At 40.8% G+C, this 480,639-nt stretch overlaps 3 protein-coding genes, 4 long non-coding RNA genes and 8 pseudogenes across 13 annotated transcripts, besides 13 other annotated features; 5 read left to right on the top strand and 10 right to left on the bottom strand.

The window, feature by feature from the left end:
* Window positions 10,721-11,605: an enhancer, noted in NCBI's record as "NANOG-H3K27ac-H3K4me1 hESC enhancer chr11:57051243-57052127 (GRCh37/hg19 assembly coordinates)". NCBI's record gives its function as "activates a minimal SCP1, AML or CMV promoter by ChIP-STARR-seq in naive H9 embryonic stem cells {active_cell/tissue: H9 hESC(naive)}" and the evidence as "EXISTENCE:reporter gene assay evidence [ECO:0000049][PMID:30033119]".
* Window positions 19,049-48,020, top strand: LOC107984364 (uncharacterized). Its single transcript, XR_001748067.3, has 3 exons — window positions 19,049-19,084; window positions 45,640-45,922; window positions 47,666-48,020. It is a non-coding gene; the product is annotated as an uncharacterized LOC107984364 (long non-coding RNA).
* Window positions 52,725-53,019: an enhancer, noted in NCBI's record as "tiled region #4343; K562 Activating DNase matched - State 5:Enh". NCBI's record gives its function as "activates a minimal TATA promoter and a strong SV40 promoter by Sharpr-MPRA in K562 cells {active_cell/tissue: K562}" and the evidence as "EXISTENCE:reporter gene assay evidence [ECO:0000049][PMID:27701403]".
* Window positions 54,042-54,808: an enhancer, noted in NCBI's record as "NANOG-H3K27ac hESC enhancer chr11:57008040-57008806 (GRCh37/hg19 assembly coordinates)". NCBI's record gives its function as "activates a minimal SCP1, AML or CMV promoter by ChIP-STARR-seq in naive H9 embryonic stem cells {active_cell/tissue: H9 hESC(naive)}" and the evidence as "EXISTENCE:reporter gene assay evidence [ECO:0000049][PMID:30033119]".
* Window positions 57,850-58,482: an enhancer, noted in NCBI's record as "H3K4me1 hESC enhancer chr11:57004366-57004998 (GRCh37/hg19 assembly coordinates)". NCBI's record gives its function as "activates a minimal SCP1, AML or CMV promoter by ChIP-STARR-seq in naive H9 embryonic stem cells {active_cell/tissue: H9 hESC(naive)}" and the evidence as "EXISTENCE:reporter gene assay evidence [ECO:0000049][PMID:30033119]".
* Window positions 58,124-61,783, top strand: APLNR (apelin receptor). Of its 2 annotated transcripts, NR_027991.2 has the most exons (2): window positions 58,124-59,582; window positions 61,516-61,783. NR_027991.2 is itself a non-coding variant. In NM_005161.6 (1 exon), exon 1 carries the CDS (start codon window positions 58,370-58,372, stop codon window positions 59,510-59,512), a length of 1,143 nt encoding a protein of 380 aa, NP_005152.1. In that variant the 5' UTR covers window positions 58,124-58,369; the 3' UTR covers window positions 59,513-61,783. The 2 variants fall into 2 exon arrangements, 1 of the variants encoding a protein (NP_005152.1); NM_005161.6 differs by having other exon boundaries at window positions 58,124-61,783.
* Window positions 61,784-63,747: 1,964 nt separating this feature from the next.
* Window positions 63,748-253,364, top strand: LOC105369309 (uncharacterized). 4 transcript variants are annotated; one of them, XR_007062670.1, is made up of 7 exons: window positions 63,748-63,990; window positions 65,153-65,916; window positions 100,609-101,326; window positions 106,223-106,453; window positions 132,966-133,076; window positions 142,617-142,734; window positions 250,030-253,364. It is a non-coding gene; the product is annotated as an uncharacterized LOC105369309 (long non-coding RNA). The 4 variants fall into 4 exon arrangements; XR_007062671.1 differs by lacking the exons at window positions 132,966-133,076; window positions 250,030-253,364 and having other exon boundaries at window positions 142,617-143,871; XR_001748217.1 differs by lacking the exons at window positions 132,966-133,076; window positions 142,617-142,734; window positions 250,030-253,364 and adding an exon at window positions 124,311-124,348.
* Window positions 81,005-81,539: an enhancer, noted in NCBI's record as "H3K27ac hESC enhancer chr11:56981309-56981843 (GRCh37/hg19 assembly coordinates)". NCBI's record gives its function as "activates a minimal SCP1, AML or CMV promoter by ChIP-STARR-seq in primed H9 embryonic stem cells {active_cell/tissue: H9 hESC(primed)}" and the evidence as "EXISTENCE:reporter gene assay evidence [ECO:0000049][PMID:30033119]".
* Window positions 81,540-82,073: an enhancer, noted in NCBI's record as "NANOG-H3K27ac hESC enhancer chr11:56980775-56981308 (GRCh37/hg19 assembly coordinates)". NCBI's record gives its function as "activates a minimal SCP1, AML or CMV promoter by ChIP-STARR-seq in naive and primed H9 embryonic stem cells {active_cell/tissue: H9 hESC(naive and primed)}" and the evidence as "EXISTENCE:reporter gene assay evidence [ECO:0000049][PMID:30033119]".
* Window positions 89,965-90,259: a silencer, noted in NCBI's record as "tiled region #8342; K562 Repressive non-DNase unmatched - State 13:Ctcf". NCBI's record gives its function as "represses a minimal TATA promoter and a strong SV40 promoter by Sharpr-MPRA in K562 cells {active_cell/tissue: K562}" and the evidence as "EXISTENCE:reporter gene assay evidence [ECO:0000049][PMID:27701403]".
* LRRC55 (leucine rich repeat containing 55) lies at window positions 103,657-113,421 on the bottom strand. The gene is made up of 2 exons (NM_001005210.4): window positions 112,691-113,421; window positions 103,657-108,129 (listed from the first exon to the last, which is right to left on the bottom strand). Exons 1-2 carry the CDS (start codon window positions 113,349-113,351, stop codon window positions 107,894-107,896), a joined length of 897 nt encoding a protein of 298 aa, NP_001005210.2. The 5' UTR covers window positions 113,352-113,421; the 3' UTR covers window positions 103,657-107,893.
* Window positions 108,421-108,585: a silencer, noted in NCBI's record as "fragment chr11:56954263-56954427 (GRCh37/hg19 assembly coordinates)". NCBI's record gives its function as "represses an EF-1alpha promoter that drives an FKBP-Casp9 reporter gene in an ReSE screen in HepG2 liver carcinoma cells {active_cell/tissue: HepG2}" and the evidence as "EXISTENCE:reporter gene assay evidence [ECO:0000049][PMID:32094911]".
* Window positions 112,725-113,019: a silencer, noted in NCBI's record as "tiled region #9255; K562 Repressive non-DNase unmatched - State 21:Repr". NCBI's record gives its function as "represses a minimal TATA promoter and a strong SV40 promoter by Sharpr-MPRA in K562 cells {active_cell/tissue: K562}" and the evidence as "EXISTENCE:reporter gene assay evidence [ECO:0000049][PMID:27701403]".
* Window positions 170,265-170,908: an enhancer, noted in NCBI's record as "OCT4-NANOG hESC enhancer chr11:56891940-56892583 (GRCh37/hg19 assembly coordinates)". NCBI's record gives its function as "activates a minimal SCP1, AML or CMV promoter by ChIP-STARR-seq in naive H9 embryonic stem cells {active_cell/tissue: H9 hESC(naive)}" and the evidence as "EXISTENCE:reporter gene assay evidence [ECO:0000049][PMID:30033119]".
* OR5BP1P (olfactory receptor family 5 subfamily BP member 1 pseudogene) lies at window positions 239,240-239,673 on the bottom strand (annotated as a pseudogene).
* OR5AO1P (olfactory receptor family 5 subfamily AO member 1 pseudogene) lies at window positions 249,964-250,294 on the bottom strand (annotated as a pseudogene).
* Window positions 253,365-256,913: 3,549 nt separating the features above from the next.
* Window positions 256,914-257,840, bottom strand: OR5AK4P (olfactory receptor family 5 subfamily AK member 4 pseudogene; annotated as a pseudogene). Its single transcript, NR_036445.1, has one exon. The product of NR_036445.1 is annotated as an olfactory receptor family 5 subfamily AK member 4 pseudogene (transcript).
* On the bottom strand, window positions 265,651-265,986 carry OR5BQ1P (olfactory receptor family 5 subfamily BQ member 1 pseudogene; annotated as a pseudogene).
* OR5AK1P (olfactory receptor family 5 subfamily AK member 1 pseudogene) lies at window positions 276,355-277,282 on the bottom strand (annotated as a pseudogene).
* Window positions 288,997-289,498: an enhancer, noted in NCBI's record as "H3K4me1 hESC enhancer chr11:56773351-56773852 (GRCh37/hg19 assembly coordinates)". NCBI's record gives its function as "activates a minimal SCP1, AML or CMV promoter by ChIP-STARR-seq in naive H9 embryonic stem cells {active_cell/tissue: H9 hESC(naive)}" and the evidence as "EXISTENCE:reporter gene assay evidence [ECO:0000049][PMID:30033119]".
* OR5AK2 (olfactory receptor family 5 subfamily AK member 2) lies at window positions 305,531-306,460 on the bottom strand. The gene has a single exon (NM_001005323.1). It carries the CDS (start codon window positions 306,458-306,460, stop codon window positions 305,531-305,533), a length of 930 nt encoding a protein of 309 aa, NP_001005323.1.
* Window positions 323,397-324,323, bottom strand: OR5AK3P (olfactory receptor family 5 subfamily AK member 3 pseudogene; annotated as a pseudogene).
* On the top strand, window positions 343,031-392,723 carry LOC105369310 (uncharacterized). The gene is made up of 3 exons (XR_950121.2): window positions 343,031-345,599; window positions 384,887-385,016; window positions 392,133-392,723. It is a non-coding gene; the product is annotated as an uncharacterized LOC105369310 (long non-coding RNA).
* Window positions 361,652-362,851: an enhancer, noted in NCBI's record as "P300/CBP strongly-dependent group 1 enhancer chr11:56699998-56701197 (GRCh37/hg19 assembly coordinates)". NCBI's record gives its function as "activates an origin of replication core promoter dependent on BRD2, BRD4, P300/CBP, MED14 and CDK7 cofactors, with strong dependence on P300/CBP, by STARR-seq in HCT116 cells {active_cell/tissue: HCT116}" and the evidence as "EXISTENCE:reporter gene assay evidence [ECO:0000049][PMID:35650434]".
* Window positions 383,876-385,075: an enhancer, noted in NCBI's record as "MED14-independent group 3 enhancer chr11:56677775-56678974 (GRCh37/hg19 assembly coordinates)". NCBI's record gives its function as "activates an origin of replication core promoter dependent on BRD2, BRD4, P300/CBP and CDK7 cofactors, and independent of MED14, by STARR-seq in HCT116 cells {active_cell/tissue: HCT116}" and the evidence as "EXISTENCE:reporter gene assay evidence [ECO:0000049][PMID:35650434]".
* Window positions 390,865-404,587, bottom strand: FADS2B (fatty acid desaturase 2B (pseudogene); annotated as a pseudogene).
* On the bottom strand, window positions 417,296-446,896 carry LINC02735 (long intergenic non-protein coding RNA 2735). Of its 2 annotated transcripts, NR_110136.1 has the most exons (4): window positions 446,759-446,896; window positions 424,123-424,283; window positions 420,531-420,650; window positions 417,296-419,777 (listed from the first exon to the last, which is right to left on the bottom strand). It is a non-coding gene; the product is annotated as a long intergenic non-protein coding RNA 2735 (long non-coding RNA). The 2 variants fall into 2 exon arrangements; NR_110137.1 differs by lacking the exon at window positions 420,531-420,650.
* On the top strand, window positions 474,728-475,895 carry OR5G3 (olfactory receptor family 5 subfamily G member 3 (gene/pseudogene); annotated as a pseudogene).

Here is a 480,639-nt window from a genome sequence, read left to right as displayed (position 1 = left end):
AGATGGGGTCTTGCTATGTTGCCCAGGCTGGTCTTGAACTTCTGGCCTCAAGCTATCCTTCTGTCTCTACCTCCCAAAATGCTGGGATTATAGGCTGTGAGCTACCACATCGGGCTTGTTTTTAAAAAACTTTTAAAGGGTTATGGGGACTATTGACCTAATGTGAGAATTTGACAACTGTGGACTCTAGAAAAATGCACATATACACAATTTCACCAGCCAGCCTGAATCCCTGTCATTGACTTTCTGGAACACTGGTTTTTAATCTTCATTATGCATCACAATCTCCTGAGGTGCTTATTAAAAATGCACATTCCTGAGCCTCACCCCAGGATTCCAACCCAGGAAGTATGCCCAGGAATCTGCACTGTGGGAAGCCCCTGAAGTGGAGGGTAAAGAAAGGCTGTGGGCCTCAAATGGGTTCCTGGCTGCACCCCTGGGTGGGTCTGGGCCAGGCAGCCCCTGTGCCAGTCTGCCCAGGGCCCAGCAGAACTGAGCTGGCATGAGCTTTGTCCCATTCTTCCCACTCCCTCCTCTCTGTAGGAGTAGGACTGGCAGGAGCCCAAGCCAAATACTTAAGACTCATTAGAGGAACAAATGGAGCCTGGGCTGATCCCAGCACAGGGGCTCTGTGCTGGGAGGGAGAAGAGGCAGGGGGCCATGCTTCTAGGGAAGTCAGAGGAGGGTGTCTCACACTCTGCCAACATCTGGGGAATGGTTCAGAGCCTTTGTTGGGAGTCAGGGAGAGAGGAAGCCAACACACACAAGCTTTGACCCTAAAGGCAGGTGTCTGACCAATAACACAACTGAGAAAGTAATGATATGTCTGCCATGCAGCCCTTTCTCAGACTATGCCCAGGGTTCTCGGGAGCAGCCTCAGAGGGGCAGGTCTTGGTCTTTTGAACCTGGATTTGGATTTTGGAAATAGCTGAAAGTTCTTTGGCTACCCGTATTGGGGAATACTTTGGACAATCAAGCAGGTTGACCAATTTTGGTCAAAGGTTGCCCTGAAGGCAATTTCTGAAGAGTTGAATGAGCTCTGGAGAAGTCACTAGAATAACTGGACAGCCTTTCAGGGGACCACTTTGAAGCCAACATCTCAGTGTTTGTATTAAAAAAAAAAAAAAAAAGGCCTTTTAGAGAGGCTACCTGTGGCCGGGCACGGTGGCTCACACCTGTACTACCCGCACTTTGGGAGGCCAAGGCGGGTGGATCAGTTGAGGTCAGGAGTTCGAGACCAGCCTGGCCAACATGATGAAACCCCATCTCTACTAAAAATACAAAAATTAGCTAGGCATGGTGACGTGCGCCTGTAATCCTAGCTACTCCAGAGGCTGAGGTGAGAGAATTGCTTGAGGCAGAGGTTGCAGTGAGCCAAGATCATGCCAGGTTGGGCGACAGACTGAGACTCCATCTCAAAAAAAAAAAAAAAAAAAAAAGAAGGCTACCTGTTAGAAAGCTGAGTTGTTGTTCCTCCCAGGGGGTTCTTGTTGCCAACTCTCAGAGAGAGAAAGGATCTGGTCCCAATGCAATTACAGTGAGAAATGTCTCAGCACCGTCTCTCTCCTGGCCCCTGCTTTGGAGGTCCTCAGCAAGGGGAGGGCCTGTCTGCCTAGGAATTGGACACCAGGATGATGGAGGATGCCCTTGGGAATGGAACAGCAGTGGAGCCCAGGGAGCAGTCACTGGTGCTCTCCCACGTTTCCCAGGATCCAGGAGCTGCAACTGGTGTTTGGGCCCAAGAACGAGCTGGCCTTTGTCCATGGAGCCCTCAGTATTGGGGTGGTGGTGGTTGGTGTCAGGGGAGGTCTGAAGGGTGCTGCCCACTGCTTGACACTTCCTTTCTCCAGCATCCTGTCTCCTAAACGTAGTCCAGCCATCTGCTGTGGTCATGGCACATTCCCGAGATGGGTAGAGACAGGTGTCCTTCTTGCGGGCAGCTCTGGAGTGAGTAGATCAGAGTTTATATCCTGCTTCTGACTCTTGTGAGCTGGGGACTCTCTCTCTGAGCCTGAGCTTTAAAAGAAGTGCAAAAATAAAGAATCAGCTTTATCTGACTGCTTGAGGTCTGGATGCAGGACAAAGTGCCTGGGACAAACCACACATTCCTGGCGAGTCTCGTCTTGTCTTTTGTTCGTATGGTGAACTGAGAACCCTTTGCAGTCTTCCTGCCTCCCAGACTGATGACACAGAGCAGGCTGAGGCTTGGCCTAGAAGCTGATGGACGAGATTTTCCTGGGGCTGATTTGCCTGGGGCCTCTTGAGCCAGCAGTGTGGGCTTACCCAGGATAGCCCTTTGACCTCTGTCAGCAAGTGTATCATAGATAGAAAAAATGCTGGCAGGTTCAGAAGCACACCGCCCTCCCCCGGGGAGAGTGCCAGGCCCTGGGTGCAGAGCGATAAGGTGTTTTTTTGTTTTTTGTTTGTTTTGTTTTAAGACGGAGTCTGGCTCTGTTGCGCAGGCTGGAGTGCAGTGGCGTGCTCTCTGCTCACTGCAAGCTCCGCCTCCCAGGTTCACACCATTCTCCTGCCTCAGCCTCCCGAGTAGCTGGGACTACAGGTGCCCACCACCACGCCTAGCTAATTGTAATTTTTTGTATTTTTAGTAGAGATGGGGTTTTACTGCGTTAGCCAGGATGGTCTCAATCTCCTGACCTTGTGATCCTCCCACCTCAGCCTCCCAGAATGCTGGGATTACAGGCATGAGCCACTGCGCCTGGCCTTTTTTTTTGAGACATGGTTTCACTCCTTTTGCCCAGGCTGGAGTGCAATGGCACGATCTTGGCTCACTGCAACCTTCGCCTCCTGGGTTCACGAGATTCTCCTGCCTCGGCCTCCTGAGTAGCTGGGATTACAGGCACCCACCACCATGCCCAGCTAATTTTTGTATTTTTAGTAGAGATGGGGTTTCACTATGTTGGTCAGGCTGGTCTTGAACTTCTGACCTCAAGTGATCTGCCCGCCTTGGCCTCCCAAAGTGCTGGGATTACAGGTGTGAGCCACCACGCCCGGCCGATAAAATGGGTTTTAGTTGCTGTCCAAGGACGATTCTAGTTATACTTTTATGTATATAGTACTGTCTCCAAAGAGCCTAACATCTATTCATTTTTTTAAAAAGTAATGTTCATTGAATTTTTTTTCTGATGTCAAAAGCAGTAAGTATTCCTCATAGACCATTTGAAAAATGCAGACCCAGCTACAGACTCAGTTTACTTGCTTGAGCCCAGGAGTTGGAGGCTGTTGTATGCTATGATCGAGCCTGTGAATAGCCACTGCACTCCAGCCTTGGCAACACAGACAGACCCTGTCTCAAAAAGAAGAAAAATTAAAAATATACAGACAAATAAAACTAAGAAAAGAAATTGTCTGTAATCTCACCACCAGATCAACTACTAGCATTTTGAAAGCCAATACTCTTTTTTAGAATAGATTTAGATTTACAGAAAAGCTGAAATGATGGTACAGAGAGTTCTCCTGTACTTCACCCCTAGTTTCCCCTAATGTTAATCGCTTACATTAGTATGGCACATTTGTCAACAACGAATGAAGCAATATTGATACAGTATTGTTGACCACAGTCCATACTTTATTCACATTTCCTTACTTTCTACCTCATTTCTTATTTCTGCTCCAGGATCCTATTCAGGATACTACAATACATTTAGTCATCCTATCTCCTTAGATTCCTTTAGATTGGGACAGTTTCTCAGGCTTGTTTTTTGAAGAACTTGATAGTTTTTGAGACGTTTTGGTCAGGTATTTTGTAGCATGTCCTTCCATTTGAGTCCGTCTGATACTTTTCTCATGATTAGACTGGGTACATGAATTTTTGGAAGTTAGAGGTAAAGTGCCATCTATCTATGATACGTCTATCATATCAATGTGATTTATCACCGGTAACTTTAACCTTGGCCAGCTGGCTGGAGTAGCGCTTGTTGAATTTCTCCACTGCAAGGTTATTCTTTCCTTCCCTTTCCATACCACACTCTTCAGAAGGAATCGCTAATTACTAGAATTTTCATATATTTACTTCAATCTAAATCCATCCCTTTGTCTACACCATCTTGAAAGCAAAATTTCACTAGGCACTTGTTTTCTCTCTTTTTTTTTTTTCGACTCTTGCAGTTTGAAAGTCAACTTAATTCTTTTTTTTTTTATTGAGATATAGACTCTCTCTATCGCCCAGGCTGGAGTACAGTGGCGCAATCTTGGCTCGCTGCAACCTCCATCTCCCAGGTGTGATTCTCATGCCTCAGCCTCCCTCGTAGCTGGGATTACAGGCACCCGCCACCATGCCCGGTCAATTTTTGTATTTTTAGTAGAGACAGGGTTTCATCATGTTGGCCAGTCCTGTCTCGAACTCTTGACCTCAAGTGATCTGCCCACCTCGGCCTCCCAAAGTGCTGGGATTACAGCCATGAGCCACCACGCGCCCAGTCTCAACTTGTTAATTCTTGACACCCTTCAATTTTGCCAGGAGCTGGGATCTGGGTTTTCTAGCCTCGTTACTTTAATTTTCTTATTTTTGGCAATTTTAGCACAGAGACACATATCACCATTCTAAATGGGTCTATGCCTTGGTCTTGTAATTCATTAAAAACAAAATTATCTAGCAATACTATGTACTGGGCACTGTGCTACGTGCTTTCCCTGACTTATTAATCTACATATGACCCCGTGATGGAGGTGATACTACTGTCTTCATGTTATGGATGAAAAACTGTGATTTGCAGTAGTGAAATCAGTTGCCCAGAGTCACCATCTTGCAAGTGGCCAGAATTGGAATTCAGTCCTTGCTTTATGATCCCAGAACTCAGCACTAAACCAAGCTTCACCAGACTGCTTCAGAGCAGTCATAGAGAAGAGAGGTTCAGAGTGCAGGCTTGGGGGTTTGAGTCATACATAACTCTTCCTCTTACTGGCTCTGTAGCCTTGTCTAAGTCACTTCATAACTTTATATCTCAGTTTTCTTATCTGTTCAACGGAGAAAATAATATTATCTGTCTCATAGGGCTGTTGTGAGAATTGAATAGTTTAAAATAATGCCTGGCTCAGGGTAAGCAGTCCATGAGGGTTATTATTGCTATTACTGTGCTATTTTTTCATTTGCATTTCTATTCATTAATCCATTCACCATCTGTGCACTCACTATCCATCCATCCCTTCATCCATCCATCCATCCATACGTCCATCCATCCATCCATCCATCCAGAAGAAGCACTGCCTGTCTTGGACCTTGGTTTCTCCATCTATAGTGAAGGTTAAAGCCCAGTAGGAATTCTTAATCCTTTCTGTGTCATGGACACTTTTGAAGGCTGGTAATATAAAATACATGGAATAACAAAGTTAACTAACGATACCAAAATACAGTTGTCAAAATAAAAAAACAAATTTGTGATATAGCAGTAACAATGCTTATTTATTAATGCATTAAGCGAGATCTAGAGGTGGCCCTGATCATTACTACAATTTTGAGGTAGTATTAATGAACAATGTTTTGAGAATTCTGGAATGCCTGTACTGAGCTATAAAAATGCCTGTCATGTCTCTTGGTGACAAAGTCTTAGGTTCTCCAAATTCTACTGTAGTTTGTTGCTTAGGTTCATGATAGAAATAAATGCTAAACTTCAGTTATAGATTAGTGAACCTTTTCCCCCTGACCTATCCAAGTTCATAGATGGATGAATTCTTAACATGTTCCCCAGATAAAAAACTGCATTGGAGAATGCTTGGGGTCCTTTCCAGCTCTGTGATTCTGTGAGACTCTGAGTCTGATCCTGGAAGGTGCTGGGGGTGAGGAGAGGGACCCTGTGCTCTGAGGATATTGACCCCAGGACAGGCCTACCTAAGGGCCTTTCAAGCCTCAGCCTTGCTTTCCTGGATGGCTCTGTTCTAGACGTTTCAGAGAAACTGGCTGGCTGCTCCCCGCGGGAGCCTTTGCCCTCACTGATCCACGGCTGCTGCGGCAGATTTATTGACCCAGCCCTTTGTTTTCGGGAAACAGCTGCCTTTCTCTTGTTAACCCCAGCCAGCCTGGCTCCAAACAGGATGCCTTCTGTGCTTTGGGCTCAGCGCTAGGGGAAGATGGACATCAGGAGAAGAGTAGCATTCTATGGATAAAGGGCATGCTCCAAAGGCCAGGAGCTATGCTGGGCCCTTTCATCTGGCTCCTTTATCAGCTGGCAGCAAAGCAGTGAGGCTTCTAACCAGGTCTGTCCGAAAGTCAAAGGCTGCGCCCTCCCTAGGGCTCTAGAAGCCTCCAGCCCTGCTTCACCACACAAGTGAGTTTAGGGATTTTTCCACCTCAGGATGCACATATACATCCTTCCCCCGGACCCTCTCCAACACACACACACACACACACAAACACTTCCTCTGATTCACAGACAGCTCAGGGCTGATTTCACCCAGCGTGGGAAGGAGCTATTGATTCAAGCTTTGGGGTGCTGGATAGCTGAGAAGGGACCTCCCCTCCCCTTGAGTTTGTTATGTTCAGTCCCTGGCATCCTACATTGTTATCATGAGTAATCCATGTCTCCAGGTTAAACATTGCCCTCCCCCAGTCTTAGTTTTATAATACAGTTGCTTCTTGACTTATGATGTGGGGTTAGTGCCCAATAAATCCATTGTAAGTTGAAAATGCATTTACTACACCTAACTTACTGAACATCATAGCTTAGCCTAGCCTACTTTAAACATGCTCAGACACTGGCATTAGCCTACAGTTGGGCAAAATCATCTGGCAACACAGTATACTGTCGAGTACCAGTTGTTTGCTCTCGTGATAGTGTGGCTCAGTGGGAGCTGCAGCTCATTCCTGCTGCCCAGCATCACAGGAGAGCATATTTCCACTTATTGCTAGCCTGGGCAAAGATCAAAATTCAAAATTTGAAGAATGGTTTCTAATGAATGTGTATTGCTTTTACACCATCTTAAAGTCAGAAAATTGTACGCTGAACCACTGTAAGTTGGGGACCATCTGGACCACCTCTATACAATTTCTAAGACAGTGCTAATTCTTTTGACCTTAAAGCCTTTTTGGCATTTGTGCAGGGTGCAAGGTGGATACAGTGAAGGGGAAGTGTGGGTTCTGAGGGGCAGAGACCCTGCCAGGGCATGCTGAAGCACTCAGCAAATTCTCCAGTTCAGTTCAATCCAGCAGACATTTTATCACACCATTTGTTATTCAGGCTGGGGATGCGGAGATGAGTAAGGAATAGCCTGTGTCTCCAGGGTCAAGGTCTGTCAAGAAGATAAACTAAAATATGGTGTCATAGGGATGATAATGGTTACAAGTGTACAATGCAAGACCATGTAGCACGGTTCACTGACTCAGGGCTTGAAGAGACATGTCATGGAGCAATTGGCGGGGAAGGACTGGAAGGTGGTGTTTTTCAGAGGGTCAAGGGAGGAGGGAGGGAAAGGCACCCCAGGCAGGTGTAAAAATGTGTGACACTTAGGAAGTGGGAGTTATATAGTTTGCTAGGGCTGCTGTAACAAAATACGACAGACACAAACAACAGAAATTTATTTTCTTATGGTTCTGGAGGCTGGACGTCCAAGAGCAAGGTATCAGCAGGTCTGGTTTCCTCTGAGGTCTCTTTCCTTGGCTTGCAGATGGCTGACTTCTTGCCCTGCCTCCTCTGAACATCCCTGGTGTGTCCGTGTGTCCAAATTTCCTCTTCTTATAAGGACACCAGTCAGACTGGATTAGGGACCATTCTAAGGGACTCATTTTAACTTAACCTCTTTAATGACCCAGTCTCCAAATATAGTCACATTCTGAGGCACTGGGGGGTCAGGACTTCAACATATGAATTTTGGGGGAACACCATTCAGTCCATAATAGAAGCTGACTGCAAAAGACAGGGGGTGGTAGGGGGATGGGCAAAGCCAGATCAGGAAAAGGCTTGATTGTTGGGGCTTCACATTTTAGGACTTAAGATGCTGGCTTCTGGTTTGAGCCTTGGGAGTTTCATTGGAAAGCAAAAGCATCTCAGCTTCCCACCCCGTTTCTGGTAATTCTGGGAGGGGTGAAATCTCTCAGGCCCACAGCCCCCAGGGTCTGTGATCAGAGCCATGCCCCAAGGAGTGGCTAGCATTATCCCTCTGCCTAGGCCCTGTGGAAAATCCCCACCCAGCTAGGTGGGTCCCGGAATCTTATCAAGTGAGAAACCTTCCTGCCTTCCAGAAACTCCCATTTGGATAGACATGGATGCACAGAGCCCATGCTAAGCAGTCTTACAGGCAATGGAGGGCTCTGCCTCACTGAGAGGAAGAGAAAGACCCTAAGACTGTAGTTCTGCCTTGGCCGTCAGAGGAGTCCGGGCCTTACCTGCCTCCCTGGCTGCACATTCCAGTCCCTCCACCACTCCCCTTCCTGCTTTCCTCCTCCATAAAATAAGGGTATGAAATGAAACCATGATAGTCCTGGCACCTTCCAGCACTTTTGGATTCTAAAACGGAGAAGGAAGTCTGGGCAGAAGGGCAGAGGAGGGGCTGGAAACACCTCCCCTAAAATGCTGCATCCACAAGCCATTGACTAGCCAGAGCGGGGAGGCCTGGGAGTCTGCTTTTCTAGGGCATGTAAATCTGGCTAGGGGAAGGGATGGAGAGTGAGGTGCTCTGACTGGATAGGATAATTCTTTTGTTCCCCCTCTCCTCTCCTCTTGAGGATAATTCCTTTACAAAATTTTTATTGAAGTAGAAAATCCATAGTGTCACCAGTGCATGACTTTTAAGTGTAGGAGTTGATTAATTTTTTACATATGAATACACTTGTGTAACAAATGTGTTAATATAAAGAACATGCCAGAAGCCTAGAAAGCTCCCTCCCTTGTGCCCCTTTGCACCCCACCTGCAGGTAACTGCTATTCTGAACTTAGTTTTGTCTTTCCTTGAATGCTGCATAAATGGAATCACACAGTTAGCACTCTTTTGCACCTGTCTTCTTTTGCTTATCATTATGCCTGGGAGATTCTGCCATTGGATTCTGCAGGAAATAGGTCCCCGGATAGGGGAAGATCCTCTGCAGTCTCTTTTGCGTATGCCCTTGAGCTTGGCTCCTTCCTGGAAGGCAGGGTGTGAAGGCTTTAAAACATGGCCTCCAAATTCCTTAATTCCTTGACATTCCTCTGCCTTAGTAGCTGGAATACTGGTGCTTGGAGCACTGGGCCACTAAGTAGGAAGTCTCAGTACTCTAAGGCCATCATGCATTGAAGAAGCCAAGCTGCAGGGAGAGACCACATGTAGGTGCTCTGTTGTTAATCCCAGCCTTTGAGTCTCCCATCATATGAGCAAAATGGCCCCAGATAACTACAACCCTAGCCATCAAATCATTCCTTGCCTTCGGGTCTTTCTGGTTGAGGCCCCAGATTATGGAACAGATACAAGTCATCCCTCTGGTCATCTTCTTCACCCCATGCCCTGCCCAAGTTCCTGACCCACAGAATAAAGGTGCATAATAAAAATGGTTATTTTAAGATGCTAAATTGTGGGGTAATTTGTTATGTCACAGTAGTAACTGGAACACAGGGTGAGAAGTGGCTGGACTTGGGAAGGGTAAGTTTAGCCTTCTCACTGGGTGGCTGTTCCACAGTAAGTCTACTGGCTGATGTACAGCCCTGCCTTGGCCTCATCCTCTGGTCCTGTCTTCAGAGCTTCTCTTATTCACTTTAGGCCAGTTGTAAATTGTCTGCCCCATTTCCCTCTAAAGCAAAAGGCATCTTCTAGTAAGGGTGTGATTTTTCCTGTAGACTGTTGCCTTTCCATCAGAGTCTCCTGAAGAGGTGGGCACATGGAATATTTGGGCAGGACAGATAGTTTCTGGCATGTGCAAGTAAATTTCTTAACACAGTCCCAAGCACACAGTCCTCAAGAGATGTGCCTACCAAAGGCATTATCCTTCCCTTCCATATAGTCTGTTCCTTCATCACTAAAAAGAAATACCTGAAGCTAGGTAATTTATGAAGAAAAGAGGTTTAATTGGCTCATGGTTCTGTAGGCTGCAGAGGAAGTATGGCACTGGCATCTGCTCCTGGTGAGGGCCTCAGGAAGCTTACAATCATGGAGGAAAGCAAAGGGGGAGCAGGTGCATCACAGAGCAAAAGCAAGAGCAAGAACGAGAGAAGAGGGAAGTCGTAGACTCTTTTAAACAATAAACAATCAGATCTGGCAGGGCATGGTGGCTCACCCCTGTAATCCCAGCACTTTGGGAGGCCGAGGTGCGTGGATCATGAGGTCAGGAGTTCAAGACCAGCCTGGCCAAGATGGTGAAATCCTGTCTGTACTAAAAATACAAAAATTAGCTGGGTGTGATGGTGGGCACCTGTAATCCCAGCTACTCGGGAGGCTGAGGCAGAGAATTGCTTGAATCTGGTAGGCGGAGGTTGCAGTGAGCTGAGATTGCACCATTGCACTCCAGTCTGGGTGACAGAGCAAGACTCTGTCTCAAAAAAAAAAAAAAAAAAAATCAGATCTCGCATGAACTGGTGGAGAGAGAACTCACTCATTACCAAGGGGATAATGCTGAGTCATTCATGAGGAATTCGCCCCCATAATCAAATTGCCTCCCACCAGGCACCATCTCCAACATTGGAGGTCACATTTCAACATGAGATTTGGAAGGGACAAACATCCAAACCATATCATTCCGCCCCTGGCCCTCTAAATCTCATGTTCTTCTCACATTGCAAGATACAATCATTCCTTCGCAACAGTCTTCCAAAGTGTTAACTCGTTCCAGCATCAAGTCCAAAGTTTTAAGTTTTATCTGAGACTCACTCCTTCTACCTATCAGCCTGTAAAATCAAAAGAAGTTATTTACTTTCAAGATACAATGGTGGTACCAGCATTGGGTAAATATTCTCATTCCAAAAGGGAAAAATCAGCCAGAAGAAAGGGGCAGTAGGCCCCATACAAATCTGAAACCCAGCAGATCAGTTATTAAATCTTAAAGCTCCAAAATAGTCTCCTTTGATACCATGTCCCACATCCAGAGCACACTTATGGAAGGGTGGGACTCTAAGGCCTTTGGAAAGTCTGCCCTTGTGGTTTTGCAGGGTACAACCCCCATGGCCACTCTCAGGGACTGGAGTTGAGTGCCTGAGGCTTTTCCAGGCTCAGGATGCAAGCTGCTGTTGGCTGTACCATTGTGGGGTCTGAAGAGTGGTGGCCCCTTTCTTACAGCTCCACTGGGTAGTGCTCTAGTGGGGACTTCGTGTGGAGGCTCCAACCCCGCACTTTCCCTTTGCACTGCCCTAGTAGAACATCTCTGTGGTGGGGTCCACCCCTGCAGGAGGCTTCTGCCTGGGCTCCTAAGCCTTTCCATGCATTCTCTGAAATATAGGTGGAGCTACCAAGCCTCCTTCACTCTTGCATTCTGCACACCTACAGGCTTAACATTATGTGGAAGCCACTAAGGCTTACAGCATGAGCCCTCTAGAGTGGCAGATTGAGCTGTACCTGGGCCCCTTTGAGCCAAGGCCGTAGCCAGAGTAGGCCTGAATCAGGAAACAGTGTCCTGAGGCTGTGCAGGGCAGCAGGTGCCCTGGGAGTGGCTCCTGAAACTGTTCTTTCCTCCTAGGTTTCTGGGCCTGTGATGGGAGGGGCTACCTAGAAGATTTCTAAAATGCCTTCAAGGCCCTTTTTCCCATTGTCTTGCTTATTAGCACTTGGATCCTTTTTTAGTCACACTAATCTCTCTAGCAAGTGGTTGCTTTGCGGCCTGCTTGTATTCCTCCTCTGAAAATGCTTTTTCTTTCTTTACCACATGGGCAGGCTGCAAATTTTCCAAATTTTTATGCTCTGCTTCCCTTTTAAATACAAGTTCCAAACATAAGTCATTTCTTTGTCTCTGTATTTGATTGTAGGTTATTAGAAGCAGACATACCACATCTTGAATGCTTTGCTGCTTAGAAATTTCTTCTGCCAGATACCCTAAGTCATCACTCTGAAGTTCAAACTCCCACAGATCCCTAGGGCCTGAACACAAAGCAGCCAAGCTCTTTGCTAAGGTGTAACATGGGTGACCTTTGTTGACCTGCATTCTCCATTAAGTTGCTCATTTTTATCTGAGACCTCATCAGCCTGGACTTCATTGTCCATATTTCTATCAGCATTCTGGTCACAACCCTTTAACCAGTTTCTAAGAAGTTTCAAACTTTCCCTCATCTTCCTGTCTTCTTCTGAACTCTCCAAACTCTTCTAACCTCTAACTGTTACCCAGTTCAAAATCTACTTCCACATCTTCAGGTATCTTTATAGCAATGCCCCACTCCTTGGTACCAATTTTTTTGTATTAGTCTGTTTTTGCGTTGCTATCAAAGAATAAGTATTCCTTGAGACTGGGTAATTTATAAAGACAAGAGGTTTAGTTGGCTCACAGTTCTGCAGGCTGTACAGGAAGCATGGCACTGGCTCTGCTCCTGGTGAGGGCCTCAGGAAGCTTACAATCATGGAGGAAGGCAAAGGGGGCGCAGGTGTGTCACATGGTGAGAGTGTAAGAGAGAAGAGGGAGGTCTCAGACTCTTAAACAACCAGATCTTGTTGCAGGAAGTCAGGGACCCCAAATGGAGGGACTGGCAGAAGAACGTGGATTGTGAAGATTTCATGGACATTTATTAGTTCCCCAAATTAATACTTTTATAATTTCTTATGCCTGTCTTTACTGCAGTCTCTAAATTGTGAAGATTTCATGGACACTTATCACTTCCCCAATCAATACCCTTGTGATTTCCTATGCCTGTCTTTACTTTAGTCTCTTAATCCTGTCATCTCGTAAGCCGAGGAGGATATATGTCGCCTCAGGACCCTGTGATAATTGTGTTAACTGCACAAGTTGTAGAGCATGTGTGTTTAAACAATATGAAATCTGGGCACCTTGAAAAAAGAACAAGATAACAGCAATGTTTAGGGAACAAGAGAGATAACCTTAAACTCTGATTGCTGGTGAGCCGGGCAGAACAGAGCCATATTTCTCTTCTTTCAAAAGCAAATGGGAGAAATATTGCTGAATTCTTTTTCTCAGCAAGGAACATCCCTGGGAAAGAGAATATGTGCCTGAGGCTGGGTCTCTGAAATGGACCCCTTGGGTTTGGCCATCTTCTATGGTCAAGACTGTAGGGATGAAATAAACCCCAGTCTCCCATAGCGCTCCCAGGCTTATTAGGAAGAGGAAATTCCCACCTAATAAATTTTGATCAGACCGGTTGCTCTCAAACCCTGTCTCCTGATAAGATGTTATCAATGACAATGGTGCCCGAAACTTCATTAGCAATTTTAATTTCGCCCCATCCTGTGGTCCTGTGATCTCGCCCTGCCTCCATTTGCCTTGTGATATTCTATTACCTTGTGAAGTACGTGATCTTTGTGACCCACACCCTATTCGTACACTCCCTCCCCTTTTGAAAGTCCCTAATAAAAACTTGCTGGTTTTGCGGCTTGTGGGGCATCATGGAACCTACTGACATGTGATGTCTCCCCCGGACACCCAGCTTTAAAATTTCTCTCTTTTGTACTCTGTCCCTTTATTTCTCAAACCGGCTGACGCTTAGGCAAAATAGAAAAGAACCTACGTGACTATCAGGGCACGTTCCCTGATAAGATCTCACATGAACTAACCAAGAGAGAATTCACTCATCACCAAGGGGATGGCACTAAGCCATTCATGAGGGATTCATCCCCATGTTGCAATGCCTCCTGTTAGGCTCTATCTCCAATATTGGAGGTCACATTTCTTTTTTGTTTGTTTCATTTTGTTTTATTCTTACTGCTTGTATAACTGCAGAATGGAGGTCACATTTCAACATGAGATTTGGAGGGAACAAACATTCAAGCCATGTCACCTTCACATGGCAGGTGTCCTGTCTGTGGCCTCTGGATAGGGACACCACTCGGGGGAATGATTTTGGTACCCTGGTGATATGGTTTGGCTGTGCCTCCACCCAAATCTCATCTTGAATTGTAATCCCCATGTGTCTAGGGAGAGACCTGGTGGGAGGTGATTGGATCACGGGGGTGGTTTCACCCATACTATTCTAGTGATAGTGAGTTCTCACGAGATGTGATAGTTTTATAAGGGGTTCTTCCCCCTTTGCTCACACTGTCTCCTGCCTGCATGTGAAGAAGGTCCTTGCTTTCCCTTCACCTTCTACCACGATTGTAAGTTTCCTGAGGTCTCCCCAGTCATGCAGAATTGTGAGTCAATTAAACCTCTTTCCTTTATAAATTACCCAGTCTCGGGTATTTCTTTATAGCAGTGTGGGGACAGACTGATACACCTGGCTCTCAGGACTCTTTTCTGAGGGCCCAACTCTGTGTCAAGCTCTTTATCTACTTATGAAATGTCACTCTTGCTATATGGATAGAGTATAGTATGATACTTAAAATGATGACTTGGGCATAGTGGCTTTGCCACTTGTTAGCTTTGTGACAATGGAGAAGTTGTCTGACTTCTTTGAACCTCTGTTCCTTCATATCTAAAAATGGCATAATAAGAAATCATTCTGGATTTGTCCAGGATTGCAGTGAAGACTAACAGAGATATTAATGCCTGTACAGCATTTGCTTAGTACCTAGTAAGCCTTCAATAAATGTTAGCCCAACAAAAGAAAACAAACTGGGGAAGGGAAGAGTGAGGGCAGCTTACATGATAGGCATTATTATTGAATTTTTTAAAAGATGAGTATAGGCCTGAGGTCATAGAACTGATAGATAGAAGGGACGTGGTGCCAATTTGGGTCTGTCTGTTGCCAAAGCTCATGTTGCTTCTGTTCTGTCTCTGTCTTTAGAGCAGGTGTCTGTGGGTCTGGAGCCCATGTGTGACCTGGCAGAGTTTATGCCACACCCGGCCTTACAGCCATACCTGGTGGTAGTAGAGCTGTGTTACTCTCCTTTGTACATGGTGTCAGCCGGTTACAGTGTATCCTCCAGCTCCAATGGGCCTGGCCATGCTGGCCACTAGCAATGAGCTGCTGCCAGGACTGAAGAGCCCTCTGGGCACTGAGGGTCGCAGTACAACACAACTCTCCTGCCTCCAGCCTCCAGAGGTCCTGATTTTGTTTTCCTTCTGTGATTCATACTGTTGGGAATACAGGGGCTTGGAAACAGCCCTTGCCTCAAGCAGATGTACAAAGAAGAGCTTGGTTTATTTTACTTTTTTAACAGATTTATTGATAAATAATTTACCTGCCATATAAGTCACCCATTTAAAGTGTACAATCCAATGGCATTTAGTATATTCAGAGTTGCGCAACCATCATCACAAGCAACTTAAGAACATTTTTATCAGCCCATAAAGACACCTTGTACCCCTTAGCCATAATTGTCTGCCCCCACCCCCAGCCTCACACCTGCACCAGCCCTAGGGAACTGCAAATCTACTTTCTGTCTCTATAGACTTGCCTATTCTGGACATTTCATTTCATTTCATATAAGCAGAATTATGAAATATGTGGTTCTTTGTGACTGCTTCTTTCACTTAGCATAATGTTTTCAAGGTTCCTCCATGTTATAGCATGTGTTGGTTCTTCATTCCTTTTTATTGCCAAATAACATTCCATTGTATGACTATAGACATCTTTTTTTTTTTTTTTTTTTTTTTTTGAGACAGAGTCTCCTTCTGTTGCCCAGGCTGGAGTGCAGTGGTGCAATCTCAGCTCACTGCAACATCTGCCTCCCAGGTTCAATTGATTCTCCTGCCTCAGCCTCCTGATAGCTGGGATTACAGGCTTGTGCCACCATGCCTGGTAATTTTTTTGTATTTTTAGTAGAGATGAGTTTCACCATGTTGGCCAGGCTGGTCTTGAACTCCTGACCTCAAATGACCAGCCCGCCTCCGCCTCTCAAAGTGCTGGAATTACAGGCGTGAGCCACCTTGCCCTGCCGACTATAGACATCTTATTTGGTGCATATTTGGGTTGTTTTCACTTCTTGGCTGTTACGAATGATGCTTTTATGGGAACTGGTGTGCATGTTTTTGTGTGGATATATGTTTTCATCTCTTGGATATATGTAACTAGGAGTGGAATTGTTGAGTCATACTGTAACTCTATAACTTTTGGGAAGCCTCCAGGCTGTTTTTCAAGAAGTTGCATCCATTTTCCATTCTCCCCACCACCCCCTGGAAGTGTGTGAGGGTTCTGGTTTCTTCACATCCTCACCAACACCTGTCTTTTTGATTTTAGCTCACCTAGTGCGTATGAGGTCACGTCTTTATCATTTTGCTTTGCATGTCCCTGATGGCTGATCATGTTGATCACCTTTCCATGTGCTTATTGGTTTTTAAAAAATGTCTATTCGGACCTGATATGGTTTGGATCTGTGCTCCCACCAAACGTCATATAGAATTGTAATCCCCAGTGTTGGAGGTGGGGCCTGGTGGGAGGTAATTGAATCACGGGGCCAAATTCTCATGAATGGGTTAGCACCACTCCCTCGGTGCTGTTCTCCTGATAGTGAGTGAGTTATCGCGAGATCTTGTTTAAATGTGTGTAGCACCTCCCCACTCTCTCTCTTCCTCCTGCTCTGGCCATATGAGTTGTTTGCTCCCCCTTTGCCTTCTGCCATCATTGAAAGCTCCCTGAGGCTTCCCCAGAAGCTGCTATGCTTCCTGTGTAGCCGGGAGAACCATGAGCCAATTAAGCCTCTTTTCTTTATAAATTATCCTGTCTCAGGTATTTCTTTATAGCAATGTGAGAATGGACTAATACAAAACCTTTTGCTGATTTGTCTTTTGATGATTAGGTTGTAAAAGTTCTTTTTTTTTTTTTGTAGAGATGAGGTCTCACTATGTTGCCCAGGCGGGTCTTGAATTCCTGGGCTCAAGTGATCCTCCTACCTTGTCCTCCCAAAGTACTGAGATTACAGGCATGAGCCACAGTGCTCTGCCAGGTTGCAAGGATTCTTTACATATTCTCCATACTAGTCCCTTTGGCTGGGGTATTTTTAAGGATCTTTAGAAAGGTCATGTCATAACTTCCTTGTTCCTGTGTTTACTGGCTGAAGAATTGCATCAGAAACAAATCACTGGCTCTCATTCCACGAGGTGGAGCTGACACCCCTTGAAAGCACCAGCTGACATGTATTCCTAGTGCTGGTGAAGACAGACAGGATCCTTTTGACTCCCTTTCCCCTTTTCTCTCTTTTTGGCTTCACCGAAATCAGACAACCTCAAGTGAATAGAGTGGAGGGCACGCCAGGATCCCCTGCGGGATTGTTTCAACCCCCACAGTCTCGCCTGCCTCCAAGAGTTGGATATGTTTTCCTTTTCCTTCCCTGCCCCCACGTCCCACTTTCTTTTGAAAACCACTGTCCCAAGGAATACTTTGGAGAGTCATCCTGGCATGGCATGAAATGGCCTCTGGGTGGCAGCAAATCTGAGACGAAGACCTGGGATTGGCGGCAGGGACCAGTGCCGAATCTCAGACAAAGAAAAGAACATTCTCTTCTCGCTGGCAGTTGCACGTGAAGCCGGGTTAGGTGGTCCGTTTGTTCTCCAGCTGAAGCCAAGAGTGTCATGTAGTGAGACACGATCATGCCCTGAGGGAGGAAGGAAGGAATAGTGGCATCTTTTTGTCTCCCAGAAAGATCTTGGCAGCATCATTCAGTGTTTATTAAGTTCTAATGTTGAGCCAGGCATTGTGCTAAGAATTTTATATTCCTTGTCTCATTAATCCTCACCATAATCTTATGGGTTAGGTACAGTGGATCGTTATTTTCCAAATAAGGAAAGTGAGCGCAGGTAGATTAACTTGCCAGCTATCACCCAGCTAGCAGGTGGCAGAACTGGGATTAAAACCCAGGCCATCTGACTTCAACACCTGTATGCTTAAACAACTCCCTCTTGGTGCACAGAGCACCCAAGCTTTTGAATTCAAATCCTATGGATGTTCATTTTCACATTGTCGATTTCCATAGAAATTTGCATGAGACACAGCTGAACTGTAGAAGAAAGAGCCCCTAGCATGTGTTAGAAAACTGGCACTGAGATGTATTGCAGCACGCACAGGTTTTGAGCGACTTTGGTCAATTACATCATCCTTCTCTAAATTTCCTTATTGCACAATAGAGGTAGAGATAGCATACCCACGTCATAGGGTTATTGTGAGGGTCAAATGAGATGATTGCTGTATGATTTGGAAAATCTAAAATTTGAAAAGTCAGGGATTGTTATTCTTACTGCATTGTTCAGTTAATTCAGGTCAAATCCTGTAATTAACAGCCATAAACTTAGATAACAAGAGTTCTGAGTCTTAGCCAAGAAGCTTAGGGTTGGCTTACTTGTGAGCAATATTCAAGACAATAGACATGGGGTACCACCCAAGTGTTGGGTGCTTTGTACCTGGTTAATTCTGGAATCCTATCCATCTCTCTCCACTCCCCAGCCACCAGCTTGAATCTTGGCTCTTTTTTCCTCCCCCACCCTCCGAATTTGTACTGACTGGGCTGGCTGAGCCTTTATCTTCTGCATGACCCCTGGCAGGAGTGTATGGTTCTTTGTGGCAGAGATGGGATATGTTCGCCAAATGTCCACACACTAATTAGTTGGGTGAGTGAAATGTGAGCAGGAGTGACATGTGTTCCCTTTAGGCTGAGGCAGCAAAGAGCCAGTGCTCCTCTTCCACTTCTCCCTTCCCCTGTTAGAGGCCTGCTATCAGATGGAAGAGGGCCACTTGCCCCACATTAGTCCATAACATGAGTAGGACATAAATCTTGGTTGTGATAAGCTACTGAAATTTGAGGGTTTATTTGTTCAGAGTGTAACTTAGTGTTACTTTGATGAATGTATTCCTTGATATGAGTCTACAAAGAGGTGAGGAGGAAGACCTTATTCCATGAATAAAGATATGACATGTTCAAGGGAGAAGGAGAAAATTGGTGTAGACAGGGCTGAGGTTCGTGTTCATAGGGCCCTAGAAGATAGTGGCTAAGGTCACACACTTTGAGTTGTGGCTCTGCCATTGACTGGCTATGTGCCTTGGACAAGTTCCTGTCTCTGAGCCTTGGTTTCCTTCACTGTAAACTGTAGACAATAACAGCATCCAGACAATGGAATTGTGGAGATTGAATGAGTACTTAGCTCAGGGTAAGTGCCTGGATAAGAATTAACCATGTTAAATGTCAGTCATTGTTATAATAACAGAGGGCTGGGAAACTGATTTCAGGACAAGAAAAAGGGCTTTCTATATTTACAGTAATCTGGAGCCTAGGGTGGTAAATATGAGAAGAGGAGATAGAGTGTTCTGAGGGCACTCAGAACCAATTCATCCACCTTTCATTGCACTCCTCCATCTGTCTATCCATTCATCTATCCATCCATCCATCCATACATCCGTCCATCTGTCCATCTGTCCGTATATCCATCCATCTATCCATCCATCCATCCAACAAACAAAACAATTAATAAATTGTTAATTTATTAATCTGTCAGGGAGTCTAACCAACAGGGAGATAGAGCCTGAAACACTAGGTTATGGGATAAATCTTTTACGGACCTGTTGCCTCTTTAACAGGAGGTAGAAAAAAATAGAAAAGTCAGGAGGGGAGCCAAGGCCAATGACGTCTCAATAGGAAGGGCAGTGACAGGAAACCAGCATCAAGGCTAAGTGCTTTTTCTTGGTGTGTGTTCTCTCTGGAGGAGGAGTGGGTGAGGGGAATCTCCAACCCAGGGCACCTTAGTCATGGAGTCTCTGGCTTTCACTCCACCAGGCTTCTGGGCTGGTGGAAGGAGAGCAGGATGATGGAAAGCCAGGCTATGCTCCGCTCAAGTGAAATCTTAGAGCCACAGTGAGTGGGAAATGTCACCATGCGCAGCCTGTCATGGCCTCTGCAGCAACATCCCTTGCAGACTCTTCGGTGTGTTTGGACCTCCAGTGAACAGAGCTGTAAAGTCTGGGCAGAGTGAATGTGGTGGACTTTATGTGCTCTGTTTCCATTGCCCTGTCTCCTGGTTGCTGAGCCCACTTTAAACCCATAGGTTCAGTGAGACTGATTCTATCTCCAGCTCCAGGAATGGGCAAGTGATGTATGTTTGATAAATTACAGTGTTGATTCTTGAAGGCCACAGTGATTGGCCCAGGGGTGGGCATGTGACCAAACTGGTCCCATGAGATTCTATTGGTAAGCCTTTTTTTTTTTTTTCGTTTTTACTATAATAATTTTGGCATCTATTGGTGAACTTTTATTTGAACTATTGGGGAATAGAATCTCTCTTAATAGACTCATAGTTAGAAGGATATGACCTAGAGCTTTTGGAATTTAGTAAGTATAGATAAAGCCTGCCTGAGATTGAGGCTAACACAGCAAAGCATAGTGTTGAGAGAAAGACAGAGGCCACATCCTGCATGTGAGACCCTGGATCCCACCATACCTGAAGGCAGCTGACTTTTTCAGTTATTTGAGATTTCTGACTGGTACACTGGCATGGTTTTCTAAAGAACACCTTTGGCTTTCTGAATATGATGAGATGGGGAATCTCACCACTAGCATGCATATCCACATTCTATCTTTCCAAGCTTCCACATTTTACAATGGACAAATTAGTCTGCACCAGTTTCGGAGCTGTGCTCCTGGGATAGAAAAACAAACAGGACCTGGGCCTTATCACAGTCACAGTTTAGAAGGGGTGACAAACATAACCAGAACAGTTCAGCATAAGATGATAAGAGATAAAAACTAAGTGTCCTGGGAACTAAGAAGAGAAAGAAAGCCTGAATCTCAGAGGGAGAGGAGTGTCAATTAAAGCTATTTAGAGGAGATAATATTTATTCATTCATTCAATAGGTATTTACTGAGCATCTACTATGTGCCACAAACTGTTCTAGGCACTGGTGATATAGTAGTGATCACAGACAGATATGGTCCCTGACCTAAAGGAACTGACAGTCTATGAGAACAGGAGCATCAGATTTCTCAGAATAACCCTGGGGGCAGGGCAGGAATATGGTGCTATGAGAATAAATAACAAGGGAACCAGACTTGACTTTGGGATCTATGGGAGGCTTCCCTGAAGATGAAATTCTTCAGCTGATAGTTGAAGGAGAAGCAGGAATTAACTAGGCCAAGTGGAATGAGTGTGGATGTGTGGAAGCATCCTTAGCAGAGGAAATAGCACCTCCAAAGGTTCTGTAGAGGGAAGGAGCAAAAGGTCCAAGGGAAGGAGCAAAAGGTGCAAATAACTATTATAATAAGACCCATGTGTTTGGAGCACAGAGAGAGGAGAGGGTAAGAGATGAAGCTGGAGAAATAGACAAGAGTCAGACTCTAAGGGCCTTAAAACCCATTGCCTTCTTATGGGTTTTTGGTCTGTCTTTGATACTGGATCTGGAAGGATAAGTGAGCAAATGGCACACCAGAAGGAAGAAATGGCATGTGCAAAGGCAAAGCTGTGTGAGGCTTAGAGATCACCCCATAGCTATGTGTGCTTGAAGTGCCAGGGATCGTCATGGGGCCAGACTGTAGAATACCTTGTTTGCCCAGCTAAGGCTCATGATATTCTCTTGCTGGTTCTTGTCTTGACCTGCCCTCCCTACTCCCTGCCTGTTGATGACGTATGTTTTTTCTAACATACCTCCATAGCTCCTCTCCCTCCGAATAGTATTTCAACTAACTCTTGATGCAAAATAAGCTATCCCTAGACTTAATGGCTTAAAACAACAATGACTTATGGTTTCTCATTATTCTTTGGGTCAGGAATTTGGGCAGGGTTCAGCTGGGTGGTTCTTCTGCTCTAGTCACTCACTCAGTTGCATTTATCTGGAAGCTGGGCCTGGGATGGAAAGCCTAAGAAGGCTTCATGCATGTATCTGGTACCTTGGTACTCTTCCACTTGGCTTCCCTCTCTCTCCGTATGTCCCTGTCCATAGCTACCTTGGGCTTCCTTGCAGCATGGTGGACCCAAGGTAACTAGACTTTTACATGGTGGCTAGCTTTCAAGAAAGAGGTAGCAGAGCTGCTAGTCCTCTTTGGTCTGGGTTCAGAATGGTCACAGTGTCACTTCTGTCATATTTCAGTCACTAGAGCAAATCAAAAGGCCACCCCAAGTTGAAGGGGAGGAAAAAAAGACCTAACTTCTTGATGTGAGGAGTTGTGAGCAAGAGCAGAGAGGGAAGGAATCTATGGCACCATTTGTATATACTGCTGACCACACCCAGAACCTTTCAAACTCCATCTCTACACCCACCAAGCAGTGTGACTGCTGAGGCTACTCATTCCAGAACTCTGCTCTAAGATCTCTGGGGTAGTGGGATCTTTTTCCAGTTACCCCTTCTGCATGCTAATGTTGAAAAAACATGGATGAATCAGCACCAGCTCTGCCATATGCTAGGTGGTGACTTTTGATGAGTTACTTCATTTCACTTTGCATAGGTTCAGCATGAATGAAATACCCTTTTGTGTGTGTGTGTGTATGTGTGTGTGTGTGTGTGTCAGAGACTTTTTTGGGTATAGCAATAGTTTTTGTTTATTTTCATACTCAGAGTAAAGCTTCGTTATTAATTTTACATAATCACCAAACAAATAGAATGAATTATCTGGCTTTTTTTTTTTTTGAGATGGAGCCTTGCTCTGTTATCCAGGCTGGAGTGCAGTGGCACTATCTGGGCTCACTGCAACCTCTGACTCTTGGGTTCAAGCAATTCTCCTGCCTCAGACTCCTTAGTAGCTGGGATTACAGGTGTGCACCACCACGCCCAGCTAATTTTTTGTATTTTTAGCAGAGACAGGGTTTCACCATGTTGGCTAGGCTGGTCTCAAACTCCTGACCTCAAGTGATCTATCCACCTTTGCCTCCCAAAGTGCTGGGATTACAGGCATGAGTCACTGTGCCCAGCCTGATCTGGCTCTTATCCTGAGAAGTTAGGACCCATGATCCTTAGCTCCATAGCTTCCTTAACCCAGATGTTTTAAAAATCACTCTGAGTATCATTTTTCTTAACTACAAATGGGATAATAACACCAATTTGTTATCACAGGCCTGTTATGGGGATGCAATGAGAAGGTAGTCAGTAAATTTCAGTGAATTAAAAAAAAAATCTTTAGAGACAGGGTCTAGCTCTGTTGCCCAGGCTGGAGTGCAGTGGCACAATCATAGCTCTCTGTAAACTCAAATTCTTGGGCTCAAGGTATCCTCCTGCCTCCGCCTTCTGAGTAGCTAGGACTACAGGCACACGCCACCACACACGGCAATTTTTATTTTTATTTTTGTAGAGACAGGATCTTGCTATGTTGCTCAGGCTAATTGCAATGATTAATAATGCTTCCCTTCCCCACAGGCCCATCCCCATCATTTCAGTGGACAGTGGTTTAGGCTGTCATTTGGTCTCCAGAGTTTCCACTTTCATCAACACTCCTTTCCACTCATCAGCTCGTCACAGTTCTGCCCCCAGAACCTTGCTCCCACTGACATCTCCAGGTGGCCAAGAATTGACTTGAGCAAGAAGGATGAAGGCAGACAGAGGGTGTTATGGGATGAACTGTTCCCTATGTCCCCCAATTCACATATTGAGGTTCTAACTCCCAGTATCTCACACTGAGACTGTATTTAGAGATAGAGTCTTTAAAGAGGTCATTGAATTAAAATGATATCATTAGGGTGGGCCCTGATCCAATACTATTGGGGTCCTCCTAAGATGAGATTTGGATATAGACCTGTACAGAGGGAAGAGGATGTGAAGACATGGGAAGACTGAGGCCATCTACAAGCCAACAAAAGGGGCCTGGGACAGATCTTTCCCTCATGGCCCTCAGAAAGAACCAACTTTGCTGACACCTTGATCTGGGACTTCTGGCCTCCAGAACTGTGAGAAAATAAATTTACGTTGTTTAAGCCCTCTGTTCTGTGTTGCTTTTTTATGGCAGCACTAACAAAGGAATACAGGGTGATAGCAAGAGGCACAGAAAGGCACCTGTGTCCCCCAGCAATCCCCTGAGGCTGGGAGAGGGGCTGTACTCTCCTGTCCTTGGACACAGGTGAGAGAAGGAGAGAAATAGGCCCTGGGAACAAAGAGCTCTGTCCTCCTGCTTCCTGCACCTGTCCTGGGATGTGGGCAGGTGAATGGTGACATCTCTGAAGCCAGGCTGGAATCAGACTTCCTGGGCTCTGATGTCCTGACTCCACCACCTCCTGGCTGAGTTTGGGAAAGTTGCTTACCCTCTGTGTGCTTTACCTTCATCATCACTAAAATGGGAATCATATGTGTACCTACCCTACTGAGTTGTGGAGATTACAGGACAGTGCCTGGCATACAGTTAAGACCAAAGAGGACTAGCAGCTTCACCACCTCTTTCTTGGAAGCCAGCCACCATGTAAAACTCTACTTACCCTGGGTCCCCCATGCTGTAAGGAAGCCCAAGGTAGCAATGGACAAGGAACATGGGGAGGGAGGGAGGCCAAGTGCAAGAGCACCAAGGGCTGTGCTATGTAAGGGCTAGTGAGCGTTGGGATTACTCCCATCGCAGAACCTCACTCTTAACATGGGAGGCACATTCCTGGCCTCCTTAGATTATGCTAAATCTGAAATAGGACATGAAGTGTAAAAGAGTCTACAGATGTTAGTTCTTGAATTATTCCCTTAGTTCAAGTCCTAGTTCTTAGTTCTGCCACCCTTTCAGGCAGTCAGGTAACCTATGGATTTTAGTTTGCCTTCTTGTATTAATAAAAGGGTTCAGCCGACTCCTTGTGCCACCGCCTGCCCCATGGAACCCTTGTGAAATTCAAATGAGATAGTGATTTTGAAACTGCTTCCTAGAACTGTAAAGCCCTGTAATAGAATGAATTTATACATACTCCTCAAAATACGTTACTAAGAGCTAATATTTATAGTGTGCTTACCATTATTGGCATTCTTCTAAGTATCTTACACACATTTCTCATTTAATCTTTACAAAAACTCTGGGCTGGATCCTGTTATTTCCCATTTTATAGATGAGGAAACTGAGGATGAGGAGGTTCAGTAACTTGCCCAGGGTCACCAGTAAGCGGTGGAGCTGGGATTGCAGCCTTGAGTCGAATCAGGGTTCACACCCTCAATCACAGGGCCAGTGCTGTCCCTTGGAACATCCTGTGATGATGGAGATGCTCTGTAGCTGCCCTGTCCAATACAGTAGGCTTGCTGAGCACTTGAAATTGCCTAGTGTGACAGAGAAATGGAATTTTTAATCTAATTTAATTTTAATTGATTGAAATTGAAATTTAAACTGCTCCATGTGGCTTGTAGCTACTGTATTGGATAGGCACAGCACTAGGTACCCTGTCTACACATTTTTGTGCAAAAGCTAAATTTCAGAGAGCATGCAGGTGAGAAAACAGAAGATTGTCCAGGTCCTCACAGCTACCAGCCACAAAGCTGGGACCTCAACTTTGCTCTTGGCATTGATTCCAGGCTTCAAGCCAGACCCGACTCTTCCTTGATGAACCAGTAAAGAACAGGCTGTAACTTCCCATACCTGAGAGGCTACAAAAGTCAGGGGATTTTTCCCGTGGCAAGGATCAGAACTTCTGCGTTCCCATGGGGAAGTGGCCACAGTGGTTGAGGGCCCCTCCCTTGCTCTGCTGCTCTCCTTGCTCCCTCCATTCCCAGGCCCTGAGCTCTGCTCCCCCTGAAAGGCAGACAGAGGCTGGAAGGGAAGCTGAGGCCATGCATGCCTGCATTTCCTCTCTGAGCTGGAAGCTGAGCTGGCAGGCATTCAAGGTTTAATTAGCTGAAATAACTGCACATAATAATCTTTAAAATGATAGTGGTTAGAGTTCAGGCTTCACTGCTTCTGATTATTCAGTTGCCCTGCATGAGTGTCCTGTTGCCAGCTCAACCGTGCCAATGAAGCTACCAGGCTGAGTGGGATGATTCTGGCATGCCCTGTTGAAGCAATCCTCCTGCCATTCATTTGTCGTGTGATGGGAGAGGCAAGGCTCAATGTCTTCGGGGCTCACCTCTGCATCTGTGTGAGGGAGATGATTGTACCAGTCAAGCAGATGGGTACAAGAGGAGTCAGCTCAGGCTTCACAAAACCATCAAATACTCACAAAACCATCAAATACTCCCAAATAACCAGCTGTGTGAATGTCACAGATAAGGGGACACTGGCTTTCACTGCTCAGTGACCGTGAGCACGACACGTCATGTCTGTAAGCCTGTTTCCTTCTCTGGAAAATGGGAAGTGCTCACTTTTCAAGATTGTCTTCGAGGATCAATAGGCATATATATATGCAACACTTAGTCTAAGGGCCTGGCACATAGTAAATGCTCAACAATTAGTACCTTCTCCTTTTTTGGTTTTCTTTGTTCTTTCTGCTGTATCTTTGTAAACTTTCCTACTGCAGAATGAGAGCGGAGGACTTGGTCAGCAGGTTTAAAGGGGCTGATGCCCCAGAAACAGTTATTTCCCCAATGCCTGCCAACGCTTTCTCTAAGGGACACAGATTTTAGCAAGTGTTGGGGCCTGTGGGTGGGACCCCTGTGAGGACAGGTCGTGTGTGTTCTTCCCTAGAAACCCCTAGCAAGGGAGAGGACTCCAAAGCTAACAGATTACTTTTTGTAGTAGAATTATTAGGTTGAACCATAGGAAATTACCTTTTTTTCCCCACCATTTTATTTATTTATTTTTTAACATTTATTTTACGTTCAGGGGAACGTGTGCAGGATGTGCAGGTTTGTGACACAGGCAAACTTGTGTCATGGGGGTTGTTGTACAGATTATTTCATCACCCAGGTATTAAGCCTAGTATCCATTAGTTATTTTTCCTAGTCCTCTCCCTCTTCTTACCCTCCATCCTCTGAAAGGTCACAGTGTGCATTGTTCCCCTCTATGTGTCCATGTGTTCTCATCATCTAGTTCCCATTTACAAGCGAGAACATACGGTATTTGGTTTTCTGTTCCTGCATTAGTTTGCTAAGGATAATAGCTGCCAGCTCCATCCATGTTGCTGCAAAGAACATTATCTCATTCTTTTTTTATGGCTGCATAGTATTCCACGATGTATATGTACCACATTTTCTTTATCCAGTCTATCATTGATGGGCATGTAGGTTGATTCCATGTCTTTGCTATTGTGAATAGTGCTGCAATGAACATACACATGCATGTCTCTTTGTAATAGAACCATTTATATTTCTTTGAGTATATACCCAGTAATTGGATTGCTGGGTTGAATTGTTATTGGTGGAAGGGTGTTCAGGTTCTTGGTGTTTTGAACAAAGAATTGGACTAAACACAAAAACAAGGCAAGGAAAGAATGAAGCAACAAAAGCAGAGATTTACTGCAAATGAAAACACACTCCATGGGGTGGGAGCAGGCCCAAGCAAGTGGCTCAAGGGCCCCAGTTACAGAATTTTCTGGGGTTTCAATACCTTCTAGAGGTTTCGCATTGATTACTTGGTGTATGCCCTATGTAAATGAAGAGGATGAAGTTAAGTTACAAAGTCATTTACTGGGTGTATGCCCTATGTAAATGAAGACGATATTTCTTGTCATAGCTCAAGTGTTTCCATTTGATTTAGTTCTAGGAAGTTCTTAGGTTCCCTGCCTCCAGGCCCTATTCTATTACCTCATTTCCCACCTGAAAGATGTGATCCCCATAAATCTTTATGGGAGGCAGAGGGACTGATGGTCTTTCTTCTGTAACTGCTTCGTGTTGGCTTGGGGTGTAGTCCCTACCTATTGGGAATCATAGAACTCTTGCCCTACTCTGTCTAGTGGAGACAGGGTAGATTCTTGATGGCAGGATGTAGTGCCTTCACTTGGAACTTGCTGGAAACCTTGTCACATGATCATCTGAAGCTTGATGGTCTCTAGGCAAGAGGATGTGAATTTGGTTAAAAGATCGAATGGGAATATCGGGGGTGGATACCGATGCTGTCAAGAATGTTTATTATAGAGATGAATTGAAACATTCTGCTTAATTACTACAGAGGAAGTAATTCCATCTGTTTGGAAGGGGGCAATATAAAAATGGCCACTATTATCCAGAGCAGGTGATCTCTCCTTCCATGTGTTAACAAGTACCTTATCTCCTGGCCTGATTTTGGGTTGCTGGGATTGGCCAAGATTCAGCTATTGTTACATGTGCATATTCCTAAGTTAGGTTACAGTTTGCTCACAAGTTCTCAAATATAGAAGTACAGAGTCCTTCTCAGGCCATGGAATGCAGAACCTTTAATAACAAGAGCTTTTAGGACTCAGGAAGGACAGGCAGCCATTCTGGTTCTCCATGAGTCCATGCTTAACGTTGAACTTACGTCCTCCTGAATACCATTTGTTTCTCCAGTTTAGATGCATAGCACTGATAACTCATGGGTTATCATAGGTAATTTGACTTAGCCCATGGAGTTCATTCAAATTGTATATCTAAACAATTTCAGTATCAGCTGATTTAGCATGCAAATCTGGAAATGTATTTTCTTGGTATTCATTTAGTTTTGGGTTAGTAGTTTTATACAAGGAAATTTGATTATTTCTGTGGTCTACAGTAACTTAACATAATAAACATTATAACTGATATTATATACTCAGACATATTTAGAATTTTAGAAATCCCATACAATTTTGTAACATATATTAATATTCACTAAAATATAACCTGAAAAAGATTAAACATTTTTTTTTTATTTTGACAGTGCTTCCCATGTAACTAAACATGTCAGATAATCCTGTTTACCTCTCTTTCAGATGCTTCAGGGGCCCTCTGTAGCATCCCAAAGTTAGATGTCAGAAATGACAATTTTAAAGCTGAAGTTTGATTTTGGGAAGTCTATTAAAGATGTTAAAGGTTTACAAAATTTACATTCCTATTTCTTCTTATAATCTTTTACCATTCATTCAACCAGTTTGCACAGAGAGATGGGGCAGAAGTCTGACTGGTAAGAAATTCTTACCTTATTGGTGTCATGTCAGGTTCAGGGTTCTCTTTCCCTGAGTGGCCCTAGCAACCCTGCTCAACTGTATGCAAACAAATGCATTGCCATGAATTAAGAATATTCACAAATAATTTACAGATTTTGGAGAAATTAGGCAGAGAGAGAAATATGACTAAAATGCTATTGATGAATGTATACTCAATGCACTTAAAGTATCAGGAAGCCTAATATCCAAAAAGTTAGTTTAAGGTTTAAGAAAAAGCTGTTGTGCTCCATCAGTTCTTGCAGGCTGGACAAAGGTAGTCTAGGAATTCCAGATAAATGAAATAAATGATTACTTGCTAGAAATGCATAGGAAACAAAGTAACTATTCACAGAACCAAATAAAATCCTTCTGCTAGAAAATAAAAAAGCGTCATGGCTAGCTGGGCACAGTAGCTCATGCCTGTAATCCCAGCACTTTGGGATGCTGAGGTGGGTGGATTACCTGAGGTCAGGAGTTCGAGACCAGCCTGGGCAACATAGTGAAACCATGTCTCTACTAAAAGTACAAAAAATTAGCTGGGCATGGTGGCAAATGCCTGTAATCCCAGCTACTAGGGAGGCTGAGGCAGGAGAATCACTTGAACCTGGGAGGCAGAGGTTGCAGTGAGTCGAGATTGCACTATTGCACTCCAGCCTGGGCAACAAGAGTGAAACTCTGTCTCAAAAACAAAAAAAAACAAAAAGAAAGCATCATGGCTTTATATATCTCCACACATAAGCAAAGCCCAGAGGAGAATAAATAGCAAACAAAAGAAAATTAGAAGCAAAAACAAATAAACAGAAAATCAACCATAAATTTTTCCTACTCAATCTACCCTGGAGGCTACATTGTTACCCAGATGCCCTAAAAACCCACATAATGAATATTTTATTCCTGATACACAATTTAATATCCTTAAGTCCACTAATATCAACATACATCCTGTGCAATCAAGAAATTTACTCTAGGCACATGACCAGTAAGTATTCCAGTGCCAGCACTATCCATGAAAAACAGTAAAATAGTGTGAAGCAAGCAGGTATGTGAAATTTGTCTCCACACTAAATCCAGCTCCATTCTTAATTATATTTAAAAAAAGAATTGCCAAACAGCCAATACATTTCTTTACAATATTTCTTATTTTTCTTTAATCAAGATTAAGAGCTTTAACTATGAAAATGTTAATTAGTCAAATGTCTCCTATTCTCTATGAGGTTTTAAGGAATATTTTATTATCTAAACTTTCCCCCCAATTTTAGAAACATATTTCCCCATATCGCAACCCCTTCTTAATTGGAAATAACCCAGATATTCAATGAGCATCAACAATAATTTTAAGATTTTAATTTACACAAAAATTTACCTAAAATATTTATCTTATTTACTGTACTCAATTCTTTCATTTTTAATAGTTTATCCAGATTACTTCTGTAAACTGAGATATTAGACAGTATCACTGTTTTGAATAGCCAGGGAACATCAGGTGCTCACCTAAACCTAAGTAAAAGCCTCAAAGTTAAATACATATGTATTTTTGCCAATAACTCAGAAGATTTAGCTACCAACATTAAATTACTCTCATTTGTCAGAAAAAGGCATGCAAACCAAGATCATTTTGTTTTGGCTTATAGCTTTATAACCTTCTATGCCAAAGCCTGACACCTCAAAATATCTAGCAGAGACAAATATAAAATCCAGACAGAAATGTATGCTGATAATTCTTTTTTTGAGATGAAGTTTCACTCTTGTTGCCTAGGCTGGAGTGCAATGGTGCGATCTTGGCTCACTGCAACCTCCACCCCGCAAGTTTAAGCGATTCTCCTGCCTCAGCCTCCCACGTAGTTGGGATTACAGGCATGTGCCACCACACTTGGCTAATTTTGTATTTTTAGTAGAGATGGGGTTTCTCCATGTTGGTCAGGCTTGAACTCCTGACCTCAGGTGATCTGCCTGCCTCGGCCTCCCAAAGTGCTGGGATTACAGGCATGAGCCACTGCACCTGACCATGTGTTGACAATTCTGAAGGGATTTCTATTTTTATTTTACCAATAATTTTAAAACCAGCTTGTTTAGTAAAGTTATACTTAAATCATGTGCACTCGAAAATTGCTTAGACTTAATTTATAAGTGCTCTTTTACTTATAAGCCAATTTAGTAGACACAATATACAACAATAAGTGTGCATACAAATAAGCACATCTAGACATATGTACAACACACATAAATGAAGATCCAATAGCTTTTATTTTGGAACTCTAGCCATGAGATAGCAATACAAACTCACCAGTTTTACTTTGTTTGCCCCAATAGGTAATCCAATGAAGGGTGTGAACCAAAATTTTGGGTACAGCAGTTTCCATGGCTGTTTGATTTTTAAAGGCCAAACCTCCCCAGACTCCAAAGAACACTGGGGTCAGACAGCACCACAGGAGAACATCACGTAATAACCAGGCCTGATCCTGCTTAGAACAGCAGCACAAAAGCCTAGCTATTACAACTCCAACCTACTTTCCCATTCAACAGCAAACTCCAGATTCCAAACAATATTGGGGCCAAACGGTATTGCAGCTGTGAGAGAAAATTCTAAGGAGGGCTTAGTACTAGGCCTCAGAACTTCTGCCGAGGGCATCCCCTTTGGAGAGCTTGAGGTCCAGGGGATCCCCTGGGGGGTCCCCCCTTTGGTGTCTAATCTTAGAGTTTCAGACATCTCTGACTTTAGGTGGGCACTGGTGCCGCTTTGCATATTTTCCCTCCAGAGGCGATGGCCTACTATGAACTTTGCTTTTGTCCCTGGATGAAGACCTCGACTTCCGGCGTCCTTATAATTTGATATGGCCACACTTTCCCATGCTTCCCGTTCCATGAACTTTCATGTTAGGAACTGGAGGCTGGGTGGGTTTCTTTTGTCCCTAGCCAGTTGAGTAGGGGAAGGGAAGAATTTAGCATAAGAAAAGAAGGTTTAACTGTCCTGAAACGTATGTGAATTTGCCTGAATGAGCTGAGCCACATGTAGGAATCAGGGACCACAACCAAAAAAGATAGAAAAGAGTCCTTCCCTCTCCAGGCAGGGCAACTATCCCCATTCACTCCTTGGCCTTCAGGCAACACCCGAGGGTGGCCCTGGCCAGTTGCCCTCAATTGCCAAGGAGCTGCTAGGAAGTGACCACTGAAAGACCGAAAAAGAAAAAGGAAAAAAGGGAAAAAGACCCAGGTCTCTTACTTGAACCAGGTGACGGCAGTCAGGAGCCTCCATACGGAAACTCCTTAGTTTCACCAGAGAGTGGCCATGGCCAGAAACCTGCAGTTACCTCTGTGTTTAGGAACTGCCCACCAAGGTTCCTGAGTTGGAAAGAAAAAGAGAGAGAGAGAGAGAAAAAAAAGAGATTCCCCTGTATGGAGTAGAAAGGAAAAGAGAAAGGAGAAAAATAAATCCCAAACTTTGGGCTTACCTCCTGGCTTGCTGGCAAAAATATGTTACCGGTGGATGGTGTCCAGATTCTTGGCATTTTGAACAAAGAATTGGACAAAATGCACAAACAAAGCAAGGAAAGAATGAAATAACAAAGGCAGAGATTTTTTGCAAATGAAAGCACACTCCATAGGGTGGGAGCAGGCCCTGAGCAAGTGGCTCAAGGGTCCTGGTTACAAAATTTTCTGGGGTTTCAATACCCTGTAGAGATTTCCCATTGGTTACTTGGTGTATGCCCTATGTAAATAACAAGGATGAAGTAGGCTGGGCATGGTGGCTCACGCCTGTAATCCCAGCACTTTGGGAGACAGAGGCGGGTGGATCACAAGGTCAAGAGATCGAGACCATCCTGGCCAACATGGTGAAACCCCGTCTCTACTAAAAAATACAAAAATTAGCTGGGCGTGGTGGCATGCACCTGTAGTCCCAGCTACTTGGGAGGCTGAGGCAGGAGAATCGCTTGAACCCGGGAGGTGGAGGTTGCAATGAGCAGAGATCATGCCACCGCACTCCAGCCGGACGAAAGAGCAAGACTTCATCTCAAAAACAAAACCAAACAAAAAAAAAACCAAGAGGATGAAGTGAAGTTACAAAGTCATGTGTACACCTTATGTAAATGAAAAGCATAAAGTTACAAAGTCATTTACTGGGTGTATGCCCTATGTAAATGAAGAGAGTATTTTCTGTCATAGCTGAATGGGTCTCTGATTTAGTTCTAGGCAGCTCTCAGGTTTCCTGGCTCCAGGTCCTATTCTTCAGAATGGCATGTGTATCTTTAGGTCTTTGAGGAATCACCTCACTGTCTTCCACAATGGCTGAACTAATTTACACTCCCACCAACAGCATAAAAGTGTTCCTTTTCTCCGCAACCTTGCCAGCATCTGTTATTTTTTGACTTTTTAATTATCACCATTCTGACTGGTGTGAGATGGTATCTCATTGTGGTTTTGATTTGCATTTCTGTAATGATCAGTGATGTTGAGCTTTTTTTCATATGATTATTGGGAAAGTGCCATTTTTCTAGGTCAAAGTTGGTTGAATGTAGACAAGTCTTCTAATGTAAATAAAGGTACTACACTTGGTTTTAATTAATTAGTTCAGCCTGCATTAGGGGATGTGCTGCTTCTATGGACCTATTTAAGAACATGAGAAAAGGTATACATATTTTAATAATGAGATTTCAATAGTCGTTCAAAACACAATAGGAGAGAGACTATCAGGCAGGATGTAACTAATTGCCACGTAATCAATAAGAAAATGATTGGTGTAGGAGTTGAGAGGAAGGAGAGGGTGCGCCAGAGTAAGTGGGGTGATGAGTTAGTGGAAGGAGGCACGGTTTGAGTTGTGTGTAGAAGGAGGGCTAGCAGCTTAGACAGGCAGAGAAAAGTCAGAACAATGCTCTTGGCAGAGAGAAACTGCAAGACCAAGGTCTGGGAACTAAACCACCAGGGCAGGGAGACCATGTCTGTGTAAACAATTCTGCATCACACACACTTCCTGTCACAGAGCAGGCACCAGTACATATGGGATAAAAGAGTACATGAATGAATGAATGAACAAATGAAAAGCATGTGCAGGTGAGTGAGCAAATTGGTCGTTTGTGGGGTAGTGGGAGGCAAGGCTGAAATGACTGGCCATGGAGGGTTGTGAGTGCAGATGAAGGAGTCTGGATCTGACTCAGAGGGAATAGGAGTTCCCATCTATGAATTTAACAAATATATATTCTGTGTAAAGTCAGATTCTAGAGGTTAGAGAAGGGCCATCTAGGATCTCAAAATTTGCTGATTTTAAGTTGATGTGATCCTGGAAAATGAGGCCATTCTGTATAAGTTGGGATAAGTTAGATTATGTTGCAATCACAAATAACTCTTGAATTCCAGCGGCTTAAAGCAACCAAATGTATCTCTTGCTCCCTCTGCATCTCCACCCAGGTCAGCTGTAGCACTACCCCATGACATCTTGGCTGATCGGTAGCCTATATGTGGGGCATTACTGGGTTTTGTTTTGTTTTGAGACAAAGTCTTGCTCTGTTGTCCAGGCTGGAGAGCAGTGACACCATCATGGCACTGCAACCTTGACCTCCAGGCTCAAGTTATCCTCCCAGCTCAGTCTCCCAACTAGCTGGGGCTACAGGTGCGCACCACCATGCCTAGATAATTTTGTATTTTTTTGTAAAGGCAGGGTCTCACTATGTTGCCTAAGCTGGTCTTGAATTCCTGGGCTCAAGCAATCCCAGCTTTGGCCTCCTAAAGTGCTGGGATTGCAGGTGTGAGCCATCGTGCCCAGCTATCCATTACTGGTTTTGTAACAGAAGGAAAATAAAACACGGTAAACATGCGCAGGGTCTGCTTCTGCTTAGAAGTGAGGCATTTTCTTGGCTAAAGCAAATCATACGACCAAGCCAGATGTCAGTGGGGTGAGGAAGCATAATCCCCCCTCCTCAGGGAGTGGCAACGAATACCTTTAAACACCATAGTTCCTCACTGGAATTTTGTGGAAAGTAAGAGTAACTAGGCTATGGAAGACAAATGATCTGGGGTTTTATTCTTGGGTCAGTCCAGGTCTGAGCTTTGTAATTTTTTTCCTAGCTGTAGAGAAGACATTCTTGTCCATGTTCTGGATAGACAAGTGTTCTTTATAGGGCAGGATGGGTTACATTGCCTGTGAAAAATAAAAATGTGCACTTCCTTATTTAAAACTTGTTAAGAATTTTAGGCTGGGCATGGTGGCTCATGCTTGTAATCCTAGCACTTTGGGAGGCCGAGGTGGGCAGATTGTTTGAGCTCAGGAGATCAAGACCAGCCTGGGCAACATGGTGAAACCCCATCTCGATACAAAAAAATTAGCCGGGTGTGGTGGCATGTGCCTGTAGTCCCAGCTACTTGGGGGGATGAGGCAGGAGGATTGCTTGAACCTGAGAGGTCAAGGCTGCAGTGAGCAGAGATGGCACCACTGCACTCCAGCCTGGGCAACAGAGCAAGACACTGTCAAAACAAAACAAAACAAAACAAAACAAAAAACTCAACTTGTTAAGAATTTCAAGGCAGTGAAAGCAGAACGTGAAACCACAGGGAGCCACTTCCGCCATGGAGTTCTGTGCAATGGCACATGGTGCGTGCTCCTGAGATGGCCCTGCTGAAAGATTTAGAAAAGTCCAGGGTGGAGCTGGAGGTTCCCTCTCCTCTCCCCTTCCATTTTGACTTCCTCCTCTTTTGCACTTTCTCTCTGTCATTGTTCTCCAGATCTGAATAAGGTTATCAATTTCTCATTGTCCTGGCAACCATTTCCCTCACTCCGACCCCCAATGAGCACTTTTGTTTGAGAAGCCCTTTATGAATTGCATGGAGGGCCAAAGGGAGAAGTGGGAAGAGGGCGCCAGTGGGCAGGAGTGTGAGGCAACATCAGTACTGCAGGACTCCCAGCGACCACCATCTCACCTCCACAACTATTTCATTTCTTCTTCATTCTCTTCAAACTTCAAGGCTGCTACCCTCTGTCTACCTGTTCAGCCATCAGATGAGAACAGTCATACTCTCAAATCCAAATCTTCAAACCTATAACACCTGCATTCATCCCAGTGCCCTGGGTAGGAGGTTTCCGTCCTCCTGCCTAAGGCTAGCCCTTCCACGTGTCCTTGAATTCCTCCCCTGGGTAGCTATCATTATCTCTTTTTGCTTTCACCTAATTGTTAACTCGATTCTTTTCATTTTAAAATGATAACAGCTATATTAAGATATAACTCATCTACCATGCAATTCACCTATTTAAAGTGTACAATTCTTTTTAAAAATTGTATTTATTTTTATTCATTTTTTTTAACTTTTTTTGTTTTTTTTTTTGAGACGGAGTCACGCCCTGTCACCCATGCTGGAGTGCAGTGGCATGATCTCGACTCACTGCAACCTCTGCCTGTGAGTTCAAGCAATTCTGCCTCAGCCTCCCGAGTAGCTGGGACTATAGGTGGGTGCCACCATGCCCGGCTAATTTTTGTATTTTTAGTAGAGATGGAGTTTCACCATGTTGGCCAGGCTGGTCTCAAACTCCTGACCTCAAGTGATCCACCCACCTTGGCCTCCCAAAGTGCTGGGATTACAGGCGTGAGCCACCATGCCCGGCCTATTTTTTAACTTTTATTTTAGGCTCAGGGATACAGGCGCAGGTTTGTTATATAGATAAACTGTATGTCATGGGGGTTTGGCGTACAGATAATTTCATTACCTGGCTAATAAGCATAGTACTAGGTAGGTGTTTTTTCTGATCCTCTCCCTCCTCCCACCCAGTGTCTGTCATTCCCCTCCTAGTATCCATGTGTTCTCCTTGTTTGGCTCCCACTTACCAGTGAGAACATGTGGTATTTGATTTTCTGTTCCTGTGGTAGTTTGCTTAGGGTAGTGACTTCCAGCTCCATCCATGTTGCTGCAAAGGACATGATCTCGTTCTTATTTATGGTTGTATAGTATTCCATGGTATAGATGTACCACATTTTCTTTTTCCAGACTACTGTTGAAAGGCATTTGGGTTTATTCCATGTCTTTGCTATTGTGAGTAGCTGCAATGAATATACGTGTCTTTATGATAGAATGATTTATGTTCCCTTGGGTACATACCCAATAATTCTGTTTTAAGTTTTTTGAGAAGTCATCACACTGCTTTTCACAATGGCTGAAAAAATGCTCAGCATCACCAGTCATTAAAGAAATGCAAATCAAAACCACAATGAGATATCATCTCATGCCAGTCAGAATTAAAAAGTAAAAAAACAGCAGATGCTGGGAAGATTGCTGAGAAAAGGGAATGCTTATACACTGTTGGTGGGAGTGTAAAGTGTACAATTCAATTTTTTTAAAGAATACTCAGAGGTATGCACTCATCACTATAATAAGTTTTGGAGCATTTTTATCACTCTGCAAAAATAACCCCATACCCATTAGCAGTCACTGCCCTTTTCACCTCCCCTTCTTCCTGCCCAGCCCTAGGCAACCACTAATATACTTTTTAAAAATAGATTTGTCTATTTTGGACATTTCCTATAAATTGAATCATACAATATGTGGTTCTTTGTGACTGGCTAATTTCACCTAGCACAATGTTTTCAAGGATCATCCATGTTGTAGCAGGTATTTGTACTTCATTCCTTGTTACTGCCAAATAATATTCCACTATGTGGAGGTACCACATTTTTGTTGTTAGGCCTTTGAGTTGTTTCACCCTTTTGGCTACTATGAATAATGCTTCTATGAACAAGAATGTACAAATTTTTGTCTGAGCACATGTTTTCATTTTTCTTGGTGTCATAGTCTGTTGGGCTGCTATAACAAAAATACTATAGGCTAGGTGGCTTATAAGCAGAAAACATTTATTTGCCACAGTTCTGGGGGCTTGAAAGTCCAGGATCAAGGGAACTGGCAGATTTGGTGTGTGCTGAGGGCTTGTTCCTCACAGATGGTGTCACTTGCTATGTCCTTTTACAGTGGAAGGGGCAAGGCAGCTCTTTGGGGCTTATTTTGTAAGAGTACTAATCCCATTAACAAGAGCTCCTACCTCATGATCTAATCACCACCCAAAGGCCCCACCTCCTAATACTATCATCTTAGGGGTTAGGATTTCAACATATGAATTTTGAGGGGACATAAACATCCAGATAATAGGAGTTGGGTATATACCTAGGAGACAAATTGCTGGGTCATATGGTAACTCATTTGGGGGAACTGCCAGATTGTTTTCCAAAGCAACTGCACCATTGTATGTTTCCACGAGCAGTGTTATGAGGGTTCGTTTTTCTCCATCCTCATCAACACTTCTTATTGTCTGTAGTTCTGATTATAGTCATCCCACTGGGTATGAAATAGTATCTCACTGTGGTTTTGCTTTGCATTTTCCTGATAGCTAAGGATGTTGAGCCTCTTTTCACATGCTTATTGGCTATTTGTATATCTTCTTTGGATAAAAGTCTTTTCAAATCCTTTGCCCATTTAAAAGTTGGCTTGTTAGTCTTTTTTTACTGTTTTTGCTGGATATAGGATTCTTAGTTGACCATTTTTTTTTCTTTTAGCACTTTGTATGTAATCCTACTGCATTCTGGTACCTATTGTGTCTAATAGTTGACTGTTAATGTTATTAGGGTTGTCTTCTAGCTGACAAGTCATTTTTCTTTTGCTGCTTTCAAATTTTATCTTTATCTCTGGCTTTCAGCATTTTTACCATGATGTGTTTGGATGTGGATTGCTGTGTATTTATCTTACTTGGAGTTAATTGAGCTTCTTAGATGGTATTTTTTCATTAAATTTAAAAACATTTTGCTGGGTGTGGTGGCTCATGTCTGTAATTCCAGTGACTCAGGAGGCTGAAACAGGAGGATAGCTTGAGGTCACACGTTCAAGACCAGCCTGGGCAACATAGTGAGACTTCATCTCGAAAAAAATTAAAAAAATTAGTTGGGCATCATGGTGCACATCTACCTGGGAGGCTGAGAGGGGAAGATCACTTGAACCCAGAAGTTCAAGGCTTTCTTGAAAATAAATAAATAAATAAATAAATAAGAACTTTTCCACCATTTTTTGAGTATTTTTTCTGCTCATTTCTTTTTGTCATTTCTTTCTAGCAATCTCATTATGCATATTTTGCTGTTAATGGTATCTCACATTTCTGTGTTCTATTTTGTTTATTTTCTCATTTTTTTTCCTATCTTTGTCCTTTGTATTGCATAATCATTATTGACCCATCTTCAAGCTCACTGATTTTTTTCTTCTGTCAGGTAAAATCTATTGTTGAGTTACTTCAGTGAGTTTTTCATATCAACTATACATTTTTAACTTCAGGATTTCCATTCTGTTCTTTTTAAAATAATCACTGTCTCTTTATTTTTATTCTCATTTTGATAAGACATTGTCATCATACCTTCATTTACTTCTTTAAATATAATTCCCTTTAGTTCTTTGAAAGCATTTATCATGGCCGCTTTGACATCTTTAAAATCTATATCTGTGCCATCTCACAGGCATTTTCTGTTGTCTACTACCCCCCCAGGTATGGGGCACATTTTACCATTTCTTTGCATGTCTTTGCATTTTTTCATTGTTGAAACCCAGACATTTTAGGTCATATATTTTAGGAATGCTGGAGAGTGAGTCTGTCTTCCCTCCATGGTTTGTTCTTGTTGTTCTTTGTGTGTTTATTTGTCTAGTGACTTGGCTGAACTATTTTAGTGAAGCCTATTTCCCCTTTAATATGAAGCCTCTAATGTCACTCCTCAGAGAGTTTAGCCACGGGCATGCATACAGTCATCCTGCATGACTAGTCTCAGCTGGACTGTCTTTGACTGTCTCTTTCTTAGATCTCTTTGTTAAACTGTCTGACTGCTAGTATAACATTGAGATTTTACCCTTCACTAATTGTCATCTGATTTCTCTATTGTTTTAAACAATGCACTGGAACATAAATTGCTTTGCAGTTTGATCAAATTAAATGCAGGACTTTTGCGGAGGTAGTTTTAAAGGCAAGACTTTGAAGGAACTCAACAATAGATTTTACCTGACTCCAGGAAGCCTCTTCTTAGTTCACTCTTACCATAATTATCTCTGGTAAATGATCTGGACTTTGGTTTATCTTGCTGCCCTAATGGAGCTACTGGCCTCCATTTATTATTACTTACTACCAAAATCTCCACTGTTATTTAGAGCACCCTTAGGCTTGAACTTCCCTACACTCTGTTTCAAATAAAGTCAGTTCATCTTGAGAGAGCTTTGGAGCTCTTTGTTCTTATTAACTGCCTCTCCTACTGGCCAAAGTCTTTGAACCTTTTCTCTGGATCTGGGAACAGGGATAATGACCCACTTCTCTTAGAGTGATACCCAGATACTAGAGCAGGGCACTGAGTGATAATGGTTAACTCTTCCTCTTCTCAGTTTGCCTCCTCCAGTGTGGAACCTCTGCCTTAAAACTAAAGGTAATCAAGACCCCCGTATTCTCAGTCTGCTGTGCCTGGGGTGAATCTCTGCTCCATGAATGAGAACTAGCTGGAGAAAGTGAGCTCCTGATAGTTTGCCCACAATTCCCAGGAGTTTATCCTCTGCATTTTGGAGTTTGGGGAAATGAGAAATGCTGGTGGTCTGTCTTTCCCAGTGAAATATTATGTCCCTTGTCTGGGAACTTAGGGAAGAAGGAGTCACATTTTTTGACCACATCCATTCAGACTGAGGCCTCTATTGTCTGTCTGGACTGAGAATGTAGGACTAGGGGAAAAAGAAAGGGAGAAAGAGAGAGAGTGAGTGAGAGAGTGAGCACACATGTCATAGCTCAAGTTCCACAGACTCTTGCTGTTTTATTGAACTTTAGTTTTTGAGTAAATCTTTCACTTGCTATATACCCTTAGGATATTTTCTAGAGACTTTAAATGGTTGGGTTTTCCAGGGCTATCAGTCCTGAGATATTGGCTTCTGTCCTAAGGTCACCAGTGACTTCTGCATCTCAATGTCCATCAAGTATTCTTCTCTCATCTTATTTGATCTGTCAGCAGCATCTCAACACTCTTGACTATTCCCTCCTTATTGACCAGTCCTATTCTCTTGGATTCTATGACTTGGTGCTATGATTTGGATGTTTGTCCCCTCCGACACTCATGTTGAAGTTTGATCTCCAGTGTTGGAGTTGGGGCCCAATGGATGTGTTTTTTTCATGAGGGAAGATTTCTCATGAATACATTAATGCCCTTTCTCAGAGGCGAGTGGCTTCTCAGTCAATTAATTCCCGTAAGAGCTGGTTGCTAAAAAGAGCCTGGTATCCCACCCCTTTCTCTTTTGCTTCCTCTGTTGCCAAGTGATCTCTGCACAAGCTGGCTCCCCTTCACCTTCTGCCATGAGTGGAAGAAGCCTGAGACCCTCACCAGATGCAGAGGCCAAATCTTAAACATTCCAGCCATTAAATGATGAGTCAAATAACCCCTTTTTCTTTATAAAGTATTCAGCCTCAGGCATTCCTTTATAGCAGCACAAAATTGATAAAGACATTTGGCACTCACCTGGATTGCCCTGATGTATAAAGTTTCTAGGCTCATTCTCTTCTACCAGCTACTAAACGACAGGGTCCTCCGGGCTCTTGCATGGGCTCTGTCTTAGTTATTAATTGCCGAGAAGCACATCCTCCTCAAACTTAGTAGCTTAGAACAACAGGCACTTTTTATCTTGCAGTTTCTCTGGGTCAGGAGCCTGGCTGTGGCTTAGCTAGATGTTTCCGACTTAGAGTCTCATACAGCTGCAGTCAAGGTGTTGCAAGGTGTTAGCTGGGGCTCAGTCATCTGAAAGCTTGAGAGGGATTGTAGAATCTGCTTCCAAGCTCTTTCACAGGTAGTTGGCAGAATTCCTTTCTTTACAAGATGTTGGACTAAGGGCCTCAATCCCTCACTGGCTGTTGGGTGGAAGCCTTCCTCAGGCCCTTGCTACATAGATCTGTCCCCAGGGCAGCTAACAATATGAAGTTGACTTCTCTCAAAAAAAGTGACTGAGAGGGGGCATTCAAGATGGAAGCCAGTGTTTTTGTCATCTAGTCTTGGATGTGACATCCCATTACTTTTGCCATATTATATATTTTTGAAATGAGTTGCTAGGTTCAGCCCACATTCCAGTGGAGAGGATTGCAAATGGACAAAAATACCAGGAGGTGCAGATAATTGGGGTCACCTTAGAAGCTGCCTACCACAGGCATCCTTCTCTTCTCACTCTCTTCCTTCTCCTTAGACCATCTCACACACACAGAGACTTTAATTACCAACCACACGTGAAAGGGAGACTATTCACAAACTTGTATTTTCAGTCCAGACCTCTCCTCTGATATCTGGACTTGTGCCTAACTGATCAATTGATATTTCACTTACATTTCTCAAAACCTTCTCAAATGCAACATGCCCCAAACTGCATTCAAGCCTGGTCTTGTTCCACTGTTCCCTAAGTGTGAGTTATGGTACAAGTTAAGATATGAGGCAGAGAGACAGGGCTTTAAAAATAGTCATTTTTCTTTCTATTAATAAGCCAGAGGTAGACAGGTGGCTCAGCTCTCCTGCACACAGTGTCTTGTTGCTCTGTTGCCCTGCTTCCCTTTGGATGTTGTCTTCATCTGCATGGTCAAAGCTGGCTTGCTATCCCACATCCATGTTCCACCATATAAGAAAGGAGAAACAAAGGATATAAAGAGTAAGCAATTTCCTTTTTTAAAGAATGTGACCCAGAAGAAGCACACATTACTTTGTTCATATCACTTTGATAAGGCTTCAGGTAGTTGTAAGGGGAGGTGGAACATCTAGTCTATAGCTGGGTAGTGTGTTCCCAGCTAAAACTTGGATATTATGTTACTACCTTAGTCTAGTGTCCTAGTTTGTTTTGTGTTGTTATAACAGAATGGCATGGACTGGGTATTTTACATGAATAGAAATTTATTGGCTCATGGCTATGGAGACTGGGAAGTCCAGTGGCAAAGTGGTAGCAACTGGCCAGGGACATCTTACTGTGTCATCCCATGGCAGAAGGTGGAAGGGCAAGAGAACACAAGAGAGCAAGAGAAACGAAGGGGGCTGAACTTACTCTTTTATTGGAAACCCACTGCCATGATGACTAACCCACTTTGAGGTCATGGAATTAATCCATTTATTAGCATTGGTCTATCCAACGGTATTAATCCATCCATTAATCAATTCATGAGCCCTAATGACCTAATCACTTCTTAAAGTTCCCACTTCTCAACACTGTAGCATCGGGCATTAAGTTTCCAACACATAAATTTTGCGGGACACATTTAAACCATACCACTGTGTTTCCTGGAAAGCGAGTCTGGAGCTGAAAGTTTACAAATCGGAGTAACTAACAAGGAGAGTGAAGAAGAAAAGAGAGACAACTAATATGAGGGTACATGTTAATTGACCAATCTATAGAAACAAGACACCAAGAAGTTGTATCAACTGTTCCTGAGGACCAGACCTCTGGGAGAGAATGCAGGAAGAATATCTCCAGTAGCTCTTCTCATTGGTCAAAACATTTTTCAGTGGAGTGCCGACTCTTTTGCTTTTCTGAGTTTCCATGCAAAACATGGGCACCGTGCCAAGTCCAGTGAAATCAGCAAAAGCCCATGTGGGAGGTGAGAAAGGCATAGCAGGGACCAGAGGGGAGGGAGCTATCAGACTGTGCCTGCTTTGGGTTCATCAGAACCCTCCCAGAGCTGATAAAAAAGGTAAGTGAGCCTGAGAAGATCGGAAGTTGGCATGTAAGAAGACTCCGGTGCAATCACTAAAGGAAAAAGGAGAAAGTAGATACTGGGGCTTGCTCACCAGTTCAGCCACACCATGTTCACTTAGTTCCAGCAAGTGAGAAACCTGAGACGTCCCAAAAGCTCCCTTTTCCTTACACCCATACCCAATCCAACATATTGCTCAAGTGTACTTACTTCTCTCCATTTTATCTACCACACTCTTAATCCAGGCTCCTATCATCTCTCCTGGGGATTAATGTCTCCTTATTGGACTCTTGTCCTCTTGCTCTTTCTCTTGCTCTCTTGTGTTCTCTTGCCCTTCCACCTTCTGCTATGGGATGACACAGCAAGGAGTCCCTGGCCAGATGCTACCACTTTGACACTGGACTTCCCAGTCTCCAGAACCATGAACCAATACATTTCTATTGATATAAAATACCCAGTCCATGCCATTCTGTTATAGCAACACAAAACAAACTAGGACAGTAGGCTAAGGTGCTTGTCCTCTTGCCAATCCACTTTCGGCATACAGCCAGTGTGGCTTTTCTGTAACACCAACTGGATCATGTCACCATGCCCTGCCAATTAAAACCCTTCGACAGCTTTCCATTGCTTGGAGGATAAATGCAAAACTCCTCAAGGTGTCCCACAAAGCCCAGTGTGGTCTGGCTCCTTGTCTTCTCTTACAACACAGTCCTCATTGTCCTCTGTTCCAGCCTCTCCCACCTTCTTTCAGCCTCTGCTGTCTCAAGCTCCCAGCTTCTGCAGGAAGTACACGATCTGCCCAGTGCTTGCTGTAATTGTTCGTCATGGTTTTCACCTCTCTGCTTCTTATCCTGTAGCTCTCAGTACTGTTACCATTTTCTTAGGAAAGTCTTTCCAAATTTTCCTGACTAGGTCAAACTCCTATTATATATGTATCCACTCTTGGATTCCCCAACAGGCTGGCTAAACATCTCTTTCAGGCATTAGAGAAACAGGGTCACTCCCAATTTTTCATAACATGCTATTTGATTCCTTTTAGCATAAAATACTTTCAAAGATGTCATTATGGGAAAAATAAGGCTTTTGGGGATTTCTTTACACCTATCTTTAAATTGTTTGTTTTCATTTAAAATAGATTATGGAGGGGGCCATGATATTTTCAGTCCTTTGAAGTCTCTAAAAGTCAGACTCTAAAAATCCTGTCTGTGGACATAGCTTTCCTTGTAATACTTTGCACAGTTACAGCTTTACTTTTTTACATCATTCTTTAGTAGATGCCTCTGTCCCTGACAAGGCTCTATCTTTCGAGGGCAGAATCCTGGGTGGGGTTTTGATTTACCATTGAGCTTAGCATAGGGCCCCCTACAGAGGAAGGACTTAGTGGACATTTTTTGAGTGAGTCACAAAGCCCTGAAGCCCCAGCTCTGGCTCAGTCACTAATTAGCTGTGTCCCCCGCAACCTGTCTGTGCTGAAGTTCCCCTGTCTTAACAGAGTGGCTGCTGCCTGAGAAACAGGAAAACGTATTTCCAGAAAGAGAAAGAGGGAAAGGAAAATATACACACATATTTTAAGAGATTTGTCTAATTAAATCTGTGAGTGATCTTCAGGGTCCCAGGGCTGACATTGGAATAACTGGGAGGGCTCATGGATAAAGAATATCTCCATAGACACCTTCTTATGTGGGCCAACTCAACTGTGTAGCCACCCTTTTTCCCATGCTAAAATTAATGAGTGTATCGAAAGAGATTTCAGTGCAAAGTTCATTGAGATAAAAGATTCAGATAAGAGGCTCAGCAGAGAAACAGGTGAAAGGGAACATAAGAAATGCTCAATAAATGTTTTTAGTGGTGGGTAGAGAAATGAGTGGAAGCTGGAATCGCTGTCCTGCGAGAAGCCACAAGGTGGCGCTGGGTGCTCAGCAATGAGATTCCTGCCTCCAGAGATTTGGCTCAACTTTTCTCTATCAATGTCAGCTTATTAAAAAAAAAAAAAAAAAAAAAAGCAGTCTTTTTCTAGTCCATAATTTTCCTTAATAAAACAGGGTAACATTTTCCCTTTCATATGTTGTCTTTACAGAGTGACATGCTTGAGGAAGAGTGATGAATAATACTGAGGATGATTCAACGTCTCTTGGTTTTACTTCTGCACCACCCAAACAGAAAATAATTAGACAAGAACATTTCTTTTTCTATATCAGTGTCATAACATGTATTATTACAGTGCGGTGTAACCACATGTCAGAAGAGAATGTGTAGCTCAAAACACTGAACTAGGTGGAGAGGCCGAGGCCTTAATTCTCCAAGAGACTGGGACCTGTGCTGGGTTCTAGCGCCTGTTCAGCGTCAGAATCATCAGCTGGGTAAGTTCCTTTTGCTAAGGGTTCTTCTAGCCCCTGAGCCATAAGGTTCCAGGGTAGACAATTCCAGATACCACAGGGCCCTGGAATAAGGAGAGAGGTTGGGCTTAGGTGCACCCTCTGGGGTCTCAGGCTGCTGGGTCTGCATCCCGGTGGCGGGGCTGGAAGCCAGTGCTGGGACTCCTGGTGCTCAGAGGGAGGTCAAAGCTGAGTAGCAGCTCATCTCCACCAGAGGTCAGCATCACCGAGCCATCAGAGGCACAGCAGCCAAACAGCCAGGCTCAGGAGGCAGCTCTGTGCTTGAGCTGGCTCACCCATGTCCAGTTCTTCTTTCCACCTCCCCAACCATCCTTAGGGCCCGAGCAGTCCTAAGAGTGGGAGATGCTGTAGCACTAGTGTTGTGCCTTCTTGGCAAGGGTAGATTGCCGCTGGATACCTGTGGGACCCGTGGGACTGATGGGTCATTCATCAGCAGAGCCCCGCAGCATCTGGGGCAGCTACCTCTCTCTGTGCTCACACAAAGCTGTTGACTATCCCACTGGCTTCTGTCAAAGCCTCGGGCAGGCAGGGCAGGCACGTTCCACACTTCAAGGAACTAAGATGGAAAGTATCATTAAAGAAGAAGAATAAGAAAAAAATATGACTTTACAAACTGTTTAAGATTAAGAACTGTCTACCATGGTAGCTAAGACTGTAGATCCTCAAACCAGCCCTCCTAGGTCTGAATCCCATCTCCAATACTGAGAAATGGAGGGGCTTAGACAAGTTTCTTATTGTTTCGCATCTCAGTTTCTGCATCTGTAAACTGGGAATATTATCATTCCCATTTATCACTATTGATCCTCTCTACCCATTGGGTTATTGTGGGGATTAAATGAGATGATTGTAACAGAAAATATTAACTGAGCATTCGCCCTGTGCCAGGCATGGACCTAAGTCTGGTATCTAAGCCTATTATCTCAGAATTCTGACAATGCTGTATACGGTTACTCCTATTTTATAGTTGATGAAACAGATGCTTCATATGCTAGCAGAACTAGTATTTGAAACCAGCTATTTTTGCTTCCAGGGTTTACTTTTTAAATCATGGTCCTTCACTAGAACAGTGCCTGCTGACATGGAGTAAGCACTTAATAAATAAGAGCCATTATTATTATTATTAATAATTTTGTTTTAAGTTCTGGGATACATGTGAAGAACATGCCGGTTTGTTACATAGGTATACATGTGACATGGTGGTTTGCTGCACCTATCAACCCATCATCAAGGTTTTAAGCTCTGCATACATTAGGTATTTGTCCTAATGCTCTCCCACCCCTTGCCCTCCACCCCCCACCAGGCCCCAGTGTGTGATGTTCCCCTCCCTCTGTCCATGTGTCCTCATTGTTCAACTCCCACTTATGAGTGAGAACATGCTGTGTTTGGTTTTCTTTTCCTGTGTTAGTTTGCTGAGAATGATGGTTTCCAGCTTCATTCATGTCCCTGCAAAGGACATGAACTCATTCTTTTTTATGGCTGCATAGTATTCCATGGTGTGTATGTGCCACATTTTCTTTATCCAGTCTGTCATTGATGGGCATTTGGGTTGGTTCCAAGTCTTTGCTATTGTAAATAGTTACTAGTATTATTCACTAGTATTGTTATTGCTGCTATTGTGGAGTTATTCATAGCTTGATCTTTATGTCTATGGGTCAATGAGTAATTACAAACATGCTGGTTTTACAAATTATCTTTTTATCATCATAGCTGTGAGCCTACGTGAATTTTTCTCCACTCAATCTCATCATCCTTCAGACAGGCGGAGAGAGCGGGATCCATCTATGAGATTTCTCTGCTGAGAAATCTCCTCCCTCCCTCCAATGAAGCAACAGCAGGTCATATCTGAATGCAGAAGCATGGCCTTGTGCTGGGAAAACACATCCTGGCTGTAGAGCTCTCAGGCTTCTAGAGTCAAAGCCAAGGGTTCAAATCCTCTCTGTCTTACTCAGAAGCCACATGGTCCTGAGACAGTGAAGTAACTCTGTGAACCTCAGTTTACCAATCTGTAAGATGGGGATCATAATGTAAAAGATGGCATTAAAACTTACATTGGGAAAAAGCATTTGAGTGTGCTTATACAGTGCCTGGTAATAAACTTTACCTATTAGGATGCAATACACTACCTGTTACTATGGGAGTAATAGTAAGAGATGACTACCTAAGTCTGGTATCTAAGCCTAGTATCTCGTAGTTCTGACAATGCTATATACGGTTACCCCTATTTTAAGGTTGATGAAACTGAGGCTTCGTATACTAGCAGAACCAGGATTTAAAACCAGGCATTTTTGCTTTCAGAGTTCACTTTTTAAAATCATGGTCCTTCACTAGAACAGTGCCTGCTGACATGGAGTAAGCACTTAATAAGTAAGAGCCATTACTATTATTATTATTATTTTTTGTTTGTTGGTGACAAACTACCTGTAGTTGGAAAATTGGAATTGGAGTCTTCTCCTTAATATGGGCCTTTGGTCTGAAAAACTGCACCTGTTTCCTAACGAGCCTAACCCATTCTAACCCATCCTCAAAGATGCCTCCAGAGTGAGCATCCTAAGGCTTAGATATGATCCTTCAGCTCAGCACTATCCAATAGGACTATAACAGAAGTTACATATGTGATTTTAATTTTCCTAGTAGACACATTAAAAAAGTAAACGAGGCTGGGCATGGAGGCTCACTCCTGTAATCCCAGCACTTTGGGAGGCCGATGTGGGCATATCACTTGATGTCAGGATTTTGAGACCAGCCTGGTCAATATGGCAAAACCCTGTCTCTACCAAAAATACAAAAATTTTCCAGGCATGATGGCACATACCTGTAATCTTAGCTACTCGGGAGGCTGAGGCGGGAGAATCACTTGAACCTGGGAGACGGAGGTTGCAATGAGCTGAAATCCCGCCACTGCACTCCAGCCTGGGTGACAGAGCAAGACTCTGTCTCACAAAAAAAAAAAAAAAAAAAAAAAAAAGTAAAAGAAACAAAAGAAGTAGACTTCATTTTAACAATGTACTTACTTTAATATATCCAAATGTTATCATTTTGACATGCAATCAATAGAAAAAAATTACTAATGAGATATATTACGTTCTTTTTTCATACTAAGTCTTTGAAACCCAGTGTGTGTTCTACACCTGCAGTGTCCCACCATCTGCCTGGCCACATTTCCAGCCCTCCATAGCCACACATGGCAAGTGGCTCGCCCACTGCACAGTGCAGTGTTAGCTCTTCAGCAGCAAAATGGCATTTGCTAATTTTCTTAGCCTTATGTCACTTTAGTCCTAGGACATTTTAAATTCTTTCTTTCTTTTCTTTTCTTCTTCTTTTTTTTTTGAGATGGAGTCTCACTTTGTTGCACAGGCTGGTTGAAGTGGTGCGATCTCGGCTCACTGCAACCTCTGCCTCCCAGGTTTAAGCAATTCTCTGCCTCAGCCTCCAAAGTAGCTGGGATTACAGGCGCCCGCCACCACACCCATCTAATTTTTGTATTTTTAGTAGAGGTGGGGTTTCACCATCTTGGCCAGGCTAGTCTTGAACTCCTGACCTTGTGATCTGCCCGCCTTGGCCTCCCAAATGCTGGGATTACAGGCGTGAGCCACCACACCCAGCCTTAAATTCTTCCTTTTGCATCTTTGCACCTTAGCCTGTGTCTTTCTGTCCACATGGCATTCTTTGCATGCTGTCTCCTTTACCTTGCTGAAACCTTATACCAGCCCTGGGGCAGTAGATATTCTAATGACTCCCATTTTACAGATGAGAAAACCAAGACTTGAAATGATCACACTCCTTGGTGCTCCATGGCAAAGTGACTTGTAAGTGGCTACCTGACTCCAGCCTCTATGTTCTGAACCACTCTCCTCTCCTGAAGGTTGAATGGGTAGGGATGCCAAGACTGGAATGGGAATGGGCTGCTGGAGGCAGGATTGAGTGTCTGGTCAACAGGGGTATTCAAGAGACCCCTGGATGGTCCTCAGAGTGGGTGTGGTAGAGGAGATTTCTGCACTGAATTGGGGTCAGGGATGCAGGTTGAAGATGCTCGTTGCAGGTCCAGGAATCTGGGATGTTTTCTGTTCCCCGGGGGAGGTTTCTGGGGCACTGTGGTCTCCATTGCCTGTTTGGGCCCCAGGGTGGAAGGCTTGATTTCTTCCTTTAGCTGTGCAAGGCTGGCCTTCCCCAAGACTTCCCACAAGGCCTTCCCACAAGGCTGGCCTTGCCTTTGTGCAGCCTCTGGGCTAATTGCGTTGGTCTTCTACCCTGGAGGGCCTGGCCCAGCATCCTCCCATTGTCAGTGCTGATATATATCTCATTAATGTAGACTCACTGTAAATATTTTTAGAAACACCATGTTGCTCTCCTGAAGGCTGGCAGGGCTGGGTGTGAGCCGGCCTGGTCCTGTCAGCCTCTTCCTGACCTCCTTCCTGCCTCTGCTGTACTTCCTGTCTTCACGGCCTCCTGCCCAAGTCCCTCCTCTCAGCCAAACAAAGACTTCCTCTGCACCTAACCTTTGGGGGTGGGAGGAGAAGACAGGGTGGCATAGGGACACCTGGACAAAACCCTTTGGCTCTCCCTCCCTTGCTTTCCCCATGGGTAAGGTCAAGTGTGTGGAGCAGATCGCAGCCACAACCTTTCGGCATCAAAGACTGTCTCGCTTGCTTTCCTGTTCTCCCCACAGTGAATCCTTTTTAAGGAAGGAGTCTGTTGATCTAACCCACCTTGTTTATGAAATCGTAATGAATTCATCTGCTCAGTTTTTATTCATCAAAGGCATGATGAGCAGCATGGAGTAACCAGAGTCCCCACACTAATTTATTAAAGTCTAAGCTCGCGGTGCTGGTGCTTGACATTTAAAGAGGGTTGTCTTATGATAGGGTGAGAAGAATGTGCCATTTCCACAAGATTTCATGAAATGCTGATGCTGGCCCAAGCTACTGCCTCTCTCCCCATTTCTATCATCAAGGGTCTCTGATGTCAGCGTGGGAATCAATGGGCTAATAAAATTTTAGGCATCTTTCCTGTTCTAAGTCATGGGAACCCAGTGCCCCATCCAGATTGTCCTAAGAAAGTTCTTTCTTTCTTTTCTTTTCTTTTCTTTTTTTTTTGAGACAGAGTTTTACTCTTGTTGCCCAGGCTGGAGTGCAATGCTGTGATCTTGGCTCGTAGCAAATTCTCCTGTCTTAGCCTCCTGAGTAGCTGGGATTACAGGTGCCCACCACCACGCCCAGCTAATTTTTTGTATTTTTAGTAGAGACAGAGTTTCACCATGTTAGCCAGGCTGGTATCGAACTCCTGATCTCAGGTGATCCACCTGCCTCGGCCTCCCAAAGTGCTGGGTTACAGGGGTGAGCCACCAGGCCCAGCCCCTAAGAAAGTTCTGATTACTCCAGAGGTTATAGAAATGGGGGTCCTACAATTCCAGTGCATATATTAGAGGGCACTATGTATGGGGCGCTGTGCCAAGTAATGGGGGGATGGGTGGGTAATGGTAGGTAAAAGGGTGACAGGAGGTGGGTGGGAGATAAGGAAAGGCTTCCAGACCCCTGATTCTCACAGTCTAACAAATAGCCCGTCAAAGTGGGCTTGGTGCTGTAGTGGGGAGAATGGATTCTCATGTGATCTTGCCATTCATCAACAAGAGGGTCAGTTTGTCTCCCACTTTTGATCTTTTTGGCAAGAAACCCACTTCTCCAATCACATCTGGAAGCCATAGCCATAATTCCCAGAATCACAGAAAGCTAAACCCGGCTGGCCCAATGTCCTCATGTACAGATAGGGAAACTGCCCCACAGAGAGGGGCAAAAGCCTTGCCCAGGGTACAAAGCAAGCTAGTTATTGGAGTTCAGGTAAGATATCAGTGACTCCTAAGAAACCTCCCCGATCTATACTATCTGAAAATGCCAGTTTCCATTTACTCGCTGCATCACTCTCCAGTTTATCTTTCCTTGTAGTGCTTATCATTACCTGAGTTCACTGCATTTATCTAACTTTCATCGTTTTGTCTCTCTTCCACCTCTAGAATGAAAGTGCAGGAAACCGAGGGCATAGTTTGAATTGCTCACACTGTATGGCAAGTGCCTCAAATAGAGCCTGGCACATAGTAGTTGCTCAAATTTTTTTTTTTTTTGAGATGGAGTCTCGCTCTTGTTGCCCAGGCAGGAGTGCAGTGGCGCGATCTCGGCTCACTACAACGTCTGCCTCCTAGGTTCCAGTGGTTCTCCTTATTCAGCCTCCCAGGTAGCTGGGATTACAGGCGCCCGCGACCATGTCCGGCTGATATTTGTATTTTTAGTAGAGACGGAGTTTCCCCATGTTGGCCAAGCTGGTCTCGAACTCCGTACCTCAGGTGATCCACCCACCTAGGCCTCCCAAAGTGCTGGGATTACAGGCGTGAGCCACCGTGCCCGGCCAGTAGTTGCTCAATATTTTCTGAGTGAATGAATTAGGATGGGATTAGAACAAGAGGGTCAGTTTGTCTCCCACTTTTGATCTTTTTGGCAAGAAACCCACTTCTCCAACCATATTTGGAAGCCATAGCCGTAATTCCCAGAATCACAGAAAGCTAGAACCAGGCCAGTGGGTGAGTTTTCTTGCTGTCCCCAGAGACCAGGGAGTTTTGGGAGTTTGCAGTATGGCCTTAGAGTTTGAAATAGCACCAAATGGTGGGGTTGGGGGTGGAGAGAGTTGCTGAGGGGGTTTCTGTTTTAATTATCAGAAAGCGGCTGACCATTTGTTTTTGGTCAGATAAGCTGCTAAAGTCGGGCGTGTGTGTGTGTGTGTGTGTGTGTGTGTGTGTGTGCGCGTGCGCGCGCGCACGCGCGCGTGCCTAGGGTGGGGGTTGGGGGTGTTGTGTGCTAGAGAAAGGAGAGGTGAAATTCCTCAGTGTGGGCTGGGCAGTCAAGTTATATCCCTCCTGTGTCCCTGCCCTCCCTTCCCCTTTCCCTCAGATAACACCACCAGCTGTTAGGGACACAGCTGTGGCTGCCTCTCGGGAAGGAGAGAAAAAGGCCCTGTTGCCCTGGGTGAGTTCCCAAGCTGTGGAGTTCAAAGCAGACCTGTGAAGTGAGGGGGCTGGAGCAGAGAGCTAGGAGGGAGGAGGTGAGAAGTCAGGAAGAGCACAGAAAGGCAGTACTTCCACTTTGATGTCCCCAGCCCACAGCTTTGGGTAGGGTCTGGGTGAGGTCCCAGCAGAGGGGTTCAGCTTTCCCCCTTCATCCCAAACTCTTAGAGAGATCCAATTAAGCACCCGTCCCTGTACTGCAAGCAGTGTGTTTATTCAGATCTCTGATCCCACTACACACAAGCAAGCACACTCTTCTACGCACCTGATGTACATTCCTTGGGTGAATGTGTGCATTCAGTGCACGCTCATGCCTACAACACACAAACATGCATACTCTTCTATACACGTTAATGCATGAACCCAATGCACATCATAGCCCACTATGCACAAGCAAGCACACTGTTCTACATGCATGAATGCATGCACCCAATGCACATCCTACCTCACTATGCACAAGCAAGCACACTATTCTACATCCATGAATGCATGCACCCAGTGCACACTCATATCCCCCTGCACACACAAGTTCAGCCTGCTCACAAGCACCTACAGACTTCACATCCAAGTGACCTCGTGGCACACAGAAAACTTGCATTCACAAAGCACACATAGTCAGCATGTCCATGGGCACAGGCCAAGTCAGGCTCTGCTTTTTAGGCCAGGCACAAACCTGGTGGTGGGGTGGGTGAGGAATATTGAACCACTGACTCCAGAGGTCTCCCAGAAGTCTGGGCTCTCCTCAAAGGGCACTAGCAGGTCTGGAGTGCTTTTCTGCCAGGTGTCATTCATCTCGGTCTCATCACAATGCCCTGAAGAAATCACCCAGGAGAGAGAGGGAAGTTCCCCAGGAAACCTGTGCAGGCCTCTCCAGGGCAGGCCAGCTCTGGGCACCCTGGCCAACAGGCTTGCCTTAGCTATTGGTTTGCCAGATAGCTCAGAGTAGAATTTCCTGGATCACTTTAGCAAAAGTTGCCTTGTTAATGCAGTAGAGCAGCTCTGGGGTGAAGATCCAAGTCTTACACCCTTCTCCTGAGTGTGTTTCTATTGCTTTAATTCAACAGACTTTTACCAGGTGCCAAGTAGGGTGGGGGGCAGAAATGAAAAGAAGATATCTGTCCCAGGCCTTGTATATGTCTAGTCTGTGAGGCCCAGGACCCATATACTTCTGAGCCCCGGGACACACAAGTTTCATCTTCAGCTACTGGTCCTATTTTCCAGTCTTTCTTCTGTGTGGAATGGTGCAATGCGGAACAGGGACAGATCAGATCAGGCAGGATAAGGAGTGAGCTGGCTAATTCTGCTCACTTCAGGCTGTCATTGCAGGGGGCACTCAGGCCATCTGGCTACAGCTGGCTCCTGGTTGGAGGCCGGATCTTATCAGCACTCTACCCTCTCTGGTCCCAAACGGTGGCCTCTTCCCAGCCCTGGCCCCCAATTCCCTCCCCTCTCAATGAGTCTGGTAACTCTAGTGAGATTAACTGCTCTTTACTCCCTCTAGGGCAGACATCCTGGAGGTCGGCAGATGAAAGCGATGGATCCATATCCTTTCCCACAGGGGTCTCCAGGCTCCTGTCTGGCTCAGCATTCCAGTGGGAACAGCTGAGGGGAGGGAGACAGGGACCTGATTTCAGGGACGCTTCAAGCTTGCTAGCTCCCTTCTCTCTGTATTTCTAGCTGCAAAGGGCACAGACATCTGCATCTTTCTGGGAGAATCATGGGAGAACTGGGATCACTAGGCGTCTCAAACTTGGTCTTTATCCTGGAATGTCCCAAGCAGTAATGTTTACTCGTAAAAGGGCCATCTATTATGACCTGACCTGAGCCAAGCTGGTCCCTGCACAACTCCAAGGTCCCCTTTGATAGGTAAAGATAGCTTACCACTGAAGAAGTCTGAGGTAGCCAAAGGTTAGCTATTTCCACCCAGGATATAATGTCAGGATATAATGAAACTATTATATCAGGATATGATGAATGAATCATGATATGATGAATGAATGTCAGGATATAATGAAAACCATTCTGCCATCTGCGCAGAACTTCTATTAGCCAAAAATGCAGGAGCAAGAGGCCCCAAGCAATTCCTACCCTGTGTACTGTGAGATGGATGGAGCCCCAGCTCTGGATCCTATTGGGTGTCCCAGCCCCCACTGTACAGAATGCCAAGATTCCAGGGGCAGAGTCCTGTTAGCTTTCTAGCTGGCACCAGGCAACCAGGAATTCTCTTTGGCAATGGCTAGAGCGAGGGTGGTTTCTGGATCAAGTCTATGGTGCTAACCCTAAGTGTACAGATTATTGCCTGGCAGGATTCTTATACCCTGTCTAATCAATGTGAGGTGTGTCTCTAAATAGTCAATCTATTTAAAATCTCACCCGGTAGAGCTTATTTTAAGGTAAATTACAGGTATCCTGGCATCGCCCTACATTTCTCTAATGCTTAACAGATGACACACCCCTCAGTTTAAAAAGGATTGGGCGTTTTTCTTTGGGAGCATAGTGGTTTAGTCCATGGGCTCGAGACAGCTTTGGTTCAAATTCTGGCTCTGACAATTACTGCTGGGTGATCTTGGCTAAACTGCTTCACCTCTGTGTGCCTCAGTTTCCTCATCTGTAAATTGAGGCTAATGAGAGCACCTGCCTCCTAATGTCATTTTGATGATTAAAAGAGATACTAATAAATATATGTAGAATGTATAAAATGTTTAGAAGACTGCCTGGCACACAATAAGTGGGCAACATGTAGTCCTCATGAGAAACACCAACATATTCATTACTCCACATTGCATTTAGGTGAAGGTCACAGGATCTTTCTAATCTCTCTCTGCAGCCTTCTCTCCTGTATCTCCCCACTGCACTCTAAGGCTTTTTCTATCTTTGCATTTTTTGTTTCCTCCTCCTGCCCCATCCTCTTGGTTCTTCTCCTGCCTTCTATTCTTGGCAAGCTCCTGTTTAAAGAACACAAACTCGGGGGCCAAAGACATGTTTTACTTATCATGGTCTGTGCTTTTTTTTGAAATGAAAATTGATTTCCAAAATTTACAAATATGAAAATTTCTTACAAAAATCCATAATTTGAAATTATCTTGGAAAAATCCTAAGACACAGTCATGCTGGGGTCCAGCTTTCTGCGTGGCAACCAGAGACTAGAGCTGAAGAGGCCTCCCTATGATGGAATGGGCACCCTCCAGTTTGCCACAGTCTTTACCATTCTCTGTTGTCTCAAACTACACTCTTGGCCTGTTTTTTTTTTTTTTTTTTGCAGGTATTTGAGTTTGAGTTCCTTGATCTCTGCATATGATTTTCTGATCCACTCTCCCTCCAGAAAATGGATTCCAGCTTTTGTAGTAACTTAAGACAAATATATATCGTGAGACAGGGTCTTGGCTGTGTTATTCAGGCTAGTCTTGAACTCCTGGGCTCAAGCAGTCTTCCTGCCTTGGCCTCCCAAAGTGCTGGGATTATAGGCATGAGCCACCTTGCCTGGCCAATTCCAGCTTTTGTAAGTCTTTTGCCTTGGAAGTGGCTAAGGCTCAGCTCCTGCTTTTGTTCCATCTCACTATTACCCAACGTCAGGTGGCTTCCCCAACTCTTCAAGGTTGTGGAAAGGGTGCGTATTTTTTAAAAAAAATCTTACGTCGTGCATCTTCCTTCCTTCCTAGAGGTCCTGGAGAGGTGATGAGCTGGGGCAAAGTGAGCGTCTACGGAACTTTCCCCACAGTATCCTCCAGTGACTGAGTCTTTCTCTAGAGACCCCCCTCCTCTAGCTCAACTTCCTGACCCCCTGTGGTCTTACAGAAACCTCTTGGTCCATGGAGGATAGTAAAAACCTGAGAACTGAAATGTATCCATGTTCTCACCACGTAGTAATTCTTACACTTGTTCTTCCATCTATGGATTCCCCTTTTCACTCACCTCCTACATCATCCATCCACTTACTCACTCAACAGCCATTCACCTGGCTGGGCGTGGTGGCTCATGCCTGTAATTTCAGCACTTTGGGAGGCCGAGGTGGGTGGATCATCTGAGGTCAGGAGTTTGAGACTAGCCTGGTCAATCCCCATCTCTACTAAAAATACAAAAAAATTAGCCTGCAATCCCAGCTACTAGGGAGGCTGAGGCGGGAGAATCGCTTGAACCCAGGAGGCAGAAGTTGCAGTGAGCCTAGACCAGCCTGGGCAACAAGAGTGAAACTCTGTCTCAACAAACAAACAAACAAACAAAACAGCCATTCACCTACGACATGCCAGGTACTGTATTATGTTCGTGTTTGGAGAAGAAGAAAAGCAAACAATCAACTGTAGCATAATTCACTTTATTACCTTGGGCAAAACATTGACCTTGTTGGGCCTTTGTTTCCTACAGATTTAATGACTTGTTTAGAGATAATTTTGTCCTGGGTTTCTTCCATCCTGTGACTGCCCTCAACCTTCTAAAGCATCCTGTGCCTTCCGCAAACTGCAAACTGCAGTCTACACTAGTGTAGGGGTATTTCTCTAGAAACCACAAAAGTTCTCAGAGGGAGGGTCAAAGCCAAGGGGTAGAGAAAGATGAAGCGAGAGGCAAAGTGGGAGAAGACCCTCCTGTGACACCTGGTCTGGGTGGGGGCTGGGGGTGCAGGAAGGGAGCCGAGGGGGCCAGACCTGCCTGCCAGGAGGACCTGCCAGATGCCCTGCCCATCCTGCGAAATCTTACACCCTCCTTGCTCCCTACCAGCCCTGGCTCCAGCTCAAGCTGGATTGCAATCTGCATAATGTGTCCCATTTAGATTGGATGGAAGGGGGTGAGAACAGGAGGGCGGAGAGCACTGAGGAGGGAGTGCCCTAAAGGGCAGGCAGGAAGTGGTGGCCAGAGGAAAGTGGAGGGATAGGGGCTGGGGTGAAGGTGGGTGGCAGCCAGAAAGGAGAGGCGGGGCCAGGAAAGCCGACTTGCAAAACCACAGATAATGTTCAGCCCAGCACAGTAGGGGTCAATTTGGTCCACTTGCTCAGTGACAAAAAGAAAAAAAAAGTGGGCTGTCACTAAAGATTTTGACTCACAAGAGAGGGGCTGGTCTGGAGGTGGGAGGAGGGAGTGACGAGTCAAGGAGGAGACAGGGACGCAGGAGGGTGCAAGGAAGTGTCTTAACTGAGACGGGGGTAAGGCAAGAGAGGGTGGAGGAAATTCTGCAGGAGACAGGCTTCCTCCAGGGTCTGGAGAACCCAGAGGCAGCTCCTCCTGAGTGCTGGGAAGGACTCTGGGCATCTTCAGCCCTTCTTACTCTCTGAGGCTCAAGCCAGAAATTCAGGCTGCTTGCAGAGTGGGTGACAGAGCCACGGAGCTGGTGTCCCTGGGACCCTCTGCCCGTCTTCTCTCCACTCCCCAGCATGGAGGAAGGTGGTGATTTTGACAACTACTATGGGGCAGACAACCAGTCTGAGTGTGAGTACACAGACTGGAAATCCTCGGGGGCCCTCATCCCTGCCATCTACATGTTGGTCTTCCTCCTGGGCACCACGGGCAACGGTCTGGTGCTCTGGACCGTGTTTCGGAGCAGCCGGGAGAAGAGGCGCTCAGCTGATATCTTCATTGCTAGCCTGGCGGTGGCTGACCTGACCTTCGTGGTGACGCTGCCCCTGTGGGCTACCTACACGTACCGGGACTATGACTGGCCCTTTGGGACCTTCTTCTGCAAGCTCAGCAGCTACCTCATCTTCGTCAACATGTACGCCAGCGTCTTCTGCCTCACCGGCCTCAGCTTCGACCGCTACCTGGCCATCGTGAGGCCAGTGGCCAATGCTCGGCTGAGGCTGCGGGTCAGCGGGGCCGTGGCCACGGCAGTTCTTTGGGTGCTGGCCGCCCTCCTGGCCATGCCTGTCATGGTGTTACGCACCACCGGGGACTTGGAGAACACCACTAAGGTGCAGTGCTACATGGACTACTCCATGGTGGCCACTGTGAGCTCAGAGTGGGCCTGGGAGGTGGGCCTTGGGGTCTCGTCCACCACCGTGGGCTTTGTGGTGCCCTTCACCATCATGCTGACCTGTTACTTCTTCATCGCCCAAACCATCGCTGGCCACTTCCGCAAGGAACGCATCGAGGGCCTGCGGAAGCGGCGCCGGCTGCTCAGCATCATCGTGGTGCTGGTGGTGACCTTTGCCCTGTGCTGGATGCCCTACCACCTGGTGAAGACGCTGTACATGCTGGGCAGCCTGCTGCACTGGCCCTGTGACTTTGACCTCTTCCTCATGAACATCTTCCCCTACTGCACCTGCATCAGCTACGTCAACAGCTGCCTCAACCCCTTCCTCTATGCCTTTTTCGACCCCCGCTTCCGCCAGGCCTGCACCTCCATGCTCTGCTGTGGCCAGAGCAGGTGCGCAGGCACCTCCCACAGCAGCAGTGGGGAGAAGTCAGCCAGCTACTCTTCGGGGCACAGCCAGGGGCCCGGCCCCAACATGGGCAAGGGTGGAGAACAGATGCACGAGAAATCCATCCCCTACAGCCAGGAGACCCTTGTGGTTGACTAGGGCTGGGAGCAGAGAGAAGCCTGGCGCCCTCGGCCCTCCCCGGCCTTTGCCCTTGCTTTCTGAAAATCAGGTAGTGTGGCTACTCCTTGTCCTATGCACATCCTTTAACTGTCCCCTGATTCTGCCCCGCCCTGTCCTCCTCTACTGCTTTATTCTTTCTCAGAGGTTTGTGGTTTAGGGGAAAGAGACTGGGCTCTACAGACCTGACCCTGCACAAGCCATTTAATCTCACTCAGCCTCAGTTTCTCCATTGGTATGAAATGGGGGAAAGTCATATTGATCCTAAAATGTTGAAGCCTGAGTCTGGACGCAGTAAAAGCTTGTTTCCCTCTGCTGCTTTCTTAGATCTGCAATCGTCTTTCCTCCCTTCTTTCCTTGTAGTTTTTCCCCCACCACTCTCTGCAGCTGCCGCTCCTTATCCCTGCCTTCTGGCACCAATCCCCTCCTACAGCTCGTCCCCCTCCCTCCATCCATCCTTCTCCCCTGTCTACTTTCTTGTTCTGAAGGGCTACTAAGGGTTAAGGATCCCAAAGCTTGCAGAGACTGACCCTGTTTAAGCTTTCTATCCTGTTTTCTGAGTGTGAGGCAGGGAATGGGCTGGGGCCGGGGGTGGGCTGTGTGTCAGCAGATAATTAGTGCTCCAGCCCTTAGATCTGGGAGCTCCAGAGCTTGCCCTAAAATTGGATCACTTCCCTGTCATTTTGGGCATTGGGGCTAGTGTGATTCCTGCAGTTCCCCCATGGCACCATGACACTGACTAGATATGCTTTCTCCAAATTGTCCGCAGACCCTTTCATCCTTCCTCTATTTTCTATGAGAATTGGAAGGCAGCAGGGCTGATGAATGGATGTACTCCTTGGTTTCATTATGTGAGTGGGGAGTTGGGAAGGGCAACTAGAGAGAGAGGATGGAGGGGTGTCTGCATTTAGTCCAGACACTGCTTGGCTCGCTCCCCGAGTCCTCCTGTTTCTGACTTCCTGCATAACTGTGAGCTGAAGGGTTTCCTCATCTCCCCATCTTACCCCATCATACTGATTTCTTTCTTGGGCACTGGTGCTACTTGGTGCCAAGAATCATGTTGTTTGGGATGGAGATGCCTGCCTCTTGTCTGTGTGTGTTGTACTTATATGTCTATATGGATGAGCCTGGCATGAACAGCAGTGTGCCTGGGTCATTTGGACAAACCTCCTCCCACCCCCCAATCCACTGCAACTCTGCTGTTCACACATTACCCTTGGCAGGGGGTGGTGGGGGGCAGGGACACACTGAGGCAATGAAAAATGTAGAATAAAAATGAGTCCACCCCCTACTGGATTTGGGGGCTCCAACGGCTGGTCCGTGCTTTAGGAGCGAAGTTAATGTTTGCACCAGGCTTCCTGTAGGGAGATCCCTCCCCAAAGCAGCTGGCGCCAAGGCTTGGGGGCGTCCTACTGAGCTGGGTTCCTGCTCCTTCTTGGGCTCCATGAAGGAAGTAAGAGGCTAGTTGAGAGCCTCCCTTGGCCCCTTTCCGGTGCCTCCCCGCCTGGCTTCAAATTTATGAGCATTGCCCTCATCGTCCTTTCTTGTTCCAGGGTCAGTGGCCCTCTTCCTAAGGAGGCCTCCTGCTTGCCATGGGCCAAAAGGCACGGGGTGGGTTTTTTCTCTCCCTACCCTCAGGATTGGACCTCTTGGCTTCTGCTGGATTGGGGATCTGGGAATAGGGACTGGAGCAAGTGTGCAGATAGCATGATGTCTACACTGCCAGAGAGACCGTGAGGATGAAATTAATAGTGGGGCCTTTGTGAGCTAGAGGCTGGGAGTGTCTATTCCGGGTTTTGTTCTTGGAGGACTATGAAAGTGAAGGACAAGACATGAGCGATGGAGATAAGAAAAGCCCAGCTTGATGTGAATGGACATCTTGACCCTCCCTGGAATGACGCCAGCTCTGGGGGCAGAGGGAGGAGGAGAGGGGAAGGGGCTCCTCACAGCCTAGTCTCCCCATCTTAAGATAGCATCTTTCACAGAGTCACCTCCTCTGCCCAGAGCTGTCCTCAAAGCATCCAGTGAACACTGGAAGAGGCTTCTAGAAGGGAAGAAATTGTCCCTCTGAGGCCGCCGTGGGTGACCTGCAGAGACTTCCTGCCTGGAACTCATCTGTGAACTGGGACAGAAGCAGAGGAGGCTGCCTGCTGTGATACCCCCTTACCTCCCCCAGTGCCTTCTTCAGAATATCTGCACTGTCTTCTGATCCTGTTAGTCACTGTGGTTCATCAAATAAAACTGTTTGTGCAACTGTTGTGTCCAAAGCCTCTTCTCATGAAAGTGTCTTGGGATAACCTCCAGCTTGCAAATGTTTCAGCATGGTGAGGGGGAAGCCGTAAAGAGAAGTGGGAGCTAAAAGGAGGGGGCGAAGTGAGGAGGGAGAGAGGATGGAGGAAATAGGCATCAGGAAAGGGAAAGGATGGGATTTAGGTGCAGAGAAGAAAAGGAAGAAAAGAAACAGGGGAGCAGCTAAGTGTTGTGCTCTGAAAAGCCACAGAACAAAAGGACACATATTTTGGAGGCCAGAGCATAGGTCTGGGGAAAAATACCAGCATTTCTTCCCATGGAGGTAGACCTATTACTCATCTATCCATCCATCCATCCATCCATCCATCCATCCATCCATCCACCAATCCATCTACTCATTTATGCCTTTATTCATTTACCATCTCCTATTGATTGATTTACTTAATATCACTTGAGTAGCCACTGAGTTTAGACCAGAAGCTTGAATCCCTGTTCTCCAATCAGAGTCGCTCTGGATGCTTTTGAAAATACCCAGTTCCTGGGTATCACCCCAGACCTATGGAGTCAGACTCTCCTTGACTCACCCCAGATATTTACAATTACTAAAAACTCAGATAATTTTTTGGGAAAGCCAGGCTTAGGGAATCTCTATCCAGATGGATTCTGCCCAAATTAAAGTGGGCATAGAAGACCAGAGGGTCAGAACCACAGCCAACTGGGCTTTGGTGGTCATCTATTTGGAGGAGGGGGGAAGGGGCTGAAATGATCCTGGGGTCGGCGTGGTGGTGGGGCTATTCAGTCCAGAGGTATTTGTCATCTTCAATAATGATCTCCTGGGTATTAATAATGTTTGCAGACAATGCAAAAAAATAATAATCATAGTAGAACTGATAGTAACAAGAGAGCTCGCATTTATGGAGTTCTGCCACTGTGCTAAGCATTTCCCAAGCATTATCTCATTTAATCCTTGCAGCCATCCTTTAAGAGGGGGCATTTTCACCTCATTTTGCTCATAAGGAAGCTGAGACTCAGAGAGGTTAGTTAGACCTCTTGACCAAGATCACAGACTAGCAGGTGGAAGAGCTGGGCTTGGAACCAGCTGAATCTGTCTGGCTCCCAAGCCCAAAGCCCACATTCTTGACCATGGTAAGGGGATGTTTCTCCCAAAGTACAAATGAGGCAACACTAGGTGTCTGGGAAGGAAAGTGAGAACTTCTGTGTGAGATGCCTGGCACACAGTGGAGAGTGAATGGGGATGGGGAGGGAAATGATGGAGAGTACCCGAAAGACAGAGACAGGGCAGAGAGGAGAAAGCAGAGGGACAGAGAAAGAAGAGAGAGAGGCGAGATAGTGAAGAGAAAGATAGAGACAAGGGAAGAGAGAGAGGGGGAGAGAGAAAGAGAGAGAGAGACAGAGAGAGAGAAATGAAGTATGGGGAGAGAGAAACAGAGGCAGAGATAGTGAAAGAGAGAGATATAGAAGCAGGGAGAGAGGAATTGAGAGAGAAAAGACAGAGGGAGAGGGAAGAGAGAGTGAATCAGGTAGACAGTGAAAGAGAAAGATAGAGACAAAGGAGGGAGAGAGAGGAGAGACAGGGAGAAAGAGAGAGATTGAGAAGAGAGAGAAACAGAGCAGAGATAGTGAAAAAGATAGAGACAGAGGCAGAGGGAGGGAGAGAGAAGAGAGAAACAGAGGCAAAGATAGTGTAAGAGACAGAGATGGAGGGAGAGAAAGAGAAAAGAGAGACAGAAAGAGAGAGGAAAGAGAAACAGAGGCAGAAATAGTGAAAGAAAAAGACAGAAAGAAGGAGAGGGAGAGAAGAGAGAGGAGAGAGAGATTGAGAGAGAGGGAAGAGAGAGAAACAGGCAGAGAGAGTGAAAGAGAGAGAGAGAGAGAGAGACAGGGACAGTGGGAAGAGAAAGAAACAGAGACAAAGACAGAGACAGAGACCGTGAAAGAGAGGCAGAGTGAGGAGAGAGAAATAGAGACAGAGAGAGACAGAGAGTGAGAACATAGGTGGGAAGAAGAAACGGGGAGGCAGGGAGGGAGACTGAGGGCAGGGAATCAGTGCCTGCTCTCCCTCTTCTGAAACACACCAGGGAAAGCCCTTTGGGAATTTACGACGGCAACAACAGGCTATTGGAGCCACTATTATCATTATTTTTACAGATGCTGTAAAAAACCTCAGCAAGTCTCCTGGGAAATCTGAGGTAAGCTATCCAAAACATGATACGGTTTTAGCCTTCCCTTGGTTGTGACAGCACTTACTAATTCACTGGTTCACACATGCCTTCATTTATTCACCCATTCATTCATCTGTTTGTTCCACAAGTCCTTATTTATCACGTATGTGCCAAGCGCTATGCTGGACGCAGGACCAAATGGTGAGCGGCCTCCAGTGGGCTCGCAGTCGGCTGGTGGAGGCAGACAGTGAAATGGGCGATTACAGCCCAGGGTGGTGAGTTCTAAGGGAATGTGTGAAGTGTTCGAGGGCCTGTCGTGGAGACAATGGAAGGAGTCAGGCAGGGCGTCAGGGGAGACTTTACAGCCACGGTGCCTGCCTGGAGCCTGCTCTGAAGCATGGAGTGTAAGTGGTTAGTGGGGAAAATGTTCTGGGCAGAGGAATTGCCCACGGAGAACACAGCCCCTCTGAGGAACTGGAACGAACACTCATCCTTGTTTTTACTCACCCCCACTCCAACTCTGGGAGGTTGGCCAGTTAGAGGCACAGAGAAAATCTTGCCCAGTTCTCATGGCGTGGATGCCGAGAATACTGGGGGCTGGGACTAAAATCCAGGAATCCAGGTCTCTAGACAATTGGGGTTGTGCAGGGCTTTTTTTTTTTCTTTTTTTCTTTTCTTTTTTATTCTTTTTGTCACTTCCAGTTTCTTCCCTCCCTGGGTTTGAGCTATCTTCCTCTAAGTTATCTGCCAGGGTCTCCTAACTAGGGGTTGGGAGGCCCAGGCCCTTTCAGTCTGAGCTTGTTAAAAAGAGGCAGATAGATTCCGTGGGAAGATCCTCCCCAACTTCAGAAGCCAGGATGACCCCCAGCGCAATAAGCTTTAGATGTGACACACCTCCCTACCGTCTCAGCAGACACCACTGTCTGCATTCCAAGGAGTTCAACACTTGCAGGGCCTGATCTGGGAGGGCCAGCTCTTCTCAATCATTGCACAAATGCTTATAAAGTCTCCATGCACGACGTTGGAGACAGACACAAAGATGTGACCCAGGGAGCTTGAAATCAAATACACAAGAAAGGAGGTTCTGAGATGCTGAGCTCACTCTAGAAGTTTCCATTTCTAGTTAGAGTGTTGGAGTATCAGAGCAATGCTCATTTATTTATTCATTGAATCCTTTTTTGTTTTTCAGTGTCTGTCTTGTGCCTGGGACTGTCTTAGAAGCTGGAGATGCTGCCGTGAATGAGACACACCATCCCTGCCTTCATGGACCGACTAGAAGCACCTTCTAGTCTTACTTTCTCATTGAACAGAGGGGTAAACTGAGGCTTATGGTTGGGAGGGGGAAATGATTGACACATGGTCATATAGTGGGATGGTGGCAGAAGTGGGACTAGATCTCAGGTTCCTCACTGCCAGGCAAGAGCGTGTTCTGTGACTCTAGGCTTAGAAAGGAGAGGAAGTCTCTTATTGAGAACACACAGGGCAAGTGGAGAGTCAGATCCATGATGAGCCACCAACTGGGAAGTAGGAGGGCACAAAGGTGCTTGAGGATCATTCGAGGTTTTGTTAATAAACCTTTTGTTTCAGAAGAGTTTTAGATTTACAGAAAAGTTGCTGATAGAATACAGAGAGTCCTCATATATTCCACACCCAGTTTCCTTTATTATTAGCATTTTAGATTAGCAGGACATGCTTGCCACAATTAATGAACCCTATTGATACCTCACTATGAACTGAAGTCCACTATGAACTGAAGTCCAACCCTATTGATACCTCACTATGAACTGAAGTTCAGACTTCCTTACTTTTTAGCTCATGTTCTTTCTCTGTTCCAGGATCTCATGCAGAATACCACATCACATTTAGTCATCATGTCTCAGACTTCTCTTGGCTGTGACAGTTTCACAGGCTTTGTTTTTGATGACCTTGACGGTTTGGAGGAACATTGCTCAGGTATTTTGTCCCATGTAGAAATATCTTTCTATGTCCATATATCAGGCACATGCTTGGTGATGAGATGAAGCAATACAAGATATACATGTGATTCCTGCTCTTTTGGAGTTTAACAATCAATAATAAAGTGCAGTAAGCATATTGCGGAGGAAGTACAGGATGCAGTGGGGACAAACACCCATATTCTGGTCTGCACCACAGAGGGGTCCCAAGACAGGGCTAGTGTGCTGGCTCAATGCACAGGCCCACGTTCAATTCCACAGGGGTATAAATGTCTGACATTCTCCTACTTCCAAAGCCACCTTAGGGTGCATTTTCTTGCCTAAATAACTAGAAACCTGAGGACATGAGACAAAGGACTATTTGTGCTCAGTGAGCATCTCCCCGAATATTGTTCTGTACTTTATTATTTAGTTATATGGCACATCTCTTGCTACTTGAGGCAGCTTCTTACATGGACAGTGGATAATCAGAAATGGATTCCCCAAACCTACTTGAAGCACCCCACTTGGCCAGCACCCTAGTACTCCCAGCCCCTTGTCCCCTGCGCACAGGGAACAGGTCTCTAGAAAAGCCCAGATCTGGCCACTCTGTCTGGGCTCTGCATTCCTTCTCATCTCTTCTGCTCTCTGGGCAGATCCTCTAGACTAGGGCTACGTTTATGCATCTTTTTTGTTCCCAGTGCCTGGAATGTGGCAGATGCTTAAAGGATGTTTGCTTAAATAATCGAACAACTGAATAGAGAAAGTGCAGGAGAAAAGGTGAGAAAAGCTGGTTTTTGCTTACAGCAAACAAGTTGATTGCTTTTAAAATAGCCCAGAAAGATGAAGTTAGGACTGGTGCTACAAGAGACACACTGGGATTGATAAGTACTAAGATTATTAACCCCTGACCCAATTAAACCAAATGTTCTGGCTCCTAAGGGCTGCCCTCTGGGGACCCAGTGACAGAAAAAAGGACTGGCTGGACCATGGTACATGGGCTCTTCTGATCTTCTCAGCAGAATTTCTCAAATTATGGCATTGTGGCAACCAGTTCAGTGTTCATACTGGAAACTAGGTCTTCAGGTCTCTTTGGATGGATGATGGTTTGCAAAGCTGGTTGGCTTCCTGGGGAAGTTATGGATGAGCCAAGTGGAGCCGACACTGAGTCAAACAGTTTCTGGGAATCCATGTCTGGACATCCACTGTTCATGGAGGAAGGACTTTTGTGGTGAGGGTGGGGGATGTACCGATTGAATAGAAAATAAGATCTTGGATTTCCCCCTGTATAAAAATACTCAAGGAAAACTTCTCTTCCGTTCCCTGAGAAAATCTGGGCCATGTTTAAGGGCATCGAGGAAGATTTGGCAGTCTTTCTTCTGGGTCTGGAATATGTCCCTAAGGTCACTAGGTCTTCCTGTATGATAGGGATGAAGCAGCCTCTGATGATAAGAGAGGGACCCAGGGAGGCAGAGATTGCAGTGAACCGAGATTGTGCGATTGCACTCCAGCTTGTGCGACACAGTGAGACTCAGTCTCAAAAAAATAGAAAGAGAGAGAGGGACCCAGGCTTTACTCTACGTGGACCGGGTCTGGTCTCTTTAGCAGAAAAAAAACTTTGGTAGCAGGGCCAGCCAGTGACCCAGAGTCTGAGGACTGTCACTGCAACGTGCCAGGAATGAAGATAATGGATGCAGCCCTTGCCCTTAGGAAAATAGATACACCAATATGGTGGTTAGTTGGCTTCCGGGATGAGACCTGGAAGCCCTTGAGATTCTTAGGATTCAGCTGGTTGCAAGCTCTGTACTGGGGCACTGTCAGGACCCCTGCAAGGTGATGGTTATTTGCTGTGCAGATAATAAGCTATTTTTATGTTTGGAAAAAGCAACACAGCAATTACCAAAGGAATTGACTAGAGATAGACATTACAGGTTGGAGAAGGAAGTGATTTCTACTCTGATGGTTTCAGGAGCAGCTCAGTGGGCTGATGTGAGGAATGCCACATAATTGAGCTGCACAGAATTGTCCCTCCAGTCCCACTTCACTGGTAAAGAAAATGGGGCCCTGGGACACTGGGCCATTGCTAAGTAGTGGTTGATTTGGCTGGTTTGGTTCTCTTGATTTTCAGGCCTGTTTACTTTCCACATCACCAGGTTTCCTCCTTTCTACATTGTAGACAGCTTTGGAAGGGATGGTCATAGGACTAGACAGGTAATCAGATGTGCTGCTGATGTGTACAACTTATACCAGTGATGACTTAACCTGTCTCCTTTAAAACCACGATGTTTGTGTCTTGGGTGTCCATTCTGTTAAGGGTACAGTCAGGCAGACCTAATTTATTTATTTATTTCCATAGGTTTTTGGGGAACAGGTGATATTTGGTTAAACGAGTAAGTTCTTTAGTGGTAATTTGTGAGATTTTGGTGCACCCACCACCCAGGCAGTATACACTGAACTTGATTTGTAGTCTTTTATCCCTCACCCCCTTCCCACCCTTTCCCTCTGAGTTCCCAAAGTCTGTTGTGTCGTTCTTATGCCTTTGTATCCGAATAGTTTATTTCCCACTTATAAGTGAGAACATACATCGTTTGGTTTTCCATTCCTGAGTTACTTCACTTAGAATAATAGTCTGCGATCCCATCCAGATTGCTGCAAATGCCATTAATTCATTCTTTTTTTATGGCTGAGTAGTGTTCCATTGTGTGTGTATATATATGTATATATGTTTTATATATATATGTATATATATGTGTATGTATACACCCACGTATATATGTATATGTGTATATACATATGTGTATGTGTATATGTGTATATACATATGTGTATGTGTATATGTATATATACACGTATACGTGTATATACGTATATACATGTATATGTGTATACATATATATGTATATATATCACAGTTTCTTTATCCACTCCTTGATTGATGGGCATTTGGGTTGGTTCCACATTTTTGCAATTGTGAATTGTGCTGCTAAAAACTTGTGTGTGCAAGTATCCTTGTCATACGATGACTTATTTTCCTCTGGGTAGATACCCAGTAGTGGGCTATCAGGATCAAATGGTAGTTCTACTTTTAGTTCTTTGAGGAATCTACACACCGTTTTCCATAGTGGTTGTACTAGTTTACATTCCCACCAGCAGTGTAGAAGTGTTCCCTTTTCACTGCATCCATGCCAACAGCTATTATTTTTTATTTTTTGATTGTGGCCATTCTTGCAGGAGTAAGGTGGTATTGCATTGGGGTTTTGATTTGCATTTCCCTCATCATTAGTGATGTTGAGCATTTTTTTCATATGTTTGTTGGCCATTTGTATATCTTCTTTGGAGAATTGTCTATTCATGTCCTTAGCCCACTTTTTGATGAGATTGTTTGTTTTTTTCTTGCTAGCTTGTTTGAGTTTGTTGTAGATTCTGGGAATTAGTCCTCAGACAGACCTAATTAGAATCCTAATTCATCTGTTATTTGGTTGTATTATCTAGACCATTGCTTCCTAAACTTGTGTGTGCAGAAGAATCATTAGGAGATGTTAAAATACAGATTTGGATTCAACAGATCTAGAGGGTGTCCTTAGTATCTTGTTTCTTAAAGCCCTCCAACAATGGTGGATGCTATTAGTTCATAGACTACATTCAGGGGAGCAAAGATCTAGGGGCATAACACCCATTAATAGGCTGTTTTCTCATCTGTCAAAATAAAATAGCTTTAAAAGCAATTTCCTCAGAGAACTATTTTGAAGGTTACCTGAGGTAATGTTTGCAAGGAACTCTCACAGTCTCCAGCACATAAGAAGTAATCTATAGGTTTTAATTTCCTCCCATTCTCCTGTTTGCCACTCCTGTTACAAAGAAAAGTGACTTGAGAAGCTCCTTTCCACTACAGAAGTCTTGGAGGATCTTTGCAAGGGTGCAAGGAAGAAGAGAGTGCACAATTCCAGGAATGTGGTGGTTGGTAATTAATCTTGTATTTAAAATATTTTTATCTTGGTAGTATCAAAACAAAACTAGAAAAAATTGACAGAAGTTTGCATATGAAATTAATCTGGTCAGAACTTTGTTGAAAAAGAAAGATAAAAATAATATCTTGCATATATATATATATTAAATTAAAAATTCACAATCTCAATCACCTTTCAAGTCTATGTGAGCCTCAGCTTCTCAGACTGGGATGTAGAAAAGGTAGCCTGATATAATTCCACACTGGTGATGTAGAGATGGAAACTCTGTTCCCATCACCGTCTCCTACTTAGTGTGTTCCCTGGGAAGTCATGCCACCTGCCTCAACCTCAGTTTTCCCATCTGTATCATGAGGAGCTTGAAAAAGATTGGGACAGTCATAACCTTCCTATTGTTATGGATGGCCTTTCTGGTATGATTGTGGTGCCAAAACTCATAATCCCTCTCCATGCAGCACTCTGGGCAATTGAAATGATAAATGTAATTTTGATCCACCATCTATAAGGGCTGACATTCTATAATTCTAAGAATGGCTAATGGTGGAATCTCAGGCATTAGAGTTGAAGATGGGCCTGAAAGGATAACTAGGATTTTGGTGACTTGAATGTGGAATGGGGGTGGTAGGAGGCATCCAGCCTGAGGAGACAGTGTGAAAGAGGGTAAGGAAGAGCATAGGAGGTCTGAGGAGCAAGTTGACTAGCTTGTGTGTTGGGTATACATACAAAGGAATGTGGAATAAAGGAGGAAGGATTAGACTGGGGACAAATCATGATGACTCATTCATTCATCAAATACTTGTTGAACATTTACTGTGTGCCACTCACTCAGCTAGCCACTAGGATTATAGTGATGAGATAGACCTTGTCTAGCTTAGCATTTTTGTAGGGAAAGATAGAAAATACACAGATACATAAACTGGCCATTTTATGAAATGGCCAGTTATGGAACATACTATGAAGGAAATAACATCTGAAGTGGAAAATAATATTAAGTACAACTTCAGAAAAGGTGCTTGGGGAAGGCCATCTTGGAAGCTGACCTTTCCGTTGACATCTGAAGAATAAGAATGAGCCTGCCCTGTGCAACGGAGGCTCAGAGAGTCCCAGATGCAGAAAACAGCAAATGCAGAGACTGTGAAGCAAGAAAGATCACAGTAGGTTCTGGGAAGGTTGTCAGGGCAACTGGAAGGCTAGTCCCAGGAAGCCAGGCAGGGGGTGGCCTGAGACAAAGAGAGCCAAAAAGGGGCCAGGTCATGTAGGACCTTGAAGGCTGTGGTAAGAAGTGTGACTTTATTAAATGCAATGAGAAATCATCAGAAAAATGATACAATCTAATTTGCATTTAAAATTGTTCCTCAAGCTGTTGCATAGGGAATGAGTTGAAGGGGAGTAGGAGGGAAAGCAGAGAGACCGGTTAGGAAGCTACTTCAGAGGCCAAGATGAGGGATGTTGGTGGGTCACATTAGGGTGGTATCCACAGCAACTGAGAAGAGAGGCAGGTTTGAGCTATATTTTTGATGCAGAATGAATAGGACTTCTGATCGCCTGGGTTTGAGTGAGTGGGTGGATGAGGGGGTGAGAAAGAAGGAATTATCCAAACTTTCTGACTTGAGCAACTGGGAAGAGGGTGATACCAATTAGTGAGATAGGGAAGGCTGGAGAAAGAATAGCTTAGGTTTTGGCTACATCACCATATCATTCCTGAGATGTTAATAAGACATTCAAGTGCGGATGTTGAGAAGGCAGTTTGATATGTAATGGAAGAGAGGTCTGGACTGATGATAAAAATCTGAACATCATAGAGATGGAACTGTGAAGAATCCTACAGAGAGGTCAGATAAGAGGAAACCAGAAAACGATCCACTGGATTTGGTGACACAGAGGTCTTTGGTGACATGGGTCAGGGGTTACAGTGAATTGTGTTCATAGAAGATAGACTACAGGTTGTGTTTGTAGAAGACAGACAGTAGAAGACAGACTGCAGAGAGCTGACGAGTGGATAGGAGGATTGGAGAATGCTTGTGAAAACAACTCTTTTCAACAGTTTTGCCACTTTGGGAGGCCAAGGTAGACAGATCACTTGAGGTCAGGAGTTTGAAACCAGCCTGGCCAACATGGTGAAACCCCATCTCTACTAAAAATACAAAAATTAGGTGGGTGTGGTGGTGTGCACCTGTAATCCCAGCTACTCAGGAGGCTGAGGCAGGAGAATAGCTTGGACCTGGGAGGTGGAAATTGCAGTGAGCCAAGATTGTGTCACTACACTCCAGCCTGGGAAACACAGCCAGTTTCTGTTTCAAACAAACAAACAAACAAACAAACAAACACCCCAAAACAATAACAGTTTTGCTGGGAAGGTAAGGAGAGAAATGGGCAATAGCTAGAGAAGGGCTTTAAAAAATTAAAGATACAAGGGCATGTTTGTGTGCTAGTAACAATCTAAGAAAGACCAAAACTATAAGTGAGGGTGAGGGCAAGAATGAGCCATGAAGAGACTGATGCTTTTGTGGAGAAGAGATGACTGGAGGAGAAAAGCCTTCAAGAAAGACAGAAGGGATGCAGGCAGGAGCACATGTGGGAGGGTCAGCCTTTCCTAGGAAGAGAGGACATTTTATTCAGTGCACTAGAAAGGACGTAGGAGAGGATGGATTAAGAAGCAGATAAGTTGGTAGAGTTTGGTGGTGGGAAGATCAGGAAGTCCTGGCTTTGTAACCTCCCATTTCTAAGTGAATTGTAAAATGAGATCATCTGCTGAGCATGGGGTAGGGAAAGGGGTCTAGAAAGTTTTAGGGGGATAAAATGTTATCTTGGGCAACGAAAAAACAAAAATTCCTAGGGAAGCTTCCAGCTCCAATTTTCCACTTGAGATTTGTGTCCATGAATTTAAAGTGAAATCACTTAGCCAGGTTGTGTGAAGTTCTCTGGCAACATTTAGATGCTGCAGCAAAGGCACAGAGAAGGTAATAAGCACATGTTGGAGTTTTGCAAAGGGATTGTGACAGAGGAGAGAGGCTCCAGGGCGTTGGGATTGTTTGTGAGAGTAATTATAAAGAAGGACAATGGAATCTAATTTATGTAAGGAAGGAAACAAAGGCAGGAAGTGGCTGCTGGAGGGTGGGTGTGTGGTGAGATCAATGGGTTAGTGGTCAAGATAAGGGGCCAGAAGTGTGGGGATGAAGGGTACCAGAGCAAATGAGCTAGAATTACTGGAAATGAAGGCCAAATAGAAGGATTTGGAAATAGAGATTTCTGGCCATGTCATGGTCTATGGTGTGGCTGTTGAGTGGGTGGCTGCAGTGGAGTGAGGACAAAGGTTGGTGGGGTAGAAAACATCAAAGAACAAGACCAAGTGGCTCGTTGAGTTGCACATACAGATATTGAAGTTTTGAGAATTATTGTAGGAAGAGGGCAGTGAACATGATTGTAACCAGGACCTAAAGTCTTCAGTGAAGGAGGAAGGATGATTAAGAGGTGAGTAGAATGACCCCAGTAAGGAGGAGGGCAAGGGTATAAAATAGCTGAAATTGGGGCCTTGGCTAGCTCATATGATGCCTTTGTACAAATTAGGAAAAAGTAGTCTTTCTCCAGTGGAAGCGGGCCCACCCAAGGGTGACGCCTGTGGGGATGTGGGCTGGATTCTACTTACCTCTCAGGTGGGCTTCCTTGGCCAGGATGCAACCTACTTGTATAACCTGTACAGCTGTGCCTGGACACCCTGGTTGAATGGCATAGGTGTCAAAGGAATCAGCTTTTTGAAGGAGAAAGAGCCTGAAAGAGGCAATGGGGAGCAAAGATCAACCTTCTCATTTTACAGACAGGGAAACTGAGGCCCAAAGAAGGAGGAAATAATTCAGACACACTGTAGGTTGGGGGCAGAACTGGAACTAAACTCTGCTCTCCTGAGACTCAGTGCTTTCTGTGACACCCTATAATGGAAGTGATGTTTTAGCAAACACTCCAAAATTGCAAATTCAAAAATATGTTGTCCCTCAAAGTTGCTTCTGTGGGAGGTGAGAGACTTCTTTCTAGTGATGCTGCCATTGTTCCAACCATTTCTGGAAACTCCTTCCGAAAGAAGATTTTCAGAACCAGCTTGTGAGTCACAAAGACAGCCCACTGCACTGCAGAGACTTATTTAGCATATGGGATGGGAACTGTCCTTTTCCTTCTTCGGTGCAGGGTCTCAGAGTCCAAGATTCAACCTGTGAACAAGGAGTCTTGTGGCTTTTCTTCATTGTATTTCAGCACATATTTATTTTCTACTCAGCATGTTCCAGGCACATGAGATCCCAGTTTAGGTGGGGAGTCAGATATTGCTGTGAGGTCTATTCAGTCCGATGAGGTTTGATTTTGTTAGGCTGGCAGGCATGAGGTTTGCATCCTTCGGGGATCTTAGATGTAAACAATACCCCTCTTTACAATACAAGATGTAAACAGTACCCCTCTCAGCTATTTATGCAGAAAATGAATTTGATAAAGGAACTCAGGGAGCTCACAGAATCTCTGGAGCATTGGGCTGCAGGAAGGAATCATCTGAGAATTATCTGTCTCTAGTAGGGACTTCTCTGCTTGCACCGTGAAGTTCTGTCTGGGACTGGATCTCCAGAACTCTCACTGCAGCTGTCTCTGAGACTTTGAAGATTCTCTGCTACTTTCCCTCCTTAGACAGAAAATCGGCTTCATGCAGCTCCTGGATCCTCAGGTGGTTTTCTTTCAAAGTGAATTTTCACACTTGGTGAATGGTGGAGCCCAGGTCAATGCTAGCATTAGTGGCAAAGGAATCTGGGAAAGTGAATTCTAGCTTCTAACTTGGAAAGTGGTGCTCAGATTGTGGGAAGATCCTCAAACATAGTGAGTCTGCTTAAAAAAACCTTGTGTGCCACAGATGTGCAAAGGTTGGCCACAAGGTTGTTGGTTTCCTTGGACCTTGGTTCCTAGAATTTGGGAAAGCTGCCCCAAGTTGCGCAGTCCTGGCTGAGCTGCGGTCCTTCCTGGTCCCATGGCCTATCTTTACGAAGTGTGATAGCCAGCTCAGAGATCACAGTACACTTGGGCTTTTTGTATTAAAAATTTAGAGTTCCCTTTAAAATGAATGCAGTTAAAATATATACAGGAAATCTTTCTTCAAGCCCCCGAAAGTGGATGGTTGTCAAGGTTAAAGCCTCCCACCAGCGAACTGGTGTCCATGAAGAAAGCTGAGACATTCAACCTGGAAATGCTCTTCCTCAGTGATCCAGAATTCTTTCCATCCAGTCTCTATAATAAATAGACAGATGACCCAGCAGCTCCCTATGCATGCTGAATGTTAGTGGGGCTTGCTAGGTGTCAGGGACTGGGCTTGAGCCTGAGCCGAGGGGGCCGTGAGGTTTCAGAGATGATGAAAATATGAACTCTGTTTACAGAAAACTCAGTCTAGTGTGGGAGACAGACAGGACCATGTCCATGTGTCCATGGAGTATAGTAAGTAGGGGAAAGGGGCCTTGGAGCCTTTTGACCTCAGGATCATACGCTGGGCTCTGTGAACTAGTTTTCCTATCTGCAAAGTGGGGATAATAAGGCTTAACTCATGTGGTGGTTAGAGTCTGTGGAGTTGCTAGTGGCGCATAGTGGGCACTTAGCAAGTTGTGCACCTTGCCCCCACCCCTCCTCTTCTCCATTCATTGTAAAGTGTGATGGGATCACAGAGAAGGTAGCGGTTAATTCCGCTTGATGGATTTAGGTTGGGCTCCTAATGATGACAGGGAGTTCTTTAGGTGGAGGGCTAGGAGGACACTTCAGGAAATGGGAACTGTGTGATCAAAGCCACGGAATACTGTGTCTGGTGAATGGTGCACTGAGTGTCTGGCTGGAGGTGTGTGAGTGGGAGAGGGGAATGACAGGAGGTGAGGCTGGAGGGGGATTTAAGGGCTCCATGAACCACAAGGGGAGGCTGAATGTTCTCCTGTAAACGTTCAACCATGGAAACATGGGTGGTCAATGAAGGGCTCTGAGGCAGAGGCCTGTTCCGGGAAAGCCAGAGCAGCTGCTTTGGTTGGTGAAAATATCTGCCTTTTATTTGGAACTGCCCTGGACTTTGAGAGATAAGGATGGAATGGGTGAAGTGCTTCTTGGCCTCCGTTCAGCCTGGGGATGTATCTGGTTGGTGGACATCTGCCACTCTCAGCACACTGTTAGGTGTTTTACATAAACAATCCCAAATCCTTTGAATAACTTTGTAAAAGGAAGTATTATCATCTCATTTTTGCAGAAGTAACTGAAGCTCAGGAAATGTTAGGCAATTTGCTCAAGGTCATGTGATCAGTACACGGCCATGCCAGGATTCAGAGCTGGGTTTGCCTAATTGTAAAATCCGTGCAAGTTTCACCATGCCGTGCTCCTGAGTCCCACTGGATTATTTTTAATTGACATGAAACTTGTGGCATGAAAACTCTCAATCTGTATTCATACTCTCTCTCTCTCTACCTATCCACCTATCTATCTAATGGAATGTCAAAAATTTACCTAGTGTCTCGAAATCTCTTGCCTTCCTTTCCTAAAATTGCTGGGAAGTCCGGTGAATTCTCTTTTTTTGGATGCTGAAACGTGGCTAACTGTTGCCATCAGAAGTGTCCTAGAGTGAGGCTGTCCTGCCTGACACCTCAGTCATGCACAGACCCAGATCTGGTTCCAGGAGAAGGAAGCTTTGGAAGCTGCCTTACAGAGTGTGATAGAGATTCCTGAAACTTCTTTTTTATTTTAATAGGTTTTTGGGGGAACAGGTGGTGTTTGGTTACATGAATGAGTCCTTTAGTGGTGATTTCTGAGATTTTGGTGCACCCATCACCAGAGCAGTGTATACTGTACCCAAAGTGTAGTCTTTTATCCCTCACCCCCTTCCCATTCTTTCCCCGAGTCCCCAAAGTCCATTGTATCATTCTTATGGCTTTGCATCCTCATAGCTTAGCTCCCACTTATGAGTGAGAACATATGATGTTTGTTTTTCCATTCCTGAGTTACTTCACTTAGAATAATAGTCTGCAATTCCATCAAGATTGCCGTGAATGCCATTATTTTTTTCCTTTTTATGACTGAGTAGTATTCCATGGTGTGTATATATATATATATATATGCCACAATTATATATATGGTGTATATATATATATATATGGTGTGTGTATATATATGGTATATATATATGGTATGTATATATATGGTATATATATATGGTGTGTATATATATATATGGTGTATATATGTATATATCGTATATATATGTATATGCCACAATTTCTTTATTTTCTTTATTCACTTGTTGGTTGATGGGCATTTGGGCTGGGTCCGTATTTTAGCAATTGCAAATTGTGCTGCTATAAACATTCACGTGCAAGTATCTTTTTCGTATAATGGCTTCTTTTCCTTTGGGTAGATATGCATTAGTGGGATTGCTGGATCAAATGGTAGATCTATTTTAGTTCCTTAAGGGAGATTTCTCAAACTTCTGTCTCTCCCTGCAGATCCCTTTAGACACCTGGCAATGCCAGAAATTCCTCTGTCTTTTGGTGTATTTTGGTATCGTGAGATGCATACGGCTTTGGACTCACAGAGACCTCAGGTGAACTGTCAGCTCTTCCCTTACCAGCAATTGAATCTATGGATGAGTTAGAAAACACCTCTGAGCCTCAGTTGTCAGCCAAGTAGAGGTGGCAATTGTACCTACTTATAGGCTGTTGTGAGAATAAAATGAGATGTCTGTAAAATTCTGGACACACAAATGCTTATTATGTATCTTCTTTAAACTTTTCTAGGGTGGAAATGTATTAAGCTATATTAGATAGTCATTTGGAATAATTACTTGGAGCCTCATCTTTGGAAAGACTGATTGGGGTTAGATTGTAAGGGTACTTGGCCATGGTGTGGAAGACGGGTGGGATTGGAGGTAGAAAAGGGAAGAAAGCACGAAAAGGGGCTTATCAGAAACAAAGTTCAGTGACTTCATAATTTATTCAGGATCCAGGCCCAGGTCAGCCTATGAAAGTGGTAGCAGATGGGCCTGGGCAGGCCCCTTTGATGCTGACTCTGTCCGTAAAAGGTTGGATGAAATCTTCATGAAGCCATAAATATGTTCTGGGCTCCAAATACAATCTTTCCTTAAAGGGCAAAATGCTCTCGGGTGGAGAGGTGACTTTATTTGGGTTTCCCTGAGATGGACAGCTCCTTACTGAAGGCTGCTGGCAGGAAGCTGTCCTGGTGGCTCTTGGCCAGGCCGGTGGAGATCTCTGACCTCCTCTCTGGCCCTCAGGAACTTCTGCTTCCCCAGGAGGAGGAAGGTGGTGGGGAGGAGGGGAAGGCACAGGGAGGAGCAACTGGAGCTTTCCAGAAAAAAATTTGGCAGTCAGGGAACCAAGGTGAATGGGAGGACTCCAGCTGAACTGTAAGCTTTATGAGTTCGTTGGTAGTTTTTGTTTTTGTTGTTTGTTTGTGACCCTTACTTCTTGAGTACTCCTTGAAGTCAGTGAGCGATGAAGGATCATTGGGTCTCACCGCTCCATTTAGCTTTATGTAACAAAGACCTGGAAAGGGCAAGTGGGGTTCCCAGGGTCCCCTGGACTCTTCACTGTTCTCCCTATCCTTCTCTGCTCTACTGTATTATTTTGTGATTGAGTTGTTCTAGACTTAAGTGGCATTGCTAATAATAATAATAACAACAGCAGCACCAGCAGCAAAGTCAATTGAACAATTTCCAAGCTGGACACTTCCTCAGCTGGAGTATTTCATGGGCTTTAATTTCATTTAATTCTGGGAGGCACAAGGGCTATTGTGATCAGCCCCATTATACCCCCATTATACAGATGAGTAAACTGATGTTCAGAAGGATGACGTAACCTGCCAAACATGAAATCATAGCCAGCAAGGGATAGTTGGGATTTGAACGAGGGTGGATGGGATCCAGGGCCCGAGGATTTCTTAACTACAATATTGTACTGTTTGGTTGAAAGTGATTGCATTTTACTCACCCCCTGGTCGTCTGCAGTGCTTGGTATGTGGGGTCAAATTGCTCAGTAAATTGTTTGTACATAAGTAACAATGAAATTTTTCTTTTTTGCACTTTACAGTTTTGCTTGGATCTTTGTGCTGAGAATACACATTAGGCACTCAAAATTGATTGGTTCAAAATTAATTTTCATGGGTAGTGAGGGACTGGTGTAGAGACACTAGGCATTAATGTGCACATATAAGATCTATTGCCTCCTTGAGATAAACAACATGGCAAGAGAGAACATGATTAATGTTGTTTCACATCTACCAGCACACTGAAGAGAAGTAGTGTGCTTTGAACACACTTTTGCAGGGCATTTTACTATTGTTATCTTGCAATCCCTGCAACTGTCTTGAGGAGAGGGTCCTATGTTATTCTATCTATTTTGCAGATAAAATTTAGAGTCAAAGACGCTGGCAAGGATGTGGAGAAAAGGGAACTCTTATACACTGTTGGTGGGGATGTAAATTAGTACAGCCACCATGGAAAACAGTATGGTGATTTCTCAAAAAACTAAAAATAGAATTACCATTTGATCCAAGCAATCCCACTGCTGGGTATTTATCAAAAAAAAAAAAAAAAGAAAAAGAAAGGAAATCAGTGTATCAGGTTATACCTTTACTCTCATGTTTATTGTGGCACATTTCACCATAGCAAAGATATGAAATCAACCTGAGTGTCTATTAATGGATGAATAAAGAAAATATGGTGTATATACACAATGGAACACTATTTGGCTATAAGAAATGAAATCTTGATTTTTTATTTTATGTTTTTATTTTCAACTTTTATTAAGTTCAGGGGCACATGTGCAGGTTTGTTACATAGGGTGAATGTGTGCCTGGTGGTTTGCTGTGCAGATCATCCCATCACCCAGGTATTAAGCCCAGCATCCACTAGTTATTCTTCCTGGTGCTCTCCCTCCTCTCACCCCCCACCCTCTGACAGGCAACAGTGTGTGTTGTTCCCCTCCGTGTGTCCATGTATTCTCATAAAAAAAATGAATTCTTGTCATTTACAGCAACATAGGCTGGGTGTGGTGGCCCATGTCTGCAATCCCAGCACTTTGGGAGGCCAAGGCGGGCAGATAACGAGGTCAAGAGATCGAGACCAGCCTGGGCAACATGGTGAAACCCCGTCTCTACTGAAAATACAAAAATTAGCTGGGCGTGGTGGCATGCACCTGTAATTCCAGCTACTTGGGAGGCTGATGCAGGAGAATCACTTGAACCTGGGAGGCGGAGGTTACAGTTAGCCAAGATCATGCCACTGCACTCCAGCCTGGTGACAGAGTGAGACTCTGTTTAAAAAAAAAAAATAGAGTTAAATGAACTTTGCTAAGGCAATATTGCAATTGAAAGAGTCAGGTTAGGGACCCAGAAAAGTTGGAACCCAAATCTACTACACCAAGTTGCCACTCAGGTGGTGGATAAATGATTTAAGCAGAGACAGGACCAGATTTAAATTCCACTCCACATTCAGGGGTGAGATCTAGGCAGAGGAAGAGGAGGGGTCTCTTATTTTCCCTTTGAGGAGTAAAGAATTAATGCAAAGTAGAGGTACAGAGTAAACTAAGCAAGGACTTCGGGTGGGCCCTACATAAAGCACCGACTCAAGGGGCTTGACCTCTGTGTTTCCCCACCACCAAGACCCCCTGATGCTCAGAAATATCTGGTCTCCCAAGCAGACTGTGCTGGATAAGAACTAATCCCTAGGTTATTTTATTTACTAAAAAATTAAGCTGGAACACCAGAACCGCCCACCAGATTCCAGACTGCTTTGTAATGGCCGATGAGTACAATCTGGAATGCTGTTACTTGTTACAAAGATAGAGGCTGCACACTTTCATTCCCCTGCACTGCTATGGCTTGTCCAGCATCCACAGAACCCTGAAAATACTACTGGTACTTGGAGGGTGCCTTTCCAACCTGAATACACTCTTAGGGGTCTGGATCTTCAGGCTGGAACCCATCAAAGTGGGAAATGAAATGTTTCTCTCCTGTCCTCATTTATCACTTGCCCACCATCCTTTGTCCTGTTGAGCAGGATCAATGGCTTCTGCTGGGATCACGTGGGAAAGCCGACAGGGGTGGGGGGCTTCCAGTCTGCAGCATCTGTGACTCTCCTGTCACCAGGTGCTTAAAGAGGCAAGAAGCAAGTTTTGAACTGTCAGTTTTAAGACCAGGGGACTGAGGCACAAGGGGCTGGGGGATGGGGGCTTCTGAGGGTGTGGTCATTGGAAGGGTTTTTGCATCCTGGGAATGTACAGAGGGTGTTCTAAGTGCAGGGCTGTCTTATGGAAGGTTTGTTTTCTTAGTGGACTGAGCCCAGCTGTACTGGGAAAGGCGGGGCTGGTGAGTGTGGATTTGTGTGTATGTGTGAAAGTGTGTGTGTGTGTATATGTTTGTGCTTGAGTGTGGCTGTGCGGGTAGGTATAGGAGTGTGTGTGTGTTTATGTTTGTGTTTATATGAGTGTGACTGGGTATGTATATGAGTGTGTGTATCTGTGTGTGTGTGTCTTTGTGTCTTTGTGTGTGTGTGTGTCTGTGTGTGTGTGTCTTTGTGTGTGTGTGTGTCTGTGTGTGTGTGTGTGTCTGTGTGTGTGTGTGCGCCTGTGCATATGTGTGTTCCTTTAGGGCTGCCAGGCTGAGTTTGGACTTAACCCAACACAGCCCCTTTGAAGTGGAAATGAGCTCAGTTCCTCTTTCCCCACTTAAACCAGATCGAGAGCATGATGGGCAGGCATTTGTAAGCTGTTTTTGCACTTTCTCACTGTCTCTGCCACCCCAAATGGTGGCACAAACAGTGTTTTTGCAAAAGACCCCCTGGCTCCTGGGCCTCTCTGGTTTCCGTGGAAACCATAAAGCCCATTTGCAGGGGCGCTTGAGAGAGAGGAGGGGCTGGGAAGGGAGGGAGCCTGGAAGCTCCAGCCGGTGGGTGGGTGGGAGGCTTCATCTCCAGACAAAGGGAGGAACAAAGGCTTGGGGGAGGGGAAAGAGGAGTGTCACTAAGGACCAGATTTATCGCCTTGTCTTGTGGTTCTCCGAACTGATTACAGAATAATGAGCTTTGGGGCGGGGTAGTGGGGGAGGTAGCTAAAGGGGGACTGTGAGGCTATGTCATGTGTGGCCCTTTGTCCAAGACCAGGACAAAGGGGTTGGAGGAAAAGTCCTCTTCACAACCCCTTGCCGGCAGGATAAACTCCGAATTCCCTGGACTGCCATTCAAGGCCCTTTCAGTATCTGAGCTCGAGTTGCCTACTTTCCTGGATATCCTCCCTGACAGTCCCATAGAAAAGCATCAGCTTTGGACTGTAATTTCCTCCAGGGCAGCGACCTTGTCTTATTTATTTCTGCATCTTCAATGCTTGGCCTCATAGCTGAGTTGTATAAATTGGTAAAATGTGCATGCTAACTTCAGTACCCCCTGTCTGGAAGGCCCCTGATTCTTCTCTCTCCCCATACAAATACTACCCTTTTTAAAACTATCATGTCTCCAAAAGTTTTCCCAACCCACATTCATTACCAAGTTCCTTAAAAGATGAATATAGTTCCTTGGCTTGTAAGTGTATATTAATATCTGGTTTCTTTAAACACCTGTGTTTGTAATTAATCACAGCCTGTTTGTTTTTAAAATGCACACTCTTTCCCTTCTGTTGGAAAGGGCATGGAATTTGGATAAACAATAATGAAGAATGCTCATCAATAATTCAGTTCCTATTATGAGTGCTTTGCATGCAAATTATCATTTGAAGTAAAAAAAATCTGACTTTGAGACTTGGTTGTACATCTACTACTTGTGAACTTAAGCAAAACATTTCAACTCTCTGAACTTCAATGTCTTCATCTGGAATATGGGAATTCTCATACTAATCTCCACATTCTCTTCATTGGGTTGTTTTAAGAGCTAGTAGTCAGGACAGTGCTTTGAAACCTGGTGTTGTGAGTTATTGTCACCGGTAGGAGTTCTTTGAATGCAGGGCACGTGTCTTACCGACTTTATAGCCTTCTTTCTGTTCCACCCCATGCATGAGGTTCAGCCACCAAACCAGTAACACACATCAGTTGCTTCTTGAGTGGAACTGAAGGTTTGTAGAGAAAATGGTGCTGGAGGGTTGTCTGACTCTAGGTGGGGAATCCATACCCATTGTGTGTGGTCATTCAGGCCTGGGGATTGTTAGGGTGTTTGTGGGATTTTCTTAGGGTAACAAATCCACAGGGGTCAAAGGTCACAGCTTAGGGTTGAGAAATATTAAGAGAAAATTTAGGAAAAAGGGCAAGGTGAAGGCTAAGAAATCCTAGGGAACAGAGTTAAGGAAGCTCAGACTTTAAACTACAGTTGACCCTTAAACAATGCACAGTCAAAAATCCGTGTATAACTTTGTACTCCCCGAAAACTACTAATAGTCTACTGGTGATGGTAAGCCTTATTGATAACATACATATTAACACATAGTTTGTATGTTATATGTATTTTATACCATATTCTTACAATAAAGGAAGTTAGAGAAAAGAAAATGTTACTAAGAAAACCATAAGGAAATAAAATATATTTACTCTTCATTAAGTGTAAGTAGATTATCATAATAGTCTTTATCCTGGTTGTCTTCACGTTGAGTAGAGCAAGCTTGTCAAACTTACGGCTCACGGCTGCATGTGGCCCAGGACAACTTTGAATGCTGTCTAACACAAATTCATAAACTTTCTTAAAACATTATGAGACTTTTTTGTGATTTTTTTTCTTTTAAGCTCATCAGCTATTGTTAGTGTTAGTGTATTTCATGTGTGGCCCAAGACAATTCTTCTTCTTCCAACGTGGCTCAGGGAAGCCAAAAGAGTGGACATTCCCAGGAGAAAGAAGGAGGCAAGGAGGGGTTGGTTTTGCTGTCTCAGGGATGGCAGAGGCAGAAGAGGTGGAGGAGATGGAAGGGGAGGCGGGAGAGGCAGGCTGTGTTATTCAAGGGTGAATCGTACTTGAGTACCCCTGCTACTTGACAGCCACATTCATCTATTAATCATCATCTGGTTTTATTTTCACAACCACCTTGTTAAGTGGGTGTTGCTATCCCATATTAAGGGTGAAGTGACTGGGCTCAGAAGCTTGCCTTGCCCCAACCCAGGCCTTCTTCTGCAGCTTTGTATTACTTCCATGACCCTGTACCCTGGTCTCGAAGTCTCATCGCCCTAATGGAGCAAAAGTAAGATGATCTCTCTGAAGCCCCACTGAAGATATTGCCAGGGGAGAGAAAACCAATAGGTGTGGTGACTGTAAGAAAACATTTGGTTGGAAATCACAGCTTGTCATCCAGGAACGAGCTCACACCAGGGAGAAGAAACCCAACAGAGCTTCCTGTGTTGTTGCCCGGGTGGTCTGCTCCCTGCACTCACACTCCCTGCCTGCCTGTCCATCCATTTAACTCACAAACATCCATCATCACAGGGCATTGCAGGATGAGGTGACATAGAGGGGCAGGGAATGTGGAGGGGGAAGGGAAAAGCAAATGGTGATCACCAACAGCTGGCCTCCCTTTCCTTGCCCCACCCCCAGGACCTCAAGGTTCCCAGGGGCAGGGGTGAGCCCGATTAAGAGCCGTCCGTCAGGACATACCCACCAGCTGCCGGGTGACCTCGGAGGCTGTTTAATGTCCAGCAACACAATGTCAGTCACAACCTTTACCCTGTCTGCACCGTTGGAGGATGGAGCTTATTCCAAAGAGGAAAACGTCTTTAAAATAGAAGCTAGTCTCCTCAGCCTGCCCCCCTGGCTTTTCCTGCAACTTCAAGGCTCCTGCTGGAAGCTTGGAGATGGGTGTTTTCCTTCTTCAGTTGAGCCAAGAAAGGGGCCAGGTGGGAATTTACCAAATGGAACAGACCACCAGGACCAATTGTTATCTCAGAGCCCACAAAAACATTTTGATTTCCAAGGACATGTCTTAGCATGCCTCCCAATCCTTTTATGAAGGGAGGAGAGCCCCTCATTTTCATTCTTCAGTCCCTGCCTGTTATCTAGAGGGGTAGTGTACCCTCCTAGGTCTAGAGCTGCAGTGGTCCAATACGGTAGCCAATAGCCACATGTGGCTATGCAAATTCCAATTTATATTATTTAAAGTTAAATAAAATTAAAATTTTAGTTCTTCGGCAGCACTGGCCACATTTCAAGGGCTCTATAGCCACATGTGCCTGGTACTTACCACACGGGACAGTACAGATATGGAGCACTTCCATCATGGCACAAAATTCTTGTGAACAGCATTGGCATAACACAATCTGTTTTTATTCAGCATACCCCTGCGGCTGCACATTGGTATCATCTGGAAACTTTGGAAAAGTCCTGATGTCTGGCTGGGCTTACCTCCAAAACTCTAAGTCAGTGGGTCTTGAGTGAGGTCTGTCATTGGGATTTTTCAAAAGCTCCCCCAGGTGATTCTAATGTGTAGCCAGCACTGGTCTACTGAGTCTCAAGCTTATCTCATTATAAGAATTATGAACGGCCGGATGTGGTGGTTTACGCCTGTAATCCTAGCACTTTGGGAGGCTGAGGCAGGTGGATTGCAAGGTCAAGAGATCGAGACCATCCTGGCTAACACGGTGAAAACCCATCTCTACTAAAAATATAAAAATTAACTAGGTGTGGTGGCATGTGCCTGTAGTCCTAGCTACTGGGGAGGCTGAGGCAGGAGAATGGCTTGAACCCGGGACGTGGAGGTTGCAGTGGTGCAGGATCGCACCACTGCACTCCAGCCTGGTGACAGAGCAAGACTCCGTATCAAAAAAAAAAAAAAAAAAAAAAAATTAGGAACATGAGAGACTTCTAAAAAGAAATACAGACTCTTGGGAACTATTTTCTAAGGATTCGAATTCAGCAGGTGTGGGGCAGGTTTCAGGAATCTGTTTTTATTCAGCATGCCAAGTAATTCTTATGGTCAAGCAGGTTTGGGAAAATTTGATGTAGCCTAAAGATGAGAAGAACCAGGCACCAGTTTGGTCAGGCATTACGTTGGGGCTGTAGCCACAAGACCCTAATGGCCACAGCAGTCCTACAAGGTGAGTTTTATGTGTACTTATGTCATAGGCAAGGAAAATGGAAATTCAAGAAAGGCTTGTCCCAAGCCACAGCCAGTAAGTGATGGACTGGTCTTTGGACCCGGCTTGAATATTTAAGAAAGTAGGCTTTAGAGTCATTTTGAGGTTCAGATCACACCACTAAGTGAGCTTGGGCAAGTCACTAAACTTCTCAAAGTTGATCTCCTTCTTTGGAAAGTGACAGTCCCTACCTCCTAGGGATGTGGTAGTGATTGATTGAGATTATGTAGGTAAAAGGCTTTTGGTTCTTTAGGCATCAGATAAGGGTCCAGTAGCAAACTTAGCTCTGGTGGTAACAAAGAGAATGCCACTGCAGACAGCTCTGCTCTTCCCATCACATCTTTGTTCTAAGAGCATCTTTTGTTTATCTGTCTGTCTCTCTTTCTCTTCTTTTTGTTTTTGTTTTTGAGACAGGGTCTCATTCTGTCTTTCAGGCTGGAGTGCAGTAATGTGATCATAGCTCACTGCAGCCTAGACCTCCTGGCCTCAAGTGACCCTCCTGCCTCAGCCTCTTGAGTAGCTGGGACTATAAGCATGTGCCTGGCTAATTTTTTATTTTTTGTAAAGAAAGGATCTCACTGTATTGCCCAGGCTGGTCTTGAACTCCTGGGCTCAGGTGATCCTTCTGCCTCAGCCTCCCAAAGTGTTGGGATTACACATGTGAGCCACTGTGCCTGGCCTGTCTCTCTGTTTTATTAGGTGGTAGGGAGGTGCTGGTTTTGCTCTTTCATGGCGCATGGCTCTAGGTGTTGAGTGTGGAAGTCAGGAGGGTTCTTGCTGTTGACCAGGTAGGCCCAATCTGCCTCCTTACCCAGAGTCTGCTGTGCTGCAGGACTGCAAATACAACTTCAGCAGAACAATAAATGCATTAATAGAAATGATTACTTTGTGACAAAGTAGCAGCTGCCATTGATTTATAGAGCACTTGAATTCCAGGCACTGTGCTAAGTGCTTTATGTATCAATGTGTTTAATCTTTTCAGCAAATCTGAGGCAGGGGTTGTATGCTTCATTTTATAAGGCACTTTCATAGACATGGAGTCATTGGATTCATATAACAAATGCTGTATGGTGGGGGTAGTTATTCCTGATTCCCAGATTAGGAAAATGAGGTCCCTAGTAGGTGTGATATATCAGGATTACCCAGCTAGTGGTAACCAAGCTGTGGTCTCTTAGCTGCTACATTTCTGCTCCATCAACACAAAATCACTTAAGAGAAATTCAACTTATTATTTCCAGTTTTTAATTATCTTCATTCTTCTTGTGCCTTGTCCCATGAATGATGAAGAGTCAATGGCTTCTCTCCTTCAGGGGTGGAAGTGCTTTGATTTGGTTAAGGCCTGAGCAAACACAAGATGGGTGCTATCTCACTATTACATCTTAGTTCTAGCTCTTTCTCAAGGGTGAGGAAGATCCTGTGACCTCTAGACTCCCTGTAGGGAAATGCTGGCTCCTGGGAAGGCCTTTTCCCCCTCGTTCACTGCAATTCTCCACTTACACAGAACAAAAACTAGCTCATGGCAGCAAGTGGGTGTTGCAAGAGAAAGGGTGTTGGAGTCAGGAAGAACTGTGTTGGAATTACTGTTCCTTTTCCTTCTTGCTGTGTGAGTTAGAGCACATCATTTAACCTCTCTGAGCCCCAGCTTGCTCTACTGTATAAATGAGATTAATAATAACATTTATCTTACATGAGTGCTGTGAGGGCTGAATTAGTCAATGGCCATTAATGCCTAGGCACACAAAGGCATTCAAATAGGAATGATGACCATCTGTGATCATAGTCATCAGCCAGCCAAGTAGAGAAGTAGCAGGAGGAAGGGGAGCTGTGATGCTCCACCTGGAGTTGTCCCAGGGCCCCTTTCTCTCAGTGTTGATTGGGGACAGAGGAAAAGGGGGGTCGGTCCTGGAGAAAGGACAGAGGTCCTTTAATGAGCTCAGGAAAGCCATTCTCCTGACAATAACAGCCCTGGGCTCTGCAATAACATCCTGCCAGAAGAGGTAGCGACAGGATATGTGCTAGGAGTGGGAGCGTGTGGCAGCCCCACCGCCCGCCTGCCTGCCAGCCCCTTAGCCCTAAGAAGGTTCAGGAAGTAGCAGCCGGGGATCAGAGGGAGATGAAGACTTCCCCCTCCACATGCATCCTGGACTGATATGGAGACTGGAACATCAGCTGTCTTGGACAGACACTCCTGTGGGGCAGATGGTTAGAGGCTTCTCCATGAGCTGCTCCTGTTCTATCACTGCCCCTGCCTTAGCAGGAACTATCTTCTGGGTCCATTCTCAGTGGCCTCTGTGGTTCCACTGAGTCAAGGAGCAGGACACATAAAGGGGAGTGGTCTCCACTTGTCAATCAAACACCCCTACAATATTTGTCGAACATCCTCTGAGTGCTGATGACAGAGCCTGACTGTGCAAGTACATTGATGATGGGGAGAGAGAGACTGTCCCAGGCCAGGGGAGTCTGTGGTTGGGTGGAGGAGAGAGAGAGAGGATAAGCAAGCACAGTGAGCTGAATGGAAATCCAAAAGTCCAGGGTGCTTTGGAGGTTGTGTGTGGGGTGGGATAACATGAGGGAAGGCTTCATAGAGGAGGAGGCTGGGCATTCAGCTGAAGGAAGAGCAGGAGTTGGCCAAGTGAAGAGGTGGGAAACAGCCCTGAGTGAGCTGGTAAGGTAAGGGAGGAGCTGGGAAGTGCCAAGTGAGGGACTGTGGCTCAGAGTGACAGGGCCGTGTCTGGAGACGACATCGGGGTCAGGGTCTCGGAGGACCCATCCTGAAGGATGAACTTCATATGAGGGTGGGGTGAAGCCACTGCAGTCCTTCAACAGAGAAGTGAGGCGATCAGATTTGCAGTTTGAATCTTGACATGCTCTCTCCCATCAACGGACAGACACACCTTCACAGGGACCTGCTCTGCTCTCAGGCCTGGAAGGATCCAAGGAGGCTTCTTGTCAGGGCCAGAGTCCAGAGACATGGAGCAGAGAGATCAGTGTGGGACACCAGGGAGCAGGACCCAGACCTTGGCTCTGCAGTCATTCACATGGCAAGTCTCTTTCACCCTCTGGACCCCATTTCCTAGGTGTAAACAGAGAAGCTGGAACCTGGTGAATCCTAAAGGCCCTTTAGAACAATATATTCTGTGATCCAAACTTAAGATACTTTCCTGACTTCAAGAAACTTATGGTCTGGGGTTGAATGACCGAATGAGACGGCACATTTAATAAATGCTGGTTGACTCTCAGAAAGCATCAACTGGGGGTAGGGGGTGGGAAGGAACCATAACTCTCCATTTCCTGGAAGATGAACTTTCTGCGTGCAGAGAAGGGAGGGATTGCCATCGTGTGCTCACCTCCTGCTGGAACTGAGGTTGGATTCTTCATTAATCTCAGTACTGAGTAGGGTCAGCCTCTCCAGCTGGTGGGCAGGCAACACAACAGGCTACAGGTGCTCTCCCCATGGGAGAGTCCGGCATCTTGCTCTTGGAGCCTTTCTTATAAAGGGGTGATTAGGCATCCCCGGAGAGTCATTGGAGGCTCTTGTCCACAGGATCATAAATGAATCCTATCGCAAATTCATTCCCATCCCTTCCTGAAGGCAGGGATGCAACAGGGAAAGGTGTCAGCTTGAAGTGGTAGACGTGGGTTAGATTCCTGGCCCTGCCAGTGAGTGACTTGTGTGACCCTGGGGGACAAATCATTCTTTCTCCTGGATCTTGGTTTCCTCATCTATAAAATGATAGAGTCTTCCCAAGTGATAGTTGTGTTCTAGGCACTGGATGCTGGTGATAGGAGATGAAGAAGGCTATTCTGGCTGAGGAGACAGGTGTGGAAACACATTCTCTCAGTGTAGTAGTATACAATGCTAGTGGGATGCCCAGGAGGCATAGAAATGCAGATTTAGGAACCTTAGTCCAGCAGGGGTGATACAGGAAGGCTTCCTGAAGGAGGAGGCCCATTTACACTTGAATGATCTGTGCAAGTCAGTGGGTGGAGAAGGTGGGGGAAAAGGCACTTTAAGACATTTCCAAAGAAGAATCTATCTAGTCATCTTGTCTTTCCACAGTACAGACTTCAGCTCTCCTCCTAATCTGATGCTCTGGAGCCATTGCCCCGGGCTGCCTGCTGGCTGGGAGGGCAGCCAGCTCAGAGCGCTCTAGGGTGGACTTCTGAGCACCCTCTGCTGGAATGAACTCTGAGCATAGCCATAGCAATTGGCTAAGTCTCAAGCTTGCCTTGGGCAGAGCTTTCCAGCAGTCAGCAGGATGTCTCCTCGGGAGCCTGACAGTCTTAGATCAGATCTGTTTTAGTCTTGGTCTCTGCCAGGGCTTTTGGAAAAGGTGCCATCCTCTTCTTAGGAGCTTCCTAAGGGCAGAACATCCAGTCCCTCATCTTGAAAAGGTTTATTGAGTGTAGACTATGGGATGAGTAGGAATGAGAGAAAGCAATGTCATCCCTGAACGCACTCAGAAATGGACAGGAATGCTCTGTAGGGAAGGCAATGGTCTTATGGGAAAGTCTACCCAGGGAATCTGAGCTAGCCTGGTGAGTTCCCAGGAGGATTTCTAAGCAGAGATGCCTGAGGTGAAATCTAAAGGAAGGGAAGAAATGGACAAGTTGAAGAAGGGAGTGGGATAGAGAGGAAGCAGATCAGCATTCTAGGCAAAGAAATTGCATGAACAAAGATTGAGGCTTGGGAGGCTTGTCTATTAAGGAAGCGAAAGGCCAAGGGACTTGTGTACATTGAGGAAGGGAGGGTGGTGAGACATGGTGCTGAGGGGTGGGCTGGGTTAGCCGTGAGGGTCTCACAAGCTGCACTATTGTTTACCCTAATTGCAATGGAACTCCATACAAGCAGCAGGCTAACATGATCTTATATATATATATATATATATTTTTTTTTTTTTTTTGAGACAGGGTCTCACTCTGTTGCTCAGGCTGGAGTGCAGTGGCATGAGCATGGCTCACTGCAGCCCTGACCTCCTGGGCTCAAGTCATCTTCCTGCCTCAGCCTCTTGAGTAGCTGGGACTACACACAAACGCCCCCATGCCTGGATAATTTAAATTTTTTTTTTTTGGTAGAGCTGGGATCTTGCTATGTTGTCCCGGGTGGTCTCAAACTCCTACGCTCAAGTAATCCTCCTGCTTCAGCCTCTCAAAGTTCTGGGATTGATTACAGGCGTGAGCCATTGTGCCTAGCTGATTTGTGTTTTGAAAAGAAACTTCACACTGGTAGTCTCCAGCATAGAGATGAGGGAGGGGCGGCAGATGTTGCTTGACCAGTTAGGAGGCTATTGCAGTGGTCCAGGTGAGAGCAGGCAGCCTGATTGAGTAGGTGGCAATGGAGCTGTCGAGATGGGGTCTGCTGGGTTACAGTGCATGCAGGTGATCAGGGAGAGGGCATGTCAAGATGTGTTCCAGTTTCTGAGATAACAGAGCTCTGGACTGAGAGATCATCTAGTCCGCCCCTCATTTAACTCCCCAAGGAAACTGAGGCTTAGAAATGGGAAGGGACTTTCCCATGCTGGCAGAGCAGGGACAGTATTAGAGCCAAATCCTGTCCATGCTCATCCTGTTCTTTTATGGTAGAAAGCTGAAATCGTAGGGCAGGAAGTAACCTTAGACATCAACTTGCCTAATTCTAACATTTTATAGATAAGAAAACTGAGGCCTCAAGGGATGAAGCTTTAGTGGCCAAAGGCCACCCAGGGAGCTAATTAATTAATCAGTTGAATGGCCTAAGCACATATAAACATGGCTCTGCTGACCCCTAGATAGTGGGACATGTGTTTGTTCAGGAGGGAGATGACTTGGCAGACGTCCCTCCGAAGGCTTTCCCAAGCATCCTTGTGTTGCTGCCTCCTCACTCAGCTGGCTGCCTGGGGTTAGGGAATCCAGATGTCTGGGGCTACAGAAGCCAGCTGGATTTTCCCATGTCATGGGTTCCCAGAGTTTGGGCTCAATAGTTCAGTAGCCATGGGAAGGGGGGTGAAAGGCAGGGAAGGAATGCCAAGCTGTTCTTTCGGCAAATTCCCCAGCTGCTGAGGTTAGAAAAAGGGTTGATGTCCTCTGGTTTCTGGATATCCTCCTTCTGGCAGGTCAGAGCCCTAAATCTAAGGCCAGAGCTTGCACATTGCTACCTTGCATCAAAATACAGGGACCGTGCTCTTTAGAACCAAATGTTGTGACGGGGTCTGACAGATGTTGTCAAATATTGTGCTGTTTCCAGATGAACAACAGCTCATTTGAGAGACGTATTAGTTTGGTGGCAGTATGTTGGAATTTTCATTCTTTAGAAAAACAAGCAGAATATTTGAAATTGGGATTACATTGGAAAATCCCAGAACATATTTTTGGCAGCTGTCTGAGTAGCCCATCATCTGGGTGACCTGGCCTTGTCTCTGAGGAATCACTCAGAGACCTAGCTCTCTGCACCTGTCCCCCTTGGCCCCTCAGGAACATTCAGGCAAGTGGGGAAAGTGGCATCAACTTTCCTGGAGGCTCAGGTGGCTCGGAAGACTGTGGTTTGTGGAAAAGCACAGGGTCTTTGGAATGATACATCCCTGGGGCTGGAGCTGGGGGGCACAGTTGTGTCCTGGCCTTACCACTTACTATGTGGGTGACATCGGTATTTTCTTCTCTGATCCCCAGTTTCTCATTCTGTTAAGTGGGAATGAGGATCCCTATTTCACGTTACCATTGTGAGTATGAAATGAGAGAATCGGAAAAACACACTTAATATGTTGTCTGGCATTGAAAAAAGCATTCAGTAGATTTAAATTGTTGTTTGTTCTCACTCCAGGATCCTGAAATCAACCAAGGCTGAGTCAGATGGATTTCGATCAATGGAACCCTTCCTCTCCAGCTCTGGCCACTCCTGGGTGCCCCTTGGGGTTCACTGTCATGGCAACGGGTCTGTGGAGTGGTGTGGAAGCCGATCGGGGAAGCTAGGCAGCCAGAACGCTGCCTGGCCTGCCGGCGCCACAGCCAAGGAGGGCGGCCACCTGATTAATGCCTGCCTGATCCATTGGCCTCATCTCAGGCCACCCTGGTAGAAGCTTCTTGCTCAGGGAGGGATGGAGCGTCACTCCTTGGGATGTGCCAGGACCCTGGTCAGTGGGCACAGTTACAGGTGCCGCAGAGTCTTAGAACTGCCCAAGCAAAATATCAGAGCTGAAAGGGACCCTGGAGATTTGGTATTCCAGGCGCCTCTCTTTATGGCTGAACAAAGAATACATGGGTAACGAATGCTTACAGTGTGCCCAACACAGTATGAAGCTCTTTCCCCACAGGTTAATTTCTACAATAACCCCGTGGAATAAGTATAATTATCCCCATCAGGGAGGTAGAAACCAGGGCTCAGAGATATGAAATATTTTGTTCATGACACACGACGTATATTTGCACCCAGGACTTTCCTGTTCCTATGTTCTTTCTACCGTCTCACTTTACTGATTGTTTGTCCAGTGCTCTGGAACTTACCTATCTCATCCCTGGCTGTATTTCCTATGCTTGCACAGTGCCTCACGTGTCTTAGGGTTTTGGTAAAAGATTGTGGAATAAATGAATTGCTGTGGTTAATCTTGAACTGTTTTTGCAAGTATGATCCTAAAGATGGGTCAGGGAAGCATATGCATGTTGAAGGGAGGGCCAATTATCAGACTCTAAAGATGAGAAAGGGAGGACTAAGACCCTAAAGATGAAAATCTCCCCTGCACCTCCCAGACCCTCCATTGCAGGCTATTCTTTCAAAATACCCTTTGTTCCAGTCACACTGGATTCTGTCGTGAGCATCCACTCTTCCTTCCCCTCTGTGCTGTCTCTCCTGCTTTCCCTCCACCTGGAATGGCTCATTTCCATCTTTACTGAAGAGCTTATACCCATCTTTAAATTTCAGATGTCCCCTTCTCTGTAAAGTTTGGTCTCTCACTTCTCTAAATTCATATTGTACTTGCAGATCTCTTTCTCGTGTCCTTGATTGCATTCTTCATTGTAACACGTCTTCTTGTGACTGTGGAACTCCTCCCCATTAGACCATGGGCAACTGGAGGGCCCTGGCAGTGTCACATCCTGGCATCATCCGGGGCATCTAGCATGCTGGCACACACATCAGTAGTAATGAATGTCTAATTGAATGGAATTGACTTGGGGCAGAGTACTGATACACTGGGATTGGGCTGGATTGGTCAAGGAGTAGCGCTAGAGTTAGGCAGAGATGAGGGTGGGCAGAAGGGGTGGGCCTCTATCTGCTCCATTTCCCTGAAAGCGGCCCTCTCCAGGGACCTCTCTGACCTCCGCTGACCTTCACTAGGGCTGTTTTCTCATTCTCTTGGATCAGGCTGAGAAAAACAGGAAGAATCATTAAGAGACAGAGCCTTCCGAGCCAGCGAAATTATTGCTGATTCTTTTTGCAGGCACCAAAAAGAATTTGTTTGTGCGTTGTGACGAAGAGTGGGCCTTTCCTGCTGGCCCCCAGGAGAAGCCTCTACCAACCTCCTGGATCCACCCCAGGCACCGTGCCCAGCCCCATTTACCTCTCTTTTTCTCCCTTCCATAGTTAGAGTATCTACTATTTTTTCATAATTAAAAAACAGAATCGGAGGATCCCTCATTGTATCCAAAATTTCTCCCTGAGAGATCATTTGCCCCATTGCTACTCAAAGTGTGGTCCATGGGCCAGTAATGCTGGAGGTTTGTTAGAAACGCAACTTCCAGGCCTTCCTTCCCAGCCTACTGGTTTGGAATATGTACCTTAACAGGATCCCCGGGAAATTGTTATGCACATTCAATTTTGAGAAGTGCTGCTATAACCCACTTACATTTTTTAAATTTTAAAATAGGAGGTGAAATACCAACCCCAGAGAGGGAAATTGATTTGCTAACTAGTGTCATTATTAATTTGGTTAAACAAACATTTACTGAAAACCTGCTACACATCCAGCCCTATGCTGGGCACGGTGGATAAAACATGAATCAATAATCTCTGATCTCTTTGGTTTTTAGTAATTCTTCATGTACCTAAACATTGCCTTGCCTCACGCCAGGGCCTCGGCAAGTGTTTGTTGAGGGACTATGTCTCTTGAATTAAAGCCTAGGGCTTCCTCTACATTACTACAGCTGCCTTCTATAATTATCAGCCTCCTGGAGTAAATCGTAGCACTTTTAGCCAGAAATAAATAAATTCTTCAAGGAGGAAATCAGAGTGGGCTGCATCGTTGGTTTTGCCAACTCTTGACAAATCCCAAGACTCTAATAATGAGATAGGGCTCATGCATCCAAAACTCCACATATCACAAATGGTAGAAGAGGAGGATCTTTATGGAAACAAGGAATGATTTTCAATGGACTAAACCAGCAGTCCCCAACCTTTTTGTCACCGTGGAATGGTTTCATGGAAGACAATTTTTCCACACGCCTGGGATGGGGAATGGTTTTGGGATGATTCAAGTGCATTACATTTATTTTGTACTTTGGTATTATTACATTGTTAACAATAATGAAATAATTATACAACTCACCAAATTGTAGGATCAGTGGGAGCCCTGAGCTTGTTTTCCTGCAACTAGAGGGTCCCACCTGGGGGTGATGGGAGACAGTGACAGATCATCAGGAGTTAGATTCTCTTAAGGAGCGTGCAACCTAGATCCCTCGCATGCGCAGTTCGCAATAGGGTTGGCACTGCCATGAGAATCTAATGCCACCGCTGATCTGACAGGAGACAGAGCTCAGGCAATAATGCGAATGATGCGGAGAAGCTTTAAATACAGAGGAATCTTCGCTCACTCGCTTGCCTGCTGCTCACCTCCTGCTATGCAGCCTGGTTCCTAACAGGCCACAGACTAGTACCCATCCGTGGCCCGCAGGTCAAGGACCTCTGGACTATACCATTGCTTCGATGAAGCAATACAGGATGTATAACGTATCCAAAGATCAGTGCTCAGCTCCACCTCCACCAAAGGTCTGGTGATTGTTCTCAATTCTACTGCTGATGATTCTATTCTGTTCAATCTAGATCGTCTTCTGGGTATTCCATGTTGCTCTTGTTCCCTGAGATCTCTGTTGGAATGTCTATTTTTTTCGCTGAAGGACTTTATTATACGTTTAAAGTAATCTACAGAAATAACCTTTATTTCTATGGAAGGCCTTGCTTTTCCCTTATCTATTTATTCATCAAAATGATGAATGCAGTACAGCTGCACTCCTCTATGTAACTCATGGGCTCAGCGTCTTTGTCTGTGCTACCTTTGACTGCTGCTTTATTTCTGGGAACTCAATATTCTCCCACCATTGTGGAGTGAGACAGGTTTAAAATTCTTTGCATAGACAAAATCTCATACTACTTTGTGTCTGAATTGGAAATGAATTTTTTTTTTTTTTGTCAAAAAATGCCTGTCATGATACATTGCTCTGTAACAATGCCATTTTGCAGGAGTAACTTGGGAAGTCCCTATCTTTTTTCTTTTTTTTTAAACAGAGTTTCCCTTTTGCTACCCAGGCTGGAGTGCAATGGCGTGATCTCGGTGCACTGCAACCTCTGCCTCCTGGGTTCAAGTGATTCTCCTGCCTCAGCCTCCCTAGTAGCTGGAATTATAGGCGCCCACCACTGTGCCCAGCTAAATATTGTGTTTTCAGTAGAGACGGGGTTTCACCATGTTGGCCAGGCTGGTCTTGAACTCCTGACCTCAGGTGGTCCACCTGCCTCAGCCTCCCAAAGTGCTGGGATTAGAGATGTGAGCCACCATGCCCAGCCAGGAAGTCACTACTCTTAACGAGCAGTATGAGACCAGTTGTGGTCATCTTCTCTTTCTTAACTTTTTTTGTCCTTGTCAAATCTTTTAATAATCAAGTCTTTACAATACTGTGCACTGAAATTTCCTAAAGCAAAGGAAAGTGATACAAATTTCCTGCAGCATTATTCCTGGAGAAGTTAGAAGCAAAAACTAAGGATTTTTATCTATTCCTTGCATTGCAATTAAATTGCATCTAGAATAAGTGTATTCTTGTTAATAATAAAAAAAGCAGCTAATTTTTTGTTGATTTCTTACTGTGTGGTTGGCACTATTATATGCTCATTAATAGGACTCCAGAGCATGGATGATTATTTTCTGTACAGCTTGCTTCTGGGATGCAACAGTCACTCTAGGTTTCAGCCTTGTGTTACTGACACATTTTTGTCCCCAATAAGTCTTTTTCTTATAGATTAGTGTTTCAGTTGCATATTGTTGCATAACAAAAACATAGAGGCTTAAAACAATAAATTGTCACCACTGTAGCTTAGTTGGAGAGTTGTTTTGCTGGTCTTGCTTTGGTGTCCCATGGGGATGCAGTCAGAGGGTAGTTGGGGCTGAAATGTTCAATATGTATCCACTAATATGTCTGGTGCCTTGGGGGAATGGCTAGAAAGATGGGCTCAGCTGGCATGCTGGAAAGGTTGAGCTTCTTTTCTCTCCACGTGGTCTCTCCATATGGACTCTCCATCACTCTCCATGGATCAGACTTAATCCATGGTGGCTCAGGGCTTCCAAGAGCACAAAAGCAGAAGCTGCCAGGCACAGCATTACTTCTGCCACTTTTTGTTGGTTAAATCAAGTCACAGGGCCAGCGCAGATTCAGTGTGGGAGTGGACCACTCATGGATATGAATATTGAGGTCATAGTTCACTTGGTCCCAGGTTTGGAGACTCGCTTTCACAGCTTGCCAGTGTGACCTATCTGGTATCTGATAGATACTGGGTCTGGAGGACAGAGGTGATTAAAACCCTGGCTTTGTCACATTTCAGCCCTGTGACATTAGACAAGTTACTTAAGCATCTCTCAGCTTCTAAGTCTTTCCCTGTAAAAAAGGAATGATAGTAATAGTCGCTATCACTAATTGAATATCACTCTGTCCCAGGCACTGTTCTAAGTACTTTATTTACATGAGCTCATTTAATCTTCTCAGAGGTCCTATGAAGTAGCTACCATTATCCTCTGAAATTTACAGGCAGAGAAACTCAGATTCAAAGAGGTGATGTCAGCTGCCCAAGGTGGCAGTATTGGGATTTGAAACCAGGGAGTGTGGTTTCCTAGTCCATGCTTTTAATCAAGTCTGTGCTTTCTTCCAGGAAAATCGTGAGACATCCGTGAGATATTGCAAGTACATTGGTGCAGTGTGTAATACATTGTAAATGCATAATGATTATAACGGTTTCGGATGTTCTCAGTATTAGCACCATCCTGAGACACCTAGTTTCTCACAATTGCCTTTCATTCCTTGGTTAAGATGAGTGAGTACAAGCTGCTCATTCCCATTTTTCTTTATGTGATTCTGTGCAATATTCCCATTTCATATTTGAGCCCATCTCAAATATAATTTGTTTCCTGGGTTTGTTTCCTGGTATACAGTCAAGGGAGTCTAAGACTCTCCTTCTAGGAAACAACTTTAGATTGATGCTCCGCCTCTAGCACATCACTATGGATACAAATCTATCTCTACTGAAAATGCTGCTGATTATTAGACTTGAACTCCAGTTCCCGAGGCCCCATTGCTCTATTTAAGGTCCACTGGGACACTCCGAATGATATTGCAGACTGTTGAAACCAACTCTGTGTGTTCATATTTTTCTACCCCCATCTCCGGGCCCTCAGGTTTTGGCCGTTTCCTGACATTATGAATCTGTTTTTCTATCTGCTTCCTCCCTCTCCCTTCCAACTTACTCATCAGGGTTTTCTGACTTACTGATTGTTGACTATCTGTTGTGTGTGTATGTTTTTTAATAGAATTAAGACAGTCTTTCCGCTACTTAGGCCTGGCTGAGCATTGCTGCAGCTGATGTGAAAAAAAAGATTAGGAGTTATTTTTGATTTTTCTTTTGTCCTGTCTCCCTACATCCAATGCATCAGCAAGTCCTATTGGCTCTGCCTTTCAAATTTCTACTCTGATTGTTCCTTCATCCACCACCAGCCCTGGTGTCCCTTTGGAATGCCTTTCCCCTGGACTCATGGAGAAGGCCCCTCCCTGATGTCACAGCTTATATATTCTTTCCCACCTTTTGAACATACAGCATCTAGAACGGTCTTGGAAAATCGCGTCAGATCATGTTATTCCCCTGCTGAAAGCCCTCCAGTGGTTTTCCATTGCATTTATACAAAATTTGAAGTCTGACCAGAGCCCACAAGGACCTACTTATCGGGTGAGATCTAGGCCTACCTCTGTAATCTCACCCCCCAAACCTCTTCCTGCTGTATTTTCTTTGCAGCACTTATCACTATCTGGAACTATTTATTTTTCTTGTTTATTGTCTGATCTACCACCATTACCGACCCTCTCACCCCGACCCCTGCATAGAAAGACACCAAGGGGCAGGGGCAGGAATGTTAGTTTCTTCAGCACCATATACCCAGCCCTGGAAATATATGTCTAGCATGTAGAGGTGTGGGATTCATATTTTTAAATGAATGGAGGCATAAACTGCTTATTTATATGGGAATCTAACTCTTGGCCAAGTAGTCTTCTTATATCAACCATTTTCATAGCTTTGGCTTATTTATTTATTTAAGACTGCGTTTTGCTCTTTTCACCCAGGCTGGAGTGCAATGGCGTGATCTCAGCTCACTGCAACCTCCACCCCTTGGGTTCAAGTGATTCTGCTGCCTCTCCCTCCTGAGTAGCTGGGACTACAGGCATGCACCGCTACGCTCGGCTAATTTTTTTGTATTTTTAGTGGAAACCAGCTTTCACCATTTTGGCCAGGCTGGTCTCGAACTCCTGACCTTTGGTGATCCACCTGCCTCTGCCTCCCAAACTGCTGGGATTACAGGCGTGAGCCACTGTGCCCAGCCCAGCTTTGGCTTTTAATATGCAGATCCAGGGATCTCTTTTGAATACTGGCTCAGCTACAGGAATAGAATCCTTAGCTTTGTAAAATTAGCCACATTATTTTGTGTTTTCTAGAATGTCATGCAGTATACTCCTGAATGATTCCATGAGATAGGTGTAAAGCTGGGTGGAGGATGGGGGCACCTAACAATATTATTTTTCTTGTAACTGTGTCACAGTGGCGTTTGTATTTCCTTGTGATCTCTGCCTTCCATGTTGAGGGGGTTGGGAATAATGACCAGCAATACAATACAGCCAACATTTTCTCTTTAGATAGCCTCTTTACCAGCATCCACTAGGAGTAACTTTTTCCCAGCAACCTGGCAGACCTATCCCTGCTGTGGTGATTTCTGGTAGACTTTCTGAAATCTGAATGTCATCAGTGAACTCTCTAGCTTGGTAGCATTTTTTTTCTTCTTCTCAGTTTCCTTCCTTCTCATCCCGATGACCATTTCCCATGAGGAGTTTCATTCCCTTCGTGAAGTTCAGGTTGCCTAACTGTTGATGCATTTTAAATATTTTTGGTCTCAGTCCAGATTGATCCAAACCAGGTTTCTAAATGCCTTACTTAGTTCTAAAGGAGTTTGAAATTAGAAATGAAAAGAAAGAGAAAGAAAGTAAAAAATGAGGGGCACTAAAAAATGGAAAAAGCTGACTGCTTCTAGACCTAAATGATAAGAGATAAAATTGAAAAAGGCTGTGAGCAACAAGGTGCCCTAAAAACATCCAGTTAATGAGACTTAGCCAAGAGGAAATGAACAAGAATAAGAATGTGTCCTTCTCATCTGTTGTTTCAGATAATTGCAAGGCTGCATTAAGGGAAGAGAAAGAGGCATGGAAGAAGAGAAAGCAAAGCATCACAATAGGCTTGAAAGCACTTTTTGGGACAAAACTTTGTATGTGTACTGAAATGTGGAACTTAGTGGAAGCAAACAGAAATCTACTACGTTTTTAAGGGAGGTAAATTGCTATGAAACCATGAACCTGGAACCAAAAAGCTTTCGACTATTGAGTCCTAAAACCAGTTTCACGCCAGCATACTTGCACCAGCAGAAGGCTGGCTGTTGAAGCTGGGTAACTGCCAAAGGTTGCATTCTCCCCAATATCCACTGTAGATATAGCCATGGTGGATAATGGAAAAGGGAGACCCTTCAATCAAAAGGGAAGAGTCAGGTCACAGAGGACGGTGACAAAGGAGTTCTTCTCAGAAAACAGAATCAGAGTTGAATATAAGAACTTAGTCTGAGGCCTTCATAATGCTCTCCAAGCAGGATTTCAGAATTGCTATGAACCATAATGGGCGTGTGTGTTTTCCTTCTTTTCAAACAAGGTCTTTAATTTGCTGTTACTCTGTCCCTGTGCCACCATTGTATATTGGGTGTGTGTAGAGTAGGGGGTGGGTTGGGGGGCAGATAATTTTTCTTTTTAGTTCATAGGTCACTGGACCACCAAGAGACCTGATGGAGATACTGGAACATTGGCGATCTTGAGCTTTGACCTGGATGTGCTGACAGGGTAAGATAAGTGTGGAGGAAGAGTGAAACAGGTATTTGGTAACAAGAAGAGCAGACCATGTTAGAGACTGGTGGAGTTGATCAAAGTCTGTTTCCTTTGCCTTCTATGTGCACAGCTAGTCTACTTCCCTGATGTTAAATGAAATCATGGGACTCAGTTCTGGCCAATGGAATATGCGGGAATTAAAGTACAATGCTTCTATTTTTGACTCCTGCAAATGTCCTTGAGATCCTCCATGCTGTAGAGAATTCCCATGGCCTCAGAGATGGCAGAGCCACTAGATGGAAGAATCCTGGGTCCCTGAATAACCATGTGAGGCAGAGCCTCTGACATGCTTTGGGACATGACATGAGCAGGAAATAAGAATTAATTGTGTCAAATAACCTAGCAAACACATCTCTACTTTGTTGAGATTTTGGAATCACCTATTATCACAATTAGTCTACCTTGTCCAATGCAACCATTAAAGCTACTTGCAATGAAACAGATAGGATACTTGTTGGTTTTACCTATTACTCTCCAATTTTTTTCACCAAATAATCACAGAAGACTGATATGGTTTGGCTGTGTCCTCACTCAAACCTCAACTTCAATTGTATCTCCTAGAATTCCCACGTGTTGTGGGATGGACCTAGGGGGAGGTAATTGAATCATGGGGGCTGGTCTTTCCCATGCAGTTCTCGTGATAGTGAATAACAAGATCTGATGGGTTTATCAGGGATTTTCCCTTTTGCTTCTTCCTTATTCTGTCTTGCTGCTGCCATGTAAGAAGTGTCTTTCACCCTCCGCCATGATTATGAGACCTCCCCAGCCATGTGGAACTGTAAGTCAAATTAAACCTCCTTTTCTTCCCAGTCTCAGGTATGTCTTTATCAGCAGTGTGAAAATAAACTGATATAAAGACCTCTGTGGCTAAAACCCTACTTTTGACTGAGACTGAATTTTCTCTTATGGCCCACATTGTTCTTGTCTTCTGAAGTTAGTCAGTCACCAAGTATTACTGAGTGTCTAAACTCAGATCAACTACTTACTAGCTATGTGACCTTAAGCACGTTAGCTTGTTTGTGCCTCAGTTGCCTCATCTGTAAAATAGAAATAATAATAGTACTTACCTTGGGTTTTTGTGAAAATTAAGTAAATTAATCCATATATAGTGCTTAGCAGAGCAGCTGGCACACAGTAAGTGATGAGTAAATATATCATCATCATCAACATCATCATCATCACCATCATCAGTCCTTGGCACTATGAACAGCATTGAATGGGATATGCAAGATCTGGTCTTTCATGAGATGTCTGCTTATTTCAGGAGCCTTATTTTTGATCTTGCACTTGTTCAGCATAGTCTCTATTAAATACTTAATTTGAAGAGAAGGGTTTTGCCTCCCTCTAATCTACTCTAGAAAACACTGATTACAGTTGAAGATGTTCTCTGTTTAGCTAAGTGTTCTGAGTCAGTATCTGTGTTCCATTTAGAGGCTATGAGTGCGGTATTTGTTTGTACCCTGTGGCAATTGGAGTGGGAGGAATAGAGGGAGGTTAACATCCCTATTGGTGGAAGGAACTACTTTCTGCTCAGAGCCACTTCCTGCTTGGATTGACTTCCTTACAGCCACTTCCTACTTAGAATACTAAGATAAAAACAGCTGCCATTGTACCTACAGAAGTACACTTTCCTTCTTTTCCTGTCCCTATTCTCAAGGTACACTGCCTAGGCATCTCACTTCTGATGATGTACAGGCAACACTTGCAAAACCCAGGAGGTTTAGAATCCTTTCCCTTCTTTATTAACCTATGAGAACAGAGGCTGAACTTATACCAGCAATGGCCTCATCCAGCCCCAACACCATGCATTTAGATGCCTGATTTACCTGCATGCCTGAGTTAATGTCTTTCTGCCCATGCTGCTGGTGTGTGCTATCTCCTTATCACACACCCTTCAGTGATGCTAACTAGGCAGGCACACCCACTTGCCTTGGTATGTTTTATGGACGACCCAAGTTGCAAACATCAACATGTGTAAGACATATGCTCTCTTCTTTGTGTAATTTCAGGCACCAAAATATGCCTACACAGAGGGGTATGTGCATACAGACACACGCGTATTCTTTTTTTGCCTGGTAGAAATATACTTCTGTGATGTTCCTTCAACTCCCACACATGCCCCTCCATGGCTGGCACATCTCCTAATTATTTCCATCCACTCCCTCCCATAGACCTTTTGTGCGTATATTTTGGCACACATTCTCTTGGTTCCGCCTAGTTCCTTTCTCTCTTTCTTTCTCTACCTCCCTCCCTCTCCCTATCCCTCTTCACAGCTCTTAGGAAAATTTGTTAAACTATACACTCTTTATTATTAATGTACATTTATGAAAAATTCTGCACAGTTACAAAAGTGCATGGTTATAAAATCATCTCCATACAAAGGTTGGCATCTTCCCTCTAACCCCACCCCTCCCCAGCCCTCCCACCCCCAGACATTAGCACATTACAGGACAGTGCTTAGAAAAACTGAGAGCTCTGTGGATCCAGCTCTCCGCCCAGTGCTGTGACAAACACAATAGTGATTTACAAAAGACCTTGTGACGCCCTCACTTCCCTTTTGCCTCTTCCTGGGGTGGGGAAGCGCAGACAATTTTCTCTGGCTTTAGGAAGATGTCCTTTTGAGGAATGGGTTAAGATATATCTTTTTAGTCTTCTACTGCTGGAAAGGATGTCAGCACAGACACGTATAGGGGAAAATGGAAGCTGGAGGTCTTCCCCCATGGTTGAAGACAAACACCTGTCTTGATCTGTTCAAATTTCATACATGTCCCTCCTCGAAAGGAGCCATGAACCTCTGTAGCAACTCTGGAGACCTATTTCTGCAAAGTTCCCTGGGAATTCCTCTAGGAAGGGAGAAAAAGAGACGAGGGTTTGTCTGAGGGTGACCAGAGATAACTGGCCCAAAGTGATGTGATTCAGATATGAGGGCTCTTCTAAAAAGGAATTTTCTTGGCCCAAATCTTGACCAAACTAAACTTTGATATCCTCTGGCCTAGCATGGAGGAAGCTTCTGCAATGGGGACAAGTCTCTGAGGCGCAGGAGAGAGCAGAGGGAAGCAAGGAGAAGTCAGGTTCTCATTAGGATGCCTCTGCCACAGATTTTTCTCCTTCTTTATTTTTTGAGCATCCAGTCCTACCCTAAACCTGGTGGGATTCCATCTTAATCTATCAAGCAATGTAATATTAGATTGACGCAAAAGTAATTGGGATTTTTGCTATCATTTTTAATGGCAAAAACCGCAATTACTTTTGCACCAACCTATATATGCCTATTTAGGCATGCTTATTTATGCATATTTAGCCACTCAGCCTATGGCTGAGTGGACTATGTCAGAGAACTGAACCCAAGTTCTAGAGAGATCTGTCCCAAGTCAGCGGACAGCCAATATACAAGGAACCTCGCAGACAGACATACAGATGCAGAGATACCCCATCACATACATGTTAACCAGTTTGGACAATTTGAATGAAGCCTGTGGTCACCAGGGATATGGGAGCAATTCTAATCAGGATTGTTAGATTATCTCTAGAAGGTTGCTTCTGATAGCTTGGACAAGATGATGGCGGTGGGGGAGAAGCAGGGAATTCCTTGGCAGTAGGGAGGTTGAATACTTTCCTCATTGTGCTCTAGTAAACTGAGGAACTTCTAGCAGCAGGAGAAACATCTGTCCTTTAAAAGCCATGTATCCTGTTCAGAAAGGCTTGGCATTAATGGAGACCAAATTGTCCCACTAGAAAGGACATTGATGTCAAGGGGGCATTTGGTGTCTTTTCTGGTTCTAGTCCTATGCAAAAAAGCATATATCTTAAAATATATTAACTACATTTTGGCAAACAATAGTTCCTGGGAGGTTATTATAGTATTATGGTATGCCCCTATGGGAAACTTTTCTATTTTGTCAGGATTATAGTTTCTAAAAGTTCCTCTCCAAGTATTTAGGTTGCTGGCCTGGCTTGTAGAGAACAACTTGAGTTCACCATCCTTGGTCATCACAGAAGGAGAGAGCAGGGCACAGTTCTGCTTCGGATGTCACAGGGCCAGGGATTTGTCCCAGATGTTGTAAGAAAGATTCAGGGGACACAGGTTCAAGTACTTCAGGTCTAGCAAAGTTTCTGAAGACTCTTTTGGTTGACTAGCTCAGGGAAGCACGAGTGAGGGATGCCTTCCTGGAAGATGACTTATTAGCCTCCTTCATTCCTTTCAGGCTTTCCAGGAGGATGGGCTGATAGAATACCGCTGGAGCTTGGGGCAAGGGAGGTGTGGAAAGCCCCTGTTTTAATTCTCCTCCTGGCCAGACTTATCAGCATGTTGGACTGTGCCTTGATGTTCTTCTCCTAAACTGCAGAGGTTCTCACCTATAGCTTTCTTGCTCTCTTAGTATCTCTTGCAACACACGCAGCAGGGCTTGAGCAGGAGTGGTTAACACAGCTTCCTTTCTTGATTCCCAAAGATCTTACTTTTCACATGACTGCCACCATGGCCACCATTGCTGATGTTTTATCTACACATTGTAAAGCAGGAGTCTCCTATTCAGGTGTTACCTGTGTAGTCTCTGTTTCAGAGCCTGCAATTTGCCCTACCGTGAGCATAGTTCAATCTGTACAGCAGATGGGTTTGGCTGCCTTCTATTTAGCTTATCCACTAGCACATTCATGGATGCTGAATTCCAGGGCCCCACTACCCAGCCTTCTGAGGCATTCTCTTCCCCAAGCACTTGAGAAAGCACTGGAAAGAGAACTGTGTTAGGGTTGAGCCCCAACCTTGCCACATAGCAAGTCATATCCAACCTTGAGACTTTTTTCCCCATCTGTAAAACAGGATTACTGATGTTTGATTTACCTCCTGCACAGGGATGTGAAAAGTCAAGGAGAATGATGCAAAAATACTCATGAACTATCCGGTGCTGAACAAATAGAGGGAAGATAATGATGCTGCTGACGAAACTGATGAAGAAGACCACGATGATGATAATTGTGCTTTGCTCGTAAAGTTACTTGATTTTTGACTGACTGATTAGATGCAGTTTCCCTGAATGGAGCTGCCTACCGCCTTCCTTCTAGGGCTTATCCAGACAACCTTGGGTAAGTCACTCAACTCTCTACGATTAATTCATCTGTCAAATGGGGATAATAAAAACCACCAGGCAGTGTTGCTGTGAGAATTGAAAGAAGTGAGTCAATAGATATAAAAGTGCCCAGAGGAGTGCCTGGACCTTATGAGGAACTTTGTCAGCTCTAGTTGAATTTGAATTTATATAACTCTAGAGGGAATGGTGATGTTCCCCAACTTGGATGGGGCAGTAGAAAGAGCACAGACTTTATCTTGCTCATAGTGGCATGTGACTTTAACCTCTCTGAGCCTTAGTTGCCTCATCCGTAAAATGGGAACAACAGCGTTCACCTCAAAAGATTTGTGTGTGTGTGTGTCAAAGGGAATGGTTTGTGCAGAGAGCTTTTCAAAGTACCTGACACTGGCAAGGGCTTAGTATTTAATAGCTCTCTCACCCTCATGCTTAACGTGGGTAAGTTGCTTAGAAGAAAATGCAAAGCCTCATATGGTCATAACTGTGCTGCCTTTGTCCCCTTTTAGCTCTGGGTGCTGCCAGGCTGTGGGTCTGTGGCCCACAGTGCACTTTCCTGGTGAGACCCTGTGGCATGAGCACTGTGGCAAGAACAGTCACATGATTAGGATCCCAAGGTGCCAGGACTCTTGCTGCCCCAGTTGCTGGGCCTCCTGCCTCTCTCTTCTGAAGCAAAACTTGAGTGAGAGGCAGGAGCAAGGGCATTGAAAGTGTCCATCCTCAGCCTGCTGCCTGGGACCTCACCAACTGGTGACATTTGGTCATATGGGGGCAGTCACTGGGAGGTGGTCTCACCTGGTAGCTGCTGGTGGAAGGAGGCCAGGGGCTGTCATAGAGGTGTTCTTACTCCCTGTAGGCAGTGGCTGGCATTGCTGAGAGCTGACAGTTTTGGTGTCAGGAGGTGAGGGGTAGGTTTGAGTTCTGTGCCACACCCCCTCTATACAAGTAAGTGACCAGGAACTGTTCACTCTTCTCAACACAGCACACTATGCATATTCTGGCCTCTGCCATGTGCAGACACCCTTCTTTGCCTACCTGACAAAGTAGATATTTCCTGATGACCCAGTTCACAAATCACTCTAATCTTATAATTCTCATGGACATTGCTAGATACAGATGATGGCTCCTCCTCTGGGCCTCCATAATGACGTGCTCAGAGTCCTGACATATAGTCTTAAAGGGAATAGTTTTTGGATCTCTCTCCTTGACCAGAGGGAAGTGCCTTGAGGGCAGGGACTGAGTCAGTTCATCTGATGTTCCCAATTCCTAGCGTGCCGCCTGGCCCAAAGCAGATGCTCATACAAAATGAGTGTCCCCACCTTGCTTGAACCATGACTGAGGCAGCCAGGTCACCATGGAACCAGAGTGAGCAGTCAGGGAGGGCGTCTGGTGGCCAGCAGCTGTGGCGGTCAGCAGCATGGAGGGATGAGAGGCAGGCATGTCAGATCTCTTCCTCTTCACTGGCCTTGCTCCAGCGGTGGCAGCAGTTGGCAGTGATGCCCAGGAGGAAGTTGGTGGCCACAGAAGCAATGGAGACCACGAAGCCCACGAACGCAATGAATAGGTAATCATCCAGGGTCAGGGTCAGGTGGCAGGCCTTGAAGCTCTCCTCAGTGAGTGAGAAGAGCGGGGCGCCCTCGACTTCAGGAGGGCCCCGGCACTCAGCCAGCTGAGAATCTGTAACACAGAAGCCAGGGAGGGTGAGGTACCCAGGGAAGGAGAGGGGATTGGAAAGTCCACCCACAACCGCTTGCTGGAAAAAGTAAGAAAGACATTCATTGAAGTTCTTCCATGTGCCAAGAATTCTACTTAACTCCTTTAGTTCCCTCAACAACTCTCAAGACAAGGATTTTTATGCCTATTTCTATAGATGTGGAAAGTACTGTTTAAAGAGTTTAGCAATTTGCTGAAAGTCATCTGGCTGTGACCAGTGGTAGATCTGGGGACACCATCATCTCTTACAATAACCTCCCAACTGGTTTCTGGGCTTCAGAAGGTGTCTGTCCTCAGCCTGCAGGCTGGGACCTCACCAGCAGCTGACAAACGATTTTAATACAGTCAGCTGAGTGGTTCTTTCAAACCTGATGTCCTGCCACACCTTCTCTACTTAAACCCTTCCCTGGATTCCTGTCTTTGAATGGAGCAAAAACCAAGGTGCTCCCCTTGGGCTCCAGGGATTCTTTCCCATCTCTTCCACTCTGTTCCTTACTTACCCTGCTCTAGCCACACACACCTCCTGGTCATCCTTCCATGATCTCAGAGTGTCCCCTCTTGAAGCGGGGAAGGGATGCTTTTGCATTTGTCCCTTTGGGAGGGAACTTCTTCCCTCGATCTCTGCACAGCTCAGCTCCCCACTTCCTTTGGGACTTGGCTCAATGCCACATTATTAGTGAGGCCTTTCCTTAAGACTCTGAATAAAATAGCACCCCACTTCACCTCCCCCTGGGCTCCCTATCTTCCCTGCTCTGCTGTGTTTTTCTATGTAGTGTTGATCACTGCCTGAAAGTTTATTGGTTTATTTTCTGTCTTCTCCCCTTTCAATATAAGCCCCTCCCATGGTATCTTTAGCATGAGAACAGTGTCTTGTCCATAGTAAGTGCTTGACGAATCTTTACAACATGAATATAAGAGTCTGTCCAACTCCAAATCACTGGGCCTTTCCACTACTTATGTTGCATTTCCAGATACACAGGGTATAGAGTTAAGAGTATGGGTTCCAGAGCTATTGGCCTAGTTTCAAATCCCCTCTTCACCCCTTGCTAGTTGCATGATTACAGGTAAGATATTTAATCTCTCTGTGTCTTGACTTCTTCATCTGTCAAATGAGGATAATAACAGTATCTACTTCTCAGGGTTGTAGTGAGGATTCAGTGAGTTAACGTACACGAATTATATGCTACATATTAATGTAATATATAATATATAACATATATTATATTTCAATTATATGAATTATTATATTGGTTGTTTTTCCTAGAGAGGCCATTGGGGGTCATATTCTGCACTCAAGCTTCTGTAGGAGGGGGCTGCTTTTTCTGGTGGGGTTATTGTTATTTTCAGCATTGATGGTCTCATCTCATTCTTCTGGGGTCACTTTTATGAATGCATGATGGCTGTCAACGGTCTTATCTCACTCTGCCTGGGAAGTAAAGGTAGTGTGCATGTGACACTCTTGCCATGCAGCTTTAGGCACCAGCTTTTGAGCAGCCAATCATTCCTTTGTTTAGTGGATAAATATTAATCAAGCTCTTACCTTGGGTAAGTCTTTTTTTTTGGTCTTTCTGGCTCTCATGCTCTGCCTGTATAATAAGGGGCCTCTATAAGAAGGGGATAACCCAGCCAGACACAGTGGCTCATGCCTGTAATCCCAGCATTTTGGGAAGCCAAGGCGGGTGGAGGTGGATCATGAGGTCAAGAGATTGAGACCATCCTGGCCAACAAGGTGAAACCCCATCTCTACTAAAAATACAAAAATTAGCTGGGTGTGGTGGTGCGCACCTGTAGTCTCAGCTACTCGGGAGGCTGAGGCAGGAGAATTGCTTGAACCTGGGAGGTGGAGGTTGCAGTGAGCTGAGATTGCACCACTGCACTTCAGCCTGGGTGACAGAGCGAGACTCTGTCTCAAAAAAAAAAAAAAAAAAAAAAAAAAAAGAAAAGAAAAGAAAAGAAGGGGATAATCCAATCTAAATTTTCTGAGAGTCAGTATGAAGACATTTTCTAAATTATGTGTTGTATAAATGCATAAATGCTATGTATTCATTCTGCAGTTTTTGAGGGCAAGGAATCAAATGATGGATTTGGATTGAACCTTTCAAGAATTGAATCAGCATCAATATCCTTGGAAATGGGGAGTCAGGTTTGGAAGGAGAACCCAACCTTCCCCAAATCCCAGGTTGAGCAATTCCTGTAGGCTGTGAGCACAGGACCCCCGTCCTGCCCAGGCCAGGATCCTCTCTGGGCTTGACTCGCGTGAGCTCTCCTCTGGAAACCTGAAGATGCTGAACTCTAAAGTCTATTAGGTAGATGAAGTGGGTACTGGTGAGACAGTGAGATGGGGAATGTGGCAACCCTCATATGGACCAGCCAGAGGAGCCCCTGACAGCCCTTGGTGGGACCACACAGGATGCAGGGTGGGAACGTGGAGGCTGACAAAACCCCCTGGTAAGTCAAGGCACCAGTCCTAAAGTCATGCTGTATCCCAGGGGCTTGCTTATTATGGCCCTCTTTGTTCAATTTTTCCAAAAACCATGGATAACAGTGGAGTTCCGCAAAGAAAAAGGGAGGAAGCAGCTGAAAAGGACCTAAAGGGAAGAGCATCACCTAGTTCTGCCTCCACTGGCAAGGTTTTGTCCCTAAGGAGAAGCACCCTGGTGCGTGTGGCCTGGTGTTAAGTGTGTTCTGTGGAGGAACAGGGAACCTGGCTTTCCAGCTGGGACTGCTTGCTTCCTCATCATGGGCCTGTGGACAGTCACTGTCCCCTTCTGGAGCTCAGGTTCCTCACCTGTACTGATGTATGTGTGAGCCTACACTGATGAAATCTTGGACCCCTCTCCTGCTCGCTGGGAGTCTGAGCTTCTTCAGAGCAGCAGGGACCTCAGAGATCACAGAAAAGGAGTCCCTGGGTGTAATGTAAGCTTAGTGCTTTGGGTGCCCTTTCTGTTATTAGTGCACAGGAGAGAGAGGGAAGGCGCGCCTGCCAAGTTTGAGCAAGTTGAGAGATTGCTCCAGGCATCCTCCCACTCCTGCCCTCCACCATCGCCCCATCCCAGTCCCCAGCTATTTTGATGCAAGAGAATTTCCTCCTACAGCTCTGTGGAAACACTGGAATCGTGACCCACAGCCCTCCCCAAACTATTTTGGTCTTGGGCTCCCCACTCAGTCCTCCTCTCCCTTTTACCACATTCAGCATTGCTTCTTCTCAACATGGGCTGAGCTCAGGTTCTGGGAAAGCCCCTTGGATAGGGCCTTCAGCTACTACTTCTGGGTTCTTGTGCCAAGTCTTGGTGTTGTCACACAGGAGAGCTGGTGGCTAGGGCCACAGCTGAACATTGCCTGCCTCTGGGTCAGGCTCAGATGCCACTGGGTTGGGATGCCCATCAAACCTATGTGATTTGGGCTTCTTCAGGCCCCAGTCCACCCTCCAGTTGGGATTGGCTGGTTGAGTTGCCGCATCTCAGTCTTCCTTTCAGCTCCCTACCCTGTGCCCAAAGTTTACACTGCTCAGGGCCTTGAGTTTGAGGAAAGCCAGGTTCTCGTAGCTGAGATCCAGGTCTTGGAGCTGCATGAGGTCCTGGAACTCTACTGCAGCCCTTTGGCCAGTCCAGGACTCAGGTTCTGACTCTTCCGGCAGGCCAGAACCTGACTCTTCAGGATATAGTCAGGGAGATTGCCAGGACTCAAATCCTGGCTTCAACACTTAGCAGCTGTGTAACTTCCAACAAGCTACTGAACCTCTCTGTGCCTCAGCTTCCTCCTCTGTAGAGTGGCAATCTCATTAGTGTTCTTCTGGGGATAGGAAGAGATAGGTAAAGCTGCTTAAGAGAGGGCCTGGTAAATAGCAAGTACTAAGGTCTCAAGTTCCTCCTGGAACATATTGGCTGTCACGCAACTTAAGCTATTGCAGCTCTGTTGAGATTGTGTTAGTCATTACTATTTATACGAGAGTTTCCAACACTTGGAATGCTAAAAAAGCATTCTGGTAGATTAGAACAGGGCTTAGAAGTCAGATAAATCTAGGTTTTATTCATGGTCCTGCCACTTTTTAATTTTTTAATTTGTATTTTTTTCATGGCCCTGCCACTTTCTAAGTGTGTGATTCCTGTCAAGCCTTTTTATTGTTCTAAATCTCAGTTTCTTCACCTGGAAAATGGGTATAATAAAAATGGGGGTCTCATGAGATAATGGATGCCAAGATCTTAGGTCATGGTGAAAGCTCAATAAAAACCACCAACCATAGGCTATTCTCACTTGTCTACTATCCGTCTGCCTCATTAGGTCATGAGCAGCGCAGTGGTGAGGGACATCTATTTAATGAATGAATGGGCCCTCGGTGCCTCACATGCACTGGAAGGATTCTACAAACAACCTGTTGGCCGAGCTGGTGTACAAAGAGGCAAGCCCACATTAGAAAATGCAGTAGGTGCTTTCTGGCTCTAAGTTCCCCCGCTTTCTTTGGAGCCTTTGCTTCCCATTGAGGCAAGCCCTCCCTGTTGACTGCCCCGTTCTGCCCCTCTATTACCTGCTGTACAGCGCTGGATCCGGTTTCGCAGCCACTTCAGCAGGGGTTCCATGGTGCAGCCACACACCCAGGGATTGCCACCGATCTGCAGGGTCACCAGCCCCGGTAGGCCCTCAAGAGCCTCCAGGCTGAGGAAGGCCAGGCCCCCATAACTGAGGTCCAGGTCTCGGAGCTGCATGAGGCCCTGAAAGGCCTGGGGATGCACCCTCCGCAGCCAGGGGTTGTGGCTCAGGTCGATGTGGACTAGCCCATGGGCCTCCTGGAACATGTCGGCTGGCACATGGCTGAAATTGTTGTAGCTCAGGTCCAAGTGTGCCAAGCGCTTGGCATGGAGGAAGAGGCCCCGGGGCAGCTCCATTAAGGAGTTGTTGTGCAAATCCAGCACCTGGAGCTCCATGTAGCATGTGAGGTAGCCAGGCGGCACTGCTGTGATGCGGTTGTGGGCCAGGCTGAGGTTTCGGGTGTCCATTGGCAGGTCTGGGGGCACGGAGAATAGCCGCTGGCTGCTACAATCCACCACCTGGTTACGGCATGTGCAAAGGACGGGGCAGCTGGTGCCGGCATCCGAGTGCATCAACCCGGCTGCCAAGAGGAGGGAGATCAGCAGCATTGCTGGGTGGGGTGGCCCGGGCCAGGGAAGCTGGGCCCAAGTGTCACCCATCTTAGGCAGCAGGCAACAGCAGTGCTGGAGGGAGCCCATGAGGACTGTGTCCATGGAATCGAGAGTCTGTGACACAGGAAGGCAGCTACATCTGGGGCCAGCGTCTGTGAAGGTGGGGCTTCTGAGCATGTGGTATCATGGCTAGGGACTTTCCCAGGAGCCTCTGAGCACCAGAGGGCTTCCTGAGATCCACGGGAGGTCCCCTTCCGGAGCCTAGGGGGCAAGACACCCAGTTGAGGTCCCCTAGGGTCTGGAATGATGATCAAAACCTGAGAAAGGGAGGGGACAAGAATGGGGCTAGGTCAGCTGCCAGCAAGTCCTGGAAGAGTTCCTGCAGATCTTTTGTGTCTCTCTCACCCATGCCTGCTGGATGTTTCCTCTTGGTGCTGTGTCTGGGAGGGAGGGGCTGAAGGAGATGAAACGTGCCCTTTAAAGATCCTTGGCACTTCTTCTGAGAAAACTTAAGTCCTGTCCCACGTCTGGGACTGATTAGGAAGCCGGGGCTGCACCTGGGTCTTCAGTGTTGAAGGTCTCAGAGGCCATTTGTCCTGGTGGCCTGGTGGGCTGGAGTCCAAGGGGGTCCCAGGGTGGGTGTTTTGGGAAAAGGGCCCGGGAGGAAGTGAGTCTCCATGGGCCTCCTAAAAGCCTGAGAGTCCTCAGCCTCAGTGGCTGCTGGAATCCCCAGGAAGCCTCTTTTTTTCCCAAAGAGAGGAGGACCCCAGGTGATGCCCACTGTCTGGGCCTCTGGGGCCAGAAGAAGTCATGAGTCCTGAAGGTGCAGGCTGAGTGTCAGCTGGCAGAGCTCTGGCATCTTCTCCAAGCCAGTGCCTTCCTCAGCGCAGTTCTGTGTTCAGCAGGTGGAGGCCAAATTCCCTCTGTCAACAAGGAAAGCACTCAGGCAGAGAAATCCTGTGCCCTTGACACTCCCTTGTCCCTTCACCTAGGACGCTTGGCTTATCTTTGTCTCTTTCCTTTGCTCCCCCAACCACAAAGTTCTCTGCTTACTGTCTGTCAGGTGTGGGCCATGGTAGGTTCAGACCCCAGGCTCACATTGCTGTTACCCACGAGCCCTCCCTGACCCAACCTGCAGCCATCCTCCTCTGGGTTCCTGTCTTGGGTTAGATGCATTTTCTTCTTCTTCTCATAACCCCACCCTCATTAGTACCAAACACGCCACCCTTGAACAACTCCCTAAGAAAAATCTGCATCCACACTCTGGGGGTTTGCACACCCCTTTCAAACACTCTAAGCACTCCTCTCTCTCTCACACGCACACACACACACTCACTCACACACCATTCTGTGACTCCCCCGTATTTTGCCCTGCCCCGTGCTCACGCCTCGCGGTTTTCGCTCCAGCTTCCTTCTGCACAGGCGATTCTGCAGACCCCTCCCCAGTCGACCCCCAGCATCTTTCGCCCCCCTCTCAGCGCACACCCTTCATCCCAGCATCCCTTTCCACACACTGCACTCTCCTCGCCGCCCCCAGCAGAGGGACCGAGAGTGATGCCACGCCCAGAGCCTCAGCCCTCGCGCCCCGCGCCCTCTCGCTTCTCCCTTGCCCACCTGCTGTCCTCGGTCCTCCCCTCACCCTCGGCCTGGCGCTGCCTATTTTCCTACCGCTTCAAGCCTCAATCCCGCCCACCTGGAAATCACCCCAGCTCCCCTTCATGCAGACTCATTTTTCTAAGCCCCAGGTCTCCCCCTCGCACTCCCACAGGCCCCAGGAGCCTACTCACTCCGTTCCAAGGACACAGCCATCAATCTGCGGCAGACGCGGGTCTCCCTCCCTCCTCCTGGAATCCCCGCTTGCTCCTTGCTTGCTTCAGAACAGATTGCCTCCCAGGCTGTTCCCCTCCCCCGGCCTCTCCTCCTCCTTGTCTCCCGGATCCCAGGCCAGCATCTTCTATGATTTCCCGTCCTGCGGTCCCCCTGCCCCTTCTTTCACCCAAAGGGAAATCACAGAGACAGGATGCTCGGAAGAAAGTTCACAGAATCTGAATGCTTCTTTCTGAAACTCAGCTGGTGCCCAGGCTGCTGGGGTATAAGGCTTCCGCCAGAGCCAGGTCTTCCCCCTCCCTCCCCCCTTCCCACCCTCTCTCTCTCCCTCCCTCCATCCCTCCCCCAGTTCTCTCCCTTTTTCACTCCCCTTTTTTTTCCTCGAGGGCCAGGTACTGACGTTTCGCTGTCTCTTAGCAACTGCCTCCACATTTTTGAGCAACAGGAGAACTGGCTGTGGACCCCACCACAAAGAGAGAGGAGAGAAGGAAGCACAGGGCAAAATTCACAGCCGCCCACAGGATCCTGGGGATAGAGCGAGGAGAAGAGGGGGAGACAAGGGTGGGCAACTGGACAGGGGCAGAGAAAGAGGATCAGGCAGGGCCCAGTGGGAGAGGTCGTAGTAGGGGCAAGGTGTGGACCTGGAATCGGAGACAGAGGAGGGATGGCTTAAGGGCATCAGATCCAGAAGAAAAAACTAAGAGGGCTTGCAATGAATGGAGAAAGGGACTTAGTGGGGGATGGGGCGAGTGAAGAATGGGGACATTGAAAACATGAATAGGAATGGAAACAAAAAAGGGATGTGAATATGATAAGTTTGCTCACTTGATGGGATATATCTTTGTAGTCACCATATAATATCTACTTACCTGGGTTGGAAGGTATTTTGGGCTCCAGCTACCAGGTGATTGGCTCAGGGCTTGTTAGGGACCATTATTGCAGGAAAGACCTTTTATATGTTCCCTGATTGTCCCTAAGTCCTGACCCCATGGGCTTTCTGGGGCTAGGAGGCTTGGCTGGAGTAGACCAATTTCCCCTTGGCTTGGGATATGAGAACTTTTGGGGTCCAAAAGGCCAACTACTTGGCCAGGTGGGGGCACCTGGGGCTCTACAGACACTTGGGTCTGTTAAGGGGAAAGGAAGCTTGTGATCCTTTCTTCTTTCTCCAGGCCTAAGGGATTCTGTCTGTTGTCTTGTTCCCATGCTTCCAAGCTTCCTTGGAGTGACTTCAGATGAGGATGAAATTTGTGCAATACCTGTTTTCTTGCTCACCCATTAAACAAGTCTCTAGCTGTCCTGCATTTTAAAAATTGTCTTGACCGGTTGGTTTGCTCAAAGAGCTGACTTATTTCTTTGCTTAATAAATATTTATTGAGCATTCACTGTATGCTGGGTACTTGGCCAGATGGTGGGCGACAAGATGGACATAGACTCCTCCCTCATGGAGCTGCTTCATTTGGTTGACCTGGGGCCTCTCGCATTTAAGTAAGAGCTTAGGTCTTTGGGGGATCCAAAATGGAGTAATAGAAAATAACAAGTGTGAAGTTATACAGATTCTGGGCATTTATAAAGTTCTTAAAATCATGGTTGTTGTCTTCTCTAACATGATTCTTTTTGCTATATGCTTGTAGAAAGTCAGTTCCCTTCTGTGTTCTCTCAGATGCTCATTTTGAATCTTTCATGTTCTACAGTCTCTGGCACAGAGTAACATGGCAGCCACTCCATAAATATTTGTATATTGAGTTGACTGAGGTAAATGAGATTTCACTCCCTGCTTAAAAAAAGGAATGTTTGTTTAATCTCACTTATGAGTTTAGAAGTAAAATATTAATCTTAACCCAGAAAACGCAACACAATGAAACAAGTAATCTATTCTAACTGAGGACTGTTGGCCTCCGGAAAGTAAAGCTAGCATCCTATGGAAAAATGGTAGAAAACATAATTATCTGAATGGAGGCTAAAAAAGCTATCCAGCATAGTTCAATATTTAGTGTTGACTAAAGGTAACTCATGAAGATTTTCTTTCTTTACATGATACGAAGTTTATATTTAAAATTAGAATTAATAATATAACTAAAGGAAAACATTAGTTACTGTGTTCCTTAAAAAATAGGATCTAGGTAAGATGCCTCATCACCGTTTGAAACTCAGTTTTCTGACCTTTGAAGTAGGGATAATGACGCCTAAGTCACAGGGTTGCTAGATATATGAGCCATTATAAATAAAGCACTTAGAACACTGTACAGATGGCTTTGTCAAATGAACAAATAAAACAAAGTAAAATAAACAAACAGCAGAATATAAAATCTCTAAAACAGTTATGGAGAAAGAAAAACAAATAAATTGCTCAAAAAGTAAGAAGTTAAGAAAGGAAAATATTACATTTGCAGATGATTTGAATGTATTCCTGTGCAAATGAGTTGCAAAACCTTCAGAAACCCCTAATTCAAGAACATTGTCATTGCATATATCTTCTGTAGAAGTGAGGTTCAATGAGACAGAAATATTTTACGTGACTTTATACCACCTTTAATCATTTTACAAATCATTATGGGTTTCTATGAATCCCAAATTGGCGTCCCAAGGTACACTGTGTGCCATGAGGTTCTTAAATAAGTTTGAGAAACACTGAGTTAAACAAAATGAAATGAGTTTATTTACTGTAAGATTTCTCAGAGGCTTTAATGTGTAAATGGTTAGGGCCAGTCCACAAGTTAATGCGTAAATGGTTAGGGCCAGTCCACAAGTGACGGCATTGGGGAATGAGGAATATATAATATCCAGCATTTCCTAAACTTTTTTGGGATCTGTAATTTTCTTTTATCTTCTGCTCTCCCTCCTCTACTGCCTTTCTCTCTCCCCTTCCTCTCCTATTCTCACCTTTTACCTCCTCTTCCTTCTTTTTGTCAGAACTGTTAATATTGGGAATAGTTTTTTGTGAGCATGGTTTGGGAAATATGGAGCTGAAATTTATTATAGACTATCTCTTGCTTAAGTATCTTTAGTAATAGCAGGTGGCTTCCATAGAGGTCATTTTATTTTTTTTTACACAAAGAAATGTGTATCACTTTATGAGAGTTACTAGATATGTAGATAATAAAATTCAATGAATTCATTAAATGAATTCATGTTGAGACACCCATACTGGGTGGTTGGCTGTTTCCCTTCACAAAATGACTTTTTCCTGCACAGCATTCTTGCAGTAGGAGTGATTCTATTTTGAACCCCAGCAAAATGATAAATGATTATGTGTCACGGCCTTTTGGGGTCTCTTGCAAGTTATTGAAACTGTGATTGTTCAATCCATGATTGTCAAGGATTTACTCTACTGGGAAAATACACAGAAATCAATCAAAGAGTTGCACAAATGAAATGAGTTGAAAAATAATTTTCATTACTATGATTTCCTGAATACGTGCTAAATTAGCTGTAACAATGGCAGGAAATCTTTAAATACATGAGAATTAATTTAATCTACCACATAAGAAATTCATTCAAGGAAAATAATGAAACCTTAATAGAATGAAGATGGAGGAAGAAATGGAAAAAGGTAATCTCTCTAGTTGCTGGGAAAGTATAAAAATAACAAAGATGATTCTGCTTTCTTCAGTATCGTAGCTTAAAGTGTCTGAATCAGAATCTGGTGAACTGGTAATGAAAACCATTTGGGAGAAAAACTGGCAAGAATGCACAGATCATGTTAATAAGATGATGGTGATGATGATGATGACAGGAAATGCTTCAAAGTAAAGATGATGGACTCATTTAACTAAAAGATTAAAAAAAATTTTGCAAACTAAAAACCACTTGATGACCTTACTAAATATTTGTGCATTCTATTCACAATAGCAAAGACATAAAATCAACCTAAATGCCCATCAATGATAGACTGGATAAAGAAAATATGGTACATATTTACTATGGAATACTATGAAGTCACAAAAAAAAGAGTAAGATTATGTCCTTTGCAGGGACATGGATGGAGCTGGAGGCCATTATGCTTAGCAAACCAATGCAGGAACAGAAAACCAAATACTGCATGTTCCCACTTATAAGTGGGAGCTAAGTGATGAGAACACATGGACATATAGAGGGGAACAGCACACACTGGAGTCTATAGGAGAGTGGAGGTGGGAAGGAGGGAGAGGATCAGGAAAAATAACTAATGGGTACTAGACTTAATACCTGGGTAATAAAATAATCTGTACAACAAACTCCCATGACACAAGTTTACCTAAGTAACAAACTTGCACTGTATCCCTGAACTTAAAAGTTAAAAAACATTTGTTCTTTGAAAAATGACCATAGACGAGACTATAGTTTCTGGAAGTGGTTCTCACTATCACAATACAGAGTATGAAAAATGGGAAAGTACAAAAATGTTGGAATCAACCTCAAAGCAAGAAATGGTCTTGAGACATTAGCTCCATACTTCATTTTTTTGCTCTGAAAAAAATTCAAATGGTCCAAAGGAAAAACAAGCAATAAAAAAATACAAGTCAGGAAGAGAACAGAATAGCACATTTATCTTAGCTGTGGAGAGAAGATATCTTTCTGTGTGTGCAGGAAATGGACAATGTCATTTTTCAAACATATGACTTAAAAGATAATGGGGTTTTGCTGAGCAAAAAATGATAAAACAAAATCAGAGAGAAAAGAAAGACAGTCAATGGAAATATAAATTTTACATGAAAATCATTTGACCCAATACATGGAAAATATATTAAGAATTGCTACAAATACAGTTCTTATAAATTGCTATAATACACAAATTACTCCAATACAGATACAGAAAGTATAACATTGTGGTAGGTAAGATTCTAAGATGGCCCTTGTGGTAGATAGAATAGTGGGCCCCCAAAATATCCATTTTCTAATCCTCAAAACCCAGGAAAATGTCGTCTTAAGGGACATGAGATGGGAAGATTATCCTAGATTGTGCAGGTGGGTCCAATGTAATCACAGGGATCCTTAGAAAGGAAAGAGGGAGGTAGGAGAGTCAGAGAAGGAGAGGTAAGGATGGAAGAAGAGGTTGAAGGTGTTACACTGCTAGCTTTGGAGATGGAGGAAGGAACCATTAGTCAAGGAAGGCAGGCAGCCTCTAGAAGCTAGATAAAACGAAGAAACAGATTCTATCCTAGAGCCTCCAGAAGGAATTCATCCCTGGTGACCCATTTTAGGCTTCTGGCCTCCAGAGAAATGAGTTAATCAGTGGGTGTGGCTGTAAGCCACTATGTTTGTGGTGATTTGCTATAGCGGCAATAGGAAACCAGTATAGCCCTCAAGCTGACCACTTCCTGGTTGAATCTGTGAATACAATGGGATAAAACGCCTATGATTAGGTTAGTTCACGTTAATCGAAAGGCAGGCTATCTAGGTGGGCCTTACCTAATCAGGTGAGCCATTAAAAGTTCCCCGCCCTTCCTGAAAGGGTATTTGACTCCAGGGATATTCTCCATTGCTAGCTCTGAGAATAGAGGGGAACATGTGGGAAGAACTTGAGAGTGGACTCCAGTTGCTATGATTGATCACTGCCAACAGTCAGCAAGAAAATGGGAACCTCAATTCTACACCCACAAGGAGCTGAATTCTGCCAACAACTTGAACACGTTCGGAAGATGATTAAGCCCAAGCTCCAGGTGAGAATGCAGCAGGCCAGCCAGTACCTTGATTACAGCCTTGTGATTCCCCGAGTATCAAACCCAGCTATGCTGTACCAGGACTTCTGATCCCCAGAGGTATGAGCTAATCAATGGGCATTGTTTTAAGCCACTAAGTTTGTGGTAATTTGTGATGCAGCAATAGAAAAGTAACATAAATGTCATGTGGAAAGATGCATGGTCTGGCTAAAAATTAAAGACATAAACATAAAAACCATTTAGTGATAATACGTTAAACTAGTAACAATAAATCCACCTGTAAAACTACATGTGCTGGCTTTGGGGGAATGAGATGCATGTACCTTTTTGAGGGGCACTGGGAATTGGCTCAGACCCACTTAAGAAATTGCTTATACCTTTGACTCGGCAATTAGTAAGAAATTAGTTCGTTCAAAAATATTCATAGAAGGAACATTTATGATAAAGAAAAAGATGGAAGTAATGTGAATGTCCAGTGTTCAGCAACAGAGGGTGCTAAGAAAGCATCTTATAATGAAAAGAAACACCAAATAGAACAGTATTAATTGTGGCATCCTGATGGGTGATATTGTTGCCTGGACAGCATGCACAATCATGTTAATGGAATAAAGCAGAGCGAAAATTAACTAATACTTCACCACTCACTGGCTGTGTGCCCTTAGGCTAATGACCTAACCTCACTGTGCTCAATTTCCTCATATCTAAAATGGGCATGATTTTAGGATGCACCTCACAGGGCCGTGGAGAGATTTCAAAGAGGCAATCCATGTAGAACCTGGCATAGTCCTTGGTCCTTTATAGAATCTCAAGGAATTGGCCATTACTATAACAATTATGAGTAGTATCATTATATGAAAAGGAAATGGGGCTGGGCGCAGTGCCTCACACCTGTAATCCTGGCACTTTGGGAGACCAATTTGGGAGGACTGCTTGAAGCCAGGAGTTTGAAACCAGCCCGGACAACATAACGAGACTCTATCTCTATAAAAAAATAAAAAAATCAGCCTGGCATGGTGGCATGCACCTGTGGGCTCATCTACTCGGGAGGCTGAGGCAGGAGGATCACTTGAACCCAGGAGACTGAGGCTGCAGTGAGCTATAACTTAATTGCTGCACTCCAGCCTGGGCAACAGAGTGAGTTTCTGGCTCTAAACAAAAAAGTAAAAAAAAAAAAAAAAGAAAAGAAAAAAGAAAATGAGTTGGATGACTTCCGTTCCTGACGCTAAAATCTCTTGATTCAACCTGGGAGGCAATATTATATGATAGGAGGCTATGTAGCATAGTGTTAGGAATAAAAGCTTTGGTGTAATTAATAATAATAATAATAATAATAATAATAATACCTGACTCATGGTTATTAATGAAATGACTCATGTAAAATGTGTAGCATAGTATCTGTCAACTCTCAACAAACCATAACTATGACTATTATTTTATTATTTTGGTAGGGAGTTGGTGGAGGTGAATATGGAGCCACACCTCAAATAACAGCACTTAGTCTTTAGATAACAATTGCAGCCTATCCTTTTACTTGTGACCAGTTCGCATGTCCTTTCTGCTTCTTGTTTTCTGCATCCTTGGTCCAGTTTTTGAGCTTTTATGATATATTCTTCATGCTCCTGCCTTAGTGATCCTCCACATCATCCCTTTGTAATTTGATGTTGACGTGATTCAACATCTGCATGATTCCTGACCACCACGGAGGTGTGTGTGTGTGCATGCATGCCTGTGTGTTCCCGAGTGTGTGCATACATGGGTATGTGCATGCACGCACAGTATGTGTGCATGTGTGCATGTGTGTGTTTGTAGAAGGGGGGATGTGGTTAACTTGGAAGCATAAACAGTAAAATCTAATGATTATCTGTTGCCAGACAACATGCATTCATACATAATGTGAATGGTAGGTGGCTCCAGTCCTGTGACCACCTCCCTGGCAGGGAGAACAACCTCGAGTGGAGGCAAGGCTAGATGGGAAAAGAAGGGTGAGTGGAGCGTAGCTCCTCTTGTCACCCAGTACTCTCTTGGCCAAATCTTTCCTGGAGTCATTGCCACTGTCCTGCAAGCCTAAGGCAGCTATAAGGCTTAGAATTGTCCCCACCAATATACAACCTGAGTTGCCAAGTGCTTATTAAATGTATTTTCCTGAAAAGTTAATGGGAGAACATAATAAAATTTGTTAGGAACTGCAACTCCCTGCCCCTCTTCTCTCGCTTCTGTCAGGAATTCTCAAGGTAATTGTCTGTTTACCTGTCTGTTTCCATTGTTAGGCTGTCAGCATCTTGTGGGCAGGTACAGGTATTTTGTTTGAATCTTTTTCTCCAGTGTCTAGCATATAATAACCACAGAAACTTCACAAATATTTGCTGCATGAATGAGTCAATTCTTGAGCATCAGGTCAGCAGTACCTGCTCATGGGTTCTCTTGGCTGAAAGCCCATAAAACCTCTCTGGCTGAGGCAGGCTGGTTAAATGTCTATCTCGGGACACTGCTGTTGACCACTCTTGATAATGGAAAGAGAGGCTTCTGGGGGTTGCTAGACGAAATAGAAGTGGATATAAAGGGATGAACTAAAAGATCAAAATTAACACTCAATGATAAGAAGTAGAAGTAGCAGATGCTGTTGCTTTGAGGTCCTATTGAGAGAGATCAATTTTACTATAGTAGGAGAGAGAATGGGGCCATAGGGGGACTCTTCATTAGCTGACCAGAAAAGACCACCATGGGAGTGGACAGGAACCAATATATGCTGAATAGATATAATGTACAGAGGGTACAGAGAGGGTGACCGGCTGAAATTCATCCACTTATTTAACACACATTTATTCAACACCTACTATATATCAGACCCAGGTTTGATCTACCTGTACAGCATATATCCCTGCACAGCTTATGAGGCAGACGTCCACTCTGAATGGTCAGTGTCCATGATGCTTGGTTGTTAAATATTTAACTATGCCTTCTGTTAGCAGTGAACAAAAGGTCCCTACTCTCTTGGTGCTCAGTTTTTGGTCAGAGGGGATAGATGATAAGTACAAACACAAACAAATATATGACAGGTGATGATAAATGCTGTGAAGAAAACCAAATCAGGGTACAGGGACAGAGGTTAAATAATTTGCCTGAGACTTCACAGCAAATAAGAGGTGGAACTAGGACTTGATGAATTTGAAAGCTGACTCTAGTCACATCTGAAGAGGGGCTGTGGGAGCAGCTGGTCACAAACCTCACTGTAGTCCTACCTGAGCAAATGTCAGAAAGAGAGATCTTTTCATAAGCGATCATCAAATATTTATTGAGCCCCTAGCTGTATCAGGCAACTTGCTAAGCACTGGAGATACAGCAGCCGACAAACCAGAAAAGATCCATGCTCAGGGAGGGGTGAAGCAGAGGAGATGAATCTTAAATCATTGAAAAATAAAAAGAGATAAAAAGTGTTTCAAAAGAAGACAGAATGGTACAGGGAGATAAAAAGCAGAGCTATCCTAAGGAAAATGAAAGCCAGCTTGTAAAAGACTTACCTGCATTCCCATGTTTATTGCAGCATTATTCATAATAGCCAAGATATGAAATCAACCTAAGTGTCCATTGATGGATGAGTAGATGTAAGAAGTGCCTTTTGCCTCCCACCGTGATTCTGAGGCCTCCCCAGCCGTGTGGATCAGTAAGTCCAATTAAACCTCTTTTTGTTCCCAGTTTCAGGTATGTCTTTATCAGCAGCAAGAAAACAGACTAATACAGTAAATCAGTACCAGTAGAGTTGGGCATAGCTCAAAAAATACCTGAAAATGTGGAAGTAACTTTGAAACTGGGTAACAGGCAGAGGTTGGAACAGTTTGGAGGGCTCAGAAGAAGACAGAAAAATGCAGGACAGTTTGGAACCTCCTAGAAACTTGTTGAATGGCTTTGGCAAAAATGCTGATACTGTTATGAACAATAAGGTCCAGGCTGAGGTGGTCTCAGATGGAGATGAGGAACTTGTTGGGAACTGGAGCAAGGGTGACTCTTGTTATGTTTTAGCAAAGGGATTGGCGACATTTTGCCCCTGCCCTAGAGATCTGTGGAACTTTGAACTTGAGAGAGATGATTTAGGGTATCTGGCAGAAGAAATTTCTTTTCCTTTTTTTTCTTTTTTCTTTTTTTTTTTTTTTGAGATGGAGTGTTGCTCTGTTGCCCGAGCTGGAGTGCAGTGGTGCAATCTTGGCTCACTGCAACCTCTGCCTCCTGGGCTCAAGTGATTCTCCTGCTTCAGCCTCCCAAGTAGCTGGGATTACCACCACATGTGCACCACATGCCTGGCTAATTTTTGTATTTTTAGTGGAGACAGTGTTTCACCGTGTTGTCCAGGCTGGTCTCAAACTCCTGACCTCAAGTGATGCACCTGGTGGAAGAAATTTCTAAGCAGCAAAACATTCAAAATGTGACTTGGGTGCTATTAAAAGCTTCCATTTAAATAGGGAAACAGAGAGTAAAAGTTCAGAAAATTTGTAACCTGATGATGCAATAGAAAAGAAAAACCCATTTTTTGAGAAATTCAAGCCAGCTGCAGAAATTTGCATGAGTAGCAGGGAGCCTAATGTTGATCCCCAAGACCATGGGGAAAATGTCTCCAGGCCATGTCAGAGTCCTTCACAACATCCCCCTCCCATCACAGGCCTGGAGGCCCAGGAGGAAAAAGTGGTTTCATGGGCCGGGCCCAGGGTCCCTGTGCTGTGCAGCCTAGGGACTTGGTACCCTGTGTCCCAGCCACTCCAGCCATGGCTGAAAGGGGCCAAGGTAGAGCTTGGGCTGTGAGTATAGAGGGTGGAAGCCCCAAGCCTTGGCAGCTTTTATGTGGTGTTGAGCCTATGTGTGCACAGAAGTCAAGAATTGAGGTTTGGGAACCTCTGCCTAGATTTCAGAAGTTGTATGGGAATGCCTGGATGCCCAGGCAAAAGTTTGCTGCAGGGGTGGGGCCCTCATGGAGAACCTCTGCTAGGGCAGTGCAGAAGGGAAATGTGAGGTTGGAGCCCCTCCACAGAGTCCCTACTGGGGTACTGCCTACTGGAGTTGTGGGAAGAGGGCCACCATCCTCCAGACCACAGAATGGTAGATCCACTAGCAGCTTGCACCATGCTCCTAGAAAAGCCGCAGACACTCAATGCCAGCCTGTGAAAGCAGTGAGGAGGGAGGCTGTATCCTGCAAAGCCACAGGGGTAGAGCTGCCCAAGACCATGGGAACCCCCCTCTTGCATCAGTGTGACCTGGATGTGATACCTGGAGTCAAAGGAGGTCATTTTGAGCTTTAAAATTTAACTGCCCTGCTAGATTTCAGACTTGCATGGGCCCTGTAGCCCCTTTGTTTTGGCCAATTTCTCCCATTTGGATCAGCAGTATTTACTTAGTACCTGTATCCCCATTGTATCTAGGAAGTAACTAGCTTGCTTTTGATTTTGCAGGCTCATAGGTGAAAGGGACTTGCCTTGTCTCAGATAAGACTTTGGACTGTGGACTTTTGGATTAATGCTGAAATAAGTTAAGACTTTGGGGGACTGTTGGGAAGGCATGATTGATTTTGAAATGTGAGGACATGAGATTCGGAGGGGCCAGGAGCAGAATGATACGGTTTGGCTGTGTCCCCACCAAAATCTCAACTTGAATTATATTGTCCAGAATTCCCACGTGTTGTGGAAGGGACCCAGCAGGGGCGGGGAGTGTGTAATTGAATCATGGGGGCCGGTCTTTCCCGTGCTATTCTCGTGATAGTGAATAAGTCTCATGAGATCTGATGGGTTTATCAGGGGTTTCTGCTTTTGCTTCCTCCTCATTTTTTCTTGCTGCTGCTATGTAAGAACTGCCTTTCACCTCCTGTGATGATTCTGAGGCGTCTCCAGCCATGTGGAACTGTAAGTCCAATTAAACCTCTTTTTGTTCCCAGTTTTGGATATGTCTTTATCAGCAGTGTGAAAACAGACTAATACAGCAGATAAAGAAAATGTGGTACATGTACACAATAGAATACTATTCAGTCTTAAAAAAGAAGGAGATCTTGTCATTTGTGACAACATGGATGAAACTGGAGGACATTTTGCTAAGTGAAATAAGCCAGGCATAAACAGAAATATATTGCACGATCTTATTTATATGTGGAATCCGAACAAATCGAACTCATAGCAGCAGAGGAGAATAATGGTTACCAGGGGCTGGGAGGTATGCAGGAGAGGTATGGAGATGTTGGTCAAAGGATACAATGTTTCAGCTAGACAAGATGAATAAATTCTGGATGTCTATTGTGTAGCATGGTGACAATAGCATGCACTTCAAAATTGCTGAGATAGATCTTAAATGTTCTCACCATAAAAATTTAAGGATGTGGCATGATGGATATGTTAATTAGCTTGATTTAATCATTTCACAATGTGTAGATATGTCAAAACTTCACATCGTATGCCATAAATATATACAATTTTTTTCCTTAAATATTTTTTCTTTTGTAGTGATGGGATCTCACTATGTTGTCCAGGCTGGTCTTGAACTCCTGGTCTCAAGTGGTTCTCCTGCCTTGGCGTCCCAAAGTGCTGGGATTATAGGCATGAACCACTGTACCTGGCCAATATATATAATTTTTATTTGTTGATTTAAAAATTAATAAAAATTAAAAAATGAAAAAGCAGGGCTATTTTCATTTGGTGGAGGATGACCTCCCTCAGAAAGCTGTGTGTTAGCTGAGTGTGCCTGTTCTGTGCTCCCACTTTCACCTATGAGATGGTGTTTGTTATAAGCCTGTTGACTTTGAAGAGCATCACTCCTTTCTGTCTGGCTCCCTACATTTTCCTTCCTTTGTGAATGTCAGTGGGGGCTGAGTCCTTCCAAGCTCTCTTCAATTTGTGATTCTGATGCTGGCCAGATGTGCTTAGCAGGCTCTCATCTCCCCAGCCAGACCACTGAGCTCTTCCAATTACCAGCCAGTCACTTGGAATCATGCCTCTGACCCATTCATTCAGGGCAGATGCCTTCTCCCAGGCATCCTTAGAATTCTGGACAGAGGAAAGTGGGAAGGAGCCCAGATTCTGCCCTGAGATTTTCCAGAAACGGAGAGCTGCAGTGTCCGAGGAGGAAGAGATGAGAGGCAGGAATTGGAAAGAGCTGCAAGCTCTCTTCCCAGGCACTTGGGAAGTAAGAACTATTTATCCTATTTATTGGATGATTGTCAATAAGTCTTGCCAATTGCCTGGAAATATCCTGGCACTGCAATGAGGTCATACTCACCTCTGTGACCTATGCCCTTTGCTCTTTCTTATCTGTCCACATGGATAAAGGTGCAACACCTATCTCTTGGGTCAGGCACAGAAAACTGCCACATGGGAGTGATTTATTCCTGCCTGTGTTTGTGAGGCCCCTATTGCTTATTTCTTCTTTTCTTTACCATTATCAACCTTGCTCAGGTGCTGCTGGGTTGGAACCAGAAGATCCTGGTTGGAACTTTAGCCCTCCTTTTCTGGCTCTCTGATCTGGGGACATCAACACAGAGCTAACAGGTGTTGAGCACCTTTCCTGTGACAGGCAAGAGATTAAGTGCTTTATGTCAACTATTTTATATTGTTCTTATAGCAGGCTTATGAAGGGAGGTGCTTTTTTTTTCCCTTGAAAAGAATCACAAAACAACCGAGGCCGAGATAAATTAGGTAGTTTGCTAAAAGTAACACAGTTAGGTGGTAGAAAAGCTTATGACTGTCACTCATGAAACACTGTGTTCAGTGTTGTACCTGTGCCATCTTTTAAAATCTTTGCAATAGTCTTCTATTTTTTTGAGGTGGAGTCTCATTCTGTTGCCCAGGCTGGAGTGCAGTGGCGTGATCTTGCCTCAACGCAACCTCCACGTCCCAGGTTCAAGCGAATCTCCTGCCTCAGCCTCCCGAGTAGCTGGGATTACAGGCATGCATCACCATGCCTGGCTAATTTTTATATTTTTAGTAGCGATGGTGTTTCACCATGTTGGCCAGCTGGTCTCAAACTCCTGACCTCAAGTGATCTGCCCACCTCGGCCTCCCAAAGTGCTAGAATTACAGGCACGTGCAATAGTCTTAAACCTAAGTATGACAACCCCATCTTTTATACATGAGGAAATTAAAAGCAAAAACATTAAGAAAGTTTTCCAAAGTCACACAGCTTGTAAATGGCAGAGGAAGAACTTCAGCTTAGTCATTCTCCTTCCAAAGTCCAAGCCTACACCATATTTCTGAGCCTCAGCCTTCCCTTCTACGGTGAAGAGAGCCCCATTGTGATAAAGGGCTGTGAGGGAGGACATCTTGGAGTCACACCTTTCTTCTATTGAGTCTGCACCAGTTCTGATGTTTGAAAGAGATGCCTATAGGGACTGGGAGAGGTTGGGTCACACTAGAATCCCTGAGGCTTGGTACAGGGATGATCTTTTTGAGCCACCTTGGGTTTTCCTAAATATTCCAGAGTAGGAGACCTTAGAGAAACAGACGTTGAACAAAGCAGCTACTGGGGCTCCTGCTTGGTTAAGGGAAAGGGTTTTTCAAGTCCACCTGTGGCCAAGAAAGAGAGTGATATGGTTTGGCTTTGTGTCCCCACCCAAATCTCACCATGAATTGTAATAATCCCCACATGTCATAGGAGGGACCCAGTGGGAGGTAATTGAATCATGGGGGCAGGGTTTTCCCATGCTGTTCTCATGATAGTGAATAAGTCTCGTGAGATGTGATTTTTTTTTTTTTTTTTTTTTTGAGACCGAGTTTCACTCTTATCACCCAGGCTGGAGTGCAGTGGCGTGATCTTGGCTCACTGCAACCTCTGCCTCCTGGGCTCAGGTGATTCTCCTGCCTCAGCCTCTCGAGTAGCTGGGATTACAGGCACTCACTGCCACGCCCAACTAATTTTTTTTTGTATTTTTAATAGAGATGGGGTTTCGCCATGTTGGCCAGACTGTTCTCGAACTCCTGACTTCAGGTGATCCACCCGTCTCGGCCTCCCAAAGTGCTGGGATTACAGGTGTGAGCCACCACACCCAGCAGAGAGCTGATGGTTTTATAAAGGGGAGTTCCCCTGCACATGCCCTCTTGCCTGCCACCATGTGAGATGTGGCCTTGCTCCTCCTTTGCATTCCACCATGATGCCAGCCATGTGCAACTGTGATTCAGTTAAACCTCTTTCCTTTATAAATTAACCAGTCTTGGGTATGTCTTTATTAGCAGCATGAGAACAGACTAATACAGAGAGATATTAACATGTATTCCCTGCATGGCAGGCGGTGCAGAGGGCAAAGCACCAGATTGAGGGCTAGCAGCACTGGGCCAAAATGTCTGGGCTGTTCCTTATCAGCTGTGTGAGCCTGGATTAGTCTCCTAATCCCTTGAGGCTCGGTATCCCTCTGTGGAAGTGGGAAAAGGCACTTCCTCACGAAGTGAATTGCTAAGAGCATTTTATAGACTACTGAGTGCTTTATACATGTGATGCTAATTTCCTTCCTTTGGGTAATAAATGAGACATGCTGGGGTTCCCTTGTTTAATAGGTTTCTAGGTCTGGCTCCAGGATCTCATGATGTGCTCTGGGATGTGGATGTGTCAAAGTATCAAAGAATGGAAAGAGCAAGAGATGAAGTAGATACAGAAGATTCTGAGATAGCCTCACTCCGATCCCATGAAAGTGACAAATTGGCTGTACAATCACTCAATTGCTAACTTTTCCAGCACCCCCCACCTGCCTGGTCCTGGACTTTGCACTGCCAGGGGTAGAAGAAAACCCATTGGTCTTGTCTGATGAGAGTTTATGGTTTTAGGTGGGGACAAGGACAACACCAAATCAGAACTATTAGACATGGAATTTAATTCAGAACTAAGCTGGATGGGAAATGGAGGTGTACAGGTTCTGGAAAGAAAGACTGATGGAGAGATGAGAGTAATCAGGGAAGGCTTTGGCAGAACCAGAGCTTGAGAGGGACTGAAAGGAGCAGGAAAGGTAGTGGTGGCTGTAGTGACATCCCCTTCATCCCACAACATGTGGCAATTAACAGCTTCCTACTGCTAAAAAAAGCATCAAGCACTGACTATCCTAGGCACAGAGCCAAATCCTTTATGTCATTCAAGTCTCCCAACCCTTTGAGGTGACACCATTTCACAGATGAGAAAACAGGCAGGGGAAAGAAGGTGTTTCCAGGTCACATACCTAGTCAATGGCAGAGGCGGATTCTAACTCTGGACTGTCTGGTATATCCAGAGTTTGTGCCCCTAACCACAAAGCTGTACACTGAAGGCATGACAGACCTGTGTGAAACACTCTTTGTTGTCCAGCCAGGCTGAGAATGTAGGGGCAATGGAAAGGTTAGTACTTGTCAGGAGCAGAAAAAGAGAAATTTCTTTCTTATTATTCTTTTGTTTTTCCCTTACTCCAGGAGGGACTTTGGGCCAAGATGTTTTTGCCCAACAGATGCTTTTGGTATGGAGAGCTGAGAGGAACTACACCGTGATGGAGAAGTGAAGGCTGGGTGCTTTGGGCTGGTTCAGGCTCTGAATCCAGAATAGAGAGTGGGGCCTGAGGGTGCATTGTATAGTCCTCAGTGGAGCACATGAGGGCAGAGAAGAGGGGTTGTAGCAGGAATCCACACCTGCAGCTACAACATGGCCTTTACTGGGAGAATGTGAGGCATAAAGGTCAAGAGTTGATCTAGCCATGGAAGGCCAAGCTCCAACAGCCCCATGAAATAGAAGGATCATGATCCCAAATGAGACTCAGCCTGCCTCTCAATCCCCAGGGGAAGGAGTCCTGAACTGAGAAATCTGGCAATGCCCAGCTATCCTTCAAATATGCTGTGGGGCCGTGGAGCGAATCATATCCTCTCCCTTGGCCTCAGTTTCTGCATCTAATAGCATGGGGCATTTGGACCAGATGAATTCTGAATAGGTTGGGTGACTGTAGAGTTGTATTCAGGACAGTGACTAAGCATTTTCCATGTTTTGAGATGATAGTTCACCATTTTCTTTAAGGGGCTGAATCCCTTTGGCCTGACTGCCTGACTCTAAAGTCTCAGCTTTCGGACCCTACATCAATAAGGAGCTGGAGAGAGGATGGAGATCTCCCCAATACCCTAGGGAAATGGGGACTGGGAGGGCTGGGGTAATGGAGCAGTCACTGCCTGCATCCTAGAATAGCTGCAGCCTTCCTGGCATCTGCCATCCTGGCTGCAAACTCCCATCTCATTGGCTGCTCCTTGTCCCTGCCGTCTGGCAGGCACTGCTTTCCAGGTTTTTGTGGCACCGACTAAGCAGCCTCCTTGCAAGCTACAGCATGCTGGCTTCTTTCTCCACGTGGTTGGGATCATAATAGCAACTCTCCTCTGGTTCCCTCCATCCTGCCTCACTTCACTTCCCTGATGGGTGTGGACAGAGGGATAGTTTAGGACATTGGAAAGGGGCCTATACTTGGCATCAAGGGTCTCAAGTTCTTCCTACCCATTTTTTATGCACCTGGGCACAAGTCTAAACATCTCTCCTGGCTTCAGCATCTTCACCTGTGAAATGGGTGTGATGAGGCTGTTGTTCTACTGCTGTTAACCAGGGTGTTCATCCCTGTGGTTCACAGCTGGAGTCCCTTTTGCTTGGCCAGTGCCCAAACTATACGGGTTGTTTAATAAATGAAATATCTCCCTGAGGATAATAACGTTGGGGCATTCACATAGAACTTGCTGTGAGAATTCAATGGAGATAAATGAAGGATGGGAGCAAGTGCTTTGGGAACTGTAAAGTCATTATCAAGTAGCGAATACACCTGTCTGTCCAGTACCCATTTGTCTCCTCTGTCTTGAAGGTACGTTTCACCTTGATTTTCCACTCCCTGATTCTTAACCATATAGTTCAATTGGGACTTGCTCCACTCCCAGCTCCAAGTCTGCATGTGAGCAGGCCTGGGCAGGTGAGCATGTCCTCCTCTGGCTGCAGTGATAGGTTCAGAGATGAATCAAACCGAAAAAGCCTTATCCAAGCCAATCCTGGGGTAGGACCCAGACCTGATCAATAAGAACACACATGTTCTCACTGTGATAATGGCTTAGGGATAGTCTTATGACCTGAGTTAGACCAATCCGATGATTTTTCTGAGATTATTCTCACTGGAATGGGTGGGAAAACTCCTTTCTCTTTTAGTTGTTGAGTTTGGAGGCTGTGACTCATGGCTTTTTTTTTTTTTTTTTTTTTCACACAGAGAAAGCCTGCCTGGTAGAAGAGAAAGGAGCCAAGCAAAACCAAAAAACGGATATGAGATGAAAAGGAAAGAGAGTAGAGTCCTGGTGACATCAAGTCCTGGCTCTCTTTGGTCCGTAATGCCCTCATTCCTTTAGCTCCTCCTTCAAGCAGAGTAAAGAACAGAGGGTAACAAGCTGTGGGATACACTTCTACAGTTTTACATTGGTGATCAGGGAAGGCTTTTCTACTAAGGTTAAATATGATCTGAGATCTGAATAAAGTAAGGGAGTGAGTCCTGTAGATACACAGGGGAAGAGAATTCCAGGCAGAGGGAATAGAAGGTGCAAAGGCTCTGAGATGGGAGGGAGCTTGGTATGTTCAAGGAATTGCAAGTGCACCAATTGTGTCTGGAGCTGAGTGAGAAAATAATAACTTATCCTAGAACTTCTCTCTGGGGTGTCTCAGCTATGGAGTTTCTCTCTGCCTGGACTAGAGTTGATGTTGGGACCTGAACTGCAGCCCCACAGGCTTTGGTGCCTGTAGCTGCCGGGGGCTAGAAAGGTCAGAGACTAGCACTGAGGTTTTTTTTTTTTTTTTTTTTTTTTTGCTCTGTAATCCTATATCTGTCAATATCCAAAGGATATGACCTCCTTCTAATTAGCTTCCTCTAATAACTCACTCAGGAGCTGTCATAAACTACTCTTTCTACAAGGATTCAGAGAAGGGAACAATTCTGTGTGGCTAGAGTAGACAGAAAAGCTTCAGTGGGAATGATTCCTTTCATTACAATTGTTGAGGTGTGACATTCCATGAACACATGCCAATTTGTTCCCTGTGTGTTTGTTCCTTTCTTCATTCGTTTAACAAGAATTTATTGAGTATCTGATATCTGCCAAGGTATACAGAAAGGCACTGAATATACAAAGATGAATCAGTCACGGTTTTTGCTTTCAAGGATCTCAGTCTGGGGTGGGTGTGGAGGAGGCAGCCACGTAAACAGATAATTAGAGAGAAACATGGCAGGTGTTGGAACCAAGGTAGGAACGCGGTGCTGGATGGGAGCCCTGAGGAAGGAGGGACAGTTTTACCCAGACAAGCCAGGGAGATCTACACTGACCTCTGAATTGGACATTGAAGACACAGGGAAATTTGACCAGTGGAGGGGATAGCACATGTTAACAGTATGTAGTCATGGGAAAGGATGGGATTAGGAAATGGCAAACATTTAGTATAGAGGGTTTTGGGGTTTGGGAGTTGGTAGGTAAAATAGAGGGGAAGTGTTTGAGGTAAACCCAGTCTGCATTAGACTTTGTTCTGCTGATTTGGAGAATCACTGGGGATTCAAAGCAAGGGAGTAGTAGCAACAGATTAGATTGTTATATAATATAATAATATAATATATAAAATATAATATAGTATTATAATATGATAATAATGGGAGTTAGTCTGAAACATAAATGGTTAGTTGTTTGGGTTGAGACAGAGTTACCAACTCAATGCCAACAGGCGCCAGGCAGAAAACAGAACAAGGAGCAAGGTCAGCAGGTCATACAGCCCTGCAGAGGGTAGGTGTTACTCAACTTAGTCAATTGTTGCCCCAGTAGAAGCTTAGGTCCAGGGCTGTCAGAGCTGAGTTTTCAAGAGCAGCTGGAAATCCGGATCCTTATGTAAAAAAAATCTCACCATTTTTAAATGTTGGCAACTACTTAAAATTCTACAAAATGTTGTGTGGGCCAAGTGTAACACATCTGCCAGCCTGATCTATCTGCAGGCCACTGGTTTGCAACTTCTGGGTTGAGAAAAGAGTTTTCTTTCTTCAAAAGAGAGATGAGATGAAAATAGTTTTGGATCCAATGATTCAGGCCTGAAATGACCTTCTTTCATTCTTGTTCTAGAAAATTCCTAATCATTACTTAAGGCTCAGTTGCAAATCCCTTTGTGAAGCTTTCCTCATCACCTCCCCTCTCTCTGACACCCTCAACGACCTCCCACATCTCCCAAGCATGTGTTCGCTGCATCTTTAACATGCTCTGATACCTGAAAACAAAGGCAAAAACAAAAACAAAAGTTGTGGAGGAGCAGAGAAGCCAGGGCCAGAAAAGACACAGAACTGTTGATTAATGGATGGAACCAAGACTTGCAGAAGTAGAAGAAATTCACAATACAGGCTCCCTCCTCCTAATTGAACTGTCTGGGATGGGAAGAAGCAACTGAATCTGAAAGGAAAGATGAGTTGCTTGAGAAGAGGTTGGACTTCAAGAACTCAGTAGTGAGGCTCAACTTCGAGGCTCAATATTGAGTTTATGTAGGATGTAATTCTTAAGCAGGGTTATGTACCATTTTTGAGTCCGTAATCATATCTGTCTTTAGTTACTGCTAATCCTGAGACACTGAAGACCGATCTGGGAGTTTTCCATGAAGGGATTTAAGCTATGGGGGTGGAGTGGACATCTGTTGTTTTTGCTGTCCAATTGCCTTTCATTTTTCTCTTAATTTCTCTAGGGATCAATTCCTCCCCAGCTTTCAGTCCATGTGCTTCTTCTTTTTTTTTTTTTTTTTGAGATGGAGTCTTGCTCTGTTGCCCAGGCTGGAGTGCAGTGGTGTGAGCTTGGTTCACTGCAACCTCCACCTCCACCTCCTGGGTTCAAGCGATTCTCTTACCTCAGCCTCCCGAGTAGCTGGGACTACAGGTGGCCACCATCACACCTGGCTAATTTTTTGTATTTTTAGTAGAGACAGGGTTTCATCACATTGGCCAGGCTGGTCTTGAACTCCTAACCTTGTGATCTGCTCGCCTCAGCCTCCCAAAGTGCTGGGATTACAGGTGTGAGCCACCGCACCCAGCCTCCATGTGCTTCTTACTTGAGAGTTGGGCATGGGACATATTCATGGCTCATTGAGGCTTCTTATTGCCTGGACACAGTGGTCAGTGCAGTGATGGTCACATAACTCTATTAGAGTCAGTGAAAATCAGGCTCAGAAATTTCCTTGAATTGTTTAGAGAGAGGCATTCTCTCTTGTGTTCCTAGATTTGAACCTGGGAGGGTATAGTTTTTAGAGCAACCTAAGAAGGAAACAATATGGAGAAGAGGAGAGTGAGAGATGGTGAGAAACCTGGATGCAGATGGTGTCATTTGAACCATTGAATCAAACTGTACCTAGAGCTAGTTAACTTGATTTTCTAGTTATTGTAGCTAGTAATTTTTTCTCCCTTAAACCAATTTGAGTTATGAATATGTTTTTGTCAGTTGCAACCAAAAGTGATCCTTCAACCTCCATTAAAGGCGTGAATAATGGTCCCTCCCATGTACAGTTCATGAAACATTTTTACACTTATTGCCCTGATTCTCCCAACTCTCCTGTGAAGTTAGTAAAGCAGGTATTATCATCCCCATATCACAGAGATGGCAGTCGAGGCTTCATGAGGTTAGGATCCATAGTCAGATGGCTTAGGAATGGCAGAATAAAAATCCTGTTCTTGTGAGTCTGGTTCCAGAGTTTCTTTGTACCGACAATGTTATGCTAAATTAAACTCTGATAATGCTGAACTAAATTACTCTAAAGTACCCCTGGAAATAGCCTCTCAGAATCATAATTCATGCTGGGTAATTACAAAATAACTTTCTTCTGATTATTTTCCTACTTACCTACCTCCAAGGGAAAGGTTGGTGATAAATGTCAGGGTTAGGACAATTTAAGTAATTATTTAGATGTCTGGCTGATAGATATCTTTTACCATGGTGCTACTATCTGCTTTTAACTTCTGCTTGATAACAAAGTGGGAACCCTACATTTAATATCCCCAACACAAATAAAGTTATTTTTTAAAGAGATTGTTGAGAGCCTTCCTCATGTGATTCCATCTTTCTGGAATGATGCTCCTACCACACCTAGGTCTTGCCCACCCTTCGGGTTTGGCTTCAATAGCGTGGATGAAGAGCGGTCCTACTTTATAAGAAATAGTTTTTTTTTCCCTCTCTCAGCCTCAATTTTGTCCATTTTAAGCTGTGTTATATTCTTCCTACATTTTTTTCACAATTTAATTTTAATTAATTTAATTTTAATAAAAAATTTAATTTTAATTAATGTTTTTAATTTTCTTCCTTTCCAATTGAATTTCCAGCAGCATGTTTCACTTCTCTATCCCTAGCACCTAGCTCAGTGCCTGGTATGTGGTATCTAGTCACTAAATATTTGTTGACGGAGTAAAGTGGTGAATGAGTGGCTTGTCCCACAGTATCGAAGAGAAGGGGACATGTGAGCCATTAGCAACTTGGGGCAGGGAGGGCTCTGGGTTGGAGGCTCTAGATTGGTGGTTATCAGCAGAGAAGCTGGGCTGGGTGGGGGAGACAAATCCTGAGAAGGGTGAATCCTCTAGGGAATGCAGTATGAGAGCAGAGAAGTATAGTGTCAAGGACCAAGACCTACCGCATGGAAAAAGAATAAGAAGCCAGGAAAGGGGACAGGGATGGGTAGAAACCATGTCCTAAAGGCCAGGGCAGGAGGGGGCTCAGGAAGAAAAGGGAGTAGATAGCAGTGCTTCATACCTCCACATGTTGCCAGAGCACCTGATTGACACCTGACTTACTTTTCCAATTATTTTTACCCTGATTGTAGCAGTTGGCAGATTTCCAAGTGGCAGTGCAATTTTGTTTGCTGCCTGCAATTCCCACCTCTCCAGGTTAGCAGACACGAGTCCTCTGACCTTGCCAGCGAAGGTGACACCTCTCAATTTAGCTCTGTCTGCAAAAGTCAGCTGAGATGCTATGTGCTTTCTCCACTGGGTCTTAAAGTATATTCACAGGGGCCCAGCCGCACCCACACCACACACTTTACATCCTCTGCTCCCTCAGGAAGTGAGGGCATCTGCTGGACCACCACTTTGCAGCCCACCTTTGTGGGGATCCTTACCAGCTTTCAATATTGTGATAAAGGGAATACGAAAGTGATTTGAGTGAGGAGTCTCAAGTCTAAGGAATCAATAACAAGAAGAGAGGCAAAGCTGAGTCTCTGTCATTCTTCTAGGAAGTAGTCTCTAAAATTCTAGGAGCTGAGTTCATCACACTCCAGAGAGTGACACACACCTGGGTCCCTTGTTTCCCTTTGAAGTTCCAAGCCTTCCACAGCCAGGCACATGTTCATGATAGCTAGAGATTTTAATAGATGCTAGTTTGGAGTACTTACAATGGGCTCAGCACTGTGTTGGTCTTTTTGTAGGTGTTCATCTTACTTAATCTTCTCCTGGAATCCTATTAGGTCATTATTACTGGCTCCATTTTGCAGATGAGAAAACTGAGGCTCAGCAAGGTGGTATGACTTGCTGAAAGTCGCACAGAATGTATAGCACGGAACTGGGAATCAAACTCAGGTCACGGTTTTTCCTATGACCCCTACTTGGTGGAGGCACCAAGCCATGCTGGTTACCTGATGGGGACTGACAGCGTCTGTCACTGGAATTAACTAACTGGGGCCTGGCCTTGTGCCTGAATGTTGAGAGAGCCAGCCACCTGGAAAGTCGTGCCAGTTCATGTGGCCCAATGGGTAAAATTTCTCCATCACGCCCACTCCTCTGCTTCCCTCCTAACCCACTCAGGGTTCCTGCTTCTGATGAGGGCAGGGACCTCCAGTTGACAATTTAGCTCCCTAAAGCAAAAAAGAGTCTTTTCCTCCTGATCATTAAAAACTCAAACAGGAAAAAACAAACAAACAAAAAACCTATTTTAAAACAGGGTTTAACAGGATTCTTTGCTGTTTCCCAGAGACATCCTGTGCTTTATATTTTATTGGCAATTAAGTGGGGGTGGAAGATACCCTTTGTGACTCAAGTAAGGAACTGCCACCACCCACCCCAGGTTGCCTGCCCTCCGTGGTTACATCCCAGCTACAGCCAGGACATGTGAAGGATAATCAATGAATCAGCAGGCAAGCAGCATGAATAGGGAGGGAAGAAAGCCTTCCTCCTGGGCTCTTCTCACAAAGAAAATGACCATCTAAAACAACAGGAATAACAAACCAGCCTCTGGAAGCGTGTTGGGTGGGACTGGGCCAATCACCTCCCCCTATGTGTAATTCATTTGGCGGGTCTGGCCTAGTGGGGCTGGGTAGTGATGAGGAGGTGGAGGCGGGGGTGGCAGGGGGGCTTCAGTGGTTCCTTCTGTTCCCCACCCATGCCCCACCCTAGACTGTCTCCTCTGTTGACCTGAAGGCTTTGGTTCAGAAGCCGGAATTTAGTTTGCATACAGCACCCGGGGGCCTGGAATTTATCTTTCCTGTTGTCCTGCATCCCTGGGCTGTGCCGACTGCCTTGTTAGGCAGCTCTAAGGTGACGTAAGGCTTTTCTGCCTAGTCTGTTTTCTATCTATTACAGTCCTCCCGACCAATTCCTTTAAGCTGCCAGGACTGCTCCATGCCACATGAAAGCAGGTTCTGGGCTCCATCACATCCTGTTCCCGGGTCCCCCTTTGCAGTGCATCTTGAGTGGCCCTCATTCTCTTGTTTCTGATGCCACCAACCTTGTTCTGATGCCATCCCCAGGAACAGCCAATAGCCTTGCTACTGTGGCTTTCTCAGCTTGGTTTTCCAGGCCTTTCTGAGGGCCCCCTGATAACCAACTGCATGTCCCCATATTGGGAAAGAGGTCTCTTCATATGGAACCATTAAACCCAATTCAAATTCATTCAGTGTTTCTGTAGCACTCTATACTTCCTCTTTCGCAGTACTTATCAGACTTGCAAATACTGACTCAACTTCTATTTTTTCCAATACACTGAAACCACAACAAAGGTAACAAGGAAGAGTAATCTTTCCTGGACACTCACTATGTGCCAGGATCTGTGATACATGCCCTGTGTATGCTGCCTCATTTAATCTGACAACAACTCTGGGAATTAGGTGCTAGCATTACAGTGATTTTACAGATGAGGCATTGGAAGCTCAGAGAGGGTAGGTAATTTGCCTGAGGTCACAGTAAGCAATAAGCCAGGCATGAGGTAGGAGTTCATTGCCTGTTTGCTGAATGAATTAGATGAATGGGCCAATGTGTTTGTGGCCAGTGGGTGGACTGAAGATGGATGTGCTGGGCAGGTGTACTGGCCCATGTGGGGGCTGGCAATAGATCCAGGCAAGCATAAGGAAGAACTTTCCCAGAGCAAGAGCTCTCGAGTAGGCTCAAGATAAGGTGTTCAGATGAGGGTAAAGGAGAGGGTAGAAGGGAGTTAAGCCTTAGGTGGGGGATAGGCAAGATGACCTTTAAGATCCTTTCCAGCTCCAAGAATCTGCGATTGTTATGTAATTCTTAAAGAAATGAATAAAACCCTTTGCAAATACAACGCACTTTCAGCCCCAGCTCTATGCTGTTATGAACAGGAGCTCAGGGGATATTCATTTTGGTGCAATAAAAGTCAACAACGGTAAGGTCTTAAGCCCTTTGGGGATCTGTGTCTATATCCAGTCTTCCAAGAATGATATTAACAGCAGCTGGCATTTATGGAGTGCTTACTACATATTGGGCAAGATTATATGGAGCAATAGCAGGCAATATTTATGGAGTGCTCACATATTAGGCAAGAGAGTACATATTAGGTGAGGTTTATATCTTTTGCATGTATTAACTCAATTCTCACAGCAAACCTATGTGATAGTGGTGGATTAGTCAGGCAAAGATGCAATAACAAATTAACCCTGAGTCATTAGTGGCTTTATACAATAAAAGTTTATTTCTCGCTTTCTTTTTTTTCTTTCTTTTTTTTGAGACAGAGTCTTGCCCTATCACCCAGGCTGGAGTGTAGTGGTGTGATCTCGGATCACTGCAACCTCCGCCTCCCAGGTTTAAGCAATTCTCCTGCCTCAGCCTCCCGAGCAGCTGGGACTACAGGCATGTGCCACCATACCTGGCCAATTTTTTGTATTTTGAGTAGAGACAGGGTTTAGCCATATTGGCCAGGCCTGGTCTCGAACTCCTGACCTCAGGTGATTCACTCACCTTTGCCTCCCGAATTGCTGGGATTACAGGCGTGAGCCACTGCGCCTGGCCTATTTCTCACTTTCTTAAAGTCCAAAGAGGTTGAGACTTTTTTTTACCTTTTCTGTCTGAAAAGTGGCTTCTATGGAGGCTGTGGTAAGGAAAGAGATAGATAGTGAAGGAAGGTGATGTGTTTGCCATTTGCAACCCAAGACCCTAAAATGGCATTTGACTGCACATGCCCATTGTGATAGTTTAATGAGGAATCAGATGTGAGGCATTTCAAACCATGCCTGCTAGAAAATAAAAGCTCAATAAATGCTGATAATGACAGTAGTGATGATCTATATGATCAGAGAAGTGATTGGAATCCCCACAATGCTATGCACAGAAGTGGGAAGGGGTAGGAAGGTGGAATCTCACATTATCTAAAGCTTGTTGGCTGGAGTCATCCATGCACCCGTCAGGAGGTTCAGCCCAGTCCAAGTTTAGAGGCCATCTGACCAGGTAAGCGAGTGTATCAGCTGCCTCAGCCCACTGTCTGCCAGGTGTCTAGTGCCTGGTAATACTTAATACTGTACCAGCCCATGTCATCTATGTGCCTACCTTTACATAGATTGTTCTGTCTCTGTGGCTAAGCATCTGATAGATCATTCTGGTCCAATATCATTTATATGTATCTACTATCTTCCATCTATCTATATATTTATCTCTATCACTTATCTAATTTCTCTCATCTATTATCTACTATCTTCTATCTATCATCTATCAATTATCTACTATTATCTATCAATCATCTATCTTATCTATCTTCCATCTATCTATGTATCTATCACCTATCTAATCTCTCATCTATTATCTATGTTCCATCTAACTAATCTATTTATCTATCACTAGTCTGTCTATGTCTTTATCATCTATGTATGTGTGTATGGATGGATGTATGGATGTATGGATGTATCTATCTGTCTGTGACCTATCTACCTATCTACTTATGCTGGGATTGCAGCCATTCCTGAATTTCTGACAACTTGCCACTCTGTCTGACCCTTGTTAGTGCCCAGAGCCATGGAGCCATGATGCTGGGACTGTGTCATTTGGGGGACTCTCTGCTGCCTCATAGGCTCTCCCTGAATACCAGTGGCTTCCCAGATCTGTTCATGTGCTTCATGTTATTTGACTGTCCTCAAGATGTCCAGACTGTGTTTCCCATCCCCTTGTCCTCTCGAGAAGTATCTTTCTTCCCTTTTCCGCCAGTCGAGTTGCTTCATGCCTAAGGCCGTCTGAACCAAGGATCTGAGAGATGGGGAAGGCACAGCTATTTAATCAGAGGCAGTTTTGCAGAGGGATTGCACGCTTGGTTGTGGAGTCAGACCTACTCTGCTGTTTTCTTGCTGAATGATATTGGCCAAGTCACTTATGTCTCAGTTTTCTTATCTATAAAATGGGGATAATAATGTTGCTTAATTCAGAGGGTTATTGAGAAGATTAAATGAGGAAATCTACAAAAAGTGAATCAAACAGTGGCCAGCACATGGTAATAATACATATTAGGTATAATAAAAAATTGTCATTATTTTAATCCAAATCTGTCTGTCTCTAAGACTTCTGCTTTCCTACTCGATTGCACATCAAAAAAGTATCCGTTGATGGAAAGCCAATCTGAGCAGACTAACTTTGATTTTTTTCTTCATTCTGTTAAATTCACAGGGGATCCTGGAGAAGAGTATTTTTAGGAGGCATTACTGTGAAGCATAGCAGGTGGCCAGATGGTAATGGAAGGAAACATGGTCCCTTCTATCGGCTACAAGAACTGAGTGGCATTCAGGTGTGTAATGAGATAAACTACATTTCTAGAGACATTGTCTTGGATCCAGGTGGAAGAAGGGGGCACCATGGAATCTTGCCAGAGAGTATGAAGTCTGGGAAAATAGTAAAAAAACAGACTATTGCACCCAGTCCTGTTCCCTAGGTAGTCCTTTCCTTGCCTTAGCTGTGACACCTGGGAATTTACTACCATCCCTTTTGAAAGCTTTCCTCCAGAGGATGTTGATAAGGTCATGTCCGGATGATATTCCCCTACAGCTTGTGTTCCTAACAGTGTTGACTCCTCCTTTTCTGAATCACAGGCATTGCTAGAAAATCAAATTATGCCTCTGGTTATAATATCTCAGCGGGAAAGGAAATTCCCTTGGTTCCAGAGTTTCTCTCTGGAGCCCCACTCTTCTCTTGTTTGATTTGATTTTACTTTTATTTCTTGGGAGGGTGTGGTAGATATAGTGGTCACTTTTCCATTTCTTGTCTGTTTGGCATTCATTGCTTTCCCCAAATCTCAGTGGAATATTAATACACTACCTTTATATCTGTGAGATTTGGTGGGAAAATGATTCCCAGTGCTCACCTCCTATTCCTAGGGAAGCCAAGGAGGACCAGTTACTTCTTTCCCAGTCTTAGGAAAAGCCAAGAGAGGGCGTATGTCTAACCCCCGGGCAAGTGGATACTTCTTCCCTGGGTTTTAAAATATTTAGTCTACGACTGGGGGCGTAGAGATGGTTGGAGGACCTGTCTTTGAAGACTGAACTGGATAACTCAGGGGAAAGTCTACCCTAGGATTCCTAGACTCTCCCTGCAGCCACTTTCTACTTTGATTCATTTACAAAAAAGGTTGTAACTTAATACCTTCTTGGTCTGATAAATGCTCTAAATATGTGAGTTAGTGGAGTGAAGGAGACAAGAGAAAGGTTAGGCCAGCGGGGAGTGCAGGCTTCTCCTAAATAAAGCATTGAACAGCCTGGGCTTTTGAGCGCAGCCCAGCATCTAAGGTAGATAGTGTTCTCGTACTTGTTTGAAATGTCCCAGAAATACCAACGTTTTAGCATCCAAGCTGTATCCCTTAGAATGCTCCTTGTTCCATGGTATATATACGCCACATTTTCTTTATCCAGTCTATCATTGATGGGCATTTGGGTTGGTTCCAAGTCTTTGCTATTGTAAATAGTGCTGCAATAAACATATGTGTGCATGTGTCTTTACAGTAGAATGATTTATAATCCTTTGGGTATATACCCAGTAATGGGATTGCTGGGTCAAATGGTATTTCTGCTTCTAGAACCTTGAGGAATTGTCACACTGTCTTCCACAATGGTTGAACTAATTTATACTCCCACCAACAGTGTAAAAGAGTTCTTAAAAAAAAAATGTTCCTTGTTCCCAAAAGATGCCTCCAAACCCTTTCTCAGACTATGTAGCCTGATTCAAGGACCAGAAAATAAAGCCTCCACAGCAGAAGTAGCAGAGGGCTTCAAGGGGTGTGGCTCTGAGCTGGGATCAGAGCTGAAATCTGGCTACCTGGCCTGAGTGCTCCCCTCCCTCTCTGTGAAGGGCACCAAGCTGTGCTTATCAAATGGCATGGCAGTGGGCACCAGGGACGCCGTTACCTGAGGTGGGGAAAGACATTGATTGCTACATCAAGAGTCAAATAATCCTGGCTTATAATAAGGAAGTTTATGCCTCACCCATGTAACAGTATGAGCACAGGCAGCCCAGGGCTGACACACTGGCTCCGTGGCCCTGGGCAGCTCACTCTTTCTATCCTGTTGCTTTGCTATCCTCCAAATATACATTCCATCTAGTGGCTGAGATGCTGATTCAGCTCCCACTACCACGGGGCTCTGTCCAGCAAGCAGGAGCTAAGGGGAGGTGAGAGCATGCTTCTTCCCTTTTAAGGCCTGACCCATGGCTTCTGTTCATAACTCACTGGCCTCAATCCAAGCATTTGGCCACAGCTAGTCTGCAAGGAAGATTAGAAAAGATAATGGTTAGCTGGGTGGCCACGCATCCAGATAAGAAGTCTGTTTATAGAAGAAAAGGAGAATAGATATCAGGGAGATAACCATCAGTTTCTGCTCTGACCTTCATGTATACTCCCACAATCACCCAATAACCTTGATATTCTGTCATCAGAGCAAAATGTCTATGGCTGACCTTCATGCTTTTTACACGGAAGGAGCTTAAAGGACCTGAATGAGGTTCTGCAGGAATATCAAATGGTAGATCTTCAGGCACTAGGCAGGCGAGCAGAGGAGATATTTTATGACAAGGACCCTGAAGGCTCTTCCTGTCTTCCCATGTAGGCAGTCACTTATTCTTTTGTTGAACTTCTTCTGTCTGCACTGTGTATTCTCTTCTTCAGCTGCGCTTAAACTCAGACACTCTGACCCCCATTCTAGCAAAGGCAGCCCTGAGCAGAGGCCTTTAAGAGTGACCTCCCTGGAGAAGCCACCCAGTGCTCCCTGCCACAGTTTCTTCTATCCCTCCTGGTATGCCCGTGGCCTCTAATTCTGCTGTTTGGACACCTTGTCCTTGTGCCTCCAGGCCACACGTAGGCAAACCAGGGGTGGACATCTGAAAGGCCACCCAAGGAGAACCAGTCCACAGGCTGGGCTGGGCAAATTGCATCCTGTCTCTGGAGAATTGGAACTCAGCGACACAGCACTAAGTCAGTTAGCTTGAACTGAGAGCTCACATAGAATTGGGGTCAGAGTTCCTGCCATGATACATCAAAACTGTGTATAAACCAAAGGTTTTGGAGAGTACAGAGGAGCCTCAAGTAACCCCCAAAACTGATCTGCTCCAGGCTAATGGGGCAGATATGCAGGGAGTGGGGAGAGATGATGTGGCTAATGAGAGATTTCTGTCATTCCTGTTCCCATTCCATGTGCCCAAGCTCTCCTTCATTGCTCATCTTCATGTGCTTGTCTGGTTGGTATAATGTAATAGCTGGGAGTGTGAACTATGGTCTCAGATTGCACTGGGTTCAAATTACAGCTCTTCTCCTAATACCATGAGTATGGGCAAGCAACCTAACCAAGTAAACCTCAGTTTTCTCATCTGTAAATGGGGATTTTATGAGTACCTACTTCATAGGACAACTTGAGGATAATGCAAGTGACAAGTGCACAAGTTAGTTTGGGAAGGCTTCCCGGTTTCCCACCCTTCCTCTTTTCCTCCATCCCTCCCTTCCTCCCTTCCTTCCTTCCTTCCCTCCTTCCTTCCTTCCCTCCCTCCCTCTTTCCTTCCTTCCTTCCTTCCCCTCTTCCTTCCTTTCCTCCTTTCCTCTTTTCCTCCCTTACTCCCTTTGTGTAACCAAAGGTTCAGAACAAAGGGCAAGGCATCTGAAATGCCTTGCTAATCACTTTCTCCTCCAACTATCTTTGAGATATGAGCTTGTCCTATGAATTAATTCATGGAGCGATTTGCTTAACTTGATTCGGCTCCTTTCAGGCCTCTAGCCCACTTTCCTTCCTTTTGTGGATGAGGTAACTGAGGCCTCAGAGGCTCAGTGACCTGCTCAGGGAGATGTAGTGAGGAGGTGGTGGCACTGGTGTCCTGCTGACATTAACTCTGAGTCCAGTGCTGCCTCCTCTGGCACACACTTGAGTTCCAGAGATACCCTTGCAAGATACCCTTGCTGCACGGTAGTTGGCTCTCCTCCTCCCCTTCCCTTTCCTCCACATGGGAAGAACCGGACACGGTGTGCTTGAAGAGCCTTCCAGAAGGCTATACTAATGAATTTTTATTCCTTCTCACATGAGGAGTTGAGACCTTCTGACCTCAATATGCAAGGAGACGCTAAAGATGTAAATCAGCCGCTCTCAGGTTCATAAAAATAGCTCAGCAATGCAGCTCCCTCCTCCCCCTCTCATCCTAGCATCTGAGCTCCTGCTCCTGGTCCCTGCTACCTTTTTGTTAACTCCTTTTTCTTCATTCCAGGTCATCAGTGCTTGTCTCCTTCCCTGTCCCTTTCCCTCATTTGTTCTCTTTCCTCTTCTCCTCCACAGGCCCACTTTTCCCTCCTCCATTTTCTGAATTTCCTTCCTATCTTCTTGCTTTCCCTACCTTCCTGACCAGGGTGTGTGTGGACAGACAGGCAAAGCTCTTCACTGCCCATTGGAGCCTGGAAGCGCAACACACTAACATTATTTTGAAAAATTCCAAGGTCCTCTGGATCCTTGGGTGCCTGTGCTGGGGGTATGGGGAAGGCAGGGAGGCCTGTGGTATGGTGGCCATGCTGCGGACACTGGAACCATCCTGCTAGGACTCAACGCCCAGCTCTGCCTAGAGCAAGTAACTACATCTGTGTGGGTCTCTGATCCATTGTTTGCAGAAAGTTAGCAACAACAGCATCCATCTTACAGGGTTGCTGGGAGGAGAACAGGAGGTAATGCAGGTAGCTAGCTCAGAAAAATCAGCCAGCGATAATTAGCCATTACTATCTTCTCAAAGCCCTGTAGACCACAGGTGGTCCCAAGGCAAGGCCTAGGTACACGTGAACAAGTGAGTGGGGATCTGGGAAAGGCTCTGTGACTGAGGAGTACAGCAACCAGCAAAGCTGAGATGATAGGCACGGTGGCCTAGCAGGCAAGCACAAGCTCTTTGGGGTCAGACAGACCTGCCTTGGGTTCTAAAAAAAAAAAAAAGTGTTCCTTGTTCCCAAAAGATGACTCCAAACCCTTTCTCAGACTATATAACTTGATTCAAGGACCAGAAAATAAAGCCTTTTCATAGCCATGGTACTCAGGTCCTGTGAAAGGACATTTCTAATTCTCAGGGCCTTCACCTGTAAACAGCAGATGCAGAAGTACCGATTTTGTGAGCACAGGGCTTAGCACAGAGGTTGGCAGATATGATAATCATTAGCCATTTAACAATCTATGGTTTGATTCAGCTTATGACTTTCTACAAAGGATAACTTGTATAGAACAGTGTTTCTCAGCCTTATTATGATTCCATGATCATTCCTCCAGGAACATTTTTACGCATTTCTCTCCCTTAATCCCCTGTCCCCTGGATTTTTATTACCACAAATATACTGTATACCTGTTTGTGTACTATACATATATCTATGCTTTATACATAGAGAAGATAAGATTTTTTTTTTTTGTCCTCCGAGAACCAATTTTTGCCCCCACTGAGAATGTATGGCTTAGACCAGTGGTTCTCAAATTGGGGTGATTTTGCCTGCCATGGGGCACTTGGCAATATCTGGAGGCTTTTTTTAATTGTGTGTGTGCATGCAGAGGGTGGTGCTAATGACTTTTAGTGGGTAGAGGTAAAGATGTTGCCAAGAATCCTACAATGCACAGGAAAGTGCCCACAGCATAGAATTATCCAGCCCCAAAAGTGATGTGGTTGAGAGATCTTGCTGTAGGGTTATCATTTTTTTTTTTTAACCTAAATATGCTCAAAAGGGTGCTTGTGTCCCAGTGATTAGACAAGGTGGGAGATGCATCAGGAGGTTTTTTTCTTTTTCCTCTTTGTCAGTGTGGGTGGACGTAGCTTCTTAAAGGCACTGAGGGAGGCTGGACATGAAGGAGGCCCTGTGTCACGAGTGTGACCATGATTTAGCTGGATTAAGTATCATTGCTCTTGCCATTTCTCATCTGCCTTCATTAAAAAGAAAGCCCATACTTTGCAGGGTCATGTTTTAGGTAAAATGACAATGATGTGGGACTCTAGAGTCCTTTGTTGAAGGAGGCCATGCTGTAGTTTGGGCAAGACTAATTCTTAGATCATCACGATGATCGCTAACATGTATTGCACACCAACCCATGTGTCAGAGATTGCATTAAGCACTGCATTTTACATGGATTAATTAATGATATTTTCCTAACAATCCTATGAGACAGGCGCTATTACTATCCTCACTCCCATTTTACAGACAAGGAATAGGACGCCTGGAGTGGTTAAGTAACTTGTTCCGAGTCACACAAGTAGGAGGTAGGGTAGCTGGGATTTGAACTCAGGGCATCAGACTCCAGAGCCCACAAACTTAATATAGACTTACACTACCTCTTAACTCTAATACAAGGTGAACTCTTCTAAGAGTTAGAAGAGGTATTGCTGAAGTACTCCTAGAGTTCAGAGATTCAGAGATGACTCCCAGCAGGAGAAACCAGGGCCACCTTCCTGGAGGCAGTGACACCAAACAGGGTGGGAAGGATGAGTAGGAGTGGCATAAGTAGGGCCAGGGAGAGCATCCCATTCAGAGGGGGACCGCTCGAGCAAAGGCATAGAAGTAGGGAAATGGCAGGAATTATCTTCCTTAGGAATCACTGGGTCACATAGGAGCCCATGGGAGCCAGTGTACCAATACATTTCGTCCTGATTTCAGTTGTAAAGGGCATGTGATGTGCTTGGGAGCTGCAAGTCCCTGTGGCAGTGCTGCTAAACAGAGTTACTCAGTCATGGCACTATGAACATCTTGGGTTGGATAAGTCTTTGCTATAGAGGACTGCCGTGTGCATTGTAAGATATTTAGCGGCATCCTTCCCTTCTAACTACCCATCCTTCCAAGTTGAGACAACCAAAAATGTCTCCTAACATCGTCAAATGTTTCCCCAAGCGGGGGAAAATAACCCCTGATTAGGAACTACTGTCCTAAATGTGAAAGGATGTGGGCAACATAGGCTGGGAAGGCAGAAAATCTGGGTTTTCATACCAGGAAGTTAGTGCTGTGTGACTTTTGGAAAGACATTTTCTCTCTCTGAGCCTTATTGTTCTCACCCAAAAGATAAGGCAGCTGATTGCAGTTTATGGTCCCTGAGGACGTTTTTCCCTAGCGGCCTGAGACTGGCCTCAGACGTGCCACCAGCAGCTCCAGATGCCAGTAGCTGCTCCATTATGCAGTGCAGTGATACCCACCCCTCCCATCTAGCAAACTGGCAGCTGCTGGTTGTGTGTTGAGCCCAGGATGGGGCCCGCCGCTGCCACCGAGAGCAGGTGTGTGAAGGGCTTTTGGTGTCACTTTCCACAGCAACACCCAAGTGACACCCCTAATTATAGTCAGGGGGAGCAGGACTCAGGAGGCGGCAACGAGTTGTTCTTGGTGTGAGAAAATGATTAACACCAGAAAACTGGCCAAGTGGGGCTGCTGAAGTCATTTCCTGAGGTCCTAATGGAAGAAGTTTCCCTCCCATTTCTTTAGAGGGAACTTGGTTCTCACCTTTACTCTGTCCTGGGAACCAGGCAGATGTTCCAGGAGAGGGGAAGCCATTGCAGGTTTCACTTGGCTGTGGAATTTAGAATCATGGCAGACAGTTGTGCAGCGGGGGTGCTGAGAGGTTCCCTCCCATGTCGAGAGCTGCTTCACTGTATAGAAATGGTGGGGAATCCCCTCAGTGCCAACTGGGGTCGATTTTGTGACCTCAAGAAAGTCAGTCAACCTCTATGGGTCTCAGCTCCATCATCTGCAGAAAGTCAACAATAACAGGCTCTCCCTTCTAGGGTTGCAAGGAGGAGAACATGAGTTCACACAGGTGCATGGCTGCAGCAGTGACGAATAAGCCCAGAGGCTCTGCACCGCATTCCCCTTTTGGCCTGCACTATCCTTGGCCTCCAGTGACCCTCAGAGGGAGGTATTCTCAAGCTGTGTTTTATAGATGAGGCTCAGATAGATTAAAACCATTTTGCTAACATCTCTTAGTTAGTATAATGAAAAATGGTTGAAGCTCTGACAGGATTCCACCAGGGGCTGATTCCAAAGCCTGCGTCGAAGTCCCAGCTCTGAGGGCCTGACAATCACTCCCCCAGCCTGTCCATCAGAGCCTGGAATGCAAACTCTCCGCTCTTGCTGTTTATTGTGGGCCTCTTTCCAGAAGGCAATAAAAATAACGGTGCGTGTGGGCAAGGGGATGAGCAGATAAGGGAAGTGTGATGGAGAGAGGGACATCTGATAAGGGGCCAGAGAGCAAAAGGAAGCAGATACAGGGGACCCTGGGATAAGGGCAAGATAAGAGAATGGGGAAGATGAAAAGGTGCCTTCTGGGAGCCGGGTGATGGAGGAGAGGAGCAGATAAGGGGCAGCATGAGCCATGGGCCATGGGGAATGGGGAATGTGGGCATTAAAGGGGGAAGGAGAAGTAGATAAGAGGGCAGAAAGGGGTGGAGGGAGGCAGACAGAGACAGGGGGCAGTCCTGGTGCCTCTGCTCCCAGAATTCCAGGCCTGTTTGTGGTATCTGGCATGATCTTATTCTCTCTATTCTGAAAGTGAGTCCATGGCTTTCCCCAGGCCATGACTCTGAGTCCATGAGATACAAATATCACGGCGGGAGAGGCGGGAGCTCCAAGGAGGCCGGGTCTGGCTGTGGGTCTCTTGAGAATAAAGGCACTGGCATTGGACAAACTCCCTACTGCCTCCTCTGTCCAAAGGAAGGTTTGCTCCCTCCCTTGTACCTTCCTTCCTTCTTTCTTTCTGTACTTCCTCTACTCAGCAGTTCCACTGCTAAATTCTGTTCCAGGCTCGGAGAATACAGGAAAGATTGCTGTACATTCTGATAGGATAATGATTTTTTTTTTTTTTTGAGACAGTGTCTTGCTCTGTCACCAGGCTGCAGTGCAGTGGCACAATCTTAGCTCACTGCAACCTCCACCTCCCGGGTTCAAGCGATTCCCCTGCCTCAGCCTCCTGAGTAGCTGGGATTACAGGCGTGCACTAACTTTTTGTATTTTAGTAGAGACAGGGTTTTATCATGTTGGCCAGGATGGTCTCGATCTCCTGATCTCGTGATCCACCTGCCTCGGCCTCCCAAAGTGCTGGGATTACAGGCGTGAGCCACCACGCCTGACCAGGAGAATGAATATTAACAACCACATAGATAAATAAGGTACTTGAGATAGCCACAACTGCCATGAAGAACATAGAATCATGTACAAGGACAGTGAGTGATAGGGTTGGTTACTTTGGGTTGGCTGGTCAGAGTGGGCTTTTGCAAGGAGGTGGCCATTTGGCTGGGACCTAATGATAAGAAGGAAGCAGTTAGGAGAATATCTGAGAGCAGAGGAAACATCAAACACGAAGGCCCTTGGAGGGCATGTGCTTGGCTTGTGGGGCTGCATCCTCATGACAAAGAGGGAGAGTGATATAATCAGGTCGAAGAGGTGGAGGGGCCAGAGCATGCAGAACTTGGATTGCAGAATTTATACCAAGTGTAACGAGAAAGGCTGTAGGAGGCTCACCTGGATGAGGCCAGGGTGCATTTGGTCAAGTGGAGGGTATGCAGTGTAATGGAAAGAGCACTGGACAGGCCAGGAGATCCAGGTTCCACTTCTGACTTTCCCCCTAACATACATTGTGACTTTGGGTAAGTCAATGTCCTTCTCTGGGCTTTAGTCACTACTAGTCGTGACCTGAGAGAATGACTCAGTGATTCCTAAGGTCCATTCAGTCCTGACATTCCATGGACATTTGAGCAGAGTCAAAGAGGGCATCCTGTGGGCCCCAGTCTGAAAGCCTTCGAAGTCTTTCATATGTGAATATAACTTGCTTTTCCAGGGCCTTCCATCATTCCCTCCTTCCCCCCTAGTTTTACCATGTAGAGCAGCACCAAGTGCACAAGTTCAAATCTTGACTCTGCCACTACATTTGTATGTAACTTTGGGCAAGGGGCTTAACTTTCGTGAACTTCAGCTTTCTCATTTGCAAAATGCCAATAATAATCACACCCACCTCATGGGGCTGTCATGGGGGAGGAAATGAGATAATTATGTAAAGGATTAAATCAGCTCCTGATGCACAATACATTATTATTACTGGTGCCAAGGACTCCCAAATCTTTACTTTGAGGTCAGCTGCATCTCCCAATCATGGGCCAAAATGTTCATCTACTGACGTATCATTTCTACTTGAAAACTGATGTTCCATTGGCACCTCCAGCTGAACATGACCAAAATCAGACTCATTGTCTCCCTTGCTCCCCATTTTCTTCCCCTTCTTTTTCCTGCTCCCAGGTCCCTTATCTTGGATCATGGTACCATGGTTCTCCCAGACACTCATGCTGAGTCTCAGAGTTATCTAAGACTTGTTTTTCCACATCCAATCAATCACCAAATCCTATCACTTAACCTCCATCGTGTCTCATTCGTCTCATTTTCATTCCTAATGCTGTCCCTACCCCTCGCCTAGACTGTAGGATAATCTCTGAACCAGCTTCCTGCTTTGTTTCTTGTTCTTTGTCCCTCATTTCTGCCATCCATCACCTACTTTTCAAAGACTGTTGTCAGAGTGACCTTAACACATACCTCTAAGATGGTCACTTTTCTGCTAAAAAGTCTTCTGTATCTCCCCATCCACTCTAGGCCACAAGATAAAACCCACCACCCCAGCCTGCCTTCAAAGTCTTTCAAATGTGAATATAACTTGCTTTTTCAGGGCCTCCCCTCATCCACCTCTAATACATCTCAAACCTTCCTTGAGTGTGGCTCACTTCTGGAGAACCTCAGTTTAAGTTTCTCCCCTCTCCTAGAATCTATCCCACTCCAGGGCTGCTTGTTCAGGTTCACCCATACTTGGAAACCAAACTTTGAACCTATCTACACCCTATGGAGGCTTCCCAGATGCCCTGCCAATCTATTGGATCCTGGTTACCACACAGGTACATATTACCTCTTTTATAAAGTACCTACAGGTTTTCTTGAATGGATATGTACCCATTTTTTTCTCCCCTACTAGACTTGTGAGTTCCTGGAAGATGGGAATTTTGTTTTGGTCATCTTTATATTGTTGGGTAGACCTAGTAATAGTTTAAGAAGCCTGATAAGTCTCTCAAATCTAATGGAGTTAAAACAGGACCCGTTATTTCACCCCCTTCCTCAACCTCTATTGCATTCCCTGAGCAATCCTATTCCTCCTCCAGACTTCGCCTTCTTGGTAAACAGCACCGCCCTCCACCCAGTTGCACAAGCTCCAAACCTAAGAGTCATTCTTGATTCCTGTCTTTCTTTGCTCGCACCCCATGCCCTGTCCATCACCAAGGTAGCTCTACCTCCAAAATTCATCCCAAACTTTCCCACTTTTCTCCACCTAACCCGCCACCTCTTTCTCCTGGACTGCCACAATGACTCCAAAGTGGTCTCCTTGCCTCTGTTCTTGCTGCCCTGTACTCTATTTTCCTTTCTGAAGTGAGAATGTTCTTTTAAAATGTACATCACATTGTATCACTAACTGACATAAAACCCTCTAGTGGCCTCCCATTACATGGAGTAACATGTGGATGCCCCACTCTGGTCTGCAGAGCCTTGCATACGTCCGTTTCTAATCACCCATCATATTACTCCCCCGATGGCCACATCACACCTTCAGCCACTGCGACTTTTCTCCAATATACCAAGCTCGTTCCTACCCCAGGGCCTATGCACTGTCACCTTCACCTGTACTACTATTTTCCCTGGTCTTCATGTGGTTGTCTTGTGTAATTTATATTTTCATGTAAATAACTTTCTTAACTGGATTACCCAGCCAATTATTCCATCACATTGCTCCACTTTAAATCTATGCATTGTACTTACTACTCTCTAATTAAAATTATTATTATTTTCCTCTGGTTGTTTCCACTCCACTAGAAATAAACTCTGAAATTAAGGAGTTTGTCTATCTTAGTTTCCACTGTATCCTAGTGCCTAGGACAGTGCCTTGCACATAAGAACTTACTGAACAATTAGAAATAATAATAATTACTATAAGTGATGTGTCTGTTATCTACTGAGCTATTATATAGCGGGAAAAATGGGGATAATAATATTAATCTTGTAGGGTTTGTGAGGATTAGAGATAATTTATGTAAAGTGCTTAGTATGCTATAGGTCTTATAACCATTGTTTGCCCAATGTCTCCCAGCTGGTAAGGGGTTGAGCAGGGCTCAGATGTAGGTTTCGCTTTCTCTAGTGCTGAGGCTCTTACCTCTACCTGGGAGAATTGGTAATATTCTGGTCTGTTTTGTCTGCCATTAATAGAATCACAGAAGCTTTTTTGTACCTTGTATTTGTATTGCATATCTTTTTTATCCTTCTCCTTATGAACAATATGCCTTTGTATTTAAAGTGTACCCCTTGTAGTCAGCATATAGCTGAATCTTGCTTTTTTACTAGTCTGTCAATCTCTGCTGCTTAACGGGTTAAAAACTATTTTTTGAGTTACTTTCTTAGTGGTTTATCCAGTGATTAGAATGTAAATTTTTATTTGTCATAATATTAAGATAAATTAATGAAAACTCCAGATTAATACTAACTTAATTTTGGTAAAATACAGAAACTTTTCTCCAATATAACTCCGTATCCTTCCCTTCCTTTGTGGTATTATTTAGACACATATGACATCTATATATGTCAGAATCCATACAGCAACTCAATGTTGTAATTATTGCTATATAAGGACATATCTTTTAAAGAAGTTAAAAGAAGAGAAAAATATATGTATTTGTATTTTTTATATTTTTGTTTTATTTATTTATTTTTGAATTTTTGTGTCTTTTATGTATGTGATTGTATGTCTCTTATATTTGCCCACATACTTCCCACTTTTGGTGCTTTTTTTCTGGTGAATTCTAGTTACCATATGGTGTCATTTCTCTTCAGCATAAAGGACTACTTTTAATATTTCTTAGAAGACAGGTCTTCTAGCAGTGAATTCTCTCAGTCTTAATTTATTGGGAATTGTCTTCATTTCACCTTTAATAGGCAAAAATTGTTCACTTGATTATTGAATTTTTGGTTGACAATTGTTTGTCTTTCAGGACTTTGAATATGTCTTTTCATTGCCTTTTGGCTTCAGTTGTTCTGATGGGACATCTGTTATTAATCATTTTGTTGTTCTTTTGTATGAGATGAGTAAAATTACTTTTCTTGTTGCTTTCTTATTTTATTTTATTTTTGAGACAGGGTTTGGCTTTGTCACCCAAGGTGGAGTGCAGTGGTGTGATCTTGGCTCGCTGCAAACTCCACCTCATGGGCTCAAGCAATCTTCCCACCTCAAGCCTCCCAAGTAGCTGGGGCTGCAGGTGCATGGCACCATGCCTGGCTAATTTTTGTATTTTTCTTTTGGTAGAGGTGGCATTTGGCCATGTTGCCCAGGCTGGTTTCAAGCTCCTGGGCTCAAGCAATCTGCCTGCCTAGGCCTCCCAAAGTGCTGGGATTACAGTGCAGGAGTGAGCCACTGTGCTGGCCTCTTGCTGCTTTCAAGATTTTCTCTGTGTTTGTCATTCAACCATTTGACTATGATGTGTCTGGGTGTGAATCACTTTGTTTTTATCTCTTTGGCATTCCTTGGAGAGTTTTGCCCATTCTTTCTTTTTTTATTTTTAAGTTTATTATTAAATTTTTTTTGTGGGTACATAATAGGTGTATATATTTATGGAGTACAGGAGATGTTTAGATATAGGCATGCAAAGTGAAATAAGTATATCACGAATAATGGGGTATCCATCCCCTAATGCATTTATCTTTTGAGTTACAAACAATCCAATTACATTCTTGAAGTTATTTTAAAATATATAATTAAGTTATTATTGACTATAGTCACCCTATTGTCCTATCAAATAGTAGGTCTCGTTCATTCTTTCTATTTTTTTTTGTACCCATTAGACATCCCCATCTCCCTGCTTTCTGCCTATTTCTCTCTCTCCTTTCCTTCTGGGACTCCTATTACATCTATGTGTAGAGGAATAGCTCTGGGGTGGTGCCCTGCCACCCCAGTACATGCCCACATAGGACATAGAAGCAATGCTTAACTGTAATTTGACCCAAGTCTTGGTAAAACACCTTGCTATTCCTCATGTAATGAGGGGGATAAGCAGTCTTATGGGGAGCTGCCATGAAGAAGCTTATCCGCATCTCCTTAGTTTGCAGGAGAAAGATGTAAGGCTGGTTTTATCCACCCCCTTGTTTCAGAGGAGGACATGACTTTCCACCTTGACCCACTTAGAGTAGAGCTGCTGACTTCTGTGTATGTCTATTAATTTGCTGGCTGTATTTAGAAGGAGCCCCTCAATAGCACAGCCACCCACTGCCTGAGCATCCTGTTATCTGGCCCCTCTCACTTGGTGGTGTCTTGTGGAGCTAGGACATAGGAAGCTAACATTATGCTGACTGATTTTTCATCAGTATAAGTAATAAACTGTCTGAATCCATTTGAGCTTATTGTCTTTTTACTGGCCTAATCTATGAAATTGTGGTAAACTGCAGTAGCGATTCCTATATCCCTGTTAGCCACTATGCTGCTGCTTTGGGACTGTTTTGACAGTATGTTGGGATGCTTGATGATATCCCTATTGGGTTAAGTAGTGCCCGCAGAAGTTCATGTCTACCCAGAACCTCAGAATGTGACCTTATTTGGAGATACGGTCTTTGCAAATGTAAGTCAAGTGCAGATGAGGTTATAATGGATTAGGTTGGGCCCTATTCCAATGACTGCTCTCCTTATAAGAAGAAAGAAATTTGGACACAGAGGCATGCACAGAGGGAAGATGATGTAAAGACACATAGGGAGAAGAACATGTGATTGCAGTGATGAGTCTACAAGCCAAGGAATGTCAAGATTGCCAGCAACCATCAGAAGCTAGAAGAAGCAAGAAAGGATTCTCCCCTAGAGTCTTTAGAGAGTATAGGCCTACTAACACCTTGATTTTGGATTTCTAGCCTCTAGAGCTGTGAGATAATAAATGTCTGTTATTTTAAGCCATCCAGTTTGTGGTACTTTGTTAGAGCAGCCCTAGGAAATGAGTACAGTGTTACACATGAACATGAACATGTGTGACACATGAGACATGAACAGGTCTCTTGAGGCTCTTTTTATCTTTATTCAGTATTTGTTTCTTTCTCTCTATTGTATTGGATCGTTTCCATTAATCTGTCTTCAAGTTCACTGATTCTTTCTTCCGTCATCTAAAGTCTGTTGGTTGCTCACCACAACAATACTAAAAACATTAACTTTTTCATTTTAGAAAGTTACTGAACTTTTCAACTCTAAAATTTTATTTGGTTCTTTTGCATGACTTCCATCTCCTTATTAAGATTCTTTATTTGTTGAGTCATTGATTCATATTTTTGTTGATTTTTTAAACATTGTTTCCTTTAGTTCTCTGAACATAATTATTGGTTTTAAAGACTTTGTCTGCTAAATCCAACATCTGGGCCCACTCAGAGACCATTCCTATTGACTAAATTTTTTTTACTGAGTGTGGATCATGTTTTCCTATATCTTTGCATGTCTCATAGCTTTTTGTTGTTCCAAACTGGATAATGTAGGTAATATATTGTAGCAGTTCTGGACTGCGATGCCTCCTGGGAATGGTTATTGTTGCTGCTTGTTTGTTTAGTAGCTTACCTGGACTAAATCTGTGGATACTGTCTTCCTTGTGATGTGTTGCTACTGATGTCTTTCCTCAGTTTGTAAAAAAACTATTTTATTTTAAGCCTGAATTCCTAGGGGTTGCTTCTATTTTCTTCATAGTTTAGGAGTCAGCTGATGTTTGGTCACAGGTTGTGATCAAACACCTTGTATTAGTTTTTCTATTGCTGACATGTACCACAAGCTTAGTGTCTAAACAAAATAAACTTACTATTTTAGTCCTCTTTGGGAATCATTGGGCTAAAATCATGGCATTGGCAAGGCTGTATTCCTCCTCCTCCTCCTTGTTCTCCTCCTCCTCCTCCTTCTCCTCCTCCTCCTCCTTCTCCTCCTCCTCCTTCCTTTTCCTCCTCCTCCTTCCTATTCCTCCTCCTCCTTCCTCTTCCTCCTCCTCCTTCTTCTTCTTCTTTTCTTCTCCTTTTCCTTCTTCTTCTCCTTCTCCTTCTCTTCCCTCTCCCTCCCCCTCCCCCTCCCCCTCCCCCTCCTCCTCCTCCTCCTCCTCCTCCTTCTCCTTCTCCTTCTTCTTCTTCTTCTTGTCGTGCTCCGTTGCCTAGGCTGGAGTACAGTGGCACGATCTTGGTTCACTGCAACTTCCGCCTCCCAGGTTCAAGAGATTCTCATGCCTCAGCCTCCCAAGTAGCTGGGATTACAGGCACCCTCCACTATATCGGCTAATTTTTGTGTTTCTAGTGGAGATGGAGTTTCACCATGTTGGCCAGGCTAGTCTCCAACTCCTGACCTCAAGCGACCCACCCACCTCAGCCTCCCAAAGTGCTGAGATTACAGGTGTGTCACTGTGCCCAGCTAAGGCTGCATTCCATTCTGAAGGCTCTGGGGAAGAATCAGTTTCCTTGCCTTTTCCAATTTCTAGACGGCATTAACCTTGCTTGTCTATGGCTTATGTTCTCCATCTTCAAAGCCTGCTTTTAAAGAGTCCTGTGACTAGATTGGGCCCACCAGGATAATCCAAGATAAACTATCTCAGGGTCCTTAACCTTCATCCCGTCTGCAAAGTCCCATATGCCCTTAACATAGTCACAAGTTATAGGATCAGACCTGAACATCTTTGTGGGGGGGCGGGGAAGAGAGGACTTTATTCTGCCTACCACACACCTCAAGCTAGTGAGGCTTCCATACACTTCTATCAGATCTGTGTGGGTTATCAAAGTTCAGGAAGTTTTCAGGTCAGCCCTGGCCGTTACTCTCAGGTAGGCCATCTTTCATCTTCTCTGCATGTGCTCTGCATCCTCGTGCACCAGGGATCTGTGAAGCCCCTTTAGGACTATCTGGTTTCCTGAATCTCCTTGTTAACTTTCTGGTTAGTCTTCCACCAGGACTGCAATCTCAGGTTAGTAGAGTTGTTGGCTTTCCCAGTTTACTGGTCACGAAGATTGCTAGCATTACTGACAGGGATGATGGATATGGATTTTTTTTTCCCTCCCATTCCAAACCAAGTGAGTCCTCTCTGCAGCAAGTTGCTGGTTTTCACAGCCAGTCCCATTGGGCTAGAACTACCCTGCCGACCAAGCTGGATGGGGATGGGGAGGATGAAAGCAGCTTCAGTCTGAAGCTTGAATACCACAAACTCCTGCAGTTCTTATCCCAAATTTAGCAGTTTTTCATGAATACAAACTTTATTTGCTGTATGGCTCTGTTTGATTTTCAGAGCTCTGAATCATTGTTTTTGACAGTTTTGATTTTAGTATATATAGTTGCTTTTTGGGGAGAAGATTTGCTGACCTCTTCATTTTGCCAAACCAGAAGTCTCTCCTGCCTAATTGGAGGCTTTAGTCCCAATATTATTACATTTAGAATAATTAATAATATTGTCAGTTTCTCAATATACTTTACTGGTATTTGACTGCTTTCTGTATCATGTGTTTATTTGTCCCTCTTTCCCTCCTTTCCTGCCTTCTTTGGGATAATCAAATATTTTGTAGCTGTCCATTTTAATTTCTCTATTGACTTTTTAACTATTTTTTTTGTATTTTTTTAGTGCTGCTCCAGGCAATATACATATTCTTAATTTATCAAGTCTACCTTTAACTAATATTGCATCACTTCCTGTGAAATGCAAGAATCTTACAACAGAAAGACAGCACTTATCTAAACCCATCTTCTATGCTATTACTGACATACAAGTATACCTTCTTTCATTGCGCTTCGCTTTATTATGCCTCTCAGATATTGTGTTTTCATTACAAATAGAAGGATTGTGGTAACCCTGCATCAAGCGAGTCTATTGGTGGCATTTTCTCAACAGCATGTGTTTACTGTGTGTCTCTGTCAAATTTTGGTAATTCAATATTTCAAACTTTTTCGTTATTGTTTATCTGTTACGGTGATCTGTGATCAGTGATCATTGATGTTATTACTGTAATTGTTTTGGAGCACCACAAACCATGCCCGTATACAACACTAATCCATACAAGTCGTGAGTGTTTTGATTACACCACTGACTGGCCATTCAACATCTCTCTTCCTCTCCTTGGACCTCCCTAGTCCCTGAGACACAACAAAGTTGAAATGAGGCCAATTAGTAACCCTGCAAGGGCCTCTAAGTGTTCAAGTGAAAGGAAGAGTTGTACGTCTCTTACTCTATATCAAAGGTAGAAATGATTAAGCTTAGTGAGCAAGGCTCACTAATGTCTTTCATGAATGTCCAAAGCTTTCACTAATGTCAAAAGCTGAGATATGCTGAAAGCTAGGCCTGTCATACCAAACAGTTGGCCAAGTTGTGAATGCAAAAAAAAAAAAAAAAAAAAAGTCCTTGAAGGAAGTTAAAAGTGCTATTCCAGTGACCACACGAATCATAAGGAAGCAAAACAGCCTTATTACTGATGTGGAGGAAGTTTTTGTGGTCTGGATAGAAGATCAAACTAGCCACACAATACTACCTCAAGCCAAAGCCTAATCCAGAGCAAGTCTCTTCCATTCTGTGAAAGCTGAGAGAGGTGAGGAAACTGCAGAAGAAAAGTTTGAAGTTAGCAGAGATTTGTTCATAGGTTTAAGGAAAGAAGTTATCTCCGTAACATAAAAATACACTGTGAAGTAGCAAATGCTGATACAGAAGCTACAGCAAATTATTAAAAAATCTAGATAAGATAATTGATGAAGGTGGCTACACTAAATTTACAAATTTTCCATGTAGATCAAACAGCCTTTTAATGGAAGAGATGCTATTTAGGACTTTTATAGTTATAGAGGAGAAGTCAACGGCTGGCTACAAAGCTTCAAAGAACAGGTGGACTCTGCTGTTAGTGGCTACTGCAGCTGGTGATTTTAAGTTGAAGCCAGTGCTCATTTACTATTCTAAAAATCCTAAGGCCCTTAAGAAATATGCTAAACCAACTCTGCTTGTGCTGTACATAAATGAAACTGCAAAGCCTAGATGACAGCACATCTGTCTATAGCATGGTTTATTAGATATCTTAGTCATACTGTTGAGACCTATTGCTCAGAATAAAGACTCCTTTCAAAATATTACTGCTCACTGACAATACACCTAGACACTCAAGAGCTCTAATGGAAATGTACAGGGCAATTAATCTTGTTTTCAAGCCCAGTAACACAATGTTCACTGTGCAGTGCATGAATCCAGGGGTAATTTTGACTCTCAAGGCTTATTATTTAAGACATATATTATGTATGGCTATAGCAGCCATTCATAGTGATTCCCCTGGCGGGTCTGGGCAAAGTAAATTGAAAACCTTCTAAAAAGATTCATCCTTCCAGATGGCATTAAAAATATTCATATTCATGAGAGGAGATCAAAATATCAACATTAGCCGTAATTTGGAAGAAGCTGATTCCAACTGTCATAGTTTCCTTCGAGGGGTTCAAGATGTTAGTGGAGGAAACAACTGCAGATTTGGTGGAAATAGTAAGAGAACTAGAAGTGAAAGTGGAGCCTGAAGATGTGACTGAATTGCTGCAATCTTATGATAATATTTGAATGGATGAAGAGTTGCTTCTTTCAGAAGAATAAAAAAGTGAGTTTTTTTTTTTTTTTTTCTTTGAGACAGTGTCATGCTCTGTCATCCAGGCTGGAGTGCAGTGGTGTGATCTCAGCTCACTGCAACCTCTGCTTCCTGGGTTCAAGCAATTCTCCTGCCTCAGCCTCCTGAGTAGCTGGGACTACAGGCATGCACCACCACCAAGCCCGGCTAATTTTTGTATTTTCAGTAGAGATGGGGTTTCACATGTTGGCCAGGCTGGTCTCAAACTCCTGACCTCAGGTGATCTGCCCATCTTGGCCTCCCAGAGTATTAGGATTACAGGCACGAGCCATCTCGCCTGGCCAAAAAAGTGAGTTTTTGAGTTGGAATATACTCTTGGTGAAGATGCTGTGAACATTGTTGAAATGATCACAAAGGATTGAAATATTACATAAGCTTAGTTATTAAAGCAGTGGCAGATTTTTAGAGGATTGACTCCAATTTTGAAAGAAGTTTGACTGCGGGTAAAATGCTATCAAACAGCATCCCATACTACAGAGAAATCTTTGTGAAAACGAAAGTCAATTGATATAATTGATATGGGAAACTCCATTGTTGTCTTTTTTTTTTTGAGATGGAGTATTGCTCTGTCACCCAGGCTGGAGTACAGTGGTGTAATCTCGGCTCACTGCAACCTCCGCCTCCTGGGTTCAAGTGATTATCCTGTCTCAGCCTCCTGAGTAGCTGGGATTACAGGTGCGTGCCACCATGCCCAGCTAATTTTTGTATTTTTAGTAGACAGAGCGTTTCACTATGTTGGTCAGGCTGGTCTCGAGCTCCTGACCTCGTGATCCACCCACCTCAGCCTCCCAAAGTGCTGGGATTACAGGCCTGAGGCACTGTGCCCAGTCATTGTTGTCTTATTTTAAGAAATTGCCACAGCCACCCCAACCTTTAGCAACCACTATCCTGATCAGGAAGCAACTTTTAATTTCTTCTGAGAACTTTTTTTTTTCCTTTTCTTTTTTAGACATGGGGTCTCATTCTGTTGCCCAGGCTGGAGTGCAGTGGTGTGATTATAACTCATGGCAGCCTCAAACTCCTGGGCTCAAGAGATCCTCTTGCTTCAGCCTCCCAAGTTGCTAGGACTACAGGCATGGACCACCATGTCTGGCTAAGAACTTTTCTTTTGCATTCACAACTTGACTAACTGTCACAAATCTTTAATTCTTAAAAATGTGATATCTATGAGGTACAATAAAGCAAAGTGAAATAAAATGAGGTATGCCTGTATACTATGATTTAGTTAACCAGTTCCCAGTTGATCTATCCCTTTTTCTTAAAGTTCTCTAGATTGGAAAACTGAAGCTCCCTCGAGAATCAGGGACATCTCTGGCCATTCCTCAGACAGAATTTAACCTCTTATTTTGTACATGCATTGAGTAGTTATTGTGAACAGGGCTCACATCCTGAATACTCTATGGCAACACTGAGGTAGAGTTTCTGCCCATGTATACAAATCACTGACACATAAGGTAGATGGTAGCAAGTGGCCGAGAAAGACAGAGAGCGAGTGAGCTTAGTTCTGTCTTCGTGGAAAGTAGGTCAGGAACGGCTTCATGGTGTTGGCGACATTTGAGTTAGATCAGAAATAGGGGAGAGGTCTTTTGAAAGAGGCTGTTCCAGGTGGAGGGAACAGTGTGGACAGAGGCACAGACGAGAGCCTGGATGGGGAAGAGAGACTGGCGTGAGTACCAGCATGTGGAGGAAAGCAGGCTGGGGCTAGGCCACAGTGGATATTAAGCACTAGTCCAAGGAAATGATCAAGGACTGAGAACTTTCATGGAGTTTTGCTTGTCAAGGGCCTGTTATAAGATTGAAAGGACTGGATTCATGGATTAAAGGTATGTCCTAGAGGGAGACCTCTTATATTAAAGCACGTTTTGATAAATTGGTTGTAGAAAATGCCCCTCCCTTTTCTCGCACTTGTGTTATCTGGGTCCATTCCCTCTTTTGTCTGCCCTCAATCACCTGCTCCAAGGTGTCCAGGCTGAGGCTGACCATGAGCTCACACTGCCTCCCTGTGCCAGGTTCATGCATAGCACTTGGCATAACTGCTGCCCTGAGGCTGGAAGGGATGGGATCAGTCTTTATTCTGTGTTGCTCACTGATGCTCACCATCCACATGCACTCATTGTTTTAGATGGGGAGACTGACTGCATTTGCAGTGATGTCTGGATGAGCACTCACATTCATTTCAATACAGAAAGTCACAGGGAGGGTAGTGGGGAGGGTCTGTCTTGAGGACCTGCCACTACAAGTCTCCTGGGCTCCAGGCAAGGGGCGGAGACCTCTGCCTACTCCTGGTGGCACCCTTCTCCATGGGATGATGCATCTGTTCCTTACTTTTTTGACCAAGGGAAGTGATACTTTTTCTCTCGTCTTTTATCTTCACTTTCCTATCTAATTTCCATGAGAATTTCTGGATTAGTTTCTAAGTCCTGGGGAGGACTTGGTATGAGAGGAGCAGGACAGCAAAAATGGGGAGCTGCATTTAGCATTCAGAGTTCCCTCATTGCCTGAAAGATAAAGTCCAATGGCTTAGGCTAGACTTCAAGGCCCATCAGGATCTGGCTGTTACCTGCTTTCTAACTTCAGCTCTGTGCATCCTGTGCTTCAATCAAAAAGGTTACAAATCCTGCCCATGTTATTCCCTCTGCCTGGAACACTCTTTTCCACACCTTGATTCTGGCCCAAATCACCTTCTGTACCAAAGAGGTACCAAACAGGTACAACTTCCTAAATAACTAGTCCTAAGCCTGGGCATAGGGTGCAAGCAAAGAGAAATACATGTCACATCCAAAATAGCCTCTACCCTTACCTATGGTTCCAAGACCAGACTGGCGTCAACTGCTAGTCTTTAATTTTGATCTGAGACCTCCTGCATACCAGTCCAGACTCAGCTCAAATATACCACCTCTGCAGGTCTTTCCTGAGCCTGACTCCATCACATCTTCCCTGGATTCAATGATTTGTGTCTATTACATCTCAGTGTCTGTTGTGCCTGATTCAGTGGCCTGGCACCATTGTAGGCACTCAATGAATGCATAAACCATCCCAGGTCCATGATTTACGAGGTGGCTAAGATGGTGGAGAGATAAGTGACTTGAAGAGGCAGAGGCTTAGTGAGTAGGAAGCAACAAAAGAGCAGGTGCAAAGAAAGCACCTTAACCCCCTAATGCATCCTCCCGCTTCCTCACCCCTCTTGCTGAGGTTGTCAAGCTAGGTTTCTCTTCCTGGCTCCAGGCTCTCCATTTCCCTCTGAGTTTACACCTATATCTTCACAAACTCTGACACTCCCCACCCCCAATCTGGGGCCAAATTTGAGAGCCAAATGCCCTGGATCAGGTTGAGCCCTTGAGTACTTCCTAGCTGAGATCCAAAGACAAGGTTCAAATACAAGATCCACAATTTATTTATTGGTGTGGAGTCTTAGGCAAACTTCCTCACTTTTTGTAGCTTGTTTCCTTGATTGTAAAATTGACATGGCAATTTTTTTTCTGTGCCTCTCATGTGGCTTGGGTGAAAATCATATCCAATGATGGATAAGAAAGAACTTCCTAGAAATGCTGTAGATGACTATTGTTATGATGATAATTGATAAAAATAAATGCATGGAATGTTGCTATTTCCTGCATTCTTTCATGAAAGCTGAGGGTAAAAGAAAGGTGCAGTCAAGGAATTGAGAAATATCACATTGGCCAACATATTGAACCAACTTGAAGAAATTAACTAAGTTTTTAGGGCTTTTTATTATCTCTTAGCAATGAAACAGAGTGGGCTAGACTGAATCCAAAGCGTTCCTGTACCTCATGTGTAAAGGCAGTGTAGACTAATGGTTTGGAGTCAAATTACCTGGATTCAAATCCCATCTCTGGCAACTAGGTAGAGCTACTTAAGCAGTAGCTTAGTGTCTCTGTGCCTCAATGTGTTAGTAAAATGGGAACGATTTTAATAATGATACTTATCCAATGGTCTTGTTTCAACTAGGTACAGCAATCCCTATTAATCATTCGGAAATGTGGCTGGCACACAGTAAATGTCATCTTTGATCATTTCCTCTATTAGCTTCCTGCTTATTGGGGGTTGACAGTTTTGCTTTTGCTCCCATCTTGAATAAAATAATGAAGTTCAATAATAACTAGGCAGAGGGCAAGGAAAAAAAACACCTACTGAAAGATTGGCTCATAACTGAGGATAGAAATGGTCTTAGCAACCCTCTAGTCCAATTCTCTCATTATAGAAATGGGAAAACTGAAGCCCAGGGAGGAAATATTTTTCCTGAGGTTATATAACAAATTCAGTTCAATTTATTGACTCTTTTCTCATGCCTGTTATACACCGAGCATTATCCACATTTCTGTGGATAAGTGGATGAATGAGAAACAGTTCTTTGCCTTTGCAGAATATTTCCCAAAATGTATCACTTGCAAAACGAAGTTACCTTGGTTGAAATTTAACTCAGAAAATTCTGGATTAAAGAAAACAAACAGGGTTTTTGCCTTGTGCACTGCTCATCCCGGAGGCAGTCTGCCATGCACAGTGTAGGACATGAGTCTTCTGTTCCCTTAGGGTCCATCTGGTGGGATTTGTGCTTTGTGGCCCATCCAATGGACATGTGACTCTGGCTAGAAGTTCACGGAGTAGTTCAGGGTGGGGGATATATGGAAAGAGATTTAGCAGTTCCTTTATGGGATGTATACCAGAGGAATATAAATCATTCTACCATAAAGACACATGCATGCAAATGTTCATAGCAGCACTATTCACAATAGCAAAGATGGACTGAACTTAAATGCTCATTGACAGATTGAATAAAGAAGATGTGGTACATATACACCATGGAATACCTTACAGCCGTAAAAAAGAATGAGATCATGTCTTTTGTGAGAACATGGATAGAAATGGAGGCTATTATCCTTAGCAAACTAACGCAGGAACAGAAAACCAAATACCACATGTTCTCGCTTATAAGTGGAAGCTAAATGATGAGAACTTATGAGCACAAAGCGGGACACAAGAGACACTGGGGTCTACTCAAGGGTGGAGGGTAAGAGGAGGGAGAGGAGTGGAAAAGATAATCATTAGGTAATGGGCTTAATTCCTGGTTGATGAAATAATCTGTAAAACGAACCCACGAATTTACTTGTGTACATACCTTCACATGTACCTCCGAACCTAAAATAAAAGTTTAAAAGAGATATTTATTAGAAATTTACTGGTGATGAGGAAGAGATGGGGTACACAATAGTGTTCAGGTAGACCACCCCTGAGGGCACAAAGCCCTCTTCCCTCTGCCTAATGTTTTTTGAGGATGAAATCTCCTTCCATGGACCACGTAAGAACAGTCTTAGTCAATGCCAAGCACACACACTTTAGGAGTTGTAGTAAGCAACTGAGATGTTGAAGGAGGGAGAAGCAACAAGATGACAATCATATCAAGACAATGACGAGGGCAGGATGAGGGTGCTAGCCACTACTTACATGATGTCTACTGTGAGCCCGGCCTGCCTTTACTTGTCTCATTACCTGTATTAACCCATTCAATTCTGATATCAACCCTTTGAGGTAGGTACCATTATTACCTACGTTTTGCATATGAGGAAACAGACACAGGTAGCTCAATGACTTGCCCAAGTTCATGTAGCAAGTAAGTGGAGGAGCTGAAGTTTGAATTGAAGCAATGAGCTTTATTGTGGTCTTGGACCCATAGGTAGGGGTGGGAACTGCTTTTGATGTGATGTGTATTTCTCTTTGCCTGCATCATATGCCCAGGTGTAGGACTAGTTATTCAGGAAGTTGTACCTGTTTGGTACTTTCATCTATCATTGTGGTCACAAATATTCGGGTGGAGGGATTTTGCTTCGTATGGGCAGTGCAGCTACCTGGGTGTGGGAGGGGAGAGGAAAGGTCCTTCCTGCTCATGTCTACCTTTCTCCTGTTCCAAAGATTTGCCCAGATGCCAATGTCCCCATGTTTACTGCCTTTTCTATGCTCAGTACTTCATTTACACTTGCCTGAGGCACCTCCTGTGTACCTTGTTTACAAATTATTGGCACAGATCTGTGGATGTTCCCTAGATAAGTCATAGCTGCTTGAAGGTAAAGGTCAGTTCTTATTCCTGTCCCTAGATTTCCCACTTCAGGGCTTTGCTCAGTTATTACTGTTAAATGAATAAATGAATGACTTTGGAACCAATGGGTAGAACTAACTAAGAAACCTCCCTCTAAAGTGGAAATACCATATGTGGTAATCAGTTAGTGCTACCAGACACTTCCATCCTCCCGCCTTCCAGGAACATGATAAAATGACATTTCTTCATCTCCTTTGAAATTGGATATGGCTGTGTAACCTGCTCTGGGAAATGAAATGTGAGTCGAAGAGATATAAGTGTTGCTTCTGGGAAAAAGGTTTGAGAGCCAGTGTGCGATTTGTCATACTCTGACATGATGGTGGTAACACTTCAGATAGTGGCTGCCCCACCAACCTGAGTCCAAGTGGCTTGGAGCAAAGCCCCTCAGTGGACTTGTGGCATGGACAAGCAGTGAATTTTTGTAATTTAAACCTCTGGGATTTTAATGCCATTTGTTTCTAGAGTATAACCTAGCTCATCCCGACTGATGTATCACAGAAGATCTTCTGGGAGACCATTCTGAAAATGAACACCACTCTTGCCAAGCATAAAGACAAGACAGAAAGTCCACAGGGAGCTTGAATTAGAGGGAAAGTCCTGCTGTTATTGGTTTAGAATCCAGTTTTTTTAATTTTTTAAATTTTTAAACTTTTTATTTTTTTGAGATAGAGTCTCCCTCTGTCACCCATGCTGGAGTGCAGTGGCGTGATCTTGGCTCACTGCAAGCTCCTCCTCCTGGGTTCAAGCAATTTTCCTACCTCAGCCTCCTGAGTAGCTAGGACTACAGGTACATGCCACCACGCCCGGCTAATTTTTGTATTTTTAGTAAAGATGGGGTTTCATCATGTTGGCCAGGCTGGTCTCAAACTCCTGACCTCATGTTATCCACCCGCCTTGGCCTCCCAAAATGTTGGGATTATAGGCATGAGCCACCGCTCCTGGCCCAGAATCCGGTTTTAAGAATAGCAGAGGAGTGGAAATGAAGCTGTAAGACTGAGTGCAATAGAAATGCTAAATGAATCTGGAAGGGTCACTTGGTCTATAAGCCATGGCTAGGGAGGTGGCAGGGAGCAAGGATGACTGACATCTAAAGCGGAGGATGGATGGGGTTGTGCGGGGGCCACAACTTGTGGTCTGTGTTCTATTCTGATCATATAATATTTTTTAAAATTTTGCATTAATTGCCATTATTTAAAAGTCCAGATTTTTGATGTGTCTGGAACAAATCAGAAGACCAGAATGATGAGATATGCTACTGCCTTTACTGTATACATGCTGCAGGTGCCTAATATCTGTGGTCAGGCCTGCTTCATTTATTGACCTGCCTAAGCCTGGAGCCCTTAGGATCAGAGACCCCTTTATGATTTAGAGGTGGGACATCTCATCTCGATCTACCTTATAGCTATTAAATGTTATTACAGGCAAAACAGTGCACTTTCCTCCTCTGGATTTTGAGAGCAATTGCTCTTTCCGGTGCTAAGACAAGAACTGTCTTATGGTCAGTTTTGAAAGAACAAAGATGCCCAAGACTTTGACACGTCTACGCACACATAAGACAAAATGATTCTGAGATGTGCGACTCAAGTTAGACATGTCAAAACCAGGAGCCTTTAAAAGTAAAAATGGCAGACAAGATCGAAAAGTCTTTTGTTCTGGCTGTTTGCAAATTGGCCATGCCAGTTTTCCCTTTTTGCAAATGGACTGGATTGAGAGAAGATAAAGGTGAAACTTGCTGCAAGAGAAAGTGAAAAGTGGGCAGAGAGAGGATTGTTGGAGAGGTCTGAGCATGGAGGAGAAAGTTATATAAGGCTTCAGAGAAACTCTTTGGTGAGATCGTTGGGCTCAGCAGATGAGAGACATGTGGAACAAACACAGGGAGAACAAAGGCAGTAGAGGAAATCCAGGCAGGATCAGCAGATAAGTCAGAGGAAGAAGACAAAGGCAGCTAAATTTAAACAGGAGAGAAAAGATGCCTCAGCGGGGCCAGGAGCAGTCTATAAATACCTTGAAGGCAACAACCTCCAGAAAGAAAGGAAGGATTATTCACTGTCTCCCCAGATGTAGGACAGAGACAGGGGCCAGAAGGAAGCTGAGCTGGCGTCAGGCTGTTCGACCCAGGGAAATAATATGATGTTTGTACTGTGGTAGGAACTGGGCAGTGAGTGGGGACACCAGCTCCTGGGTGGCTGCTCAAAGTGGGATCGCCTCCAGGCTAAGCCAGCCTGGGACACTTCAGAGACCACCAACCCCTTGCACAGTTGATCTCTGCTGACCAGGAAAGCATCCTCTTGTGGGGAAGGAATCCCCTCGGCTCTGAATGCCGAGACTCGCTGGTGCTCTTTCAAGTCACTTAACTTCTCTAGCTTTTGTCTTTCCTCTTTGTAAAATGGGGGCAATTGTTGTTCGCCTAACAGGGATGTATGAGGATCAAATGAGCTTTTGTGTATGAATGGGTTCTGAAAGCTGTAAAGCCTAGGACTGATCGAAGAAGTATGCTCTGTCCGAGAACCACCTGCCTTTGTTTTCACAGCTGGTCAGGGACATTGTTAAGGGGAAGGAAGATTTCTTCCTTCCCTGTTTCTTTCCTGTTCTTCTCATTTGCATTCTCTCTTGTGTTCTTCCTTCAAGCATTTCGTGATGCACTAACACTCCCCTCAGCCCTGGATATATGGCCCTGAGCAGAGCAGAGTCCTTGCTTTTAAGGAGTTAAAAGCTCAATACAGAGAGCAGACATGAACCCAGATAACTTCCTCCTGGTGCCATAGTGCCACCGCAGAAGCAGGGGCATAGCCATGAGCGGCTGAGGAGAAGAGGTGCAGTTCAAATGGGAGGAGGAGCATGTAGCAATGTGCAGAGATGGGAACATCATACTGCGAGTTAGGGAACTGCAGACAATTCAGTGAAGGCTGAAACATGGGCTATGTCTACTGTAGAGGAGCCTGAGACAAGTCTAGTGGGATATACAGGGCTGTGTCTGCAGGACCTTCTAGCCCAAGTCAAGGACCCATGTCCTGTTGATAGAGGGGATGCAGAGAAGGGTTTGGAGCAGGGGAGTACCACAATGACCTTTTTTTTTCATTTTATTTAATAGAAAGTCCTCTATGTAGGCAATGTGGATGAGGGACTCAGGCGAATGGCCTGAGCAGAGCCCTGTTCCATTCCCGCTACACATTTGTGTGTGTGTTTGAGGTGGGCAGGGGATTTGAGAAATCTGAGGCACGAGGATTGATGGAGGCGGGTAAAGGGTTAACTCTGGGGCTGAGCTGAGGCTGATGGGTGAAAGTGCTAATTAGCTGAGGGCAAGGTCCAGGAAATTGCCGAGGTTGTGCTTCCTCGCTTAGGCTGAAGATAATACCACTTCCATCCCATACTTCTTCTGGGAGGAAACGCCACCCTAGGGCCCAGCTTCCGTAACTGAGGAGCAGAGCCGGGCACTGCCTCGAGTTCCTTTCTCCTGCCTATTTGCATTTGCGTTTGAGAAATGGAGGGGGTGGGCAGGGTGAAGCCAAGTCATCATTAAAACTTCTTGAATAGAGAATTTCATGGTGGAAGAAAGCCCTAAAGATCACGTGCAGCAGACAGCCTTTGGGGAACTCACCCAGCTCCCACCGTATAATCTGAGAACAGTTGTTCTGCCTTGCTCTCCCCATCCCATGTAAGCAGAAATGGACTCTAGTCCATGTTCTTAGGGAATATTTCTTATTCTCTAGTCACAGCTGATTGGGCAAGTAGTGGGTACCTGGCTCAGGAGAACAACCCAGAACCTGGGCTGGCCCAATCATACCCTCCCCAGAAAATTTGGAATTGGGTTGCAGAGATAATTGTTTAGCTTGCTGTGTGTCTTGACCTTCTCAGATGATCTAGAATTGAGATCTGAAGGGGCCATCTTGGGTAATGGGATGTATGTAGTACAACAGGAAGAGCTCATTTGCAGAGAGAATGCTTTGAAAACAAACTGAATGACAATGTAATGAAAGAGAGTGAAAAAGAGAGAGAGAAAGATAAGCAAATAAAGAAAAAAAGGAAGCAAGAGAAAGACAGGGAGGGATGGCCTTGGCAGCTGAATGACTTTTGTTTTTGGTGTTCCTGTGCTTGGCTTCTGTAAGATACTCCTATATCATTCCAGTAAACTCTTTTTATTTAAGTTAGTTTGAATTTTTTTTGTAACCAAATGGTTACAAAAAACAAAAACAAAAACAAAACAACTAGTCTTGCTCCTTCACAATCAAGAAAGTTTGCACCTAAAATTTCCACACCCTTTTTTTTGGGAGAAACTCTGTGAGATATTTCATTATGTGCTTTCTGGTTAACACTTTCAATATCTTTTACTCTTCTAGTTAGAAAGTCCTGCTTGAGAACCTGCCTAAATGTCTTTTGTTACATCTCAAGATCAATAACTTTTGTTCTGTGATAGATCATTTCTTTTTTATGTTCTGTCCTCTTTTCTTTACAGTAATTTTTACATAATAAATATTTATAATTTTTTTCTATTGAATAGATAAAAAAAACCTTTAGCAACCTCCAACAGTTAGCTGAAAAAAGAGAGAGGAAGAACAATGTGACTTTGGACTAATAATAAAAATCAATGCCTAATTGCACATTGTTTGGAAAATAGTGCAATCTCTTAAAAAAAGATGGTAGAAATTAGCTGGGGATTCATCATCATGATTGAAGAATCCAAAGTATAGCACAAGAATTCAAAGGGCTTATCAGCCCTTCCTAACATTCTGGCAGCAATTTAGAGTTTCAAGGAGTTTAAGAGATTCTGAAAAGATAGATTTCTCAAATTGAGGCTTTCTGAATGATTAAGGATTTCTATCCCTGACCCTCAGCAACTTTCTGGCTGATTGGAAAAATTTCTGTTTTTTTTTCTCAGAGTTTCTGGTAGAGAGTGGGTAAGAGCAAAGATCTCAGGTCAGACAGGTTTCACATTCTGGGCTAAGCCACTCTGTTGTCTCAGATTACTTAACCTTTTAACCCCTGTTCTTTATTTAAATGGGCCTAAAGATAGTCCCTACCCATATAGGAAAAACAAATGGTTTTTCCTTCTGTACTCACAGAACGCTTCACTTTCCACACTGGATGTGTGGTTTTCTTTTTTTCCCAACACCAACCAGCTCTCTTATTCTCCCAACACCAACTGGGTGTCCTAGAATTCAATAATGACACAACCTACCTGAAGTTGGAACCAGATCCCACAAGTTAAGGGCTCAGTCCCACAAGACTGCCCCCACCTCAGATGCCAGTCTCACCTCCAGGCCTCTTTTATTCTCAGCTGCCCATTATAAATGGAGGATTCCCATAACCTTCTCCTCAGGGTGGATAACTTGCTATGACAGTGCCACAGAACTCAGAGAAACACTTGCTTATAAAAAGGATAGAGGATGAAAAGGCCCATGGGGGTTGGAAAAGCCCCAAGAGCAGGAGCTTCTGTCCCCATGTAGTTGGGGTACACCACCCTCCTGGCGTGCGATGTGTTCTTGTTTATTGACCCTTCTGCTCTCTGAACCTCATACTTTAGGAGAGTTTCATCACATAGGCATAATGTGGCTTTATTATGCAAGGTAATTTGTGGAAACTTCATTATGTAGAAATGATCATTATTAACTCAATCTCCAGCTCCTCTCCCCTCACCCAAGGATAGGAGCAGGGGGTTGGCTAAAAGTTCTGAGCTTCCAGTCATGGCTTGGTCTTTCTGGTGACCAGCCCCCATTCAGGAGCTACCAGGAATCATCTCACTGGCTGGTAGCAGTAGCTCATGCCTATAATCCCAGCACTTTGGGAGGCTGAGGTCGGCAGATCATGAGGTCAGGAGATCGAGACCATCCTGGTTAACATGGTGAAACCCCGTCTCTACTAAAAATACAAAAAATTAGCTGGGTGTGGTGGCACATGCCTGTAGTCCTAGCTACTTGGGAGGCTGAGGCAGGAGAATTGCTTGAACCAGGGAGGTGGACTTTGCAGTGAGCCGAGATCACGCCACTGCACTGCACTCCAGCCTGGGTGATAGAGTGAGACTCCATGTCAAAAAAAAAAAAACAAAAACAAACAAACAAAAAAGAATTATCTCATTAGAACAAAAGATATTCCTCTCACCCAGGAAATTCCAAGGGATTTAGGAGCTCTGTGTCAGAAACAAGAAATGAAGACCAAATATGTATTTCTTATTATATCACAATATCTTACTACTTCTTAGAGATGTGGGGAGCTCATGTTTGTAAGGTTCTCTTTAACACGTTTACTGTTGCGAGTGGCCTTAGAAATATAGCTTCTAGGAAGTAATGGGGCTGGAAAGGATGATGGAATGCCTCTGATTGGATGCTTTCAGCTGTGATCACAGAAAACTGACTGGTTTAAATAAAAAGGAATTTTAAAAATCAGCCATCCCTGAAAGTCCTGAGGTGGGAGGTGCTGCAGGTTAGCGTGAGATAGTAGACAGAGATGTCATTACTCATCTATCCTCTTTGCAATCCTTAGGAAATTGTCTTTGCCTTCAGCCAGGCTCCCTGTTGGTTACAAATTAGCTGCAGAAGTTTCAGGTGTCTCAGTGAGACACAAACATTTTTAGAGAAACAAGAGGCCATACCTACTTTGCCTTTCCAAAAGGGGTGAGAAAACTCTTCCTAGAAGGCCCCAAGAGTCTTCTTTTAATGTCTTCTGGTTTGATTTTGGTCATATGCCTGTTTCTCAGCCACTCACTGGCAACAGGGATAAACTGAAACACAGTTGCTTAGATTATTCATGCTGTGAATTTTGAATAAAGGTGGTTTACATTAGTAAGGAAGCAGGAGGGAAGGGGTGTTTGATAGGCAACTAAGTGCTCACTCTGGAGACTTTATTCATCTGTATTTGTTTACCAGGCTGTCATAATAAAATGCTGTAGGCTGGGAGGCTTAAACAACAGAAACTTATTTCTCACAATTATGGAGGCTGGAAGTCCAAGAGGAAGGTGTCAGCAAGTTTGGTTTCTTCTGAGGCCTCTCTCCTTTCAAATGACTGCCTTCTCACTGCTTCCTCACATGGTTGTCCCTTCGTGTTGTGTCTGTGTTCTAATCTTGTCTTCTTATAAGGACACCAGTCATATTGAGTAAGGACTCACCCTAGTGATCTCATTTAATTTTAATTACCCCTTTAAAGGTCCTAGCTCCAAATATACTCACATTCTTAGGTACTAAAGGTTAGGACTTTACCATATACATTTTGGGAGACACAATTCATCCTATGTTATCACCCAACCCACTCCTTTTATACGTTGGAAAAATTGAGGCCTGTTAAAGGAGCTGCGGTCTGTCTCGAATCACGCATACTCTCTAGACTCACGCAAATTTTTCACAATTTTAATAGTGAATTTTTAGCCCCTTGAGCTATGGTTCCAAACCTTAAGAATTAAATCTGTGCTTGGCCAACCCCTAACATACAACTTGCAACAAGCTTGTTTCTGGCCGCTGAACTATTGGTTGGAGGCATGTGCTGGTTTGCCAGCAGGAGACTAGGCCGGTAAGGACACATTGATTGACTTCTTTACCACCTATTGCTTGGCCTGGAAGATGGCCATCTAATCTTAGAGACTGCCTGTGCTTCAGCAAGCATCACCTGGTAGGAGAATTAGCACTTCCTGAAAAGAAAGAACGTGCATTTGGGCTGGGAGATATAGGGTTTCCCATCCTTGGCTTTATTGGATTTAAGGATGTAAGTTAACCAGCTATATAGTCTGATACTGGAAGGCCTAAGCAAAGTTAACAGGTCTCCTACCTTGTTCCCTAAACTGAGAGCTTCTCAGAGCCTTTATTATGCTGCTGCATTTTGTGAGTATATTCACAAAGTGGTATACAATACACAGCATTTTCTAAAGTGACTGTGGAGCCCTCTTTTCACACATTTGGGAAGTTCTGGTCTGCAGCAGTGCTCCCTAACCTTTTCCATGGCCTATCTATTCCATGAATAGAATTAACATTTGTTTGGCATCCTGGTAGATGCTTCAGGACTTTGGCTGCTCAGATCCAGCCTGGCTGCTTTAAGGTAGGCAGAGTGGTTGGGAAACTCTGGTCTAGACTCTTTATAAATTAGATATCCTCAGGCCCACAGACAAGAAAATCAGCCTTGCTTATAGAGCCTCCTGGATTCCTCAGTTGCCAGGCACCTGACGACTATACAAGGATAAGGGTCTCTGCATGGGGTCCAACCCCATAGATCTTCATTCCCTGGATGCCCCCTTCTCTCCCTCCCTCCCCTTGTGATTCTCATTTTTATTCTCTCTCCTCCTCTCTTTCTTTAACATAATTTACCTCTCTCTCTTTCTTTCTTTCTGCTTACCACTCCCAGATGGATAGATACATATACACTCATGCACACAAGTTATAGAGGATGGTGCTGATGTATAGAGAATAAGTAGAGCTCATTAATGATGGGAATAGGCACACCAGTTTATTTATTTCTTTATTAACTTTTAAGTTCAGGGGTACAAGTGCAGGTTTGTTACATAGGTAAACTTGTGTCATGGGGGTTTGTTGTACAGATTATTTCATCACCCAGGTATTAAGCCTAGTAACCATTAGTTGATTTTCTTGATCCTCTTCCTTCTTCCACCCTCTACCCTCCAAAAGGCCCCAGAGTTTATTGTTCCCTTATATGTGTCCGTGTGTTCTCACCATTTAGCTTCCATTTGTAAGTGAGAACATGTGGTATTTGGTTTTCTGTTCCTGTGTTAGTTTGGTGAGGATAATGGCCCCCAGCTCCATCCATGTCTCTGGAAAGGACATGACCTCATTCTTTTTTATGGCTTCATAGTATTCCATGGTATATATGTACCACATTTTCTGTATCCAGTCTATTATTGATGGGCATTTAGGTTGAGAGTATGTCTTTGCTATTGTGAATAGTGCTACAATGAACATATGTGTGCATGCGTCTTTATAATAGAATGATTTATATTCCTTTGCATATAAATCCAGTAATGAGATTGCTGAGTTGAATGGGATTTCTGACTTTAGGTCTTTGAGGAATTGCCACACTGTTTACCACAATGGTTGAACTAATTTGCACTTCTACCACCATTGTATAAGCATTCCTTTTTCTCCACAACCTCGCCAGCATCTGTTATTTTTTGACTTTTTAAATAATTGCCATTCTGACTGGTGTGAGATGGTATCTCATTGTGGTTTCATTTGCATTTCTCTAGTGATCGGTGATGTTGAGCTGTTTTTTCATATGATTGTTGGCCACATGTATGTCTGTATGTCTTCTTTTGAAAACTGTCTGTTCATGTCCTTGCTCACTTTTTTATGGGGTTGATTTTTTTTTTTGTTTTTTGTAAATTGTACACCAGTTTTAGAGAGAAGCCATGAGCTGGCTGCTCCTACAGCAGTGAAATGACTTTCTTCGTTCTCTGCCCAGTAGCTCTGGTGCCCACACCCCTGCCTCCTACTGCAGGACTGCAGGGTAAGACACCGAGGGCATAACCTCCAGCCTCAGCACACTGAAGGCGCTCTCGATCATACAGTAGGTGACTCAGGGCAAGCCTGCTGCTCACTCTCATCTCACACCCCTACTCCATCATCTCCACTTTCCCACTGGCCAGAACTGGTACTCTAGTTATAATAAGGTTGCATCTTGACTTCCATTTTCTCAATCATCTCATTCCTCTTCCCGAAGGAACTGGAGTTCTGTTACCTGCTGTTATAGACTGAATTCTGTCCCCCTAAAATTCATATGATGAAGCCCTAACCCCCAGTGTGACTTTATTTGGAGACAATGCCTTAAAGGGGTAATTAAAGTTAAAGGAGGTCATAAGTATGGGGCCCTAATCCAATATGACTGGTGCTGGCTGGGTGCGGTGGCTCACACCTGTACTCCCAGCACTTTGGGAGGTGGAGGTGGGCAGATCGCTTGAGGTCAAGAGATCAAGACCAGCCTGGCCAACATGGTGAAACCTGTCTCTATTAAAAATACAAAAATTAGTGAGGCTAAAAAATTACCCAGCTACTTGGGAGGGTGAGGCAGGATAATTGCTTGAACCTGGGAGGAGGTGGAGGTTACAGTGAGCAGAGATCACACCACTGCACTCCAGCCTGGGCAGCAGAGCAAGACTCAGTCTAAAAAAAAATAACAACAACAAAGAACAATATGATTAGTGCTGTTATGCTGTTATAAGAGGAGAGAATGACACCCGGGGGCGCATGTGCTGAGGAAAGGCTGTGTGACGACCCTGTGAGAAGGCAGCTGTCTGTAAGCCAAGGAGAGAGGTCTCAAAGAAAGCAAACCCGCAGACACCTTCATTTTGGACTTCCAGAACAGTGAGAAATACATTTCTGTGGTTTAAGCCATCCATTCTGTGGTTTGTTATAGCAGCCCCGGCAGACTAATACATTTGCTGCCACCTGCTGCCATGTTCTTGACACTGCTTTCCAGCTGGGATCCTTGTTTACTGACCTCTATACAGCAGGTTATTTAGTTTAGAAGCAAGACATTTGGGTTTGAAACCCTGCTTGTGTTTGAATCCTGTCCCTGCCACTTGCTGGCTGGGTAACCTTGAGTAAACTCAGTAAACTCCCTTATCTTCATTTCATTTTTGATGAGAAAGGATAACAATACCTTCCTCAGAGGCTCAAATAAGATATATGCAAAGTGCTAAGAACTTGGCCTGGTACATGTTAGTATTAATAACAAAGTTATTAAAAATTCTGGCTTGTTAAGTTGATATAATGATACCATAGGTGAATAAGATAGAAGGCAAATGAGACAACTTATGTTGTACATGTTGTGTTTGGCACAAAGTCAGGGCTTAATACTGGTTGGGTCTCTTTCCTACAAGTCTGCCATGTTCCCTTGGTTTGTATGCACTCTGTGCCTGGTGCTGAGCCCCTGACTGTTATAACTGCCTGTAGATCCCACATTCCAACTGTTGGACTAGTCTCCTGCCCATGCTATCATAGCTCTCTTACCTGTTTAATTTTTTTATCCTTAGCATTGATTACTAGCTTGCCTACTGTATATATATATTTAACTTATTTAATTTATTCATTTTTTCTTTCCTTTGGAATATAAGCTTCACGAGGGTATGGCGTATTGTAGACACTCAGTCTAGAATTGTCAAAAGAGTGAATGAATGAACAAATGGTAGATGCAAAAGCAGATTCCAGTGCATGGAGGGGGAAATAATGTATTATTGTGGCTAAATGCTCAGGGTCTGAAGCCAGAGGAACAGAATTCAAATCCCGACTTTATTACTTTCTAGCAGTGGGTTTTAGACCAGTTGTTTAGATGTAAGAATCAAATGAATAAATACAAGTAAGTGCAGAGAATGGTACCTGTAAGAGCCTAGTAGACATCAAGTGGTGCTCTCGAGAAGTTATAGAGAAATTGATGGGAATCAGTAATGGGGAAAACCTATGACTCTTTCTTGATATTTGAATAAGAAAGTGTATTAGTCTGTTCTCATGCTGCTATAAAGAACTTCCCAAGACTGGGTAATTTATAAAGAAAAGAGGCTTAATTGACTTACAGTTCTGCAGGGCCGGGGAGGCCTCAGGAAACTTACAATCATGGTGGAAGAGGAAGCAAACACGCCTTTCTTCATGTGGTGGCAGGAAGGAGAAGAATGAGCAAAAAAGGGGGAAAAGATCCTTATAAAACCATCAGATCTCATGAAAACTCACTCAATATCATGAGAACAGCAGCATGGGGGTAACTGCCCCCATGATTCAATTGCCTGCCACCAAGTTCCTCCCATGACACGTGCGGATTATGGGAACTACAATTCAAGCTGAGATTTGGGTGGGGATACAGCCAAACCATATCAGAAGAGAGTGAGGGGGTAAAAATTAGATAAATAGGCTCTAGAGTACAAAAATAGGATTTCTCTTCTCTATGATGAGAAATTAATTCTCATCCTGACTTTGCAATTCCACTGGACCACATTCAAGTCCAGAAGAGGAATTCAGGGCCAGGCATTCCTACCTAGAATAGGTTCACAGGAATAACGAAGTTCAGTTAGCCCCACTTATTGTCAACTCTTAACACTGGTGTGGTATATGACAGGTGGCAAAGCCCTTCTACCTGCCTCTTCCCTGGTCCCTTCCTCACTGCAGCCCTGGGAGGAGGTAGACTTTCTTCTTATTTTATCCATGAGAACACTGAGGCTCTCAACAGGTTCTACTTACTTGAGATCATGGAGCTTCAAGAGCAAGGGCCAGACTGCAAACCAAACTCCTCTGAGTCTAATGCTAGGCGAGTCTCTCTGTTGTCATACACTGATTAGTTGTAACAGTGGGGAGGAAAGTAGAAACTTTGGTGCCATTTTTCTCCAGAAATAAGATCCAGTCTTCTTTCTTTGTATAAGTGGTACTTTGTTATCTCCTGGAAAAAAAATTGTTCTTCCACTTTTGCAGAGTTTTGTTTTCTGTTATGTGAGATCATAAGAGTTACCATAGCCTGTGTGGGAGCTGAACTTAATGCAGTGGGGGGTCGATCGATTCTAAAGCAATTGGAGAGCTGAGTGTCTCTCTTAAAAGGCAATTGTGTTTTATTGAATTTTTCAATTCTCAACTACAGGGGGATTACAGGATTGCCTGAGTGCTGGTTGTTGGAACAAGGGAAGGTCTCTCCATAGGTCTGGGTTGTGTAGAAAGAAGCAGCTCAGTGCAGTGTGGAGATGGCACACTGGGGCCTTAGAGTCCATGCCTAGTATATGAGTATTTTGTTTAGGATGCCCAGTATATTACATCAAATACATTTTATTTTGCTAGTATTAAAATCCAGAATATTTCACATAAACTTATGGGTTTATTTTTCTTTTGAAAAAAAGAAGATCTGGCAACACTGGACCCCGTTCTATGGCAACAATTGGCTAGGTCTGAATATCGGATGCTCCCCTCAAATGAGGCATGAGTCCTTCAGTTTGTCACAGCCCCCTCCATCACCTATGGTCTTACATCCCTTCCATTTCACTGATGACCCTAGAGGATATTTTGGTTTGTAACCATAAATAATATAATAATAAAAATGGGAGACTTGAGTAACAGTTCTGATGCCAAAATGCTATAGCGGTGTTGGACAAATCTCTTAAGCTCATTAGAATTTGGTCAATTCATATGTGAAAGGAGATATTGTCTTAACACGTGAAGGTGATTGAAACAGCTGATGCATTCATCAATATATGTATTCAGCTAATGTTTACAGAGTATATATATCATGCATGTTCCTGGTGGCCGAGATAGATATTGTGAATCTTATTGTTCAGTGGAGAAAGCAGATAACTCCCTAAGTGGGGAAATACAGGGTGCTATGAGGATACATTGCAGCAACATCTTACCGGGCCTAGAGTTTAGAGAAGACCTTCAGGGAGAAGTGAGATTTAAATCTAGACTTGAGCAATGAGGAGTAATGGGAAGAACAGTGTCCCAGGCAGAGAGAACAGCATATATGAAGGCTGGAAATGAGAAAGCAAGGCATGTTTGAGCAACTCAAAGGAATATCATGTCACTAGAAAAGGATGGGAAGTGAGGCTGGAGAGATGAAGAAGCATCAGATTATGAAGGGATTGGAAGCCAAGAAGTACTATGGTTGGTTTTAGTTTAGGACTTTATATTTTAAGACTTCAATATATAAACTTGGTTTGAGTTTACTTCTTCAGCTATTCAAGGAGAAGCAAGTGGAATGTGAACAGATCCAAAGCACCAACATGTGAGATGGAAAGCCTTTCCCTAAGAGTAAATAAGGAAACAAATAATTAATTTATTAATCATGGATCCCAGTTGAGTCTGGTGAGATGCAGAGCCACTTGACATTTAGGTGTTTGCATTAAGCAAAATATAGTTGACTCCTTTTTTTTTTTAACATTAATTTATTTTTTTTTGAAACAGAGTCCTGCTCTGTCACCCAGGCTGGAGTGTAGTGGCACAACCTTGGCTCACTGAACCTGTGCCTTACAGGTTCAAGCGATTCTCCTGCCTCAGCCTTCCAAGTAGCTGAGACTACAGGCATGCACCACCATGCCTGGCTGACTTTTGTATTTTTAATAGAGACAGGGTTTCACCATGTTGGCCAGGATGGTCTTGAACTCCTGACCTCAAGTGATCCACCCGTCTTGGCCTCCCAAAGTGCTGGGATTGCAGGCGTGAACCACAGAACCTGGCCACAAAATACAGTCGACTCTTGAACAATGTGAGGGTTAGGAATGCTGACCCCTGTTTAGGCAAAAATATGCTTATGAATTTAAACCCCTAAAAATGTAACTACTAATAGCCAACTGTTGACAGGAAGACTTACTGGTAACAAACAATTGATTAACACATATTTTGGATGTTATATGTATTATATACTGTATTCTTACAATAAAGTAAGCCAGAGAAAAGAAAATATTATTAGGAAAATCATAAGGCAGAGAAAATATATTTACTATTCATTGTGGAAGTGGATTATCATAGAGTTCTTCATCCTCATTGTCTTCATGTTGAGTAGGCTGAGGAGGAGGAAGAGAAAGGGTTGATCTTGCTGTTTCGGAGGAGGCAGAAGAGGTGGAGAAAGGGGAAGGGGAGGCAGGAGAGGCAGGCACATTAAGTATAAATTTTATTGGAAAAAGTCTGCTTACAAGTGGACTGGGGCAATTCAAACCTGTATTGTTCAAGGGTCAACTGTAATGCTTTATACCTTGCAAATAAAAAGCACAGCTAAATAATACCTATTATAAATTACATTTTAATAGAAAACCAAAACTGCCTGCATGAGGTCTTTTGGTCTAACGTAGCTTGACAACTGCACTATGTGTTGTCAATCAACTGAAGTGCTGAGATAGGACATCTGAAAAATTAATCAGTTTCCAAATGGGTTTCCCCCAAAATCCATTCTTAATAAACTTGTAGTGGTTACTGTAGAAAATGTTGCTTAGATGACATTTAAACATAAAGACAGTAACAGAAAGAAATGATCCCTCACGACTCTTTTAACTATAAAATTTGACCTTTTTAAGTTTCTGTAATTCTAGGTCAAAATAACACAAAAGTTATTTAAATAACACCAAATTTCAGTTGGCAGTTACAGGTAATTGAGTGAAAAAACTTGTAATCCAAATACATACTTCAGTTCTATTGCAGAACTATAGGGGTACAGAAACAGAACCAATCTTGCCCTGGTAATTGCTAGTGGGCATGGGGATAGGGACATCTCTCTGGCTGTTTTTGTGATTGAATGCACTCTCCTTTCTCAATTCTCCTTTTGGGTTGTTATCAGTGTAAAGAACATCGACTTCTCCCTCTGTCTATTTCTACAGGGAAATGAGCCTGCTCATTTCTTCCTCCATTAATGTCAGAGTCCTTGGCTCCACTCCAATCCCAGTGCTTGTTTTAAATTGGAGCAAAGTATGAGGCATGTCTTCCTACACAGTCTAAAAATTCCTGTTTAAAGGGATTATCTATATTCTGGAACATAAGCTTGCATAAAAGAGCAACTATCTCTATTTTTCTGACTATTTCCCTTCATCTGGGATCTGGGTCATCCGGATTAATTATAAATTGTCAAGAGGCACAGGTTGAGCTTGGTTGGAATAATTGTCCACATGATGTTACTGAAGAGACTTCAGGAAAACACTCTGCTCCAATATCACACTCAACGACTTTCTCTGAGGTTAGGTATGTCTCCAATGGTTTTTTTTCAGATGAGTAGTATATATTAGAATCAAATGAATGTATTCATCAAGCATTTATTGCCCATCCACTATGTTTTATGTAATATGATAAATGTAAGGAATGAATAATAACTATGGCAATAATTACTACTTATTGAGCATTTACTAAGGGATAGGTACTCTGCTAGGTGCTGTAGAGGCAGTATTTCATTTAATTCTTTCAAACTCCTTGAGAGGTAAGTATTATTGCCTTTATTCTGTAAAAGAAAATACTGAGTTTTAGCAAGGTTAGTTAGCTTGCCCAAAGTCAAGATCACCCAACTAGAGTGTTTCAGAGGTGGATTTGAACCCAGTTGGCTTACATCAAAGCCAAAGCTTTCAGCCAACATACTATCCTTGAGGAGACTATAGACTGATGTGAGAGGAAGGCAGGCAAACTAGCAATTATGTTGAGCAGGGCTTTAAAAAAACCCAGTGGGAAGTCAATAGAAGGGGACAAGAAAACTCCAGATTGAGGAAGTCCAGATGTGCAAAGAGTGAGAACATGGTGTGCACAAGAGAAGGTGGAAACTCTGTGTGGCTGGAGAAGGGAAGGTGGGAGAAGGTTGGAATGGAGATTGGAAAAATGCTCTAGAACAAAATTGTAAAAGATTTCAAATGCCATGTCAGGGAATCTGGATTTTATTTTATGGAATGATAGTGACAGCTTTGTATACCGACTCCCTCCATAACAATTTATAATTAACTACTGTCTTGAAATAAAATTTACAGATAGCATAACATACCTGCAAATGTACTTTTAAGAGATAATATATCATTCTAACTCTAAAGAAAAGTAAAAGTAAAAGGAAAATAACTTAAAAAATAAGTAACATTTAAATGCTAAGTGCAGCTGCTGTTGTAGTTAGATGTTTGCATCTGCATGTTATCACGAATGTATCAGCTACAAATGCAGATTGACATGATGATTTCCATGTGTTAAAGACTCAACTACAATGAGAGTGTTGCTTTTGGTTATGTGATTTCTCCAAATGGTAAAAGTTTCTGGTTAAATTTCCCAGCAAAACAAAGTCTGACCTTTCCTCCATTTATGTGGTAGTTGCAATTCAGGTAACCCATTGTATGTTCAAATTGTGCAAAAATACTTTGTTTTTTTGTAACACAGAGTTAGGTTCTATGTTCAGTTAATCATAAACAAGGTTTCCACTTACATGATATCCGATGGGATATTTGAAAATCATGGTTGATGTTGACTATTCTTGCCTGTGAGATACCATGCTGTGGCTTTAGTAATCTCTGCTCCCTAAATACTAGTAGTCTCCCACCAACTATTGGGACAACTAACAGTGTTCCTGCAAGTAAAAAAAAAGTCTCTAGAGATCTTTACCATTCAGTTAGGAGCAAAGTAAAGGAAATAAATTAAGAATAATTTAAAAAGCCCTCTCCTAAAGGAGGTCCAAATATAATGAGGAAGATTGACAAGAAAACAGTTATTAGGAAACTCCGCTAAGTGCTAACACACTATTGGGAGATAGAAGAGGGAGACCCAATTCTGCCTAGCGCCAGGAAAGGTCCCATAAAGGGAGTGATACCAAAGCTGATAAATGATAACTTGGACTCTGCTGAACATGGTAGAAGGAGGACCTTCCAGAAGGAGGTCACAGCATGTGCAAAGACATCAGGGGACGCCAGGAGAACCTGGCACAAAGACATCAGGGGAAGCCAGGAAAACCTGGCACAGCCAGGGTACTGTGTGAATAGCCCAGCACAGGGAGTTCAGGAAGGAGGGGAAAGGATGCTGGAAAGACTGACCAGGGTCAGCCCAATCCTGAAGATTACAGATCTCTGGATCTGTCCAAGATTATTAACAGAGAAGTAACTCTCTGATTTTTGTTTTATATTAAAAAAAAAACATTAGCCACATCGTGGGGCAAAATTGCAGTATGCCGGTGTTCTCAAAGTATGGTCCCTGACAAGCAGTAATAGCATTACCTGGGAACTTGTTAGAAATACAAAGTTTTAGGCCTTGCGCCAGAGCTACTGAACCAGAAATTCTGAAGTTAGGGCCTAGTTAGATGTGTTTTAGTAGGCCTCCTACCTCCACTTTGATGTCTAACAGACATTTCACACTCAACATGTTAAAAACTGAACTTTGGAGTAAGAGCAACTGGATTGACCCTCTCACTTTGGACAACTGAAGCAAATAACTCAACATAAGAAACAATGGTTTTCAGATATTGGACACTAGACAGCATAGGACAAAGATCCCTAAGAGAAGGGAAATGAGTGAGGTGACCCTTCTGATTGTCTCAAATTAATGCCTGGAGAGAGTTTCCAGAGCATGGCACCAGGAATGGAGAATTCAAACAGAACTGTGATTTTCCTGAGTTGAGGACAGAGTTAAGAATTTAGGGATCCCAGGGTGGCTAGAATGAACAGAACAGAGTACTGGAGAAGAGAGAGCTGCACAGAGAGAAGTTGCATACATGTGCACATACACGCACACACACATGCACGCAGAGGGAGAGACCTTTGGAAATCTGTAGATTCTCCTGTGTTTTCAGCTGAGTATTGATGAACACATGCATGTAAAGAAACTACCTGAGGCCTTGGAAAGAACCTTTAGAAAGCAGTAGGCAGAACAATCTTAGAAGCCCAGCTAAGACCAGGAATAGTTCATGTTTCCACCAGCCAGAGTGGGAAAACTTTGTAATAAATGGGGTAATGGGAAAAATATTCAGAAGGGTATTGCCTCAGTAATAAGTTAAAATTAACTTCAGTGTAAAGGCTACATTAGTCCCACTGAACAAAACTTAAAAGCAAGCCTCAACAGGATTAAACACATTCTGAGTAATTTAACTGCATCCTCAAACAAAACTCAAAAATATTTAAAAGAGTATAAAAATATCCAGCACTTGAAAAGCTAAAATTCACAAAGTCTGGCATCCAATCAAAATTACCAGGCATGCCAATAAATAAATAAATACATAAATAACATAAATACATAAATAAAAAGCAGGAAATAGGACCCATAACAAGGAAAAAATATCAATAGAAATAGGCCCAGAAATGAATAGATAACATAATTATTAGGCAAAGACTATGTAACAGTTATTAGGACTAAATATCATAAATTCAAGAAAATAGAGGAAGCAGTATATGCTAAGGAAAGACACAGTCCTTTTCATTCAACCCAAATCTAACCTTTACAGGTGAAAAATACAATGTCTGAGATAAAAAATACATTAGATGTGATTAAGAGATGATTAGGCACTAAAGAAGAAATTTTTATTTTTTAAATTTTATTGATTGATTGATTGAGACAGAGTCTCACTCTGTTGCCCAGGATGGAGTGCAGTGGTGCAATCTCAGCTTACTGCAACATCTGCTTCCCTGGTTCAAGCAATTCTTGTGCCTCAGTTACTCGTGTAGCTGGCATTACAGGTGTGTGCCACCATGCCCAGCTAATTTTTGTATTTTCAGTAAAGACAGTGTTTTGCCATGTTGGCCAGGCTGTTCTTGAACTCCTGGCCTCAAATGATCCACCCACCTCAGCCTCCCAATATGCTGGGATTACAGGCGTGAGCCACTGCACCTGGCTAGTAAAGAAGAAATTTTTAAACTTGAAGACATAGCAATAGAAACCATCCAAAATGAAACACACAGAGAAAAATGATTGAAAACAAATGACAGAGCATCAGTGAACTTTGGGACAATTTGAACCAGGTTAATATATGTGTAGTTTGAGTCCTCAAAAGAAAGGAGAGAGAAAGGGAACCAAAAAATAATTAGAAGAAATAATGATGGAAAACATTTTTTAATTTGATACAAACTATAAGCCTGCAGACTTAAGAAGCTCCACAAACTCTAAGGAAAAGGAAGACTAAGAAAATGACCATGAGGTCATATCATCAAGTAGCTCAAAGCCAGTGATAAAGACTAATTCTTAAAAGCCACCATAGATTTTTTAAAAGAGACATTGAATGCAGAGAATTACAGCTGATTTCTCACTGGAAACAATGGAAGCCAGAAGACACAGAATGATTCCTTTAAAATACTGAAAGAAAAAAACTGCTGAATTAGAATCCTATACCCAGTGAACATATCTTTCAAAAAGTAAAGCAAAATATAACAAATTTCCAAGACAAACAAGCTGAAAGAGTTAATCACCAGCAGTCCTTTCTTGTCATACAGGAAAATTAAAAGGAATTCCTTTAATGCCTGAATTCCTTCAGGCAGAAAAAATATAATACAAGTAAAAAGTATGAATCTACACAAAGAAGTTTAGAACACCAGAAATGGTAAATATGTATATAAATAAAAAATTAAAGCCTGATCTTAATCCCCAAACCTACTCTATTTATAGCCTTTCCCAGCTCAGTTATTGTCATTCTATTCTTCCAATTGTTAAGTCCAATTAACTGCCCCCTCTCTCTCACACTTTATATTTAGTCCATTAGGAACTTCCATGGCTCCACCCTTAGCCTATATCCAGAGTCCAGCTACTTCTCACATCTACTGCTATGGTTGTATTCCTAGTTACCATAATCTTTAACCTGGATTATTGCAATAGTCTCCTAAAAGGTGTCCCTGTATCCCCCATATTCTATTTTTTTTTTTTTTTCCGAGATGGAGTCTTGCTGTGTCACCCAGGCTGCAGTGCAGTGGGGCGATCTCGGCTCACTGCAACCTCTGCCTCCCGGGTTCAAGCGATTCTCCTGCCTCAGCCTCCCGAGTAGCTGGGATTACAGGCGCCCGCCACAACACCTGGCTAATTTTGTATTTTTAGTAGAGACGGGGTTTCACCATGTTGGCCAGGCTGCTTTTGAATTCCTGACCTCATGATCTGCCTGCCTTGTCCTCCCAAAGTGCTGGGATTACAGGCATGAGCCATGGCACCCAGCCTCATATTCTATTTTTAACAGGGCAGTCAGAGTCATCCTTTAAAGTATAAGTGAGTTCATGTCACCCATATGCTCAAAATCCTGCAATGGCTTTCCATTTCACTTAGGGTAAAAGCTGAAGTTACTAAACAATGGCCTACAAGGCCCTACGTGATTTGCACCTCCTACCTCCACCTCTCTGAACCCACTTCCTGCTACTTTCCCCGTTGCCCAGTCTGTTCCAATCATACAGGTCTCCTTGCAGTTTCCTGAGTGCATCAGGTACATGCTGGCCTTAGGAAACCCTAAGTAAGTCCTTCTTGCTGGACTCTCCTTTCCCCAGACACCTTTTTGGCTCATGCCCTTGCCTTTTTAAAGTCAAATGTCACCTCCTTCACGAAGCCCAGTCTGACTGCTATTTCATACTATCCTCTTCCCCCTTTCCTCCCTTTTTACAGAGCATTTCTTGACTTCTAATACATTCTATAATTTACTTTCGAGGTTTATGACTCTGTCTGAGTCCATTTAAGTTGCTACATAAATTACCATAGACTGGGTAACTTATAAACCAAAGAAATGTATTTCTTACAATTCTGGAGGCTGGGAAGTTCAAGATCAACGTGCTGATAGACTCAGTGTCTGGTGAGGGCTGTCTTCTGATTCATAAAAGGTATTTTCTTACTGCATCTTCACATGGTGGAAAGGCTAGTTAGCTTTCTGCAGTCTCTTTTATAAGGGCACCATTCCCATTCATGAAGGTGGAGCCCTAATGACCTAATTATTTCTCAAAGGTCCCACCTTCTAATACTATTACAATGAGGACTAGGTTTCAATGTATGAATTTTGGGAGACACAACATTCAGACCATAGTAGTCTCTTTCATTAGAAGGTAAATTCCCTGAGGTCAAGTACCTTTGCTATTCTGTGTACTGATTTATCCCAAGTACCTGGATCTGTGCCTCTCACATGATAGGTGTTCAGTGTCTGTTGACTATTGAACAAGTAGCCTGTTCTGGGTTCCACATGAGCAACTGACCTGAATTCCGAACCTAGGTCTTAGGTGATTAGGCCCATGAGAGCTCTCCTTTACTAATGCTGTAACACAAACATCATATACATGCTCAGTCTTTTTAAAGATAGAACTCTTGTGTTATTTTCCATTAGCTTTAATATTACATGTCAACACATTCAATTATGAAATTAAAAGAGATAATATGAAAAAGTATTTTGTAAATGATAAAAGTGCCTATAATTTTTAGTTGTTAGTATTATTTATCTCACTGAGTTAGTCTATTGATGCAGTTGGCCAACGTCATTTTTAGAGTATTAATTTCATCACTATAGAGTGAATATCATAATGTCTCCTCAATCTGTCTTGCAATTATTGTTGAGTTTCCCAGTTTCAGTCATTTGCGTTACCACCTTAACAACTTTTCTCGTTTCCTCTACTACTCATGTTTTTCTCTAAACAGTCTTACTTTTTATTTTCATAAATTTATTTTAAGAAAAAATATACTACCTCATTGAGAGGTAGAGTCACTTGCCATAAATAGAAGGCACATTAAATACACATTAAAATGCCATTTAGCTATTTAATTAAAAAAAGTTGTGTCCTGCCAAAAACATCTCATCTACCATTCCTGATACCACACTTTTGGAAGCATAAGGTGCTGGAACACTCTAAATTGTGACAGAACATGTAGAAATGATTGTGATTCATAGGAATATTACTATTGTACTTTTTGTGATTAATAAAGAAGGCAAGCATTCAACCCTTGATTCATCAAAAGTGCAAACTAAATTTTATCTGTGGAAAACACACATGTACATACTTAGAGAAAACTCTTAAGATTAAAGGTTAAGAGCACACTTTTAGTATGAAGAGTTTCTGAAAGTATAGGTTTCTCAAATAAAGTAAGTGATTATATGTGATGAAGTTGGTCACCAATCAAGCCCTTCTGAGATGGCATGGGTCCCTAGCCAGCTTGGAATTATCCAGTTGGAATTATGCGGAGGGTGGGGAAGTTAAACTGCTATGACAAGGGGACCCCAAAATGCAATGGCTCATTTTCTCTTCAGGGTGAGTTGTTGAACTCTGCTCCCTGCGGTTGTTCAGGCCAGCTGGAGAACACCTTAGAGGCTGTCTGGCATCTTAGAGGCTGGCTGTGGTGCTCAGGAGGGACATCTCTTGTCTTAAGGGCACAGAAGACATGCATAACTTCCACTCACATTCCACCATCAAGAACTCAGCCACATGGCCACCCAGTCTCCAGGCAGTCCCATGCTCGACTAGCTCTCCTATCACGGAAGGTATATTCAAGTCCCATTAGTCATTTGTTCTATTAGCTTTTTATTCTTTAGCTCCCGGTCAAGACCTTTGAATTGGCAATTGCTGTTAATGGAAACTGGCAGCTTTCTTTCAGGATCAGAATTTTGAATTCATCCCAAATGAACAGTGCTAGCAAACAACTAGTGATTATTAGGTGCCTGATGTGACAAGACTATGATGTCTTAATTTAGTTCCCAGTGGGAGGATACATGTCACACAAACTGCCTCGCACCACGAAGGGAAAAGAGAGCTGTACACAGAGACAGTAGGTGACAGCCTGGAGGAGGGGAACAGCCCTGGAGGCAGAGAGGGGCCCTGTATAATATGGAGGAAAAGGAAATGATCTAAATAAAAAGGAAAGTTAAAGGAAAAGAGTGAAATAAAAAGGAAAATACTTATCAGCTTAAGGAGGATAAGTCCCTATCACAGAGTATAAGCTCAAACTCTCTGGTTTAGAGAAATAACATTCATAAAGGATTGTGTGAAACTTATGTCATCCACTTAATTAAAAAATATATATTTTAGGTATTAATTTTTAGGTCTACCTAGATTATAAAGAATTCAAATGTTATTTTTTCCACTTTGAGAGAAGTGTTTTTACCACATTGTGCTCCAGGGTCACAGCCTCAGGTTTCTTCCAGAGGCACCATCAAGAAACAGCTTTAAGGCCCACACTATTGTATTTACTCCAGGGATTCTTGTTATGGACGCTGTCTTTAACAGTGATCAGCGTCTCCACAAGAGCAATTCCTTTCAGGGCTAAGTGCCAGGAGTTTTGCTCCTCTGAAGAACTGAAATGTTTTCTTCTCTTGACCTTTGAGAATCTTGTGACTGATTGCAGTTTCTCTTTTCACTTTGGCAACCAGGAAGCTCAGTGCCAAATCTGTCATTCACTTAGGAACTGCACAGAACCTTGGTGACCTGCCTTTGAATATAGTGCCTTAATCTTTGCTCTCAGAAATGACATTTTCTGATTTACATTTTCTTTGATCTAGATTATTATTAACACAGACATATGTGGTGTGAGGTATGAGGGAGTATGAATAAATGAAGAAGGAACCTAATGTGCATTTACCTGTCAACTGTTCATATCTTTCCATATTTGTTCCCAGGTTTAGTCTTGCACACACGTATTTTCACATACTTGAATTGAAAGTGGCATAAACACTAGAATAGGATAGAGAAAGAGACTAAAAGGGATCTCAAGGGGCATCTGCCTTCCCATCACCGTGTGCTTATGAACTTCCTACTACTTTCTGTCAGGGGATTCTACAGTTTATGCTGGAACACCTCCATTGAAGGTGAACTTTCTATCTACCAAATGTGATTTATCTCTGGGAAGTTCTGATGATTAGAAATTCTCTCTATATTGTCATCTTGCATCACCTTCTACCCTTTGAATCTACCTGATGGCTTACACAATAAATGTTACTTCTTCGTCCATTGTTAGAAGCATTTGAAATAGGTGATCATATACCCCAGTGACTTTTTTTGACTGGATCCTTCAAAAATTCTGTAGATGATGAGGTTGAGAGTCCTCTCAGTAATCATCCTGGCCCCTGTCTTCCAAACACATAACCTATTCTACCTAAGTCCTTAAAAAAACTAAACTCAAACTCTCAATATGTCCTTGCCTCTAATTCTAAATGCCTGGGTCTTATTAGCATTTTGCAGATTCAAATTATTATATAGACTCATAGTAGACTTTCTGCTAATCAAATTCCCTGAATCCCTTCCATACATGCTAGAGTAAGTTATATATTCTCCAACTCATTTTTGGGAGATCAGTCTTTGGGATCTAAATGGAAGGTCTTACATTTCCCTATTTCCCTGCAATACCTTTCTTCTTCTTCTTCTTCTTCTTCTTCTTCTTCTTCTTCTTCTTCTTCTTCTTCTTCTTCTTCTTCTTCTTCTTCTTCTTCCTCCTCCTCTTCCTCTTCCTCTTCCTCTTCTTCTTCTTCTTCTTCTTCTTCTTCTTTTTTAAGAGATGAGGTCTAATTATATTGCCAAGTCTGGCCATGAACTCAGGGGCTCAAGGGATCCTCCTGCTTCAGCCTCCTGAATAGCTGGGAGAAGCGTGTGCCACCACACCCAGCTCCTTGCATTCACTTTCATCCTGGTATGTTTAAACCATAACTCAGGACTTGACCAAATTATCCTAGATTTTTATTTTATGTTCTAAAATATTTGCTCCCCTTCTTGGCTTTTTGCCACTCACAAATTTCATGGTCTAACTCTCCTGAGGCAGGGCTAAAATTCTTACGGCAAGCAAAGCCAGGATCTTTGATGCTTGTTAGCAGAAGTGTCCTGCTAGGTAAACACTGTTCAACTTGTAAAGCAGTATTCTGTGTGCACCATTATTTGTTGTTGTTAATCTACATGCTAGCATCCAAAATAGAATTTAGTAAACCCCGACTGAGGACAAATTATGTTTCAGGCATTGTGTTCAGAGCTTTTGCATACATTTAACTTTATTATTTACTGGATCTGTGACATAGAACAAGGCCAGGACTGCTGTTGCAAAAGTTCTGAACACAATGCCCGACTCGTGGTTTACTAGATTTGTGTGGGAGCTGAAAAAAATATAAGCTCTAATATTGGTGATAATGAACTTAACATTTTAATAATACTCAATGCAAACTGAGACTAAAATAAAACTTATTGGGAATACCAAAAGTGGTGAATTCTTTTTGGACTTAAAGCCTTTATACTTTGGTTTCAACTGGAAAGAAAAGGGCCAAATTAAAAATTATATACATTGCTAGAAGCAAATCCAAAAAGATTGTCTCAAGAAGGCAAGATGTATTAGAGGTCTTACATTTTTTTTTTTTTTTTGTCTTTGAAAAATCCTGTGACATGTAATTTCCTAACTCAGGCTTTGTAAAAAAATTTTGAAGTCAGAAATGCATTACGCATATAAAAAGGGAATTGCCCCTAACCTCTCTAATGCTATTTAGCTAGTTTCTGGAAGAGCCAGATGTTGATGTCAGCTCTTCTCTCTAATAAACAATGAAGTTCTCATTTCTCCATCTTGTCTAAGAAGCTAATGTGATGGACCTTTTAAAATGCCTTATTGAAGTCCCCAAGGCGCTATTTTGTGTTTCATTTTTTTCTTAGTTAACATGAGGTCATACAGACATTTCCAGTATCAGCTCAGTCTGCAAGCTCACCATTGTCTCTCTTTATGAAGTATTCCATCTGAATTAATCGACCACTGTTTGTTTAGCCATTCCCCTATTGTTGCCCATTTGGGTTCTTTCCAATTGCTAATTATTATAAATGGGCTTGGAAAAATGGTAAGTGCTAGACAGATGTAAGGCTTGATCATCATTCTTTTGTTATCACACTCCCAGGATGCAGGCGTTTTCTGTCTTCCTGACCTTCTTCTTCCTAATGGCATTTTTATAAAAGAACCAACGATTTGAAAACATATGCTTTAGTACGTCATCCAAGGCTGTGTTCTTCATTTCTTTTTCTCTTCAAGGGTGATAGAGTAGTTTAGAAATTCTAGGTCTATCTCTATAATTCTTTACAGAGTGGCTAATCAAGCACATTTTTCCTTCCTATCTTTACTTTGGTTCACTTCCAAGTAAATTTATTTAATTTCCCCCACTTATCTCCTTTTTTAAAAGTAAGGAGCCAGGAAAAACAGAAATTAAGTGGGTTAATGTTCTAAATACAATGTCCACGAAACTAAAATATAAAAATAAATATTAAGCATAAGGTTTACCTTCAAAGATGTCTTACATAGAATATATATTTATTGCATGAAAATCAGAAAATATAAAAAAGCAGATAAAAGTGAAAAGATGGTTACAATTCTGTTTTCCAAGAGACTCTATTACTAATATCCTGGCATATTCTCTTCTAGTTTTCTCTATGTGAAATTTCTTTCTATATGTAGCAATTTTGAAAAGTTTTAAAAATTTAATTTATTTGAAAATATTTTTAGGTTGTGCACAAAGTGGAAGGAGAACTCACTGGAGTTTGGACTCTGCAGGCAGAGTCATTTCTTAAGGCCAATCCTGTCTTGGTCTCTTTTACCTGGGTAACTTTGAGCAAGTTCCATTAAGCTGTGATTTTCAGAGTATAGTGGCTCCTTGCATCAGAATCTCTCGGAAAGCCTTATTAAAAATTTATATCCCTGCATCCTGCACCAGGTTTAATGAATCAGAAGCAGAAGGGAGAACTACTGCCCTGACCTTTTGGGAGTTTTCCTTCTAAATCAATACAGTGTGGGAGTGAGGTTTGGGCAGGGTTCTCCAGGGTAGAATTTCTTACCAGAGGACTCCCTGGATGGGGAGGGCAATGCTCAGGGATCCAAAAACCTTGGACTTTTTTTTTATAAGTTTATATCATTTCACATGTGTGCATCTTTTTGTGGTGAGGATGTCTTAACTTTAACCGCCTCCAGATTTATCAAAGAGGTCCTTACCCAGTAAGTCTTCACTGATCTAAGATCTCTTTAGACCTGCCTCTGTAATGGGCCTCTGGTGGCTGTGGGAAGTGTGGCTACTGACCTCGGTAAATGTCCACCTTCTTCCGCCTTGGCCAATAAAGGTGTGAGCCTCTCTTCCACCTTTTCCTTTAGTCATGTGACCTTGGGCAAGTTGCATAATGTCTTAGCTTAATTCCGCTCTTGAAAAAGCTTAATAGTACCAATAGTATTTTATTTAACACCTACAATTTTCCAGGCACTGCTCCAAGCACTCACACCTTACTAACTCATTTCAATCCTCTTGACAACCCTATGAGAGAGGCACTATGATTATCCCTCTTTAATAAATAAGCAAACAGGCAGAGAGAGATCAACTAACCTGCCCATGATAACACAGCTAGTGGATGGTACAGTTGGGATTCAAAAGCCCACTAACTGCCTCTGAAATCTATCCTAATAGTACTAACAATATTAGTATTATTATATTATTTGCAATAATAATACTATCAATTATTAATAATACTAGTTAACACTAACAACAGTAATAATATTGTAACTAATAGTACTAATTGAAGGCATGTACTAGATGGGTGATTCTAACCAAGTGAATTACTTAACCTCTGGAGCTTCCATTTCTTCATTTGTCACCTGGAGATAGCACTGCCATCTGCTTCACAAGGCTGTTGAGAGGATTTAAATGAGCTAATGCATTTAGAGCATTCACATGCCACACAGTACCACCTGATAGATTTCTTTTTATTGTGGTATAATATATATAGCATAACATTTATCATTTTAACCATTTTTAAATTACAGTTCATTAGCATTCATTATATTCATATTGGGCATTTACCTAATAGATTTTGTTTGTTTTTATATTTCTAGGATCTGTAGAGTGCTTTGCACAAAAATTTGACCCGTTGTAATTATTTAATAAGCTCCTTCCCTGTCCCTCCACCAGCCTTCATAAACTCTAAAATGCTGCAGAGGTTTCAGTTACTATTCTGAGAATTAATGAGGAATCCTAAGTGACCTTGGGCATTTTATGACTTAACTTCTCTCTGGCTCAATTTCTTCATCTGTGAAATGGAGATTACAGTACCAGTCACTTGTTGGGGTGGTTGGAAATGACATAACCTGTGTGATGCTTTGGATAGTTCTAGCCATGTTAAACACCCAATGCATGATAGTGATAATGTTCTTATTTTATCATAGTCCTTGTCCCTGAGAAGGCACACTTGCATGGGTGCAGAGGGATTGGAGGCTGGCTCTGGTTCAAGACGGCTGCTTTTCCTCAGTTCCCTCCCTGCTATCCCGACAGTGGGGGCTCAGGAGAGACTGAACAATTGTGCAAACAAGAGGAGTGAGCCTTTCAGGAGACCACAGAACTTTTTGTTTTATAAAAAGCTTCAAATCAGGCTGCCATAGTGGCCTTGGTATTTTTGTATCTATCTTTTCAGCTTCTATTTAGAGTGCAGAGTTGGCGTGGGAATGTTTTCCTTTATTTCAAGCTTTAAGTAGTTGTTGGGTAACAGCTGTTTTTAAAGATAATCTTTGAGGCACTGAGATGCTGCTGTAAAAACAAATTTCTTGAATACAAAAAAGTCTTCCTTATTTTATGTGCTGGATTTTATTTTTCTGCATGCTTTTGTTCATGCTGTCACTTCTAGAATTCTCTTTCTATCCTAACTCTTGCTCCTCTGCTATTGTCAAAATCATCCCCATTCTCTTGCTGACATTTGTCTCGTGCAGCATTCCCCATTCCCTCATCGATGACATTCTATGGGCCTCGTATGAGTGCTCTGCCTTGAGTGTTGGTTAGTTCTAAATAAGGCATTCGTACCTTGATTGCAGCTTCTGGAGACTATAAGGTCTTGTTCTATTCATAACTATTTCCTGCTTGTCATTAAGTAGAAAACTACTGTATATCTTTCTCTTTGTCAAATTAATATCCAAACACTCTACTTGTTTTGGTGGGGGGGACCCTAAATAAGTATATAGAATGTTCTCTCCTCTTGCCACAGATGCAAGATGAGACACAAAGGGATCCATCTTCTCTGTCCTCTGGCTGGTGGAACACAGCAAAAATCATGGCCAGTGTTAGCGTTAGCATTGCTCATTCCTGCTTAAGCCTGATTTCCAGCCTTCCTTTCAGCATTGCAAGCTACCAGAAACCCCCTAAAAATAATTTTCTGTTTAATTTAATTAATCCTGGTTTCTGTTGTTTGCAATTGCAACCAATAAGTTTTACTAGTATAGTATTTTGAACACAGTGGAAACTGCAGGATCTACAGATCCTGTTTATAAACTTCAGTTTGCTAAAATCCCATGTAGTAATCTGTTTTTTAGGCCTCTTCAGTCTTCTGATGCCTGATGTCCCTTCTGATACTAGCAGCCTGATTTTATTTTTCCAAACCACTTATCTCTATTCTTAGTCCTTGTGGTTCAAGTGGAGTTGACTCCAGTCATGCCTACAGGGTAGGCATGTCTGGACAAAGCTTTGAAGCCCTCTGGCTACCATGATTGGTTCAGGGATGGGCATGTGACTTCATCCAGGCCAATGAGAGTCAGTCCCAGGACTGTTGCGGGATCTACAGGGAAATAAATGTGTCCTTTTGCTGTAGCTGCTAAGTTGGTTGGCTGGAGTTCCCAGGGACCACCATGAGGGAGGGTCGACCTGAGAATTCAGCAGTGTCAGAGGAAAACAAGCTGAGAGAGGAAGAGAAAGAAATTTCTAATGACATTGCTTGAGGAACTGGATTGGAATGTGCCTGAGTTGTAATAGTAACAGCTAACATATATTAAATACATACTATGTACCAGGCATTGATGCAAGCATTTCTTATATTGTATTAGTTTCCTGGGCCGCCATAGCAAAAGTACCACAAACTGGGTGGCTTAAAACAACAGAAATTTATTTTTTCATGATTCTGGATTCCAGAAGTCCAAATTCAAACTATTGGCAGGTTCATGCTTCCCCTTATGAACTGAATTTTGTGCCCCCCACCCCCTTGCCATTATATGTTGAAGTCCTAACTCCCAATGTGACTGAATTTGGACATAGGACCCATAAGGAAGTAATTAAGGTTAAATGAAGCCATAAAGATGGGGTCTGGGCCGGGCGCGGTGGCTCACGCATGTAATCCCAGCACTTTGGGAGGCCAAGGCAGGCGGATCATGAGGTCAGGAGATTGAGACCATCCTGGCCAACATGTGGAACCCCATCTCTACTAAAAAATACAAGAATTAGCTGGGCGTGGTGGCACGTGCCTGTAGTCCCAGCTAGTCAGGAGGCTGAGGCAAGAGAATCGCTTGAACCTGGGGGGCGGAGGTTGCAGTGAGCCTAGATAGCGCCACTGAGCTCCAGTCTGGCAACAGAGTGAGACTCCGTCTTTAAAAGAAAAAAAAAAAAGAAAAAAGAGAAGGGGTCTGGATCTCACAGGATTAGTGTTTTTAGAGACAAGACACCAGAAACCCATCTCTCCTCCACCACCCCACCATATAAGGACACAGCAAGAAGGTGACCATCCTATCTGCAAGCCAGACAGAGAGCTCTAAACAGAAACTGACTCTGCCAAATCTTCATCTGGGACTTCTAGCCTCCGGAAGTGTGAGAAAATAAATTTATGTTGATTAAGCTGCCCGGTTTATGGTATTTTTTTTTTAAATGGTAGCCCAGACTAATACACTTCCTCTGAAATCTGTAGGCCAGAATCCTTCCTGGCCTCTTTCAGCTTCTGGTAGACACAGGCATTCATTGTCTTGCAATGACAGCACTTCAGTCTCTTGCCTTATTATCACATGGCATTTTCCCCTTGAGTCTGTCTCTGTGACTCTTCACTTCTTAAAAGGGTATCAGTCATGTTGGATTAAAGGCCCATTCTACTCTAGTATGATCCCATCTTAAGTAATTATATTTACAAAGAACCTATTTCCAAATAAGGTCACGTTCTGAGGAACTGGAAGTTAGGATTTTAATACATATTTTTGGGGTACTCAATTCAACCCATAACACATGCATTACCTCACTAAATTCCCACAACAAAACTATAAAGTAGGTTCAGTACAATTATTATTCTTGTACCTTCACCCAGATGAGGGAAGTAAGGCTCAGAGAAGTTAAGTAAGAGAAGTTAAGTAACTTGCTCAAGGTCCCACAATGAGTAAAAATTTGAAGATGGATCTGAACTCAGGCAATTTGATGACCAGTCCTGCAAGTTTAGCCGCTGTACAAACATGCCTAAGTTTAGCTCAGAGACATCATCCAATCACTTCCTTAATTTGTTTAAGTCGGTTTGAGTGTAGTTTCGGTCCCTTGTAATTGTTTCCTTCTTTTACCTTTTGCCTCATTCTTTCCTGTGTCTGAGCACTCAGGACTCCACTCAGACCTGCCCCTTGGGGTCTACCCCAGGTTCTAGAATTACTTCTTCCTCTTTCTTCCCCCCTCCTCCCTCCACATCAATACTCTTGTGCATCAGATGCTAGCTCTCAGTTGGGTTAGGAAGAAGCCAAGTGAATAGATCAATACGAAGTGAGTTGTGATTTATAGGTTGTAATTTTCCTGGGGCTTTTAGCTTTTAAAAGCAGGTTGTTAACCCATTGATTATCAGCCAGACAGAAGCTCTGTATGAAGATAAGAAGATTGGAGGACTTCAGGACAAGTGGAGGGGAGCCTTAGGGTTGGGCACTTTGCCTAAAATGCCTTTAACAATTCCAAGCAGATAACATATGTAAGAGTTTAGTAGTTGAGTTTCCCTTTTGGGGTACAGTTATTGATCTCTTCTGGAGAGTGAGGATGTTACTGTAGCTTCAGAGTCTTATACTTATTAAGGTTGCTGCTTTAGTTCATTCAAGATTTTGTCTTTTGTCAAGTAAAATCTCTTCCACCTGGAATTCCTTTTGGTCCATATCAACCTCTTAAACCTTACCTATAATTCAAACTTGATTCAGATACCTCATACATAGAAGATTATTAGCTAACTCCTTTTAGAAATGATTTTTCCTAATTAGTATCTATGATTCCAGTATTTTTTAAAGCCAGAATTAGGTGTTATTCCATTTTTCTGGTGAGAATCTGAATTCCTGAAGGCAAGAGATAAGTCTGAGTCATCTTCTTAAATGAAGGCGGTCTGACACATTGGTTGAGACTTCAAGTCAGAGGGATCTGGTTTGGAATTTTCCCTGTGAGATTTGTTAGTTCTAGGGCTTTGGGAAGATCAACTAAGCTAGCATTCTTAGTCATAATGTGGAAATTGTACCTTTTTGCAGAGCTACTGTAAGAATGAAATGATATATTGTTTCTAAGACCCTTAATTCAAACCCAACAGTACTATTTGCTGAAAAAATGATGTTATTTTTAGCTTCACATCCATCTCTCAACAGAAGAGAGTAACTTGCACACAGTTTAGTGCTGAGCAAATGTGTAAGTTCTATTCATTTGAATACACAATTTCCAGGCCAATCAGAACACTGAACTTCTAGGTAATTGTGCCTTGAAGAGGAGGGTTATATTAAGTTCAGTGTTCATGAATGAGCTTTTATTTCCCAATGGCCCTGTGAGCTTAAATAAGGCATGGTCTTCTTAGTGTCCTTAAAACTTGCAGCAGAGCCCAAAATGAGCTATCTTAATTTATCTAAAATCCCTTTGCTCTGTGGAATTGCTAATTGCAACTTGAAATTTAGGGAGCTGTTTATTTGCTTCTCTATTAATAGATCAGCAGCACATTTTTTTGTCCTGTTTGTTTAGATTGGCTAAATTAAAGATGAGGGGGAAGTCACAGCAGTGGCACTGGGAAATCTTATTTAATGTAGGATTATAAATATTTTACAAGAAGTCAGGAAGAATGGGAACCTTGAGAAGCCTCTCCAAACAAGGATGAAGAGTTTTCTGAGTTGCCATCTTGGAAGCATGGGGGCACTAAAAAGAGGGTTGAGTTCTGGCTCTGACACTTATTAGCTACCAAATTTGCAATTGGGGGAAATTACTAAATCTCTTGGAGACTCAATTTCCTAATTCATCCGTTCACTTAATGCACGTATTAAGCTCTTATTGTGTACTAGACACTGTTCTATGATCCAGAGAGATGGTGATAAAGGAAACAGAAAAAATTCCTGTCTTCATGAAGCTCCATGTTTAATACAACTAAAATATACAGCAAGTGATAACAATTTTCCTCTGAGGAAAGCGAATAGGAAAAGTATGTGCAGGAGGGTGAATTTTAGATAGAACATCTGGGAAAAGCCTCCTTGAGAAGTCAACATTTGAATAAAGTCAACATTGCTGGAAGAGTGAGGGAGAGGGAAAGTGCTGGGTCAGAGAAGTGATGGTCTTACTGTGCAGCATCCTGAAGCAGAAGGTGAGGACCTTGGCCTAGGACTCATTGGAGAGTTTTAAGTAGTGGGAGACAAGACCTTACTTTTGTTTTAACATGATCCTTTGACTTTTGTGTGGGGAATAGCTTGTAGGAGGACAAGTACAGAAGCAGGGAGACCAGTTAGGAGGCTGTTTCAGTAATACAGGGGAGAAGTGATGGTAGTTTGGCTCAGATAAAGGACATAACAATAGTGAAAAGCAATAGAATTGTATTTATATCTTGAAGATATAGGCAAAAGAAGAGGATATATTTGAAGGAATTTGCTGACAGATTAGATTGGAGAAAGCCAGGACGTAAGGATGACTCTAGGGTGTTTCACCTGAACAAATGGAGGGATGAATTCACCATTAAATGAGATGGAAAATGCCGAGGGAGGAGAATGTTTTAGGGGGGTATTAGGAGATTTTTAGTAGATATGTTGTTTGAGATGTCTATTAGACAAGCAGAGATGTAGAGTAGGCCGTTGGGTATTAAGATGTAGACTAGCCGGGTGCAGTGGCTCACGCCTGTAATCCCAGCACTTTGGGAGGCAGAGGCGGGCAGATCACCTGAGGTCGGGAGTTTGAGACCATCCTGACCAACAAGGAGAAACCCCATCTCCATTAAAAATACAAAATTAGCCAGGCATGGTGGCGCATGCCTGTAATCCCAGCTACTCGGGAGGCTGAGGCGGGAGAATCATCACTTGAACCCGGGAGGCAGAGGTTGTGGTGAGCCGAGATGGTGCCATTGCACTCAAGCCTGGGCAACGAGCGAAACTCTGTCTCAATTAGAAAAAAAAATCTAGACTAAAGGGAAGGAAAGGGAAGTGGTCAAGGCTAGTTATATAAATTATATAAATTTGGAAGTCATGGACATCTAAATGGTATTAAAGCCAGCAATGTAGATGGGTAAAATAGAGGTCAAACGACTAACTCTCAGGACTCTCCTTCATTTAGAGGTCAGGGTCATATGGAGGAACCAGCAAAGCAAGATTAGAAAGAGCAGCCACAGAGGTCAGAGGAAAACCAAGTGAATATGGAGTCCTGGAGGCCAAACAATGCCAATGTTTAGAGGAAAAGAGTCACCATCTGTGTTACATGATAATGAAAACTGAAGTAAGATCAGGACTGAGCACTGACCATTGGAATTATCTATGTAGAGGTCATTGCTGTGCCAGATCGTGGCCAAACTGCTTTCTTAAGTGGGACCCCAGTCCATTCCTCCTCACTGGGTGGGGCCTCCCTGCGGGAATTTCAGCAACACCAGCCAGGGTTACGTGAACAAAACTCTGATCTCTCCCTGGGATGGAGACCCAGTGGGGCGGGGCAGCTGATGTCTCTGTGGTTCTGTCGACTCAGCCTTCCCAGACTGCTGGCTCTGGAGAGTCCAGGCAGTCTGGACAAGGAAACGCTACCCCCAACACGGTACACCTGCTGTACAGAAAAGCAGCCAGACTGCCTCTTTAAGCGTGTCCCTGATCTTGTCCTTCCTGATGGGGTGAGAACTTCAAACAGGGGTCTCCAAACACCTTCTACAGGAGCATCCAGGCTGACAACAGGTCGGTACTCACCCTGGGATGGACCTTTGAGACCTATGACAGGACAGGAGTTGTGTTTCAAAACAATAATGGCACTAATCTAGGAGCATCTTTGAGAATTGGGGGCAGGAACTTGACTTTGGAGGCGTGGGTAAGGGAATGAAACAAACAAGCGTAGTAGGAGACAGAGTTTCATGATGTGATATTCAAAGCTTTGATTTTTTTGTTGGTGAGGAAGGAGGAAGGATGGTCTTACAGCATTATTAAAGTAGTAAGGAAGGTCTCTACCCCACGTCCAGGTCCAGTGGAAGGAGGAGTGAAAGAGAACATAGAACCACTTTAGAGGGCTATAGCGTCCTCGAGGAAGAGCCAGGGTTTTCAGCTAGTTCAAGAAGGTGAAGGAAATGTTACTGGAAGAGCTTGAGGACACAGGGAAATGTACTGAGAGACCTTAAGCTCCAGAGTTACAGTGAAATGATTTCAGGAGAGGGAGAAAAGTGGAAGAAGAGTTCATAAAATGGGATGGAGCCATACAGACACCAGAGCTAGTGAATTCGTGAATGGAGATGAGCTGGGAGTCTTGGGCTTCATGGGGTGATGGACATAAACAGGGGTAATAAGATGCTCTTACTGGTTCTAAGGCAGGAATTGAGAGAGAAGCTATGAGTGTCAAAAGGAGGAAAAAAATGATAAAATGTTTTTTCAAACTTGATATCCAGTCTTGTCTCTTCTTGTCACCTAGAAGGTTGGGGTGGGGATGGATTTGAGTAATAACTACTATGCTAAACTTAGAAATGTGACTTCATGCTAATGGATAAGACTTTTTTCTTAGTTGAGTTCTTCAGAACAGGCTCCTTCTTACCTTTTAAATATCTCTCTCTAGCATTCTCTGCAGCCCTTCTGCAAAGAGACTGCAATCAGATGTTCTACCAACTTCACAGGTGCACCTTCTGCCAGCCTAGGCTCAACATGAAATTATGGCTACAATTAAGTCCTGGCATATGCCACAACATCCTTGTCCTTTTTGTCATGTCTCCTTTGGCATTCCCTCCACCAATTACTGATCTAGAGACAAATGGTTTTATTCTGTTGAGGTGTGCAGCTACTGAGAAGAGAGAAGAAAGATATTGTTGCCAAATTTTCAGTGTCAGAGTCCTCCAGTTTTCAGGTAACAGTGCCATTGTGAGGAAATGCCTTCTAACCACTAAAAAAGATAGTAGAGAGGCCCCAGGAACTTCCACAGAAAAGGCTTTGGTGCTAGGTTTGGGTTTGAAACCCTACCCACCACCTCCTTGTTGCATAAACTCAGGAAAATGACTGAAAATTTTAAGCCTTAACATTTTTTTCTTGATGAAAAGTGTGCAATTCTGAGCCGTTGAATAGCAAATAGATCTGTGATTTATAACACTCAATTTACATAATTCTCAGCAGCATTTAATAATGTTGACTCCAAACTTTCTATTCCCTTGACTTTTGTTACTCTACATTTTTTGTGTTTTATTCCTATCTTAGAACATTCCTTTTCTCCCTTTTTTTTCTTTTTCTAAATTATTATTATACTTTAAGTTTTAGGGTACATGTGCACATGTATCCTTCACTGCTTAATCATTATGTTGAAATTCCTTAAGCCTTTGTTGTAAGTCCTTAAAACTTTCTTTTTAAAAAAGTTTATTCTATATTCTTACCCTATTTGATCTAACTCATGCTATCTATATGTCAAAGACTCTTAAATACATATCCATACCTTAGATCTCTCTTTGAGCTCTAGACTACATGTCTGCATGAACCTTCTATCTAGACATCTCAAAGGCATCTTAACCTCAACTTAGCCACAAATGAATTCATATATTATCTTTCCCCTAAATTGAGACATCTTCAAGTGACTGGTATTTCCAGAAACCTGTGAGACAGTCTTGATTCTCCCATCTTTCTTAACCTTCATACCCAATCCATCCTAAAGCCCTGTCAACTCTACTTACTAAACAGATCTCAGATTCCTTTACTTTGTGCCATTTCTTCTATTGCCGTATTAAGCCATCATTGTCTCTAGCCCAGACCACTGTAACAATGGCAAAACAATTCTCTCAGTATCTGTTCTATCTTTTACTTCTCATCCATTCTCCACACAAATGGCCAGAACCATATTTTAAACTTCATGTGAACATGCTATCCCTCTCTTCCTCACCTTTTGGGTTAGTCAATTCCAATAGAATGAAAATCATTTGGCAGCTTCTCATCGATTCCCACTGTGGCCCACAAGGGGCTGCTCCTGCCTATTCACTCCTCTTTATCCTATCTTCATTTTGAGCTACTCTTCCTTGCTATCTTGATGCTTCAGCCACACTCATTGTCCATCTCCTAGACTGTGTCGTGCCCCCTCCTATCACACTGCATTTAAATATGCCAGTCCTTCTCCTTAGAGTGCTTTTTATTTCTTAGCCTCTATTCATTTTTCAGATCTCAACTCAAATTTTGCTTTCACAGGTAATTGTTTCTTGATCCTTCCTGCACTAAATCTTTCTAAACTAGGTTAGCTTTTCAAACATTTGGCACTGTGAAATTTTGTAGTTCTTAGAAATGAATTCACAAATAATATTTACTTTAGCAATTATATCATTATTGCCACTGTACCCCACTAAAGTATATGCTTCATGAGAACTAATACAATGTCTGTTTTTTGCTGAACATTGTATTCCTGAGCTTGGACCAGTGACTGGCTCGAGATAAGCACTCAGTAATATGTATTGAATACATGAATGAGTAATAGCTTCTAGTTATTGAGCACTTACTATAAAAACAGGCATTTTAGTAAGCATGTTATAAACATTTACCTTTCACAGTAACACTATGATGAGGCTATTACTATTCCATTCTGCAGACAAGGAAGCAAGCTTAGAATGATTAATTGACTTGTCTAAGTTCCTGCTAGCTGTTTAGACTTCAGTTCCAATTGTCTCTAGAGTCTACGACCTTAATATCCATCTTATATTGCCTGTTGGGTACCTCTAGAGTTAAAAGTGCTTTCTCTTTGGGTGAGCAGCTGGCCGTGGCCTCTCTATCTTGAGACTTGAACCCTCCCAGCCTTTGCCCTGTGATGCCCCTTCCCTTCCTTCTCCTCCGGCATGTTTTATGATTTTAATACCAATTTTACAGGATCGTTGTGAAGATCCCATGATTTTGTGGTTGTAAAAGCACTAGCCTTGTAGGCTGTAACACGGTTGTCAGATGTAAAGTTTCTTTTTTTAAAGTTTTAATTCTTCCTTTCATGTCTGTAAGCCATTTTGATTAAGATTTGTTCTTTAGCATTTCAAGTTGCTTGTTGTTGTTAATGTCTTCGTATTCCTTTCTTCATTGCCCTCTTCTTCCTTTGCTGCATGCTAACATCCAGTCATTCCTCAACCTCGAGAACGTGTGGTATAACGTCTCTATGAAGATCTTATAGCAAGAGAGACAGTGTTTGGGTCAAGTTGCCTTGGCCAGAGGGAAAAGAATTTGAGTTTAAAGAATTTGAGTTTAAAGAGTCATGTGCTGACTCTGAACATTCCCAGAGCAGCACTGTAAACATTTAATTTAAAGATGATGGGATGTTATGTTCTTTTGCGAGTGATGATCTTTCCCAAGCCCAGGGGATGCTCTGATGTGGGAAGCTGAGCTTGACAACATTTCTGCTTTGAGGCTCAGGGCTCTTGGTTTTGCTCATAAGAGATGCTCTCACCATCTGCACCTCCCGTGCCTTTGCTTGCTCATCTTGTGTATTGTTTAAGCCTGTTCAGTTTTCCTCTGGAGTCTGATGAAAGAGAATAACCACTGCAGGGCCATCTCTTAGGGTTGTGCCATTGTGTTCTGCACAAAGGTCCCTTTCTCAGTGTGTGAGTGGTGCTAAAATCCAGCTTGCAGTCTGCTGGCTGAGCTGTGTGCCCTGTCACAAGCTGTGCCTGTTCTGGAGAAGAGGTGCCTATTTCTAATTCATAATGGGGTCAGGTAGGCAAGTTACCCCTTCCTGACTTACTCCTTCCTGGTAGCTCAAGTAGGTTTTTGCCCCATTCATATGTAAATGTGTATTTGTGTGTATGTGTGTGTGCATGCATATATACACTGCCTCTGACATTACTTTTGATAATTTAGATGAAATAACCTGATGCCTCATTCTACCAGCAGGGATCTGACCCTTTCAGAATTTCAGATGCAATACATTGCTGGCAAATTCTAACATATTCTATGTTTGGTCTCTTTGTTCCCTCCCTCCCTCCTGCTTTCTGCTCTCCCTTTCTTTCAGATCATGGTACATTATCACCATTGGGAGTGATGGTCTTTCTCTCGCTTTACATTTTAATTATGCTTTTAAAACATGATTCTCAGTTAAGAATCAACTATAAATATTCAGACATGTATTTTAAAATTACAGATTAAAAGTGACTCCCAAAAGAAAATCAATTTCTTCATAAATGAAATATAGTATATAAAAAGCTGGAATGATAATTAATTCAAATACAAAAGCTAGTACCATTATCCCTTTTATACCTAAGAAGGGCATGCTAATAATTACCACTGTCAAAGAGGCAAAGGTGTTGATTTTTGTATATGAAGTTAAGCCTCAGTGGAGTCTCATTTGTTAGTTTTTAGTGGTAACTAAGGGTAAACTCAGGGTTCCCTGAGCTATATGCACACTCACACCTCTTTGCTTTACCAGTGGTGTTTGTGAGTTGCTCAGTAGTAAAAACTGGCCCTTACCTGACAGAGCCCTGGCTTTGACCTGCTCAGCCCTGTGTGTTAATCCTCTAGTAGCCAGTTAACTACTCTGGGGTGGCAGGTTCCAGAGAATGCAGTAGACCTTTTGCCACTCATCTGTGTTTTACTTGAGACATGTAAATATGATAGGGAAGGAACTGAATTTCTCCATTCATATTTATAACCATTCTAGTTTTATCTTCCTTGGCTTTAAGAGTGTGCCATGGAAAGTGATAAGAAATGAACTTCTAGGCTAAGCAAAAAGATGCTGGAGATATTTGATACTCTCATTTAAACTGGTGCTTTATGTACATGAGATGTACTAAAATAAGTAATATAGAATTTTTCTTGCTAGGTAAATCCAGTAAGCCAATAATTTTAAAGATTCTTTATCTGCATCACTGCTGTTTGTTACTATAAATTAAATGAACCTCATAGAAAGGTTGAGGTGTATACCTTTGTGATTTTCTAATGAGTTTTCCATGGTGCTACAAATAATCCAGACTACCAGGTCTGGTAGATATTAAAGCTGGGTACTAAGAAATGTTATTTGCATCCTCTCAGTTACTCCTGAATATTCTGATTTCATACGTACCCAGGGAGCATGCTGTTTTGTCAATCAATATAAAATATTTATGAGGTCTCCCCCACCCCCAGGAGGTTATATGATTGCTCTTCTCTTTATAATAAGAGAAACAAATTCTTATTGTGAATCTTAACATGCTTTTTAGCTGTGGCTATGATGGATTTTATTTTTTCCTAGGTCAAGCTGTGTAGAAGTCATTTATGTTATTTAAATGATGTACTGTACTGCTGTTTACATGGACGTTTTGTGCGGGTGCTTTGAAGTGCCTTGCATCAGGGATTAGGAGCAATTAAGTTATTTTTTCACGGGACTGTGTAAAGCATGTAACTAGATATTGCTTTGGTATATAACTATTGTAGCTTTACAAGAGATTGTTTTATTTGAATGGGGAAAATACCCTTTAAATTATGACAGACATCCACTAGAGATGGGTTTGAGGATTTTCCAAGCGTGTAATAATGATGTTTTTCCTAACATGACAGATGAGTAGTAAATGTTGATATATCCTGTACATGACAGTGTGAGACTTTTTCATTAAATAATATTGAAAGATTTAAAAAACAAACAAACAAACAAAAAAAAAACCATGATTCTCCACTGTCATTCTGTGTGTTTTTTATAGGTGTTTTTGTAAAATGTAGCTTGTCATTTTGTGTGCAAGGCTGTATGTTTCAGAAATTGTGTAGTGTTATAAATCTATTACTTTTTTTTCACTCAGTGGAATGCTTCTAATATATAGCTGCTTTTAATTTTTCTATTGCTTTACTCGCAGACCCAATTTCCTTTGCCCTTCTTGTTTAAATGGCTTATCAGCATAAGGTGCAGTTTAAATATTCCCCTCTGTGAAGCCTTCCCTATTCTTCCAATGTTAGGCTCCCTCTTCTGGGCTCCCATAGCATTTGTTCATTCTTCTATTGTTGTAATTGTGATCTCATTTTGCAATAAAAAAATCTATTTATGTGTTTGTGTTGAGCTCTTCCATGGAAGATACTGACATATATACATTTATGCAATTCTAGCATCTAACATAGATCTTGGAACATATATTTTCAATAAATGTGTATTGGATACATGCATAATAATAATAGCAAATCTTTATTGAGTGCAAACAATGTGTTACACACTATTCTAAGTGTTTCACATTTACTAAACTCATTTAATCTTCGCAACAACCCTATGAATTAAGGACGATTATTGTCATTGTCATTTTACAGAGAGAGAAACCAAGACATGGAATGTTCAAGTAACTTAAAATTTCATGTAACTTGTAAAATTCCAGCCACTTAACACAGGAAATGATGAAGCTGGGATTCTAACCAAGGCAGTCTGGCTCCAGAGTCCAAGGTCTTAACTGCTCTGTACAGAAGATCTTGAATAACCAATGGACTGTGCCTACTACGACTCTCGACTTCCAGTCTAGTGTGCTTTCCATGCCACAATGCAGGCTCATTCTGCATTAATTCTCTTCATTCATAGGTGCCTGTTAGGTATTGCCATCTGTGCTGTTACCTCACTCAATCACACATGGACTAGTAGGTGGGTATCTTATTCCAGTTTTTATAGATGAGAAGACTGGAGCTTTGAGGAATATGGTAAACTTCCTGTGGTCTTACACAGGATTAGGTAGTAGCAGGGCCAAAATTAGATAGTGGCAGAGAGAAATTAGGGAGTGGCCAAAATTTGCACCTGTGTCTGACTGATTTTATGTTCCATGCTCTTTCAATCATACTGTGTAATCACCAGAGAGGGCACTTTGGGGCTGAGATCCTTGCCACTCTGATTCCTTAAATATTGAGGAAATGGATGGGCATTTGTTGGAAAGGTAGGGGTCTCTTTGGCTTTGATGTAGTAGTCCCAGGAATGTTCTCCCATTATCTGTGACTTCCTCCATGATCTTGCCATTGGGGTATTGGAGTCTCTTTCCCAGAGCCTGAATGTCTATACTCCTCTTCCTTCCAGAAGTCTATGTGTACCCTAAATATGTGCCAAACCCTATGTGCCAAATAAACGTGGCCCATAGAATTATAGCCACAGGAAGGACAGGCATGTTTTCAGGATGATTTTTACGATGTTGGGTGTAGGGTAGATAGAGGTTCTTGGGGAACATTGCCTTCTGCTTTTTAGATTGCTGCATCACTTGATTTTTTTCTATTACATTGAACGTATATTTCATTTGACATTAGAAATCAATAACATTTAATAAAAATACAAGAATATGTAGTATTCAATTTTAGAATTTTAAAGGACTTTAGGGATCATCTTGCATCCAAAGACCAAACATGTGGTGAATTTTTAGCCACTCTTCACTCCTTTTCTGTGGTGGATGTTGATTATTTTCTGTTTCTCTGGTGGCAGGACCCTGATAGCTTACTCAAGAATCATCTCTTCTGCAGTCCCAAACCAGGTGCATTAGGTGGAGCCAACTTCATTTCCCTCTTTGGGGCTGAAGAATTGAGCCAGCTTGACTGATTAAGTCATTCCTTTGTCCAGGACATAGTGACTGGTTTAGGGGTGGGTGTGTGACCTGAGTCTATCCAATCAAGATCAGTAAAGAGGGAGTTTTCTTTATTGCTTTAGGAAGCAGATATAAAAAATAACGTTTTTCCACGGGATGTGGAGCAGAAAGGGTGCAATCTTGAAGCCTAAAGGAGCTATAACACAGAAATAGTATATTGAACCCTTGGATTCAACCATTGCCTGAAATCAACTCTATCCCTGGAATTTTCATTTCTATAAGCCATGGACATGGGAACTCTGAAGGCAGGGATTTCATTGTTGTTCTAACTTCAGTGCTTAGAACAATGTTCAGCACACAGTGGAGGTTCAGTAAATATTTGCTGAGTAAATGCCAGATCTAACAATCCTTCCCCATTGTAGGTTCCCCCAGTTCCCCCTGCTTTCTTTCTGTGTCCTTCCTGAAAAGTCACAGAGTGCTTGAACATTCTGTGACCCATCCAGCTGCAGATTTCTCTCAGCAGGCTCAAACCCAAACTGGGGCCTTGAAAATTTCTAGGTGCTGACATAGGTGTCTAGGTTGTTGCCAAAACGCTGAAAGAAACTAAATAATATGGTTTGGCTGTGTCCCACCCAAATCTCATCTTGAATTGTAGCTCCCATAATTCCCATGTGTTGTGGGAGGGATGTGGTGGGAGATATTTGAATCATGGGGGTGGTTTCCCCATACTGTTCTCATGGTAGTGAATAAGTCTCATGAGATGTGATGGTTTTATAAGGGGTTTCCCTTTTTGCTTGACTCTCATTCTGTCTTGCCTGCTGCCATGTAAGATGTGCCTTTCGCCTTCCACCATGATTGTGAGGCCTCCCCAGCCATCTGGAACTGTCAGTTCATTAAACCTCTTTTTCCTTATAAATTACTCAGTCTTGGATATGTCTTTATCAGCAGCATGAAAAAGACTAATACACTGGCCCTGGCCCTGAGCCAAATTTCTTAAACCTTTGTATAAACTCCATACCCTGACACCCTCATGGCAGACATACGTAGGTAGAGCACCTCTTTTCTCTTTCTGTCCATCTCAAAGGTTGCTGCAGCATTCTGTAAGTTCCCCTAATAATTGCTTTGGACTGATCACCCTGACATTTAGTACTACTTTCTTTGGAATCCCAACCAGCCCCATCTCAGGACAATTTGGGGAACTCCTTTGTGGAAATTCCCCTGCTGCTGCTTTTGGGGCGATTCCAGCTGCTGGCTTGGCAGAACGAAACACTCCTCCCTGCTTAAGTCAATTTGCGTCATGTTTTCTGTTGCTTGCATTCAGAGGAGTCCTCACTGAAAAATATTCATGATAGATATTATTAATCAATTATGACACTTTTTGTAACTGAGCTTAGATGCAGACTTAGAATTCTTTTCAATATATTGCTCCAAGCAGATATGATCAATCATTAGAGTTAGTGGGCAAGATGGAATGTATCTAGAATCTATATCAGTTTTTTATTTCTATGTAACAAATTATCACAAATTTTGTGGCCTATAACAACATATGTTCATTATCTCACTGTTTCCATAGATTGGGCATCTGGGCATGGCTTAACTGGGTCCTCTGCTCAAGGTCCCACAAGACTGCAATCAAGATGTTGGCTGGGCCATGTTTCTTTCTGGAGCTTGAGTCCTCTTTCAAGCTCATGTAGTTGTTGGAAGAATTAATTTCTTTGCAGTTTTAGGACAAGGGTTCTTGTTTTTTTGCAGGCTGTCAGTTGGGTGTCATTCTGAGCCCTAGAGGCCACTGCTCACAGATCCTCATCACACGACTGTCTCATAGGCCCTCTCATAACATGGCAGCTTAGTCCTTCCAGGCCTAAGGAGTATCTCTCTTCTCAGGAGGGGCCCAGTTCCTCTTTTAAGAGCTGTTAACTGATGAAGTCACATAATCTCCCTTTTATCTCAAAATCAGCTAATTTGGGACTTCACATTTGCAAAAATCTCTTCACTTTTGCCACATAATAGAACTCAACAATGGGAGCAAAATCTCATCATATACATAGGCCCAAGCCACACTCACAGGGAGGAGATTACACAAGGTGTGTACATCAGGGGGCAGGAATCTTGGGAGGACATTCTAGGATTCTGCCTGCAGCAGCATCCTGTTCTAAATTTAAAATTCCCTATTGCACAGATGAGACAACTTAGGCTAAGAGAAGAAAAATAAGTTACCCAGGCATATGCAGTGTTGAGTGACAGAGTTGGAATCAGCATGCTAGGTCTTCAGTGTCCTGCTCTAGTGATAGTTGAGGTCTTTGAGCATAGAACTATTTCTAAACCTTTATTCAGGGCTATTCAGACTCTGACTTTGTAGGAATCATCTCATGTTTTAGTCATCTTTGTGTCTTTTCCTCCAACTCCCACTGTACCTAGCATATGTATACACAATAAGTGCTTTTAGTGTTGATTTGACTAAAAAAAATCCATAAATTAATTTTCAGGAAACTGAAGGCCAAAATGAATTGACATAATGTCAAACCAAACCAATGAGGAATTCAGACACAGGAGAAAGCCTTGCAGGACTTGGATGAAATATTAATAGAGTCAGTGTCAATGACAATAGCATCTCTTCTTCCAGAAGCAGTCGTGACCTTTAAGAGATAAATGTCACCACAGGGGCCATTCCTAAAGGGCTAGGCCCCCTGCTTTTCAGCAACTGAAGTCACTTCCTGGTGATGCTCATGCTGGGGCTTGTGGAAGAACATGATGAATAGGTGAAAAGGATGTTACAATTGTCAGCTAATACCCCCACCAAGTGATTCTCCTGAAAGATTTTTGGCTTTATGACAAGATTTACTTCCCATTCAAATTAGGACATTTGAACAGACTTGAATAGACTTTGTTCCTCTTCCCATAGTTCAATCTGATTAATATGAAATATACATTTATCTGAATTAATGGACCAGCAAATAGAATCATGGGGGTACTAAATATATAAAAATATAAAAAGTATATCTTGTTACAACTTCATTGGGACTACATTTTAATGGGAGAGTTTTCTGAAGTTTGGATATCTATACTATTTCTTGGAAAAGAGCTGAGTTCATTGGAATAATGAAATTCTGAGCTTCTTGGAAAAGAGTTGCATTCATTGGAATAATCAAATTCTGAGCTTAATTCTCTAGCATATTGCCTAAAAAATAGTAGGTTGTTGAAGAATAACAAAGGCTAATAAGTGGTCTATGGCATGATGGGCAGATACTGGGAAGGAATGGATAAGGAGCTTCCAAAAAATGTAGGAATCTGAAAGGCGTTTTTGATTGGTTACTATATTAGTTGTCTATTGCTGTGTAATAAATTACCTCAAAATTTAGTTGCTTAAAATAGGAAATATTTATTGCCTTTCCATGGGTTAAGAATCCAGATGTGGCTTTGCTGAGAACTTCTGGCTCAGGGTCTCTCACAGGCTGCTGTCTAGGTGTTAGCCAGGGCTGTGGTCTCATCTGAAGACTCTTCTGGAGGAGGATCCTCTTCCAAGTTCACTTACATGGCTCTTGGTAGGATTCCTTGAGGGCTGTTGGTTGTAAGCATCAGTTCCTTGCCCCATGGTCATGGGATAACTTACAAAGGGCAACTAGCAATATGGTAGCTGGCTTCCCTCAGAAGGGTAGTGAGGGGGAGAGAGTGGGAGACAAAAAGGGAGAGAGACAGGTTATAAAGAGAGAGAGAGAGACAGCGACAGAGAGAGAGAGAGAGAGATTGATTGATTCATTCATTCAGAATGGAAGCCAGAGACTTTTTGTATTTTAATCTTACTAATCTCTTGGAAGTGGCATCCCATTACTTTTTCAGTATTCTATTTACTATAAGGGAGTCACTAAGTCCTGCCCACACTCAGGGCATCAAGGGGAGTGGATAACACAGAGCATGCACACCAGGAGGCAGGTATCACTGGAGATCATCTCAGAGGTTGCTACCACAGTTATAGAAAGAAATAGAATATTCCCTGTTGAGTTTGGACATTACTGTGTTATCATTTGGGCAGGCATTAACCAGGCCCAGTTCATAGCAAGGTCCAGAATGAGGCAGCACCCAAGCCTTTATGTGAATGTGCAGGGTTTGAGCAGAGGCTTTTTTTTTTTAAAGGAAGCTAATTTCTTGTTGTCATAGTGGAGATAGAGGTAGCATGCTGTGGGAGCTAAGAGGCGGCTCATATTTTTTCCAGCAGAGAGATCAGGAAAGACTCCTTGGAGGCAACAATGTTTAAAATAGCTTTGAAAAAAAGAGAAAATAGTAGAGAAAGCAGAGCTGGGATGGGAGGAAAGGACATTTAAAGAGGCGGGGCAGTGTGAAAAGAGGCCCAGAGGTGGAGAAGGCCAGAGCATGCTGTGAGAAGGCCATGCTGAAGGTCAATGCTGAAAGTCAAAGAGATATTGTAAAAGTGACCTAGGATGAGTGTTCCCACCACATCCCTTCTACCATTTCTTCATGAGCTTTCAAAGCCACACCAGACAATGTGTCGTTGTGGAAGCACAACCTGTAATTGCACGCAGTTCAGTGTCTCCACACTTGTTTCAGGGAAATGGCTTTAGAGCTAACTCAGAGCTCCTACGTCAAGGAGAAAGTTCAAATACTTGTACAAAAAATTTTCAATAGATTTGTTGCTTTACGTGTTGTAGGACTATTTAAGTCTGAAAAGTTGGCGTCTTCAAGTCTGCTTTTCCCTAATTATTGTAGCGCTGACTGTATGTGGAAGTAGCCAAGTCCGTGAAATGTTTTTGGAGCGGCCCTACTGCCTACTTGATTTCCATCATTCTAATACATCTGAGGTGTTAAGGGAAGAAATATAGTATTTCCTGTTGAGATTGGACATTACTGTAGTGTTTTATCATTTGGGCACGCATGAATCAGGCCCAGTTCTTATCAAGGTACAGAATGAGGCTTAGAGTCATGCAGCACCCAGGACTTTATGTGAATGTGCAGGGTTTGAGCATAAGTTCTAGAAGCCTTCTGTCAAAATGCAAATAACCACCCTATGGCAAAGGTACTTTTATCACTTAGCTGGGAGATGGTGGGCACTCAATGGCTGCTTGGTGTCAGGGGCTGAACCAGAATCCAGAGAAGGTAGGGCCAGCTGAGGCACCACAGCGTGAGGGGTACATGGTTATCAGGGGACCCAAAGACAGCAGGAGGAGGATTCCAGAGGCCAGAGCAAGAATCCTACAAGGTTAGAGTTGGAAAAGCCTGAGAGTTTAAGATCACCACGTTATTTTTTAGTGAGGAATCTCAATGGAAAACTGAAATGGTAATATATGGCATGATAGCTCACTGCATGGAGGTGAAGCTGGAATTTAGGGCCCCCAAAATAAAATTGAGTGACGAGCCCCATTGTGCTAGCAGCAGAATCAAGAATAGTGCACAAGTCTACGTGACCTTCCAAGATCCTTCCTTTCAGTTCTAGCCTCTTTCTGCCATAAGCCCTTGGTTCCACACCTCTTCGTAGCCACTGCTGACCTACCTCACATTAAAGTGATAAGCATATGAATCTTTTTTCCCCTAAATAACTGAGCATTTATCGTTTGTGATTCAATGCACAGTCTCCCTCCTTCTGGTAGCAGCACCCTAAATTTCCCCTAGGAAACCCACTCTGCTCCCTCAGTTTTGTGATTGGGTAGAATTGGCCTCATCTTCAGATTCAGGGGCATGTGCTTCATTACCTCACCCTCTGCCACTGTTTCAGAGAGGGGAACACATCCCAAGCGGAATCTCTGTTGAGATATATCCTGGGACTTGTAGAAAGAAAGGCTTTCTCTTGTTTACCTGGCTTTGGTTGTGCAAGGCTTAGAGCTGTTTCAGTCATTTGCTACCAGGAAGGGGACCATCCTGAGGCTGAGAATAACACATAAAGGAGGCTGAGCTGAGACATGCAAAGAAACTAAGCTTGGATGTTATCATTTGAGTCTCTGGAACAACTAAAGCCAGTTTCAACCCTTAGAGTGTTTGGCTACTTGAGCCAATAACCTAGAGTGATCCTGTTAAAACCGAAGCCAGCGACTGGGCGTGGTGGCTGACACCTGTAATCCCAGCACTTTGGGAAGCCGAGGCCGGTGGATCACAAGGTCAGGAGTTCCAGACCAGCCTGACCAACATGGTGAAACCCAGTCTCTACTAAAAATACAAAAATTAGCTGGGCGTGGTGGTGTGTGCCTGTAATCCCAGCTACTCAGGAGGCTGAGAGGCAGGAGAATTGCTTGAGCCCAGAAGATGGAGGTTGCAATGAGCCGAGATCACACCACTGCACTCCAGCCTGTGACAGAGTGAGACTCTATCTCAACAAAACAAACAAACAAACAAACAAATGAAACACATAAGCCAGAAAATGGTACCTATCGGCTCAAAACTCTGCAACAGCTGCTTGTAAGACTCTAAGAACAACCAGCATCCTTATAATGACTTGCAAGGCTTTCTGTGCTCTAACCTGCAGTTATTTTCCCCCACCCAACCTGCTCATTCCACTCTGGCCACACAGTGGAGTCTTGGTGTTTTTTAAAACAAATAAGAAATGCTCCTGCTGTGGGTCATTTATCTTACTATTTCTTTTGCCTGGAAGTCTTTTCCTCCAGATAGCTGTACCTCCTTCAACTCTCTCACTTTCTTCAAGTATGTGTTCAAATGTCACCTTCTCAAGGAGGTTTACCCTGGCCAGGCTAATTAATTTTGCAACCCCACTCTCCTTACCCAAACTTCTGATTCTCTTTGACCTTACCCTGCCTTTTTTTTCTTCTTCTTTTTTAAAATATAACACATACACCTTTAACATATTATATATTTTATTTATTTATTGCCTTTAATGTTTAATGACTGCCTCCATCTTCTTAATTATAACTTCCAAAGGACAGGAATTTTTTGTCTGTTTGTTTACTTGTGTTTTCCAAGTGCCTAGAACAGGGCCTGGTATAAAATTATTTGTTGAAGGAATGAAAGATTGGGACTGTTTGCTAAGAGACTGTATCAGAACCAGTAGGAGATATATAGGTATATATATCCTAAAAATACATATACATATATCTACTAATATATATATAAGATAATATATCTAATATCTATATCTATATATCTCTATATATAGATATAGATATATATGCAGGGTTTGAGCATAAGTTATAGAAGGCTTCTGTCAAAATGCAAATAACAGCCCCATGATAAAGGAACTTTTATCACTTAGCTGGGAGATGGTGGGCAGTCAATGGCTGGTTGGTGTCAGGGGCTGAACCAGAATCTGGAGAAGGTAGGGCCAGCTGAGGCACCACAGTGGGAGGGGCACATGGTTATCAGGGGACCCTATATCTATATCTATCTCTCTCTCTATATATATATGTAGATATATATAAAATCTATATATAGATAATATATGTATATAATACTATATATATATATATATATATATATATATATATATATATATATAAAAGATGAGGCCAATTCTACCCAACCACAAAACTGAGGGAGCAGATTGGGTATATATATATATATATATATATATATATATATATATATATATATGTGTGTGTGTGTATATATATATATGTGTATATATATATATGTATATATATGTATATATATATATATAATATCTCATATATATCCAATACCTCAAAATGAACCTCTTTCTATATTCCCACATATATGTGTGTATACACACACACACACACACACATATATATATACATTGGGATATAGAAAGAGACTTATTTTGAGGTATTGGTTCCTGTGATTATAGAGGCTGGAGGCTCGGAAATCCAGTGGTGTAGTTCCAGTCCAAACTAGAAGGCCTGAGAATTAGGGGAGCCGATGGTGTGAGTGCCAGCCTGTGTCTGAAGGTCTGAGAACCAGGAACACCCATGTCTAAGGGCAACAGAAGACAGATGGCCCAGCTCAAGCAGAGTGAGCAAATTTACCCTTCCTCTGCCTTATTTTTTTCTATTTGTGCCCTCAGTAGATTGCATGATGTCCACTCTCATTGCTGAGGGTGATCTTCTTTGCTCTAAGTACCAATTCAAGTGCACATTTCTTTGGGAAACACTCTCATGGACACACCCAGAAATAATATTTTGCCAGGTGTCTGGGCATCATCCCTTAGCACAGTCAAGCTGACCCAGAAAATTAACCATCACAGAGACAATGGAAGTTCAGAGCATCATGTAGAACTGCTAATGGCTACTCTTTGACTCCATTGGTCTAAATCAGACCTCACAGCTGCTAAATGTGTTGCTCCTTACTTAGATCTGAGTCTGCTTCCCTATTGAACCAAATAGTTTGTATCTATCTCTGGGAATATTCCAAGTGTTGCTAGCCTCAGCCAATTGGGATTCTCAGAGAGAAAACAAAATTTTTTTTCTTACTCTATCTAAGGAAAGCTTTATTTCCTTTCTCTTTTTAGGTATTTAAAAGTAGAGTTTTCCATTCCTTCCAAAAAAACTCCTACCAAACACCCCAGGGTTGTTCCTGACTCCCATGGCTCCAAGAAAATAATCACAGTGGCTCAAGTTGTGCACTTCTTAATTTTGGGCTTATTAATTTTAATGACCACAGGTGGGACGCTGAAAATTGAGAGCAGATTGTGTTTTGTCAAATCCAGTTCCTTTTCTGAGTCTATCTCTTTCACAAAAAGGTAAAGGAAAACAGAACCCCTCAGGCTGCCAATTCCTCGTGAGAACATTCCTGCAAAAAAATTTACACACATACACATCTTTCAATAGTAAAATAATCTATAGGTAAATGATTAGAGAAAGAAATTCTCTAAGGAAATATATTTGTGAACATGGTTCTGCTAGAGATACAGCTGATTTACTTTATTCTTTAGTCTAGTTAACATCTCCATGGATTGAGATACAGGCTCAGCTACTACAACAAAGCCACACTAACAGTGGTTCAAAGACATAGAACTTTACCCCCATCTCTGGGCATGGGTAGTTGAGAGTCCACTGTGTTGCTGAGAATCCTTCTACCTTGGGGTTTTACCATCCTCAGTCTATGGCTTTCATCTTACAACCTAGATGGCTCTTCACTCTATACTAAGAATTTTCATAGCATTTTTGAGTATATTTTCCCAAAGAATCCTCTTAACAATCATTTTTGATAGGTTATTACAGCCTCTGTGTTATAGATGAGGACACGAAGGCCCTATGAGATTTAGTGACTGGACTGGTTGACAAGAGGCCCAGACAACTGATTTGGGTCTGGGGCCTCCTCCTCAGTGTAGACAGTGGTTTAGCTGCATTAATCAGACTGGCTCTGGCCTTTACTGTAGCTATGAATAAGTTGTTATAAAAACATTGACCCTAACAGTAGCTATATCTGGCTTAGTCTGAGAATTTCACATTTAAAAGGGAAGATAAAAATGTCCTCCAAATGAGCTAATCATCTCATAGTTACTCAGTTGCTGCAGAAAGCAGGCTTGGTGAACTCTTTTAAAATGGCTCACTTTAGCCTTTTGAATCACCTTTTTGGGCACCTAAGAGTCTTCCTAATAGATACTTACAAGAATTAAACTCTGACTTCCTTTTACTTTTCATATAAAAGGTCTTTTATTCTCTATTTTTGAGTACTCCCTTTGGTACACTGCTTTTGGCACCTCCAGCTAATCTGCTGGACTGTAAGCCCCATGAAGAAAAAAGTTATGTTTGTCTTGCTCAATTTTGTGCCCATACCTAGCCTAGAATGTGGCACAGAGCATCCATCCCAAAATCATTTGTTGAAGAAATTAATTTTTGAAAATTGTGTAGGGAGTGCCAGGTAAGAATTTATGATACAGACAGAGTTGAAAGAGAATATTGAGAATCAGAGATGCAATGCAGGGTAGTGGAAAGAAAACAGAATGATATGAAAAAAACACCCTGAATGCCTAATTTGGCTTATGATTCTCTGGCTCAGAGGTCTTGGGAAAGCCATTCGACTAGCTTGAGAATCATTTTCCTCATCTTTAAAAGGGGCCAATGATACACAGTAGATTCATAGAATTGCTACAAGGGTCAGGTAATGCATGTAAAAACACTTTGCATACTTCGGGCACTCTATATATCTTTGGTGCAGAAATGAAGGAAATAAAATAGTTATTTTATTGTGAGTTGAAGGAGGTCTTTTGATTTGGAAACTAACCAAGTAGAGGACCCTTCCTTAATCACTGGATTCTAATTTGTTGGAACATCTTGAGGTTTGACGTGGCACATTCACCAGTTGATGTCAAGGTAAAGAACATGCACCTGAAAAGTTTCACATGTTTTGTTAGGGTGGCCACATTGTCTCTTCTGTTGATGACTGAAATTGCTGGGGGCAATGGTGGGAGGGAGTAAGGCCACAGTATGCTCTTGACCTCTTGATTGAAGAAGCCTGGCTGAGATGGCTCTCAGCCTGAAGAAACCCCAAACAAATGAGCTCTGAGGAACCCAGGAACATGCTGGCTGTAGATTCATGAACTCAGGTAAATGGACATGTGGAGCAATCACTGGGTTGGGGTCTGCAGCCCCTCAGGACTGCTGGTTGCTGGAAAATGTGGAATAGATGCAGCTGAGGTAGCTAGTTGGGTTTCTCTGAGCTGGGGGATAATCTCCTTTCAGAAAACACTTAACTCTTGGGAAACAGGTGGCCAAGGGACACCTGAGTTCATGAAAGACAGCTGGGACCATTCCTTGTGGCTTATAAAGAGTTTCTGGAACTATCTGGGGAGAAGGAATCCTGGAAAAAGAGGAAGGTCTTGAGTCCTATTTCTGAAATCTTACTTGAATCCTGAGAAAGTAATTTTCAAGGTCTGGAGACAAAATGGGGCAGACATAAAAGGCTCCAGTGACTCAGAAAGGGCAGAGGACAAGATGGATGGTTCTGGAGCTTTATATAATCTTGGACTTCTGTGGCACATGGATAGGAATGGGATGCGGTGTAGTTGTGTAGTCAGTAGATAAGATCGCAAGCTTTAGAGTCTAAGATGCCTAGATTCAAATATAGGCTTTACCTCTCACTACCAGCACAATCTTAGGTATCTCTGATATTCAGTTTTCTTACCTGTAAAATGAGGATAAATGTTAGCTCTCGATTGAGTACCTACTATGTGTTGGAGTCTGTACTAGGCTCTTTACTTACATATCAGATTTAATTGAAAGTATGAACTTCATATAGTGCCTGTGAGGATTTAATAATATCATGTATGTAAAGCACCTATTTCAGGCATTTACTAAATGCTTAATAAATGTTTGCTATAGTCATCACCATTATTTACTATTATGAAATTTTAGATTTCAGGCTTGGTGCCATGGGAAGCTGTAGTTAAACTTGAAACTGATGTTTTCATAAGAACAGTTTCTGGCCTTCTTATAATCTTCCTTATATTTGAGTCATATCCTTGAGAATTTGTTGGAGCTCAGTTCTCTCTGTTTCTCCAGTCATGACTCATTAGCCAGAGCATACTTCTTTCTGAAGGGTTTAAGAGGCATTCTTGCCAGGAGAAAATGTGATTCCAATAAGTCTGACATACCACAACAGGCCCAGATCATCACCCAGAGACTCACCCATTAAGAGAGAGAGGGAATAAAGGATTGATCTGGGTTTGCCTTAGGTCAAGATGTCTAAAAGATTCTTTAGTGTTCTGAACAGTTGACAGCCTTTACCTCAGATAGTATTATGAGTTGAATTATGTCCCTGGAAAAATTCTTATGTTAAGGTCCTAAACCCCGGTACTTCAGAATATGACCTTGTTTGGAGGTAAAGTCTTTACAGAGGTAATCAAGTTAAGATAAGGTGTTTAAGGTGAGCCCTAAATGCCATGTGACTGATGTCTTTATAAAAAAGAAACTTGGAGACTGACACACATACAGAGAAAACACCATGTGGACATGAAGATGGTTGTCTATAAGCCAAGGAGAGAGACCTGAACCAGGTTCTTTCCTCACAGCCCTCAGAAAGAACCAATCCTCCAACACCTTGCTTTCAGACATTCAGCCTCCAGAACTGTGAGACGATACATTTCTCTTGTTTAAGCACCCAGTGTGTGGTACTTTGTTATGGCAGCCTGAACAAACTGATAAAAGATAGCAACATTTTGGCTATGTTCAGGCCATAGGTGTTATCCTCACAGGGCTGGAGTGGTTAGGGAGGGGTGATGGGTAGAAATGATCAGTCATTCCTGGAACACAAGTTCCAAATTTGGATTTCACTTCCACTTTTAGGACAAACATGAATTCCAGAAAGTGTTTGCAAGGCTCACTTCCCTTAGCAAGGGAGAATGTTGACTCATATTAAAGTTAGTAAATAAGAGGAATAATAAGTGTTTTCAAGGACTAGGAATTCACCAAAATAGATTGTGTAAAATGGCCAGCCTGAGTCATTGATACTGTTTTTTACAAATTTATTTATTTTGTAACTTAACAGATACAATTGTATGTATTTATTGCATACAACATGATGTTTTGAAGTATGTAAACATTGTAGAATGGTTAAATATAGCGATTAACATATGTATTGCCTTACATAGTTATCATTTGTGGTGAGAACACTTACTATCCACTCTTTTAGCTTTTTTTCAAGAATACAATATATTATCATTAATTATAATCACAGTGCTGTACAATAGATCTCTTGAAATTATTCCTCCTAACTGTAAGTTTGTATCCATTGACCCATACCTCTTCAACCAATCTTCCCTATAACTGCCTCAGTCTCTGGTAACCACCTTTCTACTCTCTATTTCTGTAAGATCAACTTTTTTTAGTTTCTACATATAAGTGAAATCACGTGGGGTTTGTTTTTCTGGGCCTGGCTTATTTTGCTTAACACAATGTCTTCCAGGTTTATCCAGTTTATCTCAGTTAAAAGGATTTCCTTCTTTTGTATGGCTCAATAGTATTCCATTGTGTGTATATACCACATCTTCCTTATCCATTCATTCATTAATGGACCCTTAGTTTGATTCCATATCTTGGCTATTGTGAATAAGGCTGCAATAAACATGGAAGTGGAGTTATCTCTTTAATATATGATTTTATTTCCTTTGTATATATACCCAGTAGTGAGGTTGCTGAATCACATGGTAGTTCTATTTTTAATTTTTTGAGGAACATCCATAGTGTTTTCCATAATGACTATACTAAACTATATTCCCACGAACAGTATGCAAGTGTTCCCTTTTCTCCACATCTTTGCCAACACTTACTATTGTTTGTTTATCTTTTTGATAATAGCCATTCTGACAGGAGCAAGATGATATCTCATTATTCTTGTAATTTGCATTTTGATTTGCATTTGTTGCTTAGCAATATGGAGCATTTTTTTCATATATCTGTTAACCATTTGTATGTCTTCTTTTGATAAATGTCTATTTAGATTCTTTCCCCATTTTTAATTGTGTTATTTGTTTCCTCTGCTATTGAGTTGAGTTTTTTATATATTCTATATTCTGGGTATTAACTCTTTTTCAGATGTATAGTTTGAAAATATCTTCTCCCATCTGGCAGGTCATTTCTTCACTTTGCTGATTGTGTCTTTTGCTGGGCTTCAGAAGACTTTTGGTTCGATGTACTCCCATTTGTCTATTTTTTCTGTCATTGCTTATGTTTTTGAGATTATATCCAAAAAATCATTGCTCACACCAATGTCTTAGAGCTTTATTCTGAGGTTTTGTTCTGGTAGTTATACTGTTTCAGGTCTTTCATTTAAGTTTTTATATCATTTTGAGTTGATTTTTGATTATGGTGTGAGATAAAGTTCTAATTTTATTCTTTTTCACATCAATATCCAGTTTTCCCAACAGCATTTATTTTATTTATTTTTTCAGAGACAAAGGATTTTATTACTCATGGACCAATAAATAGCATAATCAAGAATATAGCAGTTCTCCTTGCTCCCAAGTCCCATGGGAGTGAAGTGGGTACTCAGATGGATGTGTGCACATGCAGTGGGTTTTCTCCTCTTACTGGAGAAAATACGTGAGGTTAGGGAAGGCAAATGTCTTAAAAAGAGTAGTAGGCATGCTTACTCTTTGTTCCAGAGGAGACACTAACATCCTCAGAGAGACAGTCTGAAACAAAGGGAAGTCTGTGCCTCTGCTTGCAAGATGTGCAGAAATATGAGGGACCCATGAAGAAATATTGTGCAACACTTTCCTCATATTAGACAAGTGAGTCTGTATGTATATGGGCTACTGAATAAAATATTTTATCTAAACTGGTCAGAAAATTCAGACAAAAGTTTAATTCAATAAAATAGCTGTATGTAATAAATAAGTTAATATTTTTGGTGTGGCTACCACTGATTGTCAAGTCCAGCTGCTCAAAAAGATATCTTAATGCTCCAGCCCAATCAAAGCTCAATTAAATCGTAATCTGTGGCATCAGCATTTTGAATACAGGCATCAGTATTTTAAAAGCTTTCCTGGTTACTATAGGAACAATGAAAACATTTTAATATTTATTTATTTACTTTTTAAACTTTTATTTTAGGTTCAGGGGTGCATGTGCAGGTTTCTTACATGGGTAAAATGTGTATCATGGTGGTTTGGTGTACAAATTATTTCATCACTCAGGTAATAAGCATAGTACCTGATTGGTAGTTTTTTGATTGTCACCCTCCTCTAACCCTCCACACTGAAGTAAGCCCTAGTGTCTGTTGTTTCCTTCTTTGTGTCCACATTTACTCAAAGTTTACCTCCCACTTATAAGTGGGAACATGATGTATTTGGTTTTCTGTTCCTGTGTTAGTTTTCTTAGGATAATAACCTGTATAGCCCCATCCACGTTGCTGCAAAGGACACGATCTCATTCTTTTTTATGGCTGCACAGTATTACATTGTATATATGTACTACATTTTAAAAATCCAGTATATTGTTGATGAGCATTTAGGTTGATTCCATGTATTTGTTATTGTGAATAGTATCATGATGAACATATGTGTGCATGTGTCTTTATGGTACAACAATTTGTATATTTTGGGTATATACCCAATAATGGGATTGCTGAGTCAAATGGTAATTCTGTTTTAAGTTCTTCGAGAAATCACTAAACTGCTTTCTAGAGTGGCTGAACTAATTTACATTCCCACCAGCAGTGTATAAGTGTTCCTTTTCTCCACAACCTTGCCAGCATCTGCTATTTTTTGACTTTAGTAATAGCCATTCTGACTGGTGTGATATGGTTTCTCATGGTTTTGATTTGCATTTCTCAAATAATTAGTGATGTAGAGCATTTTTCATATGCTTTCTGGTCACATGTATGTCTTCTTTTGAAAAGTGTTTATGTCCTTTGCCCACTTGTTAAAGTTTTTTTTCTTGTAAATTTATTTTTTTAAATTATACTTTAAGTTCTAGGGTACAGGTGCACAACGTGCAGGTTTGTTACATATGTATACATGCACCATGTTGGTGTGCTGCACCCGTTAATTCATCATTTACATTAGTTATATCTCCTAATGCTATCCCTCCTCACTCCCCCCACCCCATGACAGGCCCCGGTGTGTGATGTTCCCCTTCCTGTGTCCAAGTGTTCTCATTGTTCAATTCCCACCTATGAGTGAGAATATGTGGTGTTTGGTTTTTTGTCCTTGCGATAGTTTGCTCAGAATGATGGTTTGCAGATTCATCCACGTCCCTACAAAGGACATGAGCTTATCCTTTTTTATGGCTTCATAGTATTCCATGGTGTATATATGCCACATTTTCTTAATCCAGTGTATCATTGATGGACAGTTGGGTTGGTTCCAAGTCTTTGCTATTGTGAATAGTGCTGCAATAAACATACATGTGCATGTGTCTTTATAGCAGCATGATTTATAATCCATTGGGTATATACCCAGTAATAAGATGGCTGGGTCAAATGGTATTTCTAGTTCTAGATCCTTGACGAATCGCCACACTGTCTTCTACAATGGTTGAACTAGTTTACAGTCCCACCAACAGTGTAAAAGTGTTCCTATTTCTCCACATCCTCTCCAGCACCTGTTGTTTCCTGACTTTTTAATGATTGCCATTCTAACTGGTGTGAGATGGTATCTCATTGTGGTTTTGATTTGCATTTCTCTGATGGCCAGTGATGATGAGCATTTTTTCATGTGTCTGTTGGCTGCATAAATGTCTGCTTTTGAGAAGTGTCTGTTCATATCCTTCTCCCACTTTTTGATGGGATTGTTTTTTTCTTGTAAGTTTGTTTGAGTTCATTGTAGATTCTGGATATTAGCCCTTTGTCAGATGAGAAGACTGCAAAAATTTTCTCCCATTCTGTAGGTTGCCTGTTCGCTGTGATGGTAGTTTCTTTTGCTGTGCAGAGGTTCTTTAGTTTAATTAGATCCCATTTGTCAATTTTGGCTTTTGTTGCCATTGCTTTTGGTGTTTTAGACATGAAGTCCTTGCCCATGGCTATGTCCTGAATAGTGTTGCCTAGGTTTTCTTCTAGGGTTTTTGTGGTTTTAGGTCTAATATTTAAGTCTTTAATCCATCTTGAATTAATTTTTGTATAAGGTGTAAGGGAGGGATCCAGTTTCAGCTTTCTACATATGGCTAGCCAGTTTTCCCAGCACCATTTATTAAATAGGGAATCCTTTCCCCATTTCTTGTTTTTGTCAGGTTTGTCAAAGACCAGATGGTTGTAGATGTGTGGTATTATTTCTGAGGGCTCTGTTGTGTTCCATTGGCCTATATCTCTGTTTTGGTACCAGTACCATGCTGTTTTGGTTACTATAGCCTTGTAGTATAGTTTGAAGTCAGGTAGCATGATGCCTCAAGCTTTGTTCTTTTGGCTTAGGATTGTCTTGGCAATGCAGGCCCTTTTTTGGTTCCATATGAACTTTAATGTATTTTTTTCCAATACTGTGAAGAAAGTCATCGGTAGCTTGATGGGGATGGCATTGAATCTATAAATTACCTTGGGCGGTATGGCCATTTTCACGATATTGATTCTTCCTACCCATGAGCATGGAATGTTCTTCCATTGGTTTGTGTCCTCTTTTATTTTATTTCATTGAGCAGTGGTTTGTAGTTCTCCTTGAAGAGGTCCTTCACATCCCTTATAAGTTGGATTCCTGGGTATTTTATTCTCTTTGAAGCAATTGTGAATGGGAGTTCACTCATGATTTGGCTCTCTGTTTGTCTGCTATTTGTGTATAAGAATGCTTGTGATTTTTGCACGTTGATTTTGTATCCTGAGACTTTGCTGAAGTTGCTTATCAGCTTAAGGAGATTTTGGGCTGAGACGATGGGGTTTTCTAAATATACAATCATGTCATCTGCAAACAGGGGCAATTTGACTTCCTCTTTTCCTAAGTGAACACCTTTTATGTCTTTCTCCTGCTTGATTGCTCTGGCCAGAACTTCCAATACTATGTTGAATAGGAGTGGTGAGAGAGGGCATCCCTGTCTTGTGCCAGTTTTCAAAGGGAATGTTTCCAGTTTTTGTCCATTCAGTATGATATTGGGTGTGGATTTGTCATAAATAGCTCTTATTATTTTTAGATACATCCAATCAATACCCAATTTATGGAGAGTTTTTAGCATGAAGGATTGTTCAATTTTGTCAAAGGCCTTTTCTGCATCTATGGAGATAATCATGTGGTTTTTGTCTTTCGTTCTGTTTATATGCTGGATTACGTTTATTGATTTGCATATGTTGAACCAGCCTTGCATCCCAGGGATGAAGCCCACTTGATCATGGTGGATAAGCTTTTTTTTTTGATGTGCTGCTGGATTTGGTTTGTCAGTATTTTATTGAGGATATTTGCATCAATGTTCATCAGGGATGTTGGTCTAAAATTCTCTTTTTTTGTTGTGTCTCTCTCAGGCTTTGGTATCAGGATGATGCTGGCCTCATAAAATGAGTTAGGGAGGATTCCCTCTTTTTCTATTGATTGGAATAGTTTCAGAAGGAATGGTACCAGTTCCTCCTTGTACCTCTGGTAGAATTTGGCTGTGAATCCATCTGGTACTGGACTTCTTTTGGTTGGTAGGCTATTAATTATTGCCTCAATTTCAGAGCCTGTTATTCGTCCATTCAGAGATTCAACTTCTTCCTGGTTTAGTCTTGGGAGGGTGTATGTGTCGAGGAATTTATCCATTTCTTCTAGATTTTCTAGTTTATTTGCATACAGGTGTTTATAGTATTCTCTGATGGTAGTTTGTATTTCTGTGGGATCAGTGGTGATATCCCCTTTATCATTTTTTATTGTGTCTATTTGATTCTTCTCTGTTTTCTTCTTTATTAGTCTTGCTAGTGGTCTGTCAATTTTGTTGATCATTTCAAAAAACCAGCTCCTGGATTCATTGATTTTTTGAAGGGTTTTTTTTGTCTCTATATCCTTCACTTCCACTCTGATCTTAGTTATTTCTTGCCTTCTGCTAGCTTTTGAATGTGTTTGCTCTTGCTTCTCTAGTTCTTTTAATTGTGACGTTAGGGTTTCAATTTTAGATCTTTCCTGCTTTCTCTTGTGGGCATTTAGTGCTATAAATTTCCCTCTACACACTGCTTTAAATGTGTACCAGAGATTCTGGTATGTTGTGTCTTTGTTCTCATTGGTTTCAAAGAACATCTTTATTTCTGCCTTCATTTTGTAATGTACCCAGTAGTCATTCAGGAGCAGGTTGTTCAGTTTCCATGTAGTTGAACGGTTTTGAGTGAGTTTCTTAATCCTGAGTTCTAGTTTGATTGCACTGTGGTCTGAGAGACAGTTTGTTATAATTTCTTTTCTTTTACATTTGCTGAGGAGTGCTTTACTTCCAACTATGTGGTCAATTTTGGAATAAGTGTGCTGTGGTGCTGAGAAGAATGTATATTCTGTTGATTTGTGGTGGAGAGTTCTGTAGATGTCTATTAGGTCCACTTGGTGCAGAGCTGAGTTCAATTCTTGGATATCGTTGTTAACTTTCTGTCTCGTTGATCTGTCTAATGTTGACAGTGGGGTGTTAAAGTCTCCCATTATTATTGTGTGGGAGTCTAAGTCTCTTTGTAGGTCTCTAAGGACTTGCTTTATGAATCTGGGTGTTCCTGTATTGGGTGCATATATTTTTAGGATAGTTAGCTCTTCTTGTTGAATTGATCGCTTTTCCATTATGTAACGGCCTTTTTTGTCTCTTTTGATATTTGTTGGTTTAAAGTCTGTTTTATCAGAGAATAGGATTGCAACCCCTGCCTTTTTTTGTTTTCCATTTGCTTGGTAGATCTTCCTCCATCCCTTTATTTTGAGCCTATGTGTGTCTCTGCACATGAGATGGGTCTCCTGAATTCAGCACACTGATGGGTCTTGACTCTATCCAGTTTGGCAGTCTGTGTCTTTTAATTGGAGCATTTAGCCCATTGACATTTAAGGTTAATATTGTTATGTGTGAATTTGATCCTACCATTATGATGTTAGCTGGTTATTTTGCTCATTAGTTGCTGTAGTTTCTTCCTAGCACCGTTGGTCTTTACAATTTGGCATGTTTTTGCAGTGGCTGGTACTGGTTGTTTCTTTCCATGTTTAGTGCTTCCTTCAGGAGCTGTTGTAGAGCAGGCCTGGTGGTGACAAAATCTCTCAGCATTTGCTTGTCTATAAAGGATTATTTCTCCTTCACTTAGGAAGCTTAGTTTGGCTGGATATGAAATTCTGGATTGAAAATTCTTTTCTTTAAGAATGTTGAATATTGGCCCCCACTCTCTTCTGGCTTGTAGAGTTTCTGCCAAGAGATCAGCTGTTACTTTGATCTCTCTTGTTACACAAGGCTTCCCTTGTGTGTAACCCGACCTTTCTCTCTGGCTGCCCTTAACATTTTTTCCTTCATTTCAACTTTGGTGAATCTGACAATTATGTGTCTTGGAGTTGCTCTTCTCGAGGAGTATCTTTGTGGCATTCTCTGTATTTCCTGAATATGAATGTTGGCCTGCCTTACTAGATTGGGGACGTTCTCCTGGATAATATCCTGCAGAGTGTTTTCCAACTTGGTTCCATTCTCCCCGTCACTTTCAGATATACCAATCAGACGTAGATTTGGTCTTTTCACATAGTCCCTTATTTCTTGGAGGATTTGTTCATTTCTTTTTACTCTTTTTTCTCTAAACTTCTCTTCTTGCTTCATTTCATTCATTTGATCTTCCATCACTGACACACTTTCTTCCAGTTGATCGCATTGGCTACTGAAGCTTGTGCCTTCATCATGTAGTTCTCGTACCATGGTTTTCAGCTCGACCAGTTCCTTTAAGGACTTCTCTACATTGGTTATTCTAGTTAGCCATTCGTCTAATCTTTTTTCAAGATTTTTAGCTTCTTTGCATTGGGTTTGAACTTCCTCCTTTAGCTCGGAGAAGTTTGATCGTCTGTAGCCTTCTTCTCTCAACTCGTCAAAGTCATTCTCCATCCAGCTTTGTTCCGTTGCTGGTGAGTAGCTGCATTCCTTTGGAGGGGGAGAGGCGCTCTGATTTTTAGAATTTTCAGCTTTTCTGCTCTGTTTTTCCCCATCTTTGTGGTTTTATCTACCTTTGGTCTTTGATGGTGGTGACGTACAGATGGGGTTTTGGTGTGGATGTCCTTTCTGTTTGTTAGTTTTCCTTCTAACAATCAGGACCCTCAGCTGCAGGTCTGTTGGAGTTAGCTGGAGGTCCACTCCAGACCCTGTTTGCCTGGGTATGAGCAGCGGAGGCTGCAGAACAGTGAATATTGCTGAACAGCAAATGTTGATGCCTGATTGTTCCTCTGGAAATTTTTGTCTCAGAGGGTTACCTGGCTGTGTGAGGTGTCAGTCTGCTCCTACTGGAGTTTGCCTCCCAGTTGGGGCTACTCAGGGGTCAAGGACCCACTTGAGGAGGCAGTCTGTCCATTCTTAGATCTCAAACTCAGTGCTGGGAGAACCACTACTCACTTCAAAGCTGTCAGACTGGGACATTTAAGTCTGCAGAGGTTTCTGCTGCCTTTTGTTTGGCTATGCCCTGCCCCCAGAGGTGGAGTCTACAGAGGCAAGCAGGCCTCCTTGAGCTGCGGTGGGCTCCACCCAGTTGGAGCTTCCTGGCTGCTTTGTTTACCTAGTCAGGCCTCAGCACTGGTGGGTGCCCCTCCCCCAGCTTCGCTGCCACCTTGCAGATCGATCTCAGACTGCTGTGCTAGCAGTGAGCGAGGCTCCATGGGCATGGGGCCCTCTGAGCCAGGCACGGGATATAATCTCCTGGTGTGCCGTTTGCTAAGACCATTGGAAAAGCGCAGTATTAGGGTGGGAGTGACCTGATTTTCCAGGTGCCATCCATCACCACTTCCCTTGGCTAGGAAAGGGAATTCCCTGACTCCTTGCATTTCCTGGGTGAGGTGATGCCTCGCCCTGCTTCGGCTCTTGCTTGGTGGGCTGCACCCACTGTCCTGCTCCCACTGTCCTACAAGCCCCAGTGAGATGAACCTGGTACCTCAGTTGGAAATGCAGAAATCACTTGTCTTCTGCGTTGCTCACGCTGGGAGCTGTAGACTGGAGCTGTTCCTATTGGGCCATCTTGGAGCCGCCCCCCCATAAATTTGTTGAAGTTCCTTATAAATTCTGGGTATTAGACCTTTGTCAGATACATAGTTTAAAAATATTTTCTCCCATTCTATAGGTTGTCTATTTATTGATAGTTTCTTTTGCTGTGCAGAAGCTCTTTCATTTAAGCATGTCCCATCTGTCAATTTTTGTTTTTATTGCAATTGCTTTTAGCATCTTCATCATGAAATCTTTGCCATGTCTTATGTCTAGACTGCTATTTCCTAGGTTATCTTCCAAGATTTTTATAGTTTTCAGTTTTACATTTAAATCTTTAATCCATCTTGAGTTTATTTTTGTATATGGTGAAAGGAAAGGGTCTAGTTTTTATCTTCTGCATATGGCTAGCTAGTTATCCCAGCACCATTTATTAAAGAAGGAGTCCTTTCCCCATTGCTTTGTTTTTGTCAGCTTTGTCAAAGATCAGATGGTTACAGGTGTGTGGCATTGTTTCTGTGCTCTCTATTCTGTTCCATTGGTCTATGTGTCTGTTTTTGTACCAGTACCGTGCTGCTTTGATTGCTGCAGCCTTGTAGTATAGTTTGAAGTCAGGTTAGTGTGATGCCTCCAGCTTTGTTCTTTTTGCTTAGGATTGCTTTGGCTATTTGGACTCTTTACTGGACCCATATAAATTTTAAAATAGTTTTTCTTATTCTGTGAAGAATGCCATTTTGTAGTTTGGTGGGAATATCATTGAATCTGTAAATTGCTTTGGGCAGTATGGCCATTTTAACAGTATTAATTCTATCCATGAGCATGAAATGTTTTTTCATTTTTTTGTGTCATCTCTGATTTCTTTCAGCAGTGTTTTGTAATTCTCATCGTAGAAGTCTTTCATCTCCTTGGTTAGCTGTATCTATAGGTATCTTATTCTTTTTGTGGCATTTTGAATGGGATTGCATTCTTGATTTGGCTCTCAGCTTGGATCTTGTTGGTGTATAGAAATGCTACTAATTTTTGTACATTAATTTTGCATCGTGAAACTTTGCTGAAGTTGTTTATCAGAACAAGGAGCTTTTGGGCAGAGACTATGAAGTTTTCTAGATATACAATCATATAGTCTAAAAACAGGGATAGTTTGACTTTCTCTTTTCCTGTTTGGATGCCTTTTATTTGTTTCTCTTGTCTGATTGCTCTGGCTAGGACTTCTAGTACCATGTTGGATAGAAGTGGTGAAAGAGGGCCTCTTTGCCTTGCTGCAGTTTTCAAGGGAAATGCTTCCAGCTTTTGCCTATTCAGTGTTGGCTGAGGAGTTTTCATAGACGGCTCCTGTTATTTTGAAATATGTTCTTTGATGACTAGTTTTTTGAGGGTTTTTAACATGAAGGATGTTGAATTTTATTGGAAGCCTGTTCTCATCTATTGAAATGATCATGTGATTTGTTCTTAGTTCTCTTTGTTATGTGGTGAATCACATTTATTGATTTGCCTATGTTGAACCAACTTTGCATCCCAGGGATAAAACCTACTTGATCATGGTGGATTAGCTTTTTGATGTGCTGCTGGACTTGGTTTTCTAGTATTTTGTTGAGGATTTTTGTGTCTATGTTCATCAAAGATATTGGCCTGAAATTTTCTTTTTTTGTCCAACAGCATTTATGGAAGAGAATGTCCTTTCACCAATGTGTGTTCTTGGCACCTCTATCAAAACACAGTTGGCTGTAAATGCATGGATTTATTTCTGGGCCCTCTATTCTTTTCTACTTGTTCTAGGTAGTGTGATGCCTCCAACTGTGTTTTTCTCTCTCAAGGTTATTTTGGCTCTTTGGGATCTTTTGCTATTCCATATAAATTTTACATTTTTTTCCTATTTCTGTGAAGAATGTCTCTTTTATTTTGATAGGGATTATATTGAAACTAGATTGCTTTAGGTAGCACAGACATTTTAACAATATTAAATTCTTCCAGTCTATAGACACAGGATATCTTTCTATTTATTTGTGTTTTTTTAAAATATATTTCATCAGTGTTTTATTGTTTTCAGTATACAGATCTTTGACCTCCTTGGTTAAGTTGATTCATAGTATATATTTTTTGGTATCTATTGTAAGTGGGGTTGTTTTCTTCATTTCTTTTTCAGGTAATTCACTGTTGGTATGAAAAAAAATTCTAGTTTGATATCATTGTGGTCAGAAAAGATACTTGATATGATTTTAATCTTTTAAAATTTGTTAAGACTTGTTTTGGGGCCTAACATATGATCTATTGTGGAGAATGTTCCATGTGCAGTTGAGAAAAAGGGTGTGCTGCAGCTGTTGGATGGAATTTTCTGTATATGTCTGTTAATTCCATTTGGTCTAGAGTGCAGTTAAGTCTAATATTTTCTTGTGGATTTTCAGTCTGGGTGATCTGTCCATTTCTTAAATTGGGTGTTGACATGTATGTTTATTGCAGCACTATTCACAATAGCAAAGACTTGGAACCAACCCAAATGTCCATCAATGATACACTGGATTAAGAAAATGTGGCACATATACACATGGAATACTATGCAGCCATAAAAAAGGATGAGTTCATGTCCTTTGCAGGGACATGGATGAAGCTGGAAACCATCATTCTTAGCAGACTATCGCAAGGACAGAAAACCGAACACCACGTGTTCTCACTCATAGGTGGGAATTGAACAATAAGAACACTTGGATACAGAGTGGGGCACATCACACACTGGGGCCTGTTGTGGGGTTGGGGGAGCGGGGAGGGATAGCATTAGGAGATATACCTAATGTAAATGACGAGTTAATGGGTGCAGCATACCAACATGGCACATGTTTACATAAGTAACAAACCTGCACGTTGTGCACATGTACCCTAGAACTTAAAGTATATAAAAAAAATAAAGTGGGTGTTGAAGTCCTCTACTATTATTGTATTGCAATCTATCTCTCCCTTCATATCTATTAACATTTGCCTTATATATTTAGCTTCTTTAATGTTGGGTGCATATGGACTTAATAACTATTGAAGCTTCTTGCTGAATTGACTTCTTTATCATTATATAATGACTTTCTTTGTCTCTTTTAGAGGGTTTGACTTAAAGTCTATTTTATCTGATATAAGTATATCTCCTCTTGCTCTCTTTTGGCTTCTATTTGTGTGGAATGTCTTTTTCCATCCTTCACTTTAAGTCTCTGTGTTATAGGTGAAGTGAGTCTCTTGAAGGCAGTGTGTAGTTGAATTTTGTTTCTGTATTCAGCCACTCTGTGTCTCTGATTGAAAAATTGAATCGTTTATATTTAAGGTGATTTTTGATAGGTAAAGGTTTACTACTGCAATTTTATTACTTGTTTTCTAAATGCTTTGTAGATTTTTAAAATTTCCTTCCTCCTTTACTGTCTTCCTTTGTGCTTAAGGGAATTTTTCTCCGTGGTTTGTTTTGATTCCTTGCTTTTTATGTTTTGTGTTTCTATTATAGGTTTTTGTTTTGTAGTTATCACGAGGCTTGCAAAAAAACATCAGTTATAACAAAATATAGATTTTTTAGGTTGACAGCATCTTTACTGTCATTTTTACTATTGTAGGTCTGATATTAGGGATAAAAGCAAAGTCTTATTTTTACTTCTTTCTCTTTCCCCCAGGCAAATAGTATCTTTCTTTCTGCTGTGCTGTTGGGATTGGAGGGGTGATGTGGGTAAAAAAACTATCTTTCCTGTTCTCTTCAATGCATCTTTTCTCATTATTATGCTACAGCCAGGTACTGTGACCTCTCACATGAGTTTCTTAGTTCTTGTAAAGGTATTTTCATGCATGGGTAGTTTTTCAAATTGATATTTCTGTGTGGCAACGAACACTGGAGAGTCCTATTCCATCATCTTATTCCACACTCTCAGATGCTTTGTAAAGAAATAAAAATGTTTTGATCCACAATAACTGGAACAGGGCAAATAACACACCTCCTGGCATAAGTTTTTAAGGTACTTGTGTTGATGACTGAATAGAATATTGATTATCGATATACAAATGTGGTATTCTGTTTATCATATGAAGATTTTCTTCAAATACACAGGGTTTTCTAATAAGTAGTCTATTTCCTCTTCTTCTCATTTTAGTTATTTTTATAAGAGTAGTTAGCCAGCTCTTTGTTTTAAACAGATACATATTTTTTTTCAAATTGTATAGTAAGGAACACTAATTCCAAGCTTTTAATAGTGTTTTATCTTCATTATATTATTATTTTGAGACCTCTCAGCTAAACTGGGTGTCCAGTACCCGATCAATTAGCAAACTTACTCTAATAGGAAATGAAGGGGAGATAGACATGAATGTTTACAGTGTGCCTTTCATGAGATACTTCTTTTACCTGGCAAGTGGCCTAATGTCTAGTTGTCCAACCCACAATTGGGTCACACAAGGCAGAAATGAAGAGTAAGGCAGAGAGACAGAGAGAAGAGGTGGGGTGGGCAACTAGTGGTGTGTATAAAGGAATACGATTGTGGGTCACTTTAAGGAAAGTGGGGAACCCAGACTGATAGGTGGAAGAGATGCCTCTAAGTTCTCATCTCTGGTCACCAGCTTGAGCACTGGGTGTGGTATAGACCTAGAAGTTGTGTCAAGGGTGACTGAGCCTTACTTCTGGTATGAGAAAGTTAAACTTAATTCAAAATGGATGCTAAGGCAACTTAAAATTATAAGAATTATCTTCTATTATATTAGATAGAGATAGGTAGATAGAAGGAGGGAAAGAGTCACCATCAATTTCATAACCATTTTCATTTTCCTCTTAAATATATACATAGATGTTAAGGTAATTCCAATATCAGAAATATTAAAATGTGAGATAAATATACATTTTAGAACTGAGATAATAGAACAAATAGTCCATAGATATAAAAGGGTCCTGTGACTCAGTAAGTTTGGCAAATGCTCTACACTCATTTTCTCTTAGAGAGACATAATTCATACTAGTGTATATTAATAAGAAATCCCTGGAAAGCCTGGCAGTAAAAAAAATCTGATATTGGTTAACTCAGAACTTTCAGCACTACTTGGCCTTGAAATTCTTTTCATGTTGAGTGTCTTGTGGAACAAGTTCTCTGGAGTTCATTGGGAGAATGCTGGGCTAAGGCAAATTTTGTAGATACTTCTCTGAAGTGACACAGCTGTCAGATTTTGTGATGCTGGAGCAGCAGAAATTTTTCTGTTTGGCCAGGCCATGCCACTGACTGTACAGGATGCTGCTAGACTTGATGTTACAAGGCAGAGCCAGGGAGAAGTCATCAATATGGCAGCTCACCTCTGGCAATGGGTGCTAGCATATTTGCCAGCCTGCATTTTTCTCTGTCTCTAGGGTTGTTGGTGGCTTCAGATCATGGTGGAAGCCATTTGGGCACCACTGGGTGATTTGATAATATGATCGCTTTTTACTTACAGAGTCTGGGGATGGTTTCTTGTTGCTGACTACCCCTAGAAGTTCTGCTCAGATATGAACTTTTCATAAAAAAGCAGTCATTAGCAAGAGAATTTGGTTCACGAGACAGAAGAACTATGCTGCCTTTCCAGTCAATTCAATTTCTGTGATAATTTGAGAACCTTGCCTATAATTTAGGGATTTAGGAAGTGCCACACATTTTGGAAGCTATTGGAAAAATTGCTCTGGGAAATAGCTTCTTTTGAAAAACTTTTGCTTGGATGCTTCTGTGTGCCTAGTGTCAGAGATTGAGTCGAAATTCATAAACACTTATTTCTTACATCGTTAGTACTTCTACCACTTCTTTGTTTTTTATGGGCCATAAATCAAGGATTCAGCATGGATACACAAGCTAGAAACCATGGAGGTGACTTTCATAGTCTCCTGGAGCTTGTTAGAATCAGGATGTAAGACCTGCTTGAGATTATGCTTAGTGAAATAAACCAGGCACAGAAAGACAAATATCGTGTGATCTCACTTATATGTAGAATCTAAAAAAAATTGAACTCATAGCAACAGAAAGTAGAATGGTGGTTACCAGGGACAGGGCATGGGGGTTGAGTAAATATTGGACAAAGGGCAAAGTTTCATATAGGGATCTGCAGCTTTTTCATAATCTGAAATAGAAATGATTTGTCAAAGTTCAATGCAATAACACATATTAGGTAGAAGGAATAAATTCAAGAGATCTATTGCACAACGTGGTGACTGTTGCTGATAATAATGTCTTCTTGAAAATTGCTAAAAGAGTAGATGTTGTGTTTTCACCACACACACAGAATGATAGATATGTTGTCGCTGTGTATGTTAATCAGATCAATTTAGCCATTCTACAATATATACCTATTTCAAAATATTATTATAAATATGTCTATGTCATAAATATAGACATTTTTTATGTGTCAGTTAAAAAATAGTCTGGACATGGTGGCTAATGCTTGTAATCTCAGCACTTTGGGAGGCTGAGGTGGGAGAACTGCTTGAAGCCAGTAGTTCAAGACCAGCCTGGGCAACATAGTGAGATCCTGTCTCTGAAAACAAAATTATCTGGGAGATACTCAGGAGGCTGAGGGAGGAGGATTGCTTAAGCCCGGAGGTTTGAGGCTGCAGTGAGCTATGATAGTGATACTGCACTCTAGCCTGGGCAATAGAGAGGGACACGGTCTCAAAATAAAGAATTTAAAAATTAAAAAAGAAAAAAATCAGGCTGTAAGTACACATAAAAGAGGGCTGTATGAAAAATGGTGCTAGTTTTCAGGTGGGAGACACAAATAGACAATTCTTTTCTCCCCACTGAGGACATCCTCTTGATAGCAACCAGGATATATGTCCAGGAGAACATGATGACCAAATATGGCAATGAATGCAGCACTCAAACTCTGCAAAGGCAGGGACTGCTGTGCTGATATAAATGTTGTAGCATGAAAGACCAAGCCCTAGGGATTTATTACAGAAAAAGTGATTGATGGCATTGGACCTGGAGGAGGACAGTGAAACAGTAGGACACACATACAATCCTTCTGCTAAGTATCCCACCAACTACGCCAGCTGCTAACAGGATGCAGACTTTCGAAGACAGAACTAAGGAATATACCTAAGAATGGCTTGTTTCACTATGTAAATTAAATTATACCTAGAAATTATTATTTATTATTTATAGAAATTTGTTATTATTTACAGAAAGTGTGGGGAAAAAGTGATATGCTGTTGAGAGAAAAATATTCTAGTTTTTTTTTACCTTAACTAAAAATAATGTGTATTGTTTGGCCAAGAGTGCAAGCTCTGGAATTAAATTAAAATCCTGGTTTTACCACTTGATTATGTGGCTTGAGCAGGTTGTTTAACTGCTCTGAGTTTCATAATCTGCAAATAGGGATCACAGATTTTTCATAATCTGAAATAGAGATAATTTGTCAAAGTTCAATGAAATAACACATATTCTATGTGTTGGCACTTAGAACTCCTATCCTAATGTTAGCTAATAATACCCCGATTATTTCTCCAGGCCTATAATAAACTTCCTTACATGAAAGAAGAACACCTATGGTCTTTGTCCATGGAATGATGCTGTGATGAGTCAGGGATTCTTCTATCAAATCATTTCGCAGGAGATTTTCCCTAATGTTTGATTCTCTCCAGCTTCCCCTTGACAATTCTTAGGGCAAAGTCCCCATTTTTTTCCCTATGAATTTCTCTGCTTTCTTGTATGTTTACTATATACTAGAGAATCTGAAAACTCACTAGGATCAGGGAGGCACATTCCTCACCATTCATTTTTCTTTTTAAATGAAATCACTGGATTATGGTGCTAGTCTAGACTGAAGCTATCTCAATTTCTGATCATCTATGATGCAGTTTTGCAGAATAATTTGCCTCAAATAGAAAGCATATGTTCATTTATTAAATGAGTCATTCTACATTAAAATAACTTCTACAGACTGGCATCTCATGAAAACTGCTTTGTATTACAGTGGGTTAAAGTTTCTCAAAATTGAAAATGTATTTAGAGAGCTGATAATATGCTTTAGGCTTTTTGTGGGAACAAGTCAGGGACTAGATAAATGAAGTAATATGTTCCAAAATATATTTCTTAAAAAGTTTATTTTATTTTTAATTGACACATAATAATTGTAGACATTTATGGTGTACAGTGTGATGTTTTGATACATGTGTATATTGTGGAATGATCAAATCAGGGTAACTAGCATATTCATTGCCCCAAATATTTATCATTTCTTTGTGGTGAGAACATTTAAAATCCTCTTAAAATGGCTAAAAGAGAGGATTTTAAATGTTCTCATAATATGCTTTTAAAGTTATTTTGATTCTTGTGCCACCTACTAGAAAGGAGAAATATTGAAAAACACTGCCACTGTAGATTCCTGCAGTTGTAGGTACAGATGTTACTCATTTTTACCGAAGAAAAAAGAGTCTTTACCGAGAAAGAAAGTTAAACCTGTGATAGGTAAGAAATGAGAGGAAATAATGAGCAAATTCTAAGGGAAAATGACATCACACAAGCAACATTTTTGATAGTTCTAGGAACTGGCAAAGTCCAAAGTTGGGCTGTTAAGAAATCTTTATTATTTTCATGATGGTTTAAATCCTCATGTGCTAGTATAGAAACTGCTAAGCTTCTGAAAGTGATCACACTCGTAGCCTCTTACCTGTCTGGCTCTGACCAATAGCTTTAGGGTGTCGGTGGGCAGTTTAAAAAGTCACTTGCAAACCGATTGTCATATCTCAAGCCTGTAATCCCAGTAACTCAGGAGGCTGAGGTGGAAAGACAGCTTGAGGCCAGGAGTTCAATGCTGCAGTGAGCCATGATTGCACCACTGTACTCCAGCCTGGGCAACAGAGGGGACCCTGACTCTTAAATAAAGAAGTCACCTGTAGATAAGAAAATAATATATCCACTTGAGGAATCATTAGATGTCCTATCTTTGTTAACATCAGTAACTTCAATAAAGCTGATTTTCTCTAATTAAGCCAAAATCAGGATATGACTTTGGTATGTGAGGCATAATGCAAACTAGGCTATGAGTTATAATGTATTGACATCTCTGGTTCTTTCCTTGATATGTAGATACTCACAACCAAGTAGCCCTTTAGAAGAATAAATGACAATTTCACTTCAAGTCAAATTTTATGCAAGATGTTTCCTTGAGGAAAGTTTGTAATATAAATTAATAAGATTTGATCTTTTCCTTCAAGTAATTTTAAATCTAGTGGGGAGCAGAGCAAGAAGGTATGCAGGGGCCAGGCATGGTGGCTTATGCCTGTAATCCTAGCGCTTTGGGAGGCTGAGGCAGGCAGATCGCCTGAGGTCAGGAGTTCAAGACCAGCCTGGCCAATGTGGTGAAACCCCGTCTCTAATTAAAAAAAAAAAAAAAGAAAGAAAGAAAAAGAAAGAAGGTATGTAAGAATGCCTAAACCTGCTTTAATCATGGTGAGATAATGGCACGAACATTGTTAATCATCTTAATTAGCCTTTAAAAATTCTGAAATTAAGTCACCCAGGGAACAAATTAAATAAAAGGCTGAAAAGTGATTCAACATTACATATGGGTACTTTCCATGTGCATTGTGGTCAGAAGTGTGTGTGCATGGTGTGTGTATGTATTAAGAAAATAATAGATATAAAATTATTTAGTCTATGATAAAATAATTTTTTTTCTTTCAGTATTTTAAGACATTTCTCCACTGTCTTTTCACTTGCATTGTTTCTGACAAGCAATCTACTTTTATTTGTACTTTTGCTCTGCTATTCATAATGGCCTTTTTTTCTTTGGATGCAGTTAAGATTTTCCCTCTATTCTTGTTTTTTAGCAATTTTATTATGATATATCTTGGTGTGGATTTTCCATGTTACTTGTGCTTGGGGCTTCTTGAGATTCCTGAATTGGTGGGTTTATATAATAGTTTTCATAAAATTAACAAAATTTTAATCATTATTTAAAAAATGCTCTTCAGTATCAACTCTGTTTCTCTTCTCCTTCAGTGACTCCAATTACACATATATACAGCTGCATGAAGGTGTTCCACAGCTGACTGATGCCCTGTTCATTTATCTTTTTGATTTTTTTCTCATTTTGCATACCTTTTCTCTCTGTCTTAATGTTTACTAATTATTTATTTTGCATTACGTCTAATCTATAGTTAATCCCCCTTTCTTTTTTTTTGAGACAGAGTCTTGCTCTGTCACCTAGGCTGGAGTGCAGTGGTGCATTCTTGGCTCACTGCAACCTCTGCCTCTTGGGTTCAAGGGATTCTCCTGCCTCAGCCTCCCAAGTAGCTGGGATTACAGGCATACACCACCACATCCAGCTATATTTTTTTTGTATTTTTAGTAGAGACAAAGTTTTTCCATGTTGGCCAGGCTGGTCTCAAACTCCTGAACTCAGGTGATCAGCCTGCCTCGGCCTCCCAAAGTGCTGGGATTACAGGAGTGAGCCACTGTGCCTGTCCCCCATCCATTCTTTTAATCATCTGTAGACTTCATTGAATCTTTCATATTGCTTCTTATCTTCTTTGAACATATGGAGTTCAGTTATAATTGTTTTAGTGCTCTTGTTTGCTAATTCTAACATCTTTGGCAGTTCTTGGTCAGTTTTTATTACAAATTATTCTTATTATGGTCATATGTTCCTGCTTTTTGCATGCTTGGAGAATTTTTGATTGAATGCCAGACATTATGAATATTACTATGCTTGGTGCTAGATGTTTTGTATTTTTATACATATTCTTGAGCTTTGTTCTGTAGCACAGTTAAGATACTTGGAAACTGGCTGGGTGTAGTGGCTCATGCCTGTAATCCCAGCACTTTGGGAGGCCGAGGCGGGCAGATTATGAAGTCAGGAGTTTGAGAGCAGCCTGACCAACATGGTGAAACCTCGTCTCTACTAAAAATACAAAAATTAGCCGGGTGTTGTGGTGTGTGCCTGTAATCCCAGTTACTCGGGAGGCTGAGGCAGGAGAATCACTTGAATCTGGGAGGTGGAAGTTGCAGTGAGCTGGGATCGCACCACTGCACTCCAGCCTGGGTGACAGAGCAAGTCTCCGTCTCAAAAAAAAAAAAAGAAAAAGATACTTGGAAACTGTATAATCCTTTTTTTTTCTTTTTTTGAGATGGAGTCTGGCTCTGTCACTCAGGGCTAGAGTGCATTGTTGTGATCCTGGCTCACTGCAACTTCTGCCTCCTGGGCTCAAGCCAACCTCCCACTTCAGCCTCTTGGGTAGCTGGGACAACAAACAGGCACATGCCACCATGCCTGCCTGCCTGATTTATGTATTTTTCGTGGAGATGGGGGTCTCACTTTGTTGCCCAGGCTGGTATCAAACTCCTGAGTTCAAGCAATCCACCCACCTTGGCCTCCCAAAGTACTAGAGTTACAGGTGTGAGATACTGTGACCAGCCATATGATCTTTTGAGTCTTGCTTTGTAGATTTGTTAGTTTGAACTGAAGCACAGCTCAGTCTAGAGCTAATTATTTCTGACCTGAAGCAAGTCCTTTCTGTCTGCTCCACCCAGAACATCATGAATCTTGAGATTTCTCAGTCTGTCTGGCGAGAACAGGCACAATTTCCAGCCTTGTATGAGCATTGAGCACTGTTACCTTTAATCATTTTGGTGTTTTATTCCCTTGTCTCTAGGTGTTTCTTACATGTTTGTACTGACCAGCACTCAGCTAAATAATTAAGGGGTATTTTCTGCAGCTCTAGGGGTTCTCTCTCTGTTCAGCTCATTTTCTCCAGTATTTTGTCCTGTAAACTCTAGTTGCCTTGGTCTTTTCAGACTTTCAGCTCCATCTCCTTTAGGAAGTCCACTAAACTCTTCATGTACATTCTATCTCTGTACTGTGGCCTGGAAACTTTCTTAAGGAAATAAGCTGGGGAAATTTTAGAGCTCATTGGTTTCTTGACTTTCTGGGATCGTTGTCCTTTATTGCTTGATGAAAGTGCCTTAAGAATTATGAAACTATTTATTTCATATATTTTGTCCAACTTTGTGTATTTTAGGTCAGAAGGTAAATCCCGTTTCTATTACTTTATCTTGGCCAGAAGTAGAAGTTCTGGAAGTGGTTTTCAATTGGATGAATATAAGTGTTTTGAAATTGCCCAAACTATAGCATATTCACCCCCTTTGAAGCTTTATTTTATACTACCTGAAATGAAAAGTAAATAGTCTTTAAAGTTAGAAAGATCTAGGTTTAAATCTGGGAACTACCACTTAATAGACATATGATCTTGGGCAAAAAAAAATGTAATGTCCCTTAACCTCTGTCTAATCTTTGATAAAACGAGATTGAAAGAATTTACTTAAAACACAGGGGTTTCTATGTAGTATTTCTATTTATAGCAAAATATTGAAAATAGATAAGGAAGTGAGAGGATAAATCAGAACTAATGTATAATTTGCATTTCTATGAAACACCTAAAAATAATGAGATAGATCTATATGTATTCTTATGAAAAAAGTTAATAACACAGTGTTAGGTGAATAAAATACTTTACAGAAAAATGTGGGGTGTGAACTGATTTTAACTTTAAAAATCCTGAGTGTGTGTGTGTATGTGTGTGTGTGTGTATGTAAGGAAAACACCATCTGGAAGCATATATGCAATTTTAAGTAAGTGGGGAAAATAACTTGAATAGTACATTTTCAACTTTAAAAACAGATGTATTTAAACAGTAGTAGACACATACAAATTAATTTCTCAAGAAAAATGAATAATAAAAAGAAGCAATGTTCAAGAGAGGTAAGAGATATGCCTGGCACAATTTATACTGTCAATGCCCGAGAGCCAACAAGCATCAGGAACTCACATGCAGAAGAAAGGTAGGCTTATTTCGTGTGCCGCAGCAAGAGTGAGCATGCACCAGAGGGAGCAGAGTGTTGGATAAGAGGGAACCGAGAAGCCCTATTATAGGATTTAGTTTTGTGCTGGGTGATTCTAAGAAGGATTTAGGGAGTGGATGCCTCCTAAATTCTGAGATGAGTGTTAGCAAAAGAACTGGTGATTAGCTATGTTGGTAATTTATATCTAAGAGGAAGGAAGATTAAAGTAGGTAAAGAAGGAGTATTTACTCAGATTAGTTAGAAGAGCAGAGTATTTAGCCATTTTTGTGGGTGCCAAGAGTTCTTGTCTTGTGATTATGTTTCAGACATAATCACAGAAACATAGTCACAGAATGGCCTTTTCTCTGTCTTGTTCCATTTCAGTCATAGAGTGGCCTTGTCTAATTTTTGCTCATATCCTGTAAAGATTGTTTATATTCAATTGGGAACTTTATGGCTAATATATCAGCTGCTATCTTCAGGGCCATTTTCTAATTTCTCAATACTGTTGATAGCCTCCTCTCTTCACTTACATTTTTACTTTGCCAAAGATAAGATGACTCTACCCAACTTTGGAGTTAATCGTATGACATACTGGCTCTAATTCTATAGATTTTACTTTGGTCCTCATATGTTGATAGAGTTTGGCTCTGCGTCCCCACTCAAATCTCATCTGGAATTGCAGTCCCCACATGTCAGGGAAGGGGCCTGGCAGGAGACGACTGAAACATGAGGGCGGACTTTCCTCTGCTATTCTTGTGATAGTGAGTGAGTTCTCATGATATTTGGTTTTTTGAAAGTGTGTGGCACTTCCCCCTTTACTCTCTCCCTCTCCTGCTCTGTCATGGTAAAACGTGCTTGCTTCATAAATTACCCAGTCTCAGGTAGTTCTTTATAGCAGTGTGAGAACAAACTAATACATATGCTAAAATAATGCACAGTTCAATAGGAAAAATTTAATTTTTTTCCAGGAGATTTGCCTTTAGATTTTTTTCTATGCTGTTTCAGGCAGATTGTCCACTAAAAGATTTCTCCACAGATTCTCACAGAAAATTTATAGTGGAGGCCTTTGGGATCAGGACCTGCTCCCTTCAGCATCTGTGGCTCTAGGTAAAAAAAAAAAACCACACACACAAAACAAACAAACAAACAAACAAAAAAATGAATGTTTTCATTAGTTAGATTTCTACTGAAGGAGAGAGGAGTTTCCCAGAGGGGAAAAGTGTTCATGTTGCAAACCTTTGGCAACTCTTATTGATTCTTGACTCAGTGTGTGTGTGTGTGTGTGTGTGTGTGTGTGTGTGTGTGTGTGGGAGCGTGTGCATTGAAGTGTTGTTGTAATGGCTGTCACACCCATGTTAAAATAATCTTTTCTAATACTCATTACTATTAACATTTATTGAGGGTTTATAATTTCTGTGTATTATTTTATATATTACATTATGAGGCTGTATGATTCCTATACATTATCTTATCTATTCCTAACAAACAAGCAAATAAACAAATTAGAGCACCCCATGAAACATATATAAAGAAAAACCAGGCATAAAAGCTCATTTAACTTGTAAAGAGACACTGCTGGTGAGTGGCAGAGTTGGGATGTGAACCAGAGTCAAAGAGTTCTAAATCCTGTTCACTATACTACCATACAGTGATACATGTGTTTAAAACAACATTCTGTATATATATATATGTATAGATATTGGGTTCCATCCAATATTGCTGAATCAACATCTGCAGGGCTGGGCTGTAGTTATATACACTTTAAAAAACTGCTAGGTCATTTGAATGCTGTTGTCTACAGATTGGTATTTAAAGACAACTAATGTATGCTACACATTCACTTAACTTCTAGTTAGGAAGCTGCCCATATTATTACTTTTTATCATCATTCATGCATTCAATATTTATGGACTATCAACTGTGTCTAAGCCTCCATACCAGATGTTAAAAGGTTATAGAAAGAAAATGTATGTCAACTTCCTTATAGATGGTAGGGAAGCTCTGGTATGTAAATAAATAATTTAGATAGTGATAAGTAATATTTATTTACATAGTTGAAGGGCTATGGATATTCAGTTGAAGAAGAAATTACTTCCAGGAGTAGAGGGTTGGCAGGAAACAAACACTGGTTTGGGAACACTACAGGGAGAGACTAGCTCTTGAAGGAATAATGAGATTTGGGTGTGTGGAGGTGTGTTGTTTCACATGATGTATGTACTGATTAACAGTATATGACTTCCTGACTTTGAAGAGTAAGCTGCCATGTTCTGAGAATGACAATGGAGAGGGCCATGTGGCAAAGAACTATGGACTTCCTCTAAGATCAGAAAGTAGCTTTCAGCTGACAGCCAGCTTTCAGCTGACAGACAGCCAGTTCTACACCTGCAAGGACATGAATTCTGCCAACAAAGTGAGTGAGCTTGGAAGCAGATCTACCCTCAGCTGATCCTTCAGATAAGGACACAGTCTTGGTTGACAGTGGGGTTATAGCATTTCAGAGGATGTTATTATGCAGCAATAGATAGAACTGATACAGATTTTGGGATTACAACAATACAGATTTATTTCCCTGTTGAGGGATGTTCACTTTCTAGGTCTTGACTTTCCAAAAGATGCTATAATAAAGATCCTTAAATATGTGGCCTTAGGGACTGGGACTTTTATTTCCATCAAGTTTTAGGGCTGAAATTCAGGATTGAAGGCTTAAAAATTTTTTTTCTTTAAATTTTACTTTAAGTTCTGGGATTACATGTGCAGAATGTGCAGGTTTGTTACATACACTTGCCATGGTGGTTTGCTGCACCCATTAATCTGTCATATACATTAGGTATTTCTCCTAATGCTATCCCTACCCTAGCCCCCCACCCCCCAACAGGCCCTGGTGTGTGATGTCCCCCTCCCTGTGTCTATGTGTTTTCATGTTCAACTTCCACTTATGAGTGAGAGCATGTGGTGTTTGGTTTTCTGTTCTTGTGTTAGTTTGCTGAGAATGATGGTTTCCAACTTCATCCATGTCCCTGCAAAAGACACAAACTCATCCTTTTTTATGGCTGCATAGTATTCCATGGTGTATATGTGCCACATTTTCTTTATCCAGTCTATCATTGATAGGCATTTGGGTTGGTTCCAAGTCTTTGCTTTTGTGAACAGTGCCACAATAACCCTATGTGTGCATGTGTCTTTATAGTAGAATGATCTATAATCCTTTGGGTATATACCTAGTAATGAGATTGCTGGGTCAAATGGTATTTCTGATTCTAGATCCTTGAGGAATTGTCACACTGTCTTCCAAAATGGTTGAACTAATTTACACTACCACCAACAATGGGAAATTCCTATTTCTCCACACCTCTCCAGTATCTGTTGTTTCCTGACTTTTTGATGATCGCCATTCTAACTGGAGTGAAATGGTATCCATTGTGATTTTGATTTGCGTTTCTGTAATGACCAGTGATGATGAACTTTTTTCATATGTTTGTTGGCTGCATAAATGTCTTCTTTTGAGAAGTGTCTGTTCATATCTTTCCCCCGCTTTTTGATGGGGTTGTTTGTTTTTTTTCTTGTAAATTTAAGTGACTTGTAGATTCTGGATCTTAGCCCTTTGTCAGATGGATAGATTGCAAAATTTTTCTCCCATTCTGTAGGTTGCCTGTTCACTCTGATGATAGAAGCTTTTTAGTTTAATTAGATCCCATTGGTCAGTTTTGGCTTTTGTTGCCATTGCTTTCAGTGTTTTAGTCATGAAGTCTTTGCCCATGCCTATATCCTGAATCGTATTGCCTAGGTTTTCTTTCAAGGTTTTTATGGTTTTAAGTCTTACATTTAAGTCTTTAATCCATCTCGAGTTAATTTTTGTATAAGTTGTAAGGAAGGGGTCCAGTTTCAGTTTTCTGCATATGGCTAGCCAGTTTTCCCAACACCATTTATTAAATAGGAATTGCCTTCCCCATTGCTTTTTTTATCAGGTTTGTCAAAGATCAGATGGTTGTAGATGTGTGACAGTATTTCCGAGGGCTCTGTTCTGTTCCATTGGTCTATATATGTGTTTTGGTACCAGTAGCATACTGTTTTGGTTACTGTAGCCTTGTAGCATTGTCAGTTTGAAGTCAGGTAGTGTTTGAAGTCAGGTAGTGTGATGCCTTCAGCTTTGTTCTTTTTGCTTAGGATTGTCTTGCAGTCTAGACTGGATAAAGAAAATGTGACACATATACACCATGGAATACTATGCAGCCATAAAAAAGACGAGTTCATGTCCTTTGCGTGGACATGGATGAAGCTGGAAACTATCATTCTCAGCAAACTAACACTCGAACAGAAAACCAAACATTGCATGTTTTCACTCATAAGTGGGAGTTGAACAATGAGAACACATAGACACAGGGAGGGGAACATCACACACCGAGGCCTGTCGTTGGGTGGGGGGCTAGGGTGTGGATAGCATTAGGAGAAATACCTAATGTAGATGATGGGCACAGCCAACCACCATGGCTTGTGTGTACCTATGTAACAAACCTGCACGTTCTGCACATGTATCCCAGGACTTAAAGTATAATAAAAAAAAAATTGGCACTATCAATCTGGTTGTCTACAAGTGCAGAGAATTAGAAACTGAGGCCCAATCTAGAACTGCTTCTTTCCTTTTTCTTTTAGAGCTTCTCTCGCATCTTGGACTCTCAGGCTGCAGATCAATCACAATGCCATAGAACACAGATGACACTTTCCCCTGCTTTGGAGACCCGTTGTTCCCATGGTGTAGATACATGTAAGAGGGAGTGCCATAGAAAATGACAACTGCTCGTCAGGTGGGAAGCTCACATGAAGAAGCCTTGTGTCCTTCCTGCAGTGGAAGACATCTTCGGGATAGCAGCCAGGGTATATACCTGGGAAAAGATGACCACCATCAATCACAGTGGTGTTCAGGAGCTTTCAGTTCTCATGCCCCCACAGAAACAATGACTGACAACCATTCACAGATGAGAGCACCTTTGTGGAGCCCGGAAGGCCAGCAGAGAGGTCCAAGCATCCTGCTGAAGAAAAGAATCTGAACATAGACACTTTAAAGAGGATAAGAAAAGCAGTTTCATTTTACCAGCATCGGCCTCCCTCAAGGCAGCACAGCTTAATGTCAAAGAGACCTGCACCTCCAGTGATTTCTCCCATAGGGGAAAGTGAGACCTTCTCCAGCCTAAGGGGTTCTTTTCTTTCTCACCTCACCCAGAATACTGAATGAATGACTCAATAGTCCTGGGACAATTCGGGGCAGGGGCTCACAGCAACATGGGTGCAGTACATAAAGCGTTATTGTTTCCACTGGCTGCTCTGCAGAATCCACCAAGAGGCTGCTCACAAACCTTCCAGGACATATCACCTGTGGAGGCCACAACAAGACCATGGTTGTGTCTGGTATTTTGCCTGCCCTCTCCCCATAGATGTGCCTGCAAGAGCCTCTGCAGCTCATACACCAAAAACACACACAGACAGCCAACTAGACTGCTCTGGGTTGGGAGAAGATACTTTAAGCACTTCATGTCACTGCCCTAGGAAAAATAAATTGGAGATTCTCAGTACCCAGCATGGTTTTAAGGCTTGAGAGAAAGTATACAATCGTAACACTTCCTCGTGGAGAGGGAACAAAAGGAGTGGAGTTGGTGTATCCATAGGATAAGTCTGAGATTCCACATGCAAGTGAGATCATGCAGTATTTCTTTCTTCATCTGGCTGATTTCACTTAGCACAGTGTTCTCCAGGTTCCTCCATGCTGTTGCAAATGGCAGGATTTCCTTATTTTTAATGGCTGAATAATATTCCAGTGTCTATATATATCATGTTTTCTTTATCCATTCATCTGCTGACCAACATTTGTTTACGTATCTTGACTATTGAGACTAGTGCTGCAATGAACATTACAGATGAGAGTGCAGATATGTATTCGACATACTGATTTCATTTCCTTTGGATATACACCCAGAAGTGGGAATGCTGAATCATATGGTAGTTCTATTTTTAACTTTTTGAGGAAGCTCTGTACCATTTTTACAATGCTTGTACCAGTTTATAGTCCCATCAGCTGTGTACAAGGATTTTTGTCACACAAAACTTCAACACATCCTTTTCTTTTTGTTAGTAGCCATTTTAACAAGTGTGATGTGATATCTCATTGTGATTTTGATTTGCATTTATTTGGCAATTAGTGAGGTTGAGCACCTCTTCATATACCCATTGGCCATTTGTATGTCTTCTTTTGAGAAATGCCTATTCGGGTAACTTGACCATTTTAAAATCAGGTTGTTTACATATTTATTTTGCTATTGAGTTGTGTGAGTACCTTATATACTTTGGATATAAACTCCTTATCAGGTATATAGTTTGCAAATATTTTCTTCCATTCTCTACATTGTCTTTTCATGTTGTTGATTGTTTCATTTGCTGTACAGAAGTTTTTTAGTTTCAAAGAAGTAATTCCACTTGTTTCTTTTTGTTATTGTTGTCATGGGCTTTTTATGTCTTATCGAAAAAAATAATGCCAACAGCAATGTGAAAGTGCTTTTCTCCTATGTTTTCTTCCAGGAGTTATATGGTTTCAGATTTTACATTTAAGTCTTTAATCCATTTAGAGTTAATTTTTGTATATGGTATGAGTCCTATTTCATTTTTTGCATGTGGCTATCCAGTTTTTGCAACACTACTTATTAAAGGGATTTCCCCCCCAATTTTGTACTGGCACTTTGGTCAAAGATTAGTTTACCACATATGCCTAGATTTATTTCTGGGCTCTGTATTCTGTTTCATTAATCTATCTGTCTGTTTTCATGTCAGTACCATACTGTTTTGATTACTGTAGCTTTGTGTTATAATTTGAAATTATTGAGTGTGATGCCTCTAGGTTTATTCTTTTTACTCAAGATTTCTTTGACTATTGGAGGTCTTTTGTGGCTTATAAATTTTAGGATTGTTTTTTCTATTTCTGCAAAAAATGTCATCAGAATTTTGACAGAGACTGCATTAAATCTGTAGACTACTTTGGGTAATATGGACATCTTAGTAATATTAATTATTCCTTTCCATGAACACAGAATATCTTTCCACTTTTTTTTTGTCTTCAGTTTTTTCATCAATATCTCATATTTTCAATGTACAGATCTTTTACCTCCTTGTTAAATGTATTCTTTAAGTATTGTATTCTTTTTGATGCCATTGTAAATGGAATAATGTTGTTAGTTTCCTTTTTGAATAGTTTATTGTTAGTGTATAGAAACACTAATGACTTTTCTGTGTCTATTTTTTATGCTGTAACTTTCCTGAATTTATTACTTTTATCAGTTTTTTTTTGTGTGTAGAGTCTTTAGAGTTTTCTCTATATAAGATCATGTCATTTGCAGAGACACTTTGATTTCTTCCTTTTCAATTTGGATAATTTCATTTCTTTTTTTTTTGCCTAATTGCAACAGCTATAACTTCCAGTACTGTGGTGAATATAAATGGCAAGAATGGGCATCCTTGTATTTTTCCTTATCTTAAAGGACAATCTTTCATCTTTTTACCATTAAGTATGATGTAGACTGTGGGCTTGTCATACATGGCTTTTATTATTTTGAGACACATTGCTTCTACACCTACTTTGTTGAGACTTTTACCATAAAACACCATTGAATTTTGTCAAATGCTTTTTCTGTATCAATTGAGATGACCGTATGAATTTAATCCTTTATTCTGTTAATGTAGTGTATCTTATTTATTGTTTTGCATATGTTGAAACATCCTTGCATCCTAAGAGTAAATCCCACTTGATGAATTTAATGTGCTGTTGAATTCAGTTTGCTAACATTTTATTGATGATTTTTGCATGCATATTCACCAAGGATGTGGCCTTTAACTTTCTTTTCATGTAGTGTTTGTGTCTGGCATTTGTATTAGGGTAATGCTGGCCTCATAAAATCAGTTTGGAAATATTCCTTCTTCTCTGCTTTTTCTGGAAGAGTTTGAGAAGAATGGGCATCATTTCTTTAAATGCTTGGTAGAATATACTCAAGAAACCACCTGGTCCTGGGCTTTACTTTCTTGGGAGATTTTTGATTGCTGATTCAATCTTCTTACTCCTTCTGGCCTATTTGGACTTTCTATATCTTCATGATTTAGTCTTGGCAGGTGATATGTTCTAGAAATTTGTATATTTCTTCTAAGTTAACCAGTTTATTGATGTATAATTATTCATAGTAGTCTCTGATTCTTTGTATTTCTGTGATAACAGTTGTAATGTCTCCTTTTTCATTTGTAATTTTATTTGAATCTTCTCTCATTTTTTCTTGGTCAGTTTTGTTAAAAGCTAGTTAATAGCATTTGTCTTTTCAAAAAACCAACTCAGTTTTGTTGATATTTTCTATTGCATTTCTCATGTCTATTTCATTTATTTCTGCCCTAATCTACATTATTTCTTTCCTTCTGCTGACTTTGGGTTTAGTTGCTCTTAGTTTTCTAGTTCCTTGACGTGTAAAGTTAGGTGGCTTAAGGTTTCTTTTTTTTTTTTTCTTAATGTCGGTCCTTAATACTATACACTTCCTTTTAGCACTGCTTTTGCTGCATCCCATAAGTTTTGGTGTGTGGTATTCTATTTTAATTTGTCTCAAGATTTAAAAAAAATTTCCTTCTGATCTCTTTTTTTGACTCATTGGTTGTTAGGAGTGTGTTTTTAAATTTCCACATATTCGTAAAGTTTCCAAAATCCCTCCTGCTATTGATTTTTAGTTTTGTACCATTATGGTCAGAAAAGATACTTGAGATGATTTCAATCTTCTTACGTTTGTTAAGACTCATCTTGTGGCTTAGCATATGATCTATCCCAGAGAATGCTCTGTATGTGCTTGCAAAGAATGTATATGCCATTTCTGATGGATAGAATGTTTTATATATATCTATTAGGTCGATTTGGCCCATACTATAGATCAAGTCCACAGATTTGCTGTTCCTTATTGATTTTCTGTCTGGATGACCTATCCATAGTTGAAAGTGAAGTGATGAAGTCCTCCACTATTATTCCATTGCTATCTGTTTCTTCCTTCAGGGATGTTAATATTTGCTTTGTATCTTTAGATACCTTAATGTTGAGTGCATATATATTTACAATTGTTATAGCCTCTTAGTGAATTGACCCCTTTATCATCAAATATTCACTTTCTTTGTCTCTTATGACAGATTTTGACTGGAATTCTATTTTATCTCATGTAAATATAGCTACCACTGCTCTCTTTTATTTACTGTTTGCATGAAATATCTTTTTCTATCCTTTCACTTTCAGTCCATGTGTGTCCTTAAGTCTAAAATCAGTCTCTTGTAGAGAGCGTATTGTTGGATCTTGTTTTTTAATCTATTATGCCATTTTGTGTCTTTTGATTGGAGAAGTTAATCCACTTACATTTAAAGTAATTATTGACAGGCAAGGGCTTACTACTGCTGTTTTGTTACTTGTTCACTGACTTGTAGTCTGTTTATTCCTTTTTTCAATTCTTACTGTATGTCTTTGTAATTTGCTAAATTTTTGTGGTGTTATGCTTTGATTCCTTTTTAAAAAGTCATTTCTGTATCTACTAGAGGCTTTTACTTTGTAGTTATCACGGGCCTTACATAAAACATCTTAGAGTCATAATATTCTAATTTAAACTCATAACAACTTAATTCCAATTGCATATTAAACTCTAAATTTTTACTTCTCCCCTACCCCACATTTTATGCTATAGTTTTTCACTTCTGAATGACTACTGCTTTCTCATCAATAGCATGATCATTTCTGTTTTGTTCTTCCCACCTCTTGAGCAATGCATATTAAAATATCTAATTTCTGAGTTTTCCCTACTCCTCAGAGTATCCAAATCTACAGAGAGCCACTGATTCCTTCCTTCATTCTTGGATTCATGCAGCAAAGCCCATACTCTATGAAAATCCCCTTTCATATTTCTCTTACTGAGATACTTACAGCTCTGTGGAGTGTGTGCTGCAAAAGGAAAATAAACCTAAAATTTGGACTACAGCCCTGTTTGGTCAGTAGATTTGAACAAAACAAAGTTCCTATATATGAATTTGATTTATCTTTTTAATTATATAACATAACTTCTATAACTTAATTCTAAAGTTTTTTTCTCAAGTTGGTCTGTCATGAATTGGAAGAGACGAAGTAGCATTTGCTACTACTATTGTGTATCTTTTGCCCATTTATTTTCTGTTTCTTCTTCTTTTTTAAATTCTGTGACTATAAAAGCTATATTATTTGGTACACAGATTCTCAAAGAATAATTCACATTTCTTCACAGCCTATTTCTATGAGCAAAGGCATTTATAGTCATTACATTTAAGAAGGTTTGCATGAGGAGATATATCAGGATAATAAAACTTAGAGATGCCTCTCTCTCCAGAGATGGTCCAGGAGGTAAATAAAGACTTGTCCTTTCCTATCTGGAGATTTGCTTACATTTTAGAGTGAAAATAAGGTTTCTTTCAATAGAGGGGAGGATGAGCAGGTCACTATCAATGCTGTATAAGCTCTTGAGTTTCTCAGTTTTGGGTTTTATCTCCTGTAATCATATATCTCCTGCATGTATATAATATATATATGTATATCATATATATACACATATATGTGCATATATTTCACATAATACATACACATCTGTGTATGTTTTAATACACATATTTTATTTTACTTTTTTACAACGGGAACACTAAAGTCTGATCCCATATTTAAGTTCTAGATTTAAGCCTATAATTCTGCATTAATTCTCATTGTTGGGAATTGATGGATATAAGGTATGAATTCTGGGTAAATGAGCCTGCTCGGTAGCACCAGACTCTGCATGGTATGTTGTTTTCCTAAGATGTACACTTGCAAGAAGGTATAGCTGAATATTGAAGTTATATTTACCAGTGACAAAATTGATATGCTCTATATTTTTCTGACTCCTGCACTGATTTCCTAATTTGTCAGGGAAACTAGGGAAAAGATGGATATTTGTCCCTAATACCCCAATATCCGTGAAGATTTACTCCACTGTCTTTCCTTTCCTTCCTTCTTTTCTGCATATATTATCCAAAGAAATAATCTTTCAAATTTTACTTTACAGTTACAAATAGATTGGCTGTAGAGAAAAATACCTCTCAAGAGAAGAAAAGAAAAGATTCCCTCTACCCCCTGCTGAGTCTTTATACTCTATTTAATGGAAGTCCTTACACAACATTGATTATGCACTTCTCATTGATTTACTTTACTATTTTTTTGATGACAGATATCTCAAAAAAGCCTCATTAAAATGTATGGATGCAATTTCAAAGATATTGTTTTAGACACATTTTCTTTAAGGAACACATGGATTAGAAGTTTGTTTATTTAATCATTCCAAATGTTTTTCTCTATCTTTCAAATGCTATTGATATAATTAAGTAATGCATTTCTGTCTTATAGACATTTGTCATATTTTCTGAGATTGAGAAATAAGAGCACTGTTGGCTGGCTTGTTGAGCCATGTTGAGATAGAAATCAAAGTTCAAATTAGAAATACTTTTTTTCTGTTAGTTTTATGGCTTCAATCACATCTTGGTTTCTCTGGCTGTAAATCAAGGGGTTTAACATGGGAATAATAATGCCATAAAACACAGAGGCCACTTTTTCTTGTTTTTGAGACTCATTAATACGATGGCATAGATACATGTAAGAGAGAACCCCATAGAAAATGGTGACTGCTGTCAGGTGGGAGGCACATGTAGAGAGACTTTTTTCTTCCCTGCAGCAGAAGATATCCTCAGGATGGCAACCAGGACATATATGCAGGAAATGATGACCACCATCACAGTGCACATCAAATTTAATCCCACAAATACTGTTAATAACATGATGTTGAGGTCAATATTGGAGCATGGTAGGGCAATAATTGGAGGTTCATCACAGAAAAAGTGATTAATTGTTTTGGATTTGCAGAAGTTCAATGAGAAAGTGAAACTTATGTTTATAGAGGCATTTAGGAAACCCATGACATATGAACTAACTAATAGCTTAATGCAGAGTCTCTGGGACATAACCCCTGGATAATGGAGTGGGTTACAGAAGGCCACATAACGGTCTACTGCCATAGCAGCCAGGATGTAGCAGTCACTTGTTGCAAAGTACCATAAACTAGTAATTGCACCATACATCCTATACATGAGATAGATTTTTTTGTTTCTACAAAGTTTTTCAACATCTTGGGAGTGATAGCAGAGGTGTAACAGAGATCAACAAATGCCAAGTGTTGGAGGAAAATTTACATGGGGATATGAAGAGAAGCATCAATTTTGATAAGTAGGATCATTCCAATATTACCTACTGGGGTAACCACATAGATTGCTAGAAATGCTATGGAGAGGATATGCCAAGACTTGTGTTGACCAGCAAATCCCAGGAGAATGAATTCAGTCACTTCAGTGCCATTATTTTGTTCCATGGCTAGCATAGATTAAATATCAGCTGAAAATATGCAAAGAAAGAAGCAAATAGAAAGAGAAAGCTAAAATCATTGTTATCTTTTAACTTATTTCAGATTTGGAAATGTCTTAATATTTGGTTTCATAGTGGGGTCAGCATGTACTTTCTGTGACATGATTGACTTCTATTTTAAAGGCTGAAACTTGACAGCCAGCTTAGAATTTCATCTACAGTTTGTACAAATTGCAATGGAGCAGTTGCTATATTCCCGGGGTACAAACTGATTGGCAATTCAAAAATATATCGGTTAAGAAATCTATGAAATATTCTTTTATTTAATTATGACTTCTTTTATGTTCTTTATATTTTAATTAAAATATCTCAATTTACCTAAATAGTAATTTTATATCTAAAAATCTTGACTTCTTCTTAGGGTTCTATATGACCTTGTTTCAACTTATCTCCATATTTTCATTTTACCCTTTTCCCCTTCTTACTAACTCCACCATGGCCATCATGACTCATGGCTATGTAGAACTCTTCACGGAAGTATTTATCCAAGTATCTGTGCCAAATGATCTTATTTTAAAAATAATTCCCAATCTGTTATCCAGTTATGGATAGATACCAAATTGCTTACAATTTGTCTCCGATACAAGTAACTCAGTGTGAAAATTTCTCAGTGATGTACTCCTAGAGACAAAATTGTTGAATCTGAGGATATGCCCACATTTAACTTGACAAGCATTGCAGATCACTTTCCACAATGGAGGCACCAGTAAACAGTCTTACTAATTGCGTGTGGGAATTCCGATATCCACACTTCCTTGTGAACACTGGTATTTTTACTTTTTTCTTTTCTTGGGCCACAAAACAGGTGTAAAGTAGCATACCATTTTAATTTTTTCCTCTAACTGCAAATGTAATATCCTTCTTAGAATTTTGGAATTCTATTGTTCTGTAATTTGCCTGTTCCTATTTTTTTTACAAATATTTCTATTGAGTTGATTTATAAATGTTCTTTTTAACTTATCAGTTGACTTGACAAAAATTTCCAAACATTGTATTATCTATTAACTTTGTCTATAATATGCTTTTCATGGACCAGAAATTATTAAACTTGAAATGATAATTGATCATTTTTTGTTTTATGATTTGTTCTCTTGAAAAAAAAAAGGAATGAAGTTCATTCCTTTCTCTAGTTCATTTTCCCTGTGGATACAAATGCAATGATAAAACTTATTTTCCTTCTTATAGTGTGTTGCTGCTACCTGATGCTTGCTGAATCATAATACTTTATACCATACATATAACCTGATATTTTTGTGGTTTCTCAATATTTTTTTTTTTAAAGAAAGCTAACAGGAAAGACATTATTTAGTAGTTGGTGTGTGTGTGTGTGTACCAAATATTTAAATTTCAAAATATTAAATGATTTGATTTTCTATTTTAAAATTAACCCACAAAAACACTAGAATCAACTATGTTGAATACCTATGACTTAGATATACAGATAAAATGTAAGAAGACATAAAAGCACAAATCGTAAAACATTGAAAATTCAACCATATTAAAATAAAAATATCAATATTATGAAAGAGAAAAGACTGGATAGTGACTGGAAATTTACTCACGTTGGAAATTTACTCAGGTAAATTTATTTTAAACACATATAAATGCCAAAAAATATGTAGCCACAAAACTTAAAAAAAATAAAAATTTAGTGTCTAGTACATATAAATAATTTCTATAAATAAACTTGAAAAATTCACAAAGGACATAAACCAGATAATTATAGAAAAGAAAACCCAAATGACCAACAGAAATGTGAAAAGATGAACAACTCACTAGTAATCAGGTAATTTCATATTAATACTTCATTGAAATACAGTCTTATGCTCAACAATCTGAAATGCCAATTTTTGATGAGTAATGTGGAGCCACAGGGATTCACATATTTCTGCTGGGAAGGAGAATTAGTACAGTCATGTTGGAAACAAATTTGGAAATATCAGTAAAATTAAATGTATGCCTTTCTGTGGTCCAGAATTTCCAGTGTAGGTACATATTCTTGAAAAATTCATGACCACATATAGAAGGATATACAAATATCTATGAACATGTGTATACATAGATATACCCGCAAGAATGTTTATAGCATAGTCATAGAAAAAAATACGAGCTATTAAATAAGCTAGTTAAATGGTGCTACAGCATCTGCATGGATACATCTTTCAAATGGAATGCTAAGTAATAAAAAGCAAGTTGCCGAAGTTAGATGGCAAGCTACATGAGTTGTTGTTAAATGATTATAAATATATGTGTGTGTATATATATGTGTGTGTGTGTGTGTGTGTGTGTATATATATATATTTGGGAGGGAGTCTCGCTCTTGTTGCCCAGGCTGGAGTGCAATAAAACATCGAAAATTCTGCCATATTAAAATAAAAATATCAATATTATTAAAGAGAACAGACTGGATACTGACTGGAAATTTACTCATGTTGGAAATTTATTCAGGTAAATTTATTCTAAACACATATAAATGCCAAAAAATATGTACCCACAAAAATTAAAAAAAATTAAAATAAAAACAATCTTGGCTCACTGCAACCTCTGCCTCCTGGGTTCAAGCAATTCTCCTGCCTCAGCCTTCCTAGTAGCTGGGATTACAGGCACCCACCACCACACGTGACTAAGTTTTGTATTTTTACTAGAGATGGGTTTCACCATGTTGGCCAGGCCGGTCTTGAACTCCTGACCTTGGGTGATCCACCTGCCTCGGCCTCCCAAAGTGCTGGGATTATAGGCGTGAGCCACCGCGCCTGGCCAATTTAAAATATATATTTGTACATCTTAAATATTGTATAATAGTAGAAATTGGTCATAGAAGAAAAAAATCACATCCCCAATATATCAGTACTGGAATCCTTTATTCTGATGTCAGTAATGCCAGGTAGAGCTGTAGCTGCAAAGATGAAGTGATTTGTTTCAGGTAAGAATGTGCCTTTATTGATGGGGTATCTAGCAAGCTAAGCTGGGTGTTGATATGGGCTTCTCTGGCCCTTTCCACTATCTTAAGAAATAAGCAGAGTGGGTTAACTCTAGGAAAAAGAAACAATTCTTTTCAAGTCTACACTTAGGGCTGAGGGCCAATAAGCTTGTATAAGTTGCCTCCTCAGGTAAATTTGCTATAAAATATATGAAATGCAGGTCTTTCAAGGGGGCTTCCTTCCATCCAGTGGGTAAAAGCACTCGTCAGAGGAAGCTAGAAAAAGTCAGGGTCCACTTAACCTAGAATCCTGATTATAATGACAAGCAGCTGATTCACGTGAACGTCCCAGCACAAGGAAAGTATTGAATGGATGCTCAAAATTAGTCATAATAATACATGCAAATAATGCATTAAGGGCATATTATATTCACTCATTAATTCAATAAGTCAATCATTTGTTAATTCATGTAATTTCCAGGCAACACAGCCCGATTTAGTTCCCTCACTCCATTTTCATCACACCACCAGGGATGAAGTGACTCCTCCTGTTTTTGGGGTGAAACATGCTAGCACTTAGGCTCTGATTCTTGCTCTACCATTACCTGCACACACTGCAATGATAACATTGATACATGGCTGATGCCGAAGATGCGCTTTGCTTTGTTTTATTTCCCCCCAGATTGCTTCCAGAGTCTCTTTCTGCCACTGTGCAGCCTGATAACCCACCATGGCCTATCTCTGTTTGGTTATTCACTATCAGGTGTTTATAGTTGGGCCTAAGAGATCGATATTCACTTTCTTGAGATTCGAGGTTTCGGTGGCTGAGATGCAATTTGGAAAAACAATGTTCACTACATATTTCATGCTGACAAAAATTTAAACTTTCTAGAGGGCCTATTTTTTTCCCAATGTTACTGTCATTAGGGACTTCTTCTTTTTTTAAAGAGCTGTCTTGTTAGAGAACAGCTGCTTTTTTTTCTTGTTAAGAATGAGGATGAGCATGTTTTTATATATCTAAGAAATTATTTTTAGGTCTAGTTAATCATCCCTGTCACCACAATCAGCAATAAGCCTGGTTTTCTGAAAGAATCTAAATTTAATGTAAATTTATCTCAGCTCTAGATGTCACATTCTCTTTCAAAGAAAGAAAAACAGGGACAAAGACAGCAGGGTGACACCACATATATACCCTTGACAGATATATATGATATACATATATAATGCCTTCTGCAAACTCCCCAGCAGACTTTTACGTACATCTTATTTGCTAGAACTGTGTTACATAGATTAGCAGATATCTTTGTGTCTTGTACCGCACTTCCTTAGTACTTGATTTCAGTGCATCTGTGGTAGACAGTTTTGTCTGTGCTACCAGCAGTCCATCTTCTATAACATCTCTCTGCTTCTCTGCCTCAGAAATATCTCTGAAAACATTAAAGATCACTCATCAGGGCCACCACAGGTGCGTGAGGATGTTAAAATCCTTGGGCAATCCCAAACCACTGGGTGAGGGGAGTTGAAAAAATGTCTTAAGTTCCTGTCTTTTAGAAGAATAATTCTGAAGGACATTCCACATATTTTATCAGAATCCCCTGTAGGATCAAGTTCCAGTTTTCCGGAGTGTATACCAGCAAAGTAATTCCTCCATTGCTGGATTTTCTCCTTTTGTATTTCGCTATTCTTGCTCCCGGTCTCTGCGGCCTTGGAAACTTCCCTCGAGGAGCTTAGAAACCTGTCTTCTGAGGGAGCAATTCTCACTACACACTCACCCTCAGGTTTGATACTTCACTAGAGTGACTCAAAAATTCAGCTGTTATGGACTGAATTTTTGTATTCCCTCAGAATTCATCTGTTGACTCTGAAGCCTCAATTGGTGATTCAGGAGGTAAGGATTTTGGAAGATAAAGTCATGAGGGTAGAGCTCTTCTGACTGAGATGTGTTTCCTTATGAAAGAGAACCCAGAGAGCTCTCTTGCCTTCTTTGAGTATCCTGCAAACCCGAAGAGGCCCCTCATCAGAACTTGACCATGCTGGCACCCTGATCTTGGATTTCCTACTTCCAGAATTGGAAATAAATTTCTTTTATTTATAAAACCACCCAATCTATGCTAATTTCCTATAGCAGCCTGAACTGATTAGGATAGAAGTTGGTATAAGGGGTGGTGCCGCCCATTAGAAATTCCTAATATTGTAGAAATCTGCTTTGGAACTGGGAAATAGGTAGATCCTAGAAGAGTTTTTAGGTGCATCTTAGAAGAAGCCTAGATTTATGTGAACAGACTTTTAAAGGCATTTTGGTGAGGGCGCAGTAAGAAAAGGTAACTATACAGAAAGTTTCTGTATTCTTAGAGAATATGTAGGTAACCATGAACAGAATGTTGGTAGAAACATGGAAGGTAAAGGCCCTTCTGATGAGGTCTCAGATGAAAATGAGGAATATGTTATTGGAAAATGGAGAAAAGGAGATCCTTGTTATAAGGTAGAAAAGAACTTGGCTGACTTGTGTTTATGTTCTGGGTTTTGTGGAAGGTAGAGGTTGAGAGCAGAAGATTGCTAAACAAAGTATTGAAGGAACAGCTTAGTTTCTCCTGACTGCTTATAATAAAATGCAAAAAGAGAGAAATGGTTTCAAGATGGTTCTTTAAGCAAAAAATGAACCAGAACTTAAAGATTTAGAAAATCAAATTCTTAGCCTATCCGTATTGCAAAAGTGAGAAAGTGTATTTGGAAGAGAACACGAAGGCTGTGGCCAAGTGTCCATTTGATAAGATTAGTATGAATGTGAATGACAGGCTTAATCAGTCATCTCAACAAAAGACAAGAATAGAGATGGGATTATGCCAGTGGGAGTACTGCCAGATAGGACTAAAGGAAACAGAGAAGATAGGACAAAATGAAAACAGCCTATAAGACTTTTTAGACCCTGCTGTACTGAACTATAGAAGTATCTGGGTGTATACATGTAGTATTTTTCAAGACAAGGAAAAAAGAACCTGGAAGGCAATTAAGAAATCATCAGGGTCACCATTCCTAGAATGCATGAGCCCAGGAGGTGGGATTGCCAAAGAATGGGACCAATACTTAGAAAGTTGGGTTGGGGTATCTTGCCAAACCCTGGTGGTGGTGCAATCCCCAACCCAATAGAACTGAAGCATTAGGGGCCATGGAAGAGTGCCAAAGCATGGGCAGTGCCTCCCCAAGCTGTGGGGGTAGTTTTGCCACCTCAGTGGGTCTGGAAGGGTGTCCTGTGCTCCAGTGGGTTTGCTTTTGGAAAGGAAATGTCTATGCCACGATTGCACTTTGGAAGCATGTAATTTGTTTGGCTTTACAGGTTCACAACTGAAGAAAGAATTTGCCTCAGGATAAATTGCATTTTGAGTCTCATTCATGTCTAATTTAGATAATATTTAGTTGACATTTTAGTCTTTAGAATGAATTAAGGCTTTGGGGGCTGTTGGAGAGGAATGAATGTATTTTGCATGTCAGCAGGACACTAATTTTGGGGGTTAGGGGTGGAATTGTTCTGGTCTCCAGAACTGTGAGAAATAAATTTCTTTTACTTATTATTATTATTATTATTATTATTATTTTTTGAGACAGAGTCTCGCTCTGTCGCCCAGGCTGGAGTGCAGTCACGTGATCTCTGCTCACTGCAAGCTCCGCCTCCTGGGTTCACGCCATTCCCTTGCCTCAGCCTCCTGAGTAGCTGGGACTACAGGCATGTGCCACCACGCTGGGCTAATTTTTTGTATTTTTAGTAGAGATCGGGTTTCACCATGTTAGCCAGGATGGTCTCGATTTCCTGACCTCATGATCCACCCACCTCGGCCTCCCAAAGTGCTGGGATTATAGGTGTGAGCGACTGTTCCTGGCCTCCTTTAATTATAAGTCACTTAGTCTGTGGTTGTTTAGTATAGAATGTGAATTAAGACATTAGGAAATTGTTTAAGACTATACATACAATTATAGATTTATTATAGCCAAAGAATACAAATTAAGCCAACAAACAAAGAGAAACATAAGGCCAGGTCTCAGAGGGGTGCAAACATAAAGTTTCCATCATGCTTTTGCCATATCAATGCATGGCAATTGATGCATGGAGTTGTCATACATATTGGCTTCAGGTCAACCCAGGAAGTTCACCTGATCCTGTGGTGCTCAGGGTTTTTATCAGGGCTCGATTGCATACTGCTCCTGTAATTGATGTTAGTTCCCAGCCTTTCTGGAGGATCAGCATAATGACTTTTGTCCCCCGTTCTCTGGAAATCAGAACTGATATGGCATGTCCCAAAGGCCCCAACATAAACCACATTGTTGGACTTTCCAGTGACCAAAGCCTCCTGGCAAACAAAGAGGCTTGACTTTGTTCATTAATTCATTTGTTGAATTCTTTGTTCATTAATTCAACAACTACTTAGTGAGCACTTTATATATTCCTGACAATTGGTAGACACTGGGGATAAAATAATGAGCAAATATAAATTATTGTGCCTTTATAGAGATTCAGTTTGTTTCTCATATCAACATCTGTGGCAGGATGATTCATATTCTGATTAGGGTGTCAGCTAAGAAACAATTTATTCTAGTAAGAACATGTTGTGGTAGGTTATAAAAATGGTCCCCAAGTTTTTGTTACATTCACATCATCGTGATGCAGTGGTGCAGATCTTTCCATCAGACAGGAGAGCCTGTTACTCCAACACCTTGAATCCAGGTTTGGGTTGGCCTTGCAACTTGCTTTGACCAATATGCTATCAGCAAATATGGCAGGGCGCTCACCACAGGATACTTCTGACACTCAGTGTTAATAATTTACCCTCAGTCTACATGTATTAATACTTTTTCCTTGTTAACTGTAGAGCTTCTTTTACTTCCTAATTTCACAGGCAGTAGATAAGGAAGTTTAACACGAGAGTCATAATGCCACAAAATATGGATGCTGGATTTTCTTGCTCTTGAAACACAGTAGATTCAGGTTGTAAGTCCATGTAAGAGAGAGCTCCAAAGAAAATGGTGACAGCTGTCAGGTGGAAGACAACTGCGGAAAAAGACACATAGCAGAGGGCAAGCTCAGGATGATGGAAGATATGTGTGTACTTGAAGGTGACGATCAGCATAGTGACATTCAAGTAAACTCCAGCATAGATTAGCAACTATTTTTACTACATGTATTTTTAATTGAATTTTTATTGACATCATTGTAGATTTGCATGTATTGTAAGAAACAATACAGAGAGCTCCCTTGCACACTTTTTGTTTTTTTTTTTAATGAGATGGAGTTTCACTTTTATTGCCCAGACTGGAGTGCAATGGAGCAATCTTGGCTCACCGCAACCTCCGCCTCCCAGGTTCAAGTGATTCTCCTGCCTCAGCCTCCCAAGTAGCTGGAATTATAGCCACATGCAACCGTGCCTGGCTAATTTTGTATCTTTAGTAGAGACGGGGTTTCTCCATATTGGTCAGGCTGGTCTTGAACTCACGACCTCAGGTGATCCGCCTGCCTGGGCCTCCCAAAGTGCTGGGATTACAGGCGTGAGCCACTTGGCCTCCCTTGCACACTTTGCCTAGTTTCCTTCTGTGATAGGAAGACTAATGATTCCCCAAAGATGTCTGCATCCTAATCCCTGGAATCTGTGAATGTATTAGGTTATGTGGTAAAGAAGAACTAAGGTTGCAGATGAAATTAAGATTGCTAATTGGCACACCTTGAAAGGGGAGGTTATTCTGGATTATCCAGTTAGGGCCAGTATAACCACAGGGGCCCTTATAAACAGAAGAAAGAGGCAGAAGTGTGGAGTGAGGGTCTTGAAGATGCTGTGATGCTGGCTTTGAAGATAGGAAAGGGGCTACAGCCAAGGAATGCCACTGACTTCTACAAACCGAAACAGGGGAAGAAAATGGATCATTTCCTAGAGCCTCCAGAAAGGAACACAGCTCTGCTGGTAACTTGATTTGAGACCTATTTTGGACATCTGATTTCCAGAACCATAATATGTTAAATTTGTGTTGTTTTAAGCCATTTATTTTTGTTGTGATTTGTTATAGCAGCAATAGAAAACAGATACACCCTATTGGTGACATATCGTGAGCGTACAGTGTAACATCACAAGGAGGACATTGATGTTGACACGACACTGATCTTGTTCAAATTTTCCCAGTCTTTACTTGTGTGAGTGTGTTTGTATTAAGTTCTATGAAACTTTATCACCTGTTTGGTTTCCTGTATTCACCACCACAGTCGACACCACATATTTCCCAAACCACCAAGATTCCTTGTGCTGCTGTTTTATAACTTCAGCCACCCCATCCCATCCACATGCCTTTCTCATTCCATCCCTAATTCCAGGCAACAGCTAATCTCTCCTCCATTTCTAAAACTTTGTCATTTAAAGTATTCTATATAAATGGATACATACCAGGTATAACCTTTCGGGGTTGGCTTTTTTCTTGGCATGATTCCCAAGTGATTAATCCAAGTTGTTATGATATGTATGTACCACAGATTATTTAACCATTAACATGTTGAAGGATATCTGGGCTGATTCTAGTGACTGTCTCTTACAAATAAAGCAGCTGTGAACATTCATGTACAGGTTTTTATATAAACGGGAGCCTTCATTTCACTGGAATAAATGGCTGGGTGTGCTGGGCCATATGGTAGTTGCCTGCTGAGTTTTTAAGAAACTGCCAAACTGTTTTCCTGAGTGGCTGTATTATTTTACAATCCCATCAACTAATACATGAGCGATCTATTTTTTCTGTGTCCTCAATAGTATTTAGTGTTTTCACAATTAAATAAAATTGTATCCATTATATAGTTATTTAGTGATATTTCATTGTGTTCTTACTCTGTTAAATTTTTCTTTGAAATGGAACAGTGTATTATTAAAATACCCGAGAGTGGTGGCATAAAGTAATGTGTCTAAACTCATTTTAAAAAATGCCTTTCACTAATTTGAAGTTGATATCATCACTCTTCAACTTTCCATGGTCTCATCTCTTAAAGTTTGTAGCCATTTTTCCTGGTATGTTAGTTAATGTTCCTTATTTGTGGGGACTTTGCAGTTTTTTTTCTTTATTTTTTTATAAACATATCTCGAAAGAATCTCCCATTTAGCTGTTGCTTTACTCTAGGTCTTTACATTGCTCATATAGTTTGACATTTTGATGAACATGTCCCATTTGAATTTACCCTTCCATTTTGTTATTATTATTGTCCAGCTAGAAGAAAAATCACATAGTAAATTGTGTAATTAATACCCTGTAATTGCTTATTTTGACTTGATCATGTGTTTTCATGTTTTTCTACTTCTAAGCCATTTCAGCATTGTTTATGTATGTAGCCGACACATACTTATTTTAATATGTACCACAGTGCTTTAGACTTTTTGAACCTAATGTCTGTGTTCTTAAGCACTATCCCTAATATTGATCTTGGAACAGAATAGCAGAGACCCTTGGAATTTATGCTTTTTGTGATCTATGACCCATTCAAACTCCTGGGCCTGTTTTCTGGGTAAGTTTTTCAATTTCTGTGATTTTTGAGGCTATGATGGAGTTCAGTATGTATTACTTAGCAAATATGTAAGCCTGGATGGCATATATTTATGTGGATTTCTTGTCTTTTGTTAAAATTTGGAACTATAATACTGTTTATTATACAGTGCAAAATCTAAAAATTAAAGCTTTGAAAATCCAGTTACTAACGAAGTTTTCCAGAATTAATTTTTTTGGAATTAGTGTGTTTCCAGACATACAATGTGCTTCCCAGACATGGGGCAAAGTTTCTGTATAATGCTCTTTATTATTCATCTGCTTTCTCCAGATATTCAAAAATGCATAACTAATTATGAAAACATAGGCTTTTTATTAGATTCATCTTAGAACTTTCTTTTTCACATCTGGTGCAAGGCTGGTTGCTTCCTAGCATAAGGTTTTCTGATTGCTTCAAATGGGGCATTTTATTTCTGAGGCCTGTGGGGATAGGACTTGTAAAGATCTCAGTGTCTGAGGACTGAAATGAGCTAAAAACATACAACATTGATTGGCACATCACTGTCAGATTAAGAGCTAATCTTTTCAGAAGAGATCATTTAAAAAATGTTGTAAGTGACTAAAATGTAAGGATTGTTCATCCTGTGTTGTTCTGTCTATGGGTTTAGTTTGTATCCTTTTCTGAATAATTAGTTGTGGAATCAAAAACCTGGGTTTGATGCAGGAAACCTAGTTTTCTCACGATAAATGGGGCTAATTCTAGATTCTGCAGGCCATAAGGAGAATGGAAATAGAAAATGTACGTGAAAATACTCTATGACTTGTGATCAATAAGAGGATTTAACCCGGGTCTCACAGTGCTACAAAATCCAGAGATGATTTTCTTCTGTCCTTGGGACTTTCTAGAAACAGAATGTAAGTACGTGTCAGAGAGAGCTGAGAGAAAATGGTGACAACTTTCAGGTAGAAGACACTCGTGAGAAGGCCTTTTTCTTTCTATCAGAAGGCAACCTCAGGATGGCAGCCAGAATATATATATATATATATACACACACACACGTATATATGTATATACATATATAAATATATATTTATATAAAATATATTATATATTTTATTATGTATAATGTATAATATTTATATAAATATATATTTATATAAATATATAATATATTTTATTATATATTTATATAAATATATATTTTATTATATATTATATATTTATATAATATATAATATATTTTATTATATATTATATATTATATAATATATATTATATATATAATATATATTATATAAATATATATATTTATATATTATATATATATTTATTTATATAATATATAAATTAGCCTCATCCTTATCTGGAAACAGCAACATTATGAATGTTTCTTTGTATCTTTTTATTTTTCGATTTATAGCTTTAACAGACAGACACACAGACACACAGACACACAGACACACACACACACACACACACACACACAAGCACCCCTGAACCATATGTTTTCTAGTATGCCTGTTACTGAACTTAATGAAAAATGTTTTTCTATTTTATTCATGGATGTTTATTTTTACTTGTGTTAAAACTTTTCTGTTGTGTCATAGCAGCAGTTCATTCATTTTCACTGCTGCATAATATTCCATTATGTGATTAAAATCTAATTAATTTATCCCTTCACCTGTGTAGCAGTCATGCGAATGAATTTGTAGGCCTCCTTCAAGGAGTGTAAATGACCCAGGATCTGAGCTTCTCACTTTGAAATCCTTTGCAGTAGTTTTTCTGAGACCCCACTTCCCATGGGCTGCTCTCTGCCAATGACTGTGTGCAGAATGGATTCTAAGGCAGACTCATACCTGGGAGACACAGGACTCATTTGTCAGCCCATTTTGGTTCAAGGATTTCTCAATAACTTTGCCAAATCATCCTTCTACTTTATGACAGTCTCACATGATTCTGCCCAATCTTCTCTTCCTCTCTTCTTGACTTGGGGTCAGACTTGCATTTTTCCTAGTTTTTTCCATTGTCCTATTTCATTTTACATTGGAATCCCCCTAAAAATGTTTGCATGTGTGATCCTATCTTGGTGTCTGCTTCTTAGAGGATTTATACCAACAGATTCTGCCAATGGGTGTTGTAGTAGTTTCCAGATTTTTCTACTATACACAATATTGCTATACACTTTGTGTTACATGTTACTTGGCATTATTTTTCATGAGTATTGCGCTAGTTTCCTGTTCTTATTGCTTCTGTAACAAACTACCACAGAGTACTTCTACTTCCTCTTCCTCAGGTCCAGTGATGTCATTACTATAGTGGACCAGAATGGTGTTCTATAGGTTTCCAGATGCTCAAGGTCCCCTAGGCTACAGTGGCTGAGGAGAGTTCAGATAGCCCTGGAAACGACTAGGAATGTTTCATGATATGCATGCTAAGAGAAGGTAACTTCCTTCTGAACATGCTTCCTGATACGTGTGGAAAATAATGCGTTTCCAAATTAGTGCCAGTGCATAGTACTAAAGGCTGTTTGCTCCAGTAACAATTGCACATCTGAGACAGTGGCTGAGATTGGTGCTTCCATTTGGCTAAGACTGTGGTAGTCAATTTTCTGCCACAATCTGTTTGGGTTTTATAGGTCCTGGACTGGTGAATTAAATGGGGTTGTAATGGGGACCACCACCTCATCTAAGTCTTAGAGAATGGCACTATTCCACTCCACCTGGAATAACTCTGATGTACTGTTATGTTTACTATCCCCAAAATCACTTCCCCTTTCACTATAGTGGTAGATGACCATTATCTTCTGCCTTACAGAAGATCGATCACCGATATCTTTGGCAGTAGGATATCATAGCAACAATATCCTTGGCAGTAGTTTGATTCTTTTTTAACTGTAGTAGTAAGTTATCTATGCAAAGGATCATTTCAGGTGTTGAGGATTAATTCCTGAAATGTGTAATTTTTCTGGTGGGGAATGATGGAGACACCACACATGCATCCACTGCCAAAATTGCTCACTACTCCTCTGGATTAAGTGATAGTTCTGTCCATGCTGTCCTCTGTGTCTATAATTCCTGCATGCCATTAGATCCTTCTTCCCTTTTGTCTTCTGTAACACATGCATACACACACGCATTATATATATATGTATACACACACACACACACACACACACACAAACTTGACCTCTAAAATCAAAAGAAAACATCAGTAATAACAACCAAACAATTCTTGGAGATTCCTGATAGCTTGCTCAAACTACCAAACTGGTTTCACATATTTTATTCCATAAACTGTGTATTGAAAAACATAACATTAAGACACTGAGGAGCTGAAGGAATCAACTTGCTCATGTTTATCCTGTTGCTCTTTTATTCTACACTTCTGCATATAACATGACAGACAGGTACTTTCTGTGTGTTTATTTACAACAACACTGTTCAGTGTTGTTATAGGCAGTTGGTTCACCCAGTAAGCTTGGCAAAGCTCTGTTTGCTGCTTCAGAATCCAGAAACAGCTGCACTGGACTGCAGCTGACTCCTCTCAACTCCACTGAGAGTGCTCTGTCTAGATTTCTGGTCTTTCCTTTCTGCTTTCATTTGTCCATTCATTTATTGAACAAATGTTTATTGAGCAACTACAATGTGGTAAGAATATGCTGGATGTTGGGAATCCAATGTTGAGCAAGTATTTTCCTCAACTTTATGTTCCTTATTGGTGGGCACATTCATCTTTTCTGGTGGCAGAATGAATCACATGATCAGTCAGAGCCAATAAAGCAGGAAATTAATCATCAAATGGATAGAAAGATGCTACAGCATTTCCTCTGTAATTTGGTATCTCCCTAGCTATCTTCCCAGAGAGAGTGTTTTCCTTTAATCTGTATTTGTTTGAATGGTGAAGTCAGAAACTTTAAAACTAGTGTATTGTCAGTATCTCCTGGGAAGCATTTTTTAGCCCCAGGAGATGTTTCTATTATATTTTCCAAAATTAAAGTGCTTATCTATTGAAAAAAGTAGCATCGGTTTATGATGTGAATAAGTTCCCTATTTTGTTTTTTGATACTTTCAACTTTTATTCTAGATGTGGAGGTTCATGCACAGGTTATACGGGTATATTGCATGATGCTGAGGTTTGGGATGTGAATGATCCCATTACCTAGGTAGTGAATACAGTGATACGGAAAGGAGACAGGAAAATACTGGGTAGAAGGGGATGGTTCCCCTGCAAAGGCCCCACCCTCAAGCCTGGAGACCCACAGCCCTAAGTGGGAACAGGCATTTCTGTTCGTGCATCCAAAAAGTTGCCTTTTGGCCCACTCCGCCCCCCTATCCTGTGCCCATGTAAACCCCGAACCTCAGGCTCCAGAAACAGATGAGGAGATGAGACAGGAGATGAGCAGATGAACAGCGGAATGGTGTGGCAGATAAAGAGAAGAGAAGGAACGTCTGAATGCCAAGAGGAGTTAGGCTGGGGCAGTCAGAGGGAGGTTTTGCTGCTGGATTGGGCAAAACTCCAGGGGAAGATCATCTTCCCACTCCATCCCCCTTTCAGCTCCCCATGCATCCCACTGAGAACCACCTCCACCATTCAATAAAATCCTCCATTCATCCTTCAAGCCTGTGTGTGACTCAATTTTTCTGGGATGCTGGGCAGGAGCTCTGGATACAGGAAGCTGTCACACTGGCCCTCTGCCCTTGCAAAAAGACAGAGGGTCCATTGAGCTGGTTAACATTTAAGCTGTCTGCGAATGGCAGGGCTAAAAAAGCATTGTAATACTGGGGCTGCAGGCACCCACCCCTAGACACTACCATGTGGCCAGAGCTCAAAGCACTGCCCCAGCTCCTGCACCTGACTGTCTGTGTGCTCCCCCTTCCATCAGGGGTTTGAGCAGCAATGGTGACAGAAAAGGTGAGCCACACCCCTGTTGCTCAGGGGGATTAGAGATCTCTTCTGTTTCAATAGCACCCAACAGTTAGTTTTTTAAACCCTTGCCCCACTTGTTCTCTTCCCGCCTAGTATTTCCCAGTGTCTGTTTTTCCCATCTTTGTGTCTGTGTGTACTCAATATTTAGTTCGCACTTATACATGAGAACATGTGGTATTTGCTTTTCTGTTCCGGTGTTAATTCGCTTAGGATAGTGGCCTCTAGCTTTAGCCATGTGGCTGCAAAGGACCTGAGTTTGTACATTTTTATGGCTGTGTGGTATTCCCTTATGTATGTGTACCGTATTTTCTTTATCCAATCCACTGATGATGGGCACTTAGGCTGATTCTATGTTGTTACTATTGTGAATGGTGCTGTGATGAACATACAAGCACATGTGTCTTTTTTGTAGAAAAATTTATTTTCTTTTAGATATTATCCAGTAATGGGATTACACAGTCAAATGATAGTTCGTTTTAAGTTCTTTCAGAAATCTCCAGACTGCTTTCCACAGTGGCTGAACTAATTTACATTCCCAGCAGGTATAAGCATTCCCCTTTCTCCATGGTGTGGCCAGCATCTATTGCTTTTTGACTTGTTAATAATAGACATTCTGACTGATATGAGATGGTTAGCTCATTGTGATTTTGATTTGCATTTTTCTGATGATTAGTCTTGTTAGGCATTTTTTCATATGGCTGTTGTCTTCTTGTATGTCTTCTTTTGAGAAGTATCTGGTCATATTCTTTGCCCACTTTTTAATGGGGTTATTTGTTTTTTGCTTGTTGAGTGGTTTAAGTTCTGTATACATTATGGAAATTAGATTTATTGGATACATAGTTTCTGAGAATTTTCTCCCATTCTGTCGGTTGCCTGTATACTCTGTTGATAGTCTCTTTTGATATGCAGAAGGTCTTTAATTTAATTAGGTCCCAGTTGTCAAATTTTTTGTTGCTACAGCTTTTGAGGACTTAGTCATAAATTATTTCCCAAGGCTGATGTTCAGAATGATGTTTCCCAGGTTTTCTTCTAGGAGTCTTATAGTTTGAGGTCTCATTTATCTCTTTAATATATCTTGAGTTAATTTTTGTATATGTTAAAAGGTATGTGTCCAGTTTTATTTTTTTGGTATATTGCTAGCCTATTATCCCAGCACCATTTATTGAATAAGAAGTCTTTTCTCCATTGCTTATTTTTGTTGACTCGTTAAAGATCAGACAGCCGTGTTTGCGTGTGTGGCTTTCTTTCTAGGTTCTCTAGTCTGTTGCACTGGTCTATGTTACAGTTTTTGTACTAGTATTATGCTGTTTTGGCTACTGTAGCCCTATAGTATGTTTTGAAACTGGATAATATGGTGCCTCCAGCTTAGATCTTTTTGCTAAGGATTACTTTGGCTATTTGGGTTCTTTTCCATTTTCATATGAATTTTAGAATAGCTTTTCTAATTCTGTGAAAAATGGCGTTGTGGCTTGATAGGAATAGCATTGAATCTGTGGATTGCTTGGGGTAGTATGGCCATTTTAATGATATCGATTATGCTAATCCATGAGCATGTACTCTTTTTCCATTTGTTTGTGTCCTCTCTGATTTCTTTGAGTAGTGTTTTGTAATTCTCTGCTAGTAGAGATACTTCATTTACTTGGTTAGATGTATTCTTAGATATTTTATTTTTTTGGTAGCTATTATTAATTGACTCGCATTCTTGATTTGGCTCTCAGTTTAACATTATTGATGTTTAGAAGTGCTACTGATTTTTGTACATTGATTTTGTAACCTAAAAATTTAGTGAATTCATTTGTCAGCTCCAAGAGCCTTTTGACAGAGTCTTTAGGGTTATCTAGATATAGAATCATATAGTCCACAAAGAGAGATAGTTTGACTTCTTCTTTTCCTATTTGGGTGTCTTTTGTTTCTTTCTCTTGCCTAATTACTCTGCTTAGGACTTCTAGAACTATGTTGAACTATGGTGAGAGTGGGCACCCTTGTCTTGTTGCAGTTTTCAAGGGGGAATGCCTTCAGATTTTGCCCATTCATTATGACATTGGCTGTAAATTTGTCATAGATTGCACTTATTTTAAGGTACATTGCTTTGATGCTTAATTTGTAGAGAATTTTTACAACGAAGGGATGTTGCATTTTATTGAAGGCTTTTTTTGCATCTATTGAGATCATATGGTTTTTGCTTTAAATGCTGTTTATGTGGTGAATGACATTTCATGATTTGCATATATTGAACCAACCTTGCATCCAAAGAATGAAGCCTACTTGATCATGGTGAAATAACTTTGGATGTGCTGCTGAATTTGGTTTGCTAGTATTTCATTGATGGTTTTGCATCTATGTTCATCAGGAATATTGGCCTGCAGTTTTCTTTTTTCATTGTGTCTTTGTCAGGTTTTAGTATCAGAGACCTGATGCTGGTTTCATAGAATGAGTTGCAAAGGAGTCCCTCCTGCTCGATTTTTTGAAATAGTTTCAGTAGAATTGGCACCAGCTCTTCTTTTTACATCTGGTAGAATTTGACTGCAAATTCATCTGGTCTGTACTTTGTTTTTGGTTGGTAGATTTTTGGTACTGTTTTCACTTCAGAACTTGATACTGGTCTGCTCAGGGTTTCAATTTCTTCCTTATTAAATCTTGGGAGTTTGTGGGTTCCTAGGATTTTATCCATTTCCTCTATATTTTCTAGTCTATTTGCATAAAAGTGTTCATAATATTCTCTGAGTATCTTTTGTATTTCTGTGGGATTGGTTGTAATGCCACCTTTGTTCTTTCTGGCTGTGCTTATTTAGATGTTCCCTCTTTTCTCGTTGTGAATCTGGCTAGCAGCCTACCAATCTTATTTATTCTTCCAAGAAACCAAATTTTGGTTTCATTAAGTTTTTGCATAAATATTTGTGTCTTAATTTTGTTCAGTTCGGTTCTGATTTTAGTTACTTTTTCTTCTGCTAGCTTTGGGATTGGTTGGCTCTTGTATTTTAAATTCCTCTAGAGGTGATGTTAGATTATTAATTTGACATCTTTCTACATATTCCTTATTGTAGAAAAATTAAATTTTGGCAGAACAGCTATGTTGGATGATTTGTTGAGCTGAATGTTAACAACTGGGGCTGATTTAAAAGAACTTTTTCCCTATCAATTTTAAAGCTTCTTTTACTTCCTTATTTCTCAAGCTATAGATTAAAGGATTCAACATGGGAATAACAGTGCCATAAAATATAGAGGCCACTTTCATATTCTCCTGGGAATTATTAGAATGAGACTGGTAAGTGCATGTAAGAGAGTGTCCCATAGAAAATGGCAACTGTGGTCAGGTGGGAGGCACATGTTGAGAAGGATTTTTTCCTTCCTGCACTAGAAGACATTTTCAGGATGGTGGCCATGATGTAGATGTAGGAAAAGATGACTACCAACCCAGTGAACATCAAGTTAAATCCCACAAAGACAACAAGTAGCATGATGTTGATGTCAATATTGGAGCATGAAAGGGCAAGAATTGGGGGACCATCACAGAAAAAGTGGTTGATGTTATTGGACTTGCAGAAAGACAGTGAAAATGCAAAACCTGTATGTACAGAGGCATTTATTGAGCCCATGATGTATGAACCAGCTACCAAATGGATGCAGACTGTTTGGGACGTGATTACGGTATAGTGAAGGGGCTTACAGATTGCAACATAATGGTCCACTGCTATCATAGCCAGGAGATAACAGTCACTGGTTGCAAATGTTGCATAAACCAATAATTGTATCATGCAGCCCCAAAATGATATCAAATTCTTTTCTTCCGTGAAGCTTTGGAGCATCTTGGGAGTGATAGCAGAAGTGTAACAGATATCAACAAAAGCCAAATGTTGTAGAAAAAAGTACATGGGTGTTTGAAATCTGGAATCTGTGTTGATGAGTAAGATTATTCCACTATTACCCATTATGGAGGTCACATAGATGAGAAGGAATATAATGAAGAGGATACACCAAAACTCTTGCTAGGCACCAAATCCCAGAAGACAGAATTCAGTCACTTCAGTGCTGTTTCCTCATGCCATGGCTACCAAAACTCTAGAAATGACCAAGAGAAGGACCCAGAAAAGAAGGGAAATCCTTGTGACTTCTTGCAATGAAATGGCTCTGTATTTCACGTCACTTTTTTCTATTTGGATTTTCATGACAAATACTCCCAATAGTGTTACTCATTTTCAAATTAAAAAAATGTATTTATAATCATCAAGTAAAGAGTGATCTACTTGATGAAAGAGGAAATGAATTCATCTTCAAAAGGAAAAAGGTTGTCTTAGAAGAAGACTGACTTCTAATGTGTGTAGTTCTTAGAAATATAGATGAGCAATTTTTCACTATATTAAACAGGCATCCATACCTAAAGTAATATTAAAACATAATTTTGTACCCCTTTAGTAACCTACAATTGTTCACAGCCACCTACCATTTTAATTTTGGATAAAGCTCTTGAAATTAGTACAATAAACTAGAGATAAATTTCCCTAAATATATTCATGCTTTACATATGTTTGAAGGCTTCAAAGTATCTTTGTATTTATATCTTTAGAATGCAACTCCCATCTAGGTGATATTCTTTACAAGCAAAATAAACCTGTTATATAATTGATGTCTGAGAAATAGCCTTACATTTTCTATTGCTTTTTTTTTTCTGTTCTGTAGTGGAGGAACAAGAAAGCAGAAACAATTCTCTTCAATTTAACATTTAGTGAATACTGAGGTATATTAAGTTAGCATAAGTTTCTTCATAGGGTAAATTTACTGTAAAATGAAAGAAATGCAGTCCTTTCAAAAAGTGTTTCTTTCATTTGGATAAACACTTACTAGAGGAAGCTTGAATAGGCCAGAGGTCTAGTTAAGCTAGAATTTCAATAGAGTAATGACATTTATCATATCAACTTGACTTTAGTAATCTGGATTTAAATAAAATAATATGAAAATATGAGGATGCTTCTCAGGAGCTAAGGAAACTAGTGTAACCCCCCCCTCCAATCTCACACAGAATCTGTACATTTCTATGTTTAATATTGAGCTAATCGTTGGCTGGTTCAATATGAAATATTTTGTTTCATCTATGTTGAAGGTGTTTTCTAATCAAATGGATACTACAAAGAAAATGGCCAACTATCTAAGCATTTTTTTTAACATTAATGTTTGGTGGTACATGTGAAGGTTTGTTACATAGGTAAACTCATGCCACGGGGGTTTACCCTAGCATTTTAAACATGCTTAATATATGGGTAGTGCTGGGTTTTTTAGGCTTCATTTATAGTCAACCTTGTGCAGTGGAAAGGAAATAGGTAACCGTGGTTTTGAATTTTTGTCTCACCAGTTAATAGAAAAAGACATATAATTCCCTTTGGCCCTAGTTACTTCCCCTGCACAATGGGGATCACAGAACTCATCTGGAAGTTAATTATGTTCATTCACTTGTTTATAGTATCAATAACATGCATATTATATAAAATATAATATTATGTAACTTGCATTGAAAATAAGTTAACAAAACCTTTTAATAGTAAAATCAGGAAATAGAATTGTATACATTTCAGTAGATTTATATTATTCATTAATACCTAGCCTAAGGCAGAGAGATAAATATGTACTCTTATGGAGTCAAAAGAGAAAAGAATGTTGTAGAAAAATATGTAAATTTGGACCATTTGAAAAACTAAACTTTCTGTCACTCTTACTGTCTCTTACTTTCATTCTCTTTATTTGTGGATAAATGCCAGAAAATGGCACACCAAATTCAAGTATAGTTATTCATGGGTGTGGCATTAGGTGAAAAAGAACATTATTTTCTAAACTTATAAACTTCTGAACTTTCACTTTTATAATGGGAATTCATGCCCTTTATTGTTTTAAAAATGAAGAAAACTATGTTTTATGTGGTCATTGATGCCCTAAAGTTGTCTGCCATTTCATTATTTTAACTGTTCTTTTTTGTTCCTCTCTTTTCTTTTTCCCGCATTTCTGTGGGCTTTTTCTTGAACTTTTTCTTATAATCCCATTTTGGTGCAGCTATAAGTGATTATTTTTGTATAGTGTTTTTATTAGGTATCTTTGTATATGTTTTTTAGTGGCTGCTGTAGGTGTTGCATTATGTGGGCATGGCTTGTTTTATTGTGCTTCACAGATGTTGCATTTTTAAAAAATAAAATTAAAGGTTTGTGGCAATCCTGCATTAAGCAAGTCGATTAGCACTATCTTCCAGCAGCACGTGGTCATTTAATATCCTTGTGTCAGCATTTTTGGCAATAAAGTATTTTTATATAAAGGCATATACTTTTTTAGACATAATGCTATTACACATTTAATGGACTGTAGTGCAGTATAAACATAACTTTTGTATGCACTGGGAAACCAAAATATTTGTGTGACTTACTTTATTGTGAGAGTCATTTAATTGAGGTGGTCTGGAACTAAACCCACAATTTCTCTGAGACATGTTAGTATAATCATAACTTGTGTTCATTTTACCAGTTTTAGTGAAGTGTGGAAAGCTTACTTCCTTTTTCATTTCTTTACTGTCTCCCACTTATAATTGTCTTAACCATTTCCTCCACATGCACTGAGAACCGCCTTAGGCAGTGTTATAATTTTTGCTTCAACCCTCAATCATCATTTTAAAAACTCAAAATAGAAGAAAAGTCTATTGTATTTTGCTCTTTCTACTTACTTTTCTTTCCTTTTATTTTTTTGAGATAGAGTCTCACTCTGTCGCCCAGGCTGGATGCAGTGGTGTGATCTCGGCTCACTGCAACTTCCGCCTCCCAGGTTCAAGTGATTCTCCTGCCTCAGCCTCCCAAGTAGCTGGTATTACAGGTGCCCACCACCATGCCTGGCTACTTTTTCTATTTTTACTAGAGATGGGGTTTCACCACGTAAGTCAGGCTGATCTCGAACTCCTGATCTCAAGTGATCCACCCGCCTCGGCCTCCCAAAGTGCAGAGATTACAGACATGAGCCACCACGCCCGGCCTCTTTCCATTTTCTTAACCTTCTGATATTTCATGTTTCTTTCATTTAATAACAACTAAAAGAAAGAATATGGAAGAGTGGACAGAAAAATGACACAATCATATTCTGTGTACAAGAAACTCACTTCAGATATAATGATACATGTAGGTTTGAAATAAAAGGAAGAAAACATATATCATGCAAACATTAGTCAAAAGAATGAAAGTATGGCTATGTAAATATTAGATAAAGTATATTTTACAGCAAAGAATATTACCAAGGACAAAGAATAACATCACATAATAATAAAAGTGCTAATCTATCAAGAAGAAATAGCAATCTTAAATGTGTAGGCACCAGACAAGTAAACTACAACATATATAAAGGAAAAACTGAAAACAAATTGAATTGAGGTAAAGGCCAATCTATAATTAAAATTGGGATTTTAATATTCCTTTCTCAACAATTTGTAGGACTATATGGAAAATCAGCAAGGGTATAGAAGAACTCAACACCATCAGCAAACAGGATATCAGTGATAGTTATAGAACAGTCCATCTCACAGGACTAGAATACATATTTGTTCCAGCACTTGTAGAACATATATCAAGATAGATTATACATAATCTATATAATTTTAGAAGAATGGAATTCACACAGTGTGTGTTCCTGACCACAATGAAATTGAACGAGATATAAACAACAGACACGTAACAGGAAACTCTCCAGACAGTTGGAAACAAAACAATGCATTTATAAACAATCCTTGGGTCAAAGAGGTAGTCACAAGGGTAATACAAAACATTGAACTGAATGAAAATACGACACTTAAAATTTATGGGGTGCAGCTAAAGCAGTGTTTAGTGGGCATCCCATAGCACTAAATGCTTACATTAAAAAGAGAAAAAGCCTCAAATCATTAATATAATCTTCTACTTGAAAAATATTGAAAATGAAGAACAAAATAAGTTTAAAATATGTAGAATAATAAATCTAAAAACAAAATTCAATGAATTGGACAAAGAAAAACAATTAAAAATACTATGAAACAAAAAGCGGGTTTTGAAGAAAATCAATAAAACTAACCTGCACATTGTGCACATGTACCCTAAAACTTAAAGTATAATAATAATAAATTAAAAAAAGACAGACAAACAAACAAACAAACAAACAAAAAAAAAACTGACAAACCTCCAGAAGGTCTGGCAAAGATAAAAGAGAGAAGATACAAATTACTAAGTCAGGAAAAACAGGGGTATCACTACAGACTCTGCAGACAGAAAAAAATGATAATAAGAGAATACTACAAACATCTCTACACATATTAATTTGACAAATGAAGCCATTAATTGAGGAGTATAAACTATCCCATATGAAACTGATTATTTGAATAGCCCTACAGCCATGAAGAGAATTGAATTTATAATTTAAAAACTTCCTTTTAAAATATCACTGGAAAACTCACTAAATGTATGAAAAAGAATTAACTTAATTCTATACAATTTCTTTCAGAAAACAGATGTGAAAAGAACATTTTCCAACTTATTTTATGAATCCCATATTACCCTGCTAGCAAAAGCAGACAAAATAGCACACAAAAAAGAAAACCATAGTTCTGTATCTTTAATGAATATAGATGCAAAAATCTTTTAAAAATTTAGCAAATAGAATTCAGCTATGTGTATAAAATCATACACAATGGCCAAGTTGGGTATATTCAGGTCTAAAAGAGAAAAATCACAGGATCATATAAATTGATGAACAAAAAGAATTTGACAAAATTCAATATCTACTTAATATCTTAAAAATCTCTGAAAACTAGGAAAAGAGGGCAATTTCCACAACTGATGAAGAACATCTACATAAAAACCTATAGCTAACATCCTACTTAATAGTTACAGACTAAATGCTTGCCCCTAAAATTGGGAACAGCTGAGGATACTCATTCTCTTCAGTGCTATTCAACATAGTTTGGGAAGTTCTAGTCAAACGAAAGGATATATAGGCATAAAAGTGATACAGATCAGAAAAGAAGAAGTAAAACTGCAATTTGTAGATGACATAATGGTTTACGTAGCAGATTCCAAGAATCTACCAAAAACTTCTAGAGGTAATAAGTGAGTTCAGAAAAGATGCAGAATACGAGATAGTTCTAAAAAGTCCATACTATTTTCATAACAATGAACTTGTGGAAGCTGGAATAAACACAACACCATTCATAATAGTTCAAAAAATGAAATACTTAGGTAGAAATATAACAAAACTATTACAGGACTTGATGATGCAAATTATAATATGCTGATAAAAGAAATCAAAGAAGATCTACATAAATAGGTATATTGTGTTTAGGAGATGCAAGACTCCACACAGTGGTGTCAGTTCTCCCCAGATTGATGTACAGGTTTAACACGAATGCAATCAAAATCTCAGCATAGTATTTTTAGCATGTAAACAACAATATTCTAAATGTATAGGGAAGAGCAAAGAAGTTAGAATAGCTGATACAATTCCAAAAACAAAGAAAAAAATGAGATGAATCACTTTACCTAACACCAGGATTTTTTATATATCTACGATAATTAACACTGTGGAATTGGTGGAAAGATAGATAGAAAGATGGAGCAAAATAGTGAATCCACAAGCAGATTCACACAAGTGCAGTGATTTGATTTTTGAGCAGGTTCAATTCAATGGAGGAAGGCTTTTTAGAAAATAGTGCTGAGACAATTGGATATTCATAGGCAAAAAAATGAACCCAAACCTAAACCTCATACATTATATAAAAATTAAGTCAGCATGAATCTTAGCTTTAAATGTAAAATATAAAACCATTAAACCTTTAGAGAGTAATCTAAGACAAAATATTTAGGGTAAAACTTTAGGATAGGTGTTGTGAGGAGTTCTTAGACACGACATCAAAAGCACAATCCCCTCCTCAAAAATTCAATAATTGGATCTCATTAAAATTAAAACTTTTGCTCTGTTAAAGACCCAGTGAAGAGGATGAAAAAGCAAGCTACACTGGAAGAAAATATTTTCGAACAATGTATGTGATAAAGGACGTGTGTTTAGAGAATATAAAAACACATGAAAAAATACTCACCATCACTGGCTATCAGAGAAATGCAAATCAAAACCACAATGAGATACCATCTCACACCAGTTAGAATGGCAATCATTAAAAAGTCAGGAAACAACAGGTGCTGGAGAGAATGTGGAGAAATAGGAACACTTTTACACTGTTGGTGGGACTGTAAACTAGTTCAACCATTGTGGAAGTCAGTGTGGCGATTCCTCAGGGATCTGGAACTAGAAATACTATTTGACCCAGCCATCCCATTACTGGGTATATACCCAAAGGACTATAAATCATGCTGCTGTAAAGACACATGCACACGTATGTTTATTGCGGCACTATTCACAATAGCAAAGATTTGGAACCAACCCAAATGTCCAACAATGATAGACTAGATTAAGAAAATGTGGCACACATATACCATGGAATACTATGCAGCCATGAAAAATGATGAGTTCATGTCCTTTGTAGGGACATGGATGAAATTGGAAATCATCATTCTCAGTAAACTATCGCAAGGACAAAAAACCAAACACCGCATGTTCTCACTCATAGGTGGGAATTGAACAATGAGAACACATGGACACAGGAAGGGGAACATCACACACCGGGGCCTGTTGTGGGGTCAGGGGAGTGGGGAGGGATAGCATTAGGAGATATACCTAATGCTAAATGATGAGTTAATGGGTGCAGCACACCAGCATGGCACATGTATACATACGTAACTAACCTGCACATTGTGCACATGTACCCCAAAACTTAAAGTATAATAATAATAATAAAAAAGAACTCCCAAACTGAAAAAAAAAATCAAATTGGAAAATGCCTGAACAACATGAACAGACTTTTTACCAAAAAGGGCTATATGGATGGTAAATAAACACATGAAAAGGTGTCCAACTTCATTAGCCATTAGGGAAATGCAAAGTAAGAACAAAATGTGATATCACTACACTACAAGTGAGATGTCACTGCAGAATGGCTAAAATAAAAAAACTGTGACAATAGCAAATGCTGGAAAAGACTCAGAGTAACTGGATCACTCATACATTGCTGGTGAAAATGGTAGTCACTCTGGAAAATAGTTTGGCAGTTTTGTAAAAAGCTGCTAGACATACACTTACCACACAACACAGTCCTTGGACTTGTGGGCAATTATATTTGCATAAAACTTATATTCACACGAAAACCTGTACAAAATTTTTTGATAACATTTTCATTTGTAGTAGCCAAAATCTGTAAACAATCAAATGCCCTACAGTAAATGAGTAGTTTAGCAATTTTATTATATCCATACTATGGAATATTACCAAAAATAAAGAGAAATAAACTATTGATACATGCAGCAGCTCAGATAACTCTCAAGGGCATTATTCTGAGTGTAAAAAAGCCAACATCAAAAGGACATATACTATATGATTCCATTTACAAAGCATTATCAAAATGACGGAATTATAGAAACAGAGAACAGGTTGGTGATTGCCAGACATTGGGGTGGTAAGGGGAGGAGCATGGTGTGATCAGAAGGGGTACAAAGGAGACATGTAGAATCTGAGATGTGTGATCAAGTCTGTATCTTCACTGCAGTGGTAGTGCTATAAATCTACACAAGTATGAAATGACATAGAGCTATATACACAACTGTCCCAGTACCAAAATCCTGTTTTGATGTCATATTATAATTATGTAAGATCGAACCCTTGAGGAAAAAGTATGTGAAGGATATTTGAGAACTTTCCCTATTATCTTTGGAACTGCCTGTGAATCTAGAAGTATTTCATAATAAAAAGTTAAAAAATGAAGGAGAAAAATAAAGTCTATTGTGCAGTGATGTGAGGTTTAAGTAAGCAAATTTATGTGAATTTATGTACATTTCTCAGCACAGGGCTGGGCATGGAAGATATGACCAGCAAATGACTTTAATAACAATGCAAATAATACATTAAAGGCATATTATATTGATTGGTTAATTGAGCCATCAGTTTATTCATTCAATCATTTGTTCATTTATCTTTTCTCCCAGGTGATACTCAGACTGAATCAAGCCCATCCCTTTATTTTCAGTAAATCACCAAGGATGAAATAATTCCTCCTGGTTTTGAGGTGAAACCTTCTGGGGTTTTGGCTAATCTTTTGCTCCAAAATTTCCACCATGCACTGGCATGGTACATGGCAGGTTTTGAAAAAAAAGCTATTTGCTTTGTTTTACTTACTTGGAGGTTGCCTACACGTTCTCTTCCTGCAACTGGCACTGATTGCTGACCAAGGTCTCTCTTTTCAGTTCCTCCTCATCAGCAAGTATATTGCTGGGGCATAAGAGATCAATACCCACTCCCTTGAGAACCTGAGGTTCCAGGGTCTCAGATGTAATTGGCAAAAACAATGTTTGCTAGTTATTTTCTGCTGAAGCAAAGTTGAGCTCTCCAGGGGGAACAAAATTCTTGTTTTAATGCCATCAGGGAGTTTTTGCCCTGCTATGGGCAACTTGCTATTAACCTTCTTCCCTCCCTCTCTTTTATTCTTCCACCATTTCTCTCCTCTGTATTTCCTTTCTTCCTGCTTTTATTTCTTCTTACCCCTACCTTCTCTTTTTTTGGATGGGTGATGAATAACAAACCAAATGGTAAATTCAGAAGTATAAAAGTGTATAGAGTAAAAACCATGTCCCCCTTCATCCCTTGATTTCTAATCTTCAGTTTCCTTCCCTGGAGATCACCACTGTTACAAGCTCCTGTTATTCTTCCAGATATACAAGCCCTGCACTGCATTTGAAAACATATTATATTCATATTCTTTATTCACTCCTGCAACAAAAGACAACGTATTATTCACATTGCTCAGCCTTCATTTCGCTTAATACTTTTGGGTGATTTGTCTCCATCAGTATGAAAAGAGAAGCCTCACTCTTTTAAATGTTTGTATTATATTTTATTGAACAGTTGCATTTATTAATCTGTTTAATCATACAGTTTTCCCCATTGTTTGACATTTAGATTGTTTTCAATCTTTTACTAATATAAACAATGTTACTGTAAATATTATCGTGAATATATCTGTAGGAATAAAAGGTATTTTGGAGAGGAAACTGAGTAAAGGGTATGATAATGATAACTTTTGATACTTATCAAGATACCTCAAGAGGCTCTACCAGTTTATACTTCTACCAAATCTAGTGACTATTTCTCCAAATTCTAACAGATTATTACAAAACTTATATAAAATTGGTTGTTTTTATAGGTGAAAAATAATTTAATTTGTTTGTCCTTTTCTCATATGAGCCAGGTTGGATATCTTTTCATATTTCTATGAAGAATGATTTTTTTTATTTTATGTGAATTAAGTTATATATGTTGCCCTCCGAGAAAGTATTTTGTTTTTAAATTGATATCTTTAATTGCCCCGTTTTTGCCTCATGAAAAAGAATGAGGCAATATTTTGTACTATACACAACATTGCTATAAACTTTATTGTATGTGTTACTTGGTACAATTATTTTTCATGTATATTGCACTAGTTTCCTGTTCCTATTGCTCCTGTAACAAACTACTACAGAGCAATTGCCGCTTCCTCTTACTCAGGCCTAAAATTTTCCAAAGAAGGGCATACAAAACTCAAGTTTTTTTTTTTCTTATTGAGCACTTCAGAGATTAAGACTGATGGCATTTAGGTATAAAATTTAAATATAAGTGTTAGCTGTTAGATCTAGTCTCTCTAATCCCCCCTCTACCACTGAAAATGGAATTTGATTGAATTAACTAAAGGGACAATCTATCATTTGCATTGCTCTGGATTAGGGCTAGTCTCTCAAAGAATTTTCCTTTCATATACTGACTCCTGAATGACCTGATTGTGGGGGTGACAGCAGTGGTTAGGTGAGTACACAGTCTCCCTGAGGATGTTCAATGTAAAGTCATAGCCTGTTTTGTGTAATAAGAAGTTTCTTAGAAAGCACTCAATTTTCTGAACTTTCTGAAATTTTATTTTAATTAAACATCATAACAATGTGCAGAGAATTGGATTAGTCATCACCCTGCTTCATGACACACTGTTGCCATTGGTCCATGCACAGCCCCACTTAATATTAATTACATAATAATTTATTAAATGAATAATCCAGTCCAAAGTCTCAAAAATTATCTACAATATATACTTACCAATGTTCTCTTTCCCTGTACTTTGCATCTGCTTACCCTCATCCTTACCTGCAAATAGCAACATTATGAATGTTTCTTTGATTCTTTTATTTTTTGATGTATAGCTTTACACACACACACACAGACATACACACAGACACACACACACACACACACACACACCCCTGAAACATATATTTTCTAGTTTGCCTGTTACTGAAGTTAATGAAACATTTTCTTCTATTTTATTCTGTGATTTTTTAAAAAAAATCAACAGTACTAAATCTTATTTGTTGTGTTGTTGTAGCAGTGGTTCATTCATTTTCACTGCTGCACGATATTCCATTATGTGATTAAAATCTAATTAATTTATTCCTTCATCTGTGTAGCAGCCATGTGAATGAATTTGTAGATCTCCCTCATGAGTGGAAATGACCCAGGATCTCAGCTTCTCACTTTGAAATCCTTTGTAGTAGTTTTTCTGACACCCAACTTCCTGTGGGCTGCTCCTTGCTAAAGTCTGTGTGCAAAATGGATTCTAAGGTAGACCCATACCTGGGAGACACAGGGCTCCTTTGTCAGTCCATTTTGGTTCAAGGATTTCTCAATAACTTTGGACAGTCTAACATGCTTCTGCTCAATCTTGTCTTCCTCTCTTCTTGACTTGGGGTCTGACTTGCATCTTTCTTAGCTTTTCTCATTGTCTTCCCTATTTCCTTTTACATAGGTATCCCCCTAACAAAATGTTTGCATGTGTAATCCCATCTTGGTGTCTGCTTCTTAGGACATTCTGCCAATGGATGTTGGAGTAGTTTCCAGATTTTTCTACTATACACAATATCACTATATACTTTGTTGTACATGTTACTTGGTACAATTATTTTTCATGAGTATTGCAGTAGTTTCCTGTTCCTGTTGCTTCTGTAACAAACTACTACAGAGTACTTGCTTCTACAGGATACTTGCTACTTCCTCTTCCTCAGGTCCAATGATGTCATCAATATAGTGGACCAGAGCAATGTTCTAGAGTTTTCCCGATGATCAAGGTCCCACAGGCTACGCTGTGGCTGAGGAGAGTTCAGCTAGCCCTGGGAATTTGGGGGAATGTTTGGGGATGGCTATGCTAGGAGAATGTACGTTGCTTCTGAACTTGCTTCCTGATAAGTGTGGAAAAGAACACATTTCCAAATTAGTGCCAGTGAATACTTCTAGAGGCTGTTTGTTCCAGTAACAATTGCACATCTGGGATGGCAGCTAGATTGGTGCTTCCATTAGGCTAAGATTGTAATAGTCTATTTTCTGCCATAATCAGTGTGGGTTTCATAGTTCCTGGATTGGTGGATTAATTGGGGATATTGATGGCCGCGGCTGCTCCTGGTGGCCAGTTGCTTCCATCACACCAGCTGCAGCAGGGAGGTGTGGCTGGGGCTGCATGCTCCGTGGGCCCAGCAGAAGCTGGGGACAAGTGGGAGCCCTGCCCCTTTCGAATTAGGGTGAGAGCTCCCTGGGTGTCATTGCTGCTGCTCAAACCATGGCTGCAAAGGGCCTCTTGCTCCACAGAGAGGGCAGGATCCCTGGCTTCTCCCCCCAACCCTGTGCAGCTGCAACCACCCAAACCACAGCTGCAGACTCAGGCATCCCTCCACTCTTGAGGTCCCAGGAAGGCCCCACTGACCCCACAGGCTTGGAAATGCCTGCTCTCACTGCCTGGCTTTTCCCTGCTGTGGGTGCCCACTCTGATCTCAGAGCAAAGTCAGTACCAAGTCCAGGGGCTATGAATGGCAGCAGGATGTAGCCAGATTCCTGGGCAGAAGGGTGCACCCCATGTTCAGGCCAGGGAGGGCCAGAAGACTTGGGCTTGGCTGCGATTCCCACTGACCAGAGGGAGATCTTGTGGCGTATTTTCTGGGCCTACCCATGGCTGCTCATGGACCAATCACCATGCGCTTTCTCCCATCTGAGGCCCATAAAAGCCCCGTGCTCAGAGAGAGCTTGGCAGATGATGGGACGACTAGGTGCATAGAGCAGCTACCCTCTCTGCTGATAGCAGGAGACATCAGGATGACCACCAGGAGAGAGAAGTTACCCACTCAAGGGCCTGCTGTCTGCTGAGAGCCGGGAAGACAACAGGATAACTTGCCTGCAGAGAGAAGCTTCCCACTCCAGGGTCTCCTCTGTGCTAGGATCTGAACACTCATCAGGACACCCTGACTGCAGAAAGGTACTACCCCATGCAAGTCTGCTGTGAACTGTTCTATTGCTCAATAAAGCTCCTCTGTATCTTGCTCACCCTCCATTTCTCTGTGTACCAGATTCTTCCTGGTCACAGGACAAGAACTCAGGACCCACTGAATGGTGGAGCTAAAGAAGCTATAACACAAATGGAGCTGAAACATGCCCCTTACTTGCCATGTTGTGGGTGAAGAGAAGGAAAGAAGAGGTTCAGCCTCTTTGGGAGCACAGACTTAGGAGCTTCCTGAGCCAAGGCTGTGCCTTCCTTTATGGGGTCCTGTGGTGCCTGGCATCTCCAAGCTTCCAGGTGCCACTATGTTCCCTGGTGCCAGCCAGGAAAGCTGCCTGTAGTGTGCCTGGTCCAGACACAGCCTCACAGAGAGCCAGTTCCTGTGCCAGCACCTAGAGCTTCCTGCTTTGCTGTGGCAGCCAGCATATCTGACTGTGCAGTTGCTGGACCCTACGCTTGCTCACACACCCCTCACCACTCCATGCCTGACTTGCCCTTGGCAGGAGTGGGATCCAGGCTGGTAGTGTAAGCTGAGTGCAGCCTGCCAGACCGAGTTGGTGGAATGAGCCCAGTGGGCCCAAGCAAAACTCAGGCAAAGGTGCCACTAGCCAGAGGTTTCAGGCCAGAAAAGCAACACCCCAAGGATCCTGTAACAATATAATGAGGACCACTACCTAATCTAAGTCTTATAGAGTGGCACTATTCCACTCCATTCCACTCCACCTGGAATAATTCTGATGTACTGTTATGTTTACTATCCCCCCAAATCACTTCCCCATTCACTGTAGTGATAGATAACCATTATCTTCTGCCTCATAGAAGATTGAGCACCAATATCCTTGGCAGTACGATATTGGCAGTAGGATCAATATCCTTGGCATCAGCCTGACTTCTTTCTTAACTGTACTGTTAAGTTATCTATGCAAAGAATCATGTGTCAGGTGTTGAGGATTAATCCATGAAATGTGTAATTTTTCTGGTGAGGAATGATGGAGGCCTCACACATGCATCCACTGCCAAGATTACCCACTACTCCTCTAGGCTAAGTGACAGCTCTGCCCATGTTCTTCTTGGTGTCTATACTTCCTGTATTGCATTAGACCCTTCTGCCCCTATGTCTTCTGTGGCACATACATACACGCATACACATCCACAAACTTGACCTCAAAATTCAAAAAGAAACATTAGTAATAAAAACCCAACAATCCTTGGAGGTTCCTGATAGCTTGCTCAAGCTACCAAGCTGGTTTCACATATTTTATTCCATAAACTGTGTATTGAAAAACTTATAACGTTAAGACATTGAGGAGCTGAGGGAATTAACCTGCTCACATTTATCCTGTTGCTCTTTTATTCTACCTTTCTGCATATAAAATGACAGACATGTACTTTCTGTGTGTTTATTTACAATAACACTGTTCAATGTTGTTATAGGCAGTTGCTTCACCCAGTAAGCTTGGGCAAAGCTCTTGTTGCTGCCTCACTTTTCAACCCAGAGACAGCTGTGCTGGACTGCAGCTGACTTCTCTCAATCCCTGTGAGAATGCTCTGTCTAGATTTCTGGTCTTTCCTTTCCACTTTCCTTTGTCCATTTATTTCTTCCACAGATGTTTATTCAGATACTACAATGTGCTGAGAATATGGTGGATGTTGGGAATCCAACGTTGAGCAAGTATTTTCCTCACCTTTATGTTCCATATTAGTGAGGACATTCATCTTTCCTGGTGGCAGGATGAGTCACACCATTATTCAGAGCCAATAAAGAAACTAATTAACCATCCATAACATCTAGATAACACTAGATAACTTCTAGAAAAATGTTACAACATTTTCTTTGTGATTTGGCATCTCCCTAACTATCTTTACAGAGAGAGTGTTTTCATTTAATTCCTTTCTGCTTGAATGGTGGTCAGAAACTTTAAAACTAATATAGTGTCAGTATCTCTTGGGAAGCAATTTTTAGCCTTAGGAGATATATCTATTATATTTTCCAATCTTAAAGAGCTTATCTATTTAAAAAAAGCAGCATTGGTTTATAATGTGAATATGTTTCCTATTTTATTTTACTTTTTAATAATTTCAATTTTTATTCTAGATTCGAGGTTTCATGCACAGGTTTGTTATATGGGTATGTTGCAAGATGTTGAGGTTTGGGATGTGAATGATTCCTTAACCCAGGTAGTGAGTATAGTGATATGGACAGGAGACAGAGAGATACTGGGTAGAAGAGGGCAGTGCACTGGCAAAGGCCCCACCTTTAAGGCTGGAGACCCGCCAGAAATAAGTGAAAAGAGGGATTTCTGTTTTTGTACTCCAAAAGTGGCCTTTTGGCCTGCTATGCCCCCCTATCCTATACCCATATAAGTTCTGAACCCCAGACTCCAGAGGCAGACAAAGAAATGAGGAGACGACAGAAGACAAATGGAAGAAAGGCACAGCAGAGAGAGAGAGAAGAGAAAGAACATCTGAATGCCGAGAGGAATTCGCCTGGGGGCAGTTGGGGGGAGTTTGGCTGCTGGATGGCCAAAACTCCAGGGGAAGATCATCTTCCCACTCCATCGCCTTTCCGGCTCCCCATCCATCTTGCTGAGAATCACCTCCACTACTCAGTAAAGCCCTGCATTCATTTTTCAAGCTTGTGTGTGACCCAATTCTTCTGGGATGCTGGGCAAGAGCTTGGGATACAGAAAGCTGCCACACTGGCCCTCTGCCCTTGCAAAAAGGCAAACGGTCCATTGAACTGGTTAACACTTAAGCCATCTGCAGATGGCAAGGCTAAAAGAGCATTTTTACACTGCGGCAGCAGGCACCCACCCCTAGACACTCCTGTGGGGCCGGAGCTCAAAGCACTCACCCCAGCTCCTGCACCTGACCATCTGCGTGCTCCCCGTCTCCCTCCTATCAGGGGTTTGACCAGTGGTGGTGACCAAACCTGTGAGCCACACCCTTATTGCATATCCTGCAAAGGGAATCAGGGAACTCTCCCATTTCATTTGGGGCCCCATCTGGGATACAAAGAAGGGTGAGTTAAAATGAGGATCTGTGTCTTTTCCAAGACCCTGCCACCTCTCTCTTTCCTACAGACAAAAAGAACATTGACTATATTTCTCTTCAGAGAAGTCTATCCACCACAGAACTGGAGTAAAGCTCTAGGGCAACCGAAGGGCTTTTTTTTTTTTTTTTTTTTTTTTTTCTGGAAGGCCCCAAGACTCAACTCCGTTGGCCAAGACTCCCAGACTTTGCCTGGTGTCTTTACTTCTCTCAAGGTTTGAAATGCCTCTTATCTCTTCCCTGATAATGTTAAGGGTTTTGCTACAAACCGCGACAATGATACTAAATATAATGAGCATTTGGCGCAGCCATCAAAGGTGAAATTCAGAACAATGTGGTTTCTGTTTATTCTTAGAGGTACCATCCCCATCCTGAACCTGACAGTCACAGACGCGCAGCGCATGACACCTCTTCTCCTCGCCCACTCCCTTCCTGGCTTGGGTGCCTGGGCATGTCGACAGCATGCATAAGCCATGCCCAATGGCCACGAGGGGTGGGAGAAAATCACAACTGCTGCCGGGGCCTCATGTGGCTAGCTGTCCAGCACTTCCCACCTGCCATGCCGATGGAACTTTTCCTCCCCTGACCAAGAAGGTCACCCTGGTCTGAACCAGGTGAAGGATACAATGATAAAGGAACCTGTTTGCACTGAGCAAGGTGTTTTTCCCCCAGGACCTCTCACTTTTGCCTCTTAAACTATTTTTTTCTTTTCTAAATGAGAGGGCTCCTATCCACAGCACGCTGCTTATGATAGGAAAAATAATAGAGGAGCGACCCCTGCTGGCTGATAACTGCAAATTCAACAGGGCTAATTTGAGACCATCTAGACAGATACAGACAGCCCCTGAAATACCTTTTTTTTTTCTTTTTTTGTCTCAAATTCGATTCCAAGCTTCAGGCTGAATCCTTAGAAAGGAAAACCAGATCTGAGGGAGTCAAAGCCAGGCAACAGGCACAATGTGAATGGGCAGGACCAATTCCTGCTGACTAAACCCCCACCACATGGAAGGAGGCCATGCTCCATAACATAAATGAGCCCAGGGATCTCAAAGGTTGCCAGCAGTAGGGAGGATGGAGGCATAGGTGAGGGCAAATAATTCCTATTCTCTAGGCCTTCCCTGCATCATGGGTACATGTCGCATTGGCACCCATGGGTGGGAGCTGCCAAGGTCTCCAGGACTCAGGGACAAAAGATGGAAGAGAAAAAGGGGACACTTGTTTTCTCTCTCTTCACACTCTGAGTTTTCACTGAAAGAAGGAAGGGAAATGAGAGTCACCTCTATTTCCTTGTCTTTCTGAATGGGCAACCAGCTCTTTTCATCACCCTTTGCTTATATTCCTTTGGAGTCTATCCTGAACCACTGGGACTGCTATGACCCTTAGAATCTGGAAGAAAAATGCCTCATAGCCCTCTGCACAGAGGTTTGGTGAAATTATGAAGGACTGGATCTGCCTTAGGAAGGAACAATTTATTTCAATACCATCCTGCAGTGTTATCTTTTCTGTAGATGTGCAGACAGATGATCTGAGGCCCCATATTTGCAGGCTTTCTGTAACTTGCAGAACAACCCAGGCCTTCGCTGACAGTGTAGGATTAATCCAGCCCTCATGTTAACCATCTCAGGAAAGGCTGCAAGGGGCAAGCCAAGGAAACTAAAAATACAAATTCCAGAGACACCCCTAGCAGAGGAGCCAGCTCCTTCCAGCCCTGTTCCTCCAGGTCGGCCCTGACCTCCCTATCCAACTTCAGCCTTACACTTGCCCCCGCTTAGAAATCCTCACCATAGACAAGTCCTAGTCTCACTCTTGCCCCTCCAACAGATGCCTGGTTAATTTTGCCTCAGTCAGGTCCAAGTCTCCTTCTCCTTTTAAGAGTTAAGGCAAATTAAGGGGGATCTCGACAAGTTTTCAGATGGCCCTGATCAATATATAGAGGCTTTCCAGAATTTCACTGAATAATTTGAACTCTCCTGGAGAGATGTTATGTTACTTTTGAATTAGACCCTGATAAAGACTGGGAAGCAGGCCACTCTACAAGCAGCAGAGAGATTTGGGGATGAACTTTTTATCACATATAGCATCAGGGAAGGGGGTGAAATCCTCTAACTGGAAGAGAAGCAGTACCAATGGATGACCTAAATGAGATCCCAATGACAAGACGGGAGGCTGGAAGAGGAGACACTTTCAGGTGTGCATAATGGAGGGATTACATAGGACTAAGACTAAGCCTCTCAATTATACTAAGTTATCCATGATTGACCAGGGATTTGATGAAAATCCCACTGTCTTCCTGAGAAAGCTAAGAGAGGCCTTGATAAAGCACACCTCTCTATCTTCTGATTCAGTCAAATGGAAAACTAACCCTAAAGCATAAATTTATTACTCATGTAGCCCCTAATATCAGGAGGAAGCTGCAAAAACAGGCCCTGGGACCAGATAATACTTTACAGAACCTCCTGCAAGTAGCCATGTCAGTCTTATACAATAGAGATAGGGGTGCCCAGGAGAGAGAGAGAGAGGAAATACAGAAAAGAGACAGAGGCTTTAATGGATGCCAGGCAAGCCCACAAACCCAGAATTCCCAGGGTGCACTTGTTAACTGCTACAGATGGGCCAAGCCAGGGCGTTTGAAGAAGGATTGCCCAGGCAGCATAAGGAAGCCACTTTGACCTGTCCAATCTGTCGTGGGGAAACCTGGAGGGTAGATTGTCATTGGGGACACCAGCAGTAGGATTGACAGGTCCTGGGGCTCTTCTTCTTGAGTCTGGTGTTCCAGACCATTATTATCATCCGAGAGCCCCAGATAATTCTGGAAATTGAAGGGGAAAAAAGTAGACCATCTTTAGGACACTGGGGCTAGTCTCTCAGTTCTCCTCCCCATTATGGACCCTCTCTCCTCTCTTAGTAAGACCATGAGGAACATATCAGGAAAGGCCTTTAACCTGATCTTTTTCCCAACCACTTAGTTGTAGCTGGGGAGACCTTTGGTTCACCCATGCTTTTCTAATTATGCTGGAAAGCCCAAATCCTCTGTTGGGTGGGGATATTCTGGTTCATATGGGGACCCCATCCTGATGGCCCCTGTGCAAACTTTTTGTCTGCCCCTAGTGGAGACCATTTTAAACCAAAAGTTTGGGCAACTCGAGGGAAAATTGGCAGAGCCACAACCACCATACTGGTCCAGGTCCATCTTAAGGATCTTACCTCCTTTCCTAACCAGAAACAATATCCCCTGAAACCAGAAGTCAGGAAAGGACTAGAAGCCATCATTGATAACTTGAAGAGGCAAGCCCTCCTCAAACCCTGAAATGGCCCTTGCAATACCCCAATATTGGGGGGTACAAAAACCCAAAGGGGAATGGGGACTAGTTCAGGACCTCCATATCATTAATGAGGCTGTGGTTCCAATACACCCAGTGGTTCCCAATTTGTATACCCTGCTAGCTCAAACATCTGAGGGAACTAAATGGTTCACAGTGCTGGACCTAAGGGATGCCTTCTTCTGCATACCATTACCCTCTGACTCTCAGTATTTGTTTGCATTTGAGGATCCCTCTAACCAAACCACCCTGGACGGTGTTACCTCAGAACTTCTGAGACAGCCCCCACCTGTTTGGGCAGGGATTATTGAGAGACCTCAATAATCCTCTGTCCTTTATCCTTAGTTTAAAGTTTTACAATATGTCAATGGCCTTCTTCTCTGTGCTCCAACTGAGGAAATCTCTCAGGAGGGCAGTAAGGCTTTTCTTAATTTTCTGGCTAACTGAGGATATAAGGTTTCAAAATCTAAAGCTCGTCTCTGTCACGCTTCAGTGAAGTATCTAAGCCTGGTGTTCTCAGAGGGCACAAGAGTGTTGGGTGAAGAGAAAATTAAACCCATTTTCCATTTTCCCTTCCCGCAACCCTCAAGCAACTGAGGGGATTCTTAGGCATTGCAGGATTCTGCAGACCTGGATACCTGGGTATGGTGAAATAGCTTGTCCCTTATAACACCTAAGAAAGGAGACTCAGGCAGTTAAACCTCACTGTCTAATATGGGAATCAGAGGCTAGAAAGGCCTTTGACTGAGTAAAACAAGTCTTGCTTAAGGCACGAGCCCTTAGTCTCCCCATAGGAAAAATGATTAATCTTTGTGTCGGAGAGAAAGGAAATGACAGTGGGAGTTCTAACACAGGCCTTTGGTCAGCCCAGAAGCCTGTAGGCTACCTGAGTAAGGAGTTTGATTTGGTAGCCAAAGGATGGCCAGCCTGTCTCTGGGCAATCACAGCAGTGGCCTTGCTGGTACCAGAGGCTACTAAGTTAACCATGGAGAATAATTTAACTGTCTATACCTCACATAATGTGGCAGGACTACTATCTTTTAAGGGGAGTCTCTGGCTATCAGACAACTGCCTCCTTGGGTATCAAGCTCTGTTATTAGAAGGATCTGCAGTCCAATTAAAAACCTGTCGCTCCCTAAATCCAGCCACCTTCCTCCCAGAGGAAGCTGAGGAACCTGAACATGACTGTGAACAAATAGCACAAACCTATGCAGCCAGAGAGAACCTCAAGGAAACCCCCTTAGAGATCTCAGACTGGATTCTCTTTACAGATAGGAGTTCTTTTGTAGAATAAGAAACCCATAAAGTAGGGTATGCAATAGTTACCCTGAGTGATTTTGTTGAGAGTGCACATCTCTTCTCTGGCAAAAGTGCAGAACTGGCTGAAAAAATTGTTCTCATGAGGGTGCTTGAATTAAGCAAAGGAAAAACAGTTAACATTTATACAGATTCTAGGTATGCTTTCCTTGTCCTCCATGCCCATACCACTATCTGGAAAGAGACGAACTTCCTTACAGCTAATGGGTCTCCCATTAAATACCATTAGGAAATTTACAGACTATCATCCTCAGCTTTCCTCCCATGGAAAGTGGCAGTAATAAATTGTAGAGGCCACCAAAGAGGGATGGATGAAATAGCCAAGAGAAATAGGCTGGCAGACCAAGGAGCTAAATCCATCAGTAAGGGGGGCCCAGGTCTCTGACCCACTTGAAGCCCCACTGATCTGGGAGGGACCCATAAGAGAAATAAAACCTCAATATTCTCCTGTGGAAATATAATGGGCCACCTCTTGGGGAAACATCCTTCAGTCCCCAGGATAGCTACAATCAGACAATGGCAAGCTTCATATACCAGCTGCCAACCAATGGTAAACTCTTAAAAGCCTTCACCAGTCCTTCTACCTAGGTAAGAATAAAGCTTATCAACTCTCTCAGAGATTGTTCTCAGGCAAAAACCTTATACAAACAATTAAACAGGTCGATAATGCTTGTGAGACCTGCTTTAAAAACAATCCTCTTAATTGATGGCTTCTTCCCTCAGGAACCCAGAGGACAAAGGCTACCTTTTGGCAAATGGATTTCACTCATATGCCAAAAGCAAGAGGCATCCAGAATCTCCTAGTATGGATAGATGCTTTCATTAACTGGGTAGAAGAATTTCCATGTTGGACAGAGAAAACCTCTGAGGTGATAAAAGTACTAATCAATGAGATAATTCCTCACTTTGGACTCCCTAAGTGCCTCCCGAGTGATAATGGCTCTTTGTTCAAGGTGACTGTCACCTAGGGGGTCTCAAAAGCACTAGGTATACAGTACCATCTTTTTTGTGCCTGGAGACCACAGTCCTTAGGAAAGGTAGAAAAGACAAATGATATTATCAAAAGGTACCTCAGGAAACTCTCAGGAAACTCGTCTCTGCTGGACTACCCTTCTCCCCTTATCCCTGCTATGTATTAGAAACACTCCTTCAAAGCTGGGTTTGAGTCTCTTTGAGAAACTCTCAGGAAACTCATCTCTGCTGGACTACCCTTCTCCCCATATCCTTGCTACATATTAGAAACACTCCTTCAAAGCTGGGTTTGAGTCTCTTTGAAATGATGTATGGACAGCCTTTTCTCACCAATTATTTCTTTCTAGACCAAGAAACCTCTGATTTAATTAAATACATAACCTCGTTGGCCCATTTCCAACAGAAACTGCAACAATTGTCAGAGGCCCAATCCCATGAACCAGGGCGACCTCTATTATTAACTTAGGGTCCCTAGTGCTAGTAAAGGCATTTCCTTCCTTTTCTTCCTCTATAGGCCTAGGTTGAGAGGGACCTTACACTTTTCTTCTTTCTACTCTTAGGGCAGTGAAGGTCACAGAAATAGACTCTTGAATTCATTATACCTGAGTAAAGGCCTGGGAAGGTGATGGAGTCACCGCCGTTGACCCAGAAGAGCACCCAAAGTACCAATGTGAAGAGATCATGGACCTCAAGCTAAAAATCACAAAAGATAAGTGTTATGAATTTAACTTCCATGGATATCCTCCTTATAGTGTTGCCTATGCTTGCTGTTCTTACCTTTGTTCTGTTCTATACCATGGGGCACAATAGTGTTTTTAGAATAATTACCATTCTTATTCTGTACACTTCTTATTTCTGTAATCTTTGGCACTAGATTCTTTCCTTGTATAATACACATTTAACGCATGCACACTTAACCTTACAAAACTTGTTTTTTTTTTTCTCTCTCACATAGAGGCCATCAAACTCCAAACAGTCAGGCAATCTGACCCTCAGACGATGGTTCCCCTTTGCCAGGGACTCTTAGATAGACCTCTAGGAAGAATCTGACTGCCATTTTCCCCAAAACTATGCCCACTGTCAACAAGAAGTAGCTAAGATTGGTCATCGCCCATATTCTAGCAGCAGTTAGATGTGCCTACTCAGAGGGGGAAATGATATGGACAGGAGACAGGGAAATACTGGGTAGAAGAGGGCAGTACCCTGGCAAAGGCCTAACTCTCAAGCCTGGAGACCCATGGCCCTAAGTAGGAACAGGCATTTCTGTTTTTGCACCCAAAATATTGCCTTTTGGCCCACCATGCCCCCCCTTATCCTCAACCCATATAAACCCCAAACACCAGGCTTCAGAAGCAGATGAGACGAGACAAGGAGACAAACAAGACAAATGGCAGAATGGTGTGGCAGAGAGAGAGAGAGAAGAAAAGGAATGACTGAACAGCAAGAGGAGTTCAGCTGGGGGCAATCGAAGAGGAGTTTGGCCAATGTATGGCCAAAACTCCAGGGGAAGGTCATCCTCTTACTCTTTCCCCCTTCCAGTTCTCCATCCATCCCACTGAGAACCACTTCAATAACTACACATTCACCCTTCAAGCTCATGTGTGACCTGATTCTTCTGGGATGCTGGACAAGAGCTCGGGATGCAGAAAGCTGTCACACTGGCCGTTTGCCCTTGTGGGTAGGCAGAGGATTCACTGAGCTGGTTAACACTTAAGCCCTCTGCAGATGGCAAGGCTAAAAGAGCATTGTAACACTGGGGCTGCAGGCACCCACCCCTGGACACTACCATGGGGCTGGAGACCAAAGCACACATTCTGGCTCCTGCAACTGCTCATCTCCATGCTCACCCTCCTGTCAGGGGTTTGAGCAGTGGTGGCTTGCTTGGTGGCAGCCAAACAGGCAAGCCACACCCCTGTCACACTTCCTGTGAGGAGGATCAGGGAAGTCTCTCATTTTAATATGATATGGTTTGGTTGTGTCCCCACCCAAATCTCATCTTGAATTGTAACTCCCACTATTCCCACTTGTCATGAGAGGAACCCGGTGGGAGGTGACTGAATTATAGGGGTGAGCTTTTCCTGTGCTGTTCTCATGACAGCAAATGAGTCTTATGAGATCTGATGGTTTTAAAAATGGGAGCTCTCTTCTCTTTTCTGTCACCATCTGAGATGTGCCTTTCACCTCCCACCATGATTGTGGGGCCTCCCCATGCCATGTGGAACTGTAAGTTCAATAAAATTCTTTCTTTTGTAAATTGCCCAGACTCAGGTATGTTTTTATCAGCAGCATGAGAACAGATTAATACAGTAAATTTGTACCAGGAGTGGGGTGCTGCTGAAAAGATAACCTGAAAATGTGGAAGTGACTTTGGAACTGGGTAACAGGCAGAGGTTGAAACAGTTTGGAGGGTCCAGAAGAAGACAGAAAAATGTGGGAAAGTTTGGAACTCTCTAGAGACTTATTGAATGGCTTAGCCCCAAATGTTGATAATGATATGGACAATAGAATTCAGGCTGAGTTGGTCTCAGTTGGAGATGAGGAACTCTTTGGGAACTGGAGCAAAGGTGATTCTTGTTATGTTTTAGCAAAGAGACTGGTGACATTTTGCTCCTGCCCTAGAGATCTGTGGAACTTTGAACTCAAGAGAGATGATTTAGAATATCTAATGCAAGAAATTTCTAAGCAGCAAAGCATTCAAGATGTGACTTGCATGGTGTTAAAGAAATTCAATTTTAAAAGGGAAACAAAGCATGAAAGTTTGGAAAATATGTAGCCTGACAATGTGATAAAAAAGAAAATCCAATTTTTTGAGGAGAAATTAAATTTGGCTGCAGAAATTTGAATAAGTAATAAGGGATCAAGTGTTATTCACCCAGACAATGGGGAATATATCTCCAGGGCATGTCAGAGACTTTTGGGTGGAAGCCCCAAGTCTTGGAAGCTTTAACTTCCAAGCTGTTGAGCCTGAGAGTGCGCAAAAGTCAAGAACTGAGGGTTGAGAACCTCCACCTAGATTTCAGAGAATGTATGGAAGTGCATGGATGCCCAGGCAGAAGTTTGCTGCAGCAGTGGGGCCCTCATAGAGAACTTCTGCTAGGGCATTGCAGAAGAGTAATGTGTGGTCAGAGTCCCCACACAGAGTTTCTACTGGAGCACCACCTAGTGGAGCTGTGGGAAGAGGGCCACCATCCTCCAGACCCCAGAAAGGTAGATCCACTGACAGCTTGAGCTGTGCACCTGGAAAACCCACAGACACTCAAGGTCAGTTTGTGAAAGCAGCCAGGAGTGGGGATATACCCTGCAAAGCCACAGTGACAGAGCTGCCCAAGACGATGGGAACCCATCTCTTGCATCACCATGACCTGGATGTGAGACATGGAGTCAAAGGAGATCATTTTGGAGCTTTAAGATTTGACTGCCCTGTGGGATTTCAGACTTGCATGGGGCCTGTAACCCCTTTATTTTGGCCATTTTCTCCCACTTGGAATGGCTGTAAATTTACCCAACACCTGTATCCCCATTTTACCTAGGAAGTAGCTAATTTGCTTTTGATTTTACAGGCTCATAGTCAGAAGGGACTTGCCTTGTTTCAGATGAGATGTTGGACTGTGGACTTTTTGAGTTAATGCTGAAATGAGTTAAGACTTTGGAGAACTGTTGGGAAGGCATAATTGGTTTTGAAATGTGAGGAAATAAAGTTTGGGAGGGGCCAGGGTTGGAATGATATGATTTGGCTGTGTCCTCACCCACATCTCATTTTGAATTGTAACTCCCACTATTCCCATGTATCATGTATGAAACCCGGTGGGAGGTGGTTGAATTACAGGGGCAAGTCTTTCCTATGCAGTTCTTGTGATAGTGAATGAGTCTCATGAGACCTCATGTTTTTAAAAATGGAGGTCTCCCTGCACAAGCTCTCTTCCATTGTCTACCACCATGTGATATGCACCTTTAACCTTCTGCCATAATTGTGAGGCTTCCCCAGCCATGTGAAACTGTAAGTCCAGTAAACCTCTTTCTTTTGTAAATTGCCCAGTCTTGGGTATCTCTTTATCAGCAGCATGAAAATGTACTAATACACAATAGTACCCAACAGCTAGTGTTTCTAACCCTTACCCCAATTGCTCCTTCCCCCTAGTAGTCCCCAGTGTCTATTGTTCTTGTCTTTGTGTCTCTGTGTATTTAGTGTTTAGCTCCTACTTATACATGATAACATGTGGTATTTGCTTTTCTGTTTCCACGTTAATTCACTTAGGATAATGGCATCTAGCTGTATCCATGTAGCTACAAAAGACTTGAATTTGTTCATTTTTATGACTGTGTGGTATTCCATGGTGTATACATACCATGTTTTCTTTATCCAATCCACCATTGATGTGCACTTAGGTTGATTCTATGTTGTTGTTGTTATGAATGATGATGTAGTGAACATATGAGCACTTATGTCTTTTTGGTAGAAAACTTTATTTTCTTTTAAATATTATCCAGTTATGGGATTACTAGGTCAAATGATAGTTCTGTTTTAAGTTCTTTCAGAAATCCCCAGATTGCCTTCCACAGTGGCTGAATGGGTTTACATCCCCAACAGTGTATAAGCATTCCCTTTTCTCCACAGCCTGGCCAGCATCTATTAATTTTTGACTTGTTAATAATAGACATTCTTGCTGGTGTGAGATGGCTTTCTCATTGTGGTTTTGATTTGCATTTTTCTGATGATTAGTGCTGAGCATATTTTCATATGTTTGTTGGCTTCTTGTATGTCTTGTTTTGAGACGTGTCTGTTGATTGTTGATATCCTTGGCTCACTTTTTAATGGGGTTATTTGTTTTTGCTTGTTAAGTTGTTTAAGATACTTATACATTCTGGATATTAGATTTGTTGGATACACAGTTTGTGAATATTTTCTCCCATTCTGTAGGTTTCCCGTACATGCTTTTGATAGTTTCTTTTGCTATGCAGAAGCTGTTTAATTGAATTAGGTTACACTTGTCAAGTTTTGTTTTTGTCACAATTGCTTTTGAAGACTTAGTCATAAATTATTTCCCAAGGCTGATGTTCAGAATGATGTTTCCCAAGTTTTCTTCTAGAATTCTTTTAGTTTGAGGTATCACATTTAAATCTTTAATCCGTCTTGAGTTAGTTTTTGTGCATAGCAAAACGTAGGCGTCTAGTTTCATTTATTTGGCATATTGGTAGCCTATTATCCCAGCACCATTTATTGAATAGAAGTTCTTTCTGCATTGCTTAATTTTGTTGACTTTGTTAAAGATCAGATCTCTCTCTCTCTCTCTCTCTGTGTGTGTGTGTGTGTGTGTGTATGTGTGGCTTTCTTTCTATGTTCTCTATTCTGTTCCACTAGTCTATGTCATCGTTTTTGTAATAGTACCAGACTCTTTTTGCCACTGTTAGCCCCACAGTATGTTTTGACGGCAGGTAATGTGAAACCTCCAGCTTTGTTCTTTTGCTAAGGATTGCTTTCACTATTTGGGCTCTTTTCCAGTTTCATATGAATTTTAGAATAGTTTTTCTAATTCTGTGAAAAATGGCATTGATGGTTGATAGGAACAGCATTGAATTTGTAGATTGCTTGGGGGCAGTTTCGCCATTTTAATGATATTGATTATTCTAATCCATGAGTATGGACTGTTTTCCCATTTATTTTTGTCCTCTCTGATTTCTTTGCACAGTATTTTATAATTCTCTCTGTAGAGATATTTTATTTTATTGGTCTGATGTTTTCCTAATATTTTTATTATTTTTGGTAGCTATTGTAAATTGGATTGCATTTGTGATTTGGCTCTCAGCTTAATATTATTGGGGTTTAGAAGTGCTACTAACTTTTGTACTTTGATTTTGTTACCTAAAAATTTAGTAAATTCATTTATCAGCTCCAGGAGCCTTTTGGCAGAGTTTTTAGAGTTATCTAGATATAGAATCATATAGTCCACAAAAAGAGATAGTTTGACTTCTTCTTTTCCTATTTGGGTGCCTTTTGGTTCTTTCTCTTACCTCGTTGGTTTGCTTACGACTTTTAGAACTATCTTGAAGAGCAGTGGTGAGAATGGGCATCCTTGTCTTGTTCCAGTTCTCAAAGGGGAATGCTTTCAGTTTTTGCCCATTCATGATGTTGGCTGTGAATTTTGCATAGCTGGCATTTATTTTGAGGTATGTTGCTTTGATCCCTATTTTGTTGAGAATTTTTATTATAAAAGAAGGTAACATTTTATTGAAGGCTTTTTCTGCATCTACTGAGATCATATGGTTTTTGTTTTAAATGCTGTTTAGGTAGTGAATAACATTTTGTGATTTGCACATTTTCAACCAATCTTGCATCCAAGAATGAAGCCTACTTGATCATGGTGAATTAACTTTTGATGTGCTGTTGAATTTGGTTTGCTAGTATTTCATTGATGGTTTTGCATCTATGTTTATCAGGAATACTGGCTTGCAGTTTTCTTTTTTCATTGTGTCTTTGTCAGGTTTTTGTATCAGGCTGATACTAGTTTCATAGAATGAGTTACAGAAGAGTCCCTGTTCCTCAATTTTTCCAAATAGTTTCACTAGAATTGGCCCCAGCTCTTCTTTTTACATCTGATAGAATTTGACAGCAAATTCTTTTGGTCTGGGATTTTTTTTTTTGGTTGGTAGGTTTTTTTTAGTAGAGATTCAATTTCAAAACTTGGTATTGATTGGCTCAGGGTTTCAGTGTCTTTCTGATAAAATCCTGAGAGGCTGTATGTTCCCAGGAATTCATCCATTTTTCTCTATATTTTCTAGCTTATTTGCATGGAAGTGTTCATAATAGTCTCTGAGTATTTTTTTGTATTTCTGTGGGATTGGTTGTAATGTCACCTTTGTTCTTTCTGGTTGTGCTTATTTAGATATTCCCTCTTTTCTCTTTGTGAATCTGGCTAGCAGCCTACCAATCTTATTTATTCTTCCAAGAAACCAAATTTTGGTTTCATTAAATTTTTGCATAAATTTTGGGTCTCAATTTTGTTCAGTTCTGTTCTGATTTTAGTTATTTTTTTCTTCTGCTAGGTTTGGGATTTGTTGGCTTTTGTATTTTAAATTCCTCTAGAGGTGATGTTAGATTATTAATTTGACATCTTTCTACATATTCCTTATTGTGGAAAAATTAAATTTTAGCAGAACAGCTATGTTGGATGATTTGTTGAGTTGAATGTTAACAACTGGGGCTGATTTAAAATAACTTTTTCCCTATCACTTTTAAAGCTTCTTTTACTTCCTTATTTCTCAAGCTATAGATTAAAGGATTTAACATGGGAATAACTGTGCCATAAAATATAAAGGCCACTTTCATATTTTCCTGGGAATTATTAGAATGAGACTGCAAATACATGTAAGAGAGTGTCCCATAGAAAATGGTGACTGCGGTCAGGTGGGAAGCACATGTTGAGAAGGATTTTTTCCTTCCTGCACTAGAAGACATTTTCAGGATGGTGGCCATGATGTAGATGTAGGAAAAGATGACGACCAACCCAGTGAATATCAAGTTAGATCCCACAAAGACAACAAGTAGCATGATGTTGATGTCAACATTGGAGCATGAAAGAGCAAGAATAGGGGGAACATCACAGAAAAAGTGATTGATGCTATTGGACTTGCAGAAGGACAGTGAACATGTAAAACCTGTTTGTACAGAGGCATTTATTGAGCCCATGATGTATGAACCAGCTACCAAACGGATGCAGACTGTTCGGGACATGATTACAGTATAGTGAAGGGGCTTACAGATGGCAACATAAGGATCCACTGCCATCATAGCCAGGAGATAACAGTCACTGGTTGCAAATGTTGCATAAACTAAGAATTGTATCACACAGCCCTGAAATAACATCAAATTCTTTTCTTCTGTGAAGCTTTGGAGCATCTTGGGAGTGATAGCAGAAGTGTAACAGATATCAACAAAAGCCAAATGTTGTAGAAAAAAGTACGTGAGTGTTTGAAATCTGGAATCTGTGTTGATGAGTAAGATTATTCCACTATTACCCATTATGGAGGTCACATAGATGAGAAGGAATACAATGAAGAGGATACACCAAAACTCATGCTGGGCACCAAATCCCAGAAGATAGAATTCAGTGACTTCAGTGCTGTTTCCTAGTGTCATGGCTAGTAAAAGTCTAGAAATGACCAAGAGAAGGACCCAGAAAAGAAGGGAAATCTTTGAGATTTCTTGCAATGAAATGGCTCTATATTTCAAGTCACTTTTTTCTATTTGTATTTTTATGACAAATACAATAGTGTTATTCATTTTCAAATTTAAGAAATGTATTTATAATCATCAAGTAAAGAGTGATTTACTTGATGTAAGATGAAATGGATTCATCTTCAAAATCGAAGGAGATTGTCTTAGAAGTATCCTAACTCCTAATGTGTATAGTTCTTAGAAACATAGATTGACAATTTTCCTCTGTATTAAACAGCTATCCATATTTTTAAAGTAATGCTAAAATGTAATTTTTTACTTTTTTAGAAACTTATAATTGTTCACAGCCACTTACCATTTTAATTTTGGTTCCAGCTTTGGAAATTAATAGAATTAGAGAGAATTTTTTTGAAATGTGTTCATGGTTCACATATGTTTGAAGGCTTCAACGTGTCTTTGTATTAGTATCCCTAGACTGCATCTCTCATCTATGTGATATTCTTTACAAGCAAAATAACCTCATTATGTAATGGATGCCTGAGAAATAGCCTTACATTTTCTATTACTTTTTTTTTTCAATTCTGTAGTTGAGGAACAAGAAACAATTCTCTTCATTTTAACATCTAACAAGGACTGAAGTATAGTAAGTTCGTATAAGTTTCTTCCTAGGGTAAATTTACTGTAAAATGAAAGAAATACAGTTCTTTCAAGGAGTGTTCCTTTTATTGGGATAAACCTTTATTAGAAGAAGGTAGAATAGGCCAGAGGTCTACTTAAGCTAGAATTTTGATAGAGTAATGACATTCATCATATCAATTTGACTTCAATCATTTGGATTGAAATAAAATAATATGAAATTATGGGGATGCTTTTCAGGAGCTAACAAAAGTAGTACAAGCCCCACCCCCAATTTCATGCAGAATTTATACATTTCTATGTTTATATCGAGTTAGCGGTTGGTTGATTCAGTATGAAATATTTTATTTCATCTATGCTGAAGGTGTTTTCTAATCAAATGAGTGCTACGAAGAAAATGGCCAACTGCCCAAACATTTTTTTAAACTTTTATTTTATGTTCAGGGGTACGTGTGAAGGTTTGTTACATAGGTAAACTCACATCATGGGAGTTTTCCCAAGCATTTTAAACATGCTTAATATATGAATAGTGCTGGATTTCTCAGGCTTCATTCATAGTCAATATTGTGCAGTGGAAAGGAAATAAGCAGCCCTGGTTTTGAATTTTTGTCTCATCCATTAGTAGAAAAAAGCCTATAACTCCCTTTGGCTCTAGTTACTTCCTCTGTACAATGGGGATCACAGAACTCATCTAGAAGTTTATATTCATTCGCTTGTTTATAGTATCAGTAATATGCATATTATCTATAATATTATGTAACTTGCATTGAAAATAAGTTAATGAAAACCTTCTAATAGCAAAATTAGGAAATAGAATTGTATAAATTTTAGTAGACTCATATTATTTATTAATATCTAGTCTAAAGCAGTGAGATAAATATATACTCTTATGGAGTCAAAAGAGAAAAGCATGTTGTAGAAAAATATGTAAATTGTGGACTCCTTGAAAAAACTAAACTCTCTGTCACTCCTACTGTCTCTAGCTTTCATTCTTTTTTATTTTTGGAGATGGAATCTTGCCCTGTTGCCCAGGCTGGAGTGCAGTGGTGCCATCTCAGCACACTGCAACCTCTGCCTCCCAGGTTCAAGCAATTTTCCTGCCCCAGCCTCCCGAGCTGGGATTACAGGTGCATGCTGCATGCCTAGCTAATTTTTTGTATCTTTAGTAGAGACGGGGCTTCACCATGTTGGCCAGGCTGGTCTCGAACTCCTGACCTTAGGTGATCCGCCCACCTTGGCCTCCCAAAGTGCTGGGATTACAGGCATGAGCCACTGCACCTGGCTGCTTTCATTCTTTTTATTTATTTCTGGATAAATGCCAGAAAGTGTGCACATCAATTCAAGTATAGTTATTCATGGGTGTGGCATTAGGTGAACTAGAACATTATTTTCTAAACTTCTAAACTTTCACTTTTATAAGAGGAATTCATGACCTTTATTGTTTGAAAAACCGAGAAAATTGTTTATGTTTTATGTGGTCATTGATACGTTAAAGTTGTCTGCCATTTTTTTAAATTAAGTGTTCATTTTCTTTTTTGTTTATCTCTTTTCTTTTTCCAGCGTTTCTGTGGGTCACTTGAACTTTTTAAAAATAATCCCATTATGGTGCATCTACAGTGATTTTGTAATATAGCGTTATTATTAGATATCTTTGTATAGTTTTTTAGTGGGTTCTCTAGGTGTTACATTATATGAGCATACTTTATTTTATTTTGCTTCACAGATATTGCATTTTTAAAAAATAATTTAATGGTTTGTGGTAATCCTGCATTAAACAAGCCTATTAGCACCATTTTCCAGTAGCATGTGCTCATTTAATTTCTTTGTGTTGACATTTTTTAGCAATAAAGTATTTTAAATAAAGGCATATGCTTTTTTAGACATAATGATATTGCACATTTAATAGACTACAGCACAGTATAAACATAACTTTTGTATGCATTGGGAAACCAAAATATTTGTGTGACTTGCTTTGTTGTGATAGTCACTTAATTGAGGTGGTCTGGAACTGAACTCACAATCTCTCTGAGATATGCCTGTATAATCATAACTTGTGTCCATTTTACCAGTTTTAGTGAAGTGTGGCAACCTTACATCCTTTTTTGTTTCTTTACTGTCTCCCACTTATAATGTAATTGTTGTAACTATTTCCTTCACGTACACTGAGAACAACCTTAGGCAGTATTATAATTTTTGCTTCAACTCTCAAATATAATTTTAAAAACTCAAGAGAGAAGGAAAGTCTGTTGTATTTTACCCTTTCTACTTTCTTAACCTTCTGATGTTTCATGTTTCTTTCAGTTAATAACAATTAAAAGAAAGAATATGGCAGAGTGCATAGAAAAATGATGCAATTATATTGTGTACAAGAAACTCTCTTCAAGATACATATAGGTTTGAAATAAAGGGGAGCAAGAAATATATCATGCAGACATTAATCAAAAGAAAGAAAGTATGTCTATAGAAATATTAAAGTATATTTCACAGCAAAGAAAATTACCAAGGACAAAGAAGAATATTACATAATAATAAAAATGTTAATCTATCAAGAAGAAATAGCAATCCTAAATGTGTAGGCACCAAACAAGTAAACTATAATATATATAAAGGAAAAACTGAAAAAATTGAATTGCCATAAAGGTCAATCTATAATTATAACTGGGGAATTCAATATTCCTTTCTCAGAAATTTACTGCATTAGACAGAAAATCAGCAAAGATATAGAAGAACTCAACACCGTAAGCCAACAGGATATCATTGATATTTATAGAAAGGTCCAACTCACATGAATACAATACATATTTTTTCCAGCACTTGCAGAACATGTATCAAGACAGATTGTATATAATCTCTGTAATTTTAGAAGAATTGAATTCACACAGTTTGTGCTCCTGACCACAATGCAATTGAACCAGCAATCTCTGGCTGCTAGAAAGAGAAGGGAACCAGGGATCCCTGCTCGCGTCTTTCTAGATGGGTAGCCATTCATCTTTAGTCTGTACCCCTTTCAAATGCATCCTGAACCCTTGGGACTCCTTTAAAAAATGCCTTCTTTTTCCTTTCTTCTCCTTGGTTTTCTCTTCACTAATAGGTAATTGTGTCTCTGTACTATAGGACACTCCCCTCAGATGCATCCTCCAAACTGAAAAGTTAATTTCCCAAACCTTAAACTGGCTGTTTTAGGATTGGGCTCAGGGGAAGGGAACCCAGACGCCCAGCATGTCAGCAAAAGTGAAAAGTTTTCTCGCAGCTGGGCTTTTGGCCTCCCTCTCCCTGTGTAAACTGGTAAAAGGTCTCGGAATTTTTGAGCTGTCCTTACCCCTCCCCTTGTTTCACTTTGATACATGTTTTCTAATAACCCGGTTTGTCTGTTCTTGCCTTCAGGCCATCAAACACCAAACAGTAATGCAACTGGAGTCTCAGACGATGGCCCCTTCTGCCAGGAACCCTTAAATAGGGAAGCTCTTATTGCTGTTTCCCCAAAATAGAGGCCCCTGTCAGCAGGAAGCAGTTAAGATTGGTCTTCGTCCTTATCCTTAATCTAAGGGCAGTTAGATGTACTTCTTTAGAGGGGGCAATGAGACAGCCAGGTGGGAGGCGGCCCTCAGAGAAACTCCAGCCCCCCTGCCCACTGAGGGAGAATCTCAGGAAGTTCACGATGTCTGCAGCAGGGAGGAGCCTGGCTCCTCCTCTTCCTGTGTGGAAGCTGGGATTTGAACGGTGGGTGGGAAGTGCTCTAGCAGGGACTCTGGCGTCGCGAGAATCCCTGTTTCCCCCTTTTCTTCCTTTTCACCCAATAAAACCATGTCTCACTCACCATTGCAATTGTCTGCGAGCCTGAATTTTTGTGATGGTGGGACAAAGAACCCCATCTTTAACTGAACTAAGGAAAAGTCCTGCAACACTACAGACATCTCTACACATATTAATTTGACAACTGAAATGAATCAATTAATTGAAATGTATAAACTAACCTATATGAAAAAAATGATAATTTGAATAGCCCTACAGCCATGAAGAACTGAATTTATAATGTAAAAACTTTCTTTCAACAATATCACTGGAAAATTCACTAAATGTATAAAAAAGAATTAACTTCAACTCTGTACAATTTCTTTCAGAAAACAGATGTAAAAGAACATTTCCCAGCTTACTCTATGAATTCAATATTACCTTATTAGCAAAAGCGGACAAAATAGCAAACAAACAAACAAAAAACCACAGCCCAATATCTTTAATAAATATAAATGCAAAATCTGTAACAAAATATTGGCAAGTATAATTCAGCTATGTATATAAAATTATACACAATGACCAAGTGGAGTATATTACAGGTCTAAAAGAGAAAAATCACCAGATAATATAAACTAATGAAGAAAAGGAATTTGACAAAATTTAACATCTACTTATTTAAAAAAATCCCTGAAAACTAGGAAAAGAGGGCAATTTCCTCAACCTGCTGAAGAGCATCTACAGAAAAATCTATAGTTAAAATCCCACTTAATAGTTATAGACTGAATGCTTGCCTCTAAAATTGGGAACAGGCAAGGATACTCATTCTCTTCAGTGCTATTCAACATCGTTTGGGAAGTTCTAGTCAGAGGAAAAGATGTAGAGGCATAAAAAGTGATACAGATCAGAAAGGAAGAAATAAATCTGTCGTTGTAGATGATACGATAGTTTATGTAGAAGAATCCAAGAACCTACCAAAAACTTCTAAAAGTAATAAGTTCAGAAAAGTTGCAGAATACAAGATAGTTCTAAAAAAATCAACACTATTACCGTATTAGCAGTGAACATGTAGAAGCTGGGATAAATACAACACCATTGATAAAAGTTCAAAAAATGAAATACTTAGGTATAAATCTAACAAAACCAATATAGGACTTGATGATGAAAATTACAATAAGCTGATGAAAGAAATCAAAGAAGATCTAAATAAATACATCTATTGAGTTTAGGAGTTAGAAGACTCAATATAGTGGTGTCAATTTTTCCTAAATTGATATATAGGTTTAACACAACTGCAATCAAAATCTCAGCATAATATTTTTGGCATGTGGACAAAAATATTCTAAATTTATAGGGGAGAGCAAAGGAGTTAGAATAGCTAATACAATTCGGAAAAAGAAGAAAAATAATGAAATGAATCACTTTACCTAACATCAAGATTTATTATATATCCACAGTAATTAATACTGTGGTATTGGTGGAATGATAGATACAAAGATGGAGCAAAATAGTGAATTCACAGATTCACGCAAGTGCAGCCATTTGATTTTTGAGCAGAGTCAAAAGCTTTTTTAATAAATAATGCTGAAACAATTAGATATTCATAGGCAAAAAAAGAACCCCTACCTAAACCTCATACCTTATATGAAAATTAACTCAAAATGAATCATAGCTTTAAATGTAAAATAGAAAACCTTAAAACTCTTAGAGAGTAATCTAAGACAAAATCTTCAGGGCAAAATTTTTAGGATAGGTTTTGTGAAGAGTTCTTAGATATGACATCAAAAGCACTATCCAAAAAGAAAAAATTTCCACAATTGGATGTCATTAAAATTAAACTTTTGCTCTGTTAAAGACCTAGTTAAGAGGATGAAAAAGCATGCTACAGACTGGAGGAAAACATTTTCAAATACAGTATCTGATAAAGAACATGTATTTAGAAAATATAAGAACTTTCAAACTAAAAAAAAAAATTAAATTAGAAAACAAGTGGAAGAAACGAATAGACATTTTATTAAAAAAGGCTATATGAGTTGTGAATAAGCACACGAAAAGATGTCCAACATCATTAACAATTTGGGAAATCCAAAATAAGAACAAGATGAGATATCACTACACTACAAATGACATATCACTACAGAATGGCTAAAATGAAAAAAAAGAAAAACAGTGACAATAACAAATGCTGGAAAGATGCAGAGTAACTGGATCACTCATACATTGCTGATGAAAATGGTAGTCACTCTGGAAAAAAGTTTAGCAGTTGTGTAAAAAGCTGCTAGACATACACGTACCATACAACCCAGTCTTTGGACTTGTAGGCAATTATATTTGCGTAAAACATATTCACACAAAAAGCTGTACAACAGTTTTCATATCATTTTCATTTGTAGTTGCCCAAAACTGTAAACAATCAAGTGCCTTACAATAAATGAATGGTTTAAAATATTGTGGTACATCCATGCTATGACATATTACTCAAAATAAAGAGGAATAAACTGTTGATACATGCAACAACTTAGATGACTCTCAAGGGCATTATTGTGAGTGTAAAAAAGCCAACATCAAAGATCATACACTATATGATTTCATTTACAAAACATTATCAATATGATAAAATTGCAGAAATAGAGAATAGATTGGTGATTGCCAGAGGTTGTAGTGGTAAGGGGAGGGGTGTGGTGTGACCAGAAGGGGTAGCACATAGCAGACATGTAGAATCTGAGCTCTGTGATCAAGCAAGGCTGTATCTTCACTGCAGTGGTAGCTAAACAAGTATACATACATATGAAATGACATAAAGCTATACACAACTGTCCCAGTATTAAAATCTTGTTTCGATGTCATGTTATAATTGTGTAAAACTGTGCCCTTGAGGAAAAAGTAGGTGAAGGATATATGGGACCTCTCCTTATTATCTTTGGAATTTCCTGTGAATCTATAAGTATTTCAAAATAAAAAGTTAAAAAAATGAAGAAGAAAAAGTAAAGTCTATTGTGCAGTGATGTGAGATTTAAGTGAGCAAATTTATGTAAATTTCTCAGCACAGGGCTGGGCATGGAAAGTATGCCCAGCAAATGACTTTAATAACAATGCAAATAATACATTAAAGGTATATTATATTAATTGGTTAATTGAGCAATCGATTGATTTATTCAATCATTTGTTCATTCATGTTCTTTCCCAGGTAATACTCAGGCTGAACCAAATCCATCCCTTTATTTCCAGTAAATTACCAGGGATGAAGTAATTCCTCCTGGTTTTGAGGGAAAACATGCTGGGACTTTGGCTAATCTTTTCTTCCAAAATTTCCTGCATGTACTGGCATGATACATGTCAGATTTTGAAAAAAATGCTATTTGCTTTGTTTTACTTACTTTGAGGTTGCCTACAGGTTCTCTTTCTGCAACTGGCACTGATTGCTGACCAGGGTCTCTCTTTTCAGTTCCTCCTCATCAGCGAGTATATAGCTGGGGTATAAGAGATCAATACCCACTTCCTGGAGAACCTGAGGTTCCAGGGGCTCAGACGTAATGGGAAAAACAATGTTTGCTAGTTATTTTCTGCTGAAGCGAAGTTAAGCTCTCCAGGGGGAAGAAAATTCTTGTTTTAATGCCGTCAGGGACTTTTTGCTTTCATTTTTGAGAACTGCCCTGCTATTGACACTTTGCTTTTAACCTTCTTCCCTCTCTCCCTTTTATTCTTCCTTCTTTTCTCCCGTGTTTTTTTTTTTTCCATTTCTTCCTGCTTTTATTTCTTCTTACCCTCACCTTCTCTTTTCTTCAAGGGTGAGGGATGAATAACAAAACATCTATATGGTAAAAAATTCAGAAGTATGAAAGTGTATAGAGTACAAACCATGTCCCCATCCCCATCCATCTATTAATTTCTTTTCTTTTCTTTCCCTTTTTTTTTTTTTTGAGACAGAGTTTCACTCTTGTTGCCCAGGCTGCAGTGCAATGGCATGATATTGGCTCACCTCAACCTCTGCCTTCCGGGTTCAAGAGATTCTCCTGCTTCAGCCTCCCAAGTAGCTCGGATTACAGGCATGCGCTACCATGCCTGGCTAATTTTTTAATTTTAGTAGAGATGGGGTTTCTCCATGTTGATCAGGCTGGTCTCGAACTCCCGACTTCAGGTGATCTGCCCGCCTCAGCCTCCCAAAGTGCTGAGATTACAGGCATGAGCCACTGCACCCAGCCTATTAATTTCTAATCTTCAGTTTCTTTCCCTTTAGATTACCACTGTTACAAGCTCTTGTTATTCTTCCAGATATACAAGTCTTGCATTGCATTTGAAAACATATTAAATTCATATTCTTTGTTTTCCCCTGCAACAAAAGATAATGTATTATTCACATTGCTCAGCTTTCATTTTTCCTAATATTTTTGGGTGATTTGTCTCCATCAGTACGAGAAGAGAAGCCTCACTCTTTTTAATGGTTGTATTATATTTTGCTGAACAGTTGCATTCATTATTCTGTTTAATCAGACTCTTTCCCCCATCCATTGGTTGACATTTAGGTTGTTTTCAATCTTTTACTAATATAAACAATGTTACTGTAAATATTATTGTGAATACATCTGTAGGATTAATAGGTATTTTGGAGAGAATACTGAGTAAATGGTATAATAATGATAACTTTTGATACTTATTGCCCAGCTACCCTCCAGAGGCTCTTCCAATTTATACCACTTCTACCAAATCTAGTGACTGTTTCTCTAAATTCTACCAGACTGTGACAAAACTTTATCAAATTTTGCTTTTTTTTTTTTTTTGAGACAAAGTCTAGCTCTGAGCCCAGGCTTGAGTTCAGTGGTGTGATCTCTGCTCACAGCAGCCTCTGCCTCCCGGGTTCAAGGGATTCTCCTGGCTCAGCCTCCCAAATAGCTGGGACTACAGGCATGTGCCTCCATGTCTGGCTAATTTTTGTATTTTTAGTAGGGACTGGGTTTCAACATATTGGCCAGGCTGGTCCCGAACTCCTAACCTCAAGTGATCCACTTGCCTCAGCCTCCCAAAGTGTGAGATTACAGGCATGAGCCACTGTGCCTGGCTAAAATTTGCTATTTGTATAGGTGAAAAATAATATATTTGGTTTGGCCTTTTCTCATATGAGCTGGATTGGGTATCTTCATATTTCTCAGCACAATCAATTTTTCATTTCATGTGAATTATCTGTTATATATGTTGCCCTCTGAAAAAGTGTTTTACTTTAAAATTGATATTTTGAATTGCCCTTTTTGCCTCATTAAAAAGAATGAGACACTATTTTCTATTATACACAATATTGCTATAAATTTTATTGTACATGTTACTAGGTACAATTATTTTTCATGAATATTGCACTAGTTTCCTCTTATTGCTTCTGTAACAAACTACTACAGGGTAATTGCCACTTCCTCTTCCCCAGGCCCAAAATTTTCTGGAGAAAGACATACAAAACTTGAGGGGTTTTTTTTTTTTGATTACTGAGCACTTCAGAAATTAAGATTGATGGAATTTAGCTATAAAATTTAATTATAAGTGTTAGCTGTTCTAGCTAATCTTTCTAATCCACACTGTACCACTGAAAATGGAATTTTATTGAATTAACTAAAGGGGCAATCTGTCATTTCTTTTGCTTTGGAATAGGGCTAGTCTCTTAAAGAAGTTCCCTTTCATATTATTGACTCCTGAATGACCTGATTCTGGGGGTGATAGCAGTGGTTGGGTTAGTACACAGTCTCCCTGAGGATGTTTAATGTAAAGTCACAGCCTGTTTTATACAGAAAGAACAGTTTCTTAGAAAGCACTCAGCTTTCTGAATATTTTGGAATTTTATTTTAATTAAACATATCATAACAATGTGCAGAGAATTGGATTAGTCATCACCCTGTTTCATGACACACTGTTGCCATTGGTCCATGCACAACATTATTTAATATTAATTACATAATAATTTATTAAGTAGATAATCTAGTCCAATGACTCAAAAATTATCTATAAGATATACCTACCAATGTACTCCTTCCCTGTATTGTGCACCTGCTTAGCCTCTTCCTTATCTGCAAATGGCAACATTCACAGAATGTTTCTTTGTGTTCTTTTATTTTTTGATTTATAGCTTTACATAAACACACACACACACACACACACACACACAGAGACATGCAAACCATATGCTTTCTAGTTTGCCTGTTACTGAAGTTAATAAAAAATTTCCTTCTATTTTATTGTGTGATGTTTATTTTTACTCAACAGTACTAAAATTTATCTGTCGTGTCATAGTTTCCCTGCTGCATAATATTCCATCATTTGATTAAAATGTAATTAAATTTATCCCTTCACCAGTATAGCAGCTGTGTTAATGAATTTGTATACCTCTTTCAACTAGTATAAATCACCAAGGATCTCAGCTTCTTACTTTGAATTCCCTTGTAGTAGTTTTTCAAGGGGATGTGAAAATGACTGTGTGCAGTATGGATTCTAAGGTAGACCCATATCTGAGAAACACAGGACTCCTTTGTCAGCCCATTTTGGCTCAAGGATTTCTCAGTAAGTTTGCCAAATCATCTTTCTGCTTCATGACATTCTCACATGCTTCTTCCCAATCTTCTCTCCCTCTCTTCTTGACTTGGAGTCAAACTTGCATCACTCTTAGCTTTTCCCATTGTCCTCCCTATTTCCTTTTACATAGGCATCCCCCTAACAAAATGTTTGCATGTGTAATCCCATCTTGGTGTCTGCTTCTTAGAGGATTTAGACGAAAACATTCTACCAGTGGATGTTTGGGTAGTTCCCAGATTTTGCTACTATACACAATATTGCTATACATTTTATTGTACATGTTACTTGGTACAATTATTTTTCATGAAGTTTGCACTAGTTTTCTGTTTCTATTGCTTCTGTAACAAACTAGCACAGGGTACTTGCTACTTCCTCTTTCTCAGGTCCAATCATATCATCACTAAAGTGGAGCGGAGTGTTGTTCTACAAGTTTTTTAATGGTCAAGGTCCAATAGGCCACACTGTGGCTCAGGAGAGTTCAGATAGCCCTGGGAATGATTGGGAATGTTTCGTGATATCTATGCTAAGAGAATGTATCTTGCTTCTGAACTTCCTTCCTGATACTTGTGGAAAAGAATGTATTTCCAATTTAGTGTCAGTGCATAGTACTAGAAGCTGTTTTTTCCAGTAGCAATTGCACATCTGGTACAGTGACTGAGATTGGTGCTTCCATTTGGCTAAGGTTGTGGTAGTCAATTTTCTGCCAGTATCTGTTTGGATTTTGTAGGTCCTGGACTGGTGAGTTAAATGAGGATATGATGAGGACCACCACCTTATTTATTTATTTATTTATTTATTTATTTTTACTCTAAGAACATAAGATTGCTTTAATTCCAGAAAACCAATTACATACATTGACATATGGTTAACTGTTACCATATCAAGGGATGAAAACCATATGATTGTTCCAGCAGATACAGAAAAAGATTTACTAAAAGTCAACATAAATTTATTATGCAAAGCTCTTAGCAAACTAAGAATAGACAGGAATCTATTTAACCTCAATAAATATCATCAATTAAAACTACAGCAAATATCATGCTTAAAAATGTAATGTGGAAAGCATCCCTTTCAGGTTAGACAGGAGTAAAGTAACCTTATAATTTATCCAAAAATTTAAGTCTTAGAGAATTGCACTATTCAACTCCATTCCACACCACCTGGCATAATTCTGATTTACGATTATGTTTACTATTCCTCAAAATCACTTTCCCTTTTACTGTAGTGGTAGGTGACCATTATCTTCTGCCTCATAGAAGATCGAGCATCAATATCTTTGGCAGTAGGATATTACAGCTCCAATATCCTTGAAAGCAGTGTGACTTCTTTCTTAACTGTGCTAATAAGTTATTTATGCAAAGAATCATGCCAGATGTTAAGGATTAATTCATAAAATATGTAGTTTTCTTGGTGGGGAATGATGGAGACACGACACATGCATCCACTGACAAAATTGCCCACTACTACTCTGGGTTAAGTGATAGCTCTGCCCGCATTCTTCTTGGTGTCTATAATTCCTGTATACCATTAGATATTCTGCCTTTGTATCTTCTGTGACACATACATACAAATAAAAAGAAAACATTATTAATAAAAACCCAGCAATTCTTGGAGATCCCTGATAGCTTGCTCAAGCTACCAAGCTGGTTTCACATGTTTTATTCCATAAACTGTGGATTGAAAAATTGATAACGCTGACACTGAGGAACTGAGAGAATCGACCTGGTCACCTGTATCCTGTTGCTCTTTTATTCTACACTTCTGCATATAAAATGACAGACATGTATTTTCTGTGTGTTTATTTACAACAACATTCTTCGATGTTGTTACAAGTAGTTGCTTCACCCAGTAAGCTTGGCAAAGCTCTTGTTGCTGCTTCACTTTTCAACCCAGAAACAGCTGCACTGGACTGCAGCTGACTCCTCTCAACTCTACTGAGAGTCCTCTGTCTAGATTTCTGATCTTTCCTTTCTGCTTTCTTTTGTCCATTTATTCCTTCAACATATGTTTGTTTGTTTGTTTATTTATTTATTTATTTAATTAATTTACTCTTTTAGACAGAGTCTCGCTCTGTGGTCCAGGCTGGAGTGCAGTGACAATCTTGGCTCACTGCAACCTCTGCCTCCCTGGCTCAAGTGATCCTCCTGCATCAGACTCCTGAGTAGCTGGGACTACAGGCACACACCACCATGCCTGGCTAATTTTTTGTATTTTTAGTAGAGACAGGTTTTCATCATATTGGCTAGGCTGATCTCAAACTCCTGACCTCAGGCGATTCACCCACCTCAACCTCCTAAAGTGCTGGCATTACAGGTGTGAGCCACCATGTCCAGCCAACAAATGTTTATTGATCAACTACAGTGTGCTAAATATGCTGGATGTTGGGGATCCAATGCTGAGCAAGTTGGATTGCTCACCTTTATGTTCTGTGTTGGTGGGAATGTTCATCTTTCCTCGTGGCAGGATGGATCACACCATCTTTCAGAGCCAATAAAGAAAAAAATTAACCATCAGATAGCAAGAAAGATACTACAACATTTCCTGTTTAATCAGGCATCTCCCTAAACTATCTTTACAGAGAGAGTGTTTTCATTTAATTTCTTTTTGCTGTAATGGTGAAGTCAGAAACTTTAAAACTGTGTATTGTCAATATTTCCTGTGAAGCATTTTTCAGCTCCAGGAAATATTTCTGTTATATTTTCCAAAATGTAAGAGCTTATCTATGGAAAGAAGTGCATTGGTTTATGATGTAGATATGTTCTTTATTTTGTTTTTTATAATTTCAACTTTTATTTTAGATTCAGAAGTTCATGTACAAGTTTGTATATTGCATGACGCTGAAGTTTGGGATAAGAACAATCCTGTCACCCAGGCAGTGAGTATAGTACCCAACAGTTGGTTTTTAAATCCTTGCCCCACTTGCTTCCTTGCACGCTAGTAGTCCCTAGTGTTTATTGTTCCCATTTTTGTGTCCTTGTGTACTCAATGTTTAGCTCCCACTTATAAGTAAGCACATTCAATATTTGCTCTCCTGTTCCTGCATTAATTCACTTAGGATAATGGTCTCTAGCTATATTCATGTGGCTGCAAAGGATATGAATTTGTTCATTTTTATGGCTGTATGGTATTTCATGGTGTATATGTACCACATTTTCTTTACCCAATCCACCACTGATTGGCACTTAGGTTGATTGTATTGTTGCTATTGTGAATAGTGCTGTGATGAACATGCCAGCACCTGTGTCTTTTTGGTAGAAAAATTTATTTTCTTTTCAATATATATCCAGTAATGGGATTACTTGGTTGAATGACAGTTTTGCTTTAAGTACTTTCAGAAATCTACATATTGCTTTCCACAGTGGCTGAACTAATTTAGATTCCCAACAACAGTGCATAAATATTATCTTTTCTTTGCAGCCTCACTAGCATCTATTGGTTTTATTCTTGACTTTTTTAATAATAGCCATTCTGACCAGTGTGTGATGGCTGTCTCATTGTGGTTTTGATTTGCATTTTTCTGGTGATTAGTGATGTTAAGCATTGTTTTCATATGTTTGTTGGCTGCTTGTATATCTTTTGAGAAGTGTTTGTTCATGTCCTTTGTCCACTTTTTAATAGGGTTATTTGTTTTTTTGCTTGTTGAGTTAAGTTCCTTATAAATTCTTGATATTAGACTTTTGTAAGATGCATAGTTTGTGAATATTTTCTTCTATTTTGTAGGTTGCTTACTCTGTTGATATATATATATATATATATATATATATATATATATATATATATTTTAACTGTGCAGAAGCTCTTTAATTTAATTAGGTCCTACTTGTCAAATTTTGTTTTTGTTGCAATTGCTTTTGAGGACTTAGTCATAAATTCTTTCCCAAGGCTGATGTCCAGAAAGGCATTTCCCTGGTTTTCTTCTAGGATTTCTATAGTTTGAGGCCTTACATTTAAATCTTTAACCTATCTTGAATTAGTTTTTGTGTCTGGTGAAAGGTAGGGTCCGGTTTCATTTTTTGGCATATGGCTAGCTAGCCAGTTATCCCAGCACAATTTATTAAATAGGAAGTCCTTTCTCCATTGCTTACTTCTGTTGACTTCATCACAGATCAGATGGTTGTATGTGGGTGGCTTTGTTTCTATGTTCTCTATTCTGTTCCACGGGGTCTATATTTCTGTTTTTGTACTAATACCACGCTGTTTTGGTTACTGTAGCCTTATAGTATGTTTTGAAGTGGGTAATGTGATGTCTCCAGTTTTGTTCTTTTTGCTAAGGATTGCTTTGGCTATTTTGGCTCTTTTGTGGTTTCACATAAATTTTAGAATAGTTTTTCTAATTCTGTAAAAAAAAATGGTATTGGTAGTTTGATAGAAATAGCACTGAATTTGTAGATTGCTTCAGATAGTATGGCCATTTTAATGATATTGATTATTCTTATCCATGAGCATGGACTGCTTTTTCATTTGTTTGTGTCATTCTGATTTCTTTGGGCAATATTTTGTAATTCTCTTTGTAGAGATATTTCATCTCCTTGGTTAGTTGTATTCCTAGGTATTTTATTTTATTTTTTTGGTGGCTATTGTAAATGGGATTGTGTTCTTAAATTTGGCTTTCAGGTTGAACTTTATTGGTGTATGAAAATGCTACTAATTTTTGTATATTGATTTTGTAACTTAAAACTTTACTAACGTCATTTATCAGTTTCAGGAGCCTTTTGGCAGAGTCTGGAGTTTTCTAGATATAGAATCATATTCTCCACAAAGAGAGTTAGTTTGATTCTTTTTCTATTTGGATGCCTTTTGTTTCTTTCTCTTGTCTGGTTACTCTACTTAAGACTTCCAGTACTACATTTAATAGGAATGGTGACAGTGAGCATCCCTGTCTTGTTCTAGTTCTCAAGGGGAAATGCTTCCAATTTTTGCTCATTCATTATAATGTTGGCTGTGAATTTGTCATAGATGGCACTTATTTTGAGATACGTTGCTTTGATGCCTAGTTTTTTGAGGGTTTTTATTATAAAGGGATGTAGGAGTTTATTGAAGAATTTTCCTGCATCTATTGAGATGATCATATGGTTTTTGTTTTAAATACTATTGATGTGGTGAATCAGATTTAATAATTTGCATATTTTGAGCCAAACTTGCATCCCAAGAATGAAGCCTACTTGATCATGGTGAATTAACTTTTGATGTGCTGTTCAATTCGATTTGCTAGTATTTCACTGTTGGCTTTGCATCTATGTTCATCAGGGATATTTGCCTGCAGTTTTATTTTTTGTTTTGTTTTGTCGTTGCTAAGTTTTGGTATCAGGGTAATTGTGGCTTTGTAGAATGGGTTACAAAAGAGTTCCTCCTCTTCAATATTTTGAAATAGTTTCAATAGCATTGGTATTAGCTCTTCTTTTTACATCTAGTAGAATTTGACTGCAAATTTGTCTTGTCTGGGCCCCTTTTTGGATGGCACTTAGCTTCCACTTCAGAACTTGATATTGGTTCATTCAAGGTTTCAATTTCTTCCTGATTAAATCTTGAGAGGTTGTGTGTTCCTGGGAATTTATCTATTTCCTCTAGATTTTCTAGTTTATTTGCATAGAAATGATGTTCATAATAGTCTCTGAGGATCTTTTGTATTTCTGTGGGATTGTTTATAATGTCACCTTTGTCCTTTCTGCTTGTGCTTATTTGGATCTTTCCTTTTTTTTTCTTTGTGAATCTAGATAGAAGCCTACCAATCTTATTGATTATTTCAAAATAAAAAACAAGTTTTGGTTTCATTGATTCTTTGTATGGACTTTTGGGTCTCAATTTTGTTCAGTTTTGTTCTGATTTTAGTTATTTCTTTTTTCTAATTGCTCTAGGTGTGATGTTAGATGGTTAATTTGAGATTTTCCTACATGCTCCCTATTTTAGAAACTTTAAATTTTGGCAGATTAGCTGTGCTGGATGCTTTGTTGTGTTGAATTTTAACAACTGTGTCTAACTTAACAAAACTTTTTTCCTATCACTTTTAAAGCTTATTTTCCTTCCTTATTTCTCAAGCTATAGATTAAAGGATTCAACATGGGAATAACAGTGCCATAAAATATAGAGGCTACTTTCATATTCTCCTGAGAATTATTAGACTGAGGCTGTAAGTACATGTAAGAGAGTGTCCCATAGAAAATGGTTACTGCTGTCAGGTGGGAGGCACATGTGGAGAAGGATTTTTTCCTCCCAGCAGTAGAAGACATCTTCAGGATGGTGACCATAATGTAGATGTAGGAAAAGATGATGACCAACTCAGTGAACATCAAGTCAAATCCCACAAAGACAACATCTAGAATGATGTTGATGTCAATGTTGGAGCATGAAAGGGCAAGAATTGGGAGACCATCACAGAAAAAGTGATTGATTTTATTAGACTTGCAGAAGGACAGTGAAAATGTAAAACCTGTATGTACAGAGGCATTTATTGAGCCTATAATATATGAGCCAGCTACGAGTTGGATGTAGACTGTTTGGGACATGATCATGGGATAGCGAAGGGGCTTACAGATGGCAACATAACAATCCATTGCCATAATAGCTAGGAGGTAACAGTCACTGGTTGCAAATGTTGCATAAACTAAGAATTGTATCACACAGCCCCGAAATGTTATCAAATTATTTTCTTCTGTGAAGCTTTGGAGCATCTTGGGAGTGATAGCAGAAGTATAACAGATATCAACAAAAGCCAAATGTTGTGGAAAAAAGTACATGGGTGTTTGAAGTCTGGAATCGGTCTTGATGAGTAAGATCATTCCAATATTTCCTATCAGGGAGGTCACATAGATAAGAAGAAGTACAATGAAAAGGACATGCTGAAATTCGTGTTGGACACCAAATCCCAGAAGATGGAATTCAGTCACTTCAGTGCTGTTTCCTCGACCCATGACTACCAAAAGTCTAGAAAGGACCAAGAGAAGGACCCAGAAAAGCAGGAACATCCTTGTGACTTTTTGCAATAAAATGGCTCTATATTTTAAGTCACTTTTTTCAATTTGACTTTTCATGACAAATACTCACAATAGTGTTATTTCCAAATTAAAAAAAATTTATAATCATCAAGTAAAGAGAGAGTTACTAGATGAAAGATGAAACAGATTTATCTTCAAAATGAAGAAGATTTTCTTAGAAGAAGACTGACTTCTAATGTGCGTGGTTCTTAGAAACATAGAGAAGCATTTTTTCACTATATTAAACAGGTATTTGTATTTATTCTAAATAACGTTAAAATGTAATTCTGTACCTTTTTAGAAACATAATTATTCACAGCCACTTATTTTATTTCTCTTTCTAGTTCTTGAAATTAGTAGAATTAATTGGAGAGCAATTTCCCAAAATATGTTCATATTCACATATTTTTGAAGGCTTCAAAGTGTCTTTGTACTAGTATTCTTAAAATGCAACTTCCATCTAGGTGCTATTCTTTACAAGTATATTAACCCTGTTATATAATGGATGTCTGAGAAATGGCCTTACATTTTCTATTGCTTATTACAGAAATTATGTAGTGGAGGAACAAGAAACAAGAAATAATTCTCTTCAATTAAACATTTAGTGAGGTCTGAGATATAATAAGTTGGTATAAGCTTTTTCCTAGGGTAAATTTACTGTAAAAATGAAAGAAATGCAGCCCTTTCAAGGAGTCATTCTTTCATTGTGATAAACACTTGCTAGAATAGGCCAGAGGTCCATTTAAGCTAGAATTTTGACAGAGTAATGACATTTATTATATCATTTTTGACTTTAATTATCTGGATTGAAATAAAATAATATGAAATTATGGGGATTCTTTTCAAGGACTAAGGAAACTAATACAAGCCCCGCCACCTACCCCCTCATACAGAATCTGTACATATCTGGGTTTATGTTGAGCCAATGGTAGGTTGGTTTAGTATAAAATATTTTGTTTCATCTATGTTGAAGGTGTTTTCAGATCAAATAAATGCTACAAGGAAAATGGCCAACTACTCAAGCATTTCAAACATGCCTAACAAGTGGGTAGTGCTGGGTTTCTCAGGCTTCATTTAGATGGAACATTTTGCAGTAGAAAGGAAATAGGTAGCCCTGGTTTTGAATTATTGTCTCACCAGTTAATACAAAAAAGGATAGAACTCCCTGTAGCCCCACTTGCTTTCTCTGTACAATGGGGATCACAGAACTTATCTAGAAGTTAATTGATGTTCATTAGATTGTTTATAGTATAAGTAATATGCATATCATGTACAATATAATGTTATGTAACGTATTTTAAATTAATTAAGAACAACTTTCTAATAGCAAAATTGGAAGATAGAATTGTATAAATTTTAGTAGATTTGTATTATTTATTAATACATAGTCTAAAGCAGTGAAATAAATATATACTCTATGGAGTCAGAAAAGAAAAGCAAGTTGTAGAAAAATATGTAGATTTTGGGGAAAAAAAAAGGCCAATTAGAAGGAGCTGTGGTCTCCAGCACTCACAGAGCGGAAGGAAAGCGGCAAATGAATTCAGCACCCTCAACTGAAATATCCAGGTTCTCATACTGGGGCTGACTAGGCAAACAACCTGACCCACGGAGTGTGAAAAAATGCGGGGTGGGGTGATGGCCCACCCTGGAGCAGCATGGAGCCAAGAGAATCCCCATCTCCAGCTAAGGGAAGTGGTGAGTGATTTTGCAACCCCACCTGGAAAACCACGCTTCTCTCATGGATCTCTGCATCCCACAGATCAGGAGATCCCTTCATGAGCCCATGCCACCATGGTCTTGGGCCCAATACACAAAGCTGTGTGGAGTCATCACAGCAGACCAGCCACTCAGGCACATGCAGAGACCCAGGACTTTTACATACTCAGGCCCCAGGAATTCTGGCAATATGAAAGACATGTTTGAACATTCCCTTAGGAAGGCAGCTGAATCTAGGGAGCCAAGCAATGCCATTTTGTGGCACCTCACAAGTTAAGGCTCACTGGCTTAGAATTCCAGCAAGCCAAGGGAAACAGGCTGGAGACTGCCTGAGATGGGATGGAGTTCCTGGGAGGCAGGGAAGGGTAGCCACCATCTCTGCAGTTTGGTCAGCTCTGCTGTTCCAGCCTGCCGGCTCTGGAGAGTCCATGTGGTCTGGTCAAGGAGGGGTCTCCCACAACATAGCAGAGCTGTTGCCAGATTGTGGCCAGACTGCTTCTTTGAGTGGAACCTTGATCTGTCTGTCCTCACTGGGCGGGGCCTCCCTGTGGGAGTTTCAGCAACTCCAGCCAGAGTTACATGAACAGAACTCTGATCTCTCCCTGGGATAGAGCCCCCAAGTGGAGGGCTGGCCACCATCTCTGTAGTTCGTTCGACTCAGTCTTCCCACCCTGCTGGCTCTAGAGAGTCCAGGTGGTTCAGACAAGGAAGGGTCCCCCCAACACAACACACCTGCTTTAGCAAAAAAACAGTCAGACTGCTTCTTTAAGTGGGTCCCTTAGCCTGTCCCTTCTGACTGGGTGAGACCTCCCAACAGGGGTCTCCAGACACCCCCTACAAAAGCACTTGGGCCAACAACAGCTCAGTACGCCCCTGGGATGGACCTTCCAGAGGAAGGAGCAGGCTACCATCTTTGCTCTCTCACAGTCCTTATTGGTGATACCTCCAGGTTTGGGAAAAACAGAGGCAACTGGGGTCTGGAACAGACCCCCAGCAAACTGCAGCAGCCTTACAAACAAGTGGCCTGGTTGTTAAAGGTAAAACAAACAGAAAACAACAACATCAACAAAAAAGACCCCACAAAAAAATCCCATTGAAAGATCAGCAGCCTCAAACATTGAAAGTAAATAAGCCCACAAAGATGAGAAATAATTAACTCAAAAACACTGAAAATTCAAAAAAACAGAGTGCCTCTTCTCCTTCCAATGCCTGCAATACCTCTCCAGCAAGGGCACAGAACTGGGCTGAGGCTGAGATGGTTGAATTGACAGAAGTAGGCTTCAGAAGATGAGTAATAGCAAACTTTGTTGAGCTAAAGGAGCATGCTGTAACCCAATGCAAAGAAACTAAGAACCCAATAAAACAATACAGGAGGTGATAACCGGAATAGCCAGTTTAGAGAGGAACATAACTGACCTGATGGAGCTGAAAAGCACAGCTTGAGAACTTCATAATGCAATAACAAGTATTAATAGCAGAATAGACTAATTGGAGGAAAGAGTCTCAGAGTATGAAGACTATCTTTCTAAAATAAGACAGGCAGACAAAAATAGAGAAAAAAGAATGAAAAGGAGCAAACAAAATATCCAAGAAATATGGGATTATGTGAAAAGATCAAACCTATGACCAGTTGGGGTACCTGAAAGAGATAGGAGAACAAAATCAATTTGGAAAACATACTCCAGGATATCATCCAGGAGAACTTCCCCAACCTAGCAAGACAGGCCAACATTCAAATTCAGGAAATTCAGAGAATGCCAGCAAGGTACTCCACAAGAAGACCAACCCCAAGACACATAATTTTCAGATTCTCCTAGGATGAAATGAGGGAAAAAATGTTCAAGGCAGCCAGAGAGAAAGGATAGGTCACCTACAAAGGGGAGCCAATAAAACTAACAGTGGATCTCTCAGCAGAAACCCTACAAGCCAGAAGAGATTGGTGGCCAATATTCAATATTCTTAAAGAAAAAAATTTCCAACCCAGAATTTCAAATCCAGCTGAACTAAGCTTCATAAATGAAGGAGAAATAAGATAATTTTTGGCCCAGAAAAGTTAAAAAGTGTTCTTTTTTTTTTTTTTTTTTTTTTTGAGACAGAGTCTTGATCTGTCACCCAGGCTGGAGTGCAGTGGTGCAATCTCAGCTCACTGCAGCCTCTGCCTCTCAGGTTCCAGCTATTATTCTGCCTCAGCCTCCTGGGTAGCTGGGATTGCAGGCAAATACCACCATGTCCAGCTAATTTTTGTATTTTTAGTAGAGATGGGGTTTCTCCATTTTGGCCAGGCTGGTCTCAAACTCCTGACCTCAGGTGATCTGCCCACCTTGGTCTCCCAAAGTGATGGGATTACAGGTGTGAGCCATTATGCCTTGCCTAAAAAGATCCTTCTTAGACAAGCAAATGCTGAGGGAATTCATCACCACCAGGCCTGCCTTGCAAGAGCTCCAGAAGGAAGCACTAAATATGGAAAGGAAAAACTGTTACCAGCCACTACGAAAACACACTGAAGCACACTGATCAGTGACACTATGAAGTAACCACATAGACAAATCTGGAAAATAATCAATTAACATCATGATGACAGGATCAAATTCATACATAACAATATTAACCTTAAATGTAAATGGGCTAAATGCCCCAATTAAAACACACAGAATGGAAAGCTGGATACAGTCAAGGCCCACTGATATGCTGTCTTCCAGAGACGCATCTCATATGCAAAGACACACATAGGGTCAAAATAAAGGGATGAAGGAAAATTTACCAAGCAAATGTAAAACAGAAAAAAGCAGGGGTCACAATCCTAGTTTCTGAAAAATCAGACTAAGCCAACCCAGAAAAAAAAAAGACAAAGAACAGCATTAGATAATGGTAAAGGGTTCAATTAAAGAAAAAGAGCTAACTACCCTAAATATATATGCACCCAACACAGGAGCATCCAGATTCATTTTTTTTTTATTATACTTTAAGTTTTAGGATACACGTGCACATTGTGCAGGTTAGTTACATATGTATACATGTGCCATGCTGGTGCGCTGCACCCACTAACTCTTCATCTAGCATTAGGTATATCTCCCAATGCTATCCCTCCCCCCTCCCCCCACCCCACCACAGTCCCCAGAGTGTGATGTTCCCCTTCCTGTGTCCATGTGATCTCATTGTTCAATTCCCACCTATGAGTGAGAATATGCAGTGTTTGGTTTTTTGTTCTTGCGATAGTTTACTGAGAATGATGATTTCCAATTTCATCCATGTCCTTACAAAGGACATGAACTCATCATTTTTTATGGCTGCATAGTATTCCATGGTGTATATGTGCCACATTTTCTTAATCCAGTCTATCATTGTTGGACATTTGGGTTGGTTCCAAGTCTTTGCTATTGTGAATAGTGCCGCAATAAACATACGTGTGCATGTGTCTTTATAGCAGCATGATTTATAGTCCTTTGGGTATATACCCAGTAATGGGATAGCTGGGTCAAATGGTATTTCTAGTTCTAGATCCCTGAGGAATTGCCACACTGACTTCCACAATGGTTGAACTAGTTTACAGTCTCACCAACAGTGTAAAAGTGTTCCTATTTCTCCACATCCTCTCCAGCACCTGTTGTTTCCTGACTTTTTAATGATTGCCATTCTAACTGGTGTGAGATGATATCTCATTGTGGTTTTGACTTGCATTTCTCTGATGGCCAGTGATGGTAAGCATTTTTTCATGTGTTTTTTGGCTGCATAAATGTCTTCTTTTGAGAAGTGTCTGTTCATGTCCTTCGCCCACTTTTTGATGGGGTTGTTTGTTTTTTTCTTGTAAATTTGTTTGAGTTCATTGTAGATTCTGGATATTAGCCCTTTGTCAGATGAGTAGGTTGCGAAAATGTTCTCCCATTTTATGGGTTGCCTGTTCACTGTGATGGTAGTTTCTTTTGCTGTGCAGAAGCTCTTTAGTTTAATTAGATCCCATTTGTCAAGTTTGGCTTTTGTTGCCATTGCTTTTGGTGTTTTAGACATGAAGTCCTTGCCCATGCCTATGTCCTGAATGGTAATGCCTAGGTTTTCTTCTAGGGTTTTTATGGTTTTAGGTCTAACATGTAAGACTTTAATCCATCTTGAATTGATTTTTGTATAAGGTGTAAGGAAGGGATCCAGTTTCAGCTTTCTACATATGGCTAGCCAGTTTTCCCTGCACCATTTATTAAATAGGGAATCCTTTCCCCCTTTCTTGTTTTTCTCAGGTTTGTCAAAGATCAGATAGTTGTAGATATGCAGCGTTATTTCTGAGGGCTCTGTTCTGTTCCATTGATCTATATCTCTGTTTTGGTACCAGTACCATGCTGTTTTGGTTACTGTAGCCTTGTAGTATAGTTTGAAGTCAGGTAGCATGATGCCTCCAGCTTTGTTCTTTTGGCTTAAGATTGACTTGGCAATGTGGGCTCTTTTTTGGTTCCATATGAACTTTAAAGTAGTTTTTTCCAATTCTGTGAGGAAAGTCATTGGTAGCTTGATGGGGATGGCATTGAATCTATAAATTACCTTGGGCAGTATGGCCATTTTCACGATATTGATTCTTCCTACCAATGAGCATGGAATGTTCTTCCATTTGTTTGTATCCTCTTTTATTTCCTTGAGCAGTGGTTTGTAGTTCTCCTTGAAGAGGTCCTTCACGTCCCTTGTAAGGTGGATTCCTAGGTATTTTATTCTCATTGAAGCAATTGTGACTGGGAGTTCACTCATGATTTGGCTCTCTGTTTGTCTGTTGTTGGTGTATAAGAATGCTTGTGATTTTTGTACATTGATTTTGTATCGTGAGACTTTGCTGAAGTTGCTTATCAACTTAAGGAGATTTTGGGCTGAGACGATGGGGTTTTCTAGATATACAATCATGGCAGATGACATGATTCTATATCTAAAAAACCCCATCGTCTCAGCCCAAAAGCTTCTTACACTGATAAGCAACTTCAGCAAAGTCTCAGGATACAAAATCAATATGCAAAAGTCACAAGCATTCCTATACACCAACAACAGGCAAGCAGAGAGCCAAATCATGTATGAAGTCCTATGCACAATTGCTACAAACATAACAAAATACCTAGGAACACAGGTAATAAAGGAAGTGAAGGAACTCTTCAAGGAGAACTAGAAACCACTGCTCAAGGAAATCAGAGAAAACACAAACAAATGGAAGAATATTCTATGCTCATGGGTAGGAAGAATCAATGTCATGAAAGTGGTCGTACTGCCCAATTTATATATTCAATGCTATTATCATTACACTACCATTGAAATTCTTCACAGAATTAGAAGAAACTATTTTAAAATTCATGTGGAACCAAAAAAGAGCCAGAATAGCCAAGATAATGCTAAGCAAACAGAACAAAGCTGGAGGCATCACTCTACCTGACCTTAATCTATACTACAAGGCTCTAGCAACCCAAACATCATGGTATTGGTAAAAAAAAAAAAAAAAAGGCACATAGACCAATGGAACATAATAGGGAACTCAGAAATAAGACTGCACACCTACAGCCATCTGATCTTTGACAAACCTGACAAAAACAAGCAATGGGGAAAGAATTCCTTATTTAATAAATGGTGGTGGGAGGACTGGCTAGCCATATGCAGAAAATTCAAACTGGACCCCTTCCTCACACCCTACACAAAAATAAACTCAAGATGGATTAAAGCCTTAAATGTAAAACCCCAAACTTCAAAAACTCTAGAAGAAAATCTAGGCAGTACCATTCAGGAGATAAGCATGGGCAAATATTTCATGAAGAAGACACCAAAAGCAATTTCAACAAAAGCAAAAATTGATAAATGGAATCCTATTAAACTAAAGAGCTTTTGCACAGCAAAAGAAACTCATCAGCGTGAACAGATAATCGAAAGAACTGGAGAAAATTTTTGCAGTCTATCCATCTGACAAAGATCTAATATCCAGTCTACAAGGAACTTAAATTTACAAGCAAAAAACAAACAACCCCATTAAAAAGTGGGCAAAGGATGTGAACAGACACTACTCAAAAAAAAAGACATACATGTGGCCAATAAATATGAAAAACAGCTCAGTATCACTGATCACTAACAAAATGCAAATCAAAACCACATTGAGATAGCATTTTATGCCAATCAGAATGGCAATTATTAAAAAGTCAAAAAACAACAGATGTTGGTGAGGTTGCAGAGAAAAAGGAATGCTTTTATACTGTTGGTGGGAGTGTAAATTAGTTCAACTATTGTGGAAGTTAGTGTGATGATCACTCAAAGACCTAGAGGCAGAAATACCATTTGACCCAACAATCCCATTACTGGGTATATACCCAAAGGAATATAAATCATTCTATTATAAAGATACATGCACACATAAGTTCATTGCAGCACTAGTCACAATAGCAAAGACATGGATCAACCCAAATGCCCATCAATGATAGACTCGATAAAGAAAATTTGGTAATACACACCATGACATACCAGTGGACAAGGAATGAGATTTTGTCCTTTGCAGAAACCTGGATGAAGTGGGAAGCCATTATCCTCAGCAAACTAACACAGGAACAGAAAACCAGACACCACATGTTCTCACTTATAAGTGGGAGCTGAGTAATGAGAACACATGAACACATGTCAGGGAACAACACAGATTGGGGCCTGTTATTGGGTGTGGGTGTAAGGAGAACATCAGGAAGACTAGCTAATGGGTGTTGGGCTTAATACCAAGGTGATGGGATGATTTGCGTAGGAAACCACCATGGCACACATGTAACTGTCTGACAAACCTGCACATTGTGAACATGTACCCCTGAACTTAAAATAAAAGTTCAAAGGAAAATAAAGAATCCCCCCAAGCCCACCACCAAAAAATAAGTAGCTTGTGGATTCTCTGAAAAACCAAACTCTCTCTCACTCCTACTGTCTCTTGCTTCCACTGTCATTATTTACTCATGGATAATTGCCAGAAAGTGTGCACAGCAAATTCAAGTACAGTTATTCATGGATGTGGGATTAGGTGAAAAAGAACATTATTTTCCAAACTTATAAACTTCTGAACTTCTACTTTCACTTTTACAATGGGAATTTATGGCCATTATTGTTCTAAAAATGAAGAAAACAATGTACATTTTATGTGGTCATTGATATGCTACAGTTGTATGCCATTTTTAAAATGAACTGTTCTTTTTCTTTCTTGTTTCTCTCTTTTCTTTTTCCTGCATTTCTGTGGGTCACTTGAACTTTTTCTTATAATCCCATTTTGGTGCATCTATAGTCTTTTTTTTTGTATAGTGTTTTTATTAGATATCTTTTTATAGCATTTTTAGTGGCTTCTCTAGGTGTTGCATTATATGGGCATACCTTGTTTTATTTTGCTTTACATATATTGTATTTTTTAAATAGATTAAAGGTCTGTGGCAATCCTACATTAAGCAGGTCTATTAGCACCATTTTCTAGCAGCATGTGCCCATTTAGTGTTGTTGTGTCAGCATTTTTAGCAATAAAGTATTTTTTAATTAAGCCATATACTTTTTAAAGACATAATGCTATTGCACATTTAATAGACTACAGTATAGTGTAAACTTTTATATGCACTGGGAAAGCAAAAAAATTGTGTGACTTGCTTTATTGTGATAGTCACCTAAATGAGGTGGTCTGGAACTGAACCCATAATATCTCTGAGGTATGCCTGTAAAATCATAACTGTCCATTTTATCAGTTTGAGTGAAGTGGGGAAACCTTACTTCCTTTTTAACTTCTTTACCTTCTCTCACTTATAATTGTCTTAAACAATTCTTTCACATACACTGAGTACCACATTAGGTAGTGTTATAATTTTTGCTTCAATTCTCAAACATAATTTTTAAAACTCAAAAGAAAAGTTTGTTGTATTTACTCTTTAATTTTTCTTACCTTCTGATGTTTCATGTCTCTTTCATTTAATAACAAATAAAAGAAAGAATATGGCAGAGTGGAAACAAAAATGACACAATTGTATTCTGTGTACAGAAAAACTCACCTCAGATATAGTAGCTTAGAATTAAAAAGAAGGAAAGGATATATCATGCAAACAAGAATTAAAAGAATGAAAGTATGGCTATATAAATATTAGACAAAGTATATTTCACAGCAAAAAAATTTCCAAGGACAAAGACGGACATTACTTAATAAAAATGTTAATCCATCACAAAGAAATAGCAATCCTAGGCTGGGCGCGGTGGCTCACGCCTGTAATCCCAGCACTTTGGGAGGCCGAGGCGGGCGGATCACGAGGTCATGAGATCGAGATCATCCTGGCTAACATAGTGAAATCCCGTCTCTACTAAAAAAATGCAAACATTAGCCGGCCATGGTGTCGGGCGCCTCTAGTCCCAGCTACTCGGGAGGCTGAGGTGGGAGAATGGCGTGAACCCAGGAGGCGGAGCTTGCAGTGAGCCGAGATCGCGCCACTGCACTCCAGCCTGGGTGACAGAGAGAGGCTCCGTCTCTAAAAAAAAAAAGAAAAGAAATTGGGAGATATACCTAATGCTAGGTGATGATTTAGTGGGTGCAGCGCACCAGCATGGCACATGTATACATATGTAACTAACCTGCACAATGTGCACATGTACCCTAAAACTTAAAGTATAAAAAAACAAACAAAAAAAGAAATAGCAATCCTAAATGTGTAGGCAACAAACGAGTGGGCTACAACATATATAAAGGAAAAAATAATAAACTGAATTGAGGTAAAGGCAAATATACAATTATAGTTGAAGAATTTAATATTTATTTCTCAGCAATTTATAGAACAACTAGACAGAAAATCAGCAAGGATATAGAGGAACCCAACACTCACCATCAACCAACAGGATGCCATTAATAGTTATAGAACAGTCCACCTCACATGAGTAGAATACATGTTTTTTCCAGCACTTGCAGAATATATATCAAGACGGATTGTACATAATCTATATAATTTTAGAAGAATGCAATTCACACTGTGTGTTCCTGACCACAAAGAAATTGAAGGAGACAAAAATCACAGAATGTAGCAGGAAACTCTCCAGGCACTTGGAAACAAAATAACATATTTATAAACAATCCTTGGGTCAAAGAGGCAGTCACAAGGGAAATACAAAAATTGAACTTAATAAAAATACGGTACTTAAAATTTATGGGGTACAGTTAAATCAATGTTTAGTGGGCATCATAGAGTACTAGATGCTTACGTTAAAAAAAGAAAAAGGCTAAAATCAATAATCTAAGCCTTTACTTCAAAAATGTTGAAAAAGAAGAAAAGTAAAGTAGAAAACAAGAAGAAAACAAATCCAAAGCAAGCAGAAGAAGGAGAATAATAAGGCTAAGATCAGAATTCAATGAATTGGATACAGAAAAACAATGGAAAGAAAACTGTGAGAGAGAGGCTCGTTTTTAAGACAATAAAACTGACAAACCTCCAGAAGGTTTGTCCAAGATAAGAGAGAAAAGATGCAAATTACTAAGCCCAGAAAAACAGGGATATCACTACAGACTCTGCAGACACAAAAAGAGAATAAGAGAATACTACAAACATCTATACACATATTAATTTGACAACTGAAATGACATAAATAAATTAATTGAAAAGTATAAGCTAACCCATATGAAATTGATAATTTGAATAGCCCTACAGCCATGAAAATTGAATTTATGACGTAAAAACTTCCTTTTAACAATATCACAGCATAATTCACTAAATGTTTAAAAAAGAACTTCAATTCTATACAATTTCTTTCAGAAAACAGATGTGGAAAGAACACTTCTTAACTTATTCTATGAACCCAGTATTACCCTATTAGCAAAAGCAGGCAAAATGGCACACACAAAAAAAGAAGACCATAGCCCAATATTTTTAATGAATATAGATGCAAAAATCTTTAACAAAATATTAGCAAATAGAATTCAGTGATATGTAAAAAATTATACACAGTGACCAAGTGGGGTATATTACAGGTCTAAAGGAGAAAAATCACAGGATCATATAAATAGATAAACATAAGGAATTTGATGAAATTCAACATCTACTCATAATTTTAAAAATCTCAGAACACTAGGAAAATAGGGCAACTTCCTCAACTTGATGAAGAATATCTACAGAAAAACCTATAGCTAACATCCTACTTAATAGTTACCAACTGAATGCTTGCCCCTAAAATTGGGAACAGATGGGAGAGAATTCTCACTCTCCCCAGTGCTATGCAACATAGTTGGGGAAATTCTAGTCAGTGAAGGAAGAATAGGCTTAAAAGTCATACAGATCAGAAAGGCGGAATAAAACTGTCATTTGTAGATGACATGATGGTATATGTAGAAGATTCCAAGAATATACCAAAAACTTCAAGAAGTAATAAGTGAGTTCAGAAAAGTTACAGAATACAAGATAGTTATAAAAAAGCAATAGTATTTCCATATTAGCAGTAAACGTGTGGGAACTGGAATAAACACAGTACCACTGATAATAGTTCAAAAATGAAATACTCAAGTATAAATCTAACAAACCAGTATAGTACTTGATGATGAAAATTACAATATGCTGATGGAAGAAATCAAAGAAGATCTAAATAAAGATATGTTGCTTTTGGGAATTATAAGACTCAATACAGTGGTGTCTGTTCTCCCCAAATTGATGTACAGGTTTAACACCAGTGCAATGAATATCTGAGCACAGTATTTTCAGTATGTGAAAAGAATAATCTAAATTTATAGGGAAGAGCAAAGAAATTAGAATAGCTGATACAATTCTAAAAAAGAAGAAAAAATGAGATGAATCACTTTATCTAACATTGAGAGTTTTTATATATCAACAGTAATTAACACTGTGGTATTGGTGGAATGATACAAAGATGGAACAAAATAGTGAATTGACAAATAGATCCATGTGAGTGCAGCCATTTGATTTTTGAGCAGGTTCAGAAACAATTCAATGGAGGAAGCCTTTTTTCAATAAGTAGTGCTGAGACAATTGGATATTCATAGGCAAAAAAATGAACCCCAACCTAAACCTCATACCTTATATAAAAATTAACTCAAAATGAATCACAGCTTTAAATGTGAAATATAAAACCTTAAAACTCTTAGAGAGCAATCTAAGACAAAATCTTCAGGGCAAAATTTTTAGGATAGGTCTTGTGAAGGGTTCTTAGACATGACACCAAAAGAACAATCCCCCTCCCCCCAAAAAAAACCTCAGTAATTGAATCTCATTAAAATTAAGCTTTCGCTCTGTTAAAGAGGACGAAAAAGCACACTACAGACTAAAATAAAATATTTTAAAATGCCGTATCTGATAAAGGACATACATTTAGAGAATATAAAGAACTCTCAAACTAAAAATAAAAAATCACATTAGAAAACGAAGGAATGACATGAACAGACATTTTACCAAAAAGTGCTATATGGATGGTAAATAAGCAGATGAAAAGATGTCCAACATCATTAGTCATTAGGGAAATGCAAAGTAAAAACAAAATGAGTTATCACTACACTACAAGTGAGATGTCACTGCAGAATGGCTAAAATGAAAAAGCAATGACAATAGCAAATGCTGGCAAAGACACAGTAACTAGATCTCTCATACACTGCTGGTGAAAATGGTGGTCATTCTGGAAAATAGTCTGGCAGTTGTGTAGATAGCTAGACATACACTTACTATACAACCCAGTCCTTGGACTTGCGGGCAATTATATTTGCATAAAACTTATATTCACACAAAATGCTGTACAAAATTTTTTATAATATTTATATTGGTAGTAGCCAAAAACTGTAAATGATCAAATGCCCTATGATAAGTGAATGGTTTAACATATTGTGGTACATCCATACTATGGAATATTACTCAAAATAAAAGAGAAATAAACTGTTGATATATGCAGAAACTTGGATGAATCTCTAGGGCATTATTGTGAGTGTAAAAATTCAACATCAAAAGGTCATATACTATATAATTCCAGTTACAAATATTACCAAAATTACAACATTATAGAAATACAGAACAGATTGGTGATTGCTAGAGGTTGGGGTGGTTAGTGAAGGGGTGTGGTAAGACCAGAAGGGGTAGCACAAAGGAGACATGTAGAATCTGAGATCTATGATCAAACAAGTCTGTATCTAAACTGTAGTCGTAGCTACACAAATCTACGCACATTTGAAATGACATAGAGCTATACATACAATTGTCCCAGCATCAAAATCCTGTTTTGATGTCATATTATAATTATGTAAGATTGAACCATTGAGGGAAAAGTGAGTGAAGGATATATGAAACTTCTCCCTATTATCTTTGAAACTTCCTGTGAATCTATATTTCCTAATAAAAAGTTAAAAAATGAAGGCAAAAAAGTAAGGTCTTTTGTGCAGTGATGTGAGGTTTAAGTGAGCAAATTTATGTAAATTCCCAACACGGGGCTGGGAATGGAAGATATGCCCAGCAATGACTTTAATACCAAATAATACATTAAAGGCATATTGTGTTGATTGCTTAATTGATCAGTCGATTGACTGATTCATTCAATCATTTGTTCGTTCATATTCTTTCCCAGGTAATACTCAGCCTGAATCAAACTACCAGGGATGAAGTAATTCCTCCTGGTTTTGAGGTGAAACATGCTGGGGATTTGAGTAACCTTTTGCTCCAAAATTTCCACCATGCACTGGCATGATACATGGCAGACTTTGAACAAAATGCTATTTGCTTTGTTTTACTTACGTTGAGGTTGCCTACACATTCTCTTTAGGCAACTGGCACTGATTGCTGATCAAGGTCTCTCTTTTCAGTTCCTCCTCATCAGTGAGTATATAGCTGGGGCATAAGAGATCAATACCCGCTCCCTGGAGAACCTGAAGTTCCAGGGGCTCAGATGTAACTGGGAAAAACAATGTTTGCTACTTATTTTCTGCTGAAGCAAAGTTAAGCTCTCCAGGGGGAAGAAAATTCTTGTTTTAATGCCAGCAGGGACTTTTTGCTTTCATTTTTGAGAATTGCCCTGCTACTGACAATTTATTTTTAACCTTCTTCCTCCCTTTTATTCTTCCTCTCTTTCTTCCCTCTTTTTTCTTTCTTCCTGCTTTTATTTCTTACCCTCAGCTTCTCTTATTTTGAGTTTGAGGGATAAATAACAAATCATTTTATGGTAAAAATTCAGAAATATGAAAGTGTATGGAGTATAAACCATGTCCCCACCCCTCCCTTGATTTCTGATCTTCAGTTTCCTTCCCTGGGGATCACCACTGTTACAAGTTCATGTTATTCTTCCAGATTTACAAGACTTGCCTTGCATTCGAAAACATATTATGTTCATATACTTTATTCCCCCAGCAACAAAAGACAATGTATGTCTTATTCATACATATTATTCACATGTTTGGGGGTGATTTGTCTCCATCAGTATGAAGACAGAAGCCTCACTCTTTTTATTGTTTGTATTATATTTTATTGAACAGTTGCATTCATACTCTGTTTAATCAGACTCTTTCCCCCACCCATTGGTGACATTTAGATTGTTTTCAATATTTTACTAATATAAACAATGTTACTGTAAATTATTGTGAATATATCTGTAGGATTAAAAGGTATTTTGGAGAGGAAACTGTGTAAAGGATTTAATAATGATAACTTTTGATACTTATTGCTCAGGTACCCTCCAGAGGCTGTACCAATTTATACTACTTCTACCAAATCTAGTGACTATTTCTCTAAATTCTAATAGACAGGAAACTTTTATTAAAATTTATTTTTATAAGTGAAAAATAATATATTTTGTTTGCCCTTTACTCATATGAACCAGGTTGGATATCTTTTTATATTTCTCAGAATAATTAATTTTTTATTTTATGTGAATTATCTGTTATATACGTTGCCATCTGAAAAAGTATTTTGTTTTAAAATTGATATTGAGTTAAGTACCCTCCTTTATATGAGTTGATATTTAGTTTATTTATATCTCAATATTAATTTTTTTACTTTGCTTACTTTTGCTGTGAAGAAAAGTTTGATTTTTATGTAGACACACACACACACATACATACATACTAAATGTGTGTATTTACACTGATGTGGTTTGGCTCTGTGTACCCACTCAAATTTCATCTCAAATTGTAATCCCCTTGTGCCAAGGGAAGGACCCTGTGGGAGGTGATGGGATTATGGGCGTGCTTCCCCCATGCTGTTCTCGTGATAGTGGGTGAAATGGTTTGGCTGTGTCCCCACCCAAATATCATCTTGAATTCCCATGTGTTGGGTGAGGGACCTGGTGGGAGGTAATTGAATCATGGGGGCAGGTCTTTCCCATGCTGTTCTCCTGATACTAAACACGTCTTATGAGAGCTGATGGTTTTAAAAATGGGAGTTTCCCTGGACAAGCTCTCTGTCTTTGCCTACTGCCATCCATGTAAGATGTGACTTGCTCCTCCTTGCCTTCTGCCATGATTGTGAGGCCTCCCCAGCCATGTGGAACTTTAGCTCCATTAAACCTCTTTCTTTTATAAATTGCCAAGTCTAGGGTATGTCTTTATTAGCAGCATGAAAATGGACTAATACAGTGAGTGAGTTCTCTTGCAATCTGATGGTTTTGAAAAAGTGTTTGGCAGTTTTCCCCTGCACTCTTCTGTCTTGCCTGCTGCCATGTAAGACATGCCTCCCTTCCCCTTTGTTTTCTGCCATAATAGTAAGTTTCGTGAGGCCTCACAGCCATGAGAAACTGTGAGTCAAACCTCTTTACTTTATAAATTACCCAGTCTTGGGTACTTTCTTGATAGCAGTGTGAAAATGGACTAATTCATACATACACTCATATACACATGCATACACACAAACACATATAATTTTTTTAAAATTTCAACTTTTATTTTAAATACAGGGGGTACATGTGCAGGTTTTTTACATGACTATATTGCACTCAAGTAGTAAGCATAGAACCCAATAGGTAGTCTTTCAACCCATACCCTCTTCCCTTTCTGTCCCCTAGTAGTCTCCAGAGTCTATTGTTTCCACATTTATATCCATATGTGCTCAGTGTTTATCTCCCGCTTATAAGTGAGAACATGCAGTATTTGGTTTTCCATTCCAGCATTAATTCAGTTAGGATTATGGCCTCCAGCTCCATCCATGGTGCTAAAAAAGACATAATTTCATTATTTTTAATGGCTGCATAGTATTCCATGGTGTATATGTACCACATTTTCTTTATCCAATTCACCACTGATGGGCAGCAAGGTGGATTTAATGTCTTTGCTATTGTGAATAGCATGGTGATGAACATATGAGTGCATGTGTCTTTTTGGTATATACCAGTAATGGGTAATGGTCAAATGGTAGCTCTGTTTTATGTTGTTTGAAATCTCCAGAGTGCTTTCCACAGTGGCTGAACTAATTTACATTCCCAACATTCTATAAACATTCCCTTTTCTCCACAGCCTGGCCAGGATCTATTGTCTTTTGACTTTTTAATAGTAGCCATTCTAACTGGTGTGAGATGGTATCTCACTGTGGTTTTGATTTACATTTCTCTGATGATTAGTGATACTGAACATTTTTATTCACATGTTTGTGGGCTGCATATTTTTTTCTTTTGAGAAGTGTCTGTTCATGTTCTTTGCCCACTTTTTAATGGGGTTGTTTATTTTTTGTTTATAAATTTGTTTAAATTCCTTATAGATTGTTGATATTAGACCTTTGTTGGATGTATTGTTTGTGAATATTTTCTCCCATCCTGTAAGTTGTCTGTTTACTCTATTGATAGTTACTTTTGCTGTGAGGAAGATTTTTAATTAGGTCTCACTCGTCAATTTTTGTTTTTATTTCAGTTGCTTTTGAAGACTTTGCCAAAATTTTTTGGCCAAGTCTGATGTAGAGAAAGGGTATTTTCTAGGGTTTTTATTTTTATTTTTATTTTTATTTTTTTTTGAGACGGAGTCTCGCTCTGTCGCCCAGGCCGGACTGCGGACTGCAGTGGCGCAATCTCGGCTCACTGCAAGCTCCGCTTCCTGGGTTCACGCCATTCTCCTGCCTCAGCCTCCCGAGTAGCTGGGACTACAGGCGCCCGCCACCGCGCCTGGCTAATTTTTTGTATTTTTTTTAGTAGAGACGGGGTTTCACCTTGTTAGCCAGGATGGTCTCGATCTCCTGACCTCATGATCCACCTGCCTCGGCCTCCCAAAGTGCTGGGATTGCAGGCGTGAGCCACCGCGCTAGGGTTTTTAAATAGGATTTTCATAGTTTGAGGTCTTACATTTAAATATTTTATCCATTTTGAGTAATTTTTGTATATGGTGAAATCAATCTTCTGTATTTGGCTAGCCAGTTATCCCAGTATCACTTATTGAATAGGAAGTTCTTTCCACATTGCTTATTTTTGTTGGCCTTGCCAAAGAACTGATGGTTGTAAGTGGGCAGCTTTATTTCTGAGTTTTCTTTTCTGTTCCATTGATCTACGGGTCTGTGATTGTGTCAAAACAGTACCATGCTGTTTTGATTATTGTAGCCTTATAATATAGTTTGAAGTCAGATAGTGTAATACCTTCATCTTTGTTCTTTAAAGACTGAATACTATTTCTCTGTGTGTGTGTGTGTGTGTGTGTGTGTGTGTGTATACTACTTTTTCTTTATTCATTCATTGATGGACATTTAGGTTGTTTTAATATTGCAGCTATTGTGAATAATATTGCAAAAATATGGGCATGAAGATATCTCCTGGAGATCCTGATTTAGATTCCTTTGGATAATAACCAGAAGTAGAATTGCTTGATGATATGGTAATTCTAATTCTAACTTTTTGAAGAACCTCTATACTGTTTCCCATACTGGCTGTACCAAATTACATTCCCACCAACAGTACACAAGGGTTTCCTTTACTCCACATCCCTGTAACACTTATATTTTGTGTTTTTAATAATAGCCATACTAACAAGCATGAAGAAATATCTCATTGTAGTTTGACTTGCATTTCCCTGATAAGTAGTCGTGTTGAGCATGGTCCCATCTTCAAATGTATTAAGGGTTCCTGGTGAGACCTACTCAGAAAGAATCCCTGACCCTTCTAGTCTTCATCAATGGTCATGAGAGGGATAACCTTTTCTTCTTTCTTCCATTCAGGGCATTCTCTCTTAAGATGCCCTGGCTTATCACAATTGTAACATCCAGTTAGTCTTAGGAGTTTTCCCTGAGTTTCCCTTCTTTCTCTGTGTCAACACCTTATCTACTTTGAGGGGGATCTTGATCTAACCTTTTTCTGACTACCTCTTCCACAATGGAAACTATGATTTTGGCTTTCTGTTTCTGCTTCTCTTCTCTTCTTACAAAGACCTTCTCAGCTTCACTCAGTGATTCCTCAATTGGTTTCTCATTCCATTCATCAGTTTTTTTGGTAATTTCTTTGTAATGTCAGGCCAGCTCTTAGTTACAAAGTTAACCTTCAGAAGGCTTTGCCTTACTAGGTCCTCTGGATCTAATCTGGAGTATTTTCTCATTTGATCTCTGAACCTCTGTAGAAATGCAGAGGGAGTGACCTCTTTTTCTTGTTGAATCTTGAATGCTTTTGAGACATTTGGTGTGCTAGAAGTGGACTCTTTGATCCCTTTAATTATAGTTCCCTGAGGTCCTGCATTTGGGTCCATTCCCTGGGATCATTATTATACCATTTGGGATCGACATTTGAAAATTTTTGTTCATCTGGCAAAACTTCTTCCCAAGAGGGTATTGCCTCTATTAACTGGTCATGCTCGGTGTAAAAGCCAGGTCCTAGGAATTGGTCCAGCTGGTCTGCTAAACTGAGGGGATCTTCTAGGAGTGGTTTCATTTCCTTCTTGAAATTCTTAACTTCAGTACTTGTAAGAGGAACATTTACAAAGCCATTCTCTCCCTGTCCCATGAGAACTTCCCTAAGAGGAAACATGCTAGATGCCTGTTGTGTGAAAGGAATAGGGAATTTCTCAATATTCCTCTTACACTGTTCTAATTATTTTCTTAAATTTGGATTAGGATTGAAAGGAAGAGTTGGTTTGGCTCCCCCATGGTCTCCAGGTCTTTCCTCCTCTAACCCACCTGCTGCCCCTTGATCTTTCTGTCCCCTATATTGTAAGATATATGGAGGGGGCAAGTGTGATAGGGGGGTCCCAGGGCTTTTCACTGGGCAAGGGCTTTTTACTAGTTTTTTTTTCTTCTTCTTTGAGAGGGAATGTGGGGACTAATTCCTTGATCCAGCTAAGAGCATAACCTATCTCCTCTTGTGAGGATGGGGTTTTATCATTCACATAGAGGATTAAAGCTTGGCACACCCAATCCTCATCTGAGCCAAATTTGGGCCAAAACACTGAAGGCTTATGAATGAGGACTTTGAGCCAGATAAGACAGGAATACTTTATCATCTTTTGCTTTTCCTTGTCCCTGGTTTGAGGGTTGTCCCTCCAAACCTGCAGCATTATCCCCAAAGGAGTATCCAGGAAAATGTCAGAGGAATTCTCTTTGACTCCCTCTTTCCTTTGTCCCCTAGGCCTAGAATTTCTGTTTCCCATTTTTGGTCAGTCTCTGTGTCTGAACTTTTCCTTGTGTACTCAACCCCCCCTACTGGAGATTTTTTGCACACTCTGAGAATCGCTTCATCCATCTCTGGCCATTTCCCTTGTAGGAGAACAAAACTCTGCACTCACTTTGTATCTAAGATACATCTCAGTTACACACACTTGACCTCCAACCACTAAGACAGTACATAGAGTCCAATTTTCCTACCTTGGCTCATGAACGAGGTTGCCTGGTTGCTGCTGTGCCTGCTTTTCTCCCTGTGTCGTCTCTGCTGCCTTCTGAATAACAGTCTCAGGTTTGTCTATGGCCTCTGTGGGGAGCCGGGACATCTGGACAGAGAGGGCCACCTAAATCAGGTGGGAGGCATCTCCCTTCTCAACTGGAGTCCCACTCCACACAGGCTCATAGATCCCAGATGAGCCCCCAAGTTTGTGAGAAACACATTCATCCGTTGAAACCCAGAGAATGGACTCGGAGACACAAAGAACAGCAGAAGCAAGTCTTTTAATGGTGGCCTTGCAAGATTGGGTGTCTGGCAGGCAGGCACACCTGGGGCAGTTACAGCAGGTAATTTATCTCCTAGCACACGAGTCCCTTCCCCAGTTCCTCACTGGTTGAGTACTATGGGGTTATAATCTTACTGGATGTTGCCTAAGTTTCATTATCCCCCTTATAAGGTTATGCCCTGGTCTCCTTCCCCACATAAGTTTTGATTTGCCAATAATGAAACTTCCCTTTTATGGGCTGACCCATCCTCTACATTCTGTTTGCTTATTGTGAATTTCTAGGTGCATGAGCTGTGTGGTTTCTCACATCTGCAGGCTGGCTGCCAGTACTTAGATTTATCATATCTTGAAAATGGACCATGTAAAATGTTTTCTCACAGATGTGTTTATTAGGACTTACAGGACACTCTTGGACAGCAGCAGGAGAGCTCTAGAGATCCATGCCTCTTCCCATCTCTAAACTGCTTTTAAGGTAATTTTTTGGCCTTTTGTATACTGTGTGAATGCAGTGAGACTGATTTTCTTGTTAGGTTCTCAGATAGTCTCTGGGATGTTTAGATTTTCAGGGACACCTGCTCCTTCACTGGGCACCATGGCCTTAGCTCACAACCCAGCCTTCAGGGTTCAGGAACCAGGCAAATATATACCCTTAAGTAACCTCATGTGGGACGTGTAATACAATAGTCCTCAAAGATGTGTTACTTTCTTGCCATTAACTGTCGCAATATGCATGGAGTACTGTTAACCCAGGAAGCTCACATGAACTTTTGGTGTCCGGAGTTTTTATTGGGACTTGATTATTTACTGACCACATGACTGACTGCTCTCTAAGATTCAAGATACTCCTGGAAGTTCAGAATAATACCTCAGTCTCCAGTGCCTCTGGAGGTATAAATCGACATAGAATATCCTAAAGACCCCATCACAAATCACATTGTTAGATTGTCCAGTGGCTAAAGCCTCCAAACAAAGAAAGACATTCTTATTAGGCAGTACACTCCAGTGATTCAGAGATTGTCTCCCAGTAGCTGAGGGCAAAGGTCAGATTTGTCTTTAGGTAAGCTTCATTCTTCACTACAATTTCTCCCCCAGTACATGACCTTTACTCACAGCCATATCTCAGGAATGCAAACTAAGACAAGTGCCACCATAGCTACAATGGAAGCTTGGACAAAAAGACTTTATTTATATGGCTGCATTACCTTCCACACAAAATAATAGTCCTTTCAGGAAGAAATAAAGGAAAATGAATAGTGGGTAGACAACCAACTATATTTTATTACAACTATGGAATACACATATGGGTTAATAAATAAATTCTTTGTCTTTCAGCTTGTGTAGGTATTCTCTTCCCCATGTTATTTCTGTCCAAAAATGCTCTCTGTATGATGCCATATTTCTTCCATCAGAGTCTAGACTAATATTTTTTAAAAATAAAGGTAGCCAAAACAGACTTTAAACCAACAAAGATGAAAAGAGACAAAGAAGGCCATTACATAATGGTAAAGGGATCAATTCAACAAGAAGAGCTAACTAGGTGGGCTGTTCCAAGATGGCTGATAGGAGCAGCTCCAGTCTACAGCTCCCAGTGTGAGCGACGCAGAACATGGGTGATGTCTGCATTTCCAAATGAGGTACCGGGTTCATCTCACCAGGGCTTGTTGGACAGTGGGTGCAGGACAGTGGGTGCAGTGCATGGAGCATGAGCTGAAGCAGGGTGTCAAGGAAGCTCGAACTGGGTGGAACCCACCGCAGTTCTAGGAGGCCTGCCTGCCACTGTAGACCCCACCTCTGGGGGAAAGGCATAGCCAAACAAAAGACAGCAGAAACCTCTGCAGACTTAAATGTCCCTGTCTGACAGCTTTGAAGAGAGTAGTGGTTACCCCAGCACGGAGTTTGAGATCTGAGAATGGACAGACTGCCTCCACCAGTGGGTCCCTGACCCCCGAGTAGCCTATCTGGGAGGCATCCCCCAGTAGGGGCAGACTGACACCTCACACGGCCGGGTACCCCTCTGAGACAAAATCTCCAGAGGGACGATCAGACAGCAACATTTGCTGTTCAGCAATATTCGCTGTTCTGCAGCCTCTGCTGCTGATACCCAGGCAAAGAGGGTCTGGAGTGGACCTCCAGCAAACTCCAACAGACCTGCAGGTGAGGGTCCTGACTGTTAGAAGGAAAACTAACAAACAGAAAGGACATCCACACCAAAACCCCATCTGTATGTCACCATCATCAAAGACCAAAGGTAGATAAAACCACAAAGATGGGGATAAAGCAGAGCAGAAAAACTGAAAATTCTAAAAATCAGAGCTCCTCTCCCCACTCCAAAGGACTGCAGCTCCTCACCAGCAAGGGAACAAAGCTGGATGGAGAATGACTTTGACGAGTTGAGAGAAGAAGGCTTCAGATGATCAAACTTCTCTGAGCTAAAGGAGGAAGTTTGAACACATCACAAAGAAGTTAAAAACCTTGAAAAAAGATTAGATGAATGGCTAACTAGAATAACCAATGCAGAGAAGTCCTTAAAGGATCTGATGGAGCTGAAAACCATGGCATGAGAACCACATGACGAATGCACAAGCCTCAGTAGCCAATGCGATCAACTGGAAGAAAGGGTATCAGTGATGGAAGATGAAATGAATGAAATGAAGCAAGAAGAGAAGTTTAGAGAAAAAAGAATAAAAAGAAATGAACACAGCCTCCAAGAAATATGAGACTATGTGAAAAGACCAAATCTACTTCTGATTGGTGTACCTGAAAGTAATAAGGAGAATGGAACCAAGTTGGAAAACACTCTGCAGGATATTATCCAGGAGAACTTCCCCAATCTAGCAAGGCAAGCCAACATTCACATTCAGGAAATACAGAGAATGCCACAAAGATAGTCAAGAAGAGCAACTTCAAGACACATAATTATCAGATTCACCAAAGTTGAAGTGAAGGAAGAAATGTTAAGGGCAGCCAGAGAGAAAGGTCAGGTTACCCACAAAGGGAAGCCCATCAGACTAACAGCTGACCTCTCAGCAGAAACTCTACAAGCCAGAAGAAAGTGGGGACCAATATTGAACATTCTTAAAGAAAAGAATTTTTGACCCAGAATTTCATATCCAGCCAAACTAAGCTTCATAAGTGAAGGAGAAATAAAATACTTTACAGACAAGCAAATGCTGAGAGATTTTGTCACCACCAGGCCTGCCCTAAAAGAGCTCCTGAAGGAAGCACTAAACATGGAAAGGAATAACCAGTACCAGCCACTACAAAAACATGCCAAATTGTAGAGACCATCGAGACTAGGAAGAAACTGCATCAACTAATGAGCAAAATAACCAGCTAACATCATAATGACAGGATCAAATTCACACATAACAATATTAACCTTAAATGTAAATGGGCTAAATGCTCTAATTATAAGACACAGACTGGCAAATTGGATAAAGAGTCAAGACCCATCAGTGTGCTGTATTCAGGAGACCCATCTCATGTGAGAGACACACATAGGCTCAAAACAAAGGGATGGAGGAAGATCTACCAAGCAAATGGAAAACAAAAAGAGGCAGGGGTTGCAATCCTAGTCTCTGATAAAACAGACTTTAAACCAACAAAGATCAAAAGATACAAAGAAGGCCATTACGTAATGGTAAAGGGATCCATTCAACAAGAAGAGTTAACTATCCTAAAAATATGTGCACACAACACAGGAGCACCCAGACTCATATAGCAAGTCCTTAGAGACCTACAAAGAGACTTAGATGCCCACACAACAATAATGGGAGACTTTAACACCCCACTGTCAACATTAGACAGATCAACAAGACAAAAATTTAACAAGGATATCCAGGAATTGAAATCAGCTCTGCACCAAGCGGACCTAATAGATGTCTACAGAAATCTCCTCTCCAAGTCAACAGAATATACATTTTTCTCAGCACCACACCACACCTATTCCAAAATTGACCACATAGTTGGAAGTAAACCACTGCTCAGCAAATGTAAAAGAACAGAAATTATAACAAACTGTCTCTCAGACCACAGTGCAATCAAACTAGAACTCAGGATTAAGAAACTCACTCAAGGAGAGAGGAGCCAAGATGACCGAATAGGAACAGCTCCAGGCTACAGCTCCCAGCATGAGCGATGCAGAAGATGGGTGAATTCTGCATTTCCATCTGAGGTACCGGGTTCATCTCACTAGGGAGTGCCAGACAGGGGCGCAGGTCAGTGGGTGCAGCGCACCATGTGCGAGCCAAAGCAGGGCGAGGCATCACCTCACTCGGGAAGTGCAAGGGGTCAGGGAGTTCCCTTTCCTAGTCAAAGAAAGTGGTGACAGACGGCACCTGGAAAATCAGGTCACTCCCACCCGAATACTGCACTTCTCCGATGGGCTTAAAAAAATGGTGCACCAGGAGATTATATCCCGCACCTGGTTTGGAGGGTCCTACGCCCACAGAGTCTCACTGACTGCTAGCACAGCAGTCTGAGATCAAACTGCAAGGTGGCAGTGAGGCCGGGGGAGGGGCGCCTGCCCTTGCCCAGGCTTGCTTAGGTAAACAAAGCAGCCGGAAAGCTCCAACTGTGTGGAGACCACCACAGCTCAAGGAGGCCTGCCTGCCTCTGTAGGCTCCACCTCTGGGGCAGGGCACAGACAAACAAAAAGACAGCAGTAACCTCTGCAGACTTAAATGTCCCTGTCTGACAGCTTTGAAGAGAGCAGTGATTCTCCCAGCACGCAGCTGGAGACCTGAGAATGGGCAGACTGCCTCCTCAAGTGGGTCCCTGACCCCTGACCCCTGAGCAGCCTAACTGGGAGGCACCCCCCAGCCGGGGCAGACTGACACCTCACATGGCCGGGTACTCCAACAGACCTGCAGCTGAGGGTCCTGTCCGTTAGAAGAAAAACTAACAAACAGGAAGGACATCCACACCAAAAACCCATCTGTACATCACCATCATCAAAGACCAAAAGTAGATAAAACCACAAAGATGGGGAAAAAACAGAACAGAAAAACTGGAAACTCTAAAAAGCAGAGCGCCTCTCCTCCTCTAAAGGAACGCAGTTCCTCACCAGCAACCGAACAAAGCTGGATGGAGAATGACTTTGACGAGCTGAGAGAAGAAGGCTTCAGACGATGAAATTACTCCAAGCTATGGGAGGACATTCAAACCAAAGGCAAAGAAGTTGAAAACTTTGAAAAAAATTTAGAAGAATATATAACTAGAAAAACCAATACAGAGAAGTGCTTAAAGGAGATGATGGAGCTGAAAACCAAGGCTCGAGAACTACGTGAAGAATGCAGAAGTCTCAGGAGCTGATGCGATCAACTGGAAGAAAGGGTACCAGCGATGGAAGATGAAATGAATGAAATGAAGCGAGAAGGGAAGTTTAGAGTAAAAAGAATAAAAAGAAATGAGCAAAGCCTCCAAGAAATATGGGACTATGTGAAAAGACCAAATCTATGTCTGATTGGTGTACCTGAAACTGACGGGGAGAATGGAACCAAGTTGGAAAACACTCTGCAGGATATTATCCAAGAGAACTTCCCCAATCTAGCAAGGCAGGCCAACATTCAGATTCAGGAAATACAGAGCACGCCACAAAGATACACCTCGAGAAGAGCAACACCAAGACACATAATTGTCAGATTCACCAAAGTTGAAATGAAGGAAAAAATGTTAAGGGCAGCCAGAGAGAAAGGTCGGGTTACCCACAAAGGGAAGCCCATCAGACTAACAGCAGATCTCTTGGCAGAAACTCTACAAGCCAGAAGAGAGTGGGGGCCAATATTCAACATTCCTAAAGAAAAGAATTTTCAACCCAGAATTTCGTATCCAGATAAACTAAGCTTCATAAATGAAGGAGAAATAAAATACTTTACAGACAAGCAAATGATGAGAGATTCTGACACCACCAGGACTGCCCTAAAAGAGCTCCTGAAGGAAGCGCTAAACATGGAAAGGAATAACCAGTACCAGCCACTACAAAAACATGCCAAATTGTAAAGACCATCGAGACTAGGAAGAAACTGCGTCAACTAATCAGCAAAATAACATCATAATGATAGGATCAAATACACACATAACAATATTAACTTCAAATGTAAATGGACTAAATGCTCCAATTAAAAGACACAGACTGGCAAATTGGATAAAGAGTCAAGACCCATCAGTGTGCTGTATTCAGGAAACCCATCTCACGTGCAAAGACACAGATAGGCTCAAAATAAAAGGATGGAGGAAGATCTACGAAGCAAATGGAAAACAAAAAAAGGCAGGGATTGCAAATCTAGTCTCTGATAAAACAGACTTTAAATGAACAAAGATCAAAAGAGACAAAGAAGGCCATTACTTAATGGTAAAGGGATCAATTCAACAAGAAGAGCTAAGTATCCTAAATATATATGCACCCAATACAGGAGCACCCAGATTCATAAAGTAAGTCCTGAGTGACCTACAAAGAGAGTGAGACTCCCACACATTAATAATGGGAGACTTTAACACCCCACTGTCAACATTAGACAGAGCAACGAGAGAGAAAGTCAACAAGGATAACCAGGAATTGAACTCAGCTCTGCACCAAGCGGACCTAATAGACATCTACAGAACTCTCCACCGCAAATCAACAGAATGTACATTTTTTTCAGCACCACACCACACCTATTCCAAAATTGACCACATACTTGGAAGTAAAGCTCTCCTCAGCAAATGTAAAAGAACAGAAATTATAACAAACTATCTCTCAGACCACAGTGCAATCAAACTAGAACTCAGGATTAAGAATCTCACTCAACATGGGCAAGGACTTCATGTCTAAAACACCAAAAGCAATGGCAACAAAAGACAAAATTGACAAATGGGATCTAATTAAACTAAAGAGCTTCTGCACAGCCAAAGAAACTACCATCAGAGTGAACAGGCAACCTACAAAATGGGAGAAAATTTTTGCAAGCTACTCATCTGACAAAGGGCTAATATCCAGAATCTACAATGAACTGAAACAAATTTACAAGAAAAAAACAAACAACCCCATCAAAAAGTGGGCAAAGGACATGAACAGACACTTCTCAAAAGAAGACATTTATGCAGCCAAAAAACACATGAAAAAATGCTCATTATCACTGGCCATCAGAGAAATGCAAATCAAAACCACAATGAGATACCATCTCACACCAGTTAGAATGGCAATCATTAAAAAGTCAGGAAACAACAGGTGCTGGAGAGGATGTGGAGAAATAGGAACACTTTTACACTGTTGGTGGGACTGTAAACTAGTTCAAGGATTGTGGAAGTCAGTGTGGCGACTCCTCAGGGATCTAGAACTGGAAATACCATTTGACACAGCCATCCCATTACCAGGTATATACCCAAAGGACTATAAATCATGCTGCTATAAAGACACATGCACACGTATGTTTATTGCGGCATTATTCACAATAGCAAAGACTTGGAACCAACCCAAATGTCCAACAATGATAGACTGGATTAAGAAAATGTGGCACATATACACCATGGAATACTATGCAGCCATAAAAAATGATGAGTCCATGTCCTTTGTAGGGACATGGATGAAATTGGAAATCATCATTCTCAGTAAACTATCGCCAAGAACAAAAAACCAAACACCGCATATTCTCACTCATAGGTGGGAATTGAACAATGAGATCACATGGACACAGGAAGGGAAATATCACACTCTGGGGACTGTTGTGGGGTGGTGGGAGGGGGGAGGGATAGCATCAGGAGATATACCTAATGCTGGATGACGAGTTAGTGGGTGCAGCGCACCAGCATGGCACATGTATATATATGTAACTAACCTGCACAATGTGCACGTGTACCCTAAAACTTAAAGTATAATAAAAAAAAAAGAATCTCACTCAAAACCGCTCAACTACATGGCAACTGAACAACCTGCTCCTGAATGACTACTGGGTACATAACAAAATCAAGGCAGAAATAAACATGTTCTTTGAAACCAATGAGAATAAAGATGCAACATAGCAGAATCTCTGGGATGCATTCAAAGCAGTGTGTAGAGGGAAATTTATAGCACTAAATGCCCACAAGAGAAAGCAGGAAAGATCCAAAATTGACACCCTAACATCACAATTAAAAGAACTAGAAAAGCAAGAGCAAACACATTCAAAAGCTAGCAGAAGGCAAGAAATAACTAAAATCAGAGCAGAACTGAAGGAAATAGAGACACAAAAAACCCTTCAAAAAATTAACAAATCCAGGAGCTGGTTTTTTGAAAGGATCAACAAAATAGACTGCTAGAAAGACTAATAAAGAAAAAAAGAGAGAAGAATCAAATAGATGCAATAAAAAATGATAAAGGGGATATCACCACCGATCCCACAGAAATACAAACTACCATCAGAGAATACTACAAACACCTCTATGCAAATAAACTAGAAAATCTAGAAGAAATGGATAAATTCCTTGACACATACACTCTCCCAAGACTAAACCAGGAAGAAGTTGAATCGCTGAATAGACCAATAACAGGATCTGAAATTGTGGCAATAATCAATAGCTTACCAACCAAAAAGAGTCCAGGACCAGATGGATTCACAGCCAAATTCTACCAGAGGTACAAGAAGGAACTGGTACCATTACTTGTGAAATGATTCCAATCAATAGAAAAAGAGGGAATCCTCCCTAATTCATTTTATGAGGCCAGCATCATCCTGATACCAAAGCCGGGCAGAGACACAACCAAAAAAGAGAATTTTAGACCAATATCATTGATGATCATTGATGCAAAAATCCTCAATAAAATACTGGAAAACCGAATCCAGCAGTACATCAGAAAGCTTATCCACCATGACCAAGTGGGCTTCATCCCTGGGATGCAAGGCTGGTTCAATATACGCAAATCAATAAATGTAATCCAACATATAAACAGAACCAAAGACAAAAGCCACATGATTATCTCAAAAGATGCAGAAAAGGCCTTTGACAAAATTCAACCACCCTTCATGCTAAAAACTCTCAATAAATTAGGTATTGATGGGACCTATCTCAAAATAATAAGAGCTATCTATGACAAACCCACAGCCAATATCATACTGAATGGGCAAAAACTGGAAGCATTCCCTTTGAAAACTGGCACAAGACAGGGATGCCCTCTCTCACCACTCCTATTCAACATAGTGTTGGAAGTTCTGCACAGGGCAATTAGGCAGAAGAAGGAAATAAAGGGTATTCAATTAGGAAAAGAGGAAGTCAAATTGTCCCTGTTTGCAGACGACATGATTGTATATCTAGAAAACCCCACTGTCTCAGCCCAAAATCTCCTTAAGTTGATAAGCAACTTCAGCAAAGTCTCAGGATACAAAATCAAGGTACAAAAATCACAAGCATTCTTATACACCAACAACAGACAAACAGAGAGCCAAATCATGAGTGAACTCCCATTCACAATTGCTTCAAAGAGAATAAAATACCTAGGAATCCAACTTACAAGGGACGTGAAGGACCTCTTCAAGGAGACCTACAAACCACTGCTCAATGAAATAAAAGAGGATACAAACCAATGGAAGAACATTCCATGCTCATGGGTAGGAAGAATCAATATCGTGAAAATGTCCATACTGCCCAAGGTAATTTACAGATTCAATGCCATCCCCATCAAGCTACCAATGACTTTCCTCACAGAATTGGAAAAAACTACTTTAAGGTTCATATAGAACCAAAAAAGAGCCCACATCACCAAGTCAATCCTGAGCCAAAAGAAGAAAGCTGGAGGCATCACACTACCTGACTTCAAACTATACTACAAGGCTACAGTAACCAAAACAGCATGGTACTGGTACCAAAACAGAGATATAGATCAATGGAACAGAACAGAGCCCTCAGAAATAACGCCGCATATCTACAACTATGTGATCTTTGACAAACCTGAGAAAAACAAGCAATGGGGAAAGGATTCCCTATTTAATAAATGGTGCTGGGAAAACTGGCTAGCCATATGTAGAAAGCTGAAACTGGAACCCTCCCTTACACCTTATACAAAAATTAATTCAAGATGGATTAAAGACTTAAATGTTAGACCTAAAACCACAAAAACCCTAGAAGAAAACCTAGGCAACACTATTCAGGACATAGGCATGGGCAAGGACTTCATGTCGAAAACATAAAAAGCAATGGCAACAAAAGCCAAAATTGACAAATGGGATCTAATTAAACTAAAGAGCTTCTGCACAGCAAAAGAAACTACCATCAGAGTGAACACGCAACCTACAGAATGGGAGAAAATTTTTGCAACATACTCATCTGACAAAGGGCTAATATCCAGAATCTGCAATGAACTCAAACAAATTTACAAGAAAAAAACAAACAACCCCATCAAAAAGTGGGCAAAGGACATGAACAGACACTTCTCAAAAGAAGACATTTATGCAGCCAAAAAACACATGAAAAAATGCTCACCATCACTGGCCATCAGAGAAATGCAAGTCAAAACCACAGTGAGATACCATCTCACACCACTTAGAATGGCAATCATTAAAAAGTCAGGAAACAACAGGTGCTGGAGAGACTGTGGAGAAATAGGAACACTTTTACACTGTTGGTGGGACTGTAAATTAGTTCAACCATTGTGGAAGTCAGTGTGGCGATTCCTCAGGGATCTAGAACTAGAAATACCATTTGACTCAGCCATCCCATTACTGGGTATATACCCAAAGGACTATAAATCATGCTGCTATAAAGACACATGCACACGTATGTTTATTGTGACACTATTCACAATAGCAAAGACTTGGAACCAACCCAAATGTCCAACAATGATAGACTGGATTAAGAAAATGTGTCACATACACACTATGGAATACCATGCAGCCATAAAAAATGATGAGTTCATGTCCTTTGTAGGGAAATAGATGAAGCTGGAAACCATCATTCTCAGCAAACTATCGCAAGAACAAAAAACCAAACACCGCATGTTCTTACTCATAGGTGGGAACTGAACAATGAGAACACTTGGACACAGGAAGGGGAATATCACACACCGGGGCCTGTCATGGAGTGGGAGAAGTAGGGAGGGAAAGCATTAGGACATATACCTAATGTAAATGACGAGTTAATGGGTGCAGGACACCAACATGGCACATGTGTACTTATGTAACAAACCTGCACATTGTGCACATGTACCCTAGAACTTAAAGTATAATAGAAAAAAAATAAAGTTAGCTGAGGCTGGGCGTGGTGGCTCCTGCCTGTAATCCCAGTATTTTGGGAGGACAAGGTGGGCAGATCTCCTGAGGTCAGGAGTTCAAGACCAGCCTGGCCAACATGTTGAAACCCTGTCTCTACTGAAAATACAAAAATTAGGCAGATGGGGTGGTGCATGCCTGTAATTCCAGCTACTTGGGAGGCTGAGGCTGAAGAATCGCTTGAACCCGTGAGGCAGAGGTTGCAGTGAGCCGAGGTCGGGCCATTGCGCTCCTGCCTGGGTGACAGGGCAAGGCTCCATCTCAAAAAATAAAATACAATAAATAAAATAAAATAAAATAAATAAAATTAGCCATCTTTGCTAATCGTTGACTTCAAGTTTTGGTTGGAGATTTGAGCTTCTGTTGTAATGTTTTGGATACAATTACTGGACCTAGGAAGTCTTTATAAAACATGGACTGCTAAACAGTTTGCTGTAATGAAATGTAGCTAGTAAGTTTTGTAATTAGTAGATAACATTCGAATTTTCCATGTGCAGACCTTGTTCACTAATTAAACAGCTATTTTAATTACCACCTATTAAATTCCTGACAATTAACAGATACTGGGAATACAATAATGAGCGGAAAAGTCATCCTTCTCTTAACAGAGATTTCATTTAAGTGGTTTTCGTTTACACAGCTATGGTAGAATGAATTATATCCTGATCTGGGTGTCAGTTGAAAAACAATTTACTCTGAGTAGAAATCTACCATGGTGTGGTAGGTTATAAAAATGACCACAAATTGTTTTCTTTATTGCATTCACACCATTAGGATGCGATGTACAACCTGTGTACTAAAGCTTTTCTGCAAACAATTTCTTTTCTTGACTCAAAGCTTTCATGACCTCCCTTTGAATTCCCATTGAGTTTCTGTAGTTTAAAGTTATTCTTTCAAAAAACCAGCTCCTGGATTCATTGATTTTTTGAAGGGTTTTTTGTGTCTCTATTTCCTTCAATTCTGCTCTGATTTTAGATAGACTGGATTAAGAAAATGTGGCACATATACACCATGGAATACTATGCAGCCATAAAAAATGATGAGTTCATGTCCTTTGTAGGGACATGGATGAAATTGGAAACCATCATTCTCAGTAAACTATCACAAGAACAAAAAACCAAACACCGCATATTCTCACTCATAGGTGGGAATTGAACAATGAGATCACATGGACACAGGAAGGGGAATATCACACTCTGGGGACGGTGGTGGGTGGGGGGAGGGGGGAGGGATAGCATTGGGAGATATACCTAATGCTAGATGACGAGTTAGTGGGTGCAGCGCACCAGCATGGCACATGTATACATATGTAACTAACCTGCACAATGTGCACATGTACCCTAAAACTTAAAGTATAATAAAAAATAATAATAATAATAAAATTAAAAAAAAATAAAGTTATTCACCTGAACAAAATGAATGGTATGCCTTTTGCAAATAAATGATCACTGGCTAGGCTTTTAGGTCCACCTATTTCTAGATTATCTTTATCGAAGATAGAAATAGAAAATAATTGCAAGAGTTCCCTTTTTCCTAGGCAAGAAGGAGTCAGATGCGGTATAAAGAGGGTAGCTAATGATAGAAATAAGTGTTTTTTTAAGTGCCATAAAATGTAACAAATATGGGAATATAGGGTAGAAAAAATAGCCTGAGTCATAAGAGGCTTTTTAAGGCAATGCATTTATTTATCTTACATTCATATTTTTGCAATAATTTGGACATTCAGATTTTTGCAATAATTTGGGCAAATTTAAAGGGCCTCATATGTATTGTTTTTGTCACTATGTTGTGACATATTCTGGCTTTGATTGTTTTTCTTAATTGGGAGGTTTAAAATAGGCCATGTTGAGGTAGTCAGACTCAACTAATTTGAAGCCTAGAGTTTGAATTTTGTTTTGGACAGCATATTTGTCTTTTGTGAATAAGCTTTCTTCTTACTTTGTAAATAAGCTATTTCTTTATTTGTAAATAAGCTTTTCAACTACCACCCACACCCATTTGGTCGCAGGCTGGGATGAGGGTCAGGGCCTCTTGGCAAAAGGATTAGGTTGGCAGGAATTGTAGGATTTAGGGTAGTGGCTATTTACTGGCTGACATGGTAGTATCTCAGTATTTTAACAACTGATGCAGGTTAACTGGCCGAATATTATCTTGTGCTTGTAGGATTAGCAGGAAAATCTGGACATGTGCCCTTTCAGTGGTATAGACCAGAACTTTCCAACCTGCATCCTGGGAGACCCTAATTTACTGAAATATTGATCCCCTCCTCTCTCAGTTGAGTCAAGAGGGGTCTGGGACAGCCATTGTTTCCAGGTGGTCATCAGGGAGAAGGGGATCCTATTCCATTTACCCTTAATGTTTCACATAAACTTTACAATTTTATGTTTGTGCTATTTCATAAAACTTGTTTTTTGCAGTGTGCAAATTAAGATCTCTCTCTGTGTTTTTTAAAATGATGAGAAGCTTTCAAACATTAGCAAAATAATCCTTTTAGGATATAGTAGCAACATATCCACTATACATTCGTCAGTCTGGATGTTTAGTTCCTGCTTGGTATAAACCCAACTCAATTTTTTCAAACTGAGCAAAGTTGGTCAAACATGAAATTAAATGGGCTTGCATCTATAATGCCTTCTCTCAGGATGTGTCTTTGCTTATTAGCCATACCTCTAAACTTTCTCCTCTCCCACCTTCTGCATCATACACTGTCTTATGTTTCCTGCTAGGTCTCGGTTAATCCTTTTTTATCACTACTGGTCCTGCTTTCTTATCTCTCTTCTGCAGTGAAAACAGCTTTAAGATTCTCTGTCAAATCAAGTCTCTTTCTCTACTATTTTCCTCAGTTAACTCTTCGGGGAGTATGCTCAAGTTGGTATCTTTTGTCCTTATTTTCCTTTTAAGATCCTCAGGGATCTAGAACTAGAAATACCATTTGACCCAGCCATCCCATTACTGGGTATATACTCAAAGGACTATAAATCATGCTGCTATAAAGACACATGCACACGTATGTTTATTGTGGCACTATTCACAATAGCAAAGACTTGGAACCAACCCAAATGTCCAACAATGATAGACTGGATTAAGAAATTGTGGCACATATACACCATGGTATACTATGCAGCCATAAAAAATGATTAGTTCATGTCCTTTATAGGGACATGGATGAAATTGGAAATCATCGTTCTCAGTAAACTATCGCAAGGACAAAAAACCAAACACCGCATGTTCTCACTCATAGGTGGGAATTGAACAATGAGAACACATGGACACAGGAAGGGGAACATCACACTCTGGGGACTGTTGTGGGGTGGGGGGAGTGGGGAGGGATAGCATTAGGAGATATATCTAATGCTAAATGAAGAGTTAATGGGTGCAGCACACCAGCATGGCACATGTATACATATGTAACTAACCTGCACATTGTGCACATGTACCCTAAAACCTAAAGTATAAAAAAAAAAAATCCAGAAGGACATTTTTTCCAATTATCTGCTAGACATCTTCATTTAGGTTTTCTTTTCATACCATAAACTCAAGGTGCTTAAAAGCAGCCCTTCGCTTTTGCTTCACATTCTAGTTTTCTTCATCCTCTACTTTGCTGCCACCTACAATCCAAACTTTGGGGTGTCTTTGGGTTCCCCTGAATGTTTAATTACTTACCATATTCTATGGATCCAGTATCCACAATGTGTCTCTGTGTATTCCCTTACATTGCATATTTTTATTATCAGCCAAACTCATTATCTCTCACCCAGGTTTCACAATAGGAACTTCATTGATCTCTCCACCTCCACGCTATTCACTCTTCCAGTCTTTCCTTTGTGTGGTTTTAAGTTAGGTTTTTCCAGAGCTCAATTCCAATTAAACTACTCCTTAGCTCACAGGCCTTTGCACTTGCCTCTCATGATCTTGCCCATCAGGATCTCATGTCAGGTTTCTTTGCATTCTTCTCTATGGACCCATCTGGTCTACTAAACCAAGCACAAACTTTTCAGCTAGAATTTTAGATTTTTTTTCCCAATACGAGCTCAGTTTAACTTTCTAGGCTTATCTATCATTGCTCTAATTAACTAACAAACTAATCATTACTAAAATATTTATTGAACATCCACTCTATGTCTCTATGCCAAACAGTGGACCCCAGTCCATTGTTAGGATAAAATGCTAAGGATTTGATTGCTAGGGATACATTGCTAGGGATGAAATGGTGAATAACAGCATACAGAATCACTGCTCTCATGGAGTTTTCAGTCTTGTGAGTGGCACAGGCAGAGATCATTTGTATCAGTGAGGTGCACAGGGCACAAAAGCTTATAAAGGGAATATTAACCTGGTAATTTAAATCTGGGATGAGTGTCCAGAGAAAACTATGCTTATATAAGTAATAGGAAATTATTTCGAATGCTGTCAAAAAGCCAAGGCCAACCATACTTATGGAGGAATGAAATTTAAGTGATAGTGAGGAAACCACCTTGCAAACAGTTCTACAGTCACATAGGCCTCCTACTCTGCTGTCCGAACAGAAATTTGCTCCTGCCTCAGGGCCTTTGCACTTGCCTTTGATGATTCTGCTTCTCAGGATGTCATGGCAGGCTCCTTCAATATTCTCAGATTCCCTTCTGCCTGACCCCCTGAACTAATCTAGTCCCCTGCTTATCATTCTCTCTCACCTCATCCTATTTATTTTCTTTAAATGTAATCATCTTGTTTTTTCTTCCATTTACTTGTTTATTGACTGCCTTCTGCACTAGAATATAAACTCCTAGAGGTAGGGCTTCTGACTCTTCATTCACATCACCTAGGTCAATGCCTGATAAATGGTAAGTGCTCAATTAATGTTGCAAATGAAAGAGAATAATAAAGATATATATGAAGGATCATGAAGTTATATATATATATCTCATATATCTCTCTGTTATATCTATATATCTATATATATTTTTATATATAGACATCTATTTTTCTATTTATATATCTCTAGATAGATACATAGATATTTCTCTCTAGATATGTCTCTGATATGAGAGATAAGTATATATGAGAATATATATAGATATCTACATATATCTATATATGATAGCTCTCTATATATGAGAAGGTCTATTCTGTGGGGAGTTAATAATTGATTTTTCAGAAATGATAACTACATTATGTTTTCTTAGAGATGCGGCTGCTACACAATTTTTGCCACTTTGTTTTTCAACTTCTATTTTAGATTCTGGGGTACATGTACAGTTTGTTATAAAGATATATTGCGTGATTCTGTGGTTGCTGGGTGGAATATTCCGTAGATGGTTATGAGGTCCAGTTGGTCAAGTGTCAAGCTTAAGTCTAGAATTTTCCTGTTAGTGTTCTGAATTTGTATCAATTCTTTATTGAAGAGGAAAAAGATACTTTGTTGTCTAAATTATTTGATGTTTAGTTTTAAAAGTACCCTCAGGAAATTTACTTGAAGTGCATAAAAATAAAGTGGATTAATGGATATATTGAGAGATGGGTAGATGAATAGACACGGGATGGAGGAAATTTACTGAAATAGTAATGTTGAAATCAAGTGATGGCCATATAGATATTCACTATAAAATTATTTCAACATTGCTGTATTTTCAAACTTTCATAAACAGTTCTGGGAAAGAAAATATAACTGAGTATATCCCTGCCTTCAATAGAGCTCAAGTTTAATTTCCTATGCATTCTGCACTTTTAGGATTGTGCCAGAAGTGTCTCTGACTAGCAAGAAAGCAGATAAAACCTTCCTTTATTTACACTGACTAGGCAACAAATATTATATTATATGCCATTGGTAAGATTTCCAACAATAAGAATTTTGCACTCACATGGTTAATCAGAAGTTTGGATAACTAGAATCTTGGCTTCCTGCTACCTGCCCCACAGCCTCTGATATCTGCAGGCTGGTACCAGGGGATTAATTACAGTCAGAGGTGGAAGATGACTCACCGATGTTACTTGTTGCAACAAGAGAAATCATTTTTTCACTTGTGAGTCATACGCCTCTCATAAGCCTCTGGGGAAAGGTACCCTGTCATTGTTAAAATGATTCAGTGTCTTTCCATCCTGTAGGTCTCGGTGACTCTGTGGCCTTTCATGCTTTTTGTGGATCTAGGATGGGAAGAACCCTCATTACAAGAATATCAGTAACTAGAATGTGAATTGGTGTTGCCAGCTTATAAAACCATTGCATTTGTCTTACTTCATGTAATTGTCACAATCATCCTATGATGCACATAGGCCAGGAAATATTATGCATCGCACCTATACAAATGTGGGGATTGAGGTATGAAGCGTGGAAGTGACATGGCCAAGTTCACTGTAGGATACTAAGTTAATAAAATGAAATTAGAGTCTAGATTTCTGACTTCTAATCCAGGCACTCTTACTTGATGTCCAACTAAAAATGCAGACAAATTCTTCCTACCTAATTCTTCCAAGAAGAGTAAAGCTTTAGAGAAAATCGGATCAGGGAAAGCCATTTGAAGATAGCTGTAAAGAAGATGAATTTTCCCTGGCTGGAATTTATGCTACTTCCTTTTACTTTGGATTTCCTGGCATGGGAATTAAAGAGCATTGACTGTGGAGTTAGAGATTCCTGGGTCTGAAACTCCACTCCACCAATTTCTACCTGCAACATCAGGCAAATTGCTTGGCCTCCCTAAGCCTCAGGTTTTATATCTAAAAAATGAGGTTAATTATAGCACCTATGCCCAATGGGCCTGTTTTGAGGATTAAATGCAATAATGCCCATAAAGGGCATATATCAGTACTTATTGATGGTAGATCCTTATAATTAAATAATTTTATCTAGCAATCCTACTTCTGGATATTTATCAAAAAAATTGAAATCAGAATCTCAAAGATATATTAGCATTCTGATGTTCATTGCAACATCATTCACAATAGCCACAATGAGGAAAGAATCTAAATGTCCATCAATGGGTAAATGAATTAAAGATGTGGTGTATACATACAATGGAATATTATTCAGTCTTAAGAAAGAGGAAATCCTGTAATAGCAACAACATAAATTAAACTTAAAGACATGATGCTAAGTGAAATAAGCCAGTCACAGAAGAACAAATACTCTAGGACTCTATTTACATGAGTTATCTAAAATAGTCAAACTCCTTCGGCATAGAAACAAAAAATAGAATGATGGTTGCCAGGGACTGGAGGAAGGGGAAAATGGGAAGTACCAATCAACAGGTATAAAATTTCAGTTATGCAAGATAAATAAGTTCTAGAGATAGACTTCACAATATTGTGCTTATAGAAAACAATACTGTATTGTACACTTAAAAATGTTAATAGGATAGATGTCATAATAAATGTTTTTTTTTTTTTTTTTTTTTTTTTGAGACGGAGTCTGGCTCTGTCTCCCAGGCCAGAGTGCAGTGGTGCGACCTCGGCTCACTGCAAGCTCCGCCTCCCAGGTTCAGGCCATTCTCCTGCCTCAGCCTTCCGAGTAGCTGGGACTACAGGCGTCCACCACCACACCTGGCTAATTTTTTCTTTTTTTGTATTTTTAGTAGAGACGGGTTTCACCATGTTAGCCAGGATGGTCTCGATCTCCTGATCTCGTGATCCGCCCCCCTCAGCCTCCCAAAGTACCGGGATTGCAGGCGTGAACCACCATGCCCGGCTCATAAAAAGTGTTTTTACCATGATAAAATTAAAACAATTCAAAATTAGAATATGGAATTATTCTCATATATTTAATAAAATTTATCTAGTTGGAAGAAATTACATAAACATATTTTTGGAATCAGAAAATTCTTGCAATAAGAGAACTTTAAATGATTTTCTAGGTATATAGTTAAGCTTAAGGTACAGACATAAAAAATGAAGGAGCAGGAGAAGTTTCTTTTGGTGAGTTGTTAAACAAAAGGATGGATTTCCATGAGAGAGGCCAAGGAGGACTTTTTTTGCTGTAGTCCCTTAGAATTAGCATCCATCCATCCATTCATTTCTTCCTCCATTTCGCACATCTTTACTGAGTGTCTCTAACATGTCAAGAAATCCTTGCTTCATGGATATTGCAGGCTAGAGAGGGAGACAAAGAAATTAACACACCACATAAATTAATGTAAAATTATACCCATGGTAATTGCTACAGAGTGTATCACAGGAAGGCTTGACTTAGTGAGGAAGCACTCTGGGATTGTGGATAAAGCTATGCTGAGATGTGATAATAGTGCTGAGATCTGAAAGTGAGTGGCGGATTGACCAGGTGAGATGGAGTGAGGGCAGGGAGTTGACAAAATGGCTCAGCCATTGGGATCAGGAGCAAAGAGCCTGTGGCAGAAAAGAGTGTGAAGACTTGAAGAGATCCAGTGGGCTGAAACAGAGATAGCAAGAGCCAGAGTGGTACAAGGTTGGGTAGTGGCCATGGGGCAGTCTTGGGGTTTGGACTTTATTCCAAGAGTCATGGGAATCCATTGAAGAGTTTCAGATAGGGCTATAACATAACTGCCAGGAGTTATCTAGTTTAAAGAGACATGAGCCTGGTTGATGAAGCCACTTTCATTTCTATGCCCATAAAGCAGAGCCCTATAGCCTGAAGGTTAGAAATAAAATGACCTGCAGGATCAGTCATCTGAATTTAACTCAGTGCTCAGTGGTATTCAAAGCTGTGAAAGCAGTAGGCTTTGGTTCTCCTCCTCTGGAAAGTATATTGAACAAGCAATAAAAATATGGCTAATGCCTCACCAAATGCAAATGCCAGTCACCACAGGGTGAGAGAGAGACATCACTTGAGATAGTGAGTTCAGAAAAATGATCATTTTCATTAACTAACAGCCTACTAAGCAAATTAAAATTTACCTCACTTATACATTTTCATTCTTACCTAGCACCTTTCCCCCACTATGATCCTCATTTTTGTGTCTACTATTCTCTTGCTTCTCTTTATCATGTTACTACATATTTATGAATCCTTAAACAGCACATTGTTTAGTTTGCACATTTTTGTAAACCATAGAAATACAAAGGATCATAAGAGCCTACTGTGAACAACTATGCACAAGCGAATTGAGTAACCTAGAATATATGGATAAATTTCTAGAAACATACAACCTACCAAGACTGAATCATGAAGAAAGAAAATCTGAACAGGTCAATAATGATTAAGGAGAGTGAAGCAGTAATCAAAAACCTCCCAGCAAAGAAGAGCCCAGAATCGGATGGTCTAGCATCTTTTTTGAATTATGAATTTTATGTATTTATTTATTTATTTTAGAGACAGAATCTCTAAAAAAAACAAAACTCTAGTTGCTCAAAAAATCTCTATGTTGCCCAGGCTGGTATTGAACTCCTGGGCTCAAGAGATCCTCCTGCCTTGGCCTCCCAAGTGTTGAGATTACAGATGTGAGCCTGGCCCAAGCACCTTTTTTGAATTGATTTCATGTTTCCTTATATAATCTGTCTAAATCTCCCAACTTTCTTCAGATTACACAGTAACCAAGTCTGTTTGGAGATTTACAAGGTGGGCTATTTATAACACTGAGTGGGGAACACGTTTGAGATAGTAAATTTGCCTAAGGAGAGTCGGGTTGCTATTTCTAAGTAATCAGGAGAACAAGCAGTGCTTGAAAGTCTCTGGTTTGGACCAAGGGAGACAGAAAAAGCGAACCATTGAGCCCGCTCCCACTTGTAACCCTGAATTGAGGCAGGAGAAATCATCTAGAATCCACCAGCAGGAGGAAAATGGGCACTTGCCTGCCTATTATGAAGAGTCTTGAAGTCAAAATAGCTTTTTATTCTTTTCATCTCCTCCCCAACTTTCCTATTTGATATTAGCCATTATCATTTTAATAATGCCACTTCCTCCCAGACAACCAGTTTTTGTTTTCTTAACTTTGACATGTGTGGCTAAGTCCCCAGGAGCTATGAGTGATTTAATGTGTTATTTTCCAGTAGGGGTTTAATTGAGAAACAAACAAAGCTAAAAGAGTATTTTGCAGAGCTTGAAGTAAGGGAATGAATATATACTGGTAGAATTTCAGGCAACAGATAATCCAGTAGCGCCGATTTGCTTGGAGCTGGGGAAGCAAGCTTGCACTATTGTGCTTTCTGCAGCTAAGGTAACCTTGAATAAAAGTATAGACACTAGAGATCAGTATGTTACTAAGAGTATCCACTTATCCTTCTAGCACTAAAACTCTCTTGTGAGAGAGAAAGCCCTCTTGTTCTAAGACATGCTTACCTTGGTGTCAAACTTGAAAACTGCCTTGTCAATGCCTGGGGTTTCCATCAGAGAAAACAAAACTCTTTCTTTCATCAGGGTAACTCAATTACAAGGTACAGTAGTTCTGCATGGTGGGTAGGGAGTAGGCAACAAAATCTTATACTTAAAACGCAGTCTATTCTTTAGTGAAACACAACACATCTTTAAATACAGAACATTAACCTGCTTGATCTGTTGCTATTAGGACTAGATGTAGGAAGTTCTTTTAAGATATTTCATAGACTTTTTATTTTTTCCACTTGGAAAGAAAATGTGTATATGCATTAATGACACATGTGCAGTTACAATAATGAAGATCTGAAGTCAATTTTGAAATATTTTAAGAAATTTTATTGTTAATTATACTCAGTTTTTTAAAGAAAAAGAAGTTCACACATCTGAAAAGAAATAAGTAAAAAGCGTTTGTGCTTCAACAGGAAATTCTTAAACATATGATTCTTTTCTAAGAGCAATTGCACTAATTTCCAAAGTACCCTGTTAGATGGCTCTCTTTTGGCTGACTTCTCCCTATGTCCACTTCATCCATAAAACTTTTGCCTGGTTCTTGTACTTCTGGCCCTTGACTGAGATGATCTGACTAAAGTCTATTGGGAGGACTGAGTTTAAGGTACTAATGAAAAAACAAAAATATTGGGCTCCATTTCCCTTTTGTCACCCTGGTCAATGTCATCTTGTGTTTCCTAGGTTCTTATTTGCAGAGAAGACTTTCAGAGAAGGGGTTATCACATGTGCTTGGGATTCATATTCCTAGAACAGCACAGTCAGGTATACCAGTGGTGATAACTAATTCCCAGTTAAGCAGGGAAGAGCTCCTGCACATGCACCAACCCTCATCAGAGATGCAATTACATGTGTGTCAAGGCTGACATTCGGCATCATGTTTCATAGTAAGCATCCGCCCAGAGGGCAGCAGATTTCTTCAAGGCTCTGTGAAAGGAATAAACAAGATCATCAGGAGGTGAGACTGTAATGTTAAGAAAGCTCCTACATGGAATTTGCTCCTCTGCCTGGTTCAGAACAATGTCATTTCCAGCTATATCTGATAAATGTCATCCTCTGTTGATCAATTCTGTTGACTAAATTGTTTTTAGCAGGTGAATTCACCTTTTCTTTATGGAGAACATTGAGATTTTCTTTCATTTTATTCTTTTCTGAGCCTATATATCTGTAAATCCACCCATCCTATATTTACCTGTCAACCCTATTTTATAATATGGAGGACATTTTTCTAGGCTCTGGTGGGACAACAATGAGTAGGGTGGATGTGAGTCCTGTCCACATGAAATTCCAGGTCTAGCTTGGGAGACACATATTAAATAATTTATTACCCAATATGTTATCTGAATACAATTGTGATAAACTTCACAAATGAAGAGAAGCAGGTGCTGCAAGAGCATGTGACTAATTTAGTTTTAGGGGTCAGAGGAGATAGACATGAGGAAAAGGCATTTGAGTTGAGCCTTGGAGAAAGAATGGCAATTGACAAGATGATGTCAGGGGAGGTGGAGGTTTGGAGGAACATTCCAGGCAGAAGAAAAAGTGGCAAAAGAATAAGACAACTAGGGAAGGGAGTTTCACAGCAACTTAAGGTAGGCTAATTGCATTAATTTCTGGAGGAAATTATCTGGAGGATAGAGAAAGAGGAGGAGTGTGGTAGAGAGTCTGGAGCTGGAGCACTGGTTAGGGATCAGATCAGATCAGATCAGGCCTGGCCTTGTTGGTCTCATTTAAGATTGTTTTTTTTCAACCCTAAACTAAAGAGAAATTTATTAAACCCAGGTTACTGGTTGTTAATTTAACCAGCACAACATTCTTTAGGAAATTGTATATGAATGCCTAAGGATGAGTATGGATTTTCAGTTTCTGCATGCCTCACTACTCTTAATTAATCACCCCAGCCTGAGCTGCACATTTATACCCCACTGAACCCTGCAGGCATCTAAATTTGCAACACTGGACCAGATGATCTGACAGTGTCTCCCACTACTTAAATTCTAACATTTGTAGGAAGCTCTGTGGGGGATAAAAAGGCAAATAATATACAGCCTTGACTTTAAGAAATTTGAAATTTAGTAGGACAGTAAAGCATTTTCGCTAAGCTGTACCTATAGGTAAAAGGTCAGTATTATTATTATTTTGTTGTTGTTGATACGGTTCCCTATGGTGCCATGTATCCATGCTGAGCACACAGGTGACCCTTAATAAATGGTTGTTATATGAATGATTCACAAGCCACTGAATAGTCTGGGGAGTGGCAGTAAATACAAATGAGAGCTGTGAGCTGAGAGAAATTATGTTATTACCTGACAATATCTCCAAATGCCCTCAACATGGGTTTATTCACATAGTGCAATCCGTGCTTGGCACACAGTGACCTCACCAGAGGCGCCACTTTGTGATAATTATGGCGTGGCATTGTGGGGAACAGACTGGAGAAACACACAAGAGATATAAAATTTAGACCTAAAGAAAAACTTTGAGTTTTCTTCCTTCTGTTACCAAATAAAACTATATCAGCAATGCAGACCCAACCTTGACCTTGCACAATACTGCTGTTCTGGGAAGTTCAAAAACTCCTTCCAAAATACGCTTGTCTCTTAACACCTCTGCAAGCCAGGTGGGTGGTGAATGTTTGGGAAATGCTAACAGAATAAATGTTATCTTCATCGAATATGTTTATATTTGGCCAGTTCAGATGAAGGTATGGATTGTCTATCACTTTGAATTACCTAGGGGAGCTGAAGATACCCCTGTCCTCCTTCTCTGTCTCTGTCTTTGTGTCTCTCTTTCTCTCTATCCATCTGATATGGTTTGGCTGTGCCCCCACCCAAATCTCAACTTGAATTATATCTCCCAGATTCCCACGTGTTGTGGGAGGGACCCAAAGGAAGGTAATTGAGTCATGGGGGCCAGTCTTTCCCATGCTATTCTCATGATAGTGAATAAGTCTCACGAGATATGATGGGTTGATCAAGGGTTTCTGCTTTTGCTTCTTCCTCATTTTCTCTTGCCACTGCCATGTAAGAAGTGCCTTTTGCCTCTCGCCATGATTCTGAGGCCTCCCCAGCCATTTGGAACTGTAAGTCCAATTAAGCCCCATTTTCTTCCCAGTCTCGGGTATGACTTTATCAGCAGTGTGAAAACAGACTAATACAGTAAATTGGAACCAGAAGTGGGATGTTGCTGAAAAGATACCTCAAAATGTGGAAACGACTTTGGAACTGGGTAACAGGCACAGGTTGGAACAGTTTGGATGGCTCAGAATAAGGCAGGAAAATGTGGGAAAGTTTGGAACTTCCTAGAGACTTGTTGAATGGCTTTGCCCAAAATGCTGATAACGATATGGACAATAAGGTCCAGGCTGAGGTGGTCTCAGATGAAGATCAGGAACTTCTTGGGAACTGGAATAAAGGTGACTCTCGTTATGTTTTAGCAAAGAGACTAGGTGGAGGTTCCCAAACACCATCTAATTCCTATCCCATGAAGAGATGAATATTCAATAAGTTCTAGTCATGGCATATAGGAAAAAGTCCTGGGATAGGAATAAGGAGTGAGGAGATACGGGTTTTTATCTAAGGTTTTCCACTAATCACCCAGGTGACTTTCTTGGGTTTTAACTTCCTCTTGATAAAATGTGAATAATAGTCTTTTTTTGTTTGGCTGAGGTTTTTAAGGAATAACTTGAAGGAAAGGATGAGAAAATTATATGAGCAGGTATAAGAACTCTTTCCTTCTCTGACTATCCTAAACATGGCTTAGGTAAAGAGGATGTGGACAGTCTCTCCCTTAAATATTCTGGAGATTGACTCTCCAAGTGTTATCATTTTCTCTTTATTTTATGGCCACCTAACTGACTCATTGGTAAAGTATTGCCAATACCATTTGAATATTGCATCAGGGAATGGGTTTTATCATTGATTATTTTGTAACTTCAGATCTAAAGAGATAGACATTTAAATTAAATTTCAACACAACTTGGTTACCCACTTCTCAAGCCTGCAGGTATCTGAAAATGGAATCAGTGGCACTTTTCCAAGATTTCACTCTAGTTACTCACAATCAATCTTTCTTTCTCTTTCTTTCTTTCTTTTTTCTTTCTTTCTTTCTTCCTTTCTTTCTTCCTTTCTTTCTTTCTTTCTTTCTTTCTTTCTTTCTTTCTTTCTTTCTTTCTTTTTCTTTCTTTCTATCTCTCTCTCTCTTTCTTTCTTTCTTTTTCTTTTTTACTTTCTCTTTCTCTCTCTCTCTCCTTCCTTCCTTTCTTCCCCATCATTGCTAATAGAAAGATAGCAGCCTGTAGAAAATGCTCTTTCTTTTTTTCCCCTCTGAGACCTTGAGCCTAGGGCCTGATCTGGATTATATTTGGGGGTGTTATAAGTGACTGCACTTGCTCTACTAAGGACTATTCTTGTTACTCACTGGTGCTCGATTTGGAAGTTCAGGTGCCCAGTGAATCAGTCATTGAAAAAGGACTATTCAGTATTACAGGTGGCCAAGACCTGCAAAGAAAAAGCTTATATTAGTTATAAATGAGCCCAAGTGTCAAACAATTGGAGGCATAGTTTCTATAATTCTTTACTGCTCAGGAGTCATGTGGCCAGAGGTGACAGGATTTGTGACTTTCCCAATTGTGCTTGTAGATAATATCACTATTATAGAACCTAAGATTAATTTTTTGAGATGTTTTTCAGACTGTCCCCACTTGGACCCATGCATGACTCATGACTCGATGGGTCCTGTGGCCCCACCCAAAGGTGGACTGGGAACATTTTCCACACCCCTATAATTTCTTCCCCAACCAGTCAACTAGCACCCATTTCCTAGCCCTCTTCCCATCAAATTGTCCATTGATACAGTTTGCCTGTGTTCCTACTCAAATCTCATCTTGAATTATAATCCCCATAATCCCCATGTCAAGGGAGGGACCTGGTTCTAAGTCAGTGTGGTTTGAAAGATTCTCCCCCAGGAACTCCATCATTACCTGAGTGGTGAGCCAGTCCCGGTTCTCCTCTGTGCTCATTCTCATTGTTATGTGGCTCATCTGGGTAACATATACAATCCAAGGACTTTCAAGAAACCTTTTGGAGGAATAAAAGGAGGGAGTGATGACTGTTTGGGGTGTTTCAGTAGCAAGCACTGGACTTGCATAACCCCTAGTAGAGCTGGTTGATCATTGGAGGAAATGAAAGAGACTCAAAGTTTCCAGTAAAATGGTGGTCTTTCTTTTTCTTATTTGAAAGATCTTTATATCAAGAGATGACACTCTAAGCATTCAGCCACATGACTGCCAAATGTATAGGAGCAGAGCCTCTAAAGTTTTCTGTAGCTCTAGTGCAAAGATCAAAACCACTAGGGAAATTTAAGGGCATATGCAAACTGGTTGACAGCCTAGGCTTTGTCCTCAGATAAGAGGTGGATTCAAGTTCTGTTTTGGCATTGGCCTTGGCTCTTACTTGCTCTTACATGCCCTTGGGCATATGATTTAATCTCCTTAAACTTCAGTTCCTTTAGCAGAAAAATGACCATGATACTATCTACACTGCAGAGTTGTGTGAGGATTAAATCAAATAAGATAATGCACGTAAAGCCTTTAACAAAGTGTCTGATGCATAGTAGCTACAATTATTCTTATAATTATTTAGGACTTAGAATAACGTGGCAACAGAATGAGGGAAGATTACATTGGAAAACTGGAGAGGACTATTCAAGCAAAAATGCGTTGGAAGTCGTTTTGCTTTGGGAAAACCTCTAGTCATAAAAGAACTTAAAAAAAAATCCTTCCCTGTCATTCTTTGGTAGGGATTACTATGTCTACCTAGATTACAATTTTAAGGACTTAGGGTTCAACTGAAATGCTTCAATTAGGAATCCAGGAAGTGGGTAAAAAATGGAGATTGGGCAAATTTTTTTTGCAAAGAGCTCGTCTTATTCAACTATTTCAACTTTTTTTTTTCACATTTGCTTAAAAACACCCCAGCTGCAAGAAATGGGGCATGATGTCATAATCTAATCTCTCTTAAAGCTAATGACAAATAGCTCTGATAGGGAAAGGATGAGGATCTTCTGGATTACTGGAATAAAATAGTATTCTTACTTGACCAAATATATGAGCAACATGGTCCCGAAGATTCCATAGTAAAGGCCAAATGTGATGAAATATCAGATGTAAAAGCTGCTAACCCAGGTGATGTCTTGCAGAGAAAAGCACTTGAAAGTTATACACCCTGAACATGATTTCATTTCCTCTTCATTGGCCTGGGATCCCTTCATGTTCTGGCTAAATCTTATGCCCTGTTATTCAAGGAAGCTGTATCTGGAGAGGACACAGCATTTTCATTTTCCCTCTTCTACTTGGTCTAGTTTCGGAGAATGAGCCACATTACTCACCACCCAATATCTTTGGAGGTACATCGCTTGCATGGATGGCAGTTTGAGATATACTGGCATGAAGAGTGGGAGCCAAACTGAAACAGAACAAAAAATGATGCTGAATAAATAAACAAAATGTGTTCATGTGTATTTAATGTTTAGCTCCCACTTAGAAGTGAGAACATGCAGTGTTTGGTTTTCTGTTCCTGCGTTAGTTCACCTAGGATAATGGCCTCCATCTCCATCCATGTTGCTTCAAAGGACGTTATCTTATTCTTTTGAATGGATGTGTAGTATTCCATGGTATATACGTACCACATTTTATCTAAGCAGTCTACCACTGATATGCATTTAGGCTGATTCCATGTCTTAGCTATTGTGAGTAGTGATGCCTCCCGAGACACACAATTTATCTGTATAACAAACCTGCACATGTATCCTTGAAACTAAAATAAAAGTAAAAAAAAAAAAAGGAAAATCACCAGTAATCTTACTACCCAGATACTACCATAAATATTTTGAATATAGATATATTAATATATGTTCTAAAAATTGGTATTATGCTACCTGTAGTACTGTTTTTTACACTATCTTTAAAAAGAAAACATATCATGACCATCTTCCCATTTCTCTAAATATTTTCCAGCATCTTTTTTTTAAATTATACTTTAAGTTCTGGGATACATGTACAGAACGTGAAGGCTTGTTACATAGGTATACACGTGCCATGGTTGTTTGCTGCACCCATCAACCCATCATCTACATTAGGTTGTTCTCCTAATGTTATCCCTCCCCTAACCCCCAACCCACAAACAGCCCCTGGTGTGTGATGTTCCTCTTCCTGTGTCCATGTGTTCTCATTGCTCATCTCCCACTTATGAGTGAGAACATGCAGTATTTGGTTTTCTGTTCCTGTGTTAGTTTGCTGAGAATGATGGTTTTCAGCTTCACCCATGTCCCTGCAAAGGACATGAACTCATCCTTTTTTATGGCTGCATAGTATTCCACAGTAAATATGTGACACATTTTCTTTATCCAGTCTAACATTAATGGGCTTTTGGGTTGGTTCCAAGTCTTTGCTATTGTGAATAGTGTTGCAGTAAACATATGTGTGCATGTGTCTTTACAGTAGAATGATATATAATCCTTTGGGTATATACCCAGTAATGGGATTGCTGGGTCAAATGGTATTTCTGGTTCTAGATCCTTAAGGAATCACCACACTGTCTTCCACAATGATTGAACTAATTTACACTCCCAACGACAGTATAAAAGCATTTCTATTTCTCCACATCCTCTCCAGCATCTGTTGTTTCCTGCTTTTTTAATGATTGCCATTCTAACCGGCATGAGATGGTATCATATTGTGGTTTTGATTTGCATTTCTCTAATGACCAGTGATGTTGAACTTTTTTTTTCATATGTTTGTTGGCCACATAAATGTCTTCTTTTGAGAAGTGTCTGTTCATATCATTTGCCCAATTTTTGGTGGGGTTGTTTGTTTTTTTCTTGTAAATTTGTTTAAGTTCCTTGTAGATTCTGGATATTAGCCCCTTGTCAGATGGATAGATTACAAAATTTTTCTCCCATTCTGTAGGTTGCCTCTTCACTCTGATGATAGTTTCTTTTGCTGTACAGAAGCCCTTTAGTTTAATTAGATCCCATTTGTCAATTTTGGCTTTTGTTGCCATTGCTTTTGGTGTTTTCGACATGAAGTCCTTGCCCATGCCTATGTCCTGAATGGTATTGCCTAGGTATGTCCTGAATGGTATTGCCTAGGTTTTCTTCTAGGGTTTTTATGGTTTTAGGTCTTACATTTAAGTCTTTAATCCATCTTGAGTTAATGTTTGTATAAGGTGTAAGGAAGGGGTCCAGTTTCAGTTTTCTGCATATGGCTAGCCAGTTTTCCCAACACCATTTATTAAATAGGGAATCATTTCCCCATTGCTTGTTTTTGTCAGGTTTGTCAAATATCAGAAGGTTGTAGATGTGTGGCATTATTTCTGAGGCCTCGGTTCTGTCCCATTGGTCTATATCTCTGTTTTCATACCAGTACCATGCTGTTTTGGTTACCATAGTATAGTTTGGTATACTTGTAGTATAGTTTGAAGTCAGGTAGTGTGATGCCTTCAGTTTTGTTCTTTTTGCTGAGGATTGTCTTGGCTATATGGGCTTTTTTTAAATTTACAGTAGTTTTTTCTAATTCTGTGAAGAAAGTCAATGGTAGCTTGATGATGATACTGTTGAATCTGTAAATTACTTTGGGCAGTATGGCCATTTTCATGATATTGATTCTTCCTATTCATGAGCATGGTATATTTTTACACTTGTTTGTGTCCTCTTTTATTTCCTTGAGCAGTGCTTTGTAGTTCTCCTTGAAATGATCCTTCACGTTCCTTGTAAGTTGTATTCCTAGGTATTTTATTATCTTTGTAGCAATTGTGAATGGAAGTTCACTCATGATTTGGCTTTCTGTTTGTCTGTTATTGGTGTATAGGAATGCTTGTGGTTTTTGTACGTTGATTTTGTATCCTGAGACTCTGCTGAAGTTGCTGATCAGCTTAAGGAGATTTTGGGCTGAGATGATGGGGTTTTCTAAATATATAATCATGTGATGTTCAAACAGAGACACTTTGACTTCCTCTCTTCCAATTTGAATTCCTTCTTTCGCTTGATTGCCCTGGCCAGAAACTTTCAATACTATGTTGAATAGGAGTGGTGAGAGAGGTTGTCTTGTGCCAATTTTCAACGGGAATACTTCCAGCTTTTGCCCATTCAAATTGATATTGGCTGTGGGTTTGTCATAAATAGCTCTTATTATTTTGAGATACTTTCCATCAATACCTAGATTATTGAGAGTTTTTAGCATAAAGGGGTGTTGAATTTTATCAAAGGCCTTTTCTGCATCTATTGAGACAATCGTGGTTTTTGTCATTGGTTCTGTTTATGTGGTGGATTACATTTATTTATTTGCATATGTTGAACCAGCCTTGAGTCCCGACTTGATCTTGGTGGATAAGCTTTTGGATGTGCTGCTGGATTTGGTTTGCCAGTATTTTACTACGGATTTTCGCACTGATGTTCATCAGGGATATTGTCCTAAAATTTTCTTTTTTTGTTGTGTCTCTGCCAGTTTTTGGCATTAGGATGATCCAGCATCTGTTTTGTAATTACTGTGTTGTATTTTTATAATGTACTTAATACATTTATTTAATAAATCCAGTAAATATATTTAATTAAAAAATGTGACCCCAATGCAAGTCAGCAGGAGTCTATCTCCTTAATGCAGCGTTCCTGGAATGCTGGCCCCAAGGAAAGATGCAAGGTGGAGATCCACAGCCTCATCCTGGACTGCACTGGGCATTTCAAGTCTAAAAGGCTGGGCTAGGAATTTGGTTAGTAGCTCCAGGTTCAAGCTGCCTCAAAGAAGCGAGGAAAGCTTGGGAGATTTGAGTCATTTTTGATGAAAGCATCCCTGAAGAGCTTCTGCTATCAGCTTTCAAGTTTTTTCAAGGTACTTGGAGTCCTTCAGTCTCCCTGGATCTTTGGGATTTAGCCCCATTACAGTGTGTTGAGGTGTCAGTGATAAAGAAGGTATACTCATTTCCTGGTCAGAGTTATTTACCTGCCTCTCTCCCAGCATCATTGAGGCTTCCCAGGCACAGAGGATCCTTAAGGACATCCCCTGGCTTTTGACAAAGGCTGTCTCCCTGGTCGAACTTTAGTTAGGATCCTCTGAGCCCTCTTCTTGACTAGGCCTCAACCTTGGCCTACGAGAATTGCAGACTCTCAGCACAAATGATTTCATCCACTCTCCAAACTAAGAAACTTGAACAAACACTAGCATAGTTTCTCAAAGCTCAAGGCCATCTCTCTGGGGTAATCCCAGCATCCTTGATGTTTTTACCTGAGAAAGCTCAATGCTGCCAAAATAATTTACTGTTTATTCTGGCCAGTATCTGACTATAGGCACCTGACACCCCTTTTTCTTAGAGCATTTACTTTAGGACACTGACAATTGTAAATCCTTTGTGTCTTCCTTTGAGATGTAGCTTCTATACTCCAGAAATGTATTTCTCAGGGGCCTGGTAACAATCCCTTTGAAATCTAGCCATCAAGAAGGCTGGGGCTGTTATCTGTCAGTCTATTTGGGAGGATAGGAGCCAAACTTTGATAAGTACCAGTTAGCAGACACAGACAGCCTGGACAAATCTTATCAACCAACTCCTCCACCCCCTACCCCATCTCCCAGTGTCTTTCAGTACTTTTCCTTTAGTATGTTCCAGCATTTAAAAGCCTCTCTCTCACTTTTGCGTCAGGAGAATTAAGCTCAGTTTATGGTGAAGTCTCTCTCCCCTAGTGCAATTGCCTGAATATAATTTGTCTTGCTGCCTTTAACAAATGTCTGGTTTTGTTTCTTTTTGACAGTTTGAGTATGACTCATTTGCACCCGAGATGTTAAGCTAGCATTTGCCGGGAAAGGCCACAATAAAACAGCTCTTGGTGGTGGCAGTGTGGTTTGTGAGGTGGGCATTTTGCAGTGAATTCACACCATTCCCTCATTTCTCATAAGGGAAGGGCATATTGCCCCACTACAGACAGGGGAGGTAAACACATGTTTCTCAGGAAAGTTCACAGAAGAAAGTCCAACAGCATTTTCTTATGCAAACACACATCTACTTAGGCTGGGAATCGGCTACCTTTTAAAAATGGGGCGCCAATGAGAACACATGGACGCAGGAAGAGGAACATCACACACCGGGGACTGTTGTGGGGTGGGGTTAGGGGGGAGGGATAACATTAGGAGAGATACCTAATGCTAAATGACGAGTTAATGGGTGCAGCACATGGCACATGTATACATATGTAACAAACCTGCACGTTGTGCACATATACCCTAAAACTTCAAGTATAATAATAATAATTAAAAAATAAATAAATAAAAATAAATAAAAATGGGGCACCAATGTCCTCATTCCTCTTTCAGGTTATGCAAGAGAAGCGGGGCAGGTGAGAGTGCAGGATCGGGGAGGCTGAATTCCAACTGTGGAGGAGCCAGCAGTGATGGTCAATCTCACACTTCAAAAAATTTGCCCCCTGCTGTCCTCCTCTGGCATGATAGGTGTGTGGCCTACACGTGGGCAAATCAGATCATCTGCAACGGTGTTTCTCAACCCCAGCACTGCTGGCAATTTGGGTGAGATGATTATTTTTATAAGGGGCTGTCCTTTGCATCGCGGAATGTTTAGCAGCATCCCTGGCTTCTATCCACTGACTGCCAATACGTTCCCTCTTCCTCTGTTGCGATAACCAAAAAAATGTCTTTAGACTGCCTCTGGGAGGCAAAATTGCTCGGGTTGAGAACAACTGGATTACAGGAAATGTTTGGTTCCTTCCCTGATTTTGGTTTAACCCCCAGATGTATGTTTTAGTTGGGCAGATTTGGGGGTTTCTTTTTTTTGTGAGCTGCTATGAGTTTGATATTGGTTAAGAGCAAAGGCTCTTTGCTTATGATGTTCTTTTACTGGTATCAGATTTACTCAGCTACCTTTATTTTCCTTCACACTTGACCCACATGCCCACACTCAGATATATATGTCTCATGCCTTCCCACAGCTGTATGCAGGTCATGGGAGCAGACAGCTTTCTTCCACACAAGAGCACTGCAGATGCCCTTTATTTCCCGGCCTCTCCATTTCCGGTGTCACACTGCAAATGCTTCAGATTTATTTCCCCATGTCTACTTCCTTCCTACACAAACACCATTATTCTTTTCTCTTGATAGATGTTTGGTCTTTCCAGAATGACAGTCCTAGATGCAGGCCCCTTGACTGGCAGCCTGCCTTCCCTCCCTCGTTGGGTATCTCCTTCCTTCCCCATCCAACTCTTAGAATGATGAGGTGCCCTTTAAAAAGGCTGTTTACTTTTCCATTTCCCTTTGCCGATTTCCACCCCAGTGAGTATAAATAAGACATTCTGCTTTGCTCAGTAGCAATAGGACATGGGCTGGTCTCTGTGAGAGCATTCCAATCGGCCTTCTCCCTTGACAAGTACTTGCTTCAAGTAAATGGGATACAAGGAATGTGGCTCTGGGAGACTCACCTTTGTAGAAGTACAGGTGCTGCTCTTCATAGTTGATGTATTTGATTTTCTTCTTGCCGTACTGAATAGAGAGATAATAAAACTAAAATAAGAGACCATACTTCTGGTCATCACACTCGAGGATGCATGTGTATGTGTGTGTGTGTATGTGTGTGTGTGCACATGCATGTGTGTATGTCTAAAATCTTTATGGGAAGAGCCATCTGATCACTGTTCATCGGCTTTCAAGTCTGAGGAACTAGAAGAACCAGAACCAGGATGGGAGGAAATATTGTGGCAACTTTTTGCTTCAATTATATGTGGGTAATTCTGGCACAAATGGAATATTCCATTTGACTGTAGGAATTGTGATCATTTTTTTGTTCTTATGGGAATCATTTTGAATTTTTTTCTTTTTATGTGAGGTGGAATGGTCACTGAAATGGGACATTTCAGAGTTTTTCTTGTGCTTCTTCAACTATGGCATTTAGGATTCTGCTCCATATTCATTCATTCATCCAACAGATGTATGATTCATTCATCACAGTCAAGAATTTTCTTTTAAATTCATTCATCCGAAAGATACTAAATGGTAATATGATAGAAGATATAGTTGTGGCCTCTCCTGTCTGTCTCATCTTTCTTCTTTGTGTTCTCATCATGGAAATCACACTATCATTTATTATTTTAGCACATGATGACAGCACATATAATATCTATTATACATTATATAATTACAGTATAATAATATAATTATAATATTACATTCACTACTGAAAATGTGATTCATTTTCTAGGAGTCTCCTTAGTTAATCTGGCATATATTCAGGGCACAAAGCAAATGCTTTGAAAGGAGGATAGAAGTAATGATTATATCTCTAGTATCTGGCAGACACTCAATAAATGTTTATTGAAGGAATTAACGAATGAATGATAATTCATACTCACTCTGTATTTTTGCCCTTCAGTTACAACTCTGGGCAGTGTTTGACTCTTGCTTTCTCCTTTCCTTTGATATCTTTCCTCCTATGTATAGATTTCTTCTTGTATTTGGATTGTATAGTTGGTCCTTCCTTCTCTTATTGTCAAAAATTACAAAAAAATCATAGTGATAAAGTAATAATAGCTATTTGCAGTTATTCCTAAACCTTTAAATATTTTAGGAACAGGAAACATGGTAAAGGGACTAGTTGGAAATGCGTGGGAGTGGACAAACAGTAATGGACAGATTTTGAGTATCACCTTAAAGGAGGATTCGGTCTTCCAGGATATAAGCACAGGACATAGAAGAATATAAATGCTTGCTGAAGAAACTTAACATTTGAATAAAGTATTAGAAAGGCAGACAGTAAAGAAGGAAGAAAGGAAAAGCCCAGGGCTGATTAGAAATGTTTTTGATGTGAAACTACTGAATTTTAGAGTTTAAATAAATAATTGTAAGTAATGTCTTCTGCAGTGGCTTTGAAATTATGTTATATAGAACTCTAAGGTTTTAGGGATGTCCCAGGAGCAGCTTCAGAACTTGGAGAGGTAGCCTCTATTGTTTGTGAAGAGGTAGCATGTGTGCTGAAAATAGCTCTATAGAAGGCATGTCTGAACTCAAGCTGCTTCATGAACTTCCCTGAGACAAACTCCCTTGCTCTCTAGGGGGAAGGGGAGATATGAGGGGACAATTGGAGAAATCAATACTTCAGAATTCTAATGATGATCATAGAAACCCACAAACATCAGGGAAGTCCAATGTGTTTGTGGAATCATTGTCAAAAGCAACTGATTTGTGATCACAGCACCAAGAATTTTTTCAAAGCAAGAGACCTTGTTTTCTATTTCAGCTAGGGAAAAGGGTGAGTCTCCCAAAGATGAAAAAAACTACTTTCAAAAAGTTGCACAATTTTTGGTTAATGTACCAGACAGGCAACAACTGAGAAGGCTATATCGTTTTATTTTTATAAAACTCCTAGTTTTTCTAGGAGATAGCAAACTCTTCCCAAGTACCTGACTCTCAGGTACTTCATTTGAGGGGAGGCACTTTTCTTTGGTTATCCTTATATCTCCTATGCTTAAGAAATACTCCCTCCTAAAAATCTCGGTAATTGACATTGTCCTTTACATGATGGTTTTAAGTTGGAGTTTTTTTTTTTATTTTTTTTTTTATACTTTAAGTTTTAGGGTACATGTGCACATTGTGCAGGTTAGTTACATATGTATACATGTGCCGTGCTGGTGCGCTGCACCCACTAACTCGTCATCTAGCATTAGGTATATCTCCCAATGCTATCCCTCCCCCCACCCCACCACAGTCCCCAGAGTGTGATATTCCCCTTCCTGTGTCCATGTGATCTCATTGTTCAATTCCCACCTGTGAGTGAGAATATGTGGTGTTTGGTTTTTTGTTCTTGCGATAGTTTACTGAGAATGATGATTTCCAATTTCATCCATGTGCCTACAAAGGACGTGAACTCATCATTTTTTATGGCTGCATAGTATTCCATGGTGTATATGTGCCACATTTTCTTAATCCAGTCTATCATTGTTGGACATTTGGGTTGGTTCCAAGTCTTTGCTGTTGTGAATAGTGCTGCAATAAACGTACGTGTGCATGTGTCTTTATAGCAGCATGATTTATATTCCTTTGGGTATATACCCAGTAATGGGATGGCTGGGTCAAATGGTATTTCTAGTTCTAGATCCCTGAGGAATCGCCACACCGACTTCCACAATGGTTGAACTAGTTTACAGTCCCACCAACAGTGTAAAAGTGTTCCTATTTCTCCACATCCTCTCCAGCACCTGTTGTTTCCCGACTTTTTAATGATTGCCATTCTAACTGGTGTGAGATGGTATCTCATAGTGGTTTTGATTTGCATTTCTCTGATGGCCAGTGATGATGAGCATTTTTTCATGTGTTTTTTGGCTGCATAAATGTCTTCTTTTGAGAAGTGTCTGTTCATGTCCTTCGCCCACTTTTTGATGGGGTTGTTTGTTTTTTTCTTGTAAATTTGTTTGAGTTCATTGCAGATTCTGGATATTAGCCCTTTGTCAGATGAGTAGGTTGCGAAAATTTTCTCCCATTTTGTAGGTTGCCTGTTCACTCTGATGGTAGTTTCTTTTGCTGTGCAGAAGCTCTTTATTTTAATTAGATCCCATTTGTCAATTTTGTCTTTTGTTGCCATTGCTTTTGGTGTTTTAGACATGAAGTCCTTGCCCATGCCTATGTCCTGAATGGTAATGCCTAGGTTTTCTTCTAGGGTTTTTATGGTTTTAGGTCTAACGTTTAAATCTTTAATCCATCTTGAATTGATTTTTGTATAAGGTGTAAGGAAGGGATCCAGTTTCAGCTTTCTACATATGGCTAGCCAGTTTTCCCTGCACCATTTATTAAATAGGGAATCCTTTCCCCATTGCTTGTTTTTCTCAGGTTTGTCAAAGATCAGATAGTTGTAGGTATGCGGTGTTATTTCTGAGGGCTCATGATTATCTCAATAGATGCAGAAAAAGCCTTTGACAAAATTCAACAACCCTTCATGCTAAAAACTCTCAATAAATTAGGTATTGATGGGACGTATTTCAAAATGATAAGAGCTATCTATGACAAACCCACAGCCAATATCATACTGAATGGGCAAAAACTGGAAGCATTCCCTTTGAAAACTGGCACAAGACAGGGATGCCCTCTGTCACCACTCCTATTCAACATAGTGTTGGAAGTTCTGCACAGGGCAATTAGGCAGGAGAAGGAAATAAAGGGTATTCAATTAGGAAAAGAGGAAGTCAAATTGTCCCTGTTTGCAGACGACATGATTGTATATCTAGAAAACCCCATTGTCTCAGCCCAAAATCTCCTTAAGCTGATAAGCAACTTCAGCAAAGTCTCAGGATACAAAATCAATGTGCAAAAATCACAAGCATTCTTATACACCAACAACAGACAAACAGAGAGCCAAATCATGAGTGAACTCCCATTCACAATTGCTTCAAAGATAATAAAATACCTAGGAATCCAACTTACAAGGGATGTGAAGGACCTCTTCAAGGAGAACTACAAACCACTGCTCAAAGAAATAAGAGGATACAAACAAATGGAAGAACATTCCATGCTCATGGGTAGGAAGAATCAATATCGTGAAAATGGCCATACTGCCCAAGGTAATTTACAGATTCAATGCCATCCCCATCAAGCTACCAATGACTTTCTTCACAGAATTGGAAAAAACTACTTTAAAGTTCATATGGAACCAAAAAAGAGCCCGCATCGCCAAGTCAATTCTAAGCCAAAAGAACAAAGCTGGAGGCATCACACTACCTGACTTCAAACTATACTACAAGGCTACAGTAACCAAAACAGCATGGTACTGGTACCAAAACAGAGATATAGATCAATGGAACAGAACAGAGCCCTCAGAAATAAGTTGGAGTTTTAAAAAGTAATAATTAACTGAGAAATTCTGAAGATGGTTTTCCCCCTCCTTTTTTCTGTTGTTTAAGAAGCTCAAATTAGAGGTGAGACCTGTAGATCTCTTCCATGGCATTTGGGCTGTAGTTCATGTGTAAATGCACCAAAATGAACATGAACTAAATATAACAGCATAGTCTTTTCTAACTGGGCTAGAATTAGTTGAGATAACTAGCTATGTGAACGTATGTGACCTAGTGCTTATTGAATATATTGACCTATATTCTCTCAGTGAATGTTTCTCCATGCCCTGTTTAAACCTCAGACAGTCATTGCAACTTCAGTCATCTGGTTCCACGATCTAACATTGGCTTGTATTGCCTCAGAGGAAATGACAGGCACTGGGCAGGGACCCATCTGTCACTGGGATTGCTCAGAGTAATGTGGATTTCCATATTTCCTGCCGTGGGAGGTTGGACTGGATGATCTGTAAGGTCATAGACTTAATGGTTACGGCTCTAAATCGCCTTGTATTCTTACAGCCCCAGATTCAGTTATTTCAAATCTGTATTTTGAACCTAAAAGAAGGAGAGATGTTCTCAGATTGTGTGTGAAGCCAGAATTTCCAGCTTGATCTTTCCAAGGCAAGGCTGTAAGCCTTTCCACGAACCACTTCCAGGAACATTTCCTCGGTGCTCAAGATTTCTAAGTGTACCTTGACAGGTTGTGAATCTCCAAGGAGAAAAAGTGGGTCCGTGTCAATATCTGGGTCTTTGGGGTAGATGTTCGGCTTTACGTGTTGTTCAAAGTGCCAGTAATTCCACCGGTCTGCTGACAGGCCCTGAGGAGAAGAGCGGGCTCGTTATTTGAAATAATTCTTTCCTGAAATACCCTTCACTGTCAGAGTTTTCTGCATGCATCCCCAAAGTCAAAATAAGATATTTGAGTTTCTCTAGCTTGCCTCCACTGCTGAGCCACAGCATGACTCATCGGACAGAGGCGCTCATAGCTTACAAAGAAATAATTCTCTGATCCAGAAACACAACTTTAGGCTAAAAGTCTTGGTAAGGAAAATCGTAAAAGCTGGTTGAAAAGAAATGTTTTCCCATCCTTGTCTTATCTGATCTTCATTAAAATAAATCTGAAGGTAGCTGGGGCAGAGAGTATTTTTTCTATTTTACATATAAAGAAGACTTAGCTCCGAGACTTTAATTAGTTCTGGGGAAAAAGATGCGGCCCCAGGTATCTTACTTCAATGAGTGTTTCAAAGAATCATGGATCTGAAGTGATCTCCCTGGGGGTCTTGGCTCAGATCCTTGCATGTCCCGGCTTCAATGCTGTCATACAAAAATAAATGAGAATAAAAAGATTTTAGCACATGCCAATCTTGAGTCACCTCTGATTAGGTTTTTGTGTTTTTTTTTCTTTTTTAATCATAGAAAGTCTGAAATTTTAATAGAGCAAAGAATTTGGAGGCATATCAACCTAGTTACCTATGCTGGATGTATAAATACTGCTGCATCGTTTCGGCAAATCACCCAACCTCTTTGAGGCTCAGTTCTATCTCCGGTAAATAACATAAGGACATTTACCTCCGTGGGTGGTCTGGGGAGTTATGAGATGACGTATGTAAAATGTTGGCATATTCAGTTTTTCCTCCTTTATGTTAATCATTTACAGAAGAATGAGCAGCAGTAGTAGTTTTTATTGCATATTTCACATAGCTTAGCAAGCAGTCTATACATGTTCTAGTCTGCTCTGTCCAATGCAATAGCCATTAACACATGTGGCTATTGAGCACTTGAAAAGCGACCGAATAAAGACAAGCTGTAAGTATAAAATACCTACTGGATTTTGAAGATTCAGTATGAAAAAAGGAATGTAAAATATTTCATCAATAACTTTTACATTGATTACATGTTGAAATAATACTGTTTTGAATATATATGGAGTAATAAACTTACCTTTTAAATATGACTATTGAAAAATTTAAAATGCATATGTCATTTTAATATGGTGCATTATATTTCTGTTGGAGAATGCTGGTCTGGATATCATACATCTATAGTAGAAGGGGATGGCTCTTTATTTGAAAACCTGTAAGCATTAGCATTGTCTTTCCATAGTCTTCTTTGCAGTTGTTTCTTAGCAACCCCCATCGCATCCCCAGTTAACACTCCCTAACCTTGCAATCCTCCAGCCTGACTCTCTATCCTGAATCTTATGCCTGAATGGGGACTTTCCAAATATATATATATTTAGATCTCTCTCTCTCTCTCTACCCCCCACCCAGAATGGGGGGACAGAAATTGTTAAGTGTAGTTTGTGACACATTGAGCTTGAGTATCATGAAATATCATATATATATGATATATATGTGATATATATGATATATATGTGATATATATGTGATATATATATGTGTATGTGTGTGTGTGTGTGTGTGTGTGTGTGTGTATTTGGATATTTCATGATACTCAAGCCTCTACATGTCACAAACTATACTTAACAATTTCTGTCCCCCCTTCAAGGGCCCCATCAGTGCTCTGTGTTTCTTCCATCAAATTGCATATGATGGGTACAAAGTTACAGCTAGACCGGAAAAATGAGTTTGGTGTTCTATTACACATAGGGCAAGGGTCCCCAGCCCCCGGGCCACGAATCAGTGCCAGTCTGTGGTCTGTTAGGAACTGGGCTGCATAGCAGAAGGTGAGTGGCAGGCGAGCAAGGGAAGCTTCATCTATGTTTACAGCTACTCCCCATCATTCTCATTACAGCCTGAGCTCTGCCTCCTGTGAGATCAGCTGCAGCATTAGATTCTCATAGGAGCACAAATCCTATTGTAAACTGCACATGTGAGGGATCTAGGTTACATGCTCCTTATGAGAATCTAATGCCTGATGATCTGTCACTGTCTCCCATCACCCCAGATGGGACCCAGTAGTTGCAGGAAAACAAGCTCAGAGCTCCCACTGATTCTACATTATTGTAAATTGTATAATTATTTCATTATTACAGTGTAATAATAATAGAAATAAAGTGCACAATAAATGTAATGTGCTTGAATCTCCTGAAACCACACCCCACCCACTGGTCCATGGGAAAATTGTCTTCCATGAAACCAGTCCCTGGTGCCAGAAAGATTGAGGACCACTGCAGTAGGGTGACTGTAGCTAACAATCAGGTATTATATATTTCAAGATAGCTAGAAGAGAGGATATTGAATGTTACAACAAAGAAACGATAAATGTTTAAAGTGATGAAGATCCTAATAACCTTGACTTGATCATTACACAACGTACATATGTATTGAAACATCATAGTGTAGCTCATAAATACATACAATTACTATGTGTCGATTATAAATAAAAATAAAATAAAATGATAAAAGATTTTTTAAATTGCATATGACCTACTTAATCTTACAATTGTGTATTTATTCACACATTCATTATTTATTTTGAATTATGTCCTAGGTGTCAGATACTTACTGAGCTAGGCATTTGGAACATAAAGATAAACATGATAAAATGGGGTTTCCACACTTAGGAAACATATAATCTAATGGGAGCAGTAGACAACTGAACAAGGACAATATGATAAGGAGAGAATCTCCTTTTCAATTAAGTCACCTGAGAACCAATGTTTGGATTCTTCCGCCAGCTGACTGTACTCTTTTAGCCAATGATTATCTGTGGTGAGTAGTAATGTGGGAGTCCGGTTTGGATCCATGATATGACGGGAAGCAGATCTTAACAGGTAAAGCTTAGAATAATGGTCAGAGTAATTATGGGTGTGATCCAAATAAATGTCTTCCCTTGGCCCTTCTTTCTGGAAGCCACTATATCCAGAGACAAGGGAAAGAAAGTACTCCACAGGCAAGAGAGGATTATCAGCGGCATGCCAAATAGGCTGCCCCTTCGCCAAATTCTAGGCAGGAACAACCCTGTCATTCCTCATTTCCACATTAGGTCTATTCTCAGTGCGGTAGAGAAAGGGCGGGGAACATCACACATTGGGGCCTGTTGGGGGGTGCGGGGCTGGGGGAGGAATAGCATTAGGAGAAATACCTAATGTAAATGATGAGTTGATGGTTGCAGCAAACCATCATGGCACATGTATATCTATGTTTCAAACATGCACATTGTGCACATGTACCCTAGAACTTAGGGTATTAAAAAAAAAAAAGAATGAACCCAGGCTTTGGAATGAAACCAACCTGAATTTAATCCCTGCTTGGCCATCTATTTAGGTATGTGACCTTGAGCAATTTCCTCATCTGTAAAATGGATGAGGCTTCTTAGAGGATTGCAGAAAATAACATGCTTGACACTTTCCTTTTCCTTACCAAAATAAAATGTTTTAGGATGTCATCATGGAATCAGTATAGGCCAGATTTTCTAGGAAGATCTTAATTTCAAATGTTCTGTCCCACTATCCCTATAATGAGACTTGACTCTTAGTTTTTTTATATGCACATACTGATGAATATGAAAAATATGCTACAAGGAGTCCACTTTGTTTTTAGTATTGCACAGTAGTCCAAAATGTATGCAAACATTTCATGGTTTATTTTGGGAAGTGCTCTTTTATTGTACAAACACTGGAAAGACCAGAACATATACATTTTTGCACAGTTGGTGAATGAAAATTCTAAAGAATCTCCATATTGGTGTCTTTTCCAGGCGGTGGTGGGGGGAGGTAATTGACATGAAGTTAAATTTTAAACTTTAAAATTGTGATGCATGTCTAAGGCGGGGATGTTGCTGTTTATATTGTAATTTTCTTTGTCACATCCTCCCCGCCCACCTTCCCTTTCCACAGGTAGTTTTCTCTCCTGCACATAGTTGAAGCCAATGTTCATTTTGCTCATGAGTCACTGTTTTTGTCTGCAAAAAAAGGCAGAGTACACTTGATTTGCTTTTAGAGCCATTGCCCATGTTCTTACTCAGTTCACAAGTCATCAAGGTTATATTCATTTCGACTAGTGCAAAATTGTTTCTGGAGACACAACTTACATAGAAATAGCTGTGTACAAATCAGGATCAATGGGAAAGCAGTGATTTTTTTTTTAAAGTGCCAGCATGGGTGGGGCTGATCTGAAATATTTCACATACTGGCACTGAATCAACTGCCAGCTACCTCCAGGGCAGATGAGTCTTACCTTTCCTCTGACTCCTCAGAACAGAGGAGGAAAAATGGGATGGTCTATTACCTGAAACTCACAATAGCAGAAGAAACTGCCTCTGCTTTTATTCTGTGCTAAGTATCTCTGAGTGAATCCAGAAACAGACTAATCTATCTTACACTGGTGAAGAGAGGGTGGAATAGAATGCCCACAGGAATTTTCTGGTCAAATGTGACCTATCACATGAAATAACAACTTATTATTCATTCTAACTATTTTGGGGGACACATCTCCAATATGAATCAAAATCCAACTCTGTGTTATCTGATTGACTTAAGGCTCAAACTGCTCAATGGGAGAGAGGGTAGATAAAAGTAGATGATTCCAGGTACCTTGCAACTTAGTGATGATGTGATTTATTTCCATCTTCTTAATACTTCAACGATTAAATATTTTTCTTATTGATTCTGAGTCTTCATTTTGATTATGGAAAGACTGTTTCTAGTATTAATAACAATTAACAATTATTAAGCATTTCCTGTATGCCAGACACTTTGTTGAGCATGACACATGAGTATTGCGTATAATCCTAACAACATCCTTATCAGGTTGAAGCCATCATCTATCATCATTTTACAGTTGAAGAAACTGTGGTTCAAAATCATTAAGTAATTTGTTCAAAGTGACTCAGCTCATGAGTGCCTGAATTCTCACAGAAGGCAGGTTCATTTTTGTAGGTTAGAATCACCTGGGGAACTTTCCAAAAATACTGATGTCTAGACTCTACTGGGGATGAATTTAGAATATCTAGAGATGGTACTTAGGCATTAGGACTTTAAAAAATAACTTCTTTAGGTGGCTTCAAATGATAGCCAGCATTGAGCAGCTCTGCTCTAGTGCCTGCATTATTTAGTGCTATGCTATGAATTCTCCACTGACCAGTTTATGTCCATTGGCTTAAATGCTTAACCCCTCTGAACATGAATTTCAACTGAAAACTAGGAGTGCTATATCCTCACATCATTAGAATTACTTGAGAAAATAGCCTAACGGGGCAAATTCCGAACCTGGCACTTGTCAGGCTCACACAATGTGAGTCCCCATCTGTGTTTCCTTATTGTTTGCTGTAAGTAGTTACTGCTCACTACTCTCTGTGGGCCTGGCTCCAGCATTGTCTTCATGCTTTTATTAGTTGGCTACTTCCAAGCCACTACGGGCTGGGGAAGCAGATAACCAGAATGAGATATATGTATAAAATCACTGTGTTAGGGAAGAACTAATAGGCTCTGAGTCAGTGCCCATAGGTTTTTCCTAAGGGATCCCGGTTTGAATGCAAGGATTTGGTTTAGTGGAAGGCTCAGAGACATTTGCTTCCCTTCTAGGCCAGAGTACATAGTCACCAAACCCTAGAAAGTTCTAGAAAAGTAGAGATCTAGTTTAACTCCTAGTACTACTGATGGGAACACTGAGGACCAGGGATAGAATGTGATTTACTAAAGATCTCACAATGAGCACTGTCAGAGCCAGGCCTGGAAGCCATGCTTGGAAGTCCTGCACTGTTAACTGGTTCATTCATTCACTCTTTCTTTCTTTCTTTCTTTCATTCCTTCCTTCAACAAAAGCTTATTGAAGGCTCCCCCCCGCCGCCATGCACCAAGCACTCTCCTAGGTGCTGCACTGCAGTGGTGCATAGGACAGTGTACCTGCTTCCTGGAGCCCAAGTAAGAGGGGATAAGACCAGCTGTCATATCACTACCTGCTTTTTCCAGCAGTCTGGATTTTGCAATCCTGCACTCTTGAACAGAGCCATCTGGCTTTTCCTGACTAGTCTTTCTGTTCACTAGTATCTGTTTTGCATCTTTTCCTTTATTTCTTCATAGCTGCCTCCTCCTTGCCCAAAATCCCTTCTAAGAATATTCCCACTTATGATTTCACAATGCACATCTTCATTTTTCAAGGCACACACTTTCTTCTGTGAGGTGGTCCCTTAGGGCAGGGGGGTGCCAGGGATTTAGCCAAAGAGTCTACCAGGGTAATACAAAATATAAGAGCTTCTTAAATAGAACTAAATAAATCCTCACAAAAAATTTAATTTAAAATTCTCATTTCAGCACATATTTTATAGTGTTGTATTATATATTAGTACATATTATCTACCTTGTTAGTACACTTATATTTATTTGTGGGGTATCATAAATATTTTTTACTGATATCAATGTACAAATATGGGAACCACTCCTTAGGGACTCATGTTCAGGAATCCCCCTCATGCTCCCTGACGTCCCATACCTTGAGATGGCACATCACAAATTTATGCACCACGTGGTTCCACTTGGACTTCCTAAATATGGAAAGGTGCCCCGCGTCATGCTGCAAAAATGAGCTCTGAGCCTAGGAGAGAGGAAGTTACTGTTAGAGAAATTGGGACCCTAACAAGAAATCAATCAACAAGTCCCATAGTAGATTCACAACCTTATTTGGGAAAAGTGGGTGATCTTGTTCGACCTCCAGCCAAAATTAGTTTCTATTTCCCATACATATCCTGCCTGTTCTTTCCAACATTTATGCCTTTGTTGTATCAGCCTGGAATGCTCTCCTTGTCACTTTCAAAGGTTTCCAGTATGGAGTGCAAAGACCATGGTCTTTGGTGTCAGACAGATTTGAATTCTAAACTGTTCTTCACCACTAACGAGCTTCACGACTCTGGGCAAGTTACTCGATAGCTCTCACCTTCAGTTCTTCATCTGATAGAAGGGGACACTAATACCTAACTCACGGGGTTATTGTACTACATACCTATATGTAAAGTGCCCAGCGTATGCTAAGCACTAAACAAATATTTGTTTCCTTTCTTGCTTCCAAAAGTCACTTTTCAAGAAATTAAACAAGAGGATTTAAGAAAAAGAATCAGCATCCAGAATTCTGGAACCTCGAAACACATTGCAGTTAATTCTCTACAAAACCTTTTCCAATGATTCTAATGAGAATTAAATGCTCCTTTCTGCTCCGACAGTAATGCTTGTTCCTCTTCTTGGGATTAATATCATTGATTTGTGCCAGGCAGTGTGTTAAGCTGTTTGTGAAGGACTATTTCCTCCACTACACGACTTCTTTCTCAGGAGCAGGGAGCATGTTGACTTTTCCTTTGTATCGACAACATGGTATCACGCTCATAGAAGGCTATGTTCAGAGATTCATACTTCATTCAACAAAGATTTATCAAATGCCCTGCTAAGTGTCAGTTGCTATTTGTCATTTATGGAGGAACTCACACGTTCTGATTCTCACATAGGATATCACATCTGCCCTTGAAGAATTCATGGTCTGATGCATTGATAAATGTTGATTGATTAAAGAATGAAAGATAAATATGTGTGTGGCATGGCTAAGGACAGAACTTCAATCACTGAGATGGTGGGCATAAAACAGGGCAAACAGCAGCAATTGTCACTAATTAAACATTTGCCATAGGCCAGACACTGTGCTTTATATTTTACACATTTGCCTGATTAGTCCTTCTCAGAATAATTCCACATTCATTATTATCCTCACTTTAGAGAGGAGAGAACCAAAGCCCAATGAAGCTTGGTCACTTGCTGGTAAGTGCCTGACATTGATGAGTACCTTGCCAAGAAGTGTCAGGCAGCAGCTGACACCAATCTAAAGAGAGAAGAAGAAATTCTGAGCCTTTCTATGAGGACGCTGCCTGGGCTTAGTATACCTGCTTGCCTGAGAAATTGTGAGAAGAAAGGAAATGAACATAGTAACAGGCCAGCCACTGCCAAAATGATACACTATTAGCCACGCCAGCACTTCCAAAATTAAGATCTGCACAAAGTGAAGAAAGAAGAACCCCAGGTTGGCATGGAACATGTTCATAGCCTCTGCGATGCTCCACAATTCTTGGAAATCTTTTACCAACTGGGACTATGAAATAAATATTCAAAGAGTAAATTAGCTCTTTCAGGGGAAAGGGAATACAGATGAACATAATTAATAATTTATTTTATTAATTTTGTATACATCTCTTTTATTAATAGAATTTTATTAATACATTTAATTGTCCAGAATTAAAACCCCAAAACAATGAACCAGCAAATAAAACCTTTAAAAAGTTTATGAAATTTTTTTGTTGTTTTCTGCAGAAGTGAAAGATGAATAGTGACTTGTAAACTGTCCTAAAGCTGTTATGGAATTCAGAATTAGATTTTTTTCAGGGGATGGGGAAGGAGAGGAGAGGGCAGTGGAGAGATACATGTGCCTAACTGTTGCCTTGTAAACCACCAGAATTATTTCAGGTGTTGAGTGAGCTCTGGTTTTGTTTGGGGGAACTTGGTCATCTATATGGATCTGTGTTACCAGTTACTGGTATAGTTTACAAAGTGCTTTCCAGGCCATCAGTTGCTTAATGTGTAGAAAGGGTTATTTCATGGAAGATGGAGATTGTAGAACAATATAGTTCACTTAGATTAGCTCTCAGGATGAATTTTCTGAGAGCTGCTTAGTGGATCCCCCAAAACAAGGCAGGGCTTATTAGCGTGTGTGTACTCAGTTGGAAAGGTCTCGTTTAAGGGCCCTGTGTGTATGTGCATGTGTGAGTGTTCATGTTCAGCATTAGCATTGGTTTACAAGCTTGCCACATCATACTGGGGAGCTCACAAGGTTGGAAAGAAATATCTCTTGGCTTATTGACTATTATGGGTTTGAAACTAGGACAGCTGGGAAAGTGACCAGGTTATGAGAACTATAACAGGGTTGTACAGATGTAAGAAAGGAGAAATGTTAGAAACAAAAAAAAGAAAGAGCTATGAAAATAATTCCAGAAGCCAAAAATTTCAAAATTCACAGATACAACTTTTAAAGGACCCATTGCCTGGCAAAAGTTCTGGATAGGCTCATCTCCCAAACCCCATCAATCTTAGAATTCTTGTGGCCACAGGTTATTTTAATAATTATCTAATATTAATTTGCTATCTCTAGGGTGCCTCCAGCCTGGTCATCTTTTGCAAAACATTTATTGCAGAGTTGAGGGAGGTCAGCAAAACCCAGAAGAGTGACTGGCTTGAAGTTGTCAACAAGTCAGTGACAGGTGGTGAACTCAAACCCACACCTGACATCCAATTTTATGCTCAAATACTAATTTTCTATATACAGCAACTTGAATATCCATATAAATGTATTAAAGAAAATTTATGGTAGACCTTTATCTCCAGAGACCAACACTCTTTTAGATAATGATTATCTGATAGGTCTCAGTCGTTAGTGGGATTTTATTTTTCTTACAGGAAAAATTTAGGAAAAACAATAAAATTTTGCATCACCTTCACTTTTTAACCTAGAGCTACCTGACCCAAATGATGGGGACATATCTGAAAGTTTTAAAATTACTAGTACCATCATCAGTTCGTGATTATGATAATAAGTAAAATGTATTGAGCATTTACTGTGTTCCAGGCATTGTTCTAAGCACTTTAAATGATGACTTTACTTCTTTCAATTGTTTTCCCAATAACTCTCATAAGGTTGGTACCATTGTTTTCAGTATCTTATGGGGGAGAAACTGAGCCAAAAGAGGTTTGGGAACTGGCCTAGACTCACACAATTTGAGAATGGCAAGGTTGGGGTGAGAGTGCAGGCTGTCCATCCTACCATCCCACTCTTTGGAACAGAGCTGTGCTGTGGGATGAACATGGGCCTAAAGATGGAGCTTACCTATTAGTCTCAGATTTGCCCATAACCAGTTCTGTGTCCTCAGATTAGTCCTGCTCCCTTTGTGAGTCTGTTTCTTCATTTTTTTAAGAGAGAATAAAATCCTTGCTCCCTCTGCTTCACAGGGGTCTATGGATCCACACGTTATAAAAATTATTTCAAGAGTCAGGCAAATGTAAGCTGTTACAAAAAATAAATTTTGAAAAATGAAATTACTCAATATTAAGTAAAATTCCTCTCGGCGTTATGTAAAACCATCCCAGTGAATTTTTAGTCCTATGGAGACTCTGTCCTTTAGAAGACAGTATTCATGTAGCCAAAATATTAAAGAAAGAATGGCATTTTTCCTTGGGAATACCTAAGGGATTGGAGCCAGAGAGAAGTGATTTGGAGTCTCAGCTCTTTGATACACCAGCTGTCAGACTTTTAGAGAGTAATTTGTTTTCCCTGAATGATAATTTCCCCAAATGTAAAAAGGCTGTAGTTAGGATACGGTGACATCTTTCAATCAGTAGCTGTTTTTGGAGTTCCTACTACATGTTGATCCTGTGAAAGGAGGTCTTCAGGACACAGGGATAAGAAAAGTGGACATAGTCTCGCCTCTCATGCAACATATTTGGGCTGGGAACATAGACATAGATATAAAACATAATTAAAAGCAGTCAATGAAAAGGAAATTATATCCGTAAGTTCCCTGGCATGAGGTAGGTGCTTAGAGACATGAAATTACTGTTTGATGAAGGGATAAGAATTTTATTCTTTTTCTTCACTAAGATTTAAGAGTTCCCATGATCTAAAGAAAAAGGCATTGTTTTGAAATACGTGGACTCCATCCATTGACTCTACTGTGGTCCCACCCTTCACAGAAAACAGTTAATTGGCTTTAAAATATGCCTCGTCTCCATCCTTCTACACCCCTGGATCCTGACATCTCACTTACATTTTTGTGTCTTTCCTGGCTGGGCTCTCCTGGGGCAAGTTCTCCAATGAGCAGTGGCTTCAGGTACAACTGCACAATGTCAAGCTCTGGATGCATGGCCCTGAAGACATCCTGTAAATCAGAGATACCTGTCAGAGGCTTTGAAGAGACATGCTTATCCACAGATCCGTTCCTTTTCTTATCTTGTCCTGTGCTCAGTCTGGGAATCAGCACAGACCTCATTGCAGAGGATTTTCTTGTAACTCCAAGTTAATGTTTCCAGTTGATTGATCAAAATTATCCCTGAAAACCATCTCTGTGAAAGTTTCCTGCTGGAGACCCACCTACTACGTGTACTGCTTCTCTAGGTATGACCAACACAGTCAGGGGATCCTGGAGCATTGATGAGATCACTATTTTATTTATCACCAGAAGAAATAATTGAGTTTATGGGTTGGGATAAATCTTTATAAAAGTCCAGCATCAGTCTTAATGTGAAAGTTGCTCACACTATCTGAGACAGTGCGGCAACCAAGTTTGGCTATGCAAATTATATCTTCCATTGAGGGCTCTCTCTGGTTTCTTGGCCAAAGCCCAGGGGAATAAGGCCCCTTGAATTAGTTAATTCTAGAGAAGGACAGGTTAAAGTTGATGATTCCTTAAGGCAAAGGCATGAGAGATTATAAGAGCACAGCCCTAGAGCCCTGGGTGGTCTAAAATAGTACACCTTTGGCTAAGCTTGTCACTGAAGGAGGCTCCTCACTCTCTATTAAAAAAATGCTGTGGTGGCCTGTGCAGAGACTTGGTGACAGCCAGAAACAGAATAGAGGTGACAAACTATATTTTTCCACCTCAGGTGCATGTTAAGTAGCAATTCCGTATGGCTATGAGAAGCAGTGATGGTTCCTATATCCTGTTTATGTTTGGAAGAAAGAGAGTCTTCTCTTCCAGGGATTTAAATTGTTTCTGGAAAGAAGAAAGATTTTCCAAGAGGGAGATGCTAGACTTGTTGCTATTATGGTTTGGGGAAGGGAGTAATTAAAAATGAAGAAATATTACCAAAGTTGTAAACTGTATATATGGAAGCCATACAAATTACTCTGCAGTGGTGGTGTTGCGTTATACTGATTACGAAAGTGGACGCTGGAGCCAGCTTTCCTACATGCAAATTCTAGCATTGCTACTTACTAGCTAAGTAATTGTAGGCAAGTCTCTTGAATTGCCTGTGACGCTTCTATATTATTTTTCCTAAATGGGGGTGATGATAATACCCGCTCAATTCATGAAGTTATTATGAGGGTTAAGTAAATTAATAATAATGCCAAGTGGCATTTACTATGTTTTAAACACATCAGATATATTTCATATGTGTATACCTCCACTGATAAGAACCCACTACCTACCTTCTCTTCAATATTCAGAGATTTCCTCCCTTTACCTCAATGCCTAACGTGGAGTGAGCTCTGAATTATATTAATGAATATAATGAGTGCTACATCTTCAAATAGTAAATCAACTTTAGATATATCCAAGAATTACATATGAGCCTACTTATTATTGTAGTATTATAATAATGCTTACTTATAGAAGTAAGAAGGTATTTTTATAATGAACAAGGTTAATTAGAAGGATACAATATCAACTCTTTAGACTCATTTCACCTATGGGTCTCCAGATGCAATGACGTAAAATGGGCCTTTATCTGTTAGAATCAGTCCAGGCAGTGAAGTGCCATTGCTTCTTTTGTACAGAAAATGCCACCAGTGTCCATTCTGCTTCTCTACATGCCCCCTGAGTCCCTTGGGAAATGCTGGACTAAATAATTTCAAAGGTGTTTAAATTTTTCACATTTATGATACTAAAGTTTAGGTCCCCTAACCAGGAAGAGTGATTCAGTGATGAAGAGGGTGATTAAAATATCTCATTGTGACCCGTACTGAAAAATCATGTGCTGCTTGTTGTTTCAGAGCAGATTAGGTTGGAAGACATCCTGATGGATCAAGATCAAAGTATAGAATGTAATCAATTGCAATTTCGCTGTACTCTGAGCAGCTATCTAGAGTCCTGGAACAGTGTACTGACAATAATATTCTTCTGGGTTCATTGTTTCTTCAAATCCCCAGGAAGGTTCGTAGGTTAAAACTGTAACAACACATACGGGGATGCCGCAGAGATTTTCAGAACAGTAGACACTGGCCTGCTCTGTGGAACTCTTTCCTGCATCATTGGGGCAGCACAAGGAAGGAGTTTAGGTAGAATATTCTATTTGAAAGAATCTTCAAACAGAATCTAGATACTAAGTTGTGAAATTCTCTTCGTGAAAAGACTGCAATAATGCAAGTCCTGTTACCAACATTCTTGGGCCAAATGTGTTTCTGCTGAAAGACGGAGAGGGGATAAAATGAAGAGTAGAAGGGGTAGTGTCAGTGTTTATGAAGTGTGTCCTGTGTACAAGGTATTCTATGGGCCAACTCATAGTCACCATTTTAGTTCTGTGAGGTTCTGTCACTTTCATTGTACAGATCAAGACACTAAGTTTCAGAGGGGAGATGTATCTTGCCCCAAATGCCACACTCAATAGCAGAGCCAGGGTTTGAATTCAAGGTTATGCAATTCTAAAGCCTTAAAGCCCTAAAGGTCCATTCCAGCCTTAACACATATAGATTGTGTTCTTAAAGTCCTCCCAAGAAAGGAGTGATGACAGATTGGGGATGATGCTAAATCAGTATGTATCTGCTTGGCAGATGGTAATGGCGTGTCCCCACCATAGGGTTGAGTCATGTAAAACATTTGCTTCTGTCTCCAACCTGCCTCCCTAGACTCACCTTCTCTATACCCTTCATGCCTCATCTTCTCTACTGGAGCCTCCCCATTCAGTATGCATTCCGTGGCCTTCTGTATTTCTGAGGCTTTACACTTACTGCTCTCTTGGCCTTGACTACCTCCTTCATTTTCTCTCTTTAAAAGCTCCTCTCACCCTTCAAGGCCCAGGTTAAATACTGCTTCCCCCAATCACTCAGGAAAATGATTCATGATTGCTCCTGGGTTCACACGACACTTTGTTCCTAGAGCTTTTCAAATTTATACTATGCTATGCTATGCTATGCTATGCTATGCTATGCTATGCTATGCTATGCTATGCTATGCTATGCTATACTATACTATACTATACTATACTATACTATACTATACTATACTATACTATACTATACTTATACTATAATGAATCTGTGTAATCACCCTTTTTTTTAGTGGTTTGTGAGTTTTTTAAAGACTGGGACCATGTACTATTATTGGTTAATGTATACCTAATGTCAATCACTGTGCCTAAAGTATAGCATGTGATCAATAGACACCTGACAAATAAGGGAAAGGGTGAATGAATGAACAGATATAGCATTTCTATAACAAAGTATTAGGATAATCAAAGTGTGGCACTCTAAGTATACAGGTGTTAAGCGCTGCTGTCTCTTCCTATCCACGGCATCTCTATTTTCTGATCTTTTTGTGACTTCAGCATCTCACATTTTCATCTGTTAGTCTTTTGGCTTCCTTCTCAATCATCATCTTTACTATTTAAATTATTCATAAATTTATACCGTAGCTCATCTCGTAACTGATTATTTCCAAAATAGTAACAGCATGGAGAAGATGTGATTACTGCTTTGCTTTCACAAATACCTTGGATAAACTGCTAATTTTTTTGCTGTTATTTGGTGGGAGATGGAGTCATGTGCTTTCCTGTAAAAGCAGTATGATCCCTAGTGGAAGAGAAAAGTATATAAAGTCAGAGGGTGTGAGATAAAATTCTGTTTTTACAACTTAAATGTTGTATACAGGCTGTGACCTGTACAAAGGCACTCGGCCAAGATGGCAAGTGTGGCCTGACTTCCAGTGGACACTCCATTTGCCAAACCTTGTGCCTATAGGGCTGCAATCACCCAGAGAGTGTGCCTTTCCTAATTCACACTAAGGCATAGTATAGGGTAGCAGAGGAGTAGGCTGTTTCACACACAGAAATTACTTAATTTCTCCTAAATGTAGATAACACTACCTAATCCTCTCTATGAGCTCATTAATTCCTTCATTCATTTATTCAGTCATTCTAAAACCTATGGAGGACCCAGCCTAGAGGTTAAGAGCTTAGATTTTGGAGTCAGACATCAATAAGTGGCCATGATTATATATGATTATCACTTAGTTCATTTGAGGTGGGTTGAAATTTCCCAAAAGAAGTTTACTAAGGAACAAACGTAAATTTAGAAACCATCCATAGAGAGTGTTGTTATCCATAAAACAAGTTATCCATAAAACAAGATAACTAGAATATAGACCTTGGTGTACTCACTGCAAAAAAAAAAAAAAAGCTCACGAGACTCTTCTATATCTAGCCACAGATGAAGACTCCTGCTCCCACACCTTTGGGTAATTCCTCTTCTGTTTCCTTCTTAGATTTCACCTGCCCTAAGGCAATGGCTAGAGCAAGTCTCTACAAATTTCAGATGGACAGTGAGTTCTGAACAGGCCAATTTGTGTGGAGAAAGCATCTTTGCCCTTGTCCTGGGAGACAGCTGCTTTGGAGTGGGAATGATCACAGAAAGTCACCAGATTCCTCTTCACCCATAGGGATAAGCAGAGGGTTATATTCCCACTGCAACTCATACTATTGTTTGAACACTTTTGTTTCTTGAAAACTCTTCCTTATATTGAGATTTTTTTCTATAATGCTTTCAGCTGAGCTCCAGCCCAAATGAAATCAACTCTCCCCTCCCCTTCCACTTCCTTTCAAACCTGTGCATTCTCCTGGGCTTCCTTGTAATAGATATCACCACTCAGTTGCCCAAGCCCGATATCTATAAGTCAGCTTAGACTCCTCAATCCTGCTAGTTTATCAAGTCACTCTTCAAATATTAGAAATTCTGTCTTCTAAAAATCCTTCCCACCCAGCTCCTCTTCTCCATTCCTGTAGCCAACACCTTGCTTGGGCCTTCAACATGTTCCCTGGACTCCACCCTGGTCCTCCTTCATTTTGAGAGGCTCTTTTGGATTTCATCCTTCACTTAACTGCCAGACTCAACTTCCAGAAAGGCACTGTCTCCTCATGGCCCATTTTCATCTCTTAGCACTTGAACTTCTTTCTCTCTCCTCTCCTCCATCTATTTTACAACTAGAACTATCATTTCCACGAGAATCAGATAATTTTAAAAGTTTTGATGACGCAGGAAAGATGTAATTATCACTGATTATTACTTTTCTTTTACCAACAGCTTAGAAATGCCAGGTGATTGTGTTGTGAGGATGAAGGTGGGAGGGATGCTGTGCTAGGGACACATTCTCATGTATAGTAGGAAGAGAGGCAGCAATGCAGTAAGGATAAAATGCAAACTCCTTAGCTCAGCACACAAGATCCTTTCTCTCCCTCTGCTTTCTCTTTTCTCTTCCTCTATCTCTTCTCTCTCTTCATCTTCTATCTGTCTTCTCCTTTTCTCTTAGCCAGTGAATTCCTCTGTCATAACCACTACCATTAGTTAGCATGTAGTTTCGGCCAATATTGTGCTAAGTAAAGGAAGTGTCCAGGCTGAGATGCCCATTCTGGTGGGGTGCTTATGCCATGAATCATATTTATACTCCATTTCTGTATACACCCTCCCTTTCCCCTGCCCCAGCCTTGCCTCTGCTGGCTCTGCTCATCTGAAACCATTCAGAATGCCCTCTTTTGGTGCTGCACACAACTCTTCTTCTTCCACATACCAGTCCTCCAAAGAGCTGAAATGGATCCTGCCATATTTCCTATAAGATTTTGTCATTCTTTCCCATCATGTTGGACTCTGACTCTCATGAGAAAGAACTTCAGTTTCTTAGTCTCTCTATTAGAGTGTTGTGTCCAGAAATAAGGAGTGTGCTAAACAGCACACAAGATAATAAAACTGCTTTCTTTGTTCTGATTATGCTGCCTCTCTGAATGCATCATAAGATTGCAATTATGTTTCTCGTGGAGCTCAGAACATACTGTTGTTTTATACAAAATTTGTGGCCAGCTATTTGTTCATATATATTTACTGTCATCAAAGTGTTTTGTAGGTCAGGTGCAGTGGTTCATACCTGTAATCTCAGCACTTTGGGAGGCTGAGGCAGGAGGATGGTTTGAGGCCAGGTATTAGGAAACCAGCCTGGGCAACATAGTGATACCCTATCTCTACAAAAAATTTAAAAAATCTGGCTGCGATGGCATACACCTGTGGTCTCAGCTATTTGGAAGGCTGAGGCTGAAGGATCGCTTGAGCCCAAGAGTTGGAGGCTGTAGTGGGCTATGATCATGCCACTGCACTCTACCCTAGGCAGCAGAGTGAGACCCTTCTCTAAGAAGAAAAATATGTTTTATAATCCTAATTTTAATGATTGCAAAATAGCTTATTGTATTGTAATTATAATCTATAGAATGAATCCTCCTTGTTGTACTTACAGGTTGTTTCTGGATTTTCCTAGGTGAGCTCTTACAGATAAAAAGAATGTGGCCATAACTCTAGTTATTAGCATAGTGACATTAGTTTTAAACCATATTGTTTGAAAATACCAGATAAATCATATGTGCAATAACAGGAACTTATATACCAATTTTGTTTTATAGATTTATTTTTCTTAGTAAAGTTCCTTGGAGAAAATGGAAACCCATCTCAGAAGACTGAAGTAATAATAAAATACAAGAGCTGCTATGTTTTGAGTATCTAATTTGTACCAAGCACCACAGTGAGCACTTCATTTGATCTCTGCTGACTTTTACGGCAATGCTAAGGTGAAGGTATTATTATCCTCATTTTCTAGATAAGGGAGCTGAGGCTTCAAGAACCTCAGGACATTCCTAGTAAATGTGGAGCCCAGATGCAAAGCAGACCTGTTTCATTCCCATGAGGCTGGAACCCTAACAAGAGTTTTGGAATAACTGACTGCATGAATGTATGAATTAATGACCCTTTGGGATAGATTACGTAGATACCATCATTCACCTTTTATGAGGATGATGGAGACCTACAGAAGATTACGATGTATATAAGAAAAGGGTGCTTTCTCTGGGCAGGTGCAGCCATGGGCCTGGGGCTGACACACAGTGAGAATACTTTGGCTCACACTTGCCCCTCAGAGGCTCGACCTGCAAACGTCTCTTAAGCTATAGGGTGAGCATTTGATCTCACGCCTCCTGACTTTATGATCTTCCCTCCTTCACTGGAAAGCATGATGCTTCATTATATAGCCCTCTGTTCCCAATCACACAGGATTTCTAAGCTAGTGGTGAACAAACAAGAAATAATAATTATATTTCTGAGGATAAAGATGCTGGTGATAAGACTGATAATAGATAAGACTGAATGAACTTTTACTAAGTATCTGGCACTAATGCCAAGCACTTTACATGCGTTGGTTCTATTTGCCATAAATCACTCAGGTGGGTAATGTCAGCCTCATTTTGCAGTTGGGGAAGCTGAGGCTCAGAACATCCCAATAACATTCCTAGGTTCACATAACCTATTCCAAAGCTCAGGCTCCCTGTACTCTGAGTCATGGAGTACTGTGGATTGTTCTAGCACTCCCTGTTCCTTCTTAAGCCATTTTCTCTAGGAGAATCTTTCCTCTGGACATTTTTTATCTATTTTCCTAAAGTCTAAGATACGTTACTGACCAATTTATGATTTTCTTCCTAGACATAGGTAAATCCTAAGGTGGCATGGGTATTTTCCCACAAGATTCTGATGGTTTCTATTATATTAATCAATTCCTCCTTGTTGGCTATAATTGGACACAAACTCAGGGTCTTTTCCTGACTTCTAGGAGATAAAAATCATTAGCAAATTAAAACTTTATCATCTATCTGGGCTGCCTCAAACTGAGTGAGGCTATCAGTTATTTTTAAGGTGGTTGAAGGCTCACATCTTTGCGAACACATCCTCTGAGCTAATTCTGTGACTTGTGTTAGCAAAGCCTCATCTGTATTTTCTCTGAGTTGTAGAAATGAGGGGATGGGATAGATAGGCATCTGTAGTATGTTTTACATTTTCTTCTTGTTTTTTTTTTTGTCTCCTGTTGTTCTTACACAAATGCTCTTCTTGCTTCTTCTACCCTCTGCTCTCTGATTTCTGGGCACTGTGTACAAGCTTATGCTTATTTTCCAAGGAAAGTTTGAACTTTGTTTAAGAAATATATCTGAGAGAAGTGGTGGGGCTGTAGCAGGGCATACTCAGAAAGGTATTCATCTGACTGTAGAAACAAGATAGGAAGAACAGGAACCTAGACAGACAAGAGGGATGAGAAATTGGGGGAAAAGTAAGAATTGAGGAAAAGAGATGCAGATGGCATCAAAAGATGAAATCTTGCAGGTATTTGTGAATTTTGTTATTATTAGTACAGTACCATGTATAGACTGGTACTTAGCAAAATAATGTTTTCAATCCGATCTTTAAAACCAGTTAAAGAAGTTATATGCTAAACTGTAAAACCAACAGGAGCCACATACTTTTTAAAAGCCTGCATTTAAATTTCTATTCTGTCATATATTAATTTCTGATCTTGAGTTAGTTGTTTAGTTCCTCTAATTCTGTTTCTTCGTCTGTACAATGTGGGAAATAAAAGTCCCAATTGAGAGAAAACTGACTTCTTTATGGAATATTTTAAAAGAGATTCCTTAAGGCATTTAAGATTTTGAGACACATTTTTATCAAATATTAAGTAGAAATTTTATTTTATTTTTTACAATCCAGATATTTAAGGCTTTAGGATCAAACCGACCTGATTTCAAAATTTGGCACCATTACTTGCTGGCTGTGAGACATGTTATTTACATCTTTGAATGTCAACTTTGTAAGAGTCTTATAAATTTCTATTTAGGTTCAGATGTTCTTTTTTTTCCCAGATTTTACTCACACATTTATCATTTTCTTCTTATAAGACAGTGACTCAGCTTCAAAACGAAGCAAAACAAACCACCAAGAACAAAACAAAACTCAGAATATGCAAACATAGTATTCACTGGCAGCATCTGAACTCATCCCAAACCAGGTGCAGCTCATAGCTAGACCTTGAGGCTTAATTTACTACTAAAATTTTGCTAGAGAGGAATCCTGAAAAATTGGTTTGTGAGGAGATGAGTGATTGTGGAATGCTTTTGGGAGGAGAGCCAAGATCTCAGCCACCCAGCAGCTGGGGGAAAGACGGAGAGGGTTGGGGGGAAAGCTTGGAGTTTCTTACCATGGCATCTTCCCCAGCACAGTGGTTGAGGACCTGGTGCCCACCCGGATGCCTGTCGGCCCAGCTGGAGACATTGTAAACCTTGCAATTGATGACCAGTCACTGGTCGGCCTCGTGATTATGCCTCTGGATCTCCAGCCAGGTGTACATGCTGAGGCTTTTCCTGGGCGTGCTGCATTTCCCATTTGCCTCCTGCTTTGCATAGACCTCAGCTTCCCCATTTGCTATGGGTTTTCCTTTTGGCTGATGCTTCTCACCCGGGTATGACTGATTCCTTCCTACAATGCTCCCATTGTCCCCACACTTTTCTTCAAATTTCATTGTCATCGAATCCCTAGGATTTCTGGATTAATGCTTGAAATTTCTAATCCTCGCCTCTGATTGAACCATAAAATGACTGCCTTTCTCCCTTTTCATTCCATTGCAGTATGATACCTACACTGAAAACTTCTGAGCCTAGTTGTCTCTTCACAAACCTCATAGTGAGCACCTTCCCAGCTTCTCACTTCTTTGCCTGTCCTGAATCTTTTGTGCCTTGATGAAGGCTAGGCCACCTTCCTTCCTTCTTTCGCTCTTCACCTCTCCTCTCTCTGTTCTCTAGTCTCGTGGAAGCATCCTCCTTCATCATTAAATGCTCCTTAGTAAAGAGCCTAGGCCAATCACACTCTGGCCTCATGTTGTGGCCCTCCCTGAGAGAGGAGGGACTAAGCTGTGGTCCTGGTGATTCTCTTGCACAGCCTCAAGGCGTGTTGGGTTCATTAGGTCTCTGACTTGCCTGTGATCAGAGACTTTTAGATGTACTAATCCAACATATGAGCAAAAGCTTTCAAAATCTCCAGGATGACACAACTTGGACTTGGGAAATGTTCTTTGGACAGCTATTATTTATCCCGAGGACCTTTTAATTCTTTTAAACTTTTTTAAAAGAAAGGTTTGGATTACAATAAGTTAAATAAGCCAGGAACAGAAAGGGAAACATCACATGTTCTCACTTATTTGTGGGATCTGAAAACCAAAACAATTGAACTCATGGACATAGATTATAGAAGGCTGGTTACCAGAGGGTGGGAAGGGTAGTGGGGGTTTGGGGGAGTGAGGTGGGATGGTTAATAGGTACAAAAAAATAGAAACAATGATTAAGACCTACTATTTGATAGCACAACAGGGTGACTGTAGTCAATAATGACTTAATTGTACGTTTTAAAATAACTTAAAGAGGATAACTAGATTGTAACTCAAAGGATAAATGCTTGCAAGGGTAGATACCCTATTCTCCGTGACGTGCTTATTTCATATTGCATGCCTGTATGAAAACATCTCATGTACCCCATAAATATAGACACCTACTATGTACCCAAAAACATTACAAATAAAAAAATAAAATAAAGAAAGGTTTGGGCTTTATTTTACCAAAAAAGCACATCAACATAAACTGGTTTTTCTCTCTTGTGATTTCCCTTTGAAAGCTGTTTAAATCTGTCAGCACACGTAAAGGTAATCACAACTGATGTTTGCGAGACCACATGATGGTTTACAAAGCTGTTGTCACATGTTTGATCTGATTTAAGCCTCAGTTCAATCTTTTGAGGGAGGTGCTATTAGTGCCCCATTTTCCAGGTGAGAAAACACGGACAGAAAGCCTCTCAGGTAACATTCCAGGATCATCTTGTGAGTGAAAAGTGAACTGGTGCATTGATCTAGATTTTCTGATTCCAAATCTCCAGCTCTTTCACTCTGTTTCCCATACCTTGATCTAGACATTTGTAATAACAGCTCTGTGGTTTATAAACAAAGCAGGAGAAATAATTTCAGGGTGGTGGAGGGGGGAAGGGTCTTAGTTTTAAGGAAAGAGGCTACATAAAATAGAAAAAATATATTCTCACATTTGGGAATCTGTACTAACTTAATTATCAGTCTTTCAGTTCAAGATTTATGTAGAAGGAGATTTATTTCAATATTATTTATAATTGTTAAGATCAGAATAATGATCTAAATATTTAGCAATAAAGACTGTGTTACTATGTAATAAAGTCTGTATATACTCAATATTACATAGATATTAAAATAAAGTACAAAGTATGTATTACTGAATATTATATAGATACTAAACAGGAAGTTTTTAATGGCATGGACTCCTGCTTGCCATATAAAAAAGAAAAAAATTAGTCAATAAATTGTATTTACTAGATAGTATATGATTGGAAGGAAATATGCCAAAATATTGGCATTATTTCTCTTTGCATTAAAACATTATTCAATATTATTTTCTTTATTTTTTGTGATACTTTCTCAGTTTTCTACAAATTAGTATTTTACTTTTATAATGTAAAAGGCAGTTTCTTTAATAAAAATAGAGAATCAAAGAAAGAAACTGATTTTGAAGCTCAGATCATATTTTGGCTTCCCCATTATTATCTGTGGAAGATCAGGCAAATTTCTTATTTAGGCTTTAGTTTCCCATCTGCAAAAGGAAAGAATGAGCACAAATTTCAGCATTACATTAAATTAACTTAGGTGCTGTGGTATTAACAGAAATCCCCTGCACTGTCTATGATTTCTGAATGGGAATTTTATAAATCCAACATATGCACACCGAGTATTTGTAGGTCCTAGGCGTAAATTCCTGACAGCTCCAGAGTTCCGGTATAAGTGAGGTTTTGGGGCAAGAATCTGGTTGGAAGTTTGGTGAGGGCAGGTCAGGGGCTTGTCCAGAGGAGTTGCCTGGCACTTTAAGTAAATTTAAGAGAATGTCATTTTGCCATATCATGATGATACGGTTTGAATGTTTGCCCCCTCCAAGATTCATGTTGAAATTTAATTGCCATAGTAACAGTATTTAGAGGTGGGACCTTTAAGAGGTGATTAGGCTATGAGGGCTCCATCTCATGGGTGGGATTGGTCCCTTTATAAAAGGGCAAGTTCAGTCCCCTCAAGCCCTCTCTGTCATCCTATTGCCTTCTGCCCTGTAATGACATGGGAAGAAGTCTCTCACCAGATGCTGGCACTGTGATATTGGATTTTTCAGCCTCCAGAACTGCGAGCCAATATATTTCTGTTCATTGTAAGTTACGCAGTCTCAGGTATTTGCGTGCAAACTGTTTGGAAGACTCAGAAAGTATTTGTAATGAGAGCTTTCCTAGCAAAAGCCCTCTGTATGCTTGGCAACTTTAAAATGTTCCTTTTCAGATTGGATGCAGTCGGAATATGGGGATATGTTAGCTATGTTCAATTTTTTCCCAAAGTCAGAAACAAATGTCCTAGCATCACAGAGAACTGACCCCTTCTCAGTAACCACTCCCCACCCCCTTCCCCTGGCTCCCTCATATTTTAATGCTTCCTGGTGGAAAATTTGGTAAATTCCTTGCCTCAGATGTAATGCTGAAGATTACAACAATTACAAAAAGAAGTGTTTAAACCAAAGTTCTTTTAAGGATAAGATTCTGAGGTGTGAATCCCACACTGAACTATTTGAAAAGCAGGCATCTTTTGCTGGTTGAAGGTGAATGATTCATTCATTCATTTATGAATCCATCCACCAAACCCATATGGAGTGGCTTCCATGGGCCAGCATTGTGCCTCTAGGACTTTTCACCATCTTTAAGACAACTGGGCCATTTTCACATCGTCTCTCAACAGGGCAGCAGAATAGGGATTACTGTGACTCAAATATGTGTATTCAATTACTTAAGATACTCAAGGCAGTATCCCTTGGCCAAAGCAGTTTGACCTTCAAAATCCCAGTATCCCTATTTCTCAGCCTGAAACTGGTCAGAGGTATTATATAAGTTTTTCCTGCTGCCAAAAACCATCTTGTCTTCATGTAATTTATTGAAGTTTTCACAAGAACTTATTATTTTCTGATGGCTACACTAGATAATCTGGAGATGTGAGATGAACAAAACTTTCTTTTCTCTGTATGAGGAGCTGCTGAAATGAAACAAAACAAATAAAGAAAACACACTGCCCAACTCCCTCCATTCCTAAGCATGTGGTTTCTTTGTAGAGAGCTAGATTTCCAGGATTCAAAATCCAGGATCGCTTCTTCTAGTGCTGTGAACTGGGACAAGTGCCTTAATCTTCCTGTGCCTCAGTTTCACATTTCTAAAATAGAGAGGAAGCTAATTATACTAATGCCTAATAGACTTTCCATTGTAGAGATTAAATATCTTAATTCATGTATCGTGCTTAAGATAATACCTAGATGTCCCCGAAGTAAATATTAGCTACTGATATCATTTATTTATCTCCGAGTCAGCATATTACTCAACCTCAGCAATGTTCAGTGAGCACATGCAATCGCCAGGCACTGAACTCTGAACTGAATAATTCAGTGTTCCTAAAGGAAGTGGGAATACAGTCAGTTAATGGGCAAGAAAAAGAGACAAACATGTATTAGTTCAATAAAAGCAGTGGGAGAAAGAACATCAAAGCATTCATCACAGACTGAAGAAGCACGTTGATCTTTCCTTCTCCCACGGACAAGGGCTTGATTTTTGGAATCACAGTTGTCCCACTTTGAATCTCTCTTCTTCAGGATCCTTCACGCCTTTTAAATTAAGAAATGAACATTCTCCAGCTCCACAATGTCATAAATCAACCAAAAGATCAAGTTTATGGACAGTTCTATAGTAACACCCTCAAAACCAAAGCATTGCTCTTTATGGTAAAAAAATGGAAATCATTAAAAAGAATTCTACAACAGGCTTGGATGCCAGCCTATGCCACTTTGAGGTTCTGAGGATTCAGACTCTGTAACCAACAGAGAAAGAAGATCGTTTTTGAAGATAGCAAAGAGAGCAAAAAAGTGCCAGTGTTAGCATAAAAACTGTTCATGTCTCTTTTATGCTACTTCTTTCTAAAAAGCTGTGCATCTTTATATGAGGCACTTACCCTCTCTGAACTTCAGTTTCTTTCTCTGTTCAATTAGATATGATACCTATTCTGCTTATCTTAAAGGGCCGTTGTGAGGCTCAAAAGAGACAATGAAAGTACAAGTATGGTTTTAATGCAGAAATCTGTTATTAGGTTAGTAATAGTGTTAATGCCATTAAAAGTAATGGCAAAAACAGCAATTACTTTGGTACCAAGTTAATATTATTATGATAATTGTGATTTTATAATGAGTACAAGATTTTCTATGTTCTCCATAGGAGCTATTCCAGCTGGATCCATTGTGTCACACAGAGAAAAACATAACCTTTCTTCTTAGCTACAGAACCATATAGAATGTTGGACTGAACATAAAGGGATTCTTCTGTTGGCTCACTACTTACCTATCTGTTTATAATGTGCTTTGAGATCCTTGAGATCTACTTTATTATAAGTGCATGTGAGTGCAGCTATTTTTATCATGGGCTGATTTGCTCATTATGATCAGGGCCGATCTGCTCCCCAGATGGGTTCATTTAACTTGAGGCACACCCTGGCTCTGTGTGTATGAACACTGTGTAAACTGCACTCCCATTTTTCCCAGGGCAACTGTTCTGAAGTGCTGCTTTATAATTTCAACAAAGTTTGTTTGAAAAACACTCAAATTAGCTACTGGTGCCTTGGCTTAAAAGAGTCTCATTGTCTCAAAGCAGACATTCAGGAAGGACTGCTTTAGCTGTGCTGACAGCCTGCTATTGGCTAGCCCTGATCCTGCCATGGGCAGGATTCAAGTGGGGCAGTGTGGCCTTGTTTTCACACAAACTCAAAGCAATCATTTACTTCTGTGGTCTCAGCTGCTGCCTTATCTCATGGGGGAAGAGGAGAAACAGAGGCCTGTTCTCAGGAACACCCAAAACGGTGCTCAACTAGTCAAGTAAGAGACAGGGAGTGGTGGAGGAAAGAGCAGGGGATTAAATTCCAACATCCAGGAGGGCAGGGATTTTTGCCTGTTTTGTTCATCACTGTAGAGTCTGGCATAAAATTAGGTCCTTGCTAAATATTTGCTAAGTAAATGAATAATGCACGAATGAATATCTCGGGGAATGGGACATCGTTTTAGGTTTGCCAATGACCTTTAGCTGGTCTCTTAGGTACACTATTGGTAGAAAGAAATTGAAGAGAAGAGACACTCGTGATGCATTTGCCATGCATCCCTCATGTTTACATACCTCTTAATTTTACTTAATTCTCACAATAGTAGTGTGTGATAAGTGTTAATGCCATTTCTCTCAAAGGAGAAATCAGGTTCAAAGAGAGGAAATCTCATGCAAGGAGTTAGATAGCTTAAAAGGTGTGGAAATGAAGATGGCTTCTTCAAATTTTTCCCTAAATACTCTCTAATATTTAAGGAAAATAAATGTAAGCTCTAGGGTTCAAGCTTCAAGTGGCTTCAAGTGACTGGTTGATGCAGTTTTATTTTAAAACTTCATGGCTATTTTGCTTCCTGCTCAGTAATATCCAGTTTAGCCTCACTTCAATTTTGGGAAATGCCGTAAGTTTATCCTATAGTTTCATGAGGTCCTTGGCCCATGGTCCCTCAGTCTTTTAAGAACAAAGTAATTTGGTTTAATTTTCCTCAGCATTTTATTTTTTAAAATTTCAAACCTAAAGTGCAAGAATAGGGAAGTGAATACTTATCTTTCTATCATCTGGATTCATGAGTTTTCAGAATTTTACCATGTTTGCTTTATTTATTTCACGTTGCATGTGCTATCAGTCAATCAATCATTTATCTCTGTCATTATTCATTTCTGTCCATTCATCCTTTGCTCTCTATCCATCCATCTATATTCATTCAGTTCAACTATCCATCCATTTTTTTTTCTGATTCATTTGAGAGTTCGTTACTGACATTGTGACACCTCACCCCTAAGCACCGTAGAGTGTATTATTTTTTACTGATAATTAATATCCATGATATTCATTGCATGGATATCTAGGACATGTATCTTCAGGGTAAGTTTCTAATGTGAAATTGCTGAGTCAAAAGGTGAAAATGTAGGCAGTTTTGTTCTATGGCCCTCCATAGGGGTTGTATAATCTTATACTGTCAGTAGCAATGTATGAGTTTCCTGTGATGAGGCTTTGAGCTTCCCGTGAAGCAGAGCCCAGTCTTGCCATATTGAAGCTGGGTATATATTGTGTTGTATGGTATCTTTGGGGGCACAGGGATGCTTGCCACTTGGCACTGTGGCCTTGGATGCTTTGGGGAAGTTTGCCATGCTGAATCAGCAGTCCTGGAAGAGACTGCTGGAAGTAGCAGCACATATGGTTGAAGATTGCCACTTAAAAATAATTTTGTTAAAGCCAGTGATAAAATCATCTTTTCTACCAGCGTAGACTGCTCCCATCACCCTGTCCTTGGAATACCACTGCCCGTGTTACACCATGTCCTGGCTGGGTCCCTGCCAGATCCCAGAAAAAACCTGCCTAGCCTCAGACTTCTTCTATGTGCTCAGAAATCAAGTCTTGAATTCTTCCAGGGACCAGATGGTCTCCAAGAACTTTAAATGTGTCTGTGTATTCAGGGATTTCTTGTAGTCTTAATCTGTTCTGAGTACGCTGAAAAAGAAATAAAGTTACTGGCTGGGCGCGGCGGCTTGCGCCTATAATCCCGGCACTTTGGCAGGCCTGGGCAGGCCAATCACGAGGTCAGGAGATAGACCATCCTGGCCAGCATGGTGAAACCCCTTCTCTACTGAAAATACAAAAATTAGCTGGGCGTGGTGGCATGCACCCGTAGTCCCAGCTACTCAGGAGGCTAAGGCAGGAGAATTGCTTGAACCCGGGAGGCGGAGGTTGCAGTGAGCTGAGATCGTGCCACTGCACTCCAGCCTGGTGACAGAGCAAGACTCCATCTCAAAAAAAAAAAAAAAAAAAAAAAAAAAAAAAGAAAAGAAAAGAAAAGAAAGAGATAAAGTTACTTTAGGCCAGTAAATGTCCATGTAGGTTCAGTCTATGAAAACGAGCCCAATTTCAGTGTGCAATCCACCTTTCTTTTTTCTTACGGCACCTTATTTGGCATTGGTATGTATAGTAAATAAAGAAAAAAACCAATGTCAGAGTTTGAAGAGCCACCTAGTTTTACATCTCGCTTTACAAGAGACAACTGGTGATCAGAGAAGGTAAGTGACTAGCCCGAACTAAGACGGCAAGTGAGTGGGAAAAGGGGGTACCATGTGTCTTTTCTTATGGGGTTGTTATGAGTAGTAAGAAAATGCATTTAGCTTAATGCCTGGCACAATGAAAGAACTACTGAATGCTAACTGGTAAAAAAATAGCCTTGTGTAGCAGAACGATCAACAGTGATAAGGATGACCACAGAATGAAGATGAGGCATCTTCTATTATTTCTTTTCTTCTGGTACCCTGAGATCCTTAAACAATAAAAGGGCAGTGGTTAATACCAAAAATACTTGATTTGAGAACTTCTTGCCAACATTTGGAGTCTGGAACTGGATTTAATATGATTTAGAAAAAATAGAGAATCTATTCCCTTATGGCTGATGGTAGAAGGTAAAATTTTCAAGGAATTTAGAATAAACGGATGTGGGAACAGCGAAGGAATTTGGAAGAAGCTGGATCAAGAAAGAATAAGGGCGCTTTAGAGAGTTGATGCTGTCGAGTTCAGAAAATACATGAAAATAGCCTGAACTACTTTAAAAACTGGTCTTTAGTTGTACTGTTTTGCTTTCTGCTTTGAGACTGGACCACATCGTCATTGTCACTTTATTTTTAAACTAGCTTTATTGAGGTATTATTTATATTGAGGTATAACTGTGTAACAATTCCACAAATGCTAAACTGCATGTATGTAAGGTGCAAAATTTGACATGTGTATATACCCGTGAAGCCATTAGCACACAAGACAGTGATTATCTCATTGCCTCCTAAAGTCCTCTCATCCCCCTGTTATCACACTCTCACCCCTCCTCCTCACCTTCTCCCCATTGCTAGGCAACCACTGCTCTGCTTTCTGTCATTTTTTTTTCTAGAATGTTATATAAATGGAATCATATACTATGCATTTTTCCTTTTTGGTCTGGTTTCTTTCCCTCAACATAATCATTTTGAGATTTATCCATGTTGCAGCATGGACATTAAGAAACATCCTGACTTTTTAAGTGCCACAATTAGACATATTTTTAAAAAGTCCACCAGACAATGTATGGAGGATAAATCAGTATGGAAAACTGAAGACCAGGAGATTAGCTAGTGAATTTCCCTGGGAAGAGATTACAGGAGGAAAAGGATGAAGAGGGTGCCAATTTTATACTTTCATTAGGTATAACTCTCACACTAATTATTTTTCTGGAAGGATGATTTTCAACAGGTCACACACTTACTAAAATTCTTTAATGGATATTTCATTGCTTATAGGATAATTTCTAAAACCACTAGCCTGATAATTACAGTGTTGTCCCCAGCCCATCACTTCCTGCTTCCCAACACAAAGTCTCTCCTTCAGTAAAAGCATCTTACCAAATACCTTACATTTATACCTCTATAAATTCCAGGTTTCTTTGGTCCTTATGCTTACTCTCTCTTTTGTTCCAAGGTCCAGCTCGGATTGCCCCTTCTCTGAGTAGCCTTTCCCAGTCATCAGGCTGGAAGTGACCTGTTTCTCCCCTGATTCAATAACTCATGCTATGTCTTTGAAAGATGTGTTTATATCAATAATGACCATGTGAGTTGAAAGACAGTAACATAGATCAAATGGATTTAAGAGAAAATGGAATTTACTGTCTGAAAAAATGAAAATAAAAAAAGGTATTTATTGGCTCACAAAACAGAAAAGTTCAGGGTTACATATGTCTTCAAGCATGGCTGGTTCTACTGGGCAAAAATTACTTTTTTTCAGGATATTGTCCTAATGTCTCTCTTTCTCAATGTTCAACTCAGTTCTTCTCCAGGTTAGCTTCATTCTCAGGTACATTACTTCCTTGTCAATGCTAGAAGTTTGGGCTTCAAATTCATACAAAGATCTTCTCTTTTCTAAAGTGTAAAAATGGGACCCAGGTGGACTCTCACTCATTCTGTGGCCCGACAAAGAGCGATACCAGGTGAGCTGGCCTGGATTGTAGACCCCACTTGTGACTGAGCCCAAGAAATTGCAAGTCTACCTGATGAGGTTGCCTTACTAGAGACACAATCACGTTGAGGGAGAGGTAATTTCCCAAAGGAGGAACAGAGGATGAGACAGCAGAAGTCTAGTTCTCATATTCGGTTGTATATTTTTTTATTATGCCATGTGTAAATTATATCTTTTCTGCTGGGATGTTAACTCTTTTTGAGGATAGAAACCTATTAATCATCTTTCTATATTTTTCTGACTCTATAGGACATATAAAGAATTTTTTTAAATGACCTGTAATTCTATCACATACTGATGGCCTTGTCCCTTTTAGGGAGATCATTAGACGCGCACACACACACACACACACACACAGACACACACACACACATATATATTTACAAATATACACACATTTATTCATATGTTTGAAATAAAACTGCACACATTTAATAGTATTGCTGTTTTGTATCCTGCTTTTATCCACTTAACATCTTTTTCTTAATTTTTCTCTATGTAAAATATTCTTTAAAAAAACACAATTTAAATGGCTACATAATTTTCCAAATTAAGTATGTACCATCCTCTATTTAGAAATACCATTATTATTGGTTACGTGAATCTCCAATTGTTTCCACTATTAATAATGCTTAATGAAACCCTTTTTGATAGTATTTATTTGTGTTATTTCTGTAGGATAAATGCCTTGAGTAGGCAATGCTGCGTTAAAGGGTTTGACTGTTTTTAAAGTTATTGACACCTTTTATCAAATTACCTTTCAGAATTTATGCTAAAGTTATTGACACTTCTTATCAAATTACCTTTCAGCATTTATGCTGCCATTAAAAGTTTCATTAAAGGCTTAATAACTGCAACACCAAAGGAGTGCATCTTTCTAAGTTTCTTGATTTATATTGCCATAAATATATATTGCCATCTACTCTGAGGTTACTTTCCAGAATGTACTATCCTACTAGGAGATTCATTGACTGATGACTATATTCCTTCCCAGAGTTTGGGTTGGTGCTGAGCTTCTAATAGATGCTCATGAGATGCTTGTGGATTTATTTCTGTTAATACTGCATAAATTGCTTGAACCAGAACAGAACTTAAAGAAATAAACAAAGAGAGCTTACATGTTTGTTATGTAGGAAACAACACTCCTACGCAATACTTCTACACATTCAGGAAGAGAAATGTTAAATGTTGAATGAACACATTCAGCAGAAATGTTGTATCTCCTGAACAACATTTCCAATAGTATACAAATCAATATGACTCAAGAAACATATAATAATTTTTAAAGAATATAACTATCACATATTTTATATATATATAATGCTACAGATGCTCTCTTTTGCCAGGCCATGCCACAGTGTTAAGTAAAAATAAAATCTTTGTAAATATAGTGACTATGGAGAAAAATAATGGAAGTGCTTTTAATGGTGAAATGGTTCAGGGCTATCATCTCCAAAAAGGCTTCTCCACCTGCCAAAGCCCTTGGAAATCTCTTCCCTTCAACCCCTTCTAGTATCTGTAGTGTGCTTCTATTCATTTGGCAGATAGCCAAGGTGACTTGGACTGTTAATTACCTAATAAACAATTACCTAATAAACTATTATACCGACAAGAACGAAGACCATATAATGTTAGATGAACCCAAAGGGAATGAACTTGAGAGATCCTAGATATATGAATATAAATATAAGAAACTGTGAGTGGGTCTTGAGTATTTATGGGGAACAGTGTCATTTTCATCACAATAATTAAATACAATTACAATGAAAAAACTTGGAAAGCATGATGATTAGCCCATCTGAAATCTTTACGGTCAAATAATTCAAAGGCATTGAGGAAAGAACCAGGTAAATTTTAAATTGGCCCCTTTCCAGCACTCCCTTTTAATTTGGTACTGTGTGCACCTCCTGGAGTAAAAACTCAAGGTGGCAACATATTCAGCTCACATTTATCGTGTTTCTACTGCTGGTTACATGCTTCACATTTGTTATTTTATTCTTCTTCATAATAGACAGGTAGGTATTTTCATTCCAACTCATAGATTGAGCTAAGTATTCACTATGTCTCAGATATTGTGTTAAATGTTTTGCATACCTTATCAAATTTAAAAAAGTGTATGAGATAAGAACTGTTGTTTGCTATAATTTATGACAGACTGGGAAGGTTAAGTCCTTTACTGGATATTATAGCCATATCATTAACTGACAGATCCAGTTGCTTCCAGGTTTATTAAAAATACTAATTTTTCATATTAGGTCAACTAGTCTCAGTAGGAAGTCTGGTTCTTTGCACTTGGCTGGAATTAGTTTATCTCAGGATAATGCTATGTGTTATCACATGGTAATTGGAAGCTCCAAATAACAGTGACTTATATTCTTTAGAAATAAAAACTGAAAACAGAAATTTACCTTTCAAAGAAAATGGTATTTAATGATATAATATGTTTGACTGAGGAGAATCTGCTTGATGTACAATAATTGTTATTTTCCTTAATAACTGCTACCTTCTGTGTACTTTGAAACCTCACTTTCCAGGTTAGCAGTGGATTCCTTTAATATTATTGTACTCAGATATCTTAGCTGTGAAGTCATTTTAGTTATTGAAACAATCTCATTTGGGTTATTTTCACATAGTGCTTCTATTTTAAAACAGCCTTATAAATGGATCTCTCATGAATTGTTAATGGGAATGTAAAATGGTACAGTCTCATTATAAGACAGTTTGGTGTTTTTTTTTTATAAAGGTAAATATGCACTTACCATATGAATGATCCAGCAATCACATTCCTGGGCATTTCTCCTAAAGAAATGAAAACTTATGTTCACACAAAAAGATGAACACAAAAGCTCATAGCAGCTTTATTTATAACAGCCAAGAAATGGAAATAATCCAGATATCCTTCAACAAGTAAATTGTTAAATAAACTTTGGTACATCCATACAATGGGCTCCTATTCATCAGTAATAAGGAATAAACTATTGATACATACAACAACTTAGATGACTCAAGTGCATTATGCTGAATGAAAAATAAAACAGTAAACAAAACCTCAAAGGGCAATATACTGTAAAATTATATTTATATACAATTATTGGAATGACTAAATTACAGTAATAAAGAACAGATCAGTGTTTATTAGAGACTGGGGTTGAAGGAAGCGTGCGCCTATTAAGGGGTAACACATGAGAGAGTTTCTTTGTGGATTTGGAGCAGTTCTGTATCTTGATTATGGTGATGGGTACTTGAGTCTAGCCATGTGATAAAATGTCACAGAACTATATACCAAAACAAATAGACAAAAAGAGTGCACGTATATCCTGGTGAAATCCAAATAATATCTGCACCTGAGTTAACAGTATTATTGCATCACAGTCACTTTTCTGGTTTTGGCCATTTACTATGGTTATATAACATTATTATTGGAAGAAGTTAGCTAAAGAGTATATGGGGACTTTATACTATAATTTTTGCAACTCTTGTGAGTCTTAAACTGTTTCAAAATAAGAAGTTATTTTAAAAATCAATCTCATATTCAGTTTAAAGCTCCACCCACACTACCCCAAAACCTTCCACAAGCTGTCCTGGGGATTCCAAGTGCTTTCCTTTCTATTCCTTTTAATGCTGGGGAGGAGAGGAGAAAGTAAAAATAAGATGTTTCTATTTACAGCTGCTCTTGGTGAGTTGGCTTTCTTTTTCTTTGTTGTAACTGCTGTTCCCTTGTATCAGAGTTTTTCAGCCTCAGCACTATTGAAATTTTGGACCAGATACTTCTCTGTTGCTGGGGATGGAGGGTGGGGAGCCTGCCCTAAGTATTGTTGGCCTCTATCCACTAGATATCAGGAACAAGCTCCCACTTCCTCCCCAGCCAAGTCATGGCATTTAGTCTGTCTTCGGATATCGCCTATAGTTCATAAGGGACAAAGTCACTTCTGGTTGAGCATCACTGGCTTATATGCCATTCCCATAATGGCAAGGATGTGGAGGCAAGGAAAGTGTGGATGAATGAGGCTCCCATATGCTTCATCAAAGAAAAGACTCAACTCCTAACAATGCTTGAACATTTGGCTTCAACTTTTAGCTGACTCACAGCTGATGACAAAATACTGTTCTCATACCGTGCTGGTCTGCAGTAAGCATGCAGCCACTAATTTTGTCCTCCTGCCTGACTCTCTCTAGGGATTACAGGATTTCTCTTCTTTCCTGGAGGGGCTGCAGATGCTCTCTTTTGCCAGACCATGACACAATGTTAAGTAAACATAAAATCTTTGTAAATATAGTGACTATGGAGAAAAATAATAAAAGTGCTTTTAATGGTGAAACGGTTCAGGCCTATCCTCTCCAAAAAGCCTTCTCCACCTGCCAAAGCCCTTGGAAATCTTTTCCCTTCAACCCTCCCTCTCTAATATCTGTAGTGTGCTTCTATTCATTTGGCAGATAGCCAAGGTGACATGGACTGTTAATTATCTAATAAACAATTACCTAATAAACTATTGTACCAACAAGAACGAAGACCGTATAATGTTAGATGAACTCAAAGGGAATGAACTTGAGAGATCCTAGAGTTCAACTCTTTCATTTAACAGATGAGGCACAGAGAGGTTAAGACTTACCCAGCATTATACATTGAGTAAGTTACAGACCCAGGCTGTACCCAGGATCTGTAACTCTGTGTCATTGACCTATAAATAAAAGTATTTCCCAAAGATAAGGGAGTTAGATTGGGGCCATATAATATGGTAGTTAAGAGTGTTAACTATGGAGCCAGATAGATTTGGGTTAAAATTTCTGTTCCACCATTAAAATGACTGTGTGATATTGGGGAAAATTTGTCATCTCTCTGAACCTCATCTGTAAAATTGAGATTATGATAGAATCTAATTCGTAGACTTATTGGTGCAGATTAATTAACAATGTATTTAAAAGTTTTAGGACAGTGGTTTTCCCATAGCAGACACTCCTTCCTCCTCATTATCACCTTTACCATCAGCACAGCAAGTGCTTAGGAGTTTGAAGAACTCTTTCACATACATTGAATCCTCCTAACCTACATGTGGTTTTTCAAAATGGGTGTTAGTGACCTTTTATAGATGAGGAAATAGGTTCAGAAGATGAAGATACTTGTTGAGATACACATGTCCTGTCAGCGTGAAAACACAAGCATAGGTCTTCTGACACCAAGACTAGTGCTTTTCCTTCAGGGCTTCCCACCTCCCAGTGACGATTTTTGTCCTTGATGGCTATCTCGGGGTTTTGCATGTGCCGGATTTAGAATAAATATTTCCTGGGGCCAATTCTTGTATTGTTTCTTCCTTCTCCCCTGCCAACATATTAGATAAGAAATATTAGGTGACGGGTCCTTATTTCATATACCTTAATAGGCCACACATATATGGTTGGAGCTGAATCCACAACTTGTTTTCCATAAATACTTATTGTTGTACATGAAATTGTGGTAGCCATGGGAGATGTATTGTGAGCTCTGATGTTATAGAACTTATTATCTAGAGAACATATTATCTGGGGAGCTTATTATCTTGGGAGCTTATTACCTAGAGAGCTTTGCAAAGGTCAGAAGCAGAAGTCCAAATTAGAACAAATGTCAGGCAGTGGTGTGGGGCAGGAAAAGATCACCAGACCAGGGCTCATTAAATGCTCTTTGTTACATCAATTATGGACACACAAAACAACACAACCAAAAGCAAAGGAAGAAAGAGAAGAATACATGGGGGAGAGAGGGGAGGTATCTTCAATAATTCAAAATGCCTGAAGGAAAATGGTCTCTTACCATATGATTAACAAAAGGACCATGTTTCTTTGCTTTTTATTTGTGCAGCATAAATAATAAAAGTTGTATTTAATAAGGTTTTAACACGGAGTTGAGATTTATATGACTTTCTCATTATTCTCTAAATGAAGAAACCTTCCTCTGAGGCTTGAGCCACAGATATAAAAATGCTTACTGGAGAAGTTGAAAATGAAGGCCTGCAAACCTGGAGCTTTTGAATGAGACAGAGAGAGCAGTAGTGTGCAAAGGGTAAGAGAGGTAGCGAATACAGGATCATGTTTGTACCTTGGTACCTTGAGAGGATTTGGATTTTACTTGAAGTACAACTGGTCATCATTGACAGGTTTTAAGTAGCTGAAGGACATGATCCAATTTGAGATTTTCAAGGATCACTCATTCTGGATACTGTGTAGAAAGTAGATGGAGAAGAATGTAAGTGACGAGTTAGGAAAAGCTTGTACTAGCCCAGGCAAGAGATGATGGTAGATTGGGTAAGAAGAGTGGCAGTGGAAATGGAGAATTGTCCAGCCAAATTCATCCTTCAAGATTCTTCCCTGATTTATTGCTTTTCTAACCAGGAAAGAGCCCTAAAGTTGAATTTTAAAAAGGCAGTTCCTGGGTCCATATAACTATTCCACTATATTTCTATAATACCTAATGCTTAATCCTATCAGAACCTGTATTGCATTGCCATTTTTTGCATGTCAAACTGCTCACATATCGTTAGTTTCATATGGTTCAGTGTATCAATGGAAGATATTCTTGTGGTGTGTCTATTTTATGCTAGCCTTAGCTGGTTTCTACTACACCGTATGTGTCTCTTTAATTGTCTAGCTTTGCTACCACACAGGCTACCCCCTTCCCAGTGTTACTGGCGGGTCTATGTTCTTAGAGCTCCCAAGATGGCGGCAAGCCTTTTGTTCTCTGACCTGGGGTTCTTGGCTTCATGGATTCCAAGGAATGGAACTTTGGGCCATGCGGTGAGTGTTATAGCTCTATTAGAAGCCATGGGTCATGGAAGAGAACCGTGGAACCCAGTGACTAGTGTTCAGCTTGATTAGGACGAACCTGGGCACTTAGCCATGCAGGAACATGGCGAGCCTCTAGCCCTATTGGGAGCAGCAATGGGTGCCTCGCTGGATCAGAAGTGCAGTGGATGCCCTGCCGGATCTGGAGGGGTGGAAGTCAGTGGGGGGTCTGTGACGGCGATGATCGGCAGTGGTGGATGGTGAGCAAAATCTCAGCTCGAGCCAGACAAACACGGACCAGAAGAGTGTGCAGCTGCAAGATTTAATAGAGTGAAAACAGAGCTCCCATACAATGGGAGGGGACCCAAAGGGGGTGGCCACTGCCGGCTCTAATACCTGGGTTTATATCCTGATCATTGTTCCTCCCCCTGTGCTCTCAGGCAATAGATGATTGACTATTTCTTTACCTCCTGCTTTTTAGCCTAATTGGTATTTTAGTGAGATCTCTTTACTACCTGATTTGTTGGATGTGAGCTGAGATACAAGCCCCATGTTTAAAGGTGGGTGCAGTCACCTTCCCCAGCTAGGCTTAGGAATTCCTAGCCTAGGAAATCCAGATAGTCCTGTCTCTCACTGACACCCTGCCCTCACTCCTGCCACACATACACACTTAAGGGCAGAGACTGTGACTTTCCTATTTCCATTTTCAACCACCTGTACAGTGACTGGAAGATTTTAGCAGGAAGAATATTATTATATAGCATTATATATAGCAAGAAGAAGCTGGCCCAAAAAGGTTGGTGTCTGTGGTTAAATCATGGGGAAAATGAATAGAATCAGAAAAGATTCAGAATCAAATACTCTGGTTCAAAATGCTACTGTCCTCATTTTTGGTAATTGGTTGAAGAGATAGAGAAAGGAGAAGAAGGGGTAAGAAGAATTCTGTAATTTGCACCAAAACCTAAAAGGGCACTGATATCATCACTTGAGCCAAACTCCCAAGAATATCTATAGGAAATCATTCTAAAGTTGAAATCTAGCTCCTTGGGGAGCATGGTGTGTTTTACAAAATTAATTTGTTCTTTGGAACATTCCCCCCAATGGTTCAAATAGAAATGGTTGGATTTGAAAGAAAATGGTTGGATTTTGGTTTACAGTCTCCACTAGGGGAATGGGCTGAATGGTGCACCCAGTAACAGTCTTTTACCAAACAAAGTGGTATTGGCAACTTGAGATCAGGGTATGCGGCTATGCAAAAGCAGTATGTGTTCTCACCTGGGCCTGCTGCTGTGTGGGATTGCATTTCATGAGGAGGGAGGTTACACTGCAATGGAATTTCCTCTGCTAATCCTGTGAGATCCACCATGACCTTGTCAGCAACCTAGTGCATGTGTTCTCTGAACTTAATACCATGAAACCTGAATATCTGAGACAGGTCTCAGTCAGTTTAGGAAGTTTATTTTGCCAAAGTTAAGAACGCACCCATGACACAGCCCTCAGGAGGCCCTGAAGACATGTGTCCAAGGTGGTCGGGGTACAGCTTGCTTTTATACATTTCAGGTAGACATGAGACATCAATCAATATGTGTAAGATGTACATTCATTTGGTTCAATAAGGCAGGGCAACTCAAAGTAGGGTTTTCCAGGTTAGAAGTAGATAAGAGATAGAAAGTTGCATTCTTTTGAGTCCTTGATCAGCCTTCCACTATATACACAATTTAGTCTAGTTAGGCAAATCTGCATTTTTACATAAACAGTAGGGCAGAGGAAACAATCAGTTATGAATTTGCCTCAGGTGAGTGTCAGAATGATGACTTTTGATTTCTGTCTGTCCTTTGTCCACAAGGGATTTCCCTGTGGGCAAATTGTGTGGGAGGAACATAGCTTCTTATCTTTGTAACTATCTTATTTAGGAATAAAATGGGGGACAGGTTTTTGCCCTAAGCAGTTTCCAGCTTGACTTTTCCCTTTGACTTAGTGATTTGGGGCATCGAAGATTTATTTTTCTTTCACATTTCCCCCCACGCTTTTCTTTTTAAAATCTTTTGGAGAAAGCATTTGAGAAGAAAATGAGTCTCTGGTCTCAGGTTTTGTCTAATCTCTCATGGCTAGGATGGTTTATCCCCAGATGAGTAGGTCCCACTGTATAAGGAAAGCTCATTTTTAGCAGGTTGTGAAGTCTCACGTTCTATGAAGAGAACATAAGAGAAGAAGGGAGAACAACAACAACAAACAAAAAAGAAACAATCCTGGAAAACTGTAATAGGTCATATTACTCTGAAGTCCGTACATCAGTAGGCAGGTATGAAAGTGTATGTAAATAGGTTGTTATTTTCTTCTGAAGTTTAAGTTATCTAGCTTCAGTTTGCAGGAGTTTAAGAAATCACAACTTAGTTTTCAGTGATTCTAAATTAGGAAAAATGGGGGTGGGGAGTGAGAGGAACAGAAAGAAGGAAAAAAAATGAAAACATTATTTTGGAGACTTGTAGCCAGGAAATATTAGGATTCAGTCCAAACTGTGGAAAATAGTAAAAATGGAAAACCATTAGGCAAGACTAGAATCTAGTAATAGGTATGATATACTTTCTAAAACATAATTTTTCTCTCTCAAGTTTCCCATTTTTGCTAAAGACAAATCATGGTAGGACCAATTTGCTTTATTATATGTGGACTGATTATCTGTATAAAGTGCAGCAAGAGTAATTATTTTTTTCATATAGGCCTTTTTAATTGGCTTTCATGGAACTTTGTTCCATAGAAGGAATCTCAGGTAAGACTTCTTTAAAGCCAAACCCAGCCACGGCTTTGTACCATCAAATAACTATGAGTTGGGTAGATTCCTCTCCTCTTGAGGTCCCAAGATAACTTGGGGCTCCTGAGCCTGTCAGAAAGTGGCATTCTTTACTTACCACAGGTCAGGAACTCTGTCCAGAGACTGTGTAGACAAGGTAAGAGAGCAGTTTTCCCAAGGGGCTTTTATTAGCTCCAAAAGTCAAGTTTGATTCCTTAAAGGGAAGCACACTATTCCAGTCAAAGCCTTGGTAAAATAACCAGTTTCTGCAATGGTGTCCTGTTGCAAAAGAAAACAGGCATATTGCACTTATGCCAATAAATATACTGCCATAAGTTAAGAATACTCATAAATAGTTTCCAAATTCTGGAAAAATCAGGCAGAAAGAAATAAATATGCTCCAAATTTTGTTCACAGGAGTATACTTTACCTCAATTCCTACAAGCTGTAAATAGCTCAAAAAGTTTTCTTTTCTTTTTCTTTTTCTTTTCTTTTTTTTTTTTTGTGAGACAAAGTTTCACTCTGCCCCCTAGGTTTGAGTTCAGTGGTGCAATCTTGGCTCACTGCAAACTCTGCCTTCTGAATTCAAGTGATTCTTCCACTTTAGCCTCCCCAGTAGCTGAAACTATAGGCACGCACCACCATGCCTGGCTAATTTTTGTATTTTCTGGTAGAGATGGGGTTTCACCATGTTGGCCAGGCTTATCTCAAACTTCTGACCTCAGATGATCCACCCATCTCAGCCTCCCAAAGTGCTGAGATTACAGGTGTGAGTCACCATGCCCTGCCCAAAAAGTTTTCTTGACTCTGAAAAACAAAACAAAGGATCAGCAATGTCTTAAGCAAAAAAGTCAAAACAGATTATTTCAGTCTTCTATTAGTTCAGTCCGTGCAGTAAACTCCTGTTCTGCATGATATTCATGAACATTCCATCTCTCCATGAGAGTACTGAGTTTTTCCATCTATTCTTATGTCACAAGCTCAAAGGTATCAGAACTCTGCATTCAAGAACACCTGTTAGAGTTTTATAGCTGGTTATAAAACTACCCTCTAAAGAAGACCAAAACAACAATAGTCTGTGGATGACAAAATGTTTTAAAGGTGCCATAGTCAAAGACACAATTGACAAGGAAATTTGTTATCTCTCTGGCACACAGTATTTTAACATAACAATTATAATTATTACTGATAAAGTGCCCTAAATCATATCAGAATTAGAGGAGTTTCCCATAATTTTGAAACACATACTAATAACATATTTAAACAAATACAGTCCAAAGGAAGCCAAACATCATTTCATATTTGACAATGCTTCCTGTATGATTTTTATACTAAATAAGCCAAATATGTCATTTTTGGACTTTAGGGAATATAATATCTTAAAGGATTAATTAGATCAGAAAAAGACATTATAATTTATAATTTGATTTTGGAAAGTTTGTCAAATACCAAAGATTTAAAATGCTTGATATCACAAAATAGCATCACTGGTCATTGTAAAATAAGTTATTCATTTAACCAAAGTGATAACTCAAGGATTTCAAAAAAAAGGTGTAAAACCTTTATTCTTTAAGAAAGGAGATTTAATATTTCAAACAATAAGCCCCAATAGAAACAGCATGAGGCAGTGTGCTTTGATATTAATGGTTTATTTATAGAGAAACTGAACTTATTTTATCTCTCAAAATTGGCCCTTACAATTTTACATGCCCATCTCTTCTGTGATAGTTCCCAGGCCATGAGAAGTGGAATAGCTTTAATTTCTGGCCTGGTGTCTTATGAACACAATTTACTTTGATTTGCATCTTTTACTGGGTCTGAAGATGAGGGTTTAACTGCCATCAGTGTTAAGATTTAGCAAGACTTGGTGTCCTTTTTAGAACCAGGCGTCAAAGCCCTGTAACTTAATGGCACAAAGACTTAAAGGCACATACAGAAAGTTATATGTATGCAATAACCTGAATTAAATTTTTTTTAATCGCAGTTTTTCATAAGCAAACCAAACTTAGGAATAATGACATAGGAATTATTTCAATAAAGCATAAGATCTGTTTATTAGGCCAGTTACCCAAAGGCAAAAGAAAAGACCTTCTGTAGTGTGATTGCTCTTCCCTATGAGGAATATTATATTGGAAGGAAACATTTCCTTTAGACCTTTAAGATATAACTTTTTTTTTTAAAGCATCAAACCACAACAGTTAGAACTCAAAGGGGGGAAAAAAACTTACAGGAACTGAAAATGAGTTGAAGGATAAAGTTATTATTTCAGGACTTTTAAAGGGGGAGAGAAAGCTGAAAACAGCAAGATGCAATAAAAGTTGAATTTTGCAGAAAAAATTATAGTGTCTTATAATTTATTAAGCATGTAAAGCAATATCTTAAGAAAATTTTGTAGTTCAAACCAGTTATTTAGTGTATAATTATTTTAATCAAAACCAAATCTTCAGAAAAATGATTGTAACTTCCCTTTAATTATAGAAAACTTGGTCATATAAAAGATTTTTTAAATAAGTCCTCTTATTATGATTTACACAGAGCATTCATGGCATGCTTGAACTTTCTAGTTTGTCCTAAATGTCTCTGTTTCTGAAACAACCAGTCATTTTATTCTAGGATAAGATTTACTGTACAAGATTCTGTCTCATATAAAATTATTTTTGTTTAAGCATTCTTACCAAAAATACCTCTTCATTTCTATAACTTTCTCTATATCTCTCTTATTTCCTGGTTCCTTTTACTTTGTTTTATATATAACCTTTAAATAAGCTCTGAATTAGAACAAGACATTTACGTTTTAATAAGAACATCTTTTTAAAGTTTTAAAAATAATTTTTAAATTTGAAAATTTCTCAAACACTTAATATCTATTAATAACTTTAGATCCTAAATTACATGACAAGTTTGTTTACAAGCATTTAATCTGTTACATTTACCTAATTAATATATTTAATAGTTTACCTAGATTAACTGTGATAGTCATTATTTAAAGTTATTTCCCTGTTAACCATTTTTATAGCTGTGAATTTCAAGTGTTACTCAAGAACTTTAAGGTTAAATATAAAGGTATATTTTTAAACGATAATTCAGGATTTAGATGTTTTCATTAAACCAACAATATTTCATGTCTTATTTATCAAAAATTACACAAGCAAAGATCATTCTGTCTTGGGCTGTGTTTTATAGTTTTGTAAACTTTAAGGTCAATCTCATAGTATTCTGCAGGAATAAGCAAAAAACTGCTTGACCAATAAATGCAAATAAAAATGCTAACAGTTCTTAAGACAGTTCTAATGTTATTTTACCAATAATTTTAAAGCCAGCTTATTTATTAAAAGCTTACTTAAGTCATGTGATATTGGAAAAGCATTTGACTTTTTTTTAAAGAGAGTATTTGATTTAAGTGCTTTTATTTTTCTTTAAGCCAATTAGAGGTATTTTATATATTTTCAGTAGTGAAACATTGTGTACACAACACATAAATACATAAACGTATTAGGCACGCCAATAGAAGCGCATCTTACAGATTCATAAGACCTCTTCTTTTTCTTATCTTAAACTTGCAAATTATTGATAACCTTTTTCATTACCCTAGGCAGTTGTCAGCTGAACAGCTCTGAATTTTCAGGTTAAAGGAAACCACTCTTAGGTGAAAATCAGATAGTAAAATTTACATCTCAAACTATATAGAGAAAAAAGCTGGTGTGCTAAAGGGAAATGAAAATCAATTTAATTGCCAGTTAAACATAAAACATAAAATTATAAAAGTCTTTTAAATATATATATATATATATATATTTGCACACACACACATACACACACAAAAAAGATTCTATAGCTTTTACTTTAGAACTCTAGCCATGAGATAGATAAAATTCACTGGCTTCCAAAAAAAAGCTTGGATTCAAATAGTGGTTTTTATCTCAGTAGAAAAGTAACAGCAGATTTAAAGCAGGCAGAAAAGAAAATAGATGAAAAGAGAACTTAGGAATTCTAGAGAGCTTGGGGGTCTTTTTCCTTGATGCAATAGACCATAACATTTCCATTTTACACAAACACTATCTAGCAAGTAGAGGTGCCATAAAACCGATGGAGTACCTGAAAGGGGGTCATTTTCTCCTCATTCATAGATTATTTGTTTCCCACTTCTTTTTTTCTTAAAAGGAGGAACTGAGCTGTGGACTAGGGTTTTGTAGAGTGGGTGAAAGTGGGCTGCTTGCAGGCGGGACTCCACAGTGTGTCACCACTGAGTCCTTGTCACCCTCTTATGTGTCTCAGTTTCTCTCTCTAAAGGTCTAGCACCTCCAGGAGGGCTCAAGTGCCGAGTGACCAGCTCCCTTGTGTGCTTCCTGTATGAGTCTTTCTTTAAACTAATTTTGTTGGGGGTTCCCTGTAGGGCCTCTGTATGTCACAGGGGGTCAGGACCCCCTACACTCCAACAAGGTCCACAGTCACCCAAAGAGTGCCTTTCGGTTGGGAGGAGCAAAATGCCCTTTCTCTTCTGAGCTGAGGAAACTCAGTCTCTCATTTACCTGTGTAAATAACAGTTCAGTTCCTCACAAAAATGCACACAGGCAAGCCAAATCAAGATTAATTTTGGGAGAAAAAGCAATGGAAAAGACCCTTTAGAATGCACTTCCAAATTAAGAGTTGGATCCATAAACAACTTCCTAGGAAAGAAAATAAACAACAAAACAACCAAGACCACTTTCTGTAAAGTATCCTTATCCACCCCTAAATTTGTAGCTCCCATATGACATTACACAAGCCAAGGTCAAATCATCTCACAGTACAAGGTCATCCCTGGTTCCCCTAAAGCCAAAGAGGTCAGGTAATACAGTAGAGAAGAGCAGAGCTTTAGACCTAAGAAATATCTTTCTATGACTCTTGAAACCCCACAAAGAAAACAGAACACCTCAAAATAGGTGAGTGGCACCTACCCCCATGATTCAACCATCTCCTACTGGGTCCCTCACACAACATGTGGGAATTATGGGAGCTACAAGATGAGATTTGGGTGGGGACACAGAGCCAAATCACATCATTCTGTCCCTGGCCCCTCCCAAATCTCATGTCTTCATTTTTCAAAACCAATCATGCCTTTCCAAAAGTCCCCCAAAGCCTTAATTCATTCAGCATTAGCTCAAACGTCCAAAGTCCAAAATCTCATCTGAGACAAGGCAAGTCCCTTCTGCCTATAAGACTGTAAACTCAAAAGTAAGCTAGTTACTTCCTAGATACAATGGGGTACAGGTATTGGGCAAATACAGCTGTTCCAACGGGGAGAAATTGGCCAAAACAAAGGTGTTACAGGCCCCATGCAAGTCTGAAATCCAGCATGGCAGTCAAATCTTAAAGCTCCAAATGGTCTCCTTTGACTCCATGTCTCACATCTAGGTCATGCTGATGTAAGAGGTGGCTTCCCATCGTCTTGGGCACTGCACTTGATGGATCAGCTGGTGTCACCCAGATTGATTAAGTAGCTCATCTGATCTTGTGGTCCCCACCCAGGAACTGACTCAGTGCAAGGGGACAGCTTCAATTCCCTATGATTCATCTCCTACCTAACCAATCAGCACTCCTGGCTCACTGGCTTTCCCCCATCCACCAAGTTGTGCTTACAAACTCTGATCCCAAAATGCTCAGGGAGACTGATTTGAGTAACAATAAAACTCTGATCTGCGTGAATGACTCTTTCTATTACAACTCCCCTGTCTTGATAAATCAGCTCTGTCTAGGGAGTGGGCAGCGTGAATCCATTGGGTGGTTACAGTTTGAGCCACAAAGATAGCTCAAGTTGGTACCAAGCACTAACAGGAAATTTACCAAAGGTCAGGGGTATCTGCACTCAGAATCCCTTCATGGTTACCAAAATGTGAGACCCAAATATCTGAGACAGGTCTCAGTCAATTTAGCAAGTATATTTTTCCAAAGTTAGGGATGCACCTGTGACATCCTCAGGAGGTCCTGAGGTCATGTGCCCAAGGTGGTCAGGGTACAGCTTGCTTTTATGCATTTTAGGGAGACATGAGACATGAATCAATATGTGTAAGATATACATTGGTTTGGTCTGGTAAGGTGGGACAACTCGAAGTGGGGGCTTCCACATTAGAAGTAGATAAGAGATAAAAGGTTGCATTCTTTGGAGTCCTTGATCAGCCCTCTTCTGAATACACAATTTAGTCTGGATCAGTGAATCTGCATTTTTACATAAACAGTAGGGCAGAGGAAGCAATCAGATCTATATTTGTCTCAGGTGAGCTCAGAGGGATGACTTTGAGTTCTGTCTGTTCTTTGTCCACAAGAAATTTCCTTCTGGGAAAATTGTGAGAAATGAATGTAGCTTCTTATCTTTGTAGCTATGTTATTTAGGAATAATATGGGAGGGAAGTTTGCCCTATGCAGTTTCCAGCTTGACTTTTCCCTCTGGCTTAGTGATTTTGGGGTCCCAAGATTTATTTTCCTATTACACTACTTTGTACCCTGGGCCAAGTCCAAATCACAATCTCCGTGATATGATGATAAACAAAATAAACTCTCCTCTCACAAGTAAAAATTTTAGAAGCATATCTTGGAGTCACATATTTGTTTGAAATAATGATGATAATGATCATGATAACAATAATAAAACATTATTAAATATAATAATAAAACATTAATACCTAAAAATTTATTAAGAATTCAAGACATTCCAGCACTACTTTAAAAATTAACTTCACCTCCACTAGAAAGTTAATTCTCACCACAATTTTATGAGGTAAATATAGAAAGTTTTAGTAACTTGCCCAAGTTTGCACAGCTTGCCAATGATATGGCTGGGAAGACTTTTTTTTGTATTATTCCATTTATAGTCACTACTTCACCTCTCAGCCATGAAACTTCCTTCTGCTACACATTCCTTAACTTCGTTATCATAACATACTTTGGGAGCCCCCTCACTCTAGCCAATCTAGAAAACTCCCTTGTATTCATTAAGACTCATTTAGGGAAATCTGTGAAATTCATTAAATTTCCCCTGGGTTTCCTTAGTACTTAGTGCATGTCTCTGTCACAGTAAATAATCATTACGTGTCTATACATTTGCCTCCTTCAGTAATCTGTGAGCTCCAAGAGAAACAACATGGTGCTTCTTTTTTTCTTTTTCTTATCCCGAAGATGTGGACCAGGTCAATGTCTAATAAATGTTTTATGAATGAATAATGAAAGAATGAAAAAATAACTCAATTACCTGAACAGAGCCAAAATTCAGACAAGAAGAAAACTCTGAGCAGCCCAAATGAATGGCATAGGATTCATGCTGTGAGGTGCACGGGTAGTCCTCAGAGAAGTGCAGTTGGAATGTATCAAATTGTCTATTCATCTCTTTCCAATGGAATTGCCCTAACCTCTTTCTAAGGACATGGTTCCATTGGAGCATCATGTTCTTATAATGGAACTCTTTCCTCCAGGCCACGGGCTGCCCCAGGAGACCTACTCAACCCATGTCAAGCCAGTGAATTTCTTTTGGAAGTAGTTATCATCATGAAGGGAGGAGATGTGAATCTGAGAGCTGTTGGCAGTGGTTACTTTCCACCACTTAGACCAGGAAGCCAAGAAGCTTGTCTGCAGCAAGTGTGAAAAGTGAGATGCCAGGAAAAAGAAGTCAAGTTTATAAATTCAGAAAAACTTCCTGGATAGAACTCTCATAGTACTCCAGTGACTGAGGTATATAGGTTCCCTGATAAAATGGCCGTATATATTATATTCACAATTATATCCCCAGCTGTAGTACTGTAGGCATTTTATAATTATTTGTTCAATGAATAAGTAAATAGGGTCTCAAGTGGAGGAAACAGTTAAATGAAAAAAAAGTGGCAGCTGTTCTGAATTATTTTGATCTTGGAAGATTTTATATTTCATGTAGGATTATAATTGACTGATTGTTGATTTCATCATTTTGACTTAGAAACTTTTGCTCTGAAAAATATGGCAGGAGTTCATTTGGGTGGATTAGATAATCATCAAAGTTACTTGAAAAGCTTGTATAAATGTCAGGTTCTGGATACCAGCCTGTGGAAATTCTGATTCAGTTAGTCTGGGGTTGGGTTCCAGAGTCTGCATTTTTCAAAGTGTTCCCCAGGTGATTCTGCTGAATAGCCATGTTCTTAGAGTTCCACAAATCCCCATACCCTGTGGCTCACTCATCTCCCAGTTCTAAGCTATTTATTGCATTGAGTATTTAGGTAACATCAATTTGTCATTTATTCAGTGACTACTTGTTACCAAATATATGTAAAAGACGTCAAAAATTGATGGCTTGCTCTGCTTTCAAAATTTCCTAACAGAAAAGCAGTGGCTACCTTTCTTAAATTAACAATAAAGCAATGTTTTCTTCACAATCAGAAATTTCATGGTATCATCTCTTCATAATGTAAGTAAAGTATGTGTGAAGTCACAAATTCTATACAATGAGAGAACTTGGTTTTACAAAAAAGCTATTCTTATTTCCCTAAATAGGAGTTAATTTATCCTGACCTATTCTGTCTGCTTCTCAGAGAGGTGGGGCATGGATATTGTCCAAGATAAAGTAGAAACTGTAACTTTTACCATAAAGGTCAAATGCACCACTGTGAATTGTGAGCTGAATTTGAAATTTGGATTTATATCTGGAGATCTTGGAAGTGATAGTACTGTTGACTGCCTTTTCAGAGGGTTGGTGGCTGGACTGGGATATGGCAAACATTGAAACACCCTGGGTTCTAGTCACCTTACTGAGCAGCTGGATGCACTACAAAGTTATTTCTCCTTTCTGGGTCTCCATATCTTTATCTTTCATTGAGACATTGTATCCAATGAAGTTGTTCTCAAGCTGGAGGACTTGGAAATCCCAAAAAATACTGAATTAGAAGTCAAAAGCGGTCACTTTGGATGTTCATTTGGGGTCAAGATATTCAAAACAACAAACATAAAAATTGAGCATCAAAATTACATGTCAGAACTTGATAACAAGGGTGGTAATCTTAATAGACACATTATTTTTACAATTTAAATAAAAATGGATTTTTTCTTAGAGTTGTTGAGATGCCAAGTTAAGAAACAATATATCTGAAGTTTCTTCCAGCCATGTCTGATTTTCCAGCTATGTCAAGTTCTTCAGAATGGGGCCAGGAGCCTGGCTGCTACCAGATCATCTTCAGGCAATCAGTCTCCTCCTGTTGACCATAGATAAAGTACACTTCTGAATTCTCCCTACTAGATATAAAGGTTAGGTCTACAGATAACAAGGTGTTTAAGAACTCTGATCTCCTGAGAACACATAATGTGCCAAATATCCTGCTAGGAATTATTGGGAGGTACACAAGAAAGGGAGAGTGTGTGGTCTCTGCCCACCTGTGGTTTGCCATCTGCCACCCTCTTGCATTTTCTGTGCTCCTACAACTTGCCAGGAGCTAGACTATGTGTAGAGTCACACGGAAGCAACTCCTTTTGCTTGGAGTACCCCACACACCTTGCCTTCTTGGAAACCCCTTGGTCATTTTTCAAAACTCAGTTTTCCATATCACTTTTATCTTATAATGATCACTCTTGGTAGGGCTGGAACTCCTTTGTATTCTTACCGTACCTGGGTATGGTGCGATTGTAGCTCTTGTCATACCTCATTTGTATCTTTCCTGAACTAGACCATGAATTCCTTATTTCTCAGTTTCCTAAACCTGCCACTAACTAGTGCTCAATACTTGCTTATAGAGGGAATCAATGTGTCAATGGCTAACTAAAACCCAGAGATGTTCAAATTCTATTCTGTCATCGATTCTCTGAGATGGAGGAGGCTGGGTGGGTGGGTGCAAGTTTCAGTTAAAATAACTCCTAGCTTCCCTTCCTTTTCATTTTAGCAATGCCAGGCCTGACATCTCCTTTCAGCATCATCCCTGATTACTCTCTCCCTCCCTAATTAGAAATGTCCTTAGGTATTTCATTCTAGGTGCATACTTTTTTTGTTTTTTGGATGTGCTGTTTTCAATCTCATGTCCTGTGCATCATCTGATGATGATGATCTGATGATAATTGCAGAGCCTGCAAAACAAATTCTCACAGAAGGGAAAAGGTGCCTTCTGAAGGTCTAATGAACCCTTCAGGTGACAAGATAAAGTCACAAACCTCCCTTTCATGCCTCTGCACACTGAGGCTCAATAACACATTCAGCTCTGTGGTTGGTCTGCTGATTCTTGTAGTTGTTGTTGTTACCGCATAACCTATAATGTTCTAAAATGTTAATTGCAATTTCTCCAGTTGTCTTCACAGCAGACCTGTAGCCTCATTTTGCAAATGAGATTGAGAATGGACAGGGACCCGTTCAAAGTTCCAGAGCTGGAAAGTGACTTGGGAATCTGACATATTTGGATCTGGCTTTCTAGCTGATGTTCTTTCTAATTTGGCACAGTGTCACTCAGCTATGACTAGTTTTATTGGATGTTTATTTGCTGTCCTTTCCCCTCTGTTTGGATATTTCATAAAGATATCTCTTTTCAATTCCTGACCTATTCTATATGGTCTGGTTCTAAAATGGAGGAGTTGAACACTAAGGATAACTCAGCCCTGTCCTTTCGTCAAATATGGAACTAAATCCTTTCTGTGCACCTAGAGATGTATTAGGCCCTTTAGGAGATATAAAGATAAATAGGTTAGTTTTGCCTTCAGAGAGCTCACACTCTATAATGGGAACAAAATAACTTCAGAATTCATGATGACACAAAGCAGTATGTTAACACTGCCATGAGAATGTCTATATGATCTGTAACAGGGGGTTGAAGGTGTAAGAATTCTCATTTGCTTGACATGGTCAATGAAGGCTTCATAAAGGAGACAACAAGGAATTAGACCATGAAAGATGGAGAAGCTTTCCAATGACATCAGTCAGGGGAGGACATGTGGGGACAGGTAACAAGATAAATAAAGACCTCCATTTGCGAAGATATAGAGCATGGAGTAGGAATGAGAAATGTTTTGAATTTCTGGATTACAGCATGAATTAAAGCAGGAATTGGAGATAAAGTGAGAATTATAATGTTAGCATTGGATTGCAGAAAGCTTTGAATGCCAAGTTTAGGTAATTGGATTTTAATATTATTAGAGACTTTGTAATTTCCTTCTTTCTTTCTTTCTTTCTTTCCTTCCTTCCTTCCTTCCTCTCTCTCTCTGTCTTTTTCTTTTTTCTTTCTTTCTATGGAGTTTCACTCTTGTTGCCCAGGCTGCAGTGCAATGGCATGATCTCGGCTCACCACAACCTCCACCTCCCAGGTTCAAGAGATTCTCCTGCCTCAGCCTCCCAAGTAGCTGGAGCTACAGGCATGTACCACCAACCCTTGCTAATTTTGTATTTTTAGTAGAGATGGGATTTCTCCATGTTGGTCAGGCTGGTCTCAAACTCCTGACCTCCAGTGCTCCATCCACCTCGGCCTCCCAAAGTGCTGGAATTACAGACATGAGCCACCGCGCCTGGTGAGATTTTGTGATTTCTACAGTTTTATTCGGCAAGAGAGCCCCAGACTGTGGAGAGTGTTTTTAATTGTGTTACTTGAAAGGCGATTAATTGGGCAAGACTGTGGAGGGCAAACTGGAATGGGGGAAGAACTGGAGGCAGAGAGAACAGTCAGAGGTTTGTGCAATGGATTAAGGTGAGAGGTGATGAGGACCTGAAAAAGAATGGGGGTGGTAGGAATGGAGAGGAGAGGTGCTTGACATCTGGTCTTTTCACTCCAACCACAGGCATCATTCCTTAACTCTGTTGTGGAGCTTCCAATAAGTAATATTTCTTTTTCTTTTTCTTTTTTGTTTTTGAGACAGAGTGTCACTCTGTCACCCAGACTGGAGTGCAGTAGCGCAATCTCGGCTCACTGCAACTTCTGTCTCCTTGGTTCAAGCAATTCTCCTGCCTCAGCCTCCCGAGTAGCTGGAACTACAGATGTGCATCACCATGTCCAGCTAATTTTTTTTGTGTTTTTAGTAGAGATAGGGTTTCACCATGTTGGCCAGGCTGGTCTCAAACTTCTGACCTCAAGTGATCCGCCTGCCTCGACCTCCCAAAGTGCTGGGATTACAGGTGTGAGCCACGACACCTGGCCTCAGTAAGTAATATTTCTAGTGGAAGCTCCATTTGGTATAATTATAGCTGCAAAATATTCACTGATCCCTTTCCAGCTTCCACTGAGGCAAATAGAGAATGCCTTACTCTGAGAAAGTTGTACAGAGCTCTCTTTGTCTTATAGATGGTTAGAGAATATAAATGGATGGAAATCATCTACCAACCACCCTGCTTTTTAAAAGAATAGCAACTGCATGGAAGAAAATATATTGGAGACTAGGCTAGGGCATGATTAGGGTTGGGAATGCTGGAAAGAGCCTCTGATTGAGAATCATAGGATAGAGGTTTTGTAATGGCTGTGTCTCTATCTAACTGTGGCTTTGGCAAGCCATTCACTCTTTCTAAGCTTCAGTATCCACCCAGATCAAGTGATGGAGTTGGGGTTCAGGGGTTTTTAACTTTTCTCAATGATGGAGCTTTTGGTTTAAATAAATTCTTACGAGGAGTCCAAGGTATGAAACAGATGCATGAAAAATGTAGTGAAGAGGCTGCAGTGAGGAGCTTGAATCCTAGCTTACTCAGCCTCTGTATAAACGCTTCTACCCCTAGTCTCTGGGGATCCATGAAACATTGTAAGAAATTATTGGTTGATCTCACATGTTCCTTTAAGGTCATTGTAGTTATACATGAGTCTCCAGGCAAAAGTTACACATTGAGTTCCTAACATCTTTGTGTTCTTGAGTTTGTTCGAAAGGTGAAGTAGGTAGTGAAGCTATATTCCTTACACAATGGCTTTCTTTTAATTCCTCAAACATCTCCAATTTATTCTTTGATAAGTCACTCCTCCAAAACATCCTTTCTCTATATTTTTGCACAATTTACTGCTTTCTCATTATTTAAATCTCTAAATAAATATGTTTCCTAAGAGTCCTTCCTTTAGAAGCCGACTTACTGGGAAGCCCCTCACTTGGATTGTTGCATTCCAAGGCCCTGGGAGAGACCCCAGCAATGTTCTCACATGAACATATGTTTTTGTAAAATTTGTAAAATTTCTACGTCGCACAAACCAAAACAAAAGAACAAAATCCCCCCACTCTATACATAAAATGAAATCGCAAATATCAAATTGAGGGAAAAAATTGCAACTCCTATCCTAGACAAAAGGTTAATTTTCTTAATATAAAGAGAGCTGCTGGCTGGGCGCAGTGGCTCACACCTGTAATCAGCACTTTGGGAAGCCACGGTGGGCAGATTGTTTGAGCCCAGGAATTTGAGACCAGCTTGGGTAACATGGTGAAACCCTGACTCTACAAAAATAAAAATAATTAGCTGAACATGGTGGCATGTGCTGTAGTTCCAGCTGCTGAAGGCTGAGGCGGAAGGATCACTTGAGCGTGGGAGGCAGAGGTTGCGGTGAGCCAAGGAGTCTGTCTCAAAAAATATAAATAAATAGATGAATAAATAAATAAATAAAAAGGAAGTGCCACAATTAAGACCAACACAGAGATACCATTTCAAACCAATCAGATGGGCAAAAATCCAAAAGTTTATAAAATACTTTTCTGATGGATTTTTGAGAAAACACCTCATGAAGTACTAGTAGGAGTAAAAGTTTACTACCACAAAGGAAGGGAATAAAGCAAATTTTATCAGTTCCTCTAAGGCAGTGAGCTTTCCAATGCAAAATGGAATACATACAAGGTTACTCATTGTTTATACTGGCAAACACCTAGAAACCAGCTAGATTTCCATCAATAGAGGATTGATCATATAAACTATTGTTCACTTCTACAGGAAAGTAGTATGTGGTAAAATGAGAAACTCTAGGCACTGTCATGGAAATGTGTCTAGGATATATTTTTAAATAAAACAAGGAATATTTAGTACAGTATATATAGTATACTATATAAGGAAGGGGAGGATATAGTATAATACTGTATTTGCTTGTATTTGTGTAAGCATTTGAATGATACCCAAGCAGCTAAAGCTAAGCCATTTTTAGTTCATGCAAGGGAAGGGTGATGAGAGATGGAATGGTGTGGACAGGGACAAAGGAGAAATGAGGAGACTTTCCAATGAGTAACACATTACAGTGCTTTGGTGAATACGTTAATAATTTACTTTTCCAAAAAGTAAAATAAAAGAAATCTCAGCAGTGGCACATACTTTTAAAGTAACTTTCAGTAAGTTATTTAAAGTTCTTGAACCTCAACTTTCCCATCTATGAAATGGAGAAAACAGCATCTACGCAGAACTTTCAATTATTCACACAAATCAAGCTCTTTCTTGATTCCAGACATTTTCATGTCTGTGCCTTCTGTGTGGAATGGGCTATGCCTGGGCTTTGGAGAACTGCATCTCATCGCTGGACACTCCACTCTAATATGTAATATAGTCTCTGTCCCACTCATTTGTTTCTGGCCTATTTCTCTACTTCATTTTCTTCATAGCGTCTTATCATTAGCTGAACTTCACGCTCTCTCTCTCTCTCTAAATTTTTTTAGAACCATGCTCCATGTCCAAGACATTTTTTTAATGAATGAATAAATGTTATACTCAATGCAGACTGCGTAGAAGAGGCTCAGTTACTTTTAGCTATTTCTATCATTGGGTACACAGCAGGGGTCATACTGTATTGGACAGTATTTCCACACTTCAGTTATCCAAGTTACTAGCTTGTAAGAATATATTTATTTCTTTCTATAACCTCGAAGTAAGACTTAATTTAGATGGATAGCATTTGGAGTAAGAACTAAAGAAATTTAAAAGACTTTCTAAAAGGAAGGCCACCATCTCACTCCCTGAATCAAACTTTTACATTTAATTAGACCTCTGGTGTTCTCTCGGACTCATTATTGTCTTATTTTGACTTTGGTGTGAAACCAAAGAACCATGCCCTCTCTACAATATGGGCTAAGAATAAAAGCAGCCCCACAGCTTCTCCTACCTTGGCATCAGATCATGGCCCCTAATTGTTTGCATGTCTTATTATAGAGAGGAAGCTCAATTATCTCCTCCTCCTGCAGAGTATTGGGAGAGAAACTCCTTGTCTGTTTCCTCTTTTTTCCCCTTCAAGAAAGGTAATATCTTTGTACTTGATTTCACCTTAGGAATGGAAGCAGGAGAGAAAAACGATGCACAAGTGCACACGCACACACACACACTCACACACATTTAAATTTTTGCAAATATTTTTTAGCAGCTTTTTTTTTCTGGTTTTCTAGACAAATATTTAGAATGACATAAGGGAGTTAAACCCCTGAACATAACATGTTTCATGTGTACAGTGATGTAAGTTAAGTTCTCCCTAATTCACATATTACTTCCTTTGAACTCCCTTTCTCTATGCCCAAGCACAATGGGGCCTCTGAGAGACATGTTCTCATGCTTAATTTAAAATGTATATTATAATAATCTTAAATTATATGTAAATACATGAGTATGTGTGTGTGTGTGTGTGTGTGTGTGTGTATTTTTCAACAAAATGAGGTGGAGAGGTGAACTATTTTCTATCCATTTTGCCTAATATCAGTAGCTTCTCTGGCTGATTCCCGGCCCCTGAGTAGCAAATTTTGAAGTGTTCATTATTTGTTTGATTACTTTAATTTCCCACCAGACATATATAGAGTGGAATAATGAAGGAAATGAGCGGGGAGATTTATGTACAATATTATAAACGCCATACAAGGGAATTTTAAAATATTCTGCTTTGTACTTTGGAGCATAACAGAAATTTCTAAGGTGTGAGTTTGGAGAGGCATATGCTCTCTGCAAGATTCATTTCATCCCTAACCTTGTCTGGCAGTGTGTGTATCTGTCTGTGTTCTATTTCTTGTTCACCTGGCACATGAGGAAATAGCTCTGTGCAGGTGCCGCTTTCATGGATCAGGGAATTGTAGATGATCAAGTGACTCATTTCAGGAAAAGGTATTGAAGCCAAACCTTATGATTTTCCTGCCTAAACTTTCCCAGCCTGAAATAAACTGATTTCTGATAAGCCAGAGGAGAACCCAGACAGAAAAATCGGTTGTGCCTGAGGCACTACTCCATTGGATTATAAAATGTTCAAGGCTGGGAATGTGTCTTGTTCAAGTTTGCACTCTTCATTGGCATGTAGTGGTCAATGAGTTGGTGGTTATTTTTTAGTATTTATAATAACAATGCCTTAAGTTTACAAAGGTCTTTGAAATACAGATCTTTCTTTCTCTCTCTTTCCTTCTTTCCTCCCTCCCTCCTTTCCCTTCTCCCTCTCTTTCCTTCCTTTTTTCCTTCCTTTTTCCTTTCTTCCTTTTTTCCTTCCTTCCTTTTTCTTTCCTTCCTTCCTTCCTCCCTTCCTCCCTCCCTCCCTCTCTTCCCTCCTTTTCCTTTTCTTTCTGTCTCCTCTTCTCTTCTCTTCTTCTCTCTCTCTCTCTTTTATAGAGACAGAGGCCTTACCATGTTGCCCAGGCTGATCTCAAACTAGAATCTTTCATATTTATTATCTTATTTAAAACAAATCCCAGTAGTTTGAGGCTTGTTATATTATTGCTGTTTCACAGATAAGGGATTTCTCAAAGTCACAGAAGAGGTAACAGTTGGTGGTTGTGAGGGCTGGCACCAGCACTTCTGTCTCTAAGTGGACTCTTCTCACTTTGTCTCAATTGCCCCCATTTATTTTAATGACTGGAAGAAAAATGAATGAATGATTGGATGAGTAAAAGAACTAAAGCCAGGACAATTCACCAACCCTCAGGGATGGAGAAGCTAGCCTGGCTAAAGTAGACCCGGACAGAAGATCCATCAGGATCCCCCTGAGAAATACAGGCTGTTGGTATTAGACTGCAAACTACAAATGTAACAGGGAGGGAAACTCATGCGTATTATACTTAGATATGCAAATAATCTGTACTTCTAATTTTTTTCTATAATTAATTGCATCTTTATTATGAGCCCATATAATGCTGAGTAGCAGGGGCTACTACACTGAGTTCAGTTTGTTAAATGCAATTGCACTGCTGATCTCAAAAACCCTGTATTTCAGATGCCTCTTCTCCACACACCTCTCTAGATTGGCCTCTAGAGATATGAGGAAGGGACTTTAGGAGAATTTATGGTGAATGGAATAGGAGAAGTCTCTTGGATTTACATGAGAGCCCTCTGGCTTCCCTGGCTCTTATGGTAACTTTATTGTCAACCTAGTTGAGTCTCACCTTACTGGCTTCCTTAGCTGGTGATGCCCTGCCCTCTTCTTTAAGCACAGTCAGGAGAACAAGAACTGTGTTCTTCCCTGTCTCCAAGTTCTCGCTTTGGTTCAGCTGGTGATGATAGCTTGTGTTACAAGAACAGGTGCAGAAAGTTTTGAAAGGCTCAGATATCTGCCACGTTAGTTCATAGACAGGTCAATATAGCTAGGTGTTTAAAGCAAACTAGACCTCAGATTTTTCCTACTGTTAGGCTTAAGAGAGTACCTTCTATCCACCACTCCACCTTATAATATCTCTGTCCAAATTAGCTTATGCTGAGTTAAGAGTTGGAAGGGAGAAGAAGTGATGAAAATTCTTTTGATTAGTCAATGAATTTAGGGGGAATGGCCAGGAGTTCTGCTAAGAGGATTTGATTAACATCACTAAGAGGAATCTTGAGGAGGCTTCAAAGATCAGGGACTCAGACTCCTGAAGAAAATACCATAACCATTCTCTCCTACCCACCATCCAACTTTGCAAGATGTTCTCTTTATAGGTGAAGTGACCTCTCTGAGTTAGACAAGCCATGAGGTACTCTGGCTCCTGGACAGTGAGTGGATATTGATTGGAAAGGAACATTTGGGGTTGACTCAGAGTTAAGAATCTCAGTCTCTTAACCTATCCCAGCAAAATTTATTCCAAGTTCAGAGGAAGAATGAGTACACTACAAGAAATTAGTTAAAGCAATTAAAAATATAAATGGATATTTACTGAATACCTACCATGTGCCAGGCACTATTCTAGGCACTGAGGGAAAAACAATGGGGCTGGAGGGAGGAGTGAGAAGGAAAAAAAAAAAAAACAACAGACAAAATTATCCAACTTTCTGGAGCTTCTATTCCGGAAGGGATTTCAGATAATAAATAACATAACTAAATAAACTATGCAGCACATTAGTGATAAATATAGAAAGAAATAAAGGAGGAAGGAGGATACAGGTAGAGTGGGGAGTGCAATTTAAATTGGTTTGAACAGAGAATATCTCACTGAGATGACATTTGAGCAAAAACTTGAAGAAGGTAAAGAAGCGAGCCACGTGGTTGGATATCTGAAAGAAGAGAATTCCAGTGAGAAGGTAGTACTGTTTCTGGTATATGTTAGAAGCACAGGACGGAGATTACTAGAGCTGGAGGGTACTGTCTGGTGAGGAGAAAATCTGTAAATGAGGCTAAAGAAATAAAGGAGTAGGGCCTTGATCATGGAAAAGGCTCTTGGTTGTTTCCCAGGTGAGATGGGAGCCCTTGAGCCCTTGAGCACAGGAAGGACCTGGTCTGATTTCAAGAATCATTTGTTTGCTGTGCTGAGAATTGATTCTCTCTACTATTCTAGGAGAAAAGTAGAAGCAGATAAACCAGTTAGGTTACTGTCACAATAATTCTAGTGAGAGAGATATTAGTAGCTTGGGATTGGGTAGCAGCAAGAGAGAGTGGGAGAAATAATTAGATATGGATATATTTTGTAGTAGAACCACTCAATAGCATGGATTGGATGTGGGGTAGAAGAAAAATAGGAAAATCAAGGATGTCTTCAAAATTTGTGGATTAACTAGAAAAATGGAATCACTATTAAGATGTGGAAGGCTTTAGGTGCGTTAGGTTAAGGGAAAGATTAGAAGTTGGTTTTTGCACATATTAATTTTGAGATGCCTATAAAACATCCAATAATTATTTGTTGAGTAGGTATTTGGAGTCTGACTTTAAGGGACAAGTCTGAGCTGGACATATAAACTTGTAAATCATCAGCACATAGATGGTTTTGAAAGGCATGAAACTAGATGAGATCATCAAGAGGGTGAGTGTAGACAAAACAAAAATGTAATAACATGGCTGAGCATTTTTTAGCATCCCAGGCCTTTAAATCCAGCTCTCAGCTGGAGATACCACTTAGGTATCTCCAGGCATCTCAAATTTAACAGGTCCAAAACTCAGTGCATTATCTGACCTCTTTCAAAACTTGCTATGTAAGCACAGTACTGATATTAAGTTGAATGATTATAGTAGGCTCTATTTTTTGAGTGCTTACATGTCTGGCATTTTGCTAAGCACTTTACATGCATTATTTAGTTTAATCCTTACAGTATCATGTTAAGTAGATATTACTATTTTCTTTCTATAGCAGATAAGAAAAGCGAGGCCAGAAAGTTTGAATAAATTGCCCAGGGACACACGACTAGTAAGCGGTGAAGTTTGATGGTAATCCCAGGTCTCTTGAATCCAGACCTTATATTTATAACAACCAAGTCATATAGTATCTTGATATTCAGGAAAAGTAAGTCTAGAGACTTTCCTAAATTTTTAGTTTTGTAACTTGTTTTGCATTATGGGGTTCTTTGATAATCTGATGAGAACTATAGATAATTCCCCTGGAGATATGCACATATGGGAAGAGAGCTAACACTTTGTATTCAATTTCAAGGTTCAATAGACACCTTCAGATCCATCCATGGACCTTGTCCACTTAAATATCAGTGGGACCTCCACAAAAAAATTTCTGCATCATGTCCCCCCATAATTTCTCTCATAAATGGCAATTTCTCTTTTAGTAACTTACTAAAAAATTTAATTGACCTTTTTTTAGGCTTTCATTTATTTACTTTAAAAGATATATATTCAGACAGGTAAATACTATAGACTTGTATAAACCTCATTTCTACCCTACCTCTATTCCTATCTACTCTATCCCATCCCCCAAATCTCATATTGAAAATGATGTAGTACTTTTCCTTAGTTCAGCTAAAGATGGGGTCTTGTCCCACGGCCAAGAAAATTTAGGCTTGCAGATGATTTTAAGGGTGAGTGAGGTAGGGTTTCACTGGGGGAAAAGGAAAAAAAGGGGAACAGAGAATCTCTGCAAGGCCAGAGTTACTGCTAGTGTGCTTCCTGCCTGTCAGCTTGAATCCCAGGTTCCACACAGGAAGATGAGGGGCTGCAAATGGTGCAAACTTCTGTGACTATATCCCATTGTACATTCCTCCTAGTACGCAGGCTGATTGGAAGCTCTGCCAGGGAGTCCTTCTCACCTGGCTGTCCCAGCAACAACTTCTATTACTTCCTTTAGTATCTGTCCAGTGTTTCTTTAATGTAAATATAGGCATGAATTTAGTTGTTGGTCCCCACTCCATCTCTTTCTTATATAAAGGTAACACAGTATGCTCATAATCCTTTGCTTTGCTTTTATTAATATATCCTGGGTTTCTTTCCAGATCAATAGGCAGAGAGCTTCTTCATTCATTTTTAATTGCAATCCGTCTACCAGTCTCTTATGAATGCACATTTGGGAGCTTTCTAATTTTTTCTCCTTTAAACAATGCTGCAGTGAATAACTAACAAAAGTCATTTTGAACATATGCAGGAATATCTATCAGATAAAGTCCTAGTAGTAAGATACTACTAGATACAAGTCAAAATGTAAATGCATTTGCATTTTTTAAACCATTTCTCAAGGCATTATTGCCATATGGAAAGTTGTATATATTTAATGTATTCATCTCAATAGGTTTTGGAATAAAAGCACACATCAATGAAACCATCGCAATCATCCAGGCCATAATTATATCCATCACCTCCCAAAGTTTCCTTCTGCTCTCTTTATTATTATTATTTTGTGGTAAGATAAAATAATAACATAATGTAAAATCTACCCCCTTAGCATTTTAAAGTATACAATACAGTATTGCTTGCTATAGGCACTATGCTATATGTTGGATCTCAGGTATTAAATTCTCCTGCATAACTGAAACTTTGTCCCTTTAACCATCACTCCTCATTCTCCCCTCTCCCCAGCTCTTGGCAACCACCATTCTACCCTCTGCTTCTATGAGTTTGACTATTTTAGATTCCACATATAAGTGAAATCATACAGTGTTTTTCTGTATCTGACTTATTTTACTTAATGTATAACCATGTTGCCACAAATGGCAGAATTTCTCTCTTTCTTAAGGCTGACTAATATTCTGTTGTACGTATATACCACATTTTCTTTATCTACTCATCTGTCAATGGATAAAGAACAATGGATATTTCGCATTTATAATTTTGATAGATATTACACAATTGCATTCCTTAGAAGTTGAAACATACTGCACATTCATTATAGCAATGTGAGAGAGTGCCTGTTTCTCTACAGTTTCCCCAGAAGCTGGTGTATTATTAAGCTTTTGAATTTTTACCAAATAGGTGAGAAATGCTATTTCTGTGTAGTCTTAATTTTCATTGTATGAGAGGGATGAGTATCTTTTCATAAGTTTAGGGCTGCAGTTACATTTCTTTTTCTGAGAACTTTCTGTTCTCTACTTTTCAGTTGGTTCTTTGGGCATTAACATTTCTATAAATATAAGACTAAAGTAATGGATAAAGTTACTAAAATAAAGAAGACTATTAAAATTTATTTCATGTGGCATTGTTGAAGCATTTTTATTTAATTTTATTTATTTATTTTACTTTAAATTCTGGGACACATGTTTTATCTGGGATACATGTTTTAATACATGAAAAAATACTGGCATTATTATTCTTTCCTTTTTTTATACTGTCAATATACCCTCACTAAGTTCTTATTGTTCTCTCTTGGCATCATGGGGGTTTTCCTAAATGGTGAAACAAGTCCAGCTTAAAATGAAGACTTCAGCATTGTCCTAAAGAAGATGAGTCACTTTTTACCTGCTTTAACCCAGAAGCTCATCTGTCTTGGGGATATTTGTGTGCCAAAGCACTTTCATCTACTGTAGATATATGCTGTCTGTGTTGATCATTTATTTTGGTTTCTAACCTCCTCTGCAATGGGCCACTTTGGCTTTTCAGTTCAGGAAAAACATAAAAACAAAAATATCTGATAAATCAGGAAAGTCAGTCAATGTTCTTTGTTTGATTATATGAAGCAGGGAAAACAGCCCTTAAAATTCTCTTACCAACTCAGTGGTAAACTTCTACTCAATAGTAAACTTGGATTAGACAAGCTCACTAGAACATTTTACTATGTGTAATTTAAGAATGTGTATTGCCAAGTTTCTGACTTTGTCCTGAAGTACATTTCTACTAAGAACCATTTGTTTTCCTGTGCTAATCCTGGCATGAAAAGTAAATCACCTTTTCAGATTTCACTACTGTTGTATCTCTCACTTGACAAGTAGCTTTTTCAGCGTTGGCAATGCTCCTGAAATAGTTCTATTAAATTTTTCTCCTATTTCTGTGTAAGCAGCATTTGAATTTATTCAACTTGTAGATATAAGCTTTTACTAAATTTGATTTTCCATTTTTACATTACAGCAAATCTTTTGTTTTCAATCTGAGAACGATTACTTTTACTCTTTATTATTCTTTGCTTCCATCTCCAATACCAGAAGTTGGCTTTCTTTTCAAGGCCATTTAAAAAATCACCCCCCCCCACCCAAAAAGAGAAAAAGAGAGGTTCATAAGAGAGGTTATGTGAGTTATCATATTCACACTGAATATAAAACAACAAAGCCTCATACTTACGGGCAAATGGTTAGGCTCACTCATCAGCTCAGTGATTCCCCCTTGTATAGAATGTAAGATAAAAATTTATGATACAAGAAAATTAAAGATGCCTGCAGAGGAAGTCTGGCAAGATTGCCTCCAGGTCCTTAGTATACTAAGGGAGTATGTGTCTAAAGACCCTAAACCTTAAAATATGATGTGCTCATCCTCACAAACTGCCAAATGACAACGGGCCTTTTATTCCTATAAACTTCCATTATCCTGCTACTGATGTAAAGATGAATTTCATGTTAATCATTAATGTCTCTATTTGTGTCAGGAGCCTCCCTGTCTAGACATTTTTTAGCTGGAGGGATAGCGGCTGCAAATTAGCCATGCAGTCACGCAGCACAGAAGTTCCGTTAGCGTAATGAACCTCTTGGGACTGGGATTGAGAACTGCAGGGACAGCAGCATCTCTGTGTGTCCCCTGCTGCCACTCGCCATTTTGGTAGAGTCAATACGATGCCTTTTTAATCACAATTTTGTTTCAACACATTTTGATCTGTTAATGGGCATTCATATGTCTTTGGTGAATATCTTGCTTTTTAAAAACATTTTCAAAGGAAGAAACTGTTTTTTACATTTACCAAAAGCCTATTAAGTGCAAATTCAAAGTGCCTATTTTCCACCTGTCCTCTGTTATTTTCTAGCACTCGCAACTTACAGGAGCCACTCACTTTTCTACTTTAGAAAAATTTTTCTTCTCATTTCTGCCCATACCTTCCCTGATCTCTCTTGTCTTTTGGTATTTCTCCCCTCCATCTGATGAGCTGCTCAGTTGTCATACATTTTCTGGTTTCAGCTCCCCGGAGAGGGCGGTTTATTTTCCACTCCGATTTTCTTGCAAGGGTCTGTTCATCCCACTTCTGACCTTTCTTTTTTGGAGACAGAAAAAGGAGGCATAGCATTAAATTGACCACGGCTAAATGTTTTGCCTGGACTGGGGAGCTGAGAAGAGAAGGCTGTAAATCTAGATATGAGGACTGTTTTTGTTCATCACACTCTTGCCATGATCAATCTTTGTGTATTCTTGTGGAGTGACATCCATGCCTAGTTTGCTTCTGTAGCCTTTTATTGAATTGCGAGCTTATCCCTGATGATTCTGGAATTGCTGGGCAGAGTCTGGCTGAAAACATTATCGTCCCTGCAAAAACCCTGGGCTGCGAAATAGTTTTGTTTAAGAGTAGATTTGTTAGAATTAGGCTTCCCTCTCCATGACCAGATTCTTTGCTATGAGCAGGAAATGAAATAAAGAGGAAAGCAGCCCTAGATATTTATCTCTAACTCCACTGTATTGGGATTTAGTCCATGTTTTCTGGGCTTCCCGATCAGAGGGTGAATGTAAATCACTGCGTAACTCTGACCATTCCTTTCTGTGCTGTGTGGGAGGAAACCTGGGGCATGCGGTCTCCAACATGCACTCAGGCTGGCTGTGGTGGGGATGGCATTCACTCATTAACACTTGCAAGGCCCTCCTTGAGGTTTGCTTCTCAGTTCTGCATCCTGTTGTACATGAGATTCACCTTCTGTGTTCCCAAGTCATGTTTACATTCAAGTAGCATTTGGCTCCTTGGCATAGGGATAATTCCCACCCTTATTTAATGAGTCCTGACTATATTGCTGAATCAAAAACTCAGCTTACTTGCTTATGAACTTCCAAGCATTATTGTTTTTGTGGTGGGAAAAAAGACGTGCTGGAGTGCTATAGTGGTTTTTCAAGTCAGGACCTGAATTGTTAAACTGTCATCCAAATCCTAGTTGTAGTCCACCCTGATATACATTGTTTCTAGGACAGTGAGTCAAGCTTTTAGAGAAGCAGCAATTTTAATGGATTCAAGTCCATCAACAGCCCTCAGGAGAAGGCTTGCAAAATATCCCCGAGATATCTCTGGATATGTGTGTCTTTGTGCTGCCTGCTCTGTGTTCCTCCCTTGACTCAAAGTCCTTTCCATTTCTACTGCTGGAGAGTTTACCATGCAAATCCTGCAATCTGGGTAGAAAGCAATTTATGCAAGTAGGCTCCAAAGCTTGGTATGAGGCCAATGCCACACGAGCAGGCGAGGCTCAGAGTGTCCAGTCTTAACCATTGCAAAAGATCAAAAGTGTGTCTGGAAGTGGTGGGTTCTTGGTCTCACTGACTTCAAGTATGAAGCTGCGGACCCTTGCGGCGAGTGTTACAGTTCTTAAAGATGGTGTGTCCAGAGTTTCTTCCTTCTGGTGGGTTCGTGGTCTCACTGGCTTCAGGAGTGAAGCTGCAGACCTTTGCGGTGAGTGTTACAGCTCTTAAAGGCGCGTTTCGGGAGTTGTTCGTCCCTCCTGGTGGGTTCGTGGTCTCGCTGGCTTCACAAGTGAAGCTGCAGACCTTCCCGGTGAGTGTTACAGCTCATAAAGGTGGCGTGGACCCTAAGAGTGAGCAGCAGCAAATTTATTGCAAAGAGCAAAAGAACAAATCTTCCACAGTGGGGAAGGGGACCCAGCGGCAGTGGGTTGCCACTGCTGGCTCTGGCAGCCTGCTTTTACTCCCTTATCTGGCCCCACCCACATCCTGCTGATTGGTCCATTTTACAGAGAGCTGATTGGTCCATTTTGGCAGGGCACTGATTGGTGCATTTACAATCCCTGAGCTAGACACAAAAGTTCTCCAAGTCCCCACTAGATTAGCTAGACACAGAGCACTGATTGGTGCATTTACAAACCTTGAGCTAGACACAGGGTGCTGATTGGTGTGTTTATAAATCTTGAGCTGCACACAGAGTGCTGATTGGTGTATTTACAATCCCTCAGCTAGACATAAAGGTTCTCCAAGTCCCCACTAGATTAGCCAGACACAGAACATTGATTGGTGCATTTACAAACCTTGAGCTAGACACAGAGTGCTGATTGATGCATTCACAATCCCCTAGTCTTACATAAAGGTTCTCCAAGTCCCCACTAGACTCAGGAGCCCAGCTGGCTTTACCTAGTGGATCCCACAGGGGGCTGCAGGTGGAGCTGCCTGCCAGTCCAGCGCCATGTGCCAGCACTAGTCAGCCCTTGGGCAGTCATGGGAGTGGGTGCCTTAGAGCAGGGGGCGGTGCTCATCGGGGAGGCTCGGCCCGGCAGGAGCCCACTGCAGGGGAGGCTCTGGCCTGGCGGGCTGCAGGTCCCGAGCCCTGCCCTGCAAGGAGGCAGCTGAGGCCCAGCAAGAATTGGAGCACAGTGCTGGCAGGCTGGCATTGCTGGGGGACCCAGAGCACCCTCCGCAGCTGCTGGCCCAGGTGCTAAGCCCCTCACTGCCGGGGGCTGGCGGAGATGGCTGGCTTCTCCAAGTGCGGGGCCGCCAAGCCCACGCCCACCCAGAACTCGTGCTGGCCCACGATTGCTGCACGCAGCCTGGGTTCCCGCCCGCGCCTCTCCCTCCACACCTCCCCCTCCACACCTCCCCTTAAGCAGAGGGAGCTGGCTCTGGCCTCGGCCAGCCCAGAGAGGGGCCCCCACAGCGCAGTGGCGGGCTGAAGGGCTCCTAGAGCATGGCCAGAGCAGACACCGAGGCTGAGGAGGCGCTGAGAGCGAGTGAGGGCTGTGAGGGCTGCCAGCATGCTGTCACCTCTCAAAAGGTTTCATCTGTAGCAGGGACAGAAACAGTTACATCCCGTTTGCACCTGGGAGCAGCACAGTTATTGAGGCTGGAGAGAGAACTCACTAACTCCAGCAACAGACATAAGAGTAGTCAGCCATGAGTTGGGTATTGGTGATTCTCACAACTAACTCTGGCTCCAGGAGAAAGAGCAGGAATCAGTCTCAATTGAAGCTGGAGTTCAAGAAGATTTCAGACACATTCTGAGTCCCGATAAAGGCTGAAAGGGAAATATTTGAATGCGGGGGAAGGTAGGGATGAAGAGTGGAAATGGAGCCAAATATACTGTTTCTGTCTTTGTTTTAACTGTTTAATTCTTAATTGTCTTCTTCTGGTTTGAGGAAGCGCTGTTATATACATAAATACAAGATTAATCTTAGCTGGTCTACTGCAATCCTATGTTTATTTCCAGGGATGCTTGGAGCCATTGTTGTCTGGAGGGAGGACTGACTTATTTCCAGAGATTCCTGGAGACACTGCTGGAACCTTAGCCAAATCAGAATAAGCTCAACTAACTGGTGACAAATATTCCTGTGCTAGGACCTGAGACAGGCCAAGTGAGAGATCTGTAGTAGTTTATTAGCTTTGTTCATTAAAAAAACAACAAAAAATTCCAGATTGGTGTTTTTTACCTAGTTTCTACTATGTTCTCTTTGTTTCTTCTGTTCGCTTTTGTCATGCAGCCCAGTTTTGGTTATGAGACCAGACAGATATGAAAGACCACTCCTTGGACAAGACTGTGATTCTCCAGAGCTCAAGTTTTCTTGTATATATCTTAGTAGTTCATGATTCAGATTAAAATCGCATCCTAATCAATTGAGAAATGATCCTGGAAGCTGGGTCTGAAGGTCTTGGACTTTTCTGAGGTTTTCTGTGCTTTCCCCCCACCTACTTTAGAGTATCCTTTACTTTATTAAGACTGTACTCTGTGGAGTCTCATGAGTCGTTTCAGTTGTTCAGCCCTGTGTATTGATGCATCATGTTAGTTTTGTGTTCACTCTGGAATGTGATACAGTAAAAGGTCTATATATTTTTTTCAACTCATCTAAATTGTCTTAGGTCTAGCTGGACTTGATCAAATGGCAATTGAGAAAGTCAGGCTTTAAGTAAGCCAGATATCTGGCTTTTGATTCTCCTCTTTCTCACTGTCTTCTCCTCATTCCCCTTAGATATAGAATACCCTCATAATTTTTCTAATATCCTCCCATCAATGCCTTCTGTGGATTGCTCTAAGAGACTTCCCTAATTCTTTTCTACCCCATTTTCATTAAATAAAATTAGTTTCCAGCCCTCTGCAGCTACAAGACTGTGTTTTTACAAAACTGCTATGACGCATCACATCCTATTAAATCATTCTCTCACCTGATAGACTGTGAAATCTGTGAAAACAGAAGTCCCGTCTTACTCATTTCTAATTCTTAGCCCTGTCTTATAAGAGCAGGAACTCTTTAAATGCATTATCAAAGAAGTCAATGAATTAACAACTAGCTCTTTATAGATAAAGAAGTTCTTTTACTTTGAAGAGTTATTCAAGTGTTGACCGACTGGCAACATTATCTCACAGGTGTAGTTGTATTCCAAATGTAACAATGGATAAAACCTTAAGCTAAAGTAATGCTATTTTAATCGTGGCATGTCACATGTTGACAGACTCTAGGTAACTCAAGTGTTTGCATATGTTTTTAGTGGGGGCACCAGGGACTTTCAGAGAAACTTCAAATGGAGACACATAGATTCTTTTGACCATAAATCCACTTTGGAACCCGGAAATGTCAGTGAATATTCATCTAGTTTAAGTTGGGGTCAATTCTACCCTAAGTGAAATCTCATTATTATTTTTATTGAGGTTATTTTTAGCATGGCACAGGTGGCCACCATGGCATGATAGTCAGTCTAAAGCTCTGCCACCAAATAGCTGCATGACCATGAGTCAGGTTGCTTGTGTGAAATTTTCATTTCCTTATTTGCAAAATAAAAGGTTGAATTCCATAATCTCTGGTGTCTCTGTCAGTTGAATATTTCATGTGACCATGAATACATCATTCAACCAGATACACTTAACTAGAAAGAAGTGCTTTGTGTGAAATCAGTGAGATCAGTCACCTTTCACTGTCTTGGCAAATGGAAGGAAGGAATTGTACATGAAAGATTAACAAGTCACATTTGAACTGGGAAAAAAAAAGAGTGACATTTTCAGTTGTCATTGTATTTGGCCTAAAACAATATTACAGCATATTTGGTTCCTCCTGGAATATACTTACCCCATTGACTTGGTATTCTTTCTGATATCATCCAATTGTCTGATTGCCCATAAGGCTGAGAAAGAGACTACATGGCAAATTAGTAGCCATCATAAAGTCTATGAAGTAGGCGAGTGACCTTTATTTCCATCCTGGCAGAGGACAAAAATAAGAGCGTATTTGTAAGAAAACTGAATACGCCCAAAGCAGATAAGTTGATGTATGAAAGGTAAGTCCCATAGACTTTAGGTGTCATGCGAGGAAGCTTCGTGGTTGCCAAGAGATCTGAAAAAAATTTACTTTGGAGAAATATAGTCCAGGATCTAATTAGGTTTTCAAGTACAGAATCTTGGTCTCAAGGGCAATTGGATTTATGGGTACTGAATTCAGCCAAAGAATATCCAAGATGATACCTAAAAGTCCCCCCAAAGCTCGCAAGAGAATGATACATAGTAGTGGAGTGCCAGGTTTCGTTAGAAATGTATTTTTCTTGGGCAGGGACACTCACGTGGGCCTGATTCATTCTGGCTTCTTGGGGAGAGGCTTTATTGCGGGGGGGTGCCATATGCTGATTTGAAGCTTGGTTGGTGAACATGACATGAGAAGGGAATATTAGTGGCATCTGGCTAGGCTGCCATAAGATTGACACTGCAGAGTTCCCTACTCCATTTTCTGCTTACTCCTTACTGTGTTTTCAGAGATTTTTTTTTTTTTTCGTGGTTCCATTCAGCAAACTCCTCTTCTAATGGATCTGCTCTAATTTAGATAAAGAAAGAATTTGGTCTTATTGCCACCCAGTGTAATAAAACAGATATTTCAAAAGCGACTTTGTATATTGTTCCCAATTATTTTACACTCATTTGTGGTTCTAACCTCAGAATGAGCAATCTTAATTTCCTTTTATTTCAAAGATTTGTTTTGGGTGGGAGGAGGCTGTCGGGGTGGAGATGAGGCATCTTAACTTTCCCTAGTGAACTACCTACAAAACATATGGTAACATTTGCTACTTGATAAACACTAGAATGATTTAATCGGTAAATGCTAGGTGCAATGATGCTTTTTAAATTTGTCATGGTTGTTTTTGGTTCTGCAAGTCAACTAACAATAAGGATTTCAGGAGCAAAACTGTTGTGAGACATTCTGTTCTGAGTTGGTAACAAAGTTCATAATTAGGATATTAGAAGCTCACACAAGAAAAGGAGATACTGTGGCATGGTCAAGATATTAACGGCTGAGTGTCAGGTTTTCTGTTATATTTCGGCAGGAAGAGGAAAGAATTTGCTGACAGGAAAGCAATATAGCCGACCTCTTTGTATGTGGACGTGCTGCCACCTCTTGGTCTTTTCTTGTCATTGACGAGGTTTCAAAAGCTGCTGAATCTAGACTACCATTCCAGTTTTCTGCTCCTGGGATCTTAGTAAGCTCCCAGACATTTTTGCACTAGGATGGGAATCGGAAGGAATGGGTTCTAGTTCCAAAAATGAGAGTAACTTGCTCTGTGATTTTGGGCTACTCATAACTACTGTGGGTGGTGTTTTTCTCATTTGCAAAGAAGCCAAAAATATTGATCATGGTAGCCTAATTTTTTTTATGATTACAATATATTTTTTAAATACTTCAGATGTGTTATAGGACTTAAGCCAAACAATTATATCCACTTGCAATTAAGGAAAATGTGGCAAAGAGAGAGCAAGTAATTTGTTTGTTAAATGGCAGAGCTAGGATTTGACCATGATGTTAAACATGTTTTGCAAAGTTTCTTCCAGCTCTGGTTTTTCTACTTCTTTTCTAATTGAATTAACTTTAATGATCGCTAACACTTATTGACAACTTGCTATTTGGCAACAAACTAGGGTTTTTACATAAGTTCCCTCCTTTAATTATTGTTATAATAGTATAAAACAGATACTATTATCCTTTCTGTTTTATAGAACAAGAAAACTAAGGCTTAGATTAATTGATAGCTGACCACTTTAACTGGTGTGTCCCACTCTTTGTTTATCTTCCTGATGTAGCTGACAATAATATGCTACAAAACTTTTAAAAACTTGTATTTGAAAAAACTATATATATAATTAGTTTTTTTTTCTGTTTGTACAAAAAAATTTTGACAGTCAGTGTAGGGAGGGGGAATACACAGTTTGTTCTAATAAAGATCCAATCCTCAGAAAGAATTATGACTAATAGAAACCTGTGTCATATGATTTATTATGTATATTTGTGAGGTCCACAATGAAAGGGGTTCAGCTAAAATAGTGTGGGGGTTCCAGTGTTCAGGGAGATGACAGCAGTCATATGCACATGCATTCACACTTAGACACATGTACAAACAAAACTCAGTTCCATTGTAAATGTCAGTGAGAAGAAGTTTATCCTATCTTTGGTGTTTCTGAAGAGAGATTTAGGAAATAAAGTATGTAGAACATACAGGAAAACAGTGTACCAATCATGCTAGGTGTCACCTGCAAAGTGTACCCTAGCACTACTCATAAGGCCATTCCAACATTCAGTTGGCTAGTAGCTTCTGGGTGATGTGGCATGAAGGAAGCCATATTGATATTATGGTCATATGCTTATTGCTCTTTTCTCATCATAAACTATGTCCCTTGGTCTGAGATAATGTTAGATGGAATCCCATGATAATATATTAGACACTCTGTGAGCTTTCAAATTATAATATAGACAAAGCATCTGACATAGTTTGAATGTGTCCCCACCCAAATCTCATCTTGAATTGTAATTCCAATAATCCCCACATGTCATGGGAGGGACCCAGTGGGAGGTAACTGAATCATGGGAGCAGGTACTCTCATGATGTTCTCATGATAGTGAATTCTCATGAGATTGATGGTTTTATAAGGGGCATTTTCCCCTTTGCTTGGCACTTTTCTCTCCTGCCACCATGTGAATAAGGATGTGTTATCTTTCTTTTATAAATTACTCAGTCTTGGGTATGTCTTTATTAGCAGTGTGAGAATGAATGAATACAGTAAATTGGTACTGGTAGAGTGGGGTGCTGCTATAAGGATACCCGAACTGTGGAAGCAACTTTGAAACTGGTAACAGGCAGAGGTTGGAACAGTTTGGAGGGCTCAGAAGACAGGGAAATGTGGGAAAGTTTGGAACTTCCTAGAGACTTGTTGAATGGCTTTAACCAAAATGCTGATAGTGGTATGAACAATGAAGTCCAGGCTAAGGCGATGAGGAACTTCTTGGGAACTGTAGCAAAGGTGACTCTTGCTATGCTTTAGCAAAGAGACCAGTGGCATTTTGTCCCTGCCTTAGAGATCTGTGGAACTTTGAACTTAAGAGAGATGATTTAGGGTATTTGGTGGAAGAAATTTGTAAGCAGCAAAGCGTTCAAGATGGAGCAAAGTATAAAAGTTTGGAAAATTTGTGGCTCAACAATGCAATAGAAAAGAAAAGTCCATTTCCTGGGCGGGGGGTTGGGGGCATGGGGAGGGGCGGGGCGGAGAAATTTAAGCCCACTGCAGAAATTTGCATCAGTAACATGGAGCCAAATGTTAATCGCCAAGACAATAGGGAAAATGTCTCCAGGTTATATCAGAGACCTTTACAGCAGCCCCTCCCATCACTGTCCAGGAGACTTAAGAGGGAAAAATGGTTTCATGGGTTGGGCCCTGGGACCCCCTACTCTATGCAGCCTCGGGACATGATGCCCTGCATCACAACTGCTCCAACCATGGCTAAAAGGGGCCAATATACAGCTCAGGCCATTGCTTCAGAGGGTGCAAGCCCCAAGCCTTGGTGGTTTACACATGGTGTTGGGCCTGCAGACACACAGAAGTCAAGAATTGAGGTTTGGAAACCACTTTCCTATATTTCAGAAGATGTAAGGAAATGCCTGGATGTCCAGATAGATGTTTGCTGTAAGGACAGAGCCCTCATGGAGAAGCTCTGTTAGGGCAATGTGGAAGGGACACATGGGGATGGAGCCCCCACAAAGAATCCTCACTGGTGCACTACCTAGTGGAGCTGTGAGAAGAGGGCTACCATCCTCCAGATCCCAGAATAGTAGATTCACCGACAGCTTGCACTGTGTGCCTGGAAAAGCTGTAGACATGAAATGCCAGCCCATGAAAGCAGCCAGGAGGGGAGCTATACCCTGTAAAGCCCCAGAGGCAGAGCTGCCTAAATTATGAAAGCCCACCTCTTGCATCAGCATGACCTGGATGTGAGACATGGAGTCAAAGGATCATTTTGGAACTTTAAGGTTTAATGACTGGCCTATTGGAATTCAGACATGCATGGGGCCTGTAGCCCATTTGCTTTGTACAATTTCTCCTATTTTGAACAGGTGTATTTACCTGATACTTGTACACCCATTGTTTCTAGGAAGTAACTAACTTGCTTTTGATTTTACAGGCTCATAGATGGAAGAGACTTGCGTTGTCTCAGATGAGACTTCGGACTTGGACTTTTGGGTTAAGCCTGGAATGAGTTAAGACTTTGGGGGACTGTTGGAAAGGCATGATTGTGTTTTGAAATGTGAGGCCATGAGATTTGGGAAGGGTCAGGGGTGAAATGATATGGTTTGGCTGTGTCCCCACCCAAATCTCATCTTGAATTGTAGTTTCCATAATCCCCACATGTAGTGGGAGGAACCTGGTGGGAGGTAATTGAATCTTGGGGGTTCTTACTCTCATGATGTTCTTGTGATAGTGAGTGAGTTCTCATGAGATCTGAGTTTCATAAGGGGCTTTTACCCCTTTACTCAGCACTTCTCTCTTCTGCCACCATGTGAAGAAGGGCCTGTTTGCTTCCTTTTTCACCATGATTGTAAGTTTCCTGAGGCTTCCTCAGCCATGCAGAACTGAGTTGATTAAACTGCTATCTTCAATAAATTACCCAGTTTTAAGCAGTTCTTTATAGCTGTGTGAAAGTGGACTAATACAGCATCACAGACTGGAAAGGCAAATTCTTATCTAAAAATTTTGTTAATCCAGTGAGATCTAAACATTGCTTCTTGCAATGTGGAAGGAGTCTGATATGATCAACTTAACACCTGTGGCTCAGGGGTTGGGGTAGTCAAGGGATGGGATTATATTGATGGCCCAGAATCAGGCCTTTCTATTGCAAGATGAATGTTCAGCAACAGCAACATCAACAGCATTAGTGAGGCTGTTTGATCAACCTTGGCAAGGGAAGCCTATGCTGCTGTATTTCTGTGTAGCTTCTATCCCTACCACCATGGTTATGTTGTTCATGAATCCACTGTGTTAGCACTGAGGTGGTTGAAGAAAAAGGGTGGTTGCCATCAACTGGTCAAGTCATCCCATCTACCTGTTCGGTGACTTCCACAGGGGGTAATATTCATTGACATTGATATGAGACAAAACAGTCTGCACCCATTGTGCACATACCCATAGTTATATCCACATACTTCTTATCCAGGTTTCTTTGTCTCATATCTTCCAATCATTTTTTCCAGATATTTGAGTAACCAGTCGAACTATTTGCAACATCTCAGATGTTTGAGTGTATTTTTAGTTCAGGCAACTTTCCCTTTCACTAGCATGATGATTTCTTGCAGAATGCCCAGGAAATCAAGTTTGTTTCAAAGTGTACTATATACGAGAAGAGGAAATTTAAAATATCCCTGTGGCAAAACTTAATGTATACCGCTATCCTTTGCAGGTGAACATAATATACTTCTATACTGTATCTGATAGAGATTGAAAATAAATTGAAAAGGAGGGAATACTTACTTGTAAAACATTTTATGAAGCCAGCGCTATCCTAATACAAAGCCAGACAAAGGGACTACAAGAAAAGTAAATTACAGGCAGACATTCTTATGAAGATAGAGGCAAAAACCCTTGACAAAATACTAGCAAACTAAATTCACAGCACATTAAAAAATCATCAAGATTAAGTAGGCTTTATCCCTGGGGTGCAAGAATGGTTCAATATATACAAATCCATAAATGTAATATATTATATTAAAGTGGAAGTAAAACACCATTTGAATATCTCAATAGATGCAGTAAAGACATTTGACAAAATTGAACATATTTTCATGACAAGAACTCTGAACAAATCAGATATAGAAGAAATTTACCTCAAAATAATAAAAGCCATACATGAAAAACCCAGAACAAATATCATTCTTAATGGTTAAAAATTAAGTTTTTCTCTAAGAACAAGAGCAGGATGAGGATGCCCCTTTCATCTCTCTATTCAACATACTACTAGAGTCCTAGCCAAAAAAGTAGGGAAGAAAAAGAAATGAGGCATCCATAAAGGAAAGGAAGAAGTGAAATTGTTTCTGTTTGTTGACATTATCCAAAGACACATGCACACGTATGTTTATTGCGGCACTATTCACAATAGCAAAGACTTGGAACCAATCCAAATGTCCAACAATGATAGACTGGATTAAGAAAATGTGGCACATAAACACCATGGAATACTATGCAGCCATAAAAAATGATGAGTTTGTGTCCTTTGTAGGGACATGGATGAAGCTGGAAACCATCATTCTCAGCAAACTATCCCAAGGACAAAAAATCAAACACAGCATATTCTCACTCATAGGTGGGAATTGAACAATGAGAACACTTGGACACAGGAAAGGGAACATCACACACCAGGGCCTGTTGTGGAGTGGGGGATAGCATTAGGAGATATACCTAATGCTAAATGATGAGTTGATGGGTGCAGCACACCAACATGGCACATGTATACATAGGTAACAAAGCTGCACGTTTTGTGCATGTACCCTAAAACTTAAAGTAAAAAAAAAAAAAAGAAAATCCTAAAGACCCCACCAAAAACTGTTGAACTAGTAAATAAATTCAGTAAATTCGGAGGATACAAAACCAGTATGCAAAAATCAAGAGTGTTTCTACGCACTAACAATGAACTATCTGAAAAATAAACTAAGAAAATAATCCCATTTAAAATAGCATCAAAAAATACTTAGGAGTAAATTTACCCAAGGAGGTTTAAGATCTCTACAATGAAAATGGAAATACATTGATGAAATAAATTGAAAAAGACACAAGTAAATAGAAAGATGCCTATGTTTTTAAATTGGAAGAATTAATATTGTTGAAATGTCTGTACTACAAAAATCAATCTACAGATTCAATGCAATGCTCCTCAAATTTTCAATGGCATTTTTCAGATACATGGAAAAAAGTTCTAAAGTTCATATGGAATCACAAAAGATGCCATATAGACAAAGCAATCTGGAGTAGAGAGAACGAAAGTGGAGGCATCACACTACCTGACTTCAAAATGACTTACAAAGATATAGTAATCAAAACAACATGGTACTGGAATAAAAATAGACACATAGACCAGTGAAACAGAATAGAGAGCCCAGAAATAAATCCACACATTTATGATCAATTGATTTTTGACAAAGATGCCAGGAATACACAATGGGGAAAGGAGTGTTTCTTCAATAAATGTTCTTGGGAAAATTGGATATCCACACACAGAATAAAGAAATTGGACCTTATCTCATACCATATACAAAAATAACTTAAAGTTGATTAAAACTTAAATGTAAGACCTGAAACTGTAAAACTAATAGAATAAAACACAGGGAAAACCATCCACGACATTGGTCTTTGCAAGGATGTCTTTAGATGTGACCCCAGAAACATAGCAAAAGTAGCAACAGCAAAAATAGACAAATGAGATTGCATCAAACTAAAAACTTCTGCATAGTAAAGCAAACAATTAACAGAGTGAAGACACAACCCACAGACTGAGAGAGAATATTTGCAAATCATACATTTGATAAGCAAATAATATCCAAAATGTATAAGGAACTCAACTCAATGGCAAGAAAACGAATATCCCCATTAAAGACTGACAAAAACCTGAGTAAACATTTTTCGAAAGAAGATGTACAAATGGCTAACAGATATCTGAAAAACTGTTCAACATCACTAATCATCATGGAAATGCAACTAAAAACTATAAACAAATATCATCTTATCACTGTTAGAATGACTAGTATCAAAAAGATAAAAGACAACACCTGTTATAATAACAATTATCAAAAAAATGAAATGTAAAAAGTGTTGGCCAAGATGTGGAGCAAAGAGAACAACTGTACACTGTTGGTGAGAATATTAATTAATACGGCCATTATGGAAGACAGTGTGTAGGTTTCTCTAAACACTAAAAATAGAATTACCATATGCTCTAGCAACCCTACTTCTGGTGCAAATCTCAAGTAATTGAAATCAGTGTATTGAAGAGATATCTGCACTCCCAGGTTCACTGCAGCATTATTCACAATAGCTAAGATAAGGAATCAACCTAGGTGTCCAACAGTGTTTGAATGAAGAAAGAAAATGTGACACGTATACACAATATAATACATACAGACTTTGAAAGGAAGAAAATTCTGTCATTTGTGACAACATGAATGTTTGGAAGACATTGTTATAAGTATATTTAGCCAGTCAAAGAAAGACAAAAACTGCATAATCTTGTTTATATGTGAAATTTTAATAAAGTCCAACCCACAGAAGCAAAGTAAAACTGTGGTTTCTGGGCACTGGGTGTAGAAAAAATGGGGAGATGTTGGTCCAACTTCAAACTTTATGTTACAATATGACTAAGTTCTGGGGATCTCACTTACAGCATGAGTGTGATGGATAGGTTAATTAATTTGATTGCAGTTATTGTTACACAATGTATACATATATCAAATCATTGCATTATACATCTTGAATAGATACAATATTTATTTGCCAATTAAATATTTTAAAATAGAAAAAACATCTTGTACTTAAAAAGTTCACCCTGTGTTTAAAAAAAGAAGAGAATAAAGAAAACCTGCAGTTCAAAGTATCATTTGCTTTATTCAAGGCAAAACATGCTGCAGAATTGTAGAAGAAGGATGGATGATTGTCTGCTATAGTGGTGGGTAAAAATTTCATGCAAGAAGTTAGTGATTATCCACAGTTAACAGAAAAGGCATTCCAGGTTGGAATAAGAAGATGTACAGAGGCAAAGAGAAAGGAACAGTGCAGTTGGTTGGAACGAAGTTTCACTTAGGAGAGAACAAAGTGTGGTATCTGTCATCTTCTTTTCATGTAACGTCTTTGTATGATTTTGGCATCAGAGGAATTCTGGCTCAGAGTCATTTAAGAAATATTCCTTTTCTAATGTTGGTGGTTAGCGTTACAAACTTCCCTCTATGAGCCACTTTACTGGGTTTCCGCTCATTTTTGATTCATTGCGTTTTCATCTTCTATCCATTAAAAATAATTTCTCTAGTTATTTTTGTTCCTTTTTTCACTCATAGATTATTTAGAATTATATTATTTATTTTCAAACTATTTAGGAATTTTCCAGAGAGCTTTCTATTTATCATTGGTTTCTCATTTAGTTACATTGAGTTAGAGAACATACTTTCCATGGCTTGAATTCTTTTAAATTTATTGAGGCTTTTTATTGAGATAAAATATAATCTATTTTGGCTACTATTCTAACTGCATTTAAAAACAATGTGTTTTCTGCTATTATTGAAGTGTTCTATAAACGATAATGTTTGTTTTGATAGTGTTGTCTAAGTCTTTTATGTCAATACTGATATTTTATTGACTTGTGCTATTAATTTTTAGGGAACAATGTTGAAATCTCCAACTCTAGTTGTGGATTTATTTATTTCTCCTTACATTTCTGTCAGTATTTGCTTCATATATTTGGAAGCTCCGCTATTAAGTGCATAAATGCTTAGGATTGTTGTGTCTTCTTGATAAATTGGTTTCTCTATTAATATGGAATTACCATCATTATCCCTGTTTGTTTTCTTTGTTGTAGCATTTAATTAGTCCGATGTTAAGACAGCTGTGCCAGCTCTCCTTTGGTTAGTTTTAGCAAGGCTTATCTTTTCCCAGCCTTTTAACTTTAACTTATTTGTCCCTTAATATTTAAAGTAAGTTTCTTTTAGGAGGTATGTTTTTGATCTTGCTTTATTCATACTAATATAAATTTTACATTTTAATTGGGGGTATATAGAACATTTTCATTTAGAGTGATTATTGATATGATTGCACATAAATCTAAAGTCTTTCTGTTGTTTCCTTTTGTCCCACTAGTTATTTTTTCACTTTTGCTTCCTTTTCTCATTTTTTGAATAAGTTTTTGGTTGAAAGTTGCTCTTTGGGAGTGTTAAATTTTTTAACACTTCTGGCTTGCTGGGTGGTGGAAAAGTAGTGGGAAGATGATCCTCAGATAAAGAAATGTAGCTGGCATCAAGAAAATTGGCTAGCGTGCACTGAAATGATAAGGTTGAGGCACAGGGTTTGCCACATTAACTGTTGTAAGAAAGGGAAGCAGTATGTAGACTACACTTTCAGGAGTGCCTGAAATGTAACTAGTATCTGACTTTCCTTTTCTTTTGTCTATTACGTGTTTTACTTTAGATTCCTGGGGGTACATGTGCAGGTTTGTTAAAAGGTGTATTGCATGACCCTGAGGTTTGGAAGATGATTGAACCTGTCAGACAGTGATATAATTTGGGTGTCTGTCTCCTCCAAATCTGATGGTGAATATGATTCCCCATGTTGGAGGTGGGGCCTTGCAGAAGATACTGCAGGGTTGATCCATCATGAATGGCTGGGTTCTGTCCTCATGATAGTTAAAGAGTGAATTTTCACAATATCTATTGTTTAAAAGTGTGTGACTCTTCCCCCACATCTCCTACTCCTACTTATGCTATGTGACATTGACTACTTTCCCTTTACCTTCTGCCGTGATTGTGAGCTCCTGAGTCCTCACTACAATCAGATGCTGGTGCCATGCTTCTTGTACAGCCTGCAGAACTGTGACACAATTAAACCTCTTTTTTTGTTTATAACTTGCCTAGCCTCGGGTATTTATAGTGGTGCAAAAATGGACTAACATAACCAAGAAGTGAAGACAGTACCCAATAGGTAATTTTTCAGCCCTTGACCCCCTCCCTTCCTCCTCCTTCTTGTATTTTCCAGTGTCTATTTTTCCCGTCTTCATGTCAGTGTGTACCCAATGTTTAGGTCGCACTTACAAGTGAGAACATAACAGTATTTGTTTTTCTATTATTTTCTTTAGGAAAATGGCCTCCTGCTGCATCCGTCTTACTGCAAAGAACATAATTTTATTCTTATTTATGGATGGATAATATTTAATGGTGCATATATGTCATATTTTCTTTATCCAATCCACCATTGATGGGCACCTAGGTTGATGCCATATTTTTGCACTTGTGAATAGTGCTGTGATGAACATACAGGTTGAGGTGTCTGTTTGGTAGAAAGATTTGTATTCCTTCAGGTGTACACCTACTAATGGGATAGCTGGCTCAACGCAGTCCTTTGAGAAATCGCCAAACTGCTCTCCACTGTGCAGGAGCTAATTTACATTCCCACCAATAGCACATAAGCATTTTCTTTTCTCTACAGCTTGGCCAACATTTTTTTGTTTGTTTGTTTTTTTGACTTTTTAACAAAAGCTATTCTGACTGGTGTGAGATGGTGTCTCATGTAGTTTTGATTTGCATTTCCTTGATGATTAATGATGATAAGCACTTTTTTCATATGTATGTTGGCTGCATGGTTTTCTTCTTATGAGAAGTGTCTGTTCATGTTCTTTGCCCACTTTGTAATGAGATTTATTTTTTGCTTGCTGATTTTTAAAAGTTGCTTATACATTCTGGACATTAGGCCTTTGTCAGATGCATAGTTTATAAATATTTTCTCCCATTCTGTAGGTTGCCTGTTTATTCTGTTGATAGTTTCTTTTGCTGTGCAGAAGCTGTTTAGTTTAGTTAGGTCCCACTTGCCAATTATTGTTTTTGTTGCAATTGCTTTTGGGGACTTAGTCAAACGTTCTTTGCCAAGGTTCATGTCAAGAAGAGTACTTTCTAGGTTTTCTTCTAAGATTTTAATAGTTTGAGGTTTTAAACTGATGTCTTTAATCCATCTTATATTAATTTTTGTATGTCGTTAAAGATGGGGGCCCTGTTTCATTCTTTTGTAAATGGCTAGCCAGTTATCCCATCACCATTTGTTAAACAGAGAGTTCTTTCTCTATTGCTTATTTTTTTTTTTTACTTTGTTGAAGATCAGATGGGTGTAGCTGTGCAGCTTTATTGCTAGCTTCTCTATTCTGTTCCATTGGTCTATGTGTCTATTTTTGTATGAGTACTATGCTATTTTGGTTACTGTAGCTTTGGGGTATAATATGAAGTCAGGTAATGTCATTCCCCTAGCTTTGTTCTTTTTGCTTAGGACTGCTTTGGCTATTTGGTTTGTTTTATGATTCCATATGAACTGTTAATTTTTTTTCAAGTTCTATGAAAAATGTCATTGGTAGTTAGTAGAAATAGCATTGAATCTGTAAATTGCTTTGGACAATATGATAATTTTAATAATATTGATTTTTCCAATCCATGAGCATGGAATTTTTTCCATTTGTTTGCGTCATCTCTGATTTCTTTGTGCAGTGGTTTTTATTTCTTCTTGTAGACGTCTTTCATCTTTTGGTTAGATCTATTCCTAAGCATGTTATTCTTTTTGTATATATTGTTTAAAATGTATTATGCTCTTGATTCGGTTCTTAGTTTGAACATTATTAGTGTATAGAAATGCTACTGATTTTTGTACATTGATTTTGTATACTGAAAGTTTACTAAAGTGGTTTATCAGTTTAAGGAGCCTCTTGGCAGAGTCTTCAGGGTTTTCTAGGGATTCAATCATATCACCCATGAAAAGAGATAGTTTGATTTCCTCTTTTCCTATTTGAATGCCTTTTATTTATTTCTCTTGCCTCATTGCTTTGGCTAGGACTTATAGTATGATGTTGCATAGGATGGTAAGAGTGGGCATCCTTGTTCTGTTCCAGTTCTCAAGGGAATGCTTCCAATTTTTGTCCATTCTGTGTGTTGTGGACTATGGGTTTATCATAAGTGGCTCTTAAGAGACGTTCCTTTGATGCCTAGTCTCTTGAGAGTTCTTATCATGAAGAGTTTTGATTTTATGGAAAGTTTTTCTGCATCTATTGAGATGATCATATAGTTTATTTTTAATTCTGTTTATATGGTGAATCACACTAATTCATTTGCATATGTTTAACCAAACTTGCATCACAGAAATAAAGTCTACTTGGTCATGGCGAATTAACTTTTTAATGCATTGGTGGATTTGATTTGCTGATGTTTTGTTGAGGACTTTTTTTGCCTATGTTCATCATGAATATAAGCCTGTAGTACTCTTTCTTTATTGTGTCTCTGCCAGATTTTGGTATTGGGTGATGTTGGCTTCATAGAATAACTTAGAGAAGAATCCCTCTTTCTTAGTTTTTTGCAGTAGTTTCAGTAGGATTGATATCAGCTCTTCTTTGTATGTCAGGTAGAAATTGGCTGTGAATCCATCTCATCCAGGGCTTTTATTTGTTGCTAGTTTTTTTTTTTAATTATTTTTGATTCATTTTGGAACTTGTTATTGGTCTGTTCAGGGATTCAATTACTACTTGGTTTAAGCTTGGGAATTTGTGTATTTCTAGAAATTCTTTAATTTCCTCTAGATTTTCTAATTTGTGTACATAGAGGTGCTCATAGTAGTCTCTGAGGAGTTTTGTATTTCTGTGGGACTTGTTTTAATGTCATCTTTGTCGTTCCTGATTGTGCTTTTTTGGATTTTCCTTTTTTTCCCTTTGTTAATCTAGCTAGTAGTTTATTAGTGTTTTTTATTCTTTCAAAAAGCAAACTTTTGGTTTCATTGATCTTTTCTGTGGATTTTTACATCTCAATTTTGTAGATTTCTGTTTTGACTTTAGTTATTTGTTTTCTTCTGCTATCTTTGGGGTTTGATTTTTCTTGTTTTTCTAGTTCCTACAGGTATGATGGTAAATTATTAATTTGATATCTTTCTAACTTCTTGATGTAGGCATTTAGCACTATAAACTTTCCTCTTAACACTGCTTTAACTGCATCCCAGAGATTTTGGTATGTTGTGTCTCTGTTTTCATTAATTTCAAAGAATTTTTTTTTAATTTCTGCATCAATTTTTTTGTTTATCCCAAAGTCATTGAGGAGTAAGTTGTTTAATTTACATGAAATCGTGTGGTGTTGAGAAATCTTCTTGGTATTGATTTTATGTTTTTATTGCACTGTGGTCCAAGAGTATGACTGATGTGATTTTGAATCTTTTGGAATTTATTGAGACTTGCTTTAGGGCTGAGCATGTGGTTAATCTTACAGTATGTTCCATGTGAAGTTGAAAAGAATGTATATTCTGTGGTTGTTAGGTGTTGTATTGTGTGGTTTTCTATTAGGTCCAATGATTCAAGAGTGTAATTTAAGTCCAGGGTTTCTTTGTTAGGTTTCTGCCTCATGCATCTGTCTAACACTGTTAGTGAGGTGTTAAAGATCTCATTTTTATTTTGTAGCTAAGTTCTTCAAATGTCTACAAGTACTTATTTTATGAATCTGAGTGCTCCAATGTTGGATGTGTATATATTTATGATAGTTAAGTCTTCTTGCTGAATTTAACCCTTTATCATTATGTAATGTCTTTCTTTGTCCTTTGTTGTGGGAAGTCAGGGACCCTGAATGGAGGAACCAGCTGAAGCTGTGGCAGAATAACATAAATTGTGAAGATTTCATGGACATTTGTTTGTTCCCCAAATTAATACTTTTATAATTTCTTACGCCTGTCTTTACTGCAATCTCTGAACATAAATTGTGAAGATTTCATGGACATTTATCACTTCCCAAATCAATACTCTTATAATTTCCTATGCCTGTCTTTACTTTAATCTCTTAATTCCATCATCTTTGTAAGCTGAGGATGTATGTCACCTCAGGACCCTGTGATGATTGCATTATCTGTACAAATTGTTTGTAAAACATGTGTGTTTAAAAGATATGAAATCTTTAGGATATGGGCATCCTAAAAAAGAACAGGATAACAGCGATTTTCAGGGAACAAGGGAGATAACCATAAGGTCTGACTGCCTGCGGGGCCTGGCAGAACAGAGTCATATTTCTCTTCTTGCAGAAAGCAAATAGGAGAAATATCACTGAATTTTCTTCCTAGCAAGGAAAAACCCTGGGAAAGGAATGCATTCCCAGGGGTAGGTCTATTGATGGCCGCTCTGGGAGTGTCTGTCTTATGTGGTTGAAGATAAGGGATGAAATATGCCCTGGTCTCCTGCAGTGCCCTCAGGCATACGAGGATTGGGAAATTCCAGCCTGGTAAATTCTAGTCAGACCGGTTGTCTGCTCTCAAACCCTGTTTCCTGTTAAGATGTTTATCAAGACAATATGTGCCCAGTGGGACATGAAACCTCATCAGAAATTCTAATTTCGCCCTGGCCTTATGATCTTGCTCTGCCCTTCTGCAATAAAAATTGCCCTTTGAAGCATGTGATCTTTGTGACTTACTCCCTGTTTGTACTCCCCTCCCCTTTTGAAATCCCTAATAAAAACTTGCTGGTTTCGCAGCTCAAGGGGCATCACAGAAACTGCCAATATGTGATGTCACCCCTGGAGGTCCAGCTGTAAAATTTCTCTCTTGTACTCTTTCTCTTTATTTCTCAGGCTGGCCAACACTTAGGGAAAATAGAAAAGAACCTATGTTGAAATATTGGGGGCTGGTTCCCCTGATAGTCCTTTTACACTATTGTTGATTTAAAGACTCCTTTAAGTGATTTAAGAAGAGTAATCTCTGCTCTTTTTTGTTTTCTATTTGCATAAGAGATCATTTTCCATCCCTTTACTTTGAACCTGTTGGTGTCATTACGTGTGAGATGGGTCTCTTGAAAACTGTTCATGGTTAGGTTTTGTTTTTTCTAACTTGTCACTCTGCCAAGCAGTGCATTTCAATCATTTACATTCAAGTTTAATATTGATATGTGAGATTTTAATCATGTCATTGTGTTGTTAGCTGCTTGCTTTGTAAACTCAATTGTGTACCTGCTATAAATACATTGGGTGTGTTTTTGTGGTAGCAGATATTGTTTTCCTGTTTCTATATTTAGAACTCCCCTAAGGACCTCTTGTAAGGCTAGTCTAGTGGTAACAAATTTCTTTAGTGTTTGCTTGTCTGGAAGAATTTTATTACTCTTTTGCTTATGAAGCTTAGTTTGGTGAAATATGAAATTCTTGGTTGGAATTTCTTTTCTTTAAGGATGCTAAAAACAGACCCCCAATTTCTTCTGGCTTATAAGATTTCTACTGAAAAGTCTGCTGTTAGCCTAATGGGGCTTTTTTTTTTTGTAAGTGACCTGAACCCCCCTTTTTTTTTCTTTTTTTTTTAGCTGCCTTTGAGATTTTTTGTCTTTCATGTTAACTTTGGAGAACACGATGACTATGTGTGTTGGGGATGGTCATTTTTATAGCATCTTGCAGTGGCTCTCTTCTGAGTTTCTTGAATTTGCATGCCAACCACTATAGCACTTGGGAAATTTTGTGAGGCCTGTATCTTCCCATATGTTTTCCAAGTTGCTTACTCTTTGTCCTTATTTCTCAAGAATGCCAGTGAGTCCTATATTTGGTCTCATTACATAATCCCATATTTATCAGAGTTTTTTTTAAGTTATTATTTTATTCATCTTTTATTTGTCTGACCATGTTAGTTTGAACGAATGGTTTTTGAGCTCTGAGATTCTTTCCTCAGCTTGGTCTATTCCATTGTTAATACTTCCAACTGTACTATGAAATTCTTATAGTGAGTTTTTCAATTTTGGGAGTTCTGTTTGGGTCTTTCTTAAAATGACTATGCCATCTTTAACTCTCAAAGCATGATATAGTTTGAACATTTGTCCTGCCCAAATCTCACGTTAGATTATAAGCCCTAATTTGGAGATGGGGCCTGGTGGGAGGTGATTAGATTATGGAGGCAGATACCTCATGGTTTTGTTCTTTTTCAATAATAGTGAGTGAGTATTCATGAGACCTGATCATTTAAAAGTGTATGGCACCTCCCTACCCCCCAACTCTCTCTCTCTCTCTGTCTTGCTCCTGACTTCTCCATGTGAAATGACTGCTCCTGCTTCACTTTCCGTCATTAATAAAATCTCCCTGAGGCTTCCCCAGAAGCAGATGTATGGCCTGCAGAACCATGAAACCATGAACCATTTAAACGTCTTTTCTTGCAAATTATCCATTCTCAAGTATTTCTTTGCAGCGATTAAAGAATGACCTAATACAGAAAGTTGGTACTGAAAAGTAGGGCATTGTGATAACATCTGAAAATGTGGAAGTGACTTTCGAAGTGGGAAGAGCTCAGAGGAAGATAGGAAGTTGAAGGAAAGTTTGGAACTTCCTAGAGACTCATAAAATGGTTGTGATCAAAATGCTGATAGTAATATGGGCAATGAAGTCCAGGCTGATGAGGTCTCAGATAGAAATGAGGAACTTATTGGGAACTGGAGCAAAGATCACACATGCTATGCCTTAGCAAAGAGCTTGGCTGCATTCTTTGTAGGGTTGTGTAGAAGTTTGGACTTGAGAGTGATGCAGATGAAAACAATTTCTAGAAGTGTTCAAGAAATGATATGGCTTCTTCTAACAGCCTATGCTCAGATGCAGGAGCAAAAAACTAAAATGGAACTTATAATTAAAAGGGAAGCAGAACATAAATGTTTGGAAAATTTGCAGCCTGGTCATGTAGCAGAGAAAGAAAAAGCTTTTGGGAAGAGGAATCCAGGCAGGCTGTGGAGCAACCAGTTGCTAGAGATATTTGCATAACTAAAAGGGAGCCAAGTGCTACTATAAAAGATAACAGGGAAAGGCTGGATAGGCATCTCAGAAACTTTGGCAATAGTCCCTTCCATCACAGCCCAGAGACTAAGGAGGAAAGAATGTTTTAATGGGAATGGTCAAGGGCCCTACTGCCCTGCAAAGCCTCAGGACACTGTTCTCTGCATTCTGGCTACTGCAACTCCAGCTCTAGCCAGAGCTCAAAGGGACCCAGGTACAGCTTGGGTTGCCACTTTGGGGAATGCAAGCCATAAGCCTTGGTGGCTTCCATGTGGTGTTAAACTTTATGGTGCACATAATGTAAGAGTAAAGAACAGTTGGTAGTCTCCACCTAGATTTCAGAGGATTTATGAGGAAGCCTGGGTGCCCAGGCAGAAGCCTTCAACAGGGATGGCGCCCTCACAGGAAACATCTACTAGGGCAGTGCCAAGAGGAAATGTGGGGTTGGAGCCCCACAAAAAGTCCCCAATGGGGCACTGCCTAATGGAGCTCTGAGAAGTGAGCCACAGTCCTCTAGACCCTTGAATGGTAGCTCCACCAGGAGTTTGCACACTGCATCTGAAAAAGCCACAGGCGTTCAACTCCAACCCCTGAAAGCAACTGTGGGGACTGAACCTTACAAAGCAACAGGGGTAGGTAGAGTTGCCCAAGACCTGGGAGCTCACGCCTTGCAGCAGTGTGCCCTGGATGTTGGACATGCTTCTTTTGTATTTCAGATACAAAACCAGAGCAGAGCTCTGTATCTTTTGTATTTCAGATACAACCAGAGCAGAGCTCTGTGTTGGAGGAGATTTGCAGGGTGAGAATCCAGCCAGCAAACTACCTCATCCCAGCTTGTGCTTACTCCTCAATGCATCATTTTCCACTGATGTAAAAGTGGTCTCTCTTTGGCAAGGAGAATCCTAAAGGGGCACACACACACACACACACACACACAAACACACGTGCATACACACACACATACAGAGTTTTCTTGGGAATCCTCTCTTTAAGATACAATAAGGAGATACTACTTTGTCCCAATGCAACTGATACCAGTTTAATTTTGTCCCTTCAGGTGTAAGCTCTTGAGGTTTAAGTTCTTTGGGGACCTGATTCTAAATTACTGAAAACTCCTTAAAAATGTCACTTATTTTGTGCAGTATGTGAATGAATGTGTGGGTCAAAAAGTATCTCTTTAACCTAGGCTCATCAATATGAGGGATTTGTCTTCCTCTTCAGGTACCTGGAAATTAATACTTCTTGAAAACGGTTACCACCATGGAGGGAGCTGCATCTTCCATTCTTACTAATAGAAAATGATCGTTTGCTTTGAAGCAGTTAACGGAGATACATAAAAAAGTGAGTAAACTGCATTTGGAAAACATAAACTTTTTGGTAGAGGCAACTTTTGTAGAAGAACCTCAGGATTAGTTTGAACTTTGGGAACATGACCTTCCACCTCAGTTTCTCTAAAGAGAGCAAACATTGGCATTTTGTTCACATCTTGGTGAAATGAAACAACTGAATTTCCTGTTTTTTAAAAATAATATGGAGATATTGTTAGTAACAATGTTTTATATTCCTAAAAGTTGCTAAGAGAGATTTTAAGTGTTCTCCCAACAAAAAATGATAAATATGTGAGGCAATGCATATGTTAATTAGCCTGATTTAGCCATTTTACAATGAATACAAATTTCAAAACATCATGTTGTACCTAAGAAATAGAAACAATTTTATTTGCAAATTAAAAATAAAATAATTACATAAAATAAAATAATTCTGTAAAATGAAAAAAGAGAAAGGCACTGTAATGTTCATGAAGAATTCTAAGACCATGGAATGTTAGATATTGAAAAGCATACAGAACATCCTCTTTATTTTACAGAAAACTCAAAATGAATTACAATCAAGTAAATAAATAAGTAGTATTTGGACTAAAACTATAATCAGTCTGTACACCTCTTATCCCCACACACCAATCTTGACATATTTGAATATGGATAAACAGAAACACTTCTGCAATGGATAATACTCTTAATGTAAGCCTAAAATTGTCCTTGTGACTGCTGAAAATACATTCCACAATAGCATGAAACAAACAATCATGATAATGATAAAATTATCATAAATCAGATAGATACAGTGACTATTAACTGTTTGAGAGTATATACTAAGTTTCACACATTAATTAGTATTTAATTCAAGAATGGTATGCTGTTTGTATTTTATCCACACAGGATATTAATTGAAGTGATGGTGTTGTATAAACCAGGTTCTTTTTTTTCATAAATCATCCTACAAGATTGTCTTCTTCTAGAAATTTTAAGGGGTTTTATTTGTTATTTCATGACAAATGTGTCACAAACATAGTATTTTCTTGAAGGTTTTCCCTGTATAAAGTATTAAGCATTTGACATTTCACATATTATTACTATAATTGATATTGCCTCACAGACTCCAGGATAAGTGCCTTAAAATATTTACATAAAATATAGGAAAGCATGTAAAATAATTATGTGTTACTTTAGCTCAACAGATCTTAATTTTCTATGTAATTTCCATCACAAGTTTCTGTACAACATTTGCCAGATCACCTGATCTCAAAGGCAGGGAAGGTCTCTCAATTCCTCCCATGGCATCATCTTCCTTTATTGGAATTACAAGGTTGAGAGAAATTTCTAGCCCCTGCCCTTCCTTCTCAATCTATCATCTTATATTCTTGATTCCTGATGCCTCTTTTGACCTCAGATCTGTCATAGATCTGAGGGCAGGTCTTTATAAACATGAACAACTAAAATTTATTTTTACTAATTTTCAATAAGCAACCTTTTTGTTAAGTGTATTATCATTTCCACGTCCTTATATAAGGGAGAATAGGGAAAACAGTGATAAATACACTTATGAATTATGCCTTAATAACATTAGGATGTTACTAATCATTTAAAAAGAATAAGAACTCCCCTGCTTGTATTTTCCCTGATATCTAATGTTAGGATCTGAACTTCTCATTGGTTTTGTTTTGTTTTGTTTTCTTTTTTTTTTTTTTTAGGGTGAATGCTCTGATTGCAGATTTTATTATTTTTTTTTTTAGATTTTTTCTAAGTATTTTTTAAAAATTTTATTATTATTATACTTTAAGTTTTAGGGTACATGTGCACAACGTGCAGGTTTGTTACATATGTATACATGTGCCATGTTGGTGTGCTGCACCCATTAACTCGTCATTTAGCATTAGGTATATCTCCTAATGCTATCCCTCCCCACTCCCCCCACCCCACAACAGTCCCCGGTGTGTGATGTTCCCCTTCCTGTGTCCATGTGTTCTCATTGTTCAGTTCCCATCTATGAGTGAGACAATGCGGTGTTTGGCTTTTTGTCCTTGCGATAGTTTGCTGAGAATGATGGTTTCCAGCTTCATCCATGTCCCTACAAAGGACATGAACTCATCATTTTTTATGGCTGCATAGTATTCCATGGTGTATATGTGCCACGTTTTCTTAATCCAGTCTATCATTGTTGGACATTTGGGTTGGTTCCAAGTCTTTGCTATTGTGAACAGTGCCACAATAAACATACGTGTGCATGTGTCTTTATAGCAGCATGATTTATAATCCTTTGGGTATATACCCAGTAATGGGATGGCTGGGTCAAATGGTATTTCTAGTTCCAGATCCCTGAGGAATCACCACACTGACTTCCACAATGGTTGAACTAGATTACAGTTCCACCAACAGTGTAAAAGTGTTCCTATTTCTCCACATCCTCTCCAGCACCTGTTGTTTCCTGACTTTTTAATGATTGCCATTCTAACTGGTGTGAGATGGTATCTCATTGTGGTTTTGATTTGCATTTCTTTGATGGCCAGTGATGATGAGCATTTTTTCATGTGTTTTTTGGCTGCATAAATGTCTTCTTTTGAGAAGTGTCTGTTCATATCCTTCACTTTACATCTTTAGGGTATTCCTAAGTGGGTTTATTATCTCATTATATGGTGACATGGAATATGGAGAGTAAAATAATTCTCATTTCAAATATAATTTTATAATCTGAGGGCATTTTAGGTCATATAATTGGATGACTATTTTCTATTTTTTAGAGACAGGATCTCACTCTGTTACACAAGCTGGAGTGCAGTGGTGGAATCACAGCTCACAGCAACCTTGAACACATGGGCTCAAGTGATCCTCCTTCCTCAGCCTCCTGAGTAGCTGGGACTACAGATGTGAGCCACAATTGGATGGCTCTTGGTGGGAGAGTGTATAGGATCCAAAGAGGTAAAGAGTAAATTGTTCACATTTACACAGGATCTTTGCACAACTGCTCACATCTAGTATCTAGGAGTATCTCCCAGACCAACACTATTTCACAATTGTCTCTTATAACCCTGTTTAAAATAATCTATCATTAGCTTCAAATACTATTTGTAGCTATTAATCATTGATTTCCTTTGTAATAAAAATAATTCCTCTTTCTTATGACAGATTACAATGAACCAATGGAACCAATGGAAGATAAGAACCAGACAGTAGTGACTGAATTTCTCTTATTGGGCCTCACAGATCATCCCTATCAGAAGATTGTTCTCTTCTTCATGTTTCTCTTTGTTTATCTTATCACCCTGGGAGGTAACTTGGGGATGATCACTCTCATATGGATTGATCCCAGACTCCACACTCCTATGTACTTTTTTCTTAGGCACTTGTCCTTTGTAGATATTTGTTCCTCTTCTTCTGTTGTGCCTAAGATGCTGTGTAATATCTTTGCAGAGAAAAAAGACATCACTTTTCTGGGTTGTGCTGCACAGATGTGGTTCTTTGGTCTCTTTGAGGCAGCTGAGTGTTTTCTCTGGCTGCCATGGCATATGACCGGTATGTGGCCATCTGCAAGCCCTTGTTGTATACGCTCATTATGTCTCAGCAGGTCTGTATGCAGCTGGTGGTAGGGCCTTATGCCATGGCTCTTATAAGCACCATGACTCATACAATTTTCACTTTTTGCTTACCCTTTTGTGGTTCAAATATTATCAATCACTTTTTCTGTGATATTTTTCCACTGCTTTCCCTAGCATGTGCAGACACCTGGGTGAATAAATTTGTGCTGTTTGTCTTGGCTGGAGCTATAGGAGTACTCAGTGGTCTGATCATCATGGTCTCCTATATTTGCATCCTGATGACCATCTTGAAGATCCAGACTGCTGATGGGAAGCAAAAAGCTTTCTTCACCTGTTTTTCTCACCTTGCGGCTGTCTCCATCCTGTATGGGACTCTTTTCTTGATTTATGTTCGGCCAAGTTCAAGTTCCTCCCTGGGTATCTATAAAGTGATTTCTCTATTTTATACTGTGGTAATCCCCATGGTTAACCCCCTTATTTACAGCTTGAGGAATAAGGAGGTGAAAGATGCATTCAGAAGAAAAATTGAGAGGAAAAAATTTATTATAGGTAGGTAAAAGAGAATTCTATTTGTGTTGTAGCATAGATGTTGGTGCAAAATATGTAATAAAAACAAAACTGGACTGAGAACCAGAAGCTGCACGTGAGTACTGATTCTGACAGGTCATAGATTATTTAAAAATGGATAAGCTTTAAAATATTTTTCTGCCTCAGTCTTATTTTCTGTGACATAATGAGAATCTCAAAATAAATATAAAGATGGACTGAGAATATAAATATAAAAATATACAAGAAGAAAATGTAAGTGAACATTTGAAAAATCTTGAGTGTGTGAATACTTTTGAACCCAGATATAAAAATGAAAAGTTATAAAGAAAAGATCAAAGCACTACATACAATGTTAAAAGACAAATAATAAAATGAGAGAAAATAGTTGTGTACCTGTGCTAAGCAATCAATATCCCTAATATCCAAAGAACATGCCCAAATTCACAGTCCATCAAAGAGAAAAACAAAGATAAATGGGCCAACTCATGAATAGGCAATTCATAAAAATGAGAATGCAAATTGCTAAAAATATATATTTAGGATGGTGCAAAAGTAATTGTGGTTTTGAACTGTGAATTTTGAATTATTATAACTAGGCCCAAACACAACCTCATTAATCAAAATAGGAAACATTGCAATTAACATATTTTTGCCAACGAGAAATAAGTTTGTTTATTCCTGTAGCATAAAAATCTGTGCTTTGGCTGGGCATGGTGGCTCACACCTGTAATCCCAGCACTTTGTGAGTCCGAGGCAAGCAGATCACGAGGTCAGGAGATTGAGACCATCCTGGATATCATGGTGAAATCCTGTGTCTATTAGAAATACAAAAAATTAGCCAGGTGTGGTGGGACGTGCCTGTAGTCCCAGCTACTTGGGAGGCTGAGGCAGGAGAATCACTTGAACCTGGGAGGTGGAGGTTGCAGTGATCTGAGATCACACCGCTGCATTCCAGCCTGGGCAACAGAGCAAGACTTCATCTCGGAAAAAAAAAAATCTGCTTTGAGATTCAATAAACTCTTGGAAAGCATTTTCTGCAACCTGCTTGTTGTGGAAGTGTTTTTCCTGCGAAAAGTTGTCAAGATGTTCGAAGAAGTGGTAGTTGATTGGTGAGAGCTCAGGTGAATATAGGGGATGAGGCAAAACTTTGTAGCCCAATTCATTCAAGTTTTGAAGCATTGGTTGTACAACATGTGTTTGGCATTGTTGTGGAGAAGAATTGGGTCCTTTTTGTTGACCAGTGCCAGCTGCAGGCATTGCAGTTTTCACTGCATCTCATTGATTTGCTGAGCATATTTCTCAGCATGTAGTGGTTTCACCAGGATTCAGAAAGCTGTAGTGGATCTGACTGGTGGCAGACCACATAACAGCAACCATTGTAAGAATTAAATAAAGAGGAGAGAAACACAAAGGGTGGCTTGACAGTTAATGGTTTATTTCGGAAAACAAACATGGGAGGGACTTCAGGCTGAGTTAGGTCAAAAGCTGCACTCTCTTACAGACTAAGAGTTTTTAAGGATTCAGTGTGGGAGAGTTTATTAGAGGCTTGGACTGCTTCTGTGTCTCTTTGTTGTGCTTATCTGGGAGGGAAAGTTGTGTGTCAGTTCCCATACACCTTTCTGCAGCTGCAAGCACCTCGCCCGAGTCTGCCTTTAGCTTCCCTATCTTAGTGGACCTGAAAGGAAAGGAATGTGCTTATTACTGGGGCCCCATTGTATGAGCGTGAAGTTTGGCAGTTACCCAAGAGACTTCCTCCCCACCCTCCTCTGCACCTGAGCTGTGTTATCTGTGTTTTACTGTCTGCTCTTTTCTGGCTGCTTGTAGTTAGAAGAGAAAGTGATTCCTTGGAATCTGTGAAGCTAGAAAGGGAGCTGGAACTTAAAGTAGCAGTGTTTGTCTGAGATAATGGTGCTCCTGCTCTGTCAACCATGACCTTTTTTTGGTGCAAGTTTGGTTTTGGGAAGCACTTTAGAGCTTCTTCTCAGTCCAACCACTGAGCTGGTCATTGCCGATTGACATATAAAATCCACTTTTTGTTGCACCTCACAATCCGATTGAGAAATGGTTTGTTATTGTGTAGAGCAAGAGAAGACAACACTTCAAAAAGACATTTTTAAAAAATTTTTGCTCAGCTCATGAGGCACCCATGTATTGAGCTTGTTTACCTTTCCAATCTGCTTCAAATGCTCAATGACTGTAGAATGGTTGACATCAAGCTTTTTGGCAACTTCTTGTGTAGTTGTAAGATCAGCATTGATGATTGCTCTCATTTGGTAATTGCCAACTTCTGATTGCCGGCCATTATGCTCCTTATCTTCAAGGCTCTTGTCTCCTTTGCAAAACTTCTTGAACCACTGCTGCACTGTACATCTGTTAGCAGTTCCTGGGCCAAATGCATTGCTGGTGTTGAGAGTTGTCTCTGCTGCTTTACAACCCATTTTGAACTCGAATAAGATAATCATTCAAATTTGCTTTTTGTCTAACATCATTTCCACAGTCTAAAATAAATATAAAATAAATGGCAAGTAATAAGTCATTAGCAAAAAAAACATAAAGTGAGACATGTCCATTAGAATGATGTATAATATAAACACATTTACTTAAGAATGCATTCAAATGTCAAACGGCAGATTCCCACTGAGTCTTGTAATAAGCTCCACACTGCTTCTTTTCCCACTACTGCAACCTTCAACATCATAACATCTGTTGTACATCACGTGGCTCAAGTGGCAGGGCTGCTTGGACTGCAACTGGGATCTGCTGCAGAGCCCTTTCCTGCAGCAGATTCCAGTTAACACTAGCAGCCTTTGTGTCACTTGGTATAGCGGCTGGAACAATATTCTTAGCTATGGAATGTGTTGCTTCCAAAACCCAGGGTCCTACCAAGACACTGCCTCTGTGATCTTCACTTCAAAGGAGTTATTCTAGTATTCCCCTAAGCACTGAACCTGCAAAAGCTTTCCCTAAGTGTCCAAATTCCCAAATCTTAATATGGTTTATCTCATACCCCCTGTAGCACATGTGCTTTACCAAGATCTCCAATATTCTAGTAACAACTTGTGTAACTTGCTCTGTCATTATGATGTTATCAATGTAATAAATCAGTATGATGTTTTGAGAAATGCTTAGGTGGACAATATCTTCATTCTATATTTCCTTGGGCAGGAAAACTAACATAGTCTTGAGACATAATTGAAAGTGAATACAGTATCGTTCATCTCACATGAATGTAAGTCATTTCTGATCCTCTTTTCTAACCGCAACAGAAAATAATTCATTCCCCAAATCACTGACTGTATCATATACTGGAGACCTTTTAAATGATTCTGTGTTTAGTATAACACTGCTATTGGGGCTACTACTTGGCTGAACTCGAGGCAGTCTATATTCATTCTCTAGAAAACATATGGGTCTTCAGGGTCCAGGCTGATGAATTAAATAGAGAGGGAAAAGAGACAACTGCTGCTACATTTTTTATGTCTTTAGTGGTGGCATTAATTTCCAATTCAAGTGTTCTGGAATCCTATCATCTCCAGTGACTCCAGGAAGCCTAGATCCATAGCAGCATCTCAAACGACTGAGCTTTTCACCAAGCTGGTGGCTCTCTAGTGCTTATCTTTATTGCTTTAGTGGAAAAAGTGTCCTTTGGGTCTTCTCAGGTATACATGCATCTGTAGCTTCTTTGGTCTTGTGTAATAAATCCTTTTTAAGCATCTCTACCTCTTTGAGCATTTGGGCCTTTTCTTCAACACTCTGCATGGCAATAATGGCATCCCTACCTCTTTTACTGCATGCTGTTATTTTTTCCAAAATTCAAAGAGCCATCCTAACAGTGCATTAGAATCAGCTTCTGGTGTCCTGCCTGCAAGCTAATTTCTGAGTCACTGAGGTTCTCCTATGTCAGAAAATTCTCCCCTACTCAGCTTTTTATTTCCCCAGTCCTAGAATTACCCTCAAGATATTAATATATGCTTTTATATGTTCTCCTTGTTCTTGTGGCACATTTTAGCCAATTCTTTGAACTCCTGGTGGGTAATCATTTTCCTCTTAAAGTAGAGCCAATTCTCCTTAGTCATCACACCTCATCATTCTAAGCCTTGACCCTGGTTGCTAAGTCTAAGAGCCATGAGGGGAAGAAAGACTACATCCTGAGAAAAGAAATTACTCTCTTGTGAATGCTCTGACTCATGTGAGGCCTCTTTATTCTCTCTAAGCAAAGGAAGGCTGCTGCCTTCTGGCAAAGGGAACAGGACTACTTCTGCAGGTTCAAGGTTTCAAGGGTACTGGAAAATCTCAAGCACATACACACCGATGTCTTAATCCCAATTCTCAGTGTTCAGCTTTTCCCCTGTCAGAGTTCTGTGGCTCTAAAGAGGCTTTGAATTTAGCTTTTTTATTATTACTTCTTGCAACCTGGTACAAGATGTGTAACATCTGTAATATACAAATCTGATTGAGTTCTCATGCAGTCTGGGTAGAGTTTTCATGCAGTCTGGTCTCTAATTGAAGATGAATGTTTTTTGAACATTGCCTTTCTGACTTTGACACCATGCCTGAGTTGAAAATTGTCCTATTTGAGTCTGTTTTCATCATTGAGCATATTAAAGACATTTAATGTAAATTAATTTCATAGTTTAATAATTATTGTTGCTCCCCATATTTCTCATGTTGCATAAGTCAACATACATCTCTCACTTGTACCCTATCCCAATTCACTGCAGGTGAGTCTTGGTAACTGAGATGCTAAGGCATGCCCATGGTTATTACCATTCTGTTCCATCAGCAATGGGTATTGTTGCCATCTTTCCAGTGAGTAATTTGATTCCAGAATTACATCCCAATAATC

This window comes from Homo sapiens, chromosome 11, assembly GCF_000001405.40.
Source record: "Homo sapiens chromosome 11, GRCh38.p14 Primary Assembly".
NCBI lineage: Eukaryota > Metazoa > Chordata > Mammalia > Primates > Hominidae > Homo > Homo sapiens.
The sequence above is the reverse complement of the archived record's forward strand: the minus strand, read 5'-3'. Positions and strand labels throughout refer to the sequence as shown.

Excerpts from the sequence above, each read along its gene's own strand:
- APLNR (NM_005161.6), top strand. The coding sequence starts at position 58,370 with ATGGAGGAAGGTGGTGATTTTGACAACTACTATGGGGCAGACAACCAG.
- LRRC55 (NM_001005210.4), bottom strand. The coding sequence starts at position 113,351 with ATGGGTGACACTTGGGCCCAGCTTCCCTGGCCCGGGCCACCCCACCCA. Across the intron at positions 108,130-112,690 it reads GATCCAGCGCTGTACAGCAG|ATTCTCAGCTGGCTGAGTGC; the intron begins GTAATAGAGGGG and ends TCTGTGTTACAG.
- OR5AK2 (NM_001005323.1), bottom strand. The coding sequence starts at position 306,460 with ATGACACTAGGAAACAGCACTGAAGTCACTGAATTCTATCTTCTGGGA.